Consider the following 533,915-nt stretch of genomic DNA (forward strand, 5'->3'; position numbering starts at 1 on the left):
ATTTTCCTATATTTGTTTCCAGTGGTTGAGGTGGATTCAGAAAACGATCCCCAGGATGGATTGAAACATAAGTGCATTCAGCAGTTACATTCAAAATATAACTTCAACTGCCCCAGTAGCCAGGTTGGTAAATAGGACTGATTTTTGTACTTTGTTTCGCCACAACTTCAGGCACAAATGGGGTGTAACAGACCGGAAAAGTGGGTGCAAATGAGTTCCCTCCGCAATAAAGGTCACTGCAACCCAGAACTTTTTTGCCGCCAGTTCATTTCAGGCCCCCACAGGAGACATCAGTAATATCAACTGATTTGCAAAAGCAAGTATCTTTATTACTTTCCCCATGGACAGCCAGAAACAGCAGGAGAGGACTTTGAGGTATGCATAGATTGCAGGATTTCCCAAAGTCCAGGTGTCATAGATTGTACACATGTAGCCCTGCATTCTTCTGCCCACAGCATGCTATGGTCTTCATTAATTACAAGGGATTCCATTCTATCAACATACAGCTCATTTGCTTCCATCTGCACAAAATCATACAGGTCACTGCCGTCGTTCCTTTACCTTGCAGTAGTCATTCATCCCCCCACTGTTTGACCCTGGATAGCAAGTACAAGGTTGGCTTCTTGGAGACCAAGATTACCCATTCCAGACCTAGCTTGTGATACCTGTGCAACAACTATACGCCTGTTGAGCAGAGGTACAATGAGATCATGCTTCAATGAATGCAATCATTGAGCACATCATAGGAATCTTAAAACCATGATCCTGATACCTGAACATGTGTAGAAGAGCAGCACCAGGCCTACCTTAAAATTAGGTGCCAACTTGGTGAAGCTACAGCATAGGACCACATGCATTATAAGCAGCGGAAGCAGCAGGCTATAGAGAAAACCAGCGATCCCACAACCAACAGATCAGGCCAAAGATCTCCAGTCCTGCCACATGCAGTCACGAATGAGCACAATTAAGCAACTAATGGAAGAAGGAGGCGCCATGAAGATCCCCATCCTCATGATGGTGGAGCCCAGCATGTGAGTGCAAAAGACAAGGCTGAAGAGTTTGCAACCATCTTCAGCCAGAAATATCGAGTGGATGATCCTTCTCAGCCTCTTCCTGAGGCCCCCACCATCACAGAAGCCAGTCTTCATCTAAAACATTTCAGTCCACGTGATATCAAGAAACGGCTGAGTGCACTAGACACAGCAAAGTCCATGGGCCTCAACAATATCCCGGCTGTACTGCTGAAGACTTGTGCTCCAGAACTAGCCACATCATTAGCCAAGCTGCTCCAGTACAGCTACAACACAGGCATCTACCCAACAGTGTGGAAAATTGCCCAGGTATGTCCCATCAACAAAAAGCAGGACAAATCCAAACGGGCCTATTACCAGCCTATCAGCCTGCTCTCAATCATCAGCAAAGGGATGGAAGGAGTCAAGTGCTATCAAGCGGTACTTACTCACTAATAACCTACTCACTGATGCTCAGTTTGGGTTCTGCCAGGACCACTCGGCTCCAGATCTCATTCCAGCCTTGGTCCAAACATAGGCATGAGCTGAATTCCAGAGGTGAGATGAGAGTGACTGCTGTTGACATCAAGACAGCTTTCGACAGAGTGTTGTGCTAAGGAGCCCCAGTAAAACCGAAATCAATGGGGATCAGGGGGAAAACTCTCCAGTGGCTGGAGTCATACATAGCACAAAGGAAGATAGTTGTGGTAGTTGGAGGGTTAATCATCTCAGCCCCAGGACATCGTTGCAGAAGTTCCTCAGGGTAGCATCCTACGCCCAATTATCTTCAGCTGCTTCACTATTATCCCTCATTATTATCCTTCAGCTGCTTCATTATCATCCTTATCAGCCCAAGCCTGGACAATATCCAACATTCGGCATTACCATTGCCGAATCCCCCACCATCAACATCCTGGGAGTCACCATTGACCAGAAACTCAACTGGAGCAGCCATATATAAATGCCGTGGCTACTAGAGCAGGTCAGAGGCTGGGTATTCTGCAGTGAGTGGCTCACCTCCTGACCCCCCAAAGCCTCTCCACCATCTACAAGGCACAAGTGAGGAGTGTGATGGAATAGTCTCCATGGGTGCAGATGGAGATGGGTGCAGCTGCAACAACACTCAAGAAGCTTGATGCCTTCCAAGACAAAACAGTCTGCTTGATCAGCACTTGATCCACTAGCTTAAACAACCACTCCCTCCACCATTGGCGCACCGTGGCTGATGTTTTTACTATCTGCAGCAACTCGCCAAGACTTCTTTGGTAGCACCTCACAAACCCACGACTTCCATCACCTTAAAGGACAAGGGCAGCAGGTACATGGGAACACCATCACCTTCAAGCTCTCCTCCAAGTCAAAAAAACATCTTGACTGGGACATATATCATTTTTCCTTCATCGCCGCTGGGCCAAAATCTTGGAACTCCCTAGCTAACAGTGTTGTGGGAGTACCATCACCACATGGACTGCAACGGTTCAAAAAGTAGGCCCATCACCACCTTTTTAAAGACAACTAGGGATGGGCAATAAATGCTAGCCTTGCCGGCGACACATCCCAAGAATAAACATTAAAAAAATGTTAGAGGGCAGACTCCAATACAGCCCAGTAAGAGTATTACACATGATCATGGTTTTCTAAATGGTGCAGAATCTTGCTGTGTAAGAACCAGTAAGGCATGGAGTTGCCAAAAGGAGTAGGGCCTTCTGTCTTTTGAGGGGAAGACACACATAACATGAAGGATTCTGAGGAGGCTGCTGGGAACAACATTTACCAGCCGCAGAGCCGTCTATCAAGATTTGATAGATGAGCCCTTCAATGGATGACCCTCCTCATCCTCTTCACCAACAGTCCTGCCAACCATCTTTCTTAGTCCTTACAAATATGTACCTTCCACACCATGAGCAACACCTACAGCATGTTACAGCATGATTATTGAACTGTGTGAGAGCAGATATCAAGGCAACAACAAAATCAATGAAGCCCTGCCTCATGGTTCTGTTCATCCAATCCCTTAGCATGCTGAAGCTAGACAAAAGAGCCTGTGGTAGATTGAAGCCCGGCAGGCTTATAGACTGCCTCTATAGCAGCAGTCTGAGCATTAATGTGAGATACTGTGACTAGACCTGAGGACTTCAATCATTGGGGATCCACTACTGATGGCCCTGGAGTAAGATATCCACAAGACTATGTACATAAAAGTTTGAGATTTGTTCATCACACTTGTTTCACACTTCTGCTGCAACTTCTGGCCTGAGCTGTATGTGGATTGGTAGTATCTCATATATATAGCCTGGTTACAACTGCTGCTCTCCTGCCCAGGAGAAAACTCTTTATGGGCAGAGTTTACCTCTATGCAAAGAGCTCCTCTCTCAGTGGTTAAAATTTAAATGCTTAGAGAGCATTGGTGGCAATGTCTGCACTTTTCAACCCCAGAAAGTTTAAAAAACGCCCAGAGACTCAACAAACCCTTGAGTCCTTTTTAAACCAGGTTTACACTCTATGTATTGTCAAACTGAAGTGGTATGAGACTACCTCTTTGCAGGGAGTCTCATAATTAAATCCCTCTGAATCCAGGTTGGACTATGACTCCAAAATTATACTGCAAATTTAGCATCACTGCAAAGTGGAAACTGCTTCGCAACAATGCTAAAGTTGTAGTAAAAACACACTCTTTGTCACTCATGCAAATCTATTGTCACACTTTAAAAAAGCATGGAAAAAGAAAGTCAGTTATTTCCTGCTGGTTTCTTCTGACTTCTAACTGCCATTAAGATCTGCCTAAGAGCAAGTGAACCCTAAAGGACCTCAGAAAGACACAGCTAACCTTTGTGCCTTTAAAGTCACACACCAGTGATACAGAGCTGTACCTCAGCAGTAGAATAATAATATTGTGTGTTACATGGTATAATGTTCCCTGTCATTGTAAAATAGCAAATCCTCTGACTTCATGAGCAACACCATGGAAGATTCACTGGTATAATAAAAACACATAGAAAGTATCTATCTTTTTCTCAGCACATTTTAGCTTCAGTCTACAAAACAAAATTTGAATGAGGTCATATGTTGTCTAAATGTACTGAGCATCACATTTAAGAAATTTATCTTGATTTACCCAAATTCTTCTTAGACTCTGTCACTGAAGCAGTGAACCTCTTTTCAAGCACAGTGAATATGGTGGAATGTATACTTTCAGCTTATCAGATCTTCTGTCATAAACAACACTAATTATTGTTGCTCAAAAGACATATAATTAGTTGTGATGATGTAGATTAAATCAAGATAAATCATATCACTGGACGCAGTCAAGTATTCACAGTTCCTATCTAAAAAATGATAGCAAGATATAATGAGCCTGCAGGAATTATGAAGTCTTATTAGTTCCTCTCTTGTTTACACTACTTGAAACCATACAACAGGTAATGAAAGAAATACTAATCAATCATAAACACATTAATAAAGTAAATCAGATTTTATTGCTTATAAACTCTTTCAGTCATGTCATCAAAAATATATGGCTTACTTTATTTGAAATACAGAATCATTCTAATATATGATTAGAGAAGGTTAAGCCAATTATTTGGTAAATGGTTCACACATACAACATTTTAATTAGAGTGTATAATGAATAAACTGTCACTGGTCTTAATGCTTCATTTCCATTTTAGTTCTTGGTTGAAAAATGCTTCAACTGTGGTTGTCATAAGTATTGGAAGCCAAGTCAGCAAATTTCAGCACCTTGAGGACTCCAGTGTCAGTTGCAAAGGTACAGTTAGCAATATGGAAAAGTAAAGATGTGCTGTTTTAAGTTTACAGAAGGAATGCAGCAAATGCATTTCATACTAACTTTCAGAAAGCTGACGGTAATTTGCATGATGGCCAACAAAACAAATGCTGAACCCAAAGTAACTCAAAATGAACCAGTCTGGGATAGTTCATTGAACAGCTGAATTTGCTTAACTCAAGACAATGCACATCTGGGTGCATAAGTGCAGTTGGAAAGTAGAATTGGAGAGCCTAACACAGTGAGAAGAAAGGACAAAACAAGCGGGCGGAGAAGAGCTCGGGTGGAAACAACTTGGCATGAGACTGGCTGAACTGTGAAGGACCCCAAATTGGTTGAATAGGTGGGGAATGATTTTGTGCAGATTGGAGTGGAGTGGATTGAGCTGTAAAAGTCTTCCATCCGTCTGTGCCATGTGCTTTCCAGCCTACCCACCTCCTGAGCCTGAGTGGTTTCTGGCTCTACCTGCTCACTCGTGCGGCTAAACAGGGGTCATATGCTGGTTGTAAGACACCAAATGCAAAATTTGATACAAATGGGCGGAGCTTGCACTGCACATGCCGGCTCAAAAAAACTCCAAGAAATTTTCCGGTTTAATTTTTGTGGGGTGAGGAGAAGCAGAATTGCCCTTCCTGAGCCCATAAAAAAGCTTCGGCCCGACGCCACTACGTTCGAGCACTCCTCCCTCCCCTGGGGTTGTTTCTCACCACTGAGACCTGACCTGCTGGCTGGCACTGAGTGAGTGCCGACCAACTTCCTGCCCTCCCTGACCACCGAGCTGCAGCGAAGTGCCTATTTGGCGTCTGCAGCTTGCCGTCAGCATTTAAACGATGACTTATCGGTTAAATATTTGCCTCTCCATTTTTGCATTTCTAATTGGTTATTTTCTACTTTCATTATTCACAAAACATATTATGCAAAGCTTTCTCTCCAGTTTTAGTCTTGTCCAGGAACACAATCCATTGGACAAAATTCTTAAGGATACAGCCCCCATGACATTTGTCACCCAACTATTTAAGCCTAGAAATAACATTTGTCATTTAGGAAAAATCACAAACTTACAGATAAAATTGGCTGTGACAACTTCCCCCCTCTGCTTTCAAACAGCATCATGCATCCATCTGAACACTTGAGCACCCTTGGATACTTTGGCCAGGCTGCACTGAAATGCTACCCCTGATTGATCAATGCATCAGAACCTTTGTTTTAGCATAGTGATGGCCTGCTCCACTACTCCAGATAATTGCAAGTACGTCATTGTATCTTTCTTCAGTTCTTGACTGCAGATGGCTCAAAGGGGTGATGATCTATGGCTCCATCCATCCAGACTTCCTGGAATAACGATGGCATCGTGGATTGCTGTAAAATAAGGGAATCATAACAACTATCGAGGTAGTGAGCATTAATGTGCATGATTCTGTACTTACAGAGTCATAGAATTATACAGCACAGAAGGAAGCCATTTGGCTCCTTTAAAGTGCTATCCAATTAGTCCTACTCCCCTGCCCTTTCCCCATAGTTCTCTGTGATTTCCACTGAATTATAGCACGCTGTGTGCAATGGGCACAAAGCAAGTCTCAAGCTTTGGTACCTAACAATACAGGTGGTCTGTATCTGATGCATATGAATGCTATGGACAGACAGCAATGTATTATCAGCCCCACTGGCTTTAAATTACTCCTGTCAAATGAGGATTTGTTCTTCTTATTCTGGCAGCTAATGAGAGCTGCCTGACCTTGCAACACCATTGTACTTGTTGGCCTTTTATGTGTACGGCACTCTCCTTGGTAGTTATTGACATTCTTGCATTGCGATCTCTTAGGAAAAAATTTTAATGTAATATGGACTATTTCCAAAGGAATATAAAGACATGGTGCTAAATATTGAAACAATGAATTACTTTTCATTCTCAAATGATTTTATTGGAGTCTTTTGGTGGCCAAACCTCATTTAAATTTGATTGGCCAGCTGCCAGTACTCATTGTGCTGCTTATACGCAGCTCCTATCCATTCGGATAAGCAGCTCACCATTTGGAAGGACAGGAATTCCAGTGGGCCTGCTCCTTCTTAAATTCATCCTGCATCTCTTAAGGGGAGGTGGAGTTTTCATTGGTGGTGTATAGAACATAAGAACATAAGAAATAGGAGCAGGAGTAGGCCATACGGCCCCTCGAGCCTGCTCCGCCATTCAATCAGATCGCAGCTGATCTTCGATCTCAACTCCACTTTCCCGCTCGATCCCCATATCCCTTGATTCCCCTAGAGTCCAAAAATCTATCCATTTCAGCCTTGAATATATTCAATGACTCAACATCCAGCTCTCTGGGGTAGAGAATTCCAAAGATTCCTAACCCTCTGCGTGAGAAATTCCTCCTCATCTCAGTCTTGAATGGCCGATCCCTTATCCTGAGACTATGCCCCCTAGTTCTAGACTCTCTAGTCCGGGGAAACAATCTCTCAGCATCTACCCTGTCAAGTCCCCTAATAATCTTATATGTTTCAATAAGATCACCTCTCATTCTTCTAAGCTCCAGAGAGAATAGGCCCATTCTACCCAACCTCTCCTCATAGGACAACCCTTTCATCCCAGGAATTAATCTAGTGAACCTTCGTTGTACTGCCTCCAAGGCAAGTATATCCTTCCTTAGATAAGGAGACCAAAACTATATGCAGTACTCCAGGTGAGGTCTCACTAAAGCCCTGTACAACTGTAGAAAGACTTCCTTACTCTTGTACTCCAACCCCCTTGCAATAAAGGCCAACATGCCATTTGCTTTCATAATTGCCTGCTGTACCTGCACACTAACTTTTTGTGTTTCTTGTACGAGGACACCCAAGTCTCTCTGAACACCAACATTTAATAGTTTGTCACCATTTAAAAAGTATTCTGTTTTTCTATTCTTCCTACCAAAGTGAATAACCTCATATTTCCCCACATTATACTCCATCTGCCGCCTTCTTGCTCACTCTCTTAATCTGTCTGTATCCCTTTGCAGACTCTTTGTGTCCTCCTCACAGCTTACTTTCCCACCTAGCCTTGTATTGTCAGCAAACTTGGGTACATTACACTCGGTCCCTTCATCTAAGTAGTGAGCACATATCTGAGCAACAGGCACAATGTCGATTTTTGGATAATGCCATGGAGGTGCCTGTTGAAAAGTCAGGGCCAGGAAGGAGTTCCTCTTTCCTTCAGCCCTGAATGTATTTGACAGCCTGCCAGGAAACTGCTGCAACATGTCAGAGATTCTGAAAGAGTCCACTACCCACTTGTGTGGGTTTCTACCATTTTGGCATCAACACTCTGCAGTCAAGAGTGCAACATCTCAATGGACACTGGAGCTGGGCCCTCCTTGCAGGATTCTGTGGAGCAATAGCAGTATCTCTCATAGATGCTCATACTGAGGTCGATCAGGCTCTGAGCTCCACCATCTCCTCTGCCTTGGACAGACTGGGAGACCGAATGGATTGGGGCTTCGTTCACATCACAGATCTCCTACAGTCTGCTCCCCCACAGATCAATGAGAGTGCTGTGCCGCAGCTCAATAGCAGGGGCAGTGGTACAATGGGAAGGAACATGTTGCCCTTTCTCAGGATGACAGCAAGTCTACACCCTCGCCAGCCCCTCAAACAGTGCCTGCACTGGTATCAGAAAGCCAGCTGGTACAGACTGCCCTGGCAGTAACTTAGCTGCTACAGTCTGCAGCTGGACCCAAGCTCCTAGAGATTGCAAACCATGAGCATCTCACAAATCCTTGTCTGAGCCAAAGCAGCCTTCCACCTCCCATGCTGAAGCCACTGGGGAAACACTTCATAGAATAGGTAATACAGGCACTATGGGAACACACCAGGGTGATAATTAATGTTTAGGCATTCATGTAAGCTAGTGAAATGTTAAACCATTGTGAAATCTTTGTGTGCGGTGTTCCTGTAGCAGCTGGTGACCCCCCAATGTCAAGTGACATGTTGGTCTTTGGACGGAAATGGTTTATTGGAGGGTGGAAGAACTGAGAGAGATATTGAACCATGACTATTAATGCTGGGTTGGGCAAGAATTGTTCGGCCGAAGCATTGTTCAATGAGTTGCTGCCGAAGAACTCTGGCTGCAGACTGGTATTGGTGCTTTCCATTTCTTTACCGTCCCTTGATGTCATCTGTATCATCTTTGTCATTTGTTTGAAAGTCCTCTTCCGATGGTGGCTCCATATGTTATCCCCATTGTAGAGCAAAGTTGTGCAGAATGCTTTAACGGGATGAGGCAAAGACTGACGACAGCAAAACTGTTATCAGGTAAAACTACGGATGAACGGTGGGAGGTGTTCAAAAAGGAATTTAGCTTAATAGAGCACCAGTATATACCCCTAAGGGGCAAGAGCTCTACTTAACAAATAAAACAGCCATGGTTGACAAAAGAGGTGAGAGATAACATAAAACTAAAGGAAAGAGCATACAAAAGTGCAAAGAATAGTGTAGATCCAGGGGACTGGGAGAGATATAAAGAACAGCAAAGGGAGACAAAAAAGATAGTAGGAGCTGCAAAAAGGGAATCTGAAAAGAAATTTGCAAGGGATATCAAGATTAACACAAAAAGTTTTTACAATTATATTAGAAGAAAAAGGATAGTCAAGAGTAACAAATGAAGGTAATATTGCAAATGAAAATAAGGAAATAGCAGATTTGTTGAATAATTACTTTATGTCAGTCTTCACAGTAGAGGAAGAGGATAATATACCTGACATTCCAGGGAAAGCAATAATGAATCAAGGACTGGAGCTCACTAAAGTTAACGTAAGCAAGAAAACAGTATTAGAAATAACAATGGCACTAAAGAGTGACAAATCCCTAGGACCTGATAGTTTCCACCCCAGGGTTTTAAAGGAAGTAGGTGAGGAAATTGCAGATACTTTAGCAATAATCTTCCAAAGCTCTCTCGATTCAGGAATTACTCCTTTAGATTGGAAGATTGCAATTGTAACTTCTTTCTTAAGAAAGGTGAGAGAAACGAGAAAATTATAGACCTATTCGTCTAACATCTATTGTGTGGAAGTTGTTGGAATCTATAATTAAGGACAGGGTGACTGAGCACTTAGAGAAATTTGAGTTAGTAGAGAGAGCCAACATGGATTTGTAAAAGGTAGTCATGTCTAAAGAACCTAATTGTATTTTTTTAGGCAGTAACTAAAGTGGTAGACAGGGGAATGTCTATGGATGTAGTTTATATGGACTTCCAGAAGGAATTAGATAAGGTTCCACTTAAGAGACTGTTGGCTAAAATTAAAGCTCATGGAATTGTAGGCAAATTATTGACCTGGTTAGGAGATTAGGATTGGCGGTAGAGAACAGAAAGTAGGGATAATGGGTATCATAGAATCATAGAATCATAGAAGTTACAACATGGAAACAGGCCCTTCGGCCCAACATGTCCATGCCGCCCAGTTTATACCACTAAGCTAGTCCCAATTGCCTGCACTTGGCCCATATCCCTCTATACCCATCTTACCCATGTAACTGTCCAAATGCTTTTTAAAAGACAAAATTGTACCCGCCTCTACTACTGCCTCTGGTATGTACTTGAATTTGAAGGAAGTGACTCGTGGTGCCCCACAAGGATCTGTGCTGGGGCCTCAACTATTCACTATATTTATTAATGATTTAGATAACACAACAGAGAGCCATATATGTAAGTTTGCCGATGACACAAAGATTGGTGGCATAGTAAGTAATGTGATTGGGAGCATAAAATTACAAAGAGACATTGATAGAATAAGTGAGTGGGCAAAACTGTGGCAGATGGATTTCAATACAGTTAAGTGTGAGGTCATCCATTTTGGATCAAAAAAGGATAGATCCAAGTAATTTTTAAGTGGTGAAAAGCTAGGAACAGTGGAGGTGCAAAGAGATTTAGGGGACCATGTACACAGATCACTAAAATGTAATAATCAGGTACAAAAAATTATCAAAAAGGCTAATGGAAACGGAGTGAGGGAGCACGGAGTAGCAGCTATCGACAGAGTCTGGTTTCGTCAGAGTTTATAATTGGGAATTTGGTGAGTGAGGGGATTTGGTGTAGTAAGGGGTGAAGTGCATTTGTTTAGACAGCGGAGAGGGGCGTACCGAGAGCGGAGAGGGGCGTACCGAGAGCGGAGAGGGGCGTACCGAGAGCGGAGAGGGGCGTACCGAGAGCGGAGAGGGGCGTACCGAGAGCAGGTCACAGCAACAACAAAACAAAACTGCAGTGTGACGTCACAGGTAAGGCAGGTAGGTGGTCGTTGGTGAGTATCTCTTCTGTTTCCTTCTTTCTTAAGGGCTAAGAAACTTACAGCATAAAACTAAATTTTTTTTAAAAAAACTAAATTTAATTTAGTTATAGCAAGAAGTGTTTTTTAATGAATCAAGGTCCCTACTCTAGTTAACATTCTCTAAATTAAGTGTAATTTAAAGCAGTAAACTCCATAAAGGGAGTAACTAACGAGCTTAATCTAAGACAAGTCATGGCAGCAGAGCTCGCACCAGTGATATGCTTCTCCTGCGCTATGTGGGAAGTCATGGACACTACCGGTGTCCCTGACGACCATGTGTGCAGGAAGTGTGTCCAGCTGCAGCTACTGGCTAACCGCATTTCGGAGCTGGAGCTGCAGGTGGATTCACAGTGGAGCATTAACGATGCTAAGATTATCGTGGCTAGCACGTTCAGTGAGGTGGTCACACCGCAGGTAAAGATTACGCAGGCAGAAAGGAAATGGGTGACCTCCAGGCAGAGTAAAAGGACTAGGCAGGTAGAGCAGGAGTCCCGTGGGGCCACCTCCCTCTCAAACAGATATTCTGCTTTGGATATTGTTGGGGGAGATGGCTTATCAGGGGAATGCAGCAAGAGCCAAGACCGTGGCACCACGAGTGGCTCAGCTGCACAGGAGGGGAGGAAAAAGAATAGTGACAGGGGATTCCATCGTAAGGGGAACAGATAGGCATTTCTGCGGCCGCAGACGTGACTCCAGGATGGTATGTTGCCTCCCTGGTGCTGGGGTCAAGGATGTCACAGAGCGGCTGCAGGACATTCTGAAGGGGGAGGGTGAACAGCCAGAGGTCGTGGTCCATATCAGTACCAACGACATCGGTAAAAAAAGGGATGAGGTCCTGCAAGCAGAATATAGGGAGTTAGGAAATAAATTAAAAAGCAGGACCTCTAAGGTAGTAATCTCAGGATTATTCCCAGTGCCACGTGCTAGCGAGAGCAGAAATAGGAGAATAGACCAGATGAATCCGTGGCTTCAGAGATGGTGTTGGAGGGAGGAGTTTAAATTCCTGAGGCACTGGGACCGATTCTGGGAAAGGCGGGGCCTGTACAAGCTGGACGGGTGCACCCAAGCAGAACCGGGACCAATATCCCCGCGGGGGCATTTGGTAGTTCTGTTGGGGAGGGTTTAAACTTGTATGGCAGGGGGATGGGAACCAAAGGGCAGGTACAGATAGGACAAATTCAGACCAGGAAGCGGGAAGTAGAAAAGCAGTTAGTGACGTAATAAGCGACTCAGAAAGGCAAAAGAAGCAAAGGTTAAATAGTGTTCAGCACAGGAATTTGATGGGGTTAAAGGGTATATACTTCAATGCAAGGAGTATTACAAACAAAGCAGATGAGCTAAGGGCACAGATAGACACATGGCAGCATGATATCATTGCTATAACGGAAACCTGGCTTAAAGAGGGGGAAAATTGGCAGTTCAATATCCCTGGATATAAAGTTTTCAGGCAGGATAGAGTGGGTGATAAAAAAGGTGGGGGGTAGCATTATTGGTTAAAGAATCAATTACAGTTGTGAGAAGGGATGATATGCTAAATGGATCATCAATCGAGGCCACATTGGTTGAGCTAAGAAATAAAAAAGGGGCAGTCACACTACTAGGAGTGTACTATAGACCCCCAAATAGCGAAAGGGAGATAGAAGAACAAATATGTAGGCAAATTTCTGAGTGCAAAAATAAGAGGGCAATAATAGGGGACTTCAACTACCCTAACATCAACTGGGATTCAAACAGTGTGAGGGGCACAGAGGGTGCAAAATTCTTGATCGGTATCCAGGAGAACCTTTTTAGCCAGTACGTGACAAGCCCAACAAAAGGGGATGCAATGATCTAGATTTAGTCCTGGGAAATGAAAATGGGCAAGTGGGTGAAGTTACAGTGGGTAACCATATTGGGGATAGAGACCACAATTCAGATAGTTTTAGCATTATTATGGAAAAGAACAGAGTTAAATCAGGAGTAAATGTTTTAAATTGGGGGAAGACAAATTTTACAGAACTAAGAGGTGATTTGGCAGAAGTGGATTGGACACAATTACTTGAGGAGAAATCAGTGGCAAGCCAGTGGGAGGCACTAAAAAGTGAAATTCTATGGGTACAATGCCGACATATCCGCTCAAAGAAAAAGGGTGGCACTCCCAAATTTAGAGCCCCCTGGTTGTCTAGAAGTATACAGGGCAAGATAAAGCAGAAAACTAAATACTGCAGAAAGCCTAGAGGAGTATAGAAAGTAAAGGGATGAAGTAAAAAAGGAAATAAGGAAAGCAAAGAGATGGCATGAAAAAATATTAGCTAGTAAGATTAAAGAAAACCCAAAGATGTTTTATCAATACATTAAGAACAAGAGGATAGCTAAGGAAAAGGTGGGACCCATGAGGGATGATAAGGGTAACTTGTGTGTAGAAGCAGAGGATGTGGGTAAGGTTTTAAATGAATATTTTGTCTCCGTATTCACAAAGGAAAGGGATAATCTGGACATAGTAGTTAAAGAGGAGAGGTGTGAAATATTGGATAAGGTTAACATAAGGAGAGAGGAAGTACTAGAGGGACTGGAATCCATGAAAGTTGATAAGTCACCAGGGCCGGATGGATTGTTTCCTAGGCTATTGAAGGAAGCCAGGGAGGAAATAGCGGATGCTCTGGGGATCATTTTCCAATCCTCACTAGATACAGGGGAGGTACCGGAGGACTGGAAGACAGCAAACATAGTACCATTGTTTAAAAAGGGTACAAGGGAAAGGCCAAACAATTATAGGCCGGTCAGTCTTACCTCGGTGGTGGGCAAACTATTAGAATCAATACTGAGAGATAGGATAAACTGTCACTTGGAAAGGCATGGTTTAATCAGGGATAATCAGCATGGATTTGTTCAGGGAAGGTCATGCCTGACAAATCTGATTGAATTCTTTGAGAAAGTGACAAGGAGGATTGATGAGGATAGTGCAGTGGATGTTGTCTACATGGATTTTAGTAAGGCATTTGACAAGGTCCCACATGGCAGACTGGTCAGAAAGGTAAAAGCCCATGGGATACAGGGAAATGTGGTGAATTGGATCCAAAATTGGCTCAGGAACAGGAAACAAAGGGTAAAAGTCGATGGCTGTCTTTGCGAATGGAAATCCATTTCCAGTGGTGTGCCACAGGGTCCCCTGCTGTTTGTGGTATATATTAATGATTTGGACTTGAATGTAGGGGGCATGATTGGAAAATTTGCAGATGACACAAACATTGGCCGTGTAGTTGATAGTGAAGAAGATATCAATGGGTTGGTGGAGTGGGCGGAAAGGTGGCAAATGGTGTTCAACCGGAGAAGTGTGAGGTAATGCACTTAGGGAGGGCAAACAGTAAAAGGGAATGCGCAGTAAATGGATTGAGAGGGGTAGAGGAAGTGAGAGACCTCGGAGTGCATGTGCACAGGTCCCTGAAGGTGGCAGTACAGTTAGATAAGGTTGTGAAGAAGGCATACGGAATGCTCTCCATTATTAGCTGAGATATAGAACACAAAAGCAGGGATGTAATGATGGAACTGTATAAAACGCGGGTAAGGCTACAGCTGGAGTATTGTGCGCAGTTCTGGTCACCACATTACAGGAAGGATGTAATTGTTCTGGAGAGAGTGCAGAGAAGATTTACAAGAATGTTGCCAGGGCTTGAAAATTGCAGCTACGAGGAGAGATTGGATAGGCTGGGGTTGTTTTCCTTGGAGCAGAGGAGGCTGAGGGGAGACTTGATTGGGGTGTACAAAATTATGAGGGGCCTAGATAGAGTAAACAGGAAGTACCTGTTTCCCCTAGCGGAGAGCTCAAGAACTAGAGGACATAGATTTAAGCTGATTGGCAGAAGGATTAGAGGGGACATGAGGAAAAACCTTTTTACCCAGAGGGTGGTGGGTGTATGGAATTTGCTGCCCGAATTGGTGGTAGATTCAGGGATGCTCAACTCTTATAAAAAGTACCTGGACCTGCACCTAAAGTACTGTAAGCTGCAGGGCTACAGAGTGGGTGCTGTAAAGTGAGATCAGAATGGGCACCTGGTTGTTCTTCGAGCCGGCACGGACAAAATGGGCCGAATGGCCCCCTTCTGAGCTGTATCTTTTCTATGGTTCTATGGTTCTATGGAATTTTAGCCTATATAACTAGAGGGTAGAATATAATGGGAAGGAAGTTTTGTTACAGCTATACAAAGCCCTGGTTAGACCACATCTGGAATATTGTGTAAGTTCTGGACATTGCACCTTAGAAAGGATATATTGGCCTTGGAAGGAATGCAGTGCAGATTGACCAAAATATTACCAGGGCTCCAAGGGTTAAATTATGAGGAGTGATTACATAAACCAGGCTTGCATTCCCTGGAATATAGAAGGTTAAGGGTAATCTTTTTTTATTCGTTAATGGGATATGCCCTTCGCTGACAAGGGCAGCATTTATTGCCCATCCCTAATTGCCCTTGAGAAGGTGGTGGTGAGCTGCCTTATTGCACTGCTGCAGTCCGTGTGGTGAAGGTTCTCCCACAGTGCTGTTAGGTAGGGAGTTCCAGGATTTTGACCCAGCGACGATAAAAGAACGGCGATATATTTCCAAGTCGGGATGGTGTGTGACTTGGGGGGGAACGTGCAGGTGGTGTTGTTGCCATGTGCCTGCTGCCCTTGTCCTTCTAGGTAGTAGAGGTCGCGGGTTTGGGAGGTCCTGTCGAAGAAGCCTTGTCGAGTTGCTGCAATGCATCCTGTGGATCGTACACACTGCAGCCACGGTGCGCTAATGGTGAAGGGAGTGAATGTTTAGGGTGGTGGATGGAGTGCCAATCAAGCGGGTTGCTTTGTCCTGGATGGTGTCGAGCTTCTTGAGTGTTGTTGGAGCTGCACTCATCCAGGCAAGTGGAGAGTATTCCATCACACTCCTGACTTGTGCTTTGTAGATGGTAGAAAGGCTTTGGGGAGTCAGGAGTGAGTCACTCGCCGCAGAATACCCAGCCTCTGACCTGCTCTTGTAGCCACAGTATTTATGTGGCTGGTCCAGTTAAGTTCCTGGTCAATGGTGACCCCAGGATGTTGATGGTGGGGGATTCGGCGATGGTAATGCCGTTGAATGTCAAGGGGACGTGGTTAGACTCTCTCTTGTTGGAGATGGTCATTGCCTGGCACTTGTCTGGGGCGAATGTTACTTGCCACTTATCAGCCCAAGCTTGGATGTTGTCCAGGTCTTGCTGCATGCTGGCACGGACTGCTTAATTATCTGAGGGGTTGCGAATGGAACTGAACACTGTGCAATCATCAGTGAACATCCCCATTTCTGACCTTATGATGGAGGGAAGGTCATTGATGAAGCAGCTGAAGATGGTTGGGCCTAGAGTCTTTTAGAATTTTGAAAGGAATTGATATGGTAGGTAGAGAGGACTATTTCCGCTGGTGGGGGAGTCTAGGACAAGGGGACATAGTCTTAAAATCAGAGCTGGGCCATTCAGGAGAGAAGTTATGACACACTACTTCACGCAAAGGTGGTAGAAGTGTGGAACTTTCTCCCACAAAAAGAAGCAGATGCTAGCTCAATTAATAATTTTAAATCTGAGGTCAATAGATTTTTGCTAGCCGAGGGTATTAAAGGATATGGAGCCAAGGCGGGTGGATGGAATTAGGATACATATCAGCCATGATCTCATTGAATAGTGGAATAGGCTTGAGGGGCTGAATGGCCTACTCCTGTTCCTATGCTCCTAAACCACTATTATAAGGGCTAAATTGGGCCATGTAGCGCACATTGTATCGGGGCTATGCCACCTCTCGAGGTGCTAAGGTGACGTCTTGGCTGTGCAGGCATGTTTCCAGCGTGACGTGAGCCAGACGCCATCTTGGTACAGGAGTTAGTGCATGCACAAATACCGACCACCAGCTGCATGTAAAGTAAGGAGAAAATGGATACAATCAGTGTGCAACGCCAAACTCAACACACAGTCTTAACCCCGACCATCTGAACGTGTTTTAGAGTGCCTGGAGGACCCCCACCAGCGCTATTTAAAGGGACCATGCAGGATTTACAGGTTAGTGGCTGGATTATTGTTACTGGCTGCCGAGACATTTGTAACTGTTTTTGGAGGTCTCCTATACTTGAATACCAGGACCAGAGGACATAGCCTAACATTTAGAGCCAGGACGTGCAGGAGTGAATTTGGGAAATGCTTCTACACTCAAAGGGTGGGAGATGTTTGGAACGCTCTTCAGCAAACGGCAGTTGATGCTAGCTCAATTGTGAATTCTAAATCTAAGATTGATAGATTTCTGTGAACCAAGGGTATTAAGGGATATGGGGCTAAGGCAGGTATATGGAGTTAGGTCACAGGTCTGCCATGATCTCATTGAATGGCGGAACAGGCTCGAGGGGCTAAAAGCCACTGCCACTTGCTGCATCCTGATATGCGCCACCTTCTCCTGCAAGAAAGCGGGATGTGTGTCTGGGTGATGTGCCTGTCATTGTTGCATAGCTGCCAGTGTGTGCGGCCTATGAGTTGTGGGTGGGCGGCTTGCAACAGTGGTAATGTGTAAGGGTGAGAGGAAGCATCTGATTGGAAGAGTTGAGTACTGATGGAAAGTGTTTGTTGGTATGTGGGTGATGCGGGGTGTTGTGCGTGGTGCAGTTGGTAGGAGACGCCATTTGACAGTTGACCACACCCACCTTGACCACTTGTGTTAAAGCATTGAACTTCTTCCTGCACTGCATCCATGTTCGTGGTGCTATGTACCTGGCATTGACTTCATCCTCTACTGCCTCCCATCCCAGACCAGCTGTACATTGAGGAAATGGAAACCCTTGCGGATCATGAAGCCAGTGGGTTTATTTGCAGGAGACCTCGTGAAGATGTGTGTGCAGTCAATGACACACAGGAAGCCTGCAATATTTGCGAAACCCAGAGCCCTATCCTGCTTTTTCTAGTTGTCCATAGGCAACATGATGAACTTGTTTGCTTTAGCAAATATAGCTTCAGTCATGTGCTTAACTTAAGCATGAGCTGTAAACTGACTAAGGATGATATCCTTTATTGCAGCTTGGAAGGAGCCAAAGGCAGAGAAGTTGAGGACTGTAGTAACTTTGACTGAAACAGGTAATATTGTGCTTGCGGTGGCAGTAGGTTCCAGATCTGGTTGCCGGAGACAGCACCGTCTGTGACAGCCTTCCTGGAGAAGCACAGCCTCCATATACACTGATCCTATGACAACTGCAGGTATGGGACTACACTCGGCTGCGAGGGTAACGATGTCTGTGATCTCTCCTCCTCCTCTGAGGTCTCCCAGCAGCTGATTCTCCACATGGTCCTTCCACCTGTTAATGTTGCTCTTCTTCCTTCTCTCCTTTAGCCAGAATGGAATTGCCAAAAGGATCCCCATTTTCAGAACTAGTCAGTACTCCCTTAAGCTTACTGAAAGTTGTCTAGCCACTGCAAGCAAAACCCTCCCCAGCAATTTTGCATCCCAAGAATGACTGTAAACTAACAGCATGGTCAAATGTAAGGAATCTTACAACACGAAGGAGGTAAGCTCCGAAAGCTTGTGATTTTCAAATAAAACTGTTGGACTATAACCTGGTGTTGTAAGATTCCTTACATTTGTCCACCCCAGTCCATCACCGGCATCTCCACATCATAACAGCATGGTGTATGCTAATTGCTTGGAGCAATTTAAATGAGAGCAGGTGAGAGCCCCTTTAAGTAGCGGTGGAACTGGCTGTCTCCAGACCTGTACAACCTTTTTCATCTGCCTACCATCCTATTCACACTGATAAATGGGGCAGTAGGTAGGTGAAAATCATCCCCATGGCATTTTAAGATAGAAAAAAGTCCTAAGGTGCTTTGCAGAAGTGTAAGCAAAAATAGATGCTGAGCCAAAGAAGGAGTGATAGGAAGTACCACGGAATGCATCCAACTCAAACAAGAACAGATGTGCACTGGCCACAAGGCTGGCTGGCTGGGTGCTCTGCCAATTTTTAACAACTGATGCCTTGTTTATGCTTCTAGAAAAATACTTCTCACAATCACCTTAAGTGAATGAGCTTAAGGTGATTGTGGCTGTCCACCACAGTTGAAACAGCTGACCCAATAAGGGGAGATGGTCCTTGACATATTTAGCCCTGAGACCTCAGAAAGAGTACTGTAGGGAGAATTTGGAGGTATTTTTTATCTGTCATTGTTACTTTTTCTCACTCAGAAACACAGAGGCATCCATTGAACAATAATAGGACGGAAAACAATATATTGGCATCTTACATCTGTTACAAGGCATTAAGTCTTGAAAGCGCAGTAATACAGGTCCTTCCCAAGATGAGGTAGAAACCATTGGTGGCAGCCACAAACAGAACATTTCACAGTATGTTGCATAAACCACACCATCTGCGGCAAGCTCTATCACAGATACAAGCATCCTGGGGTGCTTAAATAGTGAATTTGAGGAGCGAGCACTGGGTGAAGCACTGATTACAAGTGAGAAAGAGCAAGTGGAGGTGGCTGCTGAGGAAAAACTGTCCCATCGGAGGTGTTTCTCAGTAGCACGAGTGAGGAATAGGTGCACTACTGAGCCTGTCTTCATAAGGCAGTTGATGGATGGCCAACTGGAAGGCTTTCATGATATCTTTTGGGGCAGCCCTGAAAATCCAGCAAAGGTTGTTGGCAAATGTGCAGGAGTTCACATCTCAGCAACAATGAGATTGACTGACTTCAGCAACTGTGCTTGAACTGCAATACACCATGGAGTCAGTGGCTACTTCATGAACATCTGCAGGGGAGCCCCTGTAGACAGAGGTTATCTGTTATACACAGGTTATCTCAGGAACAATGTGCCTCAGGTAAATTGAGATCTTGAGCTCCAGCTTACAGAAGACCATCACATCTGAACTTGACATGTTCAACAGCAGGATTAATACACCTTGGAGACACCCTACACTGCTATCCTGCAGATGTCCAGTACCTCGATATTGACAGGAGATAGGACTGATACAGCTGTCATCTCTCAGCGTGACTGCTTATCTGGCCAACCCAGTCTGTCCCCTCAAAGGACTGAAATACCATTTAGTAGGCAAGTGATAACAGCCACTGCCTTCTGTTTTCACAGAGGAAATCCTAGGCAGCTTGTCTACTGTCAGGGTAGAATTTTTCAGGCAAAATGTGAGATGCTGAGAAAAATAGATGTAACTGATAAAGATGTGTTGCACAAATTGAAGGAAGCCAACGTCTCAAGTCCAATGGATTGCACCCCAAGGCACTTAAGGATGTAGCTGAATGAAATTGGATATTTTAAAGTGGGTAACTTTAAAGAATCCTTGGAAATGGGAACTGTCTGAGGATTGGAGAAAGGAAACAAGATACCGATCTATAAAAAGGGGCAGAGATAACTCAGGAAACTACAGGCCGGTCACCCTGTCATCCATTGCAGGGAAAATATTGGAGTGGTTGAAGCAGAGCCCATTCACCTTTTAAGGGACGGGTGGATAAACATTTGAAGCAGAAGAAGATACATACCTTTTATGAGCTTTAGTTATAAAATCCTGCACATAATTGTTATGACATTGATTTGTTGTGCAACAATCTGTATAAAAGTTATGCTCTCTTCTTTGGTATAACTTTCTGACTGAGTATGATTTTGTCAGTCTGTATATAGGGTATCACACCTGTGACAATGCAATTACAATTTTTCTTTTATGAAGGTGAAAGATCCATAAGTCATGAGTGTCTTTGATGTGGATGAGTTATGAAGCTGTTTCCCCCAAGTGAGAGAGCATCATAGTTTACTGTCATTGGTGTAATAGTCATTTTCATATACCACAGACGTGGGGAACTCAACCATGTAATAAAAATATAATAGATACAAAATATTGAATATAAGGCTTTGACACAATTAAAGTAAAGCTCAAGAATCTTTGTCATTTGTAAACAAACACAACATTTGATGATGTAAAAAGCATTGCCTACCTTCATCCTATCACTTGCGAGTGATGTCCTTGTTTCCTCTCTCTCACTCAACTATTTTCATAAAACAAGCTGTTCTCTGGGATATTATAACTTTGGAATTAAAGGTTTTCTACACCACAGAGCTGTAACCTGCCCCTTTGAATAGTTTTATAATCCTATCTGTATTCGCTCATGTTTAGTCCTGCTATGGCCTGGGAAATTTTGCCACCAGTAGGTGAAGGTGATTTTTATCTTCTGCTGTGAACACTCTGTATCTCGACTGAGCATGGTTCTAGTCGACGCCTTGGCTTCTTCAGTGCTGCATGTGACTAGACTTCATTCATTCAATACAAGCATTCTAGTTGCATAATGCCATATTTTGCAATCTTCCTGGTGCAGTTCTGAGGTAATTCTGGCAGGGGGGAGTCCGAAAATTGGGTGGAACCTGGATCCATTTGGATTCTGCCCCGTTCAGAAAAAGTCAGTAAATTCCAATTGGGGAGGGGGGTTCTTCTGCCCACCCCACTTACACTCAGCCAGCACTTTGAGGCATGTCTGGGGGGATTGCTCCTGGGCTACCCTGGAAATACCACTATACACCCATGATAGGCCCAGTGGTACTGATGTATGCCCAAAGCAGGTGTAGGTGCTATCATGGGTCTAAAGTGGACCCCACCAAGAAAGAATTAAGGGCCTGCCAGCTTTGAATCAGATCTCTTACCTTCTAGTGTGAGAATCAAACTCAGCACTTTCATTTTTTCAAGATATTCAGCCCAACTAACCGGTGACATTCCCCACTGGAGCGGCTGGGTGCCAGTCTGATATTCCGTTGGCAACACCAGGTGGGTGCCCCTGTTGTGTTACAACAAGTGCAGGCGCCCACCCCTTTTATTTAAACACTCTTGCCCCAGGATTTGCGATGGGGTCACGGTCAGTTCAAAGTGGTCATCAGTGCTCTGCCATACTTAAGCCAGCACAATGCACCGCAGAATTTATACCCATAATTATTAAGAAATAATCCTTTTCCAGACTTTCTCAGGAAGGCAGCACCGCACTAAAGACACACACGTCAATCTTTCATTTTTCCAATGTTCTGATTTTGAGCTCTGTTAGATGGCAGATTTCACAAATTATACCTGGTGCAATGTACATGCTGGGCGCCCACATCAGGAATTTGGGTGTTGAATTCAGTGAGCCCCAGAGAATTTTTCATCCATTAAAATTTGGGAGCGCAAATTCATAAAATCGACTCTTAGATCTGTGCTGCAGACCTTAAGAATCCGCAGTGATTATTATCTCAATTACCAAATCTCTCACTGCCAACCTGCCCTTAGGCTGACTGCCCCAGAGTTGTATCATCCGAATTAGGGATGCTCTTGTATTTGGTCACATGGCATAATTTAGGATTTGACAATGTAATCACTATTATTTTTCAGTATTTCTTTCTTCAATAAGAGCATGTATATATTCAAAGCTTCCTATTTCAAGTTAAGAATCAGAGATGTACCTTTACTATTACATCAGTTTTGAATATAATGTGGTCAGAATTGCACAAAACGGGAGATTTTCCAACTGATTGAATAAGCCCTTGCACATTATGTGGAATAACTTAATTTAAATAGTAAATTTACAATACATTAGTTAGAAATGAGTGCTCGTGGGATTGGCCAGTCGTCACCAGTAATACATTGTATGCTCAGCTCGCCCAGATATAATCATAGAATCACAGCACGGAAGGAGGCCATTCGGCCCATTGAATCCGCGCCGGCTCTCTGCAAGAGCAATCCAGCTAGCCCTACTCCCCCACCCTATCCTCGTAGCTCTGCAAATTTTTTCCATTTAAGTACTTATCCAATTCCCTTTTGAAAGCCATGATTGAATCTGCCTCCACCATCCCCCCTGGCAGTGCATTCCAGATCCTAACCACTCGCTGTGTAAAAAAGTTTTTCCTCATGTCGCCTTTGGTACTTTTGCCAATCACCTTAAATCATTGTCCTCTGGTTCTTGACCTCTCTGCCAATGGGAACAGTTTCTTTCTACTTACTCTGTCCAGACACTTCATGATTTTGAACACCTCTATCAAATCTCCTCTCAAACTTCTCTACTCTAAGGAGAACAACTCCAGCTTCTCCTGTCTGTGTATGTAACTGAAGTCCCTCATCCCTGGAATCATTCTAGTAAATCTCTTCTGCATCCTCTCTAGGGCCTTCACATCCTTCCTAAAGTGCGATGCCCAGAACTGGACACAATAATCCATTCGAGGCCGAACCAGTGTTTTATAAAGGTTCATCATAACCTCCTTGCTTTTGTACTCCATGCCTCTATTTATAAAGCCCAAGATCCCGTATGCTTTTTTAACCGCTTTCTCAACCTGCCCTGCCATCTTCAACGATTTGTACACATATACCCCCAGATCTCATTGTTTCTGCACCACTTAGAATTTTTACTCTTTAGTTTATATTACATTTCCTCATTCTTCCTACCAAAATGTATCACTTCACATTTTTCTGCCTTGAATTTCATCTGCCACGTGTCCGTCCATTCTTCCAGCCTGTCTATGTCTTCTTGAAGTCTATCACTATCCTCCTCAATGTTCACTATCCTTCCAAGTTTTGTGTCATTTGCAAATTTTGAAATTGTGCCCTGTACACCCAAGTCATGTCATTAATATATATCAAAAAAAGCAGTGGTCCTAGTACCGACCTCTGGGGAACACCACTGTACACCTCCCTCCAGTCTGAAAAACAACAGTTCACCACTACTCTCTGTTTCCTATCACTTAGCCAATTTCGCATCCATGCTGCCAATGTCCCCTTTATTCCATGGGCTTCACCTTTAATGACAAGCCTATTATGCGGCACTTTATCAAACTCCTTTTGAAAGTCCATATACATCACATCAACCGCATTGCCCTCATCGACCCTCTCTGTTACCTCATCAAAAAACTCAATCAAGTTGGTTAAACATAATTTGCCTTTTAACAAATTCGTGCTGGCTTTCCTTTATTAATCCATACTTGTCCAAATGACTGTTAATTTTGACCCGGATTATCATTTCTAAAAGTTTCCCCACTACCAAGGTTAAACTGACTGGCCTGTAGTTGTTGGGTTTATCCTTACACCCTTACACCCCATAATGGTTGATAAAGACCTGTCACATTCTGGCTTTTCAGGAAGTGAGTTCTCAAAGTTGTATTTTTGATTGCTACAATTTAAATTCTGAAAATGGGAATAGCCGTGGGTGTGGTTGTGCTGTGGCATCTTAGAGGAACATGAAAGAAGATATATGAGGTAAGTTTGCTTGTACCAGGTGCAAAATGTCTGCAACTGTCCTTACCTATGCTGCTAAGTGTACAGACCCAGTCACACCTATCTGAGAATGTCTGAGGACAACTGTTCAAGTGAGCTTCGCTTCATCCTGGAGGCAGTGCCTTATTTGTGCCAGCTGCTGGAATCTGACCTGCAGTGGGCAGTGCTGCCAATGAATGTGAAGGTCATCACAAGATTGAACTTCTATGCCTCTGGCTTCTTCCAAGCTAACTCAGGAAACTTGTGCAACTTCAGTCAATCTGCACTATGCAGTTGCATCAAGCATTTTTCACCTTTGTCAGTTTCCTCATGGAAAACTGCCACTAGTATGAGAGGGCATTGACAAGACTCCTAAAAGCCCAGGAGGTTATTGATGGCACCCATGCGGCCATTGCTGCAGGAGTTCCTCAGGGCAATGACTAGGCCCAACCATCTTCAGCTGCTTCATCAATGACCTTTCCTCCATCATAAGGTCAGAAATGAGGATGTTCGCTGATGATTGCACAGTGTTCAGTTCCATTCGCAACCGCTCAGATAATGAAGCAGTCCATGCCCGCATGCAGCAACATTCAGGCTTGGGCTGATAAGTGACAAGTAACATTCGCGCCAGACAAGTGCCAGGCAATGACCATCTCCAACAAGAGAGAGTCTAACCACCTCCCCTTGACATTCAGTGGCATTACCATCACCGAATCCCCCACCATCAACATCCTGGGGTCACCATTGACCAGAAACTTAACTGGACCAGCCATATAAATACTGTGGCTACAAGAGCAGGTCAGAGGCTGGGTATTCTGTGGCAAGTAACTCATCTCCTGACTCCCCAAAGCCTTTCCACCATCTACAAGGCACAAGTCAGGAGTGTGATGGAATATTCTCCACTTGCCTGGATGAGTGCAGCTCCAAACACACTCAAGAAGCTCGACACCATCCAGGACAAAGCAGCCTACTTGATTGGCACCCCATCCACCACCCTAATCATTTACTCCCTTCACCACTGGCGCATTGTGGCTGCAGTGTGTACCATCCACAGGATGCACTGCAGCAACTCGCCAAGGCTTCTTCGACAGCACCTCCCAAACCCGTGACCTCTACCACCTAGAAGGACAAGGACAGCAGGCACATGGGAACAACACCACCTGCACGTTCCCCTCCAAGTCACACACCATCCCGACTTGGAAATATATCGCTGTTCCTTCATCGTCGCTGGATCAAAATCCTGGAACTCCCTTCCTAACAGCACTGTGGGAGAACCTTCACCACACGGACTGCAGCGGTTCAAGAAGGCGGCTCACCACCACCTTCTCAAGGGCAATTAGGGATGGGCAATAAATGCTGGCTTCGCCAGCGACGCCCACATCCCATGAACGAATAAACAAAAAAATTTGGTTCATTACATCTTAAATGCTGGAAGTCTGAAACAAAAATAGAACATGTTGGAAATCTACACTAGGCCAGTCTGCATCTGTAATGGAAAGGATGGTTAAAGTTCTGGGTTGAACCCTTCATTAAAATCTTGAGTCCTGATGAAGGGCTGTAGCTGAAATTTTAACTTGCCTTTTCTTTTTACAGATGCTGATGGACCTATTGCTTTTGTTTCACTTGTCAAGACTCTTTTAAAGCAATTGTCTGTGCTTGGGTTATTCGAAGGGGGTGGCAGAACAGAAGGATAGCTCATGGGATACCAAGGCATGATGCATGACAACACTGAACACCAGATGAATACAGATAAACTACACCATTGCAACCACCATTACTGACCATATTATAGGCATTTTGTAATAGCCTCATGAAAATTACATCAATTGGATATTCTTATTCCTTTATCATTTTAAACTATTAGATTGTCCTTCCCATCATTGTCAAAGAAGTGTCAAGTTTCCTTCGTGTGCTCTTTTAAAAAAAAAAAATTCTTGATATGTGGGCGTTACTGGCAAGGCTGGCATTTATTGCCCGTACCTTGATGCCCTTGAGAAGGTGGATCGTGAACCACTGTAGTCTGTGTGGTGAAGGTACTCCCACAGTACTGTTAGGTAGGGAGATCCAGGCTTTTGACTCTGCGATGATGAAGAAACTGCGATATATACCCAAGTCAGGATGATGTATGATTTGGAAGGGAATTGGAGGTGATGGTGTTCTTATGAACCTGCTGGCATTCTAGATGATGGAGGTCGCCGATTTGGGTGGTGCTGCCGAAGATGCCTTGGCGAGTTGTTACAGTGCATCCTATAGGTAGTACACACTGCAGCCATGGTACACTGGTGGTGAATGTTTAGGCTAGTGGATGAAGTGACAATCAAGTGGACAGCTTTGTCCTGGATGGCATTGAGTGTTGTTGCCACGGCACCCATTCAGAAAAGTGGAGAATATTCCATCACACTCTTGACTTGTGCCTTGTAGGTGGTGGAGAGGCCTTGGGGAGTCAGGAGGTGAGTCACTCGCCACAGCATACCTAACCTCTGAACTGTTCAGTAGTCACAGCATTTATGTGGCTGGTCCAATTGAGTTTCTAGTCAATTGTGATCCTCAGATTGTTGATGGTGGGGGAGTCATAGAATCATAGAAGTTACAACATGGAAACAGGCCCTTCGGCCCAACATGTCCATGTCGCCCAGTTTATACCACTAAGCTAGTCCCAATTGCCTGCACTTGGCCCATATCCCTCTATACCCATCTTACCCATGTAACTGTCCAAATGCTTTTTAAAAGACAAAATTGTACCCGCCTCTACTACTGCCTCTGGCAGCTCGTTCCAGACACTCACCACCCTTTGAGTGAAAAAATTGCCCCTCTGGACCCTTTTGTATCTCTCCCCTCTCACCTTAAATCTATGCCCCCTCGTTATAGACTCCCCTACCTTTGGGAAAAGATTTTGACTATCTACCTTATCTATGCCCCTCATTATTTTATAGACTTCTATAAGATCACCCCTTAACCTCCTACTCACCAGGGAAAAAAGTCCCAGTCTGTCTAACCTCTCCCTGTAAGTCAAACCATCAAGTCCCGGTAGCATCCTAGTAAATCTTTTCAGCGATGTAATGTCATTGAATGACAAGGGGAGGTAGTTATGCTCTCTCTTGTTGGAGATGGTCATAGCCTGGCACTTGTGTGGCACAAATGTGGCTCAAATACCGCTTCAGAGGCCTGCCTCTGACAAGCATTATACATCATTTTCTCCTGTAACAAGATTGAGTAAATTAGGTGAAGGCTAGCAGTTGAGGAGTGTGTGGCAAATGGGATGGGAGAGCTGAAGTAAGAGATATGGTGGCATCAGACTGATAAAGAGGAGGAAGGGGATTTTTGCTAATAATCTCGTGTACAGAACATTATTAAATGCCTTCTGGAAGTCCATATAGCAACATCCATAGATGCTTCCATATCCACCATGTTAGTGGCCTTCTCAAAATATTCAACTAAATTAATTTGATTGCATCGTATAGAAGGTAAGTGAAGTCAACGTTTGTATGGTCAATGTGATCTCCTGGACTGGTTTCAATCACCTGAGGGGGGTGGGAGAGGAATTTTCCGTTTTTTCCCCTTATTGGCCCCGTTTTCTTTTTCTGTCTTCTTCCCTCTCCGAGGAGATTACATGGCTGCGAGGAGGACACAGGATAGGAAGTTTCTAGCAATGAAGTTCCAGACATCGTGAGTGTGGGGCAAGCTCAATGAACCAGCTGGTCTTTTCCTGCCCGTCATTTTCGTATGTTCGTAAGTTAGGCATGACCTACCTTTCACAAATCCATGTAGTCTCTCTTTGTTCAAGTGATATTTGTCCAAGTGCTCAATCACTCTGTCTCTGTTAATAGATTCCAGTAACTTCCCCCACCTTGGCCCAAATTATTCCATACATATTCCATCATTGATAAAAAATATTGGTATGAAAACAAATCTGTATGTCTTCCTACTGTTTTTTTTCACCATTATGCCTCCCCTTAGTGCCTACAATGATGTGCCTTTTCAGTCCTAATCTTTATTCTCCTCAGTGCTCTCTCAGGGACAGGAGATTCTCAGGTGTCTGATGCTTTCCAGTAGAAGCCTTGGGAGAACTGAGATGGCACTTCCTTGTCTTTGTTTGTGAGCCATTTTCCCCTTTAAGGAGCAAATAGAGTGTGAAGGCACTCTGCTTGCCATTATATGGAATGCAACCTAGATGTCAGAAAGCATTCCTAATGCGAGGATAGATGCAAGAAAGGAGCAAATACATAATATGTGAGTCTTTCACTGCAGTGAATGTAATAAATTGGATAGCCAGGTGGTGAAGGATAGAATACTGGAGCCTGATCTTCCGTTGCTTCCAAGCCTTTATTTATAAAGATTCACATTACCCCCTCCACACCCTAGATAAGCTCTCATATAAATACATACAAGAGAGTCCCCAATTGATGCACACCACCTGAATACAATTAACACTAATTGATATAAATCATGTGGATACAATTAACAGTAAAATAACATTTGCAGGGGATGGGAGGGTTATTGTGGAACCTCCTGTAAGTTACAAATGGTGTTCAAATTAGTGAGGGCAAGGTGGTTGAAAATGAGAAACATGCTTATAATAGTGCATTGTTACAAGCTGTGATTGTTTCACTGCTGAGATCAGATAACTTCTTCAAGTATTAAGTAATCATGCAGGATTTGCTGCATGTCACATTCACTGCCAAGTTTATCTCCTTCCAATGGGCCTGGATTATGCCTCTCATGGGCCTCCTTCCCTTGCATCCAAAAATCTGAGTCCTCCTTTGCCAGATTTTAGCCAATAGTATCTTAAAGTCTATAAACTCAGGGGCTCAGTGCTCTGAATAACCAACAGTCTAACGCTGCAGTGATTCTTTAAGACACAAAATGGCTACCATGCCTCTTAAAGTAGCCCAACTTCCATGTTTAAATAGCTTACCCCAAGTTCTGCAGCTCCCCCATGATCCAGCCCCCAAGTCGCCAATGGCCAAATTTGACTATGTCAAAGTGCCAGTGGTGAAACACCTCCGAGTTTCTTGGAGTTGGACCATTGCTGCGCTCAGGGTGAGTTAGACACAGTTCAGTGAGGTGCAGCAGCTGACAGGATCAGCTGCTCAAGATGGAAGTGAGGAGTTCCTGAAACATGAGAGGCTGGATATTTTTTAATTCAGATTTCTGGAGGTAGGAAATAATTTTTAAAACAGTTTATTTTTGCCATTCTGCCTACAGACACCTGCACTTGCTTCAGACTACTTCTCAATGGGTAGGACCACCAGCAGAATTTTGAAACCTGAACAATCCCCCATCCCCTACCCACTGTCAGAGCTTCTTTGGAGCAGGTATAGCATTCACTTTGGGCACCTATTCTTCTAGGTGCCACCTGAGGGCCAGGATCGTAGGAGGTGTTTGGCTGCTCATGCCCTACAAAAAGTTCTTTTGACTGAGTTCTCTATTTTTCTAGCTCCTTTCCCATCTGGAGTAATCAGTGCTAACCATAATAGGGTGCTCAGCCATCCAAGCTGCTGCTGAATGGTGCTGCAACTACAAACAGCCCACACTGAGTAACCAGGGTTCCAGATCATCTTTGCACAGGCCTGCAGCTATGGCTCCCAGCGTCAAAAAGATAGAAAAACTGCAGGGGAATGGATTTAGGTGAAAGTGGTTTGTGCTAAGCCATCTCCCATCTCTCACCTTTAAGTTTAGACTTCAAAAGCATATTTTAGAATGCAGTCCATGAGCATCAATGGACAATCTGATCCCTTTTCAGCTTATCATACTCCATGTGGCATTGTTATAGTTAGGGTCTGCAAGTTTGCTATCCTCGTAGCTCTGAATTAGGGCCCCCTCTGGGATTGTGTTAATTTTATTAATCCATATGTGTGGCATGAGATAGTTTTGTGCTCAGAAGTGATTTTTCATTAATAAACAGTATAATTTCCATTGTTGTTATCTATTACTATTGTTAATCATTGTACATTGTAACCCTGTATTCATTGTATTCCCTACAATATCTTATGTGGAATAAGTTCAGTGAATGTTTTATACCATTTGAGTACTAGCCCTTAAAATAATAATCATGACTTCTAAAGAAAGATATTTAGTATTCAGAAATTAATAATCACCTCTGAGTCTTCAGGAAGGACTAATAAATAAGACCGAGTAAGCCAAGCCAGTAGTGAGACTCTTCTAAAATTAATGGATATAGCACAAAGCAGAAACAATCCTCACTGCATATTATTGCTGCATCTATTATTTAGTTGAATACAGTCACGTCTCTGAAAGCTAAAATAGCACTCAAAATACTATCCCGTTCACTTTTCAATGTCTATCGGTGTGTCTCAAATTATCTTGTTTTTGCTTTATATTAAAATATTTAAATTCAAGGATTGAAATATTGAATCATTCTTTATTTAGTAGTGTGATCTGTTCTGCTTGCTAAATATTATAATTTGATTACAATGCTAAATCATCTGGAGATCTATATTCAGATTACAAATGTAAATATGTGTAATCGCCTACAACCATTCAGGAAGGAAAAGGGGTGAGTCTGGTAAGATGTATTTGTTGTCATGACAACAATCTGCTACCAGGCTGCCAGAATATATTCACCTAAATAATAAATTTATTAAAAGAGATAATCCAGCATTCTGTTCAAAATCAAATGTTACCTCACAATGTTAATGTAAATTGTTTTTGTAGTGCAATGAAGGCCTATAATGCATAATGGGTTCACTTGTCTGAAGACAGACTTAAACTCGATGGACATTGCTCAGTTAATGACTCAAAGCGCATAGCGCATAATTAATCAGAGGAAAAAAGGCTAGATCTGTCTAATAGCAATAGTCATCTGTTGTCAGGCCAAAGTTGACAGAAAAATCTATAATTAATCTATAATTATATTAACGAGTAAACCAAAAAAGCTAAATTTTAAACATGGTAATGACTTCAACATTTTGTATGTCTTATGCTAAATAATACCTGAGCTCTCGCACAGTGTCAGGCTCTATTAAGCTAGTAAATGATGCCAAGCTTTTGTGACTCAGCACACTCCTGTCAGACCATAATGTTCTTCAAAAGAATCTCATTAAAATGCTACACAACGTGTGTTATTGACCATGGGGCTCGATTTTGGGATCGTGTTTCCGGCGGGTTCCCAGCGGGGCGGCCCCGAAAATCCCGATATCCGGTCACGTGACCGGATCGCGACGAAATCCCGGCCACTTCCGGGTACCGCGCTGACGTGCGGGGCTGCGCGCGCAAGCCCCGCTGGTGGGAATCCCGCAGGCAATTAAAGCCAGCAGGGTTCCACTTGAGAGTACTTACCTTGCTCGTTGTGGTCAGTTAATGAGCTGAAGCAGCTGTCAAAAGAGGAAGTGTGGGATTTTCGGTTCAAGGCAGTGAGTTTCCCACACTGGGGGAAACAGTCTCCCTCCAACCAGGCATGTTGCAGCCAGCAGCCTGTGGCAGGTGCCAAGGTGCGCTCCACGGGGGAGAGCCCTCACCCACGCAGGAGGCCACCGCGTCACATAGGGCAACCCCTGCCCTCCACCACCCCCCGCCAAGCCAGAGGACAGACCGACACGAAACCGCAGCCCCAGTCCGAGGAAACACCCACCTACCCTGCACAACCACTCAGACCAACACCTGCCAGATGGGTGGTGCGTTGACATCGTCGGAGGACGAACAGCATGACCAGCCCCAGCAGCCTCGCAGTCCACGCCGTCCGCCTCGGAGACGTGGGGCCCCCCAACACGGTGCTGCGGCACACCCACCTGCACAGCAGGAGGGAGGGCAACCGCAGAGAGAGATGCGTCGCAGGACGCACTACCCTCCGCACAGGGTGTACAGAGCGAGGCTCAGCTTCATGGACCTCTCCGAGGAGCAGTGCATACGTCGGCTCAGAGTCAATCGCCAGGTAGTCGCCGACATCTGCAGCCTCCTTAACGACGAGCTGCTCCCTGATGGACCAAGCAGCATCTTCTTACCTGTCGCCGTCAAAGTCACCACTGCCCTCAACTTCTTCGCATCCGGTTCCTTCCAGGGTGCCACCGGGGACATCACCGGGGTCTGTCAGTCCTCTGCACACAAGTGCATAAGGCAGGTCACCGATGGGTTGTTCCGCAGGGCCTCGCACTACATCAACTTCGCCATGGACGAGCGCAGCCAGATGGAGAGGGCGGTTGGATTCCATGCCATGGCCGGCTTCCCACGGGTGCAGGGTGTAATCGACTGCACCCACATCGCAATACGGGCACCTCCGCATGAGCCAGGGCTGTTCATCAACAGGAAGGGGTATCACTCCATGAACGCCCAGCTCATCTGTGACCACCGCCAGAGATTCCTACACGTGTGCGCCAGATACCCCGGCAGCTGCCACGATGCCTTCGTCCTCAGGGAGTCCGCCGTCCCGCCCATCCTGCAGGCACCCAACGCCGGCAACGGCTGGCTCCTCGGCGACAAGGGGTATCCCCTACACACGTGGCTCATGACACCTCTGAGGAACCCCATCACCGAGCCGGAGCGTCGGTACAATGACAGCCACACTGCTACCAGGTCTACAATTGAGCAGACCATAGGGCTTCTCAAGATGCGCTTCAGGTGCCTTGATCGTTCTGGGGGAGCGCTGCAATACACACCATTCAGAGTGGGACGAATCATAGTTGTCTGCTGTTCCCTGCACAACATGGCCCAACAGAGAGGGGTGCCGCTGGAGGAGGCCCCATCCACACCCGCCACCCACATTGAGGAAGGCGAGGGCGAGGAGGAGGAGGAGGAGGAGGAGGAGGAGGCGGAGGAGGAGGACGCGCCAGAGGATAGTGGACGACCCATGCGCCGAACCACGACTCACCGGGATGGTTGCCGGGCCAGGGAGGCACTCATACGTCAACGGTTCTCCTAGAGTCAGACACTGCGAGGCGCTCGCATCTCCTCACCTGCACATGCGAACGGCCATACCAGCCCCCTCCACTGAAGAGTGCTGCCAGTAATCCTGCACCCACAGCAGTGTGCCCAATGGGTGGCAGCAGGTGTTCGCCGTCATGATGGCCTCCACGGAACGCACCTATTGCACAGGCCGCGGAAGAATGGACGAGAGGTGGCAGGAGTGGTGAGAATAGAGTATTTAATATCTCCAATGTGACATTATATAAAAAAAATGTACAAATTAATAGACACCCTGGTGTATTCCCTTTGTGCTTATAACGCCTTTGTATTTCTTTTCCGGGTACCCCTACGTGGTGCTACCCCTGTGGCTCCAGCAGAGGTAGTGGCAGGTTGCTTGTGTTCTCGCCTTGACCGGGTAGATGCTTTTGGCGGACGGCCCCTGGGTTTCGGTGCCCGTGAGGGCACCTCCACAGACTGCTCCTCCTGCACCGGGGCAGGGGCAGACTCGGCCACCTGGAGAGGAGGCACCATTGCGGGTACTGGTTGAGAGGTGGGCGACGGGTGGGACGTGGGGGCGCCTTGAGAAGCGTCCCCGCTTCCATGTCCCCGGTCACCATCATCCCTCTCTTGGCCTCGGCCCACATCACCCCTTCCACCCTGCTGGACGGCAGTTTGGATGGCATGTGTGAGGCCTTGCAAGGCCACCCCTAGTGTATCCGTCAGCCTGTTGATGGCGGCGGAATGTTGCTCACCCTGAATCCGTACAGACGTTGTCAGGGCCTGCATGGACTCGATCTGGAGCTGTGCGTGACGCTCGAGGGAGGCCAGCCTGTCCTCCACCGCAGACAGTCCCGCACCTACCCGCGACACTGTGTCGCCGGTACCCTCCTGTGCCTGCGCCACCAATGCCCGCATGCAGGAGTTGGACTCCTCCATTGCCTGCGCAATTGTGGACAATGCGCGCGGCACCTCTCCCAGTACCTCAGCAATTAGCTGGTGCCCCTCGACGACTCTCCTTTTCACTGGTGGCCCCCTGGGTTCAGCATCTGGGTCCGGCTGAGCAGAGCCTGGAGATGAGTGCTCCCTCCGTCGCGGACCCTCCGCGGCTGCCCCTGCCACCAGGGTCTGCTCATGCTCACTCGTGCGCGGTGACTCACCAAGTGCTACCCCAACTAGTTGGCGAGGGGGACCCACCGAGGTGCGTGTCTCTGCGCTGGTGGATGGTTGGCTCTGATGTGACGATGCACCCTCAGAGACCGCCATGTCCTCTGAGGAATCGCCCTCCTCGAGCGCTTCACACACAGACGGACCTGCAAGAGAACAGAGGGCACTTTGAGGCATGTGGACCAACTTGACAGTGCGCCTGATGGCAGGTGATGATACGGTCACTCGCGATCATGGGTGTTGAGTGTCAGCTTTCCCTTACCGGCCGTTTCGGCAGCGACACACTCGCCATCAGCCACCAACAGGCAATGTCGCGTGCGGACGAGGTCGAGCGCCTCCACCTCGGCGTCGGTGAGCTCCACCACTTGCGGCGGGCCACCTCTGGTGCGTGCCCTTTCGCGATTGTTCTTGCTTCTCTTCTCCTGTGAAGGCAAAACACAGATGTGTGAGTGGGTGCGTATTGCATCGTGAGACGCATCGAGCATCGGTGTGGGTGGGTTGAGCGTGGCGCAGATGGATGGGAGGATGCGTGGGCCACGTGCCCATCCCATTGCATGGGGATTGGGGTGTGTGGTAGTGTTCGGGTGGGGTCAGGGACAGTGGGTACTTGCGTGCACGGCGAGGATGGTGAATGAGTGGCTGTGAGGATTGCTGATGGAGCGCAGTGGTGGCTGTGCAGGAGGGGTTGTGATCTGTTTGGCGTGATGGTGGGGACGGGATGTGGGAGGGTGCGTTGGTTTACTCACCTTGCCAGACCTAGTCAGGTCATTGAAGCGCTTGCGGCACTGCTCCCAAGTCCTTGGGGTGTTGCCCCTGCTGCTCACCTCTGCCCATGCCTTCCTGGTGGCGGCGGCAGGGAACTTGCGTCCATCTTCTGGGAAGAGCGTTTCCCTCCTCCTCCTCACGCCCTCCAGCATCAGCTGCAGTGCTAGGTCTGAAAAACGGGGCGCAGCCTTTCCCCTTGGCTGAGCCATCGTCTCAAACCTCTTGATTGCAGCAGGAGGGGCTTTGGGAGACTGCCCCTTTAAGTGGAGCTCCTACATCGCGTCGACGGTACTGCGCATGCGCAGCCGGCCGGCACGCAGCTGGGGAGCGGAGAACCCGGAAGCAGGGCTTAATCGGTCCAATTATCCCGCGATCGCGTGGTGGACGCACACGATTAGCCATCCGCGTTTTCGACGCTCCCGGAGGACCACCCGCTGGGAACCCGCAGGCCTGCTAAATTCGAGCCCCATGTGTCAGGAGCAAGAGGCCATAAAACCAGAAGTTGATTTTACATGCATTTCCTGTGATTGTTAGTGGTTTCACATTTCCTATAATATAATGTTCAGCTTTGAAAACATACAGCAGTAATTTTAATTAAGATAATTAAGATAATCATCTGTGTAAATATATATTTCAGGAAGTTTATTTTGAATTTGCAGTTTCTTTGTTAGGTTTCATTCCCTGGGTATTTTAGTAATGCCATGAAAGGGAAAGAATTAATCACTAAATGTACACTGAACCTGTTTAATCTTTAGCTTGATCAGGCAAATAGGGAATCCACCATTTTTAAACAGAACTTCGTATTGATTATAGAAAAGGGCCATGCCTCCCAAAGTTAAATCGATACCAAGAAAAGTTTTATAAAGTTGTGATTGAATTTATCATATGTTGCCTTTCATAGATTTTGAAACATTCATTGAATGATCTCTTTTGCTTTCAATATTTTGCACGAATGTCCCGAGGGATGTATTTATTTTTAAAAGAACCCAAGATGAAGGATCAAGGCCCATTGTGCAGAACATTATCAATACAGAGAATAAAAGAGATGAGATAAATCAAGAAGAAACAGAGGAAGGTTTGGACTATGGGAAGTGGTCAGAGCAGGGCCATTAGTTTTGGATTTCTTTAGTAAAGAGCTGGAACAGACACAATCTAGCTGTTATGGGCTCCCTCTGTGCTGTAAATGTTTGTGGTTCAAAGGAGTAGCCTATTGGTGCCCTCGGTGGTGTGTGTGCACAGTAACAACATTTATCCAGTCACAATCTGGCAGTTTGGCAATGCCAGGATTTCCCAAAATACTACCAGTAGATCCAGTGTCTATGATGGTGATGGTGAACTACCCGAGGTAACCCAAGAAGATTGACCACCTATTTATTTCTATTGAGACAAATTGACTTTTATAGAACCATTAACATTTTATTTTTAACTGCTGGAATATTATGCAAACTTCATTTACAGTATATGCTCTGCTTTATGAATAAGAATTCTTGTTAAAACTCATAGAAGCCATGATGGATTGAAAGGAAAGTACAATTTAAATTGAGATTGCAGACACCATTACTTTTCAATCAAAAGTGTACAAGTATCATTGCACTATTAATGGCATCTCATCAATAAAAGTGAAAATATGTTAATTGCATCGTATACAGAGATAAATTGCAGTGCTCACATCTCAAGATAAGAATTAAATTCCACACTATAAGACTTGCATCAATGAAAAACATGTTTCTATAATATAGTTTTAATATTCAAAAAGTCATTGTATCATACATTAACACCTCACATGTTTCAACAGGAGAAAACAATTTACTGACAAACAGCAAAATGTGCCACTAGAAATGGTTGAAATAATTTACTTATTTTTTGCATTTACAAAGCTAAACAAGTTTGCTGGAAAAAACGGCAACACATAGTACCAAAAATGTATCAAGTTCCACAGCAATAAGATTATTTTACATTCTACATAACAAAATTAATACTGTACTGGCATTTAGGACAGACCAAATAAACTTCTAGTTTCTCAGCATACACCTACCCATTCTTTTCAAACAATTATTGATAAGCTTGACGATATTCATTACCACAAAGGATAAAATGAACCATGAATCATTCCCACAGTGATAAAATATATTATATTAGTCAGGCAGTGTTTTGTAGCATTCCAAAGTACCAAAGTCATGCCAGTTTGTTCTTAATATAATGACACATCCAGCACGTTCAGAATCCATAAGGCTACAAATAAGCAGAAAGGACTTTGTACCAAATGAGACAGAGGTAGCACAATAAGAGTATGTAGGTAAAATGTTTACCAAAAAGAAACCCTAGGATTTTTTACCTACCACCTCACATTTTGCATTTGAGCTGCTCAAGAAACTAGAAAATAATAGTCTGCCCATTTGACTAGAGATCAAAATTTCACAACTGACTGAAAACAACGTATCAAAGATAAGTAACAAAAAGTAGAAGCACTTGAAGCCCACAATAAATTCTTAAAATTGGCACTGTTATGCTTGTCTTTTTAAAAACAACAATCAAAAAAATTACCAGCGTTAGAGAAACATGGCGATTGCCATTTGCAAATACCAACTGCTGCCTTCAGTTAAAGTGGTTACATAACACATTCCACATCTAATTGATCAATAGCAGCAAAACATTACATGTGCCATGAAAATAATTCCTGCACAACATTACTGAGGCGGTTACTAAGGTAAATGTAATAGTGATAATGTTCATTAAGGGAAGAAACAACCTTAACTGTGCCAGTAATATTTCTTCATTTATTGAACTTCATCTCTGGAATTCACCTTAGGAACTACATGTGTCCATGATCTCTATTCACTGTTAACAATACAAGAATATATGTTAATCCTTGCATTTTATACATTATAGTATGTAAACTAGACAAAATATTAATATAGATGTATTACACAATAATGAACTCAAAGATGTTTGGACTTTAGATTTTTAGATTTAAAGTTATCACAAAACATACAGGGTTTTATTGTGTTAGAACCTGTACTGATATTAGTTTTGCGTTCATTATTGCTTTAATCTAATACACCTTGTCACAGTTTTGCACTTTTAAAACATCAATAATCAATTTAAACACAAATAAAATGGGGCTGCATTCTTTGCAGATATGCCCCCAGTTTGTCATCAACAGTATAATCTGTTTTCAGTAGTACTAGTTGTCCAATGTTTTCACCTTTGAACTTCTTGGAAATGTAAACTTTCTGCTCTACTGATGCTTGTATAGTCAAACTTTATAATGAATTAGAAGGTGTGCAATAGTACAGGTTGTTCTTAACCACTGTTCAACTCTTGCTAACCTATTTAAGAGTTCAGTCTTTGTAAACTTCCAAGAGCAATAATGCGTTCTCATATTTATATATAAGGTATTATTGGAATCTTTGTAACCATTGTATGATGAAGTTAGCTATGTAAGAGCATTATTCAGTTCTGTGTAAGATGTGAACCATTTATTTTATTTATTAGATTTTGGAGAGGGTAGAACATTATTTTTGTTTTTATGTGCAGAAGGATCTCAGTACACTTAGAGGTACAATGAACCTTCATTACCCATGAGTATCCTGTTACTGCAGTCAGGATCTGAGTTATCTTTTGTGACTGAACAAGTTTATGGAGTGTGTTATACTTTATAATGAAGAACTTCAGAAAATCACTTGAAACACGCTAAGCTCACTCAAAATGCACACCTTCACAATTCAGTATTGTTCATGAGTATTTACCAGTTCCTTTGTTATTATTATACAAGAGCTCCTGCACCACATAGAGTCCACAGATATAGAGGGGTTATTTCTGTACAGGTGTGTGGGCAGGGCCATCATTATGACACCATCTTGTCCAGCAACAGATCAAGCAACTGGCAAGAAACATCATTATGCGAGAAGCACAGAAACAAAAGAAGAGAAAGAGGTGTTGAAAAGGTTGCTGTGTTTGTTCCTCTCCCCCTTGCTACTTCTGCCAAGGTGTCTTGCTTAGAAATACAATAATGTTTGCATGGAGCACCAGACTAATGCACTGAACTCAGGTGAATTTTGGAGGGGAATCAGGAAGGCCATTTGAGAATTAGAAAATGGAGCATGGCCCCCACAGACTCAAGAAAGTGTAAATTTATGAAAAATAATTTATTTGTGAAAAATAATCAACATTGATTGCATGCATTATATTAACAGAAATTATGTATAGATCAATCTGTTGTAGCACTATTATAGATTGTATGGGAGAACTATAAAAACCATCTGCTTAATGTAGAATAGCATGTGCTACATAGAAGGTGCTAATCTTTGTCTCTGCCACATAAACTTTGAAACAGAATTAAGAAAATGTCATCCTTCAACAGATTGCAACTAAAATGTGATATATTTATGTTAGCAGAACTGAAGCAAAGGTTTATGATGAAAAAGAAACTCTTGCCTATAATAAACAAACAGCAAAAAACTGCAGATGTCAGAAATAGAAAGCACTGGAAATGCTCAGCAGGTCAGACAGATTCTCTGGAGAGAACAGATGAGTTAACATTTCAGGAGCGGACATCTCGTCAAAACTTTTTGATGTTTTGAAGAAGGGTCGACACCCGAGAGATTAAAGGTCCATTGTTTCCACAGATGCTGCCTGACTGATACCAGCATTTGTTGTTTTTGTTTCTTACCTGTTAACAGTTGCCCAGGATATCCACAAAATCCTGTAGCCCAACTGTCCATTTTCAATTTGAAGGTATACATGGGACTAGTAACCATGGTGATACCTTCTCTGCTGAGTTAACAGTTAACTCATTTAAAGTAACAGAACAGTTCAATCTCGCTAAGAACTTATTTAATTTTTTTTGTCTTCACCAGGTTAACCCCTCATTTAAAAAGAAAACAGACTGAACGAGCATAAATTTTACGAAGGCAAAGGGTTTAAGATGTTTGAAGAAAGTTACTCAAGGACTTTAAAACTGTGATGGTCAAGATGTCATCATCCTGGATCTGGGCAAATTACAGTAAAACTGTAACTGCAAATTTGCAACAAAACCATAATCTTAACTATCTTTTTAATATATCTTCGTTCAACCAAACTAATGTCCCCAAAAAAATTAAATACTAAACAAACTGCCAAAGATTTTTTTTTTGCATTGTTTGGAATTTGTTGATATTTTGCTATATTCATATACCATGTTTATTTTGCTATGTGCCAACACATGTGCATACTAATTTGTGCACACTCACATAAACCTCTGAATGGATATCTCAATGTATATTGTTCTTCAGCTAATATGAATATTCATGTTTATCATTGAATCTCAAGGCTTTTTTGCAGTATTTAAAACATGTACATGTGACATGGGAGTACCTTAAAGCTGCAGTATCCCTTTTGTTGGCACCGTCAATGGACTGATTGCTAAGCCATTTAAAAAAATAATTGTAATCAGACATTTTTAACAACATTTTCCTTTTCACTAGAGTTTGGTTTGTTTGCATTTTTCTGAACAAAATATAAGCTGAGTTTCACAAAATGTAGTGAATACCATTTAATACACTGTCTGATAACTGGGTTTTCACTCAACTGGCAAAAATTAGAAGAACAAATTTGTGTTATGCTAGCAGCCAATCATATCTGCTAAGAACATATATCTAAAAGTAATTGTTGACAAATGTTCTCATATATTCTCCATTCAGCACTAATTACATGGAACCTGCATTCTAAATGATTGTTCTGGCACGAGTTTTTTTTTCTTCTGACTTTCCACCACAATATGATAAAGCTAAAATTACAATAACAATATAAAGTGGGTAAAATATTAGAAGTTACTGGTACAATTACAGTTACATGAACACTTACTCCAACACAGCCATGTACGAATATTAAAATGCAAATGAGCTATTAAAAGATTACATGGCATCCATTCTTGAATAGTGATATGCGCATTACTGACAATGCAATTGAATTATTTAGATGATTTCCTCATACAAGTAGCTACCCCAGTCCTCCCACTTTAGTGGAATTACCAATATAAACAGATCAAGTAAAGGTGGGGTAAAAATGGCTGCTTTTTAAAGCAATGTCCTAAAACTAATATATCGTAATAATTCAAGCAATGATAAAATTTAGTCGTGTACTGTATAATGCATAATAATACAATAAGCTCTGAGCACCCATGTGATACTTCTTTCTTAGGGTTTTTAAGTAAAGATGGATTGTTGGTGTCATGCTCAATGAAACTCATTAAACAATATGAATATGATATGCTAGTGTAATCGAATTCATCCACACAATTGGTCACAAGCTATAAGAACCCATAACATCATAAGGGATTATTAGATCTCAGTGATTCATAAAATTGTTGAAATATTCCAGACACAAGAAATGGAGTAAAACATGTCCCATTGTTGATCAATGAAAAAAAACATTGTGATTGCCACTAAAAGTCTTGATGTTACTTATATAAATGTTATTTTGACAGTTTAAAGTAGTCCTTGAGCCAAGTATAAGGGATACTGCAACTTAAACATTCCGCTCCTAATGCAAGATGATATGTTTCATACAATGCATCTACATATGTCCTTTCCAGTTGTTTACGTGTTGGTCATAGATATATTCCCTTCCCATGGATCACCCCACTTCTTTCATACAAAAATGGAAGTCGTTTTGGTCCTGGATCATATGATCCTCATCTGACAAATTTACATTCATTTTTGGTCTCAACCATTTGAGAAGTTTTGCAGTTTCGCATCAGGGAGATAGAAAGTAACAATCTTTGTAACAGATTGCTAAAGTCTTGAAGTCAACTTTACCTGCAATCATGTCTTTTCTTTAAATAGTTGTCATTGTAAGCAATGCACTTGGCAATTAACACCACCTAACCAAGTCATCCTCTTCCCAGTCCTCTAACTAAATACAAGTACAATTCCATGTGAAAAGAGCCCACAAAGTTTAAGGCCACTAGCAGACAGTTTTCTACCAAAAAGTTGTTCTCAAACTACTTGTGGAATTCATTTGATTCCAACATTCAGAGTAATCCCATCTTCAACTATGCAGAATTTATGCCAGTATTTGTTGACATGAATAAAACAAATTATGTTTGGGTTAAAATTGGTGAAAGTTTGCAGATTTCTTATTAGTTTCAGCTCATCTTTAGATCAACATACATTATACATTCACAGAGATGAAGAGCTTTGACTATAGTCACGCAGAACAAGAGTGTCGTATCTAGGCGATGACGGGATGCAAAGTGCTGATTCTGACACAGGAGAGTTGGGTGAACCACTCCCTGAATCAACAGAGTCTCTGAAAGGCGAGGGAGGAGTAAGAGCTACAAGCTCCTCAAAGTCTGTTTTAACCACTGAAGTCTCGGAAGTGCCACCTTTGATGCTTGTGTTTGAAACACCACTTGCAGACTGTGATCGGCCATTCACCTCGATAGCTGGGAGAGGCTGGATATCCGCAAAAGTTGTGATGGGTGTAGGCAGCTGTATCTCCTTAGGAAGCAGGTATGATGGACAGATGGGGGATGCTCCTATGACCCCTGAAGGAGCTGATGAAAGCATCATGGAATTCAGCTCACTGATGTTGGCCGTGAAGCGGTTCACCACACTGCTAATCTGCTCCATCAGAGAACCTTGGGAAGAGCTGCTTCTTTGGACATGCTCAGTTTGGAATGGGGGCATGTCATTCTCTGCTCGGCTGACAGATCCAGCTCTGTGGCTCACAATACTGATGGGTGAGGGTGTCTGTGGTACATACTGGACTGGATAGTGCTCCTCTGCCTCAGAGACATCATACAGACCTTTGATATTTGTTTCTTGATAGCTGTGGCTGCTGTGCCGACTCTCCGAGCTCTTGGAGAAAGGCTTGATGACAGCGGATTGTTTTGAGGTATTATCCTTCTTCGTTATGTGGACAGAAAGCCTCTTCCACAGGTGATGACCTCGAGAAATGCGCTCATTCTGAGCCCAAGTTACGGATTTTCCATTTGAGCTAGAAATGAAATCAAAAGATAAAAAGGAGTTTTAGTGATGTAATACAGGACATCTTCAGTACATTTTTTACGCAATGAATCAGGGACCTGCTGCATCTTGTTTTCAGTCTTCTCTGAGTTAGCAGGGATAACTTTTCTCCTTTTAACCACAATGTAAAAAGTTTCTGTATCTTCAATTCACCCAATGTAATAATTACTTACAATTTGTCTTTAGCTTTTTCTATCATTCATCATCAGTCTTATCTTACTTAATTGTCAAAGCTAGCTTTCATTAATTTAATTGTTGTACATTTGGAAAAACAAGTCTTGTTAGAAATGTATTTAACAGTGCATTCATTTAGGAAAAAAACTAGCATCTGTAGGAAGAAGAGTCCTTCAGGAAATGTTTCATTTAGTTTCTGTGGAATTATTTGGTCTCTTAAACCATTAGGAATTTATTTTATGCAGAACTACATAGAACAGGAAGTTTCCAGCTTTGATTGCTAGTCTGTGCTGAATTCACTGATTTCAGATGGGGCTGCGGTGGGGACATTACAATTAGCCTCAGTGACCCCAGGGAATTTTATAGATGGAGATTCTTGCCTGGTATTTCCGCAGGGATTCGTCCAAAATCCTGCCGGAACTCCAGTGGAAGATTGATGGAATCCCCAGAGAAATTATGTTAACAGCCCTGGAGATTCAATCCCTCTATCTGTAGATTTTCATGTTGCATTAATTGAGCCTCAACACATTAAGCATGTAAAATGAATGAGATGCAGAACGATGTATTCTAACCCAACTGGAAATATGGAAAACATTTTAAAAGTTATTTTAATGGAAAACTGCAAGTTATCTGGCATCAAACTGATTATACAATGAGACTCCAAGAAATTAGGATTCACTTTGAAATCTATGGCCTAGAAATTGGGCTACGTAGTGCCATCTTATAAATGTCATACAGCCTCCTATGTCCCCAAAATGGCAGCCAGGATGCTCATGCACACTTCTGGCTGGAGGTGCGCCGCCTGCCATACTGGGCAAGGACAAACAAGAGGCATCCTTTCGCCATGCCTGAAGTGGGCATTAGTCTCATTGTATATGCAAATAAGGAGCCTAACGCCTGCTTGAGGTCCCCACTGGAAGATTAGTTTGCCCTGAGGCAGCTGCACCATCGCTGGCTGCACTCAGGGGCTTAGAAATTCGAGAGTGCCCATTTTCGTAGAGTTGGTTTCCCTGAGTGCGGCCAGCTCTTCCTCAGCTGATGAAACAGTACTCCTCCATATTAAACACCACTTAGAGGAAGCACGGAATATATGTTAGTTTATATCAATTAGTGTTAACTGTATTCAGGTGGTGCGTATCAATTGGGAACTCTCTTGTATCCATTTATAAGAGTGCTGATCTAGGGTGTGGTGTGAGTGTAATGTGGAGTTCTGTGAATAAAGGTTTGGTAGTAACTGAAGGCCTTGCCCTAGTATTCTATCTTTCACCACCTGGCTATCCAGTTTATAACATAGTAGCAGAGGATGGTTGCCTAAAGGTGGAGGTTGGAAACTATGATTTTTTTTGGACTTAAAACAAAACTTGAAAGCCTGGTGGCCATTGTGGAAAATGGCAGAAAGCAAGTTTAAATCATCAAGGTATGATTTCCCTCTGATGTTCTTGGAGATTGAACCATATGACTAGTGGAAGAATGAGGCTGATATGTGGACATGGGTTACTACTCTGCCAAAAGAGAAAACAAGGCATGGCCTTGGTGTTGTTGCTTCCTGAATGAAGTAAAATCAGGATAAGTTATTTTCTGAGATCTTTTGGATAAAGGTTTTACCTTTCCAATGGAATTTCTGGATCAAATCTACAAGAGTGATGACCTGTTAAGTGCCTGAGGCCTCATTAGCATTTGACAGATTTTGGAAAATGGATGGTCATTCAATGGAAGAGTATATCATGGACTTTAACAAATTGTCAACCTTTTGTACAAAGTTCCAGTTGGGAATCCCTGGATCAGGCCTAGTGTTTAAATTACTAGATTGTGCTAAGGTGTCTCATGGACAGGCAACTGGTCCTAACTGGTCTCTAATTCTTGGGAAAAGAGACTCTGTTGGATCAAATGTCTGCTGCCTTAAAAATTCCAGAGGAAACAATCATTCCCTTCAGTGTTCATGGAACAAATGGAGTCTTCTGTCCACAAAGTGGATGATTTGATGGTTACCAGGTTTTGAAATGTTCCAGACATTAAATGCAGGTGCAGACCAGGTTTCAAGATTTTCAAGGGACCAGATGTAGGTGTCAATATGATGGAAGGATTAAAGACAGTCAGATTGATGATGAAAGCAGGTACAGCAAATCCAGTGATATCAACAGAAGACAAAATTGGGACAGTAATAATGGGTGAATGAATCCCAGGAATTTCCAAGAAAAAAATCAGTAAATTAGTATCATTGAGGTGAATTGCCCAGACCAAATACATCAGTCTTTGAAATGATGCATGAAGAGGAAGAGGTTGAATATGAACAGATTATACTGGTCACAGGAAGTTTTAATCCTGTGATGAATGTATTAGTCATAGCTTCCTTTAATTGTGTGGTGTTAGTGCATGTACTTAAACTGTATGTGGGTAGATAGGTTAAAATGTTATCTTGATTTACTAAGTAGTGAGGATTGATTCAAGGTTAAGGAATATAAATGTTCTACATGTTTTAGGTTTGGAGATGACAATACCTTGAGGTCAGATAAGAGTGTGGTAATTCCATGTAAGATAGCTGGAGTAAACCATTTTATAAGTATGGATGTAGTCTCTAGTGCTTTTGGGTAAACCTTCCAAGAAAAAGGCAAAAAAAAAACTTGACATGGAACATGATGAGGCAATCATTTTTGGGAAATCAGTTGATCTGCAGTTTATCCAGTCAGGGCATTATTGTACCCCCTTAATAAAACCTGATATTTCTCATCAGTGTGTTAGGCAAGTATTAATGGCATCAGGTGATAAAAATAAAGGAGAAAAAAATGCCTTAAAGTTACATAGATAATTTACCCACCCCACTTGTCAACATTTAAAGATCTTGCTAAAAGATTCAGGCTCAGTTGATGAGGAATATATGAGGCTCAGAGATTAGTAAGAACTGTGAAATCTGTAAGAAGTCTGAACTGATGCTCCCACATCCTATTGTAGGTGTTCCATTAGCACATGACTTTAATGTAGTTGCCATGGATCTAAAGGTATGGGACAAAGACACAATGTTTTCAGACATTTTTATTGGTCTGGCTATGAGATTTAGTATTTCTACACTAATATATAGTAAGGAGAAGGTGGTTATTCTAAATACAATTATGGAAAATGGATAGGGACTGGACTTGGGACACCAGCAAAATTTTTGACTGACAATGGAGGTGAATTTGCTAATGAGGAGTTCAGAGATATGTGTGAGAATATGATTATAATTGTCATGAATACAGCAGCTGAGAGCCCTTTTAGCAATGGTCTTTGTGAAAGGAATCATGCTGTGATTGATAGAATGGTGCATAAAATTTTGGCTGATTGAACAGTGTAAATTGTCAACTGCCCTAACATTGGCAGTTCATGCAAAGAATTCTCTTCAGATGGCTGGAGGATATAGTCCTTACCAACTAGTCCATGGGCACAATCCCAAATTACCTTCTGTTCTTTGTGATAATCCTCCTGCTCTAGAAGGTACTACAATTAGTGCCATTTTTTCTGAGCATTTAAATGCTATGCATGCAGGGAGACAGGCTTTTATCAAGGCTGAGGTACCAGAAAAAATTTGTAGAGCACTAAAGAATCATATTAGACCATCTGAGTCAGAGTTCAATTCAGGAGATTTGGTATACTGTAAAAGAGAGGGTCACAGGAAATGGCGAGGCCCTGGTAAGGTCATAGGTTGTGATGGTAAGACAGTAATTGTCCAACACGGCAATCAAACTTTTAAGGTTCAGTCCTCACGATTAATTGGAATGAATTATAAAATCCTGGACTCTGAGCAGTTGATAGCAGTAAACGAGGCACCTTGTGCCTCAGATGTTCATGATTCTTTTGTTGAAGTTCCTGAGGTATAGACTGAGGTAGATCATGGGCTGGACAGTGGTAATGTCAGTGATCAGGAAATACGTGACACAGCTATCACATCCACAGAACAATTGCCCAAAGCTATAATTCAAATTCAGAAGCAAAATAGTGCAGATGCTGGAAATCTGAAATAAGAACAAAGGGGGGAGGAAGGAGTGATTAAAGGCACAGGAAGGTGCTGTGGGAAGTAGAGCAGATGTTCAGCATTCCTCGACCCACTGCTCTCGCCGCTTCCGGAGATCCGTGTTCAACACCATGCCCCGCCACATGCACACTCTCGACCTCTCTCTTCAGCAGCACTGACTCACTCTCTGAGTTGTCCTGGTTCGCAGTTCCATTTCATCTGGCGCTTTAACAAAAAACTTTTTTCTTCCATTCAGGTGTCAAGGGCCGCAAGCTTCAACAACTCTTAGATACCAACACCTCTCCTGATCCTTCTTCCCCTTCCTCTGACCCCATCCCTCCTTTCAATCTCACCCTTTGTCGTGTTTTCACTATCCCCTCTGACCTTCCCCTCTCTGGCCCTGAACGATCAGTCCTCAGCAAAGGCCTCAGCTTCATCCCCCTTATGCCCCCACCTCAATGAATTTTGAGCTCGACACAATGCTGAGCTCTTCTTCTGTCACCTTTGCCTCTGCGCCCACTTCTTTGGCCAGGAGTTTTCCCTGTGCACAGCAGACCCTATCGCCTGTCTTCAGAATTCTTGTTCCACCTGGACTCCTCCCTCTGGTCTCTTACCCTCTCTTGATCTTTTCATTGGGAACTGTCGGCGTGACATCGGCTGTCCCAATTTCTCTACTCCCCTCACTCACTCTAACCTACCTCCCTCTGAACTTACAGCACTCCATTCTCTCCGGTCCAAACCTGACATTGTCATTCAATCTGCTGACAAGGGCGGCACTGTCATTGTGCGGTGGACAGACCTCCACCTTGCAGAGGCTGAACGCCAACTCTCCGAAACCTCCTACCTCCCCCTGGACCATGACCCCACTGCCGAACATCAAACCACAGTTTCCCAGACCATCACTGACTTCATTTCTCACCCCCAGCCCCCAACCACGGCCTCCAACCTCATGAAGCCTCATCCCCACACTGCCCGCTTCTACCTCCTTCCCAAAATTCACAAACAGGACTGACCTGGCAGACCCATTGTTTCAACCTGTTCTTGCCCCACAGAACTTATTTCTTTCTACCTCGACTCTTTTCTGCACTAGTCCTGTCTCTTCCGACTTGTATCCGCGAGTCGTCTGACTCCCTCCGCCACTTTAACAGATTACAGTTTCCCAGCCCTAACCATGTCCTCTTCACCATGGACATCCAGTCCCTCTACACCTCCACCAGGACGGCTTCTTCCCTGAACGGAGGCCCAATCAGTCCCCATCCACCTCCACCTGGCTGAACTTGTTCTTACGTTGAAAAACTTCTCCTTTGACTCCATAAAAGGTGTCGCTATGGGAACCCATATGGTTTTTTTGTGGAATATGTGGAACATTCCTTGTTCGAGTCCCCTCCCTCACTTTTCCGGTACATTGATGGCTGTATCGGTGCTGTTTCCTGCTCTCTCCCCAAACTGGAAAATGTCATCAAATTTGCTTCCAATTTCCACCCTTCCCTTGCCTTCACGCGGTCCATCTCCGACTCTTCCCTTCCCGTCCCTGACTTCTCTATCTCCACTTCTGGGGATAGGCTGTCAATCAATATCTACTATAAGCCCACAGCTCCCCTGATTATGCTTCCTCCCACCCCGCTTCCTGTAAGGACACTTCAATTCTACCAGTTTTTCCCTCTCCATCGCATCTGTTCTGACGATGCCACCTTCCACACCAGTGCTTCTGATATGTCTTCCTTTTTCCTCAACCGAGGATTCCCCTCTACTGTAGTTGACAGGGCCCCTCGACCGTGTCCGTCCTATTTCCCGCACTTCTGTCCTCACCCCTTCCCCTCCCTCCCAGAACTAAGATAGGGTCCCTCTTGTCCTCACCTTTCACCCCACCAGCCTCCACATTCAACATATCATCCTCTGCCATCTACAACGCGATGCCACCACCAAACATATCTTTCCCTCCCCTCTCTTTCAGTATTCTGCAGGGACTGGTCCACTCCCCCAACACCCGCTCTCCTTCCCGTGTGAACGCAGGAGATACAACACCTGGCCTTTCACCTCCTCCCTTCCCAGGGCCTCAAAAACTCTTTCCAGGTGAAACAGCGGTTTACTAGTACTTCTTTCAATTTAGTATACTGTAATTGCTGCACACAATGCGGTCTCCTCTACATTGGGGAGACCAAACGCAGATTGGGCGATTGCTTTGCTGAACACCTCCGCTCTGTCCACAAGCATAACCCTGACCTTCCAGTCGCTTGCCATTTTAATTGCCCGTCCCACTCCCACTCTGACCTCTCTGTCCTCGGCCTCTTACACTGTTCCAATGAAGCTCAACGGAAGTTTGAGGAACAGCACCTCATCTTTCGATTAGGCATTTTACAACCTTCCGGACTCAACATTGATTTCAATAACTTCAGATCATAACCACTGCTCCCATTTTTTCAGACAGCAGGTGCTGGTAATGGTTCTGCTGTTGCCATTTACAGCTCCTCTAGACCCATCTTTTGTTTTTTTACTTGTCCCATTACCACCCTCCTCGCCTTGCACCATCATCCCTTTTGTCATTTAATCACTCCTGCCCTCCACCCTATCACAGGCCTTCCCTTTTGTGCTTCCCTCCCCTTCATCACCCACCAACCCCCCTTTCCCTGGCCCTGTACTTGCTTAAAAACTGTTAAATCTTTAACTTCTTCCAGTTCTGATGAAAGGTCATTGACCTGAAACGTTGGCCCCGATTTTGAAAATAAAATTTTGGGGGCGGGGGGGCTGCGAATGTCAGGAAAATCCCAAGCGGGTCAGGAAGCCGACCCCAAACCGTCGACTTCCGGGTTTCCCACAGACATGCCTGTGTGCGTGCGCTTCCCGAATACAGAAGTCCTGCCGGCTCTAGTTGGCGGCAGGATGATATTTAAAGAAGAAAATGTACCTCATTGAGGTACTTAAGGTACTTTGGGGGTAAAAATTGGATAGGGGCCGTTTTTGGACGCAGGTAGCGTGATGTGTTATTACCCCGCGCCCACTGGCCCCTGCGCAGGCAGGACGCAAGTTTGGACCCACCTGAGGACTCACCTGTAATCAGTGTTCCATTCCAGGCCTTGCACGTGGAATCAGTGCAATTTGCACTTTCCACCACCAGAGGGAGCTCAATCTCTTAAAGGGAGGATGTTTCTTAGAAATCTCTTAAAGGTAGCTGGTACCTGTTATTTGCTGAAAATAACAGTCTACAGTCTGCACGCAGATCAAACATTGCGCACATAAATCACAGATGCAGGTCCCATCCCTATGTTTACACACTGATGAGTTATATTAAAACATTGAATAAAGGTTACGCACTACTAAATCCGACATCCTCCAATCCGCACGCCAGACCTCACCAATCTGCTGATCTGAGTTGGTACCAGGCCTGCGAGAGTGCATGCACCAAGGTTCTCTGCTGATGCACTAGAGACCTTGGGTGCAAAAGGTGGACAGAAGGAGGGACATTCTATATCCGCGGCGGGGACAAGAGGCCCTCCAGACATATATTCAATAGGCAGCGGGAGGCAGCGGGCGACGAAGTCAATGCCAGGCGCACAGCATCATGAACATGGATGCAGTGCAGGAAGAAGTTCAATGCTTTGACATGAGTGGTCAAGGTGAGTGAGGTCAACTGTCAAGTGGTGTCTCCTAGCAACTGCACCACGCACTACACCCCCCCATCCCCCACATCCAATAAACTCTTTCCATCATTACTCAACTCTTCCAATCAGATGCTTCCTCTCACCCTTACCACTGTTGCAAGCCGCCCACCCACAACTCACAAGCCACACATACTGGCAGCTATTCAGCCATGACAGGCACATCACCCAGACACACGCCCCGCTTTCTTGCAGGAGAAGGTGGCGCATATCAAGAGGCAGCAAGTGGCAGTGACATTTAGCCCCTCGAGCCTGTTCCGCCATTCAATGAGATCATGGTGGACCTGTGACCTAACTCCATATACCCATCTCAGCCCCCTATCGCTTAATACCCTTGGTTCACAGAAATCTTTCAATCTCAGATTTAACATTCACAATTGAGCTAGCATCAATTGCCATCTGCAGGACAGCGTTCCAAACGTCTCCCACCCTTTGCGTGTAGAAGCATTTCCTAACTTCACTCGTCCTGACTCTAAATGTTAGGCTATATCCCTGCGTCCTAGTGTTTAAGTCTAGGAGACCTCCAAAAATGTCTCGGTATCCAGAAGCAATAATCCAGCCACTAACCTGTAAATCCTGCATGGTCCCTTTAAATAGCGCTGGTGTGGGGGTCCTCCAGGCACTCTAAGACACATTCAGAAGATCGGGGTTAAGTCCCAAAATGTAGTCTATCACTTTAAATCAGCGTTGCACACTGATTGAAGCCATTTTCTCCCTACTTTACATGATTCCAGGGTTCGTTATCTGCGCCTGCGCTAACTCCTGTACCAAGATGGCGTCTGGTGCACATCACGCAGGAAACGTGTGTGCGCATCCAAAACGCCTTCTTGGATGTCGGAGATGCCGTGTAGCACCGAAACAACGGACGCTACACGGCCCAATTTAGCGCCCTTTATTTCTGACATACTAGACAGTTAAAACGATTTTAGACTTACACAGACGGCTTTCCATGGCTTTCGATTCACGCGCCCTCTCTCCCCCCATCCCCCGGCCCCAACGATCGCCCTCTCTCTTCCACCCCCCCCCACCCCGATCGCCCTCTCTCTCCCCCTCCACCCCGATCGCCCTCTCTCTCCCCTCTACCCGATCGCCCTCTCTCTCCCCTCTACCCGATCGCCCTCTCTCTCCCCTCTACCCGATCGCCCTCTCTCTCCCCTCTACCCGATCGCCCTCTCTCTCCCCCACCCCGATCGCCCTCTCTCTCCCCCACCCCGATCGCCCTCTCTCTCCCCCCCCCAGCCCGATCGCCCTCTCTCTCACCCCCCACCCCGATCGCCCTCTCCCTCCCCCCACCCCGATCGCCCTCTCTCTCCCCTCTACCCGATCGCCCTCTCTCTCCCCCACCCCAATCGCCCTCTCTCTCCCCCACCCCGATCGCCCTCTCCCTCCCCCACCCCGATCGCCCTCTCTCTCCCCCACCCCGATCGCCCTCTCCCTCCCCCACCCCGATCGCCCTCTCCCTCCCCCCCCCGATCGCCCTCTCCCTCCCCCCCACCCCGATCGCCCTCTCTCTCCCCCCCCACCCCGATCGCCCTCTCCCTCCCCCCACACCCCGATCGCCCTCTCCCTCCCCCCACCCCGATCGCCCTCTCTCTCCCCGCCTCACCCCGATCGCCTTCTGTCTCCGCCCCACCCCGATCGCCCTCTCCCTCCCCCCCCTTCCCACCCCCACACCGATCGCCCTCTCCCTCCCACCCCGTCGCACCCCCACCCCGATCGCCCTCTCCCTCCCCCCCACCCCGATCGCCCTCTCGCTCCCCGCCCCACCCCGATCGCCCTCTCGCTCCCCGCCCCACCCCAATCGCCCTCTCGCTCCCTGCCCCACCCCGATCGCCTTCTGTCTCCGCCCCACCCCGATCGCCCTCTCCCTCCCCCCCCGTCCCACCCCCACCCCGCTCGCCCTCTCCCTCCCCCCGTCCCCCCCCACCCCGATCGCCCTCTCCCTTCCCCCCCACCCCGATCGCCCTCTCCCTCCCCTCCCCACCCTGATCGTCCTCTCCCTCCCACCCCCCACCCCGATCGCCCTCTTCCTCCCCCCCACACCCCGATCGCCCTCTCCCTCCCCCCCCACACCCCGATCGCCCTCTCCCTCCCCCCACCCCACCCCGATCGCCCTCTCCCTCCCCCCCCCACCCCGATCGCCCTCTCCCTCCCCCCCCCACCCCGATCGCCCTCTCCCTCCCCCCCCACCCCGATCGCCCTCTCCCTCCCCCCCCACCCCGATCGCCCTCTCCCTCCCCCCCCCACCCCGATCGCCCTCTCCCTCCCCCCCCACCCCGATCGCCCTCTCCCTCCCCCCCCCACCCCAATCGCCCTCTCCCTCCCCCCCCCGTCGAGCCCCCACCCCGATCGCCCTCTCCCTCCTCCCCAACCCAATCGCCCTCTCTCTCCCCCTCCCTCCCCGATTGCCCTCTCTCTCCCCACCTCACCCCGTCCTTCCCCACCCCGATCGCCCTCTCTCTCCCCCCCTCACCCCGTCCTTCCCCACCCCGATCGCCCTCTCTCTCCCTCCCCACACACCTCGGTTGCTTTCTCTCACCCGGCTCTCCCCGTTCCAGTGCTGGATGATGTTTCTCTCTCTCCATTCCCCCCAACCTGCCAATTTTGAGGCCCACCTGAGGATCGCATCATCAAGCATAAATGGGGCAGGTGGTAGTTGAAAATTGCCCTACATATGTTGTGTATATAAAGTTATCTGTGATCTCCAGCCCTTGCAAGTAGGTATTACAATGGGAGGTCAGGTAGCGGTACACACAAGGTGTGTGTTTTGGGATATGCAAGGCTCATATATTTGGTATAAAGATATACCTCTGGAACATTACTGACTGGCTCCCAGAAGCCTCACAACTAAGACTTGCCAAGTGTTGACAGCTTTGGGAACCATTTCCCAACATGGTTGGTACCTTCAGAAGTCATGGTGAGATAATTGGAGATGGGGGGAAATATGGATAGTCTCATTTATTTCTCTGGTTATTTCATGCTGCAGCACATGAGAAAGAAAGCAGTGCTTGGTTTGCATGATATACAGCAGTCAGTATCCTCTTATTAGCTTTATTTTATTTTGTTTAACCTAATAAAGTAAAATATAGATGGAAAATAGCTATGGCCATAGGCAACAACATACAACAAAACAATCAAAAGACATCACATTATACAACCTGACAGCTTTGAGACAGAGTTCAAACTTGGGTCATGAATATATCTGAAATAGCTCCCTAAAGGTTAATTTTAGGATATTTTAGTTCCCTTACATTATATAAAAATACAGTAACTATTAGGAGAGAAAATTTGGATACTTCAAAAAATTAAAGTTTTAGCATTTGGTATACAATAGTAATTACATAGAATTCACGGCACAGAAACAGGTCATTTGGCCCAACTGGTCTATGCCAGCGTTTATGCTCCACATGACCCTTCTTCATCTAATCCGATAAATAACATTAAATAGGAACACTAATAGTTTCAATTCACTTCAGAGGAAGCCGCACTTTAAGAGCTGGTGCTGTTTCGAACTTGCTTTTTTATTGGACAGCTAAGTGTCTGACAAGTGTGCAGCCCCATCACTATGTTTGAGAGTCTTCATAGAATCTACAACACAGAAACAGACCATTTGATCCAACTTGTCCACACTTCCTCCTACTCTAATTAATTAACTCTTCCCACCCTGTTCCCAAATCCCTGTATTTCCTTCTCCCTCATGTATGCTTTAAGCCTTTCCTTAAATGTGTCATTGCTATCTGCTTCAACCAGTCCATGTGGCAGTGAGTTCCACATTCTCACCACTCTCTATGTAAAGAAATTCCTCCTAGATTCTTTATTTGATCTCTTGGGGGCTATCTTCTATTTATGCCCCTTCGTTCTGGACTCACACACAAGTGGAAACAGGTAATTTTAACTTTGGGCATTTAGTAAAACATGTGATATCAACTCGACCACACTTTAAACAACTCTCCTGATTTTCGTTTCGATTTACCTCAATGCCAGCAGCTCACAGCTCAGCAGCACTGTGTCATACAGTGTACTGTGAATCATACTCCTATGGTCATGAGTGCTCTACACACACAAACTTCCATACAGGCCCTGCTCCTGGATGGTAAACTGTTTTGAGAATACAAAATATTGAAAAAAATTGTGCTTAAGCTTTCAATGTCCAGAAGGTCCAATGACGCTGTGTGAAATGACGTCTCCAAGGGAGTCTCTCACTGCTTTGTTCTGGCTTTAGATCAGGACCTGACACGAGTTATACCGTTACTTTTCCATTGCAAAGTGACACCCTTAGTTTTGGGGTCATCTTGTTAGTTCAGTTTTGATCTAGATCTTTACACTTGTAGCTGTGGACTTTCTTGGCAGAAAAATTATTGATTAAATTTGAAAATGACATGATAACATGAATGATGTAATGAAGCCTTTATATAGAACAGTCAGGTCGATGTGTTGACAACTCAACAGTTTGAGTGCTACAGGGGAAGTAAAAGACTGGAAGGCTACTTTGACAGTAATTGCGTTTGAAGTAAATGTCTTAAGATTGACATTAATTGAATTTAAACAGTTAGGAAATAAACTTGTATTGAAATCATGAGTCATATGAGTTTTGTGTAGGATATGTAATCGTCTGCAAAGGTGAGAAAGAAGCAGATATTGACAAATGAGAAAACAGTTCCCTGGATACATTTAAATTAATTAAAAGTAGATAACATTTATGAATTAGTCTGCCAATTCCCTCAAAGTTTTATTTAATTTTAAATGAAGGACATATCCAGTTATCAGTGTTGAGTGCTTGGGGTTTCATCCCAAGGGCCTGTGATTCTCACATTTATTAGTAGCTAATTTGATTCTGTTGAGTTAAGGAGTTCCAGTTATACATTCTGACTGAAGAGTGCAGTCACTGAAACAGTATTGTACTGTAGGGAACTGTCTGATAGTTCATTTCCAATAACTGCCAGGTCTCAAGTTCAGAGCATGAACTCACATAACCAGCTGTTGTTGGCATGTGTACAGTTGATTCATAACAGTCACATTGGGCGGCATGCGTTGTATCAGCGTTTATCAGATATACAGTAGGCAGGCACTGGCTTCAATTTTGCACACAGTTTAAACTACACCAACATTAAAGAAGTGAGCCTTTGGCTCAGTGGTTGCATTCCTGCCTGAATCAGGCGGTGAAGGGCTCATGCCCCACTCCAGGTGGCCAGTGGAGACTAAAATATGACATCCAACAGGGTACTTGCATCTGGATGGAGTGACCACTGGCTCACTGGTAGTGTTCCCATCTTTGAGTCAGAAGGGCTGGTTATGGGCCCCACTCCAGACAGCCCCAGGGAACAGAGATTGGAGTATCGGCTCTGAATACTGGGTTGATGTCTGGGGGGAGGGGGGGGATACTTGCATCCGATGGGTCCCCCCACCCCCATAAAGGATAGGTGAGGCTCTTTAATATTGGTTGTAGCCCATCTAGGAGAAGGTACTTCAAAGATAAAAACCGTGAGGAAGACAACAGGAAATCACCTCAGCTAATCTTCCCTAGTAAGAGGATCAAGAATCTCATAGAACACAATGGACGGATGGATCAACATGAAAGGATTTTCAAATGATGACATTGGCCCCATATTTTCAAGGCTATATTTTACAACACTTTCATATCAGGTTTTATATTACAGTAGAAACTTGAATTTCATTCTTGCTATTTTCTTAAAATTGCTTTTTTGACTGGATTCACTAGAAATTATTGTCCTTTCAAGAATAAATTATGAAATCTTATTGAACAGTTTAAAGAGCTATTTTATAAATGATTGAGACGGTTTAGTGATGCAGTAGATTACAGCAATATCCCTTCACCTTTCGGCCCTGACTTTGAATCATCCAGACAGAATTAAATTATCTGATGGTTAATAAGGGTCCTAAATTTGCAGTAATTCCAACCTTGCTTCCAGTGGATGCCATTCTGCATCACAAAACTGCCCATAATTCAGCACAATTATCACTGATTCAGCAACCCCATTTAGATTGGTAAAGGAAGTGGAAATATCTTAGTGGGGCAGTGATCTATTTTGAGGTTAGAACTGAAGCACTGTGAATATGATTTTCCCTGGTACATTTGGTAATGGTTTCACCACTCGCCTTTGTTAATAAATATTCCACTTGCAACTCCCCATAATCGTAAAGCATATATGTATTTTTACACTAAGCTTGACCTTGAGTCTTGTTCCACTGATGGGCAAATTACAAATTATGACTATGGCTTTGGAAGCACTAGAAAATGCATTTTCGTTTATCTGTTAGTAATAGAATAAAATCAAGAAAATCAGTATAGGAAAGTGGCTCAGTAACATTGGGCTGCCCCCTTGTTGACTGGCCATCTGGTAGACAGTAGTATGGGGAAAATTAGAAGCAAGGTGGTATAAGAGGACTGTCAATAACTGGAACAGATATTTACTTCAGTCAACAGTAGTATCCCTTCTTATTGCCCATGAGGAGAAAATCATAATGCTGCAATTAAGTGCAGAGAAGAGATATCTTCAATTCACCACACCAAATTCACAAAAAAAATCCTGTGAAGATGTTTATTTTCTTGGATCCACCCACAGCAAAGGGGTGAATGTAACCCTGCCCGCCCAGTGAAAACTGGGAGACTTGACCACCAATATCCCTGCTGCTTGTCCGAGCAGGCAGCAGGGACACCTGCCTGAAACCGGCTGGGTCCTTCTTTAAATATGCAGATCAGTGTTCAATGATGTTATGAAGCCCTAACTACAAATTTAACTGGTGACCTAAGCGGGAAGCCATTGTGACTTTTCCGCCAGGTGAAGACAGTGGAAAGAGGAGCCGGGACCAGACGCAGCCGAAACAGGTAAGTTCTTTTTACATTTTTTAAACTTTCCACGTGGGGCTAGGAGTAGCAGACGTGCTCTTCCGGATGCCACAAAAAAAGTTTAGGCCACCCCCTTCCCAAACGAAAGTCCCTCCTAAAACTCCCTCTCCACTACTTAGCTGAGTTCCGGTGATCTTTTCTTTGGTGCTGACTGGCAGCCTCCTGCCACCTAACATTCTACTCCCGCCCTCTGGCCAGCTATCACTTCCCATCTATTTCGGGTGGGCCACTGACCGGGGCATACAGATGAGGCCCGAGAGTTAACACCACGTAAGCCTCGTGCTTCTGGGTGCTTTGGCGCACATCTTGGCCCCTTCCCGCACCGGGTTAAAATTACGCCTCTACGGTCTCATTACGATATAGTGACGATATATGTATTGCAACCTGTACTAGTTCATCAGCTAGATTTTCCAATTGATGTTTCTGAACTGGCATCATGGTGGGTAGCAGCACCAAAATGCTGCAGCGGTAGGACGTGGCTTTGTGCTTGCTGTTCACAGTTTCTGATTTTATTCCTGAGATATTGAATGGAGGGAACACAGAGAGGAAAAAAACTGTGGTGGTTAGCAATAGGTGTTGCAGAGGCCAGGGAGCATGACACTGTGTAGAAAGAGTTGTAGGTAAAAGTCAAATCTAAAAGTTAGCTGAATTGATTGTCTACGGGTGGTTATGATACTGGACTAGCAGCTTAGAGGTTTTGAATTCAAATCTCACCATGGTAAATTGTGAAATTGAATTGAATAATTCTGGTAATTTGTGGGTTAGCACCGTGAAAGCTCTGATTGTTGTATAAATCCAACTGGTTTATTGCTAAACTTCAGTGAAGGGGACGTGCCACCCCTACCCTGTCTAACCTACATGTGACTCCAGTCCCACAATATGTGGTTGATTCATAATGCCCCGACATCCCAATAACAAATAAAAAAACAGGGCCTGATCCTGGAACTTGACAAAGTGATCAAATTAGGAAATATTTAGGTGCTGCTGTCTATTTTTGTTTTTTTTAGCAAAGATAAAGCTCTGGCCTTTCCCAAATCAATCACTCCCTGTGAGAGGACTCATCTCTAGAACAGTGCTGCAAACTGTATATATAGCAGTGAAATAGAATGGTTGTGAAACTGCCTCACAATATCATACACTGTGAGTAACTGGAGTCTTACAAATGAGGTCGTTGCAATTTTTTTTGTCAGCTGAGTGTCTGAGACATATTGAGACCCATGGTTAAAAGTTTCCAAACCATGCTACTGAAAAATCCACATACATAGAGTTACTTTTGCCTGATATGGAGTGCACACACTCTCCCCATAGAAATACACAAGTCCACAAAATTTAGGTGCAGGCTGGCAACAGCCAAGGTATAGGGACTCGAACGGGTAGATTTTAACTTTCACCACCGGGCGGTAATCTCAGAGTTGTGGATCGACTGCCCGTTACACACCCTGCCCGTTACACACCCTGCCCGTTACACACCCTGCCCGATTTTCCTTTCCAGTGAAGTCAGTGTCAGAGTGGATCATGGGAGGTTGATCCGAAACGCTGAGATACAGCCGGGTGATGAAAGTTAATCTAACCCAAAGTGTCTGAATGGGTAATGTAGTTTAAACTAAGTAAAACCATACACTAGTACGGTTCCCATTGCCTGTCCAGCCAGGACCACCCTACTGTTAGACCATTGACTTGCAGGGTTATCTGGAACCAGATGGAAAGGATCCCAACCCCTAGTGACTGCTCTACTTGCACTGGAGAATCAAGAACAGTGCCCCAAACCTGCCTGGCTTAGGTGTCAGGTTACAATCTGTCACAGAGAATTCCACCAAATGTAAGGAATCTTACAACACCTGCTACTCCTTACATTTGTCCACCCCAGTCCACCACTGACATCTCCACATCATAATTCCATCAAGGTCAAGTAGTTTGGAAAGTATTTTTGACCATCAGACAAACTTAAAACAGCTGGTTATTTCATGATGGAAAATATATTCTATGTAACTGTAATGAAATCAATATAAATAAAATCTTTTGCCTAGATTCTTGTTTCTCGTTAAATATTTATAGTAAATTTTGCAGTCAATTTGTAATATAGTGAAGGTGTTAACTCATTTAAAATAAATGGGCTAATGCCTCCACTGCAATAGTGGAGAGGAGAATTTCAGACTGATACCTTAAACATTTGTATGCAAATATCCCATTGCATAATCTTGGTGCCAATGTCATCAAATACTCAAAAGTTATCTTAAATGTATATATGCTTGTCTAGTATTAATCTATCGATAGATATACACTCATGGCAGAATGAGATGGAACATACAGAATAATCCGTATAAACGCACAACAAATATTTGAGGAGGTTTGGTGATTTGGTTCATGTTATTACAATCCAACACCATTCTTATTCTTACCTTAGAGTTTCCCCAGATGATCCTCTCCTTTTCCATAAGTTAACCAAACTGCTGGAACGGCTAGCGGCAGAGGATGACTTCCCATCACCAACATGCATTCGGACGACGGTGGATGTGGTAAATGCGCTGCGCACGTTCCGTTCAGGTTTAGCCAGGATGATGTACACTTTCGGAACAAACATACAGCCCAGTGCCACCGTGGCACTTAGACTAACAGAGAAACACATGGTAATGATCTTGTAGTTGCTTCCAAAATAGATGGGTACAAAGGCGAGCCATATGATACAGGTGGTGTACATGGTAAACGCAATGTACTTGGCTTCATTAAAATTGGCAGGGACATTCCGGGTTTTAAAAGCATAGAACGTGCAGCTTAAAATCAACAGGCCATTGTATCCAAGGGGAGCAACCACAGCTATGTTGGTGGTGTTACATATCAGCTTGACGTCTCGGATGGTTGGGTAATCATAAATGACTTCCGGTGGCTCCATTATGAAAAGGGAAACAATAATCCCTAACTGGATACATATCAGCATAGAAGCAATTACTAGCTGGGCACAAGCACTCATAAACCTGGGCTTCTTGGTGCAGATCTTCTTTTTGCTGCCAGCAAGGATTCTTGCAATCCGATTGGTTTTCGTCACCAGGGCGGAGTAGCTCATCGCAGGGGACAGACCAATTCCGATTCTCTGAAGATAACAGTAAATCTTTTGGGGTTTGGCGATGAGAGAGAAGGTGCACAGGTAGCCGAGAAAGATTCCCACTAGAATGATATAGCAAAGTTCCCGGCTGGATGACTTGACCACAGGAGTATCCCGGTACACCATAAATATGAACATTACAAACATGGTGGCCAGGAGACCCAGACAGGCAAAGACAACAGCAGCGATGGGCTCAGGCTCTCCCCACCTGAGGTATTTCACTGGAATTCTTTCACAGTCTGCAAAAGAAAAAAGCAGATTACTTTTTGTGAACATAATATTGCGTATAAACCAATTAACTGTGTCAAAACGGAAGCAACCTGTGGCTAGACAACTGGAGAATTCTTGTTCTTATTACATCTCCCTGAGGGGTTGTCGGACAAACTTCCAACTGATTCTAGTCACTCTCCATAGAAACATAGGAATGATTAAAGGGTATTCAGTCCATCCATTTTCAATTACCTCTTGGCCCAGTATCAAGCCCACATTTCCATACCCATAGCTAAACCAGGTCCCCGCCCCTTTCCTTGTCAAATCTTTCAACTGAGTCAGCAGAATATTAGAGTTTGCCTCACTTTGTTAGGCACGTTCAACAGATTGTGTCATTCACCCTCCTCAGTATTCTGTTTGGTCTTCTAACTTTCCCCATATAACGTCATACCACTTTCTGCATCTAGATCTTCTTCTTAAGAATATTCTTCTTAAGAATATTTAATAATGCCCAGTACCAAGGAGCATTCATTATCAATGGTTATCTGGTCAGTTGCTAAACCTCTGCAGAGCACTTATGAGTTTATTCCATTTCTTAGATCATCCTGTTTCTTCAGTTAGATTCATTGCAATCTTAAACATTCAAGGCAAAACACTCACATCAAGCTAAGTATAAAAATAAACAGTGAAGAATAAATAATTCAAGTAAACTGGCTGAAAGAAAAGCCCCTTTTAGAATTGGGGGCAATAAGTATGAAGTAAAGTGTTCCAAGATAACTGAAAACCAAATCTGAGCATGGTGTATGCCATTTGGACAGAGTTAAAAAAACGACTGCTGAATGAGGTAGCAAGTTTAGACAGAATTACTTTATTCAGTGCAGACTAGAAAGAGTAGGTGTGAATCATAAGGGTGCATTCCGTGGGACACAAAACTTCCAGCCGAGCGGCCTATGTGTTACTGGGTTTGTTTTATCGTTGTCAAAAGCATTGTATTAATGACATTAATGTTACTTCTAAGCAATTATTAAAACAATGTTATTGTGGGTTCTTTCACCACTAATGCGTGGTGCCATTCTTATAATGCCACTTTCTCTCTCACCTGACGAAGGAGATAATCTCCAAAAGCTTGTGATTTTCAAATAAAACAGTTGGACTATAACCTGGTGTTGTAAGATTCCTTACAACTTTCCATAGAAACATTAGGTGAAATCATAGGGTAAATTTTGCGAGGCTCCGCGTCAAATATTCTGATCTATGCTCCTGTTGATTCACGCCCGGCATCAGGTGTAGAGCTTCACAAAATTTACTCTAAATATCAAGCTGCCAGTAAACAAATCAAATATATTGTAATTCAGATATGCCTAAGCTGCTGATTAGCTTTGCAAGTAGAGCAAAAGAGAAAAGTGATAATTTAACCCATTTTTCTAGGCAGGCTAATTAACATGCCTATTAGTAATAGACTATTAAATAAGATTCATCTGATGATGTGTCAGTATATTTTGTTATGGCTGGCCAATTTATTACATAATAAACAAAAAAAAGTAGGTCCTGAAATTCCAGGAGTGCGGCAGAACAGAACTTCCAGCTACCCATGGAGGTGGACGCAAACCCCACCCCAAATTGCAAGGCCAGGGTCATCAACATATCTGGGGTAGATGACTCCTGCCTGTAAGAGTGCTTTAGAGGCACCCAGCCATTCTTCTGAGAGGCCAAAGAGAGGCTTGGGAAGGCCTGAGGAGGAACATACCTTTTCTGCTCCTAAAGGAGGAAGAAGGTCTTCTTTTGAAGGCAATCAATCCCCTCTAGGATTGATTTTCGTTCCCTGGTTCAGCCTTGGGGCCTTAATAAGGTCCTCAATGGAATGCACAAGTAAGAGTTCCACTGGGCTTTACAAGGACGTGATGGGTTGCATTCCTACAGTAGCCCGGGAACCCAGTCACTTAGGGAGACAGGCCGAAGTCTCGCCCAATCTCCCCCAACCAGGATTCTGTGTGCTAATTACACAGGGCAAAATTCTGTGCTAAATTCCAACCGCTTGGCAGGTGGTGTGGGCTTTCCAACATCTCCAGCGGCCAAAAATCTCAGGGTTGTTCTATGTAAAAGTAGTTAAATGTTCAGTAATCATTGGTTTTGAGCAGAAGGGATTCCCAACAAAGGGAATGTTCATTATTGCTGAAATTAGATTTTGGAAAAATTGTTTGCTACCTGTAGTACATCATAGCTGACATCTAATTGAAATATTGAAAGCTGGATTGGTCTCTGTGGAAAATCCATCTCCATCGCTGCCATTCTATTTCCTGGTAATTCATCCTTTTCAGCTTGCCTATAACCCATTCCAAATCTCATACAGGAATGGTCACTATTCCTGCACCCAGATGATAAGCCATGCAGGAAGGAGCAACATTTCTCACAGTCATGAGAAGCTATCAGTCTCTGGCGACAGGAGAGGTGGCTATTGTGCTGCATGGATGTGGGTGTTGAGTACGAACAGAAGTTGTTCCCAACAAAGGAATTGGTTTATAATAGAAATGTAAAAGGACATTTCCTCCAGTCGGATGGCTTGAAGGAGAATTACAAGCATAAAGTTTTAAAATTTGATTTTTAAATGAGATTCCAATGGCATTTAATAAAATTCTTAAAGTTATTGGGGTAGAAATTGGACCTTGTTGCACCCATTTTACAGACGATTAGGTCAGACCTGGCGACTGCCTAGAAACAGCCATTAGGCCCCTTGTATATGTAAGTGAGGGGCCTAACTCCTGTTTTAAGACCCCTCTGCCAAATTGGGCAGCATGGAATGGCACAGGCACTGGGTCTGCTCTGCTGAGGCTCTTCATCGGCTGCTGTGACCTAATCAGTGACTAACACCAACAGAACAGTTAATTTTCTTTTAAACGTTCCTATGGAGCCAGGAAGAGCAGGAGTGCTCCCCAACTCCACAGTATCTTGGTTGCCTTCGCTCCCATTGCCGCTCTACCCCCAATTTTGGTCAGGCCTAAGTCCTCCCAGTTGGAGCTGTTGGCCAGGGGCTGCAGAAACTACTGAGTTTATTCCGAACTGCTGACACACAGGCAACAGCAACTTTTGAACTGAAGTAACCTGAGATTCCGAACTGCTGACACACAGGCAAAAGCAACTTTTGAACTGAAGTAACCTGAGTTCAGTCGCTGGCCTGAGCTGGCTGGAACCGGTTTGAATTAGCTAAGTTTTGTGAAAGACAAAGGAGATGTGATAAGACACAAGTCCTTATTTAGAAAAGGCGTAATGAGGTAATGCTACCTAAGTCCTTGGGACAGAGCCAATGAGGAGAAGACACAGACTAGGCGAGCAAGCTTAAACCAAAGGGAGAGAGAGACAGCACAGCTTGAAGAGATAAGATTCGGAATAAGAATGAAGAATCTGGGGCGTGGAGCCAGAGCGAAGACTCCGGAGACCAACCATCGCGGAAGTCGAAGAACCTACGTCAGGGACGTAGAGACGACGTCGAGAGAAAGAGAGAGAACGGAACGCCTGGCCAGCGTCAGCTCTCCTTTTTGGGTATTATCCTTTATATTCTGTGACCACTCAGGGAGTGTCAGAGAAACCTAGTGGGTGTGCGTTTAGATCCTAGTTTGGGTATAAAATTGTATAACCTGGTGCAAACTGCATGTCTATATCTAACCAGACGTATAAGCTATATGTATATGATCTAACGACGTGAGCAAAGCGAATTGAGAGTTAAGAGAGAATTGACTCTTCTCCTCTTTGTACTAAGCCAATAACCGTAACCGGTGACCTCCGGTCAACAGGGCACATGGTCCCTGCATGCCACCCATTTCAGGTGAGAAATATAGAAACTAACAAAGCTAAGAAATTACCTAAATTGTGATCCTAAAAATACTCCATGCTTAATTGCCTGTCATCTTATTAAGCGTAATTAGATAGGTAGTTAAACTGCTATTGAGATGGCTTTGATGTTTTTTCCTCTTAAGCTGTAAATAATTAGCAACTTGTTAGCTTGGGACGAGTTCTGGAGCAAGGGGGATCTGTTCAAAATCGATGGGTTGCACCTCAACAGAGCTGGGACCAATGTCCTCGTGGAGAGGTTAGCTGGTGCTGTGAGGAGGGTTTAAACTAATTTGGCAGGGGGATGGGCACCAGAATGAAACATTCAAGAGGAGAAACAAGGTGCACAGAGGATGGGAGAGACAAATAGCATTAGAGTAAAGAATAGTCCAGAAATAGGGGGATCAGACAGGAGGTAAGGCAGCCTAAGATGAGTTTGGAGTGCATGTGTGTAAATGCAAGTAGCGTGATACATAAAGTTGGTGAGCTGCAGTAACAAGTCGTCACATGGGACTATGATATAGTGACAATAGCAGAGACCTGGCTCAAAGAAGGGGAGGATTGGATACTTAATATTCCTGGCTACAAGGTATTCAGGAAAGATAGGGAAGGAAAGAAATGGGCTGGGGGGGGGGGGGGGGGTAGGGATGGTGGCAGTATTGATCAAAGAAACTATTATAGCACTGGAAAGGGATGATGTAGTTGAGGGGGTCAAAGACAGAATCCATTTGGTTAGAATTAACAATAGAGGAGCTATGACGCTACTGGGTGTACACTACAGGCCACCAAGTAGTGGGAAGGAGATAGAGGAGCAAATTTGCAGGCAACTTACAGAAAGATGCAAGAATTATAGAGTAGTGATAATGGGGGACTTCAATTATTCCAATATAGACGGGGACAGTAACAGTGTAAAGGGCAAAGAGGGGGAGGAATTCCTCAAATGTGTACAAGACATTTTTCTCCCAAATCTAGAGCCCCCTGATGTCAAGGAGCATACAGGGTATGATAAGGCAAAAAAGGAAAGCTTATGTCAGACACCGAGAACTCAATACTACAGAAAGCCTAAAGGAGTATAAAAAGTGCAGGGGTGAAATTAAAAAGGAAATTAGGAAAGCAAAGAGAGGGCATGAAAAAATATTGGCAAGTAAAATCAAGGAAAACCCAAAGATGTTTTCTAAATACATTAAGAGCAAGAGGATAACTAAGGAAAGAATAGGGTCTATTAGAGACCAAAAAGGTAACCCAAGTGTGGAGGCAGTATGGTTCTTAATGAACACTTTGCGTCTGTCTTCACAAAAGAGAGAGACGATGCAGACATTGTAGTTAAGGAAGAGGAGTGTGAAATATTGGATGAGATAAACTTAGTGAGAGAGGAAGTATTAAGGGGATTAGCATCTTTGAAAGTGGATAATTCACCAGGGCCGGATGAAATGTATCCCAGGCTGTTAAAAGAAGCAAGGGAGGAAATAGCGGCAGCTCTGACCATCATTTTCCAATCCTCACTGGATACAGGCGTGGTGCCGGAGGATTAGAGGACTAACGTTGTACCGTTGTTTAAAAAGGGATCAGACCGAGTAATTACAGGCCAGTCAGTCTAACCTTGGTGGTGGGCAAATTATTAGAATCAATTCTGAGGAACAGGATAAACCGTCACTTAGAAAAGCACGGATTAATCAAGGACAGTCAGCATGGATTTGTTAAGGGAAGGTCTTGTCTCACTAACTTGATTTAATTTTTTGAAGCGGTAACAAGGAGGGTTGATGAGGGTACTGCATTTGATGTAGTCTATATGGATTTTAGAAAGGCTTTTGACCAGGTCGCAAATGGCCAAAAAGTACAAGCCCGTGGGATCCAAGGGAGAGTGGCAAGTTGGATCCAAAATTGGCTCAGTGGCAGGAAGCAAAGGGTAATGGTTAACGAGTGTTTTTGTGACTGGAAGGCTGTTCCAGTGGGGTTCCACAGGGCTCAGTACTAGGTCCTTTGCTTTTTGTGATATATATTAATGATTTGGACTTAAATGTAGGGGGCATGATTAAGAAGTTTGCAGATGATACAAAATTGGCCGCGTAGTAGATAGTGAGGAGGAAAGCTGTAGACTGCAGGAAGATATCAATGGACTGGTCAGGTGGGCAGAAAAGTGGCAAATGGAATTCAATCCGGAGAAGTGTGAGGTAATGCATTTGGGGAGGGCAAACAAGGCAGGGGAATACACAATAAATGGGAGGATACTGAACGTGTAGAGGAAGTGAGGGGCTTTGGAGTGCATGTCCACAGATCCCTGAAGGTAGCAGGATTGGTAGATAAGGTGGTTAAGAAGGCATACGGAATACTTTCCTTTATTAGCCGAGGCATAGAATATAAGAGCAGGGAGGTTATGCTGGAACTATATAAAACACTGGTTAGGCCATAGCTTGAGTACTGTGTACCATTCTGGTCACCACATTACAGGAAGGATACAATTCCACTAGAGAGGGTACAAAGGAGATTTACGAGGATGTTGCCAGGGCTGGAGAATTTTAGCTATGAGGAAAGATTGGATAGGCTGGGGTTGTTCTCTTTGGAACAGAAGAGGCTGAGTGGAGATTTAATTGAGGTGTACAAAATTATGAGGGGTCTGGCTAGAGTGGATAGGAAGGACCTATTTCCTTTAGCAGAGGTCAATATTCAGGGGGCATAGATTTAGACTGATTGGTAGAAGGAATAGAGGGGAGCTGAGGAAAACATTTTTCAACCAGAGGGTGGTAGGGGTCTGGAACTCATTGCTTGAAAGAGTGGTAGAGGCAGAAACTCTCAACTCATTTAAAAAGTACTTGGATGTGCACCTGAAGTGCCATGATCTACAAGGCTATGGACCAAGTGCTGGAAAGTGAGATTAGGCTGGATGGCTCAGACTCGGCCGGCGCGGACACATTAGGCAAAATGGCCTCCTTTTCTGTCGTAAATTTTCCAAGATTCTTGATCAGTGTGTTTCCAGCCCAGTGAGTAAGGAAGCAGTGCTGGATCTAGTTCTGGGGAATGAAGTGGGGCAGGTGGAACGTGTTTCATTGGGGGAGCATTTGTGGAACAGCGATCATAAAATCATTAGGTTTAGATTAGTCCTGGAAAAGGACAAGGAACAATCAAATGTGGAAATACTTAACTGGAGGAGGGCTAATTTCAGTGAGTTAAAAAGGGATCTTGCCCAGGTGGATTGGAATCAAAAACTGGTAGGCAAAACAGAAATTGAACAATGGGAGGCCTTCCAGGAGGAGTTGGTTCAAGTAGAGAGTAGACACATTCCCACAAGGGGGAAAGGAAGGGCATTCAAAGCTTGAGCTCCCTGGATGACTAAAGATATAGAGATTAAAATGAAACAGAAAAAGGAGGCTTATGATAAATGTAAGGGTCATAATACAGTAGAGAACCAGGCTGAATACAGAAAGTACAGAGGAGATCTAAAAAAGGGAATAATATGGGCAAAGAGATAGTATGAGACTAGATTAGCGACTAACATAAAAGGGAACCCAAAAGTCTTTTATAAACATATAAATAGTAAAAGGGTAGTCAAATGAAGGGTGGGGCTGATTAGGGATGAAAAAGGAGATCTTCTTTTGGAGGCATAGGGCATGGCTGAGGTAGTAAATCAATACCTCATATCGGTCTTCCCTGGAGAAGAGGATGCTGCCATTGTAGCAGTAAAGGAGGAGGTAGTAGCAATATTGGATAGGATAAAAATAGATAAAGAGGAGGTACTTAGAAGATTGGCAGTACTCAAAGTAGAAAAGTCACTCGGTCCAGATGGGATGTATCCTAGGTTACTGAGGGAGGTAAGAATGGAAATTGTGGAGGCTCTGGACACAATCTTCCAATCCTCCTTAGATATGGGGGCAGTGCCAGAGGACTGGAGGACTGCAAATATTACACCCCTGTTCAAGTAAGGGGAGACTTAATTCCAGGCCAGTCAGCCTAACATTAATGATGGGGAATGTTTTATAGACAATCTGGGACAAAATTAATTGGCAATTGAAAAAGTATGGGCCAATAAATGCAAGTCAGCATGGATTTGTTAAAGGAAAATCATATTTGATTAACTTGATTGAGTTCTTTGATGAAGTAACGGAGAGGGTTGTTGAGGGTAATACGGTTGATATTGTGTATATGGACTTACGAAAGGCATTTGATCAAGTACCACATAATAGACTTCTAAAGTAAAATTAAAGCCCATAGGATTGAAAGGACAGTGGCAGCATGGATTCAAAATTGGCTAAAGGACAGTGGCAGCATGGATTCAAAATTGGCTAAAGGACAGGAAGTAGAGAGGAGTGGTGAACAATTGTTTTTTAGACTGGAGGAAAGCATACAGTGGTGTTCTCTAGAGGTCAGTATTAGGATCACTGCTTTTTTTGATGTATATTAATGACCTGGACTCAGGTGTACAGGGTATAATGTCAAAATTTGCAGATGACATGAAACTTGGAAATGTAGTAAACAATGTGGAGGATAGTATCAGACTTCAGGGGATTATAGGCAGACTGGTGAAATGGGCAGGCACATAGGGCTCAATTTTAAAAGAAATGTCCTGGTGCATTAGGGATGGGGAGGAGCAAAGAAAATCGTGTTTTTTTGGAGCGGGCAGAAATCCTGGCTCCAACACGCTGAAGAACATGCATGACCCAGAGTCATCTGGGTGAGCACGCCCTTCCCGAACCCGGAAGTCCTGCCGGCAATTAAAGCCGGCGGGACGGTATTCAAAGCACTAAATCACCTAGCTGAAGTAGTTTAAAAATTAATAAATGCAATTTACAATGAAGGCAAGCGATTTCAACGCTGCCTCAACATGTTTCACGTGTTGTGTGAAACACGCCATGGTGAAGGGGTCGTGTTTCAGCCGGCAGCCATTTGGACATTTAAATGCCTGTATGACAGATGGGGATAAAAGGTGAGTTCTTGCTGCAGGGCACTCAGTTCTCTTAGACAAACTATTGGCTGGGTGGTCTTTGTGTTTTGATTGAAAATTCTTGGTTTCCCCTCAGAATTGTTCTGTTCACACATATTTAGCAACTTTCCGGACCCCCTCAATCTGACACCATTAGGATGGGGTCGCAATGGCTGCATTCACCATTACATCCGAGGACGAGGAACATCATCATCCTTGCCAGGCATGGCGTGCACCTCCGCCACTAGTAGCTCCACAACACAGTGCTGCGCCACAGGGACCTGCACAAGAGCACAGAGGGCAACAACAGGGGGAGCGACGTCGCAGGCGGCATTACCCTCCTCAGAGGGTCTACAGACCGAGGCTCAGCTTCCTGGGCCTCTCTGAGGAGCAGTGCATACGGAGGCTGAGAGTGAGACGCCAGGTGGTCGCAGACATCTGCAGCCTCCTTCATGCTGAGCCGCTCCCGGCTGGACCTGGCGGCATCTCATTACAAGTCGCTGTTAAAGTCACCACTGCCCTCAACTTCTTCGCCTCTGTATCATTCCAGGGTGCCACCGGGGACATCGCCGGGGTCTCAATCGTCTGCACACAAGTGCAAAAGGCAGGTCACCGATGGCTTGTTTTGCAGAGCCTCGCACTACATCAACTTCCCCATGGACGACCTCAGCCAGATGGAGAGGGCAGTGGGATTCCACTCTGTGGCTGGCTTCCCACAGGTGCAGGGTGCAATCAGTTGCACGCATATAGCAATCTGAGCACCTCCACACGAGGCAGGACTGTTCATCAACAGAAAGGGGTATCACTCCATTAACGCTCAGTTCGTTTGTGACCACCGCAAAAGTTTCCTTCAGGTGCGCCAGATTCCCTGGCAGCTTTTTAAAATTCTTTCTTGGGATGTGGGCATCGCTGGCGAGGCCAGCATTTATTGCCCATCCCTAATTGCCCTTGAGAAGGTGGTGGTGAGCCGCCTTCTTGAACCGCTGCAGTCCGAGTGGTGAAGGTTCTCCCACAGTGCTGTTCGGAAGGGAGTTCCAGGATTTTGACCCAGCAACGATGAAGGAACGGCGATATATTTCCAAGTCGGGATGGTGTGTGACTTGGAGGGGAACGTGCAGATGGTGTTCTTCCCATGTGCCTGCTGCCCTTGTCCTTCCAGGTGGTAGAGGTCACGGGTTTGGGAGATGCTGTCGAAGAAGCCTTGGCGAGTTGCTGCAGTGCATCCTGTGGATGGTGCACACTGCAGCCGCAGTGCGCCAGTGGTCAAGGGAGTGAATGTTTAGGGTGGTGGATGGGGTGCTAATCAAGCGGGCTGCTTTGTCCTGGATGGTGTCAAGCTTCTTGAGTGTTGTTGGAGCTGCACTCATCCAGGCAAGTGGAGAGTATTCCATCACACTCCTGACTTGTGCCTTGTAGATGGTGGAAAGGCTTTGGGGAGTCAGGTGGTGAGTCATTCGTTCATTCTAAGGGAATCCAACATCCTGGGCCTCTTCCATGCACCGAGCACCCTTAATGGCTGGCTCCTCGGAGGCAAGGGATACCCCCTGCACACATGGCTCATGACACCTCTGTGGAATCCCATCAGTGAGCAATAGCGTCGATACAATGACAGCCACATCACCAATTGAACATGTGATAGGGTTGCTGAAGATGTGATTTCAGTGCCTTGAACGTTCTGTGGGAGCGTTTCAATACGCACCAGCGAGAGTGGGTCGCATTATAGTAGTGTGTTGTGTCCTGCACAACATGGCACAACAGGGAGGGGTACCGGTTGAGGAGGCCCCATCCACCATCCACACCTGCCATCCACATTGAGGAGGAGCAGGAGGAGGAGGAGGATAAACCCATGGGCAGAGCAGCGGCTCACCAGGCTGCTCGTGAGGCCAAGGAGTCACTGATATGTGAACGGTTGTCATAAGATCAGAAAGTGAGAAAAGTCCAGTCCTCATACCACATGGAAACACCAGTGCCAACACCAGCCACCCCCCTCCCTGCACAAAACAGTCCTGCAACTACACATACACCCACTGTAACGTGATCCACCAGGTGGCATCAAGTGTCGCCATTCATGATGAAGCACATGAAAGGGCGCTATCACAAAAGCCAGTCAAGAATGGGCAAGACTTGGCAGTAGTGGTGAGAATGATAACATTTGAGTACCGCGTACAGTTCTGGTCACCACATTATAGGAAAGGTGTGATTGCATTAGAGAGAGTTCAGAGGAGATTTACGAGAATTTTAGCTATGAGAAAAGATTGGATAGGCTGGAGTTGTTTTCTTTGGAACAAAGGAGGCTCAGGGGAAATTTAATTGAGGTATATAAAATTATGACGGGACTAGATAGAGTGGATAGGGAGGACCTATTTCCCTTAGCAGAGGGGTCAATATCCAGGGGGCATAGATTTAAAGTAATTTGTAGAAGGATTATAGGGGAGCTGAAGAGAAATATTTTCATTCTGAGGATGGTAGGGGTCTGGAACTCACTGCCTGAAAGGGTGGTAGAGGCAGAAACCCTTATTGCATTTAAAAAGTACTAGGATGTGCACTTGAAGTGCCGTAACCTACAGGGCTACAGACCAAGAGCTGGAAAGTGGGATTAAGATGGAAAGCTCTTTTTCGGCTGGCACGGACACAAAGGGCCAAATGGCCTCCTTCTATGCGTAACTTTCTATGATTTTATAATGTGACTTTAACAAAAACCAAATATAAATGAAAAACATAACCATCTGTCAGACACCCTTGTGCATACCCTGCGTGATCACAAATCCTTAGCCATTCTCTTCCTACCGCTTCTACGTGGTGCATCACCTGTGGTTGCAGCAGAGGTAGTAGCAGGTTGCTCATGTCCATGGCCAGACTGCTTAGATGCATTCGGCCTACACCCTCTGGGTTTTGGGGCCCATTAGGGCCCCTCCAAAGACTGCTCCACCTGCACCTGTGCAGGGACAGAATCGGCCATCTGGACAGGAGGCAGCATTGCGGGTACTGGTTGAGAGGGGGGCAACGGGTGAGACGTGGGAGCGCTTCCATGTCCCCTTTCGTCATCATCCCTCTCCTGGACCAGGCCCACATCACTCCTATCACTCTGCTGGACAACAGTTTGGAGGACATGTATGATGCCTTGGAAGCCCAGTTGCAAAGTTTCTGTCTGCCTGTTTAAGGCGGCAGAATGTTGTTCACCGTGAGTCCAAACAGCCATTGTCAGGGCCTGAATGGACTTATTTGTGAGCCGTGCTTGAAGCTCAACGGAGGCTAGCCTTCTCTCCATCGCAGACATTCCCACACTTACCTGCAACACTATCTCATACATTTCAGCAGTTACATGCGACACTATCTCAGAGATTCCTTCCCGTTCCTGTGCCACCATTCCACTAATGCAGGAGTTGGACTCCTCCATCCTCTGCGCTATTGTGGAGAGTGTGCGTGGCACTTGTTCCTGTACCTCGCAAATGTGCTGCTGTCCCTCAATCATTCTCCTTTTAAAGGCTGGACCCCGGGGTTCAGCATCTACGACCAGCTGAGCAGAGCCTGGAGAAGAGTGCGTCCATCGACGCGGACTTTCCACAGTTTCCCCTGCCACCAGTGTCTGCTCGTGCTCACTTGTGTGTGGTGACTCACCAGGTGCCAACCCAACTAACTGAGTACTAGGACCCACTGAGGTGTGAGTATCTGCACTGGTGGATGGCTCGCTAAGATGTGACGGTGCGCCCTCAGAGGCCGGGATCTCCTCTGAGGAATTGCCCTCCGCTGTCACTGCTGTCGTTGAAGGGCTTGTAAAAGAACAGAAGGCAATATTAAGCATCATCACAGATGTGTCATGTTGCGATGAGCATACTGAGGTGTTCAACATGGCAAGCATTGTTAACATGAATTCATATTGTGTGTGATGAATGTTAAAGTTATGTCACCAGACGTTTGTGGGGTACCAGTCTCACCGTCCCTGACAGACAGGCACTCGGGGGTGCGGCTGATCTGCAGGGCCTCCTCCTCCGCTTCTGTAAGAACCACTACTTGTCGTGGCCCCCTCCAGTCCTCGCCCTCTCACGTGCATTTTGCGCTCTCTTCTCCTAGAAGGGGAGAAAGAACGGATGTCTGAGTGAGTGATGGTGAAGTGGCCAACTGATGAATCCATTGCTTTGGGTGAGGCTGACCGTGAAAGAGATGCATCGGAGGATGAGTATGAGACAGAGACATCACATAGGATCAGGATTGGGGTGAGTGGTAGTGGTGGGGTCACAAATGGGGAGGTGAGGAAGTGCAGGTAAGTTGAGGATGAGCCTTAAGTGGGTGTGAGGAGTGATGTGATATTGTAGTGTTAGCAGTGCAGAATGATGTGGGGGGGGGGGGTGCGGTGGTGGGGGTGATGTGGATCACGGAATGCAGGAGAATCAATAAGTGTATTCACCTTTGCTGACCTACTTAGGTCATTGAAGCGCTTCCTGCAATGGACCCAGATGCGGGATATGTTGCTGCTGCTGGTAACCTCCTCTGCTACCCTGAGCCAGGACTTCTTGGTGGCAGAGGCAGGGCACTTCCTCCTGTCGACCGGGTTAAATAGTTCCCTCCTCCTCCTCACCCCAGCCAGTAGCAGCTGAAGTGAGGCATCGCTGAATCTTGGAGCAGCCTTGCCTCTGTGCTGCTCCATTGGGTCTTCTGGCTCTTTGCTCCAGCAAAATCCAATGGAGCAGTGGCCCTTTAAATCCAGACGCTTCAGCTGACAGCCTGTCATGTGGGTGCGCAGTCCGCCCACTGCGCAACTTTCCGACGGCAAACCCGGAAACAAAATTAATGGCCACCAATTGCGTGGTTTATTGGTTGGGTTTGCCGCACGCCCATTGACCCCTTCGCTGCCATCCCAGCACCCTTATAAAATCGAGCCCATGGAAGATGAAATTTAACGCAGAGAAGTGTGAAGTGATACATTTTGGTAGGAAGAATAAGGAGAAGCAATATAAACTAAATGATACAATTTTAAAGGGAGTGCAGGAACAGAGAGACCTGGGGGTGTATGTACACGAATCTTTGAAGGTGGCAGGACCAGTTGAGAATGCTGTTAAAAAAGCATATGGGATCCTGGGCTTTATTAATACGGGCCTAGAGTACAAAAGCAAGGAAGTTATGCTAAACCTTTGTGACACACTGGTCAGACCAGTGCAAATACAATTAAAAAACACTGGCAAGTAAAATTAAGGAAAACCCAATAATGTTTTAAAAATACATAAAGAGCAAGAGGGGGGGCAGTTCTGGATTTAGTTTTAGGGAATGAAGCTGGGCAGATGGAAGGAGTATCAGTGGGAGAGCATTTTGGTGGTAGTGATCATAATTCAGTTAGTTTTAGCATAGTTATGGAAAAGTACAGATGGAGAAAGTTCTAAATTGGGGAAAGGCTAATTTTACCAAGCTGAGAAGAGATTTAGCAAAAGTGGACTGGAAACAGCTACTTGATAATAAATCAGTGTCAGAGCAGTGGGAGGCATTCAAGGGGGAGATTCAGTGGGTGCAAAGTAAACATGTTCCCACAAAGAAAAAGGCTGGGACTCCCAAATCTGGAGCCCCCTGGATGTCAAGGAGCATACAGGGTATGATAAGGCAAAAAAGGGAAGCTTATGTCAGATACCAAGAGCTCAATACTGCAGAAAGCCTAGAGGAGTATAGAAAGTGCAGGGGTGAAATTAAAAAGGAAATTAGGAAAGCAAAGAGAGGGCATGAAAAAACCACTGGCAACGAAAACCCAAAAATGTTTTATAAATACATAAAGAGCCAGAGGATAACTATGGAAAGAGTAGGGCCTATTAGAGACCAAAAAGGTAACCTACATGTGGAGGCGGAAGATGTGGGTATGGTTCTCAATGAATACTTTGCGTCTGACTTCATAGCAGAGGGGAACGATGTACAGATTGTAGTTAAGGAGGAGGAATGTGAAATATTGGATAGGATAAATATAGTGACATAGATCAGCTGAGGCAGCGGAGCAGAGGAGTGGCAGAGAGCAAGCGTCAGGGAGAGAGAAAAAAAACAAAGTGACGTCAGCACAAGGCAAGTAGCTGATTGATTGGTGAATGTTTTTTTTAAGTCTTTAGTTTATTTTTGTTAAGTTTAGTTAATAATCTAATAAACCAAGGCATGGCATGGCAGGGCAGCTCAGACCCGTGGAATGCACAACTTGTGCCATGTGGGAGCTCCTGGACGCTTCACGTGTCCTGGACGGCCAGAGGTGCAGGAAGTGTCGTCCGCTGGAGGAGCTCGAGCTCCGGGTTTTGGAGCTTGAACAACAGCTGGCATCACTGCAGTGCATCCATGAGGCTGAGAGCTATGTGGGTAGCACGTGTCAGGAGGTGGTCACTCCACAGCTTAAGAGAGTGCAGGCAGAGAGGGACTGGATGACCGCCAGACAGACAAGGAAGACCAGGCAGGAGTCCCCTGAGTGCATCTCACTCTCTAACCAGTATTCAGTTCACAGCCAAGACCATAGCACCATAGGTGGCTCAGTTATACAGGGGGGGGGGGGGAGGAGGAGAAACGTCAACAGCGCAATAATGATAGGGGATTCCATAGTTAGGGGAGCAGACAGGCCTTTCTGTGGCCGCAGATGTGAGTCCAGGATGGTATGTTGCCTCCCTGGTGCCAGGGTCAAGGATGTCACTGAGCGGCTGCAGAACATTCTGGAGGGGGAGGGTGAACAGCCAGAAGTCGTGGTCCATACCAGTACCAATGACATAGGTAGAAAGAGGGATGAGATCCTGCAGGAAGATTTTAATGAGTTAGGAAAGAGAGTAAGAAGCAGGACCTCAAAGGTAGTAATCTCTGGATTACTCCCAGTGCTACGCGCTAGTGAGTATAGAAATAGGAGGATAGAGCAGATGAATGCGAGGCTGGAGAGATGGTGCAGGAGGGAGGGCTTTAGGTTTCTGGGGCATTGGGACCGGTTCTGGAGGAGGTGGGACCTGTACAAGCTGGACCAGTGGCACTTCAACAGGGCCGGGACTTGCGGGGAGGTTTGCTGGTGGTGTTGAGGAGGGTTTAAACTAGCTTTGCAGGGGGATGGGAACCTGAGTGTAGATTCAGATGGGACAAAATCAGAATTGGAGATAGAAGGCAGAAAATTAGTAAGTGACAGAGGAAGGCAGAGGAAACAAAGGTTAGAAAATAAACAGCAAGGGAGCTTGGCAGTGCTTAATGGTATATACCTCAATGCAAGGAGTATGGTGAATAAGGCAGATGAGCTGAGGGCATGGGATAGACACGTGGCAATATCATAGCTATTACAGAAACATGGCTTGAAGAGGGGGCAGAATGGCAGCTCAACATTCCTGGTTACAGGGTTTTCAGACGAGATAGAGAAGGGGATAAAAAAGGGGGTGGCAATTTTGATTAAAGAAACAATTACATCTGTGAGGAGGGATGATATGTTAGAAGGATCTTCAATTGAGGCCATATGGGTTGAGCTAAGGAACAAAAAAAGGCAGTCACACTACTGGGAGTGTACTATAGACCCCCAAAACAGTCAGAGGGAGATAGAAGAGCAAATATGTAGGCAAATTTCTGAGAAGTGCAAGAACAGTAGGGCAGTGATAGTAGGGGATTTCAACTACCCTCATATTAACTGGGACATAAACGGTGTGAAGGGTATAGAGGGCGCAAAATTCTTCTATTGCATTCAGGAGAAATTTTTTAGCCAGTACGTAGCAAGCCCAACAAGAGGGGGGGGCAGTTCTGGATTTAGTTTTAGGAAATGAGGCTGGGCAGGTGGAAGGAGTATCAGTGGGAGAGCAGTTTGGTGGTACTGATCATAATTCAGTTAGTTTTAGCATAGTTATGGAAAAGGACCAAGATAGAACAGGAGTTAAAGTTCTCAATTGGGGAAAGGCTAATTTTATTAAGCTAAGAAGTGATTTAGCAAAAGTGGACTGGAAACAGCTACTTGATAGTAAATCAATATCAGAGCAGTGGGAGGCATTCAAGGGGGAGATTCAACGGGTGCAGAGTAAACATGTTCCCACAAAGAAAAAGGGTGGGACTCCCAAATCTAGAGTTCCCTGGATGTCAAGGCAAAAAAGGAAAGCATATGTCAGACACCGAGGACTCAATACTAGAGAAATCCTAGAGGAGTATAAAAAGTGCAGGAGTGAAATTAAAAAGGAAATTAGGAAAGCAAAGAGAGGGCATGAAAAAATATTGGTAAGTAAAATCAAGGAAAACCCAAAGATGTTTTATAAATACATTAAGAGCAAGAGTATAACTAAGGAAAGAGTAGGGCCTATTAGAGACCAAAAAGGTAACCTATGTGTGGAGGCTGAAGATGTGGGTATGGTCCTGAATGAATACTTTGCGTCTGTCTTCACAAAAGAGAGGGACGATGTAGACATTGTAGCGAAGCAGAGGAGTGCGAAATATTGGATGGGATAAACTGAGTGAGAGAGGAAGTATTAAGGGAATTAGTATCTTTGAAAGTAAATAAACCACCAGGCCCGGATGAAATGTATCCCAGGCTGTTAAAAGAAGCAAGGGAGGAAATAGCAGAGGCTCTGACCATCATTTTCCAATCCTCACTGGATATAGGCATGGTGCTGGAGGATTGGAGGACTAACGTTGTACAGTTGTTTAAAAAAGAAGAAAGAGATGACCGAGAAATTATAGGCCTGTCAGTCTAACCTTGGCGGTGGGGAAATTGTGGAATCGATTCAGAGGGACACCAAAATTGTCATTTAGAAAGGCACGGGTTAATCAAGGACAGTCAGCGTGGATTTGTTAAGGGAAGGTTGTTTCTGACTAACTTGATTAAATTTTTTGAGGCGGTAACAAGAAGAGTCGATGAGGGTAACACGTTTGATGCAGTGTACATGGATTTTAGCAAGGCTTTTGACAAGGTCCCACATGGCAGACTGGTTAAAAGTAAAAGCCCATGGGATCAAAGGGAAAGTGGCTAGTTCGATCCAAAATTGGCTCAGTGGCAGGAAGCAAAGGGTAACGGTTGACAGGTTGATAGCACTGTGGGAGAACCTTCACCACACGGACTGCAGCGTTTCAAGAAGACGGCTCACCACCACCTTCTCAATGGCAATTAGGGATGGGCAATAAATGCTGGCCTTGCCAGCAACGCCCACATCCCGTGAATGAATTTTTTAAAAGGTGTTTTTGCGACTGGAAGGCTGTTTCCAGTGGGGTCTCGCAAGACTCAGTACTAGGTTCCCTTGCGTTTTGTGGTATATATTAATGATTTGGGCTTGAATGTGGGGGGACTGATCAAGAAGTTTGCAGATGATACAAAAATTGGCCGTGTGGTTGATATTGAGGAGGAAAGCTGTAGACTACAGGAAGATATCAATGGACTGGTCAGGAGGGCAGAAAAGTGGCAAGTGGAATTCAATCCAGAGAAGTGTGATATAATGCATTTGGGGAGGGCAAACAAGGCAGGGGAGCACACAATAAATGGGAGGATACTGAGAGGTGTAGAGGAAGTGAGGGACCTTGGAGTGCATGTCCACAGATCCCTGAAGATAGCAGCACAAGTAGATAAGGTGGTTAAAAAGGCATACGGGATACTTTCCTTTATTAGCCGAGGCATAGGATATAAGAGCAGGGAGGTTATGCTAGAACTGTATAAAACATTGGTTAGGCCACAGCTTGAGTATTTCGTACCGTTCTGGTCACCACATTACAGGAAAGATGTGATTGTACTGGAGAGGGTACAGAGGAGATTTACGAGGATGTTGCCAGGGCTGGAGAATTTTAGCTATGAGGAAAGATTGGATAGGCTGGGGTTGTTTTCTTTGGAACAAAGGAGGCTGAGGGGAGATTTAATAGAGGTTTATAAAATTATGACGGGACTAGATAGACTGGATAGGGAGGACCTATTTCTCTTAGCAGAGGGGTCAGTGACCAGGGGGCATAGATTTAAAGTAATTGGTAGAAGGATTAGAGGGGAGCAGAGGAGAAATTTTTTTCACCCAGAGGGTGGTGGGGGTCTGGAACTCACTGCCTGAAAGGGTGGTAGAGGCAGAAACCCTCAACTCATTTAAAAAGTACTTGGATGTGCACTTGAAGTGCCGTAAACTACAGGGCTACGGACCAAGTGCTGGAGAGTGGGATTAAGCGGGATAGCTCTTTATCAGCCAGCACGAACACGATGGGCCGAATGGCTTCCTTCTGTGCCGTAACTTTCTATGATTCTATGACCTCAGCTGGAGTATTGTCAGTTACCAAAGGACACAGATTTAAAGTGATTGGCAAAAGAGCCAGAAGTGACATGAGGAAACATTTTTTACGCAGCGAGTTGTTATGATCTGGAATGCCCTGCTTCAATAGTAACTTTCAAAAGGGAATTGAATAAATACCTGAAGGGAAAAGCTTTACAAGGCTATGGGGAAAGAGCAGGGGAATGGAACTAATTGGATAGCTCTATCAAAGAGCCGGCACATGCACGATGGGCCGAATGACCTCCTCCTGTGCTCTACCATACTATGACATATGATACCATGGCCCCGATTTTAGAACGGAGGAGGGATGGCAGCGGGGGGGTGAATAGGCGCATGGGTAACCCGACCAATAAAATGTCTGTTTTGCACGCGATTGCAATTGTATTGGTGGCACTTAACGTGGCTTCCGGGTTTGCCGTTGGAAAGCTGCGCAGCGGATGGACTGCGCACCCGCCTCACAGGCTGTCAGCTGGAGGAGCTCTATTTAAAGGGCCATTACTCCAATGGCTTTTGCTAGAGCAAAGATCCAGAAACCACAATGGAGCAGCAGAGGGGCAAGGCTGCTCCAGGGTTCAGTGATGCCTCACTCCAGGTGCGATTGGACGGGATGAGGAGGAGGAAGAAAGTGTTCTACCCTGCGGACGGGAGGAAGTGCCCTGCCTCTGCCACCAAGAAGGCCTGGAATGAGATGGCAGAGGAGGTCAACAGCAGCAGCTGGATCCAATGCAGGAAGCATTTCAATGACCTAACTAGGTCAGCAAAAGTGAGTAGACTTATTGATTCTCCTGCATACCGTGATCCACATCACCGCCCCCCCTCCAACTCATTCTGCACTGCCAACACCCACTTAAGGCTCATCCTCAACTTACCTGTACTTCCTCAGCACTTCCTCACCTCCCCATTAGTCACCCCACCACTACCACTCACCCCAATCCTCATCCAATGTGATGGTTCTGTTTCATACTCCACCCTATGATGCATCTCTTTCACGGTCAGCCGTACCCAAACCAATGCATTCATCGGTTGGCCACTTCACCATCACTCACTCACACATCTGTTCTTTCTCCCCTTCTAGGAGAAGAGGGCGCAAAATGCACATGAGAGGGCGAGGACTGGAGGGGGGGGCCACAACAAGTAGTGGTCCTCACAGAGGCAGAGCAGGAGGCGCTGGAGCTCAGCTGCACCCTCGAGTGCCTGTCCGTTGGGGACGCCGAGACTGGCACCTCACAAACGTCTGGTGACACAATTTTAACATTCAACACACACAACATGAATTGATGTTAACAATATTTGCCATGTTGATGTTCAGTATGCTCATCGCAATATGACACATCTGTGATGATTGTTAATATTGCTTTCTGTTCTCTTACAGGGCCCTTCAGCGACCACAGTGCCGGCAGAGGGCGATTCCTCAGAGGCCATTACATCATAGTGAGTCATCCATCAGCACACCTCGGTGGGTCCTCGTACTCAGTTAGTTGGATTGGCAACTGGTGAGTCACCAAACACAAGTGAGCACGAGCAGACATTGGTGGCAGGGGCAGCTGTGGAGAATCCACATCGGTGGCAGCACTCCTCTCCAGGCTCTGCTCAGCTGGACGCAGATGCTGAACCCTGGAGAATGATTGAGGGACAGCAGCACGTTGCTGAGGTACTGGAACAGGTGCCACGTGCACTCTTCGCAATAGCACAGAGGATGGAGGAGTCCAACTCCCGCAAGAGTGGAATTGTGGCACAGGTACGGGAGGGAATCTCTGAGATAGTGTGGCACTTAACTGCGGGAATGTCTGAGATAGTGTCGCAGGTAAGTGCGGGAATGTCTGCGATGGAGGGAAGGCTAGTCTCCGTTGAGTTTCAAGCACGCTCACAAATGAGTCCATTCAGGGCCTGACAACGGTCATTCGAACTCACAGTGAACAACATTCTACCACCTTAGACAGGCAGACAGATACACTAGCACTAGCCTTACAAGACTTCACACATGTCCTCCAAACTATTGTCCATCAGAGTGGTAGGTTTGATGTGGGCCTGGCCCAGGAGAGGGATGACGTCGAAAGGGGACATGGAAGTGGGGACGCCACTCAAAGCGCTCCCATGTTGCACCCGTTGCCCCCCTCTCAACCAGTACCCACAATGTTGTCTCCTCTCCAGGTGGCCGAGTCTGCCCCTGCACAGGTGCAGGTGGAAAGTCTTTGGAGAGGCCCTCAAGGGCTCCAAAACCCAGAGGGCATAGGCCCAAGTTTTGTAATCACGAAGGGTATTCACAGGAGTGTTTGACAGACTGTCATGTTTTTCATTTATATTTATTTTTTGTTAAAGTCACATTAAATGTTATGATTATCACCACTACTGCCACGTCTTGCCCATTATTGTCTGGCTTTTGTGATAGGGCTCTTTCATGAGGTTCACCATGAATGTCGACACTTGATGCCACCCAGTGGGTGACTTTACAGTGGGTGTATGTGTAATTGCAGGACTGTTTTGTGCAGGGAGGGGTGGGGAGGCTGGTGTTGGTGCTGCTCTTTCCAGGTGGTCTGAGGACTGGACTCTTCACACTTTCTGACGTTAGGAGAACTGTTCACATACCAGTGACTCCTTGGCCTCACGAGCAGCCTGGTGAGCCACTGCTCTGCCCATGGGTTCCTCCTTCTCCTCAACATGGATGGCAGAGGTGGAATGGGCCTCCTCAAGCAGCACCCCTTCCTGTTCTGCAGGGCACAACACACGACTATAATGCGTCCCACTCTGTGTCTGGTGCATATTGAAGCGCTCCCCCAGAACGATCAAGGCACCTGAAGCGCATCTTGAACAGCTCTATAGCATCCTCAATTGTAGACCTGGTAGTGATGTGGCTGTTGTTATATCGACACTGTTGCTCGGTGATGGGGTTCCTCAGAGGTGTCATGAGCCATGTGTGCAGGGGGTATCCCTTGCCCCGAGGAGCCAGCCCTTAAGGGTGTTCGGTATGTGGAAGAGGCCTGAGATGTTGGATTCCCTCAGAATGAACGAATCGTGGCAGCTACCAGGGAATCTGGCGCACAGGTGAAGGAATCTTTTGCAGTAGTCACAAATGAGCTGAGTGTTGATGGAGTGATAGCCCTTTCTGTTGATGAACAGTCCTGGCTCGTGTGGAGGTGCTTGTATTGCTATATGGGTGCAATCGATTACACCCCGCACCCGTGGGAAGCCAGCCACAGAGTGGAATCCCACAGCCCTCTCTGTCTGGCTGAGGTCGGCCATGGGGAAGTTGATATACTGCGAGGCCCTGCGGAACAAGCCGTCGGTGACCTGCCTTATGCACTTGTGTGCAGACAACTGACAGACCCCGGCGATGTCCCCGGTGGCACCCTGGAATGATCCGGAGGCGAAGAAGTTGAGGGCAATGGTGACTTTGACAGTGACGGGTAATAAGATGCCGCTCAGCCCAGCCGGCAGCAGCTCGGCATGAAGGAGGCTGCAGATGTCTGCGACCACCTGACGACTCACTCTGAGCCTCCGTATGCACTGCTCCTCAGAGAGAGGTCCAGGGAGCTGAGCCTCAGTCTGTAGACCCTGTGGCGAGGGTAGTGCCTCCTGCGACGTCATTCTCTCTGTTGTTGCCCTCGGTGCTCTTGTGCAGGTGCCTGTGGTGCAGCACTGTGTTGTGGAGCTGCAAGTGGCGGAAGTGCATGGCGTGCCTGGCGAGGCTGGTAATGTTGCTCATCCTCGGATGTAGTGGTGAATGCAGCTATGGCGCCCCCCATCCTGATGGTGTGAGTTTGAGGGGGTCCGAAAAGTTGTTAAATATGTGTGAACAGAAGAATTATGAGTGGAAAGTAAGAATTTTCAGTGAAAACACAAAGATCTCGCAGCCAAAAGTTGTGTGAGAGAACAGAGTGCCCTGTAGCAAGAACTCACCTTTTATCCCCATCTGTCAAACTAGCATTTGAATGTCCAACTAGCTGGTGGTTGAAATGCGTCTGGTAGAACATGGAGTGTTTCCCACAGCACGGGAAACTCATTGAGGATGTTTAAAAATCGGACCCCTGCCTCAATGTGCACAAAATTAAGTACTTAAGTATCTAAATAAGTCTCTTAATTATTTCCGCATTCGGGAGGCGCGCGCGTTCCCAGACGCGTCAGTGGGGAATCCGGAAGTCTGCGGGTTGGAGCCGGGTTCCGAACCCGCTCGGGATTTCCCCGATTTTCGGACCCCCCCGCATCTAACGCACCCACCACTACATTCAAAAATCGAGCCCCATGTCTCAGTAATCGATAAACACTTCACACCCATTGGGAAGTCCCAGCTCCCGGGCATTCGGCAAGGGGCCTGGCAGGCCTTCCTTTCTTGGCTGTGAACAGCAAACGATAAAATACAGAGACACACACAGGCAGGAAGGTATTTTGAAACAGAAAGCTGCGAAATAACGAGGCCCAGAAAACGGCTGCAAGACGAATACAATGCAGGAGGATGTAGAAATGATTTTATTTGAGATGACCTACTGATTTGGGGAACCATATCATGTTCATCATTTTTGTATTATTACAAAGAGAAATTGTACCAATTGAGCTAATTGAGTTTGGTAATAACTGTTGCTCTTCTGTGTTCATCGTACTGTGGAGTAAAGCTGCTTAACAATTCATATCAAAGCTCGTCTCACCAAGTGTTTGCTCAATATGCCTTCAGAGAGATTGAAGAAGTACATTTGCTAAAGGCACGAGTATCTGTTTCAAGTGACAAGGGAGGGATTATTGTTACTTCCCCAGATTACACTATCATATAGATGGTTATAGGAAAGCATGAGTCAACTCCCTTAAAAATAAGATGCTTAGACTGCTTCTGGCAGCAGTTGATATTACTGAACTCAAGAGGGTATCTATGGCAGATACAAATTTGTAACTTTATAGAATCACCTCTTCTTCCCACGATTCATTCCAGGCGTGTAATAACATCCGACTACAACATTATTTCAATAATATGCTTGGGATATTTACTCAGCTTAGAAGCAGTCTCTAAATTAATTAAATCAGCTAGTACTACTTGACACTTTAGACCAAAAATGGATGCAGGGAAAGTGCTTAGGCAATTCAATACATTTCTGTCAGTATTATAGATTTTTTCTTTTTGCAGATAAAGTAAATACAACAAACAATACAAGTGAGTTCAAGTATTTGATGTTATGCTGAAAAAATAGGATGGATCCAGGTTGAATTTAGAATATTCCCTTAACAGCTGATTCTCTCCCCCCCCCCACCATACTTTTAACGCTAAACTAAGTACTCTTTCACCAGTAGGGTTCTTCCTATATGAGAAAAATGTAATTCAGTAGGCCAGAGCGGTTTGAACTAAAAAAGCATTACATAATATGACCAGTGCTTACATCTAGTTTCTCTGGAATATAGTAAGCCTGATTTATATAAGGTAGCATTTAGATCCATAGTCTCCATTTTAAACCAAATGGTCACTGAACCAGCTTAAAATGTTAGTTTTTGACCTGAAAGCAAGAAGCAAGCACTCAGACAAATTAAACACAATATGGCAGGTTTCCCAAAGCATTTCTTTAGGCTTTATGAAATATTTGTACTAATAGTGTGCAATAAAACGGGGCTTTCCTTCTGTATGATTCGTTTTCATTTTAAAAGACGAAGCCTGAACTTATCCCTCAGGCAGTAACTAATGTATCATTCAGTTTTAAAATCCCAGCTGCAGCAACCTTTAATGGGACATTCATTACTGTCCTTTTCCATTGATCCAGAAATTGCTTTCTATGGCCTTTCTTACGGTCTTTTATGGCATCCTTTAACAAATAAAAAAGATCCCGTTGGAGCCGAGTTCCTTGGAAATTTCATTTGTTTAACACCATTTGTTACAATTTTGAATGTACAAAAAGAATGAAATTTAACATTTCTAATCTTGTGTGTTCAGAAAGTAATTTCTACTTGCAACAATATGAAATCACAATCTGATTTTGTTAATATTCCCACACACCTAAATTACAATAAATTCACTTGTGTAAATACCTCCAATAGGGGGTTAAATTGGACAAGGCCAATAATCGGGCGCGGTGCTTCCTGGGCAGGCAGGAGGAGATATTCGTCTGGCCTGAGTACTTACCTGACAGCAGCGTTGAAAACCAGGCCTGACATGAGGATTCAAGGAAATGCACACTTTCCACATGCAGGAGGAGCCCAAATCTCTTAAAGGGAGCTTGGCCCTTAAAATCTCTTAAAGGTAGCCAGTACCTGTTATTTGCTGAAAATAACAGTTTGTTGTCTGCACGGAGTCTGAACGGAGATCAGACATTGCACATGTAAAACACAGATGAGTTATGTTAAAACATTGAATAAAGGTTGCACACTACTAAATCCCACATCCTCCAATCTGCATGCCAGACTCACCAATCTGCCGATCCGAATTTGTACCAGGCCTGCGAGAGAGCGTGCACCAAGGTTCTTTGCTGATGCACTAGAGACCTTGGTGCAAGAGGTGAACAAAAGGAGGGAATTCCTATATCTGCAGGGGAGCAAGAGACCTCCAGACATATGCTCAGAAGACAGTGGGAGGCAGTGGGGGATGAAGTCAATGCTAGGTGCTTAGCACCACAAAGATGGATGCATGTTCAGTGCTTTGACACGAGTGGTCAAGGTGAGTGAGGTCAACTGTCAAGTGGCATCTCCTACCAACTGCATCACTAGCCGCATCCACTGCTCCAGGCACTACACCCCCCCATTACCCACATACCAACAAACTTTTTCAATCAGTACTCAACTCGTCCAATCAGATGCTCCCTTTCACCCTTACACATTACCACTGTTTCAAGCCGCCCACCCACAACTCACAGGCCACACACACTGGCAGGTATTCAACAATGACAGGCACATCACCCAGACACACATCCCGCTTTCTTGCAGGAGAAGATGGCGCATAACAAGAGGCAGCAAGTGGCAGTGGCATTTAGCCCCTTGAGCCTTTCTGCCATTCAATGAGATCATGGTTGACCTGTGACCTAACTCCATATATGCACCTTAGCCCCATTATCCCTTAATATCCTTGGTTCACAGAAATCTATCAATCTCAGATTTAACATTCACAATTGAGCTAGCATCAACCATCGTTTGCAGAAAAGCGTTCCAAACTTCTCCCACCCTTTGCATGTAGAAGCCTTTCCTAACTTCATTCTTGCACATCCTGGCTCTAAATGTTAGGTTGTGTCCCCTTGTCCTAGTATTCAAGTATAGGAGACCTCCAAAAACAGATACAAATGCATCAGCAGCCAGAAGCAATAATCCAGCAACTATCCTGTAAATCCTGCATGGTTCCTTTAAGTAGCACTGGCGGGGGGTCCTCCAGGCACTCTAAGACATGTTCAGATAGTCGTGGTTAAGAATCTACGTTGAGTGGAGCATTAAGTCTCAAAATATATTTATCACTTTAAATCAGCGTTGCACACTGATTGTGTCCATTTTCTCCTTACTTTACATGCTGCCGGTGTTTGTTATTTGCGCATGCGCTACTATCTTTACCAAGATGGCGTCCGGCACATGTCACACTAGAAATGTGCGTGCGCAGCCAAGACGCCAACTTGGCATTTCTAGAGACTGCACACCGCCGAAACAATGGGCTGTAGACGACTCAAATTCTAGCCCATGGTATCATACTATCATAGTACGTTAAAGTACAGAAGGAGGCCATTCGGCCCATCATGCCTGTGCTGGCTCTTTGAAAGAGTTATCCAATTAGTCCCATTCCCCCGCACTTTCTCCATAGCCCTGTAATTTTTTTTCCTTCAAGTATTTATCCAATTCCCTTTTGAAAGTTATTATTGAAACTGCTTCCACCACCCTTTCAGGCAGTGCATTCCAGATCATAACAACTCAGTGCATAAAATATTTTTCCTCAAGTCACTTCTTTTTTTTTTGCTAATCACCTTAAATTTGTGTTCTCTGGATACTGACCCTTCTGCCACTGGAAACAATTTCTCCATATTTACTCTATCAAAAATGTTCATGATTTTGAACACTTCTATCAAATCTCTTAACCTCCTATGCTCTAAGAAGAACAACACCAGCTTCTTCAGACTCTCCACATAACTGAAGACCCTCATCCCTAGTACCATTCTAGTAAATCTCTTCTGCGCCCTCTAAGGCCTTGACATCCTTCCTAAAGGGTGGTGCACAGAATTGAAGACAATGCTCCAGCTGAGGCCTAACCAGTGTTTTATAAAGGTTTAGCATAACTTCCTTGCTTTGTACTCTATGCCTCTATTAATAGAGACAATAATCCGGGACAAAGTTAATAAAGCCCAGGATCCCATTTGCTTTTTTAACAGCCTTCCCAACTTGTCCTATCACCTTCAAAGATTTGTCAACATACACCCCCAGCTCTCTCTATTCCTGCACCCCTATTAAAATTGTAGCATTTAGTTTATATCGCCTCTCCTCATTCTTCTTACTAAAATGTATCACTTCACACTTCTCTGCATTAAATTTCATCTGCCATGTGTCTGCCCATTTCATGTAATCCTGAAGTCTGTTATTATCCTTCACATTGTTTACTACATTTCTGAGTTTTGTGTCATCTGCAACCTTTGAAATTATACCCTATATACCCAAGTCCAGGTCATTCATATATATCAAAAAGAGCAATGATCCAAATACTGACGCTTGGGGCAGAAAGATGCAAAAGCTATGGAGTAGTGATAATGAGGGACTTCAATTATCCCAATAAAAACTGGGATAGTAACAGTGTAAAGGGCAGTCTGAAAAACAATCGTTCACCACTACTCTCTGCTTTCTGTCCCTTAGCCAATTTTGTATCCACACTGCCATGTCCCTTTAATCCCATGGGCTTTAATTTTACTTAGAAGTCTATTATGTGGTACTTTATCAAACATATTTTGAAAGTCCATTTACACAACATCAACCGCACTAGCCTCATCAACCCTCTCTGTTAATTCATCAAAGAATGCAATCAAGTTAATCAAACACGAATTTCCTTAAACAAATCTGCGCTGACTTCCATTTATTAGCCCATACTTTTCCAAGTGCCAATTAATTTTGTCCCAGATTATTGTCTCTAAAAGTTTCCCCACCACCGACGTTAGACTGACTGGCCTGTAGTTGCCGCATTTATCCCTCTCCCCTTTCTTGAACAGGGGTGTAACATTTGAAATCCTCCAGTCCTCTGGTACACCCCCATATCTAAGGAGGATTGGAAGATTGTGGCCAGAATCTCTGCAATTTCCACCCTTACTTCCCTCAGTAACCTAGGATACATCCCACCTGGACCGGGTGACTTTTCTACTTTGAGTACTGCTGATCTTTTAAGTACCTCCTCTTTATCTATTTTTATCCTATCCAATATTGCTACTACCTCCTCCTTTACTGCTACAATAGCAGCATCCTCTTCTCTAGTGATAATCGATGCGAAGTATTCATTTAGTGCCTCAGCCGTGCCCTCTGCCTCCACAAGATCATCTCCTTTGTTGGCCCTAATTGGCCTCACCCTTCATTTGACTACCCTTTTACTATGTATATGTTTATAAAAGACTTTTGGGTTCCCTTTTATATTAGCCGCTAATCTATTCTCATGCTTTCTCTTTGCCTCTCTTATTTCCTTTTTTAGATCTCTTCTGTTTCTGTATTCAGCCTGGTTCTCTGCAGTATCATGAACCTTACATTTGTCATAAGCCTCCTTTTTCCATCTCATTTTAATCTCTATGTCATTAGTCATCCAGAGAACTCTAGCTTTAGATGCCCTTCCTTTCCCCCTCATGGTAATGTGTCTACTCTGTACCCGAACCATTTCCTTCTGGAAGGCCTCCTATTGTTCAATTATTGGTTTGCCTACCAATTTTTGATTCCAATCAACCTGGGCAAGATCCCTTTTTAACTCACTGAAATTAGCCCTCTTCCAGTTAAGTATTTTTATGCTTGATTGTTCCTTGTCCTTTTCCATAACTATTCTAAACCTGATAATATTATGATCACTGTTCCCCAAATGCTCTCCCACTGAAACATACTCCATTTGCCTCACTTCATTCCCCAGAACTAGATCCAGCACTGCTTCCTTCCTTGTTGGGCTGGAAACACACTGATCAAGGAAGTTATCTTGTATATACTTCAGGAATTCTGCCCCTCTTTGCCCTTTACACTGTTACTATCCCAGTTTTTATTGGGATAATTGAAGTCCCTCATTATCACTACTCTATAGTTCTTGCATCTTTCTGTAATTTGTCTGCAAATTTGCTCCTCTATCTTCTTCCCACTATTTGGTGGCCTATAGTATACACCCAGTAGTGTATTAGCTCCTCTATTGTTCCTTAATTTTAACTAAATAGATTCTGTCTTTGACTCTCAACTACATCATCCCTTTCCAGTGCTATAATAGTTTCTTCAATCAATACTGCTACCATTCCCCCCCCCCCACCCTTCTTTTTTTCCCTATCTTTCGTAAATACCATGTAGCCAGGAATATTAAGTACTCAATCCTTCCCTTCTTTGAGCCAGGACTCTGTTATTGCCACTATATCATAGTCCTATGTGACGACTTGTGCCTGCAGTTCACCAACCTTATTTACCAAGCTAAATGCATTTACACACATGCACTTCAAACTCATCTTACACTGCCTCACGTTTGCCCGCTGTCTGATCCCTCCTATTTCTGAACCATTCTTTACTCTAGTGCTATTTGTCTCTCCCAGTCCTATGTGCACCTTGTTTCTCCTCTCTAACATTTCATTCTGGTGCCCATCCCCCGGCCAAATTAGTTTAAAACCTCACTCACAGCACTAGTTGAACTCCCCATGAGGACATTGATCCCAGCTCTGTTGAGGTGCAACCCATCCGGTTTGTACAGGTCCCTCCTGCCCCAGAACTGATCCCAAAGCCCCAGGAATCTGAAGCCCTCCCTCCTGCACCAGTTTTCCAGCCATGCATTAACGAGTCTTATCCTACTATTCCTATACTCATTAGTGCATGGCATTGGGAGTAATCCAGAGATTACTATCTTTGAGGTCCTGCTTTTTAACTTCATCTCTAGCTCCTGAAACTCTGACTGCAGGACCTCACCTCTTTGCCTTCCTATGTCATTCATTTCCACATGGCCCATCACTTCTGGCTGTTCCCCTTCCTTCCTCAAAATGTTCAGCACCCTCTCTGTGATATCCTTTACCCTGGTACCAGGGCGGCAACACACCATACGGGACTCACATTGGCGGTTGCAGATTCGCCTGTCTGTTCGCCTGACTATTGAATCCCCTATAACAACTACACGTTCTTGTGCCCCCCATGCAGTCGAGTCTCCCATGATGCTGTGGATTTGCTTTTGACTGCATTCCCCCAAGGTGTCATCTCCCTCACTGGTATTCAACACTGAATACCGATTTGTGAGTGCCACACTCCCGGGGTTTCCAGCTCTGCCTGCCTGTTCCTCCTAAAAACACTAACCAATCAACTAAATACTTACACTAACTTAACACTAACCACCAAAAACACTAAATACTTCTCTGTAGTTACCCCCCGCTGCTCCTGCTTGTGTTGTGACGTCACTTTTTGATTTTCCTGTCTCTGAAGGTTGTGGAGTACTTGGTTCTGTGACAACGTGTACATGAGATTGCTGCTTAAAACTCATATTAGTACACACCAGTTTTCAGAGATAGATGTTCTATATCCTTCAGTACATGTGAAATATAGCTCCATAAGTTACGTTTGTCAGATCTCTATCTAAAGTACTGGTAAAGTATTTGCATAGACAAGAGAAGTACACTTGACTATGACTATAGTAGACTAAAGCTAGCATTAACCTATAAGGTGTAAAATGTAGATCTGGTTACTTGACAAATTCACACACTTTGACATGCAGTCAATGAAAATACCCATTATGGCTTCCCATTATGGCCCAGTGGCCAACTGTAGTGCTGCTGTTGTACTGAGCAATAAAAACCAGGAAGTGTCAGGTTTAATCTCTGGTCTGTATTAGAAACATAGAATCATAGAATGGTTACAGCACAGAAGGAGGTCATTTGGAGCCGGCTCTCTGCAACAGCAATCAAGCTAGTCCCACCACCCCCCCACAACCCCCCGCCTTTCCCAGTAGCACTGCAGATTTTTTCCCTTCAAGTATTTATCCAATTCCCTTTTGAAAGCCATGATTGAATTTGCCTCCACCACCCTTTCAGGCAGTGCATTCCAGATCATAACTACTCGCTGCTAAAAAAAAGTTTTTCCTCATGTCACCTTTGGTTCTTTTGCCACCTTAAATCTGTGTCCTTTGGTTCTCGACCCTTCCGCCAATGGGAAGAGTTTCTCTCTATCTACTCTGTCTAGTCCCTTCATGATTTTGTACACCTCTATCTTCAAGGGTCAAGTTACGAGGAAAGATTACACAAATTGGGGTTGTATTCTCTAGAGTTTCGAAGGTTAAGGGGTGATCTGATCGAAGTTTATAAGATATTAAGGGGAACGGATAGGGTGGATAGAGAGAAACTATTTCCGCTGGTTGGGGATTTTAGGAGTAGGATGCACAGTCTAAAAATTAGAGCCACACCTTTCAGGAGCGAGATTAGAAAACATTTCTACACACAAAGGGTTGTAGAAATTTGGAACTCTCTTCCACAAACGGCAATTGATACTAGCTCAATTACTAAATTTAAATCTGAGATAGATTGCTTTTTGGCAACCAAAGGTATTAAGGGATATGGGCCAAAGGCAGGTATATGGAGTTAGATCACAGATCAGCCATGATCTTATCAAATGGCGGAGCAGGCACGAGGGGCTGAATGACCTACTCCTGTTCCTATGTTCTATCAAATCTCCTCTTAACCTTCTCTGCTCTTAGGAGAACAACCCCAGCTTCTCCAGTCTATCCACGTTACTGAATTCCCTCATCCCTAGAACCATTCTAGTAATTCTTTTCTGCACCCTCTCTAAGGCCTTCACATCCTTCCGAAAGTGCAGTGCCCAGAACTGGACACAATACTCCAGTTGTAGCCAAACCAGTGTTTTCTAAAGGCTCATCATAACCTCCTTGCTTTTGTACTCTATGTTTCTATTTAAAAAGCCCAGGATCCCTTATGCTTTTTTAACCGCTTTCTCAACCTGCCTTGCCACCTTCAACGACCTGTGCACATATACCCCCAGATCTCTCTGTTCCTGCACCCGCTTTAAAATTGTACCATTTAGTTTATATTCCCTCTCCTCGTTCTTCCTACCAAAATGTATCACTTCGCACTTCTCTGCGTTAAATTTCATCTGCCACGTGTCCGCCCATTCCACCAGCCTATCTATGTCCCCCTGAAGCCTAACACTATCCTCACTGTTTACTACACTTCCAAGTTTTGTGTCATCTGCAATTTTTTGCAGATGACACAAAACTTTTGAAATTGTGCCCTGTACACTCAAGTCCAAATCTTTAATATATATCAAGAAAAGCAGTGGTCCCAGTACCGACCCCTGGGGAACACCACTGTATACCTCCCTCCAGTCTGAAAAATTGAGATGGTTGGTATAATTTTGGGTAGGGATGTTACTATTTATCTCAGCAGCCCTAAGCTAGGCAGGGGAAAACACTAATCAGTGATTCTATTTTAAATGATAAAGGGATTTGATCGGGTAGATGCAGAGAAACTATTTCCTCTGTCGGGGAATCCAATTCCCTTTTGAAAGTTACTATTGAATCTGCTTCCATCACCCTTTCAGGCTGTGCATTCCAGATCATAACAGCTCGCTGCGTAAAAAAAATTCTCTTCACCTCCCCTCTGGTTCTTTTGCCAATTATCTTAAATCTGGGTCCTTTGGTTACCGACCCTCTTGCCAGTGGAAACAGTTTCTCCCTATTTACTTTATCAAGCTCCTCATAATTTTTAACACTTCAATTAAATTTTTCCTTAACCTTCTCTGCTATAAGGAGAACAATTCCAGTTTCTCTAGTCTCTCCACATGACTGAAGTTCCTCATCCCTGGTATCATTCTAGTAAATCTCCTCTGCACTATCTCCAAGGCCATGACAGTCTTCCTAAAGTGTGGTGCCTAGAATTGGACACAATACTCCAGCTGAGGCCCAACCCCCAGTGATTCACAAAAGTTTAGCATAACTTCCTTGCTTTTGTACTCTATGCCTCTATTTATAAAGCCAAGGATCCCGTATGCTTTTTTAATAGCTTTCTCAACTTGTCCTGCCACCTTCAAAATTTTACACATGGAACGAAGGTGAAGGTGAAAATGACTAACATATCTTGCACTGTGCCATGCTATGATTGACTTTGAGGCATTTGAAACACTTGAGTCATCTGCATACAACATTCAAAGCTCTTACTGGGCATATTGAAGCAAGATTACATTATACGTAATAACAAATAACAAGAAGTTTTTGAAGAAAAGCTGAATCGATAAACTGCACTCATGTTATTACAAAAACTACAGAATTCTGAGATAAATATATTATATTAAAATATGGTGGCCCTGAATTTCCTCTGATCCTGCTTTGCCAACGTTTGTATGGACTTCCAGCTGCCCACTAGTTGCTCCCCTGATCACATCTCACTTCCTGGTGTCAGCCCATTTAAATATTCTCGCGCCCTGGGGGATGGGGGACTTGTTGCGGAAAAGGGACTGCCATATATACAAGCCCCAATTTTAACTTAACTCCCTCCCAGTGGCAATGAGGTGGGTTACAAAGAATTACATAGAATGGACAGCACGGAAATAGCCTATTCGGCCCAACAGGTCCATGCCAGTGTTTATGCTGCACACGAGCCTCCTCCCTCCCTACTTCATCTAACCCTATCACATACCCTTCTATTCCTTTCTCCCTCAGGCGTTTATCTAGCTTCCCCTTAAATATATTCATGTCGGACTCCCATTTTATGCTCCGCCCTATCTTATGGGGGGTGTAAAATAGACATCCAACTTGAACCTGCCCCATTCCCGCTGGGGGTGTTAGGTTAAAATCAGGGCTACAGAGTCTATGCAGCCCTAGAGTGCAGTAGTACACTTATCATTGCACACATAACAATTGATTCTCCTGGCTATTATTTTCTTCCTCCGTTAGATCTGAGGGTACAGATTATAAAATTATGTTCTGATCTTTGCCACTCTTGGACCTTTTAGCAAAGATCAGAGATGGGCTAGAAAGTGACGACTAATTTTATTTTAGAAGATCTAAGTTCATGATTACAATAGAGGAGGAAATTATAAATAATATGGAAAATAATACATATGCATTGACCTCTAATGTTACTATTAAAGAAGATTTCAAAGCAGGTCTGAGAGGATATATAAGGGTAAATTCACTGATCCTGTGCTCCCAGTGAAGAGTGATGCTTGAAGGAAGTGCAGTCAGAGATTGAGCTACAACACCAGTAGCAATTCTTTGACATAGAATCATAGAATTGTTACAGCACAGAAGGAGGCCATTTGGCCCATCGAGCCTGTACCGGCTCTATGTAAGAGAAATCCAGTTAGTCCCATTCCCCCGCTCTTTCCATATAGCCCTACAAATTTTTTCCCTTCAATTATTGATCCACTTCCTTTTTGAAAGCCACAATTGAATCTGCTTCCACCACCCTTTCAGGCAGCGCATTCCAGATCATAATTACTCGCTGCTTAAAAAAGTTTTTCCTCATGTCGCCCTTGGTTCTTTTGCCAATCATCTTAAATCTGTGTCCTCTGGTTCTCAACCCTTCCGCCAATGGCAACAGTTTCTCTTTGTTTACTTTATCTAAACTTCATGATTTTGAACACTTCTATCAAATCACCTCTCAACCTTCTCTGCTCTAAGGAGAACAACCCCAGCTTCTCCAGTCTATCCGCTGAAGTCCCTCATCCCTAGAACCATTCTAGTAAATCTTTTCTGCACTCTCTCTAAGGCCTTCACATCCTTCCTAAAATGCGGTGCCCAGAATTGGACACAATACTCCAGTTGGGGGCGAACCAGTGTTTTATAAAGGTTCAACATAACTTCCTTGCTTTTGTACTCTATGCCACTATTTATAAAGCCCAGGATCCTGTATGGTTTTTTATCCACTTTCTCAACCTGTCCTGTCACCTTCAAAGATTTGTGCAATATATCCCTAGGTCCCTTTGTTCCTGCACCTCCTTTAGAATTGTACCATTTAGTTTATATTGCCTCACCTTGTTCTTCCCACCAAAATGTAGCACTTTGCACTTCTCTGCATTAAATTTCATCTGCCATATGTCCGCCCATTCCACCAGCCCGTCTATGTTCTCTTGAAGTCTATTACTACCCTCCTCATCGTTTACTACCCTTCCAAGTTTTGTGTCATCTGCAAATTTTGAAATTGTGCCCTGTACACCCAAGTCCAAGTCATTAATATATATCAAAAAAAGCAGTGGTCTTAGTGCCGACCCCTAGGGAACACCACTGTATACCTTCCTCCAGTCCGAAAAACAACTGTTCACCTCTAATCTCTGTTTCCTGTCACTTAGCCAATTTCGTAACCATGCTGCCACAGCCCCTCTTATTCCATGGGCTTCAATTTTGCTGACAAGCCTATTATGTGGCACTTTATCAAACGCCTTTTGAAAAATCCATATACACAACAGCAACCACATTGCCCTCATCAACCCTTTCTGTTATCTCATCAAAAAACTCAATCAAGTTAGTTAAACATGATTTGCCTTTAACAAATCGATGCTGGCTTTTCTTTGTTAATCCACACTTGTCCAAGTGACTATTAATTTTGTCCCGGATTATCTGCGCTCCATTGGAGTGTAGCTTCAGAATTCATGAATTTACCTTACCTATAATTAGTTTGGTCCCACAATAAAATGAAAAGTACCTTGGACAAAACTAAGAGAATTTGAAAATACCCATAAAACGAATTATCTGGGGGAGAATCTACAAAAAGCAAAACACACTCTGGTTACTCCTTTCCTGGATCAGAGTACATTCTATCCTTTTGGCTACTCTGAGTGAGATTGGCAATTTAGACCAAATAAGTGCCAATTTATAGGCTGTTTTGTGCTGTGGACTTTTATTCACTTCAAATTGCTCAAATTCAAAAAGCAAACAAATGAATTAAAGAAACCATCCTTACAACTAGCAGAAGGAATAATATGACAGCCAGTGGGAAATCTTACTGGTGTGTGTTATTTGGATATTTCACTTTAGGGATGGACAGAAATCTGGCCCAGAGTCTTGAGTTTACTTGAACCAGTGCACTTTGATAAAGCTGGCCCAAAACTGAGGCACGAGGGGTGTACTCCTTGTTATTTTTTGTAATGGTGAAATAGAAACTTGGCAGTGAGCCAGGTTTTCACTTTGCTTTTGAGCTGGATAACAGAATTTGGACTTGGTTCAAGTTCAAGTTCAGTCAGAGATTGTTTTCTTATTCCTATTTATCATGTCAAATGGATTGGGCATGAGGACTCAGAGTTCATAAATCCATTGAATTTTTAGTCAACTGCACATTTCTACTTTATTTTAAAGAGAAACAATCATGCTGGAGTACTTCTAAATAATTAAAATTAGTGCACAAGCTGTCTTTACAGTAACATGCTAAATTTGTTGAAATGCCAATGTACGGTATTTTTATACCCTCTTAAATTAAGAACCATGAGCAGGGAGGAGAGATGACTTGGATTAGACACTGGCTTTACACCTCTGTTACCTGAGTTCAAATCCTGCCCAGCCTGATTGAATGAAAGCCTCCTCTGCCTAAGTATATAGCATCAGGCTTTTTTACTCCATTGCCATCTGCCTCCTTAAACTCCTCTCCCCTACCCATGGTCAACCACACCATCCTTCTCCAACTCCTCCATTGTCCAGCTCAGTGGAACTGCTCTTGCTTTGTTCCACTTTTACTTACCCAATCATAGCCAGAGCATCTCCAGCAATGGTTTCTCTTCCCACTTCTGCAACATCACATCCAAAGTCCCCCAAGGACCCATCCTTGGCAACCTCCTCTTCTTCACCTACATATTGCCCTTGGTAACATCGTCCAAAGCCATGAGGTCAGCTTCCACATGTATGCTGATGGCACCCATCCCTACCTCTCCACCACCTCTCTTGACCCCTCCACTACCTCTGTGCTGTCTGACATCCAGTCTTGTATAAGCTGTAACTCCCTCCAGTTAAACATTGAGAAAATTGAAGTTATTGTTTTCGTCATCTGTCACAAACTCCACACCCTCACCACCGAATCCATTCCTATTCCAGCCACTGTCTCAGGCAGAATCAGAATGTTTACCACGTCCGCATCCGGTTTGACCCTGAAATGAGTTTCCAATCCCATATCCTCTCCATCATGAAGACCACCTACTTAGATGCCTGCTAGCGTCACATCATTGATGCTGGATTTGGGCGGGAGTTTGGCCTATCATTGAAATGAAGCCTGGAAGTTAAAATGGCCTGTTCCTCACCTCAGCGTGCTGGGTGAGCCTGATGCTCACCCTGCTGCTCCATGCGCGCTCCTCACCCTGAGTTAAAATCGGGGCTTGAGTTTCAAAAACCAACTGCACACCATCTTTAGATATAATGTAGTCAGCGGACATGGCTAGCAACATAATGGTACCTCTCACAGATGGTGTTAATATTGCAATTGTGATACCTTGCCCCAGTTGGTAGCTGTCTTGCTTTAGAGTTTAAATCCCACTCCGAGATTGAAGGCTTACACTTTGAGTAGTACTGAGGGAGGTGCCATCCTTCAAATGAGACGTTAACCTAAGGCCCTGCCTGCCTGTTCAAGTGACTGTTATAGATCTGACGGCAGTTTTCAAAGGAGAAAAAGAAGTGCTGTCACCAACAGCCCTCCCTCACTAACCCATCAAAAACAGATCAACTTCCCCTTCATCTCTTTACTGTTTATGGGATCTTGCTTTATGCAGAATGGTTGCTGTGTTAGCCCACATAGCAACAGTGACTGACGTACTTTGCAATATCCTCAGAGATGCGATAAGGCACTATATAAAAGCTGTCAATAATTTTCCTGTCAGTTACTACTGAGTTGAAAACTACTTTAGGTGGTAGGGATCCTTTTAACACTATTACTGCCACACCACCCACTCAGATACAGGTTTAACACAGTATTTAAATGATTATCACTAGTGAAATAAAACAATTTAGCCAACCATTAAGGAGCAGTTCTGATGAAAGGTCTTTGACCTGAAACATTAACTCTGTTTCTTTCTCCACAGATGCTGCCACACTTACTGATTATTTCCAGCATTTTCTGTATTTATTTCAGATTTCCAGCATCTGCAGTATTTTGCTTTTCATTAAGGAGTAGAGTTTGTTCCTATAATTAATCTCCCATGTTCAGCTTATATATTAACTCCTTATGCCACCAGTACTATAAGTCAAAATCCAATCAGGTTTTATTACTTCTGGCAGCTTTAAGTCAATATTTTTATTGATGACAGAATTTTCAGTATGACAGTGCTGTAATTCTATTGATGATAAGCTGCTTTAAATGTGTATGAACACAATGGCCCAGAATTTGCATCTCACAGCGTGCCCTGTTGGTTAGACTTTATCCCTCACCTCAAAAATGTTTTGCCCTGTAACTTGCTGGAAGTGCGAGCTGGGGCAACAGGGCATCTGGGATTTTGGTAAACAACTGGACCAACAGTCTACTCCATAACCAATTATTTAAGGATTGAGAAAGAAACAGGAATGACGGAGAAGGAAATAGGGTGAATTAGAATCAAATCAGGTGCAGGAAGTGAAATAAGAAGATGGAAAGAAAGATTGGGTTCAAAGAGAGAGGAAAGAGAGAAAGGAACAGTAAGAAAAAATTTTTAAAAATTATTATTTTAAGTTTTTAAAAATCTTTAAGAATAACTTACTACCTATATGAATGAGACTCCACAGCTTCAGTTGTTCCCTTTCTCAGCTGGAGAGGTTGAGTGGCATTGCAGGAACATAAATCTCGTCATTTTTTTTTTTTTATTCGTTCATGGGATGTGGGCGTTGCTGGCAAGGCCGGCATTTATTGCCCATCCCTAATTGCCCTCGAGAAGGTGGTGGTGAGCCGCCTTCTTGAACCGCTGCAGTCCGTGTGGTGACGGTTCTCCCACAGTGCTGTTAGGAAGGGAGTTCCAGGATTTTGACCCAGCGACAATGAAGGAACGGCGATATATTTCCAAGTCGGGATGGTGTGTGACTTGGAGGGGAACGTGCAGGTTGTGTTGTTCCCATGCGCCTGCTGCCCTTGTCCTTCTAGGTGGTAGAGGTCGCGGGTTTGGGAGGTGCTGTCAAAGAAGCCTTGGCGAGTTGCTGCAGTGCATCCTGTGGATGGTGCACACTGCAGCCACAGTGCGACGGTGGTGAAGGGAGTGAATGTTTAGGGTGGTGGATGGGGTGCCAATCAAGCGGGCTGCTTTATCTTGGATGGTGTCGAGCTTCTTGAGTGTTGTTGGAGCTGCACTCATCCAGGCAAGTGGAGAATATTCCATCACACTCCTGACTTATGCCTTGTAGATGGTGGAAAGGCTTTGGGGAGTCAGGAGGTGAGTCACTCGCCGCAGAATACCCAGCCTCTGACCTGCTCTCGTAGCCACAGTATTTATATGGCTGGTCCAGTTAAGTTTCTGGTCAATGGTGACCCCCAGGATGTTGATGGTGGGGGATTCGGCGATGGTAATGCCGTTGAATGTCAAGGGGAGGTGGTTAGACTCTCTCTTGTTGGAAATGGTCATTGCCTGGCACTTATCTGGCGCGAATGTTACTTGCCACTTATCAGCCCAAGCCTGGATGTTGTCCAGGTCTTGCTGCATGCAGGCTCGGACTGCTTCATTATCTGAGGGGTTGCGAATGGAACTGAACACTGTGCAGTCATCAGCGAACATCCCCATTTCTGACCTTATGATGGAGGGGAGGTCATTGATGAAGCAGCTGAAGATGGTTGGGCCTAGGACACTGCCCTGAGGAACTCCTGCAGCAATGCCCTGGGGCTGAGATGATTGGCCTCCAACAACCACTACCATCTTCCTTTGTGCTAGGTATGACTCCAGCCACTGGAGAGTTTTCCCCCTGATTCCCATTTACTTCAATTTTACTAGGGCTCCTTGGTACCACACTCGGTCAAATGCTGCCTTGATGTCAAGGGCAGTCACTCTCACCTCACCTCTGGAATTCAGCTCTTTTGTCCATGTTTGGACCAAGGCTGTAATGAGGTCTGGAGCCGAGTGGTCCTGGCGGAACCCAAACTGAGCATCGGTGAGCAGGTTATTGGTGAGTAAGTGCCGCTTGATAGCACTGTCGACGACACCTTCCATCACTTTGCTGATGATTGAGAGTAGACTGATGGGGCGGTAATTGGCCGGATTGGATTTGTCCTGCTTTTTGTGGACAGGACATACCTGGGCAATTTTCCACATTGTCGGGTGGATGCCAGTGTTGTAGCTGTACTGGAACAGTACAGCTCCAACACTGGCATACAGTTTATAAAGGTACTTACGCTGTCAACTACCAGCCCTAACTTTCTGCGGCGAGTTTAATTGGCAATTAACGTGCAAATGCAGCAATTTCTTGAAACTGACCGGGAGGTTGAGAGCGAGATGCCGTTTTCGCGAGGCTAACAGCGGAGTGGGTCAAATCGTCCAGCAACTTGTGACGATTCGCAATTCACGAGATATCTCTTCCTCGCCACAAGCTGCTGGGCGATTTACACAATAATAAAGATGAGCATAAACTGACTGTTATTTTGGCAGCAAATTCTGGCCCAATGATTTAGTCACCCTGCAATGAAGCTCTGTGCACGTGCAGAACTTTTATTCTGTCTCTGAGCTCAACATGACTCATAATTGGCAGCATAATTTCAGTCTGTCAGTTACATATTGCACTATTGTATAATGGCACCTAAAAATGAATGTTTAAACCTTACTTTGCATTATGATTCATTATAAAGCATTACAAACAATATTTTCCGGGACTCGTGCATAGTAAATTTATATAACAGCTCATTTGAATAATGTTACATAAGTGCATAATGGACACTTAGTGCAAAAAAGTGGGCAAATAATGTATGTGCTTACTGTCACCTTCTATATCATTATGTTAATGAAAGCAGGATCCAGAGAATCAAAGAGCATTCTGGATATGGTAAGAGCTGTTACCAGGTGAAAAGGCATGATATTGCAAGTTAATAATCTTTGTATGAGATGAAAATGAAGCAGCACAGGGTAGAAAAGGGCACTGGACAAGGCAATCATTAAAAAAAAGTTAACCATTTAAAATTTCGCAAATAATTAATTTAGTATTGCATACTTTTTAAAAGGAATTTGACAACATCGGACCTCGATTTGAATGGGTTGATGAGACGGATGCGGTACGGGAGAGAGTTCCAGAGAGTGAGGCCAAGATAGCCGAAGGCTCTGCCACCAATGGTGAGAAGAAGGAGGGAATACAGAAAAGGCCAGAATCAGAGGACCAAAGGGCAAGGGGGGATGTGAGGTTGAAGAAAGTTGCAGATTTCGGGTAGAGTGAGGTTCTAGAGGAATTTGCAGATGAGAATTTTAAATTTAATGCATTGGGGGACAGGGGAACAGTATAGGTTAGGGAGCACAGGGGTGACGTGCAAGCTGGACTTAATGTAGAACAGAATACAACCAGCTGAGTTTTGGATAAATTGCAGCTTTTGGAGCTTGGAGGGTGGAGGATGGGAGGGCAAGAAGGATAACATCAGAGAAGTCAAGTCTAGAGTGACCAAAGTGTGGATGATGGTTTCAGTAGCACAGGGGCTGAGGTAAGGATAAAGGATAGCAATGTTGCAGAGGTGGAAATAAGCAGTTCTGGCGATGGAAATTATGTAGAATTTGAAGCTTAGCTTTGTGTGAACAGGTTTTGCATGGTCTGGTTCAGCCTGAGTGGCTGGAAAAAGGGATTGAGTCAGTGGCAATGCAATGGAGCTTATTTGAGCAGGGCCCAAAGATGATGGCTTTGGTCTTCCTGAATGCATTGGCTACAGTGTTCAGATACTGACAAACCTGCCCTGTAGTTCCAACCTTTTCTGTATTTATTCCACAGGGATAATGTTTTTTATGTATTGTTTGACTACATTGACAATGTGAAGGAAGAAACACAGGGCGGTGCTCCAAGTTTCTATGGTTGTGGCTGTGGGGTCAAGCAGCTCTGATGGCAGTGCAGTATAAATCTGGAAAGAGACTGCTGTCATCACTAAAGGAAGATTTGCAGAAAGTGCTACAGTTGGCTCCCTCATACTCATATTCAAACTATATGTGTGTAAGGTAAATAATGTAAAAAACACACACTAGGCATATATAGATATTGGCCCTGAAATTCTGTGGGGGTCCAATTTCTACCCCATGGTCTCCCAAAAGAGAGAATTAGAGTCAATCATCCTGTTTAAATGTGACCAGTTCAGGATGTGTGAGCCACATGTTGATCCTGACATTTACTGAGAAAAAGATTTGCTTGGTCATATGTGCATTGAGGAAATAAAATCATTTACAAACGATGCACACCATACATTGACTGGTGGTGACTGTATCTGCATGTTGATGCAGCCTAAATCATCCAGTTCTCTGTATAAGCCAGGTTCAGTATAAAACTTTTTTTCTGACTAAAGCCAGCAAAGCCGTGTCTAGTGCTTGGAATGACGATGGAGCAAGGAAATTGATTGTTGACATCAAACACTTTCAGTGTAAAAATTACCAATACTCAGAGGACAATTTCTTTCCCTTCCCCCTCATCGGTGACAAATGAAAGTAGCATTAACAGAGGACAACAGTTTTCCTATTTTAATTATTACCACTTTGCATTTCACAACCACTACAATGAGAACTGTAATGTTTATTCAGTGACAATCTCTCAGGTAATATACTTCAATAAAATTATTAATGTTAAATTTGAATTTTCTTTAATTCGGTCATGCAAAACCAAATTAATAGACCACCATGCATAGCTATAATCAAGTCTCACTCTTAGTCTTAGCAGTTAAGAGTTGATGAATATCACTAATACCCAAGAGCTCATTTACATAAATTGAATAGTGTTTATACCCAAGAGCTCATTTACATAAATTGAATATCACTAATACCCAAGAGCTTATTTACATAAATTGCATAGAGTCACTGACCAGATGCTCAAAAGAGGGAAGGTGAATGGACAGATCAAAGTTAATTATAGTATTTCACACTGTGGTGACTGTTGGGAAGGACTGCCCAGGAAGGCAGTCAAAGCTGATAACATCAGTAATATAAGAGGGAGTTGGACAGGCTGAACCATTGAAAGATATAGGTAGCAAAATATATATTCTCTTTTTCAACTCTGGAGCTGGCCAGACGAACAGAAAATGTCTTTTTTATCTTATACATTCCTGTGTTCCTACTCGCTTTTCACCTCAGCAGGCAAAGAGCTTGGTTTGTATGATATGCAGTACCTGTTGCATATTAATGGAGTATGCTTTCTATCCACATATACAACACTGATATTCCAGACATGAGTATTCTTTCTGCTGTTACATTGCTTACTGGATTCAGTGGTTGACAACAAATGCTACTTGTACTTTCAGAACATGTTCTGGCTTCTTCTTGGGAAACCTAATCATTGATGTTCCAGATGAAGATTAGCATCTCTCTCAAATTAGAACTATTCCTCTGTAAAGAATCTCTTACAGAATTTTAAATGAACAAAGGATCAGCGTTTAGCACTTTGTTTTTATGAGATACTCATTAAACATGTTTGAAGGGCACTATATTTTGTATCCAAGTATATGACATTAAACATGACTTGATAAGAATGCAGAGAAAATATCTACAATATGTTGAATTGAACAATTTATTTTTAACAAGTATGAACTATCAACCCAATTAAATTTGAATAAAAGAAGTTGATTTTTTTTTCAAGCCAGTTTAACGAAGAGGGTGAAATCAGGAAAATTATTCAATGGTCTATTATTCAATAGACTTCGAAAGAAAACATACGCCATTCATTTTATGGGGTTCTCCTGAGTGTCAGCTGCAATTTCAGTGGAAGATCCAGGGAAACCCCGGAGAAACACGTTTTTGCTGTTTCTCCGGGGTTTCCATGGATCTTACGCTGAAGTTACGCTGGACAATTGGGAGAATTCCCGTAAATATTCAACCCCAGAGTTCTAAAGACAAATATGACAATCTAATTTGCATGCTATTCAAGAAAGAACCTAAAAATATTATATTCAGCAGTTTCTTTAGAATTCATAGCTATCTACATTTGATACATCAAATTACAGATGCAGATTGTATAAAAGCAAATGACAACTTTGTTATAACAAACATTAAATATAACTAATCACTGTAAATCTGGATCTTCAATATTGTACCTGTGAGGTTTTTTACTCAACTGAATTCACATCTGTTTTCCAAACACAAACCTCAGCTTCTCGCTAGCCTCCTTCAGCGTCCATCTCTCTCATTAATATTCATTAATACTGGGGTGACTCCAATAAAAGTAATTAGCCAATATCTTCATAGTTGTATGAACTCTTTCAACTTTTGCACCCAAAGCCAACGCGTAAATCAACAACTTCAAAATCTTGATATTTTAAGGGCATCTAGATGGGTTAATCTCCTTACAACCTGGAATTACATTAATTTACATAGAATTACATAGCATTTACAGTACAGAAACAGCCCATTTGGCCCAACTGGTCTATGCTGATGCTTATGTTCCACATGAGCATCCTCCCACCCTACTTCATCTAAATCTATTAGAATGTCTTACTATTCTTTTCTCCCTCATGTACTTATCTAGCCTGCCCTTAAATCATCTATGCTATTCGCATCAACTACTCCATGTGATGGCACGTTCTACATTTTAACTAGTGTATGGGTAAAGAAATTTCTCCTGAATTCCTTATTGGATTTATTAGTGACTATCTTACTTTTATGTCCCCTAGTTTTGGACTCCCCCACAAGTGGAAACATCTCCCTATGTCTATCCTATCAAACCCCTTCAAAATTTTAAAGACCCCTCTTAGGTCACCCCTCAGTCTTCTCTTTTCTAGAGAAAAAAGCCCCAGTCTGTTCAGTCTTTCCTGATAGTTATAACCTCTCAGTTCTGGTATCATACTTGTATCTTTTTTACACCTTCTCCAGTGCCTCTATATCCTTTTTGTAAGATGGAGACCAGAACAGTGCACAGTATTCTAGGTATGATCTAACCATTGTTCTATACAAGTTTAACATAACTTCTCTGCTTTTCCATTCTATTCCCCTAGAAATGAACCCCAGTGCTTGGTTTGCAATTTTTATGGCCTTGTTAACCTGCATTGGTACATCTAATGATTTATGAATCAGTAACCCTAGATCCCTTTGCTCCTCGACCCCATTTAGCAGTAAGTGGCCTCCTTATTCCTCCCACCAAAATGCACTTCCCTTTATTGAAATTCATTTGCCATTTACATGCCCATTTTGCCAGTTTATCAATGTCTTCTTATGTAATTTAAATTACATAAAATTAAAACACCCTATGCTTTGTTGAGATAATCAGCCTCTGATGAGAATATGAGCTTCCGGGCGCTAAATTGGGCCGTGTAGCACCTGTCATTTCAGCACTACATGGCCTCTCCGACATCCAAGATGGCGTCTTGGATGCACACGCACGTTTCCAGCGTGACGTGTGTCGAACGCCATCTTGGTAAAGGAGTTTGCGCAGGCGCAGATAAGGAATGCTGGAAGCAGGTAAAGTAGGGAGAAAATGGCTACAATCAGTGTGCAACACGGATTTAAAGTGATAGACACCATCTTGGGACTTAATGCTCAAATCAAAGCACAGCCTTAACCCCGACCATCTGAACGTGTCTTAGAGTGCCTGGAGGACCCCCCCCCACCAGTGCTATTTAAAGGGACCATGCAGGATTTACAGGTTAGTGGCTGGATTATTGCTTCTGGCTGCTGAGACATTTGTAACTGTTTTTGGCGGTCTCCTATACTTGAATACTAGGACTAGGGGACATAGCCTAACATTTAGAGCCAGGATGTGCAGGAGTGAAGTTAGGAAATGCTTCTACACACAAAGGGTGGGAGAAGTTTGGAACGCTCTTCTGCAAACGGCAGTTGATGCTATCTCACTTGTGAATTCTAAATCTGAGATTGATAGATTTCTGTAAACCAAGGGTATTAAGGGATATGGGGCTAAGGCGGATATATGGAGTCAGGTCACAGGTCCACCATGATCTCATTGAATGGCGGAACAGGCTCCAGGGGCTAAATGCCACTGCCACTTGCTGCCTCCTGATATGCATCTTCTCCAGCAAGAAAGCGTGTTGTGTGTCTGGGTGATGTGCCTGTCATGGTTGAATAGCTGCCACCGTGTGTGACCTGTGAGTTGTGGGTAGGTGGCTTGCAACAGTGGTAATGTGTAAGGGTGAGAGGAAGCATCTGATTGGAAGAATTGAGTACTGATGGGAAGAGTTTATTGGTATGTGGGGGATGGGGGTGTAGTGCGTGGTGCAGTTGGCAGGAGATGCCACTTGACAGTTGACCTCACTCACCTTGACCACTCATGTCAAAGCATTGAACTTCTTCCTGCACTGCATCTATGTTCATGATGCTGTGCGCCTGGCATTGACTTCGTCCCTCACTGCCTCCCACTGCCTTTTGGATATATGTCTGGAGGGCCACTTGCCTCTTCCCACCCCCCTCTGTGGATATAGAATGTTCCTCCTTTGGTCCACCTCACGCACCAAGGTCTCTAGTGCATCAGCAGAGAACCTTGGTGCATGCACTCTCTGAGGCCTGGTACCAACACAGATCGGCAGATTGGTGAGGTCTGGCGTGCAGATTGGAGCTTGTGGGATTTAGTAGTGTGCAACCTTTATTCAATGTTTTAACATAACTCATCAGTGTGTAAACATAGCGATGGGACCTGCATCTGTGTTTTACATGTGCGATGTCTGATCTCTGTTCAGACTCCGTGCAGACAGTGGACTGTTATTTTCAGCAAATAACAGGTACCAGCTACCTTTAAGAGATTTTGAAGAAACATCCTCCATTTAGGAGATTGGGCTCCCCCTGCTGGTGGAAAGTGCGAAGTGCAAGGCCCGGAATGGAACGTTGATTGCAGGTTACTACTCAGGCCGGCCGAAACTCGAGTCCTGCCTGCGCAGGGGGCCATTGGGCGTGGGGTAATAGCACATCAAGCTACCTACACCCAAAAACGGCCCTTATCCAATTTTTTCCCCGCTGTCTCTTCTGAAGAATCCCTCATCTCATGGAAACATTTGGAAAGCTTTTTATTTATAAAGATCTCTCCAGAAAAAAAACAATAAATTCATTGGAGGCAGGAAGGTTCTGTAAAATACAAAGAGCTCCAACAGCAAATTAATACTGTGGTTTGTGGAGATGTCATGAGTGTATCTCCTGGAGAAATCATTAGTTCAAGTCTTACCCGATTGACTCTCTAAAATGTTTGGATAAGTAGAATAAACTGATGTGGCACTGGATAGAGCCAGAGAACCTTCACGGTTATTTTTTCATAGAGGAATGGACTGAAGGTCACCAACTTTGAATCTCATTGTGCTAGAGTTTCTCTCTTTCTTGTTTTATAATTGGGGTTATTAGGAATGGAAGGGAGATAAATTGTGAGTTTCAGAATTTTTTGTTCATACCAATATTAGGCCCACAGTAGAGAATGAGAAATGATTACTGTGTTGAGGATTGAATTGCCTCCAATGGACTTGAGGAATGATCTAAGAAGATAATTTTTAAGAACATGTATGAAAGTTATGATGCTTCCTGAAAGTTTGTGCTTTTGTGCAACAAGTCTTATTCATTGCGTGTCATCTTTTAAGATTTGTTGTGTGGAATGTGCATGAGATAAATATTCCTAGAATTAAAGCAAAGCTAACAGCTCTGAAATCTGACAGCATGAATTTGCGAGAAATCTACCTTTTGAACTGGAGATAGTTGCCAGGGTTTTCTGCTCTGTGCTTGACAGGCTGCGATTTACTGTCCATTAAAGTTAATGGAGTGAGAATTGTGGGCTGACAAGTGCAGAAGAAAAAAACTCCACTGCATGAAAGAAAGCAAGACTTGCATTTATATAGCGGATTTCACGATCTCGGGATGTACCAAATTGCTTTTCAGCCAATTAAGTATTTTTGATGTGTAATCACTGTTGTAATGTAGGAAACGTGGCAGCCAATTTATGCACAGCATGGTCCCACAAACAGTAATGAGATAATGACCAGATAATCTGTTTTAGTGATGGTTGATGGATAAATATTGGCCATGACACCGGGGAAGCTCCCCTGCTCTTCTTTGAATAGTGTCATGGGATCTTTTACATCCACCTGAGAGGGAAGATGGGGCCTCGGTTTAACGTCTCATCCGAAAGACAGCACCTCCGACAGTGCAGCACTCCCTCAGTACTGTATTGGAGTGTCAGCCTAGATTACGTGCTCAAGTCTCTGGAGTGGGACTTGAACCCATGACCTTCTTACTCAGATTGAGAGTGCTATCGCTGAGCCAAGGCTGACTCAGTAAAACTGAGAAGAAGATGGATGGGCAGGTTAACCACACTTCACATAACTCAAGATGCAAACGATTACACTTCTATTCCACAAAAGTGCCTCAACTTATTTAGCAAAACAAGTTGAAGCATTTTTGCTGAATAGTCGTGTAACACTGACAGCTAAGGGCGATTTTTATTTATGTCGGTACTGGGTGGGGCCAGGGAAGGAGTGCGATGGCATCATTTAGCTTTATATGAAAGTGCACCGACTAAACAGAGTGGCTATCATCTCTTCCCTTGTTGTGTTAACGAATTTCAAAAGTTAAGGATAGAACGTATCAAAAAAAACGAAACAGAACTAGCATAAAAGGAAGCAGAGTATAGAAAAATTGAACAAAACTAGCCTGAGAACTCCAGGCTAAAGAAGAGGAAAGCAGACCTGCAGGAAATAGAGCAATAGTTAGCTGAAAGGGAAGTAGAAAATCAGCAATTAGAGGGATGCCTTTAACATGAGAGCATAGAGAGATGAAACAACGATGCTCAAAAAGAAGCAAAGCATGATCAGAAGATTTACCAAATAGCTGAGACAATGGAATTAATTGTCACACAACACTGTCAGGGGGACAATGATCATCTGCAACACTGATTTCACATCTGGAATCCCTGTTCAAGATAAAGGGGTCAATTTCCGTGGGATTCTCCCACTTGTCTGTGGTAACTCCGAAGTTATGGTAGACAAATGGTAGAACCTCTGCAGAAACGAACCTGCTATGTTTCGATACGAACTGTTTTTCAAATACTGAATCCATGGCCTAAGTTTTAACAATAAGGCGGGGCCTCAGCGGGGGCGGGGGGGTGGTGGGGTCAATAAGTGGGTGGGAAACCCAGAAAAATTTTGTGTGTGTTCCCAAATGATCGCGACTCAGTTGAAGCCACTTAATGCAACTTTTGTGTTTCACGTCCTCAAGCTGCGCAGCGGGCGGACTGCGCACCTGTATGATGCGATTTAAAGCCCACTATTTAAAGGGCAATACAACAATGCATTTTGAAGGAGAAAGGAGTACAAAGCAGAATGGAATGTCATAGCGGAAAGGCAGAACCCAGGTTCTCGGACGCCGCCCTGGAAATACTACTGGCTGCTGTGAGAGGCAGGAGGGAGGTGTTACACCCACCTGACAGGAGGAAGAAACCTGGTTATGCCACCAAGAAGGCATGGCTGGAGATGGCAGAACAGGTCAGCAGCAGGATCACGGTGACCCGGTTGTGGCTGCAGGGCAGGAAGCGATTAAATGACCTAACCAGGTCAGGAGAAGTGAGTACAGATACTGATTCACCTACATCCTGTGGTGAACATTACCCCCTCCCTCACTCACACTGCCCTGCGAAGCCTACTCCATCACTTCACTCCTCACATCCACTTAAGGCTCAGTGTCAAGTTGCCTTCAATTTCTGTGCACTTCTCCACCACTCCCCCTCCCCATTTGTGAACCCACCTCTCCCACTCACCCCAATCCTGATGCAATGTGATCAATCTGTCTGATAGTCACCCTCTAATGCATCTCATTCATTGTCAGCCTGACCCAGAGCAATGCATCCATCGGGTGACCCCGTCACCCTCACTCACTCAAACGTCTGTACTTTCTCCCCTCATGGGGGAAGAGAGCACAAAATGCAAGGGAGAGGAGTTGGTTTGGAGGGGGGCCTCCACAAATCCTGGCCCTTACAGGGACGGAGGAGGAGGCCTTGAAAATTAGCCGAACGGTGGAGTGCCTGGCCATCTGAGATGCCGAGACTGGCACCCCACAAACATCTGGTGACAGAGATTTAACATCCCTCACACACAACATGGATTGATGTTATCAATGATTCATCTGTTGCACACCTCAGTATGCTCATCACAACATTACTCCTGCGATGAATCTTAATATTGCTTCTTGGGCCATCAAGGAGTGAAGACTTGGACAAAGGTGATTCCTCAGAGGAGCTCCCTACCTCTGAGAGCGCACCATTACATCTCAGTGAGCCATGCACCAGGGCGGACATTCACACTTCAGTGGGTCCCATTAGAGAGATAGTTGGGTTGTCACCTGGTGAGTCACCACACACAAGTGAGCAAGAGCAGACACTGGTGGGCATACCCCTCTCCAAGCTTTGCTCAGTTTGGCACAGATGCTGAACCCCAGGGGCCATCCTTGAAAAGGAGAATCATAGAGGTACAGACGCACCTTTACGAAGTACTGGAAGACTTGCCATGCTCAGTCTCCACATTAGTGCAGAGGATCGAGGAGTCCATCTCCAGCATTAGCGGACTGGTGGCGCAGGTAAGTGCGGGAATGTCTGCAATGGAGGGAATGGAAGCCTCCATGGCACTTCATGCACGGCTCACAAATGAGTCCATTCAGGTCCTGGCAATGGCCGTGCGGACTCAGGGTGAACAACATGCTGCCACCTTAAACAGGCAGACAGAAACATTAGACTGGCCTTACAAGGCATCACACATATCCTCCAAACTGTTGTCCAACAGTGATGTGGCCCTGGCCCAGACGAGGGATGATAGTGAAAGGGGACATGGAAATCGGGACTCCACTCAAAGCACCCCCACGTCTCACCCGGTGTCCCCCCCCATAAACCAATACCTGCAATGCTGCCTTCTCTCCCGATGGCCGAGACTGCCCCTGCACAGGTGCAGGTGGTGCAGTCTTTGGCAGGGCCCTCGTGGGCTCCAAAATCCAGAGGTCATAGGCCGAAAGCATCTAAGCAGTCAGGTCTTGAATCTGAGAAACCTGCCACTACCTCTGCTGAAGCCACAGGGGATGCACCATGTAGAAGCGCTAGGAAGAGGAAAGCTAAGGTTTTGTAACCAGCAAGGGTATGCCCAAGGGTGTCTGACAGAATGTCATGTTTTTCATTTATATTTGGTTTTGGTTGAATGCATATTAAATGTTACAATTCTCACCATCACTGCCACGTCTTGCCCATTCTTTATTCCCTTTTGTGAAAGTGCCCTTGCATATGCTTCATCATGAATGGTGAGACTTGATGCTGCCCATTGGGTGGGTTTACAGTGGATATATGTGTGGTTGTAGGACTGTTTTGTGCAACCTGAGAGGTGGGTGCTGGTGTTGGTGGTCATTCCAGGTGGTCTGAGTACTTGACTGTCATCACTTTGCAGATCTCCCTATGAGGATCTATCAAATATGAGTGACTCCCTGGCATCACAAGCAGACAGGTGAGGCGCTGCTGTGCCGATGGATCGTCCATTATCCCCCTCTTCCTCCTCCTCGTCCTCATCTTCTTCAATGTTGTTGGCAGATGCGGCTGCTTCATGAGCCCATGGACCTCATCCAACAGTAACCCTCTCTGTTGAGCGATGTTGTGCAGGACGCAACACGCGACTTATTCTACACACGGTGAGTACTGAAGGGCTCCCCCACATCGATCCAGGTATCTGAAGCGCATCTTCAGCATTCTTGTGGCTTGTCCAATGATAGACTGAACATTAATGATTGTCATTGTACCGCTGCTGTGCCTCGCTGGTGGGGTTCCTCACAGGTATCATGAGCCACGTCTGCAGGGGGTATCCCTTGTCTCCAAGGAGCCAGCCCTTAAGTCTGTCTTGTGCGTGGAAGAGGGCCGGGATGTTGGACTCGCGCAAAATGAAGGAATCATGGCAGCTGCCAGGGAATTTGGCACAAACCTGCAGAAACCTCTTCCGGTGGTCGCAAACCAGCTGCGCATTGATGGAGTGATATCCTTTTTGGTTGATGAACAGCCCTGGCTCATGTGCAGGTCCTCGGATTGCTATGTGTGTGCAATAAATTGCCCCCTGCACCCTTGGGAAGCCAGCCAGAGAGTGGAAACCCACTGCCCGCTCAGTCTGGCTGATGTCGTCGATGGGGAACTTGACGTAATCGGATGCAAACAAGCCATCTGTGACTGGTCATATACACTTATATGCAGACGACTGAGCGGTGCTGGTGATGTCACCGGTGGCGCCCTGGAAGGATCCGGAGGTGAAGAAGTTGAGTGCAGTGGTGGCTTTACCTGCGACGGGCAATGCGTGGTCACCAGGCCCAGCCGGGAGCAGCTCTGCATGAAGGAGTCTGCAGCTATCTGCAACCACCTGGCGACTCAATCTGAGCCTTCATAGGCACTGTTCCTCAGAGAGGTCCAGGAAGCTCAGTCTGTCGTGGGTACTGCATCCTGTGACGTTGGCCTCTCCGTTTGTCCCCTCTCTGCTCCTCTGCAGGTCCTTGTGGTGCACCTCTCTCTTGTGGAACTGTAACTCCCAGAACTGCACGCCATACCAGCTGTGGATGCTGATGTTACACCCTTGTTCAAAAGAGAATGTAAGGATAAACCCAGCAACTATAGGCCAGTCAGTTTAACCTCAGTGGTGGGGAAACTTTTAGAAACGATAATCTGGGACAGAATTAATAGTCACTTGGACGAGGATGAATTGATTAGGGAAAGCCAGCACGGATTTGTTAAAGACAAATCGTGTTTAACTAACCTGATAGAGTTTTTTGACAAGGTAACAGAGAAGGTAGATGAGGGCAATGCAGATGATGTGGTGTATATGGACTTTCAAAAGGCGTTTGATAAAGTGCCGCACAATACGCTTGTCATCAAGATTGTGGCCCATGGAATAAAGGGGGCAGTAGCAACATGGATACAGAATTGGCTAAGGGACAGGAAACAGAGAGTAGTGGTGAATGGTTGTTTTACGGACTGGAGGGAAGTGTATAGTGGTGTTCCCCAGAGGTCGGTGCTGGGACCATTGCTTTTCTTGATCTATATTAATGACTTGGACTTGGGTTCACAGGGCAAAATTTGCAGATGACATAAAACTTGGAAGGGTGGTAAACAGTGAGGAGGATAATGATAGACTTCAATAGGATATAGACAGGCTGGTGGCATGGGCAGACACATGGCAGGTTAAATTGAATGCAGAAAAATGCAAAGTGATAGTAGGAAGAACGAGGAGAGGCAATATAAACAAAAGAGCACAACTCTAAAAGGGGTACAGGAACAGAGAGATCTGGGGGTATATGTGCACAAATCGTTGAAGGTGGCAGGGCAGGTTGAGAAAGCGGTTAAAAAAGCATACGGGATCCTGGGCTTTATAAATAGAAGCATAAAGTACAAAAGTATGGAAGTCATGATGAACCTTGTGGTTCGGCCACAACTGGAGTATTGTGTTCAGTTCTGGGCACTGCACTTCAGGAAAGATATGAAGGCCTTAGAGAGGGTGCAGAAGAGATTTACTAGAATGATTCCAGGGATGAGCGACTTTAGTTACATGGATAGACTGGAGAAGCTGGGGTTGTTCTCCTTGGAACAGAGATAGCTGCGAGGAGATTTGATAGAGGTACTCAAAATCATAAAGGCTCTAGACAGAGTAGATAGAGAGAAACTGTTCCCATTGATGGAAGGGTCAAGGACCAGAGGACATAAAATTAAGGTGATTGGCAAAAGAACCAAAAGTGACATGAGGAAAAACTTTTTTGCACTCCGAGTGGTTAGGATCTGGAATGCACTGTCCGAGGAGGAATGGAGGCAGATTCAATCATGGCCTTCAAAAGGGAACTGGATAAGTACTTGAAAGGAAAACATTTGCAGGGCTACGGGGAAAAGACGGGGGAGTGGGACTAGCTGGATTGCTCTTGCATAGAGCCGACGCGGACTCGATGGGCCGAATGGCCTCCTTCCGTGCTGTAACCTTTCTATGATTCTATGATTATATATGCCTCCTCCTCAGATGCACTGTTGAATACGTCCATTGTGCCCTCCCTTCCTGATTGTGTCAGTTTGAGAGGATTCAAACGTAGGCAAATATCTGTCAACACAAGAATTCTGAGCGTGAACAAAGAAATCTCAGTCTAAACACAAAGAACTCCCAGCCAAAGGTTTGTCTGAAAGAACTGATTGCCTTGCTGCAAAAACTCATCTTTTCTTCACATGTGTCAATCACTGATTTCAAGGTCCAAATGGCTGTCGGCTGCAACTCGCCTCCGTTTCCATAGCGTCTTTCAGAGGCCATGGGAGACACATTCAGATAGAGTTAAAATTATTTGTCTGCCTCAATACACTATAATTTAATTCCCTTAACCACTCCAAATATCTTAATTGCCCCTTTAAGTGCCGGTCGGGCTTCCGGGTTTCTGAAGCATGCACACCCAGATGCATCTGGGTGAAACCCAGAAGTCAGCGGGTTGGAGCCAGGATTCATTCCCGTTCCAAACTTTTAACATTTTTATTGCCCTCCGCCCCCAACCCGCCCGTTCTTCGGGGTTAAAATTTACCCCCATAAATCAATTATTCACAATTGCCACTGAATTTTTTTTTCCCCAGGATTGGAAAACAATGAGCAAAGAACTACACTTTTTTTTATATGAATTTCAACAGCCCAAAGAACTGATCTGTATTCAAAAAGGCACTGAAATGCAGTAGCTTGTAAACCAAGGATATTGAACTGCAATAGGCACCATTGATATTTTGCTAGATTTCAATAACCTTCAAGCATTCATTCTTTATTTACTTGTATTGCTTGTTTAATTCTTCATAACGTTAGTTACCTAATTAGGATAGTCCACTTTGATATCTTAGCTAAATTCTGTGTCAAATGGCACTTTTGTTGTCATCTTTTCAATGATCAATGAAAACTTGTGATGTCTGAGCAATAGATTCTCCAATTTTGATAAAATTATTCTATTCATCCCTTTCCCTAATTTTTACTGAAGCAACTCCAACCTCACCATGACCCCAGCCCAGTTCTCTGGGTTGGAGGGTGATTATGTAGTTATGCTAGGCTCCCAGCGGGATTCTCGCCAGCAAGTGGGAATCTGCCAGTAGCCCAGAGGAAGATCGAGCTGTGCTGCAATGGGACCACTGCTGCAACACCAGAAGAGGGCCAAAGAAACCTTAAAGGAGCTACAGAGACCCAAATAAGCCCGAGGCCTTCAGCAGGCGAGTTGGAGGAACAGGAGGCATCTAGGAGGCCCCCACCCTCCATTTGGAGCATTTGGGGGCCTAACACCATGGTTGTACTGGCATTCCTGAGGAGCAGTCAGAACAGGAGCAGATGGGAGGCAAACGGGCTTCAAATACATAATTCCTTGAAAGTATGTGTGCAGGTAAATAAAGCCATTAAAAAGGACAATCACATTTTGAGTTTTATAGACAGGGGCATAGAGCGCAAAGATAAAGAAGTAATGATAAATTTATACAAAACACAGTGTGCAATTTTGGTCACCTCATTATAGAAATTACATTAAAGCCATAGTGTTGGTACAATGTAGATTCACCAGAATGATGCCAGGAATGGGAAACTATAGTTATGAGGAAAGATTTGAAATATTGAGACTAGTTCGACTGGAGCAGAGAAGGCTCAGTAAGAGGAGATTCAATATAGGTTTTTAAAATAATAAAGGGCTTTGAGAGGGTTTTCTTCTTTAGGGAGTCAGTGACAAGGGATCAACAAATTAAAATTGTCACTAAAAGAGTGGGGAGAGAGGTTAGGAGACAATTCTTTAAGTAGATGATTGTTGGAGCATGGAATGCTTTGCCAAAGGGAGAGTTTGAGGCAGAAACCATTGCTTCTTTTAAGGGAAAATTCGATTAATATTTGAAAGAGAGGAAGATACATGCCAGGGGAAAAGAACAGGGCAATCACCCTTTCTGCTCTCTGAATTAGAATGGCCCATCCATTCCCTACATCAGGACTCTCCACCTCCTGGACAAAGAAAAAATGACAAAGGAGGGACTTTCCAATGAGGGAATGGTGCAGCATAAAACTGGAAAAGTATAACAGCCATTTTCTGTGATTTAAAACTTCAATATTTGAATAATTTCTGTAAGATCACTTTAGACTCTTATGATTGCGTACATGTTACAGGGTGATAAAGAGTTCTACAGCCGAACTATTAACCAATCTCCTATTTTCAGATGCTGACCGATCTGCTTTGTACTTCCAGCAACTTCTGTTTTTAGAACTAGCTGCGCCTCTAGCCAAGCTGTTCCAGTACAGCTACAACACTGGCATCTACCCGACAATGTGGAAAATTGCCCAGGTATGTCCTATCCACAAAAAGCAGGACAAATCCAATCCAGCCAATTACCGCCCCATCAGTCGACTCTCAATCATCAGCAAAGTAATGGAAGGTGTCGTCGACAGTGCTATCAAGCAGCACTTACTCACCAATAACTTGCTCATCGATGCTAAGTTTGGGTTCTGCCAGAATTACTCGGCTCCAGACCTCATTACAGCCTTGGTCCAACCATGGACAAAAGAGCTGAATTCCAGAGGTGAGTTGAGAGTGACTGCCCTTGACATCAAGGCAGCATTTGACCGAGTGTGGCACCAAGGAGCCCGAGTAAAATTGAAGTAAATGGGAATTAGGAGGAAAACTCTCCAGTGGCTGGAGTCATACCCAGCACAAAGGAAGATGGTAGTGGTTGTTGGAGGCCAATCATCTCAGCCCCAGGACATTGCTGCAGGAGTTCCTCAAGGCAGTGTCCTAGGCCCAACCACCTTCAGCTGCTTCATCAATGACCTTCCCTCCATCATAAGGTCAGAAATGGGGATGTTCGCTGATGATTGCACAGTGTTCAGGTCCATTCGCAACCCCTCAGATAACGAAGCAGTCCATGCCCGCATGCAGCAAGACCTGGACAACATCCAGGCTTGGGCTGACAAGTGGCAAGTAACATTCGCGCCAGACAAGTGCCAGGCAATGACCATCTCCAACAAGAGAGAGTCTAACCACCTCCCCTTGACATTCAATGGCATTACCATCGCCGAATCCCCCACCATCAACATCCTGGGGGTCACCATTGACCAGAAACTTAACTGGACCAGCCATATAAATACTGTGGCTACAAGAGCAGGTCAGAGGCTGGGTATTCTGCGGCGAGTGACTCACCTCCTCACTCCCCAAAGCCTTTCCACCATCTACAAGGCACAAGTCAGGAGTGTGATGGAATATTCTCCACTTGCCTGGATGAGTGCAGCTCCAACTACACTCAAGAAGCTCAACACCATCCAGGACAAAGCAGCCCACTTGATTGGCATCCCATCCACCTCCCTAAGCATTCACTCCCTTCACCACCAGCGCAATGTGGCTGCAGTGTGTGCCATTCATAGGATGCACTGCAGCAGCTCGCCATGACTTCTTCGACAGCACCTCCAAACCCACGACCTCTACCACCTAGAAGGACAAGGGCAGCAGGCACATGGGAATAACACCACCTGCACGTTCCCCTCCAAGTCACACACCATCCCGACTTGGAAATATATCGCCGTTCCTTCAGCGTCGCTGGGTCAAAATCCTGGAACTCCCTTCCTAACAGCACTGTGGGAGAACCTTCACCACATGGACTGCAGCGGTTCAAGAAGGCGGCTCACCACCACCTTCTCAAGGGCAATTAGGAATGGGCAATAAATGCTGGCCTTGCCAGCGATGCCCACATCCCATGATCGAATAAAAAAAATAACATGGCAAGTTCTTCAATAACCATTTCTTGCAAATTTTGTTGTATCACTTTTTATTATTCACCAATTGTTTATTTTTAAAAATATCAATCTCAACCCATAATGTGGAGGTGCAGCAACAATGTATGTAATTGATAGGATTAATTAACCACAAGTTAGATGCAGTCAAATCAAGAGCAAAACCCAGCAGCTAAGTTCACATAGGAATGGCAAGCTTTCCATTTCACCATAGCAACAAAAAAAAGATTAAAATATAGTTCTGGTTCATTTCCACTAAATGTACGAACAGTACTGAGAAGGACAGAGAGAACTTTGGACTTCATTATCTTTCTTCAATAAAAGCAAATTCCCAATGCACATTAATGTGAGTTCCAGGACCAAGTTGGGAGGTGGATTTATTTCAAAAATAGAAAATGGTTGCAGGGAGGGAAGGCTGCAGCCTACAACAATCTGTTACTGAGCACCTTGGGGTCCTTAAGGAGAGAGAGAGACAGCCTCACATTGGGAAGGTTTCTTCGTCACAGTCCCTCGCATAAGGACCTGAATTAAGTAGGTGGTGAATTATCATGGTGCATGGACTGGGACTCAAGTTGCAAGCTGCACACTATGGGTCCTTCCACCACACCGAAGATAGATGTCTGTTGCACAGCCATTTACGGAAATCTGTATGACTTGGAATGGCTGTTGAAAGGAGTTTCCTGGAACCCAAGTATGAGAACACACATACGTATCCAGAGTTTGGTGCCTATCATGATTGGATGGCGGTGATGTAAGCAGGTAATGCTGAAGCTCCACACTTCCAACCGTTAGAATCGCTGCTTGTTGGAGTATATTGTGGTTGGATGGAAAGTGGCAGTGCAGTCACACATTATATGTATTGGTCACCATGCTGCTTGTCAGGAGTTCCTGGTACCCGCTGCCTTTCCAAAGAGGGCTCAGACTTACGCTTGTCAGTTGTCTAATGGCCAACTAATATCTGTTCCCCTTGGGGGATAGTTGGGTTTCTTTGGATCCAAGATGGCAGTCTTAGTAATCCAATACATGAGCAGGGGAGGACTGCAATATTCCAGTCATAACTCTTGATGATTGACTAGTCAGCCTGGCTCACTAATGGAATCTGAAGTAGACCTGTTGCTGGGCATTGGAATTCTTCCCTTTCGGCTCCAGATAACCATGTATGGCATTGCCTTGATGGGTAGGGTGATTCCAACTGGACAAGCAGTGGAAAGCTTATCAGAGCTCTGTGATCACAAGATAGATTTGGATAAGGACAGCCAATTAGTCCATCTTAGCTCATTCATCTAAAAAGACCTTACAGTTCCTCATCCCCATCACAGCATCCACTACTTCTTAAATGATTTCAGGGTTTTTGCCTCCACCCCTCTACCCAGATATTTATTCCATGTTTGATCACTCTTTATGTGAAGAAATCCCTAACATTTGACTTTTACTGCTATGAACCTGTGTCCCCTTGTCCCACTATCATGGTTTAGATTGAAGTAGTATTCAGGATTTACCTTTTCAAATGGTTTACTATTTTAAATACCTCAATAAGGCCACCTCTCATTTCTCCATTTAAGACTAAGAAGCCCAAATTTCTCCAGTATTTCCTCATAACTCAATTCTCTGATGCGAGAGAGCAATTCCATGATGCTTCTCTGAAACATTTCCATGGTTTAAAGGTCATCTTTGCATTTTAATGTTATGAATTCAGCTCTGCTGTAGATATCCCTCTTGATGTCAGAGGTGTCAACTGTTCCCGTAAGCCATCCGAGTGCTTTATTTTCATGGGAGTTGGCTCACACTGTCCTATATCTGTTTGTACAGTTGCGGGATCTGGGAGTGTAACAATGAAACTCTGTTGTGTTCTGTACCCGATCCCTACATCTTTTGCACATGTATTTTTTCAAAGTGGACTGAGTTAACGCTAGATTCAGGCCCCACTCCAGGACTTGAGCAATAATCTCGGTTGACAATCCACTGCAGTACTGAAGGAGTGCTGTACTGTCAAAGGTGCCATCATTTGAGTGAGACGTTAAACTGAGGTCCTATCTGCCCTTGCAGGTGGATGTAAAAGATCCTATGGCACTATTCGAAGAAGGGCAGGGGAGTTCTCCTGGCCAACATTTATCCCTCACTCAACATCACTAAAAGAGTTTGACTGTTTGCTTATCTCACTGCTGTTTGTGCGACCTTGGTATGCGCAAATTGGCTGCCGTGTTTCCCCAGATTACAACAATGATTACAATTCAAATAAAAAGTGCTTCATTGGCTACGAAGTGTTTTGGGATGTCTGGAGGTTATGAAAGGCACTATTCAATGCAAGTTCTTTCTTAGATGAGGCTAAGTTTTGGTCAAATCATAAGCTGCTTTATTCTTCAGTAAGGTAAAACATACAAAGCAACAGGTATGAAGAGAGTGGCTTAGTTCAATCAGTATAAGTTATATTTGCATTAACACAATACCGTCTCTACAGATAATAACCTCTCTGTAGCTTGGAACCTCTCTGCCTGCTGTGTCCTTTATTTGCAAGCCTCCCACAGCACTTCACTACCTGACTGACGTTTTGGTAACTGTGCCTCTTTTTAAGCCTACTGCAGTGTCAGCTTTTAGACAAAAACTGACTACTTCCTGCCCCCAGAACAGAATCCACCTGTCTAATTTAGCAATGAGCCCTTCTGAGATCAAATGAGAAGGGATGTTGCAGCAACACTGAGTGTGAACTATCTCTTATTATGTCAGGATGCCAGTTTCAGATGCCTCGTCTGAAAGCTAAATACACATCTGCCAGCCCTGCTGTCCTATGAATTTAACCAATTAAAAGCAAGCTTTAACTTAAAAACACATTTTAAAATACTTCAGGGGAGAATTTTCTTTGAGGTTCTCCCACTTGTCCGCCATTACTTCGGTGGAAGAGCAATGGAAACCCCATAAAAATGGCATAAACATAATCCTCTTGATTGGTCCCCTTGCCATTGAAGTCGATATCCACCGCCGCCCCCTCCACTCACAGGATGTATTATCTACAGGATGCACTGCAGGAACTCACCAGTTTACTTTGACAGTGCCTCCCAGCCCTGTGACATCTGCCACCAAGAAAGAGAAGAACAGCAAGATCGTGGGACACCATCACCATCACCGCCAAGCCACACACCATCCTGACTTGGACACATGTTTCTGTTCCTTCATTGTCACTCGGCCAAATCCTAGAATTCTCTTTCTAACACTATTGTGGGAGCATGATCAACACAAGGACTGCAGCAGTTCATGAAGAAGGCCCACCACCACTTTCCAAGGGCAACTCCAAGATAAGCAATAAATACAGCTTTGCCAGCATTGCCGAGAACAACTACATTTACAAAAAGATGGTGCAGAGATTAACAATCTCTGTTGTTTATCACATTTTAAGATCATCAGATGGTGTCTATGGCTACATATAAACAAATAAATAACACTTGCAACATCTTAGAAGACACTACTGTGGTGATTATTAAAATTTGTAGAAATCTAAGTACTCCACTTGCTCTCAGCTGTAGGTAGCCTGCAGTCAATACAATTCCAAGAGGGCATGGAGGCTAGGAAGCCTGCAGATCATGTATGAAAAAATTGTCAACTGGATTCCTCATAATACAGTAGTATTTTGTTGTAAAGCTCACTTAGGCAGATGTAGGAAAATGCAACATAGTGGGATGTGCATTGTATATAGAATAATAAACACTGATGGTTGACAGAAATAAAACACTTCTTGATATTGGAGTGAATAATTCATGACCCTAAATCTGAATTAATGGGTTATGTAAGGTCAACATCAAGAACTTCTCCATTATTTAAAATGTCTGCAAGATTTTATTCCCCCTAAGGTAATTATTTCCTCTATTTTGATTTTAATACCTTGTACAAAGTAGCCAGGGGCCTTTTGTTATGAAGGCTGGATGCTATTAATTTCCACAGGGATTCTCCCGATCATCCACCATAACTTTGGCAGAAGATCCATGGAAACCCCAAGAAACATGCATGATCAAAAGAACATCCACAGATATTAATGCTGTAGGTCTGAGTCCTACATTGCCAGTTGAGGAAAAATGAGATAGTCCCAAAGTGACAAAAGTAGGTGGAAAAGAAATTCGATGGAGACAGACCATGAAGGTGAGCTGTCAATAGCAGAGGAAGAATTAGAAATAGGCTGTGTTGGAAAACAATGATAGAGAAAGGAACAAAAGGACAATAGAATATGGAAAGGGATACATGGAGAGGAACAGTATCAGTAGAGAGGCAAAACCTAGAAACCAGTTGATAGAACATATTGGGAAGGGAAAACAGTTTGGGAGGAGCAAAGGGTAAGAACTAGGCCCAGAAGGACATGGAGAGGGTGAAGGGAGGAGAGGAGAGGAAGTAATGAGCGATGACAGATGGTAGGGTGCAAGGGTAGAGGGAGGTGGAGGGGAAGAGGAAGGAGATGAGGGAGGAAGCATGGATCGGACAGCGGTTGTTAAATCAATAAAGATCGGGAGCGCAGATGGAAAAAGTGGGGACTGGGGAGGATTCTGAAATAAATTTAGAAAGAGCTGCACTGGGACTGGAGAAAATGGGAACCAGGGTTATTGTAAAATAAATTAGTAAATAGCTAGATTGGGCTGGAGGAAGCAATTAATTTTCAAAGCAGGACATAGAGAGGGACTACAAAACCTGGCCTGACAGGGAGTCACATTGTTTTCCCAGTTGGAGTGGGGCTGGAGGTGGCAGGGCCAATGTAGGAGCAGCATTTTGTTCATAGGCGGATGGGGTAACATTATTGAAGCAGCAGGGAGAGTGGCAGTATAGAACGCCAAAGCAGGGTCAAAGGAGTAGGTGGCCTGATTGCATCAGTCTCTGACTGGGAGGAGAGGCATTATGGGCTGCCAGGAGGAGCTGCATTGGACAGCAAAAAAAAGGGTACAGGTAAATTAGGGCCCTGAGCAAGATCGTTGCTACTGGGTAAAAGAGAGGCTAATCTGACTTACAGTCAGAGGAAGGGCAAACTCATCACCAGTTCCTCCACAAGGCCAATAGGCCAATAGGAAGTGGTCCGCCATCTTACCACTTTTAAACGAGAGGAATGTATAAGTCAGCTTGATCAAAGTATCCCTTCAGTATCTTCATGCCTTATTGTGAAATGATTAATGAGACTGCTGGTGCTGTGAAGTTTGTCTGTTAGGAAGTTGATTCCATCACACCGGAATGACAGACAGCAACTGCATGTATGCAAACTTAATGGCCCCCATAATAATGAGGAGGTGGGAAGGGAACCAGGAGGTGGGGGGGGGGGGGGGGGGGGAGGTCTAGCGACCGGGAAACCCGGTAATACCTGATGGATCTGGCCTTTCACGCCTCCCTTCAACTGCTGGGTTTCCCGAGGCCCAGGAAACCCGGCCCCCAGGAGTTAAAACTAAAAGTTAAGTTAAATTGGAGTCACGCAGCCTCCTTAAAATATTTTAGTTTCTGACCCACCTCTTGAGAGCGGGTTACTCACCTGCCCCCCAACCCCCTCTGTTAAAATCCCAAGTGGGTGGGTTTTGGTCGGGTTGCCCATTTTTAATTTTTACCCCTCCCACCCTCCCTGGGGGATAAAAATGACCCCCAACGTGTGTAGCTGTTTGACAGTGATGGCTTACCACAGTATCCTGTTCAATGACAGGGAAGTTATAGACAGGCCAGAAAACTTGTACAGGCGGGTTGAATTGCTGATCTTACATGGCCGTCTACTCCTCCAGCATTTATATTTCCCGCTGTATCCAGAAGCACAGCATAAGCTGCATCTTTACGTTGGTCTCAACACGTCTAGAGGCAGCTGCAGCACCTCATTTACCTTACAGCACTGCTGCTGAAGTCAGAGCTTGCTGCTGTTAGCAGTGCTGTAACGGCACGTCTCCCTGAGGTAACAGGACGCAGCCAATACTGATGTCATAGATGTTTGACATGCAATCCAAACTTACTACATGCATCATAGTATTCAAGTCAATCAGGGACAGTTGGCAAAACAGAATGGCTCTCTGGTCAATCTACTGTCACAATTTGTTTGCCACCTGCCATCCTTATCTATGTTCCTCATGGATGCAGCCTGGCAGCCTTTCCCCGAACCATCAGATGGGTAAGCTACAGGAATCATTAAGACATCCTCAGGGGTGCTTCTGTCGCATGTGCCTCTCAGCTCTGAGGCTGGTTCTGTGCAGGTTCTTACAGCAAGCCTCTCCCCACTGCTTGACTCCAAACAGCATAGAGCTATTAACAACACCCAAATACTAGATGGCACGGAGGCATTATTTTTTTAAAAAACAACTACTTATAGTTTCTTACTATCAACTTAGTGCCAAATGTTTTGAAAATAATGGTGTAAATTCAGGATTAAAGTGGTAGAATCACAGACAGTGAAACAAAACATCTTGGAGTAGCAATTGTAATTTCTATCCATATATACAAGAAAATGCTGGAAATGCACAGCAGGTCTGAAAATAGAAAGACAGATTAACAATCTGGATGGGAGCTGATGAAGAGTCTCACCTGAATCATTAACCAATCTTTCTCTTTCAGATGCTGACTGACCTGCTGTGCAGTCCCAGTATTGCCTTTTTATAATTTCAGATAACTAGCATTTAATCATTTATTTTGATCTCCTTATGTAGTTATGGAAGGCCATGTAATGCTGGATGTTTCTGTGGTTTAAGGTTAAGAATGTAATATTTTCAGCTCATTATTATGCTGATTACATTATTCCGACATGGTTAGATTTACAAATCAAATTAAAACCTCAACAATAGAATGGGGATGAGAATATCAGATCAGACTGTGGCTGTGTCAATGAATGTACCTCTGATTCTTACTCTACGTAGTGTTCAGCCCTTGTGTTTTGAGAGGAGCCGAGTCACTGTGATGTTTGTGTGGGCTGGGTGTGCTTCTTCTTATATTGTTGTCTGGGTGTGTGGTGACTCCACTTTGTGAAACCTCAGGAGGTGATAAGCAATCTGGAAGGTGGTGATTGTCAAAGGAAAATTGCATTAAGAATTCCAGTGTTACTTGTCAAAATCAAATAATGTCGCTAATTAAATTATCGTGACAAATAGAGGCATAAACCCTGCAAATTGCTCGCACTTAACCTCTTCAAACTGCTGATGTCCTCCAAGTTAGCAGCAGAAGTCGAGATTGGAAGCGATGCTGACAGCATGTAGTAACTGCTGAGGCCTTGTTGTATGTGCTTTTTTTTTACAGAAGCTGTCACTGAGTTTGCTACTGAGACTGAGACTATCAGTATACATGAAATAATAATGTGATATTACAATAGTTGTTCTATTGACTAAGGAAGCTCTGAATAGAGGCTATTATTAATAATAATAAAGCTAGAGTATTCTGCAGTAATCTCTGAATCCATTTATATTTTTAATGGGACATATTCTATAGAATATATATTTCAACAAACACGCAATTTATTTTCTCAATAATAGTTCACAGATATTGCATGTTTTGCAAATTCAGGCAATTTAATAAATCAAGAAGTATTGGCTAATTTTAAAGTTCATAAAAGGAAATAGTACAAATGCTAGAAGTCTGAAATAAAAACAGAAAATGCTGGGAATACACAGCGGGCCAATCAGCATCTGGAAGAGAAAAGGTAGAGGCCACTAAATTGGGCCATGTAGCGCCCATTGTTTCGGTGCTACACGGCCTCTCCAATATCTAAGAAGGCGTCTTGGCTGCGCACGCATGTTTCCAGCGTGACGTGCGCGGATGTCATCTTGGTATAGGAGTTAGCGCATGCGCAAATACTGAACGCTGGAAGCATGTAAAGTAAGTAGAAAATGGATACAATCAGTGTCCAACGCTGATTTAAAGTGATAGACACCATCTTGGGACTTAACGCTCAACTCAACGTACAGTCTTACCCCCAACCATCTGAACATGTCTTAGAGTGCCTGGAGGACCTCCACCAGTGCTACTTAAAGGGACCATGCAGGATTTACAGGTTAGTGGCTGGATTATTGCTTCTGGCTGCCGAGACATTTGTAACGGTTTTTGGAGGTCTCCTATGCTTGAATACTAGGACTAGAGGACATAAACTAATATTTAGAGCTAGGACGGGCAGGAGTGAAGTTAGGAAACGCTTCTACCCGCAAAGGGTGGGAAAAGTTTGGAACGCTCTTCTGCAAACTGCAGCTGGTACTAGCTCAATTGTGAATTCTGAATCTGAGATTGATAGATTTCTGTGAACCAAGTGTTTTAATGGATATGGGGCCAAGACAGGTGTATGAAGTTAGGTCACAAGTCCACCATGATCTCATTGAATGGCGGAATAGGCTCAAGGGGCTAAATGCCACTGCCACTTGCTGCCTCTTGATATGCGCCACCTTCTCCTGCAAGAAAGCGGGATGTGTGTCTGGGTGATGTGCCTGTCATTGTTGAATAGCTGCCAGTGTGTGTGGCCCGTGAGTTGTGGGTGGGCGGCTTGAAACAGTGGTAAGGGTGAGAGGAAGCATCTGATTGGAAGAGTTGAGTACTGATTGAAAGAGTTTGTCGGTATGTGGGCGATGGGGGGTGTAGTGCGTGGAGCAATGGATGCGGCTAGTGGTGCAGTTGGTAGGAGACCCACTTGATAGTTGACCTCACTCACCTTGACCACTTGTGTCAAAGCATTGAACTTCTTCCTGCGCTGCATCCATGTTCGTGGTGCTGTGTGCCTGGCATTGGCTTCATCCCCCGCTGCCTCCCAGTGCCTTTTGGGCATATGCTTCATGCCGCACACCCCCACACCACTTCTGTCCACCTCTTGTACCAAGACCTCTAGTGCATTAGCAGAGAACCTTGGTGCACGCGCTCTCACAGGCCTGGTACCAACTCAGATCGGCATATTGGTGAGGTTTGGCATGCAGATTGGAGGATGTGGGATTTAGATGTGTGCAATCTTTATTCAATGGTTTAATATAACTCATCAGTTTGTGAACATAGGGATGGGAGCTGCATCTGTATTTTAGTGTGCGATCTCTGATCTCCGTTCAGACTCCATGCAGACAGCAGACTGTTATTTTCAGCAAATAACAGGTACCGGCTACCTTTAAGAAATTTTTAAGGGACAGCCTGCCTTTAAGAGATTGAAGCTCCCTCTGCTGGTGGAAAGTGCAAATTGCATTGAATCCTCATTGAACACTGATTCGGAACGCTGCTTGCAGATAAGTCCTCAGTCCTGATGAATGTCTCGTCCTCCCTGCACGGGGGCCATTGGGCGCGGGGTTATAGCGGATCGCGCTACCCCCGCCCAATAATAGGCCCCATCCAATTTTTCCCCCAGCGTCTCTTCATCAGAATTTGAGTTTGGATTATATACTTGATGTATATTTCTTAGCTACCAATTGCAAATTATTTTCCTCCAAATCGGGATTGATTATGTCAAAATTCTGGGCACCATCACAAATAAATTGATTTGGACATTGGACATCACTGAATAAAAGGGACCTCATGTATGTTTATGTGTTATAAATTTTAAAAAACTTTTGATTGTAATTTTTGATTGTAATCTGGTTGTGTAGATGGGAGCAGGAAGTTACAAAGGGGTATAGACAGATTAAGTTAATGGGCTAAGCTATGGCAAATAGAGTACAATGTGGGGATGTGAAAGTCAACAACATTGGATCTGAGAAAGATGAATCAGAATATTTTCTTAATGGTGAGAGACTAGGAGCTGTGGCGGAGCAAAGGAATTTGGGTGTGTATGTGTACAGATCATTAAAAGCTCGTGCACAGGTACAAAAGTAATCATAAAGGTGAATGGAATGTTGGCCTTTGTCTCAAGGAGGTTGGAAAACAAATGTGAGGCTTCTGTTGTACAGAGCCTTGGTCAGTCCCCATCTGGAACACTGCATTCAGCTTTGGACACCGCACCTCAGGAAAGATATATTGGCCTTGGAGGGTGTATAGTGCAGATTCACCAGAATTATACCAGGGCTTAAAGGGTTAATTGATGAAGACATGTTGCATAAACTTGGTTTGTATTCTCTTGAGTTTAGAAGGTTCAGCAGTGATCCAATTGAGGTGTTTAAAATGATAAAGAGTACTGCAGTCAGCATTTCAGGAGCTGGGAGGAAATGAAAAAGCAGGACCTCAAAGGGCAATTACACACAAACTATTTCCCCTGAACAAAAGTGGCATAATATTAAAGTTGGAGCTAGCCCATTTAGAAGTAAAATCAGGAAGCATGTTTTCACACAAACGATAATGGAAATCTAGAACTCTCTCCCACAAAAGGCTGTGGATGTTGGGCCAATTGAAATTTTCAACATTGAGATCAAAAGATTTTTGTTAGGCAAGGATGTCAAGGGATATAGAGCTACGGTGGGTAAATGGAGTTGAGGTACAGATCATTCGTGACCTAATTGAGTGGAGGGGCTGAATGGCCGACTCCTGTTCCCAAGTTCCCACATGATTTGATATTTTACCTGTCTGTATAAGGAGGTAAAATATGGGAATAGGCAATGGAAAGTACTTGGGTTGGCATTGTTTTGGCCTAAACATTTCAACAATTCCATCGATAACTCAAAAAATTAATGAATACTAATGTATTCTAAGACAGATGATATTATTACATGTGTTAATTATACCTGGTTTGCTTAAACAAATTAGATTATGTACAAAATAGTCTACTCCTGTAAGACAAAAACTGTAAAATTTGGAGCGTGCATTTCATACACTAAACAAATGCACATATTAGGACAATTCCTGCATCATGTGGAAACTCCAGGATGTTTCAGGTCTCCTGGGTGACCATGTGTGCAGGAAGTGCCTCCGGTTGCTCGATCTCGAGCCCAGAGTTTTTGAGCTTAAGGAGCGACTGCAGGGCATACAGGAGGCTGAGAATTTCCTGGATCGTACGTTCCAGGAGGTGGTCATCCCACAGCCACAGACAGCTCAGGACAGTAAGTGAGTGGCCATCCAGCAGGGTAGGAAGAGGCAGGCAGTGCAGGAATCCTCTGGGAGTGTGTTGCTCACTAACTGGTTTTCAGTATTGAAGGCTCAGTGAGAGTGAAGACATCTTAAAGGAGGAGGGTCCGGAGCATGGCACCATGGAGCAAAGGACTGCAGTGAAGTGTAGGAATGGAGTGGTTATAGGGGATTCAATAGTCAGGGGGACAGACAGGCGTTTCTGCAACCACCGACACGAGTCCTGCAGAGTGCGTTGCCTCCCTGGTGCCAGGGTAAAGGACATCATTGAGAGGGTGCAAAACATTTTGAGGGGGAAGGGAAACAGCCAGAAGTCATGGTCCATGTGGAAATCAATGAAATAGGAAGGAAAAGGGTTGAGGTCCTGCAGTCAGAGTTTCAGGAGCTAGGGAAGAAATTAAAAAGCAGGACCTCAAAGGTAGTAATCTCAGGATTACTCTCAGTGTCACGCGCTAATGAGTAGAGGAACAGTAGGATAAGACAGGTTAATGTGTGGCTGGAGAAATGGTGCAGGAGAGAGGGCTTCAGATTCCTGGGACATTGGAACCAGTTCTGTGGCATGAGGGATCAGTTCAAGATGGACGGGTTGCACCTCAACAGAGCTGGGACCAATGTCCTCTTGGGGAGGTTAACCAGTGCTGTGGTGGAGGGTTAAACTAATTTGTCAGGGGGATGGGCACCAGGAAGAAACATTGGAGAGGAGAAACAAGGTGCACAGAGGACTGGGAGAGACAAACAGCATGATAGTAAAGAATAGTTCAGAAATAGGAGGGATCGGACAGCAGGCAAATGCGAGGTAATCTAAGAAGAGTTTAGAGTGCATGTGCGTAAATGCACGTAGCGTGGTAAATAAGGTTGGTGAGCTGCAGTCACAAGTTGCCACATGGGACGATGGTATAGTATAGAGACCTAGCTCAAAGAAGGGGAGGATTGGGTACTTAATATTCCTGGCTACAAGGTATTCAGGAAAGATAGGGAAGGAAAGAAAGGAGGGGTAGCAGTATTGATCAAAGAAACTATTATAGTACTGGAAAGGGATGATGTAGTTGAGGCGTCAAAGACAGAATCTATTTGGTTAGAATTATGGAAAAATAAAGGAGATATTAAGCTACTGGGTGTATACTATAGGCCACCAAATAATGGGAAGGAGCAAATTTGCAGGCAAATTGCAGAAAGATGCAAGAACTTTAGAGTAATGATAATGGGGACATCAATTATCCTAATATAGATTAGGAATGGCTGCTGTACTAAATGAATACTTTGCACCAGTCTTCACTAGAGAAGAGGATGCTGCCAATGTAGCAGTAAAGGAGGAGGTGGTAGGAGGAGGTAGTATTGGATAGGATAAAAATGGATAAAGAGAAGGTACTCAAAGTAGAAAAGTCACCCGATCCACAGTGCTCGCCGTTGTTAGTGGCGAAATGGAGGAGCAAGTTCCGGCGTTCGCACATGCTCAGTGAAACGCAGAAATCTGGAACTTGCTCCTACTGGTTCGCCGGCAATATTGCAGCTTCGAAATAAAGGTATATCGCACGCTGCAATCAGGGAGATCATTGAAAAAGCACCAACTTGCTCATCTGCCCACCTGTAAAGTAACTAATTTCGCCACAAAACAGGTATGCTTAAAAATACCAGGTCTAAACTAACTTTTAATAGTGTGGTAAGTCTTAATGACGGACAAACAACTAAAAATTAACTTTTAAAAATGTGGAGTCTCATTACTCCTTATTTTAATCACTTTGGTCTTTATAATTTTTTTTAAATTAAAAAGTTAAAACTTTTTTTTACTTTTCCCTTCTGTCTCTTTTATTTAATTCAATTATTTCTCACCCTCTTTTTTTCGCTGTCTTTAACTGTTTTTACAATGACTTTAATGTTGTACCTTTCACTTCCTGGTTTCATGTTGGAAGCCGGCAGAGAGAGTTTTGCAGCTTGTCAAAAATGCTGCAATCTGATTAGTCGAGGGGAGAGGTTGATCCTCTCCCTCCTCCCACGGGTCCTAGCTTCACCTGAACGGACGCTGGGCTCTTCTCCGCTTCCTATTCGAGGAAATGCCTGAAGTAAGTTAGTGGGTTAGTATAACTCTATGGAGCGGTGAGCACTGTTGTTTCGCTGCTCCGTGGAATGTGGATAAAGGGGATCCTATGGATGTGGTGTACATGGATTTCCAGAGGCTTTTGACAAGGTGCCACATCAAAGGCTACTACACAAAATAAGAGCTCATGGTGTAGGGGGTAACATATTAGCATGGATAAAGGATTGGTTAGCTAACAGGAAACAGAGAGTAGGCATAAATGGGTCATTTTCAGGTTGGTAAGATGTAACGAGTGGAGTGCCACAGGGATCAGTGCTTGGGCCTCAACTATTTACAATCTATATCAATGACTTGGATGAAGGGACCAAATGTATGGTTGCTAAATTTGCTGATGACACAAAGGTAGGTAGGAAAGTAAGTTGTGAAGAGGACGTAAGGAGTCTGCAAAGGGAATCTCGATAGGTTAAGCGAGTGGGCAAAAATTTGGCAGATGGAGTATAATGTGGGAAAATGTGAACTTGTCCACTTTGGCAGGAGGAATAGAAAAGCAGTATATTATTTAAAAGGAGAGAGATTGCAGAACTCTGAGGTACAGAGGGATCTGGGTGTCCTAGTACATGAATCACAAAAAGTTAGTATGCAGGTACAGCAAGTGATTAGGAAGGCAAATGGAATGTTGTCATTTATTGCAAGGGGAATGGAATATAAAAGTAGAGATGTTTTGCTACAGTTGTACAGGCCATTGGTGAGACCACATCTCGAACACTGTGTGCAGTTTTGGTCTCCCTATTTAAGAAAGGACGTAATTGCTTTGAAGCCGGTTCAGAGAAGGTTCATTCGACTGATTCCTGGGATGAGGGGGTTATCTTATGAGGAAAGGTTGGACAAGTTCGGCCTGTATACACTGGAGTTTAGAAGAATGAGAGGTGATCTTATTTAAACATATAAGATCCTGAGGGGACTAAAGGGGTAGATGCTGAGAGGATGTTTCCCTTTGTGGGAGAGACTAGAACTAGGGGCCACAGTTTAAAAATAAGGGGACTCCCATTTAAGACGGAGATGAGGAGAAATTTTTTCTCTCAGAGGGTTGTGAGTCTGTGGAACTCCCTTCCCCAGAAAGCGGTGGAGGCAGGGTCACTGAATATTTTTAAGGCTGAGTTAGATAGATTCCTGATTAACAAGGGAGTCAAAGGTTATGGTAGGTAGACTGGAAAGTAGGGTTGAGGTCGCAATCAGATCAGCCATGATCTTATCAAATGGCAGTGCAGGCTCGAGGGGTTGAATGGCCTACTCCTGCTCTTAATTCATTTGTTCATATGCTCCGAGCAATTCCTGCCCCAATAATCCGGGACAGAATTAATTGGCACTTGGAAAAGTATAGGCTAATAAATGAAAGTCAGCGTGGATTTGTTAAAGGAAAATCATGTTTGACTAACTTGATTGAGTTCTTTGATAAAGTAATGGAAAGGGTTGATGAGGGTAATGTGATTGATGTGTATATGGACTTTCAAAAGGCATTTGATAAGGTACCACATAGTAGACTTGTTAGCAAAATTAAAGCTCATGGGATTAAAGGGACAGTGGCAGCATGGATACAAAATTGACTAAGGGACAGATAGCAGAGAGTAGTGGTGAATGGTTGTTTTTCAGACTGGAAGGAAGTATATAGTGGCGTTCCCCAGGGGTCAGTATTAGGTTCTTTGCTCTTTTTGATATATATGTTAATGATCTGGACTTGGGTATTCAGGATATAATTTCAAAGTTTGGAGTTGACACGAAACTCGGAATTGAAGTAAACAATGTGGAGGATAGGAACAGGAGGACATAGTGTGGTGAAATGGGCAGACACATAGCAGATGAAATTTAACGCAGTGATACATTTTGGTAGGAAGAAGGAGGAGAGGTAATATAAACTAAATGGTACAATTTTAAAGGGGGTGCAGGAACAGAGACCGGGGGTTGTATGTACACAAATCTTTGAAGGTGGCAGGACAAGTTGGGAAGGTTGTTGAAAAAGCAAATGGGATCCTTGACTATATTAATTGAGGCATAGAGTACAAAAGCAAGAACGTTATGCTAAGCCTTTATAAAAGCACTGGTTAGGCCTCAGCTGGAGTATTGTATTCAATTCTGGACACCACACTTTCGGAAGGATGTCAAGGCATCAGAGAGTGTGGAGAGGAGATTTACTAGAATGGTATCAAGGATGAGGGACTTCAGTTATGTGGAGGAACTAGAGAAGGTTGGGTTGTTCTCCTTAGAGCAGAGAAGGTTAAGAGGAGATTTGATAGACGTCAAAATCATGAACAGTTTTGATAGAATAAATAAGGAGAAACTGTTACCAGTGGCAGAAGGGTCGATAACCAAAGGACACAGATTTAACGTGATCGGCAAAAGAACCAGAAGCGACATGAGGAAACATTTTTTTACGCAGCGAGTTGTAATGATCTAGAATGCACTGCCTGAAAGGGTAGTGGAAGCAGATTCAATAGTAACTTTCAAAAGGGAATTGGATAAATTCTTGAACGGGAAAAATTTACGGTGCTATAGGGAAACAGCAGGGGAGTGGGACTAATTGGATAACTCTTTCAAAGAGCATGATGGGCCATACGGCCTCCTCCTGCTGTATTATGATACTATGAAACTACTATGATACGAGGAGGAGCCCACACTGTTTACTCTTAACACCATCTTGTATTTTTGCCTCATGTGGGTAATTCAGCCATTCATTTTGAACCCTATGTAGCAGGTAACTTTGTTTTGTCTTCTAACCACCCTCTCTCCTCATATCAAATATTGGGTTATTCATTCATATGCAACTGACGTAAGGTTGTCAGTGAGTTTACTCATCAAACGGCAGCTGTTCCTGCACAGCTTGGAATATTACAGCAATGTGTTCATGTGTTTCTATACATCAGAGATTTGTGATCTTAGACAATCAAAACCTGCTTTTTTTGTCAGTTGCTCCCACCTAACCTTTCTCTTCAATATTAACTCTTCATTTGTACATGTACAGGAGATATAGTGCTATATATTAGAGGACAATAAATAACTCCATGGAATCATCGTTTCTCAAAGATCATGGTCAATAGCTCCTCTATTGAACCTCGGAGAAAACCAGTCAAGAACCTCTGTTTTTGCCCACTGGCCGGTCTCCCTAGCACAGCTCAGAATATTACAGCAATTCCTACCAATGCATAAAGTCACATGACAAGAAAGGAAGTGGTAGAAGGTTTTTGATTAGGGCACTCAAGGTATTATTGGAAAATAAAGATTTATTTTTTATATCTTTGTGTTTTATTACAACAAATACATTATGACATGTAGGACCAGACATCAGGGCCACTAATCTACAGTGAGTAGGTGAAATTCTGTTTTTATAACATGGTATTGGAGATCTTTACTGGTACTTTAAAGATTGAATTCTGTGACTCTGCCCATTATTCTGTGAAAATAATAAATGTCTTTATTTTAAATATATTCCTTTACCTATGTATTTAATGTTTGTCTTTTACCATTCACGAAAATGGTCTACAAGTTATAGTTGGAGCTGGCAGCAAGGGTTTATAAGGTTCTGACAGATCTCTATAAACATTGAATTCAATTATTTTTAATTGGTTCTTCGCTATGGCTGCCTGTCTGTCTCACAGCTAACACTAAATAGAATGTTTACATTCTCCCTCAAAAAATAAAGATAATGATAATCAAAGATTTTTCTTTGCCTGAGAAGCCTTCAAAATTCAACCCATTTGGTTTATTTGGGGACAAGAAAAAAATCTCATTAGGGTGAGAAAAGATTCTCTCTCTACCTTCCAGCTTTCTGAAATAAAAATTGAATAGCTTTTATTAAAAAATTGAATTGAAAACCTATTTATATTCAAATCATTTTCAAAAACACATAAAAAATTGTTATGCACAGACACTGACTCAGTCATAGCCTCTCGGTTTAAGAAATAAAAGTCAAAATAAACTTTACCTGAATAAAACTAGCTCACTCGGCAGGATCTGACTTTAGCTAACAGGCTCACAGCTGCGAGCAAAAGGATCAATTCAAGCCCAGGCTTTTGAGAAAGGCTGAGACCTTCAACTAAAAGGTTTAACATGGTATTAAAAGTCAGACACATAAGACATTTCTATGGGTACAACTAATCATGTTATTCTGTAATTTTTATGTTTTTTATTTTGTTTTAAACCTTATTTTGGACATTAGAAACTTTGTTGGTTCTCCTTATTGGTAATTCATGATTAGATATGTTCTTAAATCCTCTAGTTGCTTTCCTTGCTTTGGATTCATACATTCCTTACCTCTTCAGTTTGAGTTTGTTACTTTAAATTGAGTCAATCAACAAAGAGTTACAGTGAAACTTGTACAGTAAAAAGGTAATAGCAGAAAGTGCATGCTAGATGCAAGACTTTTAATATATTGAAGATATGAATCAGAGGCAACTGTAAAACTGACAACTGCAATAATGTTGCTGAGCAGATTAAAATCTGTGGACTGTTTGTGCAGAGATACCACTGGTCAGGTGAAGAATCTAATTAAGGCCCAACAAGCCTGATCCAGCTGACAGTACTTAACTACATTTGAGCTTCAGATGGGGCAACATTCCAGTTTCAAGGTTTTTTCAATGTTATATGTATAGGATAACACATATTCTACAGTGTGTTATAATACATCCAAGAGTTTCAGGTGATCTCACTAACTAAACGCATAGCAAACTATCTCATCATCTTAAATTCGAGATGTGTTACAAATTTCAACCTGTATTCTGCACAGTGTGTGTCTGGAAGCTGTGATGGAAGGGTTGGCTTTATTTGGTTTTTTAAAGTCTTTTGCGGGCTGATGATGAACGTCTTGCTGAACAGTGAGGGAAACAGACTGACATGATCAAACAATGACCCAGAAATTGCTCAGAGCGTTGAACCAACAGTGCTCACCACTCCATAGATTTATACTAACTGGGTGCAATTCCTCCAATAGGAAGCGGAGAAGAGACCAGCGCCAGTCAAGCAAAGCTACAACCCATGGCAGAAGCGAGAGGAGCGCACTCTCTCCTCGACCAGTCAGATTGCAGCATTTTTGACAAGCTGCGAAACTATTTCTACAGGCTTGAAATGTGAAATCCAGGAAGTGAAAGATACAACATTAAAATCATTGTTAAAAACAGTTATAGAAAGTGAAAGAGAGGGTAAGAAATAATCAAATTAAATAAAAGAGACAGAAGGGAAAAGTAAAAAAAAATAAAAATTTTTAATTAAAAAGATTTTGTTTTAATGGCCAAAATATATTAAAATAAGGAGTAATGAGACTCCACATTTTTAAAAGTTAATTTTTAGTTGTTTGGCCGTCATTAAGACTTACCGCGCTATTAAAACTTAGTTTAGACCTGGTATTTTTAAGCATACTTGTTTTGTGGCAATATTACTTACTTTCTAGCTGGGCAGATGGGCAAGATAGCACTTTTTCAATGATTTCACTGATTGCAGCCGGCGATATACCTTTAATTCAGAGCTGTCATATCACCGGTGAACCAGTAGGAGCAAGTTCCGGATTTCCGCTGTTGAGCTCACCGTTATTGTCCAAGCAATTTCTGCCCCATTGTGATTTTAAAGAGTGTTATTGAGGCATGCAATCTGGACTACAGTAATATTTGGTTTTATTTCATTGCATGTTATGGGTGTATGGCAAACCCTGGATATATTATAATGCTGTGCAGAGAGATCTATATCCTACTTCCAAATAGTTTAACGTATATATAGGCTGCACCCTGTACTTCAGCTCATCAAACTACAAAATATAAAACCTCTTTACTTAGGTTACTGTCTTACAGAATCTTCTTGTGAACAAGTGAAATCTATGTGCATGTTTTCAATGTAATTTACTCTTAGTTGCTGGAGAAGCAAAATCAAAAAAAAGAGTGATTATCAATTTTTCAAGCCTCTTCTATAACTCATGTTATAACTGAAGCAGTCATGTATACTTGAAATGATGCCGCAGAATCATTTATTTTAAATGGGTAAACTCCTCAATTAAAACAGAAGACAAACAAATTCCAGATGCCTACTTTAGGCATTCAAACACTATAATGCCATGGATACAGTGGCACGTTGGTTGTGTTACTGGACTAATAATCCAGAAAATGTGACTTCAAATGCCACCATGGCAGTTTGAGAATTTGAATTCAGTTTGAAAAATCTGGAAATAGGAAGCTCGTTATCAGTAAAAAGTGACCATGAAGCTGTCGGATTGTCGTAAATACTCAGCTGCGTCATTAATTCCCTTTAGAAAAGGAAACCTGCCATCCTTACCAGGTCTGGCCTATATGTGACTTCAGTCCCACAAGGTGGTTGACTCTTAACTGCCCTCTGAAATGGTCTAGCAAGCCACTCAGTTGTACAATCCCACTGCAGAAAGTCATAATAAGAATAAAACCGGATTGATCACCCAGCACTGGACACAACAAAGGCAAAGGCAAACCAAGCCCAGTTGACCCTGCGAAGTCCTCCTCACTAATACCTGGGGACTTGTGCCAAAATTCGGAGAGCTGTCCCACAGACTAGTCAAGCAACAGCCTGACATAGCCATACTCACAGAATCATACCTTTCAGCCAATGTCCCAGAGTCCTCCATCACCATCTCTGGATATGTCCTGTCCCACAGGACAGGCCCACCAGAGGTGGCGGCACAGTGGTATACAGTCAGGAGGGAGTGGCCCTGGGAGTCCTCAACATTGACTCCAGACCCCATGAAATCTCATAGCATCAGGTCAAACATGAGCAAGGAAACCTCCTGCTGATTACCACCTACCGCCCTCCCTCAGCTGATGAATCAGTCCTCCTCCATGTTGAGCATCACTTGGAGGAAGCACTGAGGGTAGCAAGGGCACAGAATGTACCAAGAGTGGCTCGGTAGCACCACTACTGACTGAACTGGCCGAGTCCTAAAGAACATAGCTGCCAGACTGGGCCTGCGGCAGGCGGTGAGCGAACCAACACGAGGGAAAAACCTACTTGACATCGTCCTCACCAATCTACCTGTCGCAGATGCATCTGTCTATGACAGTTTTGGTAGGAATGACCACCGCACAGTCCTTGTGAAGATGAAGTCCCATCTTCACACTGAGGACGCCATCCAACGCATTGTGTGGCACTACCACTGTGCTAAATGGGATTGATTCAGAACAGATCTAGCAGCTCAAAACTGGGCATCCATGAGGCGCTGTGGGACATCAGCAGCAGCAGAATTGTATTCCAGCACAATCTGTAACCACATGGCCCGGCATATTCCTCACTCTACCATTACCAACAAGCCAGGGGATCAACCCTGGTTCAATGAGGAGTATAGAAGAGAACAGCACCAGGTTTACATAAAAATGAGGTGCCAACCTGGTGAAGCTACAACTCAGGACTACATGCATGCTAAACAGCGGAAGCAGCATGCTATAGACAGAACTAAGCGATCCCACAACCAACGGATCAGATCAAAGCTCTGCAGTCTTGCCACATCCAGTCGTGAATGGTGGTGGATAATTAAACAACTAATGGGAGGAGGAAGCTCCGTGAACATCCCCATCCTCAATGACGGCAGAGCCCAGCACATGAGTGCAAAAGACAAGGCTGAAGCGTTTACAACCATCTTCAGCCAGAAGTGCAGAGTGGATGATCCATCTCGGCCTCCTCCTGATATCCCCACCATCACAGAAGCCAGTCTTCAGACAATTCGATTCATTTCACATGACATCAAGAAACCACTGAGTGCACTGGATACAGCAAAGGCTATGGGCCCCGACAACATCCCGGCTGTAATGCTGAAGACGTGCTCCAGAACTAGCTGCGCCTCTAGCCAAGCTGTTCCAGTGCAGCTACAACACTGGCATCTACCCGACAAAGTGAAAAATTGCCCATGTATGTTCTGTCCACAAAAAGCAGGACAAATCCAATCCAGCCAATTACCGCCCCATCAGCCTACTCTCAATCATCAGCAAAGTGATGGAAGGTGTTGTCAACAGTGCTATCAAGCGGCACTTACTCACCAATAACCTGCTCACCAATGCTCAGATTGGGTTCCGCCAGGTCCACTCGGCTCCAGACCTCATTACAGCCTTGGTCCAAACATGGACAAAACAGCTGAATTCCAGAGGCGAGGTGAGAGTGCCTGCCTTTGACATCATGGCAGCATTTGACCGAGTGTGGCATCAAGGAGCCCTAGTAAAATTGAAGTCAGTGGGAAGATGGTAGTGGTTGTTGGAGGCCAATCATCTCAGACCCAGGACATTGCTGCAGGAGTTCCTCAGGGCAGTGTCCTAGGCCCAACCATCTTCAGCTGCTTCATCAATGACCATCCTTCCATCATAAGGTCAGAAATGGGGATGTTCGCTGATGATTGCACAGTGTTCAGTTCAATTCGCAACCCCTCAAATAATGAAGCAGTCCGTGCTCGCATGCGGCAAGACCTGGACAACAGCTAGGCTTGGGATGATAAGTGGCAAGTAACATTCGCAGCAGACAAGTGCCAGGCAATGACCATCTCCAACAAGAGAGAGTCTAATCACCTCCGCTTGACATTCAACGGCATTACCATCGCCGAATCCCCCACCATTAATATCATGGAGATCACCATTGACCAGAAACTAAACTGGATCAGCCACATAAATACTGTGGCTACAAGAGCAGGTCAGGGGCTGGCTGACTCACCTCCTGACTACCCAAAGTCTTTCCACCATCTACAAGGCACAAGTCAGGAGTGTGATGGAATACTCTCCACTTGCCTGGATGAGTGCAGCTCCAACAATACTCAAAAAGCTCGACACCGTCCAGGACAAAGCAACCCACTTGATTAGCACCCCATCCACCACCTTAAACATTCACTCCCTTCTCCACCAGCACACTGTGGCTGCAGTGTGTACCATCTACATGATGCACTGTAGCAACTCACCATGGCTTCGTCGACAGCACCTCCCAAACTCGCGACCTCTTCTACCTAGAAGGACAAGGGCAGCAGATGTATGGGAACACACCACCTTCATGTTCCCCTCCAAGTCACACACCATTCTAACTTGGAGATATATCACCATTCCCCCATCGTCGCTGGGTCAAAATCCTGGAACTCCCTTCCTAACAGCACTGTGGGAGAACCTTCACCACACGGACTGCAGCGGTTCAAGAAGGTGGCTCACCACCACCTTCTCAAGGGCAATTAGGGATAGGCAATAAATGCTGGCCTTGTCCACATCCCATGAATGAGTAAAAAAAAGAGGAAAAAGAAAGAAAGTTGTTCAAGAAGAAGGCCCAGTACCACCACTCAATACAAGTAGGGACGGGTAATAACCACATGAAGTGGTTGAGGTAATTAGCATAGATGCATTGAAGGGGACGCTAGATAAGTACATGACAGAGAAAGGAATAGAAGGATATGTTAATATGGTGAGATGAAGCAAGGTGGGATGAGGCTTGTGTGGAGCATAAACACCAGCATAAAGCTGCTGGACCGAATGAGCAGTTTCTGTGCTGTAAATTCTATCTGATAAATGCTGGACTTGCCAGCGATCCCCACGTCCTGAGAATCATAGGCCTCTATTTTAGCACCCGCAGACAGGCAGGAGAGGGTCGGGCGAGGGGTTAAAATCCTAAAAATCCAGAACCCGCTTCTAAACCGCTGCACTCCTGGCCGCTGTAATATTAAAGGCACCGATTCAGGCCCTGCACGAGGCTCCCGCTAAAAGCAGGTGGGGGCCTACTCAAGATTCAAAAGTCACGGCCCGATAATGTCATCGGTGCTACAATGTAAGTTTAACGTTCACTCGGGGGGCAGTCACGCGCTGTCTACTGCCTGGCAGCAACAACATGGTGGGAGGGGCTGACTGGTCAGAAGAGGCTCAGGTAAGTTTTAAAACTTTGCTTTTCTTTGAACACCTTGTGGGCCAGGAGGAGCAGGAATGCTCCCCAAATGCCCGCCAAGGAGTCCTTGGGCCTCCCCAGATCTTCGGTGAATCCCCATCACAGGCATCCCCACAACCTTCGGGGATTCCTCAGCACCAGCCAGCTCCACTTGTTCGATGCAAAAAATACCCGGCCTCTCCCTCCCACCATGATTCAAGGGAATCCCTCCAGCCACTGAGTGCTGAAGACCAGTCCCATGGGTCCCCGGCTGCGGCCAAATTCCCACTCCCGCCCGCTGGCCAAGTAGTCATTCTTAGGATTGAGATCGGCAGAGCCTCCATGTCCCTGGGTTCATCGCCCGCTGCTGGGCACCCACATACCCTTCCTGCTCCCCTGTAAAAATCAAGGCCACAGAATCATATCAGAAGGAGGTAATTTGGTCCATCGTACCTGTGCCAGCTCTTTGGAAGAACAATCCAATTAGTCCCACTTTCCTTCTCTTTCCCCATAGCCCTGCAAATTTTTCCTTTTGAAGTATATATACATTTTCCTTTTGAAAGTTACTACTGAATCTGCTTCCATCACCTTTTCAGGCAATGCATTAAAAATGAATGAATTTTAAAAAAAATTTCAAAACTAGAGATTAAAGTTGAAGATAAATGTGAGTAATTTCAATATAAAGTACTCCCTATCCAGGTAATGCTAAAAAATAGCTTAGAAATCTGCTGTCTCACAGGATCTACATGTACTTAAAAGACCTGGTATTAGCCCAAACCACCAGGTGGGAACGGGGCCAATTCGGGTCGGATGCCCGTTTTATACCCTGGTCAATTTTATTCTCCATTGACTTCATCAGAGTGTAAAATCAGATGGAGTGTAAAACAGGCTTCCGACCTGAACCTGACATGTTCCCGCTGGGTGGGTTAGGTTAAAATAGGGGCTTTTGCCTCTGCTTCTGTCACTGTGGAGATGGTAATTCCACTCTGAAGGGATCCACTCAGCTGAACTCAGATACAAGAACACCACTTAGAGTCTCCATTGGTAGTCCAGCACTGTGTGGCCCCAAAAATAATTTAAAAACCTGGAAATACATGCAAGCCAGTCAGCAACTGTAAATAAAGAAGATGAGCTAATGTTTTGGTTGTAAGACTCATCCTAACATGATGATAAGGGTCGTCCACCCAAAATATTAACCTGTCTATTCTCTTTACAGGCGCTGATTGGCCTGTTGTGTATTTCCAGCATTTTCTGTTTTTATTTCAAATTTCCAACATTTGCACTTTCTTTATTTTTGATTCAGAAACATCTGAACTGGATAAATTTAGTCCTGGCCTAATACACAATAGTACCCAGCCAGTACTTCACATCGAGGGGCCTACAGTTACTGGTCGATGCTCCTACAATTGAGATCAGCCAGACTGGCAGACTGGGGAAACTTCAAATAGCAGGTTTCTATAGGGTGAATAGAAAAGATTGAAACAAATATTCCCTGCAAAGTAGGAGATAAATGAACATTTTTTTATTTTGCTGGATAGTGCTTCTCCTTCACTTCCTTTCTCCTCTAAGCAGTGGTTTAATTGTGCTGAAAAGGCATATTTTAGCAGAGAGGCAAATGGAAATTTCAGTCACACTGAATTTACTCAATGATTAGGGAAAGTACTTTCTGAAGATATATTTTCATTTCTCTGTCAAAATGTGTTTCTTCAGCATGTTGGAAGTCTATTAGATTGTATTTGATTATTTGTTCTGATTATCTTTTGCAGCTTTCTAACATATAACATTTGCAAAAATAAGGCAGAATTGGGGAAATATTTGGAATTAAAGAAATATTGAATTTATTATATTTTAACCTTAACCAAAAATAAGTGTAATTGTTTCTATTGCTTGGAAATTGCTGCTGGTGCATTATGGAAGGGCTAAATGAATATTATTTTGGGTTTCTGCGGGTTACAAAGAAAGCTCCTTAATTAATTTAACTGTTCTCCATAAATTTGTTTTAATGTCTGCCAGTCATGAGGCATAGAAATGGGAAGGTCAGAACAGTAGTTAACTGAGAAAAACTGCTGAAGAATGGGACTTTATAAATTGAGGAAAGACAGATTTACCACACAGGTGCTTGAAGCCCTACTACAAGGAGTCAAGGAGTTAAGGAGCAGAGGGGTGCACTATATGGGGTGGATGGCCACCCAGCTCCCCCAGAAACACATGGTAAGACAGACATGGGAGTAGGTGCCAGAAAGTAGAAAGAACCAGTCAGCTACCATATACTAGACATGATTCAGCAACAACTTCCATTCATATTGCATTCTTAACATAGTAAAACACCCCAAGGCACTTCACAAGAGCTTAATCAGACAAAAAAAACATTGATACTGAGCCAAGGAAGGAGACATTATGACAGGTGACCAAAATCTTGGTCAAAGAGGTATTTTTAAGGAGTGTCTTAAAGGAGGAGAGAGAAGTGGAGAGGTGGAGTGGTTTAGGGAGGGAATTCCAGAGCTTAGGGCCTATACAGCTGAAGGCACGGCCTGTGTGGAGCAAATAAAGTCGGGAATGCACACAGGCTAGAATTGAAGGAACGCAGAGTTCTCAGAGGGCTGTAGCGCTGGACGAGGTTGCAGAGATAGGGAGGGGCTGTGTTGTGTACCAGCTGATACATATGAATAATGACAGATAGGAAAGGATCCTTTGGGCAATCCAGCCTGTCCCATACAACTGCGATGCCATGTGCATCACAATATATACAACATTCCCCGATGTCATGGATAGCCCTCTGCTGCTCTTGCTCATCCTCCGCAATTGCCAGTGTGCACACCCACAGTGTGCAAAAAAGTCTCAGCTGAAGTATACCACAACTCACCTTTCACAAAGCAATCTAACTAACAGACTGCAGCCTGTTCAATATGGGAGCAAGCAAGGCATTGCTCATATGATGACACTGGAATATGGATGTTTTGCTCTTAAAAGCTATTACGCCAGAAATTACAAGATTAATAGTCATAACATACGTCTATAGCTAATCACATTTAGCATTAAAGTCCAAAGATATATTAGGCTGGAAATTACAGTCAGCATTAAGCTAATGGCAGCTATTTATTGCACTAAAACATGTTGATTGTCAGTACACTTGTGACAATAGAACACCAGTTAATTAGTGTTTATTATAATAGTGGATTAAATTTACTTTAAAATTAGAACCCTTTTCACCTATGTTACCCAAGCTTTGGCCTGTGCTTTTCTGTTTTGTGACCCATTCATCAATGACTTGTTCAGAGATGCTATTTATGGCCTCTCCATGCTCATGACTAGTTCACTGGTGATAGTCTTCTCCTGCTTACCTTTCTCTCCTCCATGCACTGCTCAGCTGTTTAAAGTGCCAGTGAGTAAGTTGTTCAGTGTATAATGCCATTTGATCTACAACTCATTCGCCAGAACTTTAAACAGTTGAGCAACATATCAATGAAGAAAGGCTGAGCAGGAGAAGGCATAGCAACTACATCACAAGCACAATAGGGAAATGAGTGACGACCATTGGAAACCATGAATGTGCACAATTATAAAAAGGACCATGCATTCAGAGGCCTGTTTTGCTGAGATTCCATGCTATTAATAACTTAACACACACTTTGTGCAGTACTTAAATTGGACCTCGTTGCACCTATTTTTCAGGTGCAAAATGGGGGCAAAAAGGTCCAATTTTGTGGGGCAATGTGCTGCATGCTAAATTGGAGATAACCTTGTGACACGGGTCAGTAATTGGTTGGGAGGTAGGAGAAAGAGTAGGAGTTTGTTCTCTGATTGGCGGGATGTGACAAGTGGTGTTCCCCAGTAATCTGTACAGCAGCCTCAGCTTTTCACCATATATATTAATGAGTTGGATGAAGCAATAGACAGTTATATATTAAAATTTGCAGATGACACTAAATTAGAGGCACAATAAGTTGTGTGGATGGGAGCAGAAAGTTGCAAAGGGATGTAGACAGGCTAAGTGAGTTAGCTAAACTATGGCAGATGGAGTTCAATGTGGGGAAGTATAAGGCTATCCACTTTGGATCTGAGAACAACAAATCAAAATATATTCTTAATGCTGAGAGATTAGGAGCTTGGAGGAGCAAATGGATTTAGGTGTCCATGTGCACAGGTCATCGAAAGCTAGTGCACAGGTACAAAAGTAATCAAAAAGGCAAATGGAATGTTGGCCTTTATCTCAAGGGGGTTGGAATTCAAAAGTGAGGAAGTGATGCTTCAGTTGTAGAGAGCTTTGGTCAGACCCCATCTGGAGCATTGTGTTCAGTTTTGGGCACCGAACCTCAGGAAAAATATATTGGCCTTGGAAGGGGTACAGTGCAGATTCACCAGAATGATACAAGGGCAGAAAGGGTTAAATTATGAGGACAGGATGCAAAAACTTGGCTTGTACTCCCTTGAGTTTAGAAGGTTGAGGGGTGATCTAATTGAGGTGTTTAAAATGATAAAGGGATTCAACAGGATAGACACAGAGAAACTATTTCGTCTGGTAGAGGAAACCAGAACAAAAGGGCACAATCTTAAAATGAGAGCTAGGCCATTTAGAATTGAAATCAGGAAGCACTTTTTCACACAAAAGGTAGTGGAAATATGGAATTCTCCCCCCAAAAACCTGTGGATGCTCGAAATCTATGTATGCTGGGTCAATTGAAAATTTCAAGACTGAGATCCAGGTACAATGGGGGTTAAATTCGATAACCCCCGAACCCGTGAGATTTGTGCTGCCTGCTCACTTACCTGATTTCAGCGCGAGCAGCCAGGCCTAGCTGCATTGTTCAGTGACTTCTCACCAGCAGGGGGGCCTAGATATCGTGTGTGCGGCTCGCACCTCTTAAAGGCAGCCTGCACCTCTTAAAGGTAGCCTGCACCTCTTATTTGCAAAAAATAAGATACCGGTCCGCACGGAGTCTGAACGGAGATCAGAAATCGCACGTGTAAAACACAGTTGCAGATCCCGTCCCTATGTTTACAAACTGAGTTATGTTAAAACATTGAATAAAGGTTGCACACTACTAAATCCCACATCCACCAATCTGCATGCCAGACCTTACCAATCTGCCAATTTGAGTTTGTACCCGGCCTGCAAGAGAGCATGCACCAAATTTCTCTGATGATGCACTAGAGGCCTTGATGCAAGAGATGGACAGAAGGAGGGGCATCCTTTATCCGCAGTGGGGCAAGAGGCTCTCCAGACATATGCTCAAGATGCAGTGAGAGGCAGTAGGGGACAAAGTCAATGCCATGCGCATAGCACCACGAACGTGAATGCAGTGCAGGAAGAAGATCAATGCTTTGACACAAGTGGTCAAGGTGAGTCAGGTCAACTGTTAAGTGGCATCTCCTACCAACTGCACCACGAGCCGCATCTACTGCTCCACGCACTACACACCCCATCACCCACATACCAACAAACTATTTCCATCAGTACTCAACTCTCCTAATTAGATGCTTCCTCTCACCCTCAAATATTACCACTGTTGCAAACTGCACACCCACAAATCACAGGTCACACACACTGGCAGCTATTCAACCATGACAGGCACATCACCCAAACATCCTGCAGGACACTCACCGACACATGTCCCGCTTTCTTGCAGGAGAAGGTGGCGCGTAACAGGAGGCAGCGAGTGGCAGTGGTATTTAGTCCCTCGAGCCTGTTCCGCCATTTAATGAGATTATGGTTGATCTGTGACCTAACTCCATACATCGACCTTAGCCCCATTATCCCTTAATACCTTTGGTTAACAAAAATCTATCAATCTCAGATTTAAAATTCACAATTGAGCTAGCATCAACTGCCGTTTGCAGAGAGAGTTCCAAACTTATCCCACCCTTTGCGTGTAGAAGCGTTTCCTAACTTCACTCCTGCAAGCCCGGGCTCTAAATCTTAGGCTACGTTCCTAGTCCTAGTATTCAAGAATAGGAGACCTCCAAAAACAGATACAAATGTATCAGCAGCCAGAAGCAATAATCCAGCAACTAACCTGTAAATCCTGCACGGTCCCTTTAAATAGCACTGGTGGTGGGGTCCTCCAGGCCGTCTAGGACATGTTCAGCTGTTCGTGGCTAAGACAATGCATTGACTGGAGTATTGAGTGCCAAGATGGTATCTATAACTTTAAATCAGCGTTGCACACTGATCTAACGCATATTCTCCTTACTTTGCATGGTACCGGCATTTGTTATCTGCGGGTGCGCAAACGCCATTACTAAGATGGCATCCGATGCATGTCGTGTGCGCACATTCCGGGCGCCATTTTGGGACCTTAGGGGGCCACTAAAATCCGGGCGCTACGTGGACAAATTTATAGCCCATCGCCTTAACTATGAGTTTTGCAAATAATCAGCTAGATTAATGACCTTTTGGCTGTTGCCACCAGTTAAGTGCCTTGTTACATGCTTCATAAGTTTTAAATGGCAAGTGTGGCATCATTGGGATGACTTAATAACATTTACTTCTGTTACCAACATCACAGTACTGTATACACCATGTCTGTCAATTTCCTTCTTCCTTATTAATTAACGGAGTAATTTTAACTTTTATTGCCGTGTGGAAAACAAGTGATAGTGAATCGGCTGCCAGGTTTTCACCACTCCTGATTTTATTTTCCATTGAAATGAATGGAAAAGAAAATTTGGAGAGGTGTAAAATAGGCTACTGATTTGCTATCACCCATTTTTTGACAGGAGATAAAAAGTTAAAAGTATCCCCAAACGTGTAGAATCTACAGAGCACAGAAACAGGCAATCTGGCCCAATTGGTCTATGCTGGTGTTTATACCCCATATGAGCCTCCTCCCACTCTAATTACCTCTTAGCACCCTGTCCTGTCTGCAGTGTTTGACAGGTTGACCACACCACCCTCCTAGGAACATAGGAACAGGAGTAGGCCATTCAGCCTCTCGTGCCTGCTCCGCCATTTGATAAGATCATGGCTGATCTGTGATCTAGCTCCATATACCTGCCTTTGGCCCATATCCCTTAATACCTTTGGTTGCCAAAAAGCTATCTCCACTGGTTGGGGATTCTAGGAGTAGGGGGCAGATTTAATCTCAGATTTAAATTTAGCAATTGAGCTAGTATCAATTGCCGTTTGCGGAAGAGAGTTCCAAACTTCTACCACCCTTTGTGTGTAGAAATGTTTTCTAATCTCACTCCTGAAAGGTCTGGCTCTAATTTTTAGACTGTGCCCCCTACTCCTAGAATCCCCAACCAGTGGAAATAGTTTCTCTCTATCCACCTTATCCATTCCCCTTAATATCTTATAAACTTCGATCAGATCACCCCTCCTTCGTCGTCCAGCTGGGTGGGCCTGCCCTCGCCTGGTTCCATTCTTATCTATCCAGTCGTAGCCAGAGAATCACCTGCAATGGCTTCTCTTCCCGCTCCCGCACCATTACCTCTGGAGTCCCCCAAGGATCTATCCTTGGCTCCCTCCTATTTCTCATCTACATGCGGCCCCACGGCGACATCATTTGAAAACACAATGTCAGGATCCACATGTACGCTGACGACACCCAGTTCTACCTCACCACCACCTCCCTTGACCCCTCCATTGTCTCTGATTTGTCACACTGCTTGTCCAGCTTCCAGTACGGAATGAGCAAAAAGTTCCTTCAACTAAACAAGCCACTGTCTTCGGTCGCGGCCACGAACTCCGTTCCCTGGCCACCAACTCCATCCCTCTCCCTGGCCATTGACTGAGGCTGAACCAGACCGTTCGCAACCTTAGCATCCTATTTGACCCTGAGATGAGCTTCCAACCACATATCCGCTTCATCACCAAGACCGCCTACTTCCAACTCCAAAACATCATCCATCTCCACCCCTGCCTCAGCTCATCTACTGCTGAAACCCTCATCCATGCCTTTGTTACCTCTATATTTGACTATTCCAATGCTCTGCTGACCTCCCACCTTCCACACTCCATAACCATGAGCTCATCCAAAACTCTGCTGATCCTATCCTAACTCGCAACAAGTCCTGTTCATCCATCACCCCTGTGCTCGCTGGCCTACATTGGCTCCCGGTCCGGGAACGCCTCGATTTTAAAATTTTCGTATTTGTTTGCAAATCCCTCCATGGCCTCGCCCCTCCCTATCTCTGTAACCTCCTTCAGCCCTACAACCCTCCGAGATCTCTGTGCTCCTCCAATTCCTGCCTCTTGCGCCAACCCGATTTTAATTGCTCCACCATTGGCAGCCGTGCCTTCAGCTGCTAGGCCCTAAACTCTGGAATTCCCTCCCTAAACCTCTCTGCCACTCTACCTCTCTCTCCTCCTTTAAGATGCTCCTTAAAACCTACCTCTTTGACCAAGCTTTTGGTCACCTGACATAATATCTCCTTATTTGCTCCTGTGAAGCGCCTTGAGACGCTTGACTACGCTAAAGGCTCAATATAAATGCAAGCTGTTGTTGTTGTTGTCCCCAAATCCCTCTATTCTCTTCTTCCTTATGTGTGCATCAAGCATCCCCTTAAATGCATCAATGCTAGCTGCTTAAACCACTCCATGTGACAGTGAGTTGCACATTTTCACCACCCTCTGTGCAAAGAAATTCATTCTAAATTATTTACTTGATCTGTTAGAGGCAATCTTAAATCTATGTCCCCTTGTTCTAGACTCACCCACTAGTGGAAACAATTTCTCGACATTCATTCTATTGAACCCCTTCATAATTTTAAATACCTCAATCAGGTCTCCTTTTAGTCTTCTCTTTTCCAGAGAAAACAGCCCCAGCCTGCTCATTCTTTCCTGATAGTTATTGGCCTTTTTTAATGATTTTATCCACCTGCACTCACAATTTCAAGAAATGATGAATTTTAACTCCTGGTCTCTCTATTCATTCACAGCCCTTCGGATGTTTCCATAAAGTGTATACTCCCAGTCCTTGTTTTTCCTTCAAAAATGTATTACCTCACACTTATCCATATTAAATTGCATTTGCCATCTGTCTGCCCATTCTGCTAACCTGTTTAAGACTTCCTGATGTCTTTTACAATCCTCCATGTTTTTTGCTAAACTTCCTACTTTTTCTGACATTGGCAAGGTTCGAGATTGTGCTTCCTATACCCAGGTCCAAATCATTTATGTATCCCGAGTAGAAAAATGACCCCACACTGACTCTTGGAGTACACCACATCCAATCCTTCTCCAGCCTAAGTAACACCCAAATACTCTAAACCTTTCTTTCCAATCCATCAACTAACTTTCTATCTATTTCCTCTTATCTTATATTCTAGAAAACCTCTTGTGAGAGACGTTATCAAATGCCTTTTGAACATCCATATACATTGCATCAACTGCTTTCCCATTATCTATCCAATTGGTCACTACTTCAAAAACGCTACTAAATTTGTCAAATGCAACTTGCCTTTAACAAATCCATGCTAGCTGTCCTTGGTTAACCCATGTAGTTCTAAATGCTCATAAATTGTACCTAAAATCATGGATTCCAAGAGTTTTCCCACAATTAACATTAGACGACCTGTGCCAGAGTTACCCAGTTTACCTTTCTCTTCCTTCTTGAAAAGAAGTGTCATATTGACTACTCTTCAGTTCAATTTGCATACATAAGGAGAATTGAAAAATTGTGCTCAAAGTTTCTGCTATCTCCTTTCTGTTGTCTTTCAATAGCCTAGAGTGCATGCCATCTGAGCCCAACGACTTTATAAGAATATAAGAACCTTTAGTTCTCCTAATAAATTTAAAACAGAAATCGACAGTTTCCTAGAAGTAAAGGGAATTAGGGGTTACGGGGAGCAGGCAGGAAATTGGACATGAATTTAGATTTGAGGTTAGGATCAGATCAGCCATGATCTTATTGAATGGCGGAGCAGGCTCGAGGGGTCGATTGGCCTACTCCTGCTCCCATTTCTTATGTAATGTTTTCAGAACCAATTCGTTTTTTACAGTTATCTCTAACAATTGCTTCATATTCTTCTTTAGTGTACCCATGTTTTCACTTCCATCACCATTTATAAAATCCAATGCAAAATCTTTATTCAATATCACCACCATATCTTCAACAATTAGACTCCCTCCTTGATCCCTGATACTTGGCCATGCAAAGTGGTATTTAGCACCAGGGCTGCGATTGTGGTAAACATAAGAAACAGCTACAAGAGAAGGGGAGGAGAGATCTTTTGCGCTATGAATCAAGCTGGGGTGGTGGGGGGGGAATATATTTATCAAATTATTAAAAAGATGCCTTAAGGCCAACAAAAGCAGAAGACAAGATGTAAAAATACTACATTTTATGTTATAATGAACATGTATGATATATAGTGACAAGGTATATTTGAATTTATAACACTGTCAAATTTCACACATGAATAATAGCCACAAAGGCAAGATATGTGAGGGTGATCCAAACCCTCATGGAATCATTTCCCAGCAAGGAGTCAAAGCCTTGAGGAGCGAAGGGGAGGAGAGAAAAAAATAAATAAAATCAAAATAATAAATAAAATTAAAGTATATATTTATAAAGATGAATAAAAATAGATTTAATAGTGAAAAAATATAGTTTTCTTGACTTCTCCCATCAAGTGCCTCTCATCAGCACTTTATACACATTCCTCTCTTGGAGTGTGTTTGCTGAAATTATTGACCTTGAATATTCGTTTTTCTCTGAAATGGATTTATTTTTTATTAAATGTGACTGACTTAATTCTTTAGTAAGCTATTGCTTCAGCACAATTCACATACTTGGTTTTCACTCTCGGCCATTAATCTAACATATGGTGCAGCACTAACAATTCATTTACTGATTTCCTTTTTGAGACATTACATGTTGAACTCATCCAACATTCGTAGATTAACACTTTAAACAAAATCATGAATTCAGCTAAAATAATCAGCCGTGGAGCTGTGGTCATGTCAGACCTGATATATCTAATATGTGGAAATAATTTAAGAATATGTTTAAGTTGAGTTGTTTTTAAAGGCAACCATTTGCATTACTATATTACTGTACCAAAGCTACTCAAATTTTGCAATATCCAAGACAGTTTCAGAGTTGGCCACAAGTTATTAAGGTAGCAACAGATCCAGTTCCTACCTGTGAGATCTTCATTTGGCCAAGAGCCTTGGGGACAAGCCTGGCAGGTATACTCATCAAACACAAACTCATTTTCCTTACATGGGGTACAGGTCCAGCAGCAGCTCACCTCTCCTTTCCGGATCACCTGTTCAAATTGGTCGGTGACAGATAGAAATGTTAAAAGATAATTATGATTTGTTCAAATTGTTTTGTTAACTAAACATTTTCACAGAGTTCCAGTGAATTGTCTATGTGATTTGTTATCACTGAGATCCATTCAGAAACTGGCATCTTCATTGTCACAAGGATTTTTTATGTGAAATTGTAGTGTTCAAACAGTAAATTGTGCTCATGCAGTAAATGAAGATATTTATGGGATTTTCTGTCACACATCACCAAATCAGTTGCCCTATCGCAGAATAAGTATATCATGATAAGAGTACAGACACAGATAGAACTTACTGTTTGTAATATATGTGGTTTTTACGATTTAGAACAACTCATTACTTTCTTAAGATATTTCAACCTAAACTAGTTGCAGTGTCACAATACCACCTCAGATTATTGCGTCAGTACGACAGCAAAAAATATAATTGTTATTAGATATTGTAGTTTTACCCGTCCTAAGGAATCCGTCGAATACATGTAAATGGGAACATCACAGCTGGTAATGAGCAGGCGCCAGAACAAAACTATGTTATCGTATTATTGAACGTGAACTTTTAATAATATTCCATGTTTTATAACCGTTCTTGTTATTGCCAGATGGGGAAAGGTAATGCTCAGATTTCTTTATCTGCAGCAGTCCCTGGTCATTAAATGTTCCTGTATTATGATAAATTAACAATTCAGCACCAGTGTGAGAGTTTCCACTGATTCAGTGGAGGTTTACATATATTTAAACCTAGATTTTCTGATATAGATGTAGTTCAGACCTGAATGATTAGAAAGAAAGAACTTACATTTAGATAGCATGTAGCCATGTTCTCAGGAGTGCCAAAATGATTCATAACCAATGAACTACTCTTGAAGTGAAGTCGCTGTTACCATGCAGGCAAACACAGCAGCCAATTTCCTTGAAGCAAGGTCCCACAAACAGTAAATCTGTTTTTGGTGGTGTTGGTTGAGGGAGAAATGTTGACCAGAACATGGACAGAACCCATGCTCTTTTCATAGTGCAGTGGAATCCACCTGAATAGCTATGTTTAACATCTCATGGTTTAACATCTCATCCTCCAACAATACAGCAGTGCCTCAGTACTGTATTGAAGTATTAGGTTAAATGATGTGCTCAAACCTTGCAATTGGGCTTTAACCCATAATCATCTGGCTGAGAGAAGTCAGTGATACCAACTGAGTCAAGTCAGTACTCAAATGGAAGTCTGCTGTTTGCCTGCAATTTTCTTAAGTGAGTTCATTAGCACAGTTCCAGGTGCAGATTTGAACTTGTACAGGATGTACATTAGTGATGGGAGTGTAAAGGAATGGAGATAATTAAAGGGGAGTGTCAGATAGGAGGTCAAAAATTTTGCAAGCTTTTGGAATGGCTTGAAAGGCATCTGAACATATTAGTAGCCTTGGGAAAAGCAGAACGGGGAGAGGACTGAGAAGCGGCAAGCAAAAATTCAGGGCAACTAGAGTTGGGCAATAAATGTGGCCTTGTTAGCATAGTCCACATTCTGAGAACAAATACAAAATTGAAGAGAAAGGAAACCCGAGACGCAGGCATGAGTCGGCAAGTAAGTGACAATGAAGCACAATATCAAACCTCCTGTTTGATAACTACTGAAAAGAAGAGGGTGCTGCATGAGATGCTTGTGAGGAAGGTGACCGTTTTTGCTACTCCATGGCACCAACCCCATAGGTCAGCTTTGCAGAATGTCTGGAAGGAGGTGGAGGCAATTGGAAGTTGCAGATGACTGGTACAGTCACTGGATATGCCAGACCTCTATTGCATGGTAGCTGCAGGTATCCTAGAAGCACATGGCACAGCTCCACATCTAACTCTTTGCTATCCTGGACCCTGTGAAGACAGTTCCACATAACCGTCACAGGTTAGGTACAACAATGTCTGCAGGTATGGTTGGTGGCATTATGATGGGCGCAGTCAATCAGGGTAAGTTACATATTGATCATCCTGGCATACCTCCTCTCATGGAGTGCCACTGGAAGCAGAACATACCGTTATTGGGATGTTTTCAAGTAAGCATCCAAAATTAAGGTTAGTCAGACATTCGCATATCATAGTGGTGCAATTGGGCCTGCGGTTCCAACTTTCTTTGGGAATAAGTGACTTTGCATGGCATTAATTGCCTACCAATAGAAGTAGAGATTGTTGGAGCATGGGGGTTTCTTTGCAGTAGAGGTTGAGGAGCAGGAAACGTAAAAGTAAGGTGATAAGGTGCTACACCTGGTGGGAGGGTGTAATTATAGTGTGACAGGTTTACATAGCAGACATAAGATTTTTAATATATTTTATATTATAAAGGCCCTGAAATGATGCTGTGGAATACTTGCAAAGAAATACCTTTGTGAATAAATCCATCCTCTGCTGTTTTAGCAGAAGTATTATCCCAGGTAAGTCCAGAAGGTTGCAGTTCTCTGTCAAAAATTCCTCTCTGACCCCTCACAGGTGGTCACGCAAGTCATGGAGGTCCCAAATGCCTTGGTTATTTCCTGAAATAATCACTCTTACCTTTCATATGCCATGAACACCTCTTTTTCCAAAAATCCATCTAACACCTTCTTGAAGGACTGCAAAAAGTCATATCACTGCCTCCTTCGGAATTAAGTTCCACACTCAACTGCACAATATGGTATCATCTGCAAAATTTTGCTTTGATGATTACTTTGCTGTCAATGCCCTCCCCATGACTGTTTATGAATATAATAAAGAGGTGACCTAGCACCAAACCCTGGGTCATTCCACTCGTGACCGACCTCATTCTAAAGCTAACCCGTGCTGCAAAACTCCAACAGCCCTACCAAAGTACGGCCAAACTCCAGCCCCCTCCCTCCAGTTCTACCAAATCATAGAACCATCTCCTAGTGCTACCCAAACACAAGACTGCCTCGAATGCAGCAAATTCTTCTCCCCGGTACTGATAAATAGCAGCGCCAGTATTTTCTGCGGGATTTCCTCCGATCGCACGCTGTAAAAGATTGGCGGAAACCCTGGATAAATGACGTTAATGTCCATTTCCACCATTTCTCTGAGGTTTCTCCTGATCTTCTGCTGAAGTTGCTGTGGGAGACTGGAGAACCCCTTGAAAATTCTACCCCAGATATCTAACGCCAACTCGTACTTCTTGCATACAACCTCAGTTTTAAAACTGGTAAGGGATAAAAATTAAATACATATAGGTAAAGGAAGTGCTCAGAATACCATTAAGTACAAGTGAAATTAATGTGTCATTTGAATGCATCCACCAATATTAGGCTTGATGTATTTAATATCCCCCGTCACTTCTAAAAGAAAATCCTGAAAGTGATGTCAGGCTGCTAGGAGGCAACAGAATAGCTCCACACCAAACATTCCGCCCTTGCCCACCAGAGTTACAGTGGAAAAATCTTCCCTATTGTAGTTAGGGATCTAACAAAACCATTTTTATTTGCATTCTTCCTCCTCATTTTGTAGTTACATTTCTTCCCCTCTTTAAGCCTCATCAAGCATTGTGCCATTCTATGGTTGGTGGGGTGGTTGGCTAAACCTGATCTTCTGTTGGGACTGCTCTAGACACGACCATTTGGTAGTAGAGTGACCGAAGTTGACTTGCCCTCTAACTTACCTCTCCTCCCTCTGATCAAATACTTTCTGCTAAGTGCCTCCTTCCAAGTTTGAGATGAAAACTCATTGTGTGCTGAATCATAGCTATGAATCAGCAGGAGACCACTGCATGGCGCAGAACAATGATACATCAACACGATGCACCCCATCAAACCTAACAAATTGTTATTTATTTTTAAGTTTGATGAGCTCAGTGCTGTTGGACACATCCATGACTGGAAGGCAATCTGTAGCAAAAGCAGATTAGACTAGAATGAAGCTCAAAACGGAATTGTCAGCTTCAAAACAGCAGAGACAAATGAAGCCTCAATAGCTCCAAGGCTTCATAACATCACTAATGATAGCTTACTGACAGCACCAGCACAGGCAGTGTGGTGTGAGCTACTGAGGCATGCCAATTTGCAAATTTTATTCATATCTTTCTAATTGATCAATCTGTGACAGTTCTCCTCAAGACTTCTTGATGTTCCACTGTTACATCACCAGGTTTAACATATAATCAGTAATCAAGGTTTACATGAAACCACAAGCAGCAAATAGTATAGTCTATTCTGTATGCAGATTACAGCCCCGATTTTAACCCAACCCACCTGATGGTTAAAATTGCAAAAATCGACTTACTGCCCCTTTCCCGCTGGAAACTCACCGACCACAACTTTTATTGAGGAGCTGATTCATGTCACAAATGCACTCACTGGAAAGATGCAGGTGCCTTATGAATAATTCATATTGGGGTCTGATGATGTCATTAGGACCCCTACGTGATTTTAACTGGGTGGGTCGGAAGCCCCACCCAGTGGCAAGCCCGCTGAGCAAAGCCTCACAGGATTGGCTTCAGAAACTGTCTGACATGACTGGAAGCTGAATTTAAAGAAGCACTCAACTACAAGCACTTAGGTCATTGGATCTGTCTGCCAGTATGTGTTGTGCATTTCCAAGGCAGTTCTGAGCTTCCAGTTTGCTTCATTCTGATTTTCCCCTATATCTACCCTCATTAAGCACTCACTGTTTCTCATGGGTGCTGTTTTTGCTTCACTCCTTTGGATGGACGAACAGTTGGAGGAAGAGGAGCAGCAACAGCCTGAAGAACCAAGACAAGCAGCAGGTGGTCCTTTCAGAAGACATGCTCCTTTAAGACTGCGACAGGGGACATCAGCTGCATCTCCCAGGCTGCAGTGCATGCAGTGTACAGCTACATTAAACAGGTCACCAAGCCCTCTTTGCCAGAGCAAATCAGTACAGCCCCTACCACCTAAATCGCTCACTTTTAAATCGGGCAATCGTTTGAATCAGCCAAATAGCTCTAAACAATTTCCATTACCATTATGGTCAATTACAAAGTTGTCGCTTATAGCATGTTAAGTGTGACAGCTGCTTTAGCCTTAAACAGGTGTTCAGTAAGTAGTTTGCACCTTGTTAAGGTGTGCTTCTAAGTAAATTACATGACAATAACTCAACCAAGCTGTTCAGGTACAGCTAATACTGTACATTTTTTTATCTATGGTATTTATTTGTCATCTGCTACCCCTGCCAAACCTCAGTGGAGTTCAAGTTCCTCAGCTGCTGCCACTGCCTCTGCTATTCTTATGCAAGTAATTATTATTATAAGCAATTAGCTGGATTGCTCTTGCATAGAGCCGGTGCGGACTTAATGGGTCGAATGGCCTCCTTCCGTGCTTTAACTTTTCTATGATTCTATACAATGAGAATTATGGGACCGCCAGGAACATCATAGACCATACCATTGGCATATTGAAGCAAAGGTTCAGGAGCCTTGATCGCTCTTGGGGCTCCCTACAATATGGTCCAGACAAAGTGGGCTGCATCATTATAGTTTGCTGCATTCTGTACAACATGGCAATGCAAAGATGATTGGAGTTGGAGGAGGCACAGCAACAAGAGGCATCATTAGACGAGGAAGAACTGGATGAAGGTAACGGAGAACCAAAAGGAGGAGGGGCAGCGCAATGCATTGCAACTGGAGAGGTCAGGGATTAAACACAGACAGGTTCAGGCTCTTGCTAGGTGGACAGTGGGCACTTCCAAAACAGCACAGGGGACTGCACACCTCATGATAAAATCTATGCATTCATTGGCACCATCCTCCTGACCACACACCATATCCCATTAAACATTAGCTCCACTAATTGGAGGTGGGGAGCTTCAGCAGCAACTACTCAATTACTTACATAGAATTACATAGAATATACAGCACAAAACAAGCCATTCGGCCCAATTGGTTCATGTCGGGGTTTATGCTCCACACGAGCCTACTCCAACTTTACTTCATCTAACCTTATCAGCGTAACCTTCTAATCCTTTCTCCCTCTTGTGTTTATCTAGCTTCCCCTTAAATGCATCTATGCTGTTCACCTCAACTACTCCTTGTGATAGCGAGTACCTAGAGATCTAGCAACCTAAACAAGCGAGCTATCAAACCATAGCTTTATGAGCAGATGTTCACTTAAAAGACCCTCCAGCCTCTTTTCTCCAAAGCCGTAGAGTTCCCTCATCCCCTATTTCATAGAATCTGTCTTCAGCATGGTGAAAGAACCTATACAGGACAGCCTGCAACATGGACAGCTACCATGGCTATTGTTGACATCCATGTCAAATGTCCCATATCAGGTTTACTCATCACCAATTTCTTAATTCAGGTCCTCATGTAAGAGGCCTTGGGGACAGAGACCTGCTTGCCATGAGGTTGTCTTTCTCCAGGTCCAGGAACACCGTGGTCCATTGAAGTGACTCAATTGCTGCTCTGGTAGAGATCAACTCAGTCTAAAAAAGGGATAAAATCTTCTGTGTGTATTACAGAATGCACAGCTATCATATATGTTCCTGGTAATCAATGCCTCTTTTCTTAGATTGTGCATTCCAATACATTTATTGCCCTGAATGCACACAGTCATTCTGTATATCATGTCCTTTTATTTTTTTACCATGGACTAAAACTATTAATGCTTTTACATTTTTCTTTCTTTTTAGTGCTACACACTTACTCAAAAGCTTCAGATATATTCTTTATTAAGTGATCATTCTTGAATGATATATAATTCTGTGCACACAAATTCTTCTCTTATCAGAAATAAAATGTATTAAAAAGTAACCACTCTCAGTTGAATCTCTTTGTTAGAATACTTTAAGCCATACAAGACAAGCCGATAAGGATAGTATCCTGCATTAGCAGATTAATTTCTAAATCAATAAGGCTTTTCTAGGTGAATTGGAGCCAAAGTTACTTTCAGTTTGATTGATGTTGACCCAGTACAGTGTATTATTGAATAAATGCATCGGATACTAAAGAAACGTTTGTATCACAGAATATAATTTATAATACTGATTGTTTTAGAAGTTGTTGGAACAAACTGTGTTAAATTTTGTTTGGTGCAATGAGATGAATTATTAACCCTTAGGCTGCTGTCAGTCCCAGACAATTCTGTACTTCCTAGGTTGTTCATTTTTTGAAAAAAGATTTCAGACCACAGAACATGAAGTGAAAAAATCACCTGACATCATAGTAATTAGACGTAAAGGAGTAGCTGAATGACTGTAACATTGAAGTAGTATCCCTGTACTACCCCTGATGTTGCATAAGTAAAAATAAAGGTGAGAAGTTTTCATAATCGATCGTAATCAATTCGTGACTGGAACAGGGCATTCTCCAGCATCACAAGGAGGAGTGGGATTGACAAGAAATGAACCATTCTTCAACTGCCTGATTTAATGCTCTTGGTCTTACTTTTTAATGGGCTTCAATTGACTGGTTAGATCTGCCCTTGGTATATAAGACCTGTGCCCAGCAGTCAATTGAAGCCACACAGGTGTATCCTGTTCTGCTGTAATTGACTGAATTCAGACAAATTCAAACTGAATTTTTAAAGTAATTGCAGCAGCAGCAGCAGCAGGAGAAACAGGCCTGGATCACTGGTTTCAACTGACTGCTGGTCACTGCAGGTACAGGTGATCAATACTGGATTCATGTGACCTTGGGAGCCTGTGTGGCCAAGATTCTGGGTGCATTGTGATGAACACCCCCGAACAGGTGCAATTGGTGGAAACTCATCATTCTGACCTGGTGGCGTGGCCTGTTATATGGTCAGGGACTGCTTCGGGTGAATGGACTCTTGAACCAGTGTAAAAGATCACAGATACTTCAGTGTAAAGTGGTTATGGGTGTAACTCACTAATGCCACGATCTTTAGCATTATTTCATGCGATCACATTGATAACTGGTTGGAACTAATGTGGAAACTCCACGCCAAAAATTTTTTAAAAGTTTACTTCTGCTCTGCTTAGCATTTATTTTCTCACTGTCTCTTGTCTTTTACATTCACTACGTTAACTTTTATTTTATGTTTATGTGTAATTGCCATACACTATTTCTTACATATTTTAAAAATTACCTGCTTTCTTATGTCCATCGATTGTCTTCCATTCTGAAACTCAAAGGTATATCTCTAAGAATTTGGACTCAGGCTGAAAGCCTGTTCCAAAGACCAATTTTCCAACCAGTTGGGATACAGAATATTGAAGTCTGAGCTGGTTGCATCATTAAAGTGACCAGGTCAAACTGTTTTTAAGCCCATTTTTTTGGCCTACTTTTCCGAAGTGTGAAGTTCCTAATGCGATAAGTTCTCTGCTTCGCAAGGAAGCAGATGTGATGAAACAAGTTCTATCATCAGGGGCTAATAGCTGATGTAATAAATATTGGTTCTTTATTTCCACTAGTTACTGGATGTTCTGGTTAATTATAACCTTGACTTCTGCTAATCAATTGCAGGAAAATAATTAAGGGTTTCCTGACTGCAGTTGTTTTGTGTGCATTCACGTTTGTGACCTTCTGGGCTCAATTGACTGCAGGTTTCGAGTGGGTGGGGGGCAGGTCGAGTGCAAAACGTACTTGCTGGTTTAAATTTCAAGCCTGGAGATTTTAACCCCCAGCCTCATCTACATGCCGTCAGTCAGCTGTGTGCTTGAAAAGGACGGAAAGTGGCAGTTGGCCAGCGGGCGGGAGAGGAAGTTTGGCCGGCCAGAGGCTGCCGGTCAGCACTAAATGAAGACTTAGTAGCAAGCAGGTTACGTTATGGGGAAGGGATTTTGGGACAGTATCATAGGATCCGGGACAGGGGAGGCCTAAACATTCCTTGGAGGGCCTCTTCTATCTACAGACCATCTATAAATTTGGGCAGCCTGATGGGTAAGGCAAGACAGATTCCCTGCTCCAGCCCAGTTAAAATGTAATCGCCATCCTATTGATGTAATAGGACTTCAATTTGCATAAATCCATGAGGCTCCCACTTGTTTTCAGCATGCATCCCAGCCACCTAAATGCAGTGAGCAGTTAAAATGATGCGCAGTGTGATTACAGCAGGAATGGGGCGGGAGGGTTAAAATCGATCCCCCGAGTCACAGTATTACATTATTTTATATGATATACTTCAGGAAAATTACAGTCTACTCACCTTTATTTCTGCTTTCTCACACGGGTCACTGCAGACAGATCGAATAACAAGATTTTTACTGGACCAGATTTCATCATCGTCCATTTTCAGCTCCCCGTTGTCCCAGCTTCCAACATTAATATAATCAAAATATTCTTTGGCCAGCTTTTTAAAATTCATGATTTCATACCTAAATGAGAGCATGTTTGTTAGAACTGAAATGCTTCAGAATCCTTCATACATTGACTTGTATGTTACTGCATCCACTTTCACATTTACAACGAAGGTGTGGCATTGAGCCTCTCTCTGCATGTGTGCAATTCTTATTAATTGTTTCTGTCCATTCACGCTATCTATGGAGTATTAAAGTGGGTGGTATTTCAAAAGGTAAATAAGACAATAGCTAATATTTAATGCACAATTAACATACCAATCATTGTAAGTTGGTTTAATGAAAAATGAGTTTTTGCACTGGAAACAAAAGATATTAACGTCCAATGAATATTATACATGGATAGAAAATGTATGTTTTAGTATTGAAGGCCCCAATAAATCTTAACCGGTATCTTGCCAACTTAATTGCAAAGTATTTTGATTCTTTTTCTAAGTATTTTTCACACTTCAACTTTAAATTGCTCTCAGAATGTGCACTTCAGCTTTTGACTGTCTGGAGATTTTAGAAATAGTGCAAATATGGAAGCATGGCACATCAGTAGTGATGGCCTTTACACAAACAATGGAAAACACCAGTACCAAATAGAAATACTTTTTTTTTATTCGTTCATGGGATGTGGGCGTCGCAGGCAAGGCCAGCATTTATTGCCCATCCCTAATTGCCCTTGAGGAGGCGGTGATGAGCCGCCTTCTTGAACCGCTGCAGTCCATGTGGTGAAGGTTCTCCCACAGTGCTGTTAGGTAGGGAGTTCCAGGATTTTGACCCAGTGATGATGAAGGAACGGCGATATATTTCCAAATCAGAATGGTTTGTGATTTGGAGGGGAACATGCAGGTGGTGTTGCTTCCATGTGCCTGCCGTCCTTGTCCTTCTAGTTGGTAGAGGTCGCGGGTTTGGGAGGTGCTGTCGAAGAAGCCTTGGCGAGTTGCTGCAGTGCATCCTGTAGATGGTACACACTGCAGCCACAGTGCGCCAGTGGATGTTTAGAGTGGTGGATGGGGTGCCAATCAAGCGGGCACCTTTGTCCTGGATGGTGTCAAGCTCCTTGAGTGTTGTTGGAGCTGCACTCATCCAGGCAAGTGGAGAGTATTCCATCACACTCCTGACTTGTGCCTTGTAGATGGTGGAAAGGCTTTGGGGAGTCAGGAGGTGAGTCATTCGCTGCAGAATACCCAGCCTCTGACCTGCTCTTGTAGCCACAGTATTTATGTGGCTGGTCCAGTTAAGTTTTTGGTCAATGGTGACCCCCAGGATGTTGAAGGTGGGGGATTCAGCGATGGTAATGCTGTTGAATGTCGAGGGGAGGTGGTTAGACTCTCTCTTGTTGGAGATGGTCATTGCATGGCACTTATCTGCGTGAATGTTACTTGCCACTTATGAGCCCAAGCCTGGATGTTGTCCAGGTCTTGCTGCATGAGGGCACGGGCTGCTTCATTATCTGAGGGGTTGCAAATTGAACTGAACACTGTGCAATCATCAGCGAACATCCCCATTTCTGACCTTATGATGGAGGGAAGGTCATTGATGAAGCAGCTAAAGAGGATAGTCCTAAAGAGGATAAGGCATTAATGTGCATAAACAGTTAAATGAAGAGAACTGTATAATGACTGGTGTGGATGGTTGTTGACATTTTTCATGAAGTTCTGTAGCTTGTCTAATCCTTCCCTAATTATGGTGGCAAATTTCCTTGTCTATGCAATTCAATGAGATGTTATAAATCATCATACAATAATTGTGGTCTGATAATCTCAATTGTAATGTTTTAATAAAAGGCTATGCAAACGTTGATCACTTTCATAGACGGATTATTCTGTACCTTCCTGGTGAATCTCCATTCTCATCAAAAGAGATGATATCTCCGGATACCCCGGTGAAGTTGATTTTCATGAGGAAGTCCAGCAGTATTCTCCCATCGATTGGTTTCATGGCATCACACAGCCCATTAACTCCGGGACACAGGCTTTGCTGCATGTTGTGTAGAGCATGGGCCATAGAATAAATGGCATTTATTACAAATCCCATTTTGGTGTCTTGGACATATTGATCTTGTAATGATTCTGTTCCTGTTGTTAAAGAGAACACAGGAAGTCTCATATTATACTTCAAACAAATGTGTTGTTTAATCATGAAACTTTAGACCACCAAAAACATATTAAAAACACAATGAGAGTAATAACTAACCATATTAACTAACAAGTAAGCTTACTGAGAATGTTACTTTGATATATTGTCATATTCCCATGGGGCCCTATTCATGTTCTCCACTCCTCCTCATATTCCCATGGGACCCTGTGTATGTTCTCCACTCCTCATATTCCCATGGGGCCCTGTGTATGTTCTCCACTCCTCATATTCCCATGGGGCCCTGTGTATGTTCTCCACTCCTCATATTCCCATGGGGCCCTGTGTATGTTCTCCACTCCTCCTCATATTCCCATGGGGCCCTGTGCATGTTCTCCACTCCTCATATTCCCATGGGACCCTGTGTATGTTCTCCACTCCTCCTCATATTCCCATGGGGCCCTGTGTATGTTCTCCACTCCTCCTCATATTCCCATGGGGCCCTGTGCATGTTCTCCACTCCTCATATTCCCATGGGACCCTGTGTATGTTCTCCACTCCTCCTCATATTCCCATGGGGCCCTGTGCATGTTCTCCACTCCTCATATTCCCATGGGACCCTGTGCATGTTCTCCACTCCTCATATTCCCATGGGGCCCTGTGTATGTTCTCCACTCCTCCTCATATTCCCATGGGACCCTGTGTATGTTCTCCACTCCTCCTCATATTCCCATGGGGCCCTGTGTATGTTCTCCACTCCTCATATTCCCATGGGGCCCTGTGTATGTTCTCCACTCCTCCTCATATTCCCATGGGGCCCTGTGCATGTTCTCCACTCCTCATATTCCCATGGGGCCCTGTGCATGTTCTCCACTCCTCCTCATATTCCCATGGGGCCCTGTGTATGTTCTCCACTCCTCATATTCCCATGGGATCCTGTGTATGTTCTCCACTCCTCCTCATATTCCCATGGGACCCTGTGTATGTTCTCCACTCCTCATATTCCCATGGGGCCCTGTGCACGTTCTCCACTCCTCATATTCCCATGGGGCCCTGTGTATGTTCTCCACTCCTCATATTCCCATGGGACCCTGTGTATGTTCTCCACTCCTCCTCATATTCCCATGGGGCCCTGTGCATGTTCTCCACTCCTCATATTCCCATGGGACCCTGTGCATGTTCTCCACTCCTCATATTCCCATGGGGCCCTGTGTATGTTCTCCACTCCTCATATTCCCATGGGACCCTGTGTATGTTCTCCACTCCTCATATTCCCATGGGGCCCTGTGTATGTTCTCCACTCCTCATATTCCCATGGGGCCCTGTGTATGTTCTCCACTCCTCATATTCCCATGGGACCCTGTGTATGTTCTCCACTCCTCCTCATATTCCCATGGGGCCCTGTGCATGTTCTCCACTCCTCATATTCCCATGGGACCCTGTGCATGTTCTCCACTCCTCATATTCCCATGGGGCCCTGTGTATGTTCTCCACTCCTCCTCATATTCCCATGGGACCCTGTGTATGTTCTCCACTCCTCCTCATATTCCCATGGGGCCCTGTGCATGTTCTCCACTCCTCATATTCCCATGGGGCCCTGTGCATGTTCTCCACTCCTCCTCATATTCCCATGGGGCCCTGTGCATGTTCTCCACTCCTCATATTCCCATGGGACCCTGTGTATGTTCTCCACTCCTCCTCATATTCCCATGGGACCCTGTGCATGTTCTCCACTCCTCCTCATATTCCCATGGAGCCCTGTGCACGTTCTCCACTCCTCATATTCCCATGGGGCCCTGTGTATGTTCTCCACTCCTCCTCATATTCCCATGGGGCCCTATTCATGTTCTCCACTCCTCATATTCCCATGGGGCCCTGTGCACGTTCTCCACTCCTCATATTCCCATGGGGCCCTGTGTATGTTCTCCACTCCTCCTCATATTCCCATGGGACCCTGTGCATGTTCTCCTCTCCTCATATTCCCATGGGACCCTGTGCATGTTCTCCACTCCTCCTCATATTCCCATGGGACCCTGTGTATGTTCTCCACTCCTCATATTCCCATGGGACCCTGTGTATGTTCTCCACTCCTCATATTCCCATGGGACCCTGTGCATGTTCTCCTCTCCTCATATTCCCATGGGGCCCTGTGCATGTTCTCCACTCCTCCTCATATTCCCATGGGACCCTGTGCACGTTCTCCACTCCTCCTCATATTCCCATGGAGCCCTGTGTATGTTCTCCACTCTTCCTCATATTCCCATGGGACCCTGTGCATGTTCTCCACTCCTCCTCATATTCCCATGGGGCCCTGTGCATGTTCTCCACTCCTCCTCATATTCCCATGGGGCCCTGTGCATGTTCTCCACTCCTCATATTCCCATGGGACCCTGTGCATGTTCTCCACTCCTCCTCATATTCCCATGGGACCCTGTGCACGTTCTCCACTCCTCCTCATATTCCCATGGAGCCCTGTGTATGTTCTCCACTCCTCCTCATATTCCCATGGGACCCTGTGCATGTTCTCCACTCCTCCTCATATTCCCATGGGGCCCTGTGCATGTTCTCCACTCCTCCTCATATTCCCATGGGGCCCTGTGCATGTTCTCCACTCCTCATATTCCCATGGGGCCCTGTGCACGTTCTCCACTCCTCATATTCCCATGGGACCCTGTGCACGTTCTCCACTCCTCCTCATATTCCCATGGGACCCTGTGCATGTTCTCCACTCCTCATATTCCCATGGGGCCCTGTGTATGTTCTCCACTCCTCATATTCCCATGGGACCCTGTGTATGTTCTCCACTCCTCCTCATATTCCCATGGGACCCTGTGTATGTTCTCCACTCCTCATATTCCCATGGGACCCTGTGTATGTTCTCCACTCCTCCTCATATTCCCATGGGACCCTGTGCATGTTCTCCACTCCTCATATTCCCATGGGACGCTGTGCATGTTCTCCACTCCTCCTCATATTCCCATGGGGCCCTGTGCATGTTCTCCACTCCTCCTCATATTCCCATGGGACCCTGTGTATGTTCTCCACTCCTCCTCATATTCCCATGGGACCCTATGCATGTTCTCCACTCCTCCTCATATTCCCATGGGACCCTGTGCACGTTCTCCACTCCTCATATTCCCATGGGACCCTGTGCACGTTCTCCACTCCTCTTATTCCCATGGGGCCCTGTGTATGTTCTCCACTCCTCCTCATATTCCCATGGGACCCTGTGTATGTTCTCCACTCCTCCTCATATTCCCATGGGACCCTGTGTATGTTCTCCACTCCTCATATTCCCATGGGACCCTGTGTATGTTCTCCACTCCTCCTCATATTCCCATGGGGCCCTGTGCACGTTCTCCACTCCTCATATTCCCATGGGGCCCTGTGCACGTTCTCCACTCCTCATATTCCCATGGGGCCCTGTGCATGTTCTCCACTCCTCCTCATATTCCCATGGGGCCCTGTGCATGTTCTCCACTCCTCATATTCCCATGGGGCCCTGTGCATGTTCTCCACTCCTCCTCATATTCCCATGGGGCCCTGTGCATGTTCTCCACTCCTCATATTCCCATGGGGCCCTGTGCACGTTCTCCACTCCTCATATTCCCATGGGGCCCTGTGCATGTTCTCCACTCCTCCTCATATTCCCATGGGACCCTGTGTATGTTCTCCACTCCTCCTCATATTCCCATGGGGCCCTATGCATGTTCTCCACTCCTCATATTCCCATGGGACCCTGTGCACGTTCTCCACTCCTCATATTCCCATGGGGCCCTGTGCACGTTCTCCACTCCTCATATTCCCATGGGGCCCTGTGCATGTTCTCCACTCCTCCTCATATTCCCATGGGACCCCGTGCACGTTCTCCACTCCTCATATTCCCATGGGACCCTGTGCACGTTCTCCACTCCTCATATTCCCATGGGACCCTGTGCACGTTCTCCACTCCTCATATTCCTATGGGGCCCTGTGCATGTTCTCCACTCCTCCTCATATTCCCATGGGACCCTGTGTATGTTCTCCACTCCTCATATTCCCATGGGGCCCTGTGCATGTTCTCCACTCCTCATATTCCCATGGGGCCCTGTGCATGTTCTCCACTCCTCCTCATATTCCCATGGGACCCTGTGCACGTTCTCCACTCCTCATATTCCCATGGGGCCCTGTGCACGTTCTCCACTCCTCCTCATATTCCCATGGGACCCTGTGCACGTTCTCCACTCCTCATATTCCCATGGGGCCCTGTGCACGTTCTCCACTCCTCATATTCCCATGGGACCCTGTGTATGTTCTCCACTCCTCATATTCCCATGGGGCCCTGTGCACGTTCTCCACTCCTCATATTCCCATGGGACCCTGTGTATGTTCTCCACTCCTCATATTCCCATGGGACCCTGTGCACGTTCTCCTCTCCTCCTCATATTCCCATGGGACCCTGTGTATGTTCTCCACTCCTCATATTCCCATGGGGCCCTGTGTATGTTCTCCACTCCTCCTCATATTCCCATGGAGCCCTGTGTATGTTCTCCACTCCTCCTCATATTCCCATGGGACCCTGTGTATGTTCTCCACTCCTCCTCATATTCCCATGGAGCCCTGTGTATGTTCTCAACTCCTCCTCATATTCCCATGGGACCCTGTGTATGTTCTCCACTCCTCCTCATATTCCCATGGGACCCTGTGTATGTTCTCCACTCCTCCTCATATTCCCATGGAGCCCTGTGCACGTTCTCCACTCCTCCTCATATTCCCATGGGACCCTGTGTATGTTCTCCACTCCTCCTCATATTCCCATGGAGCCCTGTGCACGTTCTCCACTCCTCCTCATATTCCCATGGAGCCCTGTGCACGTTCTCCACTCCTCCTCATATTCCCATGGGACCCTGTGTATGTTCTCCACTCCTCCTCATATTCCCATGGGACCCTGTGCACGTTCTCCACTCCTCCTCATATTCCCATGGGGCCCTATGCATGTTCTCCACTCCTCCTCATATTCCCATGGGACCCTGTGTATGTTCTCCACTCCTCCTCATATTCCCATGGGACCCTGTGTATGTTCTCCACTCCTCCTCATATTCCCATGGGACCCTGTGCACGTTCTCCACTCCTCCTCATATTCCCATGGGGCCCTATGCATGTTCTCCACTCCTCCTCATATTCCCATGGGACCCTGTGTATGTTCTCCACTCCTCCTCATATTCCCATGGGACCCTGTGCACGTTCTCCACTCCTCCTCATATTCCCATGGGGCCCTATGCATGTTCTCCACTCCTCCTCATATTCCCATGGGGCCCTGTGCATGTTCTCCACTCCTCCTCATATTCCCATGGGACCCTATGCATGTTCTCCACTCCTCCTCATATTCCCATGGGACCCTGTGTATGTTCTCCACTCCTCCTCATATTCCCATGGGACCCTGTGCACGTTCTCCACTCCTCATATTCCCATGGGACCCTGTGTATGTTCTCCACTCCTCCTCATATTCCCATGGGGCCCTGTGTATGTTCTCCACTCCTCATATTCCCATGGGACCCTGTGTATGTTCTCCACTCCTCCTCATATTCCCATGGGACCCTGTGCACGTTCTCCACTCCTCATATTCCCATGGGACCCTGTGTATGTTCTCCACTCCTCCTCATATTCCCATGGGGCCCTGTGTATGTTCTCCACTCCTCCTCATATTCCCATGGGGCCCTATGCATGTTTGCCACTCCTACTACACTGGGTTATTACTTGTTCCCCGAACACTTTGCTTCACTATCAATAACCACTTTTGCTCACGATGACCCAGCCCTATAAAATCTCCTTCCTCGATCCCTCTACTTTACCACCTCCCTCCCTAGTTTCAAAAATCTCCTCCAAACACTTCTCTTTGGCCCCTGTACAATTTCCACTCTCCTTTCCTTTCCCTTCTGCTCATCATCCACTGTTTTTCCATCACCTTGTGAAATGCTTTGAGATGTCTCTCTATATGTAAAGAGCACTTTCAAAGTGTATATTGTCTTATATCTACATTACTGACACAACAACCTAACAATACACTATTAAATAAAAACAGAACAGGCTTCAAATGCATAGTAAGTCAATCAAAAACATGAAGAAAAAGTAATTCAGTGTTACTAGTGCATTCCTTTAGCTACAAAGTTCATGTTGGGTTTAAAAATATTGTTGTGCAAGATCATAACTAATTTGAATACTAAATATTGCTGATGGGTGTCTTGAGGACAATAACGCTGAACTGAGGATATGGCAATAATACAGTCCTAGGCACTTTTAAACTTACCCTTTTTTTGTTTTGATTTGGGGAAAATGACCTCCATATGCCATTCTCCTCCACTTGTCATTGCCTTGTCATTGGAAGCTCCATAGGCCAGCTACACTCTGCTGTGTTACATCGAGAGCATTATTTATGTATAGGTAGTTTCACTGCACTTAGCTTGTGACACAAGAAGCATTTAATCTTATAGCAGATTATTTTTAGTACATCTAATACTTCGCAGCCCATGAAGGGCAAACCACTGCCTATTGTTGGCTACAGTCCTCCAATGTAAAAGTGGCACTACCTAGAATCAGCCCCTAATAGTAGGGTGACTGTCACAGTAATGAAGTATTTGTGTACACTGATGGTAAACTGAGTTTATGCAGTGCAAAAAGATCCTAAAGTGTCATTAAAGGGGACAGAAGTGCCCCAAGGACTGGAATAGATGTCACAGTGAAGACCTCGGTTGTGACCAGGGTCTACAACAGGTAGGTATGGGGGCAGAATGAAGGCCTTCTCCCTCCATTCTGGGCACCTGAGAACCATTACCACCAACTTCAAAGGCCTTCCACCACTTTCCCCAATGGTGGCCCCAGGAAGTGATTGTAACACAGGTGGAAAGAAGGAAAACCCACCCTCTCATTTCCATTTGCATTCGACAGACAGGGAGGAGTGGCCAGTTGCAGTCCCCGTGGGGGGGTGGGGGAAGGGAGGGAAGTCCTAGTCGACATAGTGAGGTGGTGTTGGGACTCATTTTCCCACTGTGCCTGCTGCAATTGAGGAAAATCCCCCAATTAATTTATTCATTTAAATTATTTATTTCACAACATCATGTCTTGAGCAACAGTCACAGAATACAATGATTGGGGGTGATTTTTGTGTCTTTACCACCCCATTTGTGCCTAGATACAGGATGGTAACGGGACCAAAATAGCAGAACAGGTTGAAGCGCTGAATTACCACTTGGTTCCCGCCAGTTCCAATTTTCAGGCGGACCTCAATGTAGGCAACTGAAGCTCTCCCAAGAAACAGGTGGGAGCCTCTTGAATATATGTTAATGTGATGTAGTTACGACCTCCAACGCCCACTGAATTACTGCCAGTTCCTGCTCCTACCCACCAAAGATGGTTAGCAGAAGTCGGGATATGGCCATTTTGAGTGTACATTAAAGGATTTTGCAGCTGCAGTCAGGGAAAACTGCAAACAGGTTTTTCACACTTTTTATTTGCAGTCCCATGTGGTTTAATAGGTCACGCCGGTGAATTCCTGATGTCCTAGGTTGCTATGGGGCAGAGGGGAGATTTAAAGTAGAACTGTCACTTTTCATGGTGCAATCGATCGCAAGATGATATAAATGCAAGTTGTTGTAGTTGTTGTTGTTGTTGTTGTTGGTGATGATGATGGTCGTGATGATGATTCTGCCTGAGTGGAAAATTCTGGCATTAATCCCCACAATATAAGAGTTAAAAATCAAATGCAATTAATCTGAAATAATTTACTTTGTCCTGGTTGAGAAAAAGGCCCTCAAATATCAGAATGTAGAAAAAAATGCTTGTAATGATTAAATAAGTTAGGAAACGACTTTAATTAAGAAAGCACACCAGGTTCCCTGGGAGATGTCAGTCACAAAATTAAAATTATAAATTTGCATCTGGGAAGAGCAGAGCTAAAAAAAATGTTGATTTATATTGAAAATAAAATAGGATATTTAGGAAAATTGAACAAGTTTTACAAATGATCAAGTACCAGGCCCACCCAATGTTAGCATTGGGTTTGAGTGTTCATTCACATGGTAGGGTAGAAACTCGACCTTGTTGCATCCATTTTATGGGCATAAAATGTGCACAATGAGTCAAAATTTCGGGGAACAGTGTCCTGCACCCCAAGGGCGAATGAGAAACATCCAATGCAAAATAGGGTCGGGCCATTTTCAGGCATCCCTGGCAGCCACCTAAAACAGGCGTTAGGTCCCTTAAAGATGTAAATGAGGTGCCTAAAAACCTCCCCTCACCGGAATTGGATTGCGATGAGCAAGGCAGGAGTCAGGCCTGCTCTGCTCAGGATTCTTCAGTGGCCACTGTAGCTTCAGCAATGGCCGCCAACGAAAGGTTAGTTTTGTTAAACAAATAATTTTTGTTAAAACCTTCCAATGGATCCAGGACAAGCAGGAGAGTTCCCACGACTCCATAGTCATCATGATAATGCACCCATCACCCCCCATAGCCCACTCCAACCCACCCTCCCGGAATATACCTTTGGGCTATTGCCAGTGGGACAAGCAGCCTGACATTTGTGCTGTTCAAATGCACGAGCAAGCCGGCAGCTCATGCTTAAAATGTTAATCAGGCCCAAAGCCCACTTCGGGCTGGCCTCTGGCCTCTAGTCTGGGGCGCAGGCTGCATGCCCAGTCCATATGTTAGTATCAAGCACTTCAAGGTCAGTTATTACAAGGTCAGATTCAGGTTGCATCTCCCTTTAATATATCCCAACAATATACCTTAAACCTAACCATTCTCAAGGTTGATATTTTCATTTCAGTGCAGTGCTGCTGGGACCAGATCACAACACGTGCATTTTGGCAGGCGAGCTGACATTGGTGATTGATAATAATTTGAATATGCTCCCTGCGCAAATTGGTTCCAGTGCAGGGAGTGTGCTTGATGTATGGATGGGATATCCGGTAGACAGTAACTCTTAAAGTGCTGCTGGGAAAATTTAAAGAAAAAAATGCCACTTAAAAATTGTTTGAGCCTTTCTATATGGAATGTATTTGTGACAGTTTCCTAGAATGATACATCATGGAACCAATCAGAGAACAGGCTATTTTAGGTTTTGTCTTGTGTAATGAGACAGGGTTAATTAGTAATCTCAGAGCAAGGGATCCTCTGGGGAAGAGTGATCATAATATGATAGAATTTAACATTGAGTTTGAGAGTGACATACTTAAGTCAGAAACTAAAGTCTTAAACTTAAATAAAGCCAATTAGATAGGTATGAGGGGCAAGTTGGCTAAGGTAGATTGGGAAATTAGATTAAAAGGTATGACAGTAGATAAGCAATGGCAAACATTTAAAGAAATATTTCATAATTCTCAACGAACATACATTCCATTGAGAAATAAAAAATCCAGGGGAAAAGTAATCCATCTGTGGCTAATTAAAGAAGTTAAGGATGGTATTAGCTTAAAAGAAGAGGCTTATAATGTTGCAAAGAAGAGCAGTAAGCCTGAGGATTGGGAGAGTTTTAGAAACCAGCAAAGGATGACCAAAAAATTGATAAAGAGGGAGAAAATAGAATATGAGAGTTAACTTGCAAGAAATATAAAAAGATTGTAAGAGTTTCTACAAGTATGTAAAAAGGAAGAGAATTATTAAAGTAAACATGGGTCCCTTCGAGGCAGAGACAGGAGAAACTATAATGAGGAAAACGGAAATGGCAGAGACGTTAAACAAATATTTTGTATCTGTCTTCACAGTAGAAGACACAAAAAGCATACCAGAAATAGTGGGGAACCAAGGGTCTAATGAGAGTGAGGAACTTAAAGTAATTCATATTAGTAAAGAAAAAGTACTAGAGAAATCAGAGTGACTAAAAGGCGACAAATCCTTGTGGAGATAGTGGATGCATTGGTTGTGATCTTCCAAAATTCCCTAGATTCTAGAATGGTCCCAGTGGATTGGAAAGTAGCAAATGTAACCCTGCCATTCAAGAAAGGAGGGAGAGAGAAAACAGGGAACTACAGGCCAGTTAGCCTGACATCAGCCATCGGGAAAATGCTGGAATCCATTATTGTGGAAGTGGTAACAGGGCACTTAGAAAATCCGAATATGATTAGGCAGAGTCAACATGGTTTTATGAAAGGGAAATCGCATTTGACAAATCTATTGGAGTTTTTTGAGGATATAACTAGCAGGGTAGATAAAGGGGAACCAGTGGATGTAGTATATTTGGATTTTCAAAAGGCATTCGATAAGGTGCCACATAAAAGGTTGTTACACAAGATAAGGGTTCATGGGATTGGGAATAATATATTAGCATGGATTGAGGATTGGTTATCGGACAGAAAACAGAGAGCAGGAATAAACCAATCATTTTCAGGTTGGCAGGCTGCAACTAGTGGGGTGCCGCAAGGATCAGTGCTTGGGCCTCAGCTATTTACAATCTATATTAATGACTAAGATGAAGGGACCGAGTGTTATGTGTCCAAGTTTGCTTACGATACAAAGCTAGGTGGGAAAGTAAGCTGTGAGGTGGACACAAAGAGTTTGCAAAAGGATATACACAGGTTAATTGAGTGGGTAAGAAGGTTGCAGTGGAGTATAATGAGCCTGATATTACCAGGGCAGCGGATTCGGGGCGGGGGGGGGGGGGGGGCGATTGGGCGCGTGGGGAAAATGCCCGGTGAAATCAATCTGCCCCACGTGCAATCGCAAGCTAATTGGATCCACTGACTGATGCTGCAAGAAATAGGAAAAATTACAGAATGGAGCAGCCCAGGGGGAAGGCTGCTCCCAGGTTTAATGATGCCTCATTCCAGCTCTTACTGGATGGGGTGAGGAGGAGGGGGAGGACAGAGATCTTCCCCCGGCGGGTGGGAGGAAGCGGCCTGCCTCTGCCACCAAGAAGGCCTGGCTCGAGATGGCAGAGGAGGTCACCTGCACCACCAACATATCGTGCACCTGCATACAGTGCAGGAGGCGCTGCGATGACCTAAGTAGGTCAGCCAAAGTGAGTACACTTACTCATTCCCCTACACTCCGTCTGCCACATCACCGCCCCCACCCCACATCTCCTTCTGCACTGCCAACACTACTCTGTCACATCACCCCTCACACCCACTCAAACCTCATCCTCATCTTACCTGCACTTACTCACCTCGCCAGTACTCATCCCGCCACTACCACTCAACCCAATCCTCATACAATCTCATGGCTCTATCTCATACTCACCTTCTCATGCATCTCTTTCACGGTCAGCCTCACCCAACCTGCCACTACCTGTGCTGCAGCCACAGGGCATGCATCAGATATGTGCAGTAGGCAGCGTAAGGCAAACGTGTCGTGAGCATGAAAGGGATGCACAAGGGTGTTTGAGGGTTTGTCATGGTTTCTACTTATATTTAATTTCTGATCAACTCACATTACATATTATATTGGCACCACTACTGCCACGTCTTTGCGAGTCTTGTCTGGTTTGTGCAATAATGCCCTTTCCTGAGGATCACAATGAAGACCCACAACTGATGCCACCCATTGTATCACCGCAGAGTGGGTGTAGGTATATTTGCAGGGCTCTTTTGTGCAGACGACTGAGAGACGTCGGCGATGTCCCCGGTGGCACTCTGGAAGGATGCGGAGGAGAAGTTGTTGAGGGCAGTGGTGACTTTGACAGTGACAGGTAAGAAGATGGTTCTCGGGCCAACCGGGAGCAGCTCGGCATGAAGAAGGCTGCAGATGTCCACGACTACATGTCGAGTGACTCTGAGCCTTCGTGTGCACTGCTGCTCAGAGAGGTCCAGGAAGCTGAGCCTCGGTCTGTGGACCCTGTGGCAAGGGTAGTGCCCTCTGCAACGCATCTCTCTCTGCCATTGCCTTCCCTCCTGCTGTGCAGGTGGATGTGTCACAGCACTGTGTTGTGGAGCTCCACGTGTCAGAGGTGGATGGTGAGGCTGGTGATGCTGTTCGCCCTCCAAGGAGGTCATGACTGCAGCTACGGTGGCCCCCATCCAGAAGATATACATCTGAGGGGGTCCGCAAGGTAGGTACATGTGTCTGGACACCGGGGTAAGTGTGCAAGTTGGTGAATTTTATTGTTAAGAGGAGGGTGGTGGAGGCCAAACTTTGTCCAAAGTGACAGAGTGGCCTCCTGCAATGAGTGAGGGTCTCCCCCCACCACCTGTCAAATGGACCTTTGCAGCTGCCACAGGCTGATGGCTGCAACACGTCCATTCGAACTGGGAGTGATTCCCCCAGTACGGGAAACAGTCCCTGTTGTTTGTAATATCCCAACCCTCCTAAAATATCTTGTTAATCAGGTCTATAAACGACCTGAAATACCAAAATAAATACTGTCAATTGGCACCCCGTCTGTTTTAATTGCCGGCGGGAGTCCTACATGCGGGGGCTGTGCGCGCACATCAGCGCGTCTGTGGGTTGGAGCCGGGCTCCCAACCCGCCCCGGGAGTCCCCGATTTTCGTGGCCCCCCCCGCCAGGAACGCACCCGATCGCGGGTGCTAACATCGACCCCAATGTGAGGAAATATGAGGTTATTCACTTCGGTGGGAAGAATGGAAAAACTGAATATTTTTTAAATGGTGAAAAACTATTAAATGTTGGTATTCAGAGGGATTTGGATGTCCTTACACATAAAACACAAAGAGTTAACATGCAGGTATAGCAAGCAATTAGGGAGGCAAATGCTATGTTGGCCTTTATTGCAAGGTGGATGCAGTTCAAGAGTAAGGAGGTCTTGCTGCAATGGTAGAGGGCTTTGGTGAGACCTCACCTGGAGTACTGTGTACAGTTTTGGTCTCCTTACCTAAGGAAGGATATACTTGCCTTAGAGGGGGTACAATGAAGATTGATTCCTGGGTTGAGAGGGTTGTCTTATGAGGAAATATTTAGTAGAATGGGCCTATATTCTCTAGAGTTTGGAAGAATGAGAGGTGATCTCATTGAAACATATAAGATTCTGAGAGGTTTGACAGGGTAAATGCGGAGAGGCTGTTTCCCCTGGCTGGAGAGTTTAGAACTAGAGGGCATAGAGTCAGGATAAGGGGTCGGCCATTTAGGACTGAGATGAAGAGGAATTTCTTTACTCAGAGGGTTGTGAAACTTTGGAATTCTCTACCCCAGAGGGCTGTGGATGCTCAGTCGTTGAATATATTCAAGACTGAGATCGATAGATTTTTGGACTATGAGGGAAGCAAGGGCTATGGGGATCGGGCGGTAAAGTGGAGTTGAGTTCGAAGATCAGCCATGATCTTATTGAAAAGCAGAACAGGCTCGATGGGCCGTATGGCCTACTCCTGCTCCTATTTCTTATGTTCTTACGTTCTTAATTCATGAAAGCAGTGGGGTCACGTGAAGGAGACTGCAGGGTGACATGGGTGCAATAAATGATGCCCTGGACTTGGGGGAAGCCTGTAATCTGAGCAAACTCCAAAGCCCCAACCTGCTTTTTGAAGATATCCGTGGGAAAGCGATGAAATTGTTTGCTCTAGCAACCATAGCGTCAGTCACCTGCTTAATGCAAGCATGAACTGCAGACTGACTGATGTTGCTGATATCCCCTATGACAGCCTGGAAGGAGCCTGAAGCAAAGAAGATAGGGCTACATTGACCTTGACTGAAACAGGCAAAGCTGTGGTAGCTCATTATAGGTCTTGTTGCAGAAGGCGACACAACTGTATAACAGCCTTCCTAGAGATGTGCAGCCTTCGTACGCACTGCTTCTCAGTGAATATTGTCCTGGGCTTAGAATCTCTATTGAGAGGGTAAGGATTCCTGTGAGCCTGCCTCTTTCTGTTTGCTCTCCCTTCAGCCACAGCTCTGTTTGTTCCTTCCTCCTGCTGCTCCTGCTTTTGTTTCTCCTTTGCCTCCTCCTCTTGTCCGTGTGGAATTCCCAAAAAGTCCCCATGAAGAAATAAGTGTGATGTCAGAAGTCCTGTTAGAGTTTAGAACATTCTACAGAAACTACAAGGACTTTGAAATCATCTAAGTAGCAAGGTCTGTGTAGGAGAATTTATGTAAATTATGTAAATTGAAAGCCATTTATTCTAAGAGAAGAGGTATAATGTTAAAATTTGACTTTCAGGAGAAAATTCCTCAAACGAAGAACTAAATGGGGCAAGTAATATGGTGTTTAGAGCACATTGGGGGCTGCTCCCCATATTAACAGGTGCAGAGGCCTGAGGCTTACAATCAGCCAAGCAATCCAATGTTGGCTGTCTGTACAAAGGGGGCCAGGAGCCTATGCACAAGGTGTGCACAAAGCTCATTAGGTCCCTGAGTTGTTTAGGTTGGGAGGCCTCCCCATTATGCACCTGGAGCACCCGTGCAGCTATGCAGCTCCTGTTTGGAATGGGCACCAAAGGAGAGGCCCCATTCCAAAAAAAACGGGCACCGGCTACTGGCACCCAATGTTCTGCCACCAAAAGTGATGCTCCCAGAGCACAAAAAGATTATGTATACGAGCTGACCTCAGCCAAGTCAGATCAATTGTCCAATTCAACATAGGCATAATTACAGCCAGGTCAGTGCTCCACAGGGGGCCACATTATTGCTTCAAATACATACTGCAGAGTTTTAAGAAGAGATCATTTTGACTTTGGGCAATGGTGTAAAATGGGCAGTATCGAATTAGTCGCCCGCTTTACACCCCACCCGATTTTCTTTTCCTTTCCATTGAAGTCAATGGAAAGGAAAACTGGGCGAGTGTATTATGGGCGACTAATTCAATATCACCCATTTTGCACCATCGCCCAAAGTTAAAATTAGCCCCGAGGCCTTTTATTGTTGAACTGCCTGGTCAGAATGACTGTTTGGTTAGACTACACTTGGAGTACTATGCACAGATCTGGTCTCCATGTTATAGAAGGGATGTAGAAGGAGAGAAGTTGCACTGGAGAAGATGCAAAAAAGATTTACAAGGATGATGCCAGAACAGAGAGGATGTACATATCAGGAAAGATTGAACAGATTGGGGCTGGAAAAGAGAAGGCTGCAGGGTGAGTGGATAGAGGTCTTTAGGATTGTGAAGGGGTTTGATAGGTTAGACGTAGAGAAGATGTTTCCACTTATGGGGGAGGCCAAGGCTAGGGGCCATAAATGTAAGATAGTCACTAATAAATCCAATAGGGAATTCAGGAGAAACTTCTTTACCTAAAGAGTGATTAGAATGTGGAACTCGCAACCATAAGGAGTAGTTGAGGCAAATAGCATAGGTGCCTTTAAGGGGAAGCTGGATAAACACATGAGGGAGAAAGGAATGTGGATGCTGGGTCATTGAGTGTGTTCAGGGCTGGGATGGATGGATTTTTGGACTCTGGGGGAGCCAAAGGATATGGGGATCAGCCATGATCTTGTTGGGTGGTGGAGCGGGCTCGAGGGGCCGTGTGGCCTGCTCCTGCTCTTATTTCTTATGTTCTAATGACTAGAAGGATATACTGATAGGGTTAGATGAATTAGGGTGGAAGCATTAAACACCGCATGGACCAGATGGGCTGAATGGCCTGTTTCTGTGCTGTACATTCTATGTAATTCTAATTCTATGTGATGACACCCTCAAAACTTTCTTAACTCCTTGTTCCTCTACTAGAATAGGCTTTATATAGTCTAAGGTAGGAATTTAAAAATATTAAGTCACAATTATAATTACAGGACATTAAATAGAACACATAAACAATTAATTCACCAGTCACTTAATAGTTCAGATGGAATAACAGAACTCAGGCTGTGACTAGCTAAAAAAAAATGTAACTGCAGTAACTAACAATTTTTAAAATCAGAATAGCTATTAATATTTCCCACAATTACAATAGACAACACAAAATATGATACAGCATTATTAAATTACTGTGTAATGCTGGGAGTATGCAATCATCTCCACAGGCAACTATTTCGACTGTTCTGTTTAAGAATAAAATATGTAATTTTATTACCAATGGATATGCAATGCATTCAACATCCAATTCTATATCTGTATTTGATAAAACTTGATGACAGTAATTTCTAGTTGTGAAAAAAAACAGTCCCCTCCCATATCATCACCAGTAAACCCCTTTCTCTACAGGCTTGGCATCCATTTAACATCTCCCCATGACAGGATCTCACAGTGCAGGGAATTACTGAAGCGAACCAATATGATACCACTCCATATTGCAGCTACATCCATCTCATTTACTTGTCTGGCCCCTCCAAAGCTAAGGCATCTGTGAAGAAGGAAAAGCTGGCATGTGCTATTTTACCTGAACTAAGCTGTGTCACGTCATGCAACAATACACTGGCACAGAATGCATCAGTGGTCAAGTCCACCATCAAGTCTGTATCGAGGATGAATGGTGGAAATCAACATCACGAGGGAGATAAATTTGAAAAATATACAGGGGCTTGATTTTCCTCTCCTGCCTCTGGCGGGGTGCCAGCAGGGACAGCTTAACTGAATTGCACTGAGGGGAGAAGTGCCCACAGATTTCCTGGTCCAGTCTAGCCGGGGCATACTTCCAATGCAGACCCGCCCCCTGGCAGGGCTTTGTGCTGGGATTAATGGGTATAAGTAGGAGCACAGCTGCACTACTAGCCTTCTGGCTGCTGCTGGAGAATAGCAGCCTGGAGTCCCACAAGGCCCATAATCCTGAGGAGTAAATACTTTAAAAACTTCACAAATATTTTTGTCTTTTTGTACCAGTGGGATGCTCCCTCGACCCCATAAACTCTTCGGTCTGCGAGAGTCCCAGCATAAGCCATTGGCAGGTTTCTTGGGGTGCTTGTGTGGATAACCCACAAGTGGATGAAGGTGAAAGTGAGGCGGGAGGGCCAGAAACGACCCTTCCCGCTTGTAACTTTCAGCCACAACTGGAGTACTGTGTCCAGTTCTGGGCACCGCACTTTAGGAAGGATGTGAAGGCCTTCGAGAGGGTGCAGAGGAGATTTACTAGAATGATTCCAGGGATGAGGGATTTAAATTACGTGGATAGACTGGAGAAGCTGGGATTGTTCTCCTTGGAACAGAGAAGGTTGAGAGGAGATTTGATAGAGGTATTCAAAATCATGAAGAATCTAGACAGAGTAGATAGAGAGAAACTGTTCCCATTGCTGGAAGGGTCAAGAACCAGAGGACATAGATTTAAGGTGATTGGCAAAAGAACCAAAGATGACATGAGGAAAATCTTTTTTACACAGCGAGTGGTTAGGATTTGGAATGCACTGTTCAAGGGGGTGGTGGAGGCAGATTCAATCATGACCTTCAAAAGGGAACTAGATAAGTTCTTGAAACGAAAAAATGTGCAGGACTATGGGGATAGGGCGGGGGAGTGGGATTAGTTGGATTGCTCGTGCATAGAGCCAGCGCAGACTTGATGGGCCGAATGGCCTCATTCCGAGCTGTAACCTTTCTATGATTCTATGATTCTAACGCTGACCTATGCCTGTTGCAGGTGCAGGTCCAGTTATACTGAATTGAGCAAATTCCAGAAATCTCAGGGTAGCATAGTTGGGGCAGAGATGCAACAGGCCTCCCTTCCCCCTTCTTCTTTGCTGTGCCTGGAAACTGAATGACTGGATATTCTCCAAGTGCAACAAAGAGGAAAATCTGCCCTAAATTCTTTTGTGAAACCAAGTAACTGAAAGATTTGTATAGTTTTTTTTAACTTGTGCAGCAAATCAAGTCACACTTGCAATGTTTCATTATTAAATAGTAGCCCGTGATATACATTCCCTTAACTTTTATAACTTCCCGCTCTCCCATAATACTCTTCTGTGTACTGCAACATTGACTGTAGTATTTGGTTAGCCTGAGATCCATACAGTAAAAATATTGCACAATGTTACTGAGAGATACAGGTCTCACATATTTAATACTACTACTGTCCTACTACTTTACACAACTTGCTTAAGATGCAAGTAACTTTGTTCTTCCATTCCCAAAACCCCTTGGGGTAGAAATTGGTTTCGGCCCATTTTCGGGCCTGAACCAGGCGGTGCTGGGAGCGCGTGCCGGAAACCAGAGGCCTGAGGCTTACCCTAAATTGGGCCTTAGGCCTCATCAGTACATTGGCACGAGGACGAAGTTGGGCCCGATAGGTCCTGGGAGGGGTGGAGAGAGCCAATTGGGAGGGAGGGAGCGATCGGGAGGGAAGAGGACAATGGGGAGGGAGGAAGGGAGCGATTGGTAGGGGACGATCGTGAGGGAGGGAGCAACTGGGAGAGAGGGAGCAATTGGGAAGAGGGGGGGGATGATCGGGATGGGGGCCCAGTGGGGTCCAACAACAGTTTTCAGGTCTGCTGTGGGAGTGCTCCTCCCAGCTCCACGTTCAAGTAAGTATTTTTTTAAAAACTTACCTTTTAGGTTGGGGCCTCCAGCAGTCCTTTTTAGGACATGGCTATCCTGAACGCAGCAGATTCGGAGCCGGCTGTATTCAGGACAGCCCAATTTTGGGAAGGGGGCCTCAAACAAGCATTAGGTCCTCTACTTGGATATGCAAAGAGCCTGTTTCAGCCATGGATACTGGATGCCTTTACTGGAGCCTTTATCAATATGCCGAGTGGAATGTGCTCGTGCATGCCACCCGCCATATTGGATGCATAGGCATCCGTTTTACGCCTGTAAAATGGGCGTGGCATCAACAAATTTCTCCCTTACTTCCAATTAGTTGTATTATTAAATATTTATTGATTTGCTGTGGATATGCAGTTTAAGCTTAATATTTGTTTCTTTCCTTCTCCTTCCTCCAAACCTTCCCTTGTCTCAATTATTTTCTCTTTTTTACTTCCCATCAAGGATTTGTTGTTCTTGTTGAAGCTATTACTGGTGCACCACTGTCAGGAGAGGTTTCTCCCACAGTCAGTGGAAATTCTGTTTCCCTGGATGTTCCAAGGAATTGCTCCTTGTTGACTGATCATTTAACACTGAAAGCGTCTGGGGGGAATTCAGATTTGAGATTTGCCTCAAGCCAAGTGCATTAATTAATCTTTGCCATTAATATATTTTTCTAAATCCCATTCATTGAAATGCTTTGTTAACAAATAATCAAGGAGATACTTATCACCAGTGCTCCTGGGATGAGAGCTCTTCATGTACCATTGACAGTTCTTAATGGAAGAAACTTAATGCTGCATTTTTCTTGAGTGTGCAAAGGATTTGATGAATTAGCATGAATGGAAGCTGTGTGAGTTGAAGCACACAGATAAGGGCTTGTAGAAGATGTCATATTTACGGTGAGAAGGAGGAAGATGTAGACAGGACTTTTTGTGCAGTGGCCAGATGTGGTGGTCAAGAGAAAGGGGCCGATATTAACCTGGAGGCGGGATCTGTACGTGGGAGGCGATAGCGTGGGAATGTCCGATTTCAATAGGGATGCCTCATTATCATTTTACTTCCAGGTTTCACATCTGCACTTCCTCCCTTCCCCCTTCCGCCATCCGCTTCTGCAACTCACTCCACTCCTTATGTAATGTGATCCCAGCTCTGTCAGCTCAGCCGATTCTTAACACACGTCCTCAAACGCATGCACTGCCTCCATTGGATGCACACATGCCTCACAGATGCTCATAGGTCTGTCGTGCCCCCTTGCAGGAGATGGAGAGGACTGGAGGTGGATCACTGCAGATCGTGGAGCTCACAAATGCCGAGCAGGGGGCTCTAGAGATAAGTGGGATATCGGCATCCCTGAGCATCGGAGATGACGAGGCTCGACCTTGATTGCTGCAGGGTGACAGCATTAAATAGCTCCGACCCATATCTTCTACAAGACTAAGTCATCTTGACTTGATTTCAGCACCGAATGAAATATGATCACCTTAATCATGTGTATTTCAACATTTGTACACTCCCATGACTAAATTATACCCGTCTCCTCTCCTCCAGGGCCATCGCGTGAAGAACAGCAGCCCCTGCCCTTTACAGATGAGGATTCCTCAGAGGAGCTCATTCCTTCTGAGGATGAACCGTCATGGGACACATGCGAACCAGGCACCAGCACAGATAAGAGGACTTTGGTGGGTCCTGTTTGACAGCTAGATGGGATATGACTTGGTGAATCACACGGCATAAGTGAGCACGAGCAGAGAGCAGTGGCAGGGACAGCTGTGGAGAGTCTGCGTCGGAGGGCGCAGTCCTCTCCAAGCACTGCTCAGCTGGACAGAGATGCTGAACCACAGGGGGCCATCAATGAAAAGGAGAGTGATAGAGGGTCAGCAGCAAATGTGCGAGGTACTGGCAGTTGTGCCTGGCACAATGTCCACAGTAGCACAGAGGATGGAGGAGTCCAACTCAAGCATTTGTGGATTGATGTCGCAGGACATTGCGAGGATGTCTTCCATTGGGAGATTGGCCTCTTCTGTGGAACTTGAATCACGGCAAACATAGTTTGCATGGCCATCATCAGTTCCTGCAGGCCCTGATGATGGCCATGCAAACTATGGATACCAACATTTCTGCTGCCTTAAACAGCATGACAGGTACATTAGCTGTGGGCTTACAAGTTGTCACTGATCTGCTCCAAGTTGCTTTCCTCATGAGAGTGATGTGTTGCTAGCCCAGGAGAGGGACAATGGCGACAGGGGAGATAAAAGTGGAAACTCATCTCAAAGCATTTCCACGTCTCACCCGTTGCACCGCCCCCCCACCCCCACCAGTACCCGACACGCTGACTCTCCACTCCCACTGGCCCAGTCTGCCCCTGCACAGGTGGAGCAGTCTTTGGCGGGGTCCTCAAGGGCTCCAACACCCAGAGGCTGTCGGCCGCAAGCACCTCAGAAGACAAAGCAGGGATCAGAGAAGCCTGCCACTACATCTGCTGAAGCCACAGGGGTTGCGCCACATAGGAGCGATAGGGAAAGGAAAACAAAAGCTTTGTAGTTCACCGAGGGTATGAAAATAAGTGGTTACTATTTTTAATTTATTAACTCACATAAAATTTATTAATTTGCACCACTTTCCCATGTTCCCCATTCTTGCATGCCGAGTGCCAATTCGGGTTTTCAGTTGCTTGGTGCTGAATGTGAAGATATGAATTGACTGAGACCAATTGGTGCATGTGCAATGGGTGGATGGTTGCTTACAGGACTGTTTTGTGTAAGTAGGGGGGTAGGGGAGGCGGCGAGTGAAGTGATAGTCACTTTGGTCCAGTATGAGTGACCAACTGAACCTTCGAGCTATTAGGGCAACCCTAGCATCCTGTGCAGCAATTGGCTGGTCTGACATTGGGGGCCCCAACTTCCTCTTCCTCCTCCTCATCTTCCTTCTCCTCCTCTCCATTGGACTTCTCATCATTTAAGGAGTGCTGAGCGGCTTGTTCCTCCTGCACCCCTAGTTCTTGCTGCTGCGCTATGTTGTGCAGAACGCAGCACACCACGATTATCCTGGAGACCCTCATTGGTGCGTACTGAAGGGCACCTCCAGACCTGTCCAGCTACCTGAAGTGCTGATGGCTTGCTCAATGACACATCTGGTTGTCATGTGGCTCGCATGATGTACCCTTTGTTGCCCAGCAGCCATCCTTTAAGACTAGTTTTAGCATCTGAACAGGTCGGGGTTGTTGGACTGCTGCAGTATGAAAGCATCATGGCAGCTCCCAGGGAATCTGACACAGACCTGCATGAACCTTCTCTTGTGGTTGCTGAACATTGATGGAATGAAATCTCTTGAGGTTGACAAATACTCCTGGTTGAACTGGTGGTGCTCAGATTGCCACGTGTGTGCAGTCGATGCCACCCTGCACCTGTGGAAGCCAACCAGAGACGCAAATCCCAGTGCCCACTCATTCTGGCTATTGTCATCACAGGAGAAATTTACATACCTCCCAGCCCAGCAAACAATCCACCAGTCATTTATGTGCAGCTGACCGCAAGACCCTCAATATGTCCTCAGTAGCACATTGGAAGGTACCAGAGCCAAAAGAAATTGAGGGTGGTGGTGACTCAGAGCCACTGGTAATGAGTGGCCACCAGGTTCAGCAGGGAGCAGCTCTTCGTCTAGGAGGCTGCAGATGTCTGTGACCACCTGATGTGACAATCTTAGCCTTTGGGAAACACTGCTCTTCTGAGAGGTCAAGGAAGCTGAACCTCTGTCTGTAAACCCTGTTACGTGGGTAGTGCCTGCTGTGAACTCGATCCCTCTGTTGCTCTCCTCTCTGTTGTCCACCTGCAGCTCCCTCCACAATACACCCTTGTTGCTGGGAATGCTGAGTGTCTTCCTCATCCGAAATCCAATCAAAAGCAGCCATGGCGCCACCCATCCTGATGTTCTCTGTGTGAACATCTTCAAACTGTACAAATAAGTCTTTCACAACAAGAACTCTCTCCAAACCACTGCCCAGAGGGAACTGAGAAAGCAGCTGTGAGCACTGAGCCTTTATTCAGTTCGGGCTTCCTGACTTTTAACCATCCCGATAAAGTGCCATTTAATCTCGCCTCGGTTGCATTGGCGAAACCCATGCAGGAGGCATTCATTTCAAATCACTGGCAATCACATTAAAGGAGCCTCATTTAAATATGATAATGTTGGATCCGCCTCTCCAGAGTGGGTTAATCGGACACCCTGATATCCACCACAGTAAAAACGGAAACGGGTGCGTGCATGGCGGGTTACGGTTGCATTTCTCGAACTTGACGATTTAACACCCCCCCCCAACCCTTTCCCGCCAGTTATGGGGGTATTAATATCGAGGCCAATGTCTCCAATTTCAGATTGGCACACGTGTACTTTGCTTCCAGCAACGAATTGTCCACCACATGTTCTCTAGGGAGGATTATGTTAAAAGTGAAACACAGAAAATGAAACAAAAAAAGAACAGAATTGTTAACATTTTTAGGGAATATTAAAACAAAGGACATCCTTGTGAGTTAAAGGAAAAATATAACAAGACTAAGACCCCAGTGGTTGAATGAGAGGTCAAAAATAATGTATCACCAAGCAGGATTTGTTTTTTTTTAAATGCAGGCAAATAAAAAGTAGAGATGATTAGGAGTGACATAAAAGTCAGTTGAAGATAATTAAAATAAGGATTAGAGGAGGTAGGAATACAACATAAAGCAGATTGTAAATCGCAGCAAGAGTGAAAGGATTTAGCTATGTCAACAGTAGATGGCATGTAAGACCAGATAGGTCCTTTAAAGGAGAATTTGGGTAGAAATAAAATACACATGAGGATACGACAATGTGTGGATATAAATTTTTCACATCAGCCTTCAAAAATCAGTCTTTGAAACAATTCTAGATAGTCATTTTCGCTCAATAATCTATAACATATGTAGAGGGCAATGAAAGACTTGTGAAGAAAATCAAAGAATTAAAGGGTAAATTCACTGATCCTGTGCTTTCAGCAGGGAGTACACTTAAAAGGAGTGCAAGAATGAATTGTACAGTGTTGTAACCCTTTCCCCATGATGTGCAACTTTTGACTGCATCTTCTTGCAGGGAGCATGGGATTCATGAATTTACTCTTAAACATCTACAGGGAGCCTGAACCAAGAGGTACACCTCAAGAAAATGCAAGAGACAATGAGCAGCGTTCTGGTGACTATTTTTAGAAGCTCCATTTAGAGCAGCAGCTGAAGATTGGATGACAGCAAATGTTGTAACAACAGTCAGGGAAGGCGCGAGCACATGCTATTACCGCACGCCTGGAGCGGGTGGGTGCTTAAAATAGTGGTCGAGTACTTACCGCTGAGTTCCTGACGCACCTCCGCCTGCCTCCATTTTAACTGCACACTTTACGGAGAAGGTTGAGAGCCCACCGCAGGCAGGTGGGGTTCATGAATGTTTTAAAAACGGGGTCCCATTATGCAATTGGGATCCTGATGCCATTTTAACTAAAAATTGGGGCAGTGCCACCCACTGTCAGACCTGCCAGTAAAACATGCTCCTGCTGCCCGATATCTGGCTCCCGCCCATTGGCCAGCTAGTGTTTTCCATTGGGTTCAGGTGGGAGACTGATGGGGCCCATGCGGATAGGGCCCGGGAGTTAAAATTTCCCGGACCTCACTCTGAGGAGGGCCATACAGTATCCCCATCCGCACAACTCCCAGCACAAGTTAAAATTTTAGCTTATCTATCACCTCGGGATACAATGTCCATACAAAGTTATCAATGTACATTCAGATCACCACTTACAGATTTACTGGAATACTTTCAGAAGGTAACTAAGCTGGATGAAGCTGTTCACGGATATTTGATAAAGGCATTTGATAAAGTTGCACATTAAGGTTTTTAAAGAAAATTAAGGCTCATCAAATTAATAGCAAACTCGCTAACTGGATTGAAAACTTGGTTGGGGGCAGCACAAAACAGGAATTAATGATAAATGAAAAAAACAATGAGAGCAGAGTTCTGTAGTGATCAATTCTACAGTGCGTACTCTTAATACACTATATGGAAGAGAATGGTCTTGATATTATCTCCCCTCTCCCCTCACAATGGGGGGGAGGTAATATGAAATGCACGTAACCCGACCCCATCAAACCACGCACGTACTCGTGCCATTTTTACACCGGTGGATTTCGTGGCATCCGTGTGTCCCACCATGGAGAAGCAGGACGGTTATTAACACATTTAAATCGGGCTCCTACATTGCAATTGTAGGGTTTCCAGGGATTCGGGAAACTCAGCAGTGAAACCGAGGCAAGAGCCACCGCACCCCAAGTGTTTTTCTATGATGGCTAAAGGTCAATATTGAAATATCTTCCAAAGACTTTACACGCTGCAGTCTCTTCTTTTTCTGTATAGCTTTATAATGTTTGAGGATTCTGGCACAGAAATAAAGCCGAGTACGATCTGACCAAGGGCAGGACTCCATTGGATGCAGTGCTCTGCTGGTGTCCAGAGTGCTGTAGCCAATTATTGTAGCAGAGGTAAAACCAGTTTCCAATAGTATCATCTCTGTAAATGGTAACGGTAGGAGAAGTAGTTAATATGACTATCCAGTTCCCTTTGGTACTCCTCCTCACTGAGTTCCACTGGGAGCTCCTTAACCATTATTGATTAGAGAAGCAGGAAACTGACCCTAACAGCAGCCCACATTTACCACCAGTGGGAAAATTATGCTCTTTTTGTATTTGTGCAGAGAACATGTTCTTTACGTAAAATGAAAATATAAATCATTAGAAGACCTTTATCAGTTTTTCCCTTTATAGATCTGATTATAAATTACCAATGTGTCTACTGTGTCATGATTTTTAAAAAGGTAGCGTTCATGATTGCAGTTCACTATGGAAAGGTGATGAAATTATTCATGAAATTATTTGGTATCTTAAGCCCCTCAAGTTATATTGTACCACCCTCATATAAAGTATCAATGAAAAGGATGTAAAATTAACTGTTCAGTTAATTTAAAAAGGAAAAATGTGCAAATGCTGGAAATCTGAAAAACAAATGTTGGAAATATTTGTGGAAAAACCAAACGTTGTGTTTAAGAACATAGATACATGGAGATAGCAAAAAGAGGCTGGGAATCCTGAAACATTGGCCCAGATATTTACGGGGAGGGAGCGGGTGCACGTGTTTGCGTGGGAGAAACCCAGAAATGCTGGGGACGCGGAGGTCCTGCTGAATATAACGGCAGGACCTCATTATCATTTTTTTACCCAGTTTTCTGCCAACTTTGCGATGGTCCCAGCAACTGGGAAACATCATGGCTTGGTGGGGGTGGGGGGGGGGGAATCGAACTGGCAATCGGGATGGACGAGGGACAGGGAAACATCGTGGCTTGGTGGGGGGGGGGGGGGGTCCGGGGGGAATCGAACTGGCAATCGGGATGGACGGGGGACAGGGAAACATCGTGGCTTGGTGGAGGGGGGGGGGGGGGGGGAGTCGGACCAGCAATGGGGGCGAGGGGGTACCAGGAAACATCATAGGTTGGTTGGGGGGGGGTACTCTTCCGCTGGGCCTACCACTGGGTGGCCTGAGCGCCCACCTGAGACAAGTCGATGCCCTTTTAATATGCAACTCGGGGTCCTATGGTGTACATAGGACCCTGTTTGCCATTTTAGGACAGTACAGTGTAAAGCATGCAGTGTGCAGGCTCCGCCCAGTATCAGTTGGCCCAATTGAAGAGAAGCCCAGCAGATAAGTTTTAGTTTATTTTTGTGGGGCCGGGAGGAGCAGGAGTGCTCCTCTGGTCTCTACAAAACCAACCTGGGTTGCTTTCACTCCGGCTTCCCCTCTCCCGAGTATGCCCCCCACCCCCTCACAAACCCACCTGGTTGAACACCGGAGCCAAGCCGCCCGATAATACGACGGCCCAGAGCCGGCAAGCTGCCTCTGGGGCGCACGTTTTCCTCCCGCAGCCCGCTGGCCGAATGCTAATGTGGCCCAGTCCTCAAACTAGGCCAGGCTTCCGCCGGGATTATCGGGCGGCCAGCTGGCTGGGGAAAATCTACCCCAAAATGTGTCAGTAATTTTACCTTTTTAAAGTGATGTTAAACTATAAAATGATTATTAACTTAAACTAAAGCACAGGTCCATAGAATCATAGAATCGTAGAAATTTATGGCACAGAAGGAGGCCATTCGGCCTATCGTGTCTGTGCCGGCTGAAAAAGAGCTATCCAACCTAAACCCACTTCCCAACTCTTGGTCTGTAACCTTGTAGGTTACGGCACTTCCAGTGCATATCCAAGTACTTTTTAAATGCGATGAGCGTTTCTGCCTCTACCACTCTTTCAGGCTGTGAGTTCCAGACCCCTACCACCCTCTGGGTGAAAGATTTCTCCTCAACTCCCCTCTAATCCTTCAACCAATTACTTTAAATCTATACCCCCTGGTTATTGACCTCTCTGCTGAGGGAAATATGGGACATATAAGAGATATATTTAATGAATCTTCATTTACTTATTTTAAGAAATACTCAGTCATAAAATCCATAAAACCCAACCTGCTGGGATGTTATTACATCCAAATTAGTGAAGAGAGACAGACAGTTTAGCAGATCGGCTGTTCCTTACCGTCACAGGTCCTGTTATATTTAGGATTTTCCTGCTGTTGATTTTTCAGCCTGCACTTAAACTTGTGCTGCCAGAACTCTGGGAACCAGGGATTATTAGAGTGGGACTCTGGCCGAAGCTCAAGGTAGTAATCATCGAACCACACCACATCAGGAGATTGGAGTTTGATTGTTATGCCTCCAGCAGCTTCTCGCTGGTAGCCATCTGTCACATCATACCTATCTGCCCAGCCATCACTGTAATGAACAAGAGATAAGTCAGTGTTAAAAGGTCATTACAATGTGCATTCATTGAGCTGCAATAATAAATACATGGCCTTTATTTGTGAATATATTGCAAACAGGCAAGCCTTTGATATTCGGTATTAATTAAAATGTAGAAAGGTAATGGCAGTAGCTTTTTGAGAAAAAATATCCTTATAACACACAAAGCTTATTTAAAACTTCAAACCTATTTTGCTCAGATAATAAACCAATTAGAAGATAGGTAGTAAAGCACGTCTATGGCTCAGTGCGTAAATGCATCTTGTGGTGTGATACTCAGCCATACTGATCGGGTTCAATCCCTGGTCTGTGCTGAAACAGCTGATCACATATGAGGCATTTGTGGATATGGTACATCTGATGTCAGCGTATTTGGGCTGGAGAAGGGGAAGAATTAGTCAGAATTCCCACTCTTGATTGTTAGGTGAGGGCAGGATCAAGCTCAGACTCGATTATGATGCCCTCCCCTCCCAAACTCGAATAGGCTGCCAACACTTGCTAACTGGGCTTGCACGTGGGGGTTAATTATGCAATCCCATATTTTCTGATCACACCTCTGTGAATCACCTTGGGACATTTTCCTACAGTAAAGGCTCTATGTAAATGCAAGCTGTTGTTGTTTTAGCGGGGAACCGGGCTTGCAGGGAGCATGGGTTGGAGAATCAGAACTACAGTGTTGTAGTCTTAGCACTGACCTGCATTCCCTTCAAGTGCACCTTCCCTGCTGGGAGTGTAGAATCACAAAATTAGCACCCTGAAGAATGGCCACTTAGGCAAGATACTGCTGTACTGCTGGTACTTATGGAACGAGTGCTTCATGGGAAGGAGGGGAGAAAAATGGGAAAAAAATAATGGCCCATATTTTGCTGGAGCGGGGCATCTCATGGCATGCCCCATTACTTAGACTTTTTCCCTTACCCTTCAGCTTGAAAATGTTTTACCCTGTAAATTGCTGGAAGTGTGAGCTGATAACGGTGCATTGAGGGCAATGGGGTATCTGGGACCTGAGTGAACGAAGGGACCAAGAGACTATCTCCTTAACTGATAAGATTGAAGGATTGAGATATAAACAGAGATGAACCCGGTGCTTGGGTTGCTTTTTTATTGCCTTATTAACCTGCAGCACTACTTTAAATGACTTGTGAATGTGTACCCCTAGATCCTTTTGCTCCTCTGTCCCATTTAGAGTCTTATTATCCAAGCAGTATGTGGCCTCTTTAATCTTACCACCAAAATGTATCATCTCACACTTATCTATATTGAAATTAATTTGCCAATTACACGCCCATTCTGCAAGTTTATTAATGTCTTCTTGTATTTTGTTGAACTCTTCCTTTGTATTAACTATACCCCCCATTTAGAGTCGTCCGCAAATTTTGAAATCGTACACCAGAGGCCAAATCGTTAATGTAAATTGTGAACAACAGTGGTCCCAGCACTAATCCCTGTGGAACACCACTTCCCACCTTTTGCCAGTCTGAGTGGCTACCCTTAACCACTATGCTCTGTTTTTGTAGCCAGCTTGCGATTCATTCTGCTACCTGTCCCCTGACTCCACATGCTCTGACCTTAATCATGAGTCTACAATGCGGTACCTTATCGAAGGCCTTTTGAAAATCCAAATATATTACATCTACTGCGTTATCCTTGTCTGTTCTTACTGTATCTCCTTCAAAGGCTTTTTTTCAGACAAGGCCTTAGCAATAAGAATTCAGACATTTTCTCTTATCACTGTTGATTCAAAGCATGTGAGAAATTTATAAAGGCCAGTAATTCAATCAACCAACAGCAATTTACCTGCTCCACCCACATATGGGGGTAAATTTTAACATACTGGCGGGAACACAGCGGGGGGGGGGGGGGGGGTCAATACGCATGTGGGAAACCCAGAAAATTTTTTCGTGCCTTTACTCGAGCGATCATGACTTAATTGAAGGCCCTTAATGTAACTTCCAGGTTTCGTGTCTCCAAGCTGCACAGCGAACGTACTGCACACCTGAATGATGTGCTAGGAGCTGGATTATTTAAAGAGCCACTGCAACCATGGTTTTTGAAGGAGAAAGGAGCAATTTAAGAAGATGGAGCAACAAAGGGCGAGGCCAGCACCCCGGTTCAGTGACTCTTCGCTGGAGTTGCTATTAGCCGGTGTGAGGAACAGGAGGGAAACACTGTACCCGGCAGACAGGAGGAAACGCCTGCCTCTGCCACCAAGAAGGCCTGGCTCGAGTTGGCAGAGGAGGTGACCAGCAAGACCACTATGTCAAGGATGTGGATCCAATGCAGGAAGCGCTTCAGTGACCTTACCAGGTCAGGAAAAGTGAGTACCGTTACTGATTCACCTACATTCTGTGGTGCACATTACCTCCCCTCTCACTCTGCCCTGCCAAGTCTACTCCAAAACATCACTCCTCACACCCACTTAAGCCTCATTATCAACTTACCTTCACTTTCTGTGCACTTCCTCACCTCCCCATTTGTGAACCCACCACTCCCACTCATCCCAATCCTGATGCAATGTGATCAATCTGTCTGATAGTCATCCTCTGATGCATCTCTTTCATTGTCAGCCTGACTCAGAGCAATGCATCCATTGGGTGACCCTGTCACCCTCACTCACACACATGTCTGTACTTTCTCCCCTTGTAGGAAAAGAGAGCACAAAACGCAAGGGAGAGGATGAGGACTGGAGGGGGGGCCACCACAAATAGCGCCCCTGACAGAGGCGGAGGAGGAGGCCTTGGACCTCAGCCGAATGGTGGAGTGCCTAGCCTTCGGGGATGCCGAGACTGGTACTCTGCAAACACCTGATGACAGAACTTTAACATCCCTCACACACATTAATTGATTTTGTCAACGATTGACCTGTTGCACACCTCAGCATGCTCATTACTTCTGCAATGATTCTTAATATTGCTGTATGTTCTCTTCCAGGGCCTTCAAGGATTGCTGAAGCAACAGGCGACCTGGATGAGGGCGAATGCTCAGAGGAGGTCCATGCCTCTGAGGAAGCTCATCACATCATAGCGAGCCATGCACCAGCGCAGATACTCACACTTCGGTGGGTCCTGTTAGGCAGATAGTTGGGTTGTCACCTGGTGATTCATCACATACAAGTGTGCACGAATAGACACTGGTGGCAGGGGCAGCTGAGGAGAGTCCGTGTCGGGCGGGGTGGGGGGGTGGGGGGACACTCTTCTCCAAGCTCTGCTCAGCTGGACACAGATGCTGAACCCCAGGGTCCATCCTTGAAAAGAAGAATGATCGAGGCACCCTTGTGACGTAATGCAAGATGTCCCATGCACACTGTCCACAACAGCGGAATGGATGGAGGGGTCCACCTGCAAAACTAGTGGAATGGTGGCACAGGTAAGTGTGGGAATGTCTGCGATGGAGAGAATGAGTTGTCCACCTTCGTCGTCCTCCTCCTCCTCCTTCTCCTCCTCCTCTTCTTCTTCAATGTTGCCGGCAGATGAAAATGCTTCATGAGGGCATGGGAGGTCATCCACCTGTAACCCTCTCTGTTGAGCAGGACACAACACATGACTATTATTCTGCACACCCTCACCGGTGAGTACTGAAGGTGCTCCCCCCAGATCGGTCCAGGCACCCGAAGCGCATTTTGAGCATTCAATGGCTTGTTGAATGACAGACCTGGTGGTGATGTGACTGTCGTTGTACCGCTGCTGTGCCTCGTTGGTGGGGTTTCTCAGGGGTATTATGAGCCACATCGGCAGGGGGGGTATCCCTTGCCTCCAAGCAGCCAGCCCTTAAGTCTGTCTTCTGCGTGGAAGAGGGCCGGGGTGAAGGAATCATGGCAGTTACCAGGTAATTTGGCACACACCTGCAGAAACCTCTTCCGTTGGTCACAAACCAGCTGCGCATTGATGGGGTGATATCCTTTTAGGTTGATGAACAGTCCTGGCTCATGTGCAGGTCCTTGGATTGCTACATGTGCGCAATCAATTGCGCCCTGCACCCATGGAAAGCCAGCCAGAGAGTGAAAACCCACTGCCCTCTCAGTCTGGCTGATGTCGTCGCGGAGGAAGTTGACGTGGTCGGATGCCCTGACAAACAAGCCATCCGTGACCTATTGTATATACTTACGTGCAGACGACTGAGAGACCCTGGGGATATCACTGGTGGTGCCCTGGAAGGATCTGGAGACGAAGAAATTGAGGGTAGTGGTGGCTTTAACTGCTAGGGGGAATTAGTGCCCACCAGGCCTAGCCAGGAGTGTGCACATGTCTGTGACCACTGCTGACTTAATCTCAGCCTTCATAGGTAATGCTCCTCAGAGAGGTCCAGAAAGCTCAGCCTCTGTCTGTAGCCTCTCCCTCACATGGGTAGTGCCTCCTGTGACCTCGGCCCCTCCGTTGGTCCCCTCTCTGCTCTTCTGCAGATCCTTGTGGCACACCTCTGTCTTGTGGACTTGCAACTCCCAGGACTGCAGGCTGTGTCCGCCGCAGATGGCGATGTGCCTCCTCCTCAAATGTACTGTAGAATAAATCCATTGTGCCCCCCATCCTGATGTTGTCAGTTTGAGGGGGGTCCAAAATGTAGGTAAATATGTGAACACAAGAATTCTGAGTGTGAACAAAGAAATCTCAGTCTAAACGCAAAGAACTCTCAGCCAAAGGTTTGTCTGAGAGAATTGTTTGCCCTGCTGCAAAAACTCACCTTTTATTCACTGGTCAATCACTGGTTTAAAGGTCCAAATCTGTGCCGGCTGCAACTCACCTCCGTTTCCATGGTGTATTTCAGAGGCCACAGGACATACGTTCAGAAGCAGTTAAAATGGCTGGTGGAGGTCAAACCACAAAAATGTAATATCTACCTGAACTGGCCATTTAAATATCGTCCTGCCATTTCCGGGTTTCAGAAGCGTGCGGGCACCCAATCGTGTCTGGGTCAAACCCGGAAGTCGGCACATTGAAGCAGGGATGTGCTCCGAAATCAAAGAATTTTCACTGCCCACCCATCCCCAACCCACCTGTTCTTTGGGGTTAACATTTACTCCATGCTGTGAGTCACTGATGCTAACATGGGCTCTGTCCGGAAAATAGATCTGCCTGGTGGATAGTAGGGTAGCAAGCAAAATTACTCTACAGCTCAACAGCAAATGTATTGACCAAAGGAAAGTCCAATCCATGAAAAGCTGGGTGCACATGTCAATTTGTCTTTTTTACGGCCTTATTAACCTGCGTCGCTACTTTTAGTGATTTGTGTATCTGTACTCCTAGATCCCTTCGCTCCTCTATCCCATTTAGACTCAAGGGGCTAGAAATTGGGCCATGTACCACCCATTGTTTTGGCACTCTGCAGCCTCCCAAATGTCCAAGATGGCATCTGGGATGCGTGCGCATACTTCTAACGTGACCTGCGCCGGATGCCATCTTTGTAAAGGGTTTAGCACACGTGCAGACAACGAACACTGGCAACATATGAAGTAAGGAGAATATGCGTTTGATCAGTGTGCAATTCAGGACCCCCCACCAGGGCCATTTAAAGGGACTATGCAGGCTTTATAGGTTAGTTGATGAATTACTGCTTTTGGCTGCTGATGCATTTGTCTCCTGTACTTGAATATTAGGACTAGAGTGAAGTTAGGAAACGCTTCTACATGCAACGGGTGGTAGAAGTTTGAAATGCTGTTCTGCAAACGGCAGTTGATGCTAATTCAATTGTGAATTTTAAATTGAGATTGATAGATTTCTGTGAACCAAGGGTATTAAGGGATATGGGGCTAAGGTGGGTTTCTGGAGTTAGGTCACAGATCAACCATGATCTCATTGAATGGTGGAACATGTTTGAGGGGCTAAATGGCATTGCCACTTGCTGCCTCCTGATATGCGCATCTTCTCCTGCAAGAAAGCGAGAAGTGTATTGTTGAGTGACCTGCAGAATGTCTGGGTGATGTGCCTGTCATGATTGAATAGCTGCCAGTGTGTGTGGCCTGTGAGTTGTGGGTGTGCGGCTTGCAACAGTGGTAATGTGTGAGGATGAGAGGAAGCATCTGATTGGAAGAGTTGAGTACTGATTGAAAGAGTTTGTTGGTAGGGGGAATGATGGAGGGTGTAGTGAGTGGAGCAGTCGATGAGGTTAGTGGTACAGTTGGTAGGAGACGTCAATTGACAGTTGGCCTCACTCACCTTCACCACTCGTGTCAAAGCATTGAACTCCTTCCTGCACTGCACCATGTTCGTGGTGTTATGTGCCTGGCATTGACTGCGTCCCCTACTGCCTCCACTGCCTTTTGAGCATATATCTGGAGGGCCTCTTGCCCCTGCCCTGCGGATGCAGGATGGCCCTCCTTCTGTCCATCTCTTGCACCATGGCCTCTAGTGCATCATCAGAGAACCTTGGTGCACACTCTCTCTCAGGCCCGGTACAAACTCAAATCGGCAGATTGGTGAGGTCTGGTGTGCAGATTGGAGGATGTGGGATTTAATAGTGCCCAACCTTTATTCAATGTTTTAACATAATTCATCAGTTTGTAAACATAGGGACGAGAGCTGCGTCTGTGTTTTATGTGTGCGATGTCTGATCTCTGTTCAGACTCCGTGCAGACCCGTATTTTATTTTTTGCAAATAAGAGGTGCATGTGGCCTTTAAGAGATGCGAGCAATTGACCCGAGATTTGGGCTCCCCCTGCTGGTGAGAAGTGCAAATGTGGTGGAATCCTTGTGTCAAGGCTGGATTGCTACGCTTCAATCCGGTAAGTGGCCAGACAGTGCGAATGTCTCGTGCTGCCTGCAACGGAACCGCCAGGCGCAGGTTAATCACGCACCCTGGTGACCGCGCCTGGATTCCTGCCTTATCGAACTTAACCCCTGTATTATCCAAGCAGTATGTGGCCTCCTTATTCTTCCTACCAAAATGCACCTCCTCACACTTATCTATATTGAAATTCATTTGTCAATTACACACTCATTCTGCAAGTTTATTAATGTCGTATTCTTCCTTTGTATTAACTATACTCCCCAAATTGGTGTCGTCCGTAAATTTTGAAATTGCCCTTCTGATCCCTAAGTTCAAATCATTAAGATAAATTGTGAACAACAGTGGTCCCAGTAACAATCCCTGTGGAACATCACTTCCCACCTTTTGCCAGTCTGAGTAGCTATCCTTAATCCCTACACTCTATTTTCTGTTTTGTAGCCAACTTGCTACCCATTCTGCTACTTTCCCCTGACTCCACATGCTCTGACCTTAGTCATGAGTCTACTATGCGGTACTTTATCGAAGGCCTTTTGAAAATCCAATTATATTACATTTACTACATTACCCTTGTTTACTCTTTCTGTTACTTTGTCAAAGAATTCAATAAGGTTGATCAAACATGACTTTTCCTTCTGAACTCTGTGCTGACTATTCTTTATTATATTTTCGTTCTCTCGATGTCTTTCTATTACATCTTTGAGTAAAAATTCCATTATCTTTCCTACCACCAATGATAAGCTAACTGGTCTATAGTTCCCTGGACTTTTTCTATCTTCCTTTTTAAATTTAGGAATCACATTAGCTGTCCGCCAGTCTTCTGGCACTATTCCCATTTCCAGTGAATTTTCATATACATGTAATAGTGCCTCTGCCATCTCCTCCCTAACTTCGTAGCCTCCTTTTGTTCTATAAACCTCTTTGCTTCTACTATTCATATTGGGAGTTTGAGTCTAATTATAGGCCTTTGAGGCTTTTAATGAAAGAGCTTAAAACATAAGGGAAATAGTGGGAAACTACGGGTCTAATGAGATTGAGGAACTTAAAGTAATTAAGATTAGTAAAGAAAACGTACTGGAGAAATAAATGGGACTAAAAGCCAACAAATCCCCTGGACCTGATGGCATACATTCTAGAGTTTTAAAAGATGTGGCTGCAGAGATAGTGAATGCATTGGTTTTGATCTTCCAGAATTCCCTAGATTCTAGGACGGTCCCCATGGATTGGAAGGTAGCAAATGTGACCCCGCTATTCAAGAAAGGAGGGAGAGAGAAAACATGGAACTACAGGCCAGTTAGCCCGACATCAGTAGTATGAAAAATGATTGAATCTATTATTAAGGACATAGTAACAGGACACTTAGATGATCATAATATGGTTAGGCAGAGTCAACACAGTTTTATGAAAGGGAAATCGTGTTTGACAATCTATTAGAGTTTTTTGAGGGTCTAACTAGCAGGGTAGATAAGGGGGAACCAGTGGATGTAGTATATTTGGATTTTCAAAAGGCATTCGATAAGGTGCCACACAAGAGGTTGTTACACAAGATTAGGGCTCATGGGATTTAGCTTTGGTTAATGGACAGAAAACAGAGAGTAGGAATAAACTGGTCATTTTCAGGTTGGCAAGTTGTAAATAGTGAGATGCCACAAGGATCAGTGCTTGGACCATAGCTGTTTACAATATATATCAATGATTTAGATGAGGGGATTGAGTGTAATGTATCCAAGTTTGCTGACGATACAAAGCTAGGTGGGAAAGTAAGCTGTGAGGAGGACGCAAAGAGGCTGCAAAGGGATATTGACAGGTTAAGTGAGTGGGCGAGAAGGTGGCAGATGGAATATAACGTGGGGAAATGTGAAATTATCCACTTTGGTTGGAAGAATAGAAAAGCAGAATATTTTTTAAAAGAAGAGACCAAGAAATGTTGGTATTCAGAGGGATTTGGGTGTCCTTGCACATGAATCACAGAAAGTTAACATCAGGTACAGCAAGCAATTAGGAAGGCCAATGGTATGTTAACCTTTATTGCAAGGGGGTTGGAATATAAGAGTAAGGGGGTCTTGCTGCAATTGTACAGGGCTCTGGTGAGACCATACCTGGAGTACTGTGTATTGTTTTGGTCTCCTTACCTAAGGAAGGATATACTTCCCTTGGAGGAGGTGCAACGAAGGTTCACTAGATTGACTCCTGGGATGAGAGGGTTGTCCTATGAGGAGAGATTGAGTAGAATGGGCTTATATTCTCTGAAGTTTAAAAGAATGAGAGGTGATCTCATTGAAATGTATAAAATTCTTAGAGGGCTTGACAGGGTAGATGTGGAGAGACTGTTTCCCCTGGCTGGAGAGTCTAGAACTAGGGGTCATAGTCTCAAGATAAGAGGTCGGCCATTTAGGACCAAGATGAGGAAAAATTTCTTCACTCAGATGCTTGTGAATCTTTGGAATTCTCTACCCCAGAGGGCTGTGGACGCTCAGTCGTTGAGTATATTCAAGACTGAGATCGATAAATTTTTGGACACTAAGATAATCAAGGGATATGGAGAGAGGGCGGGAAATTGGAGTTGAGGTAGAAGATCGGCCATGATCTTATTGAATGGTGGAGCAGGCTCGAAGGGCCATAGGGCCTACTCCTGCTCCTATTTCTTATGTTCTTATGTAAACCAGGACTTTTACCCAATGAAAAATAATGGAAGAAATGAGCCTAATAAAGTCCTGTTGCTATTATAAGATCATCTATTGTCAGATCTGGCTGCTAATTGACCGTTCAAAGCTTAATTAAAAGTAAAAAATTGCTGCAGTATTTTGTGTTCCATTATATATTGTTTTAACGTATTGTTAGATTCCCTACACTGTGGATTATTGTGGCTGAGGAGTATAATGTGCGACCTGGAGTTTTCACAGACTTTTCCTAATGCTGCGATTAAATTGTTCACTTAGAGGTGAATGAGAACAATTCAGCTTATCATAGCCTTTTGATTTTCTTCTTTCCTCCTAAGGAATTGCTCGTCAACTCCACAGGACATTTATTCTCTGAGATCAAGAACTCACTATGTTGGATCCACTGTTCACATCAATGAGCTCTGTAAAACAAAATTGCAACAGAGAGCAGCAGGAAGGAGAGTCAAGGAACTTATAACAAAGGATGAAACTGAAAGAGAGATAGGCCAAAAAGGTGACAGATGCATGCAGAGAAGAACATAGTGGGAAAAAAAGATAATGAGCAACCAGAAGAAAGTAATTGCCAGCCAGTAATCTCAGGAGGATGAAACATGTAGAATAGCTGTGAAACATTGTTCCAGCAGTGACACAGGAGACCCATAGACCATTGCGCATAAACCATTGGTGGAATCCCCACATGTGTGTTAGAAATAGTAATGCAGTCATGTTCTGAGAAGGATCCATCCCATTTTCATCAAAATTAATGGCCTAGAAATTGGGCTGCGTAGCCTCCGTTTTTCAAGCACTACGCGGCCTACAAAGGTCCCAAAATGGCAGGCCTGCAATAACGAAGAATGCTCCTCCCGAACCCACATTAAAGGACCTTCCCGATCGCCGGTGCTCCTGCCGTCCCCCTCCCCCCACCCCTCCGTCCCGGCCCTGAGATGCCCGACTCTTAATCTCCCACCCCCGCGACTCCAGGCACCACCCCCCCCCCCCCCCCCCCCCCCCCCCCCCCCCCCCGACCTGATCCCATCCCCAGTCCCGCGTTCTCTTTAACCACTTATTGGAGGGCTGATACTGAGGGCTGCTGCGGAGCTAGCAGTGATCTGATATCTCAGCAATCCTCTCCATTCTTTGCTGGTGGGCTATAGTAGAGGAGAGGAGAGGTGGAGGAGAGGAGAGCAGAGGTGGAGGAGAGGAGAGGTGGAGGAGAGGAGAGGAGGGGTGGAGGAGAGGTGAGGAGAGGTGGAGGAGAGGAGGGGTGGAGGAGAGGTGAGTTGAGGTGGAGGAGAGGAGAGGTGAGGAGAGGAGTGGTGGAGGAGAGGAGAGAAGAGGTAGAGAGGAGCGGTGGAGGAGAGGAGAGGAGTGGTGGAGGAGAGGAGAGGAGAGGAGAGGTGGAGGAGAGGAGAGGTGAGGTGAGATGGAGGAGAGGAAAGGAGAAGTGGAGAGAGGAGAGGTGGAGGAGAGGAGAGGAGAGGTGAGTTGAGGTGGAGGAGAGGAGAGGTGAGGAGAGGAGTGGTAGAGGAGAGAAGAGGTAGAGAGGAGAGGTGGAGGAGAGGAGAGGAGAGGTGGAGGAGAGGAGAGGAGAGGTGAGGAGAGGTGAGGTGGAGGAGAGGAGACATGGAGGAGAGGAAAGGAGAAGTGGAGAGAGGAGAGGTGGAGGAGAGGAGAGGAGTGGTGGAGAAGTGGAGGAGAGGAGAAGTGGAGAGAGAGGAGCAGAGAGGTGGAGGAGAGGGGAGGTGAGGTGAAGGACAGGAGAGGTGGAGGAGAGGGGAGGAGAGGACAGGAGGGGTGAGAATAAAGGGGGGAGGAGGTGATGAAAGTAGATAAGGATAGAGGTGAGAGGAAGGGTGAAGAGAGGGAGTAGAAGAGGGGAGGAAAGGCTAGGGAAGGTCGAGAAGGGAAAGGGAAGAGGAGAGGGGGAAGGTAGAGGGTGGAATGGGAAAGAGGAGCAGGGAAGAGGGGAGTAATGGGCGATAGAGTAAAAGCAGAGGCAGAATAGAGACAAAAGCAATAAGGGTGATGGGAGAGAGGTGGGGAGAGGAGGAAGAGGGAGATTGAGAGGGGAGGAATGTTAAGATGAGTGATGGAACGGAGGGACTGGGAAGAGGAGGGAGAATCGAGAGAGGAGAATGAGAGGAGGGGAGGGAAAGAGCAGGAAGCGGGAGTGGAGGGGACAGGGAGAAAGGGAAGGAAGCATAATCATAGGAGAAGAGACAAAGAGAAGGGACATGAAAATGGGAAAGAAAATCTGTTTCTAAGGGGATGGGTGTCTGCAGCCTATTTTGCCCTTTGGGGTGCTCAGTGGGGGAGGTTCATTATTTGACAATGAACTGTGTATAAAATAAGAAGCAATAGCTCTCATATATTTGTTCTTACCTTCAGTGTAAAAGAATATTTATTGTGCCAATTTACTGGAGGGCAGGTCAGTTATAGAATTTGCATCAACACAAACTGCATAGTCTAACTCAGGAGTGAAGTCGACCAAATTGAATTTAGGCGAGTGATGTGAGACCACTTCAAGCTTCATATCAGCTGCTCTACAACTGCAAACTTTAACAACTTTGTAGATGATTATTGGACCACCTGGGAATGTTTTAAACTGTTTAAATGATGGCAAAGAGCCTGTCCTGTCAGTTTTATTTTTGCTAACATTAAAAATGTAGCTGATATTTGCATACTGGTGAGTGGAGCTTTGTGCATGCAGGCCAACCTGTCTGAGCCAAAAATGATGCACAGCACTCACTAAAGGTAGGAATGCCAGTGCCACATCATTCTAGGTGGGAACTGGTCTCAAACCTGCATGTGTAATATAGCAGCACCACGAGACTATCAGTTCGAAATGTTTTGTGTCCATCACTCTTTCAGTTCCCCAATCCCACTTAACAATGAGCTGCAATCATACAAAACAGGTCCATGAAATTAATGTCAAACTCTGAACTGGGAATGTATTACCTATAATTAATTTAATCCAAAAGTCAGACAGAGATTAGATACTACTGCACATTATAATGATGATTCAGTCCAAAATGTTCATTAAACTAAATCACCCTAGTCAGTGAATATAAGCAATGTTTTCAAGGAATAAAGCCATTTAATTTTCCAGTAGAGTAAAACATAGCGAGGTGATACTGCAGTTATGCAACACATCTTGTCTCATTTCAAAAGAATTTTGAATATAATTGCATTATAATCCTGCTGAGTGGTTTAACCGGCTTCTAATAGTGTGAGTTCACCAGGAGGATACAACCACCATCAGAACAAAGCTAAAATTTGTTAAACCATTTTAGCATTAAAGTTTAAAAACAATTTAGGCAGTCCAATAAATTGCCTTTATATTTCTAACAATAAAAATCGGCTGTCCCATCAATTTTTACTAACTTTAAATATTTTCCTGGCAGCTGGAGAGTTCTAAAGATGTGTTTAATTATGGACATACAGACTGTGTTTTGCTAATTCAGGACTGATGTCAGTGGTCAGCATAACTCTCTACTGGGATCCTACAGGTGCCAACTGAAGCATAAAACAATTTTTACTATGGTTCTTACATAATAATTGAAGTGAGAACTAAATTTTGATATGAAATGAAATGTTACATTTTATTTTATATCAAAATTTAGTTCTCACTTGAATTATTATGTAAGAACCATAGTAAATATTGTTTTATGCTTTTCATTTTACATCAAAAATGTGTGATAGTTTTCTTTGCTTTTTTTTCCCATCTTAGTGATTAGTGTTTCTTTCCAGCATGATATGGCTGGACTACTGGGAAAATATATTTTAGCAATCAACAAAATCTGAGAGATAAGTAAATGAGAATCAATGCCTGGCAGTATATCCTTGGGATGTGGACGACACCAGCATGGCAGCATTTATTGCCCATCTCTAGCTGCCCTGAAGGTATTAAGAGTCAACCACATAATGTTGGACTGGAGTAACATGTAGGCCAGACCAAGTAAGGGTGGTAGGTTCCCATCCCTGAATGACATTTGTGAACCAATTGGGTTTCTACAACAATCCAGCAGCTTTCTTAGTTATTTTTCTTGGTGCCAGCCAACAAAGTACCAGATTGATTGAATTTAATTTCACAACTTGCCATTCAAACTCACAACACCTGGGTTACTAGCCAAGGACCATAACCACTAAGGTACCATACTTAAAAATTATCAAAAACCTTAAGGCAAGTGTAGAAGCAATAGCTGAAAGAAATTAAATGTAGTCAAACTATCCTTTGGCGGGCAAGTGGGAAAAGGGTTTTGTGATCTGGATTGATTTTCTAATGAGTCTCACTGGCAGTGCTGGTGAGCACTTAGTGCCTTCGGCTCACTAGGATCCCGAAGCTCAAACCCTGGGCTTTTCCAGCGAGGTGAGCTGCCAGTGATGGAAGCTCCTGCTACGAGATTTCTTTTAAACTTAAAAAAAAATGCAAATATATTCATTGCATGATTCCTCTACTTTTGGCAGGGATTGCATTATTAGCAATGTAAGCCTATTTTGGGCATAAGGAAAGTGCCATTAGTGAGGGAGATCTTAAAAGGAAATAGACTTTGGCTCTTTTTCTTTCCCCTTTTCCCTGTCAATTTTATTTCTGTGTATTTTTAAGTTTTTTTTAAATATTTTGGGGTGGGGGTCAAAATAAGTATTTTGGGACAACTTTTAAGTGGTGCAATTTTGTTTCCACTAGTTGATAACAATTTATTTTCAGTCCTGAAAAAAAGTATTCCATTACTGTCTGATAAATCATTGAAAATGGATCACAAGGGAAGCGCTGGCAGGACTCCTGCACAATAGGAGCAGATGAAAAAAGAGTGCACAGGAAAAGGGGTTCTTCCAATATTAACTTTCACAGGAGCTTAGAGATCTACCAAGCAATTAGTTTGGTTGCTGCCCAATAAGGTAGTTTATGGTTGCAATAGAAGAAGGCATGTCAGGGAGATGAGCAGTCACTTGAACCACCTTGGCTCCACTTGACATTGTGCCATGTACTGTATCTGTAGCCCTATGCATGCCTATCTGACAATGACCAAAGACAACTGTTTCCGCATGCTTCGTGTCAACAAGAAAAAAATGTATTGCAACACCTACAAAACATTATATTTTCTGAAAACATAATAAATTGATCTTTGACCTCATTATTTGTCAATGACTAAGTACTTAAAGGTTGCAGAGCTGGGGTCAAAGGTTGTAGGATAGGTCCAAAAGTTATATGAATCCAATGTTACAAGGGTGAAAGTAAAGGAACAGGAGGGTAATTACCCCTTCTTAACAAATTCCACTCTAACCACAGTGTGACAGCCCAGAAATCCTGTACCATCACAATTGGGGTATTGCAATAGAAGCTAATTTAGGATACCATTTGACTGCTGCCTTCATGTTTGTTAGTGCTACTTAGCAATGGTGCTACATTAATAAAATTTAGACTCCCATCTGTATTGATTCTATAGTTTGGCTGCTATAGCACTGGTGTCATCATATTATCCATCATTTAGCTTCTTGCTCACCTTCCATTCTCTGCCAGCATTACCATTGTTTGTGTTTACCTTACCCTTCTAAAATAGCATCTACCCAGTAGACACTTAGCTGAGCACAATTTAAAATGGTAATAAAATGTAAATGAAATAGAAGCTATAAAGTACAGCAGCAATTTCCCTCAATACATTTGTTCTGTTTGGTTTGATTTGATTTGCTCTGTTCAAACAACAAACACAATGGGTAAGTTAGTCATGCAAAAGAAAAGCATTTTGTAAAAATTTAATTTCTGTTTCATAGTGAGAAATCATACATTGTACTATGGTCTTTTTTTATATCTCTATTAAGTCTGAGACCCAATCTAACAGCATATGGGATACATTACAATGTGTTCTTTCCCACCGGATTTGGGAAAGAAGACTAGTACTAATTCAATACTCCATTTTTTACTTCATTATTATAGCATGTAAACTGTATTCCTTCAAATTAAATTGTGTTAAAGTACTACATAAATGGTAACTAAATGACACAAATATAATTGTAATAGGTTTTATGGTTACCAATTCTGAAACAGAAGACAGTGGCACAGAACGTTTGCGGCTGTTTTACAACAGACCTTACCTTTCACTACTCAAAGTGATTAAACTGGATGCATTATTTGATTTTGACAAATTACACAAGCAAGATTGCAGGGTATAAGATTTCTAACCAGCACCACCTGTAAGACTGCACCACATTTCCTATGGGATCGCATTTGAAACCACTAGATTGCATGTCAAAAAAGGATTCTTAGTATCAATAACAGATAACTGCGTGGGTTTTTTTCTGCAGGAAGTGATGGTACAAAGGATAACAACAAACTATTGAATTGTCCACATGACATCAAGGAAAATAGTGTTTGAAACTCTAATCCAATTTGCAGCCAATGGAAACCATGAAAAAAGAACTATAAAACAACAACGGTGTGTCAACGTATACATATATCTACCGGACGTGAATGCACATACAAATTAAAAACTAAAAATAAAAATATATAAAACTCATTTTTGCAAACTGCTATCTCTTAGTTATATCTAACAATTACAAAATAGCTAATATATATAGAAATATGACTTAAAAGGTAATTTTCTTTTTAAAACTCTTCTTTCCGCATAGTGAGGATGAAGCTTACTAGCAGATGCTACCCTATTTAGTACAATATTACCAGATGTGTCTCCACAGCAACCAGACCATACAACCAGTTATGACTATGCTGCAGATGAGTAATGTCAAAAAAGTCCTTGATTAAATTTGATGAAACTCATTCCACAATAAATTGTTATTTTTTCAATGAAATGAGAAGGCACCATTGTATAAGGAGAATTCTGAAATAAGGGAAGAGAGGAAGGGAAAGAAGATTTGAAATTACATAGTGCCTTATTGTAAGATGACGCAAAGTATTTCATACAATGAATCACCTTTCACAAGATCAAAAGATAAATATGAGCAAGGTTATTTGGTCCCTCTTAGTATATTCATCCAGAAAAACCTATTCCTCCATCACAGCATCCAAGTGTCTCCTAAATGATTCCAAAGTTTTACCGCTGCTACTCTACCTGTCTTGCTCACTCTTTGTGTGAAGAATTTCCTGACATCAATCCTAAAATTGTTATTAGCTAGTTTGAACCAATACCCTCATTATCCTACTGTCACAGCTTAATCTGAAGTTTCAGATTTACTTTTTCAATACTGTTAACTACCTTATACACCTCTTAAAAATCCCTTCTCAGTTGCTTCTTTTCAAGGCTGAAAAGCCCAAGTTTCTCTAGGCTTGCCTTATGAGTCAGTGCTTGAAGTGTAGTGACTGGCAACAAAGAGATCTAGAATGAGGATTATCACTAGAAGAATGAATTGGGAAGTTCAAAGAATTTTTTTTTCACACAGCATGGCACCAGGACATGGAACACTAGTTCAAGAGGCAAAGACTAACATAATTTAAAAAGAAATTTGAATAGGTATTTGTACAGGAAGAATACAAAAAAGACAAAAGTGGGATATGGGTAGATAGCTCAAATTGAAAGGCTTGCACCATTACAGGTATAATGAGCTGAATGGCCTTCTATGCATTGTAAATTCCAGGATTTAATGATCATCAGCACCATCACATGGATTTGTCCCCACCCGCTCACTATCTAGTCTGGCCAGTATGCCACAAAATTATTCCTTTCATCTGCTCTATTTTGCGTCAGTCTTGAGCATTTGGGTGTATATAACAGAACATGCTACCAGCTGAGTTAACAGCGGGCAACATAGTAATATTCACGTCCTGGTGTTCTTCCATCAAGTAGCAGGGCAGGCAATTATCCAGCTCATAGAGCAATGTGTAGCATATGGGACACAGAACTAGTATATACACAACATATTTCTTCTATACAGGCAGTCACTATTATTGTTTTATATATATACTGAGCATTATTACTGTTATGATTGTTGGCCAAACACTGGTGAAAATTAGGATTCAACGTATCAATTTGTGAAAAAAATCTGCTTCAGACAAATAATTTAAAAAATAAATCATATAACATTTATAAAGTTATAATTTTTGTCTTTATTTTGCAACTTTCTCCCTCTAAGGCTACATACCATTCCCTTGCAGATTCATGGGGGTAAATTTTAATACCAGGAATGGATGGGTTGGGGGTGGGTGGGAGGTTAAAATAACGGGTTTTTGGAACAGGACCGCATCCCGGCTCCAACTCGCCCACTTCTGGGTTCAACCCAGGCAGGTTTGCAAGCGTGTGCATAGCAGACACCAGGAAATCCCACCCCTACTTAAAGCGAATACTTAAAATGGCAATGTACCTCATTGAGATACTTGAGGTACTTAATATTTTGTGTAAAGGAACATTAAAATGAATTTAACCTTACATGTTCAGGTTTACCATTGCTTCCGATTCACGTCAGATAAAAGCAGGTTTGGAAGGGTCAGATCCATGAGATGAGTGCCTTTATTTCATTGTTTGTGGGTCCAGATGAGCAGAAGCGCTTCATCCAGGCCCAACAAGCTCACCTGGCTGACAGGATCCCACGATCGGCCACACTCCCACCACCCCCCCCCCCCCCCCCGCCGCTCCACTGCCTCCATATAGGACCCCCACCTACCTCCGACTCCTCACCCAACCTCCGGCGACTTCCGATCTTCTTCCCGGCCCCTCGATCTTCTTCCCGGCCCCTCGATCTTCTTCCCGGCCCCCAGATCTTCTTCCCGGCCCCCAGATCTTCTTCCCGGCCCCCAGATCTTCTTCCCGGCCCCCAGATCTTCTCCCCAGCCCATGATCTCTCCCTCCCTCCCTCCGATCCCCAGCTGCAGCCTTTGTGCCCGACAACCAGCCGGCCTGTCAATCAGGCTGGCTGCCAGGCGTAAAACCCGGAAGTAAAATTGAATGGCCTCGTTAAGGTCGCGATCGCCACTAATCTTCCGGGTTTCGCGCCTGAAAATCATTCCCCCCACTCCCTTCCCGGCTCGAAGTTAAAATTTACCCCCTGATTTCAACTAGGCTTCTGTAACATCAATGCTGCTTTTGAGGTAGGGCACTAGGAGGTGTCCAAGAGCACCCATGGGTAACTTAAAATTTCTATATTTTCCCCATCTTCCCCCACCCCAGTCCAGTGGAGAAGCAGTTGGGGGTAAAATTCCTTGTGCTGATGACTTCAATGAAAAAATCTGCATGAGAACAAACCTGTACTCACTAAAACTATTGCACAAGGAATTTTACCCTGTTTATCTGCAGTCAGCACCTTAGCTGCTCAATGTGCATTTTTAATGGAACTTCAAATTTTCGATTTACAAACACTGAACTTGAGGAGGTTGAAGCTAAAGTCAAAACCTAAATCAGGGTGAATGTGAATTGTATTCACTATAAAGACCTTCTGAGTGATTTCTTTGCTGTTAAAATAGTTTCATGCTTGCAAACCTATTGTTTCTCTATTATTTGGTACGATACAAAACCAGTACATACTTCTAAACAGCAAAGGCTTTACTTGTGTATTTAAGCAACCATGGTCAACAAATGAGGTAAGAGACAGTATCAAGCTAAAAGAAAAGGCTTACACAAATGCAAGGAAAAGTGGAAATCCAGCCGACTGCGGGAGCTATAAAAAAACACGGATACAAAGAAAGTAATCAGAGTTGCAAAAAGGGAATATGAAAAAAACTTGCAAGGGATATTAAAGCTAACAGCGAAAGTTTTTATAAACATATTAAAAGAAAGTGAGCGGTAAAAGTGAATGCGAGCCCATTAAAGACAGATGCAGGCGAGACTATTTTGGACAATAAGCAAATGGCAGACTTGTTAAATGAGTACTTGCTGCATCATCACACCGGCAGAAGGGTGTAATTACAGTGTGACAAGTTTAAATAGACAGTTTCCATTATAAATGTGGACATAGGAATTTATAATGGTAATACAAAACTAAGGACAGAGTGTATAACTTAAAAATAGGGGCTGAATTACATCTGCGTGCCCTCAGCTATTTTTCCCCTCCCACTAACCCCGCTTCAACTGAAGACTACACTTGGTCCTGACTCCCGGAGTGCAATGCCGTGAGAATTGATTAGTCTTTAAAACATTTAACAGTAAAGTTAACCTTCATGATTTATAAAACTGTTTCTTATTCACGTAATAATTGAACCTTGTTAGTAGATTACTTTTAATGAATATAGTAATCATTTGAACAACTATTTATTGTATTACTGTTTTAGTGTCGTTGTGAAACAGTTCAAAATGTACATTAAAGTGAAAGCAGTATTATAACTCTGGAATCAGGTTGATAATTTGACTCCTGTGTGCAGTGAAGCCAAGTGATGCAAGGTCATACCTAGGAGTTGGGGCTTTGTACCAGAAGTAATATAACTCCAGTCAGGTGCAAAGCCACATTTTAAAAGTGCCCAGCTGGGCTATTTGGCCATTTGGGAACTTAGTATGGAATATTTTTAATGTTAGCAGAAAACCATTTCTACTACATGTTCTCTCATAACATTCAAGATCCACCCCCACACCTCCATGCCACCCCCACCCTCAGGCAGCAGAAAGGTGTACGTGGGTAGAAGCATGCATGATGTAGAGTTCCTTTGTCACCGAGTTCAATATGAGTTGCAGCTGGCAGAGTAACTTGGGTCTGCCAGCTCTATGTCACACTGTACAGAACAATCTCTAAAGGGGTAGAAATTTGTCCGGGTCTGTTTTTGAGCTCATATACAGCGCTTCACGGGCAGCATGCACCCGAACCTAGAAACCCAAGGCCAGCCTGAAACTGGGCCTCATCTGAACATTCTGGGTCAACTGCCAGTGCCTGTCATGCCTCCACAAGCAGCTCGCCTTTCAGGAGGATTGAATTTTGGGTTGCTTGCCCTCACCGCCAGTGACTTCAGGTAAGTCCCGGGTGGGGTTAGAGGGACAGTAGGAGGAGGGCCGATCGCGGCTGTCAGCAGGCAGCAGGAGTGCTGTGGAGCTTTGAGGAGCACTCCTGCTCATCCTGGCTCCACATTAAAACATTTTTTTAAAAATGTTACTTATCGTTTTGGTGGCAGCCACTTGCTAGGCTGCATCCACGCCAGTAAAACCTGAGAGGAGCAGGCCCGGCACCTGCTCCACTCAGGGCAGCACAATTTCCCTGAGGGCTCCTTATTAGCATACGCAAGGGGCCTAACGCCTGTTTTAGGCGGCCACATCGGACTTTGTTTTTAAACAAAAAAATAAATATTCCCATCAAAGCTCTTCTTTTGCATTTCTTTATTTTTTGCTATAATATCATTGGCAGAAAAACTTCATTATTCAAACATAGGGTTGCCACCTACAAGGAGATACAATAAATGGAACAGTTTGCCTCTAACAATGACATTTACCACCTGCCCACTGCAAAATCATTTGACTTTGAAATGACCCCATGATATGTATTTTTATCTTCAGTTTTGAAATGTTAATAAACTAATCAAAATATTGTGTATATTTTTCCTCAAAACAACTCAATTTTCTTCACTTACTCTTTACTCCTAGGTATTTGCATCTTTTTTGACATCTCATGGTCTTCTTGTTGAGACTGTGAACCGTAAAAATCACTATTGTACAAATAATTCAAATGAGCTTTCTCCAGCTCCCTCATTCTGACAGCTCGGAGAGCTGACTATGTTTTTTTCTAGTTGCTTAGCTCCAGTCCTATGGTTACTGCTCTTATTTTCCAGCCTGTCTGCTTCACTGCTTCCAGACTACAATCACGCATTTGGGCTCAATTTTCCAGGGAAATTGCAGGTGCGTTGGGGGCGGAGGGGCTCGGAAAATCGGGGAAATCCCGTTCAGGTTCGGAACCTGACTCCAACCCGCAGGCTTCCGGGTTCCCCTCTGACGCATCTGGGTGCGTGCGCGCCTCCCGAATGCGGAAGTCCCACCGGCAATTAAAGCCAGCGGGATGATACTTTAAACAGTTGTTGAGGTGGTTTAAGTAGTTGAACGACTTAATTTTCTCCACTTTGAGGCCGGGGTGCGACTTTGAAGCATCCTCAGTGTGTTTCCCGTGCTGTGGGAAACACTCCATGTTGCAACAGACGTGTTTCAGCCAGCAGCCAGTGAGATATTCAGATATTTATTTGACAGATGGGGAGAAAAGGTTACTTATTGCAGCAGGGCACTCTGTTATTTCAGACAAAGTTTTGGCTGTATGGTCTTTGTGTTTTCGCTGCAAATTCTTACTTTCCACTCAAAGTTTTCCTGTTCAAACATATTTAACTACTTTGCGGACCCCCTCAAACTCACACCATCAGGATGGGGGGCACCATGGCTGCATTCACCACTACATCCGAGGACGAGCAACATCACCAGCCTTGCCAGGCACGGCGTCCATCTCCGCCACTTGCAGCTCCACAACACAGTGCTGTGCCACAGGTACCTGCATAAGAGCACAGAGGGCAACAACAGAGAGGGGCACCGCTTGAGGAGGCCCCATCCACATCTGCCATCCATATTGAGGAGGAGGAGGTGGAGGCAAAGGAGGCGGAGGAGAAGGAGGAACCCATGAGCAGAGCAGCGGCTCACCTGGCTGCTCGTGAGGCCAGGGAGGCACTGATATGTGAACGATTCTCCTAACATCAGAAAGTGTGATGAGTCCAGTCCTCACATCACTTGGATAGAGCAGCGCCCCCACCAGCCACCCCCACCCCTCCCTGCACAAAACAGTCCTGCAACTACACATACACCCACTGTAAAGGGACCCAGTTGGTGGCATCAAGTGTTACCGTTCATGGTGAACCTAATGAAAGGGCCCTATCACAAAAGCCAGTCAAGAATGGCCAAAGATGTGGCAGTAGTGGTGACAATAATAATATTTAATGTGAGTTGAACAAAAAGCAAATATAAATAAAAAACATGACCAACCATCAAACACCCTTGTGCATATCCTTTGTGCTTACAAAACCTTCGCCTTTCTCTTCCGACTACTCCTACGTGGTGCTTCCCCTGTGGCTGCAGCAGAGGTAGTGGCAGGTTGCTCTTGTGCATGCCCTGACTGCTTAGATGCTTTGGGCCTAAGCCCTTTGGTTTTTAGAGCCATTTAGGGCCCCTCCAACAACTGCTCCACCTGCACCTGTGGGGCAGATGCAGACACCTGGAAAGGAGACAGCATTGCAGGTACTGGTTGAGAGGGGGGGGGGCAACGGGTGGCAACAGGTGAGACATGGGAGCACTCTGAGTGGCGTCCCCACTTCCGTGTCCCCTTTCGCCATCATCCCTCCCCTGGGCCAGGCCCACATCACTCCTACCACTCTACTGGACAACAGTTTGGAGGACATGTGTGAAGCCTTGTAAGGCCAGTGCTAGTGTATCTGCCTACCTGTTTAAGGCGGCAGAATGTTGTTCACTGTGAGTCCGAACGGCCGTTGTCAGGGCCTGAATGGACTCATTTGTGGGCTGTGCTTGAAGCTCAATGGAGGCTAGCCTTCTTTCCATTGCAGACATTCCCGCACTTACCCATGACAGTATCTCAGAGAGTTGCTCACGTCCCTGTGACAGTATCTCAGAGATTCCCTCCCGTACCTGTGCCACCATTCCACTCATGCAGGAGTTGGACTCCTCCATCCTCTGCGTTATTGTGGAGAGTGTGCCTGGCACCTAGGAACATAGGAACATAGGAACAGGAGTAGGCCATTCAGCCCCTCGTGCCTGCTCCGCCATTTGATAAGATCATGGCTGATCTGTGATCTAACTCCATATACCTGCCTTTGGCCCATATCCCTTAATACCTTTGGTTGCCAAAAAGCTATCTATCTCAGATTTAAATTTAGCAATTGAGCTAGTATCAATTGCTGTTTGCGGAAGAGAGTTCCAAACTTCTACCACCCTTTGTGTGTAGAAATGTTTTCTAATCTCGCTCCTGAAAGGTCTGGCTCTAATTTTTAGACTGTGCCCCCTACTCCTAAAATCCCCAACCAGCGGAAATAGTTTCTCTCTATCCACCCTATCCGTTCCCCTCAATATCTTATAAACTTCGATCAGATCACCCCTTAACCTTCGAAACTCCAGAGAATACAACCCCAATTTGTGTAATCTTTCGTCGTAACTTAACCCTTGAAGTCCGGGTATCATTCTAGTAAACCTACGCTGCACTCCCTCCAAGGCCAATATGTCCTTCCGAAGGTACGGTGCCCAGAACTGCTCACAGTACTCCAGGTGCAGTCTAACCAGGGTTTTGTATAGCTGCAGCATAACTTCTGCCCCCTTGTACTCTAGTCCTCTAGATATAAAGGCCAGCATTCCATTAGCCTTATTGATTATTTTCTGCACCTGTTCATGACACTTCAAAGATCTATGTACCTGAACCCCTAAGTCCCTTTGGACATCCACTGTTTTTAACTTTTTACCATTTAGAAAGTACCCTGTTCTATCCTTTTTTGATCCAAAGTGGATGACCTCACATTTGTCTACATTGAATTCCATTTGCCACAGTTTTGCCCATTCACCTAATCCATCAATATCACTTTGTAATTTTATGTTTTCATCTACACTGCTTACAATGCCAGCAATCTTTGTGTCATCGGCAAACTTAGATATGAGACTTTCTATGCCTTCATCTAAGTCGTTAATAAATATTGTGAATAATTGAGGCCCCAAGACAGATCCCTGTGGGACTCCACTAGTCACATCCTGCCAATGTGAGTACCTACCCATTATCCCTACTCTCTGTCGCCTTTTGCTCAGCCAACTTCCTAACCAAGTCCGTACTTTTCCCTCGATTCCATGGGCTTCTATCTTAGCTAAGTCTCTTATGTGGGACCTTATCAAATGCCTTCTGGAAGTCCATATAAATAAAATCCATTGACATTTCCCTGTCCACTACTTTAGTCACCTCTTCAAAAAATTCAATCAGGTTTGTCAGGCACGACCTACCTTTTACAATGCTGGCTCTCTCTGATTAACTGAAAATTCTCGAGGTGTTCAGTCACCCTATCCTTAATTATGGACTCCAGCATTTTCCCCACAACAGATGTTAGGCTAACTGGTCTATAATTCCCTGGTTTCCCTCTCTCTCCTTTCTTAAAAAGTGGAGTGACATGTGCAATTTTCCAATCCAGAGGGACAGTTCCTGAATCTAGAGATCTTTGAAAGATTATAGTTAGGGCATCTGCAATGGGCTCATCTACTTGGATGGAAACCATCTGGTCCTGGGGATTTGTCACTCTTTCGTGCTATTATTTTCTTCATTACTGTTGCTTTACTTATGTTAATTTTATCGAGTCCCTGTCCCCGATTCAATATTCGTTTTCTTGGGATTTCCGGCATGCTATCCAACACCTCGCAAATGTGCTGCTGTCCCCCTCGATCATTCTCCTTTTAAAGGATGGCCCCCAGGGTTCAGCATCTTTATCTAACTGAGCAGACCCTACAGAGGAGTGCTCTCACTGACGCGGACTCTCCGCAGCTGCCCCTGCCACCAATGTCTGCTCGTGCTCACATATGTGTGGCAACTCACCAGGTACCAACCCAACTAACTGAGGACTAGGACCCACCGAGGTGTGAGTATCTGCGCTGGTGGATGGCTCGCTCAGATGTGACGGTGCACCCTCAGAGGCCGGCAGGTCCTCTGAGGAATCGCCCTCTGCCATCACAGCGGTCGCTGAAGGCCCTGTAAGAGAACAGAAGGCAATATTAAGCATCATCACAGATGTGCCGTGTTGCGATGAGCATACTGAGGTGCTGAAGATGGCGAGGCATGTTAACATCAATTCATATTGTGTATGCTGAATGTTAAAGTTATGCCACCAGACGTTTGTTGGATGCCAGTCTCGGAATCCCCGACAGACAGGCACTCGAGGGTTCAACTGAGCTCCAGCACCTCCTGCTTCTCGTATGTGAGGACGATGATTTGTTGCGGTCCCCCTTCGGTCCTCACCCTCTCCCATGCATTCTGAGCTCTCTTCTTCTATAATGGGGGAAAGTACAGACGCGTGAGTGAGTGATGGTGACGTGGCCAACTGATGAACGCATTGGTTTGGATGCAGCTGACCATGAAAGAGATGCATCAGAGAGTGAGTATGAGACAGAGCCATGACATTGTATGAGGATTGGGTTGAGTGGTAGAGGTGGGGTGACTAATGGGGAGGTGAGGAAGTGCAAGTAAGTTGAGGATGAGCCTTAAGTTGGTATGGGGAGTGATGTGATAGAGTAGAGTTGGCAGTGCAGAATGAGTTGGGGGGGTGGGGGCGGTGATGTGGAAGACGGAACGTGGGAGAATCAGTAAGTGTACTCACTTTGGCTGACCTAGTTAGGTCATTGAAGCGCTTCCTGCACTGGACCCAGTTGCAGGATATGCTACTACAGCTGGTGACCTCCTCTGCCACCTCAAGCCAGGCCTTCTTGGTGGCAGAGGCAGGCCAGTTCCTCCTGTCCGCCGGGTAAAACACATGCCTCCTCCTCCTCACTCCATCCAGTAGCACCTGGAGTGAGGCATCGTTGAATCTTGGAGCAGCCTTGCCCCTGTGCTGCTCCATTGTGGTGTGTGGGTGTTTGCTCCAGGAAAAGCCATTGGATGACTGCCCCTTTATTAGAGCTCCTCCAGCTGACAGCCTGTGATGCGGGCGCGCAGTCCGCCTGCTGCGCAGCTTTCGGACGACAAACCCGGAAGCCACATTAAGTGGCACCAATTGACTCGCGATCGCATGGGGAACAGATTTTTTATTGGGCGGGTTACCCACTAATATCGGGGCCTTTGTGTAGATGAAGCATCTTTTTCTTATATATTCCTTGTCTATTTGCAAGAGTGATAATTCACATTAAAACATAGAGAAACAATGGCATTTTTGTGATAGTTCATTAGTTTACTTTATCAATGGCCTTCTCATTCTGCAGTGGGCTGAAGCACTGGAAGTTTCCACTAACATCCCCATGAAGAATATAGGCGCACAGTTGTTCTCTTGCAACCATCTTGTGATATCTGAGTTCTAAAATCACCACAACCTGTTCTGTAGATTAAAAGCTCTCTATTACCTGAGCCCTTTTATGTACACAGGTAAATTTTCCTACAAAATATAGGTACACACCTACATTTGCGAACGTTGGAAGTACTTGTTTTATGGCGTTTCTCTTATTCATTGAAGCATAGGGCTTGTTTCCTGCAATGGGATGTAACTATAATGCTAACTAAACTATTTGCCATCAGCAGCATTTCCCACCTTCTCACTGCAAAATAATGAACCTCTGAAATGACCCCCATGTCATATCTTTCTATTTTCAGTTCTAAAAATGTTTACTTAGCTAAATAAATTGCAATAAAATGTATATTTGTTTTCTCCAGCACAACTCTTTTTACTTCATTTACAACGCTCAAATGTTGCTACTTTTCCTTTTTCTGCTATCTCATTTCTCAAAACTTTCCTTAACAGGCAATGCTTTTAACATCTGATCTAACCTTTCATTCCCTGCTGTGTCATTCACTGTCTCTTTAGGCTCTTTTGATTATTTTCATATCTCAGGTTCAGCCTCTCAATCACCTCATCATCCTCATTACTGCTGTTAGTATTAATGGGCCAGAATTTACTGTCAAAATAATGAGAAGGCTAATGGTCCATGCTGTTATTTGTGGGTAAATGGTACAGCAACTTTAGGGAGGAGAAGGTGAGCAGTTAAATGTGAATATCCAAAAGTTGTTGTCCGAGTTTCGCCGTTCCGCCCTTAGTTTCTCGAAAATGGCATCTTGCCCTTAGCCTCCCAGGTTTTTTTTAGGATCTTGCTGTATTTGCCCATTAAACCTGCCACAGAAAGTTAAGTCTTGTCATTACAAATGTAAGTACCCTTTTATCGATGTGATAAATGTTAATGACTGCCAATCAACTTTCTGGCACCGAAAATTAACTATTACAAGTGTGGAGTCTCATTCCTTCAGGTTTTGATTTTTCAGGGAGATTTTGAAGATGTCAAATTTTAAATTTTAAATCTTTCTCTCTCTTTATTTCTCTTTCTGTACCTGATTTGATATTGAATTTACCCTCCTTCTCAGTCCTTCCGCTGTTTATTTCCCAATCCTTAAATCTCATTGGTTAAGGAGATACCCTGTTCGTTGCCCTGTTCACTCAGCTCCCAGATGCCCTGTTTCCCTCGCTGTGCAGTTATCAGCTCGCACTTTCAGCAATCTTGTGGGCAAAAATTTTTGCAGCTGAAGGGTTCAGGAACAAGTCTAACTAACAGCAGATGCCGTTAGATGCCCTGCTAAGCAAAATCTGGCCCAGTATGTTTTCCTCGCTATTTTCATCTGCCCAAAGATTTCCTTCAGGAGTCACAGCCCATTTCGTTTTGTGTATCTCTGTTTTCCTATAGTAGAATGGCCCTACTCTCCTTTCAGGCTGCTGCCCAGTTGAAAGTTTCTAATCTGGTTTGATATTTGTTCTGAAAAAGTAAGCATCTGATCAGCAAAACAGAGGCCTAGAAATGAGATCAGGCCCAGAGACGGGCGTGCGCAAGTGTTCACGTGGTCCCAGACAGCATATCTAATTCACGTTGTGGCCTCAATTGTAATGATTCAGGCGTGCAGCCAGCATTGCCATTCGTGACCACAGCGTTTCTATTCATGGTGGGGGGAGAGCAAAATCTCTTAAAGAGGAGGTGCACAAAGGTAGTCAAGTCCGATAAGGGTAGGCATCTCTGAAATGGGTAAATATCACTGACAAAAACAATCTCCAGTGAAAAGACAATCATCATATTGCTGAAACTGAATAAAAAATAATTGGTTACCTGGGAATGATTGCAAAGCTGCAAACCACAGGAATGAACCTCAAAGGATTATTGTTAAATGAGATTACTGTCTAAGCCACTCATGGGTAATTATTTTTTACATATAAAGCACATATAAATCATAATAACTTTTATTCAGTGCTGGGCCTTTTCATTCCAATTATGACTCTCAGTGATGTCCAAATGAATTTATTTGTGATAGTGCCCAGAATTGTGACATAATAATTCAAGATTTGGAGGAAAATAATGTGCAACTGGTTGTTAAGAAATATACATCCAGTCTGTTGAAGAGACTCTGGCCTAGAAATTCAATGACAAGCATAAAATGAGGGCAAAAGCATCCAATGTGGCGGGCGGTCTGCGTGCACACGTTCTGAACCGGAAGTATGCCATCTGCCATATTGGTAAAGGCATCAAAAGAGCCATCCAGGGCCTGCATCCAAAATAGGTATTGGGCACTTTGCATATTCAGAAAAGAGTCCTAATGTCTCTTTGATGCCCCCTTTACCAAATTAATTTGCCCTGGATGCAGTCAGCGCAGGGCCGGCTGTGTTCTGTAAAACGTGTTCTACATGTGGTCTAACCAGCAGTCCTTAAAGGGACTGCTGCAGGCCGCCACAAAAAAGATACATTTTGTAAAATACACTTACCTGAATGTGAAGTCGGGAGGAGCTGTAGTACTCCTCCCACGTCCACTACAGCTCCAAATTGCCAGCTCCCAATCGGTCCCCTGCCTCTCCCAATCACTGCTCCCCTCCCCTCTCGATTGCTTGCCCCCCTCTCCCAGGAAATACCTAAGGCCGCTGCCGGTGATGCAGCGGCCCGAAATTACTATCCTCTTTGCCAGCGAGCTGCATGGGGATGCCCAGCAGGTGTCCACAGCTCGCTGGTCTCATGTAAATCAGGCCCGAAGCCCAATATTAGGTTCCGATGCAGGGAATGATCCCTGCCCCAGTAGGCTCCAGCAGACCGTAGCTAACCAATTTCTAGGCCTGTACCCTTTCTCTTACAGATGCTAATTGACCTGCAGTGTATTCCCAGCATCTTCTGTTTTCTTTCAGGTTTCTAGCATATGTACTTTTTCTTTTTATGAACTTTAAAATCAGTCAACACTTCTTGATTTATTAAATTGCCTGAAAGATGCAAAATCTGTGAACTATTATTTCTTATAAACTTGATATTTGATATAAATATTTTCATGGAATATGTCCCATTAAAAAATGTAAAAGGATTTAGAGATTACTGCAGAATACTCTAGCTTTATTATTATTAATAATAGTCTCTATTCAGAGCTTTCTTAGTCAAAAGAACAACTATTGTAATATCACATTATTATTTCATGTATATTGATAGTCTCAGTAGCAAACTCAGTGACAGCTTCTGTAAAAAAAAGCACATACAACAAGGCCTCAGCAGTTACTACATGCTGTCAGCATCGCTTCCAATCTCGACTTCTGCTGCTAACTTGGAGGACATCAGCAGTTTGAAGAGGTTAAGTGCGAGCAATTTGCAGGGTTTATGCCTCCTTTTGTCACGATAATTTAATTAGCGACATTATTTGATTTTGACAAGTAACACTGGAATTCTTAATGCAATTTTCCTTTGACAATCACCACCTTCCAGATTGCTTATCACCTCCTGAGGTTTCACAAAGTGGAGTCACCACACACCCAGACAACAATATAAGAAGAAGCACACCCAGCCCACACAAACATCACAGTGACTCGGCTCCTCTCAAAACACAAGGGCTGAACACTACGTAGAGTAAGAATCAGAGGTACATTCATTGACACAGCCACAGTCTGATCTGATATTCTCATCCCCATTCTATTGTTGAGGTTTTAATTTGATTTGTAAATCTAACCATGTCGGAATAATGTAATCAGCATAATAATGAGCTGAAAATATTGCATTCTTAACCTTAAACCACAGAAACATCCAGCATTACATGGCCTTCCATAACTACAAAAAATAAGGAAAATTTGAATGCTGTCATCTGAAATTTTAAAAAGACAATGCTGGCAATGGACAGCAGGTCAGTCAGCATCTGAAAGAGAAAGATTGGTTAATGATTCAGGTGAGACTCTTCATCAGCTCCATCCAAATTTCTTCTTTCAGATCTGCTGTGCATTTTCAACATTGTCTTTTATATATGGAGAGAAATTCTGGTTGGTCACTCCAAGATGTTTTGGTTCACTGTGACTCTACCAATTTAATTCTGAATTTATGCCATTATTTTTAAAACATTTGGCACTAAGTTGATAGTAAGAAACTACAAGGAATTGCTTTTGTTCAAATGAATGCCTTTGCTCCATCTCCAGTGAAAGCCTTGATAAATGTGAGTCTGACTGTGCACTGACATTGTATTGGCTGAAGCATTACCTGGGATGAAAATCAGGCGGGTTCTACAACGGGCGGGCGATCCGCTCCACCAGGTTGCTGCCCAGGCGGTGAAAGTGAAAATTACCTCCATTATATTATGATGTAGCAGTGGCTTACACAGGTAAATATATTTCAGCGTATAGGGAGCTGAATTGAAAGACACACTCCAGTTTTGGCACCACTGCACTGTTAGAAAAAAACTGAGCACCACCACTCTCATTTGCTATAACTTGCTGATACAACCATTATGCTGCTGTTACAAGAATAACAAATCCTCCCCAGCTGTATCAAATATTCAGATAGATTGTTTTCTGTTTTATAATGACATGTATCGGCAGGTAGATGAAGTAGTGACATATCTGTGATGCCTTGCCATTATTTATCGGATGGGACTTGCTTAGGTTCCGTATGTAAGATGTTCTTTCATTTGGAGCCAGTACGACCAGTCTGCAGACTTTCCTTTTGTTTATTTTTCTACAGCCAGCAAATTAATTAATAAAGTTACGAAAGAAAGACTTGCATTTATATAACGCCTTTCAGGACCTCAGGATGTCCTAATGTGCTTTACAGCCAATAAAGCACTTTTTGAAGTGTAGTCACTGTAGTAATATAGGAAACATGGCAGCCAATTTGCACACAGCAAGGTCCCACAAACTGCAATGTGATAATGACCAGATCATCTGTTTTAGTGATGTTTGTAAACAATTTTACAACACCAAGTTATAGTCCAGCAATTTTATTTTAAATTCACAAGCTTTCGGAGGCTTCCTCCTTCCTCAGGTGAACGATGTGGAAAATGTTGGTTGAGGGATAAATGTTGGCCAGGACACCGGGGAGAACTCCGCTGCTTTTCTTCGAAATAATGCCATGGAATCATTAATGTCCACCTGAGAGGGCAGATGGGGCCTTGGTTTAACCAAGTAGAGTCTCATCCGAAAGCTGGCACCTCCGACAGCGCAGCACGAACTCTTACCGAGTACAGTAAACACCTCACTGGCTCAATGGGTAAATGCACTGAGGTATGTTACAGATCAGGAACATTCTAGGTAAAATCCCTTATCCAAGCCTCAATAGCTCATCCCAGCCATACCAGCTGTTGGGATGTTTCAATAGGTCTCAGCATTACTGGCCTAAGAAGTGGCAACATAAATGATGATTCCCACTTCTGGTAATTCTGCAGTAGCTCCAACTGGAAAGTGCAAGTGTGTGGATGTCAAATGAGGACAAGATTGGGCTCAGTAGTGATACCCTCCATGCCCGAATAAGCTGCCAACACTCACTGTCTAGGCTCACACATGTAGAACTTCCACCCACATCTACAAAGTACTGGAGGGCTGCCCGTGGAACTGTAGCCCAGGAAAAATCAGTGCCTTCAGGAGAAAGGTGACAAAATTGAAAGAACTTGTTTTTAAAGAAAAGTAGGAAGGAATAACTTGTTAAGCTAAGGCTGTTCAGCCTCAAAAAGGTAAGGGTCAGAGAGGACCTTATTGAGGTATGTAAGTGTATATTTAACAGGATACAGAAATATAATCTGGAACAATACTTTTAAAATAGAACAGGGCAGCAGAACAAGAGCACACAGGCTCAGGATTGTGAAAGACAAATTTATGGTGGACTCAGGAAGCGTCTCTTTACACAAAGGGTGGCAACAGGTTTCCAAGAAGGGTGGTAAAGGTCAGGAGACTGAAATTATTTAATAAACAGTTGGATGATGTAATGGGAAGATGGTAGGGTGGTAGTTTGGAGGAAAGTGATCAAATGGACTAACGGGCCTGCTCCATCCAAACCTATCTTTTAGAATACCATGCACAATACTTCAGAATAACCAAACTTAACACCACAACTGCAAACATGTGTCCACCCACAGAAAAACCAGAAACAACTATGATTGTTTTTTGAACAAAGTACAAAAACATAGAAATCTCAGTGACCACAAAAACAAAAGGAAATTGTAGAGAACAACAGTAATTGAACATTTGTTTGACTTTAGATTCATTTTTCACCCTGTGAAAAATATGAAGCACAATGAAGAGTGAAATTTTAAAAATTGATAAATTTAACTTGAAATTTGAATTTACTGAGGTTAAAATGTAATTGTGAAAAGTAAGTAGTTCTCACCATCTAGTATTTGGGTGTTGTTAATAGCTCTATGCTGTTTGGAGTCAAGCAGTGGGGAGAGGCTTGCTGCTAAGAACCTGCACAGAACCAGCCTCAGAGCTGAGAGGCACATGCGACAGAAGCACCCCTGAGGATGTCTTAATGATTCCTGTAGCTTACCCATCTGATGGTTCGGGGAAAGGCTGCCAGGCTGCATCCATGAGGAACATGGATAAGGATGGCAGGTGGCAAACAAATTGTGACAGTAGATTGAAAAGAGAGCCATTCTGTTTTGCCAACTGTCCCCGATTGACTTGAATACTATGATGCATGTAGCAAGTTTGGATTGCATGTCAAACATCTATGACATCAGTATTGGCTGCGTCCTGTTACCTCAGGGAGACGTGCCCTTACAGCACTGCTAACAGCAGCAAGCTCTGACTTCAGCAGCAGTGCTGTAAGGTAAATGAGGTGCTGCAGCTGCCTCCAGACGTGTTGAGACCAATGTAAAGATGCAGCTTATACTGTGCTTCTGGATACAACGGGAAATATAAATGCTGGAGGAGTAGGCGGCCATCTTTTTGGAACATATGCCAGGTGAGCAACTTCATTGAATTATAGAATGATACAGCGCAGAAGGAGGCCATTTGGCCCATTGTGCCTGTGCCAGCTCTTTGAAAGCTATCCAATTAGTCCCATTCCCCTGCCCTTTCCCCATAGCCCTGCAAAATTTTCCCCTTCAAGTATTTATCCAATTCCCTTTTGAAAATTATTATTGAATCTGCTTCCACCACCCTTTTGGGCAGCACATTTTGGATCATTAACAACTCGCTGAGTAAAAAATGTTTTCCTCATTTCGCCTCTGGTTCTTTTCCCAACTTAACCCACCTGTTCAAGATAGTGAGGCAGTTCCTCACTTTCTGGCCTTCATGTAACTCCCCCAGTCATTGATCAGGGTACAGTGGTAAGCTGTAACTGTCAAACAATTACACATGTTAAGTTTGCACACATGCAGTTGTTGTCTGTCACTCTGGTGTGGTGGAATCAATCTTGCTAACAGACAAACTTCATAGCAGCCATTGTCTCGGGCGATATAATAGAGCTACTTATTAAAGCATTTCAGCAATGAGGCATGAAGATACTGAAGAGATACTTTGATCACACTGACTTATACATCCCTCTCATTTGAAAGTGATAAGATGGCAGACCACTTCCTTTTGCTTATTGGCTTTGTGGAGGAACTGGAGATGAGTTTGCCCTTCCTCTGACTGTACCCAAGTGCTGCTGTTTCCTGGTCTTTGGATACTATTAGATAACCTATGAATTTTCACTTTATTTTTCCTCCTACACACCAACCACTATGACTGGAGAATTTTGGATGTCGATTGTTGGAATGTTCAATGTCCGATCATTTTCAGTACAGATTTGAAATAGTAGCCATCAGAGTACTTCTCAAGTGTTACACATTTTATAGGAACCACCACATCCCTGGAAGGAATTTTGCTCTGTCCTTCTGCCAAGACTTTATCACTGAATTTCCATATTGCATCAGTTGATCTGGTGGTTTCAATATAAATTTAAATATAAGCTTAAAAATAGGATGAGCTCATCTTTTTATTTCATGCTTTCTGTTTCTACTTGGAAACAAGCTCCAGGTAAATGTTAAACTCCCAATGCAATTAAGCACCATGCTTCACAAACAAGATGCACTACGCATAGTGATCATGTGCTTCATATTTTGCTCCAGATGGGATATTTAAATAGTTGAGAGATATGACTGAACAGCACATGAATGTGATCTGAAGTACAGCAGGAGATGGGTGAAAGTTCTTGAGTTTTGATTGTTTACCTTTGAGGATCAGGTAGTATTTATACAGAACTTTTCCCCAGGTGTTCAACTAGGTGAGGTAGCTTGCATGATCGGTTATGTGATCTTTGGAAGGACTAGCCTTCATAGGCCAGATGATGTCTCCGTATTATTGTGACTCTCCTGATGCTTCATATATTGTGAATTACACTAGGTAATTGTACATTTTAATGAAAATTCTGAAGGAACGCCATAGGCATGATTTTTACTTGGAGCCGGGTACCCCACGCATCCACAGATATTCACGTGCGGAACCTAAAAGCGAATTCAGTGCGTTGCAATCTGCGATCGCAACTCAATTGAAGATGAGTATTTGAGCTTCTGGGTTTCCCACATGCCAGGCAGCCAGATTGACAGGCTGGCTACCATTCGGCAGTGAAAAAAGCTGCAAGTCAGAGAGTGGGGCGGGAGGGAGAGAGAGATCATCGGCGCTGCAAAAAATCGAAGGGGAGGGGCTGAGGTGGGGGGACATGGACGACATTGCAGGGTCAGCCAGTATCGGAGATCGGGGCGGGGGGTCCAGCATATGGGGTGGGGGAACGGTGGTTCAGCATCGGAGGGGCGAGTCCACCATTGAGGGGGTCCTCCACCATCGGGGGGGTCCTCCACCATCGGGGAGGGGGGGAATTGGCGGATCGGGGAGGGGTCCTGCCTGTGACCTTGTTGGGCCTGGATGAAGCGCTCCTGCTCCCCCAGGCCACAAGCAGTGCAATAAAGGCACTCACCTGATGGATCCGGCCCTTCCCGCCTGTTTTCACCTGATATGAATCAGAAGCGATGGAAAACCCGAAGAGTTAAGGTTAAATTCATTTAAGTTTTTCAATACTTCCTGGTGTCTGCTGTGCGCATGCATCCAAACCTGCCTGAATTAAACCCAGAAGTGGGCGCGTGGAGCCAGGATGCAGTCTGCTCCAAATAGCTACTATTTTGACTGCCCACATGCCCCCAACCCACCCGTTCTTAGGAGTTAAAATTATCCCCCATACATCAAATATGTGATGTACTTTTTATTTAACTGAAATCATACCAATTCATAAAAAGGTATAAAATTAACAGTTTAAAACTACAGCTAATGACAAGTTTAATGTGCATAACCTTATAAGATGGTAGAATACTTAACAGAAGTTTGCTTGTCCCATTCTCCCACACCATCTTGTCCACTGAAAAGAGCAGGTGATCCTTCTGTCACCTCTTTGTTTGGGGGGCCTCTTTGTCACCCATTTTAATGTCAATCAGGCACTTATAGTGATTTTCCTTATTTTCTCCATTTTGGAGACTCCATTTATGTTATTAGCTACATCGACCCAAGTTATGTTATGTATTGCTCTGCTCTGTTTAAGAGGGCCAGATATTGACTCTTGTTATTGTAAAAACATCAGTCATACGAGTCGCTGCTTGAGTCTCCCTGAAATGTTATTTTCCCTTTGGTTCTTTCTTTCAGCCAATGAAAATATCGCCAGACACAGTAAGGAACGACTAGTAATTACCTTCTGGATCATTAAACTGATGGATTTACCAGATTTCATTGGATGGTTTAACTTAATCCCAATGGTATTACTACAACACAGTAAACTGAAAACACTATGTCACCTTTTGACTGCCTATGCTAGGATTACTGACACTTCTGTTCTGATGCCAACATCCAGGTTTAACTAAAAAAGATTACAAGTGAGATAGATGCTTTCATTAGTTTTCAGCTGAAGGATTTTTATGATGTTGTACGACCGGATCATGAAAACAATACGCCCTAAATTTGATCAGATTGCAATACCAATTGGATTGTGCCTGCTGTTGCCCTCCAGCACTAACCCTGCTGGAGTTTCCAGGGCTAATGGGAGGGTACCTCATTTGCATGGGTTAGGTGGGCGCAAGTGCCACTTTGGGCACGTCTCTGGCGTCTGCCTGTCCCAGGCTGCCAGAAACTCCAGTCTTGTTCCACTTTAGGGGTTGGGTTGCCCCAGCCCCCTCCCCCTGACCTGACATTGGTTCGATCAACCCCTTGAATAAGGGTGCTAATCTGGTTGGGCTTTAAAAAAAATTGAATTTTTTGGCGGTCGAGGCCACTTGCCTGGTCACTGTTGGGGCCCAGATGTGCTCTTATAAAGGGTGGTACGCCTCACCCCATTTCAATGCCAGCTCCCATTCCAGGCTCAGGAGTGGGAATTCCCTACTCCCAGACCATCACTTGTTTTATTAGGGCCGGAAGAAAGTTCGCCCCTTACAAGGCACTAAGCAAACTCCTGGAAGCAGCAGGGACTGGTGTAAACTGCGAGGAATTTTAAGTCCTATATGTTATCAGTACAACCTCAGCATAGCCGACACCAACGTTACTCTACAATGCATAAATAATTATCTTGTGATCTCCATACACTGATGATCTTTAACTGAAGTTTCGTAGTACATTAGACTTACTAATGGGGTTTCTTTTATGTTTATTTATAAAGTGACTAATTAGTATAAGTCTTGTGATTAGTAGCTCAAATGATGGATGCAATTGTCTCCCAAACAGATGGCCGCTGAGTCCCAGAACTACCTCACCAAATTGCCTATCTCACTTGGGTAAAGTCCACTCACTCTCAACTAGTCTGCAAGATGGGGGTCCATAACAGGCAAATGTTGTGGGTAGTGGTATGGATTGGCAAAAGCTGACAAGGACTGGTTAGTTCCATTGATCTATGTGAAACAGAGCTGCCTGAAGTGTATGAGCCAGACTCTGTCATCCTGCTTGCTGGAGGGGTTAGTGAGTGGCAGTGTGTATGATAAAATGTGTATGTATGGGAGTGGGGGGGAGAGGAGAAATGTCTTGTGACGTTTTAAGAATTTGGTTGGAAAATGCCTATTTATGCACTTAAATTGGAAGATGCATTGCTTATTGGGGAGCTATGTGTGCATAACAGGTCATGCTGTCATTTTAAGTAGCATGCTTGTTTAGAAACCTATGTTGAAAAACCTTAACCCTAGTTTGGTAAATGCATCGATTTGAAGTTTTAATCACTCTTCCGTTTGCATTCTCAGTGCCAGTAAATACTGACAGTGGATAGTCCATCTCCATATTTGTATTTAAAATCTGTTCCCTGAGGTTTCCATTTGGCGCATAGGTCCACAATTCACCATCCATCAATCTGTCAAAAAAGCTGGGCCACTTAGTCGCAGCCAGTCAGAGCTATTCATTTCATTTTTCATTGTCTCTTGCTGCGAGCAGTATTGTGGAACTCAATTTCAGCTACATGCTTTTTCAGCTTTTGACTGGACTTGTTTTATCGTAGCTTGAGGGTGAAATACTTTAATCTGGTAATATATGGCTCATTTAATGCATCCATTATGTTTTGAGTTTTAAAGTAATGAATATATTAAGTAATGTAATACATCACTGTTAAATTTACATGTTTTATCCTATTTGCTTTGCTGTTTTGCTAATATAGTAATGCTATTAGAAGAAAGGTTTACTTTTAAAAAGCTGAAAGACCATTAATTACAAAACAATTCTTGCTTCTCCTCTAGCACGGCATCACAATAATTGAACGTATGCAGTGATTACAAGACTATAATCTTTTGAGAGGTTAAAATAACGTCATGAACCACAGGAATGAAGATCGAGTAGTTTACATCCAGCATCTGAACCTGAGGTTGTATTGTAACCTTGAAATTATTGCTTTCCAGCTGCTATCATTTATAACAGATTGCTAGGCAGTTTTGTTCATGTTCTTATTTTTCTTAGCCACGTAATTTTTGACTGTGGTTGTGTGTTTGGAAGCTTTGCAGTGTTTTATTTTTTGAGTGCTATGATTTCCACATTGATGGACAGAATTATTTCCACCTTTATCAGTAATGGTGATTAGAAAGATGCCTAAATCAGATTATGGGTCCAAAAGTCCACAGGCTACAATCTTTGCATTTATTTTGGGATTGTGTTCCCTGGTGTCCTCCAGCACTCACCCTATTGGATTTTGCTAGGTCAGTGGGATAGCACCTAATTTACATGGGGCTGCCAGGAGCCTGCACCATTAAAGGCACATCAAAGGCAATAGCCTGCCCCGTGCTGGCAGAAATTCCACAACCTGGTCGTCATTAGGGGGAATTGGCCAGACTCCCCCAAACAGTGCCCTGTGTAAGAGGGCCGATTAAAAAAAATGCTCATCCTCCTTTGCAGGTTCAAGCCCACTTCCCTGGCTTGGACCCTTCTCCCCATAATTCCCAAAACCCACTTATGCCCTTCTGGAGGCTAGTACACCTTATCTTACTGAGCATACCAGTCTCCAGTCAAGCCAGGATTTTGACTAGCTGGGGCTGAGGAAACTCCCAGCCTGAAAGTCCCAGCCTCTCTTCCTGCCTGCAGTTCCTTGGCATCACTAGCCTTGTAAAGGGCAGTGATGCCAAACGGCAGAGGTTCTGCCCCTTACAAGGCCCAGTGAAAACTCCTAGCCTAAGCTGGGACCTAGTGTATCTGGGTGCGGGCCAAATTCTGGGCCCTTCTGCCACACTCCTGCTGGAGTTGCAATAGATGTGTGCCAGAAGGGAGAACTAATTTTAGCCCCAATATATTTTTCTCTAATTTTTATAGGGAGCTGCTGTTTAATCCCTCCCCCTAGGTTAGGTTGCACTAGCGGGCATCTGGTACTCTGCATAAATGCCCATAGTTCATGTATGAGCTCAATGTATTTTGGTGGGTTATCCAACATAGGCAGAAGGGGGTAATTATACTCAACTGCAACCTTTTTTTTACCTGATCTGCACATACTTGAATTCGTAGAAACTCAAGGCAATTTCTCCCTCCAAGAGGCCAATTCCAGTAAAGTCACGACTGCGGAGAAGGGGCAGCTCCGAGGAAATTCCCTGCCCGTGACTTTACAGTCTCCAAGTAAATGAGTTTTCTATCTTCCTTAACTTTACTGAAGTTTTAATACATAGAAAAACAGACGGTACAACACAGAAAGAGGCCATTCGGCCCAACCAGTATGCGTCGCCGTTTAGCCTCCAAATCACATTTACCCACCGTGTTCCCATATCCCTTCATCCCCTTTTCCTTCATCCTTATCCAATCTAATCTTGAATGTTGACGTACAGTGAAATTTTAGCCGACCTTGCTGGGCTGGAAATCCACGGGATTGAGCGAACATCAATTTTACATTCCGCCCAATATTACTCTCCATTGATTTCAACGGAGTGTAAAATCAGGTGGAATGTAAAACTAGCCTGGCACCCGATCCCATCAGTTTCCCGAAAGGCGGATTAGGTTAAAATTGCCCCCTGTATAGTTTCTGCCTCAACCACTAACCTTGGAAGTGAATTCCACAGCTTCTCAACTCTTTGGGCCTGATTTTAGCAGGCCTGCGGGTTTCCGGCGGGTTGGGTTTCGGGTGCGTGGCCTCCGCGCCCGGTGAAATTAATGGGTTGCCCGCGCGATCGTAGCAGGCAATCCACTAATTAGAATCACTTACCTGCTCCTCCGGGGTCCGCGCTGCTGGTCTGCACGTCGGGCGGGCTGCGCATGCGCAGTACGATCTGTCAGCTGGAAGCTCTCTAGTTAAAGGGGCAGTCCTCCACTGACAGATGCTGCAACCAATGGAACAAATTACAGCATGGAGCAGCCCAGGGGGAAGGCTGCTCCCAGTTTAATGATGCCTCACCCCAGGTATCATCAGATGGGGTGAGGAGGAGGGGGGACAGAGATCTTCCACCCGGCGGGCGGGAGGAAGCGGCCTGCCTCTGCCACCAAGAAGGCCTGGCTCGAGGTGGCATAGGGGGTCACCTGCGCCACCAACATATCGCCCACCTGCATACAGTGCAGGAGGCGCTCCAATGACCGCAGTAGGTCAGCCACTGTGAGAACACAAAGTCTTTCCCCTACACTCTGTCTGCAACAACACTGCCCCCACCCCACATCTCCTTCGGCACCGCCAACACTACTCTGTCACATCACCCCTCATACCCACTCAAACCCCATCCTCATCTTACCTGCACCTACTCACTTCGCCAGTACTCACCCCGCCACTAACATGCAACCCAATCCTCATACAATCTCATGGCTCTATCCCATACTCACCCTCTTGTGCATCTCCCTCACGGCCAGCCTCACTCAACCTGCCACCACCTGTGCTGCAGCCACAGGGCATGCATCACATATGTGCAGTAGGCAGCGTAAGGCAAACGTGTCGTGAGCATGAAGGGGATGCACAAGGGTGTCTGAGGGTTTGCCATGGGTGTTACCTATATTGAATTTCAGAGCAACAAACATCACACATTATATTGGCACCACCACTGCCATGTCTCCACGAATCCTGTCTGTTGTGTCCAATAATGCCCGCTCCTGGGTATCACTATGAGGACCCACCACTGATGCCACCCATCGTGTTACTGCAGAGTAGGTGCAGGTGTATTTGCAGGGCTCTTCCGCGCAGACAACTGAGAGACATCGGCGGTGTACCCGGCTGCACCCTGGAAGGATGCGGAGGAGAAGTTGTGGAGGGCAGTGGTGACTTTGGCAGCGACAGGTAAGCAGATGGTGCTGGGGCCAGCCAGGAGCAGCTCGGCATGAAAGAGCCTGCAGATCTCCACGACTACATGTCGAGTGAATCTGCGCCTCCGTGTGCACTGCTGCTCGGAGAGGTCCGGGGACCCTCTGGTGAGGGTAGTGCCCTCTGCGACGCGTCTCTCTCTGCGGTAGCCCTCCCTCCTGCTGTACAGGTGGATGTGTCACAGCACTCTGTCGTGGAGCTCCACGTGTCAGAGGTGGACGGCGTGGATGGCGAGGCTGGTGATGCTGTTCGCCCTCCGAGGGGGTCATGACTGCAGTTACGGCGGCCCCCATCCGCAATATGTACATCTGAGGGGGTCTGCAATCTAGGCACATGTCTCCGGACCCCGGGGTGAGTGTGCAGGTTGGTGACTTTGACCGTCAGGAGGAGGGTGGTGGAGGCCACACTTTGTCCCAAGTGACAGAGTGGCCTCCTGCAATGGGTGAGGGTCTCCCCCCACCCCCCACCTGTCAAATGGACCTTTGCAGCTGCCACAGGCTGACGGCTGCAACACGTCCAGTTCAACTAGGACTGTTTCCCCCAGTGTGTGAAACAGTCCCATGTTTCCCCAAAATCACACACAGTCCCTTAATCAGGTCAGTTAATGACCTGAACAAGCAAAATAAATAACCTCAAGTGGCATCCCGCTGGCTTTAATTGCCTGCGGGATTCCCACCAGCGGGGGCCACGCACGCACCCCCGCATGTCATCGGTGAACCCGGAAGTGGGCGGGATCGTGGCGCGATCCGGTCACGTGCCTGGATATCGGGATTTTAGGGGCCCCCCCGCTGGAAACCCACAGGAAACCCGACGGTAAAATCGAGCCCTTTGTGTAGTTTCTCTTGCTCTCTGTTCTAAATCTCTTACATTTAATCTTGTATCTATGGCCCTCCTTCTAGACCCACAACTATTGGAAATAGTATTCTTCTATGTACCATGCCCCATCCTTTCATGATTTTAAATACTTCCATTATATCGCCTCTAATCTTCATTGTTCTAATAAAAAAAGACCCAATTTTTCAAGTCGTCATGTTTGTATTTCCTCATAGCAGGCAGCATCCTAGTGAATCTCCTTCTTATAGGGTGGAGCCCAATATTGCATACAGTACACTAACTGAGGTCTTATTAAAGTTTTATATGATCTCTTGGCTTTAATATTCTATACCTCTTGTGATAAAACATAGAAATCAATTAGCATTTTTACAGCCTTATCAACCTGAGGTGTTGCCTTTAATGTTCCAGGAACCTGTCCCTTTAAATCTTCATCTCTTCCACAGCACCAAGCCTACTTCCATTCAAAGTATAATTAGTGCTGTTTTTTTAACAAAATGTATCACCTCACATTTACTGACGTTGAATTCCATCTGCAATTTTTTGGCCCATTCCCCCATTTTATCAATAGCCCTTTGAGGATTCTTTTGATCTTCTAAAGAATTAACTATACCTCCTATTTTGGTATTATCTGCAAATTTAGGCACCACTACCTCTCGGCCTATATCCAAATCAATGATATAGACAGTGAACATAAGTGGCCCAGACTGAACCCTTTGTGACACCACTACCCACTTCCAACCACTCTAATAAACTGCCCTTAGCTCCTAATCTCTGGTTTCTCCCTTCTAACCAATTTGTAATCGAGTTTACTATCTCTCCCCACCCCCCATTCTATACTCCTTAATCTTAGAATCATAGAATGGTTACAGCATGGAAGGAGACCATTTGGCCCGTCGAGTCCGTGCCGGCTCTCTGCAAGAGCAATCCAGATAGTCCCACTCCCCCGTCCTACCCCCGTAGCCCTGCAAATTTTTTCCCTTCAAAGTATTTATCCAATTCCCTGTTGAAAGCCACGATTGAATCTGCCTCCACCACCCGCTCAGGCAGTGCTTTCCAGATCTCAATTACTCGCTTCGTAAAAAAGTTTTTCCTCATGTCGCCTTTGGTTCTTTTGCCAATCACCTTAAATCTATGCCCTCTGGTTCTTGACTCTTCCGCCAATGGGAACAGTTTCTCTCTCTCTACTCTATCTAGACCCTTCATGATTTTGAATACCTCTATCAAATCTCCTCTCAACCTTCTTTGCTCTAAGGAGAATAACCCCAGCTTCTTCAGTCTGTCCACATAACTGAAGTCCTTCACCCTTGGAACCATTCTAGTAAATCTCTTCTGCACCCTCTCTAAGGCAGTTGATATCCTTCCGAAAGTGGAGTGCCCAGAACTGGACACAATACTCCAGATGTGGCCAAACCAGTGTTTTATAAAGGTTCATCATAACTTCCTTGCTTTTGTACTCTATGGGCTCGATTTTCGCACCCCCGATCGGGTGCGTTCGTGGCGGGGGGGGCTGTGAAAATCGGGGATTCCCGGGGCGGGTCGGGAGCCCGGCTCCAACCTGCCCACTTCCGGGTTCCCCAGTGACGCGCTGACATGCGCGCGCAGCCCCTGCATGTGGGACTCCCGCCGGCAATTAAAGCTCGGGGGGTACCACTTAAAGTACTTAAACAGGTACTTCAGGTTGTTTACAGACCTGATTGACCTGATATTTTAGGAGGGGTGGGATTTGAAATTAACTGAGACTGTTTCCCGTACTGGGGGAAATCCTCCCAGTTCAAATGGACGTGTTGCAGCCATCAGCCTGTGGCAGCTGCAAAGGTCCATTTGACAGGTGGGGTGGGGGGAGACCTTCACTCATTGCAGGAGGCCACTCTGTCACTTTGGACAAAGTTTGGCCTCCACCACCCTCCTCCTAACAATAAAATTCACCAACTTGCACACTTACCCCGATGTCCCGACACATTTACTTACCTTGCGGACCCCCTCAGATGTACATCTTCCGGATGGGGGCCACCGTAGCTGCAGTCATGACCTCCTCGGAGGGCGAACAGCATCACCAGCCTCGCCGGCCACACCGTCCACCTCTGACACGTGGAGCTCCACAACACAGTACTGTGACACATCCACTTGCACAGCAGGAGGGAGGGCAACCGCAGAGAGAGATGCGTCGCAGAGGGCACTACCCTCGGCACAGGGTCTACAGACCAAGACTCAGCTACCTGGACCTCTCTGAGCAGCAGTGCACATGGAGGCTCAGAGTCACACGACATGTAGTCGTGGACATCTGCAGCCTCCTTCATGCCGAGCTGCTCCCGGCTGGCCCGAGCACCATCTTCTTACCTATCGCTGTCAAAGTCACCACTGCCCTCAACAACTTCTCCTCCGCATCCTTCCAGGGTGCCACCGGGGACATCGCCAATGTCTCTCAGTCGTCTGCATAAAAGAGCCCTGCAAATACACCTACACCCACTCTGCAGTGACGCAATGGGTGGCATCAGTTGTGGGTCTTCATAGTAATCCTCAGGAAAGGGCATTATTGCACAAACCAGACAAGATTCGCAAAGATGTGGCAGTAGTGGTGACAATATAATATGTCATGTGAGTTGCTCAGAAATTAAATATAAGTAAAAACCATGACAAACCCTCAAACACCCTTGTGCATCCCCTTCATGCTCACGACACGTTTGCCTTATGCTTCCTACAGCACATATGTGATGCATGCCCTGTGGCTGCAGCACAGGTTTTTTTTTTATTCGTTCACGGGATGTGGGCGTCGCTGGCGAGGCCAGCATTTATTGCCCATCCCTAATTGCCCTCGAGAAGGTGGTGGTGAGCCGCCTTCTTGAACCGCTGCAGTCCGTGTGATGACGGTTCTCCTACAGGTAGTGGCAGGTTGAGTGAGGCTGACCGTGAAAGAGATGCATGAGTGGGTGAGTATGACATAGAGCCATGAGATTGTATGAGGATTGGGTTGAGTGGTAGTGGCGGGATGAGTACTGGTGAGGTGAGTAAGTGCAGGTAAGATGAGGATGAGCTTTGAGTGGGTGTGAGGGGTGATGTGACAGAGTAGTGTTGGCAGTGCAGAAGGAGATGTGGTGGGGGCAGTGATGTGGCAGACGGAGTGTAGGGGAATGAGTAAGTGTACTCACTTCGGCTGACCTAGTTAGATCATTGAAGCGCCTCCTGCACTGTATGCAGGTGCGCGATATGTTGGTGGTGCAGGTGACCTCCTCTGCCACCTTGAGCCAGGCCTTCTTGGTGGCAGCGGCTGGCCGCTTCCTCCCGCCCGCCGGGGGGAAGATCTCTGTCCTCCCCCTCCTCCTCACCCCATCCAATAAGACCTGGAGTGAGGCATCATTAAACCTGGGAGCAGCCTTTCCCCTGGGCTGCTCCATGCTGTAATTTTTCCTATTTTCTGCAGCATCAGTCAGTGGAGGACTGCCCCTTTAAATCGAGCTCCTCCAGCTGACAGCCCATGCTGCGCATGCGCAGTCCACCCGCCGCGCAGCTTTCTAGTGGGAAATCCGGAAACACAGGTAAGTGGATCCAATCAAGCTCCAATCGGTTGTGGAGCAGCCCAATTTCACCGGGTGCGTTACCCACGCGCCCAGTCGACCCCCCGCCGCGAACCCGCCGCCCTCCTAATATCGAGCCAAGGATCCCATATGTTTTTTAACCGCCTTCTCAACCTGCTCTGCCACCTTCAAAGATTTGTGCACATATACCCTTTCTGTTCCTGCACCCCCTTTAGAATTGTGCCCTCTAGTTTATATTGCCTCTCCTAGTTTTTCCTACCAAAATGTATCACTTCACACTTTTCTGCATTAAATTTCATCTGCCCCGTGTCCGCCCATTCCACCAGCCTGTCTATGTCCTCTTGAAGTCTATCACTATCCTTCTCACTGTTCACTACACTTCCAACTTTTGTGTCATCTGCAAATTTTGAAATTGTGCCCTGTATACCCAAGTCCAAGTCATTAATATATGTCAAGAAAAGCAGTGGTCCTAGTGCCGACCCATGGGGAACACCATTGTATACCTTCCCCCAGTCCGAAAAAAAAACATTCACCACTACTCTCTGTTTCCTGTCACTTAGCCAATTTCGTATTCATGCTGCCACTGCCCCCTTTATTCCATGGGCTTCAACTTTGATGACAAACTTATTATGCGGCGCTTTATCAAACACCTTTTGGAAGTCCATATACACCACATCAGCTGCATTGCCCTCATCAATCCTCTCTGTTACCTCATCAAAAAACTCTATCAAGTTAGTTAAACACGATTTGCCTTTAACAAATCCATGCTGGCTTTCCTTAATTTATCCACACTTGTCCAAGTGACTATTAAATTTGTCCCGGATTATCGTTTCTAAAAGTTTGCCCACCACCGAGGTTAAACTAACTGACCTATAGTTGCTGGGTTTATCCATACACCCTTTTTTGAACAAGGGTGTAACATCTACAATTCTCCAGTCCTCTGGCACCACCCCCGTGACTAAGGAGGTTTGGAAGATTATGGCCAGTACCTTCGCAATTTCCACCCTTACTTCCCTCAGCAACTTAGGATGCATCCCATCCGGACCAAGTGAATTATCTACTTTAAGTACAACTAGCCTTTCTAATACCTCCTCTTTATCAATTTTTAGCTCATCCAGTATCTCAACTACCTCTTCTTTTACTGTGAGTTTGCAGCATCTTCTTCCTTGGTAAAGGCAGATGCAAAGTACTCATTTAGTACATACAAACATACGTACATAGAACATATGAATTAAGAGCAGGAGTAGGCCATTTGGCCCCTCGAGCCTGCTCTGCCATTTGATTAGATCATGGCTGATCTGATTGTGACCTCAACCCTACTTTCCCGTCTACCAACTATAACCTTTGACTCCCTTTTTAATCAAGAATCAGAAATATTCAATGACCCTGCCTCCACCACTCTCTGGGGAAGGGAGTTCCACAGAGTCATGACCCTCTGAGAGAAAAAAATTATCCTCATCGCCATCTTAAATGGGAGTCCCCTTATTTTTAAACTGTGGCCCCTAGTTCTAGTCTCTCCCACAAGGGGAAACATCCTCTCAGCATCTGCCCCTTCTAGTCCCCTCAGGATCTTATATGTTTCAATAAGATCACCTCTCATTCTTCTAAACTCCAGTGTATACAGGCCCAACTTGTCCAACCTTTCCTCATAAGATAACCCCCTCATCCCAGGAATCAGTCAAGTGAACCTTCTCTGAACCGCCTCTAAAGCAATTATGTCCTTTCTTAAATAAGGAGACCAAGACTGCACACAGTATTCTAGATGTGGTCTCACCAATGCCCTGTACAACTGTAGCAAATCATCTCTACTTTTATATTCCATTCCCCTTGCAATAAATTACAACATTCCATTTGCCTTCCTAATCACTTGCTGTACCTGCATACTAACTTTTTGTGATTCATGTACTAGGACACCCAGATCCCTCTGTACCTCAGAGTTCTGCAATCTCTCTCCTTTTAAATAATATATTGCTTTTCTATTCCTCCTGCCAAAGTGGACAAGTTCACATTTCCCACATTATACTCCATCTGCCAAATTTTTGCCCACTCACTTAACCTATCTATATCCCTTTTCAGACTCCTTATGTCCTCTTCACAACTTACTTTCCTACCTACCTTTGTGACATCAGCAAATTTAGCAACCATACATTCGGTCCCTTCATCCAAGTCATTGATAGAGATTGTAAACAGTTGAGGCCCAAGCACTGATCCCTGTGGCACTCCACTCGTTACATCTTGCCAACCTGAAAATAACCCATTTATGCCTACTCTCTATTTCCTGTTAGCTAACCAATCCTTTATCCACCCTAATATTTACCTCAGCCATGCCCTCTGCCTCCATGCGTAGATCTCCTTTTTGGTCCCTAATCGGTCCCACCTCTCCTCTTACTACCCATTTACCGCTTATATGCCTATCTCCTCTAGTAATATCCTGCATAAGGCCTTGTCAAAGGCGTTCTTAAAGTCCACAAACACTACATGCACTGCATTTGATCCACCTACTATGTTTATTCCCTCTTCAAATAACTCTACGAGGTTTGTCTAGCATGATCGTCCCTTTTGAAATCCCTATTTTCTCTTCATCTAGATATGTGCTAATTTCATCCTTAATTAAAAACTCTAAAATTTTCCCTACCAGAGATGTTAAGATAACTGGCCTGTATTTACCTGGAACAGCTCTCTCTCCCTTTTTAAAACTGGGTATTACATTTGCTACTCTCTAGTCCTCCAGCACACATCCACACTCAATAGAGTCCTGAAATATAATTTCTAGGGCCTCGGCAATTTCCACTCTCACTTTCCACAGGATCCTAGGATGTATCCTGTCAGGCCCTGCTACTTTGTCTTTCTTTGGCCCAACTAACTTTTCTAAAATTTTCCTTTTATCCATCATACCACCGCTCATCTTGCTCCCAACCACTTCAGGATTTACTTCCTCTCTGATATCTTTCTCTGTTGTGGTGGAGACTAAGGAACATGGACTGAAGTCATTTTCTCCTCAGTATTGGTTTTGCATTGTAAATTGTAAGTGTGCCAGCTTAGCTTAGTTGGTAGCACTTTCACTTCTGGCTGTGGGTTTGATTTTGTATTATAACCTGACTGTACTGACAGAGTGCTTCATTGTCAGAGTTGTTGTCCTTCGAATGATACATTAAACTGAGGCTCCATCTGCGTGTTCAGGTGGACAGCAAAAATCATGTGGCACCATCTGAAGAAAAGCAGGCAGCTCTCTCCAGGACAACATTCCTCCTTCAATCGAGCCTCCAAAAACAGATTACCTATGATGTTATATGCTTAGACTTCCAAAAGTTAAAGTTAAATTTGTTGAAGTTCCACAAGAAAGATTACTAATTAAACTCAAAGCTGTGGCGATTCAGAGCAAAACGTGGGTATGGATAAGAAACTGTCTGAAGGATAGAAAACGGGTGCATGCTAGAGGGGTAATGTCAGGGTGGAGGAAAAGTACTGATTGGGGTGCCCCAGGGCTCAGTGTTGGGACAACTGCTATTTCTGATTTACATTAATGACTTGGATATGGAAACAGAATGTGAATTGGTTACATTTGCAGATGATACCAAACTAAGAAGGGCAGTGAAATCGAAGGAGGCAGCCCAGAAACTTCAGAGTTAAACAAAATATGTGGGTGGGATGAATGGCAGATGAAATTTAATGCAGACATGGGTAAAATATTGCATACAGGAAGGAAAAATGGGCAGCATGCACACTTCATGAATGGTGTTGAAATAGCTAAGGATGAAACTAAAAGAGACCTAGGACTCATTGTGGAATCGCAGTTAAACATGCCCAGCCAATATAGAGCAGCAGTCAACAAAGCCAATAGAATGCTGAACTACAAAGCCAGAGAAGTAGAATACAAAGCAGACGATGTCATGATCAAACTGTACAGTGCTCTGGTCAGACCGCAACTGCAGTTCTAGTTAATGAAGTACAAGGGGATCATTCAAGCACTGGAGATAGTGTCACATGAAGAGCCGTATGGCTGATCCCTGGTGTCAGGGTTCTGAGTTGTGAGGAAAGACTGGAGAGACTTGGGCTTTTCATCCTGGAAAGGAGGCATCTGAGAGGTGATCTTATAGAGGTATATAAGATAATAAATAGCATGGAAAAGGTTAATCGGAAATATTACTTTAAATTAAACAGTGGGAATAGCACAGGGGACATGGGTTCAAACTATTTAAAGGTAACTTTAGGACTGGTATCAGGAGGTTCTTCTTCAGGTAGATCAACTCTTGGAAGCAGTGGAGGCGGAAACCTTGAAACCATTTAAGAAACAATTAGATACTACAATGGGGAAGTGTAGATTTGTTCTGGCAGGATGAATTAAGATGGGCTTACCCCTAGCCCTACCAAACTGGTCCTACATCTGCAATAACGAGGATTTATTTAGCACTGAAATACTAGCAGATTGTGGATGGTATTATGATATGATTGACAACTTCCATACAGACATCTCTGATATTACATTGTTCTGCACATTTATATTATTAGCAGTTCTATTTTCATGAAGAAATGTTTGGGATTTTTTTTAAATGCATCTTCTAACATCAGAAACTTATTTAGCAAATGGGTTCCTTGTATCTTGTATTTGTAAAGCACAATTCAAAGAGTTTTATAGGCACTGTGGCTGAGTGGAAGAATCTGGTCTGCAATATCTCTGCTCGTATGTTCATCCAGAGTGCATTAACTGTGACCCTCAACCCCACACACCAATAATTTTGCAGTGGAATGTGAGCCGAGAAATGAAGCATGATTGACAGTGAGGAATATTGATTAATTCAGTAATTTCTACATTTTAACATGTACATAAACAAGATGGGCGCTAAATTGGGCCGTGTAGCGCCCGTTGTTTTGGCACTACACTGCATCTCCGACATCTAAGATGGAGTCCTGGATGCGCATGCATGTTTCCTGCGCGACGAGCACCAGACGCCATCTTGGTATAGGAATTTGTGCAGGCGCAGATAACGGACGCTGGAATCATGTAAAGTAGGGAGAAAATGGTTCCAATCAGTGTGCAACATTGATTTAAAGTGATAGACACCTTTTTGGGACTTAACGCTCAACTCAACGCACAGTTTTAACCCCGACCATCTGAACGTGTCTTAGAGTGCCTGGAGGACCCCCCACCGGCGCTATTTAAAGGGACCATGCAGGATTTACAGGTTAGTGGCTGGATTATTGCCTCTGGCTGCCGAGTCATTTGCAACTGTTTTTGGAGGTCTCCTACACTTCAATACTAGGACGCGGGGACAGAGTCTAACATTTAGAGCCAGGACGTCCAGGAGTGAAGTTAGGAAATCCTTCTACACACAAAGGGTGGGAGACGTTTGGAACGCTCTTCTGTAGACGGCAGTTGATGCTAGCTCACTTGTGAATGTTAAATCTGAGATTGATAGATTTCTGTGAACCAAGGGTATTAAGGGATATGGGGCTAAGACGGGTATATGGAGTTAGGTCACAGGTCCACCATGATCTCATTGAATGGTGGAGGGGCTAAATGCCACTGCCACTTGCTGCCTCTTGATATGCGCCACCTTCTCCTGCAAGAAAGCAGGACATGCCTGGGTGATTGGCTGTCATGGTTGAATAGCTGCCAGTGTGTGTGGCCTGTGAATTGAAACAGTGGTAATGTGTAAGGGTGAGTGGAAGCATCTGATTGGAAGAGTTGAGTACTGATGGAAAGAGTTTATTGGTATGTGGGGGATGGGGGTGTAGTGCGTGGTGCAGTTGGTAGGAGACACCACTTGACAGTTGACCTCACTCACCTTGACCACTCATGTCAAAGCATTGAACTTCTTCCTGCACTGCATCCATGTTCATGATGCTGTGAGCCTGGCACGACTACATCCCCCGCTGCCTCCCACAGTCTTTTGAGTATATATCTGGAGGGCCGCTTGCGCGCGCCTCCCCCCAACCCCCGCCGCGGATATAGGATGTCCCTCCTTCTGTCCACCTCTTGCACCCAGGGTCTCTAGTGCATCAGCAGAGAACCTTGGTGCATGCGCTCTCGCAGGCCTGGTACCAACTCAGATCGGCAGATTGGTGAGGTCTGGTGTGCAGATTGGAGGATGTGGGATTTAGCAGTGTGTAACCTTTATTCAATGTTTTAACATAACTCATCAGTGTGTAAACATAGGGATGGGATCTGCATCTGTGTTTTACGTGTGCGATGTCTGATCTCTGTTCAGACTGCATGCAGACAAATTTTCAGCAAATAACAGGTACCAGCTACCTTTAAGAGATTTCTAAGAAACCCCCTCCCTTTAAGAGATTGACCTCCTTCTGGTGGTGGAAAGTGCAAATTGCATTGATTCCATGTGCAAGGCCTGGAAAGGAACACCGATTGCAAGTAAGTGCTCCCTTGGGTCCAAATTTGCGTCCTGCCTGCGCAGGGTCTGTCGGGCGGGGGATGGTAGCACATCGCGCTAACAGCGCCCAAAACGGACCCTTATCGAATTTTTTCCCTGGTACATTTTCCTGCACCATACTTAAAATCAAGTGCTTTACTGCCTAGTTAGTATTATGTTAGCATTTGTTCTATTGTTGAAGAGACCGAATTGTACTTAATTCCCACCATTCACCCTGATTCCAAATACTTTATTTGTACAAGGCACCTTTAAAGGAAACCTAGTGTAGTTGCAAGAGGCTGCTGAACATCTTTTTATGTTTGAGGCCCAAGGCAGGTTTCTTCAATGATATGTCTGACGTCTATAGAACTTACAGTTGTCCTATATACACTGATAGAAGACTGCACTACAAGACCGAGCAAAATTTAGAAAGTTTGTGGTTTATGCTTCAAAAATCTATTGGACTTGTTACCAAAAGCAGTTGTTAACTATCCTTTGGGTGACCAGGAAGGAGGATGACCAAGAAGGGGGGGCGATCGGGAATGGGCACAATTAGGAGGGAGGGTAGCGGTGGCTGGGGGGGGCAAATGGGAGGAAAGGTAGCGATAGCCGAGAGGGAGGGAGGATGAACGGGAGAGAGAGTAATGATGACCAGAAAGGAGGGTAGCAGTCGGCGGTGATCAGGAAGGGTGGGTAGCAATCGAGAACGGTGGGTAGCAGTTGGGATCGGGGTTGGTACAGGTTGAGATTGGGGAGAGTCGAAGCTGAGATCGGGGGGGAAGGGTGGTGGCAGCAGCAATTGCGGGGGGGGAGAATAGAGGTCACGATAGAGGGAGAGGTCATGATGGAGGGAGAAGCGGTGACTGGCAGTAGCGTGATTTATTTTAATGTGGGGTCAGAAGGACCCAGCTCCACATTCAGGTAAGTATATTTTAAACGGTTACCTTGTTGGTTATGCCCTGCTGCGGTCCCTTTAAGGACTGCCTGTTAGGCCGCATGTAGATCTAGTTTTCCTAAACGCAGCCAGCCCAGTGGTAGCTGCGTTCAGAGCAACTCAATATTGCAGAGGGGGTTTTAAACGGGCGTTAGGTCCCTTATTTGAATATGTAAAGGGAAAATCCAGTTGCAGGTGTGGGCCTTGAACATCTATTGTTTTGTCCACATCAATATGGCGGGCGCCGCATTTCAGGCTCATAATGAGCGTGCACTACCTGCCTGCCATATTGGAGGTTTAGGAGGCCATTTAATGCCCGAAAAACGGGCCCTGCATGGTCGAAATTCTAAGCTATATTTCTTTTAAAGTATGAAATAAAAATCTTTTTCAACAGCCTCATATTAATATCTGCTTTCCTCTTCAATTAAAACATATGAGCAGCACTGACTGAATAATGAATAATAAAGAACAAGAAGCTTGACAGAACCCTGTAATGGTTTTTAAATCATTTTCTGATTTCGCAGACAGCAGTAAAATGCTAATACAGTGACTTGGTGAAATCTTTGATAAATGGACATAAGGAATTTTAGTAACATGAGTATGCTTTTAAGCTCAATAAGTTAGCTCCTTTTATAAATCCACTCATATTATCTCATTAGTTCTGTTAAATTTGACATTTTTTACATTTTTTCAACTTTAGAAATCTGTCCGCCTTAGGTCAGGAATGAATCATATATTTACTGTGTTTTTTTTTATTTTACTTTTAGTATTGATAGAACATGTTTTCTAATATACACAGTCAACACAAGGTATCGATTGTCACTGAATCGGAGAGTAGTTCTAAACAATATTATTTCCAAGCCTCCCACCAAAGCAAAAAAATGGATGGATATTTGTTCAGTACTTCCATTCAAAATAATACAAAGTAAAGTTGTTCTCCAGCAACCTCATTACTAGGCTCACCAATAAATCATACTTTTCAGGCAAATATTTGGATACCTCATCTGCCATATTGAGATCTGCAGGTATACAGTAGTTACAGAAGTTTCACAATACAAAGGACAATGCAGGATGTACTCATTTGGAGTTTTAAGCTTGGTAAATACTGTTGGAAATGTTCCGGGCAGGAAGTTGGCGGGGAGCAGCAGAAAACTGCATGGCCTGGGTAGTGGGTGAGGTCGGCTGCAGGGACCGTCTCACGGGAGTCTCACATTTGGGAACTGGGGAGATGGGGGAGCCTGTGGTTTTCCTTGTGGTGCCCAAAGGAGGTGTGGCCCTGATCCACTTCCCCACTGTTCTCACTGTTACTTCCCACTCAAGCGACCAGTTGGAATGACATCATTGGGAGCGTACTTGTAAAGATTTGGGTGGGTGTCTTTGCCACCTGCTCAGTAAAGCAGGTTAACATTCCGAACATTTGGCTCCCAGGGGCTCCAAGGCAGGTAACTAACCTATGCGATTTTAACAGCCCACCTGCCCAGGTTCCACCAGATGGTAGGATTAAAATTACCTCCTAAATTACCTGTTTTAACCCTTCCTTGATGTTATGATTTATTTGCCTGCATTATTTTCATTTCTCTGTTTGAGTTACAGGATGCTGTAATAAAATTTGTAAAAAAACACAGGGCTTTTTAAAATATTTAATTTTCTTCCAGAATTTTGCAGTTATTTACATATTGGTGAAATAGTTTATATCTCCCTTGACTGCAAAGTAAAAAAAAATAATTGGAGCACACTCCAATATGGTACAAGGATCCTTTCCTCTAGTAGGATATTCTTAACCTTTATGATCTCAAATATATCGTTGGCATATTCAGTACAAATTATCTCCTTTTCACATTTACTTCAAATATTCAAAGCCTCATTATGATGTATGAACATGGATATGAGACACAAAGGACACAGTGACACAAACTGAGTGAGTAAAGTCAATTCTGTGGTGCAATCTGCCATGAATCTTTTAAGTACAACTCACATCTCATTATTTTCTAAGTCTTATTTGACAAAAGAATCAATAAAGCTAGAGGATGCCTCACTGGCTGGTTAGGCCTGAATAAAATTGATATCAGACTGCCCAGGAAAATTCTAATAGCTTTTTGAATTATTTTCTGGTTGAATGTTGTTAACCTGGTACATGAGTGCTATTAGCAAGATGTTTTTCCACAGTAAGTGATTTGTTTCTTCACTCTCCTCATACTTGTACAGTAGAAATGACATGATATACCAGGCCACGGTCCAGACAACTCCCAAGCCTAGCCATACCAACATCTTATGGCCAATAGATGTCTTCACTCTTCTGAATCCCTAGGTTAGATTACTGCCTTGAAGTCACTACAGCAAATCAGTCATTTTTTCTAATGATTTACTTTTTTATTTTGTGGGGAGATGGGGTGTTGATTCTATTCCTGTGTTGCAACTGGTGTGGACACTGACAACCAGTGCATTCTGTATCATTAACATGTGGTGAAATTCATAATGACGGATTAATGATTGTGACACAATCATTGGAAGTTTATTAACAAATAATTTGCCATTGATTACTGGAAAGTTTTATGGTCAAATAAACAATGAATTCTTGAGAGGGATTGCTATCAATAATCTATTCAAGTTTACATTTTGGTGAATTTTATGCCCATCAAGATGAAGGAAAGTTGAATTGAATAATTTTTGATTTGGTACACCCAAGGTTAGTGTCAAGAACTCCTACGTCAGGTGCTGCACAGGTTAACAACAGTACTAACTGTTTTGAGGCTTTTTGTGTTATTCTGTACATGTGGGTTACAAACAAGGAACTTGTAATGTATGTTTAGCAAGATGGAAAAAAAGAGAAGCATTTGAGGTGTGTGGGAGGTGAATGTGTGAGCACAAAAGTTTGGAGTACAGCACTGAAAGTGGGAGCATTGGTGTGCCTAAAGGAGGCACTTCAGTGTTTTAAATTTTAAATACATACTTCACTGCATCCAAATTTGAACCCCACCAGTTTTTTTTGTGTATGAATGAATATCTAAAATTAAACAATGGCTATGCAACGGGTCACAGAGCATTCACTCAAAAGTGTTTTTCGTCAAATTCTACGACAGCTAATTATAATGTTCCGCTTTGCATGGAGAACTTTTGCAACACAGAAGTAATGCATGGCCTGTTCTATGAGGAAACCTTGGCTGTGAATGTTTGCTATTGGTAGAAAGAATGAAGAGAGGCAATATAAACTAAATGGTGCAATTTTAAAGGGAGTGCAGGAACAGAGAGACCTGAGGGTGCACATTCGCAAATCTTTGAAGGTGGCAGGACAAGTTGAGAAGGCTGTTAAAAAATCATATGGGGTCCTGGGCTTTATTAATAGAGACATTTTGTACAAAAGCAAGAAAGTTATGCTAAACCTTTATAAAACACTGATTAAGCCCCAGCTGGAGTATTGTGCTCAATTCTGGGCACCACACCTTAGGAAGGATGTCAAGGCATTAGAGAAGGTGCAGAGGAGATTTACTGGAATGGTACCAGGGATGGGGGACTTCAGTTATGTGGAGAGATTGGAGAAGCTGGGATTGTTTTCCTTAGAACAGAGAAGGTTAAGGGGAGATTTGATAGAGGTGTTCAAAATCATGAACAGTTTTGATAGAGTAAATAAGGGGACATAGTTTCCAGTGGCAGAAGGGTCGGAACCGGAGGACACAAATTTAAAGTGATTGGCAAAAGAGCCAGAGGCAACATGAGGAAGCATTTGTTTATGCAGCGAGTTGTAATGATCTGGAATGCACTGCCTGAAAGGGTGCTGGAAGCAGATTCAATAGTAACTTTCAAAAGGGAATTGGATAAATACTTGAAGGGAAAAAATTCACAAGGCTATGGGGAAAGAGCAGGGGAATCGGACTAATTGGTTAACTCTTTCAAAGAGCAGGCAAAGGTATGATGGGCAGAATGGCCTCCTCCTGTGCTGTACCTAATGTGATACTATTCAAAACCTGCCTAAAGCCAAGGTTACTACAAAAGATTATGGATTTGTTTACGTGAATTCATGTAAATTCAGAAAGCATCATAATAACCTATGTCACATGACAACCAGGTGGAATATTTAGAAATAACAACTGTACAGAGAACTATCTCCATTTTGAATTGTTATTATTTGGACATCTACTATAGATTGTATTTTGATTTCAGACCCTTGGATATCAAATTAAACAAAAAAAATCAAATTTACTCAAATTTTCAGTCTTATCAGAAAATATCTCATCCTTCCCCTCCCTTTCAGGGGCGGAGGTGGGGGGGACTAAACACAAAATGGTAATGGTAGCATTCTTTTGGAATGTGGCATTTTACAATTTTTGGTGGAGGACAGAAAATTATCATCTTTTATTCGCTTGGATGATTATTATTTTTGACAAATTGTGTTGGCGCTAACATTTAATCCCTACAATGGTAGTTTTCAAACATTTCTGTGTGGAGGACTCCCTGAAAATATAGACACAATCCCAGAGACCCCGTGGAAATATTAACACTCTGCTACACACATTTCCAGAGATCCCCTATAAATATTAGAATACTCCCAGAGATCCCCTACAAATATAGACACACTCCTAAACATCACTTACAGATATTGGCAAACTCCCAGATAATCTCCGATGAATATTAAAACATTCCCAGAACATTACATAGAATTACGTGAAATGCACAGCAAGAAACAGGCCATTCGGCCCAATACGTCCATGCCAGTGTTTATGCTCCACATGAGTCTCCTTTCCCTCCCTACTTCATCTAACCCTATCAGCTTCTATTCCTTTCTCCATCATGTGTTTATCTAGTTTCCCCTTAAATGCATCTATGCTAGTCGCCTCAACTACTCCTAGTGGTAGCGAGTTCCACATTCTTACCACTCTCTGGGTAAAGAAGTTTCTCCTGAATTCCCTATTGGATTTATTACAGACTATCTTATATTTATGGGCCCTAGTTCTGGTCTCCCCCACAAGTGGAAAAATCTTCTCTACGTCTACCCTATCAAACCCTTTCATAATCTTAAAGACCTCTATCAGGTCACCCCTCAATCTTCTCTTTTCTAGAGAAACGAGCCCCAGCCTGTTCAATCTTTCCTGATAGGTATAACCTCTCAGTTCTGGTATCATCCTAATAAATCTTTTCTGCACCTTCTCCAATGCCTCCATATCCTTTTTATTATATGGAGACCAGAACTGTTCACAGTACTCCAAGTGTGGTCTAACCAAGATCCAAACAAGTTTAACATAACTTTTCTGCTTTTCAATTCTATCCCTCTACAAATGAACCCCAGTGCTTGGTTTGCTTTTTTTACAGCCTTATTAACTTGTGTCGCTACTTTTAGTGATTTGTGTATTTGTACCTCCAGATCACCTTCAACTATTGACACATTCCAGAGATCCTCTGCTCATCCCTGTAACCTCCTACAGCCCTCTGAGAACTCTGCATTCCATCAACCCTGGCCTCTTGTGCACCGCCTACGTCCTTCACTCCACCATTGGCGGCCGTGCCTAGAGCCCATCAGCTCTCTCCCCAATCTGGAATAATTGGGAGCTCCCATAAGCACTTGCCTTGATTGGATACAGAGCCTGGCATGAGAAAAAGATCGGCAGAATCGGCCAATTCTTCCACAGAAGCCAGATTGCAACCTTCCACCAGCTATTCTACAAATTTCACCTCATCAAACATGACCATTACCTCCAAATTCAACACTTTCTCCAGAACTTAGTATTACTCCATGGACTTGAGAACAAACTCACCCCTTAGGAACTCCTCCTCCACTGAATAGACCCCACAGAAACATCTCCATGCTGTGTAACATATTTACTTCCATGACAAAAGACTCTTCCTCCATTGTCTAACAGAAGCCATAGACACATCTCCACAAGCTTTTGAGTTCTCAAGACCACAAGATAATTACAGAGGAGGAAAGCTGTTTAGCTCATCATAATTCATCCATTTAGAAAGACACTAAAGTCCCCCCACTGCAGCATCCATTTGTTTTGTAAATGATTCCAATATTTTCACCTTTATGACTCCATCTGGAAATCCAGTCTGTTTGTTAATCAATGTTTGTGCTCCTGATATCAGCCTACATTTATCAAAACCAACAAGCTCAGACTGAGCAAATGTGACCCTAAATGGATGAAAGCACAAATTAAATGTAAAATAACATGGGAAAAGGGCCCATACAAATCCTGCAGGGAGAAAGGAGAATGGGCACACTGGGACCAATATAAGAAAATATAGAAACACATTAAAAGGGGAAAAGAAAGATTTTTTAAAAAGGTGTAGCAGCTGAGGCTAAGCATAACAGTAAAAATTGTTTCAGTACCACAAAAGGATGGGAGCAATCAGGAAAGGAGTAAAATAACATAAACAACACTAGCAGGTTTGAAACTGAGGATGAGCATAAAATAGTAAATATTCTGAATGACTACTTCAAGCATTCAAAGAGAAGACATGAGCAACATGCCCTTTCCAGACAAAGATATCCCAAGTAAAATCAATGACTTCATTATAAATTTGATGTGCAAGACAGACTAAATGGGCTCAAAACAAATAAATCCATAGGTATTTATCCCAGAGTGCTGAGAGAGTCTTGGGAGGAGATGTGTGAGGTACTAACAATCATTATGAGGGAATCAATGGATACTGGGAAGGTGCATGTAAATTGAAAACAGGTAATGTTTTGCCCATGTTCAAAAACAGTGACAAAACAGATACGGGCAACTACAGACCCATTGGCAAGAATCTTAACCCCCACAACAGGCAGGAGAGGGACGGGGGGGGGGGGTTAAATTGGCAAATTTGCAAAACCCGACCCCAACTCACCGTGAATACACCTGCTTCCATTTTAACTGTGACAGGTTTGGGGGCGTCTGAGTAACCCGCTCCGGAGAGGCGGGCCCATCATTATAATATGTAAATGAGGCTCCATTCCTGATATTTTGGCAGCAATTTAAATTTAATGCTGGCCAGCCAGGTTTCAAAGGGCTCGGGAAATCCGGCAGCTAAAGGGAGGCAGGAACAACCATATCCAGCAGGTAAGTGCTTTTCATAGCACTGCTTGTGAACCATGGGAGTTTTCGTTGGTGCCCTGGTCAATATTTATCCCTCAACCAACATCTCAAAACAGATTATCTGGTCATTTTCACATTGCTGTTTGTGAGATCTTGCTGTGTGCAAACTGGTCACCGTGTTTCCTACATTACAACAGTGACTACACTTCAAAAGTACTTCATTGGCTGTAAAGTGCTTTGGGACGTCCTGAGGTTGTGAAAGGCACTATAGAAATGCAAGTCTTTTTTCATTGAGAAAGTGACAATCTGTGATATGGCGTAACCTGACTTCCAAAAGGCTTTTGACAAAAGGCTATTAAATAGACTCACAGCTGTGGGGATTCAGGGCAATCTCCCCAGGAATAGAAACATAGAAAATAGGAGCAAGAGTAGGCCATTCGGCCCTTCGGGCCTGCTCCACCATTCAAAATGATCACGGCTGATCGTCTAACTCAGTACCCTGTTCTCACTTTTTCCCCATATCGCTTGATCCCTTTGGCATTAAGAAATATACCTATCTCCTTCTTGAATACATCTACACTGCCTTCTGTGTAGAGAATTCCACAGGTTCACCACCCTCTGAGTGAAGAAATTTCTCCTCATCTCGGTTCTAAATGGCATACCCCGTATCCTGAGACTGTGACCCCAGGTTCGGGACTCCCCAGCCATCGGGAACATCCTCCCTGCATCTGTCTAGTCCTGTTAGAATTTTATATGTTTCGATGAGATCACCTCTCATTCTTCTAAACTCTAGTGAATATAGGCCTAGTCGACCCAATCTCTCCAATAAATATGAAACTTCCTGAATGGCAGGTAAACAACGAGTACTCATTAGAAGAGTTGTGTTGGAGTGGGGGCATATACCGAGTGAGATGCCTCACCGCTCAGTTCTGGGACCACTGTTGATTTTTTCTAATTTACGTCAATCACTTGGATTCAGAAACATGATGAAAGTATGCAGATAATACCAAATTAGAAAAGGCAATGGAATCAGAGGACACAGCTCAGAAATTGCAGAATGACTTGGACAAAATATGCAAGTGGGCTGAACAAGGGCAAATGAACAAGGGCTTCATGTAGAAAAGTGTAAAATGCTCTACATGGGAAGGAAAAATAAACAACACACGTACTTCCCTGAATGCTGTTGACGTCGCTACGGATGAAGCTGAAAAAGACCTAGGAGTCTTAGTAGATTCAACGCTAAACACGTCCAGCCAATGTAGACCGGCAAACAACAAAGCCAATAGGATATTGAACTATACAGCCAAAACAGTGGGTATACGTCAGAGGAGGTAATGATTGAACCTCTGGTCAGGCCACATCTTGAACACTGCGCCCAATTCTGATTGTCAAGAAATAAGTAGACATTTAAGCACTGAAGGCAGTGCAAAGAAGAGCTGATCCCCTAGAGTCAAGACGGGGGAGAATTTAAAATTTAAAGGACTAAAAAAACCAAAGCAATCAATCACAGAGCAATCAATTTTATTGCCTTATGTACTCTTTTTAAAAAGTTTTTTAAAAAATGAATTTCATACCAATGCACAGAGTCTGTCAGGCACAATCTGCTCTGACAGATCTCCTGCGCCTTTGCAGCCAATCTCAGTCCCTCACCTAGGCAAACTCCTGTGCAAAATTTAGGGAGCTCACTTAAATTTATCACATGATCGTTGCCCTGGAAGTTTGGCCAGATTCAGTGGCGTACCATTGTGGCAGATGCAAGTCCCCCCTGGCTGCAATTTAACCAGTGGAATGGCTGAGCAGAAGAAGCAGGTTAATTTGTCTTTGGAGATTGTACAGAAGCGATGACTATTGAAACTAGTACCAACATGGTGATGCAATCCCAGGCAAAAATCCAATTTAAGTAGGTCTTGTAACTCTAAGCATTCTAAATAATATTAATATTCCCCCACGCTGACCAGTTGTCTGATCAACCAAAGTAATCTACAACCAATTAAAAAGTGGCTGAGGGAATTTCTTTTTCAAAATCTAAATTGATTCTTACATTCTCGTTCATGTAATATCAATATCAAGGCTTCTGATACTGACAGCAGCGAGAGGTCCAGATTGTGTGTGAACTGCTGCCTACGCCTGCAGTCAATCAGACGTACACTGGAGCATTGAGAAGGGACTCTTGAGTGGTAAGAGCTCAGCCCCTGAGGCATCTAAAAAGCACACTGAAGTGAAGCAATAAACACATGCTGAGCTCAGAAGCAGCTGTAATTCCATTCAGCTTCAATAAAGTGTAAAGGAATGACACCAACTTGACATAAAACAGCATTGAAGTACAAACTGATATGTTATAAAAGAAGCCTACTGTGCAGCAAGCCTACTCCACCACCTTTGCAATTACATATATTACACCTGACCAACAACAACTTGCATTTATATAGCGCCTTTAACGTAGTAAAGCGTCCCAAGACTAGTGACAAAAAAGGAAAAATTTGGAAGCCATTGTTAAAATCACGGAACAGATTTGTCAACAAACGACTTAGCTTTCCCAACTTGCTGGAAAAGATAATGAGCCTGACACAATCAAGATAATATATAAAGGAGAGACATGCATCAGTGATGTTTAATTTTTTTTGTCAGATATTGCTGATACAAATCAACACAACAAATCAGCCCCCTGGTCCTGGTCCCACTATCTCCCCCTCCCCCTCCCACCACCCCATCCCACTCCTCGGTGGGTAGTCCATCAGCCAGGTCCTGCTGTTCTCAAACGAAAAGCCTGGGTTGCTGCCTCTGAATAAGTGGGTTCCCTATACCATAGGACAGAACTATCATGAGAACAGAAAATGGTTCCAAGGGAAAGGGAGGGAAAAGATTATATGATGAGGGGAGGGGAGGGAAGTGGATAGGAAGGGAAGAAGAGGAGGAAGTGAGGAAAGGCGGGGGATGGCATTGAAAGGGAGAGTGTGGATGGCAGGGAAGGGGAGAGGGAAGGTGGAAATCAACTATAATTAAAAGGGAGGTAAATAGATGGCAATAGAGAGAAGGCAAAATGTATGGTAATAAAGGGGGAGGGAAAAAGGCAGAAGCTAGGTGTGGGTGCTTTGGAGGGAAAGAGGGGAGAAGATGGGAGTGGTGCTTTGCAGTGAGGGAAGAAAGAGATTGCCAACTGAGAAGGATTGGGGAGGGAGAGTGTCAGAAGGAGTTTAGGGGGAGGGGGAACAAAGAGTGCCAGCATGAACTTTGGAAGGGAGGGAAAAGCATAAGCTTAAACAGGGGAAAGTGGAGGAATACCAGCTTAACCAGATGGGACGGAGCGATGACTGCCAGGTTTAATTGATGAGAAACGGAGAAGAGTGCCAGTATGAAATGGGAGGGTTGGAGAAGAGAGTGTGTTTGTGAAAGGGTGGGGAGCTGGATGGGTTGCAGTGTCTCTGTGAACTGGATCTGGAGGCGATAGAGTGCCATTGTGTCCTAGGGCACTGGAAATGAGGTCGGATGTGGGAGATGACTGTTGAATTAACGACTGGGTCTAGTCGGTCGAAAATACAAATGTAACTTTGTTTTCCTTTTTTTAAAAATTAAATCTATCAATTGTGAAATTCCTAAGGTGAACCAGTATGCAATATTTTTAACAAAAATTTTCCAAATTTCCCTGAAACGAACCAAGAAACTGTGCCTTCGACATTTCCTCCAATACAGCTAAAAAAAAATATTGTGCAATCTATTGCTTAATTTACAAATCATCGGGCTAGAAATTCGGCTGTGTAGCGCCTATTGTGTAGGCACTACGTGGCCTCCTGAAGTTCCAAAATGGCGTCCAGAATGCCCGCGCACGCATGTAAAGTAAGGGGAATATGCATTAGTTCAGTGTGCAACGCTGATTTAAAGGGATAGATACCATTTTGACACTTAACGCTGCACTATCTTAACCACGACCAGCTAAATATGTCGTCAACAGCCTGGAGGACCCCACCACCAGTGCTATTTAAAGGGACCATGCAGGATTTCTAGGTTTGTTGCTGGATTATTGTTTCTGGCTGCTGATGCATTTGTACCTGTTTTTGGAGGTCTCCTATACTTGAATACTAGGACTAGGGGACATAGCCTAACATTTAGAGTCAGGACTTGCAGGAGTGAAGTTGGGAAACGCTTCTACACGCAAAGGGTGGGAGCAGTTTGGAACGCTCTTCTCCAGACAGCAGTTGATGCTAGCTCACTTGTTAATTTTAAATCTGAAACTGATAGATTGTTGTTAATCAAGGGTATTAAGGGATATGCGGCTAAGGCAGGTATATGGGGTTAGGTCACAGATCAACCATGATCTCACTGAATGGCGAAACATGCTCGAGGGGCGAAATACCACTAGTCTACATAATTGGAGACAGTCCCCCACCCCCCCACCACCACCCCCAAACCCAGTGGGAAGGGCTACATGGCCGACGGGCGGGAGTGGGATTTTGGGTGGCACGAGGCCGCCGTCGGGGACCTGATCGAAATGTTTGCAGCACCAAGGTAAGTGTTGGTATGCTGTTCAGCAGGCTGAGGCAGGGGAAGCAAAAGGTTTCCTTGTGGAACCTGGAGGTGCAGTCCTGCTGCTCCTGGCCCACAAGGAAATAGAAAATTATTTAAGACAACTGATCCTAGATCCACTTCCTGACAAGTTTTGCCTGGCGGGGAAACTACCAGGGCTTGTCCTCGCAGGCCTGGGGTTAAGACTGCTGTCGGACCCCAATGATGCCATCGGAGCCTCTGAGCTTCGGGCAGGCGTCCTTGGCGCCTGCAACTTAAGATTGCAGTTGGCAGGATCGGGGCAGGAAGCCAGTGGGTACATCCCCCGCTCCATTTTAACAGTGACCCTGCCTGGTTTCTGCCGGGTTAAACCGAGTTAAAACTCCCCCCCACCCCCGCCACGTATCAGAACCATTCTTGTGCTGTCAAATTATTAGAGCCTGTATCTGCTTTTTTGATGATATATCTGACATTAAAATGAACTTTTATTCATTCACAACAAAGTAAAATTGACACTTGGTGAGATGAGCAAAAGAAAATTAGCCAAGCCTCCCACTCCCGATTGCTATCCAGTGACGCACCTGTAGGTCAGTGTAAGTCAATGAGTTCTGGAGAGGACAGAAGGGAACAAGTGAAAGAGAAAAAAATAGATCTTAATATAGAAACTGCTATGTCAAAATGGAATTGTTTAAAGCTTTCATAACTAGCATTGTGAAATGACTGCTGATCAGTCAGACCTCTGCTATGCTGATGATCCTACTGCCATTATTGGGAAAATGAGGAGGTCAGAAGTTATTGTAACAGATTGAATAAGCTCACCCATTACAAATGTAATGATGTAGGTTATTCATTCTGTGAAAATAATTGCTAATCCCCTCACCTTCCCAACAGAGCAGCTCATCTTTGAATGATCAGAAGATATCAGGTCTACAAACCCTGACGCTTATGACCAAGTATGAATAATGTAGCACATTCTACCTCATTCATGTGTAATCTTATTCACATAGAATTTGCGGGGGGCGGGATTTGTACAATCACTCGCTGTAACTCCACTCCAGCAGAAGATTGACAGAAACTCCACAGAAACAAGGTAAATGTCAGACGATTAGAGGAACCCCGCGGAAATCCCATCCCTCAAAATCTGTGGGTCACAATGCCGGCGTTACCGTTGGGACTGCACCTGCCCTCGAGCTCCTGCAATGTCTGCAGGATCAGTGGCAGCGCACCTAATTTGCATGGAGCCACCAGACATCCTCGTCATTATAGTCACATCTCTGTTGCATCCCTACCTACCCCGTGCAGCCAGAAAATCTGGTACCCGCCCACCATTAGGGAGGTTGCCCAGCACCCCCACCCACCAAACCCCGTTGAATGCCCCCTCAGCCCTCTGTGTAAAGAACCAATCCATATTTTTTAAAATTCCAATCTTTAGGGGTTTCATACCTATAGGTTAAATGCTTAATTTTTCAGTTTTACAATTCAGCTAAGCATGTCATGTCTCACCCTACTATTCACTAACTATGACTGAGCCTAACCAATATAAATATCCTGAAGCTATTCCAAGCTGTCCCATGATCACACGCGTTGTAACATTTTCTGATTCCTTCAGAATGTATAAATATGAAAAGGTTCTCTGTTAAGAAGTTTATTATAAACAGAAGAGCATGAAAAATCCCAGCGCATATGGAACAAACAACTACATGTATACTCGAGCTAAGTTTCCCCTGCTGTAGCTGCACTACCTATCTCATCAATCATCCAGAAACATGTTGGGCCGGATGTTGCTCTGAAAATAACGGCGAGCCTAACAGCGCTCACCGTTATTTCTGTGCATCTGGTACAGCAACTCCCGGCAACCGCACACGAGCAGTCAAACGCAGAAAACAAACAAATCCAGAAGTTGCTCTACAGATGCCCTGCTCCTCCGTAAGCTTCGCAAGAACTGCATCTCGTGGCTTACTCACCGTTATAATGAATGCTATAACATGAAGCTCCTCTGCTGCCCTGATGGAAAAAAAAGTAATCTCACCAAAAAAAGTTTTTTTTAAGTCCAAGCAAATTTTTTATGGCGTGGTAAATCTTAATGACTGCCTCTCTGGCATTGAAAATTTACTTTTACAAGTGTGGAGTCTCATTCCTTCCGATTTTAATTGTTATTGGTCATTTAAAAAAAGTAATTTTAATTTTTTAACTTTTTCTTTGTGTCTAGTTTGTCTCTGTCACTTAATTCAATATTTCTTACCTTCTTTATTTTGCTTTCTGTGATTGATTTGACATTGAATTTACTATTCGAACTTACACTTCCTCTGCATGGCTTATTCATATGCTTCAGTCTGATTGGTTAAGGAGATAGATAGTTGCTTGCCCCGTTCACACAGGTCCCAGATGCCCAGGAGAGGGCACCGCACTGGTTGAGAGCCCCATGAGAGGAACTTGCCATCCAAAAGCCCATAAAAGTCTACAAGCAAGTGCAAGTCTACCGAATGGCGGCCGCCATTCGTTCACCACTCAGAGCAAAATCCGGCCCGTTGTCTTCCATTTGCTGTTTCATTCAATGTCATATTCTGATACCTCTCTGCAGTTGGCTTCAGGCTATGCCTGACTTTTATTAGGAATGGAGATTGGACAATGCCAACTTGTACTTCTGAGAGCAAGCTGGGTCAGCTCGAGGTGCCAACGCAGCCTCAAACCTCAGGTGCAGCACTGTTGCTAGGGAACGCAGGGACTGGCTTTTCTTTCCTAGAAAGACCAAAGTTGCATATACTTTAAATGGTCTTCACTGGTCCAATAAAGGGCTTTTGTTGGTTCTTGGCATCCTTCAGGAAACTACCTCAGGATTTCAGGCATGTGATTGGGTTATATTTGATGAAATTGCTTCATTTTGCTAAAGTCTTGTAAGACCAAAACTTCAAGACTGAAGTTTATCCTATGATTGCTTTCGTGTTGTGGGACATTTAAGGGGTAATTCCACAATCCCATGTGACCAGTGAGAAGGCACGCTTGTTTGGAGTGTGGGTTGGAGATAGAGGTACAACATTGTAACACTGATTTTCCGATCCATACTCCCTGAGAGCACAGGATTGCAGAATTACCAATTTACAGAATACTGGGGCCAACAAGGTGACCTGTATTATATGGTGCTGAGGCTTGAGACTTGTTGTGCGCATAATTTCCCCAAACTGTCATGGGAAAGCACCTGTGACACTGAAGACCTATGCACTGGGTGTATGCTAGGCTCTTTAAAGCCTCTAAGAATATTTTAATGAGGTGGTGTCCCCATTATGTGATGTCAACAGCTAAACAACACTAAAGTTGTTCAGCACCCATATAAAATAGCCGCTGAATGATCGACCATAAAGTCAGCCATATTGGGTCCTCTTTCTTAAAGGGGATTCTGCTTGGTAGTTGCTGGTTGTAGCAGGTAACTAGATTGACCCAGCTCCAAAATGAACCATCCTCCTCTGCAACATCTCCAAACCTGCCTCTTGGAATGGAGTTGTTCTGCTTTGTTGACTTGCTCCAGCCATTTCATCTCCTCAGTAGCAGGGCACTTTAAGGACAACAAGCAGCCTTTTAAGCACTGCTGGTACCAGATAACCCACCCCTTAACCTCGGTAGGCTGCCAGTGCATCATGCGTTGTGCACCAGGAGAACCGTTACATTGTGTAAATGAGCTAACCTCGCAATATAGTGTGAGGCCTGCACGCAGAACCTCAGGTGTATACAGCGCCCAAAGAGCAGTAGCCATGCTGCCACTGCACCAGTACCACTTCATTAGCCCCACTGTGAATTAGCAAATGCCCAGTTGTTCCACTTCTTTCTAGAATTCTAACTTTTAAGTTCAGAAACTTGAAGTGAAAGTTTTACAACAGATAATCAGTTTAGACATTTAGTGCTCAGAGGGTCGACTGCTGATGAGCTATGCACTAGTGATGTGTTTGAAGAAGAAATTTGCAATTATATAGTTCCACATCATATATTCCAGAACATCCCAAAGTGCTTCAAATCCAATGAATTACTTTTGAAGTGCAGTCATCACTGTCATGTAAGCATTCATTTTACACACAGGCAGAGCTTTGATGGACAATATAACTGTTCCAATTGTAGGCCACAGGACAAATGGATTGGTGTGGCCACATAATTTAAATGTCCACATCCATTGCAAGTTTTCTTTTAATAAACTGATGTTGCTTACTGAAAACAATGAACTCTGAACAATGAAAAGATTCTGAATGTCTATTGAATGCAGTTGCAGTTAAACAGAGAAGTGCCTGAGCCTTTGCTATCTTGCTGTGCAGACGTGCCCCAAGCAAAGATTTCAACATGTATGAGTTGACAAGATAGAAAGGAACAGGAATTGAGTGCTTCATTACCATTGAATGATGTTCACATGGACATTGAAGGAGTGTGAGGTCTATAGATTCAGATCCCATTAGTCTTTTTTTCATAGCCTGGTATGTCAAATGAAATAATGAAGAAATATTAGTGATGTATTTATAGCTGTCCTATGTTTACGAAATAGCATTAAATTATTCTATTCTGTGTGTAGACTTCATGTTGGTGAAGTGTTAAGGTGATATTACAATTTTCCCACCCATATTTAGTCTCTGCCCCATGGTATTTATCTGTGTAGTTTCTGTAAGATTACTTTAGCTCAATGGCTGGTTTTGTAATTAATCAGTCGGTAGAACAAGTAATACAAAGGTTCTAAAAAATCCATTATTTTATTAAAGTCTAATTTGCTGAAAATGTGAAAATCGATTTTATTACACATTAGAGATCCAAGTGTCGTAATCTTATTGTCAATAAAATCGAAACCACCTATAGTATCTACTGATTACCACCAATACACACATATAATGGCCCAGAAATTGCTGGTGCTGTGCATCTCGCGACGAGCACCATGAATTGGATTTTTACCTCACTCTACAGATCGTATTATTTTTGCACCACAAATTGCTGGAAATGTAAATTGATAATGTCACGGCGATGTCAAAAGGGATCTGGGACCTCCTGAATGTCAGGAGCAATGGTCTACCTCCTTAACCAAAGAAATTTAAGCATACAGAAAGAAACAGAGCAAACAACAGAGAAGGAAATACGGTGAATTAGAGTCAAATTAGATACAGAAAGAGAAATAAAGAGAGGGAAAGATGGGATTAAGAGAGAGGGAGAAAAGAGACAGAGAGGAAAAGTGAGAATTTTTAAAAAAAAATTAATTTTAAATTTAGAAAAACCTTTCAGAACAATTTACTACCTGCAGGAGTGAGACTCCACAGTTTCAATGCTCCCTATCTGGGCCTCTAAGTTTGAGTGGCATGTCAGGACCATAAATCACGTAATTAACAGGGTCCTTACGACATGAATTACCAGCCCTAAATGGCTGCAGTGAGATTAATTCGTATTAACGGCATAAATCTAACAACTTCATGACACACAACGGGGTGGCTCACGGTGAGATGGTCATTTTTTTTTACGCACTAATAACCATATGCACACGCACACATCAATCTCACATGGAGTTGCAACACTGACACAAAAAAATTGACTCAACACCAAGTGTAATCTTCAGGTGCAGTGGGCTTAGAGGGTGGAGATAATTGGACCAGGACCCACAGATATAATTCAGTTCCCATTTTCAAAATCATATATTCTGTCATTATTTTTGTACAATATTTTGATTTTAAAATATTATTTATAGGTAAATAGCAAAGCTTATGGGAATTTATGAAGCAGAGAGGCAGAATTGATTGGCGTATAGGAGCTCCTCTGTAGTAGAGGCCGAGGAGCTGGGAGATGTAAGCAGGTGCTGGAGCACCACCACTAAAGGGAGGATATAATTACAGTTTACATTGGCAGTCTCCATTATAAATGGGGGTATAGAAATTTAGAATAGAAAATGTTGACAGGAAATGCACTGAAACGTAAGATTTTTAATATATTCCTTGCAGATCTCCTGTGGCGTTGCTCACAATGGGTTTGAAGATAAGCTATTTTGGCATCCTCATGACCACCTGCATCGATGTAATTAAACAAACTAAAAGCTTGTTTCCGACTATTGAAATGAAAACATGCACTTAACGGCTGATTTTAACTCTTGTGCCTGATGTGAATAGGATGTGTGGGGGATTGAAATAGAGGTTTCAGTCTGCCCACTCACACCAGCTGCTGTTTTAACTCTCGGGCTTTGGGAGATGTGTGAGGTCCTCGTCACAGGCAGGCGAGGACTTCATCAAAATGCAAAAATCGGGGTCCGTTGATGTAATTCAGACCCTAATGCAATTTTAACGCCCAGTAGCTCTCGGTACTGACCTTGCCAGGAATACTGGGCGCCAAGGAGCAGTAGGCCTAAAAGATGGAGGAAATTAATTTTTTTAAGGTCTCCTTGTGAGCCAATAGGAGCAAGAGTGTTTCTTCAAGCCCCGCAAGGAAACCTTGGGCCACTTTTGCCCCGGGCTTTCCTCCCCCTCCCAGACTGCATTTGTGTCCCCCGCCCCATGATGTACTTACCTCTTTTAAAATTTTAATATGGGAACCCCGACCCCAACCCAGATTTAACAGTGGCAGGTTGGTGGACAAGTGACTAAACTGCTCTTCAGAGGCGGGTACCTCATTTAAATCACCACCTTCTCAGGGCAATTAGGTGCCCATATGTAGGGCAGAAAAGGTTCCTTTAGAACATAAGAACATAAGAAATAGGAGCAGGTGTCGGCCAATCGGCCCCTTGAGCCTGCTCCGCCATTCAATAAGATCATGGCTGATCTGATCCTAACCTCAAATCTAAATTCATGTCCAATTTCCTGCCCGCTCCCCGTAACCCCTAATTCCCTTTACTTCTAGGAAACTGTCGATTTCTGTTTTAAATTTATTTATTTAATGATGTAGCTATTCTGTGATTTATTACTAGATTTATTTAATTCAATTTCACAATTTCTCATGCTGGGATTTAGAACGCATGATCTCTGGGCTACTAGTCCAGTACCTTAACCATTAGGCGACCATACCCCTGTCAATTGCTGAGCATAAATGAGACAGTAATGAAAGAATCATAGAATCATAGAATGGTTACAGCACAGAAGGAGGCCATTCAGCCCATCAAGCCCGTGCCGGCTCTCTGCAAGAGCAGTCCCACCACCCCGCCCCCCCGCCTTTTCCCCATAGCACTGCAAATTTTTTTCCTTCAAGTACTTATCCAATTCCCTTTTGAAAGCCACGATTGACTCGGCCTCCACCACCCTTTCAGGCAGTGCATTCCAGATCATAACCACTCGTTATGTAAAAAAGCTTTTCTTCATGTCGCCTTTGGTTCTTTTGTCAATCATCTTAAATCTGTGTCCTCTGGTTCTAGACTCTTCTGCCAATGGGAACAGTTTCTCTCTATCCACTCCATCTAGACCCCTCATAATTTTGTACACCTCTATCAAATCTCCTCTCAACCGTCTCTGCTCTAAGGAGAACAACCCAGCTTCTCCAGTCTATCCACGTAACTAAAGTCCCTCATCCATGGAAACATTCTAGTAAATCTTTTCTGCACCCTCTCTAAGGTCTTCACATCCTTCCTAAAGTGTGGTGCCCAGAATTGAACACAATACACCTGTTGTGGCCGAACCAGCGTTTTATAAAGGTTCATCATAACCTCCTTGCTTTTGTGAAGAAAACAGAACATTTTTAAAAAATTCATTCTCAGGATGTGGGCGCGCTGGCACAGCTTGTTTTTATTGCCCATCCCGAGTTGCCCTGAGAAGGTGGTGGTGGGCCTTCCTCTTGAGCTACTGCAGTCCATGTGGTGAAGGTTCTCCCACAGAGTTCCAAGATTTTGTCCCAGCGATGATGAAAGAACTGCAATATATTTCCAAGTCAGGATGGTGTGTGACTTGGAGGGGAACTTGGAGAACTTGCATGTTCCCATGCGCCTGCTGTCCTTGTCCTTTTTGGTGATGGAAGTCACGGGTTTAGGAGGTGCTGCCAAAGAAGCCTCGGAAACGTTCTGCAGTGTATCTTGTAGAAAGTACACACTACAGCCACAGTACATAGTTGGTGGAGGGAAAGGATGTTTGGGCTGCTTGATTTAAGTATGCCCACCCATTATAGGTGGCACTTCTATCTGCCAGTGGAAAATTGGGTGACAATCCTGTGCAATGGTACTGTACTTGAATACCCCTGAAAATCAGCAACTAGACCCAGGTTTCTGGGTCCTATATGAAAGTCTGAGCTGTTTCAATTCAGTACCAATAAAACAAAACTACCTATAATTCAGCATAACTTTCAATAAAATAACAATCCCCTTAAGATAACCACTGTGCAAATGAAAATATTTACATTAGTGCCATTAAGATATTCCTCAGCACATTACTGAGGCAGAATAGAAGGAGCTTTGAGGGAAGCCTTTTCTGGGTCTGTGACCATGTGCACTGGATGACTGGGCACACTGAATATCTGAAATACGGGTGGGTTGGAGCCTGTAATGGAATCTGACGGATTTTCTTCCATTTATATTGATGGAAGGAAAATTAGATGAGTTGTTTGCAATGTGCACTCCGACCCGACCAATTTTCCAATATTCATTGCGCCCAGGCAATCCACTGAGTTTGGGCACAAACTCAAGAAACTCTCCCCTTTAAGTTGCATTTGTCTGTACTATATCTGGCCTAAGATTGCTCAGAGCTAACACTTCTTTGGTACCAAAAGTGGAAACATGTTCTATTTGCTAGTAAGACATCCCTCACCTTCATGGGCATGTAGAGGGTGGTGAATGTGTGGAATGGACTGCCAAAGGAGGTAGTGGGAGATGATTATATCAACAAATAAGAGAGAGTTGAATAAGTACCTGGCAAAAAACTTGATAGAGGGGTATGAGCAGTATTTTAAAGTATAACATTTCTTAGACATTGGAACATTCCGGTCCTGCACCTTCCTATATTCCTAAAAATATATTTGAAAAGCTCAATACTGTTATATTTTTGTTTAAATAAATATATTACAGTTTGTGGCCAACTGAATTTTCAGAAGGGTAACTTTACTGTTTTTCTGAAATCCATGGCAATATAAACTAAATGGTATAATTTTAATGGGAGTGCAAAAACAGAGAGACCTGGGGATGTATGTACACAAATTTTTGAAGGTGGCAGGATAAGTTGAGAAGGCTGTTAAAAAACCATACAGGATCCCTGGCTTTATAAACAGAGGCTTAAGAGTACAAAAGCAAGGAAGTTATGCTAAACCTTTATAAAACACTGGTTAGACCCCAGCTGGAATATTGTGTCTAATTCTGGGCACCACACTTTAGGAAGGATGTCAAGGCCTTAGAGAGGATTCAGAGGAGATTTACTAGAATAATACCAGGGATGAGGGACTTCAGTTATGTGGAATGACCAGAAAAGCTGGGGTTGTTCTCCTCAGAACAGAGAAGGTTAAGAGGAGATTTGATAGAGGTGATCAAAATCATGAACGGTTTTGATAGAGTAAATAAGGAGAAACTGTTTCCAGTAGCAGAAGGGTCAGTAACCAAAGGACACAGATTAAGGTGATTGGCAAAAGAACCAGAGGCGAGATGAGGAGAATTTTTTGTATGCAGTGAGTTGTTATGATCTGGAATGCACTGCCTGAAAGGATGGTGGAAGCAGATTCGATAATAACTTTTAAAAGGGAATTGGATAAATACTTAAAAGGGAAAATTTGCAGGGCTATGGGGAAAGGGCGGGTGAGGGGACTAATTGGATAACTCTTGCAAAGAGCTGGCACAGGCACAATGGACCAAATGGCCTCCTTCTGTGCTGTATTATTCTATGATACTATGATTCTATGAAAGTAGAAACATTTCAAAGTGCTGTTTTAGTTTTTTTTTAAATCAGACACAATATGCTGTGAATTCTTGCGGTTTGGTACATTTCTCTATATTTTATAATTAACTATTGAATTTGCATAATTCAAGATGCTGTTTGACAGCACAGCTGTGCAAATTTTGAATGGTGAAGTGGAAACTCTGCACTGCTGATCAGCAAATTGAATCATTTTCTGATGTAAGTAGAAGTGCTCAATAATATTCTGAATCTCCTGGGTTTGTGGGAGGATATTAGCTGCACTGGAGCAGCCATCACTGTCAGTCAAGAAAGATGAGGCTGTGGAAAATATATTTATTGAAAAAAATGCTCAATGTTGCCATGAGAGAGAAAGAATATATAAAATATTGATGGTTAGTAGGAGGGGTTCAAATTCTTGGTGTTTCCTGTTACACTTCACACAGAAAATTTATAGAACTGTATGGTGCAGCTAATGTTAATAATTTCAGAAGCTAACAGGGTAGCTCAAAGATAAATTTGCTGTATCTTTAGAGAAACTTCTTTGTGCTTTGCTACTCTCATGACTGCAACAAAAAACTTAACATTAGGGATGTATTTTTATCCCATGAATTTTCTAGGAAATTCAGTGTAGACATTACACTGAATGGTTTTTGACATGAGCTCTACTACACAGCGAATCATATGTATAATAAATGTGTAATGCAAAAAAGGGAGTTTTCCAATTATTTCTGCAGAATGGAGAATGATGGAGGACAAAATTCACTGAAACCTTGACTCTTCACAATGATATGTTTTATTCTGCATTATTGATATATAAGCATTTCCACTTATCTTTTATTGTTAATTCTTTTCTGTTGCTCTTTTAATGATCCACTTTTTTCAGCAGACTTGATTTGTTTTGACAATTCCTACATATCATTAGTATTCAAGTATTCGGAGTTCACTCTAAAATAGATTAGCAATGTAATCAAGGACTTTATTGATTGGAACTGACATTTCTGCATATGAGGGTGAGGCTTCTCATTATTGCTCATTTGCCTCATTTTTGGGTCTCTCTGCAAATCATCCCCAACTAGGAAGGTCTTGCAGAAAACTTGCTTTCATACCTTTGTTAATGCCGATCTGAAACCGACTTCAAAGAAGAGTGCAAGAGTCACCCTGTAATGTTCCCTCCTTATGGGAAATGTCTTACTTTCACTCAATGTATCTCCATGACAACACTGTTGAGATCAGCAATAACTATATGAAAGATGGGGGCCTGGAAATTTATTTGCGCCAGCCTGCCAGCGTCAACTGGGCAAAGAGAACGATCCCTGCGCCTGAACAAATAGGCCCGAGATGCACCCGATACTGGGCCTCGGGCCTCGTTTAAGAGAGACTGGCAAGCTGTGGACACCTGCTAGGCACCCCCATGCAGCTCGCCGGTGAAGAGGCTTTGGTGAAGCAGCCCTCAGGTAGAATGTTAAAGGGAGAGATGGGACTGTGGAGGGGAGGGGGTTGGTGAGAGGTGAGCATTGCCTCCTACTGGCTTTTGAATACAGAACCTCACATATGTTGAGAATGCAATCCTTTTTAAAATATCATGTGGTTCAACTTTTTGCTCCCAGAGCTGTGACAAACTCCTTAATTTTCTTGGAAAATCTAGCTTGGCTCACGCAACTCTACTTGAATATTTCTATCAGAAACATCACACTAGAGTAGAAACCCTGACAGATACTTCTCTCGGCAGTGTCACTTTTGGCTGGAAAAGTGTAAGTGAAAACATCCTGAATCCACTACTTAAGGACAAATCCGAAGACATTTCAGGAATATTCCCCAACTCTGAGTTACTTTTTCTATATGTCTCTTTTATCTCTGAATTTTAATCCAATCTTTCTTACCCTCTCTTTATTTTGCTTTCTGTACCTGATGTGATATTGAATTCACTATTCTAACTAACACTTCCTGGTTCCGACTCGACGCTGTTATTAACGATGCTTCAATCTGATTGGTTAAGGAGATATACCCCTGTTCACCCAGGTCCCAGATGCCCTGTAAAGGACGCTGAGCTTTTTGGAACTCTAATTTCCAGGAACTTGCTGTGCTCATGGAAAGTCTATGGGCAAGTGCAAGTCTAACGAATGGCTAGTGTCGTTCGTTCACCTCTCACAGCAAAATCCAGCCCAATATTGAAGCGGGAGGGCTGTAATTTATCTGTTAGAAAGATACAATGCTGTTCCTTGCTTTAAGCTTCGTTGGAACAATGTAGAAGGCCAAAGACAGAGATCTTGCGATCGTAGAGGGGGAGCATATTATTTTTGTGGGGTCACTCCTGCTCCTCCTGAATTTAAAATGTAGTTTTTCAGGCCCTCTTTAGCTGTATCGCCAGTGAAACTGATGCACAGTGCACGTCCCAACCAGTTCTGTCCTAAAATGGCAATTGGGGCCCTATTTAAGTCACAGGACCCCTATTTGCAAGTTAAAAGGGGTCTACCATCTGAAACAGACGGGCGTTTCGGCCACCCAGCAGTAGGCCCCTGTTAAAGTAGCAGCAGGCAGAGCGTCAGACAAGCTCATTTTAAGCTGTTACCACCTTGTTGTCTCGCCACTCAGACTGTGGCTGGGCCTCCAAAACACTACTTGCAACTGACTCAAACGGGCAATTACAGTGAAACCTGTGAATTAGGGACAACTAAGGGACTTGCACCAGATGTCCTTTATTTGCTGGTGTCCTTATTTTCAAAATGGTCTTTGTAAATGAACCAAATATCCCGGGATTGACTGTATCTCCTGCAGCGTTCCTTCTTTTTTTCGCCCTCACCTGGGATCGTGTCTAATTCTGGAGCCCTGCCAGTGGGATGTGATTTCAGTTCATTTTCTGTTTGTGGGTTTCCCAGTTCATTGTCATCCTGGGGTCCTTTTCCATTGAGGGAGGGATGTCCTGATCCTGGAATCTGCTACATTGGCAGCCTGCACAAGGTGAGGGGCTGCTGTAGGGTCGGAGCACCTGGGAGATCCCAGCCAATTTGAGGGGCATTAATGCAGACCCCTGTCCGGGACCTCTCCCTCATTGTACTGCAGCTGCTAATGTTTGAAGTCCTGGGGGTGTGTAGGGGGCTATTAGCAGCTCATCAGTACCTGACTTACTGGTGGAGTAAGGTCGCCAGCTCTGGTTGGAAGCATTCCTGGAGGTTTGATCACATGATGTTCTGACCACATGACATCTGACCATGTGATAACAGACCACATGCCATCAGATCACATGATTTCTACAAATGTTATTGGATTTACCTTATAAAGGTTGGGTCGCCTGTAGCTGAGATTCTTCATTTGTGGTTTTGCGCCAGCAGTTGTGTAAGAAGTTCCAAGAACCAGGAGGCCCCTCGTGAGCAGACGAAGAGGGGAAACCATTCTCTCCATCTCTTCCCCCCCACCCCGAGACCCCATTCTCCAATCTCCCTCTCCCCCCAACTTTTGAGCTACCCCTGTGATTTCAGGCCCATCCCCACAATTTCAGGTCACTCCCTACCCCCGCGATTTCAGGCCACTCCCCTCCCCCCCCCAATTTCAGGACACTCCGCCCCTGATTCCCAACTCCCCTCCACTCCCAGCAAGCTGGTCACGGCTCTCTGCAGGTGACGACTCTGAGCAGCTGCCGGTGACGAGCTCAGTGGAAACGGCAAGAAATGATTCTGTTTAAAATTAATGTAGTTTAACCTCGTTCTGACTCCCGACGCCAGGCTAACGGTTCGTCATTATTTACGGTTCCCTAAATAAATGTCTGTTTTTCCTGTGGAGTGAGAGGTTGGTTGCCAGGTGCAGTGCCCAGCTTTTGTGGAATGGAGATCTCTTTACCCAACATCCATAGCAGCAGAGAAACCGCCCAATCCTTGGGATAGGGCCGTGCAAGCATTCAATCCCAGAGATAGGGCAGTTTCTTTGCCACTATGGATGCTGGGTAAAGAGATCTCCATTCCATAAAAGCCGTTTCTTTCCACTACCTCCTTAGTGAACACTGTCCCATGTTTCAAGTTGTAAACAGGCTTGGTGCATTGAAGGCTGTCCATAGTTTGTAATTTGCGAGTGTCTGTTGTTTCAAGGAGCAGCTCATATATTTTATAATGTAAATTATTTGGGACTGTCAATGAATGTCCGTTTTTTACAGGTGTCCATTTTTTGGAGGTGTTCGTTTGTACAGGTTTCACTGTATCCCTCCCATACTCAAAGTCATTTAGCAGCCTGGATTCTTTGAGAAAGTGTAGCCTCCCTTCCCCCACTGGGAGAAGAGAGCTTTTTGAGCCTGAAAGTGGGGGTGAGGGTATGAAGCACAATATAACGCACCTCCATTCTGGAAGGCATTTCAGAACTTGGATGGAAGGAAGGTGTTGTTTGACCCTCCCTCTCCCACAACATTGAGAGGAAATTCCTACCCTGGGTGAGAGGAATTTCAGGACTGGGAAGAGGGAAGGTTTAGCTCCCAAGGCCCCCAAACCCCCACAAGAGGAATTTGAAAGTCCATGGGAGGAAAGGTATAACTCACTTCAAACCCTCTCCCAACTGTAAAGAATACTGGGGGCGGGGGGAAGAGAAGGACAGTGCACCACACCACCACCCTACTGATGTAGTTTCCCTACCTTTAAACTATATCAGAAATACAGAGCTACAATCATAATTACAATTAATATATCTAATATGTTACATTTTAATCAAAAAATATTAATGCCAGAGGTTCACAGTATAGAATCAGTTGACTTTCTTTAGCTGTGTCTATTTAAAGTGTTTTTTCTTATATTAAAAGTGTTTATGCTTCATATTTGTAGGGTGTTGTAAAAGACCGACTGGTCCAGCCAGTCTGTCATGTCAGTCAGCCAGTTATGATGCCTTATGCATCAATGCATACACTCCCCACCAACCTAGAGACATGTAATCGCCTAGGAGAGGAGTAAAACCAGATAAAAACCCAAACCAATTAGGGCAAAAAAAAATGGAAAAATACTCTCTGAAAGGAAATATTACATAGAAAAAAAAATCAAGATGGTGACAGAGCTGTGAGAATACGTTCACAAATCTGTTCCATAGCTACCCGATTGTACAAGAATTGTGACAAGTTTGCAAAGGCAAGCCAATTATAAAAGTAAACATAGTAATTTATAATGGGAAAAAGTTGACACTAAAAGTGTAACAAAATGTGTTCAAGTGGTGCAGACAGGAAATGAATACAGAGGTGAGATTTTTAATAGGATATAGATGGACAGATTTGTTACTTTGTACCTATATTTCCTGACACCATCTTCCATAGAAAGGAATCTAGCAATCTTACATGTTGGGTGATCTTGCGGTGGTTTTGACCAAAAAACAATGCACCGTAAAACTAGAAGAGAACATTCCAAACACCCCTAAAGCCATGACATCTGTTCTGTTTTTCTATTGCTAATGAGACAGGCTAAGAGCACCTGAAGAGTGGCAATGCAGAATAGCAATTATCTGTCTATAAATAAAGCCTTCATCGAGGAGACTGAAACAGATCCTGTACAGTGCACTCACAAATTAGCACTCAGTTCATTCTAAAAATAAACAAAATAGATCAATCTGTTGGGTGAGTTACTGTTATGTAACCCCATCTAAACAGGTCATAATCTCAGAATTTTCGATTTCTGTGAAAGTTGACAAGTCATCAAAATATATACTTCACATAGAGCTGTGCTTGAAATCTTATCTGCAATGCTTAGTCCAACATTCAAACTCTACTGAACAAACAATAATACCTATTGGGCCAGAATTTGCTGTAGCAGGGCATCTAATGGTGACTGTTGTTAGTTAGACTTACCCCTGCACCCTTCATCTCAAAACCTTTTGCCCTCAAAGTTGCTGATAACGAGCTGATAAAGTCACAGTGAGGGAAACGGGGCATCTGGGACCTGAGTGAACAGGGCAAGCAACAGTCAAAACCACCACAAAATCACCCATCATGTAAGATTGCGAAATTCCTTTCTATTGAAGATGGTGTCAGGAAATATAGGTACAAAATGACAAATCTGTCCATCTATATCTTAATCAATGAGATTTAAGGATTGGGAAATAAACACAGGAAGGACTGAAAAGGAGGGTGAATTAAAGGGGGTGAATTCAATGTCAAATCAGATACACAAATAAGGAGAGGGAAAGAAAGATTGAATTAAGAGAGATAGAAAAAAGAGGCAAAGAAGAAAAGTAAGAAAAAAAATGTTTTAATTTTTTTAATGTTTTAACTGAAAATAACTGAAAAGTTCCAAACCTGAAGGACTGAGACTCCAGTCTTGTAATAGTTAATTTTCGGTGCTAGAGAGGTTGATTGGCAGTAATTAACTATTATCAGGTCGTTAAATGGAAACTTACGCTTGTAATGACATAACTTAACTTTCTGTGGTGACTTTAATGGGCAAATACGAGAAGTTCCTAAAAAAAAAGGGGAGGCTAAGAGTGAAATTCCGTTTTCGCGAAGCTAACGACGGAGCAGCACAACTCGGACAGCAACTTTTGGGTATTCACATTTAACCCCACATCTGTCCCTCGCCTGAAGTTGTTGTACCATTTACCCATAAATAACGATGAGCACCATTAGCCTTGCTGTTATTTTGACAGCAAATTCTGGCCCATTATTACTTTCCTCATTAAGGAGGTTAAAGAAGTGGATCCTGTTGGAGGTAAAAAGCTACACAACAAACTACTGTGTTTGAAATGTTTTAATGTACAAAGGGTAAAGCTAACAATAGAAGATAAATGTTCTAATTTTCCAAAATTTACCCTTGGTGTGTTGTACAGACTGCCAGGTCAGAATAAGATGGAAGACAGTTCACTCTAACAAGAGATAAGAAGGGTATGTAAAAACGAGAAGGCTATTGTAATCGGGGATATCAGTCAACAGACTATGGTTTATAGTCAGTGTTGATAAACATATTGCATGATTGCTTCATGACCCATTGCATCAGGGAAACCCTCAGAGGCAACACACATCTTGATTTGGTAACAGTAAGCAACCCACATAACATAGTGGTAATGGAAGTTGTGGGACCGTTGGATGGTAGCAATCACAGGATTAACAAGTTGAACAAGGTCTGCTGTTTAGCAATATCAACTACTAACAACAACTTGCATTTATACAGCATCTTTAATGTAAAGAATATCTCAAAGTGCTTCATAGGTAAGAGGCGTTAAGCTAGGGAAGGAGAGATTAGGAAGGGTAATCAAAAGTTTGGTCGAAGAAGTGGGTTTTGAGGAGATTTTAAAAAGAGGACAGAGGACAAAGGAGGAGAGACAGAGCAATTAGGGATTCAGTTCCAGAAAGTAGGATCCAGGCCACTGAAGTCTCTGCTGCCAATTGTGGGGCAAATGGATAAGGGGATACACATGAGGATAGAGTTAAAGGAACAGTGTGTGGGGAGGGCAGTTAATCTCAGGCTGGAGAAGATTGTGGAGAAAGGGTGGGGTGAGGCCATGGAGGGATTTAAAGATGAGGACAAGGATTTTAAATTTGAGGCTTGGGAAACGGGGATCCAGTGTACAATGGTGAGGACAGGGGTGCTGGAGAGGTAGAGCTAGGTGCCATTGGCGTATTTATAGACCCTAACCCCATATCTGTAGGTGATGTCACCAAGGGCATTATGTAGATGAGGAAGGGAGGTGGCCAAAGATAGATCCTTGGGTAACCCTAAAGGAGGTAATACAGGGGTGTAAAGATATGTCATTACTGAAGATGCTCTGGCTATTGATGGATATTTGTATAACCATGTGAGGGTTGGGCAATGGAGAGAGACATTTGAGGAGGATGGCACGGCTGACCATGCCGGATGTCATGGAGGAGTTCAGAAAGATGAGGATGAATACTGCACCATGGTCACAGTCACAGAGCATGTTGTTCATAACATGACATGATAACATGACATTGTTGTGAGAAGAATGGAAGCAGACTGGATAGATTCAAAGTGTGTACAATCTTAAAAAGGCTAATTTAAAAGAAAATTAATTGATAAAAGACTCAAGCAACTATAGATCCATTCGTCTCACATCAATACCAAGTAAAATAAAAGAATCAATTATCAGGAAAAAACTTGAATATTACCCGTATGATAATAACCTGGCAAATATATGTCAATGTGAATTCAGAACCTCCTGCGCAACCTCCTTGATGTTTTTGAGCAAGTGACATTTCAAGTAGATTGTGAAAAACCCTACCTCACGTACCTAGACTTCCACAAAGACTTTGATAAACTTCTGCATGAAATGCTATTACTTCAGCTTAAAGTATTGGGGATTGAAAGTAAAAGAAGGAAGGAAGAAAAAACTAGATTGATAGAGTGCCTTATTGCATCCTCAGAATGTCCTAAAACGCTTCAAAAAACTTTGAATTATAGTCACTACTATTATATAAGGAAACATTACAGCCAATTTGCACAGAGCAAGATTCCAATAACAACAAATGGATGTCCAGCCAATTTATTTTTATTGAGGAAGGAATGTTGGCCATAACACCAGGAGAACTTTCAGCTGTTCTTCAAATAATGCCATGGGATCTTTTACTGAACAGGCAGACAGGACCTTAGTTTAACATCTTATCCAATAGATAGCACATCTGACAATATAGCACTCCCTTCGTACTGCACTCCGTATGTGCTCAGGTCTACCATGCGGCTTGAACTAACAACCAGCTGACATGGAGGTAAAGGTGCTAGCACTAAGCCACACTTGAAAGGTATAAAGCAATGGGTAATTGTTAGGGGAGTCACATCAAGTGCGAGAAAGTGCTGAGTGGGATTAGTGTCAGGAACCCTAATGTTTCTAATTTACATTAATAACTTGGATTCAGCAGCTGAATGTAAACTAGTCAAAATCACAGGTGATAGCAAATAAGGAAGACATTGAATCAGAGGAGACAGCCAAGGATCTATAAAATTAGTTAAATAAAATGTGTAAGTGGGTGGAACAGTTGGAAATGAATGTTCATGTGGTCATGTGCACATTAAGAGAAAAAAGGAATGCTGTCTAAATAGTTAAGCATAGAGTTGAAAGAGATCTGGGAGTATTACTCTGTGCTTAACATATTCAATCACTGTGGAGCAGAATCAACATAGCAAAAGAATGCTGAATTTATAGCCAAAATAGTAAAGTACAAGTCAGAGGAAGCTTAAACTGTCCAGTGTTCTGGTCAGATGGCACCTTGAGTATTATATCCAGTTCTGGTCACTGAAGCACAAGGGAGACATTCAAGCCCTGGATACAGAGAAGAGCCACGAGACCGATCCCTAGTGCCAAAGGACTGAGTTATGAGGAAAGACTGGAGAAACTTAGCATTCCAGTCTTGAGAGGAGGTGACTGAAAAGTACCTCAGGGGTATATAAGGCAATAAATGGCAAATAAATGTAAATCCAGAAAACAAATCTAAACAAATTAGCGACAATTAGACAAGGGACACAGGTTCAAACTAACAAAAGGCAAATTTGGGACTGATATATGAGAAAGTTCTTCTTGATGCAGAGTGATTAACATGTAAAATAGACTTCTGGCTTTGTGGAAGTGACAGCCCTTGACATCAAGGCAGCATTTGACTGAGTGTGGCACCAAGGAGCCCTAGTAAAATTGAAGTCAATGGGAATCAGGGGGGAAACTCTCCAGTGGCTGGAGTCATACCTAGCACAAAGGAAGATGGTAGTGGATGTTGGAGGCCAATCATCTCAGCCCCAGGACATTGCTGCAGGAGTTCCTCAGGGCAGTGTCCTAGGCCCAACCATCTTCAGCTGCTTCTTCAATGACCTTCGCTCCATCTTAAGGTCAGAAATGGGGATGTTCGCTGATGATTGCACAGTGTTCAATTCCATTTGCAACCCGTCAGATAATGAAGCAGTCCATGATCTCATGCAGCAAGACCTGGACAACATCCAGGCTTGGGCTGATAAGTGGCAAGTAACATTCGCGCCAGACAAGTGCCAGGCAATGACCATCTCCAACAAAAGAGAGTGTCTAACCACCTCCCCTTGACATTCAACGGCATTTCCATCGCCGAATTCCCCATCATCAACATCCTGGGCGTCACCATTGACCAAAAACTTAACTGGACCAGCCACATAAATACTGTGGCTACAAGAGCAGGTCAGAGGCTGGGTATTCTGTGGTGAGTGGCTCACTTCCTGACTTCCCAAAGCCTTTCCACCATCTACAACGCACAAGTCAGATGGAATACTCTCCACTCGCCTGGATGAGTGCAGCTCCAACAACACTCAAGAAGCTCAACACCATCCAGGATAAAGCAGCCTGCTTGATTGGAACCCCTCCACCACCTTAAACATTCACTCCCTTCACCACTGGCGCACATGGCTGCAGTGTGTACCATCCACAGGATGCACTGCAGCAACTCACCAAGGCTTCTTCGACAGCACCTCCCAAACCCGCGACCTCTACCACTTAGAAGGACAAGGGTAGCAGGCACATGATAACAACACCACCTGCATGTTCCCCTCCAAGTCACACACCATCCCGACTTGGAAATATATCGCCGTTCCTTCATCGTCGCTGGGTCAAAATCCTGAAACTCCCTACCTAACAGCACTGTGGGAGAACCTTCACCACACGGACTGCAGCGGTTCAAGAAGGCGGCTCACCACCACCTTCTCAAGGGCAATTAGGGATGGACAATAAATGCTGGCCTCACCAGCGACGCCCACATCCCATGAACAAATAAAGAAAAAGATCCTGCAATCATTTAAGAAATAGCTGGGAGCAATGACAAGTGAGAGACTACAGGTCTCTTCTGGATTGATGAATTGGAATTGCCAAATGGTTTTCTTTATTGATATTTATCTTATGATCTTGCGATTTAAAATACGATGTCAGCAGTCTTCTTGGAAATTCTCAGGGGAGCTGCTATGATGTCATCAGAAGGAAATGGCAATAGAAAGTTTCTGACTATGCCTGAGTTATGGGGTTGGGTTGGCTTTAGATAGTGTCCCCGATACAGTGATGCTGGTCATTCCTGTAAGCAGTCTGAGTGTCTTACATCCAGGCATGTGCGTGTTCTGCCCAATAATTAATTATATGATAGGACCCCAGTGTGATCTGAACTGGATATCATGGTGTGAAATTCCACGCAGTGAATTGCAAATTGCATCACTTTTAAGTTAATGGAAAAAAGATTTATGCACACTGGTGTTCTGAAGAGATATTTACACAAGGGTTTCCTGGGTCAGCTCATTTGCATATCCATTGGGGTAGTGATTGGCATAATTCCCATGTAAAATGGGAGTAATCTGCTAGAATGCATGGAAATTAGTGTGCAGCCTTTAAAAAGACAGTTCTGGCTGAAGGTTGCAGCAGCAGACTGGGGGAGCAGCAGGTAAGTAAGGAACAGTACTTGGCTCACTCACTTGACTCTCAGCTAACTTCACAGCATGTTTCATCAATCTTTTTCTGCCACTTTTCAAGAACATTTACCACAGGAGCAGCTGGCGCATGCAGCCAAACAAGGTAACAGGACATGGCACGCATGCATAGAAGAATTTCACAGACTCTGACCTGCAAGACCTTCTCGAGGAAATTGAGATCAGGGGACACAGACTGCTGGGTATCCATGGAAGCAAACATGCTAGAAATGTCAGTCATGCCACCAGTAGGAAGGTGTCACTGGCACTGAATGGCAACTCTCTTTCTCTCAGGACTGCAGACCAGTGCCACAAGAAGTTCAATGACCTCAACAGGGCAGGCAAGGTAACACATTGGACACTTCTTTTTCTTCCTTGACTGCCTTAGGCATCAGCACACTCTTCACCTTCTAAAAGGAACAGCTCTACAACTAACCCTTCAAAATGCACACTGGCTAAAACATTTATAACTTGCACTATGGCTACCCATCCCCCCTAACAGTGATTACATGCACACTTAAAACTCCTTCCTCCACTTTAACAGGCTGATACCCCACATCTCTTACTTCAGATCTCCCATGCCACTTAACGTACACTCTTCAGCTGCTAGCCTTAACATCATTTACTGAATCTTCTTACAGAAGACATTGGCTTATGTGAGAGGCAGACCACTGGAAGGGGGGAACTCAATCTTTAAACACCTCACACACTACAAGAAGAAGGCTATGGAGCTCATGAGGAGATACTCTGCTCTTGCGTAGGAATTGGCAAGGTAGGGGCATATTGCCAGCACTAGGTTAGTGACTGAATGCCCACACTGTCCTCCTGGCATCCCCGTGAAGCACCAAAAAGACACAAGCTTCCGTCTCCTTATCTGTTCCCTTGATCTTAAGCGGGTAATGCTCACCCATTCTTGGTTTCTACCCTACTTTCCTGCAAATCAATCACAGCAACAAGGAACACAGGAGGAGGAAGAAGATGATGATGAGGAGGAGGAAGATGATGAGGAGGAGGAGGAGGAAGAACAACAGAGACAGAATTACATCCTTTTGAACTATCATGACGATATGGAGGAACCAGGCAGTGTATCCATCTCCACGGAAGGACAGACTGCAGCTCTGGTGAAAATAGGGGAGAGGAAAGACAGCACCTTGCATAGCGGCATCCAATATATAGTAGCCACAAAGCATGCTGCCGTCTCTCAGGGTTTCAGGAGCTAATAGCTGCCAGTAGACCAGTCATCCTATTAATCAGTGAGGACACAAATCCAGGGGTCAGTGGAATAGGGACGATTGGAGTCAACCTGCCTGATACTGCCATCTCTCAGGACAGCAACATGTGCCAGGCCTCTGGCCTTCCCCCTCAGAGCACCATGCCAGTGCAATGTTGGAGGCAATATCATGCTGCCCAGGAACAAGTTCTAAGGATGCACCCAGTAGGGCTTCTTACCAGGAACAAACTTCCATGAGAAGAGGGACACCTCAGTCCCATGAGCCTCTTGCAGAGCATTTGTGGCCAACCACCTCTTGTGATCAGGTTGTACCTAGAAGAAGCAGTAGAATAGGTGAAAGAAAGACACAGTAACCACCCTAGGAAGCACAATGTTAGGAAAGCATAGGTTGGCTTCTGGTCACTTTAAATGTGCACTGACATTGTTCCATGTTATTCATTGAAATTAGAGTCATACAGGAAAAGATACACTCAGGTGATAACTATTGGCATGCTCAAGTAGGGGCAAAGAGGGCTGATGTGTTGTCACATTGTAGGATGGGCAGTGGATTGAGGGAATGTCCCTTTATTTGAAAGGAGAGAAGGAGGTAAGGTGGTGGTGTGAAAGATTGACTGTGTTACATAGAGAAGGGTTCAATGATGAGATGTGCTCTGATGCTCCAAGCAGCAGTCACTGAGGAATCCTCTGAGTGCAGGTCATCATGGTGCTCTCCTTCATATACTTCTGCCTCCAGCAAAGCAAAGGCCACCTCCCCAGGAATGTCAAAGCCCAGACCGTGTCGTATGATAAAGTTGTGCAGGGCACAGCAGGCTACAATTATGTGTGAAATATGATATGGGATATATTGCAAAGTCCCTCCTGACCTGTTTAGGCAATGGAAGTGTCCCTTTAAGATCGTCTCAATGACCAATTTTGTAGAGACATGTGCATCGTTGTAGTGATCCTCTGCTGCTGTTTGAGCCATTGCTGGTGTGGTCATTATCCAAAGGAGCAGGGGGTAGGCTTTGTCACCCCAAAGCAATCCGTTAACATGATTTTCTTAACTGAATAGGTCAGGGAGGGTCGAATTTCGAAGGAAGAATGCATCATGAAAACTTCGTGCATATCCGGCATTGACATATAGGAACCTCTGCATGTTGTCACACACAATCTGTACATTCAGGAAATGAAAGCCCTTCCTGCTGAGGTAGTTGGGGGTTGTTCTGTGGTAACTCACAAAGCAGTTGGGGAAACCAGCAACCCTGTAAAACTGGATTGCCCTATCTTGCTGTATTACCAAAAGTGATAAATCGCCAACTCTCCTGTAAGGTGTGTCAGTCACCTGATAATTCAATGCCTAGCTGATGTTAAGTGATCACTGTGGCTGCCTGAAATGAGCTGGTACCATAATGGTCACCTTTATAGCCACTGAGAGAGCCGTACAGACAGATGAGCATGGCTGGAGGCCGTCTTGCAATAGCTGACAGAGGTGCCCTACTGACTCTTTGGTGATGCACACTCTTCTTACGCACATCTCTTCAGTAAGGTCCTTATGTGACCTGTGCTGCCCGTGTATTCTATGAGGAATGGTAATATCTGATGGCCAACATCTTCTTTAAATCCTGCCTGATTCTCCTTTGCTCCATCCTGTGCTAATAATGACATACAAGGGTATGTTCATAGGGAATGGCATACCTGCTCCTGAGAAGCCCTCACTGTGGGCAGAGAGTGGGGGGCGAAAATCTGTCCCTGACCGAAGCAGTGAGAAGCAAGTCCAGGTGCGTATGGGCATAATGGTTAAAAGAAAGTTTCCCAGCTGTAGAAATCACCACTGAAAGTCTCCAGATTCTTCAAGCTCAGAAACTCCTTACTTTCTCCTGTCTCAGCTGATCCTGGCAACAGCTGCACCATTTACTTCTCAGTTTGTTACCCTATGTGCTTTGTCAGTGTAAAAGCAGGAACTGCCGCGCCACTGGAACTTCATTATAATATATATAAACGAGGAAGTCCACTGGCAGATCGCAGGAAGGGCCAAAAAGAGTAAGGGAACTCAAGGGGAACAATTTCATGGCAGAACAGCTACAGCACGATTTTTCTGCCACAAAAATTATGCACTGGAAATATGTTGAAAACGGTGAGGAAATCCACTTCCCATGTCATTTTTTACGTAGCCTCACATGAACTTTTCCAATCCTCTCGAAGGCAGCCCGAAACATTTGGTGAGACAAGACCAAATATGAATCGTTAAGCAGCTTTACTTCACCAACAGCAAGTGAACATACAGAGTAACAGTTAAAGCAAACTGTACTTACTTAACTCAATCTCACTTCTCTTAGCAAAAAAAAATGGAGGAAATAATAAACTACGTTCCCTGTCCCTTTGGTGGACTGATCTTATTTTTTTTGGCATCATCTTTCCCGAGGTAACTTTAACTGCAAATACTAATCTTCTGCATTTTAGGATCCAACAATGGACCTCACACTTATACCTTGCAGTTTCTTGTTTAAAACCCTGACTGTCCATGTGTCCCTTAGCCCCTTTCCTCTGTGTGTTCCCAGTGAAAAGGCAGTGATGTTGATTTCCTCCCTGGTCAGTGATTTACCAGTAGGCCTGTCAATGAAACCAGCTATCTCTCTGCCCCCTTGGAGTGTAGGTTTAAAGGGAACATCCCCTGCTCTTCTCAAAATGAACAGGAGCAATCCTGGCTAATGAATCTAGGATGAGACAATTGACTTTCATTGTATCAGTTCTTACATTCTACAAACCGGCCCATCTGGCTCTAATGCATTTCTTCAATGCCTGAAGACGGTACACTTCATTTAAGAACACAACACTCAAAATAACTCAATCCCAAAATTCTATTCTGGAAAATAGATCAAAAATCCCAAAACATGACAGTCTGCCGGCATTAATGTTTCATACATTATCATTCCACAAGCTTGAGGTATTTGGCTAAACAATCTTGATTGTTTAGCCAAATTAATCATAATGGGCAACTATCTAATGGTCAATGCCATGAACAAAGGTGGGCCATCATCTTTTGAACCGTGTAGTTAACTCCAGACATCTAGACAAAACAAATTCCTTTAGAAGCAACTGCCATCGTCCCATTTTAACTTCCAGCCACAGTCATTAAACAAGACATAATACAAAATTATTTTATGATGTGATGCAGGGCAGTGTCTATGTCTGTCACAATACTACTACATTAAATAGAAAGCTTTTAATTTGCAGAGATCATTTTTTTTCTTCCAGTACAGTATTGAATACTGTGTAAGAATATCTTAAATATTTATATGGATAAAGAATATTGCCCATTAATTCCAAATAGTGATAAATATGGTCCTAAGTTCCACACCTAGAGGTGAATTTTATTAATTAATACTGCCAGGCAAAACTTCACATGACAGGTTTGCATATCAGACTTTTGGATACAGAGGTTGGTACACTGAAATAACTTTCTGTGCGGGGCACACTGACCACCAACTGCAAGCACTAACCTGTATTTTAACATTCTAGAGATGCGCTCCCATTGCATGCTGCTCTGCACTGGGATTAATCATTCGTAACACCTACTCCACAGTTAAAAAAATACTCAACTTAAAGCCAACTACTAGCAAAACTCAGTCTTTGTTTAGTAAAGAATGAAGCAATCACTGAGGTTTTGATGGACAATGTGCGTAAAATAATAGCTGTCCCTCCTGAATCCTAACTTCTTGTAATATATGCAGCACCATTAGCTGAGGTTTTCTCATGCACTCTGTTGATGGGATCAGTCCAAAAACGTTTTGCTTCAACTATGGTGATGATACAATGACAGTTCATTATTCTTAATGGATAAGAGAGTACAACATGCTGAAACCATAAGACGGTTAATGCTTGGTCTACTACAAAGACATTCATTGTTGTCAAAGGTATCAGATGAACGGCAAGTTTTATTTATGCTACATTTTTTTCTATGGCATCATCATTTTTATTCTTTAGCCAGGTTGACTGGTTACCACGTTTTGACGTACTTTAGTACACAGTTTGGAATATTTATAAGTAAGGTAACTTTACTCTTTAGTGTCATTGTTTTAATTAGTTCTCATTAAGGGCCATTGGCACACATATACCCTTCTCATCTTTGAACTTCACAACACTGGCCTCTAACCAGGAGTTCCTGAACCAACTCTATTAGTCCTAATAGTTCTAAAGCTTGGTTTACTGTGTTGGAATAATAGTAGTTTGGAATAATAGTTATCTGCATAGAAATCAAAGCCTTTGTTAAGAAGAGATGTATTAGATCAGCTACCATTTGTCCATTTGCCTGCAAGACACTAGATGTAGTCTGTGCAGCAAGATGGTGCCTCATCCAGATACTTTTACATATATATGTGAACTCAATTTTTACTATTCTGACTGTTGCCAATCAAATTCAGATTCAGGTTCCACTGGAAACACTCAATCCTGAAGAGCAGAGATTTTTCAAATGTACCTGTCAAGTTAGTCATAGGGTAAAACATTCAGATTTGAACTTGTCTTTATTTAAATGGTTACTTACTATTCATTCTAATGTACATCATATTTGCATACATTTGTGAATGAGTAAGTTGTTTTTTTTCTAAATGCCTTATCAATTTATCATTCCCACCCTCCCGCCAAAGTCTGCTTGTGGTATTAAACGCCTTAGTTTCCTATTCCCCACAGAGTTTGTTTATATTTGCTAGACATTTCCCATCTGACACTTCACCTATGGAAGAATCTCGACAATATTTGCAATGACAAATGAAATTCAATACATATAGGTATAAGTTCTTACACATTGGAAAAGGGGGGATGTACTTGCTTATTGAATGGTGTTGAATTAGTTAGGGGAGAAGCTGAAAAAGATCTGGCAGTGATAGTAGACTCAATACTGGTCATATCCAGTCACAACAAAGCAGTAATCAACAAAGCAAACAGAATTCTGAGCTATTTTGCTAAATATTTAATATATACGTCTCAGGCCATCTTGCTGAAGCAGTATAAGGCTCTGGTCATGCTATACCTTGAATATCACATTCAGTTAAGGTCACTGAGAAACAAGGGAAACATACAAGCCCTGGAAGTGATGCCAAGAATGATCAGAAGACTGATTCCTAATGCCAGAGGACTGAGTGAGAAAAACTTGAGTTCTTCAGGTTTTGAAAGGAGGTGAATAGAGGTATATATGGTACTAAGTCGAATAGAAAAGGTTTATTCTCAGCACTACTTCAAGTTAAACTACAACTGCAAGACAAGAAGCAGAGCTTGGGCCTCAGCTGTTTACAATACATAGATGAGCGGACCGAGTGTAATGAGTAATCCAAGTTAGCTGATGATACAAAGCTAGGCGGGAAAGTAAGCTGAGAGGAGGACGCAAAGAGATTGGAAAGGCATATAGACAGGTTAAGTGAGTGGGCATAATGTAAGGAAATGTGAAATTATCCACTTTGGTGGGAAGAATAGAAAAGCAGAATATTTTCTAAAAGATAAGAGACTAAGAAATGTTGATAGTCAGAGGGATTTGGGTGCCCTTTTATGTGAATCACAGCAAGTTAACATGCAGGTACAGCAAGCAATTAGGAAGGCAAATGGTATGTTGGCCTTTATTGCAAGGGGGTTGGAGTATAAGAGTAAGGAAGTCTTGCTGCAATTATATACGGCTCTGATGAGACCACACCTGGAGAACTGTGTACAGTTTTGGTCTCCTTACCTAAGGAAGGATATACTTGCCTTAGAGGGGGTGCAACGAAGGTTCACGGGATTGATTCCCAGGTTGAGAGGGTTGTCCTGTGAGGACAGATTGAGTAGAATTGACCTATATTCTCTGGAGTTTAGAAGAATGAGAGGTGCTCTCATTGAAACATATTACATTCTTAGAGGGCTTGACAGGGTAGATGCTGAGAAGCTGTTTCCCCTGGCTGGAAAGTCTAGAACTACAGGTCATGGTCTCAAGATAAGGGGTCGGCCATTTAGGCCCGAGATGAGGAAAAATTTCTTTACTCAGAGGGTTGTGAGTCTTTGGAATTCTCTACCACAGTGGGCTGTCGATGCTCGGTTGTTGAGTATATTCAAGACTGAGATCGATGGATATTTGGACACTAAGGTAATCAAGGGATATGGGGATCTGGCGGGAATGTGGAGTTGAAGTAGAAGATCAGCCATGATCTTATTGAATGGCGGAGCAGACTTGAGGGACCGTATGGCCTACTTCTGCTCCTACTTCTTATGCTCTTATAGATTCAAACTGATAAAGATCAAATTCAGGACTGTTATCAGGAAGCATTTCTTCACACAAAGAGTGATCAATACCAGGAATGTTTTTTTAATTCATTCATGGGATGTGGCCATCGCTGGCAAGGCCAGCATTTATTGCCCAACCCTAGTTGCTCTTGAGAAGGTGACGGTGGGACTTCTTCATGAACTGCTGCAGTCCATGTGGTGAAAATAAGCCCGCAATTCTGTTAGGTAAGGAGTTTCAGGATTTTAACCCAGCAATGATGAGGGAATGGTGACATGTGTCCCAGTCGGGATGGTGTATGATTTGGAGGGGAACTTGGAGGTGATGGTGTTCCCATGCACCTGCTGCCCTTGTCCTTCTAGGTGGTGGAGATCATGGGTTTGGGAGATGCTGCCAAAGAAGCCTCAGCAACTTGCTGCAGTGCTTCCTGTAAACAGTACAGACTGCAGCTGTGGAGCATCAGTGATGGAGGGATTGGATGTTTAAACTGGTGGATGAGGTGCTTTGTCCTGGATGGTGTCGAGCTTCTTGAGTGTTGTCGCAGCTGCACCCATCCAGGCAAGTGGAGAGTATTCCATCACACTCCTGACTTGTGCCTTGTAGGTGGTGGAGAGGCTTTGGGGAGTCAGAAGTTGAGTCACTCGCCGCAGAATGCCCAACCTCTGACCAGATGTAGTAATCATGGCACTTATGTGACTCCAGTTGAGTTTCTGGCCAGGATGTTGATGGTGGGGAATTCAACGATGGTAATGCCATTGAATGTCAAGGGGAGGTAGTTAGACTCTTGTTGGAGATGGTCATTGTCTGGCACTTGGGTGGCGTGAATGTTACTAGCCACTTATCAGCTGAAGCCTCGCTATTGTCTTGCTACATGTGGACATGTACTGTTTCATTTGAGGAATTGCAAATAGAGCTGAACACTGTGCAATCATCAGTGAATAGCCCCATTTATGACATTATGATGGAGGGAAGGTCTTTGATGAAACAGCTGAAGATAGTTGAGCCTTCTGGGTAGGGTTGTGGAGGTAAAAAGTCTGAAGTCATTCAAGATGTGCTCACACTCTCTAATGGGGGAATAATGGGTCCCAAAGGAAAAATAAGTTTGATGTGCCAAAGGACCTTCTTCATCTGTGCTAATTTTGTGATCTTTGTGAAAGTTACTCTGATTCCAATCTCTTGAAGTGCATTTCTTTTCGATGCCTAGCAATATCACTTCTTATAACTTTTGGATCAGTCCCATTTTGTAATTTATGTGGTCCTACCGTACACACATCCCATGTGCAGAAAAGGACCCGTTAGTTCCTTTGTTGTTGAATCTACTCCGTTTATACTGCAGGGCAGATTCAGCAACAACAGATTACTCCGCGTACATTTAGGAACATAAAATGGAACGAAGAATGGATATATCACTGCATAAAGCCAAAACAATTGCCCAACTAATATATCCTAAAGAGACATTCACCAGGGAATTTAATGTTTTGTTTTTGCAGTCTGAATCCTTCCTGATAATAGGCAGGCCAGTTTAGAAATGATTACAGCTTAAAGCACATGTTCCTTTATAAACCCAATCTCAAACGTCTTCACAATTTCCCTTGATAGCAGAGGTGGTACTGCTGATGCTACTGGATGACACTTTGTTTAATCCTTTGAAAGCATGTTTGGAGTCAAAATAAGATTATAACAAATGTTCAATCTTGCAGTTTATTCAGCTTCAGAGCTGCTGAATATCAGGTATCTCTGATGTAATATGATGGAAAACGGGAGAAAAATTGATAATCAAAGGCTCATATTCACAGCACCATTTATATCTGATTCCAGCACATATTCTTATTGACTAACAGTGGAAATCCAAGAGGGCAGCAAAACAGCATTTTCCCAATGCAACTTGGATATTAGTATTTACATTCCCATTGTGTTCAAAGGGAGTGAAAGAACTGAGTTGAATCCACCTGTAGACTAATCACCTTATCAGCAAAATAATACTTGGTCAAAAATACTAAATTATTAACAATGAAAACTGAAATCACTCATATCAAGTCAAGCACAGTATGTTATGAAAAGATTAATAAGATGTAACTTGTGGGACCTTGAGTACATTGTAAGTGCTTCACTGTACATCAACCTTTAATGATTTTGTGACTGGAAGGCTGTTTCCAGTGGGGTTCCGCAGGGCTCAGTACTAGGTCTCTTGCTTTTTGTGGTATATATCAATGATTTAGACTTAAATGATTAAGAAGCTTGCAGATGATACAAAAACTGGCCGTGTGGTTGATCGTGAGGAAGAAAGCTGCAGACTGCTGGAAGATATCAATGGACTGGTCAGGTGGGCAGAAAAGTAGCAAATGGAATTCAATCCGGAGAAGTGTGAGGTAATGCATTTGGGGAGGGCAAACAAGACAAAGGAATACACAATAAATGGGAGGATACTGAGAAGTGTACAGGAACAGAGGGAGCTTGGAGTGCATGTCCACAGATCCCTGAAGGTAGCAGGACAGGTAGATAAGATGGTTAAGAAGGCATATGGGATACTTTCCTTTATTAGCCAAGGCACAGAATATAAGAGCAGGGAGGTTATGGTAGAACTGTATAAAACACTAGTCAGGCCACAGCTAGAGTACTGCGTACAGTTCTGGTCACCACATTACAGGAAAGATGTGATTGCACTTGAGGGGGTAAAGAGGAGATTTACGAGGATGTTGCTAGGACTGGAGAATTTTAGCTAAGAGGAAAGATTGGATAGGCTGGGGTTGTTTTCTTTTGCACAAAGGAGGCTGAGGGGAGATTTATTTGAGGTGTATAAAATTATGAGGGGCCTAGATAGAGTGGATAGGAAGGACATATTTCCCTTAGCAGAGAGGTCAATAACCAGGGAGCACAGATTTAAAGTAATTGGTAGAAGGATTAGAGGGGAGTTGAGGAGAATTTTTTCACCCAGTGGGTGGTGGGGGTCTGGAACTCACTGTATGAAAGGGTGTTAGAGGCAGAAACCTTCATCTCATTTAAAAAGTACTTGGATGTGCACTTGAAGTGCCGTAAACTACAAGGCTACGGACCAAGAGCTGGAAAGTGGGATTAGGCTGGATGGCTCTTTATTGGCCGGCACAACACGAAGGGCCGCATGGCCTCCTTCTGTGCCGTAAATTTCTATGATTCTATGATCCTTAAACTGCCATTCACCCCAAAAGTACATCTTGGTAATAATCTACTAATTGTGCTTGCATTATATCTTAATGTTCTGGCCCCTTTCTTTTACCCCCATGAATGCCTCTGCTTTCATTTAAACTCAACACGAAAATAAAACCTTACACTAAATCAAGCTTTACACCAATCATTTTTCTATTAAGTGTACATCTTTAGTAAGCTAAAGAAACTGTGGTAAATTAAGTCTAAGTGGACAGTTTTAATTAGTTGATTCTGGTATATGAAACACCTAAAATTGGTAATTGTATTAAGATAAATGGCAATTTCCAACTATATTTGACTGCTCATTGTTACCTATTTGTTTGAATAAATGATCTTGCAATAAAAACCTATAAGCATAAATCAAAAAAAGGCAAGAGCACATGATTTCTTTAGGCACTGTGATTGGATTGTGTAGTAGTCTTTCATTTTTACCAGATAAATAATCCAGAGAACTGTTATGCAAGGTGCTTTTGGGCAAAACATTGAAAATTCATTTAACAATTCCAAAAATACAACATCACACAACCTTTTACTGGTTGTATGAAGGACCTTTTAGATATCATAATTCACGAGTAGCTATCGTACAGGTACAGAAGTGAACAAGAGAAATAAAATTTGCAGACCTACATGGTTTCATTATATTGGCCTGTCACTTGCATTCATCTCACATACACAATAGAACCTCCAGTGAGGTTGCTATGGAGATCCAAGAATCTTCCGATAACTATTTCACCACTGGAGATTACTTCATGTCATTTCTTTCATTTATTAATTCTTTCCTCTTTCACCTTAAAAAGCTTCCCATAGAGACACCGAAATGACTTCATTGGAAGGTATATTTCTGTTTATTAGTGCAGCTATTGATAGAAATTTACAGCAAGGCAACTTTCCATCTGCGTAAGTGTACCCCTTTTAAAATTTCTAGACACTTTTACTGAAACCTACCTTTGCCATCTCTTTTTAGACAAACACATATGGGACTGAAACTTTGTGATTCACATTGATTTATATTTCCAAAATGAGAAATTTTAGACTGAAAAAGAAGTTGCTCCAATGGTTTGAAATCCTCAGTTTGTTGTTCAAAAGGGATTAATTGTTTATAATGTAGAGGGTTCAGCAAGTTACAACACCACCCATTCAGCTGGGATTAGCTGGAACCCACACCGTAGAGATGAAAGTTTTCTTTCTCAGGGAACTGGATGATACAATAGCCTTTCACCTCTGGGATCCGGTTTCAAATCCAGCCCAGACTGACAGAACAAAAGTATCTATCTGTTAGCTGTAAGGGTCCTACGTTAAACAAGTTATAAGATGAATATGGACAATCTGAAGCATAAAATTCTCCTTAATTCAACTTTAAATTGACAGTCTCACTTACAGGGGCCTCAGGATGCTTAGGGTGGGAAATAGAAGATGCCAAACTGGTGCTGTAAGAGGTGCCCTCTCAGGTACGGCAGAATAGAAGAGGCATTACTCTGCAAATAGGTGTACTGCATCATGCCTAGGAGTACTTACTGTAGCCACTGCGTAGCCATTTCATACCATAGCATTAACATCCCCTCTCCTAGATTAGCAAAACATTCACGTTTAAAATAAAAATTAGCTTCCTCTCTCTGCCAGTTGTAAGGGAATTATGTCACCCTAACCCTTCAGCAGCATTCCTAGATCAAACTTATGGAAAAATCAATTTCATTGAAATTTTTCTGACTAATGAAGAAATAAGGCTTAAATGTTTCCTATTTCCTTAACTGTTTTTTTCCCATTTTTTCTCCAACCCTCAGTCTATGGATATAAGAACATAAACATAAGAACATAAGAAATAGGAGCAGGAGTAGGCCAATCGGCCCCTCGAGCCTGCTCCGCCATTCAATAAGATCATGGCTGATCTGATCCTAACCTCAAATCTAAATTCATGTCCAATTTCCTGCCCGCTCCCCGTAACCCCTAATTCCCTTTACTTCTAGGAAACTGTCTATTTCTGTTTTAAATTTATTTAATGATGTAGCTTCCACAGCTTCCTGGGGCAGCAAATTCCACAGACCTACTACCCTCTGAGTGAAGAAGTTTCTCCTCATCTCAGTTTTGAAAGAGCAGCCCTTTATTCTAAGATTATGCCCCCTAGTTCTAGTTTCACCCATCCTTGGGAACATCCTTACCGCATCCACCCGATCAAGCCCCTTCACAATCTTATATGTTTCAATAAGATCTCCTCTCATTCTTCTGAACTCCAATGAGTAGAGTCCCAATCTACTCAACCTCTCCTCATATGTCCGCCCCCTCATCCCCGGGATTAACCGAGTAAACCTTCTTTGTACTGCCTCGAGAGCAAGTATGTCTTTTCTTAAGTATGGACACCAAAACTGTATGCAGTATTTCAGGTGCGGTCTCACCAATACCTTATATAACTGCAGCAATACCTCCCTGTTTTTATATTATATCCCCCTAGCAATAAAAGCCAACATTCCGTTGGCCTTCCTGATCACCTGCTGCACCTGCATACTAACTTTTTGATTTTCTTGCAAATGTGATACACTTATGGCTTTGGCACTTTTGTGTTAAGCAATCGGGTCTGCTCATTGCCTAAATATGGTATCACAACGAGTTCCAGATTATATCTTTTCTATCTCAACACAATAGTTCAAGTTGAACTGCAGTAGATCTTACTTTGTATCGGCATAGCTATTTCTGTTGCACCCTGATCTATTCAGACTTATATCCGTATCAGTCGACCTAAAAAGCTTATATAAATTACAAGGCAGCAGTATTAAAGATGACTGAATGTCATGGATGAAAACCTCTTTGTTTATATAGGTTGTGAACACAGTTAACATTAATTTACATGTGCAAAAATACAATTTGAATTTTGCTGCAGGAAAATGAAAGTTGAGAAGCAATAGAAAGATAAACATTACCTGACCACTCAAGCTACATCCAAAATATTGCTTAGTCTAAATAACTTTTTAAACTACATAGGCCAAAAGATCCTGAGTTCAATCCCTGTTCTGTGCTGAGTTAGATGATTTCCATTCCCACACTAGTTGGAGTGCTACAGTTGAGGTAGGGAGGAGAAAATTATCCTGCTCCAGGTCACTATCAAATTGAATCAAATTATCCTATTGAAAAGTGTGAATGTATGGACTCAGCATTGAATACCCTTGTGGTGCCCTCCCCTTCAATATTCTGTGCATGCTCACAGTCTGGGTTCATACATAAAGAGTGATGAGGTATCAAGGGGCAGCAGAAGCCCATGGAACTATACCCTTTAACAGTCCCTTTGGGAGAACAGGGGACAAAAGAAAAAAAAAGAAAAAATAAATCTATAATGTTTCGCAGTTAGCATTAATAGGTCTCTTTAGATTTGTAATTTATTTGATTAAATTTTAGAATTATAAAGGGGAATTGTTATCTCAAGTATTTGAGTATCGAGCTATAAGTTCTTATTTATCAATGGTGGCCATGATCAAAGATAGTGGAGAAAAAGTGAGTTCACTGCAGTGTTTGCAATAAATTTGCAAACTGGCCACTGTTAGTGCACAGGTATTACATCTGTTACATCTTTAAAATCATAGAATCATAAAATGATTACAGAACAGAAGGAGGACATTTGGCCCATCGAGTCCGGGCTGGCTCAATGCACCAGCAATCCAGCTAGTCCCACTTCCCCGCCCTATCTCCATAGCCCTGCACATTTTTTTGTTTCAAGTACTTATCCAGTTCCATTTTGAAGGGCCATGATTGAATCTGCCTCCACCAATTACCTCAGGCAATGCCTTCCAGATCCGAACCACTCGCGGTGTGAAAAGGTTTTTCCTCATGTCACCTTTTGTTCTTTTGCCAATCATCTTAAATCTATGCCCTCTGGTTCTTGACCCTTCCACCAATGGGAACAATTCCTCTCCATCTACTCTGTCTTGACCCGTCATGATTTTGAATACCTCTATCAATTTTTTATTCGTTCATGGGATGTGGGCATCGCTAGCAAGGCCAGCATTTATTGCCCATCCCTAATTGCCCTTGAGAAGGTGGTGGTGAGCCACCACCTTGAACCGCTGCAGTCCGTGTGGTGAAGGTTCTCCTACAATGCTTTTAGGTAGGGAGTTCCAGGATTTTGACCCAGTCGGGATGGTGTGTGACTTGGAGGGGAACGTGCAGATGGTGTTGTTCCCATATGCCTTCTGCCAATGTCATTCTAGGTGATAGAGGTCGCGGGTTTGGGAGGTGCAGTCAAAGAAGCCTTGGAGAGTTGCTGCAGTGCATCCTGTAGATGGTACACACTGCAGCCATGGTGCGCTGGTGGTGAAGGGAGTGAATGTTTAGGGTGGTGGATGGGGTATCAATCAAGCGGACTGCTTTGTCCTGGATGGTGTCGAGCTTCTTGAGTATTGTTGGAGCTAGTCGACAATATTCCATCACAGTCCTGACTTGTGCCTTGTAGATAGTGGAAAGGCTTTGGGGAGTCAGGAGATGAGTCACTCACCACAGAATATCCAGCCTCTGACCTGCTCTTGTAGCCACAGTATTTATGTGGCTGGTCCAGTTATCTCAATCTCTCAACCTTCTCTGTTCTTAGGAGAACAATCCCAGCTTCTCCAGTCTATCCACGTAATTTAAGTCCCTCATCCCTGGAATCATTCTAGTTAATCTCCTCTGCATCCTCTTCACATCTTTCCTAAAGTGTGGCGCCCAGAACTGGACACAATACTCCAGTTGTGGCCGAACTAGTGTTTTATAAAGGGTTCATTGTGACATCCTAGCTTTTGAACTCTATGCTACTATTTATAAAGCCCAGGACTCCATATGCTCTTTTAACCGCTTTCTCAACCTGTACTGCCACCATCAATGATTTGTGCACATATACCCCCCACCATCAATGATTTGTGCACATATACCCCCAGATTCCCCTGTTCCTCCACCCCTTTTAGAATTGTGCCCTTTTGTTAAACTGCTAAAGTATTTTTGGCAAGTGAAACAATTCACTAATAGAATAAAATATTCTATTAAGAGCTACTATTTGCATTTATTTTCCATAAGATGAAATTGATGACTAATTAAAAGCTTAACAATACATTTTGGGTCAGAACTTGCTGAAAAAATAACAGGGTGTGAACAACGCACACTGTTATTAAAGTGCAAATCAGCCAGCAATATCAGGGGATTAAGAGATACGCTGTGAGTTGAGAATCTCCAGAACTTGCTGGTCGATTTCCGCCGCTCCATCGTTAGCTTCACACAAACAACAGCTCGCCCTTATCTGTAAGGAAATATAGTTTCCACACGAATTCAGTAATGTGGTTAAAACAGGCAGGGAATAAGATAACAGGTCCAAGCCGCAGCTTCGGCCTTGAAGTAAAGAGATAACAGTGTAAGTTGGAAAGCAGGCCCCCTCTAGTGTTGGAAGCCAATGATTGGTCAACCAGAGGGCATGACATTTTGACGGCCATTCAAACACCCCTTTGCCCGTGAAATGTAGAGATAAGAAGTGGGCTGACTCTTCTTCCTTTGTCTAAAGAGATACACGATGCCTCATTGACCACCTTGCGCTTCAGCAAGACCACGATCGGGTAAACACCTGTGTCAGTAACAGCCCCTGAGCCATCCCCCAAAAGTGGTATAAAAGAGAGACCTCTTGCTAGATTCATAGTGTAGAGGACAGAAAAGAAGGTACCTAGCAGATAAATGAGAATGAGCGTACATATATGAGGGAACGTGGAACGGAGTCATGACTTCTACTCAAAGGACAACGGGATGATATAATTCTCAATTGTGCTTTGTAAGCTATTGCTTCAATACATATTCATTCTTACTGGTGCTAAATAAAGTCATATGCCTATTAACCATTATGGAGTCAGTCTTGAACAATTGAGCAGAGAGTCAAATAGACGACAAATTGGCGAGCCAGCCAGGAGACTGGAACAATAGCCATTGGCATATTTGGTGTAAGTGAGATCCTAAGACTGACGTGGACCGATATCACCTAGTCAGTTAAGAAAGGGAACCTTCAGGGAGTGACCTACCAGTAGTATAGTGATGGTTCATCAACACAGAAAAACGGCTAGCTCAACCGATTTTGAGAGAGCTTGAGACGAGAAGTTTGAGAAATTATGTGTAAGAGATTTTTGTGTCATTTTTGACCAGTCCAGAAGGGAACTCGTGTCAAAAGCCGACAAAAAGGATTCAAAGTAACTGAGGATAAGATTGTGCATGAGGATGAGGAGAACATAGGAACTAAATGCGAGTTAAAAATATATGAGCTACTGGAAAACTTGGGAGAACAAATAGCCCTGGTGTCAGCTATTACAACTGGAGTAAGAGGAGACCTGTTAGAAGGAGAAGCAGCATGTTATAGTAATCCCTCCTGAGCTGACTGGGAAAACTAGCCCATCAAAGTGATTACCACAAGCGTAGGGTATAACCAACAGCACGCGATTACATCACAGGTGATTGACAGTACACCAATAAAACCAGCGGAGTCATCTGCTTTGGCTAGAGAACTAGGGCCCATAAAGGATGGGAATAAAACTGAAATCAATGGGAATCAGGGGGAAAACTCTCCAGTGGCTGGAGTCATACCTAGCACAAAGGAAGATGGTAGTGGTTGTTGGAGGCCAATAATCTCAGCTCCAGGACATTGCTGCAGGAGTTCCTCAAGGCAGTCTCCTAGGCCCAACCATCTTCAGCTGCTTCATCAATGACCTTCCCTCCATCATAAGGTCAGAAATGGGGATGTTCGCTGATGATTGCACAGTGTTCAGTTCCATTCGCAAACCCTCAGATAATGAAGCAGTCCGAGCCCGCATGCAGCAAGACCTGGACAACATCCAGGCTTGGGTTGATAAGTGGCAAGTAACATTCGCGCCAGACAAGTGCCAGGCAATGACCATCTCCAACAAGAGAGAGTCTAACCACCTCCCCTTGACATTCAACAGCATTACCATCGCCGAATCCCCCACAATCAACATCCTGGAGGTCACCACTGACCAGAAACTTAACTGGACCAGCCACATAAATACTGTGGGTACAAGAGCAGGTCAGAGGCTGGGTATTCTGCGACGAGTGACTCAACTCCTGACTCCCCAAAGCCTTTCCGCCGTCTACAAGGCACAAGTCAGGAGTGTGATGGAATACTCTCCACTTGCCTGGATGAGTGCAGCTCCAACAACACTCAAGAAGCTCGACACCATCCAGAACAAAGCAGCCCGCTTGATTGGCACCCCATCCACCACCCTAAACATTCACTCCCTTCATCACCGGCACACAGTGGCTGCAGGGTGTACCATCCACAGGATGCACCGCAGCAACTCGCCAAGGCTTCTTCGACAGCACCTCCCAAACCCGCGACCTCTACCACCTAGAAGGACAAGAGCAGCAGGTACATGGGAACAACACCACCTGCACATTCCCCTTCAAGTCACACACCATCCCGACTTGGAAATATATCGCTGTTCCTTCATCGTCGCTGGGTCAAAATCCTGGAACTCCCTACCTAACAGCACTGTGGGAGAACCTTCACCACACGGACTGCAGCAGTTCAAGAAGGCGGCTTACCACCACCTTGTCAAGGGCAATTAGGGATGGGCAATAAATGCCGGCCTTGCCAGCGACGCCCACATCCCATGAACGAATTTTAAAAATGGTCACTCGAGCCTGGGGAGATTTCAAATGGGGTCATGGAGAGCTAGAAAATGGTGATTCTATGTTGCTATACCCTTTTCTTCCAGCAACGGAGGAGAAGGAGAAAACTTTTAAACGGGAGTAAAAACAAGCCTGACAAAAGGTCTTTCGCACATGAGATTTTAAATCAGTTTAGAATTGAGTAGGAAACATTGGAAATTGAAAATGGAGTGCAGAGACGAAGGATAAATGATTTAAAAAGAGAGAGGTCATAAGCTACAGAATGTGTTCTTTTGTTTTCAGTGTACTGTCTCTTTAAAAAGTCTGTCCTCATTGTGAGTGCTTTCTTTTCGTGTTGCGGGCTACGCCCCCTTCTTACTGCTTGTTATGTGTTTTCCTCTTTGTGTAATGTACCTGTTATGTCTTGTTTTTAATTTTGATATTGCTGAATTAAAATTGGAGTTATTGCGGTTAAGTGACCTATTAAATTCTGGGACTTAAATAATGTGAGTATCTCAAATTCCGGGCTTAAGTCCATCACATAAAAATTGGCATTTTGAATTTCTTAAATGCTCAATGATTTGAAGTAAGTGTCGAGTGATTTGAAGTTTAAGTTGTGTTGAGTATTGATGGGTGTGAATTAATGTGTTAATGTTGTCTGTAACTGTAAATCAAAGAACAATATCTTGTTATCTAGTACAGGGCATCAATCTTGACAATTTTGGGATAATTATCTTGGTTGCACTAAAATGTGATAGTTGTTAGTTCTGACAGCACCCTTTTTAATCTTGTGACTGTCTACGGTCAGAAAAAAAAGTGACTGAAGAACAGAAAAGATTAAATAAAGGGTATACCCACAAAAAGTATATGAAAAAAAATGAATTGGAAAGCTATAGTTGTGTTATGGCAAGGATAGCAAATTATAAAACTTAAGAAACAATTAAAAACTGAGGTGGACCTCAACAAAAGTAGATCACAACAATCTGGAAATGTTGGACTAACTAAAATCTAAAATGAATGAAGGGAAATGCTATCGCCCGACACTAATGTTTCTTTTAAAATTTACGTGAATGTTTCGTTGACGTATGCTGACAGCGCTGCGTGCGTCTGATATCTGGCCGGGTCGTTTAGTTTGTGCAAAAACAAAGTTAACCCTTTCCAAGGACACCAACATCTGCTTTTAATTCACCAAGCAACAACCTTTGCATTTAGAATAATTGAGATAATTTAATTGGATATTTCACTACGGTGACAGAATGAAATAATAAAATCATGAATTGACAAATTAACCCCTTGGGCTCTCAAGAAGAGCCACAATGGATTTTCTGTGTTTCTTTTAAAACATGGGGCTCGATTTTCGAATCAAATTGCGTTGGGGGTGGGGAGGGGGCTCCGAAAATCGGGGAAATCCCGAGCGGGTTCGGAAGCCGGCTCCAACCCGCTGACTTCCGGATTCCCCACAGACGCGTCTGTGTGCGTGCGTCACGAGCGGGGAAGTCCTGCGGCAATTAAAGCCGGCGGAATGACAGTTAACACAGTCAGTTAGATACTTTAAGTATTTGAACTAGTTAATTTCATTGAGGCAGGGGACCGATTTTCATTTGGCCTCAGCGTGGGAAACACTCTGAGCTCAATTTTAAAATCAAACTGCGGGTGTGTTGGGGGCGGGGGGGTGGGCTGCAAAAATGGTGAAAATCCCGAGTGGGTTCGGAAGCCGGCTCCAACCCGCTGATTTCCGCGGTTGCCACAGACATGCCTGTGTGCACGCCCGCATCACTAATCCGGAAGTCCCGCCGGCAATTAAAGCCAGCAGGATGATAGTTAAAGAACCAAATATACCTCATTGAGGTACTTAAAGTACTTTATTTCTGACAAAGTAGATAGTTAAAATGATTTTAAACTTACTTGGGCAGCTTTCCCACTACTTCCAATTCATGCCTGGTGAAACCAGGTGTGAAGGGCCGGATCAGGCAAAAATAAACAAAATAAATTAAATAAAAAAACCATTGCACAAAGTTAAAAAACAAAATAAACCTACCTCTCCACCCTGCTCCAATGTCCGACGTCTCCCTCTCCAATGTCCCTCTTAGCCCCCGAAGTCTCCATCTCAGCCCCCGTTGTCTCCCTCTCCGATGTCCCTCTCAGCCCCCGATGTCTCCCTCTCCGATGTCCCTCTCAGCCCCCGAAGTCTCCATCTCAGCCCCCGTTGTCTCCCTCTCCGATGTCCCTCTCAGCCCCCGATGTCTCCCTCTCCAATGTCCCTCTCAGCCCCCGAAGTCTCCATCTCAGCCCCCGTTGTCTCCCTCTCCGATGTCCCTCTCAGCCCCCGATGTCTCCCTCTCCGATGTCCCTCTCAGCCCCCGAAGTCTCCATCTCAGCCCCCGTTGTCTCCCTCTCCGATGTCCCTCTCAGCCCCCGAAGTCTCCATCTCAGCCCCCGATGTCTCCCTCTCCGATGTCCCTCTCAGCCCCCGATGTCTCCCTCTCCGATGTCCCTCTCAGCCCCCGAAGTCTCCATCTCAGCCCCCGTTGTCTCCCTCTCCGATGTCCCTCTCAGCCCCCGAAGTCTCCATCTCAGCCCCCGATGTCTCCCTCTCCGATGTCCCTCTCAGCCCCCGAAGTCTCCATCTCAGCCCCCGATGTCTCCCTCTCCGATGTCCCTCTCAGCCCCCAATGTCTCCCTCTCCGACGTCCCTCGTAGCCCCCGATGTTTCCCTTTCCGATGTCCTTCTCCCCCAACTCAATATCCTGCTCCGATCTCCCCCCTCCCCTCTGCTGAAGTCCCTCTCCGGTCTCCCCCTCTGCCCCCCCCCGCCCCCCCCATCTCTCTCTTTCTGATCTCCCCCTCTCCCCCCCCACTGATCTCCCCCTCCCCTCCCGATCTTCTGCTCTCCCCCACCCTGGCCTCCTCCTCTCGACCCCCCGATCTTCCCCCCTCCTCCCCAATCTTCAGGGCCCTCCACTCTCTGTTCCAGGGCTGGCTGATGTCTCGCTCTTTCTCTTTCTCTCTCCCCCCGCCCCACCCTCTGTCAATCAGACTGGCTGCTGGCTGCGAAACCCGGAAACAACTTCAATCACCATCAATTACATCGCGCTTGCGATGGAAAAGGTAAGTTTTTTTTATTCAGGTTTACCATAATCTTCACCCCCCCCACTGCCAACCCACCACCGTTTCAAAATTGCATGTTTTAGGAGAAGTGTTTTAGCCGGCAGCCAGTTGGACATTGAGATGCTTGATTGACAGATGGGGATAAAAGGTGAGTTATTGGAGTAGGGCACTCAGTTCTTTCAGACAAACTTTTGGCTGGGAGATCTTTGTGTTTACACTGAAAATTCTTAGTTTCCACTCAGAATTGATCTGTTGACACATATTTACCAACTTTTCGGACCACCTCAAACTCACACCATCAGGGTGGGGGGCTCCATGGCTGCATTCACCACTACCTCCGAGGATGAACAACGTCACCAGCCTCGCCAGGCACGCCATGCACTTCCGCCACTTGCAGCTCCACAACACAGTGCTGCGCCACAGGCACCTGCACAAGAGCACCGAGGGCAACAACAGAGAGAGAGCGACGTCGCAGGAGGCACTACCCTCGCCACAGGGTCTACAGACTGAGGCTCAGCTTCCTGGACCTCTCTGAGGAGCAGTGCATACAGACGCTCAGAGTGAGTCGCCAGGTGGTCGTAGACATCTGCAGCCTCCCTCAAGCAGAGCTGCTCACGGCTGGGCTGAGCGGCATCTCATTACCCATGGCAGTTAAAGCGACCGCTGCCCTCAACTTCTTCGCCCCTCTGGATCATTCCAGGGTGCCACCGGGGACATTGCTGGGGTTTCTCAACATCTGCACACAAATGCAAAAGGCAGGTCACCGACGGATTGTTCCGCAGGGCCTCGCATTTTGTAAACTTACCCATGGACTACCTCAGCCAGACAGAGAGGGCTGTGGGATTCCACGCTGTGGCTGGCTTCCCACGGGTGCAGGGTGTAATCGATTGCACCCATATAGCAATACAAGCACCTCCACACAAGCCAGGGCTGTTCATCAACAGAAAGGGGCATCACTCGATTAACGCTCTACTTGTTTGTGACCACCGCAAAAGATTCCTTCACGTGTGCGCCAGCTTCCCTGGCAGCTGCCACGATACCTTCATTCTGAGGGAATCCAACATCCCGGGCTTCTTTCACGCACCGAACACCCTTAAGGGCTGTCTCCTCAGGAACAAGGGATACTCCCTGCACACGTGACTCATGACAGCTCTGAGGAACCCTATCACTGAGCAACAGCATCGATATAACAGCCACATCGCCACCAGGTCTACAATTGAGCATGCTATAGGGCTGCTCAAGATGCGATTTAGATGCCTCAATCATTCTGGGGGAGCACTTCAATACGTATCAGACAGAGTGGGACGCATTATAGTAGTGTGTTGTGTCCTGCACAACAGAGAAGGGTGCTGCTTGAGGAGGCCCCATCCACATCTGCCATTCATATTGAGGCGGAGGAGGACGAGGAGGAGGAGGGACCCATGGGCAGAGCAGCGGCTCACCTGGCCGCTCGTGAGGCCAGGGAGTCACTGATATGTGAACGGTTCTCCTAAAATCAGAAAGTGTGAAGAGTCCAGTCCTCACACCACCTGGAAAGTGCAGCGCCCACACCAGCACCCACCCCCACTCCCGCCCCCCACACAAAACATTCCTGCAACTACACATACACCCACTGTAAAGTGACCCAATGGGTGGCATCAAGTGTCGCCATTCATGGTGAAGCTCATGAAAGCTCAGGAAAGGGCTCTATCACAAAAGCCAGTCAAGAATAGGCAAGACATGGCAGTAGTGGTGAAAATGATAACATTTAATGTGAATATAACAAAAAACAAATGTAAATGAAAAACATGACAGTTTGTCAGAGACCCTTGTGCATACCCTCACAAGCGGCCAGGTGAGCCGCTGCTCTGCCCATGGGTCCCTCCTCCTTCTTGTCCTCCTCCGCCTCAATGTGAATGGCAGATGTGGATGGGGCCTCCTCAAGCAGCACCCTTCTCCGTGATCACAAATCCTTAGCCTTTCTCTTCCTACTACTTCTACGTGGTGCGTCTCGTGGCTGCAACAGAGGTGTGGCAAGCTGCACATGTTCTTGCCCTGACTGCTTAGGTGCTTTCGGCCTACGCCTTCTGGGTTTTGGAGCCCGTGAGGGCCTCTCCAAAGACTGCTCCATCTGTACCTGTGCAGGGGCAGACTCAGCCACCTGGAGAGGAGGCAGCATTGCGGGTACTGGTTGAGTGGAGGGCAACGGGTGAAACATGGGAACACTTCCATTTCCCCTTTTGCCATCATCCTTCCCCTGGGCCAGGGCCACATCACTTCTACTACTCTGCTGGACAACAGTTTGGAGGACATGTGTGGTGCCTTGTAAGTCTACTGAGTGCCCTGGTGCTAGTGTATCTATCTGCCTGTTTAAGGCGGCAGCATGTTGTGTATCCCGAGTCCGAACGACCATTGTTAGGGCCTGAATGGACTCATTTGTGAGCCGTGCTTGAAGCTCAATGGAGGCTAGTCTTCTCTCCGTCGCAGACATTTCCGCAGTTATCTGCGACACTCTCAGACGTTTCAGCAGTTACGTGCGATACTATCTCAGACAGTTGCTCACGTTCCTGTGACAGTATCTCAGAGATTCCCTCACCTACCTGTGCCACCATTCCACACATGCAAGGAGTTGGACTCCTCCACCCTCTGGGCTATTGTGGGGAGTGCGGGTGGCACCTGTTCCAGCACCTCGCAAATGTGCTGCTGTCCCTCAATCATTCTCTTTTTAAAGGATGGCCCCCGAGGTTCAGCGTCTGCGCCCATCTGAGCAGAGCCTGGAGAGGAGTGCACCCATCAACGCGGACTCTCCACATCTGCCCCTGCCACCAGTGTCTGCTCGTGCTCACTTGTGTGTGGTGACTCACCAGGTGCCAACTCAACTAACTGAGTACTAGGACCCACCAAGGTGTGAGTATCTGTGCTGGTGGATGGCTCACTATGATGTGACGGTGCGCCCTCAGAGGCCGGCAGGTCCTCTGAGGAATCGCCCTCTCCCATCACTGTGGTCGTTGAAGGGCCTGAAAGAGAACAGAAGGCAATGTTAAGCATCATCACAGATGTGTCATGTTGCGATGAGCGTACTGAGGTGTTCAACATGGCAAGCATTGTTAACATGAATTCATATTGCATGTGATGAATGTTAAAGTTGTGTCACCAGACGTTTGTGAGGTGCCAGTCTCGGCCTCCCCGACGGATAGGCACTCAAGTGTGCGGCTGATCTGCAGGACCTCCTGCTCCACATCTGTAAGGACCACTACTTGTTGTGGCCCCCCTCCAGTCCTCGTGTGCATTTTGTGCTCTCTTCTCCTAGAAGGGGAGAAAGGACAGATGTGTGAGTGAGTGAGGGTGAAGTGGCCAACTGATGAATGCATTGTTTTGAGTGAGGCTGACCGTCAAAGAGGTGCATCAAAGGGTAAGTATGAGACAGAGCCATCACATTGGATGAGGATTGGGGTGAATGGTAGTGATGGGGTTACTAATGGGAGGTGAGGAAGTGCAGTTAAGTTGAGGATAAGTCTTAAGCGGATGTGAGGAATGATGAGATAGAGTAGTCTTGGCAGTGCAGAATGAGTTTTGGGGGGCAGAGGTGATGTGGAACACGGAATGCAAGAGAATCAATAAGTGTACTCACTTTGGCTGACCTAGTTAGGTCACTGAAGCGCTTCCTGCACTGGACCCAGGTGCGGGAGATGTTGCTGCTGCTGGTGACCTCCTCTGCCAGCTTGAGCCAGGCCTTCTTGGTGGTAGAGGCAGGGCACTTCCTTCTGACCGCAGGGTAAAAGACTTCTCTCCTCCTCCTCACCCCAGCCAGTAGCTGCTGGAGTGAGGCTTCATTAAATCTTGGAGCACCCTGTGCTGCTCCACTGTGTTTTTTGTTTTTTGCTGCAGCAAAAGCCATTGGAGCAATGGCCCTTTAAATAGAGGCACTCCAGCTGACAGCCTGTCATGCTGGTGTGCAGTCCACCCACTGCACAGCTTTTGGACAGCAAACCCGGAAGCTATATTAAGGGCCACCAATTAACTCGCGATCGCATGGGAAACGGTAAGATTTTATTAGTCGGGTTACCCGCGCACCCATTGATTCCCCCCGCTGCCATCCCGTTGCCATTTGAAAATCGTGCCCATGGTTTTCATGACAGCATGAATGTTGATGGTGCAGGATTACCAAGAGTAGTTCTTTGACATAAAATGGCTTTACAAAGTTACGGAGCAACCACTGCTGGAGAAATGTTGGTGTAGGAAACGATCCAGTGACGTGAAGAATTTAAGACCTTATCTACAGACATCGGCAGATATCGAATATCACAGCAGGTGACGATTTGGACTGAGACATTGCCTCTCAAAGGCTCGGCTTTAACCCATTCAGGGTCACTTATTGTCTTTCGAGATAGAGTGCTTGAGGTGGGAAGATGTGGGAGTTACATCCAAAAGTAATTACAAGCACTTCTGTCTCTACTGTAAAACCACAAAGCCTGGACATAATGGGCCCGATGTTACCAGGGCTGCGGGTTCTCGGCGGGGGAGCTATCGGGCGCATGGGTAACGCGCCCGGCGAAATCAGTCTGCCACCCGTGCGATCGTAGCATAATTGGATCCACTTACCTTCTCCTCTGGGTTCCCCACTGCTGATCTGCGCGTCGGGCGGGCTGCGCATGCACAGTAAGATCTGTCAGCTGGAGGAGCTCAATTTAAAGGGGCAGTCCTCCACTGACAGATGCTGCAACAAACAGAAAAAAATCACAGCATGGAGCAGCCCAGGGGGAAGGCTGCTCCCAGTTTAATGATGCCTCACTCCAGGTATCAATACATGGGGTGAGGAGGAGGGGGAGGACAGAGATCTCCCCCCCGGCGGGCGGGAGGAAGCGGCCTGCCTCTGCCACCAGGAAGGCCTGGCTCGAGGTGGCAGAGGAGGTCACCTGCACCACCAACATATCACCCACCTGCATACAGTGCAGGAGGCGCTCCAATGACCTCAGTAGGTCAGCCAAAGTGAGTACACTTACTCTTTCCCCTACACTCCGTCTGTCACATCACCACCCCCATCCCACACCTCCTTCTGCACTGCCAACACTACTCTGTCACATCACTCCTCACACCCACTCAAACCTCATCCTCATCTTACCTGCACTTACTCACCTCGCCAGTACTCATCCCGCCACTACCACTCAACCCAATCCTCATACAATCTCATGGTCTAACTCATACTCACCCTCTCATGCATCTCTTTCACGGTCAGCCTCACTCAACCTGCCACTACCTGTGCTGCAGCCACAGGGCATGCATCACATATGTGCAGTAGGCAGCGTAAGGCAAACATGCCATGAGCATGAAGGGGATGCACAAGGGTGTTTGAGGGTTTGTCATGGTTTTTACTTATATTGAATTTCTGAACAACTCACATCACAGATTATATTGGCACCACTACTGCCACATCTTTGCGAATCTTGTCTGGTTTGTGCAATAATGCCCTTTCCTGAGGATCACTATGAAGACCCACACCTGATGCCACCCATTGTGTCACTGCAGAGTGGGTGTAGGTGTATTTGCAGGGCTCTTTTGTGCAGACGGCTGAGAGACGTCGGCGATGTCCCCGGTTGCACCCTGGAAGGATGCGGAGGAGAAGTTGTTGAGGGCAGTGGTCACTTTGACAGCGACAGGTAAGAAGATGGTGCTCAGGCCAGCCAGGAGCAGCTCGGCATGAAGGAGGCTGCAGATGTCCACGACTACATGTCGAGTGACTGAGCCTCCGTGTGCACTGCTGCTCAGAGAGGTCCAGGAAGCTGAGCCTCGGTCTGTGGACCCTGTGGCGAGGGTAGTGCCCTCTGCGACGCATCTCTCTCTGCGGTAGCCCTCCCTCCTGCTGTACAGGTGGATGTGTCACAGCACTCTGTTGTGGAGCTCCACGTGTCAGAAGTGGACGGCGTGGATGGCGAGGCTGGTGATGCTGTTTGCCCACCGAGGAGGTCATGACTGCAGCTACGGCGGCCCCCATCCGCAAGATATACATCTGAGGGGGTCCGCAAGGTAGGTACATGTCTCTGGACCCCGGGGTAAGTGTGCAAGTTGGTGACTTTGATTGTCAGGAGGAGGGTGGTGGAAGCCAAACTTTGTCCCAAGTGACAGAGTGGCCTCCTGCAATGGGTGAGGGTCTCCCCCCCCCCCCCACCTGTCAAATGGACCTTTGCAGCTGCCACAGGCTGACAGCTGCAACAGGTCCATTTGAACTGGGAGTGTTTCCCCAGTGTGGGAAACAGTCCCAGTTTGCTCTAAAATCCCACCCCTCCTCACATAATCCCTTAATCAGGTCAGTTAATGACCTGAACAAGCGAAATAAATGTCTTCAAGTGGCATCCCGCTGGCTTTAATTGCCTGCGGGATTCCCACCAGCAGGGGCTGCGCGCGCACGCCGGCGCATCAGCGGGGAACCCGGAAGTGCGCGGGTTTGAGGCGGGCTCCGGTCCCACTCCGGGATTTCCCGATTTTCGGGGCCCCCCCGCCAGGAACGCACCCGACAGCGGGTGCTAAAATGCTGCCCAATTTGTTTCTGAAATTGGAATTGATAGGAAAAATTGATATATGTGTTGCTGTTCAAGCACTCGAGAAGGGAAACCTTTCCTGTAGTTTAAGGGGATAATCAAATTATATTTTAAAATGAAAGAAGTCCAATCTAAATGGTCCCTATCCAATGCTGTGTAACAAGGAAGAATTTTTTGGGGAGGGAATAAAATTGTACATTGACAAATCCTGTCAGTGCAACAATACTACTCTCTAATTGGGATAATGAAAAGAGGTTCAAGAAGAATTTAAGTAAAATAAACAAAAAATGTATTGGGATATTGGGCCCAACTGTAAATATTGTATTGGATGGTAAAGTTCCTCCAGGGCTCATGAATGGTAATATAATGGGATGTGTAAAATTGGACAAAAGGAAGTGATTGAGAATTGAAGTATAGAAACAGAGAAATTACACCAAATGGGAAGTTCTCTAAAGTCACTGACTTGGGCATGATGCACCAAAAGATATCAATCTGGTATAAATGTATAATCTAGTGAAAGACAGGAAAGTGTAGTTGAGAATAGTAAATTGATAGCTTTCTCTTGGAGATATATGTGTCCTTGCCTATGCTGAACAATGAGGAAAACTGCATTTGATAGCCTGGCCACTGCCCAGACATCGGGACCATGCGGGGGGGAAATAAGCAAAGACCTCCAGGCACCACCGTCCCCCACCCCGATCTTTTTGATAAGATAACCTGAAAGCCCAAGAATGGCTACAATGGACACGAAAGATACAAATATATGTTGAAGAACATGATTACAAAGGCCTATGGTCTGGTGAGCTATTGGAACCACTCTTTAAACAAACCAGTTGCTCTTACAGGATTGAATCTTACCAGACATGTACCATGGAAAACACATTCGGAAATACCTTAAGGTAAAAAAAGACTGGTCAGTAGAAAGTTAATATCCAAGAACATTACCTATGATATGTTTCATGTGAGGCAACTAATATGCGGAAATGCGTGATGAAGATGCACTGAAGAACATGCTTCATGCTCAGTTACTTGACAACAGCACGTCATGAAATGGTTAATGTGGCCCAGGAGAGTGAGAAAACCTTTTGTGCAAGACATTGACACATGCTCCGTAGAGAAACCAACCAATTAATGAAGGAATCAGGAACACTGGTACCTAACAGAGGAACTGAAATTAAAATAAAGAGGGACATTGTAATTTGGATTTCCAAAATTCAGAGTTAGGTTCCTTTCAGTTAACAATGAAATTGGGAGAAATAATATTTAGAAAATATCCACACAATGAATATTATTAGTAAAAGGAGAGCTGAAGAACCTTTTAAGTCCATGATTTCTTGGTATTATGATACACTGTAGGATTCTGTATTAACCAAATGAAACTTAGAAGCAATATGTATATGTCTATGTGTGTTTATGTAAACATTGACCCAAGCTCAAGTTCAAAAGGTTGGAGATGTAAGAATATGGTTTGAAGTGGGCATAGTAACTTGTCCCATCCCACGTAGCATCTGGGCATTTAGCAAGAGGGCGGTGCTGGTGGAGACGAAGGTGCTGTCGTAAGAGTCAGCATGGGAGTTAGATAACAAACGGCCAGGAGAGAAGACCAGCGTGGCACACGTCGACAGCCGAATAGTCAAACACATGTTGAGAAAGCTTAAACACCACACCGGTCATTTGGAAGCGGGTCAGTTCATGAGGGAAATAAATTGAGGGGTCGGAGAGGATTCTTCCCCCTCATGGTGGGGATTGTAAGGAAATATAGTTTCCACACAAATTCAGTAATAGTGGTTAAAAACACACAACCATGCTGTCTGAGGCAAAACCAGTGAAACAAAGGATGTGCCTTAATGTCGCTAGGCAACCACAATCCAGAATCAATAGACCTTGACTCATTGTACCACATATATTTTTGATATGTAACTTTTACTGTCTTTTTATGATCACCTTTCTCTATGAATCAAACAATATATGGAATATATGGTAACTAACTCGCAATTATGGGTTTGTTATTTTTATAAGTTTTACAAGACCTTTTGCTTCTAAGCTAATTAATACTGGTGGAGATTGCTAACATAAACAGTTGCAGCCACAGGATGAGATAACTGTCCAAGCTGCTGACATAACAATGAGGCCTCAGAATTAGTGGCTTGGGAACAGGCAGGGAGTAAGATAACAGGTCCAAGCCACAGCTTCGGCCTTGAAGTAAAGAGATAACAGTATAGGTTGGAAAGACAGGTCCCCTCTAGTGTTGGAAGTCGATGATCGGTCAACCAGAGGGTATGATATTTTGACGGCCGCTCAATCACCCCTTGCCCACGAAATGTAGAGATAAGAAATGGGCTGACTCTTCTTCCTTTGTCTAAAGAGATACATGACATCTCATTGGCCACCTCACCCTTTAGAAAGACCTCAATAGGGTAAACACCTGTGTCAGTATCAGCCCCTGTGTCGTCCCCCAAAAGTGGTATAAAAGAGAGACCCCTTGCTAGATTCAGGTTGTAGAGGACAGAAAAGAAGGTACCTGGCGGGTAAACGGGAACAAGAGTACGTGTATGAGGGAACGTGGAACGGAGTCACGGTTTCTACCCAAAGGACAGCGGGGTGATATAATTCTCAATCGTGCTTTGTAAACTATTGCTTCAATATTGTATGGTATTGATTATTACTTGTGCTAAATAAAGTCATATGGCTATTAATCATTATGGAATCAGTCTCAAACAATTGAACAGAGAGTCAAATAGATTACATATCCTCCCAGTATTTTTTTAAGAACTTGCACATTAATAGCCCATTAAACTCACCACAGAAAGTAATAGTAATTAATAGCGTAAGTACCCTTTTAACGACGTGATAAGTGTTAACGAATGCCAATCAACCTCTCTGGCATTGAAAGTGAACAATTTAAACTGTGGGGTCTCATTCCTTCAAGTAGTGAATTGTTGTTGGAGATTTTTAAAATGTCAAATTTTAAATTTTTAAACTTTTTTTCTTACTTTTCCTTTCTGTCTCTTTTTTCCTCTCACTCTTAATCCAATCTTTCTTTCCCTCTCTTTATTTCTGTCTGTACCTGATTTGACTCTAATTCACCCTCCTTCTCAGTCGTTCCTCTGTTTATTTCTCAATCCTTAAATCTCATTGGCTTAGGAGATACACTGTTGATCTCACCGTTCACCAAGGTCCCAGATGTCCTGTTGCCCTCGCTGCACCGTTATCAGCTCACACTTCCAGTAAGTTAGGACACAAAAATTTTTTGAGCTGAATGGTGCAGGAAAAAGTCTAACTAACGGCGTATGCCATGAGATGCCCTGCTCCAGCAAGTTCCGGCCCAATACATCAATCACTGGGAAGTTACCCTTGTGCCAACCAGACACGGTATAAAAAAATGATGGAAGCCTGAGCAACTTGACATACGTGACTAAATGTCGCCTATTGGTTTCTAAACAACAGTACCTTTGACTTGTTGCAAACGTTAATGCACTAACCTGACTAAACTAAAATCTCTTGGTTAGGCATCAACACTGCAATGGCATCCTTTCAATTTCCTTTAAAGGTTCATAGACTATCAGTCTGTGTAAACCACTGGAAGATGCACCATTCTGATCAATAATACTATACAGATGCTGACTCTCACAATAGCTCAAAGCATTTAGTTCTTCTATATGGTCATTGTTTAAAACATTCTTCCTCTGTGGGTATGTTAATCAGCACAAAATGTGGCACCCATGCCAGTTAAGTGATTTGGAAGCAGTCAGCTGCAGAATCCATGAAGCAAAAAATTGTCTCTCATTTGGTAGATTATTCAACTATAAAATTGCTGCAATTCTTTGAAAGACACGCAGGAAATGTGTTATATTAAGAACCTAATGACAACAACTATGGCAACTAACTTATGACAAGAGGAAGAAATTACTTTAGGGGCCAAATTATTTGAAGTACAATTGACTTGAAGTAGATTTTCTTCTGCCCTGTGCTTGGTATAAATTTACATTTCCCAGTTGCAGGGCAGAGGAAAAAGGAGCAAAACTCCATGACATCAAGTCTCCACCTCCATTGGACCCCAATGGGGTTTTCAGGAGCTTCCTCATGAGATGCAACTGGGCCTGCACCTGTAGTAGCCAAGGCTGCCTCTGAACCATCGGTGACTGGAGGGTTTGTGGAAGTCCTGGGGACAAGCCAAGGACAGGCATGTAAGTTTATTTTTGTAATTTAGCAACCGTCTGTCCCCACCCAGCCACAGAAGAATTGAGCCACTCTGGGCCTGATGTGCAAATGAAGGCTTGAGAGGCCTGTAGTTGCACTTACATTTGTACCATTTTTTTAATTGCAAGGGGGTGGTGGGGGTCATTTTGACTTTGGCCAATAGTATAAAACGAGCGCTATCGATTCAGCCACTGTTATACATCTCTCCTGATTGTATTTGAAGTCAATGGAAATGAAAATCGGGAGAGATGCATAACAGGCGACTGAATCGATATCGCCTATTTTACACTATTACCCAAAGTCAAAATTACCCCCAATGGCTGGGCCAGTGCTTGAAGTTCCCTATGGCTATTTGTATGGTCTGGGGGAAGGAAAAATGCATGCAGCTGCCTCCTCATAGGTGCAGCCAGATGTGCTTATCGCATGGCAATTAAAAGGAATAGACAAGAACATATTTAGTCCTAGGGATGAACAAAAGGTTTTGATTTGACAAACTAAAGGATTATGAGAGAAGCTTCCTCTCATTCATTACAAATGCTGCTGTTAATATTTTCAACACTGAAAATACTTTGTATTCACATTCGGCTGACAGAAGAGTCTATTTTTTCAGAAATTTTATAAATCTTGAGTTTTTTTTCTAGTAAGGGTAAGGAGAGATCAGTTCAATAAAAATTGATTTTTTTTAAAAAAAGAACTACTGTAAATTAAAAAAAAGAACAGACTGTTTAGCTAGGATCTGGATGTCAAATAACCAAATTTTAACTATGATTTGTAGCTTTCTCAGTGGTGCTAGCCTAAGATTTTCCAACTGTTCCATGAGGTTGATATATCTTCATGTTAAAAATATCTTACAGCATGTGACAGTTCCAATCATAAAGAATGAGGAAAACATCTGCCTGTTTCCTGATTCCTACTTTGTTATGTTTATCACTATTGACACTTGTAAGTGCTGTTGTCGAGATGCACAACAGCATGGAGACAATTTTCCAAATACACAACTGCAGCAGAGAATCTTGGTGGCTGAAAGCAAAAATCAGAAAATCACGGGCTTGTGGTTTTCCTCTGTATGCTAATGGTGAGGTTCCCTGCTGCTGGTGAACACTCAGAAAATTATCCCATGGTTACAAATTTGGGTCTTACCTTAGATATTGTCTTGGGTACAATGCTGCTAATTACTCCCGTAAACTCTCTGAGTGTCTTATGTTTAGGGATTCGCCCACTATCTAAATATACTTTAGTGTAACCCAGGGGTGTAACAATTGTACCCCTTCAGATCTGAACTGGATATTCATGTCTTTTGCTTGTGCTACCTGTGTGCATCCCTTCGAATCTTTTTGAAGTGGAGATGCCGGTGATGGACTGGGGTTGACAATTGTAAACAATTTTACAACACCAAGTTATAGTCCAGCAATTTTATTTTAAATTCACAAGCTTTCGGAGGCTACCTCCTTCCTCAGGTGAACGATGTGGAAATGAAGTCCTCGAAATGAAGTCGCATTTATAATTCACAGAACAATGCTTGGTGATTACAGACAGTTTTTTCAACTGCCCGTTGCCAAGGCAATCAGTGTGCAGACAGACAGGTGTTACCTGCCAGGTCTCACAGAATATACAAATCACCAAAAATAACAACAAACAAAAAAAAACAGAGATAGAGAGGTAGAAACATAGAAAAGACAGCAACTGACCCGTTATATTAAAAACAGATAACATTTGTTCGCTGGTGGGGTAACGTGTAGCGTGACATGAACCCAAGATCCCGGTTGAGGCCGTCCTCATGGGTGCGGAACTTGGCTATCAATTTCTGCTCGACGATTTTGCGTTGTCGTGTGTCTCGAAGGCCGCCTTGGAGTACGCTTACCCGAAGGTCGGTGGCTGAATGTCCTTGACTGCTGAAGTGTTCCCCGACTGGGAGGGAACCCTCCTGTTTGGCGATTGTTGCGCGGTGTCCGTTCATCCGTTGTCGCAGTGTCTGCATGGTCTCGCCAATGTACCATGCTCTGGGGCATCCTTTCCTGCAACGTATGAGGTAGACAACGTTGGCCGAGTCACAGGAGTATGAACCATGCACCTGGTGGGTGGTGTCCTCTCGTGTGATGCCACCATCACACAGATACCACCATCACACGTGAGGACACCACCCACCAGGTGCATGGTTCATACTCCTGTGACTCGGCCAACGTTTTCTACCTCATACGTTGCAGGAAAGGATGCCCCGGAGCATGGTACATCGGCGAGACCATGCGACAACGGATGAACGGACACCGCACAACAATCGCCAAACAGGAGGGTTCCCTCCCAGTCGGGGAACACTTCAGCAGTCAAGGACATTCAGCCACCGACCTTCGGGTAAGCGTACTCCAAGGCGGCCTTCGAGACACACGACAACGCAAAATCGTCGAGCAGAAATTGATAGCCAAGTTCCGCACCCATGAGGACGGCCTCAACCGGGATCTTGGGTTCATGTCACGCTACACGTTACCCCACCAGCGAACAAATGTTATCTGTTTTTAATATAACGGGTCAGTTGCTGTCTTTTCTATGTTTCTACCTCTCTATCTCTGTTTTTTTTTGTTTGTTGTTTTTTTTGGTGATTTGTATATTCTGTGAGACCTGGCAGGTAACACCTGTCTGTCTGCACACTGATTGCCTTGGCAACGGGCAGTTGAAAAAACTGTCTGTTATCACCAAGCATTGTTCTGTGAATTATAAATGCGACTTCATTTCGAGGACTTCATTTCCACATCGTTCACCTGAGGAAGGAGGTAGCCTCCGAAAGCTTGTGAATTTAAAATAAAATTGCTGGACTATAACTTGGTGTTGTAAAATTGTTTACAATCTTTTTGAAGGCAGACCAATGAACCACTTGATAAGACAAGGCCAGATATGAATTGTTAAACAGCAAGTGAACATACAGAGTAATAGTTATGATCAGATTCACTTAGTTGCATCAATACAACTTATCTTCACATAATAATACAAAATAATGAACACACCATATTTCCCCACATCAATGAGTCATCTGCTTGACATAAACAAAATAAATTCTTACCCTCTTCCTGTATTCTAACATTCTGAATCTGGTGAAAACTTTCCCTCGCAACTTTCCCTTTTAAAAAAAACCTGACTGCCCATGAGTGTTGCTGTCTCTGTTTTTATCTCCCTGTGTTGAAAAGGTGTAAGGATGGCCTTCTCAAGGGCAATTAGGGATGGGCAATAAATGCTAACCTTGTCAGCGACGCCCATCTATCATGAATTAATTTTAAAAACGACCAGACAACCGCTGCCAATCTCCAGGCCAGGGACCTCCCAACACAATGGGGTCGAGATGTTAACGATTATCGAGACAGGCTAACGATTTGCTTATTAATTTCAGTCTCTGGAGAAACAAATTCAATGCCTAGCTGATTAGCATTTTAATCACCTTTTGTATCATTGCTTGTGTAAATATATTTTTCTTTAAAAGCCCAACGTTTAAATATAATTCTTTTCCTAATCCTTTTTGTGGAAAAAATGGTTAAAAAATTCCTTACATATGACACATCTCCCCACTCTGAGGTAAGTCCCTCATTTGTAAGCCCTATAACTCACTTGCAAAGACCATGCAATCCTCATTAGGTGCACCACCATGACTGCAAATCCTCCCAATCCCCATCAGTGCCCAAGCTATGTGGAAACCTGCTCAAGAAATATGTAACTCCTGTGCCTGGTGCTTCTGGCCCCTTGCATCAGCTACAGTTCCATGTATTATGCGGCCCCTGCACCCAGACCACCCTGCACCCCCATCTTTGTCCTGAGATGGTAGTTCAGTGTTGCTCCTGGTTTTGGCTGTGTGCTGCCTCTGCCCCTTCAACCATCATCTGTATAAGATAGTTATGCCCAATGCATGGCTCGCCCTGTCCCCAGGTGGACGGTGTGCTACTTGGGTTCACATGTCTCCTCCTTGAGCAGGTAACACACATAAGGCTATTTCATCCTGTACAAAGCGTTGTGCAGACTTGCATTTTGAACACAACACGTCCCCCACATGACTGAACATACTCTCCCAGGATATGGCGCGTTTTTAAATTCAACTCTTGAAGTTATGGATGAGCTTTTACTCTGCCTTTCCCTGAGCCCCTGGGCTTGGTAGGCCAGCTGCATTTCCTGCAACTCAACCCCTCCCCTCGGTTTGTGCTATCCAGGCCTCTGCATCATCAAACAAATAATTTTCAGTGCATGGACCCTGTCATGAAAGTGACCTATAGATTGAGGTACACTGTCTTAGCCAGGTATAACTGTTTTAGATCATTACTGTTTGGCAAAATGCAATAATAATATTTTTATTTCAGTTTTTTCTTGGAACATTTCACTCTTGTGAGTATGCTGCAGAGATTATACTGAGAATGCAGGAAATACAACAAAGGAGTGATCCCAATTTTGCAACACTGAGAATTTATTTAGATGATCAAAAATTCAATGTCTATGTGCCTGTAATATTATACGATTGATTAACTGCAATGAGCCCCTAATGTTGCTGATAGTTCCATGTTAACCATGTGATATCACAGAGCATTCAGATCATTAGAAAATAAATTCAACCTACTTTCAGGCTGGCATAATATTTTCTCATTTCTCCTACACTAAACTTTCATCCCATGTATTTTATCGACTCTACCCAGCCTTTGCTCCTTCCCACTTCCTTTACTGATCACATCAGAAGTTTCCCACCAACCGGCTCTCTGCTGGGCCTGACCCCAGGTGCAGCAGCCATCCTCCCATTGAGTCTAACCCTAAGTGCAACAGCCAGCTGCCCACCCAACCCAACTTGACCCAACCCACTCCATTCCCACAACTGTGAATGTAAGTGGAGAGTACACACTGGGTGACCAATTATGTGTTATTAAAATGGCATGGTTGGTTATTTTTTTCTGTGCTACAATTTGTGTTCTTGGTGACTCTAAGTCTATTTAAGGTACTGATGGCCAGCTGTGTGCAGTAGCCAGCCCATTTTCCTCCCGACAAAATCAGCGAGCAGCAGCAGGACGTACCTTTGGCTTCTGCAGCCTTCCAAGAAAATGTTAACTAGGCCTGAACTTGAAAATGGTTCGGGCCTCCAGACTGCCACATTGTGCTTATGACGCTTGCCCATCACCGCTATTGCGCCCATTCTCTGCTCAACCTGAAAGTCTTCCCCAAAGATTTCAAAATGGTAAGTTAACTTTTTTAAATTATTTATGTTTATGTGGAGCCAGGAGGAGCACTTCCCCGGGCTCCACAACAGCATGTAGGCCACTGCCAGCCCGGGCTCGTCCCCCTCCAGTTCGCTTTCTCTCCTCCCAGAACCTACCTGCAGGCTGGCTCAATGTCGGAGCTGGCCGATTTTCCTGAGGCCCTACTGACGAGCTGCATCTGGATGCTCGATTGGTATCCGCAGCTTACCGGTTTTATGCAGATGAGGCCCAAGGCCCAATTTCCAGTGAGCCTCGGCCTGACATCTTGGAACGTTCCTTTTGCAATGCCCATTTCACACCAGTTTCCAGCGCTACTCCAATTTTCCGGCCAATTACTTCTATGAGGTGCTTCCTCAGTGGCTTCTGCCTGGTTGGTGGAGGGCCGGTATTGCTCAGACAAAGATTCTTAAGATGCTTGTGGTTGACGACCACTAGGAGACTGGGGCTGAGGGTTCAACTGCAGACTGCAACAATTCAGTGGTTGCGAACTCAGTCTGGCCCACCTAACTTTCTGGCAGCAAGATGGGCGTTAATTGAGGGGATTATGAGTATGCAGATTTTTGGTTGCCCTGAGAGAGGTCAACATGTTCCCATTGTACAACTGCCCCTGCTACCGGCTGCAGCTCAGCACCCAACTGATCTGCAGGAGAGCAGATTTTAGGAGATCTGTGATGCAGTTGAGGGCCTTATCCTATCCGTCTACCAGCCTGTCCAATGTGGAGGAGATGGTAGAGGCCAGAGCCTGCATGGTGCCAATACGAGCATCCCTAAGAGATTTACTTTGGGTGTCACAGACTCCTGCAAGGGGGGCCCAGCTGCAGCATCCACTATTGAGATGACCACACACCTTAGTTGACTGCAGAGAGTTAATGTCACGTGACAGGACCCCACACAAGTTGGTAGTAGATTTCTTCACAATCTCCAACCTGTGGTAGCTTGCTGGTAGGCAGTCCAATATATTCAGCAATTTCTGATGCACAGAAACCATTTTTCATTTAAAGGTTTGTCCCCTAAAGTCTGCATTTCTGTCCTCTTCAGCAGAGCTAGGATCCAAGCTTGTCCTCCAGCATGCCTTTTCCAGGGATGTCCCATCTACTTCCACCTGCTCCTGCTCACTTGTGCTATGTAAATTACACTGCACAGACCCCTATAAATCTGTGTAACTGCTGGGCCTGAGTCTTCTAACAGATCTAGAGAAAGGGCAAAAGTCAAGGGAAAGCACAAAATGGCAAAGGTAAGCAGTAGCAGATGAGTGGCAGTGCACTACAGGTCCAGGTTGTCATGTTACGTGTGTGAGAGTGTATAAGCCTGAGTTAAGTGGAAAGAGAAAAGGAAGGGAAAGTGCCAAAACACCCAGCTGTGCGTGACCTCCAGCCTCGCCATCTCCAATGCTGCGTGTCCTCCCTCTACTGATGATATTGTTGGAGTTAAAGTTTGCAATGTGGCAGGACCTCTTCCTATCTTTGAGGTCTCTTTCCAATTTTGTGCCAGTCTCCTCTGCAAGAAGAGTAGGACTGGGTTAGTGTATGCCTGTTGTAGGGTTGTGAAGATGTTTAAGGCAGTTTAGCATAGTGTGCATGCTAACAGGTAGAAGCAGCAAGTGGGCAAGAGGGGGAAGTTATTGTGAGAGCAGTAGCAGGTGTGAGGGTATGAGTTTAACTAGAAAGAGTGTAATGGAGTGTACTGTTGTGATTGGAAGACAGGCTTATGAAGTAGCATAGAATGATTGCTAGTGATGTTGCAGGGCTGTGTAAAGAGTGTAAAGAGGGGTCTTACCTTGGCAATCTTGGTAAGATTATTAAATTTCTTCCTGCACTGGAGCCAGGTCCTTATGAGAATTATGCTAATGGCATTGATCTGTCCAGCTACCTTTCCCCACTGTCATTGGCTAACATTCTGGAGCACTCATCGCCTATCTGAAGGAAAGAGGACATCCTTCCATTCCTCACTTTCTCCACAAGGCCCTCCACAGCAGTATGTGAAAATTGGGGTACCCTGACCTCAATTCTACCTGCTGCCTCAGTAATGCACTGTCTACCACTGAAAACTCCACCTCCCCTTTAAAAGCTGCAGGCTGACTTTAAGAAATGGCAGACCGCCTGATTTCCATTCCTCCCAAATGGTGAGCTGCCTATAAGCATGTAATTAATTCTCCTGTTTTTAAATGAGGCACATCTACAAAAATTGATAAGGCCTCCTGCCGTCATCATCGAGCAGAGCAGAACGAAGACCCCACCCATCGCCTGCCCAATCTGCACCATGAATAAAAATTGCCCCGGCATCTGTTAAATTTATGAATTTGAGGACACAGCCAACTAACTATTCACGGTAGTTCTTCAGATGTCTGTTGAAATTAAAAACAAGCACGTTGAGTTGGAATCATAATTAGATATCTGAGTGACATTTGAATTGTAGTTGCCATGATAGTGTGGCAATGTTATCAGTTCAGCATGCTAATCTATAACGCATAAAACAAATAATTGAAATATTCGGTTATCTGTATAAACAGGCTTTACATTTCTGTTTTGTCTGTATTGAATGCGACTGCACATTAAGAGCTGTCAGATGACAGGCCCAGCATTTTAGTATTGTAAACACGTTGCCAGCCACCTCCAACTTCCCTCCCAGGACATTCAACTGCTCCTGCTGGAGCCCATAAATTCAATCATAACAACAATGTGTCTGCTGGTCCAGCTGCTTTATCTTTTTTATTGATCTACAGAGAAATAGATTCTATCAGAAGTTTACAAATCAGTGCGTTGTAGAACTGTGTATCAGTATTAAAGAGAACACAGTCTGTCATGAATTTACACACAGTATTTGTTATCTTCACAGAGTATTGAATTATCAATATAAAAATGTAGCCATATATACTTTATGTGCTGTGCCTGTTAGAATGCAAGACATGTTTTTTTTCAAGACTGTTTCAAAAGAACCAAATTATACATAGGAATCTAACATGAGAAATTGCTAATCTGTGATCAACATTGTTATCTATTTCATGTAAAGGCTTGACTTGGAAAAAGTAAAAACTGATGACAGTCACAAAATTATGAATAAAAAGAAATATTGATTTTGGGCTGTGCAGCTTTCAAATCCTTATGTTATTTATGCCACTCATGTTTTCTTCCTTTGATTGGCTGTTCCGGTATTGTCACTGGTACAGACAAATAATCGTGCCCTTGCTGCATACACACTTCCAGCAAGCAATCTCCTCTTGCAGCACAGAGATCAAGGCTGCACTGTAGTATCAAACACTCCTCTCCCCCCTTTTATAAGTTTCATTCAATTAGTTAAGCACTGCTAATCACTAACTACATTGTACTTACGAACACCATCATATTCGATACTGCTATTTGAGTTGTCTTAATGGGTATCGAAAGTGAATTCACCTCATATTTTATACTGAGTTCACCTCAAGATTTTGACTTTTCAGTCAGATTTTCCCACCTTTGCTGCATATTGTTAATTTTAAGTGTATAACCTTCCGCATAAGTTTTGATGCTATCGAGAACAATAGCAACTTGTATTTATATAGTACCTTTAACATACAAGACATCCCAAGGTGCTTTATAAGGGAATGACATGGGGAACAGATACTGAGTCATGGGAGAGGTTAGGAAAGGTAACTGAAGGCTAGGTCAAATGGGTGTGTTTTAAAACAGACTGAACTAGAAAGGTGGAGGGATTTAGTGAGGAAGTTCCAGAGAGTAGTACTGAGGTAACTAAATGTTTATCATCAATGGTGGGGCAACGGGAAGGAGGGAGATATACAGGAAGCTAGACCTAGAGAATTGAAAGATGTGGAAGGGGACGTATGGAAGTTGCAGAGGTAGGGTGATACATAGCTGTGGAGAGATTTGAAGATGAGGACAAGGATTTTAAATTGGGTGTGTTGGGGGGACAGGCAGCTGGTGTGGGTCAGTGAGATGGGGATGATAGGTGAGTGGGACTTGGGGGGTAAGGGTGCAGGGGGGTCGTAGCGCAGATGGGAAACCCAGAAGTACGGGTTTCCCGGACAATCTTCCGATTTTGGCATAAGGACGTCTTTTATTTTGTCGGTTTGCAGTCCAACTAGCCGGCCTGATTGACAGACTGGCCTCAGTCAGACGGGATCAGAGCAAGGAAGAGGACGTGAAAAGGTAAGTCTTTGGGTAAGTCTTTCATTGTGTGGATTGGTGGGGGGGAGGCATGGTTGGGCATTTAGTTGCTGATTGTTTCCCTTGGCTAGAGAGTCTAGAACTAGGAGCCATAGTCGCAGGATAAGGGGTCGGCCATTCAAGACTGAGATGAGGAGGAATTTCTTCACTCAGAGGGTTGTGAATCTTTGGAATTCTCCACCCCAGAGGGCTGTGGATGCTGCATCATTGAATATATTCAAGGCTGAGATAGATAGATTTTTGGACTCTAGGAGGATCAAGGGATATGGGGATCAGGCGGAAAAGTGGAGTTGAGGTCCAAGATCAGCCATAATCTGATTGAATGGCGGAGCAGGCTCGAGGGGCTGTAAGGCTGTACGGCTGTACTCCTGCTCCTATTTCTTATGGTCTTATGTTCTTATGGCACAGGGGTATGGGTGGGCACAGGGGCACCGATGGGCAGAGTGCACCAATGGGCATGGGGCACCATTGGGAATGGTGGGCATGGTCGGCATGAGAGCAGCGGTGGGCATGGGGATCACGGATGGGGGAGTCAGTCATCGGAGGATCCAGTCATGTGGGGAGGGATCGGGAGTCAGTCATGGGAGGGGGGATTGGGGATCATCATTGTGGTCCATGATCATTGGGGGAGGGGATCGGGGGTCATTGCAGGGGTCACGATCATTGGGGGGGAATCAGGAGTTATCGTGGGGGTCCGTGATTGTTGGGTAGTCCCAGCAGGTAGGTTTGTTGGGCCTGGGGGAAGCACTCCTGCTCCTCCGGGCCCACAAGCAGTACCAGAAAGGCACTTACCTGCAATTTCTTACCTTCTCGCCTCCTTTCGCATGGCATAAAGAAGGAGGCCCGGGAATCCCAGCCCCCGGGGGTTGAAATCGAAAAATCTTTGAAAATGGAGGCCCGCAGCCTCCTTGAAAGGCTTTAGTGACCAATCTCCCTCCTGGGAGCGGGTTGGTTGCCCGCCCCTTGTCCCGCCCCGGTGAAAACCGGAAATGGGCGGGTTGGAGGCGGGTCTGAAATTGATGCGATTTTCATTGCCCCCCACGCCCAACCCACCCGTTTTTCAAAGTTAAAGTTCTGCCCTTAGTGTGGGACAGGGGTAGATGGTTGCATTTTTGACAAGTTGGAACTGCTGAAAGTGGATGGTGGGAGGCCAGTGAGGAAGCATTTAACGTCCTTCTTTTGCTATCAAAGGTTCTATGCAAATCATATTGGACACTCCTAAATACCATTCCCAGAGCGTTACGTCTGCAATGTGAACTGCCACAAATGTGGCACTAGCTCCATTGCTGCAATAGGGCCCATTCTCCAAAGGTAGTCTTTGATGAATTTTGGCAAGCCTGTGAAGGGAAGCATTGCACTACATTTCCCCACAACATATTAGATATAAAACAGGTTCAAGCTACCATTAGTTTTAAAAAATCACTGCTGTCTTTGAACCTGATGAGCACATGTAGATCAAAGTCTTGTGGGAAAAAAGAAAGCCTTTTTATTTAAAGTCAAAGCAGTGCCACCTGTGACATTTTAAATGCTCTGAGAATAAAGGTAATCCCAAATCTATAGTTACATAAGAATGTGCTAAAGGAAAAAGAATGCACTTCCAAAAGAGATCCATTTTCAAAGATAGGATTTAAATGCTTGACTCCTTTAAAACTTAACCTAAAAAATCAGGGAGTGCTACATATTAAAATGGACACAGTGGGGGTAATTTTGATTTTGGGTGATAGTATTAAACAGGTGAAATCGACTCCGCTGGCCATTATACATGTCTCCCAATTTTCATTTCCGTTGAAGTCAGTGGTAATGAAATCGGGAGAAATGTATAACAGGCGGCAGATCTGATATCGCCCATTTTACATTATCACCCAAAGTCAAAATTAACCCCATCTTTCCCAAAGTCTTAAAATCCTCCAGTGAACAGAACCATTTTTACCAAGCATAGAAATTCCAGACACTAAAAGATTGCTAACAAATAAACAATTACTTATGAGAGCCTGGAAAACAAGGTCAGACTCTAGATGACAGGAAACAAGCAGTTATAATTTGCTCAACCATCTACATTCAAAACCACAGACCTTTCAGAATAGATAGATTACTGCTTAAATGTTAACATTTAACCAAGTACTTACAAGCCAAAATTTAAATATGTACAGATTTCAACAGATTGTTGGCAAGAGAATTGTAATACTGTTGATATACCAGCAATGTTTATTTAAACTGTTAATTTTTTTAGTACATTACAAATCTGCATGTAGCAGTGGTGTGATTTTGATTTCCATACAGGTTCAGTACTGAACTCATTCAGCCCACACTGTCAATATTGAAGTCTTTTGCTGAGCCCTACATATGCTCCTTGTGGCTCCAATAAAGATACTATGTGACATTTCCTAGGACAAGCGAAGGGAATGGCACCAAATGGCTTATTAGTTCAAAGCGATTTTATGCAGACTGATGGCTTTTTATAGTCAACAGGATTTACCAATTTGCAAATTCTCGTTGAAAGCTCTGCAGTTGATTATTATGTCCCTATCGGTCTGTTTGCACTTAGCTGCTTGTGTCAGTCGGGCAGCTTCCAGGCTGCTCGTATTGACCGGCCGGAATCCGGTGAACTGTCTCTGGGGACCCGTTTCGGGTGGGCAGCTCATTGTCTCTATGTTAATGAGGCTCAGCTATTGAAGTGCATTCTACCTGCTGACTGACCGGGACTTAAAATTCCCCATTATATACAAGACAGTTTTAAAGGAGCTGATATTCTGAGATGACAGTTGAACAGCCAATCTCCTTCCACACATGAATCCGGCCTGTCATGCACCAAACTTTGTTCTATTTAGTTGGCAGAATTTCTTTTTTGTTGCAAATTTTCTTCTCTGTTCCTCTAAAGGTACTGACTTCTACTACTATATAGTTCTACAAGTGTCAGCTGTTCACTAGTACCTTATCTAAGTAGCCATTCTTCATGTACAAGCTAAAACTCCGATTTTAACCCAATACACTCGGAGAGAAAGGGCTGTGTTCAGGTTGGACCCTGATTTATACCTCGCCCATTGCTTCAGTTGTACAAAGGTACCAGACTCATTTTCTTGTTCAAAGCCAATGATGTTGCCAAGCAAAAGTAGTTTTGTTGTAGCTCCAGATAAATGCTTATAAACTTATCTTGCTGTTGATGTGACTGTTGACTGAACTTTACTGAAATCTTTATTCCGCAAACAAGCCACACCACATACAAATATTACAGCAATAACAGTTGACTGAATGTGGTGCAAGTGCACCCCTTATCAAGAGCTTCAGTAGCGGAAGTCAGTGCCTCTAGAGGAGCAGCAAAGAAAATTTGCAACAAAAAAGAAATTCTGCCAACTAAATAGAACAAAGTTAGGTGCAGGACAGGCTGGATTCATGTGTGGAAGGAGTTTGGCTGTTCAACTGCATTTGGTCAGACCCCATCGGGAGTACTGCGTTCAGCTTTGGGCACCGAACCTCAGGAAAGATATACTGGCCTTAAAAGGGTACAAAGAAGGCTTACCAGAATGACACCACGGCTTAGAGGGTTAAATTATGAGGATAGGTTGGGTTGTATATCCTTGAGTTTAGAAGGTTAAGGGGTGATCTAATCGCGGTGTTTAAAATGATGAAGGAATTCGATAGGGTAGATACAGAGAAACTCCTTCCTCTGGTGAGCAAAAGGTTAAAATTAGAGCTGGGCCATTTGGGAGTGAAATTAGGAAGCACTTTTTCACACATTAGCGATTAGGCATCTCAACATGTGGAGAAAGTGGGACTGGCATGTGCCGTGCGTGCTTTACTCATTTCTACTTGACAGGTGTAGGACCCCGATTTGCATATTGAAACAGCCCCCTGCCTGTTTTGGGCGGGAGTTCTGAGTGCCCAATTGAAGACCTGCCTGAAAGTTGCTTCAGACGAGCAAATGGTGCAGAAAGACCCCACCACATTTTCAACAGCCAGTTGCTCCTTTTCCAGGTGAGAATCAGATAGCCGGCAGTTGAAAGTCTCCCTCACTGACCCTGGATTTTTTTTTTGGTGTGGGGGGAGGGGGAAAAAGCAAAGCACAAGTTCAAAGAACGAAAATTGCACCTTCACATTTCACCCAATGTCATGGCAATTGCCAAGCAAAGAAAATATGTAGTATTGGATTTTACCTATGGTTTATAAATAACTGCGTTTTCTGAGCTCTGAAGCCCCTCATCTCCAACAGCAGTGATAAGGGGTGCACTTGCACCACATTCAGTCAACTATTATTGCTGTAATATTTATATGTGGTGTGGCTTGTTCACGGAATAAAGATTTCAATAAAGTTCAGTCAACAGTCACATCAACAGCAAGATAAGTTTATAAGCATTTATCTGGAGCTACATCAAAACTACTTCTGCTTGGCAACATTAGTTGCTTTGAACAAGAAAATGAGTCTAGAGTGTGGTTTGATCCCCAGGTGCACACAAAAAAGTGTTAAAATCCTGATTGCTGGAAAAATATCTGATGCTATTGTTTATCTTATTGCTCTGCATATGCTTACAACGTTGATTACTTCCACAAAATAATTTTAGGCCATCTGTATTGATGCTTAAAGAGGACAACTGTACAGAAAAGTATTTTCAATGTAATATATTCCCCACTTTTAACATATTCCACAGTGAATGCTTGGAAACAGATTCCCACCTATTAAGTATAATATTTTTGTGAGCACTGCAGAGCATTAGAGCAATGTTTAACACAAGAGGATGAGTTCTACTCGGATCACAAAGGGAGACCGCTCATCGAGCAGGTCAGTTGGTAACAATTGATTACAATAGCATTGGTATAAGTATCCAATTGAGTCTCTTTTAAACAAAACAGTTTCTGTTGAGTCTTACTTATAAAAGTCATGAAAAACCAGAGAGGACTGTTCAGAAAGAAAAAAATATTAATAGTTAGGATATGTGTCTCTCTACACTGCAGGACACAAAATAGCATAAAATATTACACAGAAAGCACTTCGATTATCTTCTCATTTAATACTATTTTATTTCTAAGGGTATATAAGCAAAGTAGGTAAGTGTTATTTTTGTTATGTGGCTCTGTGTCAAATTTTGTCTGTTAACACCACATGTGAAGCACCTTGAGACATTTTACTACATTAAAGGTGCTATATAAATGCAATTGTAAACAATTTTACAACACCAAGTTATAGTCCAACAATTTTATTTGAAATTCACAAGCTTTCGGAGGCTTCCTCCTTCCTCAGGTGAATGTTGTGGAAATGAAATCCTCGAACCCTTCGCATTTATAAATCACAGAACAATGCCTGGTGATTACAGATAGTCTTTCCAACTGCCCGTTGCCACGGCAATCACAGTGTGCAGACAGAGAGGTGTTACCTAAAAGGCCACCGAATATACAAACCACCAAAAAAAAAACCAGAGAGAGAGAGGCAGAGACATAGAAAAGACAGCAAATGACCCATTATATTAAAAACAGATAACATATGTTCGCTGGTGGGGTTACGTGTAGCGTGACATGAACCCAAGATCCCGGTTGAGGCCGTCCTCATGGGTGCGGAACTTGGCTATCAATTTCTGCTCGACGATTTTGCGTTGTCGTGTGTCTCGAAGGCCGCCTTGGAGTATGCTTACCCGAAGGTCGGTGGCTGAATGTTATCTGTTTTTAATATAACGGGTCATTTGCTTACTTTTCTATGTCTCTGCCTCTCTCTGGTTTTTTTTTGGTGGTTTGTATATTCGGTGGCCTTTTAGGTAACACCTCTCTGTCTGCACACTGTGATTGCCATGGCAACGGGCAGTTGGAAAGACTATCTGTAATCACCAGGCATTGTTCTGTGATTTATAAATGCGAAGGGTTTGAGGATTTCATTTCCACAACATTCACCTGAGGAAGGAGGAAGCCTCCGAAAGCTTGTGAATTTCAAATAAAATTGTTGGACTATAACTTGGTGTTGTAAAATTGTTTACAATTGTCAACCCCAGTCCATCACCGGCATCTCCACATCATATAAATGCAGGTTGTTGTTGTTGTTGTTGTTGTTGTTGTTGTTGTTATAACTAGGTCTCTTGATAAAGGCTATGTAACTTATTTATATCAAATGCTTGTCTTATTGTGAAACAGCATTTTCTGCTACTGCTGTTAGCACAGCTGCCATGGTGACACAATTGGCACGTTATAACATAGCTGACTTCAAAAATGGAACATTACCGTGTCATTTTACAAAACACCGTGTGTGATTTGTAATCTGTTGTCGTGGCAGGTTGTCTGGCTGACCTTGAGGATTACCTGTCTAACACTATCCAGTGGAGCTGGTCATTGACACCACTGATATCAGCAGACATCTCCACAAAGAGACACCTGGGCTTTGTTTCTGAAAAATTCTCAGTACCAGTCTGATTTTTCAAAGAAGAAATGTAGGAAATACATAAGCCTACATTGTATAAGGAGTATGTTGTGTGTGAATCAACTGTAAATTTTCAATTATTTGCAGAGAAATATTTCAAACTATACAGTCTTCAATGTTTGTATTTTGTTTCCTGTTGCTTGGGAGCAGTATAAAATAGTTACCTACAATGGAAAACCATTACAGTGAGTGAGCAATAAGGAACAATAAGCAGCAATATTAACAGCTACAGTCTCTAATACCATTTTAGCAGTTATATGGACAGAATAGGCCCCTAAAATTACATCATGGATACTAGCATGCAAATGCTTACTACTTTTGTCTGAAATTCCCCTCTCCGCTGTTTTAATGGAGACATTGGGCTCGATTTTAGCAGGCCTGCGGGTTTCCGGCGGGTTGGGTTTCGGGAGCGTGGTCAACACGCTCGGTGAAATTAGTGGGTTGCCCGCGCGATCGTAGCAGGCAACACACTAATGGAATTCAATTACCTGCTCCTCCGGGGTCCACGCTGCTGGTCTGCGCGTCGGGTGGGCTGCGCATGCGCAGTATGATCTGTCAGCTGGAGGCTCTCTAGTTAAAGGGGCAGTCCTCCACTGACAGATGCTGCAACCAATGGATCAAATTTCAGCATGGAGCAGACCAGGGGGAAGGCTGCTCCCATTTTAATGATGCCTCACCCCAGGTATCATCAGATGGGGTGAGGAGGAGGGCGAAGACAGAGATCTTCCACCCGGCGGGCGGGAGGAAGCGGCCAGCCTCTGCCACCAAGAAGGCCTGGCTCGAGGTGGCAGAGGGGGTCACCTGCGCAACCAACATATCGCCCACCTGCATACAGTGCAGGAGGCGCTGCAATGACCGCAGTAGGTCAGCCACAGTGAGAACACGAAGTCTTTCCCCTACACTCCATCTGCCACAACACTGCCCCAACCCCACATCTCCTTCGGCACCGCCAACACTACTCTGTCACATCACACCTCATACCCACTCAAACCCCATCCTCATCTTACCTCCACCTACTCACCTCGCCAGTACTCATCCTGCCACTAACACGCGACCCAATCCTCATACAATCTCATGGCTCTATCCCATAATCACCCTCTCGTGCATCTCCCTCACGGCCAGCCTCACTCAACCTGCCACCACCTGTGCTGCAGCCACAGGGCATGCATCACATATGTGCAGTAGGCAGCGTAAGGCAAATGTTTCGTGAGCATGAAGGGGGTGCACAAGGGTGTCGGAGGGTTTGCCATGGGTGTTACCTATATTGAATTTAAGAGCAACAAACAGCACACATTATATTGGCACCACCACTGCCATGTCTCTGCGAATCCTGTCTGTTGTGTCCAATAATGCCCGCTCCTGGGTATCACTATGAGGACCCACCACTGATGCCACCCATCGTGTTACTGCAGAGTAGGTGCAGGTGTATTTGCAGGGCTCTTCCGCGCAGACCACTGAGAGACATCCGAGGTGTAGCCGGCTGCACCCTGGAAAGATGCGGAGGAGAAGTTGTGGAGGGCAGTGGTGACTTTGACAGCGACAGGTAAGCAGTTGGTGCTGGGGCAAGCCAGGAGCCGCTCGGCATGAAAGAGCCTGCAGATCTCCACGACTACATGTCGAGCGAATCTGCGCCTCCGTGTGCACTGCTGCTCGGAGAGGTCCGGGGAGCTGCGCCTCGGTCTGTGGACCCTGTGGCGAGGGTAGTGCCCTCTGCGATGCGTCTCTCTCTGCGGTAGCCCTCCCTCCTGCTGTGCAGGTGGGCGTGCAACAACCCCGTGTTGGGGGGCTCCATGTCTCTGTGGCGGACGGCGTGGACTGCGAGGCTGCTGGGGCTGGTCATGCTGTTCGTCCTCCGAGGGTGTCCACGCACCACCCATCTGGCAGGTGTTGGTCTGAGGGGTTGTGCAGGGTAGGTGGGTGGTTCCTCGGACTGGGGCTGCAGTTTCGTGTCGGTCTGTCCTCTGGCTTGGCGGGGGGTGGTGGGGGGCAGGGGTTGCCCTATGTGACGCGGTGGCCTCCTGCGTGGGTGAGGGCTCTCCCCTGTGGGGTGCACCTTGGCACCTGCCACAGGCTGCTGGCTGCAACACGCCTGGTTGGAGAGAGACTGTTTCCCCCAGTGTGGGAAACACGCTGCGATGCAGGTGAAATCCCACACTTCCTCTTTTGACAGCTGATTCAGCTCATTAACTGACCTCAACAAGCAAGGTAAGTACTCTCAAGTGGAACCCCGCTGGCTTTAATTGCCTGCGGGATTCCCACCAGCGGGGGCCACCCACGCAGCCCCGCACGTCATCGGGGAACCCGGAAGTGGTCGGGATCGCGGCGCGACCCGGTCACGTGACCTCATATCGGGATTTTCGGGGGCCCCCCGCTGGAAACCCGCAGGAAACCCGACCCTAAAATCGAGCCCATTTACTCAGTTTCTGCCCTGGGTTAACTGTCCTGCTAAAATAGCGCAGAGGAGAATTTCTTACAAAAGTACTAAGTATCATGCACAATATCCTGCTGCCTAATTTCAAAGCCTTGGCCTTATGAAGATGAAATCTGTCAACAACTTTAACAGTCCAAAGCATTTCATTTCTTATATTATCCCCATCTCTCTACCCCAAAGAAAATAGATATGATTATCACTAACAAGCACTAATCAGAGGTTAAATGAAATATTATTTTCACCCCAGTCTAGACTGGTAGTGGTATCACTACAGCAAACAACAGACATTTTCTATTTGTGCTGTGACTCCAGGAGATCAGCACTCAAGCACTGATCCACCATCTCCAAGTACATTAGGGAAGTAAAAAGTAGGAGTCCTGTTTCCTGATTCTCCTCCCCCCTCCCCCCCGCCATCATTTCACTTCGGAGCATGTGGTGGGGGGTGGTTGGGGTTTCCAGTGTCCCCCGGAAATCCCACCAAATAAGCAATTGCAATGGCCATTAGTATGTACGCCCACAGGAAGCAACGAGCTATGTGTGTTGCAATGGGTCATATGTGGGCTCCACTAAAAAGATCTCCTGAAGAATTTTATATCCCTCCTCACTGTTTGCCAAATCTCTTACTTTTGTGTCATTGGCAAATTTTGACATCATACTCCCTATGCCCAAACCCAAATCATAAACCAAATAGAGAGAACAAAAGTGGACCCAGCATTAACGCCTGTGATACTTAACTTCCAATCCTTCTTCAATCCCAGCAATAGCCATTTACCCTAACCCTCTATTTCCTGTCAGCCAACCATCTTCCTATCCATGCTGTTACATTTCTTCTTATACTCTATGCCTGAATTTTTGTAACAAGCTTCCTGTGAGACATATTATCAAATGTCTTCTGAAAATCCAAAGATACTACATCTATTATATTCCGTATATCTATCCAATTGGATCTTCTAAAGCTCTGTTATTTTTGTCAAACATATCTTGCCTTTAACAAATCTATGATGGCTGTCTTTGATTATCTCATATATCGCTAAATGCGAACCAATTTGATTTGAATTATGGATTCTAAGAGTCTCCCCACAACTGACATTAGACCAGCTGGTCTATAATTACCCAGTTCATCCTTCTCTGTCTTCTTGAATAGAGGTAGTACATTGACTGCTGTCTAGTCCCCTGCCACAATTTGCATATCTAAGGTGGAGTGAAAAATTGCATGTCACAGCCTCTGACTTCCTTCAACCTTCAGCCTTTGGGTGCATGCCATCAGAACTTATCCACCTTCAGTTCTACCATGCTTTTGAGAATCACTTCCGTATCTACAGTCACAACTACATTCTCACTTTGTAAAAACTGATGTAAAATATTTATTTCATATCTCTACCATGCCTTCAACCTCCATAACTAGATTCCCCCTTCAACCCTGAGATGTCCTATCTTCTCTTTAATTATTCCTTTATTTTTATAAAAAATATCCTTATAAAAGCTCTTCTTTTATATTATAGTATCTACTAGCCTTTTTCTACATATTCTCTTTTAGCCCTTCTGATCTCCCTTTTCATCTCCCCATTACACTTTCTTATCTCCTCTTAAGTATGTTAGCCCTAGTTTTATAATACACCTCCTTTTTAAGTTTCAGTTTAATTTTAATCTCTCTATTTATCCATGAAACCCTATTCTGTGATGCATCCCCTTTCACTTTATGGGAATGTATCTCTTCTGTATTCTATCCATCTCATAATTGAAGTTTCCCCACTGCTGATCCATTGTCCTGTTTTCTAATTTTTCTGTCCAGTTAAATTGGGCCAAAGCACTTATAATATTTGCCTTCTTTCCAAATCAACACCTTTATCTTTAATTCTTCATTATCCATTTATATTTTCACATCGAGCCTAACTATGATGTGGTCACTATTTCCAAACTGTTCTCCTACATTCATAGCAGATATTCATAGACACATAGGAAGGTTACAGCACAGAAGGAGGCCATTCAGCCCATCGAATCCGTGCCGGCTCTATGCATCAGCAATCTAGCTAGTCCCACTCCCCCGCCCTTTCCCCGTAGCCCTGCAATTTTTTTCCTTTCAAGTACTTATCCAGTTCCCTTTTGAAGGCCATGATTGAATCTGCCTCCACCATTCATGTCACCTTTGTTTCTTTTTCCAATCACCTTAATCCTATGTCCTCTGGTCCTTGACCCTTCCGCCAATGGGAACAGTTTCTCTCTATCTTCTCTGTCTAGACCCTTCATGATTTTGAATACCTCTATCAAATCTCCTCGCAACCATTTCTGTTCCAAGGAGAATAATCCCAGCTTCTCCAGTCTATCCACGTAACTAAAGTCCGTTATTCCTGGAATCATTCCAGTAAATCTCTTCCGCACCCTCTATAAGGCCTTTACATCTTTCCTAAAGTGCTGGACACAATACTCCAGTTGTGGCCGAACCAGTGTTTTATAAAGGTTCATCATGACTTCCATACTTTTGTACTCTATGCCTCTATTTATAAAGCCCAGGATCGAGTACACTTTTTTAGCCACTTTCTCAACCTGCCCTGCCACCTTCAATGATTTGTGCACATAAACCCCAGGTCTCTCTGTTCCTGTATCCCTTTTAAAGTTGGGCCCTCTAGTTTATATTGCCTCTCCTCGTTCTTCCTACCGAAATGCATCACTTCGCATTTTTCTATGTTAAATTTCATCTGCCACATGTCCGCCCATGCCACCAGCCTGTCTATAACCTCCTCACTGTTTACTATCCTTCCAGGTTTTGTGTCATCTGCAAATTTTGAAATTATACCCTGTACATCCAAGTCCAAGTCATTAAAAAGATCAAGAAAAGCAATGGTCCCAGCACTGACCCCTGGGGAACACCACTGTACACTTCCCTTCTGTCCGAAAAACAACCGTTCACCACTACTCTCTGTTTCCTGTCCCTTAGCCAATTCTGTATCCATGTTGGTACTGCCCCCTTTACTCCATGGGCCGCAATCTTGATGATAAGCCTACCATGCGGCACTTTATCAAACGCCTTTTGGAAGTCCACATTCACCACATCATCTGCAATGCCCTCATCTACCCTCTCTGTTACCTCATTGTTAATTCTGTCGCGGATTATCATTTCTATAAGTTTCCCCACCACTGAGGTTAAACTGACTGGCCTACAGTTGCTGGGTTTATCCTTACATCCTTTTTTGAACAAGGGTGTAACATTTGCAATTCTCCAGTCCTCTGGCACCACCCCGTATCTACGGATGTTTGGAAGATTATGGCCAGTACCTCTGCAATTTCCACCCTTACTTCCCTCAGCAACCTAGGATGCATCCCATCCGGACCGGGTGACTTATCTACTTTAAGTATAGCTAGCCTTTCAAGTACCTCTTCTTTATTAATTTTTAGCCATCCAGTATCTCAACTATATCTTCCTTTACTGAGACTCTGGCAGCATCTTCTTCCTTGGAGGCAGAGGGGATGGCTGAGGTACTAAATGAATACTTTGCATCTGTCTTTACCATGAGTAGATCTCCTTTATGGTCCCTAATCGACTCCACCCCTCCTCTTACTATCATTTACTGTTTACATGCCTGTAGAAGACTTTTGGATTCCCTTTTATATTGGCCGCCAGTCTATTCTCATATTCTCTCTTTGCCTCTCTTATTTCCTTTTTCACTTCCCCACTGAATTTTCTATATTCTGCCTGGTTCTCTCTTGTGTTATCAACCTGACATCTGTCATACGCCCCTTTTTTCCGTTTCATCTTACTCACTATCTCTTTTGTCATCCATAAAAACATTTCCTTGTTAGACTAAAAACATACTGATCTAGGAAACAGTCTTCGATGCATTTAAAAAATATTCTCCCACTTTTGTCACATTCACTGGAGAAGAATTTCCATCTGGTTCTCCTGATCTCCCATCATAACTTTGGTAGATGAACGGCAGAAGTCCTGGAGAAACGGTGTAAGTGGCCATTTCTAGCCATTTACGCCGTTTCTCTGGGTGTTCCACCGATCTTCCACTTAAGTTACAACAGTAGATCAGGAGAACGCTGTATAAGTTCCAGGCGATTACCTTTATCCCAGTCTATTTTGGGATTTTTAAAAATAACCCCAAATTATCATTCTATTGTTCTTATATATCTATCTTAACTTTCTACAAATCTCCCCCTCTTTCTTATCACCATTGTTTGGTGGTCTATTGTGCACAGCCAGAATAATACCATTTCCTTTCCTATCCATTAACTATATCTATTTATATCCAATAGTGTTAGAATACTAATAACGGTGTTGCATAATACAGACAGGCATGTTGGCAGCTGGTAGACAACAACCATTGTGTTATGTATCTCAAAGCAGATAAATAGTAGTACTCTTCCTTTGAGTGAAGCATCTGAATTTATTGATCCACTCTGGACCAAACCACATATTTAAATTAAAGCTGGCTCCCTCATTCCTAGTTTTGGAACTATTTGAGGTGAGCTGTTTTGTCTGCTGTTGTCATCATTATTTTAACTCATTTCTAAAGCCCCAGAGATCCTGACTTGAACCACACCAGTGTGTAAATATCAATTCAGTAAAGCCTGAGATTTTCACTTACCTGCCAATCAGCTGGAACTCTCCCACAGATCCAAGTCGCCTCATAGACATCAGCAGCCCTCTTATAGTCAGGCCCTCACAAAAGCAAGCCACAACTCGGGCCTTTGGTAGTTGACTGCGCATCTTCCTCAAAAGCTTATCAAAGCTCTGCTCCTCAGCATTGCTGTAGATTTTGTAGGAGTGAGCAATGCAGATTCCCTCTTTAGCTGCCATCTCTTTAAAAGCTTCCATGCCACTTTCTCCATAATTACCTACAAGACAAGCATTGGATGTCACTGTGCATCGACAATTAATCTCAGTTATATAAAAAAAGCTGCTGCTATCTTACTCAGATAGTTTAACTGACTTCACTTATTGATCCTGTCACCAGTAAAGCATAACCAATTATTTACTTCTGTTTGTGTCAAAAGTTCATTTTTAAAGCTGCATGAATTCAAGATAGGTACATTTTCTCTAGGTATTTGAAATAACTATTCAAGTTGCAATATACTTGCTAAAATAAATATCAGGGCATAGATTACTCACCCGAGGACGCCGTTCATCAATGGCGTGCTCTCAAACTGCCGGCGAAGACAGGGAGCAAGTTCACGAAGGCGCACTAAAACCAGGGAATCGCGAACTTGCTCCCATTGGTTTGCCGGCGGTTTGACAGGTCCAAATTAAAGGGCCACGCCACACTACAATCAATAAAATCATTCAACATTCGTAAACTTACCCATCTGCCCAGCTGGGACGAAGATACTTACACCACCAAAAGGTACACTGGAAAATACCAGCCCTACACTACTTTTTAAAAGTGCAATGATTGTTAATGAGAGTGAAACAACAAAAAAATTTTAAAATGTGGAATGTCACATTAATCTTACTTAATATTTTTTGATCAAAAAAAATTTAAATTTAAAACTTTTTTTTACTTTTAACTTTTGTACGTTTCATTACATTAAATCATTTGCTTGGCTTTTTATAAGATATGTTAAATTTTTATTTAAACTAACATACAGAAGTTAACTGTGAAGGAATGATTTCTAGTTGCCTGCTTGTGGGCTTGACTTCTCTTCCAGTCCAACAGTCTGTATCGATTCCGAATGAACCTGTGCTGAATTCACAGCGCTGAACTTTAAAAACAATGAAAAGGGAGCAAGTGGACATCGGAGACCACGAAGTAAGCTTTTTCGTAGTGTTTGTCCACAGGATGTACGGACAGCCTTGCCACGCCGGTCGGAGAAAGTTCCGGCCCATCTTTTTTTATTGTGTGAATTTATGTGCATTTACATTTCACTGATACAAGCCTGTTTTTTGGTATGAATAAAATATCCTAACCTACATTGATATTTGCAACACAAATGATCATATCTAATTCACCAGTTACATTCATGATACTAGACAGGTTCTGGTATATGATACCTACAACAAAGATCACAAGTATAAGTACACTTGACAGAAGCCATTTGGCCTATTAAGTTCATCCTTCCATAAGAGATATTGGCTATTGGAATGCAGAATCGAGAATTTTTAGACAAGTCTAGAAATGAATCACAAGTACAGAAATACTGAAAAGTAGGTCTAATACCTAACCTGTGACTCGTAAAACATACAGGCCCCGAATTTCCACAGGGTTCCCCTGATCTACTGCCTTAACCTCAGCAGTAGGTCAGTGAAACCCTGGAAGAAACAGCGTGAATGGCCATCTTTAGCTGTTTACGCCATTCCTCCAAGGGTTCTGCTGATCTTCCGCCAAAGTTATGGCAGTGGTTCAAGAGAACCCCCCGCCATGAAAATTCCAGGCGATAGAAACTTATTACTGGGATAACCCAATATTTTCACGGTGATCTGAATTTCATACATCTGCAAAAATGATAATCAAACCCTAGCGAAAGTGAATGCAAGTCTTTGATAGTGTCGTTTTCGGTGCTAGATATAGTTAAATTAAAACTGAATGAATGTCAGTATTTTTTAAAGCCATGACATTTGAAGGAGATGATGGGCTCGAATTTAGCAGGCCTGCGGGTTCCCAGCGGGTGGTCCTCCGGGAGCGTCGAAAACGCGAACGGCGAAATTAGTGGGTTGCCCGCGCGATCGTAGCAGGCAATCCACTAATAGGATCCAATTACCTGCTCCTCCGGGGTCCACGGCGCTGGCCTGCGCGTCGGGCGGGCTGCGCATGCGCAGTACGATCTGTCAGCTGGAGGCTCTCTAGTTAAAGGGGCAGTCCTCCACTGACAGATGCTGCAACCAATGGGACAAATTGCAGCATGGAGCAGCCCAGCGGGAAGGCTGCTCCCAGTTTAATGATGCCTCACCCCAGGTATCATCAGATGGGGTGAGGAGGAGGGGGAGGACACAGATCTTCCCCCCGGCGGGCGGGAGGAAGCGGCCTGCCTCTGCCACCAAGAAGGCCTGGCTCGAGGTGGCAGAGGGGGTCACCTGCGCCACCAACATATCGCCCACCTGCATACAGTGCAGGAGGCGCTGCAATGACCGCAGTAGGTCAGCCACAGTGAGAACACGAAGTCTTTCCCCTGCACTCCGTCTGCCACAACACTGCCCCCACCCCATATCTCCTTCGGCACCGCCAACACTATTCTGTCACATCACCCTTCATGCCCACTCACACCCCATCCTCATCTTACCTCCACCTACTCACCTCGCCAGTACTCATCCTACCACTAACACGCGACCCAATCCTCATACAATCTCATGGCTCCATCCCATACTCACCCTCTCGTGCATCTCCCTCACGGCCAGCCTCACTCAACCTGCCACCACCTGTGCTGCAGCCACAGGGCATGCATCACATATGTGCAGTAGGCAGGGTAAGGCAAACATCTCGTCAGCATGAAGGGGGTGCACAAGGGTGTCTGAGGGTTTGTCATGGGTGTTACCCATATTGAATTTCAGAGCCACAAACAGCACACATTATATTGACACCACCACTGCCATGTCTCCGCGAATCCTGTCCATTGTGTCCAATAATGCCCGCTCCTGGGTATCACTATGAGGATCCACCACTGATGCCACCCATCGTGTTACTGCAGAGTAGGTGCAGGTGTATTTGCAGGGCTCGTCCGCGCAGACAACTGAGAGACATCGGCGGTGTTGCCGGCTGCACCCTGGAAGGATGCGGAGGAGAAGGTGTGGAGGACAGTGGTGACTTTGCCAGCGACAGGTAAGCAGTTGGTGCTGGGGCCAGCCAGGAGCAGCTCGGCATGAAAGAGGCTGCAGATCTCCACAACTACATGTCGAGCGAATCTGCGCCTCCCTGTGCACTGCTGCTCGGAGAGGTCCGGGGAGCTGCGCCTCGGTCTGTGGACCCTGTGGCGAGGGTAGTGCCCTCTGCGACGCGTCTCTCTCTGCGGTAGCCCTCCCTCCTGCTGTGCAGGTGGGCGTGCAACAACACCGTGTTGGGGGGATCCACGTCTCTGCGGCGGACGGCGTGGACTGCGAGGCTGCTGGTGGTGGTCATGCTCTTCGTCCTCCGAGGGTGTCCACACACCACCCAACTGGCAGGTGTTGATCTGAGGGGTTGTGCAGGGTAGGTGTGTGGGTCCTCGGACTGGGGCTGCGGTTTCGTGTCGTCTGTCCTCTGGCTTGGCCGGGGGGTGGTGGGGGGCAGGGGTTGCCCTATGTGACGCGGTGGCCTCCTGCGTGGGTGAGGGCGCTCCCCCGTGGAGCGCACCTTGGCACCTGCCACAGGCTGCTGGCTGCAACACGCCTGGTTTGAAGGGTCCTGTTTCCCCCATTGTGGGAAACTGACTGCTTTGAACCTAAAATCCCACACTTCCTCTTTTGACAGCTGCTTCAGCTCATTAACTGACCACAACGAGCAAGGTAAGTACTCTCAAGTGGAACCCCGCTGGCTTTAATTGCCTGCGGGATTCCCACCAGCGGGGCTTGCGCGCGCAGCCCCGCACGTCAGCGCGGTACCCGGAAGTGGCCGGGATTTCGTCCGAATCCGGTCACGTGATCGGAGATCGGGATTTTCGGGGCCCCCCCGCTGGAAACCCGCAGGTAACCCGACCCTAAAATCGAGCCCGATGACTCTAGTGGTGAGTACATTGAATGTTAAACCCTATTCCTTTGCCACTAATTCCAACCCCTCCTTAACCACTGTCTCAGGCTGAACCAGACTGTTCTCAACATTGGCATCCCATTCTATCCTGAGCTGAGTTTCAGACCTCACACCCTCTCCATCACAAAGACTGCTTACTTCCATCTTCACAACATTCCCTGCCTCCACTGTTGAAATTTCATACATGTCTTTGTCACCTCCAGACTCAACTGCTCTTAACCTTTTCCTTGCTGACTTCCCATCCTCCACCTTTCATAAACTACAACATTTCTAATACTGCTGCATGAATCCTGTCCCTTATTAAGTCCAGTTGGCCCATTATTCCCCTCCTTGTTGACTTACATTGGCTTCTCCTCCCCAATGCCATAAATTTAAAATCCTTATCTTCATCTTTACATCTTTCCATAACTTCATCCCACCCTTTCACTGCTACATCCTCCAGCTCAACATTCTCTCACTGAACATTTTGCTCTTCTGACTCTGACCTTTGAAGCACTTGTACCCCTCCCTTCACCCCACCAATGGTGGCCAAACCTTCAGCCACCTGGGTCCCATTCTCTGCAACTCCATCCCTAAATCTCTGCTTCTCCACCTCTATCTCCTCGTTTATAACCCCCCTCAAAACCCATTTCTTCAGCCAAGCTCTCAGTATGCTTATCTTTGATGATTTTTTAATTAAAGTCATTATATAACTGCAAGTCATTGTTGATGTTACATATTTACCCCTTGTTGTATCACAAACCATTTTTACTTTTTGGAAAAATCATTAAACAATCTATGATTCTTTCATGGAGCCCTGTAATTTTCCATGTGCTCAGTAAATCTGCCAAGTGCATTCCCCAGGAAGCACTTCACTTCCTACCAAAATTGTGCTTGATTTGGTTTCCATCCATTCCGTAGCCACTTTTAATTTACTTTTCCATCTTCACCGAGCTTTTGCAAAAAACATTTCTCATGATTGTTCCACCAGGTTCCTTTGGTTGCTATTAGTGAATCACAAAAAATCCCAATGGCCATTTACTGTTTGATAGAAGTTTCCAAAAAAACAACATTGCAATGGATGTATCTAAAGGTACACACTTACTGTTCACAGTACTTATCTCTAGACTTACCTTCTCCTTTACATCTCATGAAAGTAAAGGGCTTTAGGGTATAACAGAGTGACTATCCCAAGCACACCATTATCCTATACTCATTCAAAATTCATACCTAGTGGAAAATTGTTTATTTAGAAGAACTGATATGACTGGAACAGCTGGAGGAATATTAGCACAAAGCTGTTCAGCAGGCAGCTTCAGTCTATTCTCCTTCGCTTTCCTGCAGTCAGTGAAATTTAAACTTTACACATCTTTAGAAGATGACACATCAGTGCCCATCACACTTCAGTTGTTACATTACAACGTGTCAAAAGTATTTATCAAAAGAAAGAAAGGAGTCATTTCATGTTTGTGTCTTCTGCCATGGAGCTGGGGATTTACAAGAAACTGCCAATCTTCAAACGCCCTTCACCAACAGAAATTAGTCTTTGTGGCCATAAAGAGACAGGGCTGGTTAAACACATCTCCACAACAGTGACAGAATAATGCATTGTGCATTACAAGGCATAATGCTCCAGTTGTTATAAAACAGCATATCATCCAATGTATCTTGAACAACTCCACAGGAGCTTGTCTTATAATACAAAACAGGCTACTTCTACTATGTGTCAAGAAGCTTCATGGCTATAATATAGCAATAACTGGCAGTGGTAACAGAAGATGGAGATTAAAATGGCAAAACTCAAATGGGAATGCTTAACCATGAGAATATATTAGGACAGGAGTATTACACCATGTAACATACAGTGTATTATTCTGCTGCTAAACTGAAGCTGTGTCCCTTTAAAACTTAAAAAGTCTGACTGTTTTTAACTAAACACTGGATGGGTTCATCCAAAAGTTAATTGCTACCCAGGGTGGTGATCAGAACATTGGCTTTCTTTGTGGAATGGCCAATTAAGCGATAGCAGACATTGTGGCTCTTTCATTTTTCGTTCCCAGTGAGTTTTTCTGTAAATTCAAGATGACTGTCTTACCACTTCGGCCACCACCACCTTGAGTACTGCCTGTCTGTTTTAGGTGGGAGGATACTTGTAATATGCGAATAGAGCCTTTGGCATACAGAGGACCCGAATTGCAGTTTTGAGATACAAATGGACAGAGCATGTGCCGTTCATGCTCCACCCATTTGTACCAGGTGGTGAGTGGCCTAACCAGCAGTACAAAAAGGGACCTCTGAAAGCCATTCACAAAATGACTCAGGAAATGTCTATTTTTTTTTGGTGGAGCCATGGGAAGCAGGAGTGTAGGTACATATCATCGGTTGTTTGCCTGTTCTCTGCTGGTAGTTAAAATTGGCCCATATCATGTTAAGCAAAGTATTATTCTGCTGTTTAAGTGTAGGTGTATGTCCCTTTAAGGCTACAAAGTCTAATCAAAGAGTGAATGGGCGTCATTTTAGCACCCGCTATCGGGTGCGTTCCTGGCCGGGGGGGGCTCCGAAAATCGGAGAATCCCGGCGCGGGACCGGAGCCCGCCCCGAACCCGCGCACTTCTGGGTTCCCCGCTGATGCACCGGCGTGCGCGCGCAGCCCCCGCTGGTGGGAATCCCGCAGGCAATTAAAGCCAGTGGGATGCCACTTGAAAGTATTTATTTAGGTATTTCAGGTCATTAACTGACCTGATTAAGGGATTATGTGAGGAGGGGTGGGATTTTAAAGCAAACTGGGACTGTTTCCCACACTGGGGGAAACACTCCCAGGTCAAATGGACGTGTTGCAGCTGTCGGCCTGTGGCAGCTACAAAGGTCCATTTGACAGGTGGTGGGGGGAGACCCTCACTCATTACAGGAGGCCACTCTGTCACTTGGGACAAAGTTTGGCCTCCACCACCCTCCTCCTGACAGTCAAAGTCACCAACCTGCACACTTACCCCGGGGTCCAGAGACATGTACCTACCTTGCGGACCCCCTCAGATGTACATGTTGCGGATGGGGGCCGCCGTAGCTGCAGTCATGACCTCCTCGGTGGGCAAACAGCATCACCAGCCTCACCAGCCTCGCCATCCACGCTGTCCACCTCTGACACGTGGAGCTCCACAACAGAGTGCTGTGACACATCCACCTGTACAGCAGGAGAGAGGGCTACCGCAGAGAGAGATGCATCGCAGAGGGCACTACCCTCGCCACAGGGTCCACAGACTGAGGCTCAGCCTCCTGGACCTCTCTGAGCAGCAGTGCACACGGAGGCTCAGAGTCACTCGACATGTAGTCGTGGACATCTGCAGCCTCTTTCATGCCGAGCTGCTCCTGGCTGGCCCGAGCACCATCTTCTTACCTGTCGCTGTCAAAGTCACCACTGCCCTCAACAACTTCTCCTCCGCATCTTTCCAGGGTGCAACCGGGGACATCGCCGATGTCTCTCAGTCGTCTGCGCAAAAGAGCCCTGCAAATACACCTACACCCACTCTGCAGTGACACAATGGGTGGCATCAGTTGTGGGTCCTCATAGTGATCCTCAGGAGCGGGCATTATTGCACAAACCAGACAGGATTCGCGAAGACATGGCAGTAGTGGTGCCAATATAATATGTAATGTGAGTTGTTCAGAAATTCAATATAAGTAAACACCCATGACAAACCCTCAAACAACCTTGTGCATCCCCTTCATGCTCACGACACGTTTGCCTTACGCTGCCTACTGCACATATGTGATGCATGCCCTGTGGCTGCAACACAGGTAGTGGCAGGTTGAGTGAGGCTGACCGTGAAAGAGATGCACGAGAGGGTGAGTATGAGATAGAGCCATGAGATTGTATGAGGATTGGGTTGAGTGGTAGTGGCGGGATGAGTACTGGCGAGGTGAGTAGGTGCAGGTAAGATGAGGATGAGGTTTGAGTGGGTGTGAGGAGTGATGTGACAGAGTAGTGTTGGCAGTGCAGAAGGAGATGTGGTGGGGGCGGTGATGTGGCAGACGGAGTGTAGGGGAATGAGTAAGTGTACTCACTTTGGCTGACCTACTGAGGTCATTGGAGCGCCTCCTGCACTGTATGCAGGTGGGCGATATGTTGGTTGCGCTGGTGACCTCCTCTGCGACCTCGAGCCAGGCCTTCCTGGTGGCAGAGGCAGGCCGCTTCCTCCCGCACGCCTGGAGGAAGATCTCTGTCCTCCCCCTCCTCCTCACCCCATGTATTGATACCTGGAGTGAGGCATCATTAAACTGGGAGCAGCCTTCCCCCTGGGCTGCTCCATGCTGTCATTTTTGCTATTTGTTGCAGCATCTGTCAGTGGAGGACTGCCCCTTTAAATAGAGCTCCTTCGTCTGACAGATCTTACTGCGCATGCGCAGCCCGCCCGACGCGCAGATCAACAGTGGGAATCCGGAGGAGCGGGTAAGTGGATCCAATTAGTGGATTGGATGCTACAATCGCACGGGAAGCTGACTAATTTCACCGGGCGCGTTACCCACGCGCCTGATAGCCCCCCGCCAAGAACCCGCAGCCCTGCTAACATCGGGCCCAATGAGTGAGTTCATACATAGGTCAGACATTGTGGCTCAGTGTTTTTTGTGTTGCTGGAGTGTTTAATGATTGCCTTTGGTGCTTTATACTTTTGTTTAAGTGTGACACAAAAAATTGCAGTTTGTGATACCTGAAGAGACAGATGAGAATTTCATGCATACTTAAAAGTTTTTATAATACTGCTCACAAAAATCTCTCACGACAGAGCTTGTACTGTTTTCCTGAAATTCCAGGATTTTGGTTGCACCACCAGAAGTACAGCTGAGTGCACTCTCGGCTATTGACGCTTCAGGTCTTTGATCCCATTCCCAAATCCTGAGAATGGTCATTTCAATAATGGGAGGGGGTGGTCCACACAACAGAGGCGGTTGCCCTGAGGAAGTAGTGTAAAATTGGAATGGCAATCTGGCTGAATTCATCCAAAGGTCAATTAAGGGACTTTTTTTTATTCGTTCATGGGATGTGGGCGTCGCTGGCGAGGCCGGCATTTATTGCCCATTCCTAATTGCCCTTGAAAAGGTGATGGTGAGTCGCCTTCTTGAACCGCTGCAGTCCATGTGGTGAAGGTTCTCCCACAGTGCTGTTTGGAAGGGAGTTCCAGGATTTTGACCCAGCGATGATGAAGGAACGGCGATATATTTCCAAGTCGGGATGGTGTGTGACTTGGAGGGGAATGTGCAGGTGGTGTTGTTCCCATGTACCTGCTGCCCTTGTCCTTCTGGGTGGTAGAGGTCGCGGGTTTGGGAGGTGCTGTCGAAGAAGCCTTGGCGAGTTGCTGCAGTGCATCCTGTGGATGGTACACACGGCAGCCACAGTGCGCCGGTGGTGAAGGGAGTGAATGTGTAGGGTGGTGGTTGGGGTGCCAATCAAGCGGGCTGCTTTGTCCTGAATGGTGTCGAGCTTCTTGAGTGTTGTTGGAGCTGCACTCATTCAGGCAAGTGGAGAGTATTCCATCACACTCCTGACTTGTGCCTTGTAGATGGTGGAAAGGCTTTGGGGAGTTAGGAGGTGAGTCACTCGCTGCAGAATACCCAGCCTCTGACCTGCTCTCGTAGCCACAGTATTTATGTGGTTGGTCCAGTTAAGTTTCTGGTCAATGGTGACCCCCAGAATGTTGATTGTGAGGGATTTGGCAATGGTAATGCCATTGAATGTCAAGGGGAGGTGGTTAGACTCTCTCTAGTTGGAGATGGTCATTGCCTGGCACTTGTCTGGCGCGAATGTTACTTGCTACTTATCAGCCCAAGCCTGGATGTTGTCCAGGTCTTGCTGCATGCGGGCACGCAATGCTTCATTATCTGACGGGTTGCGAATGGAACTGAACACTGTGCAGTCATCAGCGAACATCCCCATTTCTGACCTTATGATGGAGGGAAGGTCATTGATGAAGTAGCTGAAGATGGTTGGGCCTAGGACACTGCCCTGAGGAACTCCTGCAGCAATGTCCTGGGGCTGAGATGATTGGCCTCCAACAACCACTACCATCTTCCTTTGTGCTAGGTATGACTCCAGCCACTGGAGAGTTTTTCCCCTGATTCCCATTGACTTCAATTTTACTCGGGCTCCTTGGTGCCACACTCGATCAAATGCTGCCTTGATGTCAAGGGCAGTCACTCTCACCTCACCTTTGGAATTCAGCTCTTTTGTCCATGTTTGGACCAAGGCTGTAATGAGGTCTGGAGCCGAGTGGTCTTGGCGGAACCCAAACTGAGCATCGGTGAGCAGATTATTGGTGAGTAAGTGCCGCTTGATAGCACTGTCGACGACACCTTCCATCACTTTGCTGATGATTGAGAGTAGGCTGATGGGGCGGTAATTGGCTGGATTGGATTTGTCCTGCTTTTTGTGAACAGGACATACCTGGGTAATTTTCCATATCGTCGGGTAGATGCCAGTGTTGTAGCTGTACTGGAACAGTTTGGCTAGAGACGTGGCTAGATCTGGAGCACAAGTCTTCAGCACTACAGCCGGCATGTTGTCGGGGCCCATAGCCTTTGCCGTATCCAGTGCACTCAGCCGTTTCTTGATATCACGATGAGTGAATCGAACTGGCTGCAGACTGGCTTGTGTGATGGTGGGGATATCGGGAGGAGGCCGAGATGGATCATCCACTCGGCACTTCTGGCTGAAGATGGTTGCAAATGCTTCAGCATTGTCTTTTGCACTCACGTGCTGGACTCCGCCATTATTGAGGATGGGGATGTTTGCAGAGTCTCCTCCTCCCATTAGTTGTTTAATTGTCCACCACCATTCATGACTGGATGTGGCAGGACTGCAGAGCTTTGATCTGATCCGTTGGTTGTGGACTTCAGACATTGTGGCTCAAGTGCTTTATGTTGCAGGAGAGTTCCTTTGTTTCTTCAAAGTTTTTTTTTGAAGGAGATTGACGTCTGAGTGGCCTTCCCAAAGGCAATGAAAATCAGTGTTCTGACCTTTCAGGCTGAACAGTGTTTGAACTCTGACCTCACCCAAAGTTTACCTAACAGCAATTAGACATTGTGGCCTTGAAGGTAAACAGTTTCACCTCTTGAATTACATAATAAAAACATGGAACTTATAAAACAGCCATGAGCACTACCACAGAAGATCTTCTCTCTTTACCTTTATCTCTCTCTCTCTGAGGTATCCAAACATATACCTCTCTTGAAGCTTGGATGATTGTATAAATCATTCAAGCTTTACTCATGATTCATGCATCATCCCAACTCCTCAAGTGTTTTCCAGCCTTGTACCACACATCTAGTCCTTTCTTATGTAATGTTTATTTATTTTTTGCGTGAATATTGTGCTTATTAATATGTATTACTAATTTTACTCAGAATTCATAATCGAGTATGAAACTGAACTAAATTCTTGGAAAATACTAGAAGAGAGGAATAAACATGTCTGTACCTTGGATATAAATTTATTATCATTTGATTTTAGTAAGAATTACTTAGAATAACATAGATATTACAACAGGTAAACAGGCCATTCAGCACAAGTCCATGTCAATGTCTATCCTTCACATGAGCAGTAGTTCTAATCTCATGTGTCCACCCTGCTTTCGTGTCCTTTTATCCCCCTTCCATTCAACCACCTATCCAACCTATTTTTAGATAACTTCTCTAATACTTTTCTTTTATCTATTGTAACTTCTTTCATCTCACTTTTAAGCAATTCAGGATTTACCTTCTTTCCAATATCCTTCTCTTTTTCAAACCCTGAAGCAAAGTAATTGTTAAGTATCCCCATCAATTTTCTCTATTAAGTCATGATCCTCTCTCCTCAGAGAGCCTACCTCACATTGAACAATTCTCTTTTTACTGATATATTTTTAGAATACTTTTTGTTCTTTTTAATATTCTTTGAGATCCTCTTCTCAAACATGCCTCTAGCTTTCTTTATCCCTCTTTTTACTTCTTTCCTTATTTCCTCATATTCTCTCTTATTTTTTCACTTTTTCATACCAACACACCCATATCCAGTTTTCAGGTAATATGTTTACCGAGGCCCCGCCTGTCCTTTCAGGTGGATGTAAAAGATCCCATGGCACTATTTCGAAGAAGAGCAGGGGAGTTCTCCCCGGTGTCTTGACCAATAGTTATCCCTCAACCAACATCTTTAAAACAGATCTTCCGGTCATTATCACATTGCTGTTTGTGGGACCTTACTGTGTGCAAATTGGCTGCCGCATTTCCTACATTACAACAGTGACTATATTTCATTGGCTATAAACTGTTTTGGGACATTCTGAGATTGAAAGGCACTATAAAAAACCAAGTTCTTTCTTTTTCTTTCATATTCCCTGTTCTTCAATTTTAGTTGTTTCTAATCTTTTTATTAATCCATGGCATTCTGAAACTTGAAGCCATCTCCTTTTTTCGTGGCATATATTTATTCTATCACTTTCCAATCTCTTTTTTAAAATATCTCATTGTTGATCTGTAGTCCTGTATGCCAATTTCTCTTTCTACCTCACTTCAGCTAGATCACTCCTATTCTTTCTAAAATCTGTCCTATTCCAATCTGATGCCATTGTTTTTGTGCTAACTTTTACTTTTTGGATTTTGACTCTAAATCTTATCGTATTATGGTCACTACTCCTCAGGTGCTCACTCACTTTTAATTCATTAAGAACATGAGAATTAGGAGCAGGAGTAGGCTATACAGCCCGTGAAGCCTGTTCCGCCATTCAATCAGATCATAGCTGATCTTCGACCTCAACTCCACTTTCCCGCCCGATCCCCTAGAGTCCAAAAATCTATCCATCTCAGCCTTGAATATATTCAACGACTCAGCATCCACAACCTCTGGGGTGGAGAATTCCAAAGATTCACAACCCTCTGAGTGAAGAAATTCCTTCTCATCTCAGTCTTAAATGGCCGACCCCTTATCCTGAGACTATGCCCCCTAGTTCTAGACTCTCTAGCCAGGGGAAACAATCTCTCAGCATCTACCCTATCAAGCCCCCTCAGAATCTTATGTTATATAAGATTTACTTGATCTATTTTGTTACTTATAACTATATCTACAATGCCTCTCCCCTTGTAGGCATATAAACATACAGCTTGAGGAAGGAGTCCTGCACATGTTTTAGGAATTGCATTCCTTTTTCTCTGTTTACTCCCTCCCTATTCCAGTTGATGAGTAGGTAATTAAAATCTCCAAGAACAATGATTTTGTTATTCCTACTCGCCTCCCTGATTTGTCTGTACATTTCCTCTTCCATTTCACTCCCACAATTACTGTTCTGCAGTACAATCCCACTAATGCAAAAATCCATTTTATATCTTTGATCTTTAACCATATTGGCTCTGTGCACATGGCCCTCTCTACAACATGTATTCCCTACTTCACCAATATTGCCACCCCTCCTCCTTTCTTACCTATTCTGTCCATCCTAAAAATATTATAACACAACATATTTATTTTCCACTCCTGTCCAGATAGTAAAAATGATCTCGTAGTGCAAAGAGTCATGGGTGAAAAAGGGTTAAAAAGTAGAATGCTGACCCCAGTAAAAGATGTAAGGAATCTTACAACACCAGGTTATAGTCCAACAGTTTTATTTGAAAATCACAAGCTTTCGGAGGCTTTCTCCTTCGTCAGGTGAGTGTGGGATTCCATGAAGGTTACCGCATATATAGTCAGAGAACAATGCCTGGTGATTACAGATAATTTTTCCAACTGCCCGTTGTCAAGGCAATCAGACAGAGAGACATTACATACAGGACTACTGAATATACAAACGGTCCGAACCCAAAGACAGAGAGAGAGAGAGAGAGAGAGAAACATCCGAAAGGAAGAGAAAGAGAGAGAATGACCAGTTGTTTTAAAAACAGATAACTCTTTTTTCCCCTGGTGGGGTTACATGTAGCGTGACATGAACCCAAGATCCCGTTTGAGGCCGTCCTCATGGGTGCGGAACTTGGCTATCAATTTCTGCTCGACGATGTTTCGTTGTCGTGTGTCTCGAAGGCCGCTTTGGAGAACACTTACCCGAAGATCAGCGGCTGAATGTCCTTGACTGCTGAAGTGTTCCCCGACTGGGAGGGAACCCTCCTGTCTGGCGATTGTTGCGCGGTGTCCGTTCATCCGTTGTCACAGTGTCTGCATGGTCTCGCCAAGACAGGTTCCCTGTACGATGGGTTTCAGGATGCCCTCGACGTATCCAGAGAGGTTCTCACACAGGGTTCCGTCGCCTGATACGATAGGGCGTCCGGGTGTGTTGGCTTTGTGTATCTTTGGGAGGCAGTAGAAGTCTCCCACGCATGGAGTACGTGGAATGAGAGCGCGTAGGATGCTTTGAAGGTCTGGATCGAAGGTCTTGATCAGTTTGTTGAGCTGGATGTTACATGGATAGCTACATGTAACCCCACCAGCGAAAAAAGAGTTATCTGTTTTTAATACAACTGGTCATTCTCTCTCTTTCTCTTCCTTTCGGATGTTTCTCTCTCTCTCTCTCTCTGAATTTGGGTTCGGACCGTTTGTATATTCAGTCGTCCTGTATGTAATGTCTCTCTGTCTGATTGCCTTGACAACGGGCAGTTGGAAAGATTATCTGCAATCACCAGGCATTGTTCTCTGACTATATATGCGGTAACCTTCATGGAATCCCACACTCACCTGACGAAGGAGAAAGCCTCCGGAAGCTTGTGATTTTCAAATAAAACTGTTGGACTATAACCTGGTGTTGTAAGATTCCTTACATTTGTCCACCCCAGTCCATCACCGGCATCTCCACATCCCAGTAAAAGAGAAATAGCACAAAGATGTGGACAGAGGATTCTATTCTATTTGAATCATCATTCTGCTGCCCTTGCAGGTAAAGGCAGATCCCACCAGACATTTGCATCTAAACCTTGAGCACATCCATGCATGGTGCTGCCTGTTACTCCAAATTAAAACTTAATTAAAGAATAATCCGGCAACCTCAAAAAAGGAAAGATATGGGGAACTCATTTACCTTAGTCAAGTTAAGAAAGTTAGAAACACAATAATTGAAGGTTGAGTCATCGTCACCCATATTAATAGGATCATTGTAAATCAGAAAGTGATCATGTACATTGTAGCTCAGAAAAGTAAAGTTGCACATGAACAAGGCATGAAAAGGACATTTTGATACAAAATTTGTTAGCAACTAAGGTATATAAATCAGCGTATTGTAACAGGAATTTGGATATGGTGGGTTGATCCATCTGGAGACGAAGCTCAGAACTGTAACGCATTTGATTCCCCAATCATCTGGTGTGATTGTGAGTACAGTATTCTTAACAAATCTATGACCACTTGACATTAATGTTTCAAGAATTTTATTATTTATGAGGAATAGGTAGATCATCCAATTATTAATAAATACCATCCTCTATCAGTATCAAGGTGCAAAATGCATCCTATTTGGCAGCATTGTGCCACTGGATGAATATGTATCCAATTGAAGAAAAATAAATGATCCCATCTTATTTCTTCTATTAATCACCCGCTAAAATTCAGTTTCAACATAATTCAACAATATTAGAAATCAAATATGTTCCTGGTAAGTTGCATTGAGTTAGGATTCAGTGTGACATTGTGATGCCTGAACAAATCTGATTTTGTTACAGTAAGTGCAATGTATGATAGCATGAAATAGAGTGATTTCGTTATTAAAAATGCATGCAGGTCATTTTCTATCAGTTAACCTCATGAATTTGTAAATTTAATTCTCTTTATGGCACTGTGAAGGAGAGAAACAATTTAGCAATAGCAAAAGACTCTTATGGACTGTAACTAATAGTCTCTTCTAAGTCACATAATTTAGCAACAGTTGCAAGAATAGACTATAGAGTGGCATTTCATTATAAAAAGCAATAAAGGGTTTCAGGTACTCTCTCAACTCCTGTTTATTGATAGGTGTAGCTGTTGTTTACCTATCTAACATTTCAGATCAGTTACATATTACATATCAAATGGAACTGTGCACCTTCGTTCCATAAAATATATATGTACAGCGGGTAACTGTAAAGATTAAAATATATCCTGACAAAATCTTGAACTTTAACAAGACAGAACTTGCAATTTGAATTACAAACGATCATAAAATAGTATCACTATACAATCATTGTGTGCACCACCTCTGTATTATGGTGCATGTTAGCAGCAGATGCCCTTGCAGCAGATGGCATAGCTCTTCATCAGGTGCAGATCAATGCAATTGAAAAGAGTACACTCGTGATGGGAAAGAAGAATTGTGTGCAAGTAAAATTAAAGGGGGAGCGTCACAATGGAGGGACAAAAATTTTGAAAGGTTCAAAAGGCATCTCAACCCATTAGCAGCCTTTGCCAAGGCTGAGGTGGCAGAGGATTAAGAAGTGACACACGAGAGTGAAGGGAAAAGAAGCCCCATGAGTAGGCTTGAGGTCGCACCTGACTGGTTCTGCTAATGGCTGTGCCCTTACAGAAGATGGCACAGCACTTCATCTAGCTCTCTGCTGACCCAGAGCCTGTGAAGACACTTCCCACAGCTGTTGCCAGGTAGGTATGACAATGTCTGCAAATATGGTTGCTGGCATCTTGGTGAGTGTGGCCAATCAGGTTTTACTGGTTTATGATCTATCTGCCATGACTTATTTCATGCAGTACCACGTAAAGCATGACATGCTGTGATTGGGGTGCTTCTGAAGAACCATCCAACACAATGGTTAGTGAGCCCTTCACATGTTTCTGTGCCATCATGTTGGCTGCCACAACCTATCTTGAAAATTGGAGCTTTCTCACACATTAATATCTGCCAAAGTGATGCCTAGTCATCTCTGTCTGCAAGTGTGGGTGTGCGGGTATCGTTGGGTATATACAGAGCACCGCTCAAGCATTCCAACTCACCTAGCAACGCTTTGCTGGTTCTACTCTTTCCAGCGCCTCATATAGGGGGATTCCCAGTGAAAAAGCCATTGATAGCAGTACTGGTGGTGTGAACAATTGGCACAAAGGCTTATGGGAACTTAAGTGCCAGGAGAAAAATAATACAAAAAACACATCAAAAATAACCTTTAAATTGTTGAAACAATCTTCTTTCTGGCCCATTACATTGACTTACCTGGGTTGCTTTGGATCTAGCAATCCTTGATGCCCAGTGTAATGGATGTTAGCATCATGTCTAAAACAACTGAAATTAAGGGTGGAATAAAGTGTAAAATAGTGTCCCACATCATTTTAATATTATAATGAAGTTCCTGCCTATCTTAATTAAGAGCTTCCTCTCCCCATTCACCAGAAATGCATGTCCTGCAGAACTGAAGTGGAGACCTGGTGTTATGGGTTTCTGCCCCTTTTCCTCATCCTAATAACTGGAACGCATGTATATTGGGAAAAGGAAAAGCAGCCTTGAGCTGTTCAAATGAGCTAATCTTGCAGGATATCTCACCATGGTCCTTTGGACATTGTGATGCTGTTAACAGTAGGCTTACTTACGAGTGTGAATTCTCTCTGTAATACAGCCTAATGCATCATAATCTCACAAATAAAACACATTGCTTATTATAAATACATAGAATCACTTCTGTACATTCTTTTCTTATAGCTCCCAAGCACAGCCTTCCAGTTGATGTTTAGCTGGCATCTACATGTATGTGTTTTTACCTAAATTATGACAATTATCACCTGAAAACAATACCTGTACTTTTTTCAAAACTATAATTTGGATTATCAACATGCAGTGCCATTGGAATGGTGGGTTCATGTTCATGAACTTTCATGCCACTGTTTTCTCAAATTTCAGCCATATCTTTGAGGGGAAGTGCTGAGCAAAGGCCAGCCACTTACCAACAGAGAGCAGGAGATAGAATTGGAGATAAAAGGAACGTTTTCAGGTCCATGCACAGACTTGGTGGAAGGCAGGCATGGTAGGATGTGCACCTGCCCGATTGGAGGAGGACTGACCATGCAGGGAGTTCCAAGGTTTACCTACTTATATTACATATAATATACAGGACCTGGCACTAGAAGATCACCAGAGAACAAGGGCAGGAAACAGCTTGTCAGCAGCCCCTAACGATTCGCTGAGATAATTTAAAATGAAATGACCACAAATGGGACAAAAGTTTTGTTAGCCTTTAAAAAGGCTGTAAATATACTTCAAGTATTTATTTCAGCCTTTCCAATAGTTGCCTGCGGAAAAAGAAGTGATTGATGGCTGGTGACGTAGCAGTGTTGTTGCTTAAGGTGAGATGGTTGCCCCCTTTGCCACTGCAAGGCACCCTACCCAGACCACAGCTGCTGAGAAGGAGGCAGAAGCATAAAGGTTGAGGGTATTGGTGACCTTGACTGCCAGTGGTACTCTCAACTTTGTAGCGCGGGTTGACTGCAGGTGTTCTTGCAGCATATGGCATAACTCTGACTCACAGCCTGTGAAGGTGGCTCCCAACAGTCATTGCCAGGTAGATGTGCCAGATAAGGTTGGTGCCATCATGGTGGGTGCCGCCAATCTGCTCAGCTGCCTGCTGAGCGCCCTCTTATGCTTTCTTGTAGCTAGTACCACTGACAACATGAGATATTGTGATTGGTGAGTTTCTAAAGCACCTCCAGCAGAGAAAAAGGTTGTCAGGGATTCACAGATTTCATAGGTGCCAACAAGTCTGTTGCTACGTGGATCAGTAGGTATGGTGAGGCTATGCCCAGTAGCAGGGCAGGAAATAGCAACACACCCAGACCGACACAGTACCGCATTCAAATTATTCTAGACGTGCCAGACAGCTTAATCCCCACCCAGACCTTTGACCCAACTGCCAGGTTTACATCACTAGAAAATTTATTCTAAAGAGTCACCAGATGCTCTTATCCAGCTCCCAGTGGCTGGCTTATAGTAGACCTCCAACTGGGAATGTATATGATAAGTGGCCTGGAGAGACTAGTGCAGAGGAGAAAATAACTTACAAGAAGGACTATTGCCCTCAAAAAAAATATTTAGTTGTGTAATGCAGAGGTCTGTATACGTCTATGAAGACATTTACACATCTTTACTTGTTTAGTTAGTACAGTACTTTACAAGTACAGTACTGACTAAATTGAGGATGGCTGCTTGTCACAGCCAGTACAATAAACATTATATAGGTTTTGGTCTCAACAATTTTCAAATACAGTTCTAAGAAGGGCTACAAAGATTGAAAATGTTAAACAGAAGTAAGATTATTAAACTTCTTTTCTTTGGGTACTGCAGCAATCGAATTTCCTATTTAAATTCATCCCGCCAGGACTGGTATCATAGCAATATATCACTTTTGCACTGCAATGTGCAATCATACTGGTTTCATGCTGGAATATGGGAGAGATGATTATAGCATAAGGCAATAGATGCACTATAGTCATTAGTCGATATCTCTAAAAGTGTGTGGCACCTCATTGAAATTTAAATTATATACTGGGGATCAATGCCTGCTTGCTGACCAATTAGATAATTTTATGATAACCTAACAATCTACTGATAAAAGAAAAAGAAATCGCGCCTTTCACGACCTCAGGATGTCCCAAAGCACTTTACAGCCAATTAAGTATTTTTTGAAGTATAGTCACTGTTGTATTGTTGGAAGTGCGGCAGCTAATTTGCACACAGCAAGGTCCCACAAACAGCAATGTGAAAATGATCAGATTTTTTTTTAACCTATGGATACACGATAGCAGTATCTTATCCCCATTTGTTAATCTTAAGCTGTTTTTATATGATCTTGGATTCTTTCAAACACATCTTCCCCCCAATACCAGTTCCTGTATTTTAAACTGTCCTGCAGGATAAGTGACTAGTAATTCATTCACTGGAGTGCTCGACTCCCAGCCACAAGATTGCATTTTTAGCCCTTTACCTACCTATCATGCATCAGGTGTAGTCACCTATATCCTCAGGGAAAAATTGTGTGTGGAGCATGGAAAATTGTCCATAGGGCAAAAAATCATAATAGGATTTCTGGGAAATTTCAGCCAATCAATAATCTTTAAACATTTACTGCACTGTAACTGAACCGATTTCTTAAACTTCTTTCTAAATACTTTTCAGCAGCCATATTGCTCCCTTACCCTACAAACATTTTTTTTCTCACAGAGATGCAAACCACTCGTACATCAAATTTCTTTTAGGTTTTTTGATCCATTTCACCATAACTTTGTTTGCATAGTTTTCTTAAATAAGAAAATAGAATCTTGTATTGTGTAATGAGACAGTGTTAATTAGTAATTTCACAGTAAAGGGTCCTCTGGGGAAGAGTGGTCATAATATGATAGAATTTCACATTCAGCTTGAGAGTGACCTACTTAAGATCAAAATTAGAGTCTTGAACTTAAATAAAGCCAATTACATAGGTATGAGGGACAAGTTAGCTAAGGTAGATTGGGAAATTAGATTAAAAGGTATGACGGTCGATAAACAATGGCAAACATTTAAAGAAGCATTCTAATATTCTCAATGAATATACATTCCATTGAGAAATAAGTGGCTAACTAAAGAAGTTAAGGATAGTATTAGATTAGAAGAGACCTATAACGTTGTGAAGAAGAGCAGTAAGCCTGAGGATTGGGAGAGTTTTAGAAACCAGCAAAGGATGACCAAAGAATTGATAAAAAGGGAGAAAATAGAATATGAAAGTAAACTAGCAAGAAATATAAAAACAGACTGTAAGAGCTTCTACAAGTATGTGAAAAGGAAGAGAGTAGCAAAAGTAAACATTGGTCCCTTGGAGGCTGAGACAGGAGAAATTATAATGGGGAATAAGGAAATGGCAGAGACATTAAACAAATATTTTGTATCTGTCTTCAGAGTAGAAGACACAAAAATCATGCCAGAAATAATGAGGAACCATGGGGCTAATGAGAGTGAGAAAATTAAAGTAATTAATATCAGTAGAGAAAAAGTACCGGAGAAACTAATGAGACTAAAAGCTGATAAATTCCCTGAACCTGATAGCTTACATCCTAGGGTTCTAAAAGAGGTGGCTGCAGAGATAGTGGATGCATTGGTTATGATCTTCCAAAATTCCCTATATTCTAGAATGTTCCCAGCAGATTGGAAGGTAGCAAATGTAACCTCGCTCTTCAAGAAAGGAGGGAGAGAGAAAACAGTGAACTACAGGCCAGTCAGTTGTCGGGAAAATGTTTGACAAATTTATTAGAGTTTTTTGAGGATGAAATTAGCAGGGTAGTTAAAGGGGAACCAGTGGATGTAGGATATTTGGTTTTCAAAAGGCATTCAATATGGTGCCTCATAAAAGGTTGTTATGCAAGATAAGAGCTCATGGGATTGGGGGTAATATATTAGCATGGATAGAGGATTGGTTAACAGACAGAAAGCAGAGAGTAGGGATAAATGGGTCATTTTCAGGTTGGCGGGCTGTAACTAGTGGGGTGCCACAAGGATCAGTGCTTGGGCCTCAGCTATTTACAATCTATATTAATGACTTAGATGAAGGGACCAAGTGTAATGTATCGAAATTTGTTGACGATACAAAGCTAGGTGGGAAAGTAAGCTGTAAGGAGGACACATCTAAGGGATATCGACAGGTTAAGTGAGTGGACAAGTAGATGGCAGATGGGGTATAATGTGGGGAAATGTGAGGTTATTCACTTTGGTAGGGAGAATAGAAAATGGTGAGAAACTATTAAATGTTGGTGTTCAGAGAGATTTGGGTGTCCTCGTACAAGCAACACAAAAAGTTAGCATGCAGGTACAGCAAACAATTAGGAAGGCAAATGGCATGTTGGTCTTTATAGCAAGAGAGTTGGAGTACAGGAGTAAGGAAGTCTTACTATAATTGTACAAGATTTTGGTGAGACCTCACCTGGAGTACTGTGTACAGTTTTGGTCTCCTTATCTAAGGAAGGATATACTTGCCTTAGAGGTGGTGCAGCGAAGGTTCACTAGATTGATTCCTGGGATGAGAGGGTTGTCCTATGAGGAGAGATTGAGTAGAATGAGCCTATATTCTCTAGAGTTTAGAAGAATGAGAGGTGATCTCATTGAAACATATAAGATTCTGAGGGGGCTTGACAGGGTAGATGCTGAGAGGTTGTTTCCCCTGGCTGGAGAGTCTAGAACTCGGGGGCACAGTCTCAGGATAAGGGGTCAACCATTTAATACTGAAATGAGGAGGAATTTCTTCACTCAGAGGATTGTGAATCTATGGAATTCTCTACCCCAGAAGGTTGTGGATGTTGAATTGTTGTACATGTTCAAGGCTGAGATAGATAGATTTTTGGACTCTAAGGGAATCAAGGGATGTGGGGATCAGGCAGGAAAGTGGAGTTGAGGTCGAAGATCAGCCATGATCTTATTGAATAGCGGAGCCGGCTTGACGGGCCTTATGGCCTATGCCTGCTCCTATTTCTTATGTTCTTATGTAGAATAATATAAAAAATCAAATCATTAGATCCACAGAGATGTGAGCCCACATCCCTACATTGGGTTTTCACTAATCAGGGATGTAAGTTGTTTGATGGGCATTAGAGGAGTCAATGACAGTGGGTGCTGCTCTGGATGAGGTGGGGGGGCTTACGTTTTTTTCTGCTGGTTTACTTTGCTCCCAAAAATCCCAAGGCAAACACACAAGGAATTGTTTATGACTGTCTCCAGAGAAAATCCAGAGTTGCCACTTATGGTTAGCACTCCTTACAGAACTGGAATAAGCCATTCAGCCCCTCTAGCCTGCTCTGCCATTCAATTCGATCATGGCTGATCTGTACCTCAACTCCATTTACCTGCCTTAACTCCATAATCCCTTGACACCCTTACCTAACAAAAATGTATTGGTCTCAGTCTTGAAATCTCCAATTGTCCCAGCACCCACAGCCTTTTGGGGCAAAGTATTCCAGATTTCTACTACCCTTTGAGTGAAAACGTGCTTCCTAAACAGCCTAGCTCTAATTTTAAGATTATGTCCCCGCGTTCTTGATTTCCCCATCAGAGGGAATAGTTTCTCTGTATCTACCCTATTGAATCTTTTTAACATTTTAAAGACCTTACAGTTTTGATCACATAGCCTAGGATTTTTCTGAGGGGCTGCTACCTATCCTGCCCTTCCTCTCACTGCTCCTCTACTTTCTGTGTCAGGTTTATCTAAGAACATGCCAAAAAGCTTGCTGAGATTGGGAAACTACACATTAACTGTGGAAAAGCTAGAAAGGCTCCTGTTTAGGGTCAGTAGGAAATGGGAAAAAACTATTGCTAGGGTGAAAAAAGTGAGAAGTCTTAGGATTAGTGGGAAGCACAGGACATGTTCTGAATTTGCAAGCTCCAAGGACTGTCTACTATTACAACAGCAACAACTTGCATTTATATAGCACCGTTACTGTAGTAAAACGTCCCAAGGCACTTCACAGGAGTCATTATCAAACAAAATTTGGCAATGAGCCACATAAGGAGATATTAGGACGGCTTGGTCAAAGAGATAGGTTTTAAGGAGCATCTTAAAAGGAGAGAGAGAGGTAGAGAGACGGAGAAGTTTAGGGATGGAATTCCAGAGCTTAGGACCTAGGCAGCTGAAGGCACGGCCACCAATGGTGTGGCGATGAAAATCAGGGATGCGCAAGAGGTTAGAATTGCAGGAGCGCAGAGATCTCAGAGGGATGTAGGGCTGGAGGAGGTTACAGAGATAGGGAGGGGCGAGGCCATGGAGGGACTTGAAAACAAGGATGAGAATTTTAAAATCAAGGTGTTGCCATATCAGGTGCCAATGCAGGTCAGCGAGCACAGGGCTGATGGGTGAATGAGAATCGGTGCAGAGTTTTGTATAAGCTTAAGTTTACGGAGGGTGCAAAGTAGGAGGCCGGCCAGGAGAGCATTGGAATAGTCTCAACAATATTATGCTCAACGGAAGAGAGCTCATATAACATCAATTACATGATCCACTGGACAGAAGTAATATTGCAGCAATAATACAATGTACACAACTGTGGGGCCATATATCTATTATTACCCCATATGCTTCTGTCATTCTAAAACAGTGCATCCTTTGACACACCATGAACAGCACCATGGGAATTCCACCAGTACAGTATAAAGATTCATGAATAATAATTAAACCTTTTGTATAGGTGAAATGAAAGCTGTGTGTAAAAATGGTCCAGCTAAAAATACCAGCCTAAAGATTCCGAGGTTGTTGGGAGTGGAAATCCAGTGCTGTTGGAGCAGATGGCAGCAGTTCGTTTCTTCCAGGTTTCTGCCGCTTTCTGATCACAAATTCCAAAGGAAGGGTGACAGACACTTCTTACACCTGTTACCACTCTCTGTCATAACGGCACTTTTGGGGGTGAGACTGGCAGAATGTTGGGTTCCCCCAGAAATCCCGCTAGTTCCACCTACTGTACAGCCAGTGGTAAGTACACCTGAATGAAGCAAATGTACTTTCTGTCTAGGATCCTACGTGGACCCCATAATACCATATCCAAATGGCAGTACTGGCATGGATGCCTACCCCTATCACTTAAATGCCCCATCCCCAGGATTTAAGATCGGGTCAAAGCAAAGGCAAATGGGTGGACAGAAACCCTGGCTTGTAATACTCCCATTTCTGGGCTATCATATTTATTGTTGGCACCATACATCTAGAAGCATAAGATCAGAAGACTGTCTGTACACCAATTATATCTCCACCTCCAGGATCAGTTCCATGTTGGACTCTCTTCGATTTGCTAGACCCAGATATGAAGCTTCTATGTCAGTGTAACCTCCAGTCTGCAGGGATTAAACATTTGTAGCATATACATATTAAGAATTGTTATGTATAGCCTAGAACTTTGAAGCTTACCCAGCTCATACTGTTGAAACATTGTTTAAATTAAATCTTTCAAGGGAGCAAAAGGTATTCTTTCCATGTTTTCAATGTGACAAAGACTAACAATGAAGGTTATGGGAGTTGATTTATACCTACAGGATTACATACGCTGTACTGAGCTTGTTGCTATAATACCACTTGAAATTTTTAAAACTCATTTGTTCATGGCATTTGATTTGCATCTTTCTAATTAAGTCAGTGAAGTCAATGACTAAATCTGTTCAATGCGGGTAGCAACATTGAAAGGTATAGAATCAAAACATAAAATTGTTATTTTGTTGAAACCAGGAGCTGCATGATGGTGTATCACAATTGAGCTCTAGTGTATTGCAATACAGAAAAGAGCTCAAACTGGTAATTCCCCACACAGTGAACTGTAATCTCAATCATGATGCTGGCAGAAATGAGCATGAGCCACTGCCTCCATTACAGGGAGGGAAAATCAGAAGGCCAGTCACACCACACTGCTTCTTGCATAGTTCCTGGAGCTGGCTATATTGTGGCATGGTGCGTCGGAACAGGGAGCAGACATCTAGCCTGTCTTCACAGACAGGGAAGGTGTGTGTCACACAGAAACATGAAGGGAAAAAGGGAGGGGGGAAATTAAATAATTTACCAACCCTAAAAAAATGGCTTCCTTAAAATAAAGTATTCTATAATTAAGTTCTTTGTGGCATGATTTCAGCAACACTTAGCTTCCAAATCTTATCCTTAACTACCAAAGAACTGTGGCCATACAGTCATCATCGAAAGTAGGTTGAGCATTAATCACAAATTAGAGAAGCACAATTATTAAATCCAAAAATCAAATTACTACGGTGCTGATAAAGGAGTGTTATAAAGAATGCAGTCAATGGCCGTCTGAATGGTAAGAGTTACTGCCTGCATTTGAAAGAAAACAGCTCAAGATTCTGATAACAAGACAAAGGGCTTCAGAAACTATAGAGCGGCACAGACAAATACGATAGGATTTGAGGCTGTTTGAGGCTATTTCAATTGTAATGGCTGGACTTTTAACATGTTATTTGACCTTAATAGATCTGAGATGGCTCCGAGTGTCCAATCAAAACTATAAAGAAAATGTTAAAAAGTAATCGAACATGCTGATGATTGGTGACAGTTGTGAGGTACGAGCAGAATATTAAGTGAGAGATTGATTGAATGCAAAAAATATTCGATTCATAACCTAAGGGTCACAACCCAGAGATGACTTTTCACTTGCGATTTATATGATTGAGAAATGCATTGAGTTTTTTTTTGTAATTTAGCACATAAATCCTCTCCTCACTGTGCAAATTGATCTGGTACATAGAGTAATTGAAGTAAAAACCTGAGCTGATATTTTGTGTTTTTTTTACTTGCTTAGATTACCTAATTTGTCGAGGTAAAATCAGTTTAACTGTGCAGGATCAAGTACAATTGGTGTGGATGGATCAGTTTCTCAGTTTCAATTTGTTTAACAAAAAAAATCCTCATGAATATACCAAAAAGATACTCGCTGCTTAGGACGGAAACACTTGGATTTTGAATAACAAAGCAAAGTTTGTTTATTTTATTCCATGAATGTGGGTGTTTAAACTGTCGAATGCATAATGTATTCAGTCCTGAGGACGGGGTCTACTTTTGTGGCAGCTTCTCTATTCTCACAACCACTGCGGGATCACAGCTTCCAAAACATTGCATTTTAATAATTTGTCGCAGAGCTCATTTACTTTGAGTTCCATGACTCATTGGAGCTTTAAATATATGTATTTTAATACATTTTAGCACTTCAGCCTCATTACTCCCCATTTCAATTCTGCATTCTAAAGGTAGGGGAAGGCAGAATTAAAGATGCAAGTGTATTTTGACCAAGCAACTACTATAGTTGTGTAGCTATTCAACTAAAGGTCATTTTATATCTTTTAGCGATTAAAGAAGCCTTCTCCTAAACACGAAATGTGAATCTAAAGTATGGAATACATCCCTGTTACCATGAAGGCTGCAATTTAAAAATGTATTTCTACATTTAGATGAATGTACGGAGTTGTACAACACCAGGTTATAGTCCAACCGCTTTATTCGAAATCACAAGCTTTCGGAGCTTTGCTCCTTCGTCAGGTGAGTGAGCAAAGCTCCGAAAGCTTGTGATTTCAAATAAAGCGGTTGGACTATAACCTGGTGTTGTACGACTCCTTACATTTGTCCACCCCAGTCCATCACCGGCATCTCCACATCATACATTCAGATGATGAGACTCATAAAGTTAGAACTTGCTCTGTGACAGATAATTGAAATAGGAGGCCAATAATGTATTCCTGTGTACCTGTAGTGCTGCTGTGCTATGCGCAATGGCTCACCTGCTGTGCTCCCAGAGTGCATAGAGTGATATGATGTAGTGGGGAAGTACATGTGAAGCTGTGGGCTTACATACCAAGCATGCATTAGCCTTATGAAGGCCTCAGATTTCATAGCATCATTTTGTGGTAGTTTGTTCTTTTTTCCTATTTGGAATGGGAGCAAGGAGAGCTCCATGGGCACAGGGATTGTTTAAGTGGCAAAACGTTTGCTTTTTTAAAAAACGTTTAATATTGTTGTCATTACAGATTTCAATAGTTTAATTTTTAATTTAAAAAAATTATGGAAGCATTTTTCTTTATTCTTTGTGGTAAGTTTGTTTGTAAAGCGCCTCAAATGCAGTGTTTTGTGGCAGTGGTGTAACAAGATGAAAGATGCCAAGAGATCAGTGGGCTCCAGAGCATATCTGCAGACCTTGACACACCCACCGCCAATAACCGAGGACAGCTGCCTCAGTTTCCTATCGGCTAGCAGGGTGCCAGTTCCTGCAAGTACACCTGCAGGCAAATTGAAATGTTGCGATGGCACTGCCCTCAACTCTCATGCTTGTGGCTTATTCTCAACTGGTACTACAATATCAGCTAAAATATTGCTCGCAAGTGGATCAAAGAGGCTCCTGCTGCATCGGTCAGCATGAACTGCACTTTTGTCGCTTTTCCACTGACTAGCATATCACAGCTTCTCAATGTCACGGCATTATTGCATTTTCTAATGTGCGAAGAGGTCAATGATGGTCTGCTATACCTAAAGCTATTCCTGGATGTCTGTAAGTGACCATGGGGGAAATTTTAACCCTGCCACGATGGGTGGGAAAGGGTCAGGGGGAGGGGTGGTTAAATTGGTAAAAATGTGAAACCCGCCCCCAACCTGCTGCAAATTTGCCTACTTCTGGTTGAACTGCGGTGGGTTTGGGGGCGTCTGAGTAACCCACTCTGGAGAGGCGGGTCAGTGATTATAATATTTAAATGAGGCTCCATTTCTCAGATTTTGGGAGCCATTTGAATTTAACCCAGGGCTCGGGAAATCCGGCAGCTGAAGGGAGGCAGGAGCTGCCGGCTCCAGTAGGTAAGTGTTTTTCCAGCACTGCTTGTGGGCCAGGAGGAGCAGGAGTGCTTTCCCCGGCCCCTCAAGCAAAACTTCTGCCGTGATCTCTCCATCTGCGCTATCGGCTGTCCCCCGTCCGCGATCACTCCCCCCCAACCGTGAACTCTTTCCCCCCCCCACCGTGAACTCTTTCCCCCCCCCGCCATGATCTGCAGATCCCCCCTGCGATCTTCAGACCTCCCCGATCTTCAGATCCCCCCTGCGATCCTCCCCCTCAGCGATCTTCAGATCCCCCTTCCGATCTCTCCCCCCCAACTGCGATTTATCACCCCCCCTCCCCACTCCGCGCGATCTTCAGACCCCCCTCGTCGAGAGGGAAAAATGCAATGAAAGAGCTGTGAGGTGTGAGGGCTTGGCATGAATGAGCAGTTGAGTAGGGCAAGTTGACAGCCAATATTTTGTGACATGCGATCTTGCATCATCTACCTCCAACATAGTAGTTTTCCTTTGCCAGGTTCCTTAAAGTATACCACCTTCTCCTGCATCTGGTCCCAGGTCCTGTACACAGCATTCAGTCTGGCCATGTAGCAACACTTCAAACAAGAGGTTGCATCACTCCACCACAGACTCCTTTTTATGTCTTGACATTGGGTTTACTTTCACTGGTTTTTGGCCTGCAATTATTTTGCCCCTGCTACGCAGCCTTTAGAAAGGCTGATATTTTAAAAATCAGCCGTTCTAAAGGCAGGAAGATTTTTCCCCCATGTGGCCGATTAACTTTAAGAGGCTGCATTCCTTTAATTTTTTTTTCCCAGCAACCTTTGAGGGCTGCCAGATAACCCATCGCCCTGTATCATTGTGCTCCCAACATGTCATGTGCTAACTGTTAAGAGTGTATAAAGATTATGCAAATTATCAGGCCTTGTGTTATACTGCTGCTCTAAATTCATATTATCCACCCCTATAATGAGGTGAAATTCATCTTTTAATGAAAAATTGTAAACTGCTTCATTTCTTTATAACTAATGACCCGGTAAAATTGCATTCTCAGAAATCACAGGTTATAAAGTAATGCAGTCTCATAATTTCATTAGCAGATCATTAATTACAGAGAAAAACAAGTATTCTCTCATTTTTTATTTCAAGGAGAATTTCAGGATGATTTAGTTGCTGTAATTGGGACCTATGCTTTTTAAAAATTTTGGTCACCACTTGAGGTCTCCAAAATGGCAGTGAAATATCCCTACAGAAAGATGAAACCAACCACACACAACCACCTTAAGAGTGTTAAAGCAGCCTCTACTTATAACTGTTCCATTACACCAAATAAAGTTGAAGTCTAGTTTTAAAATATTTTACACTGCATGTGTGATATAAACAGAATGGGGTTGATTTTCATTGCATTCGCCTGGTGTTAAAGGGGCAGTAATGACCTCAAAATGGATACAGTGGCCTTTTCTCCCCGTTAACACCGGCGATGCAGCTGGCTCCGTTTTGAAAGGGACCAACTTCCGGGTGTCCAAAGCCCCTTTTAATATGGAAATTGAGGTTCAATAATGTAAGTAGGATCCTGATTGCCATTTTAGGTCGGAACTTGTTGAAACCTGTGCTGTTCCACAGACGATGACACTGAACCGGCCGGCCAAAGTACTGAATTATATTTGTGGGCCCCGAAAGAGTAGGAGTGCTATTAAAAATAACCTGGACCGCCACCGCCCCGGGACCCCCACCCTGCACGATGGTGACCCCTCCCCCCTCCGCAACTTATCTTGCTGGCAGTCTGATCTTGAGGCCTCAATCCGGTGAGCTGCATCAGGACACCTGTTTGGCGCCCCGCAGCTTGCCAGCCAAATTTAATTGAGTTCGGGGCCTCAAAATCGCAGGGACCTCTTCAGCACCGGAATGGGCGGCTGACCAGTGCGCTCCGCCAGTTGGTCGCCCAAAAGTCAAAATTGGCCCCAATAGTTCATCATACTGCTATTGAATACAACATTTTTCTCCAACAGGAGCATAGCTAAACATCAAGTAGCTTCAATCTGTCAGAATGGCTGAAGTTGAGTTCATTCAGCGTCTCTGGACTGTAAAATTAGTTAAAGGATGCAATGCAGTACCTTTCTATAATGAAGTGCCCGACTGTATTTTCACTGCACTTTAATTCGTTATAGCCACAAGCCATTAAGATAGTCCAGGTTTTAATTGTTATTCAGGTCTAATTAGTATTAGAAATGATTGCTGTATTCCTTATCAGTAACTTTTTATAAGTCTATCTAAAAGCAATGACAACAAAAATGTGTTGCTTCACAATGAAAAATGATGCATTACCAGCCAGAAACTAATGCTAAATCTATTTTTAATCTTTAACAGCATTTTTTGGCAGTTACCACTTTTATCCATGAAATTGCCTCCGGATGTTCTGCTCATCGTTTCATTTTCCTTATCCTAGGTAGAGTTTGATAGTCTCACAGGATGTACTCCAGCAGTAAAAATATCAATTATGTTTTCAGTTTGACGAACAGAACACCCACACTGCCCTCCAATCCCCCATCAATGTAAATTCTGGCAGTATTCATTGCCTCAAACTGTTCTGCCACAAACAGTACATTTAGTAAGAAAATTCTGTGAAGTAAAGTTTAGACTACGTACATTGTGTAAATGTATCACTATTGCAAAATCATTGTGGAAACATGTAATTGCTAACTACAGTCATTACAGCTGACCTCTCTCCCACTGTATTATACCCTTTATCTTATGTAATCATTGAAATCAAGACTCTTCATATTGTCTCCTATTTTAACCCATTCTTTTCGAGGACCTCAAAATTGCAGACCTTTGACCTTTGCATGTATCATCAACCTCTTCTCACATGTACCCATCGAATTGTGCATCAAGTGTCTTTCCAGGTATACATGAGAATAGTTAATAGTCACAGCAGTAGAAAAATATAATTATGAACAAGCCTTAATGGTGATGCACAACATGGATATAATAGATAAAAAGTTTCCTTTTTTTCTACATTTGCTGCAGTGTACTGATGTAAAGCTATGGCTTATAGTTCAATTCCTCTAGGCTTCCAATCGTGATAGGATAGAATGGTAATAGAGTAAAATGGGGATGTGTACCTTCCACAACATTACATTACTTTACACCCGCAGGTAGGTAAAGAAACTATGCATACAGAAATGAGCTGCACATCATTTACATAAAATTTATCAGGAGTTAAATCAACAACATTTTTAGTCGCAGGAAAAATGAGAAATTGAATTGACTGTCAGGAGCATTACTGCGGTACTCAATGGGTTGATACATCATCAGAAGACTCATAATCAATGTCGAGCACCATTTTAGAAAATCCAAAGAGACTCTCGGCAGAAGAGATGCCTGCAATGTGAGTGCAAGCAGAGAGCATCCAGTTTCCATGGCAGCTCTCAGACCTAATTTATCTGTGTTGGAATCTTGAGTGTACAGTTCTGTTTATTCCATTTTAGTTGAGGGGAAGAGGAGAACAAATGATGTATACAAATCTTCTATTGCTATATAAGATACAATTAAATCTTTAAATAAAATATTTATTTTTCTCCCAAAAAATATTCTGAAAGTGGGGTTGTGTTTCAGACCAGGATTTGCAAGAGACTTGGGACTGTTGAAACCAATACTTATTAAATTGCTTAAAATGAAACATCAGAATTAACCCTAACTGTAGTAGAAATGCAAAAAGGTGGGAGTGTAACAGTAACAATGAAAACAATTTTTAGAAACCTTTAAATACAGAATCATCATTAGACCTGTCTTTCAGAGCATACAAGTGTAACTAAGTCGTGCACAATATCCAGTTAGTAATTATTATTGGGTCAGAATTTACCGTAGCCAGCGAACGAACTGCTTCCACCATTTGTTAGACTTGCCCTTGCCCATAGAGCTCAATTTTCAAATTAAAAAACGGGTGGGTTGAGGGCTGGGGGGCATTGAAAATTGCCACCATTTCCGACCCACCCCCAACCCGCCTCCAACCTGCCCATTTCCAGTTTTCACCCGGGCGGGACAAGGGGGGGGAGATCAACCCGCTCCCAGGAGGTGGGTCGGGTCTTAAAACCTTTCAAGGAGGCTCCAGGCCTCCATTTTTCACCAATTCCCAATTTCAACCCTGGGGGATCGGCATTCCTGGGCCTTCTGTTTTGCGCCTCGTGAAAGGAGGCGAGAAGGCCTGAGACTAACAGGTAGGTGCCTAGAAAGGGACAGTTTGTGGGCCCAAAGGTGCAGGAGTGCTTCCCCCAATAAGCCAAACTTGCATCAACCCTCCCAACAATCATGGACCGCACCCCCCCAATCGTGGACCCCCGATCGCGGACCCGCCGACCCCAATCCTCTCCCCGACCCCGATCCTCCCCCTCTGACCCCCGACCCTGATCCCCCGACCCTCCCCCCCACTCCGATCATCCCACCCCGACCCTCCCCCTCAACGATCGCGGATCCCCGCTATGACCCCCAATCCCGACATTCCCCCGATCCCATCACCCATGACTCGTGACCCCATGCCAACCTAAGCCCACCCATGCCCCTTGCCCATCCATGCCCTGTGTCCACCCATGCACCCCATGCCCCCCACCTTGCCCCCCCCCCAATCCATACAAACAAAGACTTACCTGCAGACTTACCTGACGACGTCCTCTCCCTGGCTGGTCTCCTGTCCGACCGAGACCAGCCTGCCAATCAGTCAGTCAGTCGGACGGGAAACCGAGAAAAAAAATGTCCTTTCGTCAAAATCGTAAGGCCATCCAGGAATCCCGTATTAATGGGTTTCCCGACCTCAATTTGACCCCCCCCATAGACTCTCCATGACCTTTTCATTGGACGTTGCTGTAAGTCAGAGTTCCTAACAGCTCGGCGCCCTCTACAGGGCATCTGGGATCTGCGTGAACAGGGCAAACAATTGTGTATCGCCCTAATCAATCAGAATGAAGAAACGTTAATGAACAGCGTAGTCTGAACCAGGAAGTGTAAATTAGAATAGTGAATTCAATGTCAAATGAGTTACAGAAAGTGAAATAAAGAGAGGGAAAGAAATCTTGGATTAAGAGACAGAGAAAAATTAAAAGAAAAAAATTTTATTTAAATTTTTTTTTTAAATTTCCAACAATTAAAAACTGAAGGAATGAGACTCCACACTTGTAATAGTTAATTTTCAGTGCCAGAGACTTACCACACTGTTAAAAAGGGTACTTAGACTGAAAAGGACAAGCCCTAACTTTGTGTGGCGAGTTTAGTTCGTATCAACCGTGCAAATACAGGACCTTCACGCCATGCAATGTATTTGAATAGTGAGTCAGGCAGCGAGATGCCGTTTTCGTGAAGCTGAAGGCAGAACGGCGCATCTTGGTCAGCAGCTTCCCGATTTTCGCGTTTAACTGCTCATCTGCCCTCGTCTGAAATTGCTGTCCAATTTGCGAATAAATAACAGTGAGCGCTGTTACCCTCACCGTTATTTTGTCAGTAAATTCTGGCCCATTGTCAATGTTGTCTTGTATCATCAAGCCAAGACCCTTCAGGCCTGCACAGAACATCACCGCTAGTGCCATCTATGGCTTAGATGTGAAGCCATATCTTGAAGTCATTTACAAGAATATGTGAATACAATAATGTCCATGCACCCACCCTACACTGGGTGGTCTGTTCCAGAGTCAGAGTTTGCAGATGACCTCCGGCAGTGAAGGTGTGTATATCATTGTTCATCCAACTATTCCATTTGAATCACAATGCAACTTTATCACTTTGTTCACCATTATATCCAGCAGCTGCAATATGTGCATCGTTCCCCCGGAACCAACACCAGGTGAGTTCTGACCTTTACACCTCTTGATAGAAGGCATTTAGTGTCATCTGATTGAATCCAGGATGAGTACAGAATATTCCATGTTAAACAGAGCAACAGGCCTTGTCCGTATGTTTCTTGGAATTTACTCTCACGTGATCCTCCCTTGGAAATATTACTCACTTTAAGATGTAATATAAGAAAGTAACTTGATTCCATCCACTAAGCACATAAGTATTCAGATGAAGCACAATCTTTCATGGCTTATAATAGTGATGGAAATTGATCTGCGGCACTGGCGCTTTTATACCATGTGTTGAACGTGATGTAGAGGCTAATTAGTGTTTCCAATGTTGAACAGTTCAAAATTGTGCTTTTTACATTGATCTGACTCATTGTGACTGGTTAAGGTTCTCTTAGAATCATAGAATCACAGAAGGAGGCTAGTCGGCCCATCATGTCCATTCCGGCCGAAAAACTGCTATCCAGCTTAATCTCACTTTCCAGCACTTGGTCCGTTGCCGTATAGGTTACGGCACTTCAAGTGCACATCCAAGTACTTTTTAAATGAGTTGAGGGTTTCTGCCTCTACCACCCTTTCAGGCAGTGAGTTGCAGACCCCCACCACCCTCTGGGTGAAAAAATGTCTCCTTAGCTCCCCTCTAATCCTTCTATCAATTACTTTAAATCTATGCCCCCTGGTCACTGACCCCTCTGTTAAGGGAAATAGGTCCTCCCTATCCACTCTATCTAGTCCCATCATAATTTTATATACCTCAATTAAATTTCCCCTCAGCCTCCTTTGTTCCAAAGAAAACAACCCCAGCCTATCCAATCTTTTCTCATAGCTAAAATTCTCCAGTCCTGGCAACATCCTTGTAAATCTCCTCTTTACCCTCTCTAGTGCAATCACATCTTTCCTGTAATGTGGTGACCAGAACTGTACGCAGTACCCAAGCTGTGATCTAACTAATGTTTTATACAGTTCTAGCATAACCTCCCTGCTCTTATATTCTATGCCTTGGCTAATAAAGGAAAGTATCCCATATGTCTTCTTAACCACCTTATCTACCTGTCCTTCTTCCTTCAGGGATCTGTAGACATGTACTCCAAGGTCCCTTTGTTCCTCCACACCTCTCAGTATCATCCCATTTATTGTGTATTCCCTTGCCTTGTTTGCCCTCCCCAAATGCATTCCCTCACACTTCTCTGGATTGAATTCCATTTGCCACTTTTATGCCCACCTGACCAGACCATTGATATCTTCCTGCAGTCGACAGCTTTCCTCCTCACTATCAACCGCGCGGCCAATTTTTGTATCATCTGCAAACTTCTTGATCAAGCCCCCCCCAACATTCAAGTCCAAATCATTAATATATACCACAAAAAGCAAGGGACCCAGTATTGAACCTTACGGAACCCCACTGGAAAGAGCCTTCCAGTCGCAAAAACACCCGTCAACCATTACACTTTGCTTCCTGTCACTGAACTAATTTTGGATCCAACTTACTACTTTCCCTTGGATCCCATGGGCTTTTACTTTTTTGACCAGTCTGCTATGTGGGACTTTGTCAAAAGCCTTGCTAAAATCCATGTACACTACATTAAACGCATTACCCTCATCGACCCTCCTTGTTACCTCCTCAAAAAATTCAATCAAGTTAGTCAAACATGACCTTCCCTTAACAAATCCACGTTAACTGTCCTATATTAACCCATGCCTTTCTAAATGACAATTTTTGCTGTCCCTCAGAATTGATTCCAATAATTTGCCCACCACCAAGGGTAGACTGACTGGCTTATCATTACTCGGTCTATCTTTTTCTCCCTTTTTAAACAATGGTACAATGTTAGCAGTCCTCCAATCTTCCGGTATCACGCCTGTAGCCAGGGAGAATTGGAAAATGATGGGCAGAGCCTCTGCTATTTCCTCCCTTGCTTCTCTTAACAGCCTGGGATACATTTCAGCCGGGCCTGGCGATTTATCTACTTTCAAAGATGGTAAACCCTTTAATACTTCCTCTCTCACTATCTATATCCTATCTAATATTTCACACTCCTCCTCCTTAACTACAACCTCTGCATTGTCCCCCTCTTTTGTGAAGAAAGACGCAAAGAATTCATTAACAATCATACCCACATCTTCCGACTCCACACATAGGTTAGCTTTTAGGTCTCTAATAGTCCCTACTCTTTCCTTAGTTATCCTCTTGCTCTTAATGTTTTTATAAAACATTTTTGGGTTTTCCTTAATTTTACTTGCCAATATTTTTTCATGCCCTCTCTTTGCTTTCCTAATTTCCTTCTTAATTTCACCCCTGCACTTTCTATACTCCTCTAGGCTTTCTGCAGTACTGAGCTCTCGGTATCTGCCATAAGTTTCCCTTTTTTTGCCTTATCTTACCCTGTCATACAGGGGGCTCTAGATTTGGCAGCCTCACCCTTTTTCTTTGTGGGAACATGTTTACTCTGAACCCCTTGAATTTCCCACTTGAATGCCTCCCATTGCTCTGCCATTGATTTAGTGGGAAATTTCTACACAATGTTAGTGGGCCTCCTAATAGACCATTTGTGCCTCAGCAAGTATCTTTATCCACATCCCCTGGAGATGCCCATATTTATAGCCAGAAATATGAAGGGTAATCTTACAAATTCACACTGCCAGTACAGAGCTTCCCCTGACAGGAGCACATTTGGGCATGGACCCCACGATTATCCATTCATTCATTTTAATGGCTGGAAAGTCACGGAGGAGTCTACACAACAAAACTCTCAGTGTGTGCTCTTGCCAGGCAACGCCCTGCACCAGAAGTTCAAATTCGTAAATGTACCCACATAATTTTGACTCCATCATGCTGATTTCCCTCCTTCTTTCCTCCTCTCGTTGGTTAGAAATTTACTAGAATGATTCCAGGGATAAGGGACTTTAGTTACGTGGATAGACTGGAGAAGCTGGGGTTGTTCTCCTTGGAACAGAGATGGTTGCGAGGAGATTTGATAGAGGTATTCAAAATCATGAAGGGTCTAGACAGAGTAGATAGAGAGAAACTGTTCCCATTGGCGGAAGGTTCAAGAACCAAAGGACATAGATTTAAGGTGATTGGCAAAAGAACCAAAGGTGATATGAGAAAAAACCTTTTTACACAGCGAATGGTTAGGATCTGGAATGCTCTGCTAGAGGGGTGGTGGAGGCAGATTCAATCATGGCTTTCAAAAGGGAACTGGATAAGTACTTGAAAGGAAAAAATTTGCAGGGCAACGGGGATAGGGCGGGGGAGTGGGACTAGCTGGATTGCTCTTGCCTAGAGCCGGCACGGTCTCGATGGGCTGAATGGCCTCTTTCCATGCTATAACCTTTCTATGATTCTATGATTCTATGCTAACAAACTGACCTTCAGTTCTGGAAAAGTTGTCACCGTCTATACTCAGGATTTTTTTTTTCATAGTGTACTCTTCAGTTTTTTTTTGGAACTTCATTAAAGTTGAACATTAACCTAATTCATCCAATGAAGTGAAGAACTTGCACCCAGCAGCAGCAGTGCCTCAGTGTGCTCAGTTATCTTAAGGTTCTCTGCTCGACCACAGCTCTTGGAGAGACACATGCTGGATAACTGAGTTAACAGTTTCAAAAGCCAGAAATGCAGAGCATGTATTCTACATGGGACTCAAAAATTTACTGTATTTACACCTCATGGTACTGTGGTGTGGAAGAAAGTTTTAATGGATACAGAATTATTTCCATGGAACATACAAAAGTTTTAAATATCATTCATAGAAACCTCAGTTAAGAGCAATTTTTCTTTGACCGGGAAAAGTTAATCATAAATGAAACTTGAAGTTAACCAATTTCCCCATGTTTTAGTTATAATGAAGAAAATAACATGATAGCACAGAACTCATCGTTTGTCAGGAGCCGTTACTTGTTCACGTAACCCTTTACATTTTTTTTAAAGTTCTACAGATTAAAAATGTTTTAAAGGTGTTACCTTTGCTCTGCCTCATATTTTAATTTCCTTCAGTTTTCACTATGATCCCTAGTTTCTCTTTCTGTACTTTTTTTCTATTGTTATAAATATTTACTTTTATTTTACATTATTTCTTACTTATTTTACCTTCATAATCTAAAATTTATCAGTTGGCCAGTGATCTGTTATTAAATTAATTTATTAAAATATTATTAAAAGTAAATATCAAAAAGCAACTTCATATTTTTCAGTATAACTTTGTGTAATATTTTCATGTACAGGACTGTTTTATGTCAGCTCTCTATTTATTTGGCCACACTAGAATCTATGAGCTGGGGTGGATCAACCCTTAACGTGGCTACTCCAGAATATTGATGGAAGCAGAATCAGCCTCTTTAGAAAACAATCACAGGCCATTTTAAGATTTTGTTTTCAGGCCTAATCATAGATAATGGACATTTAAACATGCTGACAATGTGTGACTTGTCATATGCTGATCCAGAGAGAGCTTGGAGGGCTAAGGAACGGAGAGTTGGTGTGGGCTGCAGAATTAATTACATATCTGAGCTGGAGAGACTGCGGAGCACTGAACCCTTCAACGTTCTTTACATATTTGTTAAGGTGATGAAATAATTACTAAGATAACTATTACATCAATTCCTATTTGCTTCATCTTACAAATATATAAATGTACTTGGACAGTAACAGATTTTCTTAGTGGGCCTGATTTGTCTTATTACTACAGATATCGGACATACCTGACAAATCAGATCCGGACAGATAAATCCACTTTAAGCTGCTTAAACTGTAATACTCTTAAAGGAAAAACAAAACCCATGGAGGTGAGATATGGGTAAATATTTATTAATACAGTAAGCTTTCCCTTGAAGTGGCTAAATTTATAGTATCATCACTAAAAAACAAACTCTTCAATCATGAGGATAACATCATTTAGGGATACACAAAATATACACTAATTCAAAGTCCTCTGTTATTAATGAACCAGGACCTCCACTACAAAAGGCCAGGAACATGGAAAATCAGGGTAATGTGTTGCCTACACTTATGCAACAAAATTCTATAAACTTTATTGATTGCTGGTGCTTCAACCTCAGTGCTGTGCATTTTGTACCATATTACTAAGCATAAAAGGAAAAAAAGCAGAAATAATTGATTTTATTCAGGAGAAGTTAAACTGGAGGCAAGTGATGTAATAGGTCAGGAGGTTGTCATGTTAGTTGTTATCATGACTTGATTGATCACAGGGACTTGTTTCTTTTTCAATTTTCTCCCCTCATCTCCTGAAGGCAGTGATTCATGCTGGGGTTTGGTTCTCTGGATACCCGAAACTCTCCAGCACCTTGCCCAGGTGGCCACTCTTCATGTGAAAGCGTAGGCAGTAAGTATTGGCAGGTTATTCCATCATTGGATCGGGAATGTCACAGCCAAGCTTAATCCTGTCCACATACAATATCCAGACAAAGTATTCACTGGCAGGAGGTCAGTAGACTGTGATCAGGATGCTCAGTTCAGGTTCTGCCAGAACCACTCAACTCCAGACCTCATCATAGCCTGGATTCAGTCATGGACGCAAGAGCTGCATGCCCCAGGAAGGGGGAGAGGGGTGAGAGTGGATGCTCTCGACATCAAGGCAACAAAACTGAGGTTAATGGGAAAACTCTCCAATGGCTGGAGTTATACCTGGCACAAAATGAGATGGTTGTGGTTGTTGGATAACATCCAGACTTGAGCTGACAAGTGGCAAGTAACATTCGCACCACATAATGATCATCTTGAACAAGAGAACGTTTAGCATCTCCCCCTGACTTTCAATGGCACCACTATTACTGATTCCCCCATTATCAACATTCTGGGAAGTTACCATTGACCAGAACTAGACCAGCCATATCAACACCATGGCTATGATGAATAATAACTTGGAGACTGTAGTGGACCAGTATAGAAACAGCTGACTTGATTGATTTGATGGAATCCCAGATGGGGAGCTGTGGTAAACCTCCACAGAGAGAAACAGACGTCGGCTGGCTATGGTCCTGGGGTGAGTTCACTGCTACATCCTGAAAGCTGAGATTGCCCCACAATGGCATGCTCTCTTACTGTTATAGTCAATGTTGTATTTTTGTTGGATTTGGAACTTCTTCTAAATAAAGATTAAATTGATTTTATCTATATATATGCATTAGTGCCTAATTAAAGAGGCTTGAACCCAAATTATATTTAAAGACAAGACACGATACTAAGTTGGCTAACAACTACAAGAGCAAAGCAGAGGCAGGATAGTCTAACAAGTTGCTCAACTCCTGGCCACTCAAGATCGATCCCTTATCTAGGAGGCTCAAGTCAGGAGTCTGAGAGAATACTCACCACTCACCTGGATGTATGCAGCTGCAATAACACTCAAGAAGCTCAATACCATACAGGACAGAGCAGGTCATTTGATTGGCCATCCTATCACCAATCTCAATATCTACTCCCTCCATCACCAGTGTACTGCAGCTGCAGTATGTACTATCTACAGGATGCACTGCAGCTACTCACCAAGGTTAGTTTTATTGCACCTTCCTCTACTGCATCACTACCATCAAGAATGACAAGAGCATCAATGTCAAGGGAATACCATCACTTCCAAGTTCCCCTCCAAGTCACACACCACCCTGACCTGGACATATATAGTCGTTCCTTCACTGTCGCTGAGTAAATATCATGGAATTCCCTATGCTAGGAATACTGCAGCCAATTGTAACATCCTCACCATTGCTCCAACTGAGATCAGCTAACTCAACAAATAATTTGGGACCTCTTTGGTCTGTATGCTTCAGTACAACATCAGGCAATGCATTTACTCACTTAGGCCTGGAGTTTCCTCCATGGGCACAATCGGAAAATTGCACTCAAAATGTGCCCAACATTGCGCCAATCTGGCCGAGGTGAAATTGTGCCCAAGTTTCCGCACAAACTAATTAACATAAGTCCGAACGTAAAATCTTCCATGAACCAACGCAATCAACCGGCATAATTGAGTGTAATCGATTTGTGACTGGAACAAAGCCAAAGAGGCATCAAGTTGCTAGGGTGGGGAAGTATAAAAGGTGAGGAAAAACAAATTTCCTCTTCAGAGTGAGGCTGAAGACTACGAGGTAAGCAGCACTTATCCCTCTATCCTGAAAACTTTTACAGTAATTAATTTAAATCGCTCTGTGCAGAGTCTGAGGTATTTTTACTTTTCCCTCCCTGCAGAGGAATAGCCTGAAAATGAGCCATCCTTCAAGTTTTTTATAAAGATGTTTGATTTTTGCAGCAGAACGGCAGACCTAAGGCTTTTATTCACTGCTGGTCAGCTGATTTGCGCTGGATTCATGTGACCACGGCTGCCTGTGCACCTGAAAATCTGGGTGCAATGTAATGAACAACTCCGATCAAACACAATTGGAGGAAACTCGTGTTTCGGTGCGAGGGATGTGGCCAGTTTTGTGGGCGGGGACTGGTTCGGGTGCAGGGTTTAATGGACACACTTGAAAGATCGCGGATATTTGGGTGTAATGTAGTTTCGAGCGTAACTCATTCACGCCAAAATTTCCACGCTCTTTTATGCTGTTTGACTTGTTTGCACCCAGATTACGTGTATACCTGGGCCCCAATCAGGAGGAAACTCGGAGCCTTACTGTTTTAATTGGTTAATCTCAGACTTCCATTTTCAGCAAGTTAATTGGTGGTATATATTTGTGGAATATTTGTGGTTTATTGCACAGATTTTGTTTCAGTACGTGGAAAGGGAAACAGCTGCTTTCAATTTAAAGATTCAGTGTATTCTGGGATGTGATGCATCCACGTTCTAAGCTGACAGTCAACATTTCAATCCATGTGTCAGCTTGTTAACATTTCACAAGAAAAATCTGCTATTTTTTCCACTGGGTTTGAAGGTTGTCTAATCAGATCGGATGGAGAATGGGACTGGAGCCTGTCAGAAGTAATCAAGCAGCTGTTACTTCCAGTGTTGTTCCAGGGTTGCATGTGAATCTGAGGCAGAAAAGTTTTTAAATGAGCTGATATTCACAGTTAAAAGTGTGTTTATTTAGTATTTGTCCCCAAGGAAATTGTATGTGACAAATACACTGCTAAAATGCAGCTTTTAAGAACATTTAATGTTTTTGAAAGGAGGATTCTAGGATAGGCTGAGCTGCTAGCTTATGTGAAAGTTTATTTTCTTCAAGAGTGGTAGCAGCCACTTCTTGAGATCAGAAGAGTGTACCCTGATGCAAATGTATTAACTGGCCTTATTTGAACATTCCTGTTACTGCATTTGCAGAATTGCCTGGGATTAGAAATAAAGTGAAGAATGGGGTTGGAGTGGCCATTATTTAATTACACCAAGATTTCCCTATTTAGAATGTTATTACAGTGTACCATTCTGACGTGGTGTGAGTGCAGTGCCAATTAAGTCTGCAACTTTAGCATGCCCAACATCCACAGGGAAATGTGACATTAATGTACAATAAGAACATATTAAATTGCAAACCCAAGGCTGAAAGCAGTCTGTCAGGTCTACGCGAGAGTACAAAATTCAGCTTGTGTGCCTCTTCCTGCGAACCACATTTTTGTGCACTTTAGATTTTTATTAGTAACATTAGGAACAGGAGTAGGCCATTCAGCCCCTTGGGCCTGCTCCACCGACCACCATTCAATTAGATTGTGGCTAATCTCCACCTCAACTCCATTCCCCCGCCTTTGCTCCATATCCCTTGGCACCCTTACCGAACAAAACTCTATCTATCTGCGGTGCGCACTGACTTTTATTTCCAGTACAAAAAAAAATATTTTCTTGTCAGGCTCAAAAGAGTAATACAGGGCAGAAATTACTCTTGGCGTTAATAGCAGATGAACCATTGACACATTTGTAAGACATTCCCTGCTTGCTATTTTAACAGGGACATTAATCTGTTTATTTTAGTGCGTCAACACCTTCGTTAAAATAACATGCAAAGGAATGCCATATGAAGGAATCAATCACTTATCACCAAGAGTCGTTTACAGGCTCATATTTTAAAGTTTCGAAAACCAATAATGTTTGAAATGCACAGCATGTTGATCAGCATTTAGAAAAGGGAAGTACAGATTAATGTTTTAGTGTGACTCATCATCAGAACTTCGGATTAAGATTCTGAAATTGTTTCTCGCAACTGACTGTAGGATCCGCTGCTGCCCGGCCACCACTTGCCGTCACCCCACCACCACCCACTCACCCCCCCCCAACTGCATTACTCCCCCTCCAGCACTTACCTGCTGCCCCTGCACCCCCCCCCCCCTGCCGCCTCCCAATTGCATTACAGACTTACTTGCTGCACCCCCCACCCCCACAACTGCTTCTGCGGCTGTGCCTCTGGACTACAGCTCAGCCGTACAATACTAATGAGGCAGGCAGACCAATTTCCCATGGTCCTGCCGCCGGCCGTTTTAGGTGTGCGGAGCGTGAGGTGCACTCAGATCATGCCCCGACTCGGGCACAATGCTATTTCTAGACCAATTTCTAGTAACATCAGAATAAATCACCACAATCAAAGCCAAAAGCATTGAGTAGCAAGGGTACTGAGAACCAAAGTTAGGTTAAGATGACTATATTTTTGCCCAACGAGGCAAATGTGAGAAAGTTGATGGTCTCAGTCTGAACCATGTTGTGGTGAGTTTAATGATTTTTTAACTTGCGTTTTAAAAAAAAATCAAATACATGGCTCTACTTTCACAAATGAATAATGCCTTTACCTGGAGAGTTCCTTTATTCAAAAAATCCATCTGTCCTAATTTATGTACATTGTGAATAAGGAGCTGTCAAAGAACATGCCCACATAAACAAATTGCTCAATTAACTGCAGCCCATTAATTGCCATTAACTCTGTTATATTGCTTAGTGTTTTGGACCTTTGAGCAGAATATAGAATGTTGAAAATGTTCAACCTTGAGGCCAAGTTATCACACGTTACAAATTTCCAGCACAGTAATGTTTTAAACATCAGATCTGATCCAGAACTGATCCAACAGCCAGCCAGGTTTACAAAGGTTCTGTCATACCACCATGATCCATATTTCATCAAAGGATCAGGCCTAATGCCAAGTGTAACAGCTTGAGCAGCTAAATCCCCCCGCAGTCACTTATTCAGCACAGATGTGACTGTTGTCACTGCTACAGTGCCAACTCCAACCTGCGACAATGTGATTGGTCAGAATGGAGAGCGATACCAAATCATCTCAGTACAAGACATTTCAAATTGTTTATTAAATCTTATCTATCACTCCCCAATATCGCTGTGCATGCATTTTTGGCCTAGTGCCAGCATACAACTAAGATCAAAAGGGGACAAGTAGCAGAATGGATAGCAAGCCGTCTACAAAACAGAAAAGAGAGAGTAGCAGTTAAAGGTAGTTACTCAGACTGGCAAAAGGTGAGAAGTGGTGTCCCACGGGGATTGGTGCTGGGAACACTGTTGTTCACCATTTATATAAATGATTTGGATTCGGGAATCGGAAGTACAATTTCAAAATTTGCAGATGACACCAAATTGGGGGGTATAATTAATACCGAGGAGGACTGTGACAAAATACACAAAGACATTAATAAACTTGCACAATGGGCATGTAATTGGCAAATTAATTTTAATATAGATAAGTGTGAGGTATTACATTTTGGTAGGAAGAATAAGGGGGCCACATAATAAGGATAATAAGGGCATGATTTTAACATGGCGGCGGGAAGTCAGCAGTGGGGAGGAATAGTCATGTGGGAAACTCGGAAAACTTTTCTGCGTGTCAGCTCAAGCAATATCAACTAAATTGAAGGCCCTTAATGTTATTTCCGGGTTTTGTGTCTCCAAGCTGCACAGCGGGCGATCTGTACACCCGAATGATGTGTTGTGAACTGGTGTATTTAAAGGGCCATTGCAACCATGGATTTTGAAGGCGAAAGGAGGAAACTTCAGAAATGCTGCATCACAGGTCTAAGGCAGCACACCGTTTTAGCAACTCCCATCTTGAGTTGTTACTGGCTGGTGTCAGGAACAAGAGGGAGATTCTACACCCGGCTGACCAGAGGAAGTGCCCTGCTTCTGCCATCAAGAAGGAATGGCTGGAGGTGGCAGAGGAAATTAGCAGCAGGACCACGAGGGCAAGATCATGGGTGCAGTGCAGTAAGCGCTTTAATGACCTAACCAGGTCAGGAAAACTAAGTACAGTTACTGATTCACTCAGATCCTATGGTGTAAAATACCCACTCCTCTCACTCTGTCTTGCCAAGCCTATTCCATCACATCACTCCTCACACCCATTTAAGTCTCATCATCAACTTACCTTCACTTTCTGTGCACTTCCTCACCTCCCCATTTGTGAACCCACCACTCCCACTCACCCCAATCCTCATACAATGTGATGAATCTGTCTGATAGTCACCCTCTGATGCATCTGCTTCATTGTCAGCCTCACCAAAAGCAATGATCCATTGGGTGAACACACCACCTTCACTCACTCACAAAAGTCTGTTCTTTCTCCCCTTGTTGGAGAAGAGAGCACAAAATGCACAGGAGGGGAGTAGGACTGGAGGGGCCCACCACAAATAGTGCTCCTGACAGATGCGGAGGAGGAGACGTTGGATCTGAGCCACACTGTTGAATGCCTGGCCATTGAAGATGGCGAGACTGGCAACCCACAAACGGCTGGTGAATGAACCTTAACATCCTTCACACACATCAGAAATTGATGTTATCAATGATTGACCTGCTGCACACCTCAGTATGCTCATTGCAAACTAACTTCTGCAATGATTTTTTAATATTGCTTTTTGTTCTCTTCCGGGGCCTTCAAGGATTGATGTCAAGGCAGGCACCTGCACCATGGAAAAAGGCAATTCCTCTGAGGAGCTCAATTCCTATGAGGGAGCACTGTTACATCATATCCAGCCATGCACCAGCTCAGATTCTTTCATTTTGGTGGGTCCTGTTAGGCAGATAGTTGGGTTGTCACCTGGTGACTCACAAGTGTACATGAGCAGACACTGGTGGCAGGGGCAGCTGTGGAGAATCCGCGTTGGAGGATGCACTCCTTTCCAAGCTCTGCTCAGCTGGACCAGATGATGAACCCCGGGGGACTTTGTTGAGAGTGCGAATGATCGAAGTACAACTCCATCTTTGCGAGGTAATAGCAAAGGTGTCACGCACACTCTCCACAACAGGTAGTGGATTGGTGGTGCAGGTAAATGAAGGAATGACTTCAATGGAGAGCCATGATGTGGAGATGCCGGTGATGGACTGGGGTTGACAATTGTAAACAATTTTACAACACCAAGTTATAGTCCAACAATTTTATTTTTAATCCCACAAGCTTTCGGGGGCTTTCCCCTTCCTCAGGCGGTGTGGAAATGATATTTTCGAATCCTTCGCATTTTAAGATCACAAAACAATGCCTGGTGATTACTGCCCGTTGCCAAGGCAATCACAGTGAGCAGACAGAAAGGTGTCACCTAAAAAGGCCACCGAATATACAAACCCCCCAAAAAAAGAGAGAGAGAGAGAGAGAGAGAAGGAAGACAGTCAATGACCCGTTATATTAAAAACAGATAATATTTGTTCGCTGGTGGGGTTACGTGTAGTGTGACATGATCCCAAGATCCCGGTTGAGGCCGTCCTCATGGGTGCGGAACTTGGCTATCAATTTCTACTCGACGATTTTGCGTTGTCGTGTGTCTCGAAGGCCGCCTTGGAGTATGCTTACCCAAAGGTCTCATCCCACGTACTCTCATCATCGCACTCTCATCCCACGTACTCCCCGCGTGGGAGACTTCTACTGCCTCCCAAAGATACACAAAGCCAACACACCCGGACGTCCTATCGTATCAGGCAATGGAACCCTGTGTGAGAACCTCTCTGGATACATCGAGGGCATCCTGAAACCCATCGTGCAGGGAACCCCCAGCTTCTGTCGCGACACTACAGACTTTCTACAAAAACTCAGTACCCACGGACCTGTTGAACCAGGAACACTTCTCACCACGATGGACGTCTCGGCACTCTACACCAGTATCCCCCACGATGACGGCATCGCTGCGACAGCATCAATACTCAACACCAACAACAGCTAATCTCCAGACGCCATCCTACAACTCATCCGCTTCATCCTGGATCACAATGTCTTCACCTTCAATAACCAGTTCTTTACCCAAACACACGGAACAGCCATGGGGACCAAATTCGCACCCCAATACGCCAACATTTTCATGCACAAGTTCGAGCAGGACTTCTTCACTGCACAGGACCTCCAACCAACACTATACACCAGATACATCGACGACATTTTCTTTCTATGGACCCACGGTGAGGAATCACTAAAGAGACTACACGATAACATCAACAAGTTCCATCCCACCATCAAGCTCACCATGGACTACTCCTCAGAATCAGTTTCTTTCTTGGACACACGAATCTCCATCAAAGACGGGCACCTCAGCACCTCACTCTACCGCAAGCCCACAGACAATCTCACAATGCTCCACTATTCCAGCTTCCACCCTAACCACGTCAAAGAGGCCATCCCCTGTGGACAGGCCCTGCAAATACACAGGGTCTGCTCAGACGAGGAGGAACGCAATGGACACCTACAGACGCTGAAAGACGCCCTAGTAAGAACGGGATATGATGCTCGACTCATCGATCGACAGTTCCGACGGGCCACAGTGAAAAATCGCGTAGACCTCCTCAGAAGACTAACACGGGACGCAACCAACAGAGTACCCTTCGTTGTCCAGTACTTCCCCGGAGCGGAGAAACTACGCCATGTTCTCCGCAGCCTTCAACATGTCATCAATGATGACGAACACCTCGCTATGGCCATCCCCACACCTCCACTACTCGCCTTTAAACAGCCACCCAACCTCAAACAAACCATCGTTTGCAGCAAATTACCCAGCTTTCAGGAGAACAGCGTCCACGACACCACACAACCCTGCCACGGTAACCTCTGCAAGACATGCCAGATCATCGACACAGATACCACCATCACACGAGAGGACACCACCCACCAGGTGCACGGTTCATACTCCTGTGACTCGGCCAACGTTGTCTACCTCATACGTTGCAGGAAAGGATGCCCCAGAGCATGGTACATTGGCGAGACCATGCAGACGCTGCGACAACGGATGAACGGACACCGCGCAACAATCGCCAAACAGGAGGGTTCTCTCCCTGTCGGGGAACACTTCAGCAGTCATGGACATTCAGCCACCGACCTTCGGGTAAGCATACTCCAAGGCGGCCTTCGAGACACACGACAACGCAAAATCGTCGAGCAGAAATTGATAGCCAAGTTCCGCACCCATGAGGACGGCCTCAACCGGGATCTTGGGTTCATGTCACACTACACGTAACCCCACCAGCGAACAAATGTTATCTGTTTTTAATATAACGGGTCATTGACTGTCTTCCTTCTCTCTCTCTCTCTCTCTCTCTCTTTTTTTTGGGGGTTTGTATATTCGGTGGCCTTTTTAGGTGACACCTTTCTGTCTGCTCACTGTGATTGCCTTGGCAACGGGCAGTAATCACCAGGCATTGTTTTGTGATCTTAAAATGCGAAGGATTCGAAAATGTCATTTCCACACCGCCTGAGGAAGGGGAAAGCCCCCAAAAGCTTGTGGGATTAAAAATAAAATTGTTGGACTATAACTTGGTGTTGTAAAATTGTTTACAATTCAATGGAGAGAGTGGCAGCCTCCATTGAACTTCAAGCATGGCTCTCTAATGAGTCCATGCAGGCCATGACAACGGCCGTGCGGCCTCTGGATGCTAAAATGTCTGCCGCCTTAAACAGGCAGACAGAAACCTCATCTGTGGCCTTAGAAAGCGCCACATCTCCTCACCAGCCTGCTGTCGAGCAGAGTGGTAGCAGAGATGTTGCTCCGGCCCGGGAGAGGGATGATAGCGAAAGGGGACATGGAAGTGGAGACTCCACTCAAAGTACTCCCACATCTCACCCATTGCCCCCCTCCCCCTCAACTAGTACTCAAAATGCTGCCTCCTCTCCCAATATCCGAGTCTGCCCCTGCACAGGTGCAGGTGGAGCAGTCTTTGGTGGGGCCCTCACAGGCCGAAAGCATCTAAGCAGTCAGGGCATGAATCTGAGCAACCTTCTACTACCTCTGCTGAAGCCACAGGGGATGCATCACATAGAAGCGCTAGGAAGAGGAAGGCTAAGGTTTTGTAATCAGCAAGGGTATGCACAAGGATGTCTGATGGATTGTCATGTTTTTCATTTCTATTTGTTTTTTGTTAAATGCACATTAAATGGAATAATTGTCATCACCACTGCCACATCCGGTCCATTCTTCAGTCCCTTTTGTGAAAGCGCCCTTTCATGTGCTTCATTATGAACGCCAAAACATCATGCCACAATGGGTGTAAGCATGGTTGAAGGGCTGTTTTGTGCAAATGGAGGGGGGGTAGGGAGGGGGTGGGGGCTGGTGGCAGTCGTGGTTGTTCCAGGCAGACTGAGTAGTTCACTATCTTCAGTCTGCAGATGTCATTATGACAACCTGTTAGATATCCCTGGCATCACGAGCAGCCATGTACGCTGCTGCTCTGGCGATCTTCCTCCTCCTCCTCATCGTCATCTTCAATGTTGCCGGCAGATGTGGATGCTTCATAAGTGCATTGGAGCTCCTCTATCTGTAACCTACTCTGTTGAGTGATGTTGTGCAGTACGCAACACATGACTATTATTCTGCACATCCTCACCGGTGAGTACTGAAGGGCTCCCCCAGATCAATCCAAGCACCTGAAGTGCATCTTCAGCATTCCTCTGGCTTGTTTAATGACAGACCTGGTGGTGATGTGACTGTCGTTGTACCACTGCTGTGCCTCGTTGGTGGGGTTCCTCACAGGTATCATGAGCCACGACTGGAGGGGGTATCCCTTGTCTCCAAGAAGCCACCCTTTAAGTCTGTCTCGTGCGTGGAAGAGGGCCAGGATGTTGGACTCATGCAAAATGAAGGAATCATGGCAGCTGCCAGTGAATCTGGCACACACCTGCAGAAATCTCTTCCGGTGGTCGCAAACCAACTGCGCGTTGATGGAATGATATTCCTTTCGGTTGATGAAAAGTCCTGGCTCATGTGCAGGTCCTCAGATTGCTACATGTGTGCAATCAATTGTGCCCTGTACCCATGGGAAGCCAGCCAGAGAGTGGAAACCCACTGCCCTCTCAGTCCGGTTGATGTCGTAGCGGGGGATGTTGGCAAACAAGCCATCCATGACCTGTTGTATACACATGTGCAGAAGACTGAGAAACCCTGGAGATGTCACCAGTGGCGCCCTGGAAGGATCCGGAGGCAAAGAAATTGAGGGCAGCGGTGACTATAACTGAGACAGGCAATGTGTGGCCACTAGGCCCGGCCGAGAGCAGCTCTGCACGAAGGAGCATGCAGATGTCTGCGACGACCTGGCAACTCAATCAGAACCTGCGTAGGTACTGCTCCTCAGAGATGTCCAGGAAGCTCAGCGTCTACCTGTAAACCCTCTCACCTGGGAAGTGCATCCTGTGCTCTCGGCCTCTCCATTCGTCTCCCCTCTGCTCTTCTCCAGGTCCTTGTGGCAGACTTCTGTCTTGTGCACCTGCAACTCCCAAAGCTGCATGCCATGCCTGCTGTGGATGATGATGTGCCTCCTCCTCCGATGCTCTGTAGAATAAATCCATTGCGCCCTCCATCCTGATGTTGTCAGTTTGAGTGGGTCCAAAATGTAGGTAAATATGTCTGAGTACAAGAATTCTGAGTGTGAACAAGAAATCTCAGTCTGAACACAAAGAACTCCCAGCCAAAGGTTTGTCTCAGAGAACTGATTACCCTGCTGCAAAAACTCACCTTTTCTCCACATGTATCAATTACTGGTTTAAAGGTCCAAATGAGGGCCGGCTGCAACTCGCCTCCGTTTCCATGGCGTTTCAGAAGCCACGGGAGACATGTTCAGGGAAAGTTAAAATCGTCTGTGTAAGTCAATACACAAAAAGTTAATCCCCTAATATCGACAAAGTTGGCGGGACATCCGGGTGTCAGAAGCGTGCCCACATCCAAACACGTCTGGTCAAACCCAGAAGTAGGCACGTTTCTTAGAATTTTCACTGCCCATCCACCCCCAACCCACCCGTTCTTGGTGGTTGAAATTACCCCTTAAGAGTCTAAATGGAGTAAAGGAGCAGAGGGATCTAGGGGTACTGATACACAAATCAGTAAATGTAGTGACGCAGGTCAATAAGGCCATAAAAAAATTGCAAACCAAGCACTGGGGTTCATTTCTAGGGAGATAGAATTGAAAAGTAGAGAAGTTATGTTAAGCTTGTATAGAACCTTGGTTAGACCACACTTGGAGTACTGTGAACAGTTCTGGTCTCCATATTATAAAAATCCATATAGAGGCACTGGGGAAAGTGCAAAAAAGATTTACTAGGATGATACCAGAACTGAGAGGTTATACCTGTCAGGAAAGATTGAACAGGCTGGGGCTTTTTTCCCTAGAAAAGAGAAGTCTGAGGGGTGACCTGATAGTGGTCTTTAAGATTATGAAAGAGTGTGATAGGGTAGACGTAGAGAAGATGTTTTGACTTGCGGGAGAGACCAGAACTAGGGGTCATAAATATAAGATGGTCATTAATAAATCCAATAGGGAATTCAGGAGAAACTTCTTTACCAGAGAGTGGTTAGCATGTGGAACTTGCTACCACAAGGAAGTAGTTGAGGTGACTAGCATTGATGCATTTAAGGGGAAGCTAGATAAATACATGAGGGAGAAAGGAATAGGATATGCTGATAGGGTTAGATGAAGTACAGAGGGAGGGGGCTCGTGTGGAGCATAAACAGTGTCATGGGCCTATTGGGCCGAATGGCCTGTTTCTGTGCTGTACATTCTATGTAAATCTATGTAATCCATTATTAGTAATTAGTGACACTTCACCTGATTCAAAGGGAAGGCACAATTCCTAAAGGTAGAACATGAGCATCAATACCAGCCCACAGCATTCATACAAGACATGATATAAATGTTTTTAAAATCCGTTTAGATTCTAAGTGTCTGGTACATTTTATTATTGATGTGCATGTCGACCATAAAATGCATTTTAATGGGAACTCACTAGAAGGTTTTTTATGATTACACTGTCAATAAATAACTTAGTATGGTGCAGCAAAAAATGACCTTGTAATACCCTTCTGCTATTTATATGAATGATAAACTCACACTTCTTCATGTCAAAATGCTTACAAGTTTGCTCATTTTATGTTATCTTTGTAATAGAGCAAAGAGCTGAGGAAATTCTACACAAGATTTTCTTGTAATAAAATAAAAGGTTATTTAGGATTCAGGTAATCCTCGATAATGTATGTCCTCTGCATATCTTATTTGTACAGTTGCCTTAATGACTTGTAACTACTACCATATGTCAAAGGTTATAACATTAAGAATTGGGATATAAACCACACTGCATATTATCTACTCACTCTCCTTTTATTCTGAAATGAGCTTTAGAGAAAATTCGGGGAACCTTGGCTCTAAGGACCTGTAAGCAGCTTGAAACCAATAGGATTCCTGAAAATAGGCAGGACCAGGTGGAACCTACAGCTTCTGTGGGTACATGAGAGACAGATAATCTATTAATGCAATGGAAATTTATTTGACATGCCCAATAGTGCACTTCAGGCAGAGAAAAGAACACAAATTACTCGTTGCATGTTGAATTACTTATTACAATTGGAGGACAACGACAATTTCTCTTCAGCTTTCAACACTTCACTTTTTTGAATATATATTAAGACTTAGTTATGTTAAGAGGAAAGTTGATTACTTTCTCCTGTCAGCCCTGAAGAGACTGCAGTTTACTACAAGTGTTAGATCCAGAGATATTGGCCTGAATTCTCTCCCTTTGGCAGGTTTGCAGCAGGGTGGGCCTAACACCTGTAATGTGAAACTATTGAGCAGGCAATGGAGATGGTTTCCATGCAAATGGTTGAAATTATGGATAAGTGGGAGGAGTCCATTATCCCCCTCTGAAGCACATTGCAGGAAATTTCTCAAAACCTACAGAGCACCCTGGAGACTACGACTGCCCAAGAGATTTCTGTAGCGTCAAGACGCTAGGAAGCACTTCTTAGGACAGTAGTGGCATCCAGAGTGGCAGCTACCAATGCTTCAATAGAAGCCTTGAGGGTCAGCCTGAATGCCACAGATAGACAGGGCTTCCAAGATCTCGCTGGGACTATTCGGTCTGTGATGACACTGAGTCTGTGCCCCACACCAGCGGGTGCAGATGTTGTTGTCTCTCCGATGAGTGGCAATGAACCTGCTTCCTTAACATCCCCTCCACTGCCTTGACACGAAGGAGTTTCAGACATGGCCCTTGCTACTACAAACACCAGGCTGCCGGAAGCTGGGACAGCAGCTGCCCTGAGACAAGAGTCGATTCACATGCCAGGGGAAGTATCCTCTATACCTACCACTCAACCAAATCTTACTCAGAGCACTTTGTAGGAGTATTAAGTTAAGAGCAAGAGTAAATAAGTTAGCTGGCACAAAGTCTAGTCACAGTGTTAAGGAGTATTGCAGAAAAGGAGAGCTGATTTTGTTGGCACTTCCTGGTGAATGTTGTTTACAGTAAAGACAGCTTGGTCATATACGGTTAAAAGCAAAATACTGCAGATGCTGGAAATCAAACAAAAACAGGAAATGCTGGAAATACTCAGCGAGTCAGGCAACATCTGTGGAGAAAGAAACAGAGTTAACATTTCAGGTCAATGACCTTTCAGTATAGTTGGTCATATACGGTTGTGAGTTCATTCCTGTAACTGCTTTCAACTTTTGGAAGTTGAATGATGGAGGGAGAAATGTTTTATTAAGGACCTCAAAAGTCTTAGCAAGTGAGGGACTTTGTGGGAGGGGGGGTGGTGGAGGACAGGTGCTAAGTGACTTTATTTGGTGAGTTAACCTATACTTATTGAAAGTTCTGATCTATCAATTGTGCTCTCCTTGCTGTGGCAGCTGACCATTTTTCCAGTGTTGGTGCAGCTTTTCCACTGAAGTTATAGTGGGTGAGCCTCAAAAGCCACACAGGACTTCAGCTCCCAATGCATTCCTCTAAAATTTCATCTCTCTACTATTTTAACAGAGGCATTAATGCATTTATTTTAAAATAGCAGAGAGAGGAATTTCAGAGATACACTTGTAATTTGGTTAAGACATTAAACCGAGGTCCCGTCTGCCATCTCAGGTGGATGTAAAAGATCCCATGGCACTATTCGAAGAAGAGCAGGTGAGTCCTCCCGGTGGCCTGGCTAATATTTATTCCTCAGCCAATGCCTAAAACAAATTATTTGTTAATTTATTTCATTGCTGTTTGTGGGACCTTGCTGTGTGCTAAATTGGCTGCCATGTTTCCTACATTATAACAGTAACTACACTTCAAAAGTACTTTATTGGCTGTAAAGTGCTTTGGGACGTCCTGAGATCGTTAAATGTGCTATGTAAATCGTTATTTTCCTTTTACAATGGGCAACTGGGATGAGGCATCGTCTTAGTACACAGGGGTAAATTTTTGAAGTCTCACTCAACAGGAGTCAGATCAGAGTATCAGATGCAGAGGTCAGCAAGCCCAATTTGTGCTACTCCTGATTCTCTTGTCACAAAATTTAATGACCTCCTTGCTCAACTCTCTCATTTACGCTCCTATTGAGTGAGACTCCATGTTCGGAGCAGAGTCTCAGAAAATTTACTCCACTGTCTTTTGACCTCCGCAACATGGGATTGACCCTGTCCACATTGATGGGATGAAAATCTAGATAGATCCCTAAGAATCCTCAATGGAAAGAGTTTGAACTGTCTGAATCTATTTCCCAATGGACAAAAACTCACAACACAAAATGACCAGCAATTGGGTAATATATTAGAACTAAATTGGCAATTTCAGAGTTGCTCTCGAAAGTGGAAAAATGTGATGCCCTAATGGTACTATTCTGAGTAATGGGTGCTTTATCCTGCCACCAATCTTTGGCTATCCTGACCTAGCTGCATTTGGTGTTAACACTGGTGATACAATGAAGTGTTATGAAGTAGTTCATCAAAAAGTATAAGTTTAAAAAAATATTAGGATGGTTATTGAAAAGAAAAAAACAAACTTATTTTATACTTCTACTTTAAGTATTAATCCATGTTTGGTACATTTTTAGGTTTAAATGGTGGTTTAAATGCACAATAATAAACATCTAATTAAGCAACAACATCTATTTATCTGGAGTTTATAAAGCAATAAGTGGCTACTGTGATGATTAAACTATGAGTTAAAGTGGGAGAGCTGCTTGTTAAAGAAATCAGGCATGTAGAAGGCTATTCTATATGCAAGAAGAAATCAATGAAAGGAAGAAAAAGAATTTCTCTGAAAACCATTCATTGAAGTATTTGTGGACTAAAACAACTAAAGTTGCACAAAAATAATGACTTAAATGATCAGAAGGAAAGTACTTTAAAAGATGCATCAATCAATTAGTATTTGGTTATGTTATTATGAGATGGTCTACAGAGCTTGACTGGACACTGATGCATCTGAATGTCAATGAACATAATGTGGAAACGTTGAAGTATCAAATTTTCTGGCAAGAAAGTAGTGAAGTTTTTATTTTAAACTTGTTTCTGAGTTTTTTGCAATCCAAAATTGAGTGAGAAAGGAATAACATTAATACGGTTTAAAACGTACTCAACCCTCTCGAGTGGGACTTGAACCCAAGGCTACCACTGAGCCACGACTGACACCTTAAAGCAGCTTAATAGTTCATTATTGTCCTCATATTACTAGGTGTTTCCTTGATTCACCTTCAAAAAGATTGGAGAGGCGCATGAATTGCCAGTTCAAATCACAATGGGGTTCTATTGCACAATGTGAGTCCATAATGGCGTAGGATCCACTTATAGGGGTCATTTGACACCACTGAACTCAAGAAGATACCTTCTTAGGCAGACCTAAATTTTTAACAAACAAGATCAGTAAAATGAGGGATCATTCACAGATCATGTTCATACAATAGTGATATATTTTTCTTGATTAAAACCTCCTTAATGGATAAACCCAATGAAGAAAAATTCTAAAATCAAAAAATCACAAGTGCAACTTACTTTCTAGTGCAACTATATTGTTACAAGATTGTTACAGTGAAGTGTATGTCCCTGTTTTAAAATTCTGAGGCAGGGCTCAATACTTTGTCAATACACAGCATACGGTGCTATTTCCTTACATCACACTATGACAGACTTAATATTGTGGTCACATCCTGGCTGTGAACTCTGACAAGAAATAGCAAAACCATGTTCACTGTGAGTAGCATTATTTACTCCTGCAACCCTATGCATTTTCTTAAGTTGCTTCCAGCCAAAATTAAACACACAGTAATGCTTCATGCTGTATTTTAAGAACATATGACAACACGGAATGAGAAAATACCATGTGGCTCAACAAGTCCAATCCTTTTCCAGACCATGGGCCTGATTTTACCAGGCCTGCGGGTTTCCGGCGGGTTGGGTTGCGGGAGCGTGGTCAACACGCTCGGTGAAATTAGTGGGTTGCCCGTGCGATCGTAGCAGGCAAACCACTAATGGGATCCAATTACCTGCTCCTCCGGGCTCCGCGCTGCTGGTCTGCGCGTCGGGCGGGCTGCGCATGCGCAGTACGATCTGTCAGCTGGAGGCTCTCTAGTTAAAGGGGCAGTCCTCCACTGACAGATGCTGCAACCAATAGAACACATTACAGCATGGAGCAGCACAGGGGGAAGGCTGCTCCCAGTTTAATGATGCCTCACCCCAGGTATCACCAGATGGGGTGAGGAGGAGGGGGAGGTCAGAGATCTTCCACCCGGCGGGCGGGAGGAAGCGGCCTGCCTCTGCCACCAAGAAGGCCTGGCTCGAGGTGGCAGAGGAGGTCACCTGCACCACCAACATATCGCCCACCTGCATACAGTGCAGGAGGCGCTCCAATGACCGCAGTAGGTCAGCCACAGTGAGAACACGTAGTCTTTCCCCTACACTTCGTCTGCCACAACACTGCCCCCACCCCACATCTCCTTCGGCACCGCCAACACCACTCTGTCACATCACCCCTCATACCCACTCAAACCCCATCCTCATCTTACCTGCACCTACTCACCTCACGAGTACTCACCCCGCCACTAACACGCAACCCAATCCTCATATAATCTCATGGCTCTATCCCTCTCGTGCATCTCCCTCACATCCAGCCTCACTCAACCTGCCACCACCTGTGCTGCAGCCACAGGGCATGCATCACATATGTGCAGTAGGCAGCGTAAGGCAAACGTGTCGTGAGCATGAAGGGGATGCACAAGGGTGTTTGAGGGTTTGTCATGGGTGTTACCTACATTGAATTTCAGAACAACTCACATCACACCACCACTGCCATGTCTCCGCGAATCCTGTCTGTTTTGTGCAATAATGCCCGCACCTGGGTATCACTATGAGGACCCACCACTGATGCCACCCATTGTGTCACTGCAGAGAAGGTGCAGGTGTATTTGCAGGGCTCCTCCGCGCAGACGACTGAGAGACATCGGCAGTGTACCCGGCTGCACCCTGGAAGGATGCGGAGGAGAAGTTGTGGAGGGCAGTGGTGACTTTGGCAGCGACAGGTAAGCAGATGGTGCTGGGGCCAGCCAGGAGCAGCTCGGCATGAAAGAGGCTGCAGATGTCCACGACTACATGTCGAGTGAATCTGCGCCTCCGTATGCACTGCTGCTCGGAGAGGTCCGGGGAGCTGCGCCTCGGTCTGTGGACCCTGTGGCGAGGGTAGTGCCCTCTGCGACGCGTCTCTCTCTGCGGTAGCCCTCCCTCCTGCTGTACAGGTGGATGTGTCACAGCACTCTGTTGTGGAGCTCCACGTGTCAGAGGTGGACGGCGTGGATGGCGAGGCTGGTGATGCTGTTCGCCCTCCGAGGGGGTCATGACTGCAACTACAACGGCCCCCATCCGGAATATGTACATCTGAGGGGGTCCGCAAGGTAGGCACATGTCTCCGGAACCCGGGGTGAGTGTGCAGGTTGGTGACTTTGACCGTCAGGAGTGGGGTGGTGGAGGCCACACTTTGTCCCAAGTGACAGAGCGGCCTCCTGCAATGGGTGAGGGTCTCCCCCCCCACCTGTCAAATGGACCTTTGCAGCTGCCACAGGCTGACGGCTGCAACACGTCCAGTTCAACTAGGACCGTTTCCCCCAGTGTGTGAAACAGTCCCATGTTTCTCCAAAATCACACACAGTCCCTTAATCAGGTCAGTTAATGACCTGAACAAGCGAAATAAATACACTCAAGTGGCATCCCGCTGGCTTTAATTGCCTGCGGGATTTCCACCAGCGGGGGCTACGCACGCACCCCCGCACGTCATCGTGGAACCCGGAAGTGGGCGGGATCGTGGCGCGATCCGGTCACGTGCCTGGAGATCGGGATTTTCGGGGCCCCCCCGCTGGAAACGCACAGGAAACCCGCCGGTAAAATCGAGCCCCATGTATCCAGCCCCCAACTTATTTAACCTCTTGAGGAAAGATTCTCCAAAGTTTCTCTTTGCTAGCTAGAAGGAAGGATGTTATGCTAAACCTTTATAAATTACTGGTTAGGCCTCAGCTGGAGTATTGTGTACATTTTTGGGCACCACACTTTAGGGAGGATGTCAAGGCCTTGGAGAGGGTGCAGGGGATATTTACTAGAATTGTACCAGGGATGAAGGACTTCAGTTATGTGGAGAGATTAGAGGAGCTGGGATTGTTCTCGTTAGAGCAGAGAAGGTTAAGGGGAGATTTAATTGAGGTGTTCAAAGTTATGAAGGGTTTTGGTGGAGTATATCGGGAGAAACTGTTTCCACTGGCAGGAGGGTTGATAATCAGAGGACACAGATTTAAGATAATTGGCAAAAGAACCAGGGGGGAGATAAAGAGATTTTTTTTTTTATGCAGCGAGTTGTTATGACCTGGAATGTATTGCCTGAAAGGGTGGTGGAAGCAGTTGCAATAGTAACTTTCAAAAGGGAATTAGGTATATACTTGAAAAGGAAACATTTGTAGGGCTATGGGAAAAGAGCAGGGGAGCAGGACTAATTGGATAGCTCTTTCAGGAACAAATGCATGAATTGCAACAATTATACATTCCTTTCTGGCACAAAAACACAAAAGGAAAAGCGGCCCAACCATAGCTAACAAAAGAAATTAAGGATAGTATTAGATCCAAACAGGAGTCATATAAAGTTGCCAGAAAAAGTCGTCAGCCTGAGGATTGGGAGCAGTTTAGAATTCAGCAAAAAAGAACCAAGAGATTGATAAAGAGGGGAAAAATAGAGTATTAGAGTAAACTTGCAGGGATCATAAAAGTGGACTGTAAAAGCTTCTACAAGTATGTAAAAAGAAAAAGATTAGTGAAGACAAATGTAGGTCCCTTACAGTCAGAAACGGGAGAATTTATAATGGGGAACAAGGAAATGGCAGAGCAATTAAACACATACTTTGGTTCTGTCTTCATGGAAGAGGACACAAATAACTTCCAAGAAATGCTAGAGAACCAAGGGTCTAGTGAGAAGGAATAATTAAAGGAAATTAGTATTAGTAAAAAAATAGTGCTGCAGAAATTAATGGGACTGAAAGCCGATAAATCCCCAGGGCCTGATAATCTGCATCCCAGAGTACTAAAAGAGGTAGCCATGGAAATAGTGGATGCATTGGTTGTCATCTTCCAAAATTCTATAGATTATGGAACAGTTCCTGCAGATTGGAGGGTGGCAAATGTAACCCCACTATTTAAAAAAGGGAGAGAAAACAGGGAACTACAGACCATTTAGCCTAACATCAGTAGTAGGGAAAATGCTAGTCTATTATAAAGGATGTGATAACAGGACACTTAGAAAATATCAATGGGATTAGACAAAGTCAACATGAATTTATGAAAGGGAAATCGTGTTTGACAAGCCTACCGGACTTTTTCGAGGATGTAACTGGTAGAATAAATAAGGGAGAACCAGTGGATATGGTGTATTTGGATTTTCAGAAGGCCTTTGATAAAGTCCCACATAAGAGGTTAGTGTGCAAAATTAAAGCACATGGGATTGATGGTAATATACTGGCATGGATTGAAAATTGGTTAACAGACAGGAAACAGAGAGTAGGAATAAATGGGTCTTTTTCGGGGTAGCAGGCAGTGACTAGTGGGGTACCGCAGGGATCAGTGCTTGGGCCCCAGCTTTTCACAATATATATCAATGATTTGGATGAGGGAACCAAATGTAATATTTCCAAGTTTGCTAACGATACAAAACTAGGTGGGATCATGAGTTGTGAAGAGAATGCTAAGAGGCTTCAAGGTGATTTAGATAAGTTGAGTGAGTGGGCAAATACATGGCAGATGCAGTATAACGTGGATAAATGTGAAGTTATCCACTTTGGAAGGAAAACCAGAAAGGCAAAGTATTATTTAAATGGTGATAGATTGGGGAATGTTGATGTACAAAGGGATCGGGTGTCCTTGTACACCAGTCACGGAAAGCAAATATGCAGGTGCAGCAAGCAGTTAGGAAGGCAAATGGTATGTTGGCCTTCATTGCAAGAGGATTTGAGTACAGGAGCAAGAATGTCTTACTGCAGTTATACAGGGCCTTGGTGAGACCGCACCTGGAGTATTGTGTGCAGTTTTGGTCTCCTTACCTAAGAAAGAATATACTTACCATAGAGGGAGTGCAGCGAAGGTTCACCAGACTGATTACTGGGATGGCAGGACTGTCGTACGAGGAGAGATTAGGTCGGCTCGGCCTGTATTCACTCGAGTTTAGAAAAATGAGAGGGTATCTTACCGAAACATATAAAATTCCGACAGGGCTAGACAGACTGGATGCAGGGAGGATGTTTCCCCTGGCTGGGAGGGTCCAGAATGAGGGGTCACAGTCTCAGGATACGGGGTAGGACATTTTGGACTGAGATGAGGAGAAATTTCTTCACTCAGAGGGTGGTGAACCTGTGGAATTCCACAGAAGGCTGTGGAGGCCAACTCACTGAATATATTTAAGAAGGAGCTAAATAGATTTCTAGACACAAAAGGCATCAAGGGGTATGGGGAGAGAGCGGGAATATGGTATTGAGATAGAGGATCAGCCATGATCATATTGAATGGCGGAGCAGGCTCGAAGGGCCAAATGGCCTACTCCTCTCCTGTTTTCTATGTTTCTATGTTTCAGAAAGCCGACACAGGCACAATGGGCTGAATGGCCTCCATCTCCGCCTCTCTTAAGTCCTCCTTTAAGATTCTCCTTAAAACCTACCTCTTTGATTAAGCTTTTGGTCACTTGTCCTATTATGTGGCTCAGTGTCAAATTTTGTTTGATAACATTCCTGTGAAATGCTTTGGGACATTTATTTACGTTAATGGCACTATATAAATGCAGGTTGTTGTTGTAGGAGTCTATAATTCTAAGTCAATAGTTTAAAAGTATCTACTTAACCTTATATCCTATATTATTCTGACATAAAAAAGGAAAACTTAAAATGTTGGAAATCTAAAATAAAAACTGAAAATCCTGGAAATGCACAGTCAGCATCTGCAAGAGGAAGAAAGGTTAACGTTTTTGGGTACAATCCTTTATCAGCAGATAGATTCTGATGAAGGGTGACATGCAAGAAGTTAACCTGTCTTTGTTTTTCAGATGTTGACTGACCAGCTGTACATTTCAGGCTTTTTCTATTTTTGTTTCCTACATTATTCGTCTTTGACTAGTTGCTTTCCTTGACATTAACAAGTCAGAAACTGTCATGTTCCACACAGCACTCAATCACTGATGTCTATACTTATCCTTTTATTCCATAAATCCATTCCTAAAAAAATATTAATTCAGCCTATTTTAATTGGAGCTAACTGTGCATCATCTATTTCAACTGGAAGTTCCATACATGCCTGTTTAATTCCCAGAGTAAGTGACCTGTTCACATCTAATATACTCTTAGCTTCAGTGAAAATATTTTAAGTTTACAATATTTTCTAAATTTAATTTTACATAGAATTACGTAGAATGTACAGCACAGAAACAGGCCATTTGGCCGATCAGGTTCATGCCAGTATTTATGCTCCACACAAGCCTCCTCCCACCATTCTTCATCTAACCTCATCAACATATCCTTCTATTCCTTTCTCCCTCATGTGTTTATCTAGCTTCTCCTTAAGTGCATCCATGCTAGTCGCCTCAACTACTACTTGTGGTAGTGAGTTCCACATTTTAACCACTCCCTGGTAAAGAAGTTTCTCCTGAATTTCCTATTAGATTTATTCGTAACTATCTCATATTTATGGCCCCTAGTTCTGGTCTCCCCTGCAAGTTGAAACATCTTCTCTACGTCTATCCTATCAAACCATTTCATAATCTTAGACCTCTATCACGTCACCCCTCAGTCTCCTCATTTCTAGAGAAAAGAGACTCAGCCTGCTCAGTCTTTCCTGATAGATATAACTTCTCAGTTCTGGTATCATCCCAGTAAATCTTTTATGCACCTTCTCCAGTGCCTCCATCATTTTTATAATATGGAAACCAGAACTGTTCACAGTACTCCAAGTGTGATCTAACCAAGGTTCTATACAAGTTTAGCATAACTTCTCTGCTTTTCAATTCTATACCTCTAGAAATGAACCCCAGTGCTTTATTTGCTTTTTTTATGGCCTTATTAACCTACAATGCTACTTTTAGTGATTTGTGTATCTGTACCCCTAGATATCCCTGCTCCTCTACCCCATTTAGACTCTTATTTTCCAAGAAGTATGTGGCCTCCTTATCCTTCCTATCAAAATGCAACACCTCACACTTTTCTATATTGAAATTCTTCAAAGGTGTCCCAGAATTCAGCTCCACATTGGCACAGGTGGCAGAGCTCCTGCTTCTGCAGCAGATGGTCATGAACTTGAGTCCCATACAGGGTTGCCTGTCAGTTTAGCTTGCCTGTCAATGTGTGGAGACAGGTCTTGCCAATGTTCAGCCACATTGCTAAATGCAGCATCTCTCTCGATGGCACATCTTAAAAAGAGAGTGGAAGTTGACATAATGACTCACTCCACTGAAAATGCACCTTTCCTCCAATCACATAGGGATATTGACAGTAGTAGGAGAATTATTCCAGTTTCATGCTGCCCTGCATTGCCAACCTGATCAAAGGAGGATGTGCAGCTGTGACATTCCTTCTGGGAAATGGATGAGGAGGGGGAATAAAAATGAAGCAAAAGGAAAGAAACTAAACTACATTACCATAGTTATGAATATTCATAAAACCACAGCAGAATGTTCAACAAATTAATCGGATGTGATAAAGTATTAGACTATGTTTGCCAAATGGATTTAGAACTTGTTGCTTCGAGGTTAGATCCCCACCTACTGGAAAGTGTTGAGTGGGTGAAATGCCTTTTATTTCAAGTGGCCTGGATTAATTTTGTACCAGCGCATGTAATCTATATTTTATAATGGGACTATTTAGAAATTGCATCCCAGAAAACCTAATAGGATAACAAAATGCACTGCTGTGCTCAATAAAGCTCGTGAAGTGACTACACAAATTGATAAATGTTTCAGACCATTCAAGTATTGTGCTGCATCCTCAGCTTATTGTAGCCCACTCAATAAAGCTCCTAAATGTGATTCACACTGCCTGTGTAGCAGCTGATATTGCTGCTTGAGCAGTGTGGTCCATGAAGTGCAGAGGCTTAGTTTATCTTCTCTTGTCAAATAGGCATCTTATTTCTCTTAAGTGTAATTACAAAGTCATTTCTGCTGAATTCTTAGATGATGATAATTACACTATTAACACCAAAATCATCTATGACACAGATGTATAGCTCTCAGATGGTTTCAACAAAGAGAACATAATGGTAGGTAATTTGGTTATTTTTACAGTTGTCTGCAATACTAATACTTCCTTCTGCATCACTTTATTGGTCTGCTCTTTACAGTGTGAATAATAACATCCTTACTGGCAATGTTTTCCATTGCTAAGATATTTTTAAATCACGATGTCCATTAAACCAATCAGCAATAATGATTGCAATCACAAATTGGCACTGCATGAGGGCATATAGAGAACACGCATCTGGATACTAAAACTATACACCCACACACCCAGTATCCATAGTGACTGACTGTCAGCTGGAACAATCCACTCAAAGGGAGGAGATAACTTTAAAAGAGTGTGCAGCTTAAACACATACATAATAATTAATATGTAGAGAATAATGAATACCTGGCAGAAACTACAAGGCAGTAATCTATTTGAAGGGCTCAGGTGACGTCACAAGCCAAGAATAATACGCAAGTTGTTTACAACCATTATCTGAATCTCAAGAATAATTACAGCCCCTCACTGCTGTCTGATGTTTATAGCGTATAATTTTACCTGAGGTTTTATCATTTTTTGTTCATTTGTTGCTCTGGCAGAGGCTGTTGTTGCAGATACTGATTCTCAATGCTTTCTATATCTCAATTCATGATGGGAATTACACTAGAGGATTGACTAATGTGATGTCATTATAGTGGATGTATTGTGTATTAATCTGGAGTCAATAATCAAGAACTTCTATGTCTTATATCAACCAACAACACTAAAACATATTGGGCCAAAATTTGGTGTGAAAATAACAATGAGGTTAATGGTGCTCACCGTTATTTATGCGCAAATGGTACAGCAATTTCAGGCGAGGGGCAGATGTGAGGTTAGAAGCGAATATCCAAATGTTGTTGTCCGACTTGCACTGCTCCGCCGTTAGCTTTGTGAAAACGGCATCTCGCTGTCTGCCTCACTACTGACACGCATTGAATGCTGTGAAGTTGCTGTATTTGCGCGGTAGATACAAATTAAACTCGCCACAGAAAGTTAAGTCTTGTCATTTCAAGCGTAAGTACCCTTTTAACAATGTGATAGTGTTAATGACTGCCAGTCAACCTCTCTGGCACTGAAAATTAACGATTACAAGTGTGGAGTCTCATTCCTTCAGATATTAATTGATGTTGGAGATTTTAAAAATGTCAAATTTAAAATGTTAATTGTTTTTCTTTTCCTTTCTGTCTCTTTTTGCTCTCTCTTAATCCAATCTTTCTTTCCCTCTATATTTCTCTTTCTGTACCTGATTTGACATTGAATTCACCCATCTAATTTATACTTCCTTGCACTGTTTATTTCACAATCCTGCAATCTGATTGGTTAAGGAGATACACAGTTGCTTGCCCTGTTCACTCAGGTCCCAGATGCCCTGTTTCCCTCGTTATCACTTCGCACTTTCAGCAATTTGCCACGCAAAAAATTTAAAAACCTAAACGTGCAAGGGCAAGTCGAACTAAATCAGATACCGTTGATACCCTGCCACAGCAAAATGATGGCCCACTATCTGGTCATTTATCTCATTGCTTTTTGTTGGACCTTGCTGTGTGCAAATTGGCTGTTGAATTTAGGAACATAGGAACATGTGTAGGCCATTCAGCCCCTCGAGCCTGTTTCACCATTCAATGAGATCATGGCTGACCTAACTCCATTTACCTGTCTTGGCTCCATATCCCTTAATACTCCGGCTAGCAAAAATCAATTGATCTCAGATTTAAAATTATTAATTGATCTAGCATCTACTGCCTTTGTGGGAAAATGTTCCACACTTCTACCACCCTTTGTGTGAAGAAGTGTTTCCTAACTTCTCTCCTGAAAGGCCTGGCTCTGATTTTAAGGTTATGCCCCCTTGTCCTAGATTCCCCCACCAAGATGAAAAAAATTCTCTCTATCTACCCTATCAATTCCTTTCAAAATCCTGAAAACCTCAATCAAATCACCCCTTAACCTTTTATATTCCAGGGAATACAAGCCTAGGTCATGTAATCGTTCCTCATAATTTAATCCTCGGAGCTCGAGTAACATTCTGGTGAATCCGCATTGCAATCCTTCCAAGGCCAATATATCTTTCTAAGGTACAATGCCCAGAACTGTACACAATACTCCAGAAGTGGTCCAACCAGGACTTTGTATAGCAAAATTTCCTCCCCTTTATATTCTAGCCCTCTAGATATAAAGGCTAAAATATAAAATAATGCGCTTTGGGAGAAACAACATGGATAGGCAGTATGATCTAAATGGTATTATTTTGAGGGTGTGCAAGAGCAGTGGGACCTGGGGGTGCATATTCACAAATCTTTAAAGATGGCAGGGCAAGTTGATAAGGTGGTTAAGAAAACATATGGGATACTTAGCTTTGTAAATAGGAGCATTGAATACAAAAACAAGGAAGTCATGCTAAACCTTTACAAATCGCTAGTTAGGCCTCAGGTGGGGTATTGTGTACAATTCTGGGCACCACACTTAGGATGGATGTCAAGGCATTGGAGAGAGTACAGAGGAGCTTTACCAGGATGATACCAGGGATAAGGGACTTCAGTTATGTGGAGAGATTGGAGAAGCTGGGATTGTTCTCCTTACAGCAGAGAAGATTAAGGGGAGATCTAAGAGAGGTATTCAAAATTATGAGGGGTTTTGATAGAGCAAGTAGGAAGAAACTGTTTCCTCTGGCAAATGGATCGGTAACCAGAGGTCATAGATTTAAAATAATTGGCAAAAGAACTAGAAAGGAAATGAGGTGAAATTTTTTCACACAGAGGATTGTTAAGATCTGGAACACACTATAGGAACATAGGAACAGGAGAAGGCCATTCAGCCCCTCGAGCCTGCTCCGCCATTTGATAAGATTATGGCTGATCTGTGATCTAACTCCATATACCTGCCTTTAACCCATATCCCTTAATACCTTTGATTGCCAAAAAGCTATCTATCTCAGATTTAAATTTAGCAATTGAGCTAGTATCAATTGCCGTTTGCAGAAGAGAATTCCAAACTTCAACCACCCTTTGTGTGTAGAAATGTTTTCTAATCTCGCTCCTGAAAGGTCTGGCTCTAATTTTTAGATTGTGCCCCCCACTCCTAGAATTCCCAACCAGCAGAAATAGTTTCTCTCTATCCACCTCATCTGTTCCCCTTAATATCTCATAAACTTCGATCAGATCACCCCTTAACCTTCTAAATTCTAGAGACTACAATCCCAATTTGTGTAATCTCTCCTCGTAACTTAACCCTTGAAGTCTGGGTATCATTCTAGTAAACCTACGCTGCACTCCCTCCAAGGCCAATATGTCCTTCCGAAGGTGCGGTGCCCAGAACTGCTCACAGTACTCCAGATGCAGTCTAACCAGAGTTTTGTATAGCTGCAACATAACTTCTGCCCCCTTGTACTCTAATCCTCTAGATATAAAGGCCAGCATTCCATTCGCCTTATTGATTATTTTCTGCACCTGTTCATGACACTTCAATGATCTATGTACCTGAACCCCCTAAGTCCCTTTGGACATCCACTGTTTTTAACTTTTTACCATTTAGAAAGTACCCTGTTCTATCCTTTTTTGATCCAAAGTGGATGACTTCACATTTGTCTACATTGAATTCCATTTGCCACAGTTTTGCCCATTCACCTGATCTCTCAATATCCCTTTGTAATTTTATGTTTTCATTTACACTGCTTACAATGCCACCAATCTTTGTGTCATTGGCAAACTTAGATATGAGACTTTCTATGCCTTCATCTAAGTCGTTAATAAATATTGTGAATAATTGAGGCCCCAAGACAGATCCCTGCGGGACTCCACTAGTCACATCCTGCCAATGTGAGTACCTACCCATTATCCCTACTCTCTGTCACCTTTCGCTCAGCCAACTTCCTAACCAAGTCCGTACTTTTCCTTCGATTCCATGGGCTTCTATCTTAGCTAACAGTCTCTTATGTGGGAACTTATTAAATGCCTTCTGGAAGTCCATATAAATAACATCCATTGACATTCCCCTGTCCACTACTTTAGTCACCTCTTCAAAAAATTCAATCAGGTTTGTCAGGCACGACCTACCTTTCACAAATCCATGCTGGCTCTCTCTGATTAACTGAAAATTCTCAAGGTGTTCAGTCACCCTATCCTTAATTATAGACTTTCACTCCCTGAGAGGATGGTGAAATCAGATTCCATAGGAACTTTCAAAAAGCAATGAGAAATGTACTTGAAGAAGACTAATTTGCAGGGTTATGGGGAAAAAGCTGGGGTGTGGGACTAAATTAGACAGTTCTTTCAAAGAGCCAGCACAGGCATGACGGGCCAAATGGCCTCCTTCTGTGCTTTACGGTTCTATGATTCTAACTTGTATTGATGGCCGCAGTATTCAACTGCATCCTTTTTTAGTACAAAATCAGGATTAACTCCAGACTAATTATTGTCAAGAAAACCTCGGACTAACTGACAGCCCGACTGAGGTAAAATGTTTCAGAAAATAAAGTTAGAAAATTTCCCTCAGAGATTTAACTGCAGTAGAACCTTCAACAGGAATTCCTTTGGCCTATTTGATTATTTTTTTGTACCTGATCATGACATTTTAATGATCTGTGTACACAGAGCCCCTAAATCTCTTTGGACCTCCACTGTTTCTGGCTTTCCACCATTTTAAAAATACTCGGATCTATCCTTTTTTGATCCAAAATGGATGACCTCACATTTACCATCTGCCACAACTTTGCCCACTCACTTAATCTATCAATTTCTCTGTAATTTTATGCTCCCGTCTACACTACTTACTATGCCACCTATCTTTGTGTCATCGGCAAACTTGGATATATGGCTCTCTCTATTATGTTATCCAAGTCATTAATAAATATAGTGAATAGTTGAAGCCCCAGCACAGATCCTTGTGGGACACCATTAGTCGCATCCTTCCAATTCGAGTACATGGCCATTATCTCTACTCTCTGTTCTCCACCACCTAACCAACCTCCTAACCAGGTCAATAATTTGCCTTCAACTCTGTGAGCTTTAATTTTACTAACAGTCTCTTATGTGGAACCTTATCGAATGCTTTCTGGAAGTCTATATAAATTACATCCATAGACATTCCCGTCTACTACTTCGGTTACTTCCTCAAAAAATTCCATTAGGTTTGTTAGACATGACCTACCCTTTACAAATCCATGTTGGCTCTCCTTTTAAAAAAAAGTGAGCCAATGAAGTACTTCAAAAGTAAGTGAAGCGCTTTGGAATGTTCTGAAGTCATGAAAAGCACTAATAAATGAAAGCTCTTTCTTTCTTTTATACATTTATAACATTATTACTCTGTCCTGCATATGTGCTTCATAGTTTTATGTAAGGATCGAGAAGATTTTTTGGGCTGTGCATCGAGAACGTCTCAAAGATGCCCAACCCGATATTGGCATCTGAGGCGGTGTTAGGCCCTTTGTATATACTAATGAGGGGCCTTAGGTCTGTTTTAGGACCCGTCAGAGAAATTGGGCTGCCCTGAGTGCAACACATGCTGGGTCTGTTCCGCTCAGCCTTTGATAGCATGGATGCGGCCTACCAAGCAGTTGCCATCAAAAAGGTATGAATATTTTTTTAACTTTTGATATGGAGCCTGAAGGACCAGGAGTGCTCTTCCCAGCTCCACAACGCTCCTGTGGGCCTCTGCCAGCCCACAATTGCACCCCCTCCCCCCACCCCAGAACTTATCTGAGGGCTGTTGCCGGCGAGGCAGTTGGCCCGGAATTAGAATCCTCAATATGGGTGAGCTGCCTCTGGAGGCTTGACGGGCACCAGCAGCTCACCCGAAATATTAAGATGAGGTCTGACCGAGGACCAATTTCTTCTGGCAGGTACAGTGTGCATGCCTCCCGGTTCACCCCCAAAAACAGGAGCGAACCAATTTATCCACCTATTCATAGAAGTAGGTCTAATAACATTTTGAAATCATATTGGCTGTGGCCCACGAATGACAGTTACATTATGAACAAAAAAATATTGTAAAAAAGCAGTACGTTTTTCACATCAGTATAATACAATGTAGTCAGCAACGCTTGCATTACATTCAAAAATATACTCATAACGCCAAGCCAGTGCTTCCTGTGATTATCTTTCATTACATTTAAAGCAGAGACTCTTTTTGTCAAGTATTTTTTTGGAAGCGGTAATTAATGCAGCAAACGCTGCTTTATTCAGGACTGCAACATATATGCCTATGACTCTGCGAGGGGAAAATATTCTATTAATCTTGCATCTTGCATGAGGCTTATTAATTTTATGTATCTCTTCCTTAGTTTTAAATTCAAACTCCAAATTTAATGATCTGCTTGAAACTACATTATGAATTTGGTTCTGTATTTTTAAAAAAGTGATCATACCTCTTTGTCATTTTCTTTTCACGAATGAAAACAAGCTCAGCTCTATAAATTTCTAACTCTTGAAAACCCTAATTCTCAGAATTATGCTTCTTTTCTCTGAACTGTTTCAATTTATCAATATTCTTTTGAAGGTATTTTTAATTGTCTACAATATTCCAAGTGTGGCCTCGCCAATAGGATTAAAATAATCCTCACATCGATTGGCTGCTTTCAGTGAATGATCAATAGTCACATGCAAATCTTTTTCCTTTGTTCCCCCTTTACTGATAGGCACCCTCTCTATCACAGAAGGTTACGGCACTGAAGGAAGCCATTCGGCCCATCGTGTTCGTGCCAGCCGATAAAGAGCTATCCAGCTTAATCCCACTCTCCACCCACGTTCATTGCAGAAGGCCACTCTGTCACTTTGGACAAAGTTTGGCCTGCACCACCCTCCTCCTAACACTAAAATTCACAAACTTGCAACCTCAACTCCGGTGTGCAGACACATGTACCTACCTTGCGGACCGCCTCAAACGTACATCTTCCGGATGGGGGCCGCCGTAGCTGCAGTCATGACCTCCTCGGAGGGCGAACAGCATCACCAGCCTCGCCGGCCACACTGTCCACCTCTGACACATGGAGCTCCACAACACAGTGCTGTGACACATCCACCTGCACAGCAGGAGGGAGGGCATCCGCAGAGAGAGATACGTCGCAGAAGGCACTACCATCACCATAGGGTCTACAGACCGAGGCTCAGCTTCCTGGACCTCTCTGAAGAGCAGTGCACATGGAGGCTCAGAGTCACTCGACATGTAGTCGTGGACATCTGCAGCCTCCTTCATGTCGAGCTGCTCCCGGCTGGCCCGAGCACCATCTTCTTACCTGTCGCTATCAAAGTCACCACTGCCCTCAACAACTTCTCCTCCGCATCCTTCCAGTGTGCCACCGGGGACATCGCCGACGTCTCTCAGTCATCTGCACAAAAGAGCCCTGCAAATACACCTACCCCTACTCTGCAGTGACACAATGGGTGGCATCAGTTGTGGGTCTTCATGGTGATCCCCAGGAAAGGGCATTATTGCACAAACCAGACAAGATTTGCAAAGACGTGGCAGTAGTGGTGATAACAATTTTTTATGATTTTTTGCAAAACAAACAAAAGTAAATCAAAAACATGACATTTTGTCTTACACCCTTGTGTATCCCCTTTGTGCTCACAAAACATTACGTTTACGGGAACCCCCACGTGGTGCTATCCCTGTGGCTTCAGCACAGGTGGTGACAGGTTGCTCTTGTCCATGCCCTGACCAATGAGATGCTTTGCGCGGACGCCCTCTGGGTTTGGGTGCCCGTGAGGGCCCCTCTAAAGACTGCTCCACCTGCACCTGTGCAGGGTCAGACTCGGCCACCTGGAGAGGGGGCAGCATTGTGGGTATTGGTTGAGGGGGGGCAATGGGTGAGACGTGGGAGTGCTTTGAGTGGCGTCCCCACTTCCATGTCCCCTTTCACCTTCATCCCTCTCCTGGCCCAGGCCCACATCACTCCTTCCACCCTGTTGGACGACAGTTTGGAGGACTTGTGTGAAGCCTTGGAAGGCCAGTTGTAAGGTGTCTGTCAGCCTGTTTAAAGTGGCAGAATGTTGCTCACCCTGAATCCGAACGGCCTTTGTCAGGGCCTGAATGGACTCATTGTTGAGCCGTGCTTGAAGCTCGATGAAGACTAGCCTTCCCTCCATCGCAGACATTCCCGCACCTACCCGCGACACTATCTCAGAGATTCCTTCACGTCCCTGTGACAGTATTCCACTCATGCAGGAGTTGGACTCCTCCATCCTCTGCGCGATTGTGGAGAGTGCACGTGGCAACTGTTCCAGTATCTCGGCAATGTGCTGCTGGCCCTTGATGACTCTCCTTTTCATGGCTGGCCCCCAGGGTTCAGCATCTGGGTCCAGCTGAGCAGAGCCTGGAGATGAGTGCTCCCACCGACACGGACTCTCCATGGCTGCCCCTGCCACCAGGGTCTGCTCGTGCTCACATGTGCGTGGTGACTCATCATGTGCAAGCCCTAAAAGTGAGGACGGGGACCCACCGAGGTGTGTGTATCTGCGCTGGTGGATGGCTGGCTCAGATGTGACTATGCCCACTCAGAGGCCGGCTGGTCCTCTGAGGAATCGCCCTCCACCGTCACGGCGCTCGCAGATGGCCCTGCAAGAGAACAGGAAGCAATATTAAGCATGTGGACAGATGTTGAGTTGCTGCAGATGCCAAGTGATGCTAAGATCATTCGCTATCATGAGTGCTGAGTGTTAGATTTCAGTCACCAGCCGCTTGTGCACTCCCAGTTTCGGCATCCACCACGGACAGACACTCCAGCGTCCGGCTTATTTCGAGTGCCTGCTGCTCCGCATCTGTTAAGACCACCTGGTGTGGCGGGCCCCCTCCAGTTCTTGCCCTCTCCCAGGCATTCTGGCATCTCTTCTCCTATCAAGGCAAAACACAGAGGTGTGATTGAGTGATGGTTGCATGGTGACCCGTTGCATGTATTGGTGTGTGGGTGGGGGTGACCGTGGGGGAGATGCATGGGAGGGTGCGTGTGAGACATCGCCATGAGATTGTATGAAGATTGGGTTGCGTGGTTGTGTTCGAATGGGAACTGGGGCGATGAGTAAGTGCAGGCAAGGTGAGGATGATGGCTGAGAGGATGTGAGGAGTGATGCGAGAGCGTTGTGGTGGCAGTGCAGAAGGAGTTGTGTGGTGGTGGAGGTGATGTGGAAGACAGAGTGTGGGAGAATGCGTAAGTATACTCACTTTGGCTGACCTGGTTAGGTCATTAAATCTCTTCCTGCACTGGACCCAGGTTCTGGACACATTGTCGCTCCTGGTGACCTCCTCGGCCACCTCCAGCCAGACCTTCTTGGTGGCGGAGGGAGGACACCTTCTCTCATCCGATGGGAAAAAAATTTCCCTCCTCCTCCTCACCCCATCGAGCAGCACCTGGTGTGAGGAGTCAGAGAACCTTGGAGCAGCCTTTCCTCTGGCCTGCTCCATGATCCAAAATTGGTTCATTGCTGCAGGAGGAGCATTGAAGGACTGCCCCTTTAAATAGGGCTCCTTCTGCTGACAGCCGGGTGTGCAGTGTGCCCGCTGTGCAGGTCTGGAACGGGAAACCCGGAAGCACGCGTAAGTACCTTTAATTAGGCTGCGACCGCGTGCGGAGCACCCCGAATTCACTGGGCGCGTTACCCACGCGCCCAGTCGACTCCCCGCTGCCAACCCGCCCCCCTCCTAATATCGAGCCCAAATTGTTACTTTTAATTCTTTGCTGACTTCCTTATGGCTTGTGCACTTTTTAAATGAGCAATGATTATATTCCATAAAATACTCTCGATATTTTCCCCACTATGAATGTTAGGCTAACTGGTCTATAATTCTAATACTGTACCGTTTAGGTGTGCTCTAATGTGGATCAATCAAAGAATGTCATTGGTAACAATGGCTTATAGGCTGGACTAGCCTGCCTTCCCAGCCAAGGTGATATGGGCAATATGGCATATGGAAATAAATACAGGGTAGCGAGGGGAAATTGTAAAGAATGTTAAAGAAAAAATTGACTCAAATCCCAAATTGGCATCTAGTCTAGCTATTTTTATAATAATCAAGTCGTAAATTGGTAACAATACAGTGCATTTCATACACTTTATATATAGGTATCCTTTCAGTGTAGAAAGAACATTGAGCTGCATTATTTACATAAAAGCTAGCATTAGACATTACCAGACTGTTATTGTATTGGTTTGTATCCAGGATGACACAATAGTGGTTGGTATGGTAATCATGTATTTAGTCCCTGGATGCATTCATCAGTTTTCCTCTGTGGCCTACATAGGTTTGTGTTACTCAGTATGGTCCTTGGCTTCATCAATTTTAGGGACTCCAAGATCAAAATCCAAATACTGATCACTAAGGTAAACATAGTGTAAATACAGTATGGAATCTCTGCTGGTGACATGGTTTGAGTGCTGATTGATCTAATATTAATCATCTTCCAGCTTTTAATTTTGAGCTACTTATTTCCAGTAGAGTTACCCTATTCTTTACATTAATCAACACAATATCTTTACTGTTAATTAACTAGTGTCACCTTGTTCAATTTTTTCAATGACTTGAATCCATCTGTAGAGAATGTAACTGCACTAGATGTTGAATAGCTGAATATGTAAAATGGAGATAAATGACTAACTATATGTTGACAAATACAGTTTTACTTTCAAAAGATTTAGAACAGTCTAGGACAATCTATGACTATTTAGCTTTTTTATTGGAGGGAGATGAGTTGTGTTTCAAGTGATGGATACATAACCTTATTTAAAGCCCTATGCCAATGCTGCTCTGTAACTAGTTACTTGGAGAGACCTAAGAGTGACCTGAGGTGAGTCAACATTCTATTTTAATTTCCCTTATTGAGGGGAATGGGCAAGTTTTCACTTGGCATCTTTTTCTAATGGCACAGTTGAGTTCAGAAATACAGTCTGTGGGAATTACAAGAGGATACCTGCTTTCTACCACTCGATCAATAGGCATGTTGTTTTTAAAAATGCAAGGAAAAGGTACTGGCACAGCTAACACACTGTGCCACCATTCTGCACTGTTTTCATTGCTTTTTAAGGAATATTATTATGAGGATAGAGCACCTTTTCTATCTTCCTAATGTCCTGTACATTGGTTTTGGAGAGTGGAAGTGAATGGATGGAATTTATTGTATTGCCTGATAAAGACCAGCACATCTCCTCCATCAAACCCAGAGGATAACTTCCTGTCACTAGCATGAGAAAGGAACAGGGTTGCCAGCCTTCCGGATTGTCTGGGAATCTCCCCGAATTGATGATTAATCTCCCGGAATTGATGATTAATCTCCCGGGCACAACTTCGAACAACCAGGGAGAAAAATCTGCAGACCAGGGTGTGATTTACCTTCGCTCCGTGTAACTGAGGAGCATTCGCGGGAAGCTGACTAAGCACGCGACTTCCCCTGGAGTCCACCTCGGGGGAGAGTACCTCCCGGGAACCAACTTCGGCACAATAGGGCATCATATTTTTCCTAACTAATTGACTTCAATAATGAAAGCCCTGGATATTCCCCCCCTCCCCAGCCCCTCAAATATCTTGTGAGTTTATCCAGTGAAAACAGACCAGGAAGATCTCAGATTTGATCTTCAGGCTTTTGTAAGTTAGCTGACTTTAGCTAGGGCAGGGAAGAAAAATTGGTTCGAATTCCTGCCCCTAGCCGCTTATGCTAGTCAACATCTGTGGACATTGAGTGAGGAGAGGATTGGGCTCAGCTGTGGTGTCCCTGTGGCCAAATAACCTGATGGCACTCACAGTCAAGCCTCACAAATGAATAATGGCCACTAAGGTGACCTCTGGAGAGCAACTGTGTAATTGTACCCAGGAGAGGAAAGGAGGGGCAATAAAGGACAAATCAGCAAGAAAAGAAAGTAAATGTCTAAATAATTCAAAAGCCAACTAACTAATAATTCAATGACATTGAACAAGTATAAAATATCACTGGTCAGTTAATTAGAACTCTGGGAATTTATTTAAAATTGCAATTTATTGTTGTTAATAATCAGTGCTACTTACACATCATTGTTACATATTGGTGTTTCTTCTCTTGAACAATAAGTGCAGGATCTTAATGGAACACAACGACAACTATCATTTATTTTACACCTTTAACATAGAAAAACATCCCAAGGCACCTCAGAAACGTAATCAGACAAAAATGGATGCCGAGCCAAAGAAGGCGATATTAGGAAGGATGACCAAAAACTTAGTCAAAGAGTTGGGTTTTAAGGAGGAGAGGAAGGTAGTGAGGTTTAGGAAGCAGATGCCAGAGTGTAGGGACTAGAGTAATGGCCCTGTAAGTGATGGGTGAGTGGGATTTGGTACAAGAAAGGATGTGGGCATCAGAATTTTGGATGAGCTGAAGTTTAAGGTGGGTGGAGGATGGGAGACCAGCCAGAGGGCATTGTAATGGTCAAGTCTGGAGGTGACAATGGCGTGGATGAGGGTTTCAACAACAAATGGGCTGAAGTAGAGGTAGAGGCGGGTGATGTAATGGAGCTGCAAGGTGGAGAGGATACTTAGTCAAAAGCTCAGCTTGGGGCCAAAGTTACAAACAGTCTGATTCAACTCCGGAGACAGTGGCTGGGAGGGGGAGGGGATCGGTGGCAATGATATGGAGTTTGTGGTGGGGCCAAACAACTTTGATCGTCCCAGTGTTTAACTGGAGGAAAATGTGGCTCATCCAAGACTGGATGTTGGACAAGCAGTCTGACAACACAAAGGCAGTGAAGGGGTTGAGAGAGGTGGTGAAGAGGTAGTGCTGGGTGCCGTCATTTATAATTTTGCTGCTTTATTAATATTTACACATTCTTTAACTTGCTCCAATGATACTTGAACAGGAAGCAAGCATCAGTTTTAAGTTAAGAGGGTTTAATTTCCATGGGAGTTCCCTGATTTCTCACTATAACCCAGACAATTTTTCCCTTTCCCCAACCTCGTGTTGCTGAGGCTTAGGAAGCAGATGCCAGAGTGTAGGGACTAGAGTAATGGCCCTGTAAGTGATGGGTGAGTGGGATTTGGTACAAGAAAGGATGTGGGCATCAGAATTTTGGATGAGCTGAAGTTTATTATCAGCTAATTCAGCACATTCTTGGGATTAAACCTACGGATAGAATTTCTGCAGGATTCCCCGATCTCCTGCCATAACTTCGGGAGAAGATCATTAAAACACCTGGAGAAATGACACTAACGGCAGTTTACGCTGTTTGTCTGAGCTTTCCGCTAATCTTTGATGAAGTTACAGTGGGAGCTCCCGCACTATTTTAACCAACTGAACTATTGGGAGATGGTGCAAAAAAAATTCTAATACAAATTAAATAAGCACATGGCAGAAAACACAATTCTGAAGTGTATCTTATGCTCTTTCATGTCTTTATGACACATAGGCCTCTGTGTATAATGTCATATGTCATTCAGCAGAATAAATAGGTTGGCATGACTACTTTGTACCCCCAATTTACTACCCCCCACCCCCGTCCTGTTGATAGCGGAGTGCAGTTCTACAGCTATTGGTGCTCTCCAGCACTTCATTCAAATGGTCAGTCCTTAACCGCAAGCCCAGGCACTCAGTTTGAAGGCTATTTGACTGAAGAGGATGTCACACCAGAGCCAATTCCTATCCTTACCCTAATGTCCACACTTGCTAGCTGCTGTCACTGGAAAGTAAGCTGCAGCAGGAACCCTGGCTGGTCTTTTCCTTTCCTTTGCCCAGAGGTACAGGGGCCAAAGCAGGATTATATTAATATGCAGCAGCGATCAGAGAGTATCACACCTGAATTTTTTTTTGGTTACTGGTATTAGAAATTCAGTCACATGAAAAATAGTTTCATGGTCTGAGCATCGGTTTCATTTAGAACTTCATACAAATAAAGCAATCCCTTTGTACGCAATAGATGGTGATCAGCAAAGCAGAATATAAAACCAGACTTTCATGTTCTAGCAAGAGCTGCACCAGGAACCAAATCATGTTTTTACTTATAGCTGTCCCCCTTCATCATTTAATTTACTTTGCCTCCTTCAGCTATGGAGGATTTATTCAGTGCAGATACAGAGCTAGAATGTTATGGAGGGTAGAAAGACCTAATAGGATTCTAAACAAATACCAAAGGCCACAAAGCAGGAGAAAGCAGTCCTGAGATCCTGGAAGTATAGTTTTCACTCTAAAGTTAGATTAATACCACATGCCTGTGCTATGTTTCAAAATAATTGAACGCACAATCAGCCATAATAACGATCGTGGCCACAGATGACCCAAAGTCATTCAAAATCATCTGAAGCTTTCCAGATAAAACATAATAGGGTTGAGTTTCTGCTCCTTTACAGTAGTAATATCAGCACAATTAGGGAGGAAATGGCCAAACCAACACAAAAGATTGGAAATTTTTAAATGTTAGGGAATTACACCCAAAACTACTTACGTTGGTGTTTTCTACTATCTTTTATACAAGTTTAAGATTAATTTAGCCTGGATCAGGCCCCGCCCACAAAACTGGCCACGCCCCCATTTTCTCAGGCGCACAGGCACCATTAGGTACGTTTTTAAAGATTTTCCATATCAAAAAATATTTGATTTACTAAGAAACTGACTGGTCTACACCAATGAAACTAGTAAATGGTTCAGTATAGTTTTTTAAAGTCATTTTCAGTGATTTTAAAATCAGGTTACTTACAGGTGGAGGACTGGGCACCCTTATTAAAAGTGCTTATTTTTGATCATAAACCTACTTTCAGTTGTATTAATGAAACTGCACCAGGGAAACAAAAAAAAAGGTTACTTTATATTACGCTGCCCAATTGCGCTGGTTCATGGAAGATTTTACGTTTGTGATTATGCAAATTAATTTTAGCAGAAACTTGAAGTGTAACCTAACCAGCGCAATTCCAAGCGCATTTTTGGCGCAATTTACCAATTGCACGCAAAGCGGAAACTCTAACACGCTTTATTTCAGAATTTTTTCTATTATCCAAATATACTTCCCTCTGTAAACAATTGGACACGGCCTCCATCTGGCAGAAACAGGGTGTTAGCGGACTGAAAATGGCAGTGCACCACCTACCACCCCCTTCCCACACCTGGTATGGCTGCTGACGTTTTTATTGGGGCCTTCACAAGGCGGTCCAGGTGGCCATTTGTTTTAGGCAGGAGCCTACTTTCAATATGTTAATTGGGTCCTATGATATACACAGGCATAAAGCGGCCTAACCAGCAGTCTTTAAAGGGACCGCTGCAGGCCGCTCATAAATAGATTTTTGAGAGCAATTTATCTGGGGCCAGAAAGAGCATGAATGCTCCTCCTAGACAAACAAAAATCTTCTGGCCTGCTACCAATCTGTATGCACCTCCCCTCCCCATGATTGCCTCCCCCCTTAAGTCACTACTCCTGACTCAGCTCCCACACCAATTGGTGAGCTGCCTGTGAACGCTGGTTCAGTGCTCGGAGCTCGCCAATCAAATGTTAATTAGACTTGTCCCTCAAAATGGCACAGCTACACTGCCTGCCACCCGCCTGATATCCATCCAGGGTTAAACTCAACCACAATATAATTATCCCTGCTTATTGACCATAAAAAGCTCCCTCCATTGTCAGACAGTACACTTTTTATGGGCCAAAACATTAGTATTGTTGGGTATCTACTCCGAGAAGGAACAGAGAAGGTTTCATTTTTTTTAATAAACCATACATGTCATGGCCAATATAACTCATAAACACTGACAGTTTATTTTCCATGTACTGGTCTCTGACGTCTATATTCTATGCAGGGTATACAGATGTTTAGTACATTGTGTCATTTTTTCAAACAGTCAGCAGATAAGGTCAGTGTCTGTTTAAGCTAAAATAATGATCACACCAGTTCCTAAATCTCAACAGTTTCATTGGGTTTCCTGAAAGTTTCCATTTTGTTGGCACTAATGGGACCACTCCACTGACTAACATTTTCCTGATAAACAGTGACACTATGTGATGTACCCTAACAGGAACAGCACTGAAAGCAGAGCTGTCCTTATAGATTGTTTAATTCCTGCAAATCATAGTTACAACATGTTATTTCTCAAAACAATTTGCTCCTGGAATTATATGATAATGAAAGGAAAAGGCATGGTTTCTACTTAACTTCAAGATAAATTTTGTTTTAAAGAAGCACCATTTTTAATATTTTTCACTTGGATTAATTGCCTATACCTGCACACCTGGAGTGTTAATTATCTCCAGCGCCACTCATAATACTTTAAAAAAAATATTTGCAGAGGATTTTGCTGGCTCATTATATAAAATTAGAACTTTCATTTAGTGCTGTTGAGTGCTGGTATAATAATTTTTATTAGAGAACCTGCAAATAAGGGTAGGTATTTCTGCGTATGTTGTAGAATTAACCGTTCACTTTGAAAGCCAACTTGTCACATAGCTTTTGAATCCATTAGCTTGTATATAGGTTTGAACTGCTCTTGCTTTTGCTACAATTGCATCCATGAATTCTAATTCCACCAGCAAAGACTAATTTGGGGACTGAAGTAGGAAGTGTTATATGTAGTGTCAAGAATGCACCACGGAATCATAAGAATGTGGAAACGTACCTCTCCATGTGTCAGCTGTGGCACAGTGGGTAGCACTCTCACCTCTGAGTTACAAGGTAGTAGGTTCAAGTCCCACACTAGAGACTCAAGCACATAATCTAGGTTAACACTCTAGTGTAATACTGAGGGTGCACTCCACTGTTGGAGGTGCTGCCTTTAGGATGAAACATTAAACTGAGGCCCTGTCTGCCCTCTCAGATAGACATAAAAGATCCCAAGACACACTTTCAAAGAAGGGTAGGGGAGTTCTCCTTGGTGTCCTACCCAATGTTTACCACCCCCCCCCCCCCAACAACTTGCTGTTTGTGGGACCTTGCTGTCCTCAGGTTGGCTGCTGTGTTTCTTACATTACAACAGTGACTACACTTCAGAAGTGCTTTGGGATGTCCTGAGGTTGTGAAAGGTGCTATACAAATGCAAGTTTGTTCTTTCTTTCTCCTACACAGCAGCTTTGTGCTATTATAAAGAAAGTTCATATTGTGCGTTCCATTTTCAGGTCAATGATTGACCTAAAGTGACACAACAGTGGTGATATGCGTGACATAACATTGAGGTCCCACTGCATTGTGTGTGTCTCAGGTGCCTGATCACCAGTCAGGTGGATCTGTAGTTCAATTTTTTTACAGAAATAAAATCTTCAACCTTTAACCTTTATCATGCGATTGCTTTTGAAAAGAATATTTATGCTGAACAAGTTGAGCAAAGTCAGTGCTGGGGAATGGAACTGTTTACCATATCTGGCAAAAAGTGCTCTTTCTGGTAATGGAACTTGCCAATGTGAACTTTGCCAGTCCACACTCCTAAGTGAGGTATATAAAATCACTGAGTAAAGCTCCCTCTATTCTGTCCCAGCAAAGTACCTGAATCCTAACTACAGAACAGCACCAGTGTGAATATTTCCATTTCCCACACCAGGGGCACAATTTTAATGTGCCGGCAGGAAGAGTCCGGGGGGGGGGGTGATTTGCGGGCGCCAAACCCGGAAGGGAAGAAGGCAGATCACAACCCTAATGAGGCCAATCAAAGCCTCTTCCGGGTTTCTTGCCTAATTGACAGGCTGACTGCCAACAGGAGCTGCAAATGGGAGGGGTGGGGGGGGAGGAGGAGAGAGAGAGAGAGATCATCGGCAGTTAGGATAGAGATGGGGGGGGGGGAGAGGGGGAACAAAGTTTAGAGTGGAGGCATCGGACATCGGGATCGGAGTGGAGACATTGGGATCGGGGGGGGGGGGGGGGGGATCCAGGCAACATCGTTATTAAGGTATCTTTTATTTAATTTGTTTCCAATGGGAAATGTAATTTTATTTAATTTATTTAGTTTATTTTTCACTGATCCAGCCCTTCCTGCCTGGTTTCACCAGGTGTGAATTGGAAGCTGTGAGAAAGCAGTCCAGGTAACGTTAAAATCTTTTTAACTATCCAATACACAAAAAATAAACTATCTTAAGTACCTCAATAAGGTACATTTGCTCCTTTAATTATCAGCCCACCAGATTTAAGTGGGGATGGGACTTCCTGTTGACTGCTGTACGCACAGACACAGATTTGCTTGCGTTTCATTCAAAAATGTACGGGTTCCAGCTGGGATGTCTGCCCGCTCCCAAAAACAGCGATTTTGATTTTCTAAGTGCCCTGTTACCACATCCTTAATGACCCCCCACCACCCCCAATCCACCCATTTTTCCCTTTTAAAATCGTGCCCCAGATCCTTGTATCTTGTCTAAGTGAGATTGCCAGTTTGTGCCAAATGATGGACAGTTTTGTTCAGTGAGCCAAGTGTAGCAGGAACTGGACTGAGATTACCCAAATTCATTTCTAATTAAATGTTTCCAAGCAACAGAGAGAGAAGACTTTAATCTCATCAGTTTGGATTAACCTCAAGTGCCAAAGATAAGTGTGGAATCCCATTCCTCTACTCCATCCGCCCATATTTTTTCACTTGCCGAGCCAGTCCTGACTCCTTCCACTCATTTCCAGAAAGCTGAAGTCTAAAATATGATAACAAGCCTATCATGTTTGTCAATGTACCACGTGTACCTGGGAAACGGGGTCAGGCTGCAAGTGAACAGGAATGTGAAGTCACAGTTTTCATACCTGTCAAGCTAGAAAAGTAACAAAAGCGTATCAACAGCTTCAAAAAAAATTGATGCAGCCTCCAAAAAGCTGACAATTCAAGAATGGCCCTGACATATGAAGACAAGTTGGGTTTGGTAGGTTAAGTGGTAGATATTCACATTCAGTTTGAAAGTAGCATACTTTAAGTCAGAAACTAGAGTCTTAAACTTAAAGCCAATCACATAGGTATGAGGGGTAAGTTGACAAAGGGAGATTGGGAAATTAAATTAAAGGGTTTGACAGTTGAAAAGCAATGGCAAACATTTAAAGAAATGTTTTAATATTCTCAACAAGTCCCACTTTTCCCATGAAGAAATAAAAACTCCATGGGAAAAGTGATCCACCCGTGGCTAACTAAAGAAGTTAAGGAGAGTATTAGGTTGAAAGAAGAGACCTATAATGTTGCCCAGAAGAGTAATAAGCCTGGGGATTGGGAGAGTTTTAGAAACCAACAAAGGACAACCAAAAAATTGATTAAAAAGGGAGAAAACAGAATATGAAAGTAAACTAGCAAGAAATATAAAAAACGATTGTAAAAGCTTCTACAAGTATGCAAAAAGGAAGAGAGTAGCAAAAGTAAATGTTGGTCCCTTAGAGGATGAGATAGGGGAAATTATAATGGGGAATCAGGAAATGGCAGATGCGTTAAACAAATATTTTCTTTCTGTCTTCACAGTAGAAAACACAAAAAGCATACCAAAAATAGTGGGGAACCAAGGGGTAAATGAGAGTGAGAAACTTAAAAACAATTAATATCGCTAGAGAAAAAGTACTGGACAAACTAAACAAAAGCCGACAAATCCCCTGGACCTGATGGCCTATATCCTAGGGTTCTAAAAGAGGTGGCTGCAGAGATAGTGGATGCATTGGATATGATTTTCCAAAATTCTCCAGATTCTGGAACGGTCCCAGTGGACTGGAAGGTAGCAAATGTCACCCCACTATTTAAGAAGAGAGGGAGAGAGAAAACAGGGCAGTTAGCCTGATATCGGTCGTCAGGAAAATGCTGGAATCCGTGATTAAGGATGTGGTAACAGGGCACTTAGAAAATCATAATATGATTAGGCAGAGTCAACATGGTTTTATGAAAGGGAAATCAATTTTGAGAAATTCACTTTAGAGTTTTTTGAGGATATTACTAGCAGGGTAGATAAAGGGGAACCAGTGGATGTAGTATATTTGGATTTTCAAAAGGTATTCGATAAGGTGCCACATAAAAGGTTGTCACACAAGGTAAGGGCTCATGGGGTTGGGGGTAATATAATAGCATGGATAGAGGATTGGTTAAAGGACAGAAAACAGAGTAGGGATAAACGGGTCATTCTCAGGTCGGCAGGCTGTAACTAGTGGGGTGCCGCAAGGATCGGTGATTGGGCCTCAGCTATTTACAATCTACATTAATGACTTAGATGAAGGGACAGAGTATAATGTATCCAAGTTTGCTGATGATACAAAGCTAGGTGGGAAAGTAAGCTGTGAGGAGGACACAAAGAGTCTACAAAAGGATATAGACAGGCTAAGTGAGTGGGCAAGAAGGTGGCAGATGGAATATAATGTGGGGAAATGTGAGGTTATTCACTTTGGTAGGAAGAATAGAAAAACAGAATATTTTTTAAATGGTGAGAAACTATTAAATGTTGGTGTTCAGAGACATTTGGGTGTCCTCCTACAATAAACACAAAAAGTTAGTATGCAGATACAGCAAGCAATTAGGAAAGCAAATGGCATGTTGGCCTTTATTGCAAGGGGGTTGGAGTACAAGAGTAAGGTTGTCTTGCTACAATTGTACAGGGCTTTAGTGAAACCTCACCTGGAGTACTGTGTACAGTTTTGGTCTCCTTATCTAAGGAAGGATATACTTGCCTTGGAGGCGGTGCAACTAGAAGGTTCACTAGATTAATTCCTGGGATGAGAGGGTTGTCCTATGAGGAGAGATTGGGTAGAATGGGCCTATTTTCTCTGGAGTTTAGAAGAATGAGAGGTGATCTCATTGAAACACATAAGATTATTAGGGGTCTTGAAAGGGTGGAGGCTGAGAGATTGTTTCCCCGGACTAGAGAGTCTAGAACTAGGGGGCATAGTCTCAGGTTAAGGGGTCGGCCATTCAAGACTATGATGAGGAGGAATTTCTTCACTCAAGTGGTTGTGAATCTATGCGCATAAATAGGTTTCCGCCAAACTTCTGTCAAACTTACAGCAGCCGAACAGGAAAGCCCTAAGGAAATTCACCCCATTGCATTTTGGGTCATTTTAAGCAATGTTATGCTTCACAATTAATAGATTTTTAATCTCAAAAAAGGAAAAGGAAACTTACAGTTGCGATTTTCAACAGACCAACCAGACTGTCACTTACACAAAAATTACCTCAACAGTCACACTCGCATATCTCCCACACCCTAATGCCTTAGGTCACAATGGCACTCTATCCCCTCCAGACTCAGTTCACAAAGACACTGCGACCCATCCAACTCCCCACTCTTTTCCAACCCACCCAGTTCATACTGGCACATTTCTTCCTCTTCCTTCTCAGTTTAACCTGGCACTTTTCTCCCCTTCCAATCCAAGTCTCCTTTGTTCATTATGGTACTCACCCTACCCCCTCCCTCAGGTGCACTTCCCAGCTTCAGCTCTCTTCCCCAAAGCACCGCTCAAAGCTTGTTCCCCCTTCTTTCTTCCCCTTCATTTCCATCTATTTCCTTCTTTTATTGTCATTTACCCTTCTCTCAATGTTATCCATTTTCCCTCTCCCCTCTCCCTTCATTTCCCTCTTGTGATGTATTCTGCCCCCTCCCTGTACCAACCATTTCCCCCTCTACTCCTTTCCCCAATTACTTCTCCTCTCAAAACATTTATCCCCATAAGAAGCATTCCCCCTTCTCTTGCCAACCATTTTCCCCTTCCCTTGAGCCAATCATTTTCCCCTCTTCACTTGTTAACTATTTCCCCCACCTGCTCCTACCTGAGTCTGGTGGCTTTTGCACTGGATAGAATCCATCCTCCTCTCAACATGCTTCCAGTGGTAATGACTGGGATTGCTACCTGTGTATACTGATGGTGCGATCTCCTGCTCACCTGAGAGTTTCCACCTACAGTATACACAGGCAGCAATCCCAGCCATTAGCGCTGGAAGCATGTTAACTAGAGGAACAGGGCATGTCTGGTGCATAAGCCACCGGACTCAGCAGGTGCAGGACTAGATATCAGGGACAAGGTCCTGGGGCTGAGAGTGTTGGGGGGGTAGGAGGAGGATGGGGGCACAGAAGGGAGCCCTGTGGGTTGCATTGATTTGTGTTAGCCAACCCAAAAAAAGCTGACCAGGCCGTAAAACATTGACTGTCAGTGCAACACACTTACATTTGGCACTAATGGGTCTTTTTCAGCCCGTTCATATACAATATAAAACTTGGGTATTCCACTTCCAAATAATATTGTAATTTTTTTTAGTTGCATATCTAATTTTTTGTTTTGTTGCTGATAGACTGGTAACAAGAAATATATCATAAGAGATGTTATTTCAATGAAGCTTTTCCATAATTATTGTTGTGCCACATTCTAATTACTTTTTCCTTTGAGAAAATGTTCACTTCCACCAGCCATAATAATGGACAAATGGTCTGTTCATACTGGAGAATTGCTTCAAGGAGTGGTTTGCCTCAGGGTCCTGGTACTTTGGAAAAAGCCTTGTTTCTATTCTGGGACAAACTCCAAATGCACCAGTGTAACAAAAAATCAATTGCAGACCTTGTATGCATATCTTTGTTATTAAAGTGTGGAAGTATTTTTAACACACAGGTTAACATATTTGTGTCAGATTCCTCTGTGTGTTATTTTAATGAAGTTGTTAACCCCAAATCACAATAGGTGACTGTTTCTAGCTGTTGTACAATGGCTGGTGATGGTTCCTATAGGCGAGCAAGTGAAAACCCCTTTGCTGGCCTGTATGGGCAGGCTAAGCTAGTCTGCCTCTGCAGCGCTGCATCAAGTGGTACTGGGCCCAAAGATTTATGACCTCTTCAGCAGATCCAGAGTGCAAGTAGGGCAGACAGGCAGATTTTGTTGTAGTACCTGGTTTCATTGGATCTCCATCCATTTTAAGTGCGCTGGCAGTGGGGACAGGTGCTTCAGCAAACTGCCCCTTTTCAGTAATGATGTCACTGGAAGAGGCAGGATTGGTGAAATTCCCACAAGTTCCACCTCCGTTACTCCCAACATTATGCACAGTTGCAAGAAGCATCCTGGCAGAAGTGGGGCCCACAACATTTTGAAATGTTGGTTTTCTTCTGGCAGCTCGGCCTGAAGCGAACAGCTCTCAAGAGGACACCGTCCTTTATGGTGAACTGAAACTATGCTGCAGCTCTTATCTTCCACTGGGAATTCCCCCCCCCTCCCCCAATCCAATGTAGCAGGTGGCCTAACTGCATGACTACTGGTGTGGGTAGCCATCTGCTTTATGTAAATACCTCTGACCCTGAGAATTTGGACAGGGTCAGGGGCGCAACACATCAGCAGGCAGAGGTCCCACACTAGCATGGTTACAGCAGCAGAGTGGGACTCAGGGGTTTTTGGGTCTACCAGCCCTTTATTTGTGCCATAGACCCACCAGAAACAATAGTATCATGCTGCCATTGAATGTGGAACTCGAGGGAAACAGCATTTCATCAGTCCCTGATTTTAGACATTTTAACAAAAGCTACATTTTCTCTGACGATTTCTATCTGGGACATATGACCCAGAACCAAGAGCAAGAATAATGTTAAGACATTTTTACATGGAGTAAATTTGTATTTGGCTACTTTTTAAGGACTAATTTGAGCGACAGGTAAATATAATCCTCCAAGAGAACAGTTATTAAAGCAGTTCCTTCTGAGTAAAGAAGCAGTTAGCTAACGCTAGCTGCTTTTAATTGTAGGCTCTGTTTTATTCATCAGTTTGTAGTTAAAGAAAAGTTTGACAGCTTTTCACATCACTAGACGAGTTTGCTCCCCCTTACACTCCTACATGGTCACACCAAATGTACATGAATAATATACAGCCCCAATATAAGCAATTATTAAAGTGATACATGCGCATGTATTTTTCCAAATCATCAAATATCAGTGAATTAAACTTATACGAACTACATTACGTACTAATCCAGAAGAAAAATAGAAAGAAGGCTCTCCAACAATCCAGAATTGTTCTAAGACTTTTTGCATAAACACAATAGACTCCTGGTGAATGCATTTGGATCAAAAGCCCTCCTTTAGTCACCATGGTAACAGCAACAATAGAATGCATCATGGTATCCAGGCTGTCTAACAAGACGACTCATTTAAGGTCTCCAGTGTTGTTGAGAACTTGGCCCCCAATCATGTCACATTGCCCACATGATTAGTAGTTCAGGTGACATACATCATTAGGGACCCCGTTCTCCCTCTCTGACATTAGTGCTCTTTGTTCAAATCAATCTTACAGAGTTTGTGTTACAGTATAAAAGAAAGGTTTCTCACATCCGTCAATGTGCAGGGCAAAATGACTATTCCAACAACACTTGAATCAACTCTGTACTTGCCACATTGGCCATTTTCCCTTTGCATCTATGCTTTGAATGGAGTGAGTGACCACAGTGTTTTCTTCAGTTGTTTTCCTTCTTTTTATTGCATATGTAAAAAAGTGAGTGAGAAAGAAGAATTTGTTGGAAAAAAATTGCCCTTTTTTCATGATCTTCTTTCAACCACTGTTCCTCTAATAGGGTCACTTCAAGTGCAAACACAACCTTGATGTTTGCCAGCATATCCTTCTCCAAGAGTAGGGAAAAAATTTACTGTGGTGGAGTGCAAAGCTATAATTATTTTTCACCCTGGCATTTGTACAATGGGAAATTTCAAACCTTTGGGCTTTGTGGCATGTTCACAGTGAAACAAGTCATAGCTGTCTTAACTATTACTGTAATCTTACCCCATCACGACATTTATTTATAAGGCTGTGGCTGATTTATTTTCATACTAAGATGTGTTTATACAGGTAAGTGTGTCAGTGGTTTATTTTCCTTTCAAATTATTAAAGGGCGACAGGAGAGGAGACACTAGAGTGTACAGTACTCTGGATTATTATTTAAAGGGGAGTAATACATTTGGTGGTGATGGGAAAAATGATAGTTTTTATTTGCAGTGCTTCCCCAGTTTTGCATTTTATTCACATTTTATTGTAAGGTAGCAAAATAGGATTGGTAAAGGGTAATATTGTAAGTCTGTGCTGTCGATGGGGAGCCTCATCTGCTGGCAGTGTATATTGGAAATTTGAGTGACTGCTAGCCATAATTTTTCAACCTTTATTACAGACTATAAGAAACTATAAGAGATATTCAGAATAAGAATCTGTGGACCTAAGGTGTGAATAATAGATTCTGAAGGAGTACAAGGGGAAGGTTTAAACTAATTTGGCAGGGGAATAGGGACCAGGATGTATCATCAGAAAAGAGAAACAAGGTACACAAAGGATTAGGAGAGACAGATAGCACTAGAGTATGAAATAGTTCAGTATTAGGTGGGATCAGACTAAGAGAGAATACGAGAAGGTCTAAGATAGGTTTAGAGTGCATGTATGTAAATAAGGTTGGTGAGCTGCAGGCGCAAATAGCCACATGGGAATATGATGTAGTGGCAATAACGGAGACCTGGCTCAAAAAAGGGCAGGATTGGGTACTAAATATTCCTGGATACAAGGTGTTCAGGAAAGATAGGGAAGGAAAAAAAGGAGGTGGGTGGGGGGTGGCAGTATTGATTAAGGAGACGATTGCATTGCTGGAGAGAGAGGATGTCATTGAGGGTTCAAAGACAGAATCTATTTGGTTAGAGTTAAGAAACAGTACAAGCACCATTACACTACTGGGTGTATTCCATACCCTAACCCTAACCCTAATGCAACTAGTAGGAAGGATATAGAGGAGCAAATTTGCAGGGAAATTACAGAGAGATGCAAGAATTATAGAGTAGTGATAATGGGGGACTTCAACTATCCTTTTATAGACTGGGATAGTAATAGTGTAAAGGGCAAAGAGGGGGATGAATTTTTGAAGTGTGTTCAGGAGAACTTTCTTGATCAGTATGTTTTGAGCCCAACGAGGAAGGAGGCATTGCTGGATCTGGTTCTGGGGAATGAAGTGGGTCAAGTGGAGCAAGTGTCAGTGGGGGAACATTTAGGGAACAGTGATCATAGTATCATGAGGTTTAGATCAGTTATGGAAAAGCACAAGGAACAATCTAGAGTAAAAAATACTTAATTGGAGGAGGGCCAATTTCAGAGGGTTGAGAACGTATCTGGCTCGGGTAAATTGGAATCAAAGATTGGCAGGCAAAACTGTAACTGAACAATGGGCAGCCTTTAAAGAGGAGATGGTTCGGGTACAGTCTAGGTACATTCCCACGAGGGAGAAAGGTAGGGCAACCAAAGCCACAGCTCCCTGGATAACAAAAGAGATAGAGAGTAAGATGAAGCAGAAAAAGGGGGCATATGACAGATGTCAAGTTGATAACACAAGTGAGAACCAGGCTAAATATAGAAAGTTCAGAGGGGAAGTGAAAAATGAAATAAGAGGGACAAAGAGAGAGTATGAGAACAGACTGGCGGCTAACATAAAAGTGAATCCAAAAGTCTTCTACAGGTCTTCTAATGGAGAATTGCAAATGTTACACCCTTGTTCAAAAAAGGGTGTAAGGATAAACCTGGCAACTACAGGCCAGTCAATTTAACCTTGATGGAGGGGAAGCTTTTAGAAACGATAATCTGGGACAAAAGTAATAGTCAATTGGACAAGTGTGGATTAATAAAGGAAAGCCAGCGTTTAACTAACTTGATTGAGTTTTTTGATGAGGTAACAGAGAGGGTTGATGAGGGTAAAGTGGTTGACGTTGTGTATGTGAACTTTCAAAAGGTGTTTGATAAAGTGCCACATAATAGGCCTGTTAGCAAAATTGAAGCCCATGGAATAAAAGGGGCAGTGGCAGCATGGAAACGAAAGTGGCTAAGTGACAGGAAACAGAGAGTTGTGGTGAACGGTTTTCAGACTGGAGGAAGGGATAAAGTGGTGTTCCCCAGGGTTCAGATACTAGGACCACTGCTTTTTGTAATATATATAATGGTTTGGACTTGGGTGTACAGGGCACAATTTCAAAATTTGCAGATGACACAAAACTTGGAAGTGTAGTAAACAGTGAGAAGGACTGCAATAGACTTCAAGAGGACATAGCCAGGCTGGTGGAATGGATGGACACATGGCAGATGAAATTTAACGTAGAGAAGTGTGAAGTCATACATTTTGGCAGGAAGAATGAGGAGAGGCAATATAAACTGAATGGTACAATTCTAAAGGGGGTGCAGGAACAGAGAGTTCTGGGAGTATTGTGCACAAATTTTTGAAGGTGGTGGGGCAGATTGAGAAAGCGGTTAAAAAAGCAAACGGGATCCTGGGCTTTATTAATAGAGGCATGGGGGGCCGTTTTTGGGCGCGGATAGCGTGATGCACTAGTACCCGCGCCCAATGACCCCTGTACAGGCAGGATGGGAGTTTCGGCCGGCCTGAGGGCCCACCTGCAATCAGCGTTCCATTCTGGGCCTTGCACTTCGATTCAGTGCAATTCACACTTTCCACCAGCAGGGGGAGCCCAATCTTTTAAAGGGAGGATGTTTCTTAGAAATCTCTTAAAGGTAGCTGATACCTGTTATTTGCTGAAAATAACAGTCTACTGTCTTCATAGAGTCTGAATGGAGATCAGATATCACATATGTAAAACACAGATGCAGGTCCCATCCCTATGTTTACACACTGATGAGTTATGTTAAAACATTGAATAAAGGTTGCACACCACTAAATCCCACATCCTCCAATCTGCACGCCAGACCTCACCAATCTGCTGATCTGAGTTGGTACCAGGCCTGCGAGAGTGCATGCACCAAGGTTCTCTGCTGATGCACTAGAGACCTTAGTGCAAGAGGTGGACAGAAGGAGGGACATCCTATATTCACAGTGGGTGGGGCAGGGGGGGAACAAGAAGCCCTCCAATCATATACCCAAAAGGCAGTGGGAGGCAGCGGGGGACGAAGTCAATGCCAGGCGCACATCATCATGAACAGGGATGCAGTGCAGGAAGAAGTTCAATGCTTTGACATTGAGTGGTCAAGGTGAGTGAGGTCAACTGTCAAGTGGCTTCTCCTACCAACTGCACCACTAGCCCCACCCACTACTCCACGCACTACACACCCCCATCACCCACATACCAACAAGCTCCTTCTGTAAGTACTCAACTCTTCCAATCAGATACTTCCTCTCACCTTCAAACATTACCACTGTTATAAGCCGTCCACCCACGACTAATAGGCCACACACACTGGCAGCTATTCAACCATGACAGGCACATCATCCAGACACACTTCCCGCTTTCTTGCAGGAGAAGGTGGCGCATATCAAGAGGCAGCAAGTGGCAGTGGCATTTAGCCCCTGGAGCCTGTTCCGTCATTCAATGAGATCATGGTGGACCTGTGACCTAACTCCATATACCCGCCTTAGTCCCATATGCCTTAATACCCTTGGTTCACAGAAATCTATCAATCTCAGATTTAGAATTCACAAGTGAGATAGCATCAACTGCCGTTTGCAGAAGAGTGTTTCAAACTTCTCCCACCCTTTGTGTGTAGAAGCATTTCTTAACTTCACTCCTGCACGTCCTGGCTCTAAATGTTAGGCTATGTCCCCTAGTCCTAGTATTCAAGTCTAGGAGACCTCCAAAAACAGTTACAAATATCTCAGCAGACAGAAGCAATAATCCAGCCACTAACCTGTAAATCCTGATTGGTCCCTTTAAATAGCACTGGTGGGGGGGGGTCCTCCAGGCACTCTAAGACAAGTTCGGATGGTTGAGGTCAAGACTGTGTGTTGAGTTGAGCGTTAAGTCCCAAAATGATGTCTATCACTTTAAATCAGCGTTGCACACTGATTGAAGCCATTTTCTTGCTACTTTACATGATTCCAGCATTTGTTATCTGCGCCTGCGCTATCTCCTATACCAAGATGGGGTCCGGCGCACATCACGCTGGAAATTTGGATGTTAGAAAAGCCATGTAGTGCTGAAACAACAGGCGCTACACGGCCCAATTTAGCACCCATAGAGTACAAAGCAAGGAAGTTATGATGCACCCTTATAAAACACTGGTTTGGCCACAGCTGGAGTACTGTGTCCAATTCTGGGCACTGCACCATAGGAAGGATGTGAAGGCCTTAGAGAGGGTGCAAAAAAGATTTACTAGAATGGTTCCAGGGATGAGGGACTTCAGTTACTTGATAGACTTGAGAAGCTGGGTTCTCCTTAAAGCAGTGAAAGTTAAAAGGAGATTTGATAGAAGTGTTCAAATAAATGAAGAGTTCGATAAAGTAAGTAAAGAGAAACTGTTCCCATTGGCGGAAGGGTTGAGAACCAAAGGACACAGATTTAAGGTGATTGGCAAAAGAACCAAAGGCGACATGAGGAAAAACGTTTTTACGCAGTGAGTGGTTATGATCTGGAATGCGCTGCCTGAAAGTGTGGTGGAGGCAGATTCAATCATGGCTTTTAAAAAGGAATTGGATAAATAGTTGAAGGGAAAAAGTTTGTGGGGCTGTGGGGAAAGAGTGGGGGAACAGGATTAACTGGATTGCTCTTACAAAGTGCTGGCGCGAACTCTATGGGCTGAATGGCCCCCTTCTGTGCTGTAACCACTCTATGATTCAACAGACAAACATATCCATAGAATCATAGAAGTTTACAACATGGAAACAGGCCCTTCGGCCCAACATGTCCATGTCGCCCAGTTTATACCACTAAGCTAGTCCCAATTGCCTGCACTTGGCCCATATCCCTCTATACCCATCTTACCCATGTAACTGTCCAATTGCTTTTTAAAAGACAAAATTGTACCCGCCTCTACTACTGCCTCTGGCAGCTCGTTCCAGACACTCACCACCCTTTGAGTGAAAAAATTGCCCCTCTGGACCCTTTCGTATCTCTCCCCTCTCACCTTAAATCTATGCCCCCTCGTTATAGACTCCCCTACCTTTGGGAAAAGATTTTGACTATCTACCTTATCTATGCCCCTCATTATTTTATAGACTTCTATAACATCATCCCCAAACCTCCTACTCTCCAGGGAAAAAAGTCTCAGTCTATCCAACCTCTCCCTAAAAGTCAAACCATCAAGTCCCGGTAGCATCCTAGTAAATCTTTTCTGCACTCTTTCTAGTTTAATAATATCCTTTCTATAATAGGGTGACCAGAACTGTACACAGTATTCCAAGTGTGGCCTTACTAATGTCTTGTACAACTTCAACAAGACATCCCAACTCCTGTATTCAATGTTCTGACCAATAAAACCAAGCATGCTGAATGCCTTCTTCACCACCCTATCCACCTGTGACTCCACTTTCAAGGAGCTATGAACCTGTACTCCTAGATCTCTTTGTTCTATAACTCTCCCCAACGCCCTACCATTAACGGAGTAGGTCCTGGCCCGATTCGATCTACCAAAATGCATCACCTCACATTTATCTAAATTAAACTCCATCTGCCATTCATCGGCCCACTGGCCCAATTTATCAAGATCCCGTTGCAATCCTAGATAACCTTCTTCACTGTCCACAATGCCACCAATCTTGGTGTCATCTGCAAACTTACTAACCATGCCTCCTAAATTCTCATCCAAATCATTAATATAAATAACAAATAACAGCGGACCCAGCACCGATCCCTGAGGCACACCGCTGGTCACAGGCCTCCAGTTTGAAAAACAACCCTCTACAACCACCCTCTGTCTTCTGTCGTCAATCCAATTTTGTATCCAATTGGCTACCTCACCTTGGATCCCGTGAGATTTAACCTTATGTAACAACCTACCATGCGGTACCTTGTCAAAGGCTTTGCTAAAGTCCATGTAGACCACGTCTACTGCACAGCCCTCATCTATCTTCTTGGTTACCCCTTCAAAAAACTCAATCAAATTCGTGAGACATGATTTTCCTCTCACAAAACCATGCTGACTGTTCCGAATCAGTCCCTGCCTCTCCAAATGCCAGTAGATCCTGTCACTCAGAATACCCCCCAACAACTTAGCCACTACAGATGTCAGGCTCACCGGTCTGTAGTTCCCAGGCTTTTCCCTGCCGCCCTTCTTAAACAAAGGCACAACATTTGCTACCCTCTAATCTTCAGGCACCTCACCTGTAGCTGTCGATGATTCAAATATCTCTGCTAGGGGACCCGCAATTTCCTCCCTAACCTCCCATAACGTCCTGGGATACATTTCATCAAGGCCCGGAGATTTATCTACCTTGATGCGCGTTAAAACTTCCAGCACCTCCCTCTCTGTAATATGTACACTCCTCAAGACATCACTATTTATTTCCCCAAGTTCCCTAACATCCATGCCTTTCTCAACCGTAAATACCGATGTGAAATATTCATTTAGGATCTCACCCATCTCTTGTGGTTCCGCACATAGATGACCTTGTTGATCCTTAAGCGGCCCTACTCTCTCCCTAGTTACTCTTTTGCCCTTTATGTATTTGTAGAAGCTCTTTGGATTCTCCTTTGCCTTATCTGCCAAAGCAATCTCATGTCCCCTTTTTGCCCTCCTGATTTCTCTCTTAACTCTACTCCGGCAATCTCTATACTCTTCAAGGGATCCACTTGATCCTAGCTGCCTATGCATGTCATATGCCTCCTTCTTCTTTTTGACTAGGGCCACAATCTCCCGAGTCATCCAAGGTTCCCTACTTCTACCAGCCTTGCCCTTCACTTTATAAGGAATGTGCTTACCCTGAACCCTGCTTAACACACTTTTGAAAGCCTCCCACTTACCAGACGTCCCTTTGCCTGCCAACAGACTCTCCCAATCAACTTCTGAAAGTTCCTGTCTAATACCATCAAAATTGGCCTTTCCCCAATTTAGAATTTCAACTTTTGGGCCAGACCTATCATTCTCCATAGCTATCTTAAAACTAATGGAATTATGATCACTGGTCCCAAAGTGATCCCTCACTAACACTTCTGTCACCTGCCCTTCCTTATTTCCCAAGAGGAGGTCAAGTTTTGCCCCCTCTCTAGTCGGGCTATCCACATACTGAATGAGAAATTCCTCCTGAATACACTCAACAAATTTCTCTCCATCCAAGCCCCTAATGCTATGGCTGTCCCAGTCAATGTTGAGAAAGTTAAAGTCCCCTACTATTACCACCCTATTTTTCTTGCAGCTGTCTGTAATCTCCTTACATATTTGCTCCTCAATTTCCCGTTGACTATTTGGGGGTCTGTAGTACAATCCTATCAAAGTGATCTCTCCCTTCTTATTTTTCAGTTCTACCCATATAGACTCAGTGGGCGAACCCTCGGATATATCCCCTCTCACTACTGCCGTGATGTTCTCCCTAATCAAGAACGCAACTCCCCCTCCTCTCTTACCTCCTGCTCTATCTTTCCTATAGCATCTGTACCCTGGAACATTGAGCTGCCCGTCCTGCCCCTCCCTTAGCCATGTTTCAGTAATAGCTATGACATCCCAGTCCCATGTACCCATCCATGCCCTGAGTTCATCTGCCTTGCCCATCAGACTTCTTGCATTGAAATAAATGCAGTTTAATCTAAACTTCCCTTGGTCTTTGCCCTGCTTTCTCAGACCATCTGTCCGGTCATGTTTTGTACACTCTCCCTTACTGCCTTTTGTTTCTGTCACCACTTTACTTCCCACTGACTTCCTGCATCGGTTCCCATCCCCCTGCCACATTAGTTTAAACCCTCCCCAACAGCACTAGCAAACACTCCCCCTAGGACATTGGTTCCAGTCCTGCCCAGATGCAGACCGTCCAATTTGTACTGGTCCCACCTCCCCCAGAACCGGTTCCAATGGCCCAGGAATTTGAATCCCTCCCTCTTGCACCATCTCTCAAGCCACGTATTCATCCTAGCTATCCTGTCATTCCTACTCTGACTTGCCCGTGGCACTGGTAGCAATCCTGAGATTACTACCTTTGAGGTCCTACTTTTTAGTTTAACTCCTAACTCCCTAAATTCAGCTTGTAGGACCTCATCCCGTTTTTTACCTATATCGTTGGTACCTATATGCACCACGACAACTGGCTGTTCCAGAACAGTAAAAAAAGAAAGAGTGCGTCAGAATCTGCGATCGCAACTCAATTGACGGCAATTATTTTTGCTTCCGGGTTTCCTGCGCACGCACCAGCCGGCCAGAATGACGGGCGGGATGCCTATCGGGAGGGAAAGCAGCTAGGGAGTGGATGCCAGTTAAGTCTGAAATCAGGGGACGGGGTCGGAGACATCGTTGCGGGGGGGGGGGGGGGGGGGATGGGGTCAGAGACATCACGGGGGCGCACCAGCCATCAGAGGGGATCTTGACCATCGCTGGGGGCTCAGGATGAATGTTGGTTGAAATCCTAACCAGCAATTTCTGAGACAGGGGTGATTAGGGATGAAAGAGAGTTTTTGATCCTATGCCAGAATTTCTGCTCAGTGGTAGGGAGAACAAGGTTTCTTGTCCTATCCTAGACTTCCACGAATGCTTACTCTTTGCAGGTAACACATAGGGGGTTAAGTTAGATGACCCTCGAATCCAGGCACGGGGATCGCAATGACCAAATAACCTGCGCCCGGTCGTTCCGATGCAGGCAGCACGTGAGATTTTTGCTGCCTGCTCACTTACCGATTCCAGGACGAGCAGCCAGGCCTAGCTGCGTTGATCAGTGATTTCTCACCAGCAGGGGGTCCCAGATATTGTGTGAGTGGTTCGCACCTCTTAAAGGTAGCCTGTGCCTCTCAAAGGCAGCCAGCACCTCTTATTTGCAAAAAATAAGATACGGGTCTGCATGGAGTTTGAACGGAGATCAGACATCGCACACATAAAACACAGATGCAGGTCCCATCCCTATGTTTACAAACTGTTGAGTTATGTTAAAAAATTGAATAAAGGTTGCACACTACTAAATCCCACATCCTCCAATCTGCATGCCAGGCTTCACCAATCTGCCAATCTGAGTTTGTACCAGGCCTGCGAGAGAGCGTGCACCAAGTTTCTCTGATGATGCACTAGAGGCCTTGGTGCAAAAGGTGGACAGAAGGAGGGGCATCCTATAGCTGCAGGGGGGCAAGAGGCCTCCAGACATATGCTCCTGAGGTATTGGGAGGTAGTAGGGGATGAAGTCAATGCCAGGCGCATAGCACCATGAACATGGATGCAGTGCAGGAAGAAGTTCAATGCTTTGACATGTGTAGTCAAGGTGAGTGAGGTCAACTGTCAAGTGGCATCTCCTACCAACTACATCACTAGCCGCATCCACTGCTCCATGCACTACACCCTCCATCACCCACCTACCAAGAAACTCTTTCAATCAGTATTCAACTCTTCCAATCAGATGCTTCCTCTCACCATCACACATTACCACTGTTGCAAACCGCCCACCCACAACTCACAGGTCACACACATTGGCACCTATTCAACCATGACAGGCACATCACCCAAACATCCTGCAGGATACTCACCGACACACGTCCCGCTTTCTTGCAGAAGAAGGTGGCGCATAACATGAGGCAGCGAGTGACAGTGGCAATTAGCCTCTCGAGCCTGTTCTGCCATTCAATGAGCTCATGGCTGATCTATGACCTAACTCCATATACCCGCCTGATCCCCATTTCCCTTAATACCTTTGGTTAACAAAAATCTATCAATCTCAGATTTAAAATTAACAATTGAGCTAGCATCAACTACCATTTGCAGAAGAGCGTTCCAAACTTCTACCACAGTTTGCGTGTAGAAGCGTTTCCTAACTTCACTCCTGCAAGTCCTGGCTCTAAATTTTAGGCTATGTTCCCCAGTCCTAGTATTCAAGTATGGGAGACCTCCAAAAACAGGTACAATTGCATCAGCAGCCAGAAGCAATAATCTAGCAACTAACCTACAAATCCTGCAATAGCCCTTTCAATAGCACTGGTGGGGGGGGGGGGGGGGGGGTCCTCCAGGCTGCCTACGACATTTTCAGCTGTTCGTAGTTAAGACAGTGTGTTGGCTGGAGCATTAAGTGCCCGAATGGTATCTATCCCTTTAAATCAGCGTTGCACACTGATCTAACACATATTCTCCTTACTTTACATGGTACCAGTGTTCGTTATCTGCGCATGCGCAAACGCCTTTACCAGGATGGCGTCCAGCATATGTCACGCTAGAAGCGTGTGTGTGCATTCTGCCATTTTGGGACATTAGGAGCCTGCGTAGCGACTAAAAAACGGGTGCTATGCAGCCGAATTTACAGCCCACAGTATCATAGCATATTACAACATAGAAGGAGGCCATTCCAACCATTGTGCCTGTGCTAGATCTTTGAAAGAGCTATCCAATTAGTCCCACTCTCTGCTCTTTCCCCATAGCCCTGTAAATTATTTTCCCTTCAAATATTTATCCAATTCCCTTTTGAAAGTTATTATTGAATCTGCTTCCACCACCCTTTCAGGTAGTGCATTCCAGATCATAACTCACTGCATAAAATAATGTTTCCTTATGCTGCCTCTGGTTCTTTTGCCAATCACCTTAAATCTGTGTCCTCTGGTTACCAACCCTTCTGCCACTGGAAACAGTTTTTCCTTATTTACTCTATCAAAACCATTCATGATTTTGAACACATCTATCAAACCTTCTCTGTTCTAAAGAGAACAACCCCAGCTTCTCTAGTATCTCCACATAACTGAAGTCCCTCATCCCTGCTATCATTCTAGTAAATCTCTTCTGCACCCTCTCTAAGGCCTTGACATCCTTCCTAAAGGGTTGTGCCCAGAACTGAACACCATACTCCAGCTGAGGCCTAAAGGATAAAGGTTAGGAATAACTTCCTTGCTTTTATATTCTTTGCCTCTATTCATGAAGCCCAGGATCCCATATGCTTTTTTAACAGCCTTCTCAACTTGTCCTGCCATCTTCAAAGATTTGTGCACATACAACCTCAGGTCTCTCTGTTCCTGTACCCTCTATAAAATTGTACCATTTAGTTTATATTGCCTCTCCTCATTCTTCCTACCAAAATGAATCACTTCACACTTCTCTGCGTTAAATTTCATCTTCCATGTGTCTGCCCATTTCACCAGTCTGTCTATGTCCTCCTGAAGTCTGTTACTATCCTTCACATTGTTTATTACATTCCTGAGTTTCATGTCATCTGCAAACTTTGGAATTATATCCTTTATACCCAAGTCCAGGTCATCATAATATATATCAAAAAGAGCAATGGTCCTAATATCGACCCCTGAGAAACAGTACTGTATACTTCCCTACAGTCTGAAAAGCAACTGTTCACCACTACTCTCTGCTTTCTGTCTCTTAGCCAATTTTGTATCCACGCTGCTGCTGTCCCTTTAATCCCATAGGCTTTAATTTTGCTTACAAGTCTATTATGTGATACTTTATCAAATGCCTTTTGAAAGTCCATATGCACAGTATCAACCATACTGCCTTCATCAACCCTCTCCATTACTTCATCAAAGAACTCAATCAAGTTCGTTAAACACAATTTTCCTTTAACAAATCCACACCGACTTTCAATTATTAGCCCATACTTCTCCAAGTGTCAATTAATTTTGCCCCGGATAATTGTCTCTTAAAGGTTCCCCACCACTGACATTAGGCTGACTGGCCTGTAATTGCCGGGTTTATCCCTCTCCACTTTTTTTGAACAGGGGTGTAACATTTGCAATCGTCCAGTCCTCTGACCCTGCCTACATATCTAAGGAGGATTGGAAAATTATGGCCAGAACCTCCACAATTTCTATCCACTTCACTCAATAACCTAGCATGCATCACATCTGGACCGGGTGACTTTCTACTTTGAGTACAGCCAATCTTTTAAGTTCCTTCTCTTTATCTATTTTATCCTATCCAATATCGCTTCTGCCTCCTTTTATTGCTACAATGACAGCATCCTCTTCTCTAGTGAACACCAATGTGAAGTATTCATTTAATGCCTCAGCTATGCCCTCTGCCTCCATAAGGTGGTCTCCTTTTTTGGCCAATTTCAGCCCCAACCAACCTTTGACTACCCTTTTAGTCTTTATATGTTTATAAAAGACTTTTGGGTTCCTTTTTATGTTAGTCGCTAATCTATTCTCATACTCTCTTTGCCCCTCTTATTCCCTTTTTTAGATCTCCTCTGTACATTCTATATTCAGCATGGTTCTCTATTGTATTATGAACCTTACATTTATCATAACCCTCCTTTTTCTGTTGCATTTTAATCTCTATATTTTTAGTCATCCAGGGAGCTCTAGCTTTGGAGGTCCTTCCTTTCCCCCTCGTGGGAATGTGTCTACTCTGTACTCGAACCATCTCCTCTTTGAAGGCCTCCCATTGTTCAATTACTGTTCTCCCTATCAATTTTTGATTCCAATTCACCGGGGCAAGATCCCTTTTTAACTCACTGAAATTAGCCCTACTCCAGTTAAGTATTTTTATGCTTGATTATTCCTTGTCCTTTTCCATAACTATTCTAAATCTGATGATATTATGATCACTGTTCCCCAAACCCTCTCCCACTCAAACATGCTCCATTTGCCCCACTTCATTTCCCAGAACTAGATCCAGCACTGCTTCCTTCCTCATTGGGTTGGAAACACACTGATCAAGGAAAGTTCTCTTGTATACATTTCAGGAATTCCTCCCCTTTTGCCCTTTACACTGTTACTATCCCAATCTATATTGGGATAATTGAAGACCCCTATTATCACTACTCTATAGTTCTTGCATCTTTCTGTGATTTGCTTGAAACTTTGCTCCTCAACTTCTCCCCACTATTTGGTAGCCTATTGAATACACCCAGAAATGTAATATCTCCTCTATTGTCCCTAGATTCTGACTTTCACCCCTCAACTACATCATCCCTTTCCAGTGTTATAATAGTTTCTTTGATCAATACTGCCACCCCTCCTTCTTTCTTTCCTTCCCTATCTTTTCTGAATACATTGTAGTCAGGAGTATTAAGTATCCAATCCTCCCCTTCTTTGAGCCAGGTCTCTGTTATTGCCACTATATCATAGTCCCATGTGGTGACTTGAGCCTGCAGCTCACCATCCTTATTTACCACACTACGTGCATTTACACACATGCACTCCAAAATCATCTTACACTGCCTCGCATTTGCCCACTGTCTGATTCCCCCCCCCCCCAATTCTGAACTATTATTTACTGTAGTGCTATTTGTCTCTCCCAGTCTTCTGTGCACCTTGTTTCTCCTTTCTAATGTTTCATCCTGGTGCCCATCCCCCTGCCAAATTAGTATAAACCCTCCTCACAGCACTAATTAACCTCCCCACGAGGAGATTTGTCCCAGCTCCATTGAGGTGCAACCCATCCGGTTTGTACAAGTCCGTCCTCTCCCAGAACTGGCCCCAATGCCCCAGGAATCCCTCCTGTACCATTTCTCCAGCCACGTAGTAACCTGTCTGATCTTACTATTCCTATACTCATTAGCGTATGACATTGGGAGTAATCCAGAGATTACTACCTTTGAGGTCCTGCTTTTTAACTTCCTCTCTAGCTCCTGAAACTCTGACTGCAGGACCTCAACCCTTTTCTTTCCAATGTCATTGATTCACAACTTCTGGCTGTTCTCTTTCCCCCCTCAAAATGTCCTACACCCTCTCTGTAATATCCTTTACCCTGGCACCAGGGAGGCAACACACCATACGGGACTCACGTCGCTAGTTGCAGAAACGCCTGTCTATCCACCTGACTATTGAATCCCCTATAATAACTGTGCCCCCCTGTGCAATTGAGTCTTTCACAGTGCCATGAATTTGCTCCTGACTGCACCCCCCCCCCAACTGAATACCGGTTTGTGAGTGCCACACTCTCCGGGGGCTCCTGTTCTGCCTGCCTGTTCCTCCTCGTCTGCCTGGTGATCATCCACACCCTCTCCTCCTGAACTCTCCATAGCCAAGGGGTGACCACCTCCTGAAATGTACTATCCATGAAACTCTCAGCTTCCCTTATGTGTTGTAATGATGCCAGCCGCCCCTCAAGCTCAGAAATTCTGAAGTCGTGCTCGAGCAGTTGGCGCACTTCATAGAAATCATAGAAAGCTTACAGCACAGAAGGAGGCCATTCAGCCCATCAAGTCCGCACCAGCTCTATGCATGAGCAATCCAGCTAGTCCCACTCCCAAGCCCAATCCCCATGGCCCTGCACATTTTTTTGTTTCAAGTACTTATCCAGTTTCCTTTTGAAGACCATGATTAAATCTGCCTCCACCACTCCCTCGGGCAGGATCCCGTATGCTTTTTTAACCGCTTTCTCAACCTACCCTGCCACCTTCAACGATTTGTGCACATATACCCCCAGATCCCTTCGTTCCTCTACCCTCTAGAATTGTGCCCTCTAGTTTATATTGCCATTCCTCATTTTTCCTACCGAAATGCATCACCTCGCATTTTTCCATGTTAAACTTCATCTGCCACATGTCCGCCCATGCCATCAGCGTGTCTATATCCTCTTGAAGTCTATCACTATCCTCCTCACTGTTCACTACCCTTCCAAGTTTTGTGTCACCTGCAAATTTTGAAATTGTGCCCAAGTCCCAGCACCGACCCCTGGAGAACACCGCTGTACACCTCCCTGCAGTCCGAAAAACAACCGTTCACCACTACTGTTTGTTTCCTGTCACTTTAGCCAATTCTGAATCCATGTTGCTACTGCCCCCTTTATTCCATGGGCCACAATTTTAATAGCAAGCCTACCATGTGGCACTTTATCAAACGCTTTTTGAAAATCCATATACACCATATCAACTGCATTACCCTCATCTACCCACTCTGTTACCTCATCATAAAACTCTATCTAGTTGGTTAAACACGATTTGCCTTTAACAAATCCATGCTGGCTATCCTTAATCAATCCACACTTGTCCAAGTGACTGTTAATTCTGTCCCGGATTATCGTTTCCAAAAGTTTCCCCACCGCCGAGGTTAAACTGACTGGCCGATATTTGCTGAGTTTATCTTTACACCATTTTTGCAGAAGGACGTAACATTTGCAATTCTCTAGTCCTCTGGCAGCACCCCCGTATCTTAGGATGTTTGGAAGATTATGGCCAGTACCTTTGCAATTTCCCCCCTTACTTCACTCAGTATACTAGGCTGCATCCCATCCGGACTAGGTGACTTATCTATTTTAAGTACAGCTAGCCTTTCTAGTACCTCTTTCTCAATTTTTAACCCATCCAGTATCTTAACTATATCTTCCTTTACTGAGACTCTGGCAGCATCTTCTTCCTTGGTAAAGACTGATGCAAAATACTCATTTAGTACCTTAGCCATGCCCACTGCCTCGATGAGTAGATCTCCTTTATGGTCCCTAATCAGCCCCACCCCTCCTCTTACTACCCGTTTACTGTTAACATGTCTGTAGAAAACTTTTGGATTCCCTTTTATGTTGTCTGCTAGTCTATTCTCATTCTCTCTCTTTGCCCCTCTTAATTCCTTTTTCTCTTCCCCTCTGAACTTTCAATATTCTGCCCGGTTCTCACTTGTGTTATCAACCTGACACCTGTCATATGCCACTTTTTCCCGCTTCATCTTACTCTCTATCTCCTTTCTCATCCAGGGAGCTCTGACTTTAGTCGCCCTACCTCTCTCCCTTGATGGAATGTACCTTGTCTGTACCCAAATCATCTCCTCTTTAAAGTCCGCCCACTGTTCAATCATAGTTTTGCCTGTCAATCTTTGATTCCAATTTACCCAAGCCAGATCTGTTCTCAGCCCACTGAAATTGGCCCTCCTCCAATTGAGTATTTTTACTTTAGAGTTGTCAGTATCCTTTTCCATAGCTATTCTAAACCTTATGATACTATGATCGCTGCTCTCTAATGTTTCCCCACTGACACTTGCTCCACTTGCCCGTCTCATTCCCTGGAACCAAGTCCAGCATACCTCCTTCCTTGTTGGGCTGGAAACGTACTGGTCGAGAAAGTTATCCTGAACATATTTCAAAAATTCCTCCCCTTCTTTGCCCCTTATATTATTGTTATCCTAGTCTATATTAGGATAGTTGAAATCCCCCATTGTCACTACTCTATGGCTTTTACACCTCTCTGTAATTTCCCGCAAATTTGCTCCTCTATATCCTTCCCACCAATTGGTGGTCTATAGAATACACCCAGTAGTGTAATGGCACCTCTATTGTTCCTTAACTCTAACCAAATAGATTCTGTCCTTGACCCCTCCAGGACATCCTCTCTCTCCAGCAAGGCAATATTCTCCTTAATCAATACTGCCACCACCCACCCCACCTCCTTTCTTTCCTTCCCTCTCTTTCCTGAACATCTTGGAGGTGATTTTAAACCCCAAGAACGGGTGGGTTGGGGGCTGGTGGGAGTTGAAAATAGTTGTTCTCTGGGTCGCGACCGCAACCCAGCTTTATTTCCGGGTTTAACGTCGGCGTGTAAAAGTACAGGCTTCCCAGTGGGAATGCAAAGTCCGAAAACTTTGTGGGTGCGACACAAAAAAACAATTATTTTCAACTCCCACCCACCCCCAACCCACCCGTTCTTGGGGTTTAAAATCACCCCTCTTGTATCCAGGAATATTTAGTACCTAATAGAAACATAGAAAATAAGAGCAAGAGGACGCCATTCGGCCCATCGGGCCTGCTTCGCCATTCAAAATGATCATGGCTGATCGTCTAACTCAGTACCCTGTTCCTGCTTTTTCCCCATATCCCTTGATCCCTTTAGCATTAAGAAATGTATCTATCTCCTTCTTGAATACATCTAATGACTTGGCCTCCACTGCCTTCTGTGGTAGAGAATTCCACAGATTTACCACCCCCTGAGTGAAGAAATTTCTCCTCATCTCGGTTCTAAATGGCATACCCTGTATCCTGAGACTGTGACCCCTGGTTATGGATTCCCCATCTATCGGGAACATCCTTCCTGCATCTAGTCTGTCTAGTCCTGTTAGAATTTTATATGTTTCGATGAGATCACCTCTCATTCTTCTAAACTCTACTGAATATAGGCCTAGTCGACCCAATCTCTCCTCATATGTCAGTCCTGCTATCCCAGGAATCAGTCTGGTAAACCATGGCAAGGACATCCTTCCTCAGATAAGGAGACCAAAACTGCACACAATACTCCAGATGTGGTCTCACCAAGGCCCCGTATAACTGCAGTAAGACATCCCTGTTCCTGTACTCAAATTCTCTTGCAATGAACGGCAACATACCATTCACCTTCTTAACTGCTTGCTGCGCCTGAATGCTCGCTTTCAGCGACTGGTGTGCAAGGACACCCAGGTCTTGTGGCACCTCCCCTTTTGCCAATCTATCACCATTCAGATAATAATCTGTCTTTCTGTTTTTACAACCAAAGTGGATAACCTCACATTTATCCACGTTATACTGCATCTGCCATGTTCTTGCCCACTCACCCAACTTGTCTAAATCATAATGGAGCCTCTTTGCATCCTCCTCACAGCTCATATTCCACCCCAGCTTTTTGTCGTCTGCAAACTTGGAAATGTTACATTCCGTTCCCTCATCCGAATCATTGATATATATTGTGAATAGCTGGGGCCCAAGCACTGATCCCTGCGGTACCCCACTAGTCACTGCCTGCCACCCGGAAAAAGACCCGTTTATTCCTACTCTCTGTTTCCTGTCTGTCAACTAATTCTCAATCTATGCCAATATATTCCCCCCAATCCCATGTGTTTTAATTTTGCACACTAACCTCTTATGTGGGACCTTATCAAAAGTCTTCTGAAAATCCAAATACACCACATCCACTGGTTCTCCCCTATCTATTCTACTAGTTACCTCCTCAAAAAACTCCAGTAGATTTGTTGAGCATGATTTCCCTTTCATAAACCCATGCTGACTTTGTCCAATCCCGTTAATGCCTTCCAAGTGTTCTGTTATCACATCCTTTATAATACACTCGAGCATTTTCCCCACTACTGATGTTAGGCTAACTGGTCTGTAATTCCCTGTTTTTTCTCTCCCTTTTTAAATAGTGGGGTTACATTTGCCACCCTCCAATCTGTAGGAACTGTTCCAGAGTCTATAGAATTTTGGAAGATGACCACCAATGCATCCGTTATTTCCAGGGCCACTTCCTTTAGTACTCCTGCCCTTTTTTGAGCCAGGTCTCCATTATCACCACAACATCGTATTCCCATGTGGCTATTTGCGCCTGCAGCTCACCAACCTTATTTACCACGCTTTGTGCGTTCACACACATGCACCGCACACCCATCTTAGACTTTCCTGTACTCTCTCTTGGTCTGACCCCACCTAATACCTTACTATTTCTTACTCTAGGGCTATCCTTCTCTCCTGGTCCTTTGTGACCTTTGTTTCCCCTTACCAATGCTACATTCTGGTGCCCATCCCCCTGCCAAATTAGTTTAAACCCCCTCCCCCTACAGTACTAGCAAACCTCCCCGCGAGGACATTGGTCCCAGCTCCGTTGAAGTACAACCCGTCCAGCCTGTGCAGGTCCCATCTCCCCCAGAACTGGTCCCAATGCCCCAGGAATCTGAAGCCCTCCCTCCTGCACCATCTCTCCAGCCACGCATTCATATGCTTTATCCTCCTATTTCTATACTCGCTAGCGCATGGCACTGGGAACAATCCGGAGATTACTACCTGCTTGTTAATCTTTTTCTTAACTCCTTAAACTCTACCTGCAGGACCTCATCCCTCTTCCTACCTATGTCGTTGGTACCGATATGGACCATGACCTCTGGCTGTTCACCCTCTCCCTCCAGAATGTTCTGCAGCCGTTCAGTGACATCCTTGATACTGGCACCAGGGAGGCAACATACCATTCTGGAATCACATCTGCGGCCGCAGAAATGCCTGTCTCCTCACCTAACTATGGAATCCCCATCACTATCGCTGTCCTGATCTTTCTCCTCCCTCCCCCGCCCCCGTACAGCTGAACCACCTATGGTCTTGGCTCTGACTGCACTCCGCAGAGGAACCCTCTCCCCCACCAGTATTCAGAACTGAATACTGGTTAGAGAGTGAGATGCCCTCAGGGGACTCCTGCACTACCTGCCTGGTCCTCCTTGTCTGTCTGGCAGTCACCCAGTCCCTCTTTGCCTGCACTCTCTTAAGCTGTGGAGTGACCACCTCCTGAAACGTGCTATCCATGTAACTCTCAGTCTCGTGGATACACTGCAGTGACTCCAGCTGTTGCTCAAGCTCCGAAACCCGGAGCCCGAGCTCCTCCAGCTGGTGACACTTCCTGCACCTGTGGATGTCCAGGATACGGGAAGCGTCCTGGAGTTTCCACATGGCGCAGGATGCGCATTCAATGGGTGTGAGCTGCCCTGCCATGCCTTGGTTTATTAGATTAACTAAACTTAACTGGAAATAAACTAAAGACTTAAAAAAGACACTCACCAGAAAAAGAAAACCTCATCAATCAGCTCCTTCCCTTGTGTTAACGTCACTCTTGATTTTGTTACCTCGTTCCTTGAAGCCCCGAACTCTTCCTGCACATGTGGCTTTCCAGGACACACAAAATGTTCTGGAGTTCCCACATGGCACAGGATGTACATGCAACGGGCCCCAGCTGTCCTACCCTGTTACCAACCCGTTATTTAAAACTTTTTTTTAGCTTTAAGGCTATTTAACTGTTTAGCTAACACTAAAACACTGAACGTCTAACCACAAAAAAAGAAATAACCACTAGCTACTAGCTACTTACACTAACTTAACATTAACCATCAAAAATACTAACCAATACGCTAGATACCAATTTGTAACTTGCAGTATTTTTAAGGTACTCTACACTTCCTTATGTTTACAAACACTTTATAGGTTTATTATTATTGAGCGTAATTGGTGGGGAGAAGCCAGCAGACAACATATACCAATATTAAACAAGGAAAGACCTGCAGCCAATGTACTGAAGTTGAGCAGGGAGTCAGTTGGAGCCACCAGCATCTCACACTCACTGCAGTACATGCCAGTCTGCATTGAGGCTGCACGGGAAGGAGGACATGAAGAGCTGGCTCTAACTTCAAGCCAGGATTAAGGAACATTTACCAGGGTGAGAGCAGAGAAGTGCTTTGATGATCAGTGCAATATAAGTAACATGCATATTTTGAACCTCCTAACAGCACCATCATTAGCTTAAGCATTAAAAGTTGAAAAGCATAACGGATGTCCCTGTCAGTTACTTTCTGCTGCATATGGGAAACGTGTTGGATTCAATCAAAGGACCTGTTAACCACTGCTGAGGGAAGACTCAGCTGGGGGAAAAGAAGGCCCTTTGGGAACTCTGATGTGGAAAGTAGATTTATTAGAGCAGATATGACAGAGGAGAAAATTAGAGAAAAGGATGAAGTATTTACCGGAAGTGGGGTGGGAAGAAACACAATCCAAATAGTTGTGGGAGTCTGAGCTTGTAATAAAAATCTATGGAAAGCCTATTGCCAAAGATGGAGAGAGAGAAAGCCAGAAAAAGAAGGGAAGAGATGGAGCACACAAAGGTAAAGAATGGATGAGAATTGGAAAAATATTTGGAGTGCTATAATTTATATTAGCAAAATAGCCAAGTCCTTATAAAACTTTAGGATTCTTTCAAGTAACTTGACTACAGAATATTGCAATATTTCAAATTTTGTCATCATTCTTAAAAATATAAGCTTGTGCACACACTCAAGATTGATTCAGGGTGTTAACAATTGATTATTTTCTGAATCTTTAATTTAATTGAGTGATGGCTGGAAGAGGGAATAGAGACCCAACACAAAGAACTCTCAGCCAAACATTTGCCTGAGAGAACTGAGAGACCAGCTGCGATACCTGTGCTGTTATTTATATGTGTCAATCACAGGATTAAAGGGCCCATGCAACTTTGGCTGCATCTCGCCTCTGTTTCAATGGCGAGATGCAGAAGTCATGGGAAACTCGTGCAGGTGAAGAAAAATTAGTTTCAGGTTCAGAATCAACAAAAAATTACCTACCTCAAATATTTCAACTAGGTAATTTGCCCCTTTAATCATCCACCAGCCGGCATTAATTGATGACACGACTTCGGAGATTCCGCTGCAGGTTAGGAAAAGTTTGCAGTGTCTTTCCTTAGCCTGAATACCCACTTGCCATGAACTCCGACCGGGATGACACCTGCCGGTAAACTCTGTCAGTGACCCTGTCGGACTATGCAGGGTCAGGGAGAGGTAACCTAATTTGAATGCACCCAGCAAGTACCGACACCACTTGGGTTGAATCTCAGGTGCCTGCCTTATTCCAAAGACCATAAGATCTGGGGGAGGAGGTCCAGGTTCCCTCCACGAAAAAAGAGAGGAGCACCCCCTTGGCTTCCTTTGTAACAGGGCTAAAATTCCTTTAAAAAATATGCCTCTTCTTTGGTCCAAGCCAGGATCCCAAAGGTGGACCACACAACCAGCATTCAGAAGGTTGGTCAGTCTCTTTTCACTGGGCATATTGGCTGTCAAACTGCCTCCACCACCAACTAGACCAGGGAAGCAGAAACTCTCAACGTATGGAGTCCCCATCTCCAGCCCCGCTCCAATACCACCTCCTCCATGTCAATGAATTTCTTTGGGGTGGGCAGAGGCTCCACCTCAAAGGCCAAAGGAAACTCCGAGAAAGGCCGGTACCAGGGTATACCAGACCCCTGTCTAGTTTGCAGCTGTTCTGCAAAATTCCTGCCGGGGTTAGGACAGGAATGCACTGGAAGGAGGAAGAATTTTTGGCCCCAAGATATTCAAAATCACATAAGTATGATTTGAGATGTCCAGCTGAAGAGAATTATATATAACATGCTACACTTGGGGCATTTTTCAGGTTGGTTAGCTCAAATATATTGAAGAATTTTTTACAAATTATTTGGGAAGTTATAATAAACAGTTTAAGTATGGTTCTTAGTTTGCAGAATGCAGTTGAATATCCGCCTAAAATACATTGGAAAATCTTTAAGTCAGTGGGGCTAAAATCGTGCTATGTGACATTAGTAGCAAATTTGTTGACCCATTTGTATGACATTTCTTTGTTAACGATAACCCATTTATTTTAAATAGTTTAATGCTTTTGTTAAAATAGTAGACAAACAAATTACATACAAATGGTTAATACATTTCTTATCAATAACACATAAGAACATAAGAACATAAGAAATAGGAGCAGGAGTAGGCCAATCGGCCCCTCGAGCCTGCTCCGCCATTCAATAAGATCATGGCTGATCTGATCCTAACCTCAAATTTAAATTCATGTCCAATTTCCTTTCGGCTCCCCGTAACCCCTAATTCCCTTTACTTCTAGGAAACTGTCTATTTCTGTTTTAAATTTATTTAATGATGTAGCTTCCACAGCTTCCTGGGGCAGCAAATTCCACAGACCTACTACCCTCTGAGTGAAGAAGTTTCTCCTCATCTCAGTTTTGAAAGAGCAGCCACTTATTCTAAGATTATGCCCCCTAGTTCTAGTTTCACCCATCCTTGGGAACATCCTTACCGCATTCACCCGATCAAGCCCCTTCACAATCTTATATGTTTCAATAAGATCGCCTCTCATTCTTCTGAATTCCAATGAGTAGAGTCTCAATCTACTCAACCTCTCCTCATATGTCCATCCCCTCATCCCCGGGATTAACCGAGTGAACCTTCTTTGTACTGCCTCGAGAGCAAGTATGTCTTTTCTTAAGTATGGACACCAAAACTGTATGCAGTATTCCAGGTGCGGTCTCACCAATACCTTATATAACTGCAGCAATACCTCCCTGTTTTTATATTCTATCCCCCAGCAATAAAAGCCAACATTCCGTTGGCCTTCTTGATCACCTGATGCACCTGCATACTAACTTTTTGATTTTCTTGCACTGGGACCCCCAGATCCCTTTGTACTGCAGTACTTTCCAGTTTCTCGCCATTAAGATAATAACTTGCTCTCTGATTTTTCCTGCCAAAGTGCATAACCTCACATTTTCCAATATTGTATTGCATCTGCCAAATCTCCGCCCACTCACCCAGCCTGTCTATATCCCCTTGTAGGTTTTTTATGTCCTCCTCACTCTCTACTTTCCCTCCCATCTTTGTATCATCTGCAAACTTTGATATGTTACACTCGGTCCCCTCCTCCAAATCGTTAATATAGATTGTAAAGAGTTGGGGACCCAGCACTGACCCCTGCGGAACACCACTGGCTACTGGTTGCCAGTCCGAGAATGAACCATTTATCCCAACTCTCTGCTTCCTGTTAGATAACCAATCCTCCACCCATGCCAGAATATTACCCCCAATCCAGTGATTCTTTATCTTGAGCAATAATCTTTTATGTGGCACCTTGTCGAATGCCTTCTGGAAGTCTAAATACACTATGTCCACTGGTTCCCCTTTATCCACCCTGTACGTTATGTTCTCAAAGAACTCAAGCAAATTTGTCAGACATGACTTCCCCTTCATAAAGCCATGCTGACTTTGTCCTATTAAATTATGTTTATCCAAATGTTCCGCTACTGTCTCCTTAATAATAGACTCCAAAATTTTACCCACCACAGATGTTAGGCTAACTGGTCTATAATTTCCAGCCTTCTGCCTACTACCCTTTTTAAATAAGGGTGTTACATCATGCAGTTTTCCAATCTGCCGGGACCTTTGCCGAGTCCAGAGAATTTTGGAAAATTATTACCAAAGCATCCACAATCCCTACTGCCACTTCCCTCAAGACCCTAGGATGTAAGCCATCAGGTCCAGGGGATTTATCCGCCTTGAGTCCCATTAATTTACTGAGTACCAATTCCTTAGTGATTTTAATCGTATTAAGCTCCTCCCCCCCTAGAGCCCCCTGTTTTCAGCTCAGAAGAGTTTTGGTCCAGCACACACCAGAAAATTTGTAATTTTTAGTCTCACTTTCTGATGCGATGAATTGAAACTCATTTTAGAAAACTGTAAGCAGAGATATAACAAACAGATTTAAAGATCCATTTTGTTTAGGACTTCAGCTCACTTCATGATAAAACTTCCACTTTCTGAGAATACTCAAAATCTGATGCTCACATCAATTGCAAAAGATAGACAAAACATTCCAATCACAACACAGACTTCTCATTTTGATGAAAAATATCCCAAAAAATTAGAAAAGATAAATCTGTTAATTGAAATAAATTAAATGGAGAAGGTAAGGAGTTACAGAAGTAAAAGCTGTAGTGCTACCCCCAACCACCCCCCCTCCAAACTTTGTTTACAAGTCAAAAACAAAAATGAAGCAAGCAGTTCATCATGTGTTGGCAGAATCACATCACATTATCATGTCACATTACAGTGTGAAACAGGGATCCATAATATTCCTGATGAGCCTTTAAAATGTCAGTCGGCAGCTGTCCGCTGCACTCCTTAACTGGTTTACACCTACGGCTAGGAAATACAAATTTATGGGCAGAAAATGTGACAAACATCACAATGCTGTTATATAAAAAAAAATCCTTAAGCAGAAGTTGGTTAAAGATTAATGCACTCACACTCGTTTGCAGTGTAATGCTGTTTTATACCGATGGCTTTATTATAAATCCTTTGAAAATTAATCCATAAAATTGTAGAGATGAGCCTTATAGTCATATTAAGCTGCGTTCTGCCCATTGCTTTACTGTCCTGAGCACTGAGAGGATGAATTCAGTTTTCTGCGATCAATTAATCATAAGCTGCCCTGCAATCCATTGCTGGTTGAATAAATACATGCAAAAATCTTTAACTTCTTCAGCTGCAGTCTTGCTGATTTCTTCTTATATAAAATATAAGATGTGCTGCCTTGAGAGACTAAGTACCATGTGCTCAGTGTAAATGCTGGATTCCCAAAGGACTGTGACACAAATAACATTAAAAGATTCCCAAGGCTTTCAAAATGCCAATGTCATGTTTTCAGTGGCAGTGCACAAATACTTTGTCTGGAGTTCTCTGAATCCTAGCCTCTAAACACGGAACAAATTTCCTGCTTGTATCATAAATATTTTGTTCAGTGAAATCTCTGCATTTTACCTGGAGGAAGATTGAATTACTGAAGCTAACCACATCCACAGGCAGAATGGCCCCTAAGAAGATTTAGAATGATTCATGACGAAGTGAAAGCCCCAATCCTCTCAGCCTACATTAAAAAGAGAAGCCAGTAGAGAGCCAACAGGAATGCAACATATCTGCGGTTAGACAACAATATGGAAGAAGTTTCCCACATAAAAGGACACAAAATAAAAGATTTTTAAAAAACATAATGAAAATAGGGGCCGTCCTTTTGGCGCTGTCTCACAGAAGAGCTGCCAATTGGACTAGGACCCAAATACGCCAGATGTCAGCTTTTCCCAGGAGTTTCCAATGGGCCTTGTTGGGGGTGGAGTCTTCACCTGCCCCAAGCAAAGCCAGTGGCACATGTGAGGGTGCGGCTGTGGATGGGGATGGCCAGGCCAGACGTTACTGCATTCCTGGCCAGATGGAGCACCAATGGGCTGGGATGCTGAGTGGAAGCAGGTGCACAGCCCGCCAAATGCAGAGTGGGATCCACCTGAGGTCCAAGATTCAATTGTGCCCCGGACCACTGAAGAAAGAAGACATTTTTCAGCAATATTTTCACTCCCTCCCCCCCACTTTGAGGCCTGAGATGTGCTCCTAGTGACATGGGCCCCGATATTAGCGGGGAGGCGCAATGGCAGCGGGGGGATGATTGGGCACATGGTAAACCCGTATGAACCAAACTTACCGTTGCCGACACGATCGCACGTTGATTGATAATGGGTAATGTCCTCTCCGGGTTTTGCGCCTGGCCGCTAGCCTGATTGACAGGCTGGCTGCCATCAGGAGCTGCAACGTGAAGCGGGGGGCGGGAAAGAGAGCCAGATGCCATCCGGCACTGGACTGGAAGACGGGGTGGGGAGAGGGTTGGAGAGAATGGAAGATCAGGTGCTGGACTGGAAGACCGGGGGGTGGGGGGGGGGTGGGGGTGGCGGAGGTCAGGGGGAGATCGGGAGGACATCAGGGGGAGATCGGGATGACATCGGGGGAGATCGGGAGGGTGAGATCAGGGTGACATCAGAGAGGGAGACATCGGACATCGGACCAGATTTCAAAGGTAGGTGCATTTAGCATTTTCACTTCATTGCATGTTTTTTTATTTAATTTATTTAGTTTCTTGTTCCCTGATCTGGCCCTTCATGTCTGGTTTCACCAGGCGTGAATCAGAAGCGGTGGGCAAGCAGCCCAGGTAAGTTAAAAATCTTTCTAATCACTTACTCTGTCACAGGTAAAGTACCTTAAGTACCTCAATCAGGTACATTTGGCCCTTTAACTGTCATGCGGGACTTCCGTTTTTGGGTCACCCACACGCACACAGGTGGGTCCATGGGAAACTCGGAAGCCAGCGGGTTGGATGTGGGAACTGCAGATTTTTGGCCCCGATATCTAACTAAATATAATAAATTAGCAGATCTCCCATGGCATTGCTCACAGTGAGTTGGAGGATGTGCTGTTTAATAATTATAGTGATGTTTTGCCCTGTAATTCGCAATCTATTATCAGGACCACTGGATTACAGTTCACAGATAACCAAATCTGTTTTTATGTTCTAGTTTTGTGGGATTTCTAACAGTGTCTGGGGTATTAAATGTAATTGTTCATTTTTCTGTGAAAACTGTAAATCAATAGCCATGATTACTCAGTTGTTGTATTGTGGTTCGGTAACACTGTAGTTTATCAGGACTACGAAGGGTGTGGAAATGGTGTTGTGTTTCAAGGTATTTGCCTATTTGACCTAGAAGGGATTTTAGGTTAATTTATGTTACGATGTTGTTGTTCATTTGGCCTAGAAGGGATAACTCCCAGCAAGGGGGTCCTGGATTAACTGAGACCTGACAAAATAGCTAACAGAAGTGTGCGCCTTGCACACCATATCAGTTTGGGACAATGGGCTGATTTAGCACATTCCAGGGTGGGATTGGATAAAATATTGGAATTACATCATCCATTTAAGCAAAGCAGATCCCTTAGCTGAACAGGCAATGTAGATGCCTTTTTTTGTTTGAACAATGCAGATTATGGAGAAATATGATAGAAGTCTTTAAAATTCTGGAAGGATAGGGCCGAATAGTTAAAATCAGACTGTTTCTAGAAGCTGAGGGGTCTAGAATGAGGGGCCATAGAAACAAAAGTAAATATAAAAGATTTAGAACAGAATGGAAAACATTGAATGGAAAAGAAAATCAGGCGCAGTGTAAAATGGGCGCCCAATTTGCTATCAGCCTTTCTACTGGCGTAGACCAATTTCATCCCCAGTACATTTCTTTATTGCTTGACAAAACAGGATTTAAGAAAAAGCACTGACTGCCTTGATTTGCTTTTACATTTATTGCATTTGTTTGATACCCAAAAATAAAGTACTGGACCAATTTGCTTTGTTTTCGCTTTGAGCTTCTGAAAAAGATGAACCCTGATAACAGGAATAATTATTTAAATCAAAGTGCAATTCTCCAAGGGATTACCATTTCAAACAAGCAGAACTAATAGCTCTAAATTTCACTAATGAGTGGCTCTCCCTGTGAAGGATATTGTGTACATCACACTGAACTTAGGGCCAGGATTCAGCTGGCACAAAACATTTCCTGCATGTAAATGATTTTTGAATCTGGATTTTCTTTACTTTTTTTGTTAACTCTTTAACACGTATATATTCCTTGAATATTGTTCCTTTTGAATTGTTTCATTTATCACATCATCCATGCTGTACATTAATTAAAGGAGCCTATCTGATCAACAGTCTTATTGATTAGTGTGGAGGCCTCAGCTAGCTTGATCTGTAGTTATGCTTTCATTCCACATTACCCACGTTACCTCTCCTGAGTCTCTGATTAACCTGTCAATCTCAGGCATGATCAAGTGTCCAAGTCTAATTCATGTCCAGCTGTGCTACATAACTGCCAAATCTGTGGCAATTAATTGAGAACATAATTTATATATAATTCACTCATTGGCATAAATTCAAAAATGCATGCACATAATCACATAAGTAATACTGTAAGCATTTTATTAAATACTTACAACTTTTATTCATTAGGTTCCTCCTCCACCCAAAACGATCACACACACAAACACACACACACATTTTTATCGATGATATGACTGGTTCTTGTTGGTTGACACTTGGAAGTTAGTGGAGAGGTTAATTCTGAGGTGACCAGTTTTCCTCTTCCCCCGACTCCACAAAATGACCTGCTGACCACGGCACTGCTCATTCTATCTCTAGAGGAACCCAAATACAATACTAGCTGAGGTTGGAACTCCCAACTCAAATCTTCTAATTGACTCTGTAGTTATCAGGCAACCAAGAATATATTTAAATAAAAAGCCTTTGCCTAAGTGGATGAAATAGTGAGTTAGAACAATGGGTCAGATTTTGCAGTAATAGAGCACCTAACGGTGTCTGCTGTTAGTTAGACTTGTTCCTGCACCCTTCAGCTCAAAAAATTTTGCCCACAAAGTTGCTGAAAGTGCGAGCTGATAACAGCACAGCGAGGGAAACAGGGCATCTGGGACCTGAGTGAACAGGGCAAGCAGTAGAATATCTCCTTAACCAATGAATTTTAAGAATTAGGAAATAAACAGCGGAAGAACTGAGAAGGAAGGTGAATTAAAGGGGATGAATTCAATGTCAAATCAGGTACAGGTGGAGAAATAAGGAGAGGGAAAGAAAGATTGGATTAAGAGAGAGAAAAGAGACAGAAAGGAAAAGTAAGAGAAAAATTTAAAAAATTTAAAATTTGAAATTTTGAAAATCTCCCTGAAAAATTCAAAACCTGAAGGAATGAGATTCCACACTTGTAATAGTTAATTTTCAGTGCCAGAGAGGTTGATTGGCAGTCATTAACACTTGTTAAATAGGTACTTACGCTTGTTATTACTAGCCCTAAATATCTGTGGCAGGCTTAGTTTGTATTTACCACACATATGGCATTCAATGCATGTCATTGGTGAGGCAGATAGCAAATTGCTGTTTTCACCAAGCTAACGGGGCAACCCAGACAGCAAGTTTTGGATATTTGTATTTAACCGCGCATCTGGCCCTCGCCTGAAGTTGTCGTACCATTTACGCATAACTAACGGTCACACTGTTATTTTGACAACAAAATCTGGCCCCATGTCCAGGAACTATGTTAGAATCCACCCACTAAACTGATGAATGTCTCTGTCTTTGCCAAGTGTAAAGGGTTTTACATGAAATTAAATAAAGCAGGCTCAACCTAGTACTTAGTGAATATGGGGCTACAACATAAAATTGCATAGTGAGGCTATAAAGATGTTTGGTCTGAGAAATGACAACATTTATTGATACAGTAGGGATTACTCTTCTGAAGTTAAGTAGGTTCATTAAAAATATGTATTTATTATTTACTCCAATGAAAGCAAAGGGTAAAATGAGAGGCGGTTCAGGCTGGTAAACTCTGGCAAAGTTTTCCTGTGCAATGTTGAGATGAATATGCTCAAACTGACAATTTCATGCAAACTAATGTGGGATCATTTCATTACCACCAGCTCAACCTATCCTGATTTTAAAATAGCAATTCTATTTATTGTCTTATCTAATTGTGTTTGAGGTAACGAAATATCCACATGGTTAAGCTAAATAAAGTAACCTAGGAACACCACTGTAAAAATGGCTATTTAGTTTTACATTGGAACAGTATTCCTGGTACAACATGTGTTTGTCTGATAATGGAATGGACCTCCTTGTTTTTGGGTCACTGAGTCAGTGAGCAGTAGCATTTCTCTAAGCAAAATTTTTTAAAAGAATGATTTTTAAATTTCTTCCAATTATTGAGGAATGTTTTATTTTGGACCTGAATCCAGTTTTATTATCTATTGAAATTTTACAGAAATCTATCCTTAGCCAGTATCCTATGAAAAATAAAAATCTGCCCATAGTGAAAGCTAAAGAAGTTTTTTTCATTTCTCAAAAGATTAATATTCTGACATTTGTGTCTTTGTTTATTTCTAACTGTACATATGTCAACCTAATAAATAAAAGGATCTCAGCAATAAAACATCTGTTAGCTACTGCCTTATTTAGGTTCCTTCGCTCTGTCTAGATTAAATCCTCTTGTCCTGGTTTTCTTTGTGACTAGGTCAATTACTGCATTTATTGGCATAGTTACACGTTAGACCATTCCATCATTAGAATCACTAAGCACAGTTTATCTATGCTTCACCAGTTTTAATGAGATACACCAGCTTATGCCAACCGCACACTGATTCAAATCAGGCCCAAGGTCTTCAAATGGCTACAAAGAGCTTTTCCTTCTCTTTCATTTAATGGGTTTCACTTGGATCTCTAATGGCAGTAGTCAGCGATAAGCCTGGCAATATTAATTCAAGGTCACAATAGTTAGAAATACAGTGCATCCTATTAAACAGAGGAGATACGCCAAGTAACTTTCGAAAAGGGAGTATTTTCTATATTCTGTGATTGCCTGATGCATATGTGGAGGTGTTGGGACCCCGGAGCAGTTTCATCTTATTTATATATTTACTTGTCCATCTACCATGATATTGCTCACAGGTGGAACGAATGGGATAGGACAGTACACATGTGCGGAAGGATAATATCTATAAAATATTTTAAAAATCAAAGCCTAATGAATATTCTGTGGAAATTAACACAAGTGACATACCAGAAGAGCCCTGTTGAATTATTTTACTAATCCTGAGCTTGCCCTATCCAACTTTGTGTATCCAGCGACAGGTTTGATGTCACTATGAGTCTTTGATTTCTTTGACTAATTGTTTTCTCTCCTCTTCCTTCCCTCTGGCAGGACCAGAGCATGGAAGTTTGTATTTCTGCAGCTGGTTTTCTTGCTCAATGGTTGTGAGACCTATTGCGCACCTTGAACCCAAAGCCATTTGTTCTGGGAGGCCGGAAGGAACCAAGGGCCATAGGTGTGTCTCAGCTAACTCCAGTTCATTCCCACATCCCACTGAGAAGCTGCTGAGTGTGAACCCAATGCATTTGCACTGGGAGGAATTGCCACCTCAAGGGAAGATGGTGAAGCTGAAGAATCAACAGCTCCATTTGTAACCTACAGTCAAGGACGTCAGGACTGGGATTGAGCTCTGATTCGGGCTAAGGCTATCATGGCTGCAGTTATCCTGTGCAGCTGAAACGGATAGTTGGATCAAATTAATCTCCTGCAGGTGTCCCTCATCGGTCCTGACTGTATCAACAGCTGGACCTTGCCATTCTTGGTTGATAACATTAACAGGTCAGTTCGCCATCGGCTCGACAATCATTGTTGTGCATCTACTTTGACAATGAAACAGAAATATGATTCGCTGAGTCTCAACACCGCACCCTGAGGAAACCCAAAGTGAGGTCAATCATGTTGCACAATGGGGCCTGACCATGAGGCAAAGAAATGAGGGGCAGGTCCAAGGGAAGAAATCAAACTGCAACAAAGGAAGAAAACTGAGATGTCTAGAAACAGATAGGCCTCTGGAAAGAAGTGTAGGAGGATAGACTACAATACAGTTAACTTTTCTGATTTTAGGAGATGATTAAATTTTTTTTGGGTTCATAGTCTTATAAATATTATTGATATGGCTATATATTCAACCAGCTTAGAAATAAAAACTGTGTTTCGAACCCCATCATTTTTGTGTCCAACTCAAAAGCTTGTTCCGCAGGGAAGGCATTACAAGATTTGTCCAGTTTCTCTAACAGGATGATTTTTTTTGTAGGCGATGGGTAATGCACCAATCTCTTTTGCAGCTGCACAAGAAAGAATGTGGGGAGGAGAGAGGACGTAATGCACAAATTCTCAGGGTGAAGTGTATGAGCTGAGCAAAATTGTCCTCTCTGCTTCATAGGCCCCTCATTCCTAACAAATTAATCCAATCTGTGGGCAGATGAATTGCAGTAATGGGCTAATGGAGGCCGGCAAAGACATTCTTGCAAAGGTGCCGTTCTACGAGCTTCACCATCCCAACAAAGGTCCAGGTGGGAAGAAGCTTGAAGAAAGTGCTCCAGTTTGCAGGGAGGCCAGGTAAAGAACCAGGAAGAAATTCTAGGCTTGAAGGAGGAAATTATTCGGGGTAATAGCCAACAAGAGTCTAGGGAGATGGTCAGAAAGGGATGCAACAGAATTCTTGGATTAAGGCATGGTGGCCGATAATTTTGAGTTTTAAAAAGAACAAGGCAACATCATTAACTATGCTCCAGAGGGTACACAAAATTACAATTGTAACTGGCTTAGTTGCTTCTTTTTTGGCACTTACTACTTCTGCTCTGTTGCAAAAGCAATCGCACTAGATTAGAACAGATCCTGTCACCTAACGTTAGATCAGAAGCAAAGCACAGGCAGAGCACTTAAGTACAGTCCCAACCATTTAAACAGTCTAGGCTTGTCACAGGCAGCCACCTATATCAGGCTAACCATTTGCCATTACCATAGGCATCAATTACAAAGATGACAAAGAGTCAATACGTATTAAGTGCGCCAACTATTTTGGGCAGTTCAATAAATTCTTAGCCTGCACTTACCCAATTGAAAGGCTCTGCTGATTTCAGTCAAAGTTGCCCCTTCGATCAGGTTCAATCAGCTGTTCACACCTCTTAATCCTCTGTATTGTATTGACCGATTTAAACGGCAGTGCTAATTTCAACCAAGGTCGGGTCTTCAAGCAGTTTCCATCAGCTATTCACATTTTGTTAAAGTGCGATTCCCTTAATGATGAGATTATGGATGCAACTGCTAACAGGTAGGTGAGGCAGTTGTTGAATGGAGATTGCCTGTTTTTTAATATGTTGGTTACTTACCTTTTTAATTTTATCATACACGGCATAGCGGGCAAATCACGATAACACCAACGCACCTGCTATAAATGGTGGGTATTGTACATTGGAAACCCCCATCACAGCACCACCTATAGAAGTAACTGGTACTGCAGGTAGATGTTGACACTTTTAAAATAGATTTTGGCATCGACAGAGCCTGACAAGAGTTTTCAATGCACTTTGAGAAGGAACGCTGTGACTCAGTCATCAATTTCAATATATAATCAACATAAATAGATATATATTTGAGAACTTTGGCTTATTTGGATTAGATATTTTTTGTGGTACCAGCAAAAAGAATGGAATTAAAAACCATAAGAGTAAATTTTACAAATCTGCATTCCTGGCATACAGCTTCATCCATTAAGTGTGCATATGGTAAATTCAGGTACCAAGGCCAGTTGTCTGTGAAAGATTTTCTATCTATACTGGAGGGAAAATCCTGTGGAGCCCAATGACCTTCACACCCAGATTCCTGATTTGCTCTTCAAGCAGGGAAATCTCTGCAGTGGGAATGTGAATTCATAAAATGACCACTATAGTTTCTTCTTTTTGCAAATAAGGTGTTCATTGTGCTTTTCTCCATGGTTTTATTGGAGCCATGTCAAAATGCCAGGTGTAGATTATTTTACTTTGCACATTACAAATCTGTTAGCAGGAATGAAAGAAAACTGGACAATGGCATTTTATCTGTAATAATTTTCCTTTCACAATTCTCATGCAACTAGGTTATAATTGCCAATAATTTCTGTACTCTAAGTGTAAAGTATAGAAAACTTGAACGTGATGTAGAAACTACCAATTTACCCACCTAGCTCAGTATTCCTGAAAAGGAAGTCCTAAATCTGAGAGAAATTGAATTCTGCCAATTTAAAGACTTGTTTTTCCTCAGGCAACAGGATAACTCCACTTGTCAATCACAGGAAACTCCATGGACTCAGTGATGTACATGTTATAGTTGTTAAATAATTTCAAATCTACAGCAGTAAATGTCACAAGTTTTCTGTGAAAAGATTAGTGTGCTGGGACCCTTGGGCTGTTGGAGATGAGGTGATCTCAGGTTAGAACCGAAGATTAAATATGGCATGTCAAGGCAATCATGTATTGAAGGGGAAACCAAATGAGTACATGAGGGAGAAAGCAATAGAAGGATATGTTGATAGGGTGAGATGAAGTAAGGTGGGGGGAGGCTCACATGGAGCATAAACAACTGCATAGACCTGTTGGGCAGAGCGGCATGTTTCTATATAATCAAATGTTAATTTTTCAATTTCAAATTAAATTGAACAACTCCTTGCACTGTTTATGAAATTGTAAGAATCAAAAATTCTTTATCTTTAGTATATAATATTATTTTATTGTTAGTGGCCACTTCATCTATTCAGTTCATTCATTTATAATTGAGAAACACAGAGCATAAATTTGATGGTGCTGATGGTGTGCAACACCAGAATTCTGGTGAACCTGTCGATTTGATATTTGTTCACCCACAACGTATACAAAAGAAAAACAATAGGACCTAATGCATTCAAGAATGTTTCTTATTTGGGAAGAAATGCTTTCAATGTTAAAACGGTGTCTAAAATCAAAGTCTGATAAATGAAAATGTAATATACGAAAGCTTGGAGAGAAAAAAGACCTACCTCTTCCGTACATGGCTATCTAAATTATGGACACTCTCAACTCAAGGTCTCTATGCTGCCTTCCTAACCGCCATATGAATGTGACAGATCTATTAATATCACCATGATACTCAACCTTATTGCTTGACAATCCCCTTCAAAGTTGTCAATTAAACCAGAATTAACAATACTACCTTGAGTCTGTTTCACATATCACTATCCTGCACTTTTTCTATATGGCATGTCAAGGCAATCATGCCTTGAAGGGGAAACCAAATGAGTACATGAGGGAGAAAGCAATAGAAGGATATGTTGATAGGGTACCTATATCTATATAAAATAGAATGCTGTATTGTAATTTTTTTTTAATTAACTGAAGAGAAAAAATATTTATAGAATAATTTTAATAAAAAAGATAAGTTAATCCAGATGAATATTTGATAGTCTAGCTCATTATATATAGAAAATGAAATAAAACATAACATACAATTAATAAAATCATTTTTGAATGAAATTTTATTTCTGATAAATATCTCTCTATTCTGGTAGAAATATATCTCAATTTTCTTTTTATTAAAGTTATAGTTATGCACTCAGATGCAGTGGCCCTATTACAAATACTGGGGTAAAAATTCTGATGTGCCGCACCTTGGTGCATGCCAGGAGGACATATGGCTAAATTGTACACTGTCAGCCCATGATTTTCCATCCATTAACTTTCAATTAAGGGTTTGGAATGTGCAATCTCGCGATTTATTTTTCCGGAATGCATCAAGGAGCAGAACATTGGAATTTTTACCCTAATATTGACCCTGTGTGACAGGACAGGCACCAAACCACACAGGACACTGACTCTGGGGAGCCATCTATTTGCGAAGAGCAGTAGTCACCACAAAGCAAAGGACAATTAAACTGGAATACAATAGATCCATTGCACAGATTGTGCTGGAAAGCTCCCGTTATATTGCACATGGATGGACAGCTTTTGGAATTATATTTCATCCTTTTTATTAAAGCTCCATCCTGTCTTGATGGCCATTTTGACTGGGTTTACAATTTGTGTCCTGTGACATACTCACCGTATATACTGTCCTGTTGTATCTGAAACTAGCTGTGTATCAAAAGACACTTGTGTTCCATACAGTAGGTTTCACATAACTATTTATGGATCATGTGTTTATCATCAGATCACAGTTGTTCATTTTCCATGAAACATTGAATTAAAATGAAAATAAACAGTTATTAAAGCTTTGCACTCCCACTTTGTATATCCAAGTCATAGTTTCATTTCTATATACTCCTCTTCCCCAACGCCCCCCCCGCCCCCCACCCCAACACACACACACACACACACACACACACACACAGTGTAATTCTGCTAGTTTCTCATGACTGGCCTTTAATAGGATCTTAATAGTCCTCAGCAAGCAATGTTTCCCCCACTAGTTTCCATAAACACATTTGAAAATGGAAACAAGAGTCAGAGAAATGGTAAATACAGAAGGAAACTCTGTTGCATCTTGCTACCAGTCTTGCTCACCTGAATTCCTGTTACTGACATCTACTTATACATAAAAACACACAGAGGAAATATGCCAATAAGTTGCGGAGAAAGATGCTCTATAATAAGCAACTAAATGATAAGTATTCAGGCAAGGAGAGGCTGAACCTTAATGTCCCTCAGTTTATATATTCTTTTTCTGCATTACATAGCACATAGTTTGATATTTAAAAAAAAGTGGAATGAACTTTGTTTCAAAAGTAAGTGGAGCAGGGAATTTATCCTATACAGGTGAGCTATAATATAACAACAGTAATTTACGGTTATATTGAAAATTTATGCCACTGTTTCTTTGAAAAATAAAATAAAACCAAAATAGAGTATCAGGATGAAGTTTAATTCCATAATTCAATACAAGAGCAACAAATTGAGTATTTTTTACAATTGGATTTTGATCAAATAAAGAACTTAAGCAGAAACAGTTTTTTTAATTCATTACATCAGCCAATTTTTAAAAAATATTTTTATCTTTTTATTGAGTTACAGAGGTAACAGCTCATCCTAGTGCTGGAACTCAATGTTCCAAAATGAATTATTTTAGGCTAGGAATTTAATTCTTTATTCTCAACTTAATAAACTTCGAAGAAACCTACTGATCAAGGTAAGGGATGGTAATGCTAAGGAATGGAACATTCTGCAATCTTTTGCTCACAGTAACAGAGATTAACTTGCTTGGAGGTGCTGAGGCATTCCCGCTCCACAAAATGTTAACCTTTTACACTTCAGCCTCGAATTTAACTTGAGATGAGTAGCAAAAGTGGGGCCAGCAGGGTGAGCGTTAAGCTTGCCGTGAAGTCTAGGTCATTTTAACTCCTGGACTTCATTTAAATAGACCAGGCCCAATTCATGTTCGAACCTGGCGTCAATGACATCAGGTCAGCGGGTGGGAGTTGGGTTAGTGCGGCAGGAAGTCATAGTCAGGAACCAGATGGAATGTTACCCAGCAAGGTAGGTGGGGGTCACAGGTGATCACAGGAAGTCCGGGGCAAGGGGTGCCCAAGGATTTTTTGTGGGGCCCGGAGGAGCACTTCTGCACCTCCTGGCAGTCAAAGAAACCTTTTAAAAAAAAACCTCTTCAGCCCTCTTCTGGGTCTGCTGCTCCTCAGCGCCAGGTTTCCCTGGCATGGCTGGCACCAGACTCTGACCTCGCTGCTGCTGGTCAAAACGTCCGAATGACGTCACCAGACCTTTGAATGTCAATGAGGCCCTCACCTGCCTGGGGCGAGAACTTCACATGCTGTCCAAAACTTGCCTGTTACAATGGTGTGGGGTGCTGATAATTTAACCCCTCCCACACCTCATTCTCGTCAGGCACGGAGGGTTAAAATCAGGGCTTGTATATTTTATATATTTGATGCATTTTCCACATTATTACAGGTTGCACCTTTTCCAGAAATACATTTTTCTTGCTAGATTTATTTGTCACTGATGTCACATCTCACTAATGTTATTCAATGCAATAACTGACTCTGTACCTTTGTGGCGAGGAAACCCAGTACAATTCAAGAGATCAAATTCATTACTTTGTGACTTTTCAATTACCGCCATTCTGCTCTAGTAGATCTTGGTTGTGAGATTTTATTAGCCCTACCACCACTATGATCACAATTCACCCATTTATAAAAGCATCTTCGCTACATAGGGGTAGATAATGCTCTGAGTGTTTTTTTGCGGAGAATGGATTACGGGCGCGATCACTTGACCGTAAAGAGTGCCCCAAATTCGTGCTCCTCATTAATTAAAATAAAATAGGCGGGCTGTCAGTGCTACTCTCGCTCTTCATTGGCAGTTCACCTAATTGGGGGCATCAATTACGCATGTTGCTGATGCCATTTAAAGGAAGCTTGTGCCTCTTAAAGGGGAGGTGCACTTTGGCTGCAGCAACTGTCAGTGAGGATTCTGCACAATGGCAGCCACAGCTGGTCGGCAGGAGGAGGGAGATGTTCTATCTACTAGGTTGTAGGAAGATATCCAGGCAAGCTGCCTAGCATGAACAGGCTGAGGTCGCAGAGTGCATGAGTGCCAGAAGCAGCGCCCCCAGGACATGGCTGCAATGCTGAAAAAAGTTTAATGACCTCAAGAGGATAGCTAAGGTAAGCCTCCTAACTCATATCTCTCATTACTCTCTGCTTAGCCTTGCACTACCTGTTGACCCAGCACTCACAAGCCTTCCCTCCCCGATTACCAGCACTTTCCAATCACTGCAGCACACTTCACTCCACCTCCTTCTGCTCCTACTGCTTGGCTCTGCACCTGCTACTCTCCTCACTATTATTTCATTCACCTCTTCATGTCTATGGTATCTTTTATGCACCAACAACGCTATTCCACCCTGACATGCACTTCCTCAAAACACCTTTTTTTCTTGCAGGCCAAGCTTGCACACAATAACAGGGAGCAGACAGCCACAGGAGGAGGACCATGCTTCATCTATGTGCTGTCCCCACTTGAACAGTGGGTGAGGGACATCATGGGCCGATGCCAGGTCAGGTGTCTGGCATCTGGTGAGGCTTGAGGAGAAGTCCTGCAGGATTATAAACCATCTATGCCCTCCTTCCCTTCTCACTTAAATCTCACCCTTACACATGATGCATGACAAATTGCTGCTGATTTCAAAAGTTAACAATCTGTCTCTGCTTACCCAGGCCACTGTATGCTAACTCTTTTCTCTTCTTTACATTTCAGTTCCAGAAGCTCCAATCAGCCCCCAGGAAGCAGAAGAAGATGACGAAGAGGGCAGCACTTCACAACAGGAGCTGCCACTCAATCTAACACTTGCAGATGCCAGCTCAGAGACTAGCACCACACCACTGGTAGGCTAGAGGGGTCTGCACTGGGAGATGCTCCCAGCACAAGTGCACAGGAGCAAGGCCAAAGGGATAGGATGGACCAGGAGGCAGCTCACTGGAGGGACAGCTCGCAATCTAGTCCTGCTTCACAGGATATAGATGAAAACATTGAGGGCCCAGCCTACATAAGAGGACTGAGGGCAATCCACGGGGACCTTCTAAGTACATAGGGCTGCTTGCCAGCAGGCTTGTGCACAATGTTGGAGAGCTTGGAGGAGTCCAGCTCCAGCTAGTGTGCCGTCTTCACTCGTGGCATCGAGACCATGCAGTCAAACATGGAGTGAGTGGTCAGCTCTATGAACACTGTGGGGAAACCCACAGCAATGGAGCCTCTAGTGACAGCTTTGATGGAATCTCAGACCTCTGCCACCTTGGCTCTGGGGTTCTGAATTTCCTCTGGATTACAAAGCCTAAAGGAGAGCATGGATAGAGGCGACAAGAGCGTCACATCACTCCTGCATTCTGTTCTCACACAGAGCCCAGGCTCACCCCCATGAGAGTGACATTAGCTCCATGGGACATGCACATGTTGTCCTCTCTCAGGAGGACAACATGCTTGCGCTCCTGCCAGCCTCTCAACCATTGCCTGTGTTGGTGCCAGACAGACAGCTGGGCTAGACTGTCCTGGCAAAGCCGAGTTCCAGCAGTCTGCAACCAGGTCGTCAACAGCCAGAGCTCCTCGAGGTCGCTCACCACGGCCATCTCAAGTGTTCTCATCAGAAGTTCAGGAACCTTTCACCTCACAAGCTGTTGCCACTGGGGAACCACCTCGTAGGAGCACTAGAATTGGCAAAAGAGCACAAAACACACTAAGGTTTATCACAAGGGCGATTTGTAAATACGTAGCAGTCATGTAACCATTTGTGAAAGCAAGAATGGAGTCTGTTAGAAGTTTAAATGTTTTGTTTTGGTATAGCTTTTGGTCTTCATAATCTTAGTGATGTAACAGGAACACCAATAAAGTTGTACTGCTTGAGGAGGGCATTGATATGGTGGGTGTCAAGACTGGGTCAAATGGAAGTAGGGAGTGTTGGTGCTCTGGGTAGGGGAGGAATTGTTCAGGAGAAGCTCTCTGCAATCATTTTCTGCCTTACAATTCTAGCGCTCGCTGTACTGCTGTGCCGTACTCTTCTTCTGCATCATTCAACTCCTCATCCCCTTCTTCATCTTCCTACTCGACTTCTTCCTCCTGAGGCAGCTCCAAGGCAACAACCCTTTGAATGACAAGATTGTGCAGCATGCAGCAAACAATTATGAATCTTGAAACTCGCTCTGGGCTACATTGAAAGACCCCTCCTGAGCTGTCCAGACAGCAAAATCGTTGTTTCAGGGCGCCAATGGTCTACTCAATCAGAAGTCTTGTGGCTACATAGCTCTCATTATATCAGTGCTCTGAGTCTGTGCCAGGGTTCCTGGTAGAACCCATGCAGCCAATTAGTGAGGGGATAACCCTTGTCCCCCAGCAGCCAGCCTGCCAGCCGATGGTCTGGGTGGAACAGAGGGAGCATTGAGTATTGGCGCAGTATGAAAGCACCATGGCTACTGCCAGGAAACTGGGCACAGATCTGCATGAGTCGCTGCCGGTAGTCACAAACAAGTTGAACATTGAGCAAATGGAAGCTCTTCCTGTTAAGAAACAGAGTTGATTGCTGATGGGGAGCTGGCAGGGTTACGTGCTTGCTGTCTATGATGGCTTGCACCCGCTGGAATCCGGCAATGCGGGCAAATCCCGGTGCTCTTTTTATCCTGCTTCTCAGCCTCCATGGAGAAGGTAATGAACTGTTGACACCTCACAAACATTGCACCAGTGACCTGCCGGATCACTGTGTGCACAGCAGGCTGATAGATGTTGCTGATGTCACCAGAAGCAGTTTGGAAGGAGCCAGTGGCATAAGAATTTAGAGCCATGGTGACCTTCACTACCACATGCGGTGCAATGCTAGCCATGGTGTTGGGCTCCGATTCTTGCTGCAACAAATGGCACAGGTAAGTTACCATCTCCCTTTGAAACAAAGCCACCTTACATACTGCTCCTTTGTGAGATTCGGAATGATATTCTGTTCCTGAATACCCACATGCTGTATGCCTCCTTTGCCCTCTTCTTGCAGCTTGTACAGGTCTTTGCTGAATGGAAAATTATGGAGGGCATGAATTCATGATATGTAGGCCCAACGGGCAAGGCACTGGACCAGGAACATAAACTCATAAAATGACCTTTCATATATGTAAAAAATATATATCAACAGAGAGAGAAAGAGCATGAGATGAAAACTTCTGGGATCCTTTCCAAACAATATTCCTTTCCACACAAATTCTAGTCATAAAATTTGGAGTAATTTGAAGATAGCCAATACTTTGCAAAATATTGCATCATGCACAGAGGTAGTGAAACTGCAAACAAGGTAAAGTCAACAACCATTTAACAAACTGGATAACAAAAATGAGACTTTTTTCTAAGGATACTGTAATTTTGACAATAACTTTTCTTTTAATCTGCAACTGGGCGTCCTATAATCAAATATATAACACAAAGGTTTTATATCACTTTTATTTTGCTAGAAAAGAAATTATGCAACTTAAGCACTAAAATTCAAAAATTAAGGTGGTAAATCAAAATAGTTTGGTCAGACCGCAATGTAGATACTCTTGCCAGTGTCAAAAATTAACATTTTCACCCTTGCTGCAATTCAAAGCACTCTTATGGGGAAAGAGATGACTGCTAGTGGGGGCTTATGGTAACTTGGGATTTTCTCTGCTGGCATGCAGTCTTTACCAACTATCACTCTTTAGGGGGATGAACAAACTGTTTATACTGGTTAAGTGGCTCAATAGCTGCTTGAGAAGCATTAGATGGTCATTATTGGAGGTGCTTTATGATTGCCTGAAATTTTTTCTCACCGTTAATTAAATCTTTTTTACAGAAATCATGTCACAAAATAATGGGTGGAATTTTGCTGTGAGCGGTGATCGAACAGTGCCAGCCATTCATTCGACTTGCACTTGCCCATAGACTTTCTATGAGCTTCTGCACGGCAAGTTCCTCTAAATTAGAGTGCCAAAAAGCACGGCGCCCTCTACAGGGCATCTGGGATCTGTGTGAACAGGGCAAGCAGCTGTGTATCTCCTTAACCAATCAGAATGAAGCATCATTAATAACAGCGCAGAGTCAGAACCAGGAAGTGTAAGTTAGAATAGTGAATTCAATGTCAAATCAGGTACAGAAAGCGAAATAAAGAGAGGGAAAGAAAGATCGAATTAAGAGACAGAGATAAAAGAGGCAGAATGAAAAAGCAAATAAATATTATTTTTTACTGTCCAACAATAATTAAAATCTGACGGAATGAGACTCCACACTTAATTTTCAGTGCCAGAGAGGTTGTAGGGCAGTAATTAAGACTTAACACGCTGTTAAAAGGGTACTTAGACTTGAAATGAGTTGACTTAACTTTTTTTGGCAAGTTTAGTTTGTACTTATCAGGTAAGTAGAGGAACGTCACACCGGGGAGCCAGACAGCGAGATGCCATTTTCGAGCAGCTTTTGGAGGAGTATTGCATCTCGTACAGTAACTTCCGGATTTCCACGTTTAACCACGCATGTGCAGTTGCCAGAAGTTACTGTCCGATTTGCACATGAATAATGGTGAGCACCGTTAGCCTCACTGTTATTTTTACAGCAAAATCCAACCCAATGTGTTCCCACATTTAGAAACATAGGAACAGGAGTAGGCAATTTAGCCCCGCGACCCTGTTCCGCCATTCAATGAGATCATGGCTGATCTGTGACCTAACTCCATATACCCGCCTTAGCCCCATATCCCTTAATATCTTTAGTTAACAAATATCTATCAATCTCAGATTTAAAATTAACAATTGCCCTAGCGTTAACTGCCATTCGCGGAAAAAAGTTCCAAACTTCTACCACCCTTTGCATGTAGAAGTGTTTCCAAATTTCACTCCTGAAAGTCCTGGCTCTAATTTTTAGGCTATGTCCTAAACTCTCCAACCAGCGGAAATAGTTTCTCTCTATCTACCCTTTCAGCTCCCCCTAATATCTTGAAAACTTAGATCAAATCACCCCTCAATCTTCTAAATTCCAGGGAATACAACCCTAGTTTGTGTAATCTCTCCTCGTAATTTAACCCTTGGAGTCCAGGTATCATTCTAGTAAATCTACGCTGCACTCTCTCCAAAGCCAATACATCCTTCCTAAGGTGTGGTGCTCAGAACTGAACACAGCACTCCAGGTGTGGTCTCATCAGGGCTTTGTATAGCTGTAGCATAACTTCTACCCCCTTGCATTCTAGTCCTCCAGATATAAAGGCCAGCATTCCATTGGCCTTTTTGATTATTTCCTGAACCTGCCTATGACATTTTAATGATCTATGTACATGGACCCCTAAGTCTCTTTGGATCTCCACTGCTTCGTGCTTTTCACCATTTAGAAAGTACTCTGACCTATCCTTTTTAGGTCCAAAGTGGATGACCTCACACTTGCCTACACTGAATTCCATTTGCCACAGTTTTGCCCATTCACTTAATCTATTAATATCTCTCTGTAATCTTATGTTTCCATCTACACAGCTTACAATGCTACCTATCTTTATGATATCGGCAAACTTGGATATGTGGCTCTCTATCCCGTCATCTAAGTCTTAATAAATACAGTGACTAGTTGAGGCCCCAACACAGATCCCTGTGGGACACCATTAGTCACATCCTGCCAATTTGAGTACCTGCCCATTATCCCTACTCTCTATCTCCTGCCACTCAGCCAATTTCCTAACCAGGTCAATGATTTGCCCTCAATTCCATAACCTTCTACTTTAACTAACACTGTCTTATGAAGGACTTATCGAATGCCTTATGGAAGTCCATATAAACAACATTCATAGACATTCCCCTGTCACCTCTTCAAAAAATTCAATCAGGTTCATCAAGCATGACCTAGGCTTTACAAATCCATGCTGGCTGTCACTAATCAGCGGAAAATTTAAGGTGTTTAGTCACTTTATCCTTAATTATTGACTCTAGTAATTTCCTGACAACAGATGTTAGGCTAACTGGACTATAATTCCCTGATTTCCCTCTCTCACCTTTCTTAAATAGCGGAGTGACATGTACAATTTTCCAATCTAAAGGAACGGTTCCTGAATCAAGAGAACTTTGGAAGATTATAGTTAGGGCTTCTGCAATGTTCTCAACTATTTCCTTTAAAACCCTAGGATGGAAACTATCTGGTCCTGGGGATTTGTCACTCTTTGATGCCATTATTTTCATCATTACTATTAATTTGCTTATGTTAATTATGGTGAGTCCCCGAACCTGAATAGCGATTAGGGAAGATCAAGAATTTTATTTTCTAGGAAGAGGACTTTTAGCCACAATGTGCCTTAACCAAACTCAACATTAATCTGATAGGGAGAGGCGAGGCCATGGATGTGGATTTTAAATTTGACGTGTTGCTGGACCAGGAGCCAATATAGGTCAACACAAGGGTGATGGGTGAATGGGACTCGGTGCGAGTCAGGATACGGGCAGAAGAGCTTTGGATGAGCTGACAGGGTTTAGCACCATGCACTTGCAAACAGGTTACCACCATACAACTCCCATCAAAGTTATGTCCATGGCTATATGCTTTTCTCTTAAATCGTTATATGTTCCATAATTAATGGTTTATTCCCTGCCTCTTTTTCCATTAACCCAGGGGTCCCCAGGACTCTATTTTTCCCTACCATTCTGTTCCTCCACCATTCACACCCTATCCACTCTTTTGTTGATGATTCCATTCTGCATTCATTAACCCAGCATCTGCATCAAACACAGCCAGATACAGAGTAAAGCTTCCTCTACACTGCCTTAAAAATGAGCCTCAGACCCAATCTTAGTAGAGCACCCCTTACTTCGTCTGAGGGAGATTGCGAATTACTGCATTAGGGGCAGTTTTGTACTATGGCCCCAAGCCCACTAGGAACTGGATTGGGACTAGACCCCTAAGGCCTGTGGACAGTGGAGACTTTGGTCCCATCAGTCTGGGCTGAATTTGAACCCAGGTAACAGAGGTGAAAGACCAGTATCTGATTCCTAGTTAAATGTGGAGTGTAGAAAGACATGCAAGAAACAGCACCAGGCACACCTTGGAATGAGATATCAACCTAGTGAAACTACCACACAAGGATACCTGCATGCTGAACACCAAAAGCAGCGTACTAAGACAGAGCTAAGCGGTTCCACACCCAATGGATTAGAAAATGCTCTGTACCCCTATCACATCCATTCAAGAAGAGTGGTGGACAACCAGGCATTTAACAGGAGGAGGAGGTTCTAAGAACACCCCCATCCTTAACCGTGGTGGATCTCAGCATGTGAATGCAAGAGACAAGACTGATGTGTTCTTTATAAGGTCCAAATATGCCCTTCCTCCTCCCTAGATCCCTACTGTGCTGAAATTAAGACTCATTACACAGTCTCCTACTCTAACTCTATTAATATCCCCACTCTATTAATATATTAATGCAACAATGGCCATTGCTGAAATTTTAGCTGGGTTTACCAAATCAATTTTTTGCTTAGCACTGAGGTGTTTCCTTTAAGAAAATACTTGCATTTATATAGTGCCTTTCATGCCCTCAAGAAGCCTCAAACTGCTTCATGGCCAATGAATTGCTTTTGAAGGGTAGATGCTAATGTTTTTGTAGGTTAGTGCAGCAACCAATTAACAATTATAGATCTGTAAATTGTTTGCATTTAATTTTGTTTCCTTTTCCCATTGTTTAGTTACTTTGTCTTCTCTTTAGGTCCATCCGCAGCATGCATTCTTTCCCAATAAAGACAACAGATGGATTACCTCCTCCCTCTGCCTGTGCTGAGGTTTGCCTTAGCAGCTCCGGGTGACTCATCTCCAATTTTCTCTCCCTTGCTGGGGAGCAGAGTAAGTTTCTTGATACTTCCCTTTGATGTCCAGCTGAGATCTGAAGCTCCCATTCTATGCTGGAAGCTTGTGTCTTAACATTGACTGGTACAACATGTTGCTATTCCAATGCATGGTCAGATCACCTTTTCCATTTTTGCTCTGTGTTTATATTAATTCCCTGACAATGTATGCTGCAAACATTTTAGAATATATCTATCATAAATCAATTTATGCTGAACGAAGTGTACCAGGTATTTTCTCCTTTTACGATTTAAAAAAAAATCAACTTACCATTTAAGTTATGAAGACTGAAGACTGAAGTATTTGGCCTTATTCTCTTTGGAAAAGTGGAGACTGAGGTGATGTAATTGAAATTTTCAAAATTATGAAGTTGGACTTGATAAGAGTCTTCAAGATTTTCGTGGGAATTGAGAATTTGGATGCAGGAAAGTTCTTCGGTTGAGCACAGAATTTGAGGACTAGAGGATGCCATTTACATTTAAGTCTGTCAAAAGTAGATAGTAAACTTAGGCAACTTTTTTATATTGAGAGAGTGATAGGGTTGTAGAACAGATGACCAATGCGGTGGTGGAACAGAAAAAAGGACTGAATGAATTCCTATTAGGAAGAAGGGCTACTAGTTCCAGAATCATAGTAGGAAACTGGATGGTTTGGAAGGGTAGGCTAGATGGACCAGTATTTTCCTGCCCAAAACTTTACTATTACTATATGGATTGATAAGGCTGATCTAAGTAAATTGTTCACTATGATAATGGATTCCCATCTCAGGGAACATATGTGAAATATTAGGAAGTTAGAATTAAGAAGGGAAGTCAGATGGAAGTTTGTGCACTCAAATGTTAGTAGAGTTGTGGAATATGTTATGAGGGAAGATGATTGAAATAGATTAACTGGATTTGGGAGACAATTAGGTGCATATCAGTGTCAAGAAGGAATTGAGGAATATGGTGAGAAGGTGAAAAGGGGGTCTAATCTATGAAAAAGTGTTCAACCTCTGTTTATTTCAGTTCCTAAAATTTCCTATGTCCTTATGTGGTTACCAGAAAAAAAAATCTGGTGATAATGCTCTAAGTACTACTGTAGGACTAGACCAATTTTAGTTTGTTTGTTCATTTATTCAATGGCCAGTTTTAATTAAAAAGTGTTTTTTGTTCTATATAGATCTCTACATTTATATTACAATATAACACAAATGATATCTTACCCTTGAAAGATTAAATTGGCTATATGGTACATGTTGTGCAACACATTTCATTAAATATTGTAATGTAAATGATTATAAGCAGTTCTCAAACGTCACTCATTATCTGTATTTAACTCAATGCACTTCCATCTCAGTTGAATGTCATTCTGTATGTGGGCTGTATTACTGGGAACATACTGCTGCTTTTTGACTCTGAAAATAAACCCTTAAATTAGAGACTAAATGAAATTTTAATTACAGCCCCCTCTCAGTAAAAAGAACTCAAGTAAAATTGCTGGGGATATGCAACATAGTTGACAAAGCAACATCCTGAAAACATTAGATTTTCTTGAATCAATTAGTCAGTAGAGGTCTATAGTTGGCAAGAATGGTGTTCAAAAGTATTATTATAAAGTGTCCTACGGGCAGACAAAAGACTGCACATCATCATCCCCTTGTTTCCTCTTTAATTATGCTGTAAAGAAGCTGTGATGTACCCTGTAATAATTCAGATGTAATATTTAAGCGGAGAGCTAATCTGAATCAGGTCTCACAGTAACAAAACTACTGGTGTTGCATGTAAATTCAAAGTCTTCACAGACACTATTGTTTGCATTGCCAGACTCTATGAGGATTGCAACATTGCTTTTCTCTGCTACTATCTGTCTTTATCATTCATTGTGTCTGTTAATAGACAATGTTTGTTGGATATTAAACAGGCTGGAGTTTCAAAAATTGAATGAGACACTTTCATTACATCTTATTTTTAATTTAGCAATAAGAAATATGTATTGTACTAGATATATTTTTGCTTAGAATCCAAAAGCATTTCCATCCACCTTCATTGTACCAATCCCTGCTAGCTAAATGATCATAGTTAATTCTTGTTAAATTAGCCCTGGCCTGCTAATAATTATTTCAAATGCATTTTCAGATTTTTTAGCAAGTTAAAGGTTAATAATTTATTGCCCAGAATATATACTGTTTGCAGTCCAAACGAAACAGTTACTTATATTACAGAACAATTTTTGGATGGTTGACAGATTACATTAGAGGAACTGTAATAAGAGCATAAAATAGTTTTCATATTTAATTTGTCAAGCCACAGACTATGCAACCAAAATATACTTAATACATTACTGTGATTTGTTTTGAAAAAGAAAAAAATCATCTTAAAATATCAGATAATTATTCAGGATATTCTGATATGTTTTAATTTTGAAATCCTAGCCATGGTAACATCTAATGAATGGCACATAATGAGAGAACCCATGAAAATTGCACACTCTGCTAGATATAGGCTTAACTGTAAACCTTATTTTGCATGAATTACTTTTCTTTAGCGTTTGCCTGCTTTAGATCCCCCCCGCATTCATCACATTCTTTTTTCTCTGACCAGGAGAGCAGGTATACAGGCGGTAGTCCCCTCCAAAAGCGCCAGTGCAGTTCTCCACATCAACCAGCACAGCCATTTTCCTTCCCACGCTGAGCCACCAATTTTTTTGTGTCTTATAATCAGAGCAGGCAACTAAATATGCCAATTAACATTTTTATACAGTGGCATAGGTTTCATTCGAATTAAGTTTCATAGACAGTGTCCCCTAAAGACATGCAGAGCTTGACATTTCTAAATGCATTAGTAACCTTTACAAGGCTGTCATTGAAAGCCAGGCAAAAAGTATGTTATAAATGGATTCTTTCATATATGCTTTCCATTTGTGAGACAGCCATAAAAAATATACTTTTTATCAGCAGCTACTACAAATGAAACAGTCTTATCAAAGGATTCTACTGGCATTGATAATGTGTAGTTTTGAATTTTTACTCCACACATACAGAATTGTCTAGTCTGTCAGACTAAGATCTAACCAGACAAATAAATGTCAGTTCTAGGAGAATGGACATTATTAGAGACTGAGACCAAATTCAATCAATTCTATTCAAAGTATGTTCACTGAAAATCCAGATATCTTAACCCATCCTGTTACCAGTACAATGCTTTTAAGAAACACCACCATGAAGTACATATATTTCCTAACCACTTCCCTAAAAATTAATTTATGTTAATAAAACAATCTATTCAAAGAACAGAGCCATTCCGTGCTTCTCACCCCCAGATTGGAGGTTACAGTGATGCTGCCTGGACCAAGCAACCTGCTATCTGCATTTCTCCTTCATCTACACACCACCCCAACATGTGGGAACACTCAACAACATCAGTTATGGTGTCCAGGTGTTGCTGGTACTTAAACATGATCCATGTAACCTTGGGAAAATGCATCATAATTTCAAGGTTAGCAAGCTGTGCTGGGAATTGCAAGCAACTCAAGCAAATTTTGAGTACTTTATGTGGGAGGAGTTTATGACCATTGGCCACAATTTCAATGTCCTACACTTGATAGTCACTGACTCCTGCCACATCATGTATTTGAAATACCGGCCTTTTGAGTTTGGCATGGCATCTGGTGCAACCAGCAAGCCCAAGGCCTAGTGCACGCGGTCACACTTGAAATTATGACTCACCAGTGTCAGACTGTAAGGGGCGGAATTGAAAGGCAGAAATATTCAATTGTTGGGAAGACATTAGGCCACTGAGGCTTCCTGCACATCACGATAAGGTGAGGGTGACAGAGAGGCAGGAGTAGCTGGCCCAGGCAGGGAGAATGGAATAGTTGCTGCAGCTTTCCATCTGGGGATGGGGAGTACTGAATGGTTCTGTTCTTGGAATTGATAGGGGCATTTGCATAAATTAACTTTTCTTGGATGTGTAGACGGGCGACTCGAGGCTCACCTTCCACCAGCACCTGGAGATCATCTTCCAGAAATATACGAAAGAGGCACCACTGCTGCAGCTCCTAAATGTATATAAAATGTGTGCACGTGCTTTGAATAACCCCTCCCTTCCCCTATGTTTTGTATTTATTTTTTTTAAACTCCCCGAAAGCCGTATATACTTTAACGATGGCCCCTATTACCGATAATGTGCTTTAAACTTGTAATCAGCCAGTATCAATATTCAAGTCACTCTGTGAATGTCACATGCACAATGAAATATAACAGTTGGAAGTGAGTGAGCAGAAAATGGCCCAGTTTATGAATTAGATATGGCCTATTGGACTTAAAAGGCACATTTATGAAATTAACCAGCATGTCACATGCATAAGAGAGATACTGTGTAATTTTGCAGTGACTTGATACCAGAAATGAGAAATTATACTTATCAGGAAAGATTGAATAGGCTGGGGTTCTTTTCTCTAGAAAAGAGAAGACTGAGGGTGACCTGATAAAGGTCTTCAAGATTATGAAAGGGTTTGAGAGGGTAGTCGTAGAGAAGATGTTTCCACTTACAGGGGAAACCAGAACTGGGGGGCATAAATATAAGACTATCACTAACAATCCAATAGGGAATTCAGGAGGAACTTCTTCACCCAGAGAGTGTTTAGAATGTGGAACTCGCTACCACAGGAGTTGATGAGGCAACTAGCATAGATGAATTTAAGGGGTAGCTAGATAAACACATGAGAGAGAAAGGAATAGAAGGATATGTTGCTAGGTTTAGATAAAGAAGGATGGGAGGAAGGTCACATGGAGCATAAACATCGGCATGGACCTGTTGGGCCGAATGGCATATTTTTCTGCTGTACATTCTTTGTAATTCTTTGAGTAAGAACTGATGAATCAATATGCACATACTTTGTACTCAGAAATCTAAAACTTAGTTATAAAATAAATTCCATAACTATTAGAGCAGCCTGGTAGTTTATAACTGTGATAGAAAGAATCTGTGTGGTTAATTCCAAACTTTAAAGCAGCTCCTAGCAACTCAGAATGGCACTGACAGAAGCCTGACAGAAGCTGGTCAGATATGGTGAGTGGACTTGGAAACTGGGGAATTGCAGAGAAATACAGGGATTCTTCTATCACCTCAAAAATTCCACGAACTCAGAAGAATTTCTATCCAATGAATTGTCATTAGATTATAAAACTTCAAAGCTTGCTTACAGTCGAAAATGTTTTGCAATAACTTTAATTTAAATTCCCTGCCCTTCTTCCTGCAATATGATAAGCCGTTAATAATGTAGTTCATTAATAGGCTAATAAGTAGAAATCAGGTGTAGAAAGTTTGATGTGATCTTTACAAAGTTCTGTTGGATTTGATTTTGGCAAAATAAAAAATTCTGAAGGTGAAAAGATGGTGAGGATAGAAGCTATAGTGTTGTACTTTGAGTCTGCAGTCTCAAAATCACTATCGGCTATATTAACAAGCCATGTTTAATGCATTCATATGACATTTCTCTGACTGCTATTTTAACACTTTTATTTTAAATAGGTTAATACCTTTGTTCAGATTATTGATAGAGGAATGCTGTACAAATATGTTAGGCATTCCTGCGTTAATATCTCCAACAGTCATTTCTGGGACTGTATGCCCAAAAGACATAAACTAGATGTTGCCAAAATAGTTATCGAGCTCCCAGAACTGAACCTTGCTAGGTAAAGAATGCCTTATGAGTGGGTTGTTTATGCCTGCCAGAATTATGACCCATCTGTGTACTTTTAAAGGTTCTGCAAACAAACATCTGTAATTATTACCTTCCAAACTGCATGTGTGCTAGGCATCTTAGTTTTACCATCATAATACAAATATTCTTACTGTCATAAGAGCGAATGTCTGTTAATGTCACCATGACTAACTTTGCCTAGGACAATAAGAAATTAAGTAGCCAGAAATCTTTATTTTGTATATCAATATAGTGGAGGCTGCTTATACAAAACTCATGCAGTAAAAGTCGGCTAAAAATGTTCCTATTTGTTTACCATGTAAGTGAATAGAATGATGTTGCTTCTTAGAAAACTTACTACATCCTCGGAGTGCAGATATGATCACCAAACTTACATTGTTTAATCCCCAAGCAACAGATCAGTCATAAAACTGAACATTCTTAACCTGCATATGCACTGATTTTTTAAAACATGTTTTTAAGTTGTTCTCCAGGCTCAGGACCACAATCAGTTCTGATGAAGGATTATGCCTGAAATGTTAACTTGTCACTTCGCTCCACAGATGCTGTGCCTGACTTGCTGAGTGCTTCCAGCATTTTCTGTTTTTGTTTCAGGACTACAATCCTTGTGTGAAATAGACAATTGGTTTTAGGTCAACTCACAATCTGAAGATGCAGCAAATGCAGCAATTTATTTTCATTAAAGGGCTTTTAAATTACTTTCTAATCAGTGGGAAGAATGCGGCAATTTCTAATTTAGCTGCTTACTGTAACCAAACTCAAACTTGCTGTTTTTCTGTTTGATCAAAGTGTCAATTTGCAGAACTCTCTCAGTTACCTTGTGATTAGGTGAAACTCCCAGTAAGTGAAATTTTGTTGCAATAAATTCAATTTCATTGAAAAGTGGTTCACTATATGGTCAATATGTCCATTATAAGGTAGTCTGGGTGGGAGTTGGGCTAATATATAAATAGTTCAAAGACTCTTTATTCTTTTCTTCTTTCTTCAACCTTCACACATTATAACTCCAAATTTGGCATCTTCTAATCACTCCTTCCTGATTCATCTTAGCTTATCTTTTCCTTTTTTTCTAATGTTGGTGGAGTCCTGCACTATTAGGCTCAGTTCTTTCAACTTGTTTTTTCAATTTATGAAATTCCAATCATTATAACTATAACAGTTGTAGTATTCCAGTGGCACATGAACACAATACACCACCAAACCTTGCCATCATTATAAGGTCCACAGTCCTAATATTTATAGGTTAACTTCTAATCATTTCTGGCCATTTTACTGGTCATCCTGAATCCTTTAACAGACTAGAATCTATTGTAGCGACACCATGCTCAATATTTCAGAACTGAAGCAAAATTACAGATAAATGTCTTGTGATAGTCAAACCACCCTTATAAGCAGAATATCAAATTTAAATTATAACTCATTTTAAAATGCATTTCTTGCATGTCTCAAAAATGTGTTGAGTTCAACAAATTGAAATGATTTGGGCAAATATTAATGAAGAACTGATGTCACCTAATATTATATACATAGAATTTCTTCTATTTAAAAAGTTCCAAATATTTTCTGAAGAAGACCAAAAACTAATTAAGGGACAACATAATTTGCTATATTTTCATTACTGTAGATGCTTTCCATTAAAAAGAAGAATTCAACAGTACAAAGAATCAAAAGTAAGAAAATTACTTTGCATACTTTAGTTTTGCATTTGTGTATTGTTGATTATTAAGCAGGCAGATGTTGTTGTATCTTTTTTGCTAACAATGCCAGGGTCTTAATAGATAATTTAAGCCTAGTTAGTAATTGACATACTCAATGCAGCTTAACAGAAAACTGCACAACTTATTTTTTTTTTAAAACAGCAAAATACCTTCTGTGTGTATAGCAGAGATGTAGGTCCAGTTGTATCTCTTCACAATGTCGACCATGGCACGGGCTTGACGAGCATCAGATGACACCACTCTTACAAAGTATTTAAACAATGTTTTATCACTTAAGTCCATGCTTGTGGCAGAGTATGCAATTTGAGGTATATTGAAGAGTTGTAGCAGGTTCTGCACTTGAATGGCCACAGAGCTGGAGCCAGGCCCAATAACTCCAACTATAGGTTTTTTGGCTCGGAATGGTACCGTAGTTCCATCAACACAGCGTACTACTCCCTCTTCCTCTTCATTGGAGATAAGGGAGTCTCTTATAAACTCAATGCTTTGCTCAAGAGCCACAGCCGAATGCCAGCAAGAGTCCCTAATTTCACATCCTAACGTTATGTTTGGTAACAACATTTGGTCTTCATTGATGCGATCAAGCGTGTGGAGCATGGCCTCAACCCTTTGGATGCCATAGTGCTCTCTTATATCGCCGCATTTCCTCTCGTGGACCTTGTCGGCGGGTGGCTGGTGGTGGATTGAGAATAAAGCCCCAATGATGATGTCTCCCGGCATGTGCGCGACCACCCTTCGCTCACCGGATTGGGCAGAAACACTGAAGTGAAAGTTCCTGAAAACATCTTCCACAGTCAGTAAAACCATAAGCCACAGTAGGAAAATCATCTTATTCAGGTTTTCTTTGCAGTTCAGGAAAGCATTGTGATGGAAGATGAAAATAACTGGAATCTAAAAGCTTCAGTCAGGTGAGAAATTGTCCACCAATGGATAATATGGATAAATCAAGAACTTCCAAACTTCATTTTTGTGGAGCACAGGTCATCATTTGTAGAGGGATTCCAGGGATGTCACGATCTTGAAGCCTATCATTAAGAAAAGAAAAACATTCAGAATACAACTTAGAATTGGCTGTCATTAGCTCCGGCCACATATTCTTTCATAATCCCAAAAGCCACATTAACTGACGAAAAATGTCAACAATTTATATCTGATTGTTTAATATCTATCATGCCCTGAGAGATTTTCTGTCAGAGCTTTGACAATAATTCATATGATTAATACTATGGGTCCACTGCAGGATGATAATTTCAAATTAACCTCTGTTGTTTTGCATTACAAATATAAGTGTGTACATTGAAAGTCCATTTATATTCAGAATTAGTGTGTACCGCATTTTACTTCATTGGGTAGATCAAATGGTTTTATAAATGTTAGGTCATGTCGCATGGAGCAAACTCATTACGAATCTGAAGCGTTATTTCTTCAATTTATTTCCCATTGATTATATCTGCCCATGAGTTAAATCATCATTAAAGTCTACTACAAACCTAAAAGGATGAACGGATTTTCATAAACCCCATACCTGAGCTCAAGAAAAAAAGTTCAATACACAAAATAAACTATTGACTTTATCATTATCCATTTCATTAATTTTTTGTAACCGATGGTTGGTATTATTTTAATTAATATTTTATTTTCGATGTAGTTATTTTCCTATAAATAGATCTTCGCTGTAAAACAATCACTTGTGATTTTTAATAAGCTGATGTGAGTTTGCCTATAGACACACATACCTTGTTGATATTAGTTACACAATTCACACTTAGCAAAACAGTTCAAATCTATTCCCTTTTCAGAGTAGGGCTTCCGCTCTAGCATCTAACCCTGGTCCAAGCACAGCGTTATACTCATCTTACTACAACTGTTCAATTTTTGTAATTCGGATCACATTACATTTAGTCAATGACCTATACACAGCAACCAGGATCATCTTTCATATATTAACATCTTCTCCAAAATAGGTTCTGTTCATTAAAAACATGCTTTGCGTTTACTCAAATATTAGGTTCGAACGCATAATAAATCATGAATTAATATATTCATCCCAATTACATATTGTATATAATTTGTGCTCATTTCTTTGAAAGCGTCCACGTAAATTCTGATCCCAGTACATGTCTTCAACTATTATGCTAGTCAAAATTCAACTGTATTGATGAAAGAGCGACAGTACCGTTCTAGTGTTGCCAGTAACTCTTTATATACTGTGCATTGTCTCACGGGTGACGGCAGATTACCCTAGTGATCCCTTGCCCCTTCATTGCAATAGAGAACAGAGGTTGCCATTTACTCCATCATCGCATTTGACCTACTACTCTTGTGGTGTCCTGGTGCTTACATTTACACCCGGAGAGTCCCTGAAGACATTTCGTTGTTATTTCAGAAAGACATTGTGCCCCCACGCTAATGCCTGAAGATGTGTGATTGCAAGGGTCAAAATCAGTTTGTCTTTGACATGAATATCTTAATAGCCAGAGTGTTGTGTGTCATAAATCATCGAATTGAACCGTCAGAACCCAAACCTAAGGGGACTGCTTCACCTGTGGTTCGGCTAAAAAGACGGAAAGCTGCATTACACATCAGGAGACCTTTTCGTCTCCTTCTAAATGAATAACCTGCCTGCTGCGATTTTCGAAATGTCGCTTTTCTTCCAAAGAGCATTTAATTCTTAAGTACTCGGGGCTAGATATGTATAATTGGTACAACCTGAAGGGAGATGAAGGAAGGGGAGACTGAGATCCATTTCATTTCTTGAATCTGACTATTCCCAGAAGCTGTTGAAAGTGTCGGGCTAAAGACGAGCAAATAACTAAATTAACAGCATTACCCCCATTTCAGATTAGACGATTTCGGTTACAAATGACACCACTGGTACTGTACAAAGCAGTTTAGTTTAAATACAATAAACAATTTGATGTTTTCCCATATATGTGCGATTTGTCATACGTGAGTTCTGGTTGCATTTTATATTTACCCACAGATTCGGCGTCCTGGCAGCCGGAACCGCCTGTGATGGCATCTCCTAATGCCTATCTATATCGGTTCCGATAAATAAGGAAAGGTAAATACATTTTGGCCGTCGTTTTCCCTGCGGTTTTCTCCCAGCCGGGAAAGCTTTCTCTGTTAGCTGGCGGTACTTGGTTAAAAAAAAATCACACGAGCTGCTCGGCGGCGTGGCTGCTCTTTGAGGCAGTTGACATTCAGAATCGGGTTAGAGAGGGCGCACAGTGCTCAGTCTTTGCAGACACGTACCTTCTGGAGCATTAGAGATTCAAAGCCGACCACACCACAAGTCACCATCATGCTACGCTATCGTCTAAACTATCCGCACCTTGTCCCTTAATATCATTCTTCCTATTTTGCAATGTTATTTACTCTCGACGGCATTCAAGAAAGGGATTAAAAATTGTCCCGTCTCCGCGTCACGCACGATACCTCTGACAGATCAGATTTGCGAAATTGTAGGATGCGTCAACGACCCGACTAAACAGTCTGAATTTAACGAGTGGCTTCAAAAATCGCATCTAAACACCGTGTGTGAAATTTATCAAGTGAGAATGGCATTATGCATGCATAGAAAACAACTTCTGATTTAATTAGATTTCCGTTTCACTGTAGATGAAAAGATGCGATTTGAATACATTAACGGAAGCAGAAACTCGCATTTATTATTTTTACCTTTATTATGAAAATTGGGTCGAAATTAAATACTGTTGCGGTGAATTGACAACTGGGCCAATGTTAAACTTTTGGTGCCATCTACAGGTTGCAATTCAGATTTCAGCATCCTGGAGCTGATCCAACTTTAATGTAACTTAAAGGATAAAACATAGTTTAAAGGTATAGCGCCTCTTATCACTCCAGTTAACGGCCAGCTCGGGTCAATTTCAACTGGACAGCGCCAGTAGAGAGAAAGTAACTCTAAATAAACAAATAGTCTCAATAAACTTCCAAATAATTATCATTTTAAACAAAATTTCGACGAACTGTAATAATAATAACCCTCTAACCCCCGCCCCAACAAATGCAGTGTTCACCAGCACAAGATGCCAGGGTAGTCCTTGGACCATCCACTGTACGTCATTTTTATACAGACTTTCATAATATAAGGCAAATTGAGAAAGTGAGGGTAATGTGTATAAGTTATGTAGAGTGCCATGACACCGTACTTGTAAAACACTGAATAAATAACAAATAAAAAGTAATTAAAACGATTGAATTATGAACTTTAAAATGTTTACGAAATGGAATGAAACTTGCGGTTTGACGGATTTGCTAAACCGCTTGGACTAAGAGTCCCTTCCTGTTTTAAAATCGCAACCTGTTTCTGTTTCCTAAATAAATCCAATGGGTTTATAATCCAGATCGTGCTATGATCATCATACATCTCATTCCTGGCGTGCGTCGAGTAATCTCTTAACGCAGACCCAAGTAATGTAATAGTTAATGTCGCGCTGTCTCTGATGCCATGTTATCACTGTACAGAACTAATTTCTCTCTCCGCGTGTGATCTTTAAGGTACATTTTACTATATGTCCAATTAAAGGCGCAGGAAAAATAACCCTCAAACACTGAAATGCATTCTTATCTTTCTGTATTTTGATTCTGTAGAATGATTGCTATAATTCATTAAAACAATGACTTAATGTGTGAAGTAGGGTTGATCTGCGAAGATTCTATGTAATACCTTTATGGAGTTGGAAGCTGCAGGATCCTTAGTCGTCCCTCTGTACAGTCTTATAAACCAAAAGCTGCATTGATGCTACAAAGAATAGTCAGGAACATAGAGAATCCCAATGTTCATGATCCATGGAATACACAAAAGGGACGTAGGGCTCTTGACTAACACTTTTGGTGCTTTAACAAAAGTTTATACATTATTTTCTGCGCCTGCGTTCAAAACGGGCCTTCCCGCGAGTAACTAAAATGGTCCAAATTAATTCTGAAAAACGAAAATCTTTTCGATTTTTACTGCAATTAGGATCTTCATGGAGTCAAAATTGCACGGGCACGTTACATCCTGGATTCTAGTGTTGAGTATTTACTGTAGACAGTGTTTGATGCGATCCATCTTGATTGATAAAAATATGCAATGATGTCACCCAGAAGTGTTTATGTATGTACCCTACTCTGTATTGTGGGATATTCCAATTGTGCCATAGACCTGAAGTCACAATGTGTTCTACTCTGACTCACAGAAGAAACCATTTCTACTTGTTTATTCAACGTATTTCCATTATTTACACTTCCACAGTCAAAGTGATATCCCTCCATTGGTATCGGTCTTTCATAACCCATGTCATACATGTCATTCTGTCATATTATAGTAATTACTTAACAAGCGCTCACTTTAGAAAACAGAATTGCACTTGATACCGATATCGACTAATATAAGTGTTTTCTCTCCTTTTTTGAACATTCAGCAGCACATCTGCCTGTAGGTTTACAACACCTCCCCCTTGAGTTTAGAACGTTTAGTGGATCGTACTAGTGAAATGACAGGAATCTTTACTTGTTGATACTACTTTGTAAACAAGTGCATTTGATCTCACATCATTTCTGGCTACAAAAAAGACTTATTAAAAGCATAACACAATGTATTGATTTTTGGCACCGAATTGATAATTATGGGAAGTATTTTTTATCATGAAATGGCTAATTATTTGAAAACTGTCAAACTCTAAGGTTGGATGCCTGCCTTCGTAAATAAACACAATATTGTCTAAGTGTACAGAAACGAAACAAGAAACTTCTCTTCTTTGACTACTGAATGACGTGATATGCCTCTTGCATACAATTAGCAAGTGAATAGCTAAGAGTGAAGAATAGTCTAAGATTACAAATGCTTAATTGTTGCTTAAGTTCTGGCTTCAATTTTCCAAATAATTACTGCTCATTATACCTGTAACCTGCTGTGTGGAAATGTACGATCAACAGCCCTCACCCAATCTATTATATGAGGCAAATAAATCAGTGCCGATGCCGCAAAATGCACAATACCCAGAGAGGGACGTACACACAAACAGACACAGAGACACATAAAACGCACAGGTACAAGCGCGTACACACACACACATAAACAGACTAACACACGGAAATAGAAAGGGCTGCACTTTTGCGCAGACATAAAGACAAAACGACAGAACTATACAAACATGACTCTCGTGCGCACATATACTCCGGCACACACAGAACAAATGCACACACAGGCAAACGCGGAGACAAATGCACCCCGATGGACAGAGGTAAACAGATACTCAGCTACACGGAACCTGATTCACAAAGGTAGACAGCGTGGTAGATAGAGATGCACATTGCAAACCAGAGGCAGGTATGTACAACGTACAAGGAGGCCAAACGTGAAGAGAGGTACATGCACACAGAGAGGTGGACACACACAGGACGTGTGGCCAACGAACGCAGACACATACAAGCGCGCACAGCCCTGCACACAAATACACATTCTATCATTTTCGATTTAATCCGTAAGAAATACAATTTATGTTAGAATGAAGTAGAGAGCCATGCCGAATTCAAAATAAACTGCAGATGCTGGAAATCTGAAGAAACAGAAAATGCTGGAAACACCCAGCAGGTCAGACAGCACCTCTGGAGAAAGGGGAAAAGCTACCATTGGAGGTATAGCCCCATCTTCCTCTCTCCACAGATGCTGCCTGACCTGCTGAGCTTTTCCAGCATTTTCTGTTTTTTTTTTAGCTTTGCTGAGTCTCGAGCAAATGATGAAATGATTGGTGCGGCGGAGATTATAGGCAACATCACCCGCTCAAGTACAGGACCGTGGCACAATGTGATGCTGCTTCTCTCTCTCTGTCCATATCCCTAATACAAGGTGACCGTTCACTGCGATACTTTCTAATGTAATCAGGGAAAAAGCTCTTCCAGGACTCGGCTCTATAACTTCTGCGCCTAGAATGGCATTTTCAGGAAGTCTGATGTTATCGCCAGGTCATTGCAGTTGCTTAGGTATAAATGATAGGAACGCTAAGAGAAAAATATTCTATCAAATTCTTTGCAATATTCAAATAGAAGTTTGCATATCCTTTAGCGATAGCCTCTTAGGATAATAAATATATTGTCAATATTGGTTCTGCGCTATGATATGTGACTACTCACTCATCGTATTTCTCTATTGGACTGGGAAAATGCGCTGGAGCCATTTAAACAAACGGTTTAAATGGTCAGAAAGGCTGAGTAGGCAACAAGTAGAATAAACCGATCATCAATCAATGAGCAGCTACATTTGCGGATTACCAAATGTCTTCTTCACAGAGTAATGGTCGGTAATGAAATCATTCTGTGCGATCATTGTGAAAATGTATGTTACAAACTGCCCATCGAAAGCTGGTGAATAATAAGGTGCATCGATTGAAACATATATCCAAGGACTGAAAGCACCTTGTAGCGCTCCCGCTGCAAGGACTGTGTAGCGGGACCACTGGGTGGGAGTTCTCCTGCTGTGGAAATCATTTCTGAAAACGTCCCTCCATCAATCTGCTGCCACTTCTTACCAAAGGTATGCGCTTTATACTGGGACCTTTCATAGGGAAAAGCTCGATTACTCACGGGCACCGAATGTTATCACACTGGCTACAATATAACAGATTGCGGATTCCATTTGATCTTGTAATTTCATAATGAATTTCATATTCTGAATCGTTGAAATAAACAAAAAAAACAGCGCGTGATTCCGTTTGCTTTAAAATAAAAAAATAATAACGAAGACTGAATGGACGTTACCGAAAACAGTATAAAACACGAACAAAATCTTGATATAACATACCGATTTCCTAAAGGTGATCCCTCCGGATGGGTCTGTCCGATCTAGCAGATTGTGTGAAGATTGCCAGTTCTCGGATCAGGACTACCCAGTCTTCACCATGGCAACCGATAAATGCAACAGCAAAGGACCGTGTTCAAATTGTCCCATTTTTAGCAAATGTAATTGCTGATTTATTTTAAACACGGTATTACGTGCACGCAATCAGTTAACCTGTTTCATATTAAGAAAAAAATTGCAGGGGATTCCAGCATGTTCAAAAATATGAGTCTTCCTCTATTTGGTGTCGCTTCTGACTGAATTGTGAGAGAGTGAAACGAGCTGCTGCTTAGGTTTGCAGCTTGCGTGTGCCAAGTTAGAAAGGGGTTGAATGGTTGGGGTTGTCTGTGTGAAACGGAATGGATTAACAGAGAGAGAAGCCATGAAAAGAGACGAGGTAGATTACTGTGGGGTAGGCATTTGGAATATTGTGACTAAGCGACCAGATCATTGCGGAGTGAGAACGGGGGGGCAGTGATAATAATTACTGGCGTGTGCGAGAGATTGTATGCATTTACAGGCAACATATCGATGGAGAGATTGAAAGTGTGCAGTATTTCTGCATATTGTTCAAGGGGAGCGTGTTACAATTTGTGCCAGAAATAATGAATGACAGCTGGAAACGTGTCATCACTATTACAACTTACGCCTCCCAAACAATCTGTGTTTGTTGAACTGATTCTGGATAAATGTGTACACCTAAGAAACATTGCAAGAACCACAGAACTATAGAGTTTACAGCACAGAAGGAGGCCATTCAGCCGATTGTTTGTCTGTTGACTCTGCTAGAGCAACCCAAAACTAATCCCCATAGCCTTGTAACTTCCTCTACTTCAAATATTTATCAGATTTTCCATTAGAAGATACAATGGTTTCTGTTTGAACCATTCCCTGTAGCAGAGCATTCCACACTCCACTAAATTTCTCCTATCCTCGCTCCCCATTCTCTCAGTGATAATTTTAAATTGATGACCCTTTGTCACAGATTCCCCAAGCAGAGGAAATTGTCTTTTCCTATTCACTCTATCAAAATTCTTAATTTTTTTTTAAAAACCATTAACTTTCCTCTTATCCTTCTCTGATCCAATGGAAATAATCACAATACCTGAAGTCTGTCCTTGATGTGTGCATGTGCGTGTAACAGAAAGCTGTTAGAAAAGTGCAAATGCGCATTACTGCAAAGAATATGTGGATATAATTGTGTGGATGTGTGTCAGAGTATATGTTGCTATGAGAAATTTGTATGCATACAGGTGTGTGTGTATAAAGTATGAGTGTAACTATGCAAAAGGGATTGTGTCCATAAGGGTGTAAGTGTAATATGTAGCTCTCCCCCTCTCTCTCTCTCACTCATTACTATGTATATATGGGTGTTAGAGCTTGTTTTTACTGCCCAAATAATCAGCTGGAAATATAGTGAATACATGTTTGCATACAATGGATTCTTGGGTATGTTGATAGTTTAAGGGATGATGGATTATTTTACAGACAAAATTTCATGATGAAGATGAAGTGTGTAGGTCTGATTATATATACATACTTGCATGTTGACACACATGGATACATTATATATTTGTGTGTGTGCTTGTGTGAGAAAACAACCTTCCAATTGGGACTGAAGACCAAGCAATTCTACAAAGGATACCGAGAGTTGTGTCCTCAAATAAATTTTACATCATTTCAATGTTTGCTTTTATAAATAATAGTACATTTTCATGAATTATAACTATGATTATTTTAGTAAAAAATTATTACAGTGGTAAGAAATTATCAAAGCTTTTTTCTCCTTGGGGTGTAATAACTTCCAGATTTTTAACAGTGATGGTGAAAAAATGAGATATTTACAAAAACAAAACTGGCAAAAAACTAACCTAACCAATAGAATAGATTGGCACAGTCGATTTGCAGGCTGTCCTTTTACCTTTTACCCTATAGAGACTTGGGTTTGGTCTGTTTTGGTTATTTTGTATACAGTAAACCTGTTCTTCGTCAACCTTCTGTTAAAGGATAATTAATGGTCTACTTTGCTGAAAAGGAATTTCATAATTCTTGTAAAGAAGAAAGGTAAGTTCTTAAGAGGTAAAATTATCACAAAAAAGCTTCTAACCCAAATGGCATCAGCCCTCAAATCCCTATCTTGGAAGTTAAAAGCTCCTCTGTCCCTGTCAAATGGTATTTCATTTGAGTGGAAAGCAGCAAACATTGAAGGGGTGAGGGGAAATTGGATAAGGCCTATCATTGGGTGCGGGTAGCGCGATCCACTATTAACCCATGACCGGTGGCCCCTATGCAGGCAGCATGTGAACTTTGAGCTGCCTGCTAATTAGCACGATAGCTCCATGCAGCCAGCACTACAGTTGAGAGGCTGCACGGAGAATGAGGAAACCAAAAATGGGGTGTGCTCAGCGCATGTCATCGGTGGTGTAGGTGCACATTGGGAGAAGGGAAAGATGGCCAGAAGGATGGCAGGACCGGTGGGAGAGCGGGTCCAGCGCTTCTCCGATGATGCACTGGAGGCCCTGGTGGAGGGGATGGATGAAAGGAGGGCAAATATGTACCTGCAAGGTGGCAGGAGACCCTCCAGACTTCAGCTCCGTAGGCATTGGGAGGCTATGGCCCAGGAAGTGAACGCCAGGAGCATTGCACTACGCACATGGGTGCAGTGCCGAAATAAGTTCAACAATTTGACATGAGTGGTCAAGGTGAGTGAATGCAAATGTCAAATGGCACATCCTACCAACTGCACCACTGCTCCCTGCGTCACACCCCCTGTCACCCATCCACCAACAAACACTGCCCATCCATATGCAATGCTGCACTCGGCATGCTGCATCTCACCCACACATAGTACCACGCTTGCAGGCCACACAACCACCACTCACAGGTCACACACACTGGCAACTATTCGACCATGACAGACACATCACCGTTGCAGGATACTCACTGACACACTGCCCTCTGTCTTGCAAGAGAAGATGGCACATAATAGCTGGCAGCAGGAGAGACCTGAGGGAGGACAGGCACGTTTACATGTCCTCAAGCCCTTGGAGGAGACTGTGCTATGGATCATTGGGTGGGCTGTCATTCAGCCATGACCACATGCTGTGCTGGAGGTTCTGATGAAGGGGGGGGCGTCTATGCATATCTAATGCTCCTTCTCATTTCCCACATCTCCCTCCTCCCATAATCTTTTCTGATTCAGGCATTGCAGATGCTGTCGGCACGCACATCTTACTTGTTCCTCTCCCTGCTCCACAACTCAACCTGTTTCCCTTTGTCGTTGCAGATACCCAAGAATACGTGATGGCACCATCTGAGGAGGGGGAGGAGGAGGAGGGGGACACTGAAAGCATACCGTCACTCGATCTGACAGTCGCATCCACCAGCTCGTCCTTTAGAGGCTAGGTTAGAGGAGGGATCTGCACATGGTGAGACACCGGGCACAAGTGCGCAGGAGCCGGGGCGGGGGGAACAGATACCACAGGTGCCAGCTCGCCGGAGGGCAAGGTCGCTCACTAGTTCTGCTGCAGAGAAGTCAGATGGGGACTTCGATGGGCCAGGCTACAGAAGATGGCTAAGAGCATATACCACCAAAGGCTTGGGGCACTGGAAAGCCTGCCAGAAAGCCTGCACACAATGACGAGGGGCATGGAGTAGTCCAGCTCCAATTTGGCGCAGGGCTTTATGCAGAGCTTGGAGCCCATCCATTCCAACATGGAACAGGTGGTCACCTCCATCAGCACACCTGTGGAACCCACCATGATGCAGTGTCTGATGACCAATGTCACGGCTTCCATTGCAGCACAAACCGGTGTCACCAAAGGTCTGCAAGCTACGGCTGCAGCTCACACTGCTGCAATGGAAGCTTAGACTGCTGCTGTTGTGGGTCTGGGGACCACCATGGAACAGGGCTTCCAGGGCGACACAGCACTCCTACAATCCGTTCTCCAGCTGATCGTCAGGATTGCTGAGACACCGCCCCAGGAGACTGGCACTGGCGCCATGACAGTTGGACCTGCTATCCTCTCTCTGGACAACAGCACCCTGCTCCCATCCCTGCCACTCCGCCAGTGCCCCTGTTGTTGCTTATCAGTCACCCAGGCCAGACTGCTGCAGCCTTTGCTGAGATGGTGCAGTCTGAAGCCGGGCCCTCCCAGCCCAGAGCTGCTCAAGGTCGTCCTCCAAGGCGAAATGTATGCTCCTCCATTGAAGGCCAGCAACTTTCCACGACCCATGCTCCAGCCACTGGGAAGCACCTTGTAGGAGTACTAGGATAGGTAAAGGCACACGAACAACAGGCACTGAGGGAATGCGCGAGGGTGAATAGTTCTATTCTGTTTCCATAATTTTATTTGTTAATTGATAAATGTAACTTTGCATTTGCATTTGGTGGTAGTTTTTATTTGTGCGATGAGCTGAGGGGGAAACCAATGTGCAATCAGATGGAGGGTGAATTGATGGACATGAGGGAGCGGACAGGTGGGAAGTGTAGGACTGTTTGAGATAGGGGATGTAGTTGACATTATTAATAGTGGGCACGTATCAGGCGAGCACACAGAGCCCTTGAAGACAAGGCATGTGTTCCCTATTGCCTCCTTGCATCTTCCTCCACTACCTCCTCCAGCTCCTCACCCTCAGCCTCTTCCTCCTCCTCCTCCGCAGCCTCTTCCTCCTCAGCCTCTGGCTCAGGGTCTTCTCTGATCATCAGTGGCAAGGGCTGGTCCCTCATGATGGTGAGATTGTGCAGCATGCAGCGTACCACCACAAATCTTCCCACCTAGTTGGTGGAGTACTGCAGGGCTCCTCCAGAACGCTCCAGGCAGCAGAAGCGTTGTTTCAGGAGGCTTATGATGTGCTCCATGATGTTGTGTGTGGCAGCATGGCTCTCATTGTAGGCCTGCTGTGAACATGTGCATGGGTTCCTGACCGGTATCATGAGCCACGGCATGAGGGACAGCCCTTGTCGCCCAGTAGCCAGCCTTTGACTTGCCGAGTCGGATGAAAGATAGCTGGCACGTTGGACTGCCGCATAACGAAGGCATCGTGCTCCCAGGGTAGCGGATATCGACCATGATTCGATGACTGTGGTCACACACCAGCTGCACATTCAGGGAGTGGAAGCCCTTTTGGTTGACGAAGACGGCCGAGTTGACATGCAGGGCACACAGGGCAATGTGCGTGCAGTCAATGGTACCCTGTAACATGGGGAAGCCAGCAATGCGAGCGAATCCCTGTGCTCACTCGTTTTGCTTGTCTCTGTCAAGAGGGAAGGTGATAAACCTGTTCCTCATCTGGTACAGAGTGCCTGTGACCTCCCTTATGCAGCAGTGCATTTCATACTGCGAGATGTTGCGGGCCTGAAATGATCCTGAGCCGTAGAAGCTCAGCTCCACAGTTACCTTCACAGCCACAGGCAATGCTGTCCTTGTCATGCTCTGAGGCTGCAGTTGTGGCCGCACCAGTTGACAGATCTCCATCATGGCTTCTTGGTGAACCTCAGCCGTCAGATGCAATTCTCCTCGCTCATGTTGAGGTAAGAGAATTGGTCCTGGAAGGCCATCATTAGATATGGCCTCCTGCTCAGCACCCTGCATCTCCTCGTTCTCCCTCTGCATGCAGCTTGACCTGCTATGTTGGTCTCTCTGCATGCTCCCAATGATTATCAATGCCCAACGGGAGCCCTAGCAGACCACCCATGCTGCCAGGAATGTTGTTCAACCATGGTTCTAACTTTCTGAACCATAAGACAGTACCTGCCAAACCACTCTCAAATGTACTGTAGCAATTCTCAGTAACTATAGGGAGCTTCAAAAAACACTTCCTATTCCTCCAGCAGACAGAAGCAATAATCCAGCAACTAACCTGCAACACCCCAATGATCCCTTTAAAAAGCGCTGCTGGGGGGTCCTCCAGGCACTCTAAGACATATTCAGGTTTGCGTGGTTAAGACTGTGTGTTGAGTTGAGCATTGAGGTCCAAAATGATGTCTATCACTTTAAATCAGGGTTGCACACTGATTGTACGCAATTTCTCCCTACTTTACATGCTGCCGGCGTTCGGTATTTGCGCATGCACTAATACCTATACCAAGATGGTGTCCGGCGCACGTCATACTAGAAACGTGCGTGTGCAGCCAAGACACCATCTTGGCACTGGGGGAGGCCGTGTAGGCCCTCCAATTGGGCGTTATACAGCCCAATTTCGAGCCCATTGTTCTTAGATACAATAAGGAATCATAAGTCAGACTAGGAAAACTACAGATAGACATCCAGCACCTGCCAACTGTGTCAAAGCTCATAGAAACCACAGTGCATGAGAAGCTGTTGCAGCATCTCAATCACAGAAAACTGCTATCTGCTTCATCAGATTGGCTCCACAGCAAATTAATCAACTTGTGATATTCTCAATCTCATGTACTAGAAAGAAGTATTTCTTAAGATAGCCAGTGCAAATTCAGAGCAGTAGCCCTTGATATTTCATAGAGCATGATATCCCGGATATCCCAGCCTTACTGAGAATCTGGCTGTTGTGGCATAGTTGGTGAGTTGCTGATCTGGATATGTAACTTCCTTAGAGAATGGGTCATGATAAATGTGTATAATATGTCTATTATTTCACGGCACTAGTTTATTTGAACAATTTCATTTACAGAATAAGGACAAACCTCAGCATGGATGTTTTTGGCTGAAATAGAACTATCACTTATAGTCAATTCTTCAGTTATAAATGTTCAGTTTCTTGGCAAGGCAAACACATTTGATCTAAAATGGGGCAAACAGCTAGCAAAAGTGGCTGGAAAAGTTGGTGGCAAATGGAAATACTTGGGAAAGCTCATTTCTACTTGTCACTGTTAACAATTTCTGTCTTCTGCAAAGCCTACAGCCATCCATTCATTGAATGCTGTACCCTTGTTCATCAGGCTGCAGAGAAAACTCATCTCTTGTTGCTGGATTCAGTATAATCAAAGTTCATGCAGACCGGTAGACTTGATTAGGATGACCTAAAGCAAGCCAGAGTCCATTTTCCCTAACTTCAGTGAGAAGGGGCCAGCTGTCAACCCTCAAGAAGATTATAGCAGAAGCACCACATAAGGGTAGCTAACATTAAGCTAGATCTCCATGTTTATGCCATTAACAGAAGTTCCTTAGCCACCAATGAGGAAACTAAATACAATTCTGGGCATAAGATTGAGTATGTAATAACATCTAAAGAAAATCTATGTACACTTTTGTAAACCAATATCGTAAAATTTGAACATACATTTAGTTATTGATTTTGATTATGTTTACTGTAGGTATATCTTGAGTCTACTTTCTGATTTTTTTTAGCCTTATTATTTATAGCAGTATAATTTGCTCATCAGTAAAGATGCCAATTGGCATTATTCCACTGCACTTTCTAACCCCAGATGGTGCTTTCATTCAGAGACAGTGTTGCCTGGGTGACACCAAATGGCGTCACTTGAAAATATGCACATTTAAAAATAACTGATAGAAAAGTACCAATCTGTAGAAATCAACAGAAAACAAAGCATTTGTATATATTTTGCATAAAATCATAACAATTGTATGGTGTGTTCCTTTAAAAACACTGCTTTGTGTTTTTCTAGTGCTGAATAAAATGTTTTCAAAAGTAGCCGATGAGCTGGTTTATATAAGGCAAGTGCAATTGCAATGGGAGAGCTTCAGACAAAAGATATATGTTCAGAAGGTAATTTTAGGTCAGGGTAATGGTTAGATTTGGAATAAGAATGGTCTATTTTCATTCAAATGTATTTTTTTGTGAATGAATGTACATGTATGTGAAGTTTTTTGTGTCTAGGGTTTGTTTATTTGTGTATAAGAGAAGGGGATCTAAGTTAATAAATGAAGGTCTATGTTTTTGATTGCTTGAGTGAAAGTATCTGTTATATTATCAGTGTGAGAATACAGACTGTTTCATAATTTTTTTCTTATATAATAATTTCTTGTTTGCATAATCTATCCAAGATTGTGAGCTAGGATTACTTTTCTGTACTGTACTCATTTTTCAGAACAACTACAGGAAATGCTCCAAAAATCTGTTAATTCAATTGATCGTGTGTGAAGTAATGGAGAGGAGTTGCCTCTAGGGGGGTGTTACAAAGCAATATTGCAGACCTGATAAAAAATAATTTATGTTATAGTATAGTGTGCCACAATCAGGGAAATAGAAACTACCCCCTTGACAAGGTAAGATTGCTAGGTCTGTAGCAATCCATATTTTTTACTTTAATCCCTACTGAATAGGATTTTGAAGATGGTGGGCAAAATCTTCCAGAGATATGATTGTCAGCTCACAGAAAATTATTGTGAATTATTTACATTTATAATAACTCTGATTAAAATAACATTATCCTCCATTATCATATTTTATTCCATAATTGTTGTACAAACAGAATGGGAAGCTATTGAATTTGGAATGAATCCAACTTGTGAGCAAGACCTATACAACTCACTCATGCCTGTGTCTCTCATCAGTTATTTGGTCTGTCTTAATCATGGAATAAATTTCATATTCAACAGCATCTGATCTAGTATCCTCTATCAATCATATCTTTCAATTCAAATGTAAATCTTACATATAATGTTCATCGTCCATAGTATAGTTCAGATATATGATAATCTCCCACCTCCCCAACATATTGAGTTGTGCAGTTATGAAACAGGAACATTTCCACTGTTTGTTATTTATAACAAGATTGTAAAGGCATGTATAAAGAGTAGGTTTACAATTTTACTATAAATAACAAACAGAAGAAACTTTCTCCTGTTGTGTTTGTAATGTGGCCTCAGCAATTAGATTACAAGTTTTGTAACAAAATATGTACAAAACTTTTGACACAGATCATATAAATTACCAAATTGATTTAGGTTTTTGTATAATTACATAATTTTTTAGATGGCATTTTAATACCTGCATTTAATTGACCACTTAAAAGCTTCAGTGTGAAACAATGGCCCATAAATTGCTCCGAGCAGCGCTCACCGGTCCATAGATTTATACTCACCCACTAACTTACCGTGGTCTTTACATGTGGGCACTTCCACTTATAGGAAGCTGAGAAGAGCCCAGCGCTAACTCAAGTGAAACTAGGACCCATGGAGGACGTGAGAGGATCGATCTCTCCCCTTGGCCAATCAGATTGCAGCATCCTGCAGCAAGTTGGCGCTGGTCTGTTGATTGTAGCCGGCGATATCCCTTTAAGGTGAAGTTGTCAGATCACCGGCGAACCAGGAAGAGCAAGTTCCGGATTTCCACGTTTGACTGCGCATGTGTGAACACTCTTTCATTTGGCCACTAATAACAGTGAGCGCCATTGAGCTCACTGTTCTTTTTAAAGCAATTTCCGGCCCAATAATTTCTATACATTCCAATGTGAACAAGTTAGAAAGTGTTTCACTCCTCTAGGATGTTCAAAATTCACCATAATCGGGGTATTTATATGTTGAAGAGTGAGCAGGTGATTGTTGTTCAAACCTTTCATTGCAGTTTTAGTTTTTAAAAATAAAATATAGATAATTGGCCAAGTATTCATAAGATATTCTATACAGAGACCTGCCACAATTTTGCCTATAGGCAAATCAGCATGGTGTGATTATATTCATAAGAAGGAAGCACCATGCAGGTCCTTGAAGCCAAACTAGAACAAGTACAAAAGATTGAAACAAAGATCAAACAGGATGCATGTAGCAGGTAACATCAACTATTAAAGAATATCAAGCAATAATACAAGGCAAAAGAAAGGCAACCAAATGTTAGAAAGCAAAATTGTAAGTTTTGTGTAAGACTCAAGTACGAAACTTTGCAATGAAAGAGAAAAAAGGTGATTGAATTTTTGAAGGTGAAAAAAATAGTTATTAGAACAAAAAGCATGTTATGTGAAAATAGCATTCAGCTCATTAATGCAGTTAGGAACATAGGAAAATAGGAACAGAAGTAGGCCATTCAGCCCCTTGAGCCTGTTCCATCATTCAATTGTGTAGTGGTTGTTGGAGGCCAATCATCTCAGCCCCAGGGCATTGCTGCAGGAGTTCCTCAGGGCAGTGTCCTAGGCCCAACCATCTTCAGCTGCTTCATCAATGACCTTCCCTCCATCATAAGGTCAGAAATGGGGATGTTCGCTGATGACTGCACAGTGTTCAGTTCCATTCGCAACCCCTCAGATAATGAAGCAGTCCGAGCCTGCATGCAGCAAGACCTGGACAACATCCAGGCTTGGGCTGATAAGTGGCAAGTAACATTCGCGCCAGATAAGTGCCAGGCAATGACAATCTCCAACAAGAGAGAGTCTAACCACCTCCCCTTGACATTCAACGGCATTACCATCGCCGAATCCCCCACCATCAACATCCTGGGGGTCACCATTGACCAGAAACTTAACTGGACCAGCCATATAAATACTGTGGCTACGAGAGCAGGTCAGAGGCTGGGTATTCTGCGGCAAGTGACTCACCTCCTGACTCCCCAAAGCCTTTCCACCATCTACAAGGCACAAGTCAGGAGTGTGATGGAATACTCTCCACTTGCCTGGATGAGTGCAGCTCCAACAACACTCAAGAAGCTCGACACCATCCAAGATAAAGCAGCCCGCTTGATTGGCACCCCATCCACCACCCTAAACATTCACTCCCTTCACCACCGGCGCACTGTGGCTGCAGTGTGCACCATCCACAGGATGCACTGCAGCAACTCGCCAAGGCTTCTTCGACAGCACCTCCCAAACCCGCGACCTCTACCACCTAGAAGGACAAGGGCAGCAGGCGCATGGGAACAACACCACCTGCACGTTCCCCTCCAAGTCACACACCATCCCGACTTGGAAATATATCGCCGTTCCTTCATTGTCGCTGGGTCAAAATCCTGGAACTCCCTTCCTAACAGCACTGTGGGAGAACCGTCACCACACGGACTGCAGCGGTTCAAGAAGGCGGCTCACCACCACCTTCTCGAGGGCAATTAGGGATGGGCAATAAATGCCGGCCTTGCCAGCGACGCCCACATCCCGTGAATGAATAAAAAAAAAAAATAAAAAAAAATTATATCATGGCTGACAAGTATCTTAACCCCATCTACCCACCTTGGTTCTGAAACCATTAATACCCTTGCCTAACAAAAATGTATCAATCTCAGTTTTGAAATTTACTATTGACCTAGCCTCAACAGCTTTTTGGGGGAGAGAATTCCAGATTCTCACTATCCTTTGTGTGAAGAAATGGTTCCTGACATCACCCCTGCACGGCTTAGCTCTAATTTTAAGGTTATACGCCCTTGTTCTGCACTCCCCAACCAGAGGAAATAGTTTCTTTCTCTCTACCCTATCAACTCCTTTAATCATCTTAAACATCTCAATTAGATCCCCCTTAATCTTCTATAATCAAGGGAATACAAGCCTAGTCTATGCAACTTGGCCTCATAATTTAACCCTTTTAGTGCTGGTATCATTCTGGTGAATCTGCGCTGCACCCCCTCTAAGGCCAATATATCCTTCCTGAGGTGTGGTGCCCAGAACTGAACACAATACTCTAAATGGGGTCTAATAAGAGCTTTATATAACTGCAACATAACCTCCACCCCTTTGTATTCCAGCCCCTTTGAGATAAAGACCAACATTCCATTAGCCTTTTAAATTATTTTTTGTACCTGTCCATTAGCTTTTAGTGATTTCTGTACTTGGACCCCTAAATCTCTCTGCTCCTCCAGTTCCTAGCTTCTCGCTATTAAGAAAATACTCTGATCTATCTTTGTTAGGTCCAAAGTGGATGATCTCACATTTCCACACATTGAACTCCATCTCCCACAGTTTTACCCATTCACTTAATGTCCCTTTGCAACTTTCCATCGACATTATTTACTGTACCACCTAACTTGGTGTCATCAGCAAACTTAGATATATGGTTCTCTATTCCTTCATGTAAGTCATTTATACATATAATGAAAAGCTGAGGCCCCAGTACAGATCCCTGGGGGAAAACCACTAGTCACATCCTGCCAATTGGAGTACATACCCATTATCCATACTCTCCATTTCCTACCTCCTAACTAATTCCCTACCCATGTCAAAAGGTTGTCCCCAATTCCGTGTGCTCTCATTTTTGTTAGCAATCTCTTATGTGGAACCTTATTGAATGCCTTCTGGAAGTCCATATAAATAACACCCCTTATGTACCACATCAGTTACCTCCTCAAATAATTCCACTAGGTTCATTAGACATGATTTACCCTTTACAAATCCATGCTGGCTCTCTCTGATCAGTTCATGTTTGTTCAAGTTCTCAGTCGCTCTGTCCCTAATAATAGATTCTAGTGACTACCCCACAACAGACGATAGATAGGATGTGCACAGGAACAAGGGCAGGGGGATAGGATGGCCCTAGCTCACTGGACAGCATGCCCACATTCTAGACCTGCTGAATAGGGCACAGATGCTAACTTCACAGTCCTAGCCTATAGAATAAGACTGATGGCTGTGCATGACTGACTTTTCAGTGCATTGGACTGCTTGCTCATGAGCCTGTGGACAATGTCAGAGAGCTTGGAAGAGTCCACCTCCAACTTGTGTGGGATATTTACACGGGGCATGGAAACATTGCAATCAACCATGGAGTAACTGATCAACTCTATGCACACTGCAACGGGCCCACAGTGATGTAGCCTTTAGTGACAGCTCAGTGCTTTGATGGAAGCTCAGACTGCTGCCATCTTGGCTCTGGGTTCCAGCATCTCTTCTGGCTTTCAAAGCTTAAAAGGAGAGCATGGATAGGGGCTTCGAGAGCATCACATCACTCCTGCACTCTGTTCTTGTGCAGAGCAATGTGAGTGCTGAGGCACAGCCCCATGACAGTGGTTTTGGCGCAATGGGAGATGCTGTTGTCTCTCAGGTCGCTGAACCAGTGCCCATGTTGGTGCCAGATTGGCCGAGATAATGCAGGCTGCAAAGGTGAAGGACCCATTTTTAAATATTTTAATGTAGGCCCTTGCTGCTTACAGGCGGCCATCTGGAATGAGTAAAAGTCACCCGATCCAATGTGGCAGCCGACACACTTCCGGGGCAGATCAGGCACAGGAGGTCATGACCTGAACTTGGTCTCCCCAAAAACCAGGCGAAATTATATTGAATATCTCTGCCCTATGTGAACAATGATGTAAACAATATAGGGCCCTTTACATGGACTGGTGCACAGAAAAGCACTTTTGGCAATAAATGGACATAACTGTATGCAGTTATTGCAGAGGCACTCAAAAATCGCCAACATTTGGAGTCAAAGCGTCTCAATTAACATCAATGGTAACCTGACCTAATTAATAGGAAATCAGTAGAAATAATTCAAACATCCTATTCTAACAACTGGAAATGAGCCATTAGATGTGTATAAATGAATATGGCTTACACTTGTATCAATATTGATATAACTTTATATCCTGGAAGTTTCCTGACTATTCCTGAAACCTGGAAATGTTGAATGATTGCCAGCAGAATATCTGTGTTCTAAAATAGCTGATGAATGCAAACCACAGATTTTGAAGCACTAAAGTCTTTTTTTACTTTATTACAATCTGAGGTTATTAAAACACGACATGGTGTCAGAATGGAAATAACTCGCTCTACCAGAATACTTTAAAAGATACAGCAGAGAGAACATTTAAAGGAAAGACGTTTCCTTTTCAGCAACATGTGCTTCTACCTAAGTACTTGAAAGTGATGAAATGCAGAACATGAATTCAATCACTGTTCAGTTCTGCAAATCTATTTTTCAAAATTTATCATTCTCAGCAAACCTAGAGATGGTAAGATGTAAGAATATGGTTTAAAGCCAAGCCTGGTCAACATCCCATCTCGCATAGCTCGGATGAAACTCCCAAATATTTAACAAGAGGGCGGAGTTAATGGGGAGGGGGGCAAAGTTGTGTCTCATTGTGTGTGAGCAAAGACAGTTTGTAAAGGATAGAGAATGCTGAAACTTCAGAACTATAAACGCCCAAAGGTCAAAAGATGGCGCCTAGCTAGATGCTATAACGTGAGAAGGTGGTTTATGCCAAAACAAGAGATGTGATTGCTAAGAAACGAGACAATGGTAGGGCTGTGCAAAGCCATGAGCAGGCCTGTACCCAGATAAAAAGGATCTACACATTCCTCAGAGGAACATATCAGCTTGTAAACAGAAATGAGGGTTAAGGTCATTAGCTATATTAGGTAAAACAGCTTATCTTGAGTTGCTACCGTGGCGTCGGCACAGTGGGAGAACTTAGACCATGAGATAAGACCAGCGGTGCTTACGTACAGAACAACGCAGCCGAATAGTATAAAGATAGGGCATGCTCCCTCTCAAAAGTTAGAGCTCTCAAGAGGGGGTGATCGGAAATTCATTGCCACAGGCAATCCACGAAGGTTAGGTCTGATCAACTTGGGTTTGTAGACAGATCAGGTTGTATTGATTGTTTGTCATTTAATGTAGGAAGAAACTGTTTACTCTGGCAAGTGTGTTGGTAACCAGAGGTCATAGATTAAAATAATTAGCAAAAGAACTAGAGTGGAAATGAGGAGAAATTTTTTCAGACAGAGGGTTGTTAAGATCGGAAACACACAACCTACAAGGGTGGTAGAAGCAGAATCCATAGGAACTTTCAAAGGGCCATTGGACATGTACTTGAAAAGGACTAATTTGCAGGGTTATGGGGAAAAGGCTGGGGTGTGGAACTAAATTGGACAGCTCTTTCAAAGAGCCGGCACAGGCACGAAGGGCTGAATGGCCTCCTCCTGTGCTGTAAGATTCTAGATTCTATATAATCCATAGACAGTTGTGTTATAACTAGAATACTGTTGAATGTAATGTTGAAGACAGCTGTAGTGCAACTCTGTTGTAAGTCAATCTATTAAACTTGCTATTTTATAACCACTTGGGCTAGAATCAAGCAGAAGTTATTGTTGAAGGATTAACAACCCATAGTTGCAGCAGTAACAGGAAAAATCCGCTAACACTAGGTACTCTAGCCAGCAATTGGAAAACCTTTACAGGAATGTGAAAAAGTACCAAATTGCATCACATCTGATTACACAGCCAAAAGATGTCAGAAATGCTATACTTATTACCTTTATGGGCAGAAAAACACTGAAAATATTTAATAGTCTTCAGTTTAAGACAGATGAAGGCAAGACTGATATGAAGGTTGTTCTTAGCAAAATGCACCAAGTTTGTCTCGGAGAGACTAATGAACAATATAGGGCCGATTTTAACTCCCTCTGCTTAATGTAAACAAGGTGATATTGGCCTGAAAATAGCATCCGGTCACTTAATATCCCATTTGCACTTCTGCTGCCATCATCGTCATCTTGGGTAGGATCCTGAGATAGATGGCAGGAGCACTGATCTGTTTCAGATGAGAGGCTACTTGTAATATGTAAATCGGGGTCCTATGACTTACATCGGACCTGATTGCAATTTCAAGGCACAAATGGGTGGAAAGTGCGCTGCACAAACTTCACCATTTCTAGCAGCTGCTATAAAATTATATATGCAAACATACCCATAAACAGATTTCAGATAGACTGTCGTGTTCCTATCAGTGTTCTACCTGAAAACCTGAGTCTGTGTCTGGAACCTAAGACTTCAATGCTCATATTCAACACAACAGAAATGAAAGCATTGGGGAAAAGCAGTCAGTGTTAGAAACCCCAAGAACAACAAGCACATCACTGAATTTCAAAGAGTTCCAGATGGATGTAGGCCTGTTCTAGCTGCTGCAGGTCATTGAACACATGCAACATGTGAGTGAATGATGAGGACATTATGATGGCAGAAAATTCATCAAAGCTCACAGAACAAGATGTGGTGGTCAGGTACCAAGAGGTATGCCAGCAATTTCAAGCCAAACAACAAAGGAAACCACATATTAGCCATCAAATACCAGAAAGGTCCTAGGAGAAAAAAGGTTTGATCTGTTTGAAACAGATGGAACCAACCATCTCATATGTTCTGACAATTATTCATATTTCTTTGAAATAGACAGTCTGTCTGATAAACAAGGGAAAGTCATATCTGAGGTGAAAGCTCATTTTGCAAGCAATGGTATTCCAAATGAGATTATATCAGAGAATGGACCACCATTTAACTCAAGGGAATTCCAATCGCTGGCACACATTATGAGTTCAGTCATCTCACCAGCTTGCCAAGGGATCCACAGTCAAATGGTTTGGCAGAGAACACTGTAAAATTGCAATGGCACTCCTGGAAAAAAACAGACATCCAGCACAAACCCTTACCTTGCTGTTTTTGTAAAATATTCCAAGTGAAATACTGGACAGTTCACCAGTTCAAAGACTATTTCGTAGACAAACCAGGACACTTCTCTATATAGCAAGCCAACTTTCAAAACCATAAGAACATAAGAAATAGGAGCAGGAGATGGCCATCCGGCCCCTCGAGCTGCTCCGCCATTCAACAAGATCATGGCTGATCTTCTACCTCAACGCCATTTTCCTGCACCATCCCCATATCCCTTGATGCTTTAAATATCTAGAAATCTAATCGATCTCTGTTTTGAATGTACTCAATGACTGAGCCTCCACAGCCCTCTGGGGTAGAGAATTCCAAAAATTCACCATCCTCTGAGTGAAGAAATTTCTCATCTCAGTCCTAAATGGCCTACCCCTTATTCTGAGGCTGTGACCCCTGGTTCTAGACTCCCCAGCCAAGGGAAACATCCTCCTTGCATCTACCCTGTCGAGCCCTGTAAGAATTTTGTATGTTTCAATGGGATCACCTCTCATTCTTCTAAACTCTAGAGAATACAGGCCTAGTCTACTCAATCTCTCCACATACGACAATCCTGCCATCCCAGGAATCAGTCTGGTGAACCTTCGTTGCACTCTCTCTATAGCAAGTATATCCTTTCTTAGGTAAGGAGACCAAAATTGTACACAATACTCCAGGTGCAGTCTCACCAAGGCCCTATATAATTGCAGTAAGACATCTTTACTCCTGTACTCAAATCCTCTTGTAATAAAGGCCAACATATCATTTGCCTTCCTAATTACTTGCTGCACCTGCATGTTAGCTTTCAGTGACTCATGAACAAGGATATGTACAGGTCCCTTTGAACATCAACATTTCCCAATCTCTCTCACCATTTAAAAAATACTCTGCAGTTCTGTTTTTCCTACCAAAGTGGATAACTTCACATTTTTCCACATTATATTCCATCTGCTATGTTCTTGCCCACTCACTTAACCTGTCTATATCCCCTTGAAGCCTTTTTGCATCCTCCTCACAACTCACATTCCCATCTAGTTTTGCGTCATCAGCAAACTTGGAAATATTACATTTGGTCCCCTCGTCCAAATCATTGATATAAACTGTGAATAGCTGGGGCCCAAGCACTGTTCCCTGCAGTACCCCATTAGTCACAGTCTGCCAACCTGAAAAATACCCGATTATTCCTAACCAAGGTTAGTAAGTGATGTAAAAAAGACACAGCTCATAAAACCCAAACAGGCTTTCCACAATAAACTTACAGATAGCTTGAAAAGCTTAAAGGAGAAGTTATCAGAATTCTGCCAACAAAGATAGAGATATGGATATCAGCATTAGTGGCTATCAGATCCTACAAGATAAGAACTGAAGATGGGAAGGTAATTTGGAGGAACCAGAGGCACCTCCTGTCCAAGGTGGCCATCCACAGGTCCAGGTTGGGCGTGGCCCGTGGGGGCGGTGGCTCGGACTGTCTGCCTCTCTTCCGTGGAATTCTCCACGCTCGGGTGGCCCTGGAGATGGAGCACGCGGTGTCTGCCGGAACGCTTGAGGCTTTCCGCGACTAGTGGGCACCACAGGGGCTGGAGTGCATCCTGGACAAGAATAATAAAATTATGATTTGAACATGTTTTGGTTTTCTTTGGGATTTTTGCACATAAACACACCCTAAACCCCCCTTCTTATAAAAGGGGGGGCCTAAAAAGAAAAAAAAGAGTCACTGTTGAAAAAAAGGAGTCACTTGGGATATGATTGGTTGTCTTTCAGACACATCATCAAGCCATCAAGGAATCAGCCTGACTAAAAAAAACCAGAGGCACCTGCAGATAAAAGAACCATTTTGTTTGAGTGGAGCGCACACCACAGAGTTAACTGACAATGGAGTGAGGTGGGAACAGAGTAAGAAAAGTACTTCCATAATGGAAATTTGACTAGAGTGGGAATTCAGTGGAAAATAAGGGTAAGCAGTGGGTAAATAATTCAGAATATCTTGTGTGTGCTTTTTTTCCTTCTTTAACTGAACTTTAAATTTAAATTTGTGCAACTGAATTGAATTGGGAGTTAACAGGTAGCAGATGATCATTAGTCACTGGCTAAGTGTTAATTAATCTACTGTGTAGTTGAGCTGACTGAGCAGCTGAAACTAGTTTGTGACCTAATTTGGTAGGAGTATGAAAATAGTAGCAAGCGTGCAGCAGTGTGAGTGGAGAGTTTATCATGGAGTGAGGCAGTGGTAGAACAGTACTTCCATAATGGAGGGAAGGAGGAGTGGAGTATTGAATTGAAATTTATGTAGTTAATATAAACTATATTAACACTAATAGTAGCACAGGAAAGAACAGTGATATGCATTTCCTGCTGGATGTGGGAGTTTGCAGTAGCAGATATTAACCCATGGGAAGTGTCTCCAAATGAAATTACTTGAGCTCATGATCTCAGAACTTGAGGCAGAGTTGAAGCCAATCTGAGACATCAGGGAGGGAAATATCTTTCTGGAGTAAGAGTTTGAGGGTAGTCAACCTACTGAGAGATAGGGAGCTGGCAGTTGTAGAAGAAGAAGTGGTGATTATCCAAATGTCAGGGAATGTTTTTTATTATTTGTTCATGGAATGTGGGTGTTGCTGGCAAGGCCAGCATTTATTGCCCATCCCTAATTGCCCTTGAGAAGGTGGTGGTGAGCTGCCTTCTAGAACTACTGCAGTCTGTGTGGTGAAGGTTCTTCCACGGTGCTGTTAGGAAGGGAGTTCCAGGATTTTGACCCAGTGACGATGAAGGAACGGTGATATATTTCCAAGTCAGGATGGTGTGTGACTTGGAGGGGACTGTGCAGGTGGTGTTATTCCCATGTGCCTGCTGGCCTTGTCCTTCAAGATGGTAGCGGCCCTGGGTTTGGGAGGTGCTGTCGAAGAAGCCTTGGTGAGTTTCTTTAGTGCATCCTGTAGATGGTACACACTGCAGCGATGGTGTGCTGGTGGTTCAGGGAGTGAATGTTTAGGGTGGTGGATGGGGTGCCAATCAAGTGGGCTGCTTTGTCCTTGATGATGTTGAGCTTCTTGAGTGTTGCTGGAGCTGCACTCGTCCAGGCAAGTGGAGAGTATTCCATCACACTCCTGACTTGTGCCTTGTAGATGGTGGAAAGGCTTTGGGGAGTCAGGAGGTGAGTCACTTGCTGCAGAATACCCAGCCTCTGACCTGCTCTTGTAGCCACAGTATTTGAGGCTGCTCCTGTTAAGTGAAGAGAGTGAGAGGCTAGTGCAGGAAGATCCAGACCAAATGACCTTCTTTAACAATTTTGAAGTTCTGACTTCCTCTGGGGGAGGGCTTTGGTCCAGACCATCAAATGGATTGCACTGGCATGAAAAAAAAAGATGGGTAGGGGGAGGAACAGATTAGCAATCCAGTTAGGAATGCAGTATTATTAGGGAAGTCAATAGTTAGTGGGGTGAACACTATCAATTGCAGACCAGACTGAGCGTGCCTGATGTTTTATTACCTCCCAGGTACTAGGGTAAGGGATGCTTCAGAAAGACTGGAAATAATTATGGAAGAGGAGAGAGAGCAGCCAGTCATCATGGTCCATGTGGGAGACATTGACATAAGAAAGGAAAGGCCTGAAGTTTTGTAAAAGAAGTTTAGGTGATCAGGAAGCCAGTTTAGGAGCAGGACTTTGAGTGTGCTAATCTTCAGATTGCTTCCCTAGCCAAGTGCTAGAATAGAGAAGGTTAGGTAGATTAGGGAGCTCAACACCTGGCTAAAGGGGTGGTGTTAGGAAGAGGGTTTCCATTTATGAGACATTGGCCTATGTTCTGGGGAAGATGGGAGCTATTCTGCAAGGATGGGTTACATCTGGAATGGAAGGGAGCTAATAAACTAGCAAAATGAACAAATAAGGAAGTGAAGATCAATTAAACTAGGAAAAAATGGGGCAGGGAAAATAAAAGCAATCCAAGCAAATTGAGAATGTAGAAATAAATGAGGTAAATATACTAATAAAAAAAATTAGCAAATAGAATAGTACCAAGAAGGAATAAAGGCAGTCGGGAAGGAAAATCAAATCAACCAGTTATAAGCCGGGAAAAGACTGAGAGAAGGGACCAAAGGGGTAGAAGTCCATTTGGGCCTGTTTAAGGTTCTCCTGATAGGGAGTTGTGACCTGTCTCTGTAAAAAGGGACTTTGTAATGGCAATGACATGGAGCAGGATCTGCTGATTGTAATGTAGTGGAAGAAATGGGATGCCTCATGTGCTGCTAGGCATGGAAGTGAAGAACAGAAACTGGGCAGGAGTGGAAAATAAACATATCAGGTTAGAATATTTTTAGGAGGAACAGAATTGATGTGGCAGGTGGGGGAGTGGCAATACTGGTGAAGGAGGGAATACATCCTGAAAAGGTTCAGAGTCAAGATGATAAGAAATCAAGGATTAAAAAAGGGATTGTTACAATAGTGGGGTTGTACTGCAGACAGAGGGAAATGGAAGATAAATCAGTAAACAGTTCAGGGAGATGAGTAGGAATAATAAAAATTGTTATTGGAGATTTTAATTACCTGCTTATTAATTGGAACAGGGAAGGAGTAAATGGAGAAAATGGGACTAGAGCACCTAAAACGTGTGCAGGACTACTTCCTCAATAGGCCTACAAGGGGTGAGGCATTGCTAGATCTGGTTATGAGTAATGAAATATATCAGATAATTGAGTTAAATGTGGGTGAGCACCTCTGTGACCCTAATATGATACGGTTTAAGGCCCAAATAGAAAAGGAAAAAGTTGGTATAAAAAGGAGATTGCAAAGTTTCAGAATAAATATTTTTTTAAAAAAGGCGACTACTTCAAGTTTCAGGATGCCATGGATAGAAGATAGAAGCAGACTGAAATTTTAAGAAATGGTATGCGGGGACTATAGATGTGATTTTAAAATAAGCGAGCATGAGAAAATAAGAGGTTGAGAAAATGATAAGGAAAGCAAGGAGTGAGTTTGAGGTGAGGATCTCATAAAATATTAAAGAACAGTAAAATATTCTACAAATATATAAGTAAAAAGAAAATTGTTAAATGTGAGGTAGAAACCTTGGGAGGCCAGGATAGTGAGATGATAGAGGATAAGCAGAAGTTGGTACAGATACTTAACAAGTATTTTGCTTAAATGTTTACAAAAGTGGATTTTAAGGAGGAGGTGAATCATGAATTGGTTAAAGGCAAGACAAGAGATTTCATAATAGTTGCTTGAGCTCAAGCTGAGGGTTTCTGAACTTGAGGGACAGCTGGAGTCACTGCAGATCGTATGTTCCAGGAGGGGGGGGTCACCCCACAGTCAGAGTTCAGGATAGCATGTGGGTGGCCATCCAAAAAGGTAGGAAGAGGTAGGCAATGCAGGAATCCTCTGGGTGTGTGGCACTCAAACCGGTATTCAGCATTGAATACCAGTGAGGGTGACAACACCTCGAAGGAGTGCAGACCTGAGCATGGCACCATGGAGCAAAGGTCTGCACAGGGGGGCACATTGATGTGTAGAAATACAGTAGATATAGGGGATTTGATAGTCAGGGGGACAGATAAGCATTTCTGTGACCTTCAACGTGAGCCCCGCATGGTGTGTTGCCTCTCTGGTATCAGGGTAAAGGACATCATGGAGAGGGCGCAGAACATTGAGGGGCGAGGGGGAACAGCAGAAGCCATGGTCCATGTGGGTACCAATGACATAGGAAAGGGATGAGGTCCTGCGGTTAGAATTTCATGGAGCTACAGAGGAAGTTAAAAAGCAGGACCTCAAATCTGTGGATTGCTCCCAGTGCCATGTGCTAGTGAGAACAGAAATAGGAGGATAAGGCAGGTTAATGTATGGCTAGGGACATGGTGCAAGAGGGAGGGCTTCAGATTCTTGCGGTATTGGGACCAGTTCTAGGGCAAGAGGGATCTGTTCAAGACAAATGGGTTGCACCTCAACTGAGCTGGGAACAATGCCTTCATGGAGACCTGGCTCAAAAAAGGGCAGGATTGGATTCTAAATATTCCTGGATACATAGTGTTCGGGAAAGATAGGGAAGGAAAAAAAAAGGAGGGGGGTGGTGGGTAGCAGTATTGATTAAGAAGAATATTGCAGTGCTGGAGAGGGAGGATGTCCTTGAGTCAAGAGAGAATTTATTTGGTTAGAGTTAAAAAAATAATACAGGCACCGGTGTATTCTATAGGCCACCAATTAGTGGGAAGGATTTAGGGCAGCAAATTTGCAGGGAAATTATAAGAAGGTGCAAGAACTATAGAGTAGTGATAATGGGGACTTCAGCTATCCTAATATAGACTGAGATAGTAAAAGTCTAAAGGGCAAAGAGGGGGAGGAATTTCTGAAGTGTGTTCAGAAGAACTTTCTTGATCAGTATGTTTCCAGTCCAATGCGGAAGGAGGCATTGCTGGATCTGGGAATGAGATGGGCTCAGAGGGGGAACATTTAGGCAACAGTGATCATAATATCATAAAGTTTGGATTAGTTATAGAAAAGGACAAGGAGCAATCTAGAGTAAAAATACTTTAATTAGAGGAGAGCCAATTTCAGTGGGATGAGAACGGATCTGGCCCGGGTAAATTGGAATCAAAGATTGGCGGGCAAAATTGTAATCAAACAATGGGCGGCCTTTAAGGAGGAGATGGTTCGGGTACAGTCTAGGTATATTCCCACGAGGGGGAAAAGTAGGGCAACCAAAGCCAGAGCTCCCTGGATGACGATAGAGATAGATAGATAGATAGAGAGAGATAAGATGAAGCAGAAAAAGGGGGCGTATGACAGATGTCAGGTTGATAATACAAGTGAGAACCAGGCTAAATATAGAAAGCAAATAGGAGAATTGTAAAAGGAAATAAGGGGGGCAAAGCGACAGTATGAGAATAGAATGGTGGCTAACATAAAGGGAATCTAAAAGTCTTCTATAGGCATATAAATAGTAAACGGGTAGTAAGAGGAGGGGTGGTGCCGCTTGGGACCAAAAAGGAGATCTACACATGGAGGCAGAGGGCATAGCCGAGGTACTAAATGAGTCCTTTGCATCTGCTTTTACCAAGGAAGAAGTTGCTGCCAAAGTCACAGTAAAAGAGGAGGTAATTGAGACAGTGGGTGAGCTTAAAAATTGATAGAGGAGATACTAGAAAGGCTAGCTGTACTTAAAGTAGATAAGTCACCTGGTCTGGATGGGATGCATCCTAGGTTGCTGAGGGAAGTAAGGGTGGAAATTGCAGAGGTGCTGGCCACAATCTTCCAAACATCCTTTTTAGATATGGGGGTGGTGCCAGAGGATTGGAGACCCTTGTTCAATAAAGGGTGTAAGGATAAACCCAGCAACTACAGGCCAGTCAGTTTAACCTCAGTGGTGGGGAAGCTTTTAGAAACGATAACCAAAAAGAATTGGATAAATACTTGAAGGTGAAAAAATTTGCAGGGCTAAGGGGAATGAGTGGGGGAATGGGACTAATTGGATATTTCTTACAAAGAGCTGGCACAGGCTTGATGGGCTGAATGGCCTCCTTCTGTACTGTAACCATTCTATGATTCTATAAAAAGGAATCTTTTTTATAGGTAAAATTACTAAATATTTAGACAAAGCAAAAGTAATTAGATGTAGCAAACACAAATTTCAAAATGGAAGATTAATCTTGATAAGAGTTTTTGAGATGGCTGATTTGTTTTACGTGGACTTACAAAAAAAACTTTGACAAGATACTACATAGGAAAGTATTGGAGAAAATTAAGGCATATGCAAGTGAGGGTAGGGTAACATATTGGATTAAAAACTGGTTAGAAAGGAGGAAACCGAGAATAGGAATTAAGGGGAGTTTCTCAGTGATTGCAAGGGAGTAGTGGTCACTATTCTTGGACTGTTTATGTTCACTGTGTACATCAATGACTTCGATATAGGATTAGAGAGACTGGTGTCCAAATTTGCAGACAATACTAAAATAGGAGACATAATAAATAATTCTGAGGACCAAAGGAAGCTTCAAGGGGATATTGTTAAGATGGTAGAATGGACAAAAAAGGTGTCAGATGGAATCCAATGTCAGTAAATGAGAGATGATACTTTCTTTTTCAAAAAAAAACTAAAATATTATTAATGCCTCGGGTGATGTTGAGGGGCAAAAGATTTGGAGCTTTACGTTCACAAGGCATTAAAAGTAGCACCTCAAGTGGATAAGGCCATAAGAAAGCTAATAGAATACTGCATCTTATGGCAAGGTGTATAGAATATAAAAGTTGAGGTGTAATGGTGAATCTATATAAAACCTTAATACCACAGTTGGAGTATTACATGCAATGTGGCCTCCACACTATAGGAAGGATGTTGGGACAATAGTAAGGATGCAGGATGTGTATTAAAATGACTAATGCATATAACCCACAAGTTTTGAAGCTCTGTGGTCTTTTCTAGTTTGTTGCAAACTGAGCTTAATAACAAATGCCACACAGGTCTGGCAAGAAAGGACAGAAAAGGGTGACTAAAGAAAAGATACAACACATCCCACTTTCCATTTTAATGAACAAATTGAAATATGCATTTCTTGGAAGCAAAACCACAACAGAAAAGTCAAGGTAATTTTTGTGGGGGAACAAAAAGGTTACAAAGTTTCTCAAAATACAAAGGACTGCATTAAAAGAATGAATGATCTATAACAAGCAGCGAGTTTGAAATAGCGCACAACATAAAGTCATATACAAACACAATGCTGCCCTCAAAAGGCGTATGAGGCTAGAAGAAGAAAAATTGCAAGTCATTATCTTCTAACCCTTCCAATTCATTTAAGTGACACCTTTTTAATTACTATGATTATTATTTATGAACAATTTTCAGGCCTCATTTGTAATATGGTTGTCAATAATACTGTGTATAAAGTCATGCAAATCTGGTGTATAAAGTTCATTTCCATAATCAGCAACTGTGCATGAAGGTAATCTATAAATTATTGGTTTTCTGTCTTCTGGAAAAATCTTAATAGAAAACATCTTCAATCATGGACATTCCAAAGTCAATTAATAGACATCTTTCTTTCATGTCTCTGCAGGTAATTCTTATACATTCATTCCCCTCAATCAGCTTTACAAGGCGGTACCATTATTTTGGAGGGAAAGGCTGAAAGTTAATCAGGCTGGTGACATGATATCTAATGAACATGAGTACACCACAGCAAACACGGGCTCTTGGATCGGCTGTGGCAAAGGTGCCATTGAACCAATGGAGGATTTCATACCTTTGGACTATATTTATCTGCACACATAAGAAATAGGAGCAGGAGTAGGCCATACGGCCCCTTGAGCCTGCTCTGCCATTCAATAAGATCATAGCTCATCTTCAACCTCAACTTACTTTCCGGCCCGATCCCCATATCCACTGATTCCTGTAGAATCCAAAAATCTATCTATCTCAGCCTTGAATAAACAGAACAACTAAGCATTCACAGCCCTCTGGGGTAGAGAATTCCAAAGTTGCATAGACTAGGCTTGTATTCCCTTGACTAAGCTAGGTCAATTGAAAATTTCAAAATTGAGATTGATAGATTTTTATTAGGCAAAGGTTTTAAGAATTATGGAACCAAGGCAGGTAGATGGAGTTAATATACAGATCAGCCATGATCTAATTGAATGGCTCGAGGGGCTGAATGGCCTACTCCTGTTCCTATGTCCCTATGTTCCTCAATTTGTACTGTAGAGAAATATCTGTGCTTCAACCAAATCTACTTTTTTGTTTCTCAAATTGCTCTAACTTTTGCTATTTAACTATAAATAATAACCTATATCTTATTAAAAATCTTAAGCTGTAAATGCTTCCTGTTTACAAAACCTTATTTCCTGTTGTCACATTTTTGTCACACTTCTGTGTCACCTTTTTTATTATAAGTTCCTATGTCCACGTTTATAATCTAAACTGCCCTTATGAACTTGTCACCATGTAATTGCACACACACCAAGTGATGCTGTAAAATCCTTTGTACAAAATGCTATCTGAAGATTTCTTATCTACCATTTTTCTCGGTAACTAAACTTCTAGGCCCCGACATTTATGGGGTGGGTGCGGGCGGGCATGGTAGTGCGGGGGAAAACCTGGCAATGCCGGGGACGCAGAGGCCCTGCCGAATTTTACAGCAGGACTTCATTATATATATTCCATTTCCTGCCCAGCAGCCAGCCAACCTGGGGCAGGTAAACCAACGGCAGGAGTCTGCAGCCGGGGACACTTGGGGACGGTCCCCTGCAATCGGAAGTGGGGAGGGAGCAACAGATCGGGGATTGCGAGAAATTGGGGCTTGGGAAGAGAGGCCATTGTAGGAAGGAGTGAGAGATCAGGGTTTGGTGGGGGAGAGAGGCCATTGTAGGAAGGAGTGAGAGGTCGGGGCTTGGGTGGAAGGTTCGGAGATCACGGCAGGGGGGAAAGAGAAGCCCCGGTCAGGGCAGGGATGGCCAAAGGCTTTCTTGAGGGGCCGGGGGAGCACTCCTGCTCCTCCTGGCCCACAAGGAGTGCTGTAAAAGGTACTAAGAACTTAAGAACATAAGAAATAGGAGAAGGAGTTGGCCATACGACCCCTAAACCTGCTCTGCCATTCAATAAGATCATGGCTGATCTTCAACCTCAGCTCCACTTTCCTGCCCGATCCCCATATCCCTTGATTCCCTTAGAGCCTAAAAATCTATTGATTTCAGTCTTGAATACACTCAATGATTCAGCATCCACAGCCTTTTGGGGTAGAGAATTCCAAAGATTCACAACCATCTGAGTGAAGAAATTTCTCCTCATCTCAGTCCTAAATGGCTGACCCCTTATCCTGAGACCATGCCCCCTAGTTCTAAACTCTCCAGCCAGGGGAAACAGCCTCTCAGCATCTACCCAGTTAAGCCCCCTCACAATCTTATGTTTCAATAAGATCAACTCTCATTCTTCTAAACTTCAGAAAGTATAGGCCCATTTTACTCAATCTTTCCTCAAAGGAGAATCCTCTCATCCCAGGAATCAAACTAGTGAACCTTTGTTGTCCTTAGGTAAGGAGATCAAAACTGTACACAGTACCCCAGATCTGATCTCATCAAAGCCCTGTAGAATTGCAACAAAACTTCCTTACTCTTGTATTCCAGCCCCCTTGCAATAAAGGCCAACATACTATTTGCCTTCCTAATTGCTTGCTGTACCTGCATGTTAACTTGCTGTGTTTCATGTACAAGGACACTCAAATTCCTCTGAACACCAACATTTAATAGTTTCTCACCATTTAAAAAATATTCTGTTTTTCTATTCTTCCTATCAAAGTGAATAACCTCACATTTCCCCACATTGAACTCCATCTGCCACCTTCTTGCCCACTCACTTAATCTGTCCATATCCCTTTGCAGACTCTTTGTGTCCTCCTCACTTACTTTCCCACCTGGCTTTGAATAATCAGCAAACTTGGAAACATTACTATCGGTCCCTTCATCTAAATCATTAATATAAATTGTAAATAGCTGAGGCCCCAGTTCCGATCCTTGCGGCCCCCCCCCACCGTGGTTGCAGCCTGCCAACCTGAAAATGAGCTGTTTATTCCTACTCTGTTTTCTATCCTCTAATCAATCCTCTATCCATGCCAATATATTACCCCCAACCACACGAGCCATTATCTTGTGTAACAACCTTTTGTGTGGCACCTTATCAAATGCCTTTTGAAAATCCAAATATACTACATTCACTGGTTCCCCTTTATCTACCCTGCTAGTCACGTCCTCAAAAAACTCTAATAGGTTTGTCATACACAATTTCCCTTTCATAAAACCGTGTTGACTCTGCCTAATCATATTATGATTTTCCAAGTGCCCTGTTACCACATCCTTAATAATAGATTCCAGCATTTTCCTGACGACTGATGTCAGGCTAACTGGCCTGTAGTTCCCTGTTTTCTCTCCCCTTCCTTCCTTGAATAGCGGTGTTACATTTGCTACCTTCCAATCCACTGGGACCGTTCTAGAATCTAGGGAATTCTGGAAGATCACAACCAATGCATCCACTATCTCTGTAGCCACCTCTTTTAGAACCCTAGGATGTAGGCCATCAGGTCCAGGGGATTTGTTGGCTTTTAGTCCCTTTAATTTCTCAAGTACTTTTTCTTTACTAACATTAATTACTTTAAGTTCCTCACTCTCATTAGATTCTTGGTTCCCCACTATTTCTGGTATGTTTTTTGTGTCTTCTACTGTGAAGACAAACACAAATTATCTGTTCAACGTCTCAGCCATTTCCTTATTCCTCATTATAATTTTTCCTGTCTCAGCCTTTAAAGGACCCATGTTTTCTTTTGCTCCTCTGATATACTTGTAGAAATTCTTACAATCTGTTTTTCTATTTCTTGCTAGTTTACTCTCATATTCTATTTTCTCCCTCTTTATCAATTTTTTGGTCATCCTTTGCTGCTTTCTAAAACCCTCTCAATCAAACCCTCAAAATCAATGAGATGAGTGACCACTAAATGGAACTTGAATGCATAACTTTTGGCTCTGAAATCCAACAACTGAGCCAGTCTGACTGAATAAAATTAGCTGTATGAACTCTCAACTTTATTTATTTCGGTGGCTCTCCTGCTTGGTTAGCACAGTACAAAAAGAGGAGCGGCAAGATATCCTGCCAGAACCCATTCCCAGTAATGCCAAACCTAAGGGCCCCCTCCCCTGATTAGGGCCAGGCCCCAGGCATCCTCTCCAGTGGTGTCAGATTTCAGCCTTTTATCTCTGCTGCCAGAACCCAGCCTCCACTGTATTACTACCTGGCTTCAGAGCCCCTCCCTGAGTGTTGTCAAGCCCTACTTCCTGCTCATCTCTTCCAGATCCAAAGTGTCACTGACTACCGCCAGGCAGCAACCCTCACCCCATTATTGCCAACTCCCCCATACCAACCCTGCTCTCCAGTGCTGCCAGACTACAATCCCCTTCCCATGAGTTCTGAGAGATTCCAGACCCTGGTTCTGAGAGACTCCCAGGCTCAAGTCTCGCAGTGGTGCCAGGCTCCAACTTTTTCCTGTGTGGCAGGTCTCCGCTCCCCCATGTGCTACCAGTCTCCAGTCCCTCTCCCCTCGCTCCATTGTTGCGGGCCCCAGCTCCTTCAACCCGAGTATGACAAGGCCCCAGACCACTCAATATCACTCACCCTCCCACCATCCTGCCCACTCCATTCCGTGTACCAACCCCAGGCCCCAACCTTCTCCGTTCCCTCACAGCCTCAACCTGAAGCCTGAACACCAAGTTTCTCTCTCATCTGTGTGTGCCCCCTTAGCCCCAGTACCCCAGTTTCCCTTTCATCTGATATGTTGCACAGTCTGTCCCCATAAAATCCTGATGCCAATCTCTGAATCACTCCTTATTGGCTGCCATCTTTTTAATTCTGTACTTTAACCAAGTTAAAACATAGAAATTGAATAGATCAGTGAAGACACATGTAAGAACACTATACAGAGATAGTGACAGACATGCTGAAAAAAGAGAAGAGACAGGGACAGTGAGTGATAGGGAGTGAGAAAAAGAATTGGACAAACATAGAGAGATACAGACATCACAATATATGTCACTCAAGAGAGAGGGAGAGAGAAACAAATGGGACACAGAAAAAAATAAAGAAGCAGAGAAATATAATGCTTAAATACGTCAAAATGTCGTGAAGCATTACCCACAATGTGGGGAATTTTAAACACTCCAGGACGGACGGGACAGTGGTGATTGGAGGGGGGTTAAACTGACCTCGATCCGCTGCGAACGTGCCTACGTCTGGTTTAACCGAGTACGGTTGGAAGTCTGACGAATAACCTGCTCTCGAGAGGCAGGTCAATAATTCCAATATGTTAATGAGGCTGCATGTCTCAGATTTTGTCAGCCATTTGGATTTAACGGCTGCAGGCCGAGTTTCCCAGGACTCGGGAAACCCGGTAGCTAAAGGGGAGAGAGAACTGCCATATTCAGCAGTTAAGTGCTTTTCCAGCACTGCTTGTGGGCCAGGAGGAGCAGGAGTGCTTCCCCCTACCCCAGCTCCCCAAGATAACCTGCCGCAATTGGCCTCCCTCCCATGATCGGCCGACACTGCCCCCACCCCCCTAACCAGGGATCACTAGCCCCCCCAGCGATCACCAGACCCCCCTCGCCAGGATCTCCAGACCTCCCCCGTGATCCAATCTCCACTGCAATCTCCAGACTCCCCCGTGATCGATCTCTCTCCCCCATGATCTTCAGACCCTCCCCACGGTCCGGTCTCTCCCCTCGCGATCTCTTCCCCCACCCCAGCCACAATCTCTCCCCTCCCGCGATCTCTTCCCCCCTCCCCCTCCTCCCTGTTCCCCGGCTGCGGCCTTGTACAGCAGGCTTTCTTGCCCAGCAGTAGGTAACGTCTTAATCTGGCCAGCAGCCAGGCGGGAGACTGAGTACAAAAATTCTAATGAGGTCCTGCCATTAAATTCGGCAGGACCTCCACCTTTCCTGTATTTCCGGGTTTCCCGGCCACTGACAGTCACCCCCACTCCCTCCCCGCCTCCCCGTAAATTTTGGGGCCAATATGTTCCACTTTTGAAGTCCAGTAACTGTAATACGGGCATATGCACCACCAGTATTAGCTTTGGCTCAGTGGCACCAGTCTTCAGATGGTCATGGGTTCAAACCCCGGTCTAGGGGTAATCTAGGCTATCGCTTCAGTGTAGTACTGTGAGACTGCTTCACTCTTAAAGGTGTCATCTTTTGGATGAGACGTTAAATCAAGGCCCAATCTGCCCTCTCCGCTGGATGTAAAAGATCCCATGGCATTATTCGAAGAAGGGCAGGGGAGTTCTCCCCAGTGCCCTGACCAACATTTACCCCACAACCAGCATCACTAAAGCAGATGATCTGGTAATTATTTCATTGCAGTTTGCGGAACCTTGCTGTATGAAAATTGGTTGCTGCATTTCCTACATTACAACAGTGGCTACATATCAAAAATACTTAATTGATTGTGAAGCTCTTAGGAATGTGAAAGTTCCTATATAATTGCAAATTCTTTCTTTCTATCCCAGAAACAGCAGTGAGATTTTTTTGGTGGTATTGGTTGAGGGAGGAATGTTGGCTTTCTTTGAATAGTGCCTTGGGATCTTTAACGTCCACTTGAACCATTCGGACAAATAGATGTTATTTCTGTTAAAGACAGAAAGAAAGGATTTTCATTCACATAGCCTCAGAACATCCCAAAGTGCTTTTTTTTTATTCGTTCATGGGATGTGGACGTCGCTGGCGAGGCCGGCATTTATTGTCCATCACTAATTGCCCTTGAGAAGGTGGTGGTGAGCCACCTTCTTGAACCGCTGCAGTCCGTGTGGTGAAGGTTCTCCCACAGTACTGTTAGGAAGGCAGTTCCAGGATTTTGACCCAGCGACGATGAAGGAACGGCGATATATTTCCAAGTCGGGATGGCGTGTGACTTGGAGGAGAACGTGCAGGTGGTGTTGTTCCCATGTGCCTGCTGCTCTTGTCTTTCTATGATGTGGAGATGCCGGTGATGGACTGGGGTTGACAATTGTAAACAATTTTACAACACCAAGTTATAGTCCAACAAATTTATTTTAAATTCCACAAGCTTTCGGAGGCTTCCTCCTTCGTCAGGTGAAGGTATTTCCATACCGTTCACCTGACGAAGGAGGAAGCCTCCGAAAGCTTGTGGAATTTAAAATAAATTTGTTGGACTATAACTTGGTGTTGTAAAATTGTTTACACTTGTCTTTCTAGGTAGTAGAGGTCGTGGGTTTGGGAGCTGCTGTTGAAGAAGCCTTGGCGAGTTGCTGCAGTGCATCCTGTGGATGGTATACACTGCAGCCACTGTGCGCCAGTGGTGATGGGAGTGAATGTTTAGGGTGGTGGATGGGGTGCTTTGTCCTGGATGGTGTCGAGCTTCTTGAGTGTTGTTGGAGCTGCACTCATCCAGGCAAGTGGAAAGTATTCCATCACACTCCTGACTTGTGCCTTGTAGATGGTGGAAAGGCTTTCGGGAGTCAGGAGGTGAATCACTCGCCGCAGAATACCCAGCCTCTGACTTGCTCTTGTAGCCACAGTATTTATATGGCTGATCCAGTTAAGTTTCTGGTCAATGGAGACCCCCAGGATATTGATGGCGGGGGATTCGGCGATGGTAATGCCATTGAATGTCAAGGGAAGGTGGTTAGACTCTCTCTTGATGGAGATGGTCATTGCCTGGCACTTGCCTGGCGCGAATGTTACTTGCCACTTATGAGCCCAAGCCTGGATGTTGTCCAGGTCTTGCTGCATGCGGGCTCGGACTGCTTCATTATTTGAGGGGTTGCGAATGGAACTGTACACTGTGCAGTCGTCAGCGAACATCCCCATTATGATGGAGGGATGGTCAATGATGAAGCAGCTGAAGATGGTTGGGCCTAGGACACTGCCCTGAGGAACTCCTGCAGCAATGCTGAAATGATTGGCCTCCAACAACCACTACCATCTTGCTTTGTGCTAGGTATGACTCGAGCCACTGGAGAGTTTTCCCCCTGATTCCCATTGACTTCAATTTTACTAGGGCTCCTTGGTGCCACACTCTGTCAAATGCTGCCTTGATGTCAAGGGCAGTCACTCTCACCTCACCTCTGGAATTCAGCTCTTTTGTCCATGTTTGGACCAAGGCTGTAATGAGGTCTGGAGCCGAGTGGTCCTGGCGGAACCCAAACTGAGCATCGGTGAGCAGGTTATTGGTGAGTAAGTGCCGCTTGATAGCACTGTCCACGACACCTTCCATCACTTTGCTGATGATTGAGAGTAGACTGATGGGGTGGTAATTGGCCGGATTGGATTTGTCCTGCTTTTTGTGGACAGGACATACTGGGCAATTTTCCACATTGTCGGGTAGATGCCAGTGTTGTAGCTGTACTGGAACAGCTTGGCTAGAGGCGCAGCTAGTTCTGGAGCACAAGTCTTCAGCACTACAGCCGGGATGTTGTCGGGGCCCATAGCCTTTGATGTATCCAGTTCACTCAGCCGTTTCTTCATATCACATGGATTGAATCGAATTGGCTGAAGACTGTCTTCTGTGATGGTGGGGATATCGGGAGGAGGCCGAGATGGATCATCCACTCGGCACTTTTAGCTGAAGATGGTTGTAAACGCTTCAGCCTTGTCTTTTGCACTCACGTGCTGGACTCCGCCATCATTGAGGATGGGGACGTTTGCAGAGCCTCCTCCTCCCGTTAGTTGTTTTTAATTGTCCACCACCATTCACGACTGGATGTGGCAGGACTGCAGAGCTTTGATCTGATCCGTTGGTTGTGGAATCGCTTAGCTCTGTCTATAGCATGTTGCTTCCACTGTTTAGTAAGCATGTAGTCCTGAGTTGTAGCTTCACCAGGTTGGCACCTCGTTTTTAGGTACACCTGGTGCTGCTCCTGGCATGCTCTTCTACACTCCTCATTGAACCAGGGTTGATCCCCTGGCTTGTTGGTAATGGTAGAGATGTTAGGCTGACTGGCCTGTAGTTGCTGGGTTTATCCCTCTTCCATTTTTTCAAAAAATTGATAGGCAGAACAGTAGTTGAACAATGGGAGGCCTTCAAGGAGGAGATGGTTCGGGTACAGAGTAGACACATCCCCATGCGGGGGAAAGGAAGTGTAATATTTGCAATCCTCCAGTCTTCCGGCACCATCCCTATATCTAAGGAGGATTGGAAGATTGTGACCAGAGCCGCCCCAATTTCCACCCTTACTTCCCTCAGTAACCTAGGATGCATCCCATCTGGACCGGGTGACTTTTCTACTTTGAGTACTGCCAATCTTTTAAGAACCTCCTCTTCATCTATTTTTATCCTATCCAATATTGCTACTACCTCCTTCTTTACTGCTACAATGGCAGCATTCTCTTCTCTAGTGAAAACGGATGTGAAGTATTCATTCAGTGCCTCAGCCATACCCTCCACCTCCACAACCCTAATCGGCCCCACCCTTCCTTTGACTACCCTTTTACTATTTATATGTTTATGAAAGATGTTTGTGTTCCCTTTTATGTTAGCCACTAATCTGTTCTCCTTTTGCCCCTCTGATTTCCTTTTTTACATCTCCTCTGTACTTTCTGTATTCAGCTTGGTTTTCTACTGTATTTTGACCCTTACATTTGTCATAAGCCCCTTTTCCTGTTTCATTTTAATCTCTATATCTTTAGTCATCCAGGGAGCTTTAGCTTTGAATGCCCTTCCTTTCCCCCTTGTGGCAATGTGTCTACTCTGTACCCGAACCATCTCCTCCTTGAAGGCCTCCCATTGTTCAACTACTGTTTTGCCTATCAATTTTTGATTCCAATCCACCTGGGCAAGATCCCTTTTTAACTCACTGAAGTTAGCCCTCCTCCAATTAAGTATTTTTACGCTAGATTGTTCCTTGTCCTTTTCCATAACTATTCTAAACCTAATGATATTATGATCACTGTTCCCCAAATGCTCCCCCACTGAAACATGCTCCACTTGCAACATCAGGGGGAAGTCGCACAATTAAAATGGATTAGATGCATCTAGGTCTCTGCTCCCCAGTTCCGACTCCTCCGCCATTGATTTTTTTTCATAAAATATACTTTATTCATAAAATTTGCAGCAATACATACAATACAGTTGTCATATCACATTCCAAACATACACAATACAGATGATACAATTTGCAGGTTACATCAAGTGCAGTTCAATGAACACATTGTACATAATTACAGTTCATGACACTCTAGGGTGCCTCATTGCATTACACTCAATACAGATTATTGATTACAGATTCATTACAGTTACATTACATCAATTTGAATTTTACATTCTGCCCGGGGGGGTTTTTCCCTGATTGCAGCCCCTCAGTATACAATGGCGGGAAGGCTCTAAACAGTTGCCTTTCCCCACAGAGCCTTTGCGGCGGCCACACCCATCCTAAGTGTGACCCTGAGCACGTAGTCCTGGACCTTGGAATGTGCCAGTCTGCAACACTCAGTCGAGGACAGCTCCTTGCACTGGAAGACCAGCAAGTCTCGGGCAGACCAAAGAGCGTCTTTCACCGAGTTGATGGTCTTCCAGCAGCAGTTGATGTCCGTCTCAGTGTGCGTCCCCGGGAACAGCCCGTAGAGCACAGAGTCCTGTGTTACGGAATTGCTCGGGACGAACCTGGACAGATACCACTGCATCTCAATCAATACAGGTGATTCATTACAGATTCATTACTGGTACATTACATTTCATTACATCAATCTGAATTTTACATTCTGCCCGATGGGTTTTTCCCTGATTTCTGCCCCTCGGTATACAATGGCGGGAAGGCTCTAAACGGTTGCCTTTCCCCAAAGAGCCTTTGCGGCGGCCAAACCCATCCTCAGTGCGTCCCTGAGCACGTAGTCCTGGACCTTGGAATGTGCCAGTCAGCAACACTCGGTCGAGGACAGCTCCTTGCACTGGAAGACCAGCAAGTTTCGGGCAGACCAAAGGGCGTCTTTCACCGAGTTGATGGTCTTCCAGCAGCAGTTGACGTCCGTCTCAGTGTGCGTCCCCGGGAACAGCCCGTAGAGCACAGAATCCTGTGTTACGGAACTGCTTGGGACGAACCTGGACAGATACCACTGCATCTCTCTCCAGACCTTCTTCGCAAAGGCACATTCCAGAAGGAGATGGGTGACGGTCTCGTTTCCACCGCAGCCTCCTCGGGGACAGCGCGCGGTGGCGCTGAGAGTCCGGGAGTGCATGAAGGATCTGACAGGAAGGGCCCTTCTCACCACCAGCCAAGCTAGGTCTTGGTGCTTGTTTGAAAGCTGTGGCGATGAGGCGTTCTGCCAAATGACATTGACAGTCTGCTCGGGGAACCAACCGACAGGATCCACCATCTCCTTTTCCCGCAGGGTCTCGAGGACGTTACGTGCGGACCACTTATTGATCGCCTTGTGGTCAAAGGTGTTTTTCTGCACAAACTTTTCCGCGAAGGACACGAAACACCGGGGATGATGACCTTATATAAGGGATATGGCAGAGGCTCTGTCCCCTGAAGACTATCTTGGAAACATGGCGTCATGGCCTATTTGGGTCCTGCCGACTCCCAAAATTATAGCAGGGGTCCACCAGATTGACTGGATTTTTGGGGCCATTATGTGAAATTATATTGTTTGTTACATGAGAAACAAATGTGCCATCTTAAAGCAGTATATCATCTGACTCATCATGAAAGACATGTATTATCTAAAAAGACAGATCGCTTTCCAGCAATCTGATTGGCCTGTGTGAATCATATGAGTCTGTGGAAGCCATTTAATAAAATAATTAATTCTCGGGATGTGGGCGACACTGACAAGGCCAATATTATTGCCCATCCTTAGTTGCCCTTAGAAGGTGGTGGTGGGCCTTCTTCTTGAATTGTTACAGTCCCTTATTCTTTGTAGCCGTTTGATACAACTGACTGACTTGCTAGACCACTTCAGAGGGCAGTTAAGAGTCAACCACGTTGGTTTGCGACTGGAGTCATATATAGGCCAGAATGGGTAAGGGCAGCAGGTTTCCTTCCCTAAAGGACATTAGTGAACCAGTTGGGTTTATACAACAATCCAACAGCTTCATGGTCACTTTTACTGACGCCAGTTTATTATTTCCAGATTTATTTTTTAAACTGAATTCAAATTCTCAAATTACCATGGTGGGATTTGAACTCATGGGGGTAAATTTTAACCCCCAAGAACGGGTGGGTTGGAGGCAGGTGGAAGTTAAAATAACAGGTTTTTGGGGTGGGACTGCATCCTGGCTCTAACTCACCCACTTATGGGTTTAACTAAGACAGATTTGTATGCATATGTACAGCAGACACCAGGAAGTCCCAGCTGCATTTAAACTCGGCGGATCGATACTTAAAAGGGCAATGTACCTCATTGAAATACTTGAGGTACTTAATATTTTGTGTATTGGAACATTAAAGTGATTTTAACATTACCTGTTCAGGTTTCCCATCACTTCCTAATCACATCAGGGGAAAGCAGGCGGGGAGGGCCGGATCCATGAGGTGAGCCTTTATTGTAGTGCTTGTAGGCCCGGAGGAGCAGGAGTGCTTCATCCAGGTCCATCAAGCTCACTTGGCTGATAGGAACCCCATGATTGGCCATACCCACCCCCCCCAAGGATGGACCCGCACCTGCCTCCGACTCTTCACCTGACCTCCAGCAACCTCTGATCATCCCGGCCCCTGATCTTTCTCCTGCCCCCCACCGAACTCCTCCCCGACACCGCCCCCCCCCCCCCACCCCGATCTTTTTCCCTGCCCCCAGAGCTTCTTTCTGGCCTCTCGATCTTCTTCCCAGCCCCCTAAATGTCTTCCCGGCACCCCGATCTCTTCCCCGGCCCCCCGCACCCCTCCCCAGCAGCCACCCCCCCACCCCCGTCTCTTCCCCAACCCATGATCGCTCCCTCCCTTCTTCCGATCCCCGGCTGCGGCCTGCTACCGCAGGCCTTCTTGTCCTTCAGCCAACCAGGCTGCCGGGCACAAAAGCCGGAAGTAAAATTTATTGGCTTCATTAAGGTCATAACCACCCACTTACCTTCTGGGTTTCGCACTTGAAAATCCTCCCCTCCGTTCCCTTCCCAGCTGGAAGTGCAAATTCTGCCCATGGTCTTTGGATCAAAAGTACAAGCCTCTGGATTACTTGTCCAGTATCATAACCACTATACTACCATACTCACCACATAGTGCAGCAAAATTTGTGCCTAGTTACTAAAGTGGGTTAGCTCTATGAGATATGTCAGTATTACTTTTCTAGCAACCTGATTGGTCCAGTTCACTTGCAGCGATGGGGACGTGCTGGAATTTTTTTACAGTAATGGCATTTGTTTTTCTGTTTCAAATCTTCCCTGCCGTGCTGCCATTTTAATCTCACTAGTTTGGGACCACAGGTGCCCTTTAAGGTATTGGTCTCATTCTCCCTGCCTGCTTGCTGCTTTCTCTTAATGCCCTGTTTCCCCATTGGGAATCACTGTTCTCTTCAGGCCCAACTTTCCCCTCACCCAGACTTAAGGCCAGCCCCCCTCCATCTCCTCAACTCACCATATCCAGGGTGTGGGCTAGCCTCTGCCTCACTTTTGCTGCAATCCCCAGTTGTCAGCCATTTACTGTAAACCTTTTTGGTATCAGATTATACTTTTTGGAAGAGGAAAAACCAGCAAACAATAATGAATATGTACACATTGAAAAATAGACGGTACCAATTGGTGAGTGATATAAAGATGTATTTACTTTTTCAAGTTTGACGGATTAAGGATACAGATTTGTATATTTATGTTTGTACTCAATTATTTCTTTTTTAATCTCTTATCTGTGAGCAACACAATGGGAGAACTATTAATGTTTGTTGTTGACACAGAGTTCATAAATTGTTTTCACAAAGAATCAGTTGCTTGAAATAGTGGAAGATTAAAGAATATGGAGAACATGAAGAAGAGTTGGACTAGAGTAGATGGGTGATGGACGAATGGACCCAATGCCCTGTTTCTGTGTTGTACCATGCTATGATTCTATGACTTTCATAAATATGAATGTCCTATTACGATGAGCACCACATTGGATGGCTCCCTCCCCCACTACTCTTGCTTGCAGTGCTTTCAGTTTTTTGTAGTGTAGTAGCTCGTCATGCTTATCCCTTATGTTCTGGGTCATGATCTTTTTTTTAATTATGCCTGTAGAAGTTGGCAGTCAATTAATTAAAAAAGGAGCCAAATCTAGGGGGAATATTTTCCGTGCAAAGTACTCCTCCATCTCCGTTATTCAAAAATGATGACAACTTATCTCTTGTCTATTAGGAAATGTCTTAGTTTTAAATATGGAGCCTCTATTAAAATAAACAGAGTCACTCTATGGTGTGTAAAGGCCTTCCTTGCAACTTACATCACTTGAGCGCCTCAGGATAAGGGCAAATATACACAATGAAAACTAAGACACCTCCTAATTAATAAGAGATAGGTTGTCATTGTTTTTGAATTAGTGAGAGTACTTTATACGGAAAATATTCCCCCTAGATTTTCCTCCTTCTTTAATTAATTTATCCAAGCAACTTTCTGGGTTGTGGGGGCAGAAGCCATCCAGTGTGGGCTCATTTCTTTTTCATATGCCTACACTTACTGAAAAAGAATGGACTGACAACACAAGTGATGAAAGGTAAAAGTTTTATTTAAGAGCTTTACATTGAATAAAACTATTTATGGGTATTTTTCTATGTTACATAATTAAAAATTAGAAGACTCTGTAACTGTTTATAATGTATGTGTGGTACAAATCTCAACAAGGTCGGCCTCAGAAAAAAGTCACGTATTAGCCACAGTGCCGTATAAAATGACACACTTGGTCACCCTGTTTGGCCATTAAACAACTTGTGGAGCTCTTTTGGTGATGACCCTGGACTGTATGGAGCATGGTTGTTGCCTCACTTTATTCCATGTACCAACATAGGCCCCAGCCTTCTCTACTCTTCCTCAGCCTCAACCCCAACCCAATTCTCTCTCAGGTGTGTGCGTTGCACCAGCTCCTTTATGTCTGTCTCAACTCAATCCTGGTACAAATTAGCTGCAGTGCTATCCTCCTTAAGTAACTTGCCACCGATAGGAATATCTTTCTGCAACTGATACAGCACAGCCTGATTTAAGGGTGGGTACTTGTCTCCAGCTGTCTCAGAGTAGAATCATAGAATCACACAGCACAGAAGGAGGCCATTCAGCCCATCGTGCTTGTGCTGGCTCTTTGAAAGAGCTATCCAATTAGTCCCACCCTTCTGCTCTTTCCCCATAGCTCTGTAATTTTTTCTTTTTTAACTATTTATCCAATTCCCTTTTAAAAGTTACTATTGAATCTGCTTCCACCACCCTTTCAGGCAATGCATTTTAGATCATAACAGCTCACTGTGTAAAAACATTTTTCCTCATCTCCCCTCTGGTTCTTTTGCCAATTATCTTAAATCTGTGTCCTCTGGTTACCGACCCTTCTGCTAGTGGAAACAGTTTCTCCTTATTTACTCTATCAAAACCCCTCAGAATTTTGATCACCTCTATTAAATCTCCCCTTAACCTTCTTTGCTCTAAAGAGTATTCCCAGCTTCTCTAGGCTCTCCATACAACTGAAGTCCATCATTCCTGGGTGATAAGCTGCAAAGATTGAAGTTCCAATTATTGGACACTCTCACTTCTTCTATTAAGGCCACTTGCCTGAAATCCTACATCTTTCAGAAGTGGCCTTGTGGAGGTTGTTGCCTTGCAGTTATTTCACTCTTCCCTTACGAATGGATTTTTTTCCAGTTCCTCAGATGCTGGATCTACAGAAAACTTGGAGTTAGACTCTTTCCTCCTCAGAGCTCTGCTCCTGTTAGGTTTATCCTCAAATGTGCCAAAACAGTGAAATACAAGTCAAAGGAAGTCTGTACAATGCTCTGGTCAGATTTAACCTTAGGTAAAGTGTCTAGTTCTGGTTACTGAGGAATGTGGGAGACATTCAAGGCTGACCCCTAATGTCAGGGGACTGAGTTATGAGGAAATACTGGAGAGATTTGAGCCTTTCAGCCTGGAAAGGAGGTTTCTCAGAGGTGATCTTATAGAGATATATAAGATAGTAAATGGTATGGGAAATGTTAGTCTGCAATACTACTTAGAATCATAGAAGTTTACAACATGGAAACAGGCCCTTCGGCCCAACATGTCCATGTCGCCCAGTTTATACCACTAAGCTAGTCCCAATTGCCTGCACTTGGCCCATATCCCTCTATACCCATCTTACCCATGTAACTGTCCAAATGCTTTTTACAGTGAGGGTAGAGCAAGGGAACACAGGTTCAAACTAGTAAAAAGTAACTTTAGGATTGATATCAGGAGGTTCTTCCTCACATAGAATGTGATCAACTCTTGGAATGGTCTTCTGGGCAGAGGAGTGGAGGTGAAAACCCTGGAATCATTGAAAAAACAATTAGATGCAACAATGAGGGCAATGTAGGGTTACTCTGGTTGGATGTATTAAGATGGGCCAAATGGCCTTTTTGATCTCTAAGTATCCTGTGATCTTGTAATCATACGCATTAATCCCAATTTTGACATTTGTGCGGTATCTCTGAATGAGACTGTCTACTATAATGCCAATTAATGCCAAATTGTAGTAGCTTTGTGCAGCAGGCCCTTGCCCACTAGGAACTGAGTTGAAACGGTCCAAGTTCATTTCACATAGTATCCTTACAGTTGGAAGAGCAAAGGTGTTCATCTTAACATTCTGGGCTAGATTCAAACCCCCTGCACCATCTAGAACCCCATGGTCCATCATTACAATAAATTATAATTTGATGGATGTTCTGCTATCAACCAACATTCTAGTTACAATTTCATCTTGCGGCGATCCCAGAGGAAAGTACTTAATATCCTTCTTGTCAGATTTTTTTTGGCAGACAGTACTGTACCAGCAGAGTCCTTAAGTTAGAAGGGAGCAAGAAAACTGTAATCACATTTATGCTCTAAAAACAGAAATATATAATCTTGAGCATACAGACCAAACAGAGCCTGATATTTATTGCTGTTGTAAATCTGATTGATCAGAGGCAGTATATGAACCTTCAGAACCTTCACCTTCTATTACTTTCATAAAAAATGCTAAAGGGCCAGAATTATTCTTGTACCATAGATAAAATGAGGGGTGATGAATGACAGGGCAACAAATCCTTAAAATGAAGTTTTAATGTTTCATGTGGAACATCAATGATGTATTATATGATAATCAAAATAGTACTGTTCATGTATTTGTAGAAATGCTATTCATCACTCTATTGTCATTCATTTTCCTTACTGCACTATATTCTGATATGAATAGACCAGTGCTGTTCTTAAATCTGAATATTGTGCATTGAAAAGAGCAACTAAAGCTCCTACATCACGACTTACAAAAGGGCTTTTGATGGCAATCAGGGGAATGCTGAAACTGCATTGAAACTGTAAATTATTAAAAGTTAGCTTACGCCACAATACAGAGAAAATGTTGCAGGTTGCAAGTAGCAGGAGTTCAATTGGTGTACCTACATTACTCAAACATCTAACAAGACGCTCACTAACACACCCCCCTCTTTCTTGCAGGAGAAGGTGGCGCATAACATGAGGCAGCAGACTGCCACTGGTGGAGGACCAGCACGACTGCACACCATTTCCCCCTCTTGAGGAAATGGTGCTCTCCATTATGGGAAGGGGCAGAGCAGAAGCCGGGGCCACTGGCATGCTGGAGAAATTGCTGAGCAGGGATTCTGCAAACCTAATCCCCCTTCTCTCTTCTCCCTCACCCCACACACTCTGAATGAGAAGGTACAGATGCTATCAGCACACACTTCTTCCTCTCTGCCCTCCCCACGCCACAACCTAACCGTCGTCCCCTTTTCATTTCAGCTCCCCAAGATGTTGAACGTCCTCTGCCAGTGGAGAAAGATGAAAAGAGTGATGATGAAGATGCACTGTCACCTGATATTACTCTCGCAGCCACCAGCTCAGAGACTGACACTGTGCAGATTTTAGAGGCTAGGTGGTGAATCACCGGGCACAAGTGTCCAGAAGCCAGAGCGGGGGGATAGGAACCCACAGGTGCTAGCTTGCCAGAGGGCGAGGTCATGCACTAGTTCTGCTGTAGATAACTCAGATGCTGATTTTAATGGGCCAGCTACAGACAAGTGAGGGAGATACCAATAAATGTTGACAGAGAGAGAACGATGTGATGGTTATTGAAAGAGGAAAGGTAAGGAGTGTGGGAATTCTGGTGAATAGGGATGTAGAGTTGAGGTTAGTGGAAGCGCTCCTCAATCAGCTGTTCTCGTAGAGCCTTGGCTGAAAGAGGCTGTCTTGGTTGTTGCCTCTCTCCCTCTTCTTCCTCCTCTTTCTCTTGTTCCTGCTCCTCCTGCTCAACATGTGGTTCACAGGTGGTGGTAAGGGCTGGTCCCACATTATGGCGAAGTTATGGAGCATGCAGCAGACGACCACAAATCTGGATACCCACTCAGTGGTGTACTGCAGGGCTCCTCCTGAGCGGTCCAGGCAGCGGAAGCATTGTTTGAGGACTTCCATTGTCTGCTCGATGATGTTTCTTGTGGCAGCATGGCTATCATTGTATGCCTGCTGTGTAGGTGTGCGCGGATTTCTAACCAGAGACATGAGCCACGTCAGGAGGGAATAACTTTTGTTGCCCAATAGCCAGTCTTTAACTTGAAGGCTTGAGTGGAATATAGGCACAGTGGACGGACGCAGAATGAAGGAGTCGTGACTGCTGCCAGGATAGCGGGTACAGACCTACATGATGCACTGCCTGTGGTCGCAAACCAGTTGCATGTTGAGGGAGTGGAATCCCTTTCGATTGATAAATATTGCAGGGTTCTCATGGGGAGCACGCAAGGCAATATGCATGCAGTCAATGGCACCTTGCACTATGGGGAAGCCTGCCACGCGGGCAAAACCTTGTGTTCTCTCCCCCTGCTTCTCTTTGTCAATAGTGAAGTAGATGTAAGTTTTTCTCTTGCAGTATAGAGCCTCAGTGACCTCTCTGATACATCGGTGTACAGCGAACTAGGAGATGTTGCTAATGTCACCTGCTGCAGCCTGAAAGGAGCCCGTGGCATAAAAGTTTATAGAATGATGGCAACCTTGACAGCCACCAACAGTGCTGTGCATGCCCTGGTTTGAGGCTGCAGCTGTGGCTGCAACAGCTAACGTAACTCAGTGACAACCTCCTTGGTAAAGCGAAGGTGCCTCTTACACTGCTCCCCACTGAAGGTGAGGTAAGAGAAATGGTCCCTGAAGACCTGCTGTGGACGTGGCCTCCTGCTGAGTGCCCTGCTCCTCCTCATCCTCCCTCTTTTGGCAGCTTGTCCTGCTCTGTGGTGTCTTCTATTATGCTCCCAGTCATGCTCTATTCCTAAAGGCAGCCCTACCAGGCCACCCATGTCTGGAGGCAGATAATTTGTGAAGGAGACAACAGGAGTGCAAGAGCAGCCAGACCTCTCTCTGTTAAACTTTCAACAGTCCTAGAACTCAGCAAAAATTGCCTAGAATTCGAGCAGCAGCCAAAAGTTATAATCCAGCAATTTACTTGCAAGTTCTGCACGATCCCTTTAAATACCGCTAGCGAGGGGGCCTTCATACCGGTTACTGTCATAATCTGAGCGAGGTCTGGTCAGGGCATCCAATTAACTGGGGCCTTCCAAAATGGCAATGGTGGCCTCAAATCAGCGTTGCACACTGATCCACCTGATGATCTCCGTCCTCTGCATATTGCCGGCATACGATAATCTCGCGGGCGCTACCATCTGCACCAAGATGGCACACTATGCACTTCCTGTCTTAAGTGTGTGCATGCATCTTGCTCACCATTTTTGGACCATAGGTAGCCGCCTAGCGCCTGAAAAACAAGTGTTACGCAGCCCAATTTAACCCACCTTTTGGTTTAAAACTGCAGTTATGTTGACATCTGTTGGGGCACTCATGGATAGAAGCAATAAAAATTGAATAATTATAGGAGAGTTATGGTCATATAGAAGTTAGTGTTGATGGCAATAGTGAACACCTGCTTAAAGCTTTTGTAGAACATTCCTTTCTCTGTTATTTTAGCAGAAGCATTAACCCATTTAAAATAGTGGGCAGAGAAATGTCATATGAACATATTAAGCATTCTAATAGCAACAACAGTAATTTCTAAGCTTATAGAATCTAAACAGAACTGGCCTTGTGATACTAAAGTTAACCCATTCACAAACAATTAAACTATTCTCTTAGGGTAGCTTTTTTTAACCATTCTTTTGAAGAATAGGAATGTGTATCATGTGGATACTTTGTGAATGTTATATCCTTTCTAAAGTATGTTATTCCCTTCTTAAAATACTTTTCTTTTGAATGCAAATAAAGATCTGATAAAGAAGCACTGATAGAGTACCAGATAATTAATGATACAGTTACGAGCTCATTTTCCAACACTGTCAAGCCTTGTCAGTTTCTTGAATGATTTTGTCTTGGTGCTGTGTACATAATGACTTACATTATTATAGAGTCAAAAATGAAGAAGTAGTAACAATGGATTTCAGGTGGATCTGTGAATATGATTTCCTTTTCTGATCTTTTCATTTATTTCCTTAATAATCTCCTCAATTCGGACTAAAGTGAGGGGTTATAGTCACACCTAAAATCAGGGCCATGATTTTGACATGGCTGCAGGAAGTCAACGGGTGGATGAATAGTCGCGTGGGAAACCTGGAAAACTTTTCTGCGCATCGGCTCGAGCCGATCGTGACTAAATTGAAGGGCCTTAATGTTACTTCCGGGTTTCGCCACTCCAAGCTGCGCAGCGGGCGTTCCGCGCAACCAAATGACGTGCTGGGTGCTGGTGTATTTAAAGGGCCATTGCAACTATGAATTTTAAAGGAGAAAGGAGAAAAATTGAAAAATGCAGCATCACAGTCTAAGGCAACAACCCACTTTAATGACTCCGCTCTTTAGTTGCTACCGGCTGATGTCAGCAGCAGGAGGGAGATATAATATCTGGCTGACCGGAGGAAGCGCCCTGCTTCTGTCACCAAGAAGGTGTGGCTGGAGGTATCAGAGGAGATTAGCAGCAGGAACACAGTGGCAAGGTCATGGGTGCAGTGCAGGATGCACTTTAATGACCTAACCAGGTCAGGAAAACTAAGTACAGTTACTGATTCAACTACATCCTATGGTGTAAAATACCCACTCCTCTCACTCTGTCTTGCCAAGCCTATTCCATCACATCACTCCTCACACCCACTTAAGTCTCATCATCAACTTACCTTCACTTTCTGTGCACTTCCTCACCTCCCCATTTGTGAACCCACCATTCCCACTCATCCCAATCCTGATGCAATGTGATGAATCTGTCTGATAGTCACCCTCTAATGCATCTGCTTCATTGTTAGCCTCACCCAAAGCAATGCATCCATCAGGTGAACACGTCACCTTCACTCACTCACACGTCTGTTCTTTCTCCGCTTGTAGGAGAGCAAAATGCATGGGAGAGGAGTAGGACTGGAGGGGCACACCACAAATAGTGCCCCTCACAGATATAGAGGAGAAGGCGTTGACTCTCAGCCACACGGTTGAATGCCTGGCCGTCTGAGATGGCGAGACTGGCAACCCACAAATGGCTTTAACATCCTTCACACACATCACGAATTGATGTTATCAACGATTGACCTGTTGCACATCTCAGTATGCTCATTGCAAACTAACTTCTGCGATGATTTTTCAATATTGCTTTATGTTTTCTTCCAGGGCCTTCACAGATTGATGACAAGGCAGGTAACATGGAAAAAGACGATTCCTCAGAGGAGCTCAGATACTGGCACTTTGATGGGTCCTGTTAGAGAGATAGTTTAGTTGTCACCTGGTGATTCACCACTCACAAGTGTGCATGAACAGACACTGGTAGCAGGGGCAGCTGTGGAGAGTCCACATCGGGGGAGGGGCACTCGTCTCCAAGACGTGTTCAGCTGGACCCAGATGATGACCCCCGGGGGACATCGTTGAGAGTGAGAATGATCGAGGTACAGCTCCACCTTTGCGAGGTAATGGAAAAGATGTCACTCTCCACAATAGCAGATAGGATGGAGGAGTCCTACTCCATCGCTAGTAGATTGGTGGCACAGGTAAATGCGGTAACGTCTTTGATGGAAAGAGTGGCAGCCTCCATTGAGCTTCAAGCACGGCTCTCTAATGAGCCCATGCATGCCATGACAATGGCCATGCGGACTCTGGATGCGAACATGTTTGCCACCTTAAACAGGCAGACAGAAACTTCATCCGTGGCCTTAGAAAGCGGCACATCTCCTCACCAGCCTGTTGTCCAGCAGAGTGGTGGGAGTGATGATGCGCCGGCCCGGAAGAAGAATGATGCCAAAAGGAGACATGGAAGTGGAGACTCCACTCAAAGCGCTCCCACGTCTCACCCATTGCTCCCGCCTTATTAGGTACCTACAATGCTGCCTCCTCTCCCGATGGCCGAGTCGGCCCCTGCACAAGTGCAGGTGGAGCGGTCTTTGGCGGGGCCCTCATGGACTCCAAAATCCAGAGGCTGTAGGCTGAAAGCATCTAAGCAGTCAGGGCATGAATCTGAGCAACCTTACACTACCTCTGCTGAAGCCACAGGGGATGCATCACATAGAAGCGCTAGGAAGAGGAAGGCTAAGGTTTTGTAATCAGCAAGGGTATGCACAAGGATGTCTGATGGATTGTCATGTTTTTCATTTATATTTGTTTTTTCTTAAATGCACATTAAATGTTGTAATTCTCAGCACTGCTGCCACGTCTTGCCCATTCTTGAGTCCCTTTTGTGAAGCGCCCTTGCATGAGCTTCACCATGAATGCCAAGATATGATGCCACCAAATTGGGCGTGTGTACAATGGGTGTATGCATGGTTGAAGAACTGTTTTGTGCAAACGGAGAGGGACCTGGTGTTGGTGTTAGTTGTTCCAAGCGGTCTGAGTAGTTCACTATCTTCAGTTTGCAGATGTCATTATGAGAACCTGTTCAATATGAGTTAATCCCTGGCATCAGGCCCAGTCGGGAGCAGCTCTGCTTGAAGGTGTAGGCAGATGTCTGCGACCACCTGGCAACTCAATCTAAGCCTGCGTAGGCACTGCTCCTCAGAGAGGTCCAGGAAGGTCAGCCTCTGCCTGTACACAAATCTCATGTGGGTAGTGCCCCCTGAAAACTCGGCCCTCCATTGGTCCCCTCTCTGCTCATCTCCAGGTCCTTGTGGCGCACCCCTGCCTTGTGCATCTGCAACTCCCAGAACTGCATGCCTTGCCTGTCGCGGATGGTGATGTACCTCCTCCTCCGATGTACTGTTGAATAAATCCATTGCTCCCCCCCCCATCTTGATGGTGTCAGTTTAGGGGGTCCAAAATGTAGGTAGATTTATCTGAATGCAAGAATTCTCTGTGTGAACCAAGAAATCTCAGTCTAAACACAAACTCCCAGCCAAAGATTTGTCTGAGAGAACTGATTGCCCTGCTGCAAAACTCACTTTTCTCCACGTGTCAATTGCTGGTTTAAAGGTCCAAATGAGGGTCGGCTGCAACTCGCCTCCATTTTCATGGCGTGTTTCAGAGGCCACGGGAGACACATTCAGGGAAAGTTAAAATTGTTTGTGTAACACATTACACAAAAAGTTAATCCCCTTAATGGTTTAAATGCCTAAATTGGCCCTTTAAATATCGGCAACCCCGGTGGGACATCCGGGTGTCAGAAGCGCACGCGCATCCAAACACGTCTGGGCCAAACCCAGAAGTTGAGGCTTTGGAGCCGGGATGCAGTCCCTCTCCGATTTCTTAGAGTTTTCACTGCCCACCCGCCCCTAACCCACCCATTCTTGGTGGTTAAAATTACCCCTCAAATCTTATACACCGTGACTAATTAGATTATTATGCAGCATACTGTCTGACCCCGGTTCTGACGTAAGGTCATTGACCTGAAACATTAACTCTTTTTCTTTCTCCACAGATGCTGCCTGACTTGCTGAGTATTTCCAGCATTTCCTGTTTTTATTTCAGATTTCCAGCATCTGCAGTTTTTTGATTTTGATACTGTCCGACCCCTATTGCTTGAAAGAAATAATTCTAAACATCTCTCCAGAAACATTCAAGAAAATTGCACTGAAATGCCACACAAATGACAACTTTTGTTACATCTAGCCAGATGTGAGACCAAACCCACAAAAACAAAGGTTGTTATAAATGAATGCCTTTGGCAGGTTGCCTGATCAGCATTACAAGCGAAGGTGTTCACTGAAACAAGATTACGTTATCTTTATTTAATTTTAAATTAGGGGTACCTTACCAAAAAACCTAAAGAATATCTTGCTCAGTACACTGTTGAGTTCTTGTATATTTCTGAAGTTGATCAGTTCCTTTAGTAAGTAGTAAATCTTAAATTTTACTGTATATCATAATGATATTTTAATCTAAAATTTCTGTGATGTTCTACCTGATTCTGGAACAGTAAATGGGTGGGCGAGGAAGGGAAACACTCGATTCTTGCCCACTTTAGTGCCCTCTAGATGGTGGAAACACCTAACTATTTTTGGGCATATGTCTGTAAATGATGCAGTGACATCATGAATTCCATTTCCAATCATTTCAGCCTCATCAGAGTTAAAACTGTTATTCAGAGTTCCTAGGCACTAAAGTTTAAAGGGACAGGCTTATTTAGTTACTCTTGCTGTTAAAACTTGATTATTTTATTAGTTTTGTTTTGTTTTATTTTGCTGCTGCCACCTTCCTTGATTTCCACATTGGTGCTATTTGCTGAGCAGCTTTCGTTTACTGCCCCCAATCCAAACAGGTAAGAATGGGTTTCCCACACAGGATTCTTCTTTGTCTTTGCTTATTGTAACTAGAGGAAAGGCAACAGAAGGGAGGCCAGGCTTGTGAGGCTGCCATGCCCTGGTATGGGGGTGGGTACCATTTACCTGAAGTGCAGCCTCACTAGCCTGGCCTGCATTTGAACAAGGAGCAGAGCTTTCACTTTATGAAGGAAGCAGTCACGGACTTTTGCCACATGTTGCAAGCAGACCTGCAAACTACCTCCTCCATACTCGCCGCACTGCTAATAACAGTCTAGTTTCTGACAATCGTTAACTTCTATGCCATAGGGCCATTCCAAACTGCCACTGGGGACATCTGTAACATAAGCCAAGTAACTGTGCACAATTGCATCGAGCAAGTCACGGATGCTTAAGTCTAAATTTTCTGATTGGGGGTAATCTGCAGTGGGACGGGACTTCCACCTCTCATGGCAGTGCCTCCCTGGCTCCTGACGAATTTATGTATCACCATCTCCCCTAATAGCAATTACTTGCATGCAGCACTTTAATACCCCTTCCTCCACTTTAACAGGTGATATCAGAAGATCCATTACATCAGCGTGCAAAGCCAGCTAGGAGATATCACTTAATTGGTAGCCTTCATGTAATTACCTTAATTTTGTTACAGGAGAAACTTGCACACAATATCCATGAAAGGCAGAGGACTGGATGGAGCATTTTGGACATCACAGATCTGACCCTCTATGAGGAACAGGACACAGAGTTGCTAGGGCAACACAATGTCTAAACACGGGAGGTGGTGAGATCGGTGGGATAGTGCATGCTGCAGGATAATGGGTGCACAACTACCCAGTTACTGTGGTATCCCCGTGAAGCAGCAGACAGCCAAAAGCTTCCACACCTTTCTCTATCGCCTTAATCTCAAGGGAGTTATGTTCACCCTTTCTTAGATAATGCCATCATTTCTTGCACATCTATCACAGCAACAAGGGTAGATGATGATGAAGAGGAGGGAGATGATGATGATGATGATAAGCAGGGGCAGGAGGGAAGAAAATTCTGTTTTGTGTACAATAATGATGACAATGACAATAAGCATGATGATGTGGATGAACAGGTTGTTTAGAATAAGGGTGCATATGAGTCCCCAGCAATAAGATCATGCCCCATGTTCTTCTGCTCCTATCCCCTTGAGGTCACCTGCTTACCTGCTTCCATAAGCCAGCTCAGATACTTTCACCCAGGGGGCATTAGACAGTGTCAGTAAGGATGTGTTACCAGGTGATTCACACAGCATAAAAGAGCCAGATCGGGGGGAGTGGGTGAGGATGTGCCATCTTCCCACCAGTGGCCGAGGAGAAGGGTGTCCATGGCTTCAAAGTCAAGGAATCCAGAGGTCATGGGTACTCGCCTGAAAAGAAGGATGTTTGAGGAAGATCACACCTACGCGCAGACTCAAAGTCAGTCCCCAAGAATGTGCGACAACTAACATAAAGCTGAGACTGAATGCATCATGGAAATCTGACTTTGGAATAAAGGATTCTTTGCATCTTGTCACACACAATCTGGACATTCAGCAAGCGGTTCCCCTTTCTGTTAACAAAGTTGAGGGGATTAACGGTAGGAGCTCACAATGGTACATGGATGCCGTCTATTACTCAGTGATGTGATAAAACTGGATGGACCTACCAAGCTGCTGCCTTGCTGTCATGTCGAACTGGATGAATTCCCTAACTTTCCAGAAAAGTGTGTCAGTGACCTGATGAATACATGCCTGGATAGTACCCTGGGTGATGTTACATATGGCCTCCATGGCTGTTTGAAATGAACCTGTGACATTAAAATGGTTGAATACAGTTATCACTTTCACAGCCACAAGCAGAGCTGTCGAGGCAGATGATCTTGGCTGTAGTTCTTCATGCAGCAGATATTGCCTCTTTGGTTTAACAACTAGAACTGATAGACTTAATAAATAACATTAATGCAGGCACACTGAGTCTTTATAGTGAAAGAGTCTAATGTCATAAAACACAAATCCTCACTAATGTCTTCATAGGATCTGTATGGCCTGTAAATTCTTTGTGGGAAAGGTGATATCTAGCAGGGTGCATACTCCTCAAGTGCTATCTCACTCTCCTTCCCTCCAACCTGCACTCCTCCTCTTCTTCCTCCGCTAAATGTGCAAACAAGGGAATGCCAATTGGGAATCCCATAGCTGGTAATAACACCCCCTTACTATGGATGGGAGCAAAAATGCCACAGTGGTCTCTGAGGCCCTCATGCTGTCAGAGGCAAGTCCAGCTCATTCCAAGTTCAAGGCAAAAATATTGCTTCAAACTCTCTTTTATGACTCCTGCAACCTCTCTTGAAAGTTTCTTTCAGGCTGCAGGCTCCAAAGTACAGCACTTCCACCAATATGAGCTGATGCTGGCAAGGGGTCCACCTCTTTTATTTAATTCTAAGTTACCCTTGCTGCAATGGGGACACATCATGGGATATGGGGACTCCAATGGCTATTCTTCATTTTAATATATGTTAATAAGTTCCAGCAGCATCAGAAAGCATACACATGGAAGGCCCCCGATCAGGTCAGAAACTACAGTACTGCCATTATGGGGCAGAAACTCGGCAGAAACAGGCCCCACACCAGAATCCACCCACAAAATTGCCACTACGCTGATTCTATGACAGAAACTCACCAAAAACAATAAGTAAATTCAGAATCATCGGGTTTATGAGGAGAAAATGCATGTAAACCTGAGATTAAAAAGTGACTCTCAGAGGAGCTGTATAAGTATAAGGTAATATTATTAGATCAAAAAGTGAATAGGGGTCTAGTGAAAATAATTAGAGCTGTCAAGTGGGCATCATCTCACTTCACTTG

General features: G+C 43.8%; 1 protein-coding gene across 1 annotated transcript; it reads right to left on the reverse strand.

Annotated features, from left to right (window-relative positions):
* Positions 1–42,251: 42,251 nt before the first annotated feature.
* grm5b (glutamate receptor, metabotropic 5b) lies at positions 42,252–474,429 on the reverse strand. Its single transcript, XM_067986328.1, has 8 exons — positions 473,751–474,429; positions 331,672–331,921; positions 191,246–191,481; positions 164,079–164,325; positions 162,109–162,277; positions 152,875–153,001; positions 60,183–61,122; positions 42,252–43,071 (listed from the first exon to the last, which is right to left on the reverse strand). Exons 1-8 carry the CDS (start codon positions 474,427–474,429, stop codon positions 42,252–42,254), a joined length of 3,468 nt encoding a protein of 1,155 aa, XP_067842429.1.
* Between the last annotated feature and the right edge of the window lie 59,486 nt (positions 474,430–533,915).

This window comes from Heptranchias perlo, chromosome 6, assembly GCF_035084215.1.
Source record: "Heptranchias perlo isolate sHepPer1 chromosome 6, sHepPer1.hap1, whole genome shotgun sequence".
Taxonomy (NCBI): domain Eukaryota; kingdom Metazoa; phylum Chordata; class Chondrichthyes; order Hexanchiformes; family Hexanchidae; genus Heptranchias; species Heptranchias perlo.

What these genes read in the sequence shown, in the direction of transcription:
- grm5b (XM_067986328.1), bottom strand. Translation starts at nt 474,429, where the DNA reads ATGATTTTCCTACTGTGGCTTATGGTTTTACTGACTGTGGAAGATGTT. An exon ending in GAGTTCCAGCTGATTGGCAG is followed by an intron (nt 191,482 to 331,671) that starts GTAAGTGAAAAT and finishes TGTTCATTACAG; the next exon opens with TGATGGCTGGGCAGATAGGT. An exon ending in TCATCTGGGGAAACTCTAAG is followed by an intron (nt 43,072 to 60,182) that starts GTAAGAATAAGA and finishes TTTCATTTCTAG; the next exon opens with CTCAAATGGAAAATCCGTAA.